The following is a 576,716-nucleotide window of genomic DNA, read 5'->3' on the forward strand; positions in this document are numbered from 1 at the left end:
AACTTGATCAACGGCCCGCCAGTAGCTTTCAATCGAGCTCAAGTTTGTTAAAATCGGATCAGCCATCTCTGAGAAAATTGAGCGCGTTCAAATACAACGCTTTTTGTCGGTTACGTCACTTATACAATCATATCTCCGGAACCAAAAGTCACAGCCATTTGATCTTCGAACTTGATCAATGGCTCGACAATAGCTTTCAAACGAGCCCAAGTTTGTTAAAATCGGTTCAGCCATCTCTGAGAAAATTGAGCGCGTTCAAATACAACGCTTTTTGTCGGTTACGTCACTTATACAATCATATCTCCGGAACCAAAAGTCACAGCCATTTGATCTTCGAACTTGATCAATGGCCCGACAGTAGCTTTCAAACGAGCCCAAGTTTGTTAAAATCGGTTCAGCCATCTCTGAGAAAATTGAGCGCGTTCAAATATCTTCTAAAAGTGCACACACACACATACACACACACACACACACACACACACACACACACACACACACACACACACACACACACACACATACACACAGACATTTTCCGATGTCGTCGAACTGAGTCGAATGGTATATAACACTATGGGTCTCCGAGGCTCCGTTCGAAAGTCGGTTTTTCCAGCAATTCTAATACCTTTCTATAGAGAAAGGCAAAACACTTGGTATTAATATATCAAACAATAAATTAAAATTTTTCTCGGTAGCCGGCTGCCCAGATCAACCAATATGACCAAATAATAATTTTAATAAATAATTAAAATAATATAGCGGAAATAATAAAGAATCAAGACGCGCGTGAAATCTTTTTACCTTTATTTGGTGATTTAAAATGATATTTTAACAACTGTTTAGAATATGTCAATGCAATGAATCAACTATTTTGTCTAAATTTTATTCATTCGTTTATTTTGTATCACGTAATTTCATTTAAAAAATTGGGAAGTTTTTATTCTTTACGCGATAGTATTGCAAATTTTTCTTTTGTTTCCTCGAATAAGATCTGTGAATCAAGACTTACCGGGACTTCAATATAAGATATTGTTGAAACGTTCACTCGGGAAGTCAGTGAGTTTAGTGGTGCATCCGAGCATCTTGAAACCGGAACATACTGAGTCGCGCGCGAAACCAATATTGAAATTTTTACTAACAAATATCCTTCTCCCGTGACACTTGTGGAATGCGCAGTAGTAGATACGGCCTCTAGTAACAACAAGTGTTGAACTAACATCCCTTCCCATTCCTTAGACGATCTACGTTCGGGCCTGGCCGGCGCCGGTACTGATAAATGAATTCTGGGATTACCAGAAGATGTACATTGAAGGATAATTTACCAGTCCCAGGTCGGATCATTTAGAAACTCCCTGTACAATTTCAGCTATTCCCGATCAGTCACGGAGTTGCAACCAGGGGTGGTTGCTCAAGCTCAAGCTCAAGCTCCCAATTTTCTTAACTTTGAAACAGACTGTATACCTCCAGTCGACGAACAAGTATTTAACTCGGTCTCGAGGGCTTCGAATTTTGAAGTTGATTGCACTATTAATGACATATCATGTCCATATGTTTGGGCGGCTCTCACTAGCTCTCGGTTTGTCTTTTTCAGAAGGAGTTGTGATCTGACAAATCGGGTTTGATCTCCTTCGCTGTATCCACATAGCCGTACTTTTGACATAAGTCGAGCATTGAACGCCATCGTAGATTCGTGTTGTCCTTGTTTCATGGCAGCGAAAGCCTCGTGTTCCACAGCTGTATTCGTCATTTCTCGGAAATAATTGCTTATATTCGCCACAATCTTGTTATAGCAATTCGCGTCATCCAAACTTGGCCGGAGACCAGCTGAGCGAACGATTTTTTGAAGTTCGTGTCCTATGGACAAATAGAGTTATTGAGGGATGCTGCAATATCGAATTTCTCGACTTTCTTACTTAAAGCTTTCCACATACCATTCGCTGGGACATCCTTTTGAACAACGGCATAAGGTCTAGTCGGATGTGTGACGTGGTAGTTGTGGTGGCCGCTTTGTCTTTGAATGCAGCCCACGATTTCTCAACTGAGTTTGCCCGTTCCGCTATCTGTTTGTCTAGCATAACGTGGGTTAAGTCTAACAATGCCTTCTCCAGTATTTCTAGTCTCGTAGCCGTATTCAAAGCTTCACTAGTTACTTGTTGCGCTAGAATATACCCAATTCCACCATTTGTCGAAAAGTTCAACTGCACTTTAGCGTTAGCGGTACCGTTGCCTTTTACCTTATGAGACGTATTTCTCTTAGTACTGGCGTCTTCTGAAGGTTCAAAAACATCATCTTCATCCGTTTCGAATACATGTCCCTTCGGTGCTATTAGACGGTACTTCCTCTCGTACATCATCGCTACTGCAGTCCGATTCTTGCTCGACACCGCTGTTACTATAAGGCATCCTCACATATTCCCCTTCGAGGTCTATTTGCAGTTATTTTTGTTCCTGAATGTACCGGAGAAAGCGAAAAAAACACCTTTCAGAAAGAAGCTTTTATTCGTCATTTGGTCCCAAAACAAAATTATCGCATGCAAGACTCAAATAGGAGACATTTCTTTTAGTAGTTCGAATGATTACTTTAAATTTTACGGGAGGCCTGCCGTCGAAAAATAAACTGTGTTTGGTCGCAAGTATATTTGAGATTAGTTTGTTTGGTATTGCGTAAAGAACGTTTTTTTTTCATGCGAGCGTCTCGCACCTCAGGTGGTTCGGTTCAGCGATTGTCCTACTGCGCGTCGAGCGACATTCTAGGGAAGTTCCTTTGTCCTCTTTCCAATGGGAGTCCCACACCAAGGAAAAGATGACCATTTCACTCACGTAGCGGAAGTCCCATTCCGCCGGGAAACTATCTTTATAATTCCTCTCTTTTATTGTAAGCGGGCGTCTCACACCGCGAGCAATATCTAGAGAGCGTCTCATTTCATGTCAAAGCTTTCCCTTATTCTCTTTTACCCTCTCTCTCGTGGATGTCCCGCACCACAGAGATAGTGACTTTATAACCCACATAGCGGGGTCCCGCACCACCAAGAACGATAACTCATAAGCATAATTTCCGTGCAATATCATGGCGTTTAACTATGTGGGAGAAAACGCTGTCCTTGGTCCATACTTGCTTCCATGGGAAAACCCAGAAAACGATATCAAGAACGCATGGAATTTATTTTACGTGTTTATGTGTATCCACACCAACCCACGCAGAAACACATATTCCGTGCTAAACTTGTCGGCCATTTTGGTCTGAATCGTTTATATTGAAATATTTTTAGCGTTTGTTACATTATGTTATGAAAACACTTTGTCATTAATTCATCGTGCTGGGTGATTCTCCTTTTCATTTTGTCAGGTTTATCCTCAATATGTTACTGTTGAAATGCAACAATACTGACAGGATCGCCATTATGGAATTTAGAATTGCACTAGAACTCAACAAGATACTGAATCACCATGACTTACCTCTTCGGCGGTCGCTACGTGAAAGCCCGAGCGAATGGTCTGCTCATCAGTCGTATCATCTTCTGGTAGACTGCTATTCTCATGCTCGCATTTTATGAACATACATACATAACAATATTAATCAAACTTGGGATCGTGTTAGATATTAAACGGGGGCTCTAGGTAGGTTGCTATTTATCAAGTCGTATCCCACACCAATTTGGTCAAGTTGTTGTTCCACCAAGAAGAAAACGCTTCAAAGGATTCAGAACAGATTTTTGAAAATGATTTTGAAGCGTCCTCCCTGGTTTAATACAAATGAGTTACACAGCCTTACAAATATAGAACCATTGCATGCAATGTCACATAATATCATAAGCAAGTTCCAACAAAATTCGATACCATCTTCAATTGAATCGAGTAAGTTAGTATAGAAGTTCTTTTTCACCATTACACAATACAAGTAGGTTTACAATTTTCCCTACACAAAAATCACAGAATTGCGGAAGTGAATGAAGTCTTGATGCTAATAACCAAATCATGTATATAATAGGGCTGAAAAGTCACCACTTGTGGCTGAAAATCCAATTTAAATCTTCATAATTTAAATTTTACTCATATTTCAATAAATATTTATTTTTAAAAAATTGCATTTGTACATGAAATCCTAAAACAAATCACTTTGTTTTCGGATTGAAATGAAGAAACATATCAAATTGAAGTGATATTTACATATGAATCAATCGTTGCGCGAGACGTCAGATATAATATAGTACCTCGTGAAATATCCCTAAAGTGTCACATAAATTGTCTTTGTGTCTGCTTAACGGTTTAAATTGCACTGGTAGGCGAAGGCGACTGTTCAATTTTAGATGCTTCATACACTGATGAGCCGAAGGCGATAAGCGAGAAACCGATCGTAGCTATTTTTGACAATGTAGAATTTTTAATCAATTTCACTTTGTCACCTTTAAATTCTAATATCCACTGTCACGTCCCACACTTTCACCACAGATAACAGATTTACAGGCTCACATACGAACAGTGTGTAAAATTTGCTCAATCAGTGTGGCGAACACATGCAGATGTCACCACGGTCGACACAAGGTGTCACCACTATTTGGGTGCCGCTTTCGCATGAGCCACAATTTTGGGTACAACATTCAGGCTAGATTTTTGTTTTGCTGTTGGCAGAGATACCAATTATACAGATTTATCTGTATTATACAGATTTTTACATACGCATACAGAATACAGATTTGATACAGATTTCCTAAATTTAATACGAATCTCCCAAAAAGCAACGAACCCGGGTTGGCGGTTCACTGCTTAGGGCACTGGTCTTACAAACCAGTTGTCGTTTGTTCGAGCCCCGACCTGGAAGGATTCGTAGTGTCAGTAGATTCGTAGCATCAGCCATGCAATCTGTACACTCTGAATCGGCTGCGAAGTCTGTTGAAACAGAAGGTCAAATTCCACTACAGGAATGTAATACCAAGGCTTTGCTTGCCAAAAAGCAAAATAAAAACTTTTTCGTATGAGCAATCTATTAGTATTTGATTGCAGTGACGAGAATCAAAGTCTTGGTCTCATTGAATCTACCATTCTACAGCCATAATGTGTTGGAATAACATCTTTTAACATCATTTTATCATTGAAACTTAATTTTATTGGTGAATACAGATGAATTCAGACTTTTTATAGAGAGCAATACAGATTTCCTATGAAAATATCTGGCATCTCTGGCTGTTGGTTAAAATGGCAATTTTATTGTTATTTTATTCCAATCGAATTCTCGTGTGATTTATGCGACATGGAAATAAATTTGTCTCTAAAGTTAGGGAAATCGTGTAATAAGTGTTAAAATTGTTGTAGTTTGAATATTTTATAACAGGCAGGAGGATTTTGTTATCGTTCCGGAACGTAGTGGAACGATTTGAAAGATCGCGGCGAACAGTCGAGTAGGTGGCAGTAGTGTTTCCAACGTATAGCTAACTTGAAATTTACACAGGATTTTGAAAAATTTTGTTCGAGCCGGTTTATCTGTTATCTGTGCTTTCATTAAGGTTGCAATATTCATGAGTTCATATCAATAAACTTATAAATAGTATAACATGATGAATAGTGCTGCAATTACAGTAATAATATTATTTTATATTATATTATATAATATTATATTATATTATATTACATTATATTATATTATATTATATTATATTATATTATATTATATTATATTATATTATATTATATTTTATTTTATTTTATTATATAATATTATATTATATTATATTATATTATATTATATTATATTATATTATATTATGTTATATTATACTAGCTTTCCCGGAGAATTTTGTCCTCCAAAATTTATAATTTCATACAAATTATTTCTTTCAATCATAAATTCATCTGAATATAAATCACATTCCGACGGCAAAATTATCAGAATACCAAAGCTATTCGCATTTCTCTCAAAATTTATTTAATTTATCAATTGAAGTCTCTACTTTGTTTAGGTTAATCGTTCGGCACGTCAGGAAGGACTCATTACTTCGGTGCTAATTATAAATGTATCGCAAATATCAATAACTTTTCGTCTACCTAGCGCTTTATGTTGAACTGCAGGTGGCATAACAGTTCAACATAAACTGTGATGCACTGACGAGTTTAAGACGAAACGTAAAAGTAATGAAATTGGTTATGTTCTCTAGCACAAAACATAGTTAATCCCTAAAAAATAACTAGAGTGTTTTAAGCATTGTTGTTCAACACCGTACTGTTTCAATACTGAAAATGATTCAGACTAATTAGATGGATTAATTCGAAATTTGGTTATTCGAAAGTACAGCATTCGAAACATTAGTTAATGTTAAGAAATCCGAGGATGGTTAAATCGTTTATATAAAATTCGTTCATAATACCATTTCATTTCGTTTTCGATTAGATTTATTATTTAAAAACTTAACGTCTGAATTAATACAGCAAGCAAAACCATGATAGCTGAGATACCCCCGGAGGCATTTCGATTCATTTTCAACCAAAAAAGCCCAAACAGTTCATGATCTGAGAACTTGTGATCAATAAATAATAAGAAATAATACATAAATACACTTTTTCTGCAATGTTGACTGCTTTTTCTGATTGATATTCTGCCTGTGTATTACGCACTCTCTCTTCTGAAAGTTACATACTTGAATGAATTTTCCGCAAAATGTTTTAGTACAAATTATCTAGTCTCGGTTTCTCTCCGTATGAAACTGTTTGCAACATTCAGTACCTTATTATGAAACCGAAGGTTTGATACAGGTAAATAACAGTCATCGAATAATAAGAATTTTCACTTAAATCCAAATTTGTTAAAATTGGTGCGATAATATTTTACGAACAGTCAGCAGACCACAGACAAGACATCATTAACAAACGTCAAATATATCGTGTAGCCTAAGCTTATAACGCCTAGGGCAAAAGTGGCGCTTCGCATACAAATTTTTTTATCGCATCTCTTCAACTGTTGATCCGTTCATTCTTAGTGCCTAATATTTTTGAATCGTGTATACCTCACATAATCCACTTTTGAATTCTACACCCATTCAAGACTACATAGAATGAAAGAATGAGAAAGAAAGGAAACAGATTGAAAAAATGTGTTATATTTCGAACAAAAGTCAAACGCTTTGTAAAATTTTTGTTTCCGTGTAGAAATTGTGACTATCAAAGCAAACCGCTAAATAAACTCTATATATAAAGATTAGACCTCCAATGAATGAAAGCGCTTTTTTAACAAAGACGACAGCTACCTTTGCTTGTTATGGGTGATCTTCATCAGTTGTTTTGTTTTCATATTGTCATTTTTATTGCTTTTGAGACCGACTTTTTAGACTTCTGAAACAAGAAATCTAAAAAAAGGTTCACATTAGATAATCATCGAGGTATACTTTTTATTGTTATGAAAACAAAATTCGGCTCATTCTTCTCACTGGCATTGTTGTTGGGTCTGTTTTTTGTGCCTTTTTAACATTATGAATGAATCACTCTTAAATAATGAGATCTACCACTGCGTTCTCGCTTGATTCAAGTCATGTATGTCGTATTCAAACGATAAATGATTTATGTGTACGAAGGTATGACATAAAACACCGTGATCTGAGGTAGGTGATATGTACTTATACATCATTATTCGGAAAATTTCTCTATTCTACATACTGAGAACGAGGTGATGTATGTATATATATATATATATATATATATATATATATATATATATATATATATATATTGTTATTAAAAGAGAAATATTTTACTTCCTGCAGTATTGCGAAAATAGAAGAGCATAACTGACACTCTACATTAACTGTTATTTTATATATTGTTTTATAATATATTATATTATATTATATTATATTATATTATATTATATTATATTATATTATATTATATTATATTATATTATATTATATTATATTATATTATATTATATTATATTATATTATATTATATTATATTATGTTGTGTTATATTATATTATTTTGTATTCTATTATATCATTTTATGTTATATTAATTTCGTTACACTATGTTTCATTGTACTTATCAATATAAAACATTTTGCAAGGGGGCGTTAAGGGGAGGGAGCATCAGGGCATCGGACGAATTGATGATTGGACGAGGGATTGTGGATAGCCAGCACAAGTTACTATCAGGCGATTCAAGCATGTATAGCGATATGCTTCATCCAAGCACTGGATATTATGGTTGGAAGAGCATCTTTTATTCCCGCGGAATACGAGTAAGTGACTCTACTTACATATCCGCCCAGCCCTTTTTGTTCGCTTTTCGGTAACAGCTATAGTAAGAAGGTGAATGGATGAGTCATATCGGGGCTACTGTAAGTCTACCCGCATCCACTGGCAAGTCCTTGAAGTGATGGTGGCTTCACTTCACATCACATCATCACATCACAGACCCATCTTGGAATATTGCAGCCTGGTATGGAATCCATATAACATTATTCACGAAGAACGCATTGAATCTATACAAAAACAATTTCTTTTATATGCACTTCCTAAATTAAACTGCACGGCATTTCCTCTACCATCATATGAAGCACGCTGCATGCTCATCAATATACAAGCACTCAAAGATCGCCGTGACTTTGGAATGCTTCATTTTATCAGCGACATTATTTCTCAACGCATTCAATCAGCTTCATTATTATCGCAATTCAATTTTTATATACCTAGCCGTCAACTACGTTCCAGGAAATTATTTTTAGAAAAACATGCTAGAACAAATTATGCAAAATACAGTCCAGTCAATCGAATAATGCGCCATTACAATCAACACTGCGAACATCTTGACCACAGATAAACAAGCTCGAACAATTTTTTTCAAAATCCTGTGTAAATTTCAAGTTTGCTATACGTTGGAAACACTACTGCCACCTACTGGACTGTTCGCCGCGACCTTTCAAATCGTTCCACTACGTTCCGGAACGATAACAAAATCCTCCTGCCTGTTATAAAATATTCAAACTACAACAATTTTAACACTTATTACACGATTTCCCTAAGTGTTAGAGACAAATTTATTTCCATGTCGCATAAATCACACGAGAATTCGATTGGAATAAAATAATAATAAAATTGCCATTTTAACCAACAGCCAGAGATGCCAGATATTTTCATAGGAAATCTGTATTGCTCTCTATAAAAAATCTGAATTCATCTGTAATCACCAATAAAATTAAATTTCAATAATAATATACAATCAAATACTAATAGATTGCTCATACGAAAAAAAATTATTTTGCTTTTTGGCAAGCAAAGCCTTGGTATTACATTCCTGTAGTGGAATTTGACCTTCTGTTTCAACAGACTTCGCAGCCGATTCAGAGTGTACAGAAACATTGCATGGCTGATGCAACGATTCTACTGACACTACGAATCCTTCCAAGTCGGGGCTCGAACATACGACAACTGGTTTGTAAGACCAGTGCCCTAAGCATTGAACCGCCAACCCGGGTTCGTTGCTTTTTGGGAGATTCGTATTAAATTTAGGAAATCTGTATCAAATCTGTATTCTGTATGCGTATGTAAAAATCTGTATAATACAGATAAATCTGTATAATTGGTATCTATGCCAACAGCAAAACAAAAATCTAACGTGAAGTGAATGTTGCACCCAAAATTGTGGCTCATACGAAAGCGGCACCCAAATAGTGGTGACACCTTGGGTCGACCGTGGTGGCATCTGCAAGTGTTCGCCAATTTTCACACAGTTCGTATGTGAGCCTGTATATCTGTTATCTGTGCTCAAACGCTTAGGTCGTGCTTTCATTTAGGCTGTGAACCATTTCGCGGTTAATTTTAATTTTTGGTTGAAATCTGACACTAGAGTGGTTATTTTGTATTGATTTTTTTTAACTTTAACTATAACTGCGGCCCATTTTAAAATCTGGCGGACGAAAGTTATTTCCACTGGCAATAATTTCAACTAGAGAATTAATAGTAAAATTTTCATTGCAAGATTTTTTTCAGTATCGGAAAATAACCATCGATCTGTCAAAAATAACGATTCTCTCGAGCAGGGTTATTTTTGGCAACATCAAATTAACCGCTCGAGTGACAGATTTCAACCAAAAGTTAAAATTAACCGCGAAATGGTCCACAGTCTTAGACTTCGATCGTCAGGTGGAGCAGTCGGCAATGAAAGCAGACCTTCGATCGGAACAGCAGACGCCAGTAATGAGAGCAGACTTTTTGCGTGCTACAAAACCTCAAAATCTCAGGGCATGCTCTCATTTGGACTTCGGTCGTCGGGTGAAGCAGTCGGCAATGAAAGCAGACCTTTTACGTGGTATAAAGCCTCAAACGCTTAGGTCGTGCTTTTATTTGGACTTCAATCGTCGGTAGGAGAATTAAGTTTCAAAGTTATGTTTCAGGAGCTTAGTTCCAGAATACAGGTTATAGAATTCAGAACCTGCATGTTGGAACTGGATTCAGTTTCGAAACTAGTTCAAAAACTAAATTGCAATTGAATTTTGAGCCTGTTCTAAGTTCTGAATGTAGTTCTTGAACTCAGGTCCAGTCCCTAATTTCTGAATTCTTTGAGTCGGTTCATTTTAGAACCAATAACATATTCCCATAGAACTATGCGAAATTTTACTTTACTGTACGATATACGGTCCTTTTTTCAACCAGTTGGAGTTCGTAGTTGTTGTAGGAACTTTCTTTGAACTAACTATATAACATGCATAGCACCGACTCAGTTTAGGTGCATCGGTTCAAATTCTAGTAGTGAAAAGGGGAAAGCTCGCATAAATAATACAAGTGATCAACTAATTGATATTCGAAAAGAAGAAAGCGTTTCAGTTATATTCGTAGTCACGACATCCAGTTATGTCTGTGACATTACACACCCGTACTTTTTTTCTTATGAATCGAATACTAACATACAAAAAGGTGTGAAAATTTGGTAAAAAAATCGATCATTAATGTTTCAGTAACTTTTCGCGGAATATTTGATTGATATGTCAAAAGAAATCGTAAGATGAAATATCAAATTCGAAGAAGTGAGGTTGGGTACTGTTTTCATATTGGATTTTGAGATTAATTGATAAATAATGATCGAAAGTTGTTTTGTTTTTTCTCATGTTTTATCATTTAAATCAAATCTGTATGTGAGCTGAAAATTTCAAATTTCATCCGAGATTTTCAAGTGTATAGGACAATTTTAAATCATATGTTTGGTGACAACACATTTTTTTTACCCATATTTGTAAGGATTTACCATCTGCAGTCGTTCAAACTCAAATAAATGGAAAAATTCGTCATAAATTTTTCTAAATACATGGGATATATCGAAACAATCACCATAACGCTATACCGTGGTGATCATGCTGATTGGATTGTTCAATTGTGTATAACTCAAAAGCACTGGGATATTTCGTGATGAAAACAAATATCATATGTTATTCGGCTAAAGTACGATTGACACGTTATGTCAGGTGACAGTTACTGGCAAGGAATGGCAATGGAAAGAAGCTTTTTTAAACACTAATTAACACACTATGGCAACCTCACGGAACGCTTTTACTTCCGGAGACAACACATTTCAATTACACGTAGCTCTTAACAATATTTAAAGTAACAAATTGTGTACCTATTAGATGGATGTGATATGCAGGTGGTCGGGATGTGAAGTACAGGTGGTCGGGATCAAATTCTTATACCCGAACCCGACCCGTACCCAATTAAGCAATAATAAACTTTACCCGTACCCGACACGAACCCGAATGAGCAGTAAAAATTTGTATCCGTACCCGACCAAAACCCGAACATCTCTACTGCAAACGACAGTGTAACACATGGATCAATAAGTCCCGAGACTAACAATGGAAACAACATTTTTTTTGCAAATTTTTTTTTATTCATCAACATAATCACCTTTTAGGGTGATACAATGGTTCCAACGTTTTTCCAATTTTTCAATACCATGCTTATAAAAAAATTTATCTTTCGCTTCAAAATAAGCTTTAGTTTCAGCGATGACCTCCTCATTTGAGCCAAATCTTTTTCCCTGGAGCTTTTTTTAAGATCAGAAAAGAGCCAGTAGTCACTGGGGGCTAAATCTGGCGAGTATGGGGGGTGGGGAAGCAGATCAAAGCCCAATCCGTTCAATTTCGCCATTGTTTTCATCGACTTGTGGCAGGCTGTTTTTGTTCCATCGAAAGCAATCGCATCACGCACTTTTAAAAACCCTTTTTCATGCTCAATTTTTCATGAAGGATAGTAAATACACTTCCATATGATATCTGTGTCATCTCAGCAATCTCACGGAGCTTCACTTTACGATCTTTCATTATAATTTTTGTCACTTCACTCACATTTTTCGGAGTAACGGCTTCCACAGGTCTACCCGAGCGTTCCGCATCATTTGTGTCGGTACGACCACGTTTAAACTCGGCGTTGCTTTTGATGGACAAATCGTTGCTTTTGATGGACAAGAGTCCGGATAACATTTTTCAATCCATTGTTTCGCTTGCACGGTGTTTTTACCCATTAAAAAACAATGTTTTATCAAAACACGAAACTCGGTTTTCTCTATTTTTTAAACAAACTACAAAACGACTTTACTCAAACCTCGATAACTCAGCTGTTTCTGGTCGGATCGACTTGAAATTTTGACCCGTTTCAAGCAAAGGTTAGTACTCTAGAAAGACGTGGTTACTGGTTTACTAGTTTAGTCTCGGGACTTATTGATCCATGTGTTATACTTCTGTAATTAGCTCAACATGGAAACCATTACTATCCTGTGTTTTTTTTAAATAAAAAACGCAAACCCATGTTCTCTTTGAATTATTATGAAATATTTCTGTATTTTTCGATAGTTTTTTCAGTGCAGATAAAATTATAAGTAAATAATACGCATTCTTATATATATATATATATATATATATATATATATATATATATATATATATATATATATATATATATATATATATATTTTTTTTTTTTTTTTTTTTTTTTCAAATAAAATTTTTATTAGGCTCATTTGCTTTAGCTTAACGTGGCCGATTGTCTTGTTGTTAGGGGGAGAGAAAGGGATGCCGTATTACGGGGCGGCATACTCCCCAGTTAGTAAGGGGACATAGGGAGGGTGGGACCTACACAGTATTGAATTGAAATTTGAATACATCATTGGTTTGTGGCATACATCTTTTAGACACATTTTGCGTTCGATGAATCTTCATGTTTTTCAGCTTGTAGCAATGAAGAGATTATTCTGGATTGGGATGCTTCGTTGGTGTGTTCTGACGTTGATGTGACGTTTTTGGGTAGCTTCCAGCAACTCAGTCAGTTCAAGGCAGGTGCATGCTCCGAAGCATCGTTTACACAGGCCATACTTCCAGCAACGTAAAGAAGAGTGCGGTAGAGCTGTAGACGAGAAAGAGATAGGGAGAGCACTAAATTTGAGCATTGATAGTTTTCAAGAAGTTATAGATGAGAGTCATATAAGGAAGATTTCGAGTTGCCAAGACGTCGCGGACTGGTACGAAGGGTGGTATACCTCGGGCCCGAAGGGAACCTATGAGTTGGGACCTGGCATCACAATACTCGACACATGTCCAAACAACATGTTCGATGTCATGATAACCCTCACCGCAAACGCAGACACCACTCTCAGCGAGCCCCACACGACGGAGATGCGCGCTGAACATATAATGATTAGACATGAGCCTTGACATTACACGAATAAAGTCTCGACTCACGTCTAACCCCCGGAACCAAGCTTTCGTCGATACCTGTGGGACTATTGAGTGTAACCATCGTCCCAGAGTTCCACTATTCCATGTATTCTGCCAGCTGGCTAGAGTTTTCTGACGACAGCAACTGAAAAATTCATTGAAGCAGATTGGTCTTTCATAGATATCACCTTCTAGTGCGCCCACCTTGGCTAACGAGTCCGCCCTCTCATTGCCCCGTATGGAACAATGTGAGGGGACCCAAACCAAGGTAATCTGGTATGATTTTGCAGATAAAGCACTCAATTGTTCCCGTATTCTCCCCAGGAAATACGGTGAGTGCTTTCCAGGCTTCACTGTACGGAGAGCCTCAATGGAACTGAGACTGTCCGATACAATGAAGTAGTGATCTGTGGGCAGAGTGTCAATGATCTCAAGGGTATACTGAATTGCAGCTAGTTCTGCGACGTAAACTGAAGCTGGATCACTGAGTTTATAGGAAGCGGTGAAATTTACATTGAATATACCGAAGCCAGTGGACCCGTCTAGATATGATCCGTCAGTGTAAAACATTTTATTACAGTCGACTTCTTTAAATTTATTATTAAAAATTTTTGGGATCTCTTGAGGGCGTACAGGATCCGGGATTCCACGAATTTCCTCTTTCATGGATGTGTCGAAAAACACAGTAGAATTAGAAGTATCCACAAAATGAACACGATTGGGAACAAACGAAGAAGGATTTATATTCTGAGCCATGTAGTCAAAATACAAGGACATAAAACGGGTTTGTGAATTAAGCTCGACGAGCTTTTCAAAGTTTTCTATCACCATCGGATTCAAAATGTCGCATCGGATTAGCAGTCGATATGAGAGATCCCAGAACCTGTTTTTCAACGGTAAGACGCCCGCCAGCACTTCAAGACTCATCGTATGGGTTGATTGCATGCAACCCAAGGCAATACGTAAACAACGATACTGAATTCTTTCCAGTTTAATGAAATGAATATTCGTAGCGGAGCGGAAACAGAAACATCCATATTCCATTACTGACAATATCGTCGTTTTGTACAACCTGATCAGGTCTCCTGGGTGAGAGCCCCACCAAGTTCCGGTTATTGTACGAAGGAAATTGATTCTCTGTAGGCATTTTCGTTTCAAATACCTAATGTGACATCCCCAGGTACCTTTGGAATCGAACCAGACCCCGAGATATTTAAATGTGAAAACCTGAGCTATTGTTTCACCCCCTAGTTGAAGCTGTAATTGCGCAGGTTCTCGCTTCCTTGAAAATACAACCAGCTCAGTTTTCTCCGTAGAGAACTCGATACCCATTTGAAAAGCCCATGTCGACAAGTTGTCGAGGGTATCTTGCAATGGTCCTTGGAGATCGGCAGCTTTGGGTCCTATAATAGACACAACACTGTCGTCGGCAAGTTGTCTTAGCGTGCAAGATGTGTTGATACATTCATCAATGTTATTTACGTAAAAGTTGTATAAAAGGGGGCTTAAGCATGAGCCCTGAGGAAGACCCATGTAACTGAATCGCTTTGTCGTCAATTCACCATGCTCAAAATGCATGTGTTTCTCGGACAATAGATTATATAAAAAGTTGTTCAAAACTGGTGAAAGACCATGCTGATGCAACTTCTCAGATAGAACGTTAATGGAAACTGAATCGAATGCCCCCTTGATGTCGAGGAAAACTGATGCCATTTGTTCTTTACGAGCAAATGCCATTTGAATTTCTGTTGAGAGCAACGCTAGACAATCGTTCGTTCCTTTGCCCCTGCGGAACCCAAATTGTGTACCTGAAAGCAATCCATTTGTTTCGACCCAATTGTCTAGACGGAAGAGAATCATTTTCTCCAACAATTTCCGGATACAGGAAAGCATAGCAATCGGCCGATACGAATTGTGATCGGAGGCTGGTTTTCCAGGTTTTTGAATAGTAATAACTCTCACTTCTCTCCATTCGTGTGGGACAATATTACCCTCGAGGAACTTGTTGAATAAATTCAACAAGCGCCTTTTGGCAGAGTCGGGCAGATTTTTCAACAAGTTGAATTTAATTCTGTCTAACCCCGGGGCTCTATTGTTACACGACAAGAGCGCAAGTGAGAACTCTACCATCGAAAACGGTGTTTCGTTTGTATTCAATGTCGCGACGCGGGATATCTTCTGTTCCGGAACAGAATCAGGACATACTTTCTTAGCGAAATCAAATATCCAGCGGTTAGAATATTCCTCGCTTTCGTTCGCGTGATTTCGATTGCGCATGCGACGGGCCGTATTCCAAAGAGTGCTCATTGCTGTTTCTCTCGTTAATCCGTCAACAAACCTTCGCCAGTAACCGCGTTTCTTAGCTTTAATAAGACTTTTCATTTGAAATTCTAACGCCGCGTATTTCCGATAATTATCTGGAGTTCCGTTCTTTCTAAACGAGATGAAGGCTGAAGCTTTTTTCGTTTTCAGCTCTGAGCACTCTTTGTCCCACCATGGGTTGGGAGAACGCATACTAGTTTGCACGCTAGGTACTCGTTTCGTCTGAGCTTGAATTGCGGTGTCAAGAATCAAGCCAGCCAAAAATGTATACTCTTCCTCCGGAGGAAGCTCCTGTGATGTTTCTAGTTTCTCAGATATCGAGCTCGCGTAACGTTTCCAATCAATGTTTCGTGTGAAATCGTACGAAACATTGATTGTTTCCGATGGTCTTCCACGGTTGGTGATAGAAACTATGATCGGCAAGTGATCGCTACCGTGAGGATCACAGATTACCTTCCACTTGCAATCTAACTGTAGCGAAGTCGAGCAAAGGGATAAATCCAGCGCACTTGGTTGTGCTGGCGGTCTAGGGTTCCGTGTCATTTCTCCCGTGTTTAGAATTGTCAAATTGAAGTTGTCACACAGATCTTGGATTAACGAAGAACGATTATCATCATATAAGCAGCCCCATCCTGTACCATGCGAGTTAAAGTCCCCTAAAACCAGCCGCGGTGAAGGAAGAAGTTCTATGATGTCTGCAAGCCGACGATGCCCTATCGAGACTCTGGGAGGAATGTAGATAGAAGCTATACATAGATCTTTGCCTTTAATATTAATTTGGCAAGCAACAACTTCAATTCCCGGTGTCGAGGGGAGGTTAATACGATAAAATGAATAGCACTTTTTAATCCCTAAAAGTACCCCTCCATAAGAGTCTTCTCGGTCCAGGCGGATTATGTTAAAATTATGGAAGTCGAGGTTGATGTTAGAAGTAAGCCAAGTTTCACTCAAGGAGAATACATCGCAATTATGAGTATGTATTAAGTGTTTGAAAGAATCAAGTTTTGGGATGATACTTCTGCAATTCCACTGAAGCACAATGATCATATCTTCGATTCTCAGTGGTAAATTATCCATCAAAAGATACGATCGCTGCAAGGAGGGGCCATTGTTCAGTCAACTGTTTTAAAAATGTCCTTACTGTTGGCAGTAGAGCAGTTAGGAAGCTTTTCAGAGGATCAGTAATATTGAAGGCTGTTAATATCCAGTCCACGATATCAGAAAATTTCAATAATCCAGCGTTTGTTGGATTTTCTGGTTGTGCTTTGGGGTCATTCGGGTTTTTTGATGCCCCAGGAAGTGCTGGGTACTCCTTATCATCCCTAAGTTTTTTTAACCCAGGAGGTGTTTGCTTCGGTTTTGAGTCAGCACTTTTTGTTTCCGTTTGGTTCTTTTGTGACGAAGAGGACAGTCTGAGGCCTTTACGAGGAAGCTTGGGAGAAGCCAGATGTTGTCTTTTCCTGCTTCCTTCAACCTGTGTGTAGGAAGGTCCTTCGCCTGGGTCGTCAGAGGTATCCTCTTCAACTGGCAAGATTGCAAACGGGTTCTCAGGGGTCGATGGAGTGGTTCTTTTTAAGATTTCCGCATAAGAACGTTTGGAACGTTCTTTCACGGATCGCTTCAATTTCTCCGCACGCTGTATGTACGTAGGGCACACCGAAAGATCATGAGGATTCTCCCCGCAGTAGCAACACTTTTCCACTGCTCTTCTGCAGAGATCGTCCTCATGGGCCTCTCCGCATTTGCCGCATCGCAGTTTGTTGCAACAATAGGTTGCCGTATGACCTAGCTGTTTGCAGCTTGTACAATGCATTACCCGCGGTACATACAGCCGAACAGGTAGACGAACTCCACTCACTACCAAATAATTTGGAAGTGCAGATCCGGCAAAAGTCACGCGAAATGAGTCCGATTGGTAAAATTTACCATCTATCGATTTGGAGTGCAATTGCTTGCACTCCAAAATTTTCACTGGTTGAAGGTCGGGGTTTTTGAAACGGCCTACCCCGTCCTTCATCAGATCTTCGATTGTCAGACTTTCGTCACGGACCACACCGTCGATCTCCACCACATGAGACGGGACGTACACGCGGTACTCCTTCGTGAACAACTCGTTGGTAGCAATCCCGTTTGCTTGCTTCAGGTCGGACACAACAACGCGTAACTTGTTTGGCGAAACCTTATCTATTGTTTTTATTGCCGAGTAATGTTTTTCCAGGTCCCGAGCAATATTTAAAACTCTGAGAGACTTTAATTTGGGCCGGAAGTATACCACCCACGGACCCCCCGAGCCATCGTCTTGGTAAACTTTTTGGCGGGCAGGCAATATCTTAGAGGGAGATGGAGGCATCGGAGAGGGAGATGGCATCGGAGAGGGAGATGGTATCGGAGGGGGAGATGGTATAGGAGGGGTAGATGGCATCTCGGAATCAAACTCAGCCTCTAAATGTTCTTCGTTCATTCGTTCAGCTTCGCCCTCCTCCGAGACACCCCCACTGTCATCAATATTCATATTTAAAGTGCGGGAGTAAAGAAGTCTCCCGCACTTGAAATGAGAAAGAAAGAAATAAAATGAAAAGAAAATATATAAATAGTAAAAGTTGAAAGAAAAAGTTTGAGAAAATACTTAACAGTATGTCACGGTAAGCTGTTAGGTGAGTTGCTCCTTCACTCCTTCGTTGTGCTTCAGCGTGACCTTGACTCAGGATTTGGCTGCTGCGATGCGGGTAGCAAACAATAGAAATAACTGCTGCCCGAGGATAGCACAATAGCGTCTACTGTTGATACCGATACAAAACCGGTGCACAGACAGAACTCACTTGCGGGGATGCTACTTTTTATCACTTTTATTTAATGCCTATACTACAGCCTCTGCTGTGATAGGCACCTTCGTCTTACCGATGTCGATTGTTAAAAAACGCGTGTGCTCACTTCGAACATTCGGTTACGAATGTTATATATATATATATATATATATATATATATATATATATATATATATATATATATATATATATATATAACATATATATATATATATATATATATATATATATATATATATATATATATATATATATATATATATATATATATATATATATATATAAGAATGCGTATTATTTACTTATAATTTTATCTGCACTGAAAAAACTATCGAAAAATACAGAAATATTTCATAATAATTCAAAGAGAACATGGGTTTGCGTTTTTTATTTAAAAAAAACACAGGATAGTAATGGTTTCCATGTTGAGCTAATTACAGAAGTATAACACATGGATCAATAAGTCCCGAGACTAAACTAGTAAACCAGTAACCACGTCTTTCTAGAGTACTAACCTTTGCTTGAAACGGGTCAAAATTTCAAGTCGATCCGACCAGAAACAGCTGAGTTATCGAGGTTTGAGTAAAGTCGTTTTGTAGTTTGTTTAAAAAATAGAGAAAACCGAGTTTCGTGTTTTGATAAAACATTGTTTTTTAATGGGTAAAAACACCGTGCAAGCGAAACAATGGATTGAAAAATGTTATCCGGACTCTTGTCCATCAAAAGCAACGATTTGTCCATCAAAAGCAACGCCGAGTTTAAACGTGGTCGTACCGACACAAATGATGCGGAACGCTCGGGTAGACCTGTGGAAGCCGTTACTCCGAAAAATGTGAGTGAAGTGACAAAAATTATAATGAAAGATCGTAAAGTGAAGCTCCGTGAGATTGCTGAGATGACACAGATATCATATGGAAGTGTATTTACTATCCTTCATGAAAAATTGAGCATGAAAAAGGGTTTTTAAAAGTGCGTGATGCGATTGCTTTCGATGGAACAAAAACAGCCTGCCACAAGTCGATGAAAACAATGGCGAAATTGAACGGATTGGGCTTTGATCTGCTTCCCCACCCCCCATACTCGCCAGATTTAGCCCCCAGTGACTACTGGCTCTTTTCTGATCTTAAAAAAAGCTCCAGGGAAAAAGATTTGGCTCAAATGAGGAGGTCATCGCTGAAACTAAAGCTTATTTTGAAGCGAAAGATAAATTTTTTTATAAGCATGGTATTGAAAAATTGGAAAAACGTTGGAACCATTGTATCACCCTAAAAGGTGATTATGTTGATGAATAAAAAAAAATTTGCAAAAAAAATGTTGTTTCCATTGTTAGTCTCGGGACTTATTGATCCATGTGTTACACTGTCGTTTGCAGTAGAGATGTTCGGGTTTTGGTCGGGTACGGATACAAATTTTTACTGCTCATTCGGGTTCGTGTCGGGTACGGGTAAAGTTTATTATTGCTTAATTGGGTACGGGTCGGGTTCGGGTATAAGAATTTGATCCCGACCACCTGTACTTCACATCCCGACCACCTGCATATCACATCCATCTAATAGGTACACAATTTGTTACTTTAAATATTGTTAAGAGCTACGTGTAATTGAAATGTGTTGTCTCCGGAAGTAAAAGCGTTCCGTGAGGTTGCCATAGTGTGTTAATTAGTGTTTAAAAAAGCTTCTTTCCATTGCCATTCCTTGTCAGTAACTGTCACCTGACATAACGTGTCAATCGTACTTTAGCCGAATAACATATGATATTTGTTTTCATCACGAAATATCCCAGTGCTTTTGAGTTATACACAATTGAACAATCCAATCAGCATGATCACCACGGTATAGCGTTATGGTGATTGTTTCGATATATCCCATGTATTTAGAAAAATTTATGACGAATTTTTCCATTTATTTGAGTTTGAACGACTGCAGATGGTAAATCCTTACAAATATGGGTAAAAAAAATGTGTTGTCACCAAACATATGATTTAAAATTGTCCTATACACTTGAAAATCTCGGATGAAATTTGAAATTTTCAGCTCACATACAGATTTGATTTAAATGATAAAACATGAGAAAAAACAAAACAACTTTCGATCATTATTTATCAATTAATCTCAAAATCCAATATGAAAACAGTACCCAACCTCACTTCTTCGAATTTGATATTTCATCTTACGATTTCTTTTGACATATCAATCAAATATTCCGCGAAAAGTTACTGAAACATTAATGATCGATTTTTTTACCAAATTTTCACACCTTTTTGTATGTTAGTATTCGATTCATAAGAAAAAAAGTACGGGTGTGTAATGTCACAGACATAACTGGATGTCGTGACTACGAATATAACTGAAACGCTTTCTTCTTTTCGAATATCAATTAGTTGATCACTTGTATTATTTATGCGAGCTTTCCCCTTTTCACTACTAGAATTTGAACCGATGCACCTAAACTGAGTCGGTGCTATGCATGTTATATAGTTAGTTCAAAGAAAGTTCCTACAACAACTACGAACTCCAACTGGTTGAAAAAAGGACCGTATATCGTACAGTAAAGTAAAATTTCGCATAGTTCTATGGGAATATGTTATTGGTTCTAAAATGAACCGACTCAAAGAATTCAGAAATTAGGGACTGGACCTGAGTTCAAGAACTACATTCAGAACTTAGAACAGGCTCAAAATTCAATTGCAATTTAGTTTTTGAACTAGTTTCGAAACTGAATCCAGTTCCAACATGCAGGTTCTGAATTCTATAACCTGTATTCTGGAACTAAGCTCCTGAAACATAACTTTGAAACTTAATTCTCCTACCGACGATTGAAGTCCAAATAAAAGCACGACCTAAGCGTTTGAGGCTTTATACCACGTAAAAGGTCTGCTTTCATTGCCGACTGCTTCACCCGACGACCGAAGTCCAAATGAGAGCATGCCCTGAGATTTTGAGGTTTTGTAGCACGCAAAAAGTCTGCTCTCATTACTGGCGTCTGCTGTTCCGATCGAAGGTCTGCTTTCATTGCCGACTGCTCCACCTGACGATCGAAGTCTAAGACTGTGGACCATTTCGCGGTTAATTTTAACTTTTGGTTGAAATCTGTCACTCGAGCGGTTAATTTGATGTTGCCAAAAATAACCCTGCTCGAGAGAATCGTTATTTTTGACAAATCGATGGTTATTTTCCGATACTGAAAAAAATCTTGCAATGAAAATTTTACTATTAATTCTCTAGTTGAAATTATTGCCAGTGGAAATAACTTTCGTCCGCCAGATTTTAAAATGGGCCGCAGTTATAGTTAAAGTTAAAAAAAATCAATACAAAATAACCACTCTAGTGTCAGATTTCAACCAAAAATTAAAATTAACCGCGAAATGGTTCACAGCCTAAATGAAAGCACGACCTAAGCGTTTGAGCACAGATAACAGATATACAGGCTCACATACGAACTGTGTGAAAATTGGCGAACACTTGCAGATGCCACCACGGTCGACCCAAGGTGTCACCACTATTTGGGTGCCGCTTTCGTATGAGCCACAATTTTGGGTGCAACATTCACTTCACGTTAGATTTTTGTTTTGCTGTTGGCATAGATACCAATTATACAGATTTATCTGTATTATACAGATTTTTACATACGCATACAGAATACAGATTTGATACAGATTTCCTAAATTTAATACGAATCTCCCAAAAAGCAACGAACCCGGGTTGGCGGTTCAATGCTTAGGGCACTGGTCTTACAAACCAGTTGTCGTATGTTCGAGCCCCGACTTGGAAGGATTCGTAGTGTCAGTAGAATCGTTGCATCAGCCATGCAATGTTTCTGTACACTCTGAATCGGCTGCGAAGTCTGTTGAAACAGAAGGTCAAATTCCACTACAGGAATGTAATACCAAGGCTTTGCTTGCCAAAAAGCAAAATAATTTTTTTTCGTATGAGCAATCTATTAGTATTTGATTGTATATTATTATTGAAATTTAATTTTATTGGTGATTACAGATGAATTCAGATTTTTTATAGAGAGCAATACAGATTTCCTATGAAAATATCTGGCATCTCTGGCTGTTGGTTAAAATGGCAATTTTATTATTATTTTATTCCAATCGAATTCTCGTGTGATTTATGCGACATGGAAATAAATTTGTCTCTAACACTTAGGGAAATCGTGTAATAAGTGTTAAAATTGTTGTAGTTTGAATATTTTATAACAGGCAGGAGGATTTTGTTATCGTTCCGGAACGTAGTGGAACGATTTGAAAGGTCGCGGCGAACAGTCCAGTAGGTGGCAGTAGTGTTTCCAACGTATAGCAAACTTGAAATTTACACAGGATTTTGAAAAAAATTGTTCGAGCTTGTTTATCTGTGGTCAAGATGTTCGCAGTGTTGATTGTAATGGCGCATTATTCGATTGACTGGACTGTATTTTGCATAATTTGTTCTAGCATGTTTTTCTAAAAATAATTTCCTGGAACGTAGTTGACGGCTAGGTATATAAAAATTGAATTGCGATAATAATGAAGCTGATTGAATGCGTTGAGAAATAATGTCGCTGATAAAATGAAGCATTCCAAAGTCACGGCGATCTTTGAGTGCTTGTATATTGATGAGCATGCAGCGTGCTTCATATGATGGTAGAGGAAATGCCGTGCAGTTTAATTTAGGAAGTGCATATAAAAGAAATTGTTTTTGTATAGATTCAATGCGTTCTTCGTGAATAATGTTATATGGATTCCATACCAGGCTGCAATATTCCAAGATGGGTCTGTGATGTGATGATGTGATGTGAAGTGAAGCCACCATCACTTCAAGGACTTGCCAGTGGATGCGGGTAGACTTACAGTAGCCCCGATATGACTCATCCATTCACCTTCTTACTATAGCTGTTACCGAAAAGCGAACAAAAAGGGCTGGGCGGATATGTAAGTAGAGTCACTTACTCGTATTCCGCGGGAATAAAAGATGCTCTTCCAACCATAATATCCAGTGCTTGGATGAAGCATATCGCTATACATGCTTGAATCGCCTGATAGTAACTTGTGCTGGCTATCCACAATCCCTCGTCCAATCATCAATTCGTCCGATGCCCTGATGCTCCCTCCCCTTAACGCCCCCTTGCAAAATGTTTTATATTGATAAGTACAATGAAACATAGTGTAACGAAATTAATATAACATAAAATGATATAATAGAATACAAAATAATATAATATAACACAACATAATATAATATAATATAATATAATATAATATAATATAATATAATATAATATAATATAATATAATATAATATAATATAATATAATATAATATAATATAATATAATATAATATATTATAAAACAATATATAAAATAACAGTTAATGTAGAGTGTCAGTTATGCTCTTCTATTTTCGCAATACTGCAGGAAGTAAAATATTTCTCTTTTAATAACAATAATAACATCCACATCTATAAAAATAATATATATTATTATTATTGATGACAAATTAATAATAATAACAATAAATATAATAATGAAAATAATAATAAAAACAATATAATATAGTACAATGAAATATATAATAAATAATAGAATGAATAAAATTATATGTTGCGATATGCTATGATATTATATTACTTCAATTTATATGTCATTTCTCATCCTCTCATTCTGCCATCAACGCATTCCATCGACCAATTGTCACCACAGACACACATGTAGGCATGAAACAGGAACCAGTAAGGACCAAGCTCACCTTGTGACGACCTTGATAGTTAGTTAAAAGATTACTTTAAAAAAGATAACTTATGAGGAAAACAAATTTATATTTTACGCAGAGGTACGTAGTACTACTCATAATAAATCCTATAATATGATAGAATACAACATAATGCAATACAATATAACATAATATAATAGAATACAATATAGTATAATATAATATAATAAAATATAATATAATATAATATAATATAATACAATATAATATGATATAATGCAATGCAGTATAATACCATACAACATAGTATATAATAACATAAAATAATGTAAGAGCAAATTCAGCAGCTGCAAGATTCATATGGGTGGTCTGTAATGTAAATGAAACTGAAACAAACGAATCCCCAGCAATCCGTTTTAGTTTTATTTATTCGACCAGTTCTACTGTCAAATTTAAAACTGGTAATAATAATAAAAATAATAATAATAATACATGATGTAATAAACAACAGAATTATATGTTGTAATATACTATGATAAACATTGCACTTTAGGATGGGCTTCAACCTACAAGCCATTTCGCACTCTCTCATTCTGCTACTAACGCAGAAGGCGATAGCACCCAGTCGACGCCGTTCTATTGACCAAATGTCATCATAGACGCTCGGGGAGTCATGAGATAGGGACTTGTGAGGACTTAGTTATCTCACCATTTGACGACCTGCAATATTCCAAGATGGGTCTGGCATATGTACTATATAGCAATTTTATAGTATATGGATCTTGGAAATTATGACTGAAGCGTTTGATAAAGCCCAGCATACTGGTTGCTTTATTGATTATTGTGTTATAATGTTCCACAAATGTTAGTTTGGAGTCCATGATTACACCTAAATCTCGTACAATTTTACTTTTTTCTACTATTCGATTTCCTTAAAATATGTCTACAGAATGGGTTTTGTTTTTCCTACTGAAAGTTATTGAATTGCATTTTTTAACATTGAGTTGAAGTAGACTTATGCAGCACCAAATGTGGAAGAGATTGATTTCGTTCTGGAATATTACAGCGTCGTTGATATTTTCAATTTCCATGAAGCTCATGTCGTCTGCATATATAAGCAGTTATATATTAATTGATACTGATATTAGAAGCAACAGCTAAAAAAAAATTGAATACGTTCAATTTCAAATTGCATGGTATCATTAAAATGAGGAAAGCAAAACTTCTTCACCTTTGAATTTGCCATTCAAAATAGTTACATAGATAACACTTGATATTAATAGTTGAACGTTTAACTTTATTCTACTGAACTTGTTCCTCTACTTTCTTCATCTTTTCATGTACGTCGGTACCTGGTGCTGTACTTATTCCCGGTGAACTTCCTTCCGCTTTAAACTTTATTTGAATCGCAATTATTTCAAGCAATCCCAGAAATATTAAACGACCTATGTTAAAGTTGGTATCCGGAGAGCCTGGTCATGATTACTCGCGATCTGTAAAGTAGAATGGTATAAACTTTTATTTTTCTCGCACAGTGGGCAGTATTGTTTTTCATGTTTCGCAAAATGAATCTACTGACAATTGTTCTCAAATCAATATTAGCATTTTCTCAAAATAGGTATTACTCCGCATAACCAAAAATGCCAACTTGTAAGGTTCAAATTATATAATAATCTTTTGCGATGTGGTAGCTGCATTTGTTATAGTATGTTGTTGATTTAACAATAAACATGTTTTGCCTTTCTCATATACAAAGGCTATGAAATCACTGTTAAAATCGACTTTTTAACCGAAGCCCGGAGGACCGAATGTCATATACCATTTGACTCAGCTCGACGAACTGAGCAAATGTCTGTCTGTGTGTGTGTGTGTGTGTGTGTGTGTGTGTGTGTGTGTGTGTGTGTGTGTGTGTGTGTGTGTGTGTGTGTGTGTGTGTGTGTATGTGTGTGTAACAAAAATATGCACTCACTTTTCTCAGAGATGGCTGAACCGATTTTCACAAACAAAGATTCAAATGAAAGGTCTCATAGTCCCATAGTCTGCTATTGAATTTCATTTGAATGAGACTTCCGGTTCCAAAGTTACATGGTGATATGTGAAAATTTGAGAAAAAGTTTACACTCAATTATCTCTGGAACAACTCCAACGATTTTCGCAAACTAATATTCAAATGAAAGGTCTTATAATATCCTAAAAATTTGTAGAACATTTTGTCTGGATCCGATGATGAACTCCAAAAAATAAATTCAGTTCGATTTCTCTGCGATACTTGAACCGATTTTCACAAATCTTGATTTGAATTAAAGTTCATACTGTCTTTACAGCTACTGTAAAATTTCATCCGGATCCGACTTCCAGTTCCGCAGTTACAGGGCGATGAGAGTCAAAATTTTCAAATCGCCATATAGAGTGACAATATGTACAACACCGAAAGAAGAAGAAAACACAAACGAACAAGGCGTGCTTTGTTCTATTTCTATTTAATAATAATAATAATAATAATAATAATAATAATAATAATAATAATAATAATAATAATAATAATAATAATAATAATGACTTACATATGCAGAAGTAACAGAAACGCAGGTTCGTTTCGTTTGTTAGATTTCGTTTAATTGGTTTAATCGAAATAGAGCATGAGATAGTAAGTGTAGGCTTAACTACGTTCAGAACTGTTCCAATTTGTAGGTCATATTTGTTGGTAGCAAACGAACCAACTTCGGCTATTCCGTTTATCTGAATCCGGTTTCGGAAGAATTGGTAATAGTGATTAAAAATTGCAAAAAAGAGCTCACTCACTTTTCTTGGAGATGGTCAAATCGATTTTCACAAACTTATAGGTTCAAAAGAAAAGTCTCACAGTTTCATACGGGATTCCTTAATTTGTTGGATTTATAGAGTTTGTGAGATTAGGTCCGAACAAGTTTTCCGATTTCTATTCAATAAACAGTTTTTTTTGCGAATTTCTCGGTTATATTTATGACGTAATGAGTAATATGAGAAAGGCATCATTACACCACTAGGTGGATTAAAATAGGTTTTTTTTGCAACTACACAATATTGTACTCAGATGATAAGATTTGACATACCCTATCACCCATGATTGAATTCAATGCACCTAAGAAATCAAATCACATGCCACATTGACATATCCTATCACCTATGACTGAATTTACCGAAACCACCAAAATTGATGATTTTCATCGATTTGTACATCCCAGATTTAAACGGTTACCGAAACTGCAAACGTCAATTTTCTTCGATTGCCCTTCTTTCATTGGAACGTAAAATAAGAACTAAATGGAATCTAAAACTAGTTGTATTTGCTTCCACTCTCCTTTTTCCTATCCTATTCCAATATTCATCTATTTCAAAGCTTACATTTTCAAATATGGTAAAGAGACTATCATAACCATTTGGAAATTAAGATGTTAACGGTTCACTTCACAGATATAAAACACGGTAAATTATCGTTGATGATGAAACGATGTAAGTGATATTGAAACTACCTGTTGTAAGATGACACGCATCTAGCGAGGAATAAATTTAGTCCAATGCCACTATGATTGTATTTTTATTGGAGCGGTGTTTTTATATAGACCGGAAATAAGAAGACTCTAGGATGAAAGACAACCTTAGATTTGTGATTAGCGCCAGTATTAAATTCTGTTAGTGCCACCTTTTAAAAAGAATACAAGAGATAGACTATGATGTTTATGAGAAAGAACAAAGGTACAAAGAAAGAATATTTATTACACGGTTTTGTCTTGTCCAAACATGTTTGCTCTTCTCTTTAGCTCTTTTATGCTTTCATCAACATGGTTTCATATTATTCCATGTTTCGGAGATGTTGGAACATACCTATAAATAATTAATTACTATGTTCATCTGCACCGTTTTCTGAACGGATGGAAAAAGCGTGAATATTCAAATTTTGTTTGGCAGGCGATTGTCCTTTTTGATGACACTAAATTAAAAAAAAATAGGCCAAACCTATGAAATGCCGGCGGAGGATAATACATCGTTGCTTGTTGCCATTTTGGTAGCTTTTGCATACGCTTATGGTACACAATAAACGATAATTTGATCAGGTTTCTTAAACTGAATAATTATTGAAACAGTGTAGAAGTGAATTCCGAATCAAGACCATAAGAATATCAACTTATTTTACCGGTGGTATATCGTTTGTAACCACAACTTTTAGCAACATTATAAGCGCCAGGAGCGGTTCCATTCAAATTTTAAAACGAATTGTTTTCGTATGTTCGTATTCGACTCATGCTTTGTACAAGCATTCTATGGCTCTACACAGATCAAAATATTTTGTAAATTTACATTTATTTTCATACACATATTTGGAGCAGGTAATTGAATGGAAAGTTACATTACAAAACTAAGCGATTTGTAAATATACAGCCTCGTTCAATGAAAAAGTAAATGCATTTCAACGTAATTTTACATCAACCATGGTTTTAAACCAGATTTTCGTTTCAACTGATGTCTGTTTAATAGTAATACTGGTTTACATGTCGTGTAATTTTCATCTTTTCTTTCTGTGTATGACAAAAAATTTCTTCTGTGGAATGGTAATGCGTTCGTTTTGACATTTCAATAGTCTGATTAGACCTGAAGCGTGTGGTAAATGTGTACTCCAGCGCTACTTCAAACCGTCGTTACTCTGTTACGGTTTACTTTATCCGTAAACAACCTTTACCATAATTCAATCTAATGTGTAATCACTGGTACATTATTATTCCACTCAAACGGCTGAGCTATGATCGCTTGAATTTTGTCTGTTGGTAGTGAAAAATATGTAATTTCGATTGAGGTAATGGGGCAAAGCAGGGTATGCTTGATATATTCTCTGGACTATGTTGCATTTTACAGAAGAGATTAAAAAAAGCGGATGGGTAATGTCAGAGACATAACTGGATGTCGTGAATACGAAAACAACTAACATGTTCCTTAACACTTCCGAATATCAATTAGTTGATTAATTGTATGAATTATGCAAGCATTCCCCTTCTCCACATTTTTCGCAAAAACAAAGAAGGCTTCACTTGATCTCGATTACTGTGAATTTCACACAGCGAAAAGTGCAAAAATCTAACCAAACTGTTCTAGATTTGCACTAAACTGAGGATATTTTCTTTCGATTTGCGAACAACAAATCCTAATAGTTCGTTAGAAAACTTTTGAGCCATTAGAACGGCTGATTGCTCTCCACCGTTGTTTTTTCATCAATGCAAATGACTGGCAGCTGTGAGGTAATAGCTCTTGTCGGAAGCGAAACTAGCTGTGCAGGCGACACAAAACACATCTGCTCGCAGTGGCGATAGAATCCAAACTGATCCAATTTTTGTTAAGAGGTTTCTTTTTACGTGATTTCGTTTGTAGCTTTTTCACTAATGGGCGGTCTTAACGGCTATAAAAATAGCCGCATACAAAATTTTAATGTCGATTATTTCATTTCGGATTAGCATTTCATTGAAAGAAACTATCAGGATGCTGTTCGGGATTCATTCCTGTCTTTCAGAAGGACCAAATTGTGGAACTCACTACGATATTAAACACTGTTCGGAACATTTTCTCGAACGATTTGTTGTACAACAGCAGATATTTTGTTTTCCTCCTCAGAACGCGTTCTGATTGGCTGGTGTTGACATGGGTCAAATGAGACAGGTTTTTCTATAGTGTACTAACATATTGAAATACTTCAATGCTTTTGCTATACACGTTTAAGTTGAAAAATTTCGATTCTATTGGTAGTTAGATTATATAAATCCTTCCACAGATCACTGAGCTATGAGCTTTTAAAACACGCGAAAGGCAAACGCGCCTTATGGATTATTCCCTTTGATACTCGTTTATACCAAACATTTCAGAAAAGTTTAATTTTGAATTATTTGAGATTATGTCACACAACTGATAATTTTATCATAAAATTGTGATCATATTTCCGATGGCATGTAGCAAAAATTATGTTGATTCGTTAGATACAACAAGAGATATTCACGATCAAAAACTTCACTCTCTCAGAGGGTAAATTTTGAAAAGGCACCCCATAGTAAAGTAAGTCGTATTCACGACAAAATCATTTTGAAACTCTCGAACTTTACTATGCGTTTTTGTCAGTTTGCTCAAAGAAGTATTATTTTATTACCCGAGTCTTTCGTTTCGGTGCGACATTATAATCATTCTTGATTTTCAATCGCATGTAAATAATATTCCATATTGAAAACACAGAATTATGTTTTTTTTCAGCATCATCGTATATCCTACGAGTCGGAAATAAAAATGTATCTTTGTGGCAAAGCGGGGTACTGAACAGCGCTGAACAACGTGTAACCATAGCGGTAAATTTTCAATGTCGAATGAAATTATTTTATATAAATGAAATCTCTGGATTTTCATTGCCAACATATTCCAATCCATTCAATTAACTTTTGAGATGAGACCCACTGGATTCCTTATCAATTGAATGTCCGTTATAATACATTTGAAGTTTTGCTTACTTCGTTTCAAGTTCCAATTAATCTACCTGTTTTGGATCCATAAACATTCACGTATATTTGCTATGTAGACATGATAAACTAAGCTTTGGTTCAAATAAATTGTCTTACAACCCAATATTCGGGTGCGACCTCCGGTCCCGGAATTACAGGCTGATAAGTATAATAACTTAAATTTCAGAAGCGTGTTTTTAAACATGACACGGAAAAATCAAGCTAAATACCTCCGAATAGCCGTATAATTCTTCAATTAGGCTGGTACGATTTGCTTATGATCAAATACGTTGACTTTAAGTATACTGGATCATCGTTCATTGTTCCGGAAGTATCGGAAAAGTGTTCGTAGGCTCCATACAGGAAATCACTCAAATTTGTCTGAAACGGCAATACCGATCTGAGTTTACGAAAAGTATCATGTTTCCATAAATTGATGTAGAATTTTATCTAGATTCGACTTCCGGTTCCGGAAATACAGCGTAGTGTGTATGAAATTACAACCTGACATATAGAGTGATAATGCGTAAATTTTTTTGCTAAATTTAGTCTGAAACATTCAGCTATACCGGTTCCCAGCTCCCGGCTCGGAAATAGTAGTCAAAATGTATGCCCGAAAATACTGTTCTGTTTCTGTTTAATATTCAAAAAAAATTCTTTGATGAATCTCTTAGTAATATTAGTAAAAACATGAGTTATATGAGAAAGGCAGTAGGTGGGTTGAAACAAGATTTTGGTTTTGCCACTTCAAGTGATGGTATAACATTTTCAACACAAAGCAAAGCCTTGGTATTACATTCCTGTAGTGGAATTTGACCTTCTGTTTCAACAGACTTCGCAGCCGATTCAGAGTGTATAGAACCATTGCATGGCTGGTGGTACGGTTCTACTGACACTACGAATCCTTCCAGGTCGGGACTCGAACATACGACAACTGGTTTGTAAGACCAGTGCCCTATGCATTGAACCGCCAACCCGGGACGGGATTTTCAACACACTTTACCCTATAATTCCGGGCCCGGATCGGATCCCGATGAAATTGAGGGATTCCATATGGGACCACGAGACCTTTCATTTTCATCTAAGTTTGTGTAAATCGGTCAAACCATCACTGAGAAAAGTGAATGATATCCTTTTTTGAATATTTGATCACTATTTCCGGTGCTTCTGGTACCGAAAACTGGGAACCAGGATAACCGGAATCAGTTTCTTTGGCTGCTTACTGATAATAGTTACCGATTGGTGTAGTTTTTAGGCCAGTTTAGAAAATTTTGTCGTGAGTTTTACTTTGGGGTTTACGACTTATATTACTTATAGTGATTAGTTTTTGATCGTGAATATGTCTTGCTGTATCTAACGTATAAAAAAATTTGCGACAGGATATCGGAAATATTTTATTTATAACATTCTCAGTTGTCTGACATAATCATATATAACTCAAAATTAAAGTTTTCTGATTTTTTTGGTATCAGTGAGTATCAAAGAAGAAAGCTCATGACGCCTTTCTTCTCGTTCTTTTGTAGCTATGAAAGCTTAAGACTTGATATATTTCATTTATTCTAGCCTGCACAATTGACTGAACAGGAAGTTAAACAAGTGCATCATTCCGGTTGGTTCAGGTCCAGAGCTCAGCTCCAGTATCATGAATTCAGTTAAAAAAATCAACAACGATAGAAAACATTATGCAAAATCAGCCCTCCAAATGTTATCTAAAAAACCTAGTGGTGTGATAATGCCTGTCTCTTCTTTCATAACAGTCTCATGAAAATATATTTCATACTTTTATTATATTATTTCGGATACTAATTTTGACACGAATTAATTCAGATTGATTCAAGTAGTTCACAAAAGCATGCTTCAGTGTTTATGTCACACAGTCAGCATCATTTTTCCAAACAAGTGCTCACATTTGCGTTGCCTATTTGTGTGAGAAAAGTGATGCTAATCTAAAAAACCTGTCTTAATCCACCTAGTGGTGTAATGATGCCTTTCTCATATCAATCATACTATCATACCAATATAATACTGTGGTATTCTTCAAAATTATTTTTCTTCGATTCTTAAAAGAATAATCGAAATAGATTTGTTTGACCGTCTACTGATAAAAACTATCAATTGGAAAAGATTTGAGGTCGATTTAGAAAACTTTTTACGGTTTTTCGCTCTTTTCAGTGATGGTATAAAATTTTTAACACAATTTACCCTATATTTCCGGATCCGGAAGTCGGATCCGAATAAAATTCAGGAATTACGTATGGGAACACAGGAACTTTCATTTGATCCTAAGTTTGTGAAAATCGGTCGCGCCATCTATGAGAAAAGTTAGAACACATATTTTCATTTTTTTGCACATTTTACCCCATAAAGTTAGTGCAAAAAACGTTACATACACACATACGCACATACACACACACAAACACACAAACACACACATACATACACAGCCATTTTGCGTACTCAACGAACTGAGTCGAATGGTATATGACACTCGGCCTTCCGGGCCTCGGTTCAAAATTCGGTTTTCACAGTGATTGCATAACCTTTCTATATGAGAAAGGCAAAAAGGCGAAAAAAAAAATTTTCTTCGATTCTTAAAAGAATAACCGAAATCGGTTTGTTTGACCGTCTACTGATAAAAACCATCAAATTGGAAAAGATTTGAGGTCGATTTAGAAAAATTTTTAAGGTTTTTCCCCATTTTCAGTTATGGTATACAATTTTTAACACACTTTACCCTATATTTCCGGATCCGGAAGTCGGATCCGCATGAAATTCAGAAATAATGCATCGGACCACAGGACCTTTCATTTGAACCTAAGTTTGTGAAAATCGGTCGCGCCATCTATGAGAAAAGTTAAAACACATATTTTCTTTTTTTTGTACATTTTACCCCATAACTCTCGAACCGGAAGTGGGATCCAAATAATATTCAGGAATTTTGTATGGACCCTCAAGACCTTTCATTTGAATCTAAGTTTGTGAAAATCGATTCAGCCATCTCTGAGAAAAGTTAGTGCACTTATTTTCACAATTTTTTGCACATTTTACCCCATCATTCCGGAACCGGAAGTCGGATCCAAATAATATTCAGGAATTTTGTATGGGACTACAAGACCTTTCTTTTGAATCTAAGTTTGTGAAAATCGGTTCAGCCATCTCCTAGAAAAGTTAGTGCAAAAAATCGTTACATACACACATACGCACATACACACACACACATACACACAGACATTTTGCGTACTCGACGAACTGAGTCGAATGGTATATGACACTCGGCCCTCCGGGCCTCGGTTCAAAAGTCGGTTTTCACAGTGATTGCATAACCTTTCTATATGAGAAAGGCAAAAACCCTTCTTAGTCCACTTAGTGTAATTTTCATATATCTTGAAAAATCACCATAGGGGGGGGGTGAATTTTTGATGCCAAAAGTCTTAGCATGAAACGTCGAGATTTAGTGTCATCTCGAAAATTTTTTTTTTAGATATCGACTTTCTGGGACTTAGTAAAAATATTAAAAATTTTCTAAGTCCCAGAAAGTCGATTAAAAAATTTTTTTTTGAGATATCACTAAATCTCGACGTTTCATGCAATATTAAGATTTTTGGAATCAAAAAAAATTTTCGATCTCGGAAATTTCATGTACTTCCCCGTATGGTGCTTTTTCAAGATCGAAAATTTTCAAACCTTAACCACCGGGCAGCACCCCTTACGCATGTCCGATTTAGCTCTAATTTTGCATGAGGAAATTTTTCGATGTGCTCAAACTTTTGAGCACTAGCGCTTTACGAAATTAGAGGTGATCCCAAAATATTGGCACCATTATATGTATAAGAGCGGTAAAAATGAACGTATTTTGTCGGTGACGTCACTTATACCATTATATCTCTGGAACCAAAAGTCTCAGCCATTTGATCTTTGAACTTGATCAATGGTCCGACAGTAGCTTTCAAACAAGACTCCGGAACCAAAAGTTACAGCCGTTTGATCTTTGAACTTGATCAATGACCCAACAGTAGCTTTCAAACGAGCATAAGTTTGTTAAAATCGGTTCAGCCATCTCTGAGAAAATTGAGCGCGTATAAATATCTTCTAAAAGTGCACACACACATACACACACATTCTCCGAACTGAGTCGAATGGTATATAACACTCTCCGATGCTCCGTTCGAAAGTCGGTTTTTCCAGCAAATGTAATGCCTTTCTATAGGGAAAGGCAAAACTATAAAAATTGGAGATAAAAACTATCATTTTAGCGCAAATCTTCAATAATTTGATTAGCTTTGTGTACTTTTCGCAGAGCGAAATTTGAGTGAGAATAAAGCCAGCATTTTTCGTAGAGGATGGCCATTCTGAATGCCAGAAATGAATCTGTGCAAATCCGAAATGATATATTTGACATTAAAATTCTGTATGTTGCCCATTAGTCAAAAAGCTACAAACGAAATCACGTAAAAGAAAACCCTTTGCCAACATTATTTTAGTATTGAATCAATCCGCACAGGAAGCAGTTCTACTGCGGGACTTTTATTGGGCGAGATTCGCTTCAAACAAGAACGAGTGCGTCATCCTACTGTTAGTCGTTTGCATTGGAGCAAAATACAACGAAACGTGAACAACGATTGGGAACATTAGGCAAAATTAGCCCTTTTTATGACTTCAAATGTTATCTCATAACTATTATAATTACTTATCTATAGAAATACGCAAATGGCAAGTGAATATAATCCGTTTAGTGAAGGTTTTCGGTCTGATAGATTTCAATTAGAAAATTTTAACATTTTTTGGTTCTTTTTCATCGGATTTTGTGTGTATTGGTTTGAATGCGTTTGGTTAACTTCAGAGGGTCCAGTGGTGTCAGATAATACAGATAATAGTTCATTACATTTGCATCGACCACGTTCTCATCGACGGTCGATTATTCTCCGACGTCATCAATTTCCGCACGTACCGCAGTGCCAACATTAATTCTGACCACTATCTTGTCGCGATTTGTATGCGCTAAAAACTATCGACTCGTATCGGTTCCATCAAACTATATAGACGAAAACGTCAGTTACAGTACAGCATTTCGAGTACTTTCACGGCACATATTTCTTAATTTAGATCAAGGGTTTTTTCCCTGGACATTGTTGTCTTGGAGAGAAGCCGTTCAGAGTTGGTCATTTGGGGGTTTGGAACCTCTTGGGTTCCAGTTTGTGCTAAAGTGCACATGACTAAATTGAATTATTTACGTTTCGCATTCAGCTCATCAGTGCATTAGCAGATTATGTTGATCTACTAATGCCACCTCGCGGATCAACATAATCCGCTAAGCTGACGTAAAGTCGTTGCAACGCACTTATTTTACACTAATTGTGCAATGTCTATTCTGACGTGCCCAAAGGAAAGAAACCAATTGACGGCAATGCTGGCCGCCAACAGATAGTAGTCATTTGGGGGTTTGGTTCAGAGTTGCTAATCCAGCCACGAATGTGAAAACCACCTTGCGAATGAACGTATTGCACTTTCTGTGCGATTTTTATGACCTCAGAATTTGCCTCCACACTGATTAGCATGTCATCGAAATTCTCTGCTTTTTTCGCCCTTCTCTGCTAAAAAACATAAGACCAACTTGCGCATGCTTTAGGCCTATCAAAATACGTGGTTGGGCTTTCTGGTAAGAATCGATTAGCAAGCTGCGAAGTTGTGGATATGTTTTCGACAACTCATTTTATGTTGCGTGTTTGTGAAGGAAGTAATAAATCTTTTACCGTGCACACGTGCTTCAGGCAGATAAGTTTAGCTTTTTTTCGTACTGCGTTTATTCCCAGGCTGACGATACGCGAACTAACTTCATGACATTCATTGTCTCCTGCCCATTTAAGGCTTAGTGGACTGAACCTTCTACCCAGCTGTAAAAACTCGGATAGCTTGTTATCAGCAAGGTAAGCTCTGAACCTTCATTACAAAATGCATAAGTGTGAATGATATTGTTGTAACCTTGCAAGGCGTTTCCTCTTTTCCATGTGATTCCGATAGTTTTAAGTCATGAAAAGTGGAAGGTATCGTTATAGCGCTTATTGCTTCCTCAAAGAAAAGGGCCAATTTCCAAAAGTCATATGTTTAGCATTAGGCTTGGACTTCCTATGGCACACCCATTCCAACTTGATTGTTGGGGGTAGTTTACAAACGAGCTGGTGTAAAAGGGTAACATTATATAGATGATCTTCCAAACCACACGCATCCACTGTCGCACAAAAGTTTTGAACGTTTCTAACATATTCTAAGCGTTTCTAACATATCTTCTTTTAGAGATGACAGGAAATGTATTTTAGTCAAAAGTGACTGTACAATAGCTTCCGGTTGTCCGAGCACCGTTTGAAAAGTTTTTATTGCACCGGAAAGATTTGAAATGTGAAGTAACCGACATTTGATTGCTTCATAAGCTCAGACTCCGTTGCAGTGTTCTCTTCGTCGGTGAATCCACACATGATCGTTGTGCTGTTAAATGTAGATAAGAATATTGGCCTATCGTTAGGGTTATTGTCGTCTTCATCAGATCCACAACACGATTTACAGGCTCGGCCAGCTAAGGTTTCGTTAGATTTTTGCTTAGAAGAATCTGGAATCACGACCATTATGCTTCCCCACACACCATCATTACCATTATCGGTCTCTACAGTAGCTTTCGAGCGAGACCGCGGTTCATTGAAGCTAATTTTAGCGCCAGATTTCTTCCAATTTAATTTTTATTTTATGTTAGACTCCTTTCTCTTCCATGAGTTCAATCAATAGACAACTGTCTTATATTGAATAAAAGTGATAAACTGATACAAACAATCCTAAAATAGATCATGTACAAAATAAATGTTTTTTTATTAAATGGAATTTATAATAGCAAATCACTTGATAAACACAGTGTTTAGATTAACTTATGAATTCCAACATACTAATGATATTCGAAATGTATTAGGTTTAAAGTACTATGTATTGTGGATGCTAAGGCGAAGAAAGACTTATGTTTTGCCTTATGAAATAAACGTATTAATGAAAAAAATATGTGTAACTTACGCTTACTGCCTTATTAGTCTGTGCTCGTATAATCGTAGCAACTTTGATCCAAACTAGGGCGTCTAACATTTTCGTCGAATTTTCAGGTAACTAGCTCGAGGTCTTGATACTTTATACATCTAGTGTATTTCATTAATTACTGTTTTGTGATTCTGATGATGATACATATGGTGGTAATAAGCGATAATCAGTGCAGCTATGTGATGTTCACAAGGCAAGATGATAAGATTCTTGGCATTTTCAGAAAGGTAGTAACAGCGTTTTGTCCTTCCCTGTATTCTTAATATGCTGGCCGAGTGTTGGCGTTAGCTGGTAAAACTTGCTACGTTTTGGTATCAATCTTAGTGGATCATTCGAACACTGTTGTGCTCTGCGTAGGACGGATATTTCTTCTGGATAGATTCGGCTTGTGCGAGATGAAGTAGATAGTTCTCTTAATGTAGAAAAATTTAAATGACAACCAGATTGAATAATACTCCGTACATGTCCAAATTGCTCACGGCTAGTGTCCCATCTCAAATCTCATAATTCTCACTGCATCCTCGTCAAATCCTACTACAATGAATGAGTTTTAATAAACTTACTACAAATCGATTCGATTCCCACCTTTGGTACATGCATCAAACTTGGTGGCTATTTCTTTAGTTGTTTCGTAGTTTGCCCGAGTAGAGTGTGAGATCAAAAAGAAAATTCAATTTGATGTTTGTATATATCGATTCGTCAACTTATACACATGGGCTCTTCAAATTGGTATCGAGTTCTCTACGGAGAAAACTGAGCTGGTTGTATTTTCGAGGAAGCGAGAACCAGCACAATTACAGCTTCAACTAAGGGGTGAAACCATAGCTCACGTCTTCACATTCAAATATCTCGGATGGAGTTCCTCAAGAATGTCACCTTGGACTGTTTATAATTTTAATGTATTTCTTCGATCCAAATTTTTTGATCAAGTGTATGAAATTATCGTTTACCGATGACTTAAAAATATTTCGTATTATCAAATCTGCAGCTTACTTAGAGTTTCTATAAGAACAAATAGATAATTTAACTAATTCAACAAAATGATTTTAAATGCCACTAAATGCTTCGTCATCTCTTTTAGTCGAAAAAAGTCTGTATTCAAGTTCGAATATAATATTTCACAAACTGTTCTCGAACGCGCATCATCTGTTAAGAACCTGGGTGTTCTTCTAGATTTCAGCACATATAGTTTACTATCTCCAAATTATCTATTGTGATTTATTTTCCGCGTTACTAAAAAGTCGCGCACCGCTGTCACCACTTTTAGCCACCTAGTCCGAGCGGCGTGCGGGAGGACGATTGGAACAGGGTTTTTTTTAGTTCTATTGTCGACAAAGAATGTGTTCTAGACTTTCTGTTTATTTCCCACTTTGTATTTGAACAAATTTGCTTAAACTTATAACTATGTATTTTCACAGATTTGCTTATAATTTTGTACTTTCACAGATTTGCTTAAACTTATAACTTTGTATTGAAAAACTGTATCTGTTTTCACTATACCCTTAGTTTTCTTGTATCGGGGTTTTCTTTTAACACCTTATTTTTTTTGAGGAAATTATGCATTATATTCTATATTCACAACGGCTGGAAAATATATCGTTAGAACGATTCTAAAACTCCGACTTCACGACATTCGTGACTTACGTTTAACTTCCGCGGACACTCTAAAACTGACTAACTACTAACACTTCCCAACTATGGGTTTTTACACTCCTAACTTTTACTTCGGGTGAAACCCGAAGATTTTAGTACATTTAGTGTGATTTTAAGGCGAAAGTTCATCCGACTTTCTCCCAAAATTCTACCAAAAAGCTAAGACCACCGTCACTACGCCAGTGCCAGTGACTATTTTCCGTGAAAATGACTTTGTTTCTACAACATCATTGCACTGACTAATACTGGGAAATGTCCATGCTTCTATGACAAAGTTCCTACAACAAAATTGCAGTTACGCTGATATGAGGGTTCGCTTGACGAGTTTCCTTCACAACTTCCTACTTTGCCTACAGTACTGGCAAATTCAAAGAAAAATTTGCTGAGGGCTCTGCAATTGCTCTGTATTGCGCTTTAGTTCGCTAAACTCTCGATTATGCTGTTGTTATCTGGTTATCTTATTACCAAAACGATATCCAACACATTGAAGCGATCTACCGCAAATTTGTCCGATTCGCTCTCCGACGTCTCCAATGGAGATATCCTTTAAACTTAAAGTTGCCAATTGGTCTTGATATAGTATTTGTCCGTCACGATGTTTGTAAGGCTAGTTTTGTAGAATCGATTGCTCTGAGCTATTGCAATTGTTACAATTAGACATTCGACGTCGTAATCTTCGATCCTTTTTTTTCATGTCTGATTAGATATAATTACTATAGAAGCACTAAATTGAAGGAAATGTATCATTTGGGTGATTATAATCTGTTGATGCAAAATATCAGGAGGTTTTATGCTTGCTGGAGAGTAAGTTTGACAGAACTTAACTAAAATGTGCTTTTCCTGCTTCAAATAAAAAAAAGATAAGGGGAAAAAGAAAGACATTCAGAATAAAATCTGACAACAAGAGAAGGCGCTGTCTCAGAAAACAAAAGCTAATCAGAAGGCGACAAATAATTGAAACTGAAATCAAAAAGAGTTGTTGTTGAAGCAAAAAAAAAAATGGTGTTCGCTGAAATATGTATAACTGTTTAATTTTGACTTTAACATTTTTCGTACATCGTACATAAATCAACTAAGGACACGGAAAAAGATGGAGAATAAAAATGAAAAGATTTTGATAGCAATCCGTTCAGTAGTTTCGGAGTTATATCGTTGCAAACGTTACACAACCCTTTTTAAAGGCTTTTGCTACATCCACCCCCCATATAATCATATCCAAGGCAAGCAAAATAATTTTTAATTTATTGTCTTCGATTAGAGTAAAAACTTTCGCACAAACTTATTAATATCTATCTAGTCTAATAACATTAACTTAACAATATTTTCGATTTGAATGTGTATTTGTTCATAGTAAAATCAAACAGATGATAAGATCTATTGAATTGATTGCAGCAAACATCCATTGGATTATTTTGTTCATAATGTGTGCGATGAGCTGATCGTTGTATTAAGTCCATTCTTCGCAAAAATCTTTTTGGAACATTGATATGAATCATTGCCAGAAGTGTAAGGTAGTCGATGTTATTACTAAGCAAATCAAAAACGAAAAGTCGTTGATGAAATATCCGCCGGTTTTGCAGCGTGAGTAAGTTGATGAAAACACAGCGATCTTCGTAACGTGGTAGCTGAACCCATTTAATCCAAGGAAGTTTTAGAAGCACTAATCGGACAAAACCTTTCTGCACTCGTTTGATCCGGTCTTTAGTGTTGCGATTAATAAGTCCCAGGACGGCAAAAGCTTTAGCAATAACCATCGAAAGCTGTTCGGTAAAGCGTAACTTACGGTCGAGAATTACATCTAAATCTTTCACAGAAGAAACTCTTTTGACTGGATTTGCCATCATTGAGTATTCAAATAAAATTGGAATCTGAAGTCGTGAAAATGTTATGGTATTACATTTATTAACATTAACACTCATGCCGTTTCTATCACACCAATCTATGACACATTCAATGTCCATTTGTAGCACACAACAATCTGCAAGGCTTGTGATGATTCGGTCAATTTTTTAATCGTCGGCATACATTACTTTAAACGACTACAGTTCATTGCATAGATAATACACAAATAGCATAAACAGAAGTGGTCCGAGATGACTCCCTTGCGGAACATCTGATGTAATATCAAAAGGATCAGAATGTACAGTTCCGACTCGAACTGAAGCACTACGAACTAAGATACGAAAGAATCCAGTTTGTTATCCAGTAAGCGAATCCACTTCGTCTCAATTTTTCAATAGCTAGTACATGAGGAACACAATCGCAAGCTTTAGAAAAATCGAAATACACCGCAACAACTTCTTGTCGCTTTTCAAGCTTATCAATCAGAGTAGAAACGTAGCTCATTAGATTCGTAGTAGTTGATCGTTTTTTAACAAAGTCGTGCTGATCGGTTGTGAGGATGTGCTTTACTGACTAGTGAATAATATCCAACAGCATTCGCTCGAAAACTTTTGGACGTGACGTCATGTGCGTTTCCGAATTTGTAAACTGGTACTATTACAGCTTCTTTCCATTTCACAGGAAAATAACCATCAGCGAGAGAACGATTAAAAATAAGAGATGCAGGCAAAGCCAAAGCAAAATATGGCGGAAGGTCGTCCGAGCCCGGTCCCTTTGATCCATCAACTAATCATAGATTACTATGCATTACTCGCCTTGGGTGAAAACATCAGCGGGTAGATTCACATTATACAACGGTAGACTATTCAAGTACGATTCTGAATAAGGTGATGAGTTATTACTTAACACGCTTTGAAAGAAAGACAAGAATATATTGGCTGAGTCAACAGATGTTGTTGAAGATTGGTTTCGATAGTAGATGCATTCAGGAAATCCTCGGGAAGACTTTTTACTTCGCAGATAAGACCAGAACTGTTTCGGGTCCTCCTTAAAACTGTTATCCAGTCGAGAAACGTAGAGCCGAAAACACCATACGTTCAATGATTCAAACTGATGCTCTAATTCACGCACCAACAGTTTATCTCCTTCACCTTTTGTCCGAAAAAATCTTCTACGAGCCTTTCTTAACCGATTCAGAAGGTTGCGCTCATCATTCCATCAAGGCCGCTTGTTGTTCGAGTTGTACACGCGTCTCCTACGCGGCACGAGATGTTGAAAAATCAAAGGTAAGGGCGGTTCAAAAATTTCACAGTCAGTGAAGCAACTAACAAATGCAAAATCTAAAAGTTTTCCGTTTAAATTCGTCAAATTGTTAATTTGTTGCAATCCAGTAGCGATCGTGGATTCAGCTAATAACAATTCTTGTTCTGAAGATGCGTTATTACGAAGAAAACATCCTACTTCCTCGTCAAAACTCCAACGCAACATTGGTAAATTATATTCTCCTACTACCGGGGTAGCGAACGGTACTAGAGAATGACACGAAACAGCAGACAGTCAAACCGCGCAAATGACAGCAGTCGCCGTGAGTAGTTCCTTCCAAATTCAACAACTTTTGAGAGACAGTCGCCAACAAGGCTCAACTTTGAAATTCGTTTTATGTCCATTCTCATTAAGTGTAAGGGGACATACGCAAGAAAGTCTTGCTTTTCAATGCTGTATCATTACGTGTTTTGTATCTCTGCACTCCTGTTGGAAAGACGCGATTCAGTGAGAAAAGCAAAGTAAATGCTTTGACTTCCAGAATTTGGATGGTGGGTTCGTTTTGGCAATTCGGGTGATTTTGGTTTATTTCCAGTTGCTTGATTCACTTCAAGGCACTATTTCGATCAAACAATTAAACCTCGTTTAGCCTGAATCATAATTGTAGAAGTAATAGGAGCGAAAAACTTATTGTCTCTGCTGTAGGATTTCTTGCCTTTGCGTCATACTAGAAAGCAAAAGCTGCGCTCCTGATACTTCATGTTAGAAATTTGAGTAAATAGTTGTAATATTTTTGGAACATCTGCATGAACATGCTTTGTGATTGAATTGAAAACTGAAATTGAACCGGTATCGGTCACAGCGGATATCTCCGTCCTGTTATGAAAATATCATGACATTTTGAGCTCGTGACATTCTCGAAACCCGTGACCGAAAATGAACAAAGCAACTACTTATCCAGTATGTACGTACATTAACAAAAGGCGAACGCTGTGGCTTTGACTGCTGTGAGAGGGGGCGCCAAATTAACTGCTCTCAATATTGCTGTCGTGTGTCGTAGCTCTTTGATTGTGCCAAGCTCTCGTGTCATTGCGTGTTTGCTACTGTTGAACGTAGCAGCTGCGCGTATCGTTGGCAGTGACTGTCTTATGCTTGGCAACAATATAAAAAATGTCAAACTTTCGCACCCTTACCTACTACTACAATCCTATCGCGATCGATTAGTTTATTAGAGAGCTCATCTACACAGGCTGCACGTTGTTCATATAAAGAGGGTTCGGAGTTCGGTGGTAAGTAAACAGCACAAATAACAAACGAAATGCCTCCGCACGTAATACGAACCGCTATCTGCTCAATACAATTCGCTCCTTGGACAGTCATGATACCGCTCTGATAGCCTATTTGATTGCAATCAGATTGCTTGTAAGATTGTTGCGATCACAACGGTAAATGATATACTGGTCAGTGAGCTCTGCATTAAGTATATTCTCGTTTAGCTAGGTTTCTGTTAAAACAATGACATCGTAGGCAGAAAGAGACGAAAAAAATTCATTTGTTTTGGTGCGCAGACTACGTACGTTTTGATAATATATTTATTTATTTATTTATTTATCTATTTATTTATTTATTTATTTATTTATTTATTTATTTATTTATTTAGTTATTTATTTATTTATTTATTTATTTATTTATTTATTTATTTATTTATTTATTTATTTATTTATTTATTCATTTATTTATTCATTTCTTTATTTATTTATTTATTTATTTATTTATTTATTTGTTTATTTATTTATTTATTTATTTATTTGTTTATTTATTTATTTATTTATTTATTTATTTATTTATTGATTTATTTATTTATTTATTTATTTATTTATTTATTTATTTATTTATTTATTTATTTATTTATTTATTTATTTATTTATTTATTTATTTATTTATTTATTTATTTATTTATTTATTTATTTATTTATTTATTTATTTATTTATTTATTTATTTATTTATTTATTTATTTATTTATTTATTTATTTATTTATTTATTTATTTATTTATTTATTTATTTATTTATTTATTTATTTATTTATTTATTTATTTATTTCTTTATTTATTCATTTATTTATTTATTTATTTATTTATTTGGAGCAGGAAAAAGCCCAATGGAGCTGAAATATAACAATCTCTCACTCCAGCAGGCATAAAACCACCTCATCGTTTATATCAACAGATTACAAAAATCCAACAGATACATGTATGTACTTAATACTATCAATCAAAACTAACCCTGGCTAACTAACACTACAGTAATTAGATGACACCAAACCCATCTGGTAAACGAGGGGAGGGGGCAGAAGGAGGGAGTGGTGAATGAGATTTGGCGAACGAAACCGGGTTAGGTCCGGCATGTAGATCTTATTAGTGCTCGAAAAAGATGGTGGAAGGAGAGACGAATTGGTGGTCGAGCGGAAAGAATTAACATTAGTACTATAACTGCAAAAATAAATAATCATGAAATGATCGTTGTATCGCATTACGAGAGAGATGAAAATCAAATTCCTGTGAGCAACTATTGATTAAACGACACATACTGGAGAAGGGTTCATTAAATCCGTAGTTGGTTCTAGCAAGGGGAACCTCACCAAAGTCTTGCATTGAATCTCATTGGACTTACAGCATTGCAAGAAAAACTGAAGGAAAAACTCGTCATCTTTCAGGCAAGTCTTCACGTCAGCGTAACCGCGACGAGCAGCAACAAAAAATAATAATAATATCTTCTCACGAGCACCGGTCACTGTCATTGACATAGTGACAGTGGTTTCGGTTCGCGGCTCTCGGCATTTTTGGTAGAATTTCAGGAGAAAGTCGAACTTTCTACTCAAGGCCGCAAGCACAGCTTGTACTAAAATCTTCGGGCTTCACCCGAAAGAATATGTTAGGAGTTTAAAAACCCATAGTTGGGAAGAGTAGACGGTCAGTCAGTTTCAGAGAGTTCGCGGAAAATATCTGTAAGTCTCGGGCGTCGACCCGTAGACAAGCTAGTCGGTTTCAAAGAGTTCGCGGGGAGTAGCCGCAAGTCACGGACGTCTTTGTTCGCCAGTGAAATTTTAGGACGAAATGAAAATACTATTCATTGCGCGATTTACACTAAAAAGAAAAAGGTCGTTCTCGTATTAGTAATCGTTCTCGTATTGGTAAAAGTTTCAAGTTTTTAAGTAATAGTAAATAATAATAGTAATACCGTGTACAATATCGGTGTAAGAAAACAATCCTCTAAATGTGGCTGGCAGAAAAGCCTAAAAACAGTTTTGCATAGAGGAAACAATCCTCTAAATGTGGCTGACAGAAAAGTATGAATGTAGTTTTTGAGTAGTGATAAATAAAAGTATATATCGGATTTGTCAACACATAGCCTAAGGTAGCAAGTGGAAGAAGAAACAGTCACTGAGGGATAAAGGACTATTCACATATATCCGGTCCGGTTCAGTGCCGACACGACACCGTGCACGGATACTGATATTATTTCATCCGTTTTCTATGCGCGCATTCACACCTATCCGGCACCGTACCGTTTCAGTGCAGCTCGCCGTCAGTGTAGCGTCCGTCCGGCAAACACAAATTCGTCGTCACCGATATTTTTTTATTTTCACTGAAGTCGGTATGTCACTGCATTTGCTGTGCCGGAACGGATACAGCACGGAAACAGAACGGAAGGATTCCGATAAAAAAAGAACACTGATGGCGCACTGAAGGCACTTTCACTGAACCGTCACGGAACTGAAATGTGTGAATAGTCCTTAATAGCGTAGACCCACTTTAGTGTTTCCGATAAAAACTAACAAGTGATAACAGGTTTCTGCGAAGATTTTTCTGCCATTGTGCCGTCTGCTACCACTGTGTGAAAGTCTTAATTGTGAATTAAGAAAATTAAATAAAAGTTTAAAGAAGAACAGAAGAAAAAAATCTATGATTTTGTGAAAAAAACACCCCTATAATCCTCGGACGTTCGGGTGTTTTATTTTTATTTGCAAGACTCATGATGAATATCATTAATTAAAAAAATGAGTTCTTCCGTAGCTTTATATCGAAATATAATGATCAGAATTTCAAAAAACCAAAAGAAAAAATCAGATTACAGATTCATTTATTTAAAAAAATCTTTCAACCATTTTGTATTCGAACGAGCTAAAAGTTTGTTGTTATATAGTTTTTCTGTGTTAAATTTGCTATCTAATTTTTTACAACTATTGTCTGCTTTCGGACTTCTGTAGTTATACCAAATTCAATAATAATTGTGATACAAACGTTCCAAAATCTGTTACGATTTGGTTCCAGCTAGAGTCTTCATTGTTATGATTTTTGTTATTTTAACACCTTACCAGCCAAAAATATTTCTTAATTTGTTACAAAATATTTCTGAAATAAGTTACTCCAGTTGTTATAATTCTGTTATTACCATCTGATCGGGTATGCAGTGAACATAAAGTAGAGGAAATAACCAGCAAAATCAGAAAAAGAGCAAATGCAGCTATGGCATGCACTAGAGATGGGCAAAACTGTTCATTTTAAAGAACCGTTCAGTGATGCAGAGTTCTGTTGAAAGAACTAGTTCTCCAGAGCCGTTCGTTCGTTCTTTTCATAGTTGGTTTGTTTGTTCAAAGACTGAACGAGAACTCACTTTCGTAAGCTTAAGCGAGGAAAAAAAGGTCCCTCGCATAGAACTGAGGTTTCGTGACGAAACTTTCTTATTAGTACCGTTCTTGAAAAAAGGTTGAGCGAGCTTAAAAAACAAAAAAAAGATCCCTCGACTTTGAACTGATGAACTATCGTTCTCGAAAAAAGAACTATAGCTCGTTCATTCTTTCAAAAGAACTAGTTCTTTTGAACCGTTCGCGAACGAATTGCCCATCTCTAGCATGCACACATAAAGTAACTATACAGCAATAAGATTGAAACAATAACAATGGCATTGGTAGGCGCGGAAGGCTTTTTAAAATCTGACAAACTTGTCTGTAACACGAATATTCAAATTCAATATATATGTATATGGGTAAATTATATAATGATTTGTGGGACACTATTCACTATACACTATTCTACTAGGTATTCTGGCCCACATTAGGATTGATATCATTTTGGCCCACGTTGTAAAAATACCCACCAAATGTTGTAGTATCTTTGAAAAACCCTTCCGCAACATGGGTTGCTTAACATAAATTATTAGATAATGATGGCGAAATTAAATATATATATGAATATATATATACATATATATATATATATATATATATATATATATATATATATATATATATATATATATATATATATATATATATATATATATATATATATATATATATATATATATATATATATATATATATATATATATATATATATATATATATATATATATATATATATATATATATCCCCATCCCCCCTCTGTCACATGTCCCGAATTCAAAATAAATAAAATTCATCTCAATACATTCAATATGTATGACAAACCATATAAATATGAGGGAAAAATCGATATAGATATATTATTGTTTTAGGTAAAGAATAATATCTCCTTAGTATAGCATACAGGGCTGAGAGAATAAAGACCAAAACCTCATCAAAACGAGATCACTGCCGGAGAATCTTTTCATTATCAGTTGATCAGTGAAATTTAAATGACATCGATCAATATCGGTTGATTTATGTAAGTTCAATCATTGGATGATTCGATAAGCTTTGATGTTGGTGGAGGAAAATCACATATGATCAAGATAAGACATGACATGATCTACGTCTGAAATCGTTGATCTCCCGCCCTTTTTCAAATGGAGTACAATTGAATAAACTGCATCAGAATCAGATAAGAGAAATTCTTACGATATACTATTATCAATGCTAGAAAATCAAATTACTGAAAAAATTGTCAGTGCATAACTTAAGTTAAACCGTTTGAAGGCATCTTTTTCTTTTTTACTCATATTTGGCAAAATTTATCAATTTCGCTAATTTACTCGCTCCTCCGTGCACTTTTGCTGATCATAACAGAAATGATTTCCTGCATCACTCATTTCCGAATTTACAAGAAGAAGCTTTTACATCAACAAATACACGTTTTCCTATAGAATGTAAACGTTTATTGTGGAGATTTTTTCAGGAAATAGGGCAAAGCAGTAATATAATTAGGTATTTCAAAAATGGCTCATTGAAAATATTGGACGTCACATTCCAAAAACCTCCCTCCCTCAACCATGTCACAAAAGGTCACGTTTTATGCAACACCCCCCTCCCCCTTGCGGCGTGACGTCTTTTATGGACAGCCCCTTAACATATAAGTTGTAAAGAAGGGGGCTGAGACATGAGCCCTGGGGAAGGCCCATATAGCTAATTCGTGATGTTGTCAAGTCTTCATACGTAAAAAAACATGCACTATTCGGACAATAAGTTGTGTAAAAAATTGTTTGAAAGTGGGGAAAGACCATGCTTGTGCAGCTTCTCCGAAAGATTTTTTTATGGAAACTGAATCGAAAGCCCCCTTTATGTCTAAGAATACTGGTAAGCAGCGCAAGGCAATCGTTCGTTCCTTTGCCTTTACGGAAACCAAATTGTGCATCTAAAAGCAAGCCATTTGTTTCCATCCATTTGTCGAGACGAAATAGAATCATTTTTTCCAACAGTTTTCGAATACAGGAAAGCATTGAAATCGGCCGATACGAGTTGTGGTCGGAGGCTGGTTTGCCCGGTTTCTGAATAGCAATAACTTTCACTTGTCTCCAGTCTTGGGGGACAAAGTTCTGTTCGACAAACTTGTTGAATAAGTTCAACAGACGCTTTTTCGCGATATCGGGAAAATTTTTAAGTAATTTAATTTTACCGCACCCAGGTTCATTGCTATTGCATGATAAGAGGGCAAGAGAGAACTCCGTCATCAAAAATGGGGTATCGTTACCAGTACATCGGGTGGGCGCGGCGCGATAGGTGTTTAGTTCACGAACATAATCCGGGCAAACTTTTTTGGCGAAACCAAATATCCAGCGATTCGAATATTCTACAGACTCATTATTAATGGTTCCATTTCGCATGCGACGGGCTGTATTCCACAGAGTGGTCATCGATGTTTCCCTAGATAGGCCATTGACGAACCGACGCCAGTAGCCCCGTTTTTTCGCTTTGATCAGATTTTTCATAGTCTTTTCTAACGATGCGTTTTTTTTCGTAGTCTTCGCGATTCCCACTGTTGCCGAATTTTTTATACGCGGATGACCTAATTTATACATTTCTGAGCATTCTTTGTCCCACCATGGGGTTGAAGGTCGCGTAGTGATTGTAGTTTTGGGTAATCGTTTGGTCTTGGCTTGAAGCGCAGCGCTAAGGATCAAGTCAGCAAGGGATTTGTATTCTTCTTCTAGCGAATCTGGTTGTTTCGTTTCGAGAGCTTGGAATATCGCGGTCGAATAGTAATTCTGATCGATGTTTTTCGTGAGATTTCGACTGATGTCGGTGTTTGTGCACCAGTGGATATTGAAACCAAAATAGGCAAGTGATCACTACCGTGGGGATCAGAGATTACCTTCCACTTGCAATCTAGCTGTAGTGAGGTCGAGCAAAGGGATAAGTCCAGCGCACTAGGGCGGGCTGGCGGTCTTGGATTGCGTATCATTTCACCCGTATTTAAAATTGTCATATTGAAGTTGTCGCACAGATCATAAATTAACGAAGAACGGTTATCATCATATAGGCAGCCCCACCCGTACCATGCGAGTTAAAGTCTCCTAAAACTAACCGCGGGGTGGGAAGAATCTCCATGATGTCTGCAAGTCGTCGATGCCCTGTCGAGACTCTGGGAGGTATGTAGATAGAAGCTATACAAAGATCTTTGCCTCTAATTCTGATTTGGCAAGCAACAACTTCAATGCCCGGGATCAAGGGAGGTTAATTCGATCAAATGAATAACACTTTTTGATCCCTACAAGTCCCCTCCATAGGAGTCTTCTCGACCCAGTCGTATAATGTTGAAATTGTTGAAAGTTATTGTTTATATTTGAAGTAAGCCATGTTTCACACAATGAAAATACATCGCAGTTACGAGAATTTATCAAAAATTTGAAAGAATCTGGTTTTGGGATGATACTTCTGCAATTCCACTGGAGTATAGTGATCATACTCTCGATTTCTGTAGGTAGTTCAGCAATCGATAGATACGATCGCTGCAAGGAGAGGCCATTGTTCTGTCAACTGTTTTCAAAATGTTCTTACTGTTGGTAATAAAACGTTAGAATACTTTTAAGAGGATCAGTTATATTGAAGGCTGTTAATATGCAGTCCACGATATCAGATAGTTTCAGTAATCCAACGTTTGTCGGGTTTTCGGGTGTGTTTTGGGACCACTTAAGTTTTTCGTTGTGGAAGTGCAGGCGATTCCTGGTTGTATTGCCAGGAAGTATTCGCTTGGGTTCTACGGATTTTTTTTGTTCAATTTTATTGTTTTATTTCCATTTTGATTTTCACTTTGTAGTATTTTTAGACCTTTGCGAGAAAGGTTAGGAGAGGACATAATTGGTCATTTCCTATTTGTTTCTAGCTGAAGAGAAGAAGGTCATAAGAAGCATCCGCATCAGTCGACAAAAGAGCAAACGGATTGGGGTAGGGGGAGTGGCTCGTTTGAGGATTTCCGCGTAAGATCGGCTGCAATGCTCCCTTACGGTTCGCTTGAGCTTTTCCTCGCGTTGTTTGTACTTGAAGCATTCAAAAAGATCATGCGGATCCTCGCCACAGTAAATACACTTTTCGGTTGTTTTCCTGCAGGATTCATCCCCGTGTCCCTCGCCACATTTACCACACCGTGGTTTGTTACAACAGTATGGTGCCGTATGTCCCATCTTTTTGCAGTTCAAACAGTGCATTACCATCGGTACATACAACCGGACAGCTAGACAAACCCCTCCAACTAAAACGTAATTCGGAAGAACAGAACCGGCGAATGTTACACGAAAAGAGTCTGATGGGTAGTACTTCCCATCTTGTGTCGATTTAGAGTGCAATTGCCTGCACTCCAATATGTTCACTGGTTGAAAATCGGCATTCTTGAAGCGGCCAATCCCATCCTTCATTAGATCTTCAACCGTTAAACTTTCCTCGCGAACCACACCGTAGATTTCCACCATCCGAAAAGGTACGTAGACACGATACTCCCCCGTGAAGATCTCATTGCTAGCAATATCGTTTGCTTGTTTCAGATCAGTCACTACAACGCGCAGTTTATTTGTCAATGTGTTTCACTGCCAAGTAACGCTTAGTCAGATCTCGAGCTATATTAAGGACTCTAAGAGATTTAGCTATGGGCCGGAAGTATACCACCCACGGGCTATCCGATCCGTCATCCTGATAGACCTTCCGACGGAGGGGTGGTTTTTCCAAAGGGATGGCGGCGATATCCATGTCAGATGTGTCACCATCAGAATATTCATCAGAATGATTTGTGACTAGTTAGCAACCAAAAATTTGAGTTATTGTTACTAACATCTAACCACTTGCGTGACTTAAAAAGCGCAATTTCTACTAGTTTCTATGTCGGTTAAAAACAAGTTGTCGTTACGTTGTAATGCCATACTGAAATTACATATTTTCCTTAACTTGAAAATAACTTATTTTCAAGTTAACTAGTTGAAACTTTGTTGCCATGGACATTATGAACATTGAATGAATCCATTATGTTTTACAATCAACAATAAAAAGACAGTATAGTATTTGAAATTACAAATTTGATACAAGGTACAATTTCACAACGATTTTAAAACTGTCGAGCGAAATTAAATTTTAATTAACTGTTTTTTTATGCGCCTTCAATTAAAATCTGTTTATGAAGATATGAACAATAAGCAACGAAAAAACCTTATGTTCAGAATGCTCAAAATTAATCCAAGTAGAGTGATTTCTCATTATTTTATATTCATATATCATGATAATTGTAACATTACAACCGATGTTTAATCCCTATATTGTTTTCTTCAAGTTTATAATAGTGCATATAACAAAAATGACTATTCTGCCTTTCAATATTTTCGTCAAAAAGTAGTTTTGAAAAAAGTAATATCCTGGTTTTATTCATGTTTTATACACTTCTTGTGACTCCATCGTGTGATCGCCATATTCAAGCCAACAAAAGTTTTTTAGGTTGCATTTCCGTTATCATTACATTGGAAAAACCTACCGATAGCTATCTGAATCAATGCAGAAATTGTATGTTATAATCTTATAATATCTAAGTTCACCGCTACATCAATTCACCGTAACGATTTACTAATACGTTTACGTATTTATAATGGTTTCGCAACCTTTTTTCAATTAGTATCTAAAACCATAGCTGTAATTAAAGATATGTTAGAATCAAGTAACGATAACTTACAAATGATAGCTAGATCAATGTTTATGTTATGGAGAAACACTGCCGTCACCTTGTTTTAACTAGCATAACATAAAAAACATGTTCGTGCTCTTGTTGCAACATAGTTGGGCTAAGTGGTATCAGAACTAGTTACGGGTTGCTAATAATGGAGTCAAACAAACTTATTGTCAACTAGTAGCTAGAAGCATAGTTGTTATACAAGATATGTTTGGATTAAGTAACGATAGCTTATTATTTATAATTAATTCTATATGACAAAAAGATGTGGTGATTTGAGACCTAAATAACTATTTCGTAACTAGTTATGTTATGAAGAAACATAGCTGTTACCTTGTTTTAACCAGTATAACATAAAAACATATTCGTGCTCTTGTTGCAACATAGGTTGTACTTAGTCGCATCAGAACTAGTTGCGGATTGCTACTTGGGTATATATATATATATATATATATATATATATATATATATATATATATATATATATATATATATATATATATATATATATATATATATATATATATATATATATATATATATATATATATATATATATATATATATATATATATATATATATATATATATATTTATTCTCATGAAGGATGGGATTGGCCGCTTCAAGAATGCCGATTTTCAACCAGTGAAGATATTGGAGTGCAGGCAATTGCACTCTAAATCGACACAAGATGGGAAGTACTACCCATCAGACTCTTTTCGTGTAACATTCGCCGGTTCTGTTCTTCCGAATTACGTTGAATTACGTTTTAGTTGGAGGGGTTTGTCTAGCTGTCCGGTTGTATGTACCGATGGTAATGCACTGTTTGAACTGCAAAAAGATGGGACATACGGCACCATACTGTTGTAACAAACCACGGTGTGGTAAATGTGGCGAGGGACACGGGGATGAATCCTGCAGGAAAACAACCGAAAAGTGTATTCACTGTGGCGAGAATCCGCATGATCTCCTTGAATGCTTCAAGTACAAACAACGCGAGGAAAAGCTCAAGCGAACCGTAAGGGAGCATTGCAGCCGATCTTACGCGGAAATCCTCAAACGAGCCACTCCCCCTAACCCTGACAATCCGTTTGCTCTTTTGTCGACTGATGCGGATGCTTCTTATGACCTTCTTCTCTTCAGCTAGAAACAAATAGGAAATGACCAATTATGTCCTCTCCTAACCTTCCTCGCAAAGGTCTAAAAATACTACAAAGTGAAAATCAAAATGGAAATAAAACAATAAAATTGAACAAAAAAAAATCCGTAGAACCCAAGCGAATACTTCCTGGAAATACAACCAGGAATCGCCTGCACTTCCACAACGAAAAACCCAAGTGGTCCCAAAACACACCCGAAAACCCGACAAACGTTGGATTACTGAAACTCTCTGATATCGTGGACTGCATATTAACAGCCTTCAATATAACTGATCCTCTTAAAAGTATTCTAACGTTTTATTACCAACAGTAAGAACATTTTGAAAACAGTTGACAGAACAATGGCCTCTCCTTGCAGCGATCGTATCTATCGATTGCTGAACTACCTACAGAAATCGAGAGTATGATCACTATACTCCAGTGGAATTGCAGAAGTATCATCCCAAAACCAGATTCTTTCAAATTTTTGATAAATTCTCGTAACTGCGATGTATTTTCATTGTGTGAAACATGGCTTACTTCAAATATAAACAATAACTTTCAACAATTTCAACATTATACGACTGGGTCGAGAAGACTCCTATGGAGGGGACTTGTAGGGATCAAAAAGTGTTATTCATTTGATCGAATTAACCTCCCTTGATCCCGGGCATTGAAGTTGTTGCTTGCCAAATCAGAATTAGAGGCAAAGATCTTTGTATAGCTTCTATCTACATACCTCCCAGAGTTCGAAAGGGCATCGACGACTTGCAGACATCATGGAGATTCTTCCCATCCCGCGGTTAGTTTTAGGAGACTTTAACTCGCATGGTACGGGTGGGGCTGCCTATATGATGATAACCGTTCTTCGTTAATTTATGATCTGTGCGACAACTTCAATATGACAATTTTAAATACGGGTGAAATGATACGCAATCCAAGACCGCCAGCCCGCCCTAGTGCGCTGAACTTATCCCTTTGCTCGACCTCACTACAGCTAGATTGCAAGTGGAAGGTAATCTCTGATCCCCACGGTAGTGATCACTTGCCTATTTTGGTTTCAATATCCACTGGTGCACAAACACCGACATCAGTCGAAATCTCACGAAAAACATCGATCAGAATTACTATTCGACCGCGATATTCCAAGCTCTCGAAACGAAACAACCAGATTCGCTAGAAGAAGAATACAAATCCCTTGCTGACTTGATCCTTAGCGCTGCGCTTCAAGCCAAGACCAAACGATTACCCAAAACTACAATCACTACGCGACCTTCAACCCCATGGTGGGACAAAGAATGCTCAGAAATGTATAAATTAGGTCATCCGCGTATAAAAAATTCGGCAACAGTGGGAATCGCGAAGACTACGAAAAAAACGCATCGTTAGAAAAGACTATGAAAAATCTGATCAAAGCGAAAAAACGGGGCTACTGGCGTCGGTTCGTCAATGGCCTATCTAGGGAAACATCGATGACCACTCTGTGGAATACAGCCCGTCGCATGCGAAATGGAACCATTAATAATGAGTCTGTAGAATATTCGAATCGCTGGATATTTGGTTTCGCCAAAAAAGTTTGCCCGGATTATGTTCGTGAACTAAACACCTATCGCGCCGCGCCCACCCGATGTACTGGTAACGATACCCCATTTTTGATGACGGAGTTCTCTCTTGCCCTCTTATCATGCAATAGCAATGAACCTGGGTGCGGTAAAATTAAATTACTTAAAAATTTTCCCGATATCGCGAAAAAGCGTCTGTTGAACTTATTCAACAAGTTTGTCGAACAGAACTTTGTCCCCCAAGACTGGAGACAAGTGAAAGTTATTGCTATTCAGAAACCGGGCAAACCAGCCTCCGACCACAACTCGTATCGGCCGATTTCAATGCTTTCCTGTATTCGAAAACTGTTGGAAAAAATGATTCTATTTCGTCTCGACAAATGGATGGAAACAAATGGCTTGTTTTTAGATGCACAATTTGGCTTCCGTAAAGGCAAAGGAACGAACGATTGCCTTGCGCTGCTTACCACAGAAATTCAAATGGCATTTGCTTGCAAGAAGCAAATGGCTTCAGTATTCTTAGACATAATTGGGCTTTCGATTCAGTTTCCATAAAAAAATCTTTCGGAGAAGCTGCACAAGCATGGTCTTTCCCCACTTCTAAACAATTTTTTACACAACTTATTGTCCGAATAGTGCATGTTTTTTTTACGTATGAAGACTTGACAACATCACGAATTAGCTATATGGGCCTTCCCCAGGGCTCATGTCTCAGCCCCCTTCTTTACAACTTATATGTTAAGGGGCTGTCCATAAAAGACGTCACGCCGCAAGGGGGAGGGAGGTGTTTCATAAAACGTGACCTTTTGTGACATGGTTGAGGGAGGGAGGTTTTTGGAATGTGACGTCCAATATTTTCAATGAGCCATTTTTGAAATACCTAATTATATTACTGCTTTGCCCTATTTCCTGAAAAAATCTCCACAATAAACGTATACATTCTATAGGAAAACGTGTATTTGTTGATGTAAAAGCTTCTTCTTGTAAATTCGGAAATGAGTGATGCAGGAAATCATTTCTGTTATGATCAGCAAAAGTGCACGGAGGAGCGAGTAAATTAGCGAAATTAATAAATTTTGCCAAATATGAGTAAAAAAGAAAAAGATGCCTTCAAACGGTTTAACTTAAGTTATGCACTGACAATTTTTTCAGTAACTTGATTTTCTAGCATTGATAATAGTATATCGTAAGAATTTCTCTTATCTGATTCTGATGCAGTTTATTCAATTGTACTCCATTTCAAAAAGGGCGGGAGATCAACGATTTCAGACGTAGATCATATCATGTCTTATCTTGATCATATGTGATTTTCCTCCACCAACATCAAAGCTTATCGAATCATCCAATGATTGAACTTACATAAATCAAGAATCATTTTAGCTCAAAATCACTACTTATTGTGTGACGGAAGAGCCGTACCGATATTGATCGATGTCATTTAAATTTCACTGATCAACTGATAATGAAAAGATTCTCCGGCAGTGATCTCGTTTTGATGAGGTTTTGGTCTTTATTCTCTCAGCCCTGTATGCTATACTAAGGAGATATTATTCTTTACCTAAAACAATAATATATCTATATCGATTTTTCCCTCATATTTATATGGTTTGTCATACATATTGAATGTATTGAGATGAATTTTATTTATTTTGAATTCGGGACATGTGACATAGGGGGAGTGGGGGGTCTTTGCTTCTGTGACAATTTGTGACAAAGGGGGGAGGGGGAGTAAAAAATCGTCAAAAAAGTGTGACGTCTTTTATGGACAGCCCCTAATGACATCGATGAATGTCTTGAAAACTCTTGCACGATAAAGCAACTTGCAGATGATGGCGTAGTATCTATTACAGGAGCCAAGTCTACAGATTTGCAAGGACCATTACAAACCTTGGACACTTTGTCTACATGAGCTCTACAGCTGTGTATTGAATTCTCCACGGAGGAAACTGAGCTGGTAGTGTTTTCAAAGAAGCATGAACCTGCACAACTACAGTTTAATCTAATGGGTTAAACCATAGCTCAGTTTTTTACATTCAAGTATATCGGGGTCTGGTTCGATTCCAAAGGTACCTGGGGATGTCACATTAGGTATTTGAAACGAAAATGCAAAAAAAAAATCAACATTCTCCGTACAGTAACCGGAACTTGGTGGGGAGCCCACCCAACAGATCTAATAAGGCTGTACCAAACAACGATATTATCAGTGATGGAGTATGGATGTTTCTGTTTCCGTTCCGCCACGAAAATACATTTCATCAAGCTGGAGAGAGTCCACTATCGTTGTTTGCGTATAGCCTTAGGTTGTACGCAATCGACTTATAAGAGGAGTCTCGAGGTGCTGGCAGAAATTCTACCGTTGAAAAACCGTTTTTGGGATCTCTTATATCGACAACTCATTCGATGTAGTGTCTTAAATCCGTCGGTTATCGATAACTATGAACGGTTAGTCGAGCTTAATTCTCAGACCCGATTTATGACATTGTACTTTGATTTCATGTTTTCTTCATACAATCCTCACAGTGTTCATATCTTTGATACTTTTAATTCTACTCTGTTCTTCGACACATCCATGAATGAAGATACTTGTGGAATTCCGGATCCCGTACGCGCTCGAGTGATCCCAAATATTTTTAATGACAAATTTAGAGAAGTCGACTGTATTAAAATGTTTTATACTGACGAATCACATCTCGACGGGTCCACTGGCTTCGGTATATTTAATGAAAATTTCACCGCCTTCTATAAACTCAGTGATCCAGTTTCAGTTTACGTCGCAGAACTAGCTGCAATTCAGTATACCCTAAAGATCATTGAAACTTTGCCCACAGACCATTACTTCACTGTATCGGACAGTCTCAGCTCTATCGAGGCTCTTCGCTCAGTGAAGCCTGGAAAATACTCACCGTATTTCCTGGGAAAAATACTGGAACAACTGAGTTCTTTATCTGAAAAATCATACCGAGTTACCTTGGTTTGGGTCCCATCACATTGTTTCGTAAGGGGTAATGAGATGGCGGACTCACTGGCCAAGGTGGGTGCATTGCAAGGTGAAACCTATGAAAGACCAATCCGCTTCAATGAATTTTTCAGTCGTGCTCATCAAGAGGCACTCGTCAGCTGGCAAACCTCCTGGAATGATGGATATCTAGGACGGTGGTTACATTCCATTATACCGCAGGTATCGACGAAAGCTTGGTTCCGAGGGTTGGATGTGAACCGGAACTTTATTCGCAAAATGTCAAGACTTGTGTCCAACTACTCTTTGCTCAAAGCGCATCTTCATCGTGTTGGCCTTAGTGAGAGTAATCTTTGCGTTTGCGGAGACGGTTATCATAGCATCGAGTATGTTGTTTGGGTGTACTCCGAGTATTGCGATGTCAGACTCCAGCTAATTAATTCCCTTCGGGCCCGAGGTAGACCACCTTATGTTCCAGTCCGTGACGTTTTGGCAACCCGAGATCTCCTTTACATGACTTACCTCTAAAGCTTCCTCAAAGCTATAAACGTGCAAATCTAGTGCCCTCTCTTTATCTTTCTTTCTTCTACAGAGGTCCTACCTCAAACGAACTAAACACTGGCCAAGCTGAATTGCTGGAAACCATCCATAAATGACACACCAACATCAAAGTACACCAACAAAGCAACCGAGCTTAGTATACTCTAGGGGAGCAGGTCGCCCCATAATACGGCTTCCACTCTTTTCCACCTAACAACAATACAATCGGCCATGTTAAGCTAACGCAAATGAGGCCAATAAAAAATTTTACAAAAAAGGCGGGTGGGTAATGTCAGAGACATAACTGGATGTCGTGAATACGAAAACAACTGACATATTCCTTAACACTTCCGAATATCAATTGTATGAATTATGCACGCATTCCCCTTTTTCACATTTTTCGCAAAAACAAAGAAAGCTTCACTTGATCTCGATTACTGTGAATTTCACACAGCGAAAAGAGCACTAATCTAAGCAAACTGTTCTTGATTTGCAGTAAACTGAGGATATTTCCCTACGATTTGCAAACAACAAATTCTAATAGTTCTTTAGAAAACTTTTAGAGCCATTAGAACGGCTGATCTTGTGCAATGCTCTCCACCGTTGTTTTTTTTCCCAATGCTAATGACTGGCAGCTGTGACGTAATCGCTCTTGTCGAAAGCGAAACTAGTTGTGCAGACGACACAAAACACATCTGCTCGCAGTGGCGATAGAATCCAAACTGATTCAAGTTTTGTTGAGAGGCTTGTTTCTACCTGATTTCGTTTGTATCTTTTTCACTAATGGGCGGTCTTAACGGCTATAAAAATAGCCGCATACAGAATTTTATTGTCGATTATTTCATTTCGGATTTGCATAATTTATTGAAAAAAACTATCAATATGATGTAGGGATTCATTTCCAGCATTCAGAAGGGTCAAATTACGTAATTCTCTACGACATTAAACTCTGGAAAATTTTTCGCAAAAAAAAGGCTTCACTTGATCTCGATTACTGTGAATTTCACACAGCGTAAAGTGCACAAATCTAACCAAATTGTTCTTGATTTGCACTAAACTGAGGATAATTACCTGCGATTTGCGAAAAACAAATCCTAATAGTTCTTTAGAAAAATTTTAGAGCCATTAGAACGGCTGATATTGTGTAATGCTCTCCACCGTTGTTTTTTTCCCAATGCTAATGACGAGCAGCTGTGACGTAATCGCTCTTGTCGAAAGCGAAACTAGCTGTGCAGACGACACAAAACACATCTGCTCGCAGTGGCGATAGAATCCAAACTGATTCAATTTTTGTAAAGAGATTTCCTTTTATGTGATTTTGTTTGTAGCTTTTTCACTAATGGGCGGTCCTAACGGCTATAAAAATAGCCGCATATAGAATTTTAATGTCGATTATTTCATTTCGGATTTGCATAATTTATTGAAAGAAACTATCAATATGCTGTTGGGATTCGTTTCTAGCATTCAGAAGGACCAAATTGAGGAACTCACTGCGATATTCACCACTTTTCGGAACATTTTTCTCGGACGATTTGTTGTACAGCAGCAGCTATTTTGTTCTCTTCCTCAGAACGCGTTCTGATTGGCTGGTTTTGACATGGGTCAAATGAAACAGGTTTTTCAATAGTGCACTATTGAAATACTTCAATGCTTTTGCTATACACGTTTAAGTTGAAAAATTTCGATTCTATTGGTAGTTAGATTATATAAATCCTTCCACAGATCACTGAGCTATGAGCATTCAAAATACGAGAAAGGCAAACGCGCCTTATGAATTATCCTCTTTGATACTCGTTTATACCAAACATTTCAGAAAAGTTGAATTTTGAACTATTTGAGATTATGCCACACAACTGAAAATTTTATCATAAAATTGTGATCATATTTCCGATGGCATGTAGCAAAAATTATGATGATTCGTTAGATACAACAAGAGATATTCACGATCAAAAACTTATCACTCTCTCAGAGGGTAAATTTTGAAAAGGCACCCCATAGTAAAGTAAGTCGTATTCACGACAAAAAAAACTAGTCACAAATTAGCTAGCATAACAAAAATTGTTACCTGTATATATAGTTACGATACCACCCGGCCACAAACAACAATAGCTAGTCATAGGGCCCTGTCACTAATCAAGCAAGCAGAGCCCGTAGACTTTAAACCCAACTTGTCGTTACCAACCACAACCAACCATGCACCGTCAGCAGAACACGTGGACTTCGAAGCCAACTTGTCGTTGCTAGCCAGATCCAATCAAGCACCATAAGACGATAAGTACCTATCCCTTAGATAGAGGAAATACTCGATAGTCTTGGCAAATATATATACTTCAAAACTTTGGTTTTGAAGTCAGGCTTCCATCAAATCGTGATTAATAATGACGATATCGAAAAGACGACATTTTCGACAGGACAAGTGCATTATGAATTTACAAGAATGCCTTTTGGCTTTAAAAATGCACTCGTCACATTTCAGCTGACAATGATCAGTATATTTATTTATTTATTTAAATTTGTCTTCGATTAAAATAAAATTATCGCACAGACTATTACTATACAACTACTATCATTAACCTAACATAAATATTTTAATTTTAAATGCGTTTTTGTTCATTGTGAAATCAAATAATCACACTATTGAAGCGATGACAACAAACATCCATAGGATTATTTTGACCGTACTGTGTGCGATGGACTGATCGTCGAAGAAAGTCTGTTCTCCGCAATTCCAGGAATATTAAAATGCAATCTCTCCAAAAGCACTGGGCAGTCGATGTTATTTGAAAGCAAGTCGAAGACAAACAGTCGCTGAAGGAAAATTCGTCTGTTTTGTAGTGTAGGTAGAATAATCAGAGCGCAGCGATTTTCGTAGCTAGGTAATTGAAGACGGTTTTGTCATGGAAGTCGTCGTAGTGCAAATCGAATGAAACATTTGTGAACTCGTTCGATTCGATCGATGTGGACGTTGTGGTAGGGTGCCCAGATTATTACTCCGTATTCCAAAATACTGCGTACTAAAGCGACGTAAACTGTCTTTAGGCAATACACATCATCAAAGTCTCTGGTGTTGCGTTTGATAAGTCCCAATACTGCGTAAGCCTTTGCCGTAACTAGAGATAATTGTTCGGTGAAACGATGCCCAAATCTTTGACAGCAGAAACGCGTTGAACTGGAACAGCCATCATAGAGTATTCAAATACAATCGGAGATTGCGATCGTGAGAAAGTAATTGCACTGCATTTTTTTATGTTTATACTCATACCGTTTCTGTCACACCAGTCAATAACTTTGTCAACGTCCATTTGTAAGGCACAGCAATCCACAAGGCTAGTAATGATGCGATACACTTTGAAATCGTCTGCATACATTACTTTAGGCGACGATAATTCTCTACATAGGTCATTCACGAACAATACGAAGAGTAGTGGACCTAGATGGCTTCCTTGGGGAACACCTGATATAATGTTGAAAGGATCAGAAAGAATAGATCCTACACGAACTGAGGCTATGCGATTTGTGAGATACGAAAAAATCCAATCTGTCAGCCAGTCGGGGAAACCACCACACCTCAATTTTTCTATTGCGAGCAGATGGGGTACACAATCGAAAGCTTTAGAGAAATCAACGTACAACGCATCAACTTGTTGTCGTTTTTCGAGTTTGTCAATGTAGAAACGTAGCTCATCATATTAGTCGTTAATGATCGTTTTATGACAAAGCCATGCTGATCAGTGTTGATAATGTGCTTTACTGCGGGATAGAGATACTCCAACAGCATACTCAGAATGGAAATGCCTCAACTCAGAATGGAAATGCCTCTGTAGTTATCGACGTCATGAACGTTACCAGTTTTATGAATCGGAACGATTAAAGCTTCTTTCCACTTCGCCGGAAAATACCTCTCAGCTAAGGAACGATTGAAAAGCAGTGAAGCCGGCAAAGCTAAGGCAGAAGAGCATTCTTTTATAAATGAAGGTGGCAATCCATCCGATCCTGGTCCTTTTGATCCATTGACAAGTTGCAGATTAGTATGCACTTCACTTGCCGTGAACACAATCGCTGGTAAGTTCAGATTATACATCGGTAGGCTATTCAGGTACGATTCTGACAAAGGTGGGGAGTTATTACTTAGCACACATTGAAAGAAAAACGCGAATAGGTTAGCTGAATCCAAAGCTGCTGAAGACGAGTGATTCCCGTAGAAAACATTTTTGGGAATTCCACGAGAAGACGTTTTATTCCGAAGATAAAACCAAAATTGTTTTGGATCAGATTTGAAGTTACTTTCCAGTCGAGATATGAAAATCCGAAAACACGATGCATTGAGTGAATCGAACTGACGTTCCAAATCTCGCACGAGCAATTTATCATTTTCACATTTTGTCCGAAAAAACCGTTTCCGAGCCTTCCTTAGGCGGTTGTGAAGCTCACTGTTCCACCAAGGTCGTTTGTTATTTGAGTGACGTATATGTCGTTTCCGATGAACGAGGTGTTGAAAAATAGAATCTAGCCTACGGTAAAACTTTTCAACTGCTTCATCTAATGTTCCGTGCGTCAGTATATCAACCCAATTTATACGTGAAATTTCCGCATTTAATTCATGGTAGTCACACCGATTGAAATCGTAGAGCGTGTCTTCCTCGACATCCACATGCGAAGAAAGTGAGACTTCTATTTTGTCGTGAATACGACTTACTTTACTATGGGGTGCCTTTTCAAAATTAGCCGTATGGAAGAATGGGCAGAACTTCATCGTAAATATCTCGACTTGTATTAATGGCAGTAACATAATTCTTTCACTATTTCATCATAAATATGATCAGGAATTTAGGCTAATATTTTGGCCAGTGTGAGATAACCACAAACAAATCAAAAATTAAATTTTCTGAAAATTTGAAAACAACGCGGAAAACTCTTTACTTTTGCTTGGCTTTTTCGCGCAAGGACGACGATTTTGAGGTAGTTTGGCACATATCTTCAACTGTCTGCTTATAAAAGGGGAACCGTGGTCGAAAATCGATCATTTTTTCTTGTGCGTTGAAGGGAAGCAGACGTCGTGTGAATGCATTAATCAACCAGCAGCTTCAGAGTGCACCTTCTGCGTGGTTAAAAACCTCAGGTCGCAACTCTCATTTGGACTCCAGTCGTCCGGTGGAGCAGTTGGCAATGAAAGCAGGCCTTATGTGTGTTATAAGGCCTCAAACGCTTAGGTCGTGCTTTCATTTGGACTTCAATAGTCGGGAGCAGCAGTCGTCAATGCTCTCATTTGGACTTCGGTCGTCAGGTGGAGCAGTCGCTAGTAATAAGAACAGACCTTTAGCGTTGTACAAAACCTCAAACGCTCAGGTCGCAGAGCCACCTGTTGGTGGTCGTTTGCATTGGAGCAAAATACAACGGAATATGGACAACAATGTGGAATATTCTGCCAAATCAGCCCTTCTAATGGCTCTAAATGTTACTTAAAGAACTATAAAGATTGCTTCTTTGTAAATCGAAAATTAAAATTATCAGTGTAGTGCAAATCTAAGATAATTTGATCAGTTTTTGCAATTTTTACAGTTCTAAAACAGTGTTTAAAATCGTTTATATCGAATCAGTTCTTATTATCTTAGAAAATTATACAATTTGGCTCTTCTGGGATGCCAAAAATTAATCCCGTACAGCATTTTGATAGTATCTTTTACTAAAATATTGAAATCCGAAATGAAATAATCGACATCAAAATTCTCTAAGGTGACATTTAGAACCATAATTTTATACCCAAAGAATTATACGAAATTTTACTGCACTATATTGCCTACGGCCCATTTTTCAACCAGTTGTAGTTTGTAGTAAACTTGCTGAAGATTTGCAATATAAAATGCATAGCACCGACTCAGAAGCCATTCATTTCGAATTTGGCTGTCGTTGTCATCGTGTTAATTATGGTGCGATCGAAGAATTCCCAAGCAAAATACAAAGCTTGTTACCGCAAGCGGAAGAAGCATTCGTAATATTTGTGTGTCAGAATGTTTAATGTAACTAATCTGTACTGTAGTTTAGGTGTATCGTTTCAAATTCAGTGTCAGTTTTATTCGTATTCACGACATCCAGTTATGTCTCTGACATTACACACCTGTACTTACTAAAAAGAAGAGAGGATGATGGCGATCCAATCTCAACAGAGACGAAGAGGGTACAAAAACTTCACAATCACTGGCCCAGCTAACGAATGCTAGATCAAGCGGTTTACCATTATGATTTGTCAAATAATTTATCTGTTGCAAACCAGAAGCGATCATCATTTCAACGAATAAAATTTCATGTTCTGAAGCTACATTGCTAGGTAGTAGGCAACCGACTTCATCGTCGAAGCTCCAGTGTAGCAGCGGAAGATTATAGTCACCCAAAACTATAACCCTATCACGACCAGCAAATTTTCTAATTATTTCATTCACACAAACTGCATGTTGCTCGTAAAGAGAGATATCCGAGTTTGGTGGAAGATATATTGCACAAATGACGAGAGAAGCTCTCCCGCATGTGATGTGAACAGCTGTTTGCTCTAGACGGTCTGCTGCAGAAACGGTCACAATACTACTCTGGATGCCTTTTTTGATTCCTATCAGAACACCGCCACCACGAAGATAACGGCTAGTGAGATTATTACGATCGGTTCGATAGATGGTATACTGGTCGGTTAGTTCTGTATCGAGTATATTCTTATTAAGCCATGTTTCTGTAAATACTATCACGTCATAGTCGGAAGCAGAGAGGGTCGAAAAAAGTTCCATTGTTTTAGTGCGTAGGCCACGGACGTTCTGATAGTAAACTGTAAATGATCGGTTCGAATGATTGTTAGGGTTGCTTGGAGTGATAATATTCTGAGCCAATGGAGAGTGCCGGGTAGTGTCGTGTTGTGGAATAGTAGCAGAAAACGGGGTCGTTATTGTTATTTTATTAGAACCTGCATTATTATGGATGTTGAAATTGAAATGTAGATCTCGGTTAGAAATCAAATTCTCGGAAGATGATTCCTTTTTGGAGTGGATGTAAGTAAAGAAATGGTTATATATTGTAGACCAACACCGACTTTGAAGGAGACAAAAGATAGTTCTTCGAGATGTTTACCTTTGGGAACTAATTTGCGCACCTCAATAGTCTCATTGGTATCCAGGTTTCTCTGCACTAGTAAACGGATATCACCCTCAGTAGATTTAGGATCAAAGCCAGAAAGGTACAGTCAAAACATGTCTTCGCTTAACTTACGTGTAGCCAGTGGGATCGTCACGTTTGGTTCGACATTTTTTGTGCCTTCAGACTTGCTCGAAGAATCATCATCTGTTCGGGGGCGTTTACGGGAGTTATTTGAAATATTATCCTTGCGATTGAACTTTTTTAGGCCGGCTGGCATTTGCGCTAGAATTTTATTTATTTTCATAGTATTTTGCTCCATCTCTCGTCTTAGCTCTAAAAGTGCCTTGTTGTGATCAACACTACTGGCAACTATGGCATTGTTTGTTGAAGAAATTGCCTGGCGGAACGTAGCATTTGCCATTATTTTAGTGCAAGCGTTACACATCCAAAATAGATTTGAACACTTAGTGACAGAATCACGGATTTCACTGGATATTTTCGCGCACTTGAGATGAAAAGATGATCTGCAACAATTTCTTCCGCTTTTTCCAGATCGCGGGCGCAGGCACAGCAAACAGCAAAACGGTTGTACTCCAAGTATGCCAGGTGATATGTAAACAGGTGGCAAAGGTAAAACGTATAAAGCGGCGAAATAAGTATAAAAATACAGAAAAAAACACCGATTGAAAAAATCTCGTAGTAGAACGCGTTGCAAAATTGTTTATCGTTGTCAGAAAAACGCTGATTGTATTGGTATTATGTGCTTTGTATATTTGGACGATATCATCATCATCAGATATAATATAGAGAACCACCTCGAAAATGTTTCAAAGATATTGAAACGCCTAGAAGATTTCAATCCAATTTGACAAATGTGATTTCTTACGTACCGAAAAAGATTTTCTGGGTCATGTAATCACTTCCCAAGGTATTAAAGCTAATCCCGATAAGATACAGAAAAATTAGAATGGCAATTACTTACTACACCGAAACAGATCAAGCAATTTCTAGGACTGACTGGATATATCAGAAGGTTCATAAAAGATTATTTCAAAATTACAAAACCCTTAACAAAATATTTGTAAAAGATGTAGTCATAAACATAAAAACAAAGATTTTATAGAAGCATTTAATAAACTGAAAACCATAATATCATCAGATCAAGTCCTTCCCTAGCCAAATTATAACCTTCCATTCATCTTAACGACGGATGCGAGCAATTACGCTATAAGCGCAGTTCTATCACAAATCCAGGATGGAATAGAAAGATCGATAGCATTTGCCAGTCGGATCCTCAATAACACCGAACTATTTACTGTACCACAGAAAAAGAAGCTTTGCCTGAAAAGTGGGCTATAAATAAATTTAAATATCTAACACATGGATCAATAAGTCCAGAGACTAAAGCAGAGATGGCGCTCGAAGTAAACCAGTAACCACGTCTTTCTAGAGTACTAATCTTGGCTTGAAACGGGTCAAAATTTTAAGTCGATCCGACCAGAAACAGCTGAGTGATTGAGGTTGGAGTAAAGTAGTTTGTTTAAAAAATGGAAAAAACCGAGTTTTGTGTTTTGATAAAACATTGTTTTTAATGGGTAAAAACACCGTGCAAGCGAAACAATGGATTGAAAAATGTTATCCGGACTCTTGTCCATCAAAAGCAACGGTTTGTCGGTGGTTCACCGAGTTTAAACGTGGTCGTACCGACACAAATGACGCGGAACGCTCGGGTAGACCTGTGGAAGCCGTTACACCGGAAAATGTGAGTGAAGTGACAAAAATTATAATGAAAGATCGTAAGGTGAAGCTCCGTGGGATTGCTGAGATGACACAGATATCATATGGAAGTGTATTCACTATCCTTCATAAAAAATTGAGCATGAAAAAGGTTTTTTTTCCAAGTGGGTGCCGCGATTGCTTTCGATGGAACAAAATGCACCCTGCCACAAGTCGATGAAAACAATGGCGAAATTGAACGAATTGGGCTTTCATCTGCTTCCCCACACCCATACTTGCCAGATTTAGCCCCCAGTGACTACTGGCTCTTTGCTGATCTTAAAAAAATGCTCAAGGGAAAAAGATTTGGCTCAAATTAGGAGGTAGTCGCTGAAACTGAAGCTTATTTTGAAGCGAAAGATAAATTGTTTTATAAACATGGTATTGAAAAATTGGAAAAACGTTGGAACCATTGTATCACCCTAAAAGGTGATTATGTTGATGAATAAAAAAAAATTTGCAAAAAAATGTTGTTTCCATTGTTAGTCTCGGGACTTATTGATCCATGTGTTAGGTGGAAATAAATTTACTACGATAACAGACCACAAACCACTCACATACATAAAAAGTTCGAAAAAAAATTGAAGTTGATTCACGACATAGTCTATAGATGAAGAAAAACGAATGTCGTAGCAGATGCGCTTAGCCGAAAAATAAATGCAAACGCTAACGACGTTGATGAAGAATCTTTGGCCATAAACCATTCTGCAGACACTTCAGACGATTTCTTTATTCACTTCACCGAAAGACCAATCAATTGCTATAGAAATTAAATAATATTCCGATAAACAACCTTCAATAATATTATAACCAGGGTTGCGAACGGAACTGGAGAATGACACGAAACAGCAGACAGTCAAACCGCGCAAATGACAGCAGTCGCCGATTGTACTTCGCCACGACTGTAGCAGATGAAAAATGTCATAAGTCTCATGACATTTTCTCTCGTAAATGTCGCCGTTTGCTCTTATCGATAGCTGTTCTACTCTTTTCAATCTGAGAATGGCTAGCCACAATAAACAGTAGCTCCTTCCAAATTCAACAACTTTCGAGAGACAGTCGTCAACTTTGAAATTCGTTTTATGTCGATTCTCATGAGGTGAAGGATGACATGCACAAGAAAGTCTTGCTTCACGATGCAGACGTTTTATCTTTCTCTATAGAAAGGTATTAGAATTGCTGGAAAAAACCGACTTTAGAACGGAGCCTCGGATACCCATAGCGTTATATACCATTCGACTCAGTTCGACGAGATCGGAAAATGTCTGTGTGTGCACTTTTCGAAGATAGTTTTACCACTCAATTTTCTCAGAGATGGCTGAACCGATTTCAACAAACTTAGGCTCGTTTGAAAGCTACTATCGGACCATTGATCAAGTTCGAAGACCAAATGGCTGTGACTTTTGGTTCCAGAGATATAATGATATAAGTGACATAACCGACACAACACGTTGATTTTTACCGCTCTTATATATATATATATATATATATATATATATATATATATATATATATATATATATATATATATATATATATATATATATATATATATATATATATATATATATATATATATATATATATATATATATATATATATATATATATATATATATATATATATATATATATACATATATATAAATATATATATATATATATATATATATATATATATATATATATATATATATATATATATATATATATATATATATATATATATATATAAATATATATATATATATATATATATATATATATATATATATATATATATATATATATATACGAGGTCTGTTCAAAAAGTACCCGGAATTCTCATTTTTCAAAAAAAATATTTATTTATTCGTCTACATCTATATGGTCCCCTTCAAAGTAATCCCCCCTAGATAACAGATCGGCTGAAAAGTTCGTATCGTTTCGATGAGAGGGCGCCACTAGAACTAAATCCATACCATTTTCAGTTAGTACCAACCTTCAAAAGAGACGTGTATAAATTTGACAGCTGTCTGATTATTAGTTTGTGAGATATTGCATTTTGAGTGAAGCTACTTTTGTTATTGTGAAAAAAATGGAAAAAAAGGAATTTCGTGTGTTGATGAAACACTACTTTTTGATGAAAAAAAGTGCCGCCGATACCAAAAAATGGCTTGATGAGTGTTATCCAGACTCTGCACCGGGCGAAGCAACAATTCGTAAGTGGTTTGCAAAATTTCGTACTGGTCATATGAGCACCGAAGACGATGAACGCAGTGGACGTCCAAAAGAGGCTGTTACCGATGAAAACGTGAAAAAAATCCACAAAATGATTTTCAATGGCCGTAAAGTGAAGTTGATCGAGATAACTGACACCCTAAAGATATCAAAGGAACGTGTTGGACATATTTTTTTTTTCATAAATACGTTTATTTCTTAAGGCAGTTTACATAAGTTTTTCTTCGCCGTAGCATCACTTTTACATAATATTCTTATCCTAATTTAATTCTAACCTAGTCACAACGTTTTGAATTTATTAAAACATATTCTCTTATAGCTTAAATATCATCTTAGGTAACTCGTCATTAATTATGAAATCTACTCGGAAATATTATTTGAACCAAACGATTACCTTCTATAAATTATAAAATAAGCTGTTTTTTTTTTGACATTTTGTTGATAATTTCATAAACTGTTTCGAGTTTGTTTGTATCATTACATAATTTTTATTCTAATTTAGCTATTGGTTGAACTCATGGACGCAGCTGGGATCAGAGCTAAGTCTTAAAAGGGGCCTTTATTAAATTGAAACTCCAATTTTCTTTATGAAATGATAAATAAGTTTCATGTATGAAAGGTCACGACAAGCAAGAATGTCTCGAACTGGGATATTGGATAGTCTACCTTGGGTACGCAAAGAATTTATTAGTTGAGATCTGACATCACGATACTCCACGCATGTCCATGTCAATATCCCGATAACCTTCTCCGCAAGCACAATGATTAGTCTCGGAGAGCCCAATTCGAAGGAGATGTGCATCTAACGTGTAGTGATTGGACATGAGTCTGGACATCACACGAATGAAATCCCTACTCACATCCAGTCCCCTGAACCATGCCTTTGTCGATATATTCGGAATAATTGAGTGCATCCACCGACCCAGATCATCTCTATCCCAAGAAGCTTGCCAGCTGGCAAGTGTTCTTTGGCGAGACGAGCTATAGAATTCGTTGAAAGCAATCGGTCGCTCATAAATTTCACCCTCAATAGCACCACGTTTGGCTAAAATATCGGCTCTTTCATTGCCAGGAATGGAGCAATGAGCCGGGACCCAGACTATAGTGATTAGATAAATATTGTTCAATATGTCGTTCAGGCACTGTTTTATTTTGCCCAGGAAAAACTGTTCAGTCTTGCCAGTCATGTTTGAGCGAATGGCTTCAATTGCACTCAGACTATCTGTGAAGAGGAAATAATGGTTTGGAGATAATGTGACGATTACACTCAAACTATAATGAACTGCTGCTAGCTCTGCTATATAAACAGATGCAGGTTCTTGAAGCCTAAATGAGGCCGAAACATTATTGTTAAACATATCAAACCCTGTCGCTTCTTCAATTCGCGATCCGTCCGTGTAAAACATTTTCTCAGAGTCAATATGCCTGAACTTACTTGAAAATATTTTTGGGATTTCCGTCGAGCGTAGGTGATCCGGGATTCCACGCACTTCGCGCTGCATGGATGTGTCGAAAAATAAAGTTGAGTCAGGGACATTTAGGAGGCTGACATGGATAGGAATATATCTTGAAGGGTTGATTTCCTGTGACATATGGTTAAAATATACTGTCATGAATTTTGTTTGAGATCGAAGCTCGACTAGTCGTTCGAAATTATTAATTACCATGGGATTCAGCACCTCACATCTTATTAGCAGGCGTGATGAAAGCTCCCAAAATCGATCTTTTAATGGAAGAACTCCCGCCAGAACTTCAAGACTCATTGTATGTGTTGAATGCATGCAGCCTAAGGCAATTCGCAAACAACGGTACTGAATTCGCTCAAGTTTGATAATATGAGAGTTTGCAGCGGAACGAAAACAAACGCATCCATATTCCATCACTGAAAGTATCGTTGTTTGATACAATTTGATTAGATCTTGCGGATGAGCACCCCACCAAGATCCTGTTATTGTTCGAAGAAAATTTACTCTTTGTTGGCATTTCGTTATCAGATACCTAATGTGTCCTCCCCACTTGCATTTGGAATCGAACCACACCCCGAGGTATTTAAAAGTTAAAACCTGTTGGATCATTCTTCCCATCATATGGAGCTGAAGCTGCGCGGGATCATGCTTTCTTGAAAAGACGACTAACTCTGTTTTCTCCGCAGAGAATTCGATACCAAGATGAACAGCCCAAACGGACAAGTTATCTAAGGTATCTTGCAATGGTTTATGCAGATCAATAGCTTTGGGTCCAGTAACTGAAACCGCGCCATCATCTGCCAATTGTCTTAGTGTACATGGGGTTACAAGACAGCTGTCAATGTCATTCACGTAAAAATTATAAAGGAGCGGACTGAGGCATGAACCTTACGGTAGACCCATGTAGCTAATTCTGAATGTTGTCAAATCGCCATATGAAAAATGCATGCGTTTCTCTGACAAAAGGTTGTGCAAATAATTATTTATAACCGCTGGGAGTCCATGTTGGTGGAGCTTGTCTGAAAGAACATCAATGGAAACTGAATCAAATGCTCCTTTAATGTCTAAAAATACAGATGCCATTTGTTGCTTTTGAGCGAAGGCAATTTGGATGTCAGACGAAAGTAATGCAAGGCAATCATTCGTCCCTTTATTTCTACGGAAGCCAAACTGAGTATCTGACAACAAACCGTTCGTCTCGACCCAAGTGTCGAGACGTCGTAGAATAATTTTTTCGAACAATTTTCTGATGCAGGACAACATCGCAATGGGTCTATATGAGTTGTGATTGGAAGCTGGTTTCCCCGGCTTTTGAATGGCGATAACTTTCACTTGTCTCCAGTCAGGTGGAACAATATTTTGCTCAAGAAACTTGTTGAACAATTCCAACAAACGTCTTTTTGCGAGGTCGGGCAGATTCTTCACCAAGTTGAATTTAATTCTGTCCAACCCAGGAGCGTTATTGTTACAAGACATAGACATAGTGCTATAGACATAGTGCTATAGAAAATTCCATCATTGAAAATGGGTTATTAATAAAACCATTATTTGGAGGAGATTCCCTTATAATGCTCTGCGTAGGAACAGAATCTGGGCAAACTTTCCTAGCAAAGTCAAATATCCATCGGTTCGAGTATTCATCACTCTCATTGCCCACGTTACGATTCCTCATTCGTCTGGCCGTGTTCCAAAGAGTGCTCATTGAGGTTTCTCTTGACAAACCTTCGACAAAATGTCTCCAATAGCTACATTTTTTGGCTCGAAGTATGCTCTTGTACTTGGTTTCTAAAGCCATAAGTTTTTCAAAATTCTGAGGAGTTCCTCCTCCCCGTTTTAGAAACGTCTTGCAAGCATTTTGTTTTGCGAGTTTAGCCTCTGAGCACTCTTTGTCCCACCAGGGGTTGGGAGGCCTTCTGTTAGTCGTTGGCCCAGGAAAGCGTTTAGTTTGGGATTGTTCTGCTGCCTCCAGAATCGAACAAATGAGGAAGTCATATTCTTCAAGTGGAGGGAGCTCTTCCATTGAATTCAAAATACTAGAGATACTACTTTGGTATTTAATCCAGTCGATATTTTTTGTCAAATCATATGGAATACTAGCTGAAGTAGCAATGCAATTGCTACTGCTAATTGAGATGATGATTGGTAAATGATCGCTACCGTGTAAATCAGGCAATATTTTCCAGGTGCAATCTAGTCGAATTGATGTTGAGCAAAGAGATAGATCTAATGCACTTGGGCGTGCAGGAGGTCTTGGGATCCGTGTCATGCTACCCATATTTAACACCGACATGCTAAAATTGTCACAAATGTTTTGTATTAAAGATGATCTGCTATCATTGTAAACGGAACCCCACATCATTCCGTGCGAATTTAAATCCCCCAGAATCAATCGTGGAGCAGGAAGGGCTTCAACCATTTCATTAAGCTGTCGCTGTCCAACTTGTGCATTTGGAGGAATATAAACCGAAGCTATGCAAATATCTTTGCCTTTAATGTTTATTTGGCAAGCAATAACTTCTATACTAGAAGTTGAAGGGATGTTTAATCTATAAAAGGAATAGCATTTCTTAATTCCCAAAAGCACTCCACCATACGGAGAGTCTCTATCGAGACGTATAATGTTAAAATCATTAAAATTTAAAGCTATGTTTGAAGAAAGCCATGTTTCGCATAAAGCAAATACATCACATTTTTGGCTATGCAATAAGATTTTAAATGAATCAAGTTTTGGCATGATACTTCGACAATTCCACTGCAGGACAGTGATTGTATCATTTGCGGCGGGTGATAAATTATCCATCAAAAGATACAAAACCTGAGACAATTGGCCATTGAGCTGATAACTGCTTCAAAAAATTTGTAGCTATTGGAAGGAATGCCATTATGAGGGTCTTTAAGGGTTCAGATATATTGAATGCTGAGAAAATCCATTCAACAATTTCCGAAAACTTCAGTAATCCTGTTGGTGGCTGTGAAATAGAGCCCACAGGATTATTACCTTTTTCTGTGCTAGATCCTGGATTGGTTTGTGAATTTGACAAACCAGGAGGCACAGTCTTTGGTTTTGACTTTTTTTGTTTAACACGGGGATCTTTTTTTGAAGATGAAATTTTAGGTGTCTTTTTTGGTAATTTGGAAGAAGACTTCTTTCTCTTCACTGACCCTTGGGTAGTGATAAACGAATTACCTTCACTATTTTCGTCAGAGTCAGAGTCCTCTGGTTCCTCTAGATTTGAAAACCCGTTTTCGGTTTCCAAAGGGGGAACATCAATGACCGTTTTAAGCATTTCTGCATATGTGCGCTTAGACCGTGCTTTTAAAGAAAGCTTAATTTTGTCTTTGTGTACTTTAAATGCAGTGCATACTGAAATATCCTCATGAGGACTTTCTCCACAATAAATACATTTTTCAATTTCCTTGTTGCAATCATTATCTTTATGAGGCCCTTCACACTTAATACATTTTGGTTTATTACTACAGTAAGTAGCTGTGTGGCCGAATTTTTTGCAGTTCGTACAATTCATTACATTTGGAACAAAAAGCCGAACAGGGAGGCGAATTTTATCGACATAGACATGGGACGGCAACGCAGACCCGGTAAATGTCACTCGAAACGAGTCTGATGGGCGATAAACTTTCTTTCCCTCTTCATGAACTACTGAGTACAGTTGTTTGCACTCCAATATTTTCACACCCTCAAGCATAGAGTTCTTGAAACGACCAACACCATGCTTGAGTAAATCATCTACCGAAAGACTCGCTTCGGTAACAACACCGTCAATTTCGACATCTTTGGAGGGTATGTAAACTTTATACTCTTTAATGAAATGTTTCGAAGAGACAATATCATTCGCGTGTTTCAAATTATTTACCACAACACGAATTTTATCGTTATTTACTTTTATGATCTCTTTGATTGAAGAGTATCGTGATGTCAAACCTTTATTAATTTGTAAAATGTTTAATGGCTTTGATATACGTCTAAAAAAGACTATCCAAGGCCCAGAAGAGCTCTCCTGATATTTTTTCGTTCGTGGGGGTATCGGATTCATGCTAGGATTTACGTCCATGGATTCATCCATCACATTAAAATTTTTAATCAAACTTTAAATAAAAAATGAAACCAACACTACACAGTACTCAATCAAAAGGAAAAGAAAAAACTTCTACCTTGAAATTGTTGTCTATCTCCGTTGCACTGCCGTGTAGATTCTCGTTGCTCTAGATGTTCTTGTTGGATGCTGATTGTTGGATGTGATGCTACTGCTACCTGACATCAAGCACCACTCGATTTCCGATTTACTTTTGTCTTCGCCAGCTGTAACCAGCGCAGGTCACCGGTGTATACCTGCGTGTTGTATGGCAGTGGAAAGACCGAGTTGTCTTGTCTCCTTCTTCCTTGTGCTCCGCACCGATATGCTTCTGCACCGAAGTGCCTTCGCACCGGTGTGCCTTTGCACTCTCCTGCTTCTGTGTGCCTTTGCACTCTTCTTCTTCGATGTGCCTTTGCACTCTCCTGCTCACACTTGTGGCTGTATATTGTGGCCTGGGTAGAGCTTGGGAAACGCCCTTTGTTGTTTCCTTCACCAGCTTGGCCCAGCACTAGGACTCTCTTATGCAGCACGACTATACGTTTTAACGGTTGCTGCCAACAGGTCTCTACCTGTAGTTCAACCGTTGTCGTATTTAACGCGTGTAAACTAACCAGCGTTGTTAAACTGTACGCTTCTATACACAACCTTCTCGGTTGAACGGCTATTACTGAATGACGTGTTGGACATATTATTCACGAATATTTGGATATGAGAATGCTTTGTGCAAAATGGGTGCCACGTGAGCTCACAATCGATCAAAAACAACAACGAATTGATGATTTTGAGCAGTGTTTGGAGCTGTTATATCGAAATAAAACCGATTTTTTTCGTCGATATATAACAATGGACGAAACATGGCTCCATCACTTCACTCCGGAGTCCAATCGACAGTCAGCTGAGTGGACTGCACGCGATGAACCGAACCCAAAGCGTGGAAAGACTCAACAATCGGCCGGTAAGGTAATGGCGTCTGTATTTTGGGATTCGCATGGTATAATTTTCATCGACTACCTTGAAAAGAGAAAAACCATCAACAGTGACTATTAAAAGGTGATTTTTTTGAGGTTAGGATTTTCATGCATTAGTATTTGCTCAGATTTTTTGAGGTTATGATTTTCATGCATTATTATTTGCTCAGTATGCTCTGACATTTCATCATGAATAGACTTACTAACGAGCAACGCTTGCAAATCAGTGAATGGGCCCTAGAAAAGTTGGCAGAAAATCCGCTTTTTTATCGACAAATTTTGTTCAGCGATGAGGCTCATTTCTGGTTGAATGGCTACGTAAATAAGCAAAATTGCCGCATTTGGAGTGAAGAGCAACCAGAAGCCGTTCAAGAACTGCCCATGCATCCCGAAAAATGCACTGTTTGGTGTGGTTTGTACGCCGGTGGAATCATTGGACCGTATTTTTTCAAAGATGCTGTTGGACGCAACGTTACAGTGAATGGCGATCGCTATCGTTCGATGCTAACAAACTTTTTGTTGCCAAAAATGGAAGAACTGAACTTGGTTGACATGTGGTTTCAACAAGATGGCGCTACATGCCACACAGCTCGCGATTCTATGGCCATTTTGAGGGAAAACTTCGGAGAACAATTCACCTCAAGAAATGGACCGGTAAGTTGGCCACCAAGATCATGCGATTTGACGCCTTTAGACTATTTTTTGTGGGGCTACGTCAAGTCTAAAGTCTACAGAAATAAGCCAGTAACTATTCCAGCTTTGGAAGACAACATTTCCGAAGAAATTCGGGCTATTCCGGCCGAAATGCTCGAAAAAGTTGCCCAAAATTGGACTTTCCGAATGGACCACCTAAGACGCAGCCGCGGTCAACATTTAAATGAAATTATCTTCAAAAAGTAAATGTCATGTACCAATCTAACGTTTAAAATAAAGAACCGATGAGATTTTGCAAATTTTATGCGTTTTATTGTTTAAAAAAGTTCTCAAGCTCTTAAAAAATCACCCTGTATATAGCGTTATTAGCGCGTTTGAAGGACGAAATTTCAAAAAACGGCCTCATTTGAAGAAGAAAAAAGTTTTGTTTCATCAAGACAATGCACCGTATCACAAGTCGATGAAAAAATATGATGGCATGAGCCAACTGATATGCCAACTCCATCAGCAACTTCTCTAATAGTGATTCGGCGATCATCCATAGTCATTGTTTCCACTTTTCCCACATTTTCATCGATTATTGACGTGCTGGGTCGACCGGAGCGATCGTCGTCTTCAACGTCTTCGCGGCCATCTTGGAAACGCTTATACCACTCGTAAACACTTGTTTTTTTCATAGCAGACTCACCGTAGGCTCTCTGTAACATTTCGCACACTTGGTTACACTTTATTTCATTTTTCACGCAAAATTTAATACAAATTCTTTGACTCTTCAATTCTTCCATTGTTTAAACTAACAAAAATCGCCGAGCTCAAAAAAACACGTCTACACAAGCCGCTACAAGACAGAATGTAAACAATGAATACAGCTGAAAATTTCACCATACATTAGGGACATATGTACCCACACTATAAAAAAAATTTGACCACCGGACTCTCCAGACGCGCGCAATTAAAAAATTCCGGGAACTTTTTGAACAGACCTCGTATATATATATATATATATATATATATATATATATATATATATATATATATATATATATATATATATATATATATATATATATATATATATATATATATATATAAATATATATATATATATATATATATATATATATATATATATATATATATATATATATATATATATATATATATATATATATATATATATTTATATATATATATATATATATATATATATATATATATATATATATATATATATATATATATATATATATATATATATATATATATATATATATATATATATATATATATATACAGTTGTGTTCAAAATAATAGCAGTGGTTATTTTTAAACGGAAAATTCGTTAGGATTCAAAACCTAACATTTAATTCGGATCTATTTGATAGTGATTATTTCAGGTATCTTTCAACAAAGTTTTGTATGTGTTTTGTTTTTGAAAGTTCATTTATTTGGCAATGAAATTTCCATAAGTATCAAAAATTCACTGTTCAAAAAAATAGCAGTATTAGAGTTCATCTCAAGAAAAAAAACAAAGTGAAATAAATTCAGTTAATATTGTTCCAGTGAAATGTGCGCACACCCTAGTATTTTGTAGCGTATCCTCTGTTTTTGATTACGGCTGCGCACCGTCTCGGCATTGAGTCTACAAGGACTTGGCATCGGGAAACATGTATTGCAGCCCAGCAATAGCGTACTACAGTCCACAGTTCATCCGCATTTTTCGGATTTGATTCAGAAACAGCGTATTTGATATCTCCCCACAGATTGTCAATAGGATTGAGGTCGGGAGACTGCGCTGGCCACTCCATAACCTCAATTTTTTGTCTAGGAACCATGCTTTGGCACGCTTCCTGATATGTTATGGATCGTTATCCTGCTGAAACAACCATTTCAGGGGCATTTCCTCCTCTGCATAAGGGAACATTACTTCATTGAGTATAGCGATGTACCCATGTTGGTCCATGATGCCTGGTATGCGATAGACTGGCCCAACACCATTGTACGAGAAGCATCACCATACCATTATTTTAGCTCCACCGTGTTTCACTGTTTTCGCCGTATACTTTGGTTGATATTCTGTGCAACAAGGACGTCGCACGTATTGTCGACGACCTTTCGAACCAAACAGGACTATTTTGGACTCATCAGTCCATAAAACATTGCGCCATTTCTCCTTCGGCCAACCGATATGGATTTTGGCAAACTTCAGACGGTTTGACACATGTCGTTTTGTCAACAAAGCTACCTTCCGAGGACTCCTTGCATACAACTTAGCTTCAATTAATCGTCGTCTGATTGTAACGGTGCTCACAGATAAGTCCAGGTCGTCTTTGATTTTGTTGGAAGTCGTGTTGGGATTTATGTGAGCCAACTTAGCAATTTTTCTGTCGATTCTTTGGGAAGTACATCGCTTCCGGCCACGACGTTCAGTCTTCTCTTTCCATTTTAAAGCATTACTGATCATTTTAGCGGAGCACCCGATTATTTCCTGCACTTATTTGTAAGTTTTGCCTCCATCAATCAAGGATTTGATGCAGTTCCGTTTTTCCTCCGTGCAATGCTTACCACGACCCATTATTCTGCAATTCAATAAAAACAAACATGTTTTCCATCTTATTGTTTATATTCTTAATCCTATCGGTAGAGAAAATACCGAAAAAGTTGATAAAATTCCCACAAACCAGCAGTTTACAATAAAACTTTCGACACTGCTATTATTTTGAACAGAAAAAAATTGCCACTGCAAATGGTAAATACAAAAATATACGCTCGTCAAAATGTGTAGGTTGCAAACAATACCTATTTACGAATTGGGATATCACTACTACATGTTAAGGTAGTTGGTTAGCTAAACCGATGACGCACACAAAAATAATATTCAAACTAAAAATAGGTGATGGTGCACTGCTATTTTGTTGAACACAACTGTATATATATATATATATATATATATATATATATATATATATATATATATATATATATATATATATATATATATATATATATATATATATATATATATATATATATATATACATATATATATATATATATATATATATATATATATATATATATATATATATATATATATATATATATATATATATATATATATATACAAAAGGGTGCCAAAATTTTGGGTTCACCTCTATGTTCGTAAAGCGCTAGTGCTCAAAAGTTTAAGCACCTCGAAAAAAGCCCTCATGCTAAATTTGAGCTAAATCGAACATGCGTAAGGAGTGCTGCTCTTGAAAAAGCACCACCGAAAAATTTTTTTTTTTGAAAAATCAACATTCTGGGACTTAGAAAATTTTTAACATTCTCTCTAAGTCCCAAAAAGTCGATAGAAAAAAAATTTGTTTTCGAGATGACACTAAATCTCGATGTTTCATGCAATTCTAAGCGTTTTGGCATCAAATTTTTTTTTCCGATTTAGGAAATTTCACCTCACTTCAGATATTCAAAAAGCTATTTCTCAGTATATCAGAACATTTGGAGCCCCAAAGAAAATTATTTGCGACCATGAAGCATCATTCACCAGCTTAAAGTTGAAAACATTTTCAGATAACCTCGGTACAGACATTGAGTTCACTTCTTTTCCGGAATCGAACGAACAAATTAAAAAAAACACATAACACTATTATTGAAACACATTCAGTAACAACCATTCAAGCGAAAAGGTTGTGTTTCGATTATACTACTCGTGAGTTAACGGCTAAAGGTAGTTGAAACTGGTGGTGCTAATAGCCAATGCAATATTCGGGGCGTTTCCCGACTGGAAAGCTAGCAACGAAGGCCATCACGCAAAAAGGCCATCACGCACAGAGATGTAGAGACACAGAGATGCGAGCACATAGAAGTGACGAGTCACAGAGGTGCCATCGCATAAAGGTGCGAAGACGAAGGGGTGCAAAGGCACAGATATGCTAAAGCAACCCAGTGCTAATCTACCAGGTACCAGAATTTGTACGCTGCGTAGGATCGAAAGAGACGACATATATCGCGAGGCGCTACACTGCAAGCATCACATTTGTTCGCCACCAAGAGCAATAGCCTGTACCTGGGGTCAGGTACAGGCAGCACACCACTGAACTTGGTAACCACAACGACGGCAGAGCAACTGAGATAGCAAAAGACAATACCACTGGACTTGGTGACCACAACGACGGCAGAGCAACTGAGATAGCAAAAGACGATACCAAAAGACTGCCAATTGGAAATCGATGGATGAGCTTCACGTCGTTCTTTACGATAGAAGAACAGAGACAACAGCAACAAGGTAGATGTAATTTAATTTATTTTTTTTATTTCTTTTATAACTGAAATTTTACTATACATAAGTTTTTATTTTGATATTATTAATTTACAAAAAAAAAACAGTTAATGTAATGGATGATCTTATGGAAGATCATCTGAATCCGACTCCGGATACTAGTAAGATCTTAAATACTCCAAGGGCTAAACATTGTCCAGAGGGCCATCGATAGTCTATTTTCGAAAAAAAAGAAAAGGTATTAAATTTGATGCAAATTACAAAGTACTTGACATCACATTTTTCAAAAGTTGAAGAAATCTCTAAAGTTAATAGAGATAAAAATCGAGTAGTTGTTAACGACTTGAAACTGGCAAACGATTTTATAACGATTTATTTGCCGTTGAATATAAAATTTACATTCCATCGAAGGAGGTGGAAATTGACGGTGTTGTGACTGAAGCAAGTCTGACAGCCGATAATTTACTTAAAAATAGAGTTAGTCCTTTTAAAAACTCCATGCTTGAGGGCGTTCAGATACTCGAGTGCAAGGAATTGTACTCAGCATCTATTGTCGATGGTATTAAGTCTTATCGTCCCTCAGATTCGTTTCGAGTAACATTTGCCTGATCTGCGTTGCCTAGCCATGTCGTACAGCATGTTATGAATGGCACGAACTGTAAAAAATTCGGACATACAGCTACTTATTGTAGTAATAAATCTAAATGCATAAAATGTCAAGGGCCTCATAAGGATAATCTTTGTGATAAAGATATTGAAAAATGTGTTTAGTGTGGGAAGAGTCCTCATGATCTTTCAGTATGCGCTGCATTTAAGTTGCGTAAAGACAAAATGAAGCTTTCTTTAAAAGCACGGTCTAAGCACACATATGCAGAAATGCTTAAAACGGTTATACATGTCTCCCCTTTGGAAACCGAAAACGGTTTTTCAAATCTTGCGGAGAAAAAGGAATCTGACTCTGACGGAAATAGTGAAGATACCACGTTTCTCACTCCTCAAGGGTTTGTTAGAAGGAAATTACCAAACCACAAAATACCAAAAAAACAGTAACCTAAAATTACACCTTCAAAAAAAGATCCCCGTGTTAAATCTAAAAAGCCAAATTCAAAACCAAAAACTGTGCCTCCTGGTTTGTGAAATTCACAAACCAATCCAGGAACTAGCATAAGAAAAGTGGGCTTCGCTTAACAGCCACCATCAGGATTACTGAAGTTTTCGGAAATTGTAGAATGGATTTTCGCAGCATTCAATATTTCTGAACCTCTAAAGACCATCATAACGGCATTCCTTTCTGAAACATACGGAATACGGCCAGACGAATGAGGAATCATAACGTAGGAAATGAGAGTGAGGAATACTCGAAACGATGGATATTTGATTTTACGAGGAAAGTTTGTCCAGATTCTGTTCACACGCATAGCATTATTATGGAGTCTTCTCCAAATAATGGTACCATTGATAGTTCCTTTTCAATGATGGAATTTTCCATTGCACTCATGTCTTGCAACAATAATGCTCGTGGGTTGGACAGAATTAAATTCAACTTGGTGAAGAATCTGTCCGACCTTGCAAAAAGACGTTTGTTGGAATTGTTCAACAAATTTCTTGAGCAAAATATTGTTCCACCTGACTGGAGGCAAGTGAAAGTTATCGCTATTCAAAAGCCGAGGAAACCAGTTTCCAATCACAACTCATATAGACACATTGCAATGTTGTCCTGCATCAGAATATTGTTCGAAAAAATTATTCTTCGACGTATGGACACTTGGGTCGAGACGAACGGTTTGTTGTCAGATACTCAGTTTGGCTTCCGTAGAAATAAAAGGACGAATGATTGCTTTGCATTACTTTCGTCTGACATCCAAATTGCCTTTGCCCAAAACCAACAAATGGCATCTGTATTTTTAGACATTAAAGGAGCATTTGATTCAGTTTTCATTTATGTTATTTCAGACAAGCTCCATCAACATGGACTCCCAGTGGTTATAAATCATTATTTCCACAACCTTTTGTCAGAGAAATGCATGCATTTTTCGCATGGCGATTTGGCAACATTTAGACGTTGCTACATGGGTCTCGCACAAGGCTCATGCCCCAGTCCGCTCCTCTATAATTTTTACGTGAATGACATTGACAGCTGTCTAGTATCCCCGTGTACACTAAGACAATTGGCAGATGATGGCGTGGTTTCAGTTACTGGACCCAAAGCTATTGATCTGCGAAAACCATTGCAAGATACCTTAGATAATTTGTCCGTTTGGGCTCTAACAGGATCTTTTTGGAGTGCTCATCCGGAAGATCTATTAAATTGTATCAGGTAAAAATAATTTCAGTGATGTAATATGGATACGTTTGCTTTCGTTCCGCTTTCAAACTGAAGCGAATTCAGTATCGTTGTTTGTGAATTGCTTCAGGCTGCATGCATTCGACACATACAATGAGTCTCGAAGTTCTGGCGGGAGTTCTTCCATTGAAAGATCGTTTTGGGAGCTTTCATCGCGACTGCTAATAAGATGTGAGGTACTGAATCCCCTGGTTATTAATAACTTCGAAAGGCTAGTTGGGCTTCTCAAACAAGATTAACGACAGTATATTTTAACCATATGTCACAGGAAATCAACCCTTCAAGTTATATACCTATAAGTGACACCCTTCTAAATGTCCCTGACTCAACTCTATTTTTCGATACATCCATTAAGCGTAAAGTGCGTGGAATCCCGGGTACGTACGCACGATAGAAATCCCGAAAATATTTACAAGTAAGTTCGGGCATATTGACTCTGAGGAAATATTTCACACAGACGGATCACGAATTGAAGAGGCTACTGGGTTTGGTATGTTCAACAATAATGTTTCGGCTTCATTAAGGCTTCAAGAACCTGCATCTGTTTATATAGCAGAGTTAGCAGCCAGCTGGCAAGCATCTTGGGATAAAGATGATAGGGGTCGGTGGATGCATTCAATTATTCCTAAAATATCGACAAAGGCATGGTTCAGGGGACTGGATGTGAGTAGGGAACTCATTCATGTGGTGTCCAGACTCATGTTCAATCACTACACGTTAGATGCACATCTCCTTCGAATTGGATTTTCCGAGACTAATTATTGTACTTGTGGCGAAGGTTATCGCGATATTGATCATGTCGTTTGGACATGCGTGGAGTATCGTGATGTCAGATCTCAACTAATAAATTCCTTGCGTACCCAGTTCGCGACATTCTTGCTGGTCGTAACCTTCCTTTCATGAAACTTCTTTATCATTTCATTAAGTCCATTGGAGTTCCAATGTAAATTTTATTTTATGTTAGACCCCTTTCTCTTCCATGAGTTCAACCAATAGCCAGCTATCTTATATTAAATAAACGTGATGAACTGATACAAACAAACTTGAAATAGTTATAAGATCATGTACAAAATGAATGTATTTTATTTAATGTAGTTTATAATAGCAAATCGCTAGATAAAAACAGTGTTTAGATTAACTAATGAATACAAAAATATTAATATGATATTCGAAATGTATTAGGTTTAAAGTACTATGTATTGTGGATGCCACGGCGAAGAAAAACTTATGTATATTTCCTATGAAATAAACGTATTTATGAAAAAAAAAAACTATTATTGAAATATACAATACCAATAACCATTTGAAGAACAATGCTTGCCCTAAATCGTAGTCATATCAACAACTCTCTATAATAATTTAGTACATTCAGCTACTTCTTAAAAGCCTAATGAAATCCTGTTTAACCTACGCAATAATGTAAACCCAGAACACATAGCCAAAGAAGCTAGAGATGTGTACACAAAGATCTCTAATTAAATAATTAAAACCTCTAATAACATGAAAAAATATAGCCCAGAGGGAGAACACCCCACAAATTTGTTGAAAAAAACATAAAGAAAATCACGAGAAAAAATTGGACCTCCGATTCACGGAAGCTAAATGCCTCAAAAACAATAAACATTCCGTAACATTAAAGCAAAATGTATAAAGAAACAAGAATAAGCTGAAATGCATTAGAAGCATAAACTAACACATTTTTTTCTATTTTCAGATGGATATCTAAAACAAATACAAAAACTAATAAACTCAATCAATCGAAAACACACCAAATACAAAAACTAATAAACTCAATCTTCTCTTGTAATTCCAGCTCTCCAAAAGAAGACGAAAAAGAGCAAATTCCAAACAATATCTAGACTTAAAAACTGCCCAATTGGAATGATCAGGTTACTTTTTGCTTTCTTATATAGAAAGGTTATGCAATCACTGTGAAAACCGACTTTCGAACCGAGGCCCGGAGGGCCGAGTGTCATACACCATTCGACTCAGTTCGTTGAGTACGCAAAATGTCTGTCTCTCTCTCTTTGTATGTGTGTGTGTATGTGTGTATGTAACGTTTTTTTGCACTAACTTTTCTCGGAGATGGCTGAACCGATTTTTACAAACCTGGATTCAAATGAAAGGTCTTGTGGTCCCATACAAAATTCCTGAATATTATTAGGATCCGAATTCGAAAACAACAACCAACAATTTAAAGTCAACGAACAGATTGGTGAAAGACTGGAATCATTAACCGAAGAAATTAATTTAATAGGTAATTTAGCGCAAACATGAAAATCAGATCATATTAAATGAATTAGAGATCATCACAATCATTGTAAATAGCGACCTTATCAATAAAACACTGGAAGAAATCCAAGATGCAATATTATGGTCAAAAGTATCAGTTGCCAACAACAAACTTCTCACAACACAAGAAATAAACACGATTAGAGCATCGTTGGAAGATCAATAAGTTTTCACAGATCTGCCAGAGTGCTTCAACATAGTGCAACCCAAAATTGCCATCAACCAAAAAAAACTACTGAACATCCTACGTGTGCCAATATGGGAAAGAGAAGAACAAAATACTACAAATCCACCCACTGAACAATAACAATTCAATGATAAGGAATCATGGTAATGTTCGGAATGTGTGCGAAAAAATCACCTTCTCGGATTTTTCATAATTTCATCTCGACGGGTATGTTAATAAGCAAAATTGTCGCATCGGGGGACGGAAAACCCGCACGTTATCATGGAGAAGCCGATGCATTCTCAGATAGTGACGGTTTGGTGCGGATTTTGGTCTGGCGGCATCATTGGGCCATTTTTCTTCGAAAACGAGGCAGGCGCCGCCGCCTCGGTCCATGGCGAGCGCTACCGCGCCATGATTAGCGATTGGTTCTTCCCGTTACTTGAAGAGGAAGACTTAGACACCATTTGGTTCCAACAAGACGGCGCTCCGTGCCGCACAGCCATCGCTACGATCGATCTTCTGCGCACTGTCTTCGAAGATCGAATTATCAGTCGAATTTCGGATGTCGTTTGGCCGCCTCGGAGCTGTGATTTGACGCCGTTAGACTATTATGTTTGGGGGGCTGTCAAAGATAAGTGTTATGTGGACAAGTCAGAGACAATTCAAGCCTTGAAGGATAACATTCGTGCAGCCATAGCTGAAATAAAACTGCTTACAATCGAAAATGTACTAAAAAACTGGACCGACCGTATGGCGTACTGCACGGCCAGCCGAGGCAGCCATTTGAATGAAATTATATTCCACAATAACCTGGAAGGATTGTACTTTAATATGAAAAAATAAATTTTGAAATCAGATGAACCGTTTGTGTTTTATTGCATGTTTAAAAAAAAAGTTACATGGCGGACCATGTAGAACTGAAGTTTATTGGGAGGAATAACGCACTCAACATTTATAACCATATCATTAGCCATTTTGATCTTCTCTATTACAGGAAACTGTTTATTACTTCATTTCTAAACTAACTGAAAAGACCATAGACCTTCATCACAAAATCCCATTCAAGACGCGTGAAGCCACGCATTTTCACCCCCGGATTAGTTACGATACCACCCGGCCACCAACAACAATAGCCATAGTCTCCTGCAACCAGTCCAGCACCATCAGCAGAACCCGTAGACTTCAAATCCAGCTTGTCGTTGCCAACCAGAACCAATCAAGCACTGTCAGCAGAACACGTGGACTTTGAAGCCAACATGTCGTAGCCAGCCAGAACCAATCAAGCACTATCAGTCGAATTCCCGATCACCAACGTTCCAACCAGACAGGCATAGGAAATGTGTTAATTCAACAATAATAAGTTATAAAGTACAGTGAAACAGTTTTAGTTGAGCAGTTCTTAGTTTCGATTTTTATAATAATGTTTCGATTTTTACCTTTCTAGCGTTGGTTTTTTTGTTTTAGCAGTTTACAAAAAATGGAACTTTCTCTCTTGTTCATACCAACGCTGAACACGCTCTTCTCTTTCTGTCTGTAACTCTCTCTCTCTCATTCTCTGCACACGGCATGGATTGGTTGTGTCTCTCGTTTCGTGAAAGCCGCTTTTTTGTTTTTGAGTGAGTATTTTTGTTCCTACGTAATGGGTCTTTCTTTCCACCTCGTTCGATTACTTTTACCAGAAAATATTATCCTAATATTGATTTTCCTTTAATCTGCATTAATAGCTGTATACTAAGAGTTGTAACTATGTGTGTGTTCGTGTTCTTGCTGTTAATTAATCTGATCATTTGTTTGGTTTTGTTTCTCAAGTTGTTAATAGAAGTGGAGGAACATCTTTTTTCTGAAATAGGTTCCTCTGTCTTGACTGCGCAAATTTTTTGTTATGTAACTCAATAGTAGTAAATAGTAGTTGGATTTTGCTGCACTTTTTTGTATTTTGATTACTCTTAACTGTGTGTTGTGGGCTTGCAATTCGCAGTATGTTGTAGTAAGCAACGGGCGAGGTATTAGTTTTTATCAGCAGCTGTGTTGTTCTTGATGGCAATCACAGTTTCTTCGCCGCATGATTTAAGAACGGTACAAACTAATTCCTTGCCACCGTCAAATTCAGCGCGTAGCTGGGTTCCTAAGTCACCATCTGGAATCTTTAGATCTTTACGTAAATCGCCGTTGTCATTCAGGAGAACTAAGAAGCCATCATCAATGTCAGTGAGCTGGTAGTCTTCGCGCTTAACATGTGGTACGTCCTTGTTGTGAGTGGATGGGCAAATATCTTCGTATTTTTTGCCGGAAAAGATGTCGATACCGACCAGATGTACCTTGGCGTGTCCATGTTTGCCAGTTTTGGAGGTGGACATTTCGACAATCTTGCATGGACGTCCCTTAAGCATTACGTGACTATTTTTACGCAGTGCTGAACACTGCATTGGAAAAGTTGCTGATGCACCGGAATCTCCGGCTTCGAAGTGGGTGTCCTCTATTTCGGCCATTGCTGCTCGAAGATGACTTTTCTTGGATCAAACAAATGAAATAAAAATAACACTTCCTAAGTTTCTTCTAAGAGCTGATTGCTATTTGGCCGTCGGCGTTGATGATCTTGAAGATATTTCTAGTTAGTAGCGACAGAAGTTCTTTTTATGATCTTCAAATAAACAATCTCATAATTGTATATCATTTGGCTCAGCTCGACGAGATCGGAAAATGACCTTTCTTGACTGACCCTTTCGATTCCGGAGATATGATCGTAGAAGTGACGCAACCGACAAACAGTACTTATTTCTATACGCTCACATTTCTCGGAGATGGGTTAACCGATTTAAACAAGCTTAGACTCGTTTTAGAGGAACTGTTGAAGAGTTCGAAGATCAAATGGTTGACAATTCCGGTTTCGGAGTAATGATCGTTGAAGTGATACAACCGACTAACAATACTTTTTTCTACACGCTCACTTTTCTCAGAGATCGCTGAACCGATTTCAACAAGCTAAGACTCGTTTGAAAACTACTATTGAATTTTCTTTACGCTTCGTTTTTAAGAAAGTTCAAAACGGTTATGCGTCCTAAGTACAAACGGGATAACCCTTAAATGAGCTACTATTGAATTATGGATGAAGTACGGCTCAGTCGTTTTCAACATGTTTAAACTCGCGTAAAAGCTGCTATTGGATTGTGGATCAAGTTCGAAGATCAAATGGGTGACACAGGCTCATTTGTATTTATTATTAGATAATTATTATTATTATTTTTATAGCAGTGAAATAAAATACGGGTCTCGTGGTTTTCGTACGGACTTTATTTTTCTACTTGTGTACGCGATCGAGATTAACTGTACAATGACTCTTCTGATTTGCACGGAGGCACCACCTCCTGGGTACAGTGTTTCTAGGAAGAGCAGTTTTACATACACGCGGATTCTAAACAGGTAACATATCAATACAAAATATACACTAATCCTTACTTCATAAGTCTGGTATTAAATATCATATACTTTAGATCGCGATCGTTCCATTCATGCGGTTGAAATTTTGGTACTGAATTTCACTTTAATGCTTTTTAATATCAAACATTGTATAAAACATAAATTTTGAGTTATTTGTGGTTATTCCATATCACTGAAAATTTTGACATGGAGAACAGATTATGGTGTTTCGTAAAATACAACAAGAGATATTCACAATTGAGTTCTGCACATTCCTGTACATAGTGAATTAGGAAAAGGCGCCCCATAGTAAGAAGGTCTTAGGTTTGACAAAAATGTTTTAATAAGACTGTGTGAATGACAATTGAAAGGCATCATCACATCGCATGGTGGATAAACACTCCAAATACCAAGCCTCAATAAAAAATTGGAACGGTAACTTTGAGCTGTCATAGCTCAGCTGTTTTTCAACGAATCTCAATAAATTTAACACCTTCGAATTTTGTGAAGTTCGTAGATTAATTCAAAAACTTTGTAGGAGATGATTGGTAAAGAAAAACCAATGAAAATTTTATTTTTCCCTCTCCAAGTTTTTTTCACGCGCCCAATGATTACAATTTTACAATGATCGTGAATATCTCGAAATTCAAAGCGACGACCTATATATTTTTACACATCAGTCGATTGCTAGTGATACTAGCTACAATTTTCGCTCAACTACCACTCATGCACAATCAAAAGAAAACATTAAAAAATCGATAAATTTATAAATATATATGAATAAAATTCATATGTATTTATAAATTTATCATTTTTTTCACATGTTTGTATATAACTCAAAAATTAAAGCGATGACATGTACATTTTTTTGATTCAAAATATTGGAATCATTACTAGAAACAATGTATTGATGATCAAAATTATATATCCGTTCAAAGGATCTCAAGAAATTTGGTACAAATACAGAGAATTTCTATTATTGGTAAAATTTTGCCAAACAAAATCATATCAAAACTTTTAAATTTTATGACATATGTTTTTTTATTATTTTAGTTAGAAATTTATTATGAACAAAATTTACAAAAAAAAACTGAAACTTGGATTTCACTGAAAATTTTAAAAATTTTAGTAAATAACCTAAAACTCTAAAAATAGTTATGTTTTTGTACTCAACAAAAGATCTAAACAATTTTTATGCACAACCCAAACGCAATTGATAACTACTAAAATTCTAATTTTGTTTTAGGTTTGCCGTAGATTCTCAAAAAATCGGTAGAAGATCGGAAATTTCAAAATTTCTTATATATATTGCGTTCTCGAAGTGAAAATATTGGAATCCGTGTTGAATTCATCTGTTTCAAAGAGACGTAGAATTTGTTTTTTATTAATAAAATAAATTTTGCGACAACACAAAAATTTTAAATTATTTCAAAGACTTTCTACAATAAGAAATAGAACGTAAAATTATATGAATTCCATATACTAACCCATGGCAAAAGAAACCAACTACAATTAGAAAAAAAAATGTTTGCTTGATTTTTATTTTACAAGCAATTAAAAACAAAAACATATATCTCGAATTTTCCGCTATCCTAAACGACATCAATTATAATCGATAGAATATTAAAATTTAAATATCGCAAACTTAGAATTATTTCGGAATGTATAGAATTCTAAAATTATTTGTATTTTCTATTAGTAAACAATTCAGAAAAAGTAGAATTCCGAATTTAGCACAAAAAATCACACGAAATTAAGTAAAACCTGTTTTTATCCACCTAGTGGTGTAATGATGCCTTTCTCATATATCTCTTATTCTCATATAAAAAATGTATTCTTCAAACAGTTTTGTTTGATTTTTGAAAAACATGAAAGCTAGTGCATGAACAAGAGTAACTTACAAAATGAAACAGTTCTCAAATCGGTTAGGCCATCTTTCTCAGTGAAGTGAGTTCCACTATTTCAGGCACTTATGAAACTGAAATCGCCCCGAATATTGGCTTTGCAGCAGCCTTTGCGATTAGCACCAACCAACCAATCTATTTGCAGCTTACAGTTGTCTTCGTCTCGAAAAACAACCTCTTCGTCTGAATGCTTTTTACTGAATGAAACCCTACACCTATGTTATCAGAACTAATTGGCTCTATTGGCATGTTACCCTAGTTATTCGGAGATTTGTGCCTTGCCTCATCAACTTCCTGATAAGAAAGGAAGGATAAAAGGAACAAGGAAGGGAAATGGGAATTGGGTGTGAAGGGAAAACAGCACAAAACATAAAAAAATAAATCGTCCTGCATCCCCGAAAGGATGCTGAACGATCTGCAGGTGCCAAAATGCACGCTTGATAAAACCTCCAACCACGGAGATGCCTTAGAGATTTTACAAAAGCGACACCATTCTGCATTCCCAGAAGAATGCAGAACGATTTCTTTCCGAACATGCACTTGAATTAATTTAACACTTTAGAGGACAAAAATACCTTATTTTCATATATAGCTAATAAATGACTTACATGATACGAGTATTTTCAATGAAAAAACCCAATGTTTGAACATAATTAAAAAAAAAAATAAAAAAAATATCTCCTTCGACTTTTTTTATGAACATGTTCGAAAATATTTTCTGTCAAATACAAAAAACGTTGCCTCAATGTTATATATAGCAGTTTAAAAATAACCTATTTTTGAACTAGTTTTGCTCATAACTTCGGTTCAGAAAAGGCTACTTGAATGCGCCCGCCAGTCATTAAAAAATTGGTTTTAACAAACTATAAAAGATGTTCAAAGATACCAATTAGAAAAGAGAAAAATATAAATGCTATAGCAAGAAATCTGATTTTGTGAGGAACACCCTAAGTTGCTCTTCAAAAATAGCTGTAACACTAAAACCGTTGCAGATACTACTATGGTTCATCTACAATTTTGCCGAAGAATGCAGTCCTCTATCTCAATACATCCGGGAAATAAGTTTTGGATCACCTTAATAATAAGAGCCACCCTATTACCATGTACATCGACATATGGCTTATCTTCACTGACCATTTGTTTTGAAGACATCATAGCTCTAAAGTATAAGATTAAGCCACAAATGTTTTAGTCCCTTTAAATTGTGGATCCGGACCACTGTGCAAAGCAATTTAACTCGGAAACTTTAAAATTTCCGATCTTCTACCTATTTTTTGAGATTCTACGGCAAACCTAAAACAAAATCAAAATTTTAGTAGTTATCAATTGCGGTTGGGTTGTGCATAAAAATCTTTAGATCTTTTGTTGAGTACAAAAACATAACTATTTTTAGAGTTTTAGGTTATTTACTAAAATTTTTAAAATTTTCAGTGAAATCCAAATTTCAGGCTTTTTTTGTAAATTTTGTTCATAATAAATTTCTAACTAATATAATGAAATAATTTATGTCATAAAATTTAAAAATTTTGATTTGATTTTGTTTGGCAAAATTTTCCCAATAATAGAAATTCTCTGCATTTGAACCAAATTTCTTGAGATTCTTTGAACGGATATATAATTTTGATCATCAATACATTGTTTCTGGTAATGATTCCAATATTTTGAATCAAAAAATGTACATGTCATCGCTTATTTTTTTGAGTTATACACAAACATGTCAAAAAAAAGAAAAATTCAGATATATTTTTAAATTTATCGATTTTTTAATGTTTTCTTTTGATTGTGCAGGAATGGTAGTTAAGCGAAAATTGTAGCTGGTATCACTAGCAATCGAATGATGTGTAAAAATATATAGGTCATCGCTTTGATTTTCGAGATATTTACAATCATTATAAAAAGTCTCACCTTTTCTTAGGTCATATATCTAGTTTTCATTATAACTTTGGGTAGACAACCCTACTTTTCGTTTTTTCCAGTGCATTTTATTTCTGGAAGTAGTACCTTTCCAATGGTGAACAAATTTCGAAAATTGGTTGACTAACAACAAACTTATGATTTGGTAAAGTTGAAGTTCTCAATATTTTATTCGCGCTCCGGGGCCGCATAAATGCAGATAGGGCACATTTTAAGCTTGAAAAAAAAACTTGGAACGGGAAAAATCAGATTTTCATTAGTTTTTCCTAAACGATCGTCAATAATAATATACTTAAAATAATCTACACACTTCACAAAATTCGACGGTGTAAAATTTATCGAAATTGGTCAAGTAACCACTGAGTTATGATAGCTCAAAGTTACCGTTCCAACTTTTTTGAGGCTTGGTGCTTCGCGTAACTTATTTAGGCTTGGTATTAGGAGTGTTAAGGTCTATCCGACCGTTCCTAGCTCTCCGGCTTCGGCTATGGTAGCTGAGTGCTTATGTAGCTCCGGAAAGCTCGGATCGGTTGAATCGGCCTAGTGCGGTCAACTAAAAGGATAGTTTTTTTGTTATTGGTATTTTCAACTTGAATTTAGCTTCCGTGCTTGTGCAATGAAAATGTGTGGTAAAGAAAATGCAACAGAAATTCAGCTGGTATAATTAATAAATATATATATATATATATATATATATATATATATATATATATATATATATATATATATATATATATATATATATATATATATATATATATATATATATATATATATATATATATATATATATATATATATATATATATATATATATATATATATATATATGTATGTATGTATATATGTTACATATGTTACAAAGGTAGGTCCATAGACGAAATGGACGAAATATCGAAACATGCACAGTTGCAGGTTGTTTACTATTAGCCAACAGCTCACTCCTACCACTATAATAAATCGCGAGAAAGTTGAATTACAGTGTGCACTCTATATTTTTAAATTTATCGATTTTTTAATGTTTTCTTTTGATTGTGCAGGAATGGTAGTTAAGCGAAAATTGTAGCTGGTATCACTAGCAATCGAATGATGTGTAAAAATATATAGGTCATCGCTTTGATTTTCGCGATATTTACAATCATTATAAAAAGTCTCACCTTTTCTTAGGTCATATATCTAGTTTTCATTATAACTTTGGGTAGACAACCCTACTTTTCGTTTTTTCCAGTGCATTTTATTTCTGGAAGTAGTACCTTTCCAATGGTGAACAAATTTCGAAAATTGGTTGACTAACAACAAACTTATGATTTGGTAAAGTTGAAGTTCTCAATATTTTATTCGCGCTCCGGGGCCGCATAAATGCAGATAGGGCACATTTTAAGCTTGAAAAAAAAACTTGGAACGGGAAAAATCAGATTTTCATTAGTTTTTCCTAAACGATCGTCAATAATAATATACTTAAAATAATCTACACACTTCACAAAATTCGACGGTGTAAAATTTATCGAAATTGGTCAAGTAACCACTGAGTTATGATAGCTCAAAGTTACCGTTCCAACTTTTTTGAGGCTTGGTGCTTCGCGTAACTTATTTAGGCTTGGTATTAGGAGTGTTAAGGTCTATCCGACCGTTCCTAGCTCTCCGGCTTCGGCTATGGTAGCTGAGTGCTTATGTAGCTCCGGAAAGCTCGGATCGGTTGAATCGGCCTAGTGCGGTCAACTAAAAGGATAGTTTTTTTGTTATTGGTATTTTCAACTTGAATTTAGCTTCCGTGCTTGTGCAATGAAAATGTGTGGTAATAAAAATGCAACAGAAATTCAGCTGAAATAATAAATATATATATATATATATATATATATATATATATATATATATATATATATATATATATATATATATATATATATATATATATATATATATATATATATATATATATATATATATATGTATGTATATATGTTACATATGTTACAAAGGTAGGTCCATAGACGAAATATCGAAACATGCACAGTTGCAGGTTGTTTACTATTAGCCAACAGCTCACTCCTACCACTATAATAAATCGCGAGAAAGTTGAATTACAGTTTGCACTCTACATCAGGTAAGATCCATTAACAAGCATTGTTGCAGTTTCCAAACGGTCTCCGTTGCGATCGGTTATATTGCAGAAGTGTTCAAGAAATGACGCTGATTTTCGCTCAGTAACTTACTCAGGTAAAAAATATCGACGAAACTGGAAGGAGAAGTAAGCCGTGAAAATTAGTATTCATTGCTTTGGAAAAGGTTACTGATCCGACTAAACGAACTATTTGCGAGAAAATAAATTGTGCAACGTGATATATAAAAGTTTTTTAAGCAAAATAATTTTTGATGTAATTTAATGGCAACGAATAATTTGAATGCTAATAAAGTATTATTAGTATTATTAGTTTTGGAAATAAAATATTTTTTATGCAACAGGTGAACAAAATACTGCTCTGTCGCGTGAAGTAAGTAGCTTTGGAACCGGGTTTATGTGAAGGAATAGTAGTGAGGTACCAATAATGCAAAGCAAACTGTTTATGTTTGTTACGCTTATCTTGGGAAATGTTCATGGCTTCAATGGAGTACCAGCAAACAATTATAATAGTAAAAAAAGTAAGTTAATTTCCCTCACACGCACGAATACAACACGCACTATATATATATATATATATATATATATATATATATATATATATATATATATATATATATATATATATATATATATATATATATATATATATATATATATATATATATATATATATATATATATATATATATATATATATATATATATATATATATATATATATATATATATATATATATATATATATATATATATATATATATATATATATATGTATATATATATATATATATATATATATATATATATATATATATATATATATATATATATATATATATATATATATATATTTGTGTATATCTAGACGTAATATTTTTCTGTTTTTGTTGCAGATTAATCCTAAGGTAATACCACAGACATCTAAGCTAGTACAGCTAGTTTCGCTATGTCAATATCAATATTGCGTACGATTTTCGGTATGAATTACAATTGTGTGCAAGCTCGAACACAAGAACCCATGCGATGGCTGGGATGCTCGAAGCGCCTCTGTAAGCGAATTGCTACTAAGTGAGCCCTTTGCAAAACAATCGATCAATTTCTTAATCACATTGAAATCACTACATGGATGTCCATTCTCTGGACATTTAAAACAGTATACTAATCTAATAGGATATTATTTTTTTTCCGTGTAGGTGTTTAGTTCTTAAAACGACACCAAATTTCTCATTACTGATGTATTTTTGATATTATATCACAATTTCGATACTATATCACAACAATTTTTAATCCGTTCTCAGAGTCGTAATATGGTAACCTCTTTTAATACACCTAGTGGTGTGATGATGCCTTTTTCATATCACTCAATATTACAGTGGTATTCTTGAAATCGTAGAGTAGGCAATGTCAGAAACAAAACCGCGAGATTGACAATAAAAATTCTATGTCAATACTTCTCAAGTTCCTGCAGTTAATATTTCGAATTTTCTGAATACGTTTTATAAACCCAGGAAAATGGAACATGTTTAAAGTAAAAAAACTGTCAGTAGATTTTTAAATTTGATTTCTGATGGTTTCTAGCTAGAATTTGATAGTTGATGCAGAAAAATAGTTGATGTAGGGATCTTGACCGGACTGATGAAGTACCGAATCATTGGATTCTAATTAAAATGCCGGGGCTTGATTGTGGTGTGTGAATGATTTGGCAATATCAATCAAAAACATGACTATAGGGAATATGAAAGCTAATTTAAATCGGAATGAAGGTGGTATCAAATACAACTTTGATTGAAATGTTATTTGTTTAAAAAATGTATTCTTCAAATAAACAAAAATGTATGATTATAACATACAAATGCGTTAGTTGAAAAAAATAAATTTAAATTCATTTGTTTCAACTAAAAGCTAATAAATTTAAAGCGTTACAATTGTCAACATTCACTAGAGTTGTTTTTTTTTAAATTGTATTTACTACGGAATTGTTTGTCAAGAGACTTATAGGAACGAAGAAGCAAAATATTTGTTATTTTAATCAGAACTAATCCACTGAGAAGATTAAATTATCATGTTTTGTAGTTTCAAGCAGCTATATTTGCTAAATCAAACTTTTTTTTTGTTACCATTCCGATAACAAAAACCGGTTCTAATCCACCGGTCCAATTCCATTTTTTTAAATTCTTAAAAACCGGTCAAACCATCGCTGAGAAAAGTAAGTGAGATCCATTTGGAAAAATATGACCACTATTTTCAATGTCTCCAAAAGTAGTCTTGAGCGCCATAATTTTTTTTTTTTTTTTTGCCCACCACACTCCCCCACACCAAAAAACTTCAATTTGAAGCCCCCTGGTAGTGGACGCAACTAGTCTCAGCGGAAAAACAAGAAACAAATAGACACTGGCAATAATAATACTAGAAATACAAATTTAATTTTGATACAAAGTCCGCTGAGATTCTATTTATTCATGGTTTGATGTGCAATTTATTAAAGTGGAATCCCAGTGGAAAAGATTTCCTTTTAAGGGATCCACAATTTAATTACTACGCTATGTTGGAAAGAAAGTACAAATATTTTAGGTAATTAGTTATTAATATGAAATACTGTTGACGATAAATACATTACATTATAAAACAAAAAACTAAATTAGCTAAATATCTCGTTCAGTCTGTGCTTAAAATGGTACTTTAGTCTAGCCGCAAATGTGGCACGATTGCTTATTCCTCGCATGTCAGGCGGAAGTGCATTATATTTAGTTGGACCAACAAAAAGGATCCGTCTTTGACCAAGGCTTGTAGCTGCTCGAACACGAAACAAATTGTTACTACGGCGTGTTGTTCTAGAATGGGATATAGTTGTGAACTGTAGGTTATGGTGTACTGTGGATTTATACAAATTATCATGGATGAATAGCAACGTTTGGACATCATATAAGTATGTTATTGGTAAAACATTATGGTTTCTGTCAGAGTATAACAATAGACTCGAGAATAGTAAGGGTTTATTGAAAATGATTTTTAGGCATCTGTTTTGTAGAGTTTGAAGTTTCTTCAGATAAGAACTAGCGGCTCGCCCCCACACCGATACCAAGTAGTTGAGCTGTGAATGGATGTAAGCAAAATAAAAATTTAACAGCACACGCTGGGGAACAAAGGACTTGACTCTCCATAAAACACCGCAGTACGACGCCACGTGCTAGGCAACAAACTTTATGTGGTGAGCCCAGGTTAATGTGGGGTCGAAATATATGCCCAGATACTTGAAATAGTCAACTTTTTCAATAATATTGTGTCCAAGCTGGGGATGATTATGCGTTGGTATAATTTTCCTTGTGGAACGGAAAATCATATACTTAGTCTTTGTGGCATTTAATGATAATAAGTTCGCATTGAAATATTGATCAAGAGTTCTTAAATCACTTTCCATTGAGTTAATAATAGCATTGATGTCACTGTCAGGATATAACAGAGCTGTGTCGTCGGCGAATAGTCGTGGAGTTCCTTTAAGATGTAAATTACCTATATCATTAATATATAAAAGAAACAATAGTGGACCAATATTACTTCCTTGTGGAACACCAATGTTTATTGGAGCAAGGTTGCTACTGTCACTTTCGATGGATACAAATTGTTTTCTATTAGTCAAGTAACTACGGATAATTGAATTAGCAATGCCCCTGATCCCATAGCAATCGAGTTTGTCCAAAAGTATACTATGATCTAATGTGTCAAAAGCTTTTTTAAGGTCTAAAAATAATGCACCAACTATATTTTTACTATCGATCTCGCTTATAATCTCGTCAACTAATTCAATTATAGCGGTTTGGGTGCTAGAACCTTGTCTGAAGCCATATTGGAATCTAAAGAGGATATTATGCTTACTTAGGAATTCGATAAGTCTAGTGACTAGAAGTTTTTCAAATATTTTGTTGAATACGGACAATGTAGATATAGGACGGTAATTATTACAATCACAACGGTCACCCGATTTGAACACAGGAATGACTTTAGCCACCTTGAGGCAATCAGGGTTGTAACCGGTCTGAATAATTACGTTAAAGCACTGAGAGAGTATTTTTGCGAATGCAAATGAATTATGTTTTAGTACACTGACAGAGACGTTATCAGGGCCGTTACTCTTCTTATTATCCAAACCTTGTATTAGCAGTATCACTTCATTTACAGATGAAGGACGTAGAAAAATAGAATCACAAACACGACGAACGTTACTTATTGGACAAAAAGATGAGTTTACAGGAATAGCTTTAGCTAATTCGTTACCGATATTTGAAAAGAATTTGTTGAAAATATCACAAACTTCCTTGTTGTCATTAATGTTGTTGCCCCTATCGATCAAGCGTATCTTATCCTTTTCTTTTGTTATTCCGAACGTAGATTTAAGATTTGTCCAAAATTTCGAATGAGGTACGTTAATGAGAAGGTTTTCGTAATAATTTTTTTTATTCGCCTTTTTCATGGAGTCGACCTTTTTAGAGATGTGTGATAGCATTTGTTTGAGATGCTGATCGTGGGGGCTTGCCTTAATACGTTTGAGGTAATTGCTTTTTATTTTCACTAGTGTCCATAAATCAAAGCTCATCCATGGGCAATGATTACCTTTCACTGTGACTGTTTTAGTTATTATTCTTGTATGTTGTTCGAGTAGAGAGTTATATACGAAAACTATTGATTGAAGAACTGTTTCAGCGTCCTCAATGACATCAATACTATTAATAAAATTGGAAAAATCAAGATTTACCTGACGATAGTTAATTATTTTTTTCGTTAACGTCATAGGTTCTTTATCAGCCAGTATTTTGAAAGTTGTTAAGATTTGAGAGTGGTCGCTTAGTTCATTAAATATTGTGTCGTTGCGAATACGATTAAGGTCGTCAAGTTTACAAATAATATGGTCAAGTATATTGTCGCTAATTGGTCTTGTAGTAAAACAATTTGTACACGAAAAGTCATATGATTCTAGCAGAGCCTTATATCTTGTCACAATGTTGTTATGAATGAGATTTATAGGAACATTTATATCACCTACAATAAAACACGTATGCTTCGGTTGAATTGAACACATCAAGCTTTCTAGGTAAATGGAAAATTCGTTAAAATCAAAGCTAGGGGGACGATACACACCATGAATATTATAAAAGTGTCCTTTGATACAAAGCTCGATGTTTATATGGTGAAATCCATCGGACGTGTAGTTCTTAATCAGTCTATGTTCAATATCTTGTTTGACATATATTGCTAGGCCTCCACTAGAATGTTCTCTACAAGCATAAAAGGCTTTATAATGCGGTATTCTATAGAGAGCACAATTTTCATTTTTCAACCATGTTTCTCCGATTACTATAACATCTATAGGAGTTTTAAAATGGTCAATATCAATTAATATATCATCAAATTTTGAAATATCGTTAATACCTCTTACATTCCATTGCAAAATCTTAAGTGTTTTTTTGTCGTTTAATGTATAGTTGTTATTGAACTTATAAATATTTTCGTGAAAAAAATTTTTGGTTGTCGTATTATCCATTTAAAAGAGAAACAAATAACAACACATGTAACATCAATATAATAACTAAATTAAGTTCTTTTACGCTTGAGTGGTACTTGATCTGGGGAAGGAGACGTCAATTGTGTGGATCGGTAAAAATGTATAACACGATCCAGATCTATTTTGTTACGATTTTTTTCCAATTTAAAATGGTCATCCTTTTTTACTAATATAACTCCTCCACGACCTGGCCATACATACTTAATATTTAATAATTTTTGAGATTCTCGCATGTTTTCAACAGTTCCAAAGAAGCAGTTGACAGCTCCTCACGAACTGCCACTTTCATTTCAGTTCCATTAGTCTTGAAGGATTTGTCAACAGCAGTAGCAATCAGAGGGCCATGTTCCTGCTTCTTGTCTAGAACTGTCTCTCTAATGGCTTCGTCTTTGAAGACCACTCGTATTGGAATTGGAGCGCCGCTATTTTTATTACCCGCATACAATCGGGATGACGAAACAACGGAATCACGGGACAAACTAACACCAAGACATTTGAATGTTTTTTGCACAAGCTCCCCCACATTTTCATTGGGGAGTGAGGGCAAGCCGAATATCATCGCGTTATTAGCTACTGTTTTTTTGTTTTCCTTAGCATAATAATTTTCAATTTTATTAACAGTAGCAGTCAGCGAAGATAGTGAAAGCTTCAATGTATCGATTTCTAGTTGTAGACGATCATTCTCAGACTTCAAGTCCTTGAAATCCGAAACTATTGAATCGAACTTCTCAGACAAGAAATTCTGCGAAGACTCCACAGCACTAGTAATAACCCTAACTTCATCCCGAACTTGTTGCATCTGCTCAGACACCGCGGCAGAGACAGTAGCATTAAGTTTATTGCTCATTGATGAGATAAACGATTTTTCATTTTTATGCATATCAGTGATACGTTTGTAAATGTCAGTACACTTGACTGAACAAAAATAGGGGTTTTGTTTGGCTCGTCGAGCCGCTACACCCACTATACCCCGACATTTAAGATGAACAGACGTAAAACAGTACAAACATGTCGAAAGATCATTCTTGTCGGTCTCAGGCTGATGACAAATTCCACAGGACATTTCATCAGCCATACCATCCTGATCCATTACAATGATCCGCAATCTAGACGCAAGCACACAATAAACACAGATGACGATATATTTGATTACAGCAATAAAAAAAACTGAATGAAATGCACACCAAATATGGTAAAAAAAAACCCCAGGAGGGGAAAAAAACCAACTAATTAAACTAATATTTATTGTTAGAGAAAATCGCCGAACTGCAAACCAATGACCAAAGCACGGCAACCGGCACTGGGCAAATTGTCGACAAGAATAATGGAGCACACCTACCTTGATCAATCGCACAGCCAGAGGTGCGCCCAACCACCCACAACACCGCAAAAGAATCGCGCTGAACCTGTCGATCAAAAAACGTGAACCGGCAAGACAGTTACCAGTATATCGGCCCACTAAATCTACCTCTACCAAGCCTCACTCGTATAAAAGTACGCACTAACACGCTTACTGCCTGTTAGCAGCACGCGCCCAGCGAGAACCTTCTGCACAAAGATGCTACGAGCGTCGTTGCCGAAGAAGCAGAACCACTGCACCGGCATAATCCCAACCACTGCCACCCAGTAGAACTCAAGCTATCACTATTACTGTTGGTAGACAGCGTTAGCGAAGTGAGTCCCAGGCACGCAGTGTGTGTTGAGCGTTGGTACACCAGAAAAAAATAACACAATGTACTAGCACCGGCAGCGTACGGATCGATATACCGAATCACTAATCCCGCACACCACTACACGATCGACACTAGGCGCATCAATTGCGGCGCCACCGGACAGCAGGGAAACAAACACAACGGCTGATTAGAGTAATCCGAATAGGGGCACTACCACTCCTCCGATCATAAAATGGTCAATCGAAAATGATTCCCAGAACAAAATCCACAGGACCAAATTCGCCCAGCACACCGATAATCAGCCACCAAATTCACAATCCTACAACTAGCTCTGAACAAAAATACACTTAATAACAAGTTAAATATAAGTTGATGTTTGAAAACTTTAAATAAACACTTTTAATTTGGTTCCAAATGTAGCTACAGAAAGCAGCAACTATTGAAGTCAACAGTGTTGCCAGTGACTTGGCACTTTTTACCCCATAATTCCGGAACCGGTAGTCGGATCCAAACAATATTCAGTAATCCCGTATGGGACTGTGAGGCCTTTCATTTGAATCTACGTTTGTGGAAATCGGTCAAACCATCGCTGAGAAAAGTTTGTTTAGTTGCCTACTGATAATGACTATCGATTTGTGTAGTTTAGAGACCAGTTTAGAAAATTTTTTACGTTTTTTGTTTCACCGGTTTAAGTGACGGTGTACAATATTGAACACACTTTACCGTATAACTTTACCCTATAACCTGAAAAACCGACTTTCGAACGGAACCTTGGAGACCTATAGTGTTTTATACCATTCGATTCAGCTCGACGAGATCGGAAAATGTCTGAGTGTGCATGTGTATGTATGTGCGTGCACTTTTCAACGAGTTCTCTTACCGCGCAAATTTTTCTGAGATGGCTGAACCAATTTTAGTAATCTTAGCCTTGTTTGGAAGTTACTGCTGGGCCATTGATCAAGATCGAAGATCAAATAGTTGTTACAATTGGTTCCGGAAATATGATGGTATAAGTGATACAACCTACAAAACGCATTTTTTTTAAAGACCAAATTTTTCGAAATATAGAAAAAGTACGGGTATGTAATGTTGGAACATAACTGGAATACGAATAAAACTGACACTCTTTTTTATACTTCCGAATATCAATTAGTTGATCGATTGTGTGAATTGTACAAGCTTTCCTTTTTTTCACTTCTACAATTTGAAAAGATACACCTAAACAATGTTTAATGTACAGATTAGTTACATTACACATCCTGACACACAATTAAATATTACGAAATAACCAGTATAGTTCTTTGTGATAAAGTAATGGTGGCTCTGAAAAGAACCTTTCATGAATGGCTTCTGAGTCGGTACTATGCATTTTATATAGCAAATCCGCAGAAAGTTCTACTACAAATTACAACTGGTTGAAAAATGTGCCGTATGCAGTATAGTTCTTTGGATATACAACTATTGTTAGAAATAGCAACATACAGAATTTTGATGTCGAATATTTCATATCGGATTTGAACATTTCAATGAAATACATCAAAATGCCGTACGGGATTAATTTCTGGCATTCAAAAAGACCAAATTATGTAATTCTCTGTGATATTAAACACTGTTGCGAATTTTGCACTATGAAAATTGCACAAAGCTAATCAAATTATCCTATATTTGCACTGCACTGATGGTTCAATTTCCGATATGCAAAGAAGCAACAACATAGTAAAGCCATAGGAAAGGCTGATTTTGCATAATGTTCCCCATTGTCCATTTTTCGTTGTTGTTGCGTTTGGCAACGATTGACACGGTTTCCGAGTTTTTAATAATACTTTATTGTGGAACAGGTATATTAAATTTCTCCTGCATGGCAAATTATAGTTGTAACTACCACTATAAGATTCATTTCTTCAGGCTACTTACGTTTAGTGGGTTTCAGTATTCAATTTACCCTATGTTTAAATGTAATGCTTACACACAACTATCTAAATTAGAGCAACTATTATAAGGTTTAAGAAGGACATTGAAAGTATTTAGTTGTCGATAATACCTGATGAGCTCACTTGAAGCGAGGATTTGTGCGATTTACTGAACCCAACCTTCAATTTCACCTGACAGAATTTTTGCCGATGTTAGTTATAAAAAATATGAATTTAAATGTAATATGTGATTACCTCTCTACAAAAATTTATAAATTTCAATGTAACATGCGCGAATCTTAATTTGAACAAATTTAAACAACTTTCGATAGTAATAACGAGATTTCCAACATGATCTAACACACCGAACGTTCGCTGAAGAAATGGTTTTACATTTCATTCCTGGTTTGACAGCTTGGTTTCCGTTGTTCAGTCGATCAATCTCGAGACAAGGTTGCTGTACGTCGAGGTGCGTTGCGCTCGAGGGGTTTTGCGCAACCTGAATGTTACAGGAAGATGATCTGAGTCAAAGTCAGCATGTGTAATCGGTTCACTACAAATGTGTATTTGATCTGTTAGAACCAGATCAATTGTAGACGGGTTTTTCACGGAAGAGAAACAAGTCGGATTACTGGGATGAAGAACTGAAAAGTAACCAGCAGAGAGTTGATTATGAAGTATTTTTCCATTACGGTTATTTTGCCTACAATTCCACTGGAATTTAAGTCCCCTATTACGAAAAATTTCGGTCGATATCTTGTGAGTTTTAAAGAAATTTAATTGGTTACCGGTGCATTGGAATGGTAAATATGCTCCAGCGATGAAATAAATTCCATGTATGGTTTCAACTTTTGGTAAACGACTGGACAATGTGTAATTCAGACCCCAATGTGACTCTCATCCTCTTGTCCAATAATTCCTATCCCTACCTCCCCGCGGTGCCGGCTGGGGTACGAACAACCATAGGAAAGATCAGGTAACCAACCCCGGTGGGACCGTGGTCGTATGCTGACAGAGAAGAGGGTCCTCTTTAGAGGATGTTGGAGCGTCTGTACCCCATATTAGGGGCGGTTCTGGTATCCAGCGGATGAGTATGAAATGCTGCATCCGTCCAGCTAAATCCAAGGTAGCAACCCCACCAACGGGGGTTGGCGTAGGCCTAATAAGCCGCCCATAAAACATTTATTACGAATAATACAGGAGAGAATACAATCCGGAACAATCGGCACAGACCCACGCGACGAAATAAGGACTACGATTGGAAACTTGGAACATGGAACTGCAAGTCGCTAGGTTCCGCAGGATGCGACAGGATAATATACAGCGAACTAAATCCTCGAAACTTCGACGTCGTAGCACTGCAGGAGCTTTGTTGGACGGGACAGAAGGTGTGGAAAAGCGGATATCGAGCGGCTACCTTCTACCAAAGCTGTGGCACAACGAACGAGCTGGGAACAGGCTTTATAGTGCTGGGCAAGATGCGTCAGCGAGTGATTGGGTGGCAGCCGATCAACGCTAGGATGTGTAAGTTGAGAATTAAAGGCAGTTTTTACAATTACAGCATCATTAACGTGCACTGCCCACACGAAGGGAGACCCGATGACGAGAAAGAAGCGTTCTACGTGCAGCTGGAACAAGCCCAGGACGGCTGCCAACGCAAAGACGTAAAAATTGTCATCGGTGACATGAATGTCCGGGTAGGAAGGGAGGCAATGTACCGACCGGTAATCGGGCCGAACAGCTTGCATGCCAAATCGAATAACAACGGCCAACGATGTGTCAACTTTGCAGCCTCCCGAGGAATGGTAGTCAGAAGCACCTTCTTTCCCCGCAAGGATATCCACAAAGCTACCTGGAGATCACCTGACCAACAGACCGAAAACTAAATCGACCACGTTTTGATCGACGGAAAATTTTTCTCGGACATCAACAATGCTCGCACTTACCGCAGTGCGAACATAGATTCGGACCACTTCTTGGTTGCTGTATGCATGCGCTCAAAACTTTCGACTGTGGCTACCACTACTCTTGAAGATGGCTGGAGAGACATCCGTTCTGCCATAGGTAGCACTGCATCAGCAACGCCAGGTACGGCGGCTACGAACGTAAGGAACGACTGGTTCGAAGACGAATGTGAACAGTTAGTGGCCGAGAAGAATGCAGCTTGGGCGAGCAAGCTGCAACACCGGACGAGAGCAAACGAGGAGCGATGCAGACAGGCGCGAAACAGACTAAACTCGGTATCCCGTAGAAAAAAGCGCCAACAGGAAGACCGAGATCGTGAACAACTGTTCCGTGCTAATGACACAAGGAAGTTCTACGAGAAGGTGAACCGTTCGCGCAGAGGCCATGTGCCACATGCCGATATATGCAAGGACACCAACGGGAATCTTCTCAGGAACGACTGTGAGGTGATCGAGAGGTGGGAGCAGTATTTCAACGAGCAACTCAAATGCGATGTGGCGGAATACGAAAGTGGAGACGCGGTAACGAACTTGGGAACGCGTGCGGAGGACGATAGACTGCCGGTCGCAGACCTCCAAGGAGTGGAGGAGGTGGTAAGCCGGTTGAAAAATAATAAGGCCGCTGGCGTTGACCAACTACCAAGCGAGCTACTGAAACACGGTGGTAATGCACTAGTGAAAGCACTGCACTGGGTCGTTACCAAGATCTGGGAGGACGAGTTTTTACCGGAGGAATGGATGGAAGGAATCGTGTGTCCCATCTACAAAACGGGCGACAAGCTGGATTGCTGCAACGCAGAACCAATTACTAAACTCTTATGAATTATAATCAGAATCATAATGCATTGGAATAATTACATGGGTAATCCTGTGGTGTTCTTTGCTGTATCTAGATCTGTATAACCATGTAGCACGATCCATGGTCGTTCTACGCCAGCCACTCAAGGCAAGGATACTTTGTAAATCCTCTCCACTTGATCGATTCACTCAAAAAAATTTCTAGTACGTAAAAAACTAGTTGAAGTATTTCCCTATTCAACGTATATTCTTTTGTCGAAACGAGTCCTTCAAAGAAACGTTCACAACACCACTCTCTTATACGTTAAGCAAGAGCATAACTGATTAAATTTTCACTGTAAATTGTGTATGTTCCAATGCAAAACCTTGATACTCAAAAAATTAAATTCCATTTTTTCTATCTCTTTTCAGGGGACAGCGTATCCGATTCGCCTATGCAATTAAATGAGCATGTTGCTGATTTAGTGACACAATCTAGTGTAGATGGTTCGACGTTGTACACGAGATCTCTTCATCCTTTAAATCAACATGTATATATAACCTCTTCAATACTTGGAAAGCAAGAACCCGTCGAAACAGAATCTGCCGCTGCCTCGGAAGGCTTTTACCCAACATTTTTACGTAATTCACGGCATTATTTTCAACATTCTGATAATGAACGATTTAAACCAACTTCAACTGAACGAGTTAAATTTAACGAACAATCCATTCTGGGCTCTGGTGATTTCGGAGTTCTTAAAGGAGGAACTTTTTATCAAGAGAGTGATCCTCCACTCCGATCGTTCAGCGATTTCTACAAACTTAGCCTGAAAAGTCATAATGGCCATCAGCGTCCATTTGCATTGCAGAAAATACGTTATCCGACAGACACATCTGATCCTTTTTCAAACTTTCGTGATTTTGCAGATATAAACGAATCCACCGACAGGACACAATTTTCGGAAGTACACGAAATATATTCTAGGTTCAACAGTATGTCTATGGATAGAAATATATACAGTACAAAACCTATAAACAACATTAAGGACCAACTTGATCTCATTGATAAGGAGCTTGAAACAGCGAAAAATTTGTCAAAATTGTCCAAAGTGAAATCGAAACTTACCAAAATGAATAACACAAATAAAAACATGATAAGCAAATGACATTAATTTCTTCATTGAAAAAGGGATAACCGCGCCGTATCAGAATTAGAAAAAAATGTATGATACCTACACCGCTGGTGCAATTTTATGAAATATAAAAGAAGAGGCTACACACAAAATTGTTTTTACCCTCCTAACATACATATATATATATATATATATATATATATATATATATATATATATATATATATATATATATATATATATATATATATATATATATATATATATATATATATATATATATATATATATATATATATATATATATATATATATATATATATATATATATATATATATATATATATATATATATATATATATATATATATATATATATATATATATATATATATATATATATATATATATATATATATATATATATATATATATATATATATATATATATATATATATATATATAGGATTGCGCAAAGAACCTGATACATTTTGTACTCCGAATTTACAATGGAACCAAACAAGGGAGAAAGACATCGATCGAACACAGCATCGGTAAGTAGAAGAATGAGTTTTATGTAGTGTCGGTCACTAATTTTTGATTGCGTTTCTCATATAGAATGGCTACACAACCACTGTGAACCGACTTTTGAACCGAGGCACGAATGGCATATACCATTCGACTCAGCTCGACGAACTACGCAAATATCTGTGTGTGTACGGACGTGTGTGACAAATATTGTCACTCACGTATGTCGGAGTTGGCTGAACCGGTTTTCACAAACTTAGATTTAAATGACAGGTTTCATGGTACCCCACTAAGCTCCTAAACTTCATTTGGATCCGATCCGGTTCCGGAATTACAGGATGATATGCACCAAAAACGCGAAAATGATGTCACTCACTTCTCTCTGAGATGGCTGAACCGATTTTCACAACCTTAGATTCAAATAGAAGATCTCAGTCCAACACAAAGTTCTTAAATTTAATCTGGATCTAACTTCCGATTTCGAAATCACAGGGTGATATGCACCAAAACTGTGAAAATAATGTCACTCACTTTTCTCGCAGATGGCTGAACCGATTCCCACATTCTCAGATTCAAATTAAAGGTCTTATGGTGCTTATGGTATGCACCAAAAATTTGATAATATTGTCATTCAATTTTCTAGGAAATGGCGGAGCCGACCTTCGCTATTTAAATTCAACTGAAGGGTCTTGAGATGCTATAAAAATAAGCCAATTTTCTTTGAAATCAAACCCCTGCTGTCCTGCTTATCGTAAAAATGTCAGTTCAAAAATATTTAAGCTATACAATCACTGAAAAAAACGACTTTTAAACCAAGGACAAGAGGGCGAATGTCATATGCCATACGCGATTCAGATCGACGAACTGAGCAAATGTCTGTGTGTGTGTGCTCACACATACATACGTGAGAGACAAATATTGTCACTTACTTCTCTCTGAGATGGCTGAACCGATTTTCACAACCTTAGATTCAAATAGAAGATCTCAGTCCAACACAAAGTTCTTAAATTTAATCTGGATCCCACTTCCGATTTCGAAATCACAGGGTGATATGCACCAAAACTGTGAAAATAATGTCACTCACTTTTCTCGCAGATGGCTGAACCGATTCCCACATTCTCAGATTCAAATTAAAGGTCTTATGGTGCTTATGGTATGCACCAAAAATTTGATAATATTGTCATTCAATTTTCTAGGCAATGGCGGAGCCGACCTTCGCTATTTAAATTCAACTGAAGGGTCTTGAGATGCTATAAAAATAAGCCAATTTTCTTTGAAATCAAACCCCTGCTGTCTTGCTTATCGTAAAAATGTCAGTTCAAAAATATTTAAGCTATACAATCACTGAAAAAAACGACTTTTAAACCAAGGACAAGAGGGCGAATGTCATATGCCATACGCGATTCAGATCGACGAACTGAGCAAATGTCTTTGTGTGTGTGCTCACACATACATACGTGAGAGACAAATATTGTCACTTACTTCTCTCAGAGATGGCTGAATCGGTTTTACACTTCGATTCACATAGCAGGCCTTATGATCCCATACAAAGTTGTTGTATTTCAATCGGATCCGACTTCCGGTTCCGGAATTACAGGGTGGTATGGGCCAAATATGTGAAAATACTAACACTACTTTTTATCGGCGATCTCTGAACCGACTTGGGTCCGCCATCTAACTTTTTTTTTGAACTACCGGTTATTTCGACATTGGTAACCTAAATGTCACTTTTGATTTGACAGAAACTTAGTTTCATCCTTCCGCTGAACGAAAATGGTTGTTTATACGCTTGAGGAACGCGTGAAACTAGTGCCAATTGGATGATGATGGTCCCACCTCATACCCCTACAAAGGTGTGAGCAGAAAGAGTTATCTAAATGATAATTAATATTTTTGCACATATCTTAACCAGTAAACAAAAGAAAACGATCTGATTAATCTAGCAGGTATAGATTCTTCTTCAAAAGAACGACTGACCACAAAATAACATACATTATTTCGGATTTGCTATTCAGGGTTAATCAAGAAAATTTCCAACCCGGCAGGAATCGAACCCGATATCTGTACCAGTATCAAATACTAATTCACCTGGCCCTTCCCGCCGGACCAGTTCATCGCTACACACATCAGCTACGATGGAGTAAAGAGACTGCGGATGAGCAGAGCCAAGCCTAATTCTATCAACAACTGTCGATCCCAAGTAGTTTCCAAATCTATTCCTTAATCAAACCTTGATATCAAAGTCAAGTGTCAAACTTAACACCGAATGCTAAGGCTCCTCGGCCAGTCCTGTTCGCTTTCCAAATACCACATGGATCAATAAGTCCCGAGCCTAAAGCAGAGATAGCGCTCGTAGTACACCAGTAACCACGTCTTTCTAGAGTACTAACCTTGGCTTGAAACGGGTCAAAATTTTAAGTCGATCCGACCCGAAACAGCTGAGTTATCGAGGTTAAGGTAAAGTCGTTTTGTAGTTTGTTTAAAAAATGGAAAAAATCGAGTTTTGTGTTTTGATAAAACATTGTTTTCAATGGGTAAAAACACCGTGCAAGCGAAACAATGGATTGAAAAATGTTATCCGGACTCTTGTCCATCAAAAGCAACGATTTGTTGGTGATTCGCCGAGTTTAAACGTGGTCGTACCGACACAAATGACGCGGAACGCTGGGGTAGACCTGTGGAAGCCGTTACACCGGAAAATGTGAGTGAAGTGACAAAAATTATAATGAAAGATCGTAAAGTGAAGCTCCGTGAGATTGCTGAGATGACACAGATATCATATGGAAGTGTATTTACTATCCTTCATGAAAAATTGAGCATGAAAAAGGTTTTTCCAAGTGGGTGCCGCGATTGCTTTCGACAATGACAATGCACCCTGCCACAAGTCGATGAAAACAATAGCGAAAACCAAATTGTGTATCTGGAAGCAAACCATTAGTTTCTGTTATAACCGATACTTGTCGGTAGGGAGGTGATATTTTCTACTTAGTAACTATACGAGGTGTGTCAAACAACAGTCAACTGTAAACTATCTATTGTCTTAAACTCTGAACGCTGAGCCAGCAGCTGTTCATTCAGGGCTGTAGTGCCGGGTGGTCACCACAGTTCTTCCCCCTTTAGTTCAAACACATATAAATGAAAATGGCGAAACTTCACTGCCATAAAATTCAAAAACGGCAAAACTAAACCGCCGCAAACTAAACTTCGAATACGGCCAAACTTCACTGCCGTGGAAACTTATTTAAACTAATTTTTAAAAGTATCAATAAAACACGAAATCGGGATCTTTCCGAGGACGCTTCGATCTCCTCGAACGACGTAAACTGACGGACTGATGACTCGAACTTTCCCCCGAACTCGTTTGTTTCGATCGCGACCACTGCCGCGTAGACGTGCCTTCTTGAGGATCAACCTCCTCAAGCGGTAAACTACTTCTACCCGAACCACCACCATCCGAATCACAAACCATTGGTTGATCGTCAGGTGTGTCTCGGTAAATAAACGAATCCGCTGCGAAACCGAGAAAGTCGCTAGCATCGTCGTCAAAGCTCTCGTCGTTATCGTCTTCCCTACTTCGTTCACGTGCTGGACTGCTCTCCTTTCCCCTCGCAAAAATCATACCACAGCTTTTCTTGTTAGTGCCAAACACCTTGAGTTGATTGCGGTGCGCCAGATACACCCGACCTCCAACGGAAACCTGAAATGTATTTAAAGAAACACGTCTTAGAAACTTGGCTTCAAGCCATCGTCGAATATCGGTAGGTCTAAAATTTTTAAAATAAATTAATTCTTTTGGGCGCAAAGAGTCAATCCAGTCACGAAGTCGGTGTTTATCTTTGGTATGCTTGTTATTTACAGGTACATCCACAACTTCACGCTTCGTCAAATGATTCCTAAAACTATTTCTAGGATGGATTATATCGAACAACGTCTTGGACTTAAAACAAAACAGCCTCTCGGAAGGAAACGAACGACCATCTTCCAAACATGTATTCCTATAGCTAAACAAAAAGTACGAAACTAAATCATCTGTACTTAAACCTGCAATTTCCGGATCCAACAAAAACTTCTTTAAACCATCTTTCACCAATCTTACCATACGTTCTGCTTGCCCATTGCTCGATGGGTTATACGGGTTCATCGCCTTTATGTTGTGTTTCTGTAAAAAATCAATGAATTCTTTGGAATTAAACGGTGGTCCGCCGTTCGTAACTACTACGTCCGGTAACCCAAACCTTGCAAAAACGCTGATAAACTTCGACTTGACACTCCTGGCATCAGTACTAAATTTCATGTACTCAACCTCGAGCCATTTTGAAAAACTGTCAACAATGACCAGAAAAACTTTTTTGTCGAAATGAAAGAAGTCCGCATGAATGCGGGTAAACGGTTTTTTTGTTGGAATCCAGTTAGAGTATGGAGCTTGCTTCGGAACAACATTCATTTGGCAACACACTCTGCATGATTTGACGAAACTTTCAATGTCACTATTCATGCCGTACCAATAAACTGTCCTTGCCATTTGCTTAATCTTGGTTATTCCGGAATGGCTTTTATGTAACAATTTCAGGATCTGCTTTTGTAAACTTGCAGGTATAATGACACGATCCTGATACAGTAAACATTCTTCTACTTGTTCTAAATCTTGGTGCTGTGCATAAATATCCAAAAACATTCGATACAACTTCTGCGGCCAACCATGCTTCATGTAATAAACTATTTGTTGCAAAAACTTGTCTTTCTTTGTCTCAATTGCAATCCATGCATGATCTATCGGAAACTCATTCGAAACATTTAAACTCTTGATAAACTCTCTTTGTAAAGAGGCTGGTACATTTTCTGGCAAAGGAAACCTTGAGCAAAAATCTGCATTGCCAATTTTTGTTGACGGTCTATAAACAATGTCGAAATCGTAAATACTCAGTTCAAGTACATATCTTTGTAAACGCGTCACAAACAAAGTATTCTTGCCTTCTTTATCGAAAATGTCAATCAACGGCTTATTATCAGTATACACAGTAAACTTCTTTCCAAACAAGAATTTGTGAAACTTCTTAATGGTGCTCACAACTGCTAAAGCTTCTAAGTGCAAAATTGGGTAGGATTTTTGTGCATTCGTTAAACTGAAGGAGGTGAAACTAATGGGCCTCTCTTCTCCATTGATTTGATGTGCTATTACTCCACCTAACCCATAACTACAAGCATCTGTTACAACGACAACAGGCATATTCGGATCATAAAACTCTAAAAGCTTTGAGCTCAACAACGCTTGCTTACAGCTTTCAAACACTCGACTACACTCAGCATTCCATACAAACTTAACGTCTTCCTTTAATAAACGATACAGACAGCTAAGGCGTGCGGACAAATTGGGTAGAAATTTACCATAGTAATTTACTAAATCCAAAAATGCCTTAAGCTCAGAGACATTATTCGGAATACTAGCTCTCCGAATAGTCTCGACCTTTTCTGGACTAGGCAACAATCCTCTGTCGCTCAACACATGTCCTAGAAACGGCAAACTCGAAACAAACCACTTGCATTTCTGCAAATTGACTTTTATGTTGGCTTTAGACAAACGTTCTAAAACCACATTAAGCCTTCGCGCACAGTCTTCTTTGTCCTTGCCTGCTATCAAAACATCATCTAAGTAAACGTAAACTCCGTCGATATTTTTCAAAACTTGATCCATGATCCATTGGAATATAGCTGCACTAGAAGAATCACCTTGTGGCAAACGATTATACGTAAACAAACCTTTGATTGTATTTATCACCATTATTTTCCTAGACTTTTTAGATAATAATAACTGTTTATACGCGCCAGCCAGATCAAGAGAACAGAAAACTTTAGCGCCAGCCAACGAGGCAAACAAATCCTGAGTTAATGGTAACGGATATGTATTAGGGATCAAAACTTTGTTGATTGAAAGTTTACAATCAATGACCATCCTAATACCATTGTCTTTTTTCACCACAACTATTACCGGAGATGCCCATTCAGTTGCATCTATTGGTGTTATGACGCCATCTTTTTCTAAACTACTTAAATGTTCTAAAACTTTATCTTTCATTCTGAATGGAACGTCATAAGCACGCTTAAACACCGGTGTGTGATCTTTTAAAACTAGATCAGCCTCAAACTCTTTTACTCTGTATCTCTGCAACGGTCTGGTCTGTCGAAACTGCCAGTTGATTGATGTTGTTTCCAAACACTCTTCTCCAATCAGGAACAAACAGATCCAGCCAATCTCGTCCAAGCAAAGGCGTGAAACAGTTGTCGCTTCGCAAAACAATCAGATAAATATCCTTTTTCTGACCATTAAACTCAACATAAACTTTAATCTGCCCTTCAACCTTCAAACGACTCCCGTTGATCACTGCTAACTTCTTGTCGCATTTTTGCAATGGAATATGATCGAAATCTCCCTCGTACATCTCAAAACTGATGACGGAAACTGCAGCGCCACAATCGACTTCCATTTTCAACCGCAAGCCGTCAACGTAAACACGGTTCGTTGATTCTGTTGACTGAAGAAATCAACAAACAGTCCATTTCATCATCCGAAACGGAACGATTCAAACGACGTCTTAAACTTTTCTGATGCTCAGTCATTTTGGGCTCTTCTGCTGGAGAATCGACAAACTTTACTTTTTTTTGCTTTGTTCTTCAAGTCATAACAAAAACGATGTACATGACCTTTCCTACGACAGAAGTTGCAAAACGAACTTTGAGTCCTGGATGATGAACGATTCCTGCGATCAAAAGAAACTGAACGGCTTCGACTTCTCCTTCTGCTTGGTTCTCGACTCCTTCCTCGTGAGCGATCTCGAGATACTACACGACTGTCACGCTTCCCAAGTCTGTTCAAAACGCTAACACGAGTCGAATCACCAGAGATCAACTTAGCTCTTGCCCCTGCTAACTCTCTGTTCACAATGAGCTTCTCCGCTTTGGCCAGAGTTAAATCCTCCTCATCAAACAAACGCTACTGCAAATCCTTGTTGCTGATACCACAAACCAGTTTATCACGAATCGCCATGTCCTTAAACTGTCCGAAGTCACACATTTCTGCCTGGAGCATGACAGCAAGAATAAAATCTTCTGTACTTTCATTTGGACCTTGGACACGTTGATAAAACTTGTACCGCTGTATCAAATCGCCTTCCGTCTTATCGTATCGCTTCTTCAGAGCATCCGTAATCTCTTTGAAAGACACGGTCTTTAAATCCTTTCCGGGAAAAAGAAGCTTCAGCTCACTATAAACTTCTCTACTACAAGTAGCCCAAAACGACACTTTTTGTTCCTCCGGACTTGTCACTTTATGATGCGCAAACACCCAATCTAACTGCTCCAAAAATTGCGCGAACGGGATCGTGCCGGGAATAAACGGTTCTATTTGATTCACCAACGGCATACTTGACATAGTGAGAGAATAAACGTAATAAAAAAACACGATTTGATTTGAATTGTTTTTATTATTTTTTTAATAAACGGTAAACTTTTTCTTTCAGTGTAGACTGGAAGATCGAATCAAAACAATCAAATCAAACAAATGAATTCGACTTCGAAATAAACAAAAAGGTTCTATTCGCTAAACTGGTACGCGATAAACAATGAACTTTTCAATTCCGTTTTGTGCAAGAAACTAACGGTAAACAGCGATAAACATAAAATTCATGTGCAACAAAGCCAAGCGATAAACAACAGTCGCCGATGAAACAAATTTTTGTTGCGAAACAAATAGATGTTGCAAGCAAAACTCGGGTGCTACAACTCTATGTTGATGGTAGTATGCAACATAAAACCAAAATCCAAAATGGTTTTTCTGATGCTTAAATCACTTTCTAACAAAATGAAGCGCAATTCCTTTTGTGTGCTAAACAATCAGAATGCCTTCAAATGTACTTTTAAACATGCACTTAAACACTTTGTGAATAAAACATGCAAAACACTTACGTGATCGTTGACCACACCTACGGCAAACAAACCAAAACAAACTATTCCGGAGAAATAGGCGGGACTTCCTTCCTTCCTTCTTTGTCGGATGATAGCGATCCAACAGAAAGCGTCTGTTATCAAGCGGTTATTTTCCGCAAAAAACACCTCACAAAACTAAGCCACCAACAACGGGATAAACTAAAACTTTTTCCACCATTGAAACACTTGGCGGGTTAAACAGTTTTCTACCGCTTTTGCTTGCGGGACTTTCACTCTACCAACAGTCGGAAAAACACGAGCAGTAACCGTAAACGGTCTCTGCAAACTTAACACCAGGAATAAACACTGCTGAAATCACTATTTTAACGCGAAATTGAACTATTTTTCCTTGTCGCCACTGTTATAACCGATACTTGCCGGTAGGGAGGTGATATTTTCTACTTAGTAACTATACGAGGTGTGTCATACAACAGTCAACTGTAAACTATCTATTGTCTTAAACTCTGAACGCTGAGCCAGCAGCTGTACATTCAGGGCTGTAGTGCCGGGTGGTCACCACAGTTTCGACTCAAATGTCTAGACGAAAGGGAATCATTTTCTCCAACAATTTCCGAATACAGGAGAGCAAAACAATCGGCCGATACGAATTGTGGTCGGAGGCTGGTTTTCCTGGTTTATGAATAGCGATAACCTTCACAGTCATATGGTACAATGTTACCCTCACGAAACATGTTGAATAAACTCAATAAGCGTCTTTTAGCAGAATAAGGCAGGTTTTTCAACAAGTTGAATTTAATTCTGTCTAACCCTGGGGCTTTATTGTTATATGACAAAAGCACAAGTGAAAACTTTATCATTGAAAACGGTATTTCGTTCGAGCTTGATGTTGGGACTTGGTATACCTTCTGTTGCGGGACAGAGTCAGAGCACACTTTCTTGGCGAATTCGTATATCCAGAGATTTGAATATTCCACACTTTCGTTCGCGTGATTACGATTGCGCATGCGTCGTGCCGTATTCCAAAGAGTGCCCATTGCTATTTCTCTCGTTAATCAGTCAACAACCGTCGCCAATAACCGCGTTTCGTTTGCTCTTGAATTGCGGTGTCTCGAATCAAACCAGCCGAAAATGTATATTCTTCCTCCGGAGGAAGCTTCTGTGATATATCTAGTTTCTCAGATATCGAGCTCGCGTAGCTTTTCCAATCAATGTTTCGCGTAAGATCATTCGAAACATTGATTGTGTCCTATGGTCGTAGACTGGTGACTGAAATCATGATCGGCAAGTGATCACTACCGTGAGGATCAAAGATTACCTTCCACTTGCAATATTAAAGTCGAGCACAGGGATAAATTCAACGCGCTTGCGCGGTAAGGAGGTCTAGAATATCGTGTCATTTCTTCCGTATTAAGAATGGTCATATTAAAGTTATCACACAGATCTTGGATTAACGAAGAGCGATTATAATCATATAGCCCCATCCCGTACCATGGGAGTAAAAGTCTCCTAAAACTAACCGTGGTGTGGGAAGAATTTCCATGATGTCTGCGAGTAGTCGATGCCCTATCGAGACTCTGGGAGGAATGTAGATGGAAGCTATACATAGATCTTTGCCTTTAATATTGATTTGGCAAGCAACAACTTCATTTTCTGGTATCGAGGGGAGATTAATTCTATAAAATGAATAGAACCTTTTGATTCCTAAAAGTACCCCTTAAGGTGAAATGTAGTGTCATCAAATGCGCGCAAAATTTTATCCGCTTCAGTTGAACGAACCGTCGCACAAAGCATAACAAGAAAAACTGACACATAGAAACCTGAACTATTTTCAGTGATTGAGCGCAGTGGGCTTACCTCTCGTTATTTTGGCTTGTAAATAAGACTGGACGTAATGGATTTTTGGATCTTTCACACTTTGAATATACGCTAATTCAATCGTTATTGTTAGTGATTACTCTTACACTAGAGCTATGAATTACGAGTAATTATGAATGACTAACATGAGGTTATATGTATATGTATTGACTAACTTGCTAACCATGTATATACCTGAGTTTAGTAGCAAGCATGGATTTCTCTTCAAAAGAACGATTGAAGACAAAAGAACATTCAAGTATTTTCGATATCTTTGCTCGTAGTTTACCAGGCCACATTGTTTGTATCGCAGGTTATGTAAAGATTATATTTACAAATATTCTACATGAACGATACTACTTGGCTTGTATTCATTGCATTCAGTAGCCTGTCAAGTTTGAAGTCTTAGTTTTGGTATAAAAATTGCTGCAATCTAAAATAATACCTATTATATGATATTACATAGCCAAGCATTATTGCTTCAGCAACATCAATGCATTGAGCTCAACAGAGTTGCACATTTTTACCATTATAAATGACAGTTACTTAGAAAATAGATGACTTCTTACAATACCCATTTAATTGTATTCAACTCGTTTTCATTTCAACACAAAACCCAATGCTGCATAAATTCGCGTCATTACTTGATATGTAATTTTTGCTCACGATATAATGCCACCGAGTCCACCGTGCATTTCTCACACCACCTCAATACGAAACAGTAGCGCGCAAGCAATAAAAAAAATGCGGAAAAGTTTATTTAAACTTTTTCAAATTTCGGTTGTTTTGGCTAAAATTTTATAATTTTGAGTTGCATGTTCAGATTCTTTGTGAAATTCTGCTACAAACACTAAGTTTCAGTTCTAAAACCATCCCTGTGGAACGGAACAGTAACCGTTTGTACTTTCCAAAAACCAATAACGGCTCGGCAAAGCAAAATTTCAAAACTCCTAGAATACTTAGTTATGATAAATTTGATTTCAAAAACTTAAGTGTTTTTGGTTTTTCGAAAATCGGTCAAGTTTTTGAATAATTGATCAAAAACGCGATTTTCGCATTCCGCTACATTTCACCTTAAGGGGCGGGTTGGGTCTAACACTTCTGAATAATCATTTATTATTTTCTTTGTATTTTCTCATAGTAAAACATTTAAAGAATATTCTTTGAAATTTTCAAGCCTATCGGAGAAAAACTCGGCAAGGCCTTTATCTTTGCTTATCTCATACTGCGAAGAAATAAGAGCTCGGCACACGGGTCCAAGATTTCTACTTCGATTGACTTCAAAACTTGACAAAACATTCTTGAAATGTTTCATTATAACAAATTATAGAAAAAAAATAATTTCTTGAAAATATTATACCCTACGGGCTCCCTTGAGTAATAAATTCTTTCCATTGATTGTATAGACAAAAAACTTTAAACGTGTTTTTCTCGAAAGAAAGTTTTGAAATTCCGTGTCCATCGTCATTCACAAACTACTGAGCCAATTTTTTTCAAATTTTGCACACACTTTCTACATATAAAAAACCAGACCCCAAAGTTTTCCTTTTCCTTATTTGTTACTTTGGGGAGGTTTTACAGCTACAAAATGGCGAATTTTTTCGTGAAAAATCGTAGTTTTCACTTTAAACAACCACAAAAAATTGAAAAAAAATTAAAAAAAAATCAAACAGAAACGTTGGGGTCTAGAAAAAACATCTACTCTATCTATGCTGCTTTGATTTGTTGACTTCTTATCGGTCTGCGCTGAGATACAGTGGACACCGCAAAAATAAGCCCTTAATAAGGGCCGTCCCGATCCAGGCGAATAATATTGTAATGTTATTGAATGTCTAAGGTAATGTTAGAAGTGAGCCATGTTTCACACAGGCAAAATGCATCGCAGTTATCCAAGCAGTTAAAAGATTTCTAAGAGGATCAGCAACATTGAAGGCTGTTTGTATCCAGTTCACGATACCAGAGATTCTCAGCAATCCTGATTTTGTCTGATTTTCTTGATATGATTTAGGGTTATTAGGGTGTTTTGATGCTCCTGGAAGTGCTGGATACTCCTTATTACAGTTTCCCAAAGCAGGTTATTCTGCGAAGAAGACAATCTAACGCCTTTACGAGGAACTTGGGAGAGGCCGAATTTGGTCTCTTCCTGCTTCCCCCAGGCAATGGGTAAGATGTTCCTTCGCCGGGGTCGTTAGAGCTTCCTTCATCAACCGGCAAAAGAGAAAACGGTTTCTCAGGGTGCGATGAAGCCGTTGTTTTTAATATTTCCGCGTAAGACCGTTTCGAACGCTACTTCATGGAGACATTTAGTTTTTCTTCCCGCTGTATGTACGTTGGGCACACCGAGAGATCATAAAGACTTCCGCCACAGTAAAAGCATTTTTCAGCAGTCTTCCTGCAGGAATCGTCCTCATGGGCCTTTTCACATTTACCGCATCGCGATTTATTGAACAAAAGGTGGCCGTATGTCCAAACTGTTTGCAATTGAAACAGAGCATCGCCCGTGGTACATACATGCGTACTACCAAATAATTTGGGAGCGCAGATCCGGCGAAGATTAAGCGAAATGAGTATGATTGGTAGAATTTACCGTCTATCGATTTGGAGTGCAATTGATTGCACTCCAGTGTTTTCACTGTTTGAAGGTCGGGGTTTTTGAAACGACCTACTCCGTCCTTCATCAGATCTTCGATTGTCAGGCTCTCGTTACAGAACACAGTGTCGATCTCCACCGCATTAGACGGGACGTACACGCGGTACTCCCTCGTTTGCTTGCTTCATGTCGGACACAACAAAGCGCAACTTGTTTGACGAAACCTTGTCAATTGATTTTATTGCCGAGTAGTGCTTTGCCTGGTCCCGGGCAATACTCAGGACTCTGAGAGACTTTGATTTGGGTGATTTGGGCCGCAAGTATACCACCCACGGACCCTCCGAGCCGGAGATGTTCATCTCCTATGTGTGACGAAGACCAAATATAGTTTCTCCCCTCGCACTGACAACATCAACAAGATCTCTTCTCTTTCACACATATACACCACTCTTATATAAAGTGTGCACGCATCACAAGAGCGAGTGTTTTCTTTCTTTCAACTCTAGCTCTGGATCACACCAAATTGGTAGAGCACAACTGTGAAATTCTTTGAAGTGGATAAAGATATTTTCCCGAAGTGTGCACGCAGGTGAGGACTCTAGAGTACGGTTCGCATAAGAGAAGCGTGGGGCACGCATATTCAGCAACAGCGCAATTTATCGTTAAAATTAAGTATCACAATTATTCATATTTTTAGTATCACAATTATTCATATTTTTAGTACGGGAGTACAAGAGTCTCCCGCACTTGATATAAGAAAGAAAAATAGAAGTGAAAAATAAAATATACAAATAGTAAAAGTAAATAGAAAAAGTACTTAACAGTATGAGCCGGCAGTCTGTTAGGTGAGTTGATCCTTCACTCCTCCGTTGTGGCTCAGTTGGACCTTGATTCAGGATTGTTCGGTTGCTGCGATGCGGGTAGCAAACAATGGATGTATGATACTGTCCGCTGCTGCCCGAGTATAACACAATAGAGTCCACTATCGATACCGATGCGAAGTCGGTGCACAGGCAGAACTTACTTGCGAGGATGCTGCTTTTTATCATTACGGTGTAATGCCTATACTACAGCCTTTGCTGTGATAGGCACCTTCGTTTTGACGATGTCGATTGTAAGAGAAACACGTGTGTTCACTTCGAACATTCGGTTACGAATGTATTGTATTTGATAAACTGTTTAACTTTGATCTATTGAACACTACTTATAACCATCAATAAAAATTCTATCTGAATACATTTCGACTATTTAGCTCCAAAATCCATATGATGGAAATAAGAATCTGATGCTCTACATATCGATGGCGAGAATGTTTTCAAAGTATAATGATTAACTTCACCATGAATATGGTATAGCACATAAATTTTGAAAAGATATAAAAAGTTTACACAATCTTGAATTCTATATATTTTAGTTTTATTCATCGGATGCCAATCATTGGACATAATGGGAAAACATCAACCAAATGTAACTTGACTCAAACGAATATTTTTCTGTTTCCAGATGATTGATGTAAATGCAAAGTCCTGGCATTACATTTTCCTTTTGTGGATTTTGGCCTTTCTGTTTCAATCGACTTCGCAGCCGATTCCGAGTGTACAGAATCATTGCATGGCTGGTACAATGGATCCTACTGACACTAAGAATCCTTCCAGGTCGGGGCTCGAACATACGATAACTGGCTTGTAAGACCAGCGCCCAATGCATTGAACCACCAACCCGGGCCATTGATGTGCACTATATCAAATCAAATGTTCGTCACTGACAACTTGTTTGGCAACCTTTGGTAATTCGCATAACCGTTTACGTTTTTCAGGTTACATAGCAGTTATCACGCACGTTGCTATATCTTATTCTATGAATTTGTTTCATATAGGTTACAGTCATTGAAGTTTAATAACGTGTACTACTTGGATTCATTACGAATTGGTAGTACAAAGAAGTAGTTTTGCAGATAATATATTTATGGTTTAAAATTATAGTTCGCACAATACTCACATGCACTCGCATGACTAACTACAAATACAAACATAGACTTTTTTGGAATGATAGCTGGAATATTCTTTCAAAAAAAAAATCCTACTTTCATTGCTAGTGTTTATCTCTCCCTATCTCATATTTTCAATACTTTATTAGCAAAATCTAAACATTTGCAAAATCAAAGTTCTCTTTATTTAATTCAAAGCGAAACTATGCATAGGTCTCCCCTTCGCTCCTAAACCAGTAACTTTAAACAAAGCGCCTGCTGGAGCGGGCTGGGATGATTGAAATTCTATCGCTGCTGTTGTTACGAATAGTATGTCCAGATTAGGCCCACCAAATGCCACTGATGTCACTTGTTCAGCAGGAATTTTGATCTTCATTAAAATTTTACCGTCTCTGTAATAAAAAAAATTACTTAAACATTGAAGAATCATAAGGAAAACGAGGATTTGTCATGGCTATATGTTTGGATGCGAAATGGCGATACATTAATTGTTAAAGAAGCACAACCGAAAGGTTTACTTGAGAAAGTGTTGGATGAAAAATTAACAAATTCTGTTTTATTTTTAAAGTTTTTTGGTAGTCATTAAATAACAACTAATTACAGTTGTTTTTTTAATGACTACCAATAAACTTTAAAAATAAAATGAAATTTGCATAGTATGTTTGGGAAAGTTGTGTAGTTTTTAATAATGAAAAACTTTGTATAACATGAATAACTCATATAAATTGAAAATATGTGTTTTCTTAAAAAAAACTGATTTGCGGACAATTTTTCAGAAAATACATTATATCATGAATTACACTCAAGTTATGTGAATAGTACCTTCAGCAAATTTGTTTAAAATAACTTTCTGAACAACTTTGTCGAAGTAACATAGCCCCGATGTTGGCTCTGAACTAAAATAATATTTTTATTTCACTGTTTTAATCACATAAATAAAATTTGGTAAAAGATGGCGTCTATCATTCTGAGCAACTTTGCTGAAGATACTGTACCCCAAAAACCGTCTCCAGAGAAATTTTGCTTCTCTATGATTGGTGGACTTTTCTTCCCAACCTGTCACTGAGCGAATCGTTAGTGGCGGAAACAAGTTACACAAAAAATTGAACAAAACTTAACGACACAGCTTGTGAATAAAAAGACCGTACAATTTAAACTTTTCAGCCTATACATGTTTCAGAGAAAACATAAAAAATATATAACTGTCACTTTCTACTTGCACGGTTTTGAATTTTATTGATGAAAAATTCTTCACTCCAACGCTCCGTTACGGGCGTGATGCTCGGTGGTCGACTTCGTGGTTCTCTGTATGACAGGCGGGGTGAATACTTACTTTGGTGCGGCGGAAAAGCAATGATTCTCGAGATGCGATGACCAAGGTGTACAGATGAAGCAGTAATTCATTGTTGTCCGTTTCCATCGCATAACCACCGGAACTTCACCGTACTGCAACATACTTTTCCGAACGAAATGATCACTGGTATGCGGGGGAAGGTCATGCACACGCACTTCTATAGCACTATCTTCCATAGGTAGTCGCTCGATGTCCACTTTTCCACTCCTTCTGTCCCGTCCAACAAAGTTCCTGCAGTGCTACGATATCGAAGCCGCGGATTTGAAGCTCATCACGCAGCATTCGCTCGTATCCTGGGAAGCCAAGCGATTTGCAGGAATTCATGTCCTGTGATATTGCAGATGTGTCCACATGGTTAGTGGATGATGTATCTTCGATGTTATTACTTCCTAAGACCGAAATAGTGTTATTTTGAATACTTCTTGTTCCTTTGTAAGGGTTGATTGCTTCACCTTCTTGAAATTTTTGAATTTTGAGGCGATATTCAGCTCTAAGAATTTGAAACACGACTAGCACCTGGATGCCCGAAGAATTTTTTTTTGTAATACAATTTTTAATCTGGCCTTTTTGCGTAAAAGCTTTACGTGGCCGATTGGCTTACATTTTTGTTACTTAAATTTTTTTTTTGCTGTTGGATCTCGTTGTCACCCTTTTTCTAGGGGGAGATGAGTTTCCTTTTCCATCCAACGAAGATCGGGGGTCACTTCGTCCGCGGCATCTCTTCATCCATTGCTTCATCGTCGGTGTTGTGTGTGATTTCCGTTTTATTTTCGTTGTCCTTGTTGATCGTAGTCTTGGGCTCGTTGAGAGTTGCTGGTTGGTTGGAGGGTAAGTTGTTAACTGCAGCTGGTGTACTTTGTTCTATAGGGGATACTGATGGTTTCGTTGAAGGAGATGCTTCATTGTTGTTGGTGGCTGTTACAGGTGTACTGGGGTTGGTTGGGGTTGGTGTGAAGGAAACACCGTTGTCCTTTGATGTAGTTGTCTCCTTGTCCAGTTTATCACCTGGCTTACTGTGAAACTGTTAGTGTGTGTAAGGCCAAACCATGCTTGGTTTGCTGTATTGCGGGTTGAGAATCGCTTTTTCCCTGTAAAGTTTACTTTGCTCAGTTAAAATTTATTGTGCAAATTGTGTCTAAATGAGTCGGGCGTGTGTGCAGATTCGAGTTTTGGGCGAATAGCGGAAATTGTGTGACTTTTAAGTGCAAATTGAAAGCCTTCAGTTCTCGATCAAACTACAAAATGGATACCATAATATCAGCTAAGTAGTTCTCTATTCCTCAAACATCACTAACACGCGTGAAATTGCCAAAAACTCATATTGGGTGGACCGTTTCAACCTATACTTGAAACAGTATTTGGGTCGCAATTATAGTTAGCTATCGGTTTACGAGCTATAAACTAATACAGTTTAAGCTTACAAATCCAGATTCCCATTGTAGTATTGCTTCAAACTACTGAAGCACTTATAACAAATAGCTACTGAAACCATTGTCAAGTCACCAACAAACGCGCGCGGTTGCTGTGTTCTTTCGTTCTTGTGCATTGATTATAGTGTGATAGAAATAATCAAAAATGAGCCAGAAGATCGGTGCTGATGCAGATTCGGTCATGGATTCAGCTGAAGAAGACAAACTCTTGGCAAATGGTGATAATGTGGTTCCTAGTTCCAATAACAACGAAGACGACATGGCTTCCACTTCGTCAAAAAGGAGGCTATCAAACTCTCCGTGTTGTGACGAAAGAAAAAAGATGAAAAGAAACCATGAGCTGCGCTTACTCATTGCTACATCGGGTCGCATAGACTCAAATGCGAATTCGATCTTCAACGAACTGTCTGGTCTTCAAGATGCGGTTTCTGACGACAATGAACCACCTAGATTCAACGGATTCGGGTTCCAGATGGACGAAATATGGATAGAGGCCGAAAATCTGCTTAGTCTGGACTGGCTGAAATCGTCTTTGCGTGTAATTTCGCAAAAGTACCCCGCAATTAAGCTGACCTTTCGGGATTATTCTCCACCGGCACCTCTCCACAGGGTAATGGGTGTCGTCTCCACCTGCGGGCAAAAACGTTTGCTATATGGTGAGATCCTGCGACACATATCAAAGCTGAACCCGAACTTGAATACCAGACACTTGAGAATTCTCGCTTTGACCGGGAACCGCGCGGACGGACGGAAAAATATTGTCATCGGTATCGATGATAAATCGTTGAGCGATCTTGCGGGATGCCAGTTCAAAATCTTTTATCGCTTCTCGCTCATTCAGTTGCGGTGCAGTGATAAAATGGTGATCGGATAGACTGATAAAAAGTAATTTTCCTTTTTGCCTTTCTCTATAGAAAGGTATTAGAATTGCTGGAAAAACCGACTTTCGAACGGAGCCTCGGAGACCCATAGTGTTATATACCATTCGACTCAGTTCGTCGAGATCGGAAAATGTCTGTGTGTGTGTGTGTGTGTATGTGTGTGTGTGTGTGTATGTGTGTGTGTGTGTGTATGTGTGTGCACTTTTCGAAGATATTTGAACGCGCTCAATTTTCTCAGAGATGGCTGAACCGATTTGAACAAACTTGGGCTCGTTTGAAAGCTACTGTCGGGCCATTGATCAAGTTCGAAGATCAAATGGCTGTGATTTTTGGTTCAGGAGATATGATTCTATAAGTGACGTAACCGACAAAAAGCGTTGTATTTGAACGCGCTCAATTTTCTCAGAGATGGCTGAACCGATTTGAACAAACTTGGGCTCGTTTGAAAGCTACTGTCGGGCCATTGATCAAGTTCGAAGATCAAATGGCTGTGATTTTTGGTTCCGGAGATATGATTCTATAAGTGACGTAACCGACAAAAAGCGTTGTATTTGAACGCGCTCAATTTTCTCAGAGATGGCTGATCCGATTTCAACAAACTTGGGCTCGTTTGAAAGCTACTGTCGTGCCATTGATCAAGTTCGAAGATCAAATGGTTGTGACTTTTGGTTCCAGAAATATGATTGTATAAGTGACGTAACCGACAAAACACGTTGATTTTTACCGCTCTTGTATATATAAGGGTGCCAAAATTTTGGGATCAACTCTATTTTCGTAAAGTTCTAGTGCTCAAAAGTTTAAGCACCTCGAAAAAAGCCTTCATGCAAAATTTGACCTAAATCGGACATGCTTAAGGGGTGCTGCCCGGTGGTAAAGGTTTGACAATTATCGATCTTGAAAAAGCACCATAGGGGGGAGTACATGAAATTTCCAAAATAAAAAATTTTTTTTGATGCCAAAACTCTTAAAACTGCATAAAACATCGAAATTTAGTGTTATCCCGAAAAAATTTTTTTTTGAAAAAATCAACTTTCTGGGACTTAGAAAAATTTTCATATTTTTTCTAAGTCCCAAAAAGTCGACTTTTTCAAAAAAAATTTTTTTCGAGATGACACTAAATCTCGACGTTTCATGCAATTCTAAGCCTTTTGGCATCAAAAATTTTTTTTCGATTTCGAAAATTTCATGTACTCCCTCCTATGGTGATTTTTCAAGATATATGAAAATTCCACTAAGTGGACTAAGAAGGGTTTTGCCTTTCTCTATAGAAAGGTATTAGAATTGCTGGAAAAACCGACTTTCGAACGGAGCCTCGGAGACCCATAGTGTTATATACCATTCGACTCAGTTCGTCGAGATCGGAAAATGTCTGTGTGTGTGTGTGTGTGTGTGTATGTGTGTGTGTGTATGTGTGTGTGTGTGTATGTGTGTGCACTTTTCGAAGATATTTGAACGCGCTCAATTTTCTCAGAGATGGCTGAACCGATTTGAACAAACTTGGGCTCGTTTGAAAGCTACTGTCGGGCCATTGATCAAGTTCGAAGATCAAATGGCTGTGATTTTTGGTTCAGGAGATATGATTCTATAAGTGACGTAACCGACAAAAAGCGTTGTATTTGAACGCGCTCAATTTTCTCAGAGATGGCTGAACCGATTTGAACAAACTTGGACTCGTTTGAAAGCTACTGGCGGGCCATTGATCAAGTTCGAAGATCAAATGGCTGTGACTTTTGGTTCCGGAGATATGATTGTATAAGTGACGTAACCGACAAAAATCGTGCTATTTGAACGCGCTCAATTTTCTCAGAGATGGCTGAACCGATTTTAACAAACTTGGGCTCGTTTGAAAGCTACTGTCGGACCATTGATCAAGTTCGAAGATCAAATGGCTGTGACTTTTGGTTCCGGAGATATGATTGTATAAGTGACGTAACCGACAAAAAGCGTTGTATTTGAACGCGCTCAATTTTCTCAGAGATGGCTGATCCGATTTTAACAAACTTGGACTCGTTTGAAAGCTACTGGCGAGCCATTGATCAAGTTCGAAGATCAAATGGCTGTGACTTTTGGTTCCAGAAATATGATTGTATAAGTGACGTAACCGACAAAACACGTTGATTTTTACCGCTCTTGTATATATAAGGGTGCCAAAATTTTGGGATCAACTCTATTTTCGTAAAGTTCTAGTGCTCAAAAGTTCAAGCACCTCGAAAAAAGCCTTCATGCAAAATTTGACCTAAATTGGACATGCTTAAGGGGTGCTGCCCGGTGGTAAAGGTTTGACAATTATCGATCTTGAAAAAGCACCATAGGGGGGAGTACATGAAATTTCCAAAATAAAAAATTTTTTTTGATGCCAAAACTCTTGAAACTGCATAAAACATCGAAATTTAGTGTTATCCCGAAAAAATTTTTTTTTGAAAAAATCAACTTTCTGGGACTTAGAAAAATTTTCATATTTTTTCTAAGTCCCAAAAAGTCGACTTTTTCAAAAAAATTTTTTTTCGAGATGACACTAAATCTCGACGTTTCATGCAATTCTAAGCCTTTTGGCATCAAAAATTTTTTTTCGATTTCGAAAATTTCATGTACTCCCCCCTATGGTGATTTTTCAAGATATATGAAAATTTCACTAAGTGGACTAAGAAGGCTTTTTTTATTTTAGATTAGCATCACTGTTCTCATACAAATAGGCAACGCAAATGTCAAGCACTAGTTTGGAAAAATGATGCTGACTGTGTGACATAAACACTGAAGCATGCTTTTGTGAACTACTCGAATCAATCTGAATCAATTGGTGTCAAAATTAGTATCCAAAATTATTTAATAAAAGTATGAAACATATTTTCATGAGACTGTTATGAAAGAAGAGAAAGGCATTATCACACCACTAGGTGGATTAAGAAGGGTTTTTTTATATCTTATCGCATGGTCTAAATTGAAATTGAAATGTGAACTTTAAATATGGTTAAATGGAAAAATTGAATTAAAAATAAAAACAAAAATGAGCAAAACGTTATTTTGACTAAACTAAAGCTTGTCTATCCCTGAATTGTTTCCTTTATTTGTAAATCTATATATATTTTTCTTTTATTTTTTGCCGTGTGGTGTCCGGCAGCAACTTATACAAATAGCAAAGAATTGCACCAAGAGACTACCACTCTCTGTCGTAAGAGGCGACTCAAAGCGGAGCCCTAAGTCAACGTGTTTTTCCGTGCCGAGGACTGAATGGCTGGAGGGGCTTAAACTTTTTCCAGTCGCGAACGGATTGTTTATTGGCTTTGCCCTCTCGTGTTATGCGGGCTTCTGACACGGGTGCAACTCACAATTCCCGCCACAAATTGAACCTAGCTGCATGGTTAAATTTATTTATCAAAAATTCAATCGTATTTTCGCCCAGTTATTCAGGGTCGTTAGACGGATAGCCTTGCTGTTTATCCTGATTTTGTTGCGCACTGCAAATCCAATTGTGTTTTTCGTCTCTGATATGGTAAGCATCATCGGCAACACTCTCTGCTGCTGTGTTTTTACATTCGGATGGACACACCTTCGTAGGCTTTACCTCCAGCGAGCGTGCTTAACAATACTGTTTATCTTTGAGGTGGCAAAAGGGGAGGCCCCTCTCGCCATGCGTGTCGCCACAAAAGAACCCTTAATGTGGCAGTTAAAATTCGCATCGGCTGAATCGCACAAAGCGATATTTAAACATTCAGATTGGTTCTCTTTTGCTGCTGTGCGATTGGTGCTGCGACTATTTTTGTGCCCTCATTCTGTCTGGAGATGATTAAAGTGGCGCAGATAAACCTTCAGCACAAGCGCACCGCGACAATGAACCTCTCTCGTCTATTACAGGAAGGTAAGGTTAAAATAGCTTTGGTTCAGGAACCTTACTTCAAAAAAGAACATTTTTATGTTGGAAAACTAATTAATCCCGCTTTTGCAATCTATAGCAAGGTTGGTCTGGACAATCCCCAGCAAATGCCACGTGCATGCATTCTTGTTAATGATTCAATTCCAGCGTATCTCTTACCCGAGCTAACCACTCGTGATATCTGTACAATTGTAGTTGACTTAAAAATAGGAAATATTGAAAAGAAATATATATATACTGTTCGGCTTATTTGCCCCACAATGAGCCGTCTCCCACGGAAGATTTTAAGAAAGTAGTGCTGTACTGTGAAAGAACTGGTCTTCCACTAATTACTGGAAGTGATGCAAATGCTCATCACATCATCTGGGGTAGTACAGATATAAATCCCAGGGGATCTGAACTAATGGAGTACATAAGTAGTACGAATCTATACATTCTCAATGAAGGAAGTCGCCCAACTTTTGTTAGGTCTGATAGGGAAGAGGTCTTGGATATAACACTTTGTTCTGAAGAAGTTCAGCACGAACTGGGAAACTGGAAGGTGTCAGATGAAACTGAACCTTCGCTCTCAGACCACAAATTTATATTTTTTGATCTCTTAGGTGTTACCTTAACTGTCACAACATATCGGAACCCGAAATCTACCGATTGGGATCTTTATACTGAAACTTTGGAAACAAAATTTCATGGCTATTTTCCCACCATCGAATGTCACGACGATTTGGACTTGGCTGTAAACACTTTGAACTCATTCATAGTGTCATCATATGAAGAGGCTTGTCCGCCCAGATCCGTAAAAACTACAAGGGGTACTCCATGGCGGAGGGCTGAGCTTGAGAAACTGAAAAAGGACATGCGAAGAGCTTGGAACCGGCGTGGGCATGACAACTCGAGAGCTTTTAAAACTGCTCGAACTGCGTATAAAAAATGCCTTAGATCTGCCGAACGAACTGGGTGGAAAAATCTTTGCACAAATATCTCTAGTCTAAATGAAACGAGCAGGCTAAACAAGATACTCTCGAAATCAAAAGTTTTCCAGGCTAACTGTCTAAAAAACATGGATGGTGGACTGGTTTCAAACGAAGAGGACGTTTTTAACTGTCTCTTCGAGACACACTTTCCAGGTAGCAAGGTTCCTGATTTTCTAAATGCTCACGAACCGTGCACAGACAATCTTGATTCGTGGGCAATAGCAAGATCGCTGATCACTTTTGAATCGATAAAGTGGGCAATTGACAGTTTTGCACCATACAAATCACCTGGAAAAGATGGCATCTATCCTATTCTATTGCAGAAAGGTTTTGATATTACGAAACATGTCCTGAGAAAGATTCTACTTAACAGCCTTGCTCTTGGGTACATCCCGAAAGCATGGCGAGAAATAATCATCAAATTTATTCCAAAAGGCGGACGTCAGAGTTACGAGGAAGCCAAGAGCTTTAGACCCATTAGCTTAAGCTCTTTTTGCTTAAAATCCTTGGAACGAATTGTCGATCATCACATCAGAGATAAGTGCCTAATTGAACGACCGCTTCATGCTAAACAACATGCTTATCAACGTGGAAAATCCACGATCACACTACTTCACGATGTTGCATATAATATCGAAAAAGCCTTTTCGCTCAAACAATCCAGCTTGGGAACTTTTCTAGATGTAGAAGGTGCTTTTGACAATGTATCTTTCCAATCCATTGTGCAAGCGATGAGCAGACATGGAGTATCATCAAGTATCTCAGGCTGGATAAGCGCAGCGCTTTGCAATCGCATCCTCTGCTCATCATTAAGACAGGCAGAGATGAGGAAGTTGAGTGTTCGAGGCTGTCCACAAGGAGGTGTTTTGTCACCATTACTCTGGAACCTTGTTGCTGATGGTCTACTGCAAAAACTCAATGAACTTGGGTTTCCGACGTACGGATTCGCAGATGATTATCTAATACAAATCACTGGACTATGCATTGCAACGCTATTTGATCTGATGCAACAGGCTTTAAGGGTTGTGGAACAATGGTGTCAACAGGTTGGATTGTCGGTGAATCCAAACAAAACCTCAATGGTTCTTTTCACAAAGAAGCGAACAACAACCGGGGCCCGTCCTTTGCAGTTTTTTGGGAGCGTGCTGTTGTGTACCGACCAGGTCAATTACGTTGGAGTAATCCTGGATTCCAAACTTAACTGGACTGCTCACATTGAGTCTAGAATCAAAAGAGCATGCATGGCCTTTGGCCAATGTAGACGCACTTTTGGTAAAACGTGGGGTTTGAAACCGAAATATATCTATTGGATTTATACTACAATTATACGTCCAATACTGGCATATGGATGCCTCGTATGGTGGCAGAGAGGGCAAGTAGTTACAATTCAGTCGAAGCTCAATCATTTGCAAAGAGTGGCGCTCATGGCAATGACTGCAGCTTTTACAACGACTCCGACCGCTGCTCTGGAAGCTCTTCTCAATATAAGACCACTTCATGTGCATCTAAAGCAAGAAGCACTCGCTTGTGCCTATAGACTTCAAGCTACCGGTCTATGGAAGGATAAATCAATAAATTCAGAAATAGGTCATACACGTCTGTGGTCCCAATTGGTTGCATGGGATGATGTTTTTCTTGCCCCTAGCGACTTAACACTTACGTGTAGTTTCCCGTATAGAACTTTTCAAATAAAAATTCCATCTAGACAGGAGTGGCTGCCTGGATTTATGGAAACACTACAGCAAGAGCACGTAGTCTGTTACACTGATGGTTCACTGATGGAGGGCCGAGCTGGTGCGGGTGTTTACTGTCGTGAATTGGGGCTGGAGCAATCGTACTCACTTGGTAGATATTGCACCGTTTTCCAGGCTGAGATCTTTGCAATCATGTGTGGAGTACAGTGTACCCTCCGGCAAGGCATATCTGGTAAAATAATAGACTTTTGCTCCGATAGTCAGGCTGCAATTAAAGCGCTTAGCTCGGGTGACTCACGTTCAAAACTTGTAATCGATTGCCGTACTCAGATCGAAGAACTCAGCATTTTCAATGCTGTAAATCTAGTCTGGGTACCTGGTCATTCCAACATAATTGGAAATGAATGGGCGGATGAACTGGCCAGAGTGGGAGCAGAAAACGACCTTGTAGGTCCTGAACCAGCACTACCAATTTCCAAATGCTGGATAAAACAAAAAACTCTGTCTTGGGCTTCGTCTGAGCATGCAAACTACTGACGAAGTTCTGAGACTTGTCGTCAAACAAAAGTATTCTTGGAAAATCCATGCCCTGGAGTTTCGAAGAATCTTTTACATTTCTCGAAGCGCCATTGTGGTGTTCTGGTGAGGGCTCTGACTGGCCACTGTAAACTTAATTATCACATGGCTACCATACGTCTTGCTGAATCATTTTCATGTGATCTCTGTGAATCCGATTACGGAACTTCATATCACCTAATATGTAACTGCCCTGCAGTATCTCAACTACGGTATCGGGTTTTTGGTTGCTTTTACATTGAAGAACCTATGTTCAAGCAACTGAAACTCAGAGATATTCTTGGGTTTTTAACCCAATGTGGAAAAGAGCTCTAATTACTCTCGCAAGCGGTTTCTAGGTCTCGAAAGTTGCGACTGGTTTATGTACACATTTGTGTTGTGTGCGTGTTTCATTCCGTATTCCTCCCGTTCCTTTATTTTCCATCCTCTTCTATTTCCCACCATCATTCAGGTAAATGATGAAAAGTCACGGCAAGGCACAAATTCCCGAAAATATGGGGAACGTGCCGTTATGAGCCAATTTATTCTGATACCTGATACCGTAGTGAGCAGCTTTTTGGCAATATTGATTGTCATAGGTAACAAGTGATTTGCACGGAATTCTTGTATCTTGACCGAAAATCACATAAGAAGGTATAGGCTTCTTCAAGTGTATGCGTAATAAACGTACGCCATTTAGAATACCGGAGAAAAAAAGTACAGGTGTGTAATGTCAGAGACATAACTGGATATCGTGAATACGAATAAAACAGGCACTCTTTCTTTATACTTCCGAATATCAATTAGATGATCGATTGTGTTAATTGTGCAAGTTTTGCCCTTTTACACTACTAGAATTTAAAACGATACACCCAAACTACAGTACAGATTAGTTACATCAAACATTCTGCAACACAAATATTACAAAATAACCGGTATAGTCTCTATGATAAAATATTGGTGGTTTTGGGAAGAACCTCTTATGAAGGCGTGCGTGAAGGGCCAAATTGTATAATTTTCTAGAATATTAAACACTGATTGGATATAGACGATTTTGAACACTGTTGCGAATTTAGAACGATGAAAATTGCAAAAAAAAACTGATCATATTATCTTAGAATAGCACTGCACTGCTAATTTTAATTGTTGATTTACAAAGAAGCAATCTTTATAGTTCTTTATGTAACATTTAAAGCCATTAGAAAGGCTGATTTTGCATAATGCTCTACATTGTTGTCCATTTCCCGTTGTATGCAAACGACCACCAACAGGATGATGTAATCGATCTTCTTCGAAGGGAAACTGGCTCTGCGACCTGAGCGTTTGAGGTTTTGTACAACGCAAAAGGTCTGCTTTCATTGACGACTGCTCCACCTAACGACTGAAGTCCAAATGAGAGTTGCGTCCTGAGCGTTTGAGGTTTTTAACCACGCAGAAGGTGCACTCTCCGAATCCGCTGGTCCCATGACGTCTGCTTGCATCCAACGCTCAAGAAGAAATGATCGAATTTCGAAGACGGTTCCCCTTTTATATGCAGTCGGTTGAAGATATGTGCCTGACTACCTCAAAATCGTCCTTGCGAGAAAAAGCCAAACAAAAGTTAAGAGTTTTCCGCGTTGTTTTCAAAGTTTGAGAAAACTTAATTTTTGAGTTGTTTGTGGTTATCTCGCACTGTTCAAAATATTATCCTCAATTCCTGATCATATTGTTGATGAAATGGTGAAAGAATTATGTTGCTACCGTTAATACAAGTCGAGATATTCACGATTAAGTTCTGCCCATTCTTCCTTTCGGCTAATTTTGAAAAGGCACCCCATAGTAAAGTAAGTCGTATTCACGACAAAATTCTTCCACTTTTCTTTTTTCATAGAGAGAATCTCTCCGTATTGGGACATAGTTTTACGAATATATGAATCGGTGACGCTTGAGGGAAGACCATGCACACGCACTTTTATAGCACTATCTTCCATATATACTGGAGTGTTGTATTTAATAATCTCGTGCTTCACATAGTGCACATTGTTATTGTCTTTTGCGAATTGAATTGCATCCAACTCTTTATAAAACTGGATGTAAACAACATTATGCGTCTTATTACATTGAAGTAAACGCACACGTTCAATGTCTAGATGCATTTGCTCCTTAAGCAAACCTTCAAGTTCTCGTATCGAAGGTCGAATTTTGTACTGCTTGAAGTCAACAACAATATTATTCTTTCGTGTCGGCGGTAGTTTTTGTTCGTTTGGTTCACTCATGTCGAAGTCGTTCTATTGTTCACTACACATTACTGTACTTGGTATCTTCTGTCCCGAACGTAAGCGGTTTTGTTATATCGACTGACTTGGATGCGATGTGAATGCAAACTGCCCGAAGAATTGAACCCGTGTAGCTGTTAGTAAGTATTTGTCCAAAGGTAAGGTTTATTGTGTTGACATATTATTGTTATTGTTGTGGCTGTCTCGTTTCCATTTTTTTTACTTCTAATGAAGCGCCAGCCATTGTCGCATGAATGAATTTCCTTCTCTGTTTCTGAAGTTGTAATGTCGAGTTCAGGAGTACAGTCCAATAGTTCTTCTTGTAAGCATGGATGGACGAATTTCTTTTCTGGCCTTGGGTTGGAAAATTCTGACGATACAAATTAAACTTTGTCAATAATTTGGCAAACGATTTTGTTTGTGTCTATGTTCAAACTACTAGCGTCAGCTTCGATTCGTGTTTCAAATTAATAAAATTTGTGAAGTAGAAGTCTTCATCAAAAGATTCAGGCATACTTATGACTTCTGATAGATAAGAGAATTGCAGTGATATTTTATTTTCGGTTGAAGTAGTTAGATTCCTCAATTTGGTCAGCTCCGTTTGAATGTCGGTCAATAATGACTCGATATGATTGAATGATTCGTTAGATATGTCTGATGTTTCCTGATACGGAATAAGAGTCTGATTCGAATCCGACAAGACCTTAATACTTTCCGTTAATTTTCGCTGCTGGCGTATGAGCTCCTTCAGATTAAATTGTTAAGAATAGTCCTCCTGACATTCAATGCATAAAGAAAGCATGAATGTGCGTATTAGTTCTTCATTATTTCGCTGAACGCCAATACAGGCGAAATGAAATTTCCTTCCGCAGGTTCCACTGCAATTCCAAAGAGAACGATTATGCACGAGTTTATTGATTATGCACAGTTGAAGACACCGCACTACGCGATACGATGAAAAATATAATACGATAAATAAAATATATACGCGACAAAGTCGTCTAGGGAAAATAAAGGTATATGTGTAATTTAAGCACTACGTGACGCAGCATATATATGTATATATATATATATATATATATATATATATATATATATATATATATATATATATATATATATATATATATATATATATATATATATATATATATATATATATATATATATATATGTGTATATATATATATATATATATATATATATATATATATATATATATATATATATATATATATATATATATATATATATATATATATATATATATATATATATATATATATGTGTGTGTGTGTGTGTGTATATATATATATATATTTATATTTAATAACGGATAAGAGTTTTCTAGAATAAAATAAAAGCCTTGTCTCGACACCAAAACCATAATCCTTACTAATTCAGAGAGTGGATTGGATCCTGGACCACCAGGGTGGAACCGTAAGAGAAACTCTAAATATCTCAAAAGTGTTTAAACTAACATAAAAATAAAAGAAAATAATATCTAAATAAACTCAATTTAAACAACACCAATTTAACAAACATACAGGAAGTGATAGTGAAAAAAATGAAGCATTTACAAGCCCAAATATTATACCTGCAAAATTTATTGCAGGACAAAGAAGAACAAATTGAGCGGATGCATTTGGAAGCCATAGGTGCTGCGGAGGCGGTGCAGGCAGCCCAGGCTTTTGTTTTGATGGCAATCCAATCAAATTGCATAGTTTTATTAAAAGTATAGATAATCTGATGTCGATACTCGGAAACGCGAGAGGCACAGCTGTTTATAGAGTTTGGATACAAGCAATTCACGCAAAGATCCACGGAGACGCCGATAATGTGCTAGAACTATATGGCACAAATCTTGAGTGGGAAGAAATAAAAAATAATTACCCATCACAGTGACAGGCGAGACGAGGTTTGTCTAACCAGAGACTTATTTCGTTTGGAACAGACCTCAACAGTAGAAGAGTTTTACGGGAGAGTTTCACATTTTCTATTTCTCCTAGTGAATCTGCTTAATTTAAGCAATAATAATAGTGAAGTGAGAGCTGCAAAAAACAGATTGTACAAAGAGATGGGTTTGAAAGTCTTCCTAGGAGGCCTAAGAGAACCCATCGGGCCGATCATCAGAGCACAAGCCCCAACAACAACAAAAGAGGCGTTGAGATTATGTCTCGAAGAAGCGAACTATAATCGTGGAAGAAACTTCAACAAACCTAACACATTCACTTCACCACCTGCACCAAGAGCACCGGCGCTAATATCGAACATACCCATGAGGCCACCTCCTGGGTTTCAACAAACGCGACCCACGCAAATATACTCACAGTTTCGACCCACACAGTCTTTTCCCCAATACATAACACCCAACATGCAACATTTCAAACCTTCTACCGCCACAAGCGGCAAGACAATTCCGGCCATCTCAATTCAACCAACAATCTTCAAAACTTGTCCCCATGGAAGTCGACCCTTCCATTCGAATCCACCAAGTAAATTACATGAATCGTACACACCCACCAAGAGCAACTCTTGGACAAAACTACCAGTTACAAGTGGATGAAGAACAAAATTTAATTAATCAAGATCATCCTTATGACCTCGATCATTATAACATAGCGGACATCTAGCAACAAGTTATCGAACCGGATATGCAGAACTATACTGAACCTCAACAACAGATAGGTAAGAACATCGATGAACCTATTTCGGACGAGTTAAATTTTTGTTTAACAAAAAAAACTTTACATCCGACTTAAACAACTTTATTCCATGTGTAAAATTTCGGACATCAACAGAAAAATTTTTAAATTTTCTGATTGATACCGGAGCAAATAAAAATTATTTATACCCAAAACATTCAAACTACAACAAATACCGATTTACACAGCCGAGGAAAGTGCGAAATATTAACGGAACACAAACAGTAGATAAATTCGTAGTTTTCAATCCTTTTCCGAACATACCCAATACTAAACCACTAACATTTTTCTTGTTCAAATTCCACCCATTTTTCGATGGACTGATAGGATATCAGTCTCTGAAAGATCTGAAAGAAGATGTTATCACTTCTTCGAATGAACTACGCTGGAATTATACAAATGGCGAGGAAATATCCTGATACCTCTTGCATAAACCTTAACGCGCACGAGAGCAAGATAATTAATCTGCCAGTCAACACAACAGAAGGCGATTTTCTTCTGGAAAATGATATTAAAATAAACCAAGACCTAGTTATTAACTCTGGGCTATACTATGCCTCAGATAATAGAGCATTCTTCCGAATCTCAAACCTTACAGATACACCAACTAAATTTTCAGTCACAAACCCAATCAAAATCCAGTTAAATAATTTCGAAACAGGAAACCCATCATTTCCAAAAAACAGACCGAAAAACCAGTTATTTGAACAATTTCGTACCGATCATCTAAATGTAGAGGAAAAAACTGAACTTTTAAAAGCGATTGCGGATCACTGTGACGTGTTTCACTTGGAAGGACAATGCCTTTCTATCACAAATGCAATTAAACACAGCATTAATACGAAAGATGACCTTCCAGTTCACTGTAAATCGTATCGCTACCCCTTCTGTCATCGAGAAGAAGTACAGAAGCAGATACATAACATGTTGAAACAACAGATCATAAGGCCATCAAACAGTCCTTGGTCCTCCCCAGTGTGGGTCGTACTAAAAAAAATATATGCCTCTGGTACTCAGAAATGACGCTTAGTCATAGATTACCGCAAGTTGAACGATAAAACGACCGAAGACAGGTATCCTATTCCAAACATCACGGATATCTTAGACAAATTAGGACGCTGCATGTATTTTCGCTAGCGTCTTGCCTCTGGGTTTCACCAGATAGAAGTCGACGAGAAAGATATACAATAAAACCGCCTTTACAGTAGAAAATGGTCATTAGGAATTCTTAAGAATGCCTTTTGACTTGAGGAATGCTCCATCTACCTTCCAAAGGGTAATGAACAACATTCTTAGAAAACATATAGGAATCCGTTGCCTCGTGTACATGGATGACATTATAGTGTTTTCCACTAGCTTGAAGGAACATTTAGACAACCTTCGCCTAATTTTCGAAACGCTTTCAAAATTTAACATGAAAATACAATTGGACAAGAGCGAATGTCTTCACAAAGAAGTTGCGTTCCTGGGCCACCTAGTTACTACCGATGGGGTAAAACCCAATCCAGACAAGATTCACATCGTAAAATACTGGCCACTTCCGAATAATGAAAAACAGCTTAGAGGATTTCTCGGCGTTATAGGTTATTATCGGAAATTCATCAAAGATTTCGCAAGACTCGCAAAACCCTGAACCAATGCATTACGGAAAGGCGAAACCGTCAAACACTCGGATGAGTTCGTAAAAGCGTTTGAAAAACTAAAAGCTATCCTCACAAGTAGTAACATACTTAAATATCCCGAATTCGATAAACCATTTATTCTCACCTTTGATGCATCAAACTATGCAGTAGGTGCAGTGCTATCTCAAGGTGCAGTTGGTAGTGACCGAACAATTGCTTTTGCCTCAAGAACGTCGAATAAATCCGAAGAGAATTATTCAGCAATCGAGAAAGAACTTCTAGCCATTGTCTGGGGATGTAAATATTTTCACCCTTATCTATACAGAGGTGGATTAATCTTATATATGGTTAGTGGTCAACCACTCACGTATAACATAGTATGAATTTGAAAGATACCAATTTTGAAATTAGATACCGTCTCGGAAAACAAAATGTAGTTGCAGGCGGGCTGTCAAGAGTGCATCACGAATTAAACGTGAATGAAGTATAAAACTTCTCCGGTGACGCAATTATACACTCCGACGACACGGATATCACGGAATTCATATCATGCACGGAAATCCCTACGAAGAATTCTTCCCAAGAATCCATAGACGAACCATTACAAAAATATCGTGCGGAGTCCCATACCTTATAAGACTTTTTAAGGACTTTATAGACCCCAAACGAACTAACTGCATTATGTGGCCCGAGAGACTGATCGGGACAATACAAACGGTTTATCATAATTATTTCAGCCGAGGTAAACAATTTAAAATTTATATTACAAAGACTATCTAAGGACTCCAAATGAGCAAAATTTGAAGATAGAACAAACCCTCGATTTCGCTCATCGCAGAATCTGGGAAAACAATAAGCAAATTTCAAAAAGATTTTATTTCCCAAGATTGAAACGTAAAATCCAACAATTTGTAAAACTATGCATCATCTGCAACATGGCCAAATACGAAAGGCACCCATACCAGATTCACCTGATCAATACTACAGAACCAAATAAAACTTGGGAAATAATCCATGTAGACAAACACGACGACCTGGGAAAGAAAGAAATTTTCAGAATAGCATGCACTTCATATAACAACACTATCCACTCTGCTATAGGAGTCAAACCGCGTGAGGCATTCTTCGGGTTAAAAGATGGAGAGGACAGAGAACTCGACATGGAGAAAATGCTCGAGAACAGAAACAAATTCTTTGAAGAAATTATTACAGCTCAAACCAAAACTTATAACCCCTAACCCGGAACAAGAACAAACAGTTTTTGTTCGCACACAAGGAATAAAGGACAAAACGAGGAACTATTTTCCATCAGCCGTTGTAACTGAAAACCAAACCAAAACCTTGGTGGATAACACGGGAAAATTAATACATAAAAAAAACCTTAAAAGGATTTAATCATTTTATTGTCTATCGTTTCAGGAAAAAGTGGAAAATGCGAACTTTTAACTGGGTAATAATCACATATCTAATTATCGGTACCTCTTCACAAACAATCCAAGTCCAATAATAACAATAGTAATAATCCAGGAGCACTAATACTAAAGAACGGACAGGCTAGAGTAAGCAACGGACACAAAAGATTTCTTCACATAATAGACCTAGCAGAACTCGAAACCTCTTCAAAAATTCTAGAATGCACGACAGAAGAAAATAACGACAATAATCTCTCAAGATTCATTAGAATCGAACTCACATCAACAAAATCCCTGTTAGAAACATTATACCCTAAAGTAAGAGCTGGTTGAGCTTTAGAAATACTTGGAACCACAATAAAATTTATAACTGGTAATCTCGATGCAAACGATTTAAAAGTCATTAACGAAAATTTTCACAAAATTCAGTTCAAATAAAAATTAATAAAAAATCGAGAACAGATTACAGATTCTCTTGAACGAAATTGAAACCCAACAAAATGATTTAATCAAAATTTCTGAAGAAAAAAACCATCTAGCTAAAGAAACCACTAGGATAGTAACCTTGTTTCAAAAAGATTCATTTTACCAGATATTAACATTGATCGAAAACACATTAGCACTAGCTTAATTGAATGTATTAAATCGCCAAATATTAAGTCACAACGAAATCGTTTCGATAGGTGAAGATCTTAGAAGAGAGGGACTAGAATTCAATAGCCTTGACGAGGTCTGCAGCCTTTTTTCAACTACAATCTTCTACAGAGGACACCATCTAGTAATCAGCATCGATACTAATATACCCAGAACACTATCAGAAGATAAAACTCGTACCGATACCCATAGGAAACAAAATGTTGGCCGTAGAATACACTAACTAACAATAGTAACACATGGATCCGTCATGTTGAGTAGCACATACGGAATTGATGAAAAGATGGATAAAAAAAAACTACGATGTCGAAGTCAAACCAGCTATCATATCACCGTTAAATCGACTACAAATTGATGAAGCATCTCTGGAACCCTTTGTCAACATTTCAGAACTACAGACACTGCACATAAAAAACAGGGAGAGGCTAAAAGCTGCTGAATTTAAATACTATTAATCTACCATTATAATCATTATCATATTCGCCACAATGTCGATAATTACGATAACATTTTCTTGTATGAGGAAAAAAACAAAGCCTTTGCACGGGACTCGCAAATCTTGAGGGTGGAGCAATAAACGACAAATCTGCGACGCTAATAATTGTGACCAAAGGGTCATCGATCGAGTCTACCACACCAACACCTGCTATACGATATGCCACGACATCGAACCGGCCTAATTCTAGGTGAGAACTTTCGGTGGAAACTTGGAACCACCGACCATCAGGGCGGCCAACGTGACCAGCAGACCATCGTCAAATGCAGGATCAGCAGTTTTAGTGAAGGGCCATCGTGCAATCGATATAGAATAAATAAATCAGTCTATTTCATACCTCCGCAGTATGCAGTTTAGTTATTATTTTTTAAAAATCCGAATTCCCCAAGTGTGCTATCAATTTATATATATATACATGTATATATATATATATATATATATATATATATATATATATATATATATATATATATATATATATAATAATATATATATATATATATATATATATATATATATATATATATATATATATATATATATATATATATATACGATTAAAAGGGTTTCAGACCAATTAGGAAAGAAAGTTTGTTGGCTTACGAAGGGTCGATTTTATACACCGCAGATCCACCAAATGTAGCAACGTAAAGAAACCCATTCGTGTCAATAGTCATCCCATCTGGTACAAATGAAGGGCGCTTGCCCGATACACGAAAATCAATAACAACTCTTTCATTGGCTGTAACGGTAAAAATTAAATTCTTGATCAGAATTATTATACGGTCTATACTTACAAAGATTGCCATTGGAATCAAACGAATATTCTTTTACGTCTAAATCACAGGAGTCAATATAATAAAACAGATTTAGTGTTTCGTTCCAACACAGGCCGTTTGACACGCCAACGTTTTCTTTTAAAACCACGAATTGTTTTCGTTGAGCGTCATATCGATAAAATGATCCGAGCCTTGCTTCAAAAATATCACCTTTCTCTTCGAGTCGCATTGTTCCTCCATAAAAACGGCCACATGGGTCAATTTTAGCATCGTTGAAACGATTATCAGAAAGATTAGCTTCCACTTCGCCCACTGTTTCGATATACTTTGCTTTTTGTGAAACTCCATCCCACTCAATTAAAGTGATTGAGCGCTCTGTCCCAATGATGAATTGCGATGTTTCATTTTTCACCGGAATAATGAATGAGATAACAGAATAACCATCTGAAAAAATGAGGCATTTATCAATACCAAAAACACAAACAAAAAGCAGTAGAGTAGATAATCTCAGAGACCTAACCGCGAGATTGACGTAGGACTGCATTCGAGATGTGTACAAATAACAATTTATTTGACCATTTGACCGATTAAGATTTTTTAGTACTGAAAAGAACCATTCGGTTTCAAAAGATTGAGTTTGTATGTTATTCTCTCTTTGACGCTTAACGCGCTCCGCAATTGACATGGCGGGCCTCGAGTATTTATGCGAACTTTCGTATTTCGCTTTCTCTTGGCCTTGGCCGCGTCGTATTTTGACCACCAATCTTTTACAAAGATAAAACTAAACGATTGGCAAATTTTTTTTTACATCTTCAAAATAACTGCCCATATTTGGTTTTCAAAACTAAAGTATTTGGAAAGTTGCTTCATAAAAGATTTTCAATATGAAGCTGTAATAATGTTATTTGGGATTCATTTCTAGTCCCTAAATATTAAACACTGTTCGGTGCATTTTTCTTCAAATCAAAGCAACTGAATGTTGGTTTTATTTGCATCCGTTTAATGCGCAGTCCGCACTGCGAACGGTCCACTATACTGATTATTTCATAAGATTTTTTTCAAACGGATAATTTTTATTTCCGATTTGCTTATTTCAAAGAAGAATAATTCTAATAGTCCTCTGGGAAACCTTCAGAATGGCCGATTAATAGTTTTTCTGCGTCGCTCACATTTCGGAGTATTTTTCTCGAATGCTAACGACCAGCAGCTGGATGATGGCGCAATCGCTCATCTATTTCAATATTTCATTAATCTCAATATTTCAGTGAAAAAAACTATAAAAATGCTGTGCGGGATTCAGTTCTGGCATTCAGAAGGACCAAATTGTAGAGTTCTCTACGATATCAGACACTGTTCGGAACATTTATCTCGAACGCGATGCAGCAAAATGATAGCTAACGTTCGTTTGGTGTGAAAGCTGAACGAATTATTCAAGATTTGCACTAAACAGATGATTTTCACCTTTGATTTGCAAATATGGCTCTAAATGTTATCTAAAGAACTATTAAGATTGCTATCTTAATAGTTCTTTAGATAACATTTAGAGCCATTAGAACGACTTATTTTGTATAATTTTTCCCATTGTTGTCCTCATATTCGCCATTGACCAGCACCAGCTGAATAATGTTGGATCACGAGTGTAGTTCCGTCTTGGCGTAGATGGCAACCTACGCAATCGCTGTGTCTCCGTTCACGGGTTTTTATAGCCTGAAGCTAGCAAACGTGCAACAGGGTCTATTTATAGATTCGGTTAATTTCAATGTTACGTGTTTGGATAGTGCAAAGCGTTGAAACTTTGAATCTGGTACATCATGGGTATCCGGATTGTGTAAAGCGGACATGATTATTTTACATGCTATTACGTTCCGTCTTAGACTCATCCGTGCATTAGCAGATTATGTTGAACTGCTAATGCCACCTCGCGGATCAACATTATCAGCGAAGTAGATGTAAAGGAAATACTATTTGCATCTCACATATTTTTCACCGAAATGTGTATGGCTCACGTTATCCCAAAGGAATGGAGGTGGTGATATTCAATAATGAATGTCAGTGTTTTGGCTAATGGTAGGCAAACACGATTTATTAATACAATTAAGCGCTACAATTCTTGATCACCAATTCATAGCTTAGTTTTCACTGATAATACATATGAAACGACCGAAATTAGCTTTGCACCTAATTCGATTTACTGGTTTTGGAATAAGATGTTTTAAACAACAAAATGGCCAAAATAACTAATACATTAGTTAAAATTCAAAATTTGTTTTGATGAAAAAAGCATTTGTTTTCAGAGGATGTGATTAGTTGGCAAATATTCTGGACACAAACCACCAAATTTTCAATCCAACACGAAATTTTCATTACCAACTAATTTTGTGATTGAAATCATAGAAATTGACGCTGTCTAACTGTCACCATACCTGCTTGAAGACAGCACAAAGAGAGCAAAAATGAAATTGGTTTTATGAACAAGTTTATTATTCAAAAACTCATAAGAAGTGTCAAAGCAACACAATTCATTAAAAAGCTAAAAAGGATAGTCTAGTTGAAACTGCTTGCAAATGGTATTTATGTTTTTTACATGTGTTATGATATGTGTTATGTGTTTTAGTGCAGAATTTGTGCACAATTGAAAAGAACGTAAATAACAATGTTTTTCATGTGGAACAGTGAAGTGACGGTTAAAAATTAGTGCACCGATTTTTTTCGGAGATGGCTAAACCGATTTTCACAAACATGGGTTCAAATGAAAGGAAGTCGGATCCGGATGAAACTCAGCAATTCCGTATGGGACCACAGAACCTAAGTTTGTGAAAATCAGTCGTGCCATCTATGAGAAATGTTAGAACACATATTTTCATTTTTGTCAGATCTAATTGAAATTCAGGAATTTTGTAGAGTACCTAAAATGCTTTCATTTGAATCTATGTAGGCGAAAATCGGCTTAGCCATCTCCGAAAAAAGTTGGTGCACTTATTTTCACAATTTTGTCGTGAATACGACTTACTTTACTATGGGGTGCCTTTTCAAAATTAGCCATATGGAAGAAAGGGCAGAACTTAATCGTGAATATCTCGACTTGTATTAATGGTAGCAACATAATTCTTTCACCATTTCATCGAAAATATGATCAGGAATTTAGGATAATATTTTGAACAGTGTGAGATAATCACAAACAACTCAAAAATTAAGTTTTCTCAAAATTTCAAAATAATGCGGAAAACTCTTTACTTTCGCTTGGGTTTTTCGCGCAAGGACGACGATTTTGAGGTAATCAGGCACATATCTTCAACTGAATGCGTATAAAAGGGGAACCGTGGTGAAAATCGATCATTCGTCATCTAACACTCGATGTGGATAGACGAATAACCTACAACGACTAATTTCGATTTTGTTTTATTTTTTGTCGTGAATACGACTTACTTTACTATGGGGTGCCTTTTCAAAATTTACCCTCTGAGAGAGTGATAAGTTTTTGATCGTGAATATCTATTGTTGTATCTAATGAATCAACATAATTCTGGCGACATACCATCGGATATATGATCACAATTTTATGATAAAATTTTCAGTTTTGTGACATAGTCTCAAATAATTCAAAATTAAACTTTTCTGAAATGTTTGGTATAAACGAGTATCAAAGAGGATAATTCATAAGGCGCGTTTGCCTTTCTCGTATTTTTAAAGCTCATAGCTCAGTGATCTGTGGAAGGATTTATATAATCTAACTACCAATAGAATCGAAATTTTTCAATTTAAACGTGTATAGCAAAAGCATTGAAGTATTTTAATAGTACACTATTGAAAAACCTGTCTCATTTGATCCATGTCAACACCAGCCAATCAGAACGCGTTGTAAGGAAGAGAACAAAATATCTGCTGCTGTACAACAAATCGTCCGGGAAAAATGTTCCGAAAAGTGGTGCATATCGCAGTGAGTTCCTCAATTTGGTCCTTGTGAATGCTAGAAACGAATCCCTACAACATATTGATAGTTTCTTTCAATGAATTATGCAAATCCGAAATGAAATAATCGACATTAAAATTCTGTATGCGGCTATTTTTATAGCCGTTAGGACCGCCCATTAGTGAAAAAGCTACAAACGAAATCACATAAAAGGAAATCTCTTAACAAAAATTCAATCAGTTTGGATTCTATCGCCACTGCGAGCAGATGTGTTTTGTGTCGTCTGCACAGCTAGTTTCGCTTTCGACAAGAGCGATTACGTCACAGCTGCCAGTCATTAGCATTGGGAAAAAACAACGGTGGAGAGCATTGCATAAAATCAGCCGTTCTAATGGCTCTAAAAATTTTCTAAAGAACTATTAGGATTTGTTGTTCGCAAATCGTAGGGAAATATCCTCAGTTTACTGCAAATCAAGAACAGTTTGCTTAGATTTGTGCACTTTTCGCTGTGTGAAATTCACAGTAATCGAGATCAAGTGAAGCCTTTTTTCGCGAAAAATGTTCCAGAGTTTAATGTCGTAGAGAATTACGCAATTTGACTCTTCTGAATGCTGGAAACGAATCCCTACAGCATATTGATAGTTTCTTTCAATAAATTATGCAAATCCGAAATGAAATAATCGACATTAAAATTCTGTATGCGGCTATTTTTATAGCCGTTAGGACCGCCCATTAGTGAAAAAGCTACAAACGAAATCACATAAAAGGAATTCTCTTAACAAAAATTCAATCAGTTTGGATTCTATCGCCACTGCGAGCAGATGTGTTTTGTGTCGTCTGCACAATTAGTTTCGCTTTCGAAAAAGCGATTACGTCACAGCTGCCAGTCATTAGCATTGGTGAAAAAACAACGGTGGAGAGCATTGCACAAAATCAGCCGTTCTAATGGCTCTAAAAGTTTTCTAAAGAACTATTAGGATTTGTTGTTCGCAAATCGTAGGGTAATATCCTCAGTTTACTGTAAATCTAGAACAGTTTGGTTAGATTTGTGCACATTTCGCTGTGTGAAACTCACAGTAAACGAGATCAAGTGAAGCCTTCTTTGTTTTTGCGAAAAATGTTCCAGAGTTTAATGTCGTAGAGAATTACGCAATTTGACCTTTCTGAATGCTAGAAACGAGTCCCTTCAGCATATTGATAGTTTGTTTCAATAAATTATGCAAATCTGAAATGAAATAATCAACATTAAAATTCTGAATGCGGCTATTTTTATAGCCGTTAGGACCGCCCATTAGTGAAAAAGCTACAAACGAAATCAGGTAAAAACAAGCCTCTCAACAAAAAGTGAAGCCTTCTTTGTTTTTGCGAAAAATGTGCAAAGGGGAATGCTTGCATAATTCATACAATTGATCAACTAATTGATATTCGGAAGTGTTAAGGAACATGTCAGTTGTTTTCGTATTCACGACATCCAGTTATGTCTCTGACATTACCCACCCGCCTTTTTTGTACATTTTACCCCATAATTCCGGAACCGGAAGTCAGATAAAAAAATCCAACTGCATCGATATAAAAGACGAATAATTTACCTTTTTGTATCATTTTCTGAGCAAAACTCGAAGCGAGACATACAGAGGAGCAACATCGAAAACCACACGCTTTTGGAATGAAGTAAGCGCCGAACAGCGGAATCGTGCAGCAGCCGGGCAAACACCAAAAGCCTGCCAAGTTGTCAGTAGTCAAGGGAGCGCTACTCAGTTAATTTGACCGTAATTGGAGCCGGATTTCATTGTGTGATCCAAATTCTTTGGAATCCAATTGGAAATCACAATGAATTCCACAGATCATCATTTGGAATTAATTGAATTTCCTCCATTTCCTGCCAAAAGCGTAAGATTCATCAAAATGGAAGTTGAAAAAGATTGCGTCGTCTTTAACATATTCAACTACGACGGCAAAGCTCTCTCGCAATGCGAAAATGAAAGTATTTATGTGGAAATGTACCGCGGGCAATGACTAGTTGCCAGGCGTGCTGCTCAAACATGGAAGAGAGACACTGGTTAGAGCGCTGCACTGTTTGATTTCAAAGATTTGGGATGAGGAGATCTACAAAAAAGGTGATAAGCTAGATTGTTGCAATTACCGCGCAATCACATTGCTGAACACCACTTACAAGGTACTCTCCCAAATCCTTTGCGTCGTCTATCACCAATAGCTAAAGAATTCGTAGGGCTGTACCAAGCGGGATTAAATAGAGCCCACGCCACTACGGGTCACATATTCGCGATAAGATAAGTACTCCAGAAGTATCGTGAATACAACGTAACCACGTATCCCCTGTTCATTGATTTCAAAGCGGCATACGACACAATCGACCGAGAACAGCTATGGCAGATCATGCACGAATACGATTTTCCTGATAAACTGACGCGATTGGTCAAACGATGGATAGAGTGATGTGCTATGTTCGAGTATCTGGGACGTTCTCGAGTCCCTTCAAATCTCGGAGAGGGCTACGCCAAGGTGATGGACTCTTTTGTATCTTATCTTATCAATATTGCTTTAGAAGGTAAGATTCGAAGAGTGAGAATCAACACGAGTGACATGATCTTCCGAAAATCCGTACAGCTTTTTGGCTTCGCTGACGATATTGATATTGTGACACGACCATCTATGGCGGAGTACAAATGGAAGACGGAACGTGGAGATGGTGTATGAATCACGAATTGCAACAGCTGCTAGGAGAATATTATGGACAGCTAAAACCGGACGTCTACGATGGGCTGGGCATGTTATAAGGATGTTGGACGACAGCCCCGTGAAAATGATTCATGGTGATCCAACTGGGACAAGAAGAAGAGAAGCACAGCATGCAATATAGATCGATCAAGTGGATGGCGTTCTACGAAGCATCCATGCCTTTAGTGAGTGGCGACGAGCAGCCGTGGGCCGAGTTATATGGAGACGCATGCTTGATACAGTAAAGGACACCCCAGGACTATAGTTTTTAGGTAGGTAAAGTAAGCAGTAGACTTATTAAACGCATTGAATACAGAAACGTGAAACATATTTTCAAATATAACAACTGGTCACAGATTTTCTTTGCCAGAACACCGATAACAGCACCCTCGCACGTTCAAAATCTCGACAACCATTTTTTTTTTGGATTTTGTCAGTATCAAGAACAAATTTGCTTATGCGTAATGTACTCAAAGAAATTAAAAATTAATCATTACAGAAACAGACTTCATCCTCTACCTGGAATACTACAACCACTTACGAGAAACAAAAAGTATCAGTTATTTTCAAGAAGTATTCTTTCACGCCTAATACGATAATATTCATTTTAGACCATTACACCACAATCCACAATCCACCTCACCTCTGTGACGAGGACACCCAACAACCTTATTCGCAAGAATTTTCTATGTTCGTAAGATGCTCGTTACACAGAAAACAGATCAATTAGACCTTTAACCACTCTCCTCCTCTTGTGAGATACACTTGCTACATCTTTCCCCTGGAAATACTTCTTGAATCTCCTTTGAGACGAGAGTATTTTCTGTACTGGTAAAGAAGATTCGATTATTGTAAAATTCGATCAGTTTCACCTAAAATCCTCATGCTAGGGACACTTTCTACTCATCCCAACCACATGAAAATACTCGTATAACTACTGCCCTAGTTTAATAAGCATTAGTACTAGTAATAGCAAGGATGGCTTTTATCGTATCAAAGAACGTTCACTGGCAACTCTTCAACTATTGAATCAGTGCCATCGAAAAGATACGGATATCATCGCAACAATAAAAACCCGGCATGACTCATTTAACATAGAATCGACACCAGTGCGAGAGCGAATTTCTCTCGATGACATTTCTGAGAATCAAATGTTAGCACGCTGCTGTGGGGATCCTCTCCGAAGCAACAAACGGTCGCTTATTCTCGTTTCGCGATCCGATTCTACATAGGCAGTTGATAATTGCGATAGAATCATTTTACTATTGCCGCTTATTCTAACTATGTGAATATAACCTTTGTATAAGTTGTGTCTATAAAAATGCCTGTGAATGCTCCACACAAGGGTTTTGAAATATTGCAACCTAGTACGAGAATCATCAAGTTGAATCATCGATTCGATTTTCTGCGATAATTGTCAACTTGTGATTCCCTCTTGGGAAATTCCACACAGCAACGATCATTATCAGACTGTAAATTTTTTTTAAGGGCATGAAATACTCAGAGTAAGAAGTGGAGACAAGAAATGTAGCAAAATTCTTTCACGGTTCATGCATTGAGAGACTCGAGTTCATATAGCATCTTCTACCGGATTGAAAATGTTGTATATATAGATAGTAATATAGCAGCTTCTGTCAAATTTTCGGCAATCACCAACACTGAGTAATAGTACTAATTAATAGTGAGAATTACTATTTTTTGTGCAGTTTAGTTTGGTGAAGATGAGGGTCGTCAAATAGTGAGAGTTCTACCACAAGTTCCCATCTCATGCCTCCCCGTGTGTCATTTGGTCAATAGAACGGCGCCGACTGGGTGCTATCGCCTTCTGCGTTAGTAGCAGAATGAGAGGGTGAAAATGGCTTATAAGTTAAAGCTCATCATAGCATATTGCAACATATAATTCTATTGTTCATTACATTACATTATATTATATATAGATATTATTGTTACCATTATTATTATTAAAAGAGAAATATTATATTTCCTGCAGTACTGCGACGAAAGAAGAACATTATATTATATTATATTATATTATATTATATTATATTATATTATATTATATTATATTATATTATATTATATTATATTATATTATATTATATTATATTATATTATATTATATTATATTATATTATATTATATTATATTGTATTGTATTATTTTCAATTATATCGACAACGTGGAGGGGCAGAGAGTGTATCAGGGTATCTTATAAGTGAATGACAGGATGATGGAGTGGATTACCAACCTGAGTCACGTGGGGGAATTTTTGTGTTTCTTCCTGGAGGTCTGAAATGAGTAAGACGCACCCTTCTAACAAACAAACCACCAGGCAAGTTAAAGTTGGTATAGCGAAATTCTTTATTACAGTCTGCTACATAAGAGCGTGGTCACTATTGTGAGAAAATGAAAAGACTCAACACGAAAATACGTTCGAATATTATTTTATTAGATCAAAAACTTACATGCAAATACATTAATAACAAGTCCAATCCCCTTCAGCGTTAATAATGGCTTGGCACTTTCGAGGCATACTTTGAGCGAGATTTTACGTATATTCTTCTGAAAACGATCTCCAAATTTTGTTAATTCGACGAACAAGATGCTTCAAATTGTGTGGTTGGGTTTTCCCAAGCTTCATCTTCATTTGAGCCCAAACGTTCTCAATTTGATTGACATCGGGCGACTGAGAGGGCCAATCCTAGGTCACAACACCATGGCCCATTCAAAATGTTTTTGCACATGCTTTTCACTCAACATTGGTTTTCGCAAAGTACTTCGAAATTTCAAATTATATATATTTGAACCTTTTTTGGACACTTTTGGAGCACCTTCGCGCAAAGTTGATGTCGACTTTTGCATGTATTTCGCCGCGACAGCTTGAGTCATTTTGCTACCTTTCGAGTGCAGGCACAAAAAAACTGCTTCGAAGCGCGAATCGAACGCGGTACTTAATTTGGAAAAATGCTGAGATGAAATTCTAAACAATAGTCAGCTGATTTATTCTCGCATTGCATGAAGGACACTACTGCCCTCTGTGTTAAAAAAATAATCACACCATTCAACTTTATCGATCGCGAATAATCGTGACCACGCTCTTATGTAACAGACCATATATGGCTGTATATGGATGTTTTTGCTGGAAGGCGCCGGGTCCTGAAAACCCATGGCCTTCTGAACAGTAGTTATATGAAAGCTATCTGATAATCAAATTAGGATCTACTTTAAGTCTACCCGCATACACTGGTAATGCCTTAAACTGATGGTGGCTACTGATTTGGTACAACAATCGGTCATAAAGTTGTGGATAATATTATTAATCCTGGCAGTGCAAATGCTGGTGCTGTTATACAAGAGCTACAAAAACACACTCATCGTCGAACAATAAGACATTTTGTGAAACATTTTATCATTTTGAAGCAAATTTAAACACCCGTTATGTAGTGATAAAAATCTGAAGTGAAAACGTAAATAATGATCCTTCAGAGAGAAAGACACCCGGTAGGAAACAATGATCCCACGAGACGGAAATAGTAAAAAAAAATAACAATCATACAAACAACAAAAGCAGCAGCAGCAAAATATACTTTAGGAGGTCAGCGGCAACAACAGCACGAGCAATAGCAAGATCTGAACTAGAAGGCCGGTGAAGGAAACCCAAATTACAAATAAAGATATATTGTTCATTCAATATTCAATAGTTTTGCCTTTCTCATATAGAAAGGTTATGCAAACTCGACTTGAAAAAAATGTGTCATATGAAATTCGGCTGAGTTCGTGGAGCTGAACAATGTCTGTGTGTGTGTCAAAGTCTTGGCATTACATTCCTTTTGTGGAATTTGGCCTTTCTGTTTCAACAGACTTCGCAGCCGATTCTTAGTGTACAGAATCATTGCATGGCTAGTACTATGGATCCTACTGACACTAAAAACCCTTCCAGGTCGGGGCTCAAACATACGACAACTGGCTTGTAAGACCAGCGTCCTATGCATTGAACCGCCAACCCGGGTGTATGTGTATGTGCATGTATCAAATAATCTCACTAGGTTTTCTCGGAGATGGCGATTTTGAGATACTGAGATTCAAATGAAACGACTCGTGGTCCCATACGAAACTCCGGGATTTCATACGAATCCAACTTCTGGTTCAGGAAATATAGGATAAAGTGTGTTAAATATTGTACGTCACATGAATCGGCGAAACGAAAACCGTAAAAAATTTCTAAACTGAATCGTGAAATCGAATAGCCATTATCAGTAGGCAGCTAAACAAACCGATTTCGGCTATCATGGATCCCGGTTTCCGGTTCCGTAAGCACCGCAAATAGTGTCACTTTTCTCAAAATTGCAGAAACCGGCAGCTATTATCAGTATGCAGCCAAACGAACCAATTCCGGCTATCCTGGTTCCCAGATTCCGATTCCGGAAGCACCGGAAATACTGGTCATATAATCCAGAATGAATCTCACTCAATTTTTTGGTTTTACCGACTTCCACAAACTCAGGTTCAAATCAAAGGTCTGGTGGTCATAAACAGGGTTCCTGATTTTCATCCGTATCTTATTTCCAGCTCCGGAGTTATATGGTACAGTGGGTACAACACCGTCACTTAATCGGCGAAACAAAAACCGTAAAAAAAATTCTAAAATAAACCCAAAAATACAAAAAATGATAGCCATTATCAGTAGGCAGCTAAACAATCCGATCTCAAAGTTATAAGGTACAATATTATACAATCACTCAAAGCGGCGAAACATATTACGTTAAACAAATTTTAAACTAACCTCTATACTACAGCAATCGGTAGCTATTTTTTCGAATTTCCGCAGTTCGTAGTGCGCAGATTGAATTTACGTATTCGTCAAACAAATGTAGACTACAGACAAAAAAATGTTACAATGGTTTCTTATCTGCTATACATTATATCTACGATTTGGTTTCAATTTTTCTTGTATTTGTTTCCTGGACATAGTTAGATCGAGTTTTAGCAGTTTTCTTTGTTAAAGCGCATCATTTGATTAACAGGATCATTTTTGGCATAATTTGTTTTTTATATTTTTTTCGAGAATATTTGACGACGTCTAAGATGGCGGCTTGGAGCATAAAATTTTAGTTGAAATGATTCGGAGTGTACTCGTTGAGAAATAATGTCGTTGATAAAATAAAGCATTGTAGATTTGGGGCGTTCTTAGAGTGTTCGTAAGTTTATGAGCATACAACGCGTTTATTTATTTTATTTATTTCGTCAAGCAAATGTAGACTACATATAAATTGTTTACAATGTTCACTTACATACTACGCATTATTTCTACGACAAAGCTGAGATTTGATTTGATTTTTTGACATAGTAAGGTCAAGATGTTCGCAGTATTGATTGTAATGGCGCATTATTCGATTGACTGGACTGTATTTTGCATAATTTGTTCTAGTGTTTCTTTCTAAAAATAATTTCCTGGTTCGTAATCGACGGCTAGGTGTATAAATATTTAGTTGCGATAATAAAGAAGGTGATTGAATGCGTTGAGAAATAATGTCGCTGATAAAATAAAGCATTGCAAGGTCGCGGCGTTCTTTAAGTGTTTGTATATTGATGAGCATGCAGCGTGCTTCATATGATGGTAGAGGAAATGCTGTCCAGTTTAATTTACGAAGTGCATATAAAAGAAATTGTTTTTGAATAGATTCGATGCGTTCTTCGTGAATAATATTATATGGATTCCATACTAGGCTGCAATATTCCAAAATAGGTCTGACATATGTAGTGTATAATAATTTTATTGTGTATGGGTCCTGAAAGTTATGACTGAAGCGTTTAATAAAGCCCAGCATGCTATTTGCTTTAATGATTATGGTATTGTAGTGTTCCACAAAAGTGAGCTTGGAGTCTAAGATTACGCCTAAATCTCTTACAATTTTACAGTTTTCTACAAGTTGATTTCCTAGATGTATGTTTGTGGGTATAGTTTCATTTTTCCTACTGAAAGGTATTGAGTAACATTTTTTTACATTAAGTTGGAGTAGACTTTTGCAGCACCAAATGTAGAATAGATTGATTTCGTTCTGGAATATTACAGCGTCGTTGATATTTTTTTATTTCCATGAAGAGTTTCATGTCGTCTGCATATATAAGCACTTTCAGATTTTTGAGTATGAAGGAAATGTCGTTTATATGTAAAATGAAAAGGAGAGGCCCTAAGTGAGAACCCTGAGGTACGCCAGAAGTTACATTAATTGGTTCAGACAGAATGTTTTGGAAGCGGACTACCTATACACGATTCGTTAAGTATGATTTGAGCCATTCAAGAAGAGTATGTTTTATATGCCATATTTTTGTAGTTTGTGTAGAAGTAAAGGTATGTCAATACGGTCGAAGGCTTTGCTAAAGTCAGTGTAAAGAGTTTCTACGTAGTTGCCGGCGTCCATTGCATTCAGAGTGAATGTCATAAATTCTAAAAGATTTCTTGTAGTTGAGCGGCCTTTAAAAAAGCCATGTTGTTTGTTTGTTATTACATTTTTAAGTTGATGAAAAAGTTTTTCGTTTACAATTTTTTCAAATAATTTTGGAATGCATGAGATAATGGCTATTCCACGGTAGTTCCGAATGTTAGATTTTGCACCAGATTTAAATATTGGTACAAGAAAGGAAGATTTCCATGCTTTAGGAAAAGTACATTTATTAAGTGATAAGTTAAAAAGTAGTTGTAGTGGTAGTGTGAGTTCTTCAGCAAGATTTTTTTAAAAATATTGGTGGTATACTGTCAGGTCCAGGCCCTTTTGAGGCGTCTAAGTTTTTCAGTGCTGTCGAAATGTCATGTTCTGATAGATAGTTTACAGAGATGGAGCTAGAAAATGCAGGTATGAAAGAGAAGTATTCACGGTCACGGTCAGTTTCTGAATAAGATGTATATACTTCTTGGAAAAAATTTGCAAATTGATTGCAGATTTCTGTACTATTTTTCCCTACATGTTCGTCGAGGTGCATTTGAGATGGAAAATTGTTGCTTTTTAGTTTAGTTTTTGTGTAGTTAAAAAAGTTCTTAGGGCAAGTCTTTATTTCGTTTTAAATTTTGCGGTTGTATTCTTTGTGTGCTGTGTTAATGGCTATTTTGAGTTAATTGCATAGATTCAAGTAATTTTGAAGATGAGCGTCACTTTTTTCTTGTTTGTAAGTTTTGTGTGCTTTTTGTTTCCTATTTTTCAAATGTTTTAGTTGTGAATTGAACCATACAGGTAATTTGCTGTTATGATTTTTTCTTCTTCTTTTCATGGGCAAAGTTTCGGATAATATTTTGTTTATAATGTGATAGAATTTGTTTACTTCGACGTCGACATTTCCTTCTGTACTCAGTATGTTCCGCCAATTTATTATACTTAGTCTACACTTGACTTCTTCAAAGTCAATTTTATTGTATTCCGGCACTTCCTCATATTCCAAGTCGTAGGGAAGGGATGCATTGTGTGTAAATAATGAATATTCAATTGCGGTGTGAAATGCTTCATTTTTCCATAATGGCAGGTTTGATGCGTTCACACAAAAGTCTTCTGTGCAATTTGTGAAAAGAAGGTCTAAATATACATTTTGTTGATTTTTTACGGAGTTTACTTGATGTAGGCCAAAATTAGAAATTTTATCGAAAAAGTAGTGCAATGTTTCGTTTTCTCCAACGACTGGGAGTAAGATTGGTTCATTTTCAATGTAAGAAATGAAGTCCGCATTACGTTGATTAAAGTCGCCAAAAATATGTAGCTTTACTTCGGGTTCCATATTCGAAATAATTGTGTCTAAAGATTGAAAGAATAATTCAAAAGAGAATTTGTTCGCATTTTCGGGTGGGAAGTAGCCAGAGCAGTAAATATGTTCTTCTCCCAATATTGAGACTTTAGCCCATACATGCTCAAATTCTTTATATTTAGGAGTAATAATTTCTTCAGAAGTAAAGCAAGAGTTTATGGCTATGAGGACTCCACCTCCAGATTTTTTCTGACAGAGAGATAAATTTCGGTCGTGCCGGAATACGTTAAAATTATTTCCAAATACTTCTTCGCTTCTAACACTTTCATCTCAGCTGCTTTCAGTTCCAAGGATTACGTCGAAAGAGGAGGTTATTAAATTTTGATGAATTTCTTTCATTTTGGCCGGGCTTTTCATGCGGTTGAAATTTTGGCAATAGACCAAAATTTCAGTCACATTTTGTCTATGAAGCGAAGAAGTTTTTGAGAATTCTGGAATACTTACATTACTAATTCCTGTTTCTATTCCTTCGTCAGAGGGCGTCGTTATTTCCGAAAATTCGGCCTTGTAAAATTGTGTTCGGCTTCCCGGATTAGTTGGAGTCGGCGGATGTGTTCACTTGTCAAAAATTTCCCATAAGAGTCCAGGTCGGCCTGCGCTTCCTTAGGTTTCATTCCATATTCCTGATGCACTTCGATGAAGATTCGTAGAAGGTGGTCAGGTGTTGTTGGAAGGCCTTCTGATGCTAATAGCATTTTTATACTAGTTGGTGTCATACCCTCGATGCATACTGTAGATTGTTGATTTTTCATGTATGACAAATACAGACGGACGACGTGCATTATTTTCGGGTCACGAAGTCTTGCTTTCAAGAAGCGTTCGTCGCCATTTGCAGATTGTGAAGTAAGACGTACAATTGGAGGACGCATTGGATCAATTTCGAATTGGCTGTCTGTACTCATGTCCTGTGATACTGTAGATGTATTTATGTTCTGTGATATTGAAGATGTGTTCACATAGTTAGTGGATGGTGCAGCTTCGATGTCATTACTTCCTAAGACCGGAGTAGTGTTGTTTTGAATACTTCTTGTTCCTTTGTAAGGGTTGATGGTTTCACCGTTTTGAAAATTTATGAATTTTGAGGCAATATCTGCACCTGGATGCCCGGAGAATTGAACCCGTGCAGCTGCTAGTAAGTCCTTGTCCAAGGGTAAGGTATATTGTAATGACATATTATATGATGGAAGAGGGAATGTAGTCTGGTTTAGTCTACGAAGCGCATATAGTAGAAATTGGTTTTTGGACAGATTCGATACGTTCTTCGTGTACGAAGGTACATTAGTTCCATACTATGCTGCAGTATTCCGAAATTGGCCTACCATAAGTTGTGTATAATTATTTTATTGTGTAAGGGGCTGTCCATAAAAGACGTCACGCTTTTTTGACGATTTTTGACTCCCCATCCCCCCTTTGTCACAAATTGTCACCAAAGCAAAGACCCCCCATCCCCCCTATGTCACATGTCACGAATTCAAAATAAATAAAATTCATCTAAATACATTCTCAATATGTATGACAAACCATACAAATATGAGGGAAAAATCGATTTATTACATGCTGTCATTAGATTAAAAAATATCCCTAAAACTACAAAATCATTGGAATTATTTTATTAATATCAATTATATAAATTAACAAAAGTATTTGGTTGGAATTGATGAAACATTTAAATCATCCGTTTTATTCCTCCTAGGGGTAAACAGATATATTATTGTTTTAGGTAAAAAATAATATTTCCTTAGTATAGCATACAGGGCTGAGGATATAAAGGCCAAAGCCTCATCAAAACGAGATCACTGCCGGAGAATCTTTTCATGATCAGTTGATCAGTGAATTTTAAATCACATCGATCAATATCGGTACTGATCTTCCGTCACACAATGGGTAGTGATTTTGAGCTAAAATGATTCTTGATTCATGTAAGTTCAATCATTGGATGATTCGATAAGTTTTGATGTTGGTGGAGGAAAATCACATATGATCAAGATAAGACATGACATGATCTACGTCTGAAATCGTTGATCTCCCGCCCTTTTTCAAATAGAGTACAATTGAATAAACTGCATCAGAACCAGATAAGAGAAATTCTTATGATATACTATTATCAATGCTAGAAAATCAAATTACTGAAAAAATTGTCAGTGCATAACTTAAGTTAAACCGTTTGAAGGCATCTTTTTCTTATTTACTCATATTAGGCAAAATTTATTAATTTCGCTAATTTACTCGCTCCTCCGTGCACTTTTGCTGATCACAACAAAAATGACTTCCTGCATGATTCATTTCCGAATTTACAAGAAGAAGCTTTTACATCAACAAATACACGTTTTCCCATAGTATGTAAACGCTTATTGTGGAGATTTTTTCAAGAAATAGGGCAAAGCAGTAATATAATTAGGTATTTCAAAAATGCGCTCATTGAAAATATTGGACGTCACATTCCAAAAACCTCCCCCCCTTCCCCCTGTCACAAAAGGTCGCGTTTTATGAAACACCCCCCTCCCCCATGCGGCGTGACGTCTTTTATGGACAGCCCCTAAGGATCCCGAAAATTATGACTGGAACGTTTAATGAAACCTAGCATACTATTTGCTTTATTGACAAATGTATTATAATGCTTTGTTTACGTTCTGTGAGTTATGATTCGAATCATTCCAAAAGTATTTGTTCTATGCCATATTTTTTAAATTTTGAATCGTAATAGTTGTATGTCAATTCTGTCCAAAGCTTTGCTGAAGTCAGTATATAGAGTTTCTACTTAGTTTTCACTGTCCATAGAACAGTTCCACGCCTTGGATATGTATGAGACTTAACATATGTGATCGGTATAGCAAATGAAGTATTTTTCACTAGTCAAGAGTACAGACTCTCATTGTAACAGACTGGCGAATACCTCTTAGAGAGCCAAACGAACCGTCAAATTCCTGTGCTAGAGCATTCGCCAGTCTATTACTATGAGAGCCTGTAGTCAAGAGGTTTTTTTCACTAAAGACAAATTTTTGAAAAGGGCGTATGTGTTTCAGGTCACATTATTTTCAAACAATTATAACTAGAGATCTATAGCTTCTAAAAAATATTTCCAAGAAAAAGTTGAAGAAAATCAATTGAACTTTCTAAAAAAATATACACTGAACACAACTCTTCCAATTTCACGTGAAATCGAAAATAAAATTTATTTTTCAAAATTCTCAGCGATTTTTGCCTTTCTCATATAGAAAGGTTATGCAATCACTGTGAAAACCGATTTTTGAACCAAGGCCCGGAGGGCCGAGTGTCATATACCATTCGACTCAGTTCGTCGAGATCGCAAAATGTCTGTGTGTGTGTGTATATGTAACGTTTTTTTGCAGTAACTTTTCTCGGAGATGACTAACCGTTTTTCACAAAATTAGATTCAAATGGAAGGTTTTGTGGTCCCATACAAATCTCCTGAATATTATTTAGATCCGACTTCTGGTTCCGGAGTTATGGTGTAAAATGTGCAAAAAAATGAAAATATGTGTTCTATCTTTTCTCGTTGATGGCGCAACAGATTTTCACAAACATAGGTTCAAATGAAGGGTCCTGTGGTTACATACGTAATTCCTGAATTTCATCCGGTTCCGACTTCCGGATCGAGAAATATAGGCTAAAGTGTGTTAAAAATTTTAAACCATCACTGAAATGGGCGAAAACCCGTAAAAAGTTTTATAAATCGACCTCAAATCTTCTCCAATTGATAGTTTTATCAGCAGATGGTCAAACAAACCGATTTCGGTTCTAAGAATCGATGAAAATTATTTTGAAAAATGGCACAGTATTATATATGATTTAATTTGCATAAATACGTATATTTCTTCAGACAAATTACATAAGTTTTTCTTCACCGTAGCATCACGTTTACATAGAATTCTTATCCTAATATAATACTAATATATTTCGATATTTATTATTAAATCTACTTAAGAACATTATTTGAACCAAACGATAAACTACTATAAATTATAAAATAAGCTGAAATTTTTATACATTTTGTTGTTGATTTCGTAACCTATTTTGAGTTTGTTTTTATCAGCACATCATTTTTATTAAAATTTTGCTATTGGATGAACTAATAGACGCAGTAGGAGTCAGAACTAACCCTCAAAAGGGTCAATTATTAAATTGAAACTTCAATTGTCTGTCTTTATGAAATGCTAAAGAAATTTCATGTAAGAAAGGTCACGACAAGCGAGAATGTCTCGAACTGGGACATTGAATAGTCTACCTTGGGTAAGCAAGGAATGTAATAGTTGAGATCTGACATCACGATACTCCACGCATGTCCAAACGACGTGATCAATATAGCGATAGCCTTCACCAAAAGCACAATGATTAGCTTCGGAAAGTTCAATTCGAAGAAGGTGTGTTTCTAACGTATAGTGATTGGACATGAGTCTGGACATCACACGAATGAAATCTCTATTCACATCCAGTCCTTTGAACCATTCCTTTGTCGATATTTTAGGAATAATTGAATGCATCCACCGACCTCGATCATCTTTATGCCAAGATGCTTGCCAGCTGGCGAGACTCGCTATAGAATTCGTTGAGAGCAATCGGTCTCATAAATTTCACCCTCAATTGCACCACTTTTGGCTAAACTATCGACTCTTTCATTGCCTGGAATGGAGCTATGAGCCGGGTCAGAAACTATTGTGATTTGATCATTATTATTCAATATGCCGTTCAGACACTGTTTCAATTTGGCCAAGAAAAATGATTCATTTTTGCCAGCAGCGTTTGAGCAAATGGCTTCAATTGCACTCAGACTATCTGTGAAGAGAAAATAATGGTTTGGAGATAATGTGACGATTACAATTACGATATAAACAGAAACAGGTTCTTGAAGCCTAAATGAAACCGAAACATTATTGTTGAATATACGAAACCCAATAGCCTCTTCAATTTGTGATCCGTGAAAAACATTTTATCAGAGTCAATATGCCTGAACTTACTTGAAAATATTTTTGGGATTTCCATAGAGCGTAGGTGATCCGGGATTCCACGCACTTCGCGTTTCATGGATATGTCGAAAAATAAAGTTGAGTCAGGGACATTTAGGAGGCTGACACGGATAGGAATATATCTTGAAGCGTTTATTTCCTGGGAAATATTATTAAAATATACTGTCATGAATCTTATTTGAGATTGAAGCTCGACCAGCCTCTCGAAGTTATTAATAACCAGGGGATTCAGTACCTCACATCTTATTAGCAGTCGTGATGAAAGCTCCCAAAAACGATCTTACAATGGAAGAACTCCCGTCAGAACTTCAAGACTCATTGTATGTGTCGAATGCATGCAGCCTAAAGCAATTCGCAAACAACGATACTGAATTCGCTCAAGTTTGATAATATGAGAGCAAACGAAATCAAACGCATCCATATTCCATCACTAAAGGTATCGTTGTGTGATACAATTTTATTAGATCTTGCGGATGAGCACCCCACCAAGATCCTGTTATTGTTCGAAAAAAAATTACTCTTTGTTGGCATTTTGTTATCAGATACCTAATGTGTCCTCTCCACGTGCATTTGTAATCAAACCACATCCCGAGGTATTTGAAAGTCAAAACCTGCGCGATCCAATGGTTTTTTCAAATCAACAGCTTTGGGTCCAGTAACTGAAACCACGCCATCATCTGCCAATTGTCTTGGTGTGCAGGTGGTTACTAGACAGCTGTCAATGTCATTCACGTAAAAATTATAGAGGAGCGGACTGAGACATGAGCCTTGCGGGAGACCCATGTAGCTAATTCTGAATGATGCTAAGTCGCCAAATGAAAAGTGCATGTGCTTTTCTGACAAAAGGTTGTGCAAATAATTATTTATAACCGCTTGAAGTCCATGTTGGTGGAGCTTGTCTGAAAGAACATCAATGGAAACTGAATCAAATGATCCTTTTATGTCCAAAAATACAGATGCCATTTGTTGTTTTTGAGCGAAGGCAATTTGAATGTTAGACGAAAGCAATGCAAGCCAATCATTCGTCGCTTTATTTCTACGGAAGCCAAACTGAGTATCTGACAACAAGCCGTTCGAAAAGTGAGTGAGATTCGTTTTTGCAGTTTTTAATCACTATTTCCAATTCTTCCGAAACCGAATTCAGATTAACGGAATAGCCGAAGTTGGTTCGTTTGCTACCAACAAATATGACCTACAAATTGGAACAGTTTTGAACATAGTTAAACCTATACTTACTATCTCTTGCTCTATTTCGATTAAACCAATTAAACGAAATCTAACAAACGAAACGAACCTGCGTTTCTGTTACTTCTGCATATGTAAGTCAAACTAAACAGCATAAAACATGTAATAGGATTATTATTTTTATTATTATTTTTATTATTATTATTAATATTATTATTATTATTATTATTATTATTATTATTATTATTATTATTATTATTATTATTATTATTATTATTATTATTATTATTATTATTATTATTATTATTATTATTATTATTATTATTATTATTATTATTATTATTATTATTATTATTATTATTATTATTATTATTATTATTATTATTATTGACATCACTACACAACGTGCACAAAATAGAACAAAGCACGCCTTGTTCGTTTTGTGTTTTCTTTTTCTTTCGGTGTTGTACATATTGTTACTCTATATGACGATTTGAAAACTTTGACACTCATCGCCCTGTAACTGCGGAACCGGAAGTCGGATCCGGATGAAATTTCACAATAGCTTTAAAGACAGTATGAACTTTAATTCAAACCAAGAATTGTGAATATCGGTCCAAGCATCGCAGAGAAATCGATGTGAATTTAGTTTTAGGAGTTTTTCTTCGTCACTTTCGGTGCTCTCGAAACAGGAAAAGAGGGGACCAGTAGTGCCGAATTAAGTTTTCATGCCCATAAACTAACAAGCCCTGCAAACTAGAAGAATTTATCAGACAATTTTATGGGATTTGTACCTGTTTTTAACCATCGTTCGTGGAAAAATACCAATAAAATTTTTAATTTTCCACTTATCACACTTTAGTTCCGGAACCGGAAGTCGGATCCAGATAAAATGTTCTACCAATTTTTAGGATATTATAAGACCTTTCATTTGAATCTTAGTTTGCAAAAATCGGTTGAGGTATTCCAGAGATAATTGAGTGTAAACTTTTTCTCAAATTTTCACATATTACCATATAACTCCGGAACCGGAAGTCACATTCAAATGAAATTCAATAGCAAGCTATGGGACCATAATACCTTTTTTTTAATCTTAGTTTGTGAAAATCGGTTCAGCCATCTCGGAAAAAATTGAGTGCATTTTTTTCATATTTTTGGTACATATCATCCTATATCTCCGGAACCGGAAGTCGGATCGGAATGAAATTCAATAACAGGCTATGGGACTATAAGGCCTTTCATTTGAATTTTTGTTTGTTAAAATCGGTTCAGCCATCTCTGAGCAAAGTGAGTGCATATTTTTGTTACAAACACACACACGGGCGGACACACACACAGACATTTGCTCAGTTCGTCGAGCTGAGTCGAATGGTATATGACATTCGGCCCTCCGGGCCCCGGTTAAAAAGTCGATTTTCACAGTGATTGCATAGCCTTTCTATATGAGAAAGGCAAAAAGTGAAAATATTGTCACTCACTTTTCTCGGAGATACTTAAATTCAAATGAAAGGTCTTATTGTTACACACAAAGTTCCTAAATATCATTTGGATTCGACTTCCGCTTCCGGAATTACAGGATGATATGCACCAAAAATGTGAAATTAATGCATTAAAAATGTGAAAAAATGTCACACACTTTTCTCGGAGATGGCTGAACCGATTTTCACAAACTTAGATTCAAATAAAAGGCCTTATGGTCTCAAACAAAGATTCGAAATTTCGTTAGGATTCAAAATCCGGTTCCGGAATTACTGGGTAATATACAAAAAAAAGTGAAAATAATGTCACTCACTGTTCTCGGATATGGTTGAACCGATAAGATAGATAAGATAGCAGCAATAAAAAATCCTGGGAACTTTCAAGAGGTTCAGCGGTTCTTAGGATTGACAGAATACTTTCGCAAGTTTATAGGGAACTATTCAACGACACAGTTTTCGAGTTTGATGTTCAGCAGAAGATGTTCTTTGTTTCCTTAAAAGAAGCTTTGTCCACAAGGCCAACTCTAGCACTCTACAATCCACATGTCAATATTGAGCTACACACAGATGCAAGTAGAGTGGACCACGGTGCCATACTGATGCAGAAAGCAATGGATGATGGCTGTTTCCATCCCATCCATTACTATAGTCGAAAAACTTCGCAGGCGGAATCAAGTACCCGAGCTACGAGATGTCGTCGCTGCATTCATGGTCGCGAATTGTGGTTGTTGGAGGAGTTGAACTACAAGTTTGAACATAGGCCGGGTGTACGCATGAAGCATGTTGATGCTTTGAGCCGTGGTACAGCAGTTTAATTTTTGAAAGGGTGACGTGAACGATAAGAGATTGCATTGCATATGATACATATATATATATATATATATATATATATATATATATATATATATATATATATATATATATATATATATATATATATATATATATATATATATATATATATATATATATATATATATATATATATATATGTATATATATATATATATATATATATATATATATATATATATATATATATATATATATATATATATATATATATATATATATATATATATATATATATATATATATATATATATATATTGTGTCTCTTACATAAGAGCGTTAACACGACTACGCGATCGGTAAAGTAGGAAGGTGTGATTGTTTTTAGTACAGAGGGCAGTACTGTCCTTCATGTAATGCGAGATTACCGATCGCGAGTGATCTCGACCACGCTCTTATGTAACAGACTGTATACATATGGATCTTACCAATCTTAGCGGTGTATGTTGTGTTTCCAATATAATCGTAACGATGAATAGTTCCTCCATAGATATCATTGTAATATAAACTTTGTTGTTCTGAACACCAATGGGGCCCTGAAATTATATATAATAATAAACGATTATTACGGAAAAGCATACCATACATTTAAGAGTGGTTGTACGATGTTAACACTTGATAATACGAAGATTAAAGCGCTTTGGTGATATCTTTGTTTCGATGTCATATTTGTGAATAAGTTTTACGCAAAGGTTAACTGAAGACTAAATTTCATTTTAAGACTTTCTTAAAACCTAAGTGCACAATAATCGCCAACGGATAGGTTGTCGATTCCTTTTAACTCGTTCTTCTAGCTTCGGTACCTGAGTTCTTCAGTTTAACACTCCTAATACCAAGCCTCAAAAAGTTACGCGAAGCACCAAGCCTAAAAAAAAGGTGGAACGGTAACTTTGAGATGTCATAGCTCAGCTGTTTTTCAACGGATATCAATAAATTTTACACCCTCGAATTTTGTACAATTCGTAGATTATTTTAAGTATGTCATTATTGACAATCGGTTAGGAAAAATCAATGAAAATGTGATTTTTCCCGTTCCAAGTTTCTTTTCACGCACAAAAAATGCCCTATTTGCATTTATGCGGCACCAGCATTTTGAATAGAATTTTGAGAACTTCAACTTTCTCGCGTCACTTTGTTGTTAGTCAACCGATTTTCAAAATTTGTTCACCATTGGAATGGTACTAATTTCAGAAATAAAATGCACTAAAACATACGTAAAATAGAGTTGTCTACCTAAAGTTATAGAGAAAACTGTAAACAGTAGACAACAAAAAAGATGGGATTTTTTACAATGGTCATAAATATCTATATGTTTTTATACATTATTCGATTGCTAGTCAACCCAGCTACAATTTATGCTAAGCTGACGTTTCTGCACCATCAAAAACAACCCGAAAATATACAGTGTAAATGCGGAATTATATTGCCTAAAAATCTCAAGACAGAACAGTTACGTTATCGACTAATATAATTTATAGTTTTTTATATTTTGAAATCAATTTATTTATAATTTATTCAAAAATGGAGGCTTCGATTTTTTTCGATTTTTGTACTGTACTAAAGAATGAACATATAGATCCAAATAATTTTTATGTACATATAAAACAAACTCAATTGATATCTACTACAATTTTGAACTTGTTCAACATTTCCGTAGAATCTAAAAAACGGTGCAGGATCGGAAATTTTAAAATTTCTGTTATGCCTTCAACGTTTCAGTATACACTCTAACCTCAATTTACGCGCAAAGTCGTGGGTGCGTAAATTAAATTTCGCGTAAATTGAGATTTTATTGTATCAAAATATATTTTCATACTTCTATCGTTTGCAATCAATAGAAACTATAATTCTTAGAGACTCATAATTTGAATTTCACCAATAGATTTTTAGTTTTTAGATAAAACGGAAATTCTTAATTTTTGCGATGGCTTTGTACAATAAGAAAGTAGAACTTGAACTCGTGGTGTAATGATGCATTTCTCATCATCAACTAGTACAACCTACAGAGTAAAGCAGTTCTCAGATCGATAAGACCATTTCTGAGAAAACGAAGTAGGTTCCACTATTGCAGGTACTTCCGAATCAGGAGTCCGGGAACCGGTACAATCGAAGTCGGTTCGAGAAAAGTGACTGGGATCCATTTCCGAGTCTATAGTCACGATATCCGGTTGTTAATCGAAAACCGGGAATCAGAAAAGCCGACATCAATTTGTTTGGCCGTCTACTGACAATGACTATCGATTGGACTAGTATCAGGATAGCCAGAACCGGTTTATTTTATTTGTCCACTGATAATTACTATCGATTGGAATAGTCACGCGGTTAGTCTAGAATTTTATTTATGTTTTGTCGTGAATACGACTTACTTTACTATGGGGTGCCTTTTCAAAATTTACCCTCTGAGAGAGTGATAAGTTTTTGATCGTGAATATCTCTTGTTGTATCTAACGAATCAACATAATTTTTGCTACATGCCATCGGAAATATGATCACAATTTTATGATAAAATTTTCAGTTGTGTGACATAATCTCAAATAGTTCAAAATTAAACTTTTCTGAAATGTTTGGTATAAACGAGTATCAAAGAGGATAATTCATATGGCGCGTTTGCCTTTCTCGTATTTTGAAAGCTCATAGCTCAGTGATCTGTGGAAGGATTTATATAATCTAACTACCAATAGAATCGAAATTTTTCAACTTAAACGTGTATAGCAAGAGCATTGAAGTATTTCAATAGTACACTATTGAAAAACCTATCTCATTTGACCCATGTCAACACCAGCCAATCAGAACGCGTTCTGAGGAAGAGAAGAAAATAGCTGCTGCTGTACAACAAATCGTTCAAGAAAAATGTTTCCAAAAGTGGTGAATATCGTAGTGAGTTCCTCAATTTGGTCCTTCTGAATGCTAGAAACGAATCCCTACAGCATATTGATAGTCTCTTTCAATAAATTATGCAAATCCGAAATGAAATAATCGACATTGAAATTCTATATGCGGCTATTTTTATAGCCGTTAGGACCGCCCATTAGTGAAAAAGCTACAAACGAAATCACATAAAAGGAAATCTCTTAACAAAAATTGAATCAGTTTGGATTCTATCGCCACTGCGAGCAGATGTGTTTTGTGTCGTCTGCACAGCTAGTTTCGCTTTCGACAAGAGCGATTACGTCACAGCTGCCAGTCATTTCGATGGATGAAAAAGCAACGTTGGAGAGCATTATAAAAAATCAGCCGTTCTAATGGCTCTAAAATTTTTCTAAAGAACTATTAGGATTTGTTTTTCGCAAATCGCAGGTAATTATCCTCAGTTTAGTGCAAATCAAGAACAATTTGGTTAGATTTGTGCACTTTTCGCTGTGTGAAATTCACAGTAATCGAGATCAAGTGAAGCCTTTTTTTGCGAAAAATGTTCCGAGTTTAATATCGTAGAGAATTACGCAATTTGACCCTTCTGAATGCTGGAAATGAATCCCTACAGCATATTGATAGTTTTTTTTCAATAAATTATGCAAATCCGAAATGAAATAATCGACATAAAAATTCTGTATGCGGCTATTTTTATAGCCGTTAGGACCGCCCATTAGTGAAAAAGCTACAAACGAAATCACATAAAGGAAACTCTTAACAAAAATTGAATCAGTTTGGATTCTATCGCCACTGCGAGCAGATGTGTTTTGTGTCGTCTGCACAGCTAGTTTCGCTTTCGACAAGAGCGATTACGTCACAGCTGCCAGTCATTTCGATGGATGAAAAAGCAACGTTGGAGAGCATTATAAAAAATCAGCCGTTCTAATGGCTCTAAAATTTTTCTAAAGAACTATTAGGATTTGTTTTTCGCAAACCGCAGGTAATTATCCTCAGTTTAGTGCAAATCAAGAACAATTTGGTTAGATTTGTGCACTTTTCGCTGTGTGAAATTCACAGTAATCGAGATCAAGTGAAGCTTTTTTTTGCGAAAAATGTTCCGAGTTTAATATCGTAGAGAATTACGCAATTTGTCCCTTCTGAATGCTGGAAATGAATCGCTACAGCATATTGATAGTTTTTTTTCAATAAATTTGCAAATGCGAAATAAAATAATCGACATTAATATTCTGTATGCGACTATTTTTATAGCCGCTAGGACCGCCCATTAGTGAAAATGCTACAAACGAAATCACGTAAAAGAAAGCTCCTAACAAAAATCTAATCAGTTTGGATTCTATCGCCAATGCGAGCAGATGTATTTTGTGCCGTTTGCAAAGCTAGTTTCGCTTCCGATAAGAGTGATTACGTCACAGCTGCCAGTCATTTCGATGGATGAATAAGCATCGTTGGAAAGCATTATAAAAAATCAGCCGTTCTAATGGCTCTAAAAGTTTTCTGAAGAACTATTAGGATGTGTTGTTCGCAAATCGAAAGAAAATATCCTCAGTTTAGTGCAAATGTAGAACAGTTTGGTTAGATTCTTGCACTTTTCGCTGTGTGAAATTCACAGTAATCGAGATCAAGTGAAGCCTTCTTTGTTTTTGCGAAAAATGTGGAAAAGGGGAATGCTTGCATAATTCATACAATTGATCAACTATTTGATATTCGGAAGTGTTAAGGAACATGTCATTTGTTTTCGTATTCACGACATCCAGTTATGTCTCTGACATTACCCACCCGCCTTTTTTTGTTTCGCCACTTTAAGTGACTGTATTAATTTTCAACAGACTTCACCCTATAATTCCGGAACCAGAAGTCGCATTCTGATGGAACTTTGGAGTTTTATATAGGACTATGAGACCTTTCATTTGAACCTAATTTTGGTTAAATCTGCCACGCCATCTCTGAGCAAAGTGATGAAATAATTTGAAATTGTAATTTTTATACTAATCACCTTGTAATTTCGGAACCGGAAGTTGAATCGAAATGGAATTCAGGAACTTTGTAAAAGACAATTATACCTTTCATTTGAATCTAAGTTTTGAGAATCGGTTCAGCAATCTCTGAGAAAAGTTATTGCACATATTTTCATTTTTTTGCACAATAAAATTCAAAAGTCGGTTTTCACAGTGATTACATAACCTTTCCATATGAGAAAGGCAAAAAGTTTTGAAAATTTCTGTATTTATGCCGTTTGTTTTTAGATTCTCCTTAAGAACATTGAGTTTAATTTGTTATAAATAATCGTGAGTATTAATAACAATAATTAAGTGTATAAAAAGTGTATGTCACCGCTTTAAGTTCTAAGTATTTTGTAAAAATAACTAAAATTTGAAATTTTTTAGTGTTTGTCATTTAGTTTTAGATGTTTTTAATATAAAAAACTGCTAGTTTAGCCCTATTTGTAACTGGTTTTATTAGCAATCCAATGGTGTATAAAAATATATAAGTCATCGCTTTGAATTCAGAGATATTTACGACCATTGTAAAAAATCCCATCTTTTTTGTGGTCTTCTGTTTACAGTTTTCTCTATAACTTAAGGTAGACAACTCTATTTTACGAATGTTTCAGTGCATTTTCTTTCTGAAACTAGTGCCATTCCAATGGTGAACAAATTTTGAAAATCGGTTTACTATCAACAAAGTTATGACTCGATAAAGTTGGAGCTCTCAATATTCAGTCGCGACGTTGATGCCAAAGGAAACAAAATTAGATAGCAGATAGGGCATTTTTTGCGCCTGAAAAAAAACCTGGAACGGGGAAAATCACATTTTCATTGATTTTTCCTAACCGATTGTCAATAATGATATACTTAAAATAATCTACGAACTGTACAAAATTCGAGGGTGTAAAATTGAGATCCTTTGAAAAACAGTTGAGCTATGACAGCTCAAGTTTACCGTTCCAACTTTTTTTCGGGCTTGGTATTTGGAGTGTTAATCCGTCGCTTATAATGTTCCAGGTCTAACTTTTCTAACTTAGCGCCAGACAGCGCGGCACCGGAAAAGACCTTTTCTGTGCTCAGGTTTCAGCGTAAATTACAAATATACTATCGGTCGATCACATGAATTTTGATTTTATGACAATCCATCACAATTTTCTGAATTTGCTAAATATTTTTCTGGATTATTTGCTTCATTTGACCTGTCCGTGCGTTCCGCATCACTTTCATCAGTACGACCACATCTAAAATTAAAATGCCACCACAAATCCTTGGTTTTTATAAAGCAGAGACTAGGTAACACTTTTCAAATCATTGGTGGGCTTGCAAAATATTTTGTCGTGAATACGACTTACTTTACTATGGGATAGTTTTTTTAAAATTTACCCCCTGAGAGAGTGATAAGTTTTTGATCGTGAATATCTCTTGTTGTATCTAACGAATTGCTACATGCCATCGGAAATATGATTACAATTTTATGATAAAATTTTCACTTGTGGGACATAATCTCAAAAAATGCTAAATTCAACTTTTCTGAAATGTTTGATATCAACGAGGAAAACACATGACACTTGTTTGCCTCTATCGTATTTTGAAAGCTCATAGCTCAATGATCTGTGGAAAGATTTATATAATCTAACTACCAATAGATTTGAAATTTTTCTATTTGAACGTGTGATGCAACAATATTGAAGTGTTTCAATTGTATACTATTGAAAAACCTATATGATTTGACCCATGTCAGCCAACCAGATCGCGATCTGAAGAAGAGAACAAAATATCGGCTGCTCCATCGATATAAAAGATAAAGATTTCACTTTTTCTATTATTTTCTGAGTAACCCTTGCCGAAGCGTGATGTATCTATTAACATTTTTTCCTGAAAACCATGGAATTCTATTCACGGTAGCACAATGCAATAGCAATATCTTCCTAGATCATTATCTGACCAGCTACGTTGCCAATTGCAAATGTTTTAGCGATACTTACTCTTACTCTTTCAGTCGTAGACCACGCGGGTCTCTGCTGTATACAGGAGGCGTTTCCATTCAACTCGGTGCATTGCTGTTCGCCGCCAGCCTCGGTAGCTGCGAAGGGTCCGCAGGTCGTCCTCAATTTGCTCGATCCATCTTGCCAGCTGTGCGCCTCTTCTTCTTATACCGGTAGGATCATTGTCGAGGATCATTTTAACCGGGTTGTTCTCCGACATTCTAACAACATGCCCGGCCCACCGTAACCGCCCGACCTTGGCCGTTTGGACGAGGGTTGGTCCTCTCAGCAACTGGTGCAGTTCATGGTTCATTCGCCTTCTCCACGTACCGTCTTCCATCCGCACTCCGCCGAAGATGGTTCGCAACACCTTCCGTTCAAAAACACCTAGTGCGCGTTGATCCTCCGCAAGCATTGTCCAGGACTCGTGCCCGTAGAGGATAACCGGTCTAATCAGCGTTTTGTAGATAGTTAACTTCGTACGACGGCGAATTTTGCTCGATCGAAGCGTCCTGCGCAGTCCGAAGTAAGCACGATTTCCTGACAATATGCGTCTCTGAATTTCTCTGCTGGTGTCATTATCGGCAGTCACCAGTTAGCCCAAGTACACGAACTCGTCGACCATTTCGATTTCATCACCACCAATCAGAACTCGTAATGGGTGGCTGACGTTATCTTCTCTCGAGCCCCTGCCTTTCATGTACTTTGTCTTTGACACATTGATGTCTAGTCCGATCCGCTTGGCCTCAGCTTTTAGTCCGATGTACGTATCTTCCATCTTCTCAAAGTTGCGTGCTATAATATCAATATCATCAGCGAAACCAAGTAGCTGGACGGACTTTCTGAAAATCGTGCCACTCGTGTCTATCCTCGCTCTTCTTATCACACCCTCCAAAGCAATGTTGAATAGCAGACACGAAAGGCCATCACCTTGCCGTAGCCCTCTGCGAGTTTCGAAGGGACTCGAGTTGATCCCCAATACTCGAACAACACACATCACTCGATCTATCGTAGCCTTGACCAATCGTATCAGTTTGTCCGGGAATCCGTAGTCGTGCATGATTTTACGTAGCTGTTCTTGATCGATTGTGTCGTAGGCTGATTTGAAATCGATGAATAAGTGATGTGTGGGCACATTGTATTCGCGGCACTTTTGCAACACCTGGCGGATGGCGAACACTTGGTCCGTAGTAGCGCGTTCGCCCATAAATCCTGCCTGATATTGTCCCACGAATTCGTTTGCAATCGGTGAAAGTCGACGGCATAAGATTTGGGAGAGTACCTATCGCGCGGTAATTGCAGCAATCCAGCTTATCGCCCTTTTTGTAGATGGGACACACGATTCCTTCCATCCATTCCTCCGGTAAAATCTCGTCCTCCCAGATCTTGGTAACGACCCAGTGCAGTGCTTTCACTAGTGCATTACCACCGTGTTTTAGTAGCTCGCTTGGTAGTTGGTCAACGCCAGCGGCCTTATTATTTTTCAACCGGCTTACCACCTCCTCCACTTCTTGGAAATTTGGGACTGGCAGTCTATCGTCCTCCGCACGCGTTCCCAAGTTCGTTACCGCGCCGCCACTTTCGTATTCCGCCACATCGCCATTGAGGTGCTCGTCGAAATACTGCCGCCACCTCTCGATCACCTCACAGTCGTTCGTGAGAAGATGGTGTCCTTGCACATATCGGCCTGTGGCACATGGCCTCTGCGCGAACGGTTCACCTTCTCGTAGAACTTCCTTGTGTCATTAGCACGGAACAGCTGTTCCATCGCTTCGCGATCTCGGTCTTCCTGTTGGCGCTTTTTTCTACGGGATACCGAGTTATCCTGTCGCAGCCTGCGAAACCTAGCGACTTGCAGTTCCATGTTCCAAGTTTCCAATCGTAGTCCTTTTTTCGTTGCGTGGGTCTATGCCGATTTTTCCGGATCCTATTCTCTCCTGTATCATTCGTAATAGGTGTTTCACGGGCGGCTTATTAGGCCTGCGCCAACCCCCCGTCTCGCCGGAGGATCATCGTGCTTGCTCTGTTTAACGTCCCAACTAGCACTAGGACGATCCCGTTGGTGGGGTTGCCACCTTGGATTTAGCTGGACGGGATACAGCATTTCTTACTCAGCCGCTGGATACCAGAACAGACGCTGTTTGAAGCCGCTCCTAACATGGAGTACAGACGCTCCGACATCCTCTAAAGAGGACCCCCTTCCCTATCAGCATACGACCAAGGTCCCACCGGGGTTGGTTACCCGATCTTTCCTATGGTTGCTCGTACCCCAGCCGGCACCGCGGGGAGGTAGGGATAGGAGTTACTGGACAAGAGGCTAAGAACCACATTGGGGCCTGAATTGCGCATTGTCCAGTCCTTTACCAACCAAATGTTTTAGCGATACTATTAATATTATTATTATTGCTGCAATTGTCTCTTATTAAATTTCGTGACGAATCAGATATCTTTATACTTAAAAGTTTTCAAAAATAATAAACTACAAATTTGTTGTACCTAGCCTATTGTTTCAATTGTGCGTCTTTTTTACTCGGTATTCTACATTCAACTGACCGACGGTAATGTTATACAGTACCTATCGTTAGATGTATATATGTATTGGTTTCTCTAAGAACATTTGTGTGGAACTAAATGAAAATACAGGGTGGTTCCAAATCAAGTAATTATTACACACTTTCTGTTTATAAAAAAAAAACTCCTTCCTTAGAACTGCCATTCACCGTAGTGAATGGGGGCATTGATAGCACGACCGCTGCGAGATACTCGACAGCCGTTGTTCGGTTCTGTTACAGCTGTCGGTATGTTATGCATTGCATTACTTTCATTGAATTCCAATTGATTCATAGACTCAGTGTCCTGATCCATTAATAGATCTGAGTGTCGTAAAACATCAAAAGACTCAGTTGTGGATGGAACATTATCGGTGGCGTACTGAAAATGAAGCATCTCAAGTGTACCTCTATTTTACGACTGTGTATGTGGATCCCTTGTTTTAGTACAACGTTCAATTCTTCAACAAAGGGAAGTAGGAACGAGTTAACATTTTTTTATTTACCTAGAAAGATTTATATTAATTTTAAACCATTTTTCTTAAATAATATGTATTTTTATACTTGAACCAGTAAATATTCCAACAATGTGTGGGATACCACTTCCAACTTATGAATATTCACTAGAATTGGCCGTAGAGATGCCGTAGAACTATTACTAATTTGAAGCCTATCAATATTCACATTTAAAGAAATCTTGTTTATAGTTTGGTTTATTTTGGACGTCAACACATGTTCGAGTACCTTTCGTAGTCCTTAGTGCCAATAACTGCCACCCATCTCATCATAAGGTGTTTTCATAAGGGTTCTAGCATCAGTCGGAAGTACATTATACGGATTTGAGAATTTTTAGTAGAGAATTTGGAGCTGTGTGTTTGATCTGGTGGTCAATAGCCCATGATTCTTTGATCTTCTTTCAAATTATACATACTGCTCTTATATCGTTTGAAAACGTTTGCATCCACTTATTCATTATTACTATGAAAATTTTCGTGTTGATCATTCGAAAACCAATTATTTAGTGTGAAGAAATTACACCGTTCCTGTGTTCTTGTAATGGTAGGAATATTATTTTGAATAGCTGTTAACTCGATATTCGTCTGCGCTTGACTCTTCACAACAAGATCCATTGCCAGACTCAACAAAATCTTTTTCTTTTTACGGAAAGCACCATTCCGCTTAACTTTTCCCCACAACTGATTTTTTAAACCTTTAAGCATTCCGAAATACACATTGTCTATGCATTCATTTTAGAATTGTTAAACCACAATTACAACATATCCAGGTTCTTGATAAGTTGTACAATCGTGAGAGTTGCTCTTATTTTATATAAATATGGGAATATTATTTTCAAAACTTGAATAAATGCTAGTGCAACGTGGTGCAGTTTCTAAAACGATTGTGCAGCAATCATTTTTGAAACTTCTAGAGTTGTTCTCCTATGATTTTTTCGGTACTATTGAGAAACTCAACAGTGATAAGTTGCACGATTGATTTTAATTCGTTTAAAAAAAATTAAAGGCTTGTATGCAAGGCATGACCGAGCCCAATTACATTAAAAATGAAACATTTCTAGGGTTCGCATAATAAATACAAAAATAAAGATGATAATGATAATGATACACTAAACTAAAAACTTTTTCAAGCGACTAACTACAAAATTGCCCTAGTTCAATCGCTTAGATTGTTAGCGAATGATAAAATTGACAATTAGATTCATTCATGATAACTGATTCTATCAGACATCATATTAACAAGATATCCAGCTCTCACAGTCCGCATCGAATTTCGTTCATAGAAGAAGGGGAGAGAAATTTGCGCGCCAAAATAGCAACACTGCGCACTGTAGTTCGATTTCGCGTTGCTTGACTGTAGTTTGATATCGCTCCAAACTGACATGGTCTGATTCTTTCATTTTTGATTCCTTTCTACAAATTTTTACATTATTAGGTTTTTGAATACTTTCAATTTCAATTCTATTCAAACGATACATGTAAAATTGCAGGTCAGCTTATCTTGAGTTCATCTTTGATACTATATGATATTGCATTTAATTGCTTTGGCTGCTCGGCCATCTATGGAAGTTGTCCATCAATGTCAACTTCCCTTTCTGAGCAGCCTAGATAGATTTGTAGTGTCGGTAGCGGTTTCCCAACTGGCTAAGAATAATGCTACGGTTCACCTGTACCGGTGGTATAAGTCCACCAGACAGGTAAGCCGTGTGGCATCCGGCGGAATTATTTTTTACCAAGAATTGATCCACTGGTTTCCTGTTCCATGTCAAATAGGCCACAAAAATACGAACTCCTAAGTCAACGTGTATTTTCATGCCGAGAACTGAATGGCTGCAGGAGGTTAAACAATGCAGTCGTGAACGGAATATCTTGGGTTTTCCCCTTACTGGATACACGCAATGCTTAGCAATCGACTTCCCGACATCGACATTGTCTTCAATCGCCATTGCTTCGGCAAGCAGAGATTAGAAAGCTAAGTGTCTGTGGGTGTCCTCAAGGTGGTGTACTATCCCCACTTTTATGGAACCTAGTCGCTGATGGTTTGTTAAGGAAACTTAATAACCTTGAATTTCCGGCTAATGCCTACGATTATCATATATTGATGACCGGTATAAGCATTAAAACTCTCTTCAATTTTATGCAGCAAGCCCTGCGATCTGTTCAACAATGGTGTTGTCAGGTTGGATTATCTGTAAATCCGGGCAAAACATCTATGGTGCTTTTCACTCATCGTAGGAGAATCACAGGAGCTCGTCCGTTACAGTTCTTCGGTTCAGAGGTCACTGTGGTTGATCAAGTTAAATACGTCGGAGTTATTCTTGATCCAAAACTGAATTGGCCTGCTCACATTGACTTCAGGATTAAAAGAGCTTGCATGGCTTTCGGCCAATGCAGACGAGCTTTTGAAAAATCATGGGGACTCAAACCCAGATACATTCATTGGATCTACACAACTATAGTTAGACCAATTTTAGCATACGGATGTCTTGTATGGAGACAGAAAGGAGAAGTCGCGACAGTTCAGTCGAAGCTCAATCATCTCCAAAGGATGGTCCTAATGGCGATGACAGCATTCACGACAACTCCTACTGCTGCTCTAGAAGCACTACTGTGCATTAAACCACTACACGTGTTACTAAAACAAGAAGCATTATCTTGTGCATACCGTCTTAAGGTTACAGGGCTTTGGAACAGTAACCCTATAGATTATGCTACTAGCCACACTCGCTTGTGGTCTCACGTCTCAGTATTTACTCACTCCTAGTGACCTTACTCTCACATGCAGTTTTCCGTTCAAAACATTCAATGTGAGCTATCCTCTTCATGAGGAATGGTTGACTGGTTATTTGGAACGACAACTTGATGAACACATAGTTTATTATACGGACGGTTCTCTGTTGAATGGTCGTGCTGGTGCTGGTGTCTACTGTCGTGAAATGAGGCTAGAGCAGTCTCATTAACTTGGTACCCGGCCATTCTGGTATTACTGTAAATGAATGGGCTGATAAGTTGACTAAAGCTGGTGCAACGAATGATTTCGTTGGTCCGGAACCAGTTTTACCACTTTCAACTAGTTGGATAAAGCACAAGATTCGTTCTTGGGATGCATCCAAACGTGCCAGCAACTGGCGCATTTGCAAACTTGCGCTCAGACAAAAGCATTTTAATCAGATTTAAATCTGAATTTCTGTATTCACCTTGAATATGTTTTTAGCAGATTGTTTGACATCCTTTATGGTGTGCCGAATTTACTTCTGCTCATACATAATGCGAATCTTTCTGCATTCTTCCGGGAATGCAGAATAGTGTCGCTTTTGTAAAATCTCTAAATCCTCTCGGGGGTTGGAGGTTTTATTAACCATGCATTTTTGGCACCTACAGATCGTTCAGCATCCTTTCGGGGATGCAGAACGATTTATTTCTTTATGTTTTGTGCTGTTTTCCCACCTCATCCACTTCCCGATTCCCTTCCATATTCCTTTTATCCTTCACTTCCCATCAGGAAGTTGATGAGAAGCTACGGCAAGGCACAAATCTCCAAATAACTAGGGAACGTGACACTTGAGCGAAAAAGTTCTGATTCCTGATATGATATTGCATTTAATAGTTCTGTATATAAGTCTAATTTATACTACTAAACCAAGAAGGCCGCTTTAAGATAAGTTTCAGAATTTAATTTTGAATCTGTTGACGCGTTTTATTGCTGGTGGGACAACGACTTCTTCAAATTGATACTGCATAACGAATCGCTTTGCATTGCATTGATACACTTAGTCTGGATTTTGTCTACGTCGTTCTAAGAAGCAATATTACACCAGAATATTATGCTCCGTCTAATCATTCTAACCATTCAATTAAGTTACACGATTATATGTCTCCGGCTTTCCAGTGTTGGTAGATTGATGAGTCGACAGCGATCCTCGTAAGAGGGGAGATGAACGGGATCCGACCAAGGCAGTAGACGTAGTGCGTATCGTATGAAGCTCCTTTGCACGCTTTCAATTCTTCTGATATGGACACAATGGAACGGTGCCCATACCGGAACGGCGTATTCTAAAATACTGCGAACAACTGAACAGTACAAAGTTTTTAGGCAATAGATGTCTTCGAACGACTGTGTATTCCGACGGATGAAACCCAACATGGAAAAGGCCTTCGCGGTGATTAGTCCGACGTGTTCCGAGAAGCGTAGTTTGTTATCCAAATAGACTCCAAGATCCTTTATTATAGTGACTCGTTCAATACTTGTTGTGGAAATTTTATAGTCGAAAACAGTTGAAGTACGTAAACGAGAAAATGTGACAGCATTACATTTACGAATGTTGATCTCCATGCCATTGATATTACACCAATCGATAAGTGTTTCAATATCAGATTGCAGTGCGTAACAATCCAGTATAGATATAATACTGCGAAAAATCTTCAAATCGTGTGCGTATAATAATTTTGGGGATTTTATCACCTTGCAGAGATCGTTGATAAATAGAACGAATATTAACGGACCAAGATGGCTTCCTTGTGGTACGCCCGAAGATATATCGAACGATGAGGATGTTATGTTTCCTATACGTACGAAAGCGCTGCGTCCAGTCAAGTATGTCCAAATCCACTGAGTAAGCCAATCTGGAAATCCGAGTTTTTTTAAATTTTTCAACAGCAAGACGGTGAGGGACTTTGTCGAATGCTTTTGATAAGTCGACGTAAATGGCATCCACTTGCTGCCGTTTCTGCATTTTCTCGATTAAACCGGAAAGGTAGCACATCAAATTTGTTGTTGTAGAACGTTTTCTTACAAAACCGTGTTGTTCTTCGGCGATTATGTGATGAACAGAGTCATATATGGTATCATGAACCATGCTTTCAAGTATTTTCGGTAAACAGCTGAGGATTGAAATTGAGCGATAATTTTTCACATCGTGAACACTACCACTCTTGTGAATCGGAATTATTGAAGCAGTTTTCCATGCACTAGGAAATACGCAATCGGTGAACGATCGGTTGAAGATTATGGATACTGGGAAGGCAAGAGAGGCTGCACAGTTTTTGATGAAAGAAGGAGGTAGTCCGTCCGGTCCAGCACCTTTCGAGGCATCAATCGTCAACAGCTTTCTAGTGACGTCTGGGAGACCAAAAACTAAGCGTGGTATGTCCAGGTTTTAATGGGCCAAACCACTCAAGTACGGTTCTGACAAATGTGGTGAGTTGTTACTTAGCACACTTTGAAGGAAGGACGAGAATAGGTTAGCAGTGCCTAGTGATGTTTCAGCAGATTCACCATTGTAGCGTACGTTTATAGGTATACCGTTCGATTTTTTGCGGCTAGTGACGTATTTCCAAAATAATGTTGGATTATCCTTCACATTGCTTTCGATTTGCTGTATGTAATTGCGAAAACAAGACACATGGAAAGAGTTATATTGACGTTCTATTTCACGTGACTCGGCTTTGTGCCGTGTGGATTTGGTTTTAAAATAACGGTTCTTCGCCTTCCGCAATCGGTTGCGCAAATGTTGAAGTTCAGAACTCCACCATGGTTGGTTGAATTTTTTCCGACGAAAACGTTGTTTAATTGATACATTATTTCCAATGATTTCGTACAATTTTGAATAAAATAATGAAACGGCATCATCGATAGTATCACCTCGTATAATTTCAGCCCAATCAACTTCGGATATCACTTCGTTCAGATTAGAATAGTCAGTCCTACTGAAATCATAAGTTGTTTCGTTTTGGTCTGAGACACGAGCATCTGCGAACTGTAGGTGAAGCAGAAATGGTTTATGGTGACGGTCGACTTTCATCAGTGGCATAGGTGGTTCAAGTAAATCAATCAACTCTGGATCATTGGTGAACGCTAGATCTAATAATCGACCATTAGCGTTTATGAAATTGTTGATCTGTCGCAGTCCACTGGATAACAACTTTTCAACTAATACAATTTCATGTTCCGATGAAGCATTAACTGGCAACAGTGAATTAGTATCTTCTTCAAACTGCCAATCTAAGTGAGGCAAGTTGTAGTCACCCATAACAATAATACCATCATTTTCGGCTGCTTGTGTGAAGAGATCGTTAACACAAGAGGAGTGCGCTTGGTACGATGCAACGTCTGAGTTCGGTGGAAGATAGATTGTGCAGATGAAAAGAGAGAAAAATTTTAGTTTTATCCGAACGGTCGCTTGTTCTAGTTGTTGGCTGTTTTCTATTGTGACGGAGGAGCTATTCAGTTCTCTTTTTACACCGATTAACACCCCGCCACCTCGTTGAAATGAACTGGTATCGGAATTTCGATCACATCGATATAAACAGTAGTTTTTGGTGATTTCACTGCTTGTGATATTTTCGTGCAGCCATGTTTCCGTTAGTACTACGACGTCGTAATCGCACTCTGTAAGTGCTAAAAACAGATCGTTTGTTTTCGTGCGAAGACCTCTTACGTTCTGGTAGTAAAGTGTAAATGAGTGTGGGGCGGAATCGGACGGTGGTTCATCAACGGACTCGATACTTCGGTCTCGAACGGGAATTGAGCTGTGAATCCGGTTGGGGTTTGTTCGTAGCGGCGACCTATTGGTTGACTGCTGATTCACTCTGTGACGGTTGAAAGCGAAAAGAAGTGCGTGTCGTTGTTTTGCGATCAAAATCAAATTGTCGGAACGTGATTCCCTTTTGCCATGTCTCCGCTAACAATGCCGTATCTTTGTACTGCAGACCGATTCCCACTTTAAACGAGACGAAAGTTGTTCATTGAGACTTTTGCCTTTCGGAACTAACTTTGTTACGTTTATAGTATCGTCGATGTTAAGGTTATGCTTTACTAAGTCAGTTACCTGCTCAGTAGTGGCTTCGGGTGCAAAACCAGAAAGATACATCCAAAAATGTTCACTCTCAGACAGTTTTGCAGCAAGGGGGACTGTAACACCCGGTACCGTATCTTTTATACCGACAAATTCACGGTTCGAACTGGAACTACTTTCCACAGCATCCAGCAGTCGCCGTTTTTTTCTAACAATTTGGCCAGTGGTAATATCAAAAATCCGATGTGGTGTAGTGTTACTTACGGTCGTATGATTTAGAATTTGGTTTATTTTTGCTGTGTTTTGTTCTATCTCCCTTTTCAGCTCCTGCAGTGTTTTAAGATGTTCATCATTTATTAACTGCTGGACCGAATTGGTTGATAATATTGCGTTACGAAATGTTGCGTTTTCCATTATCTTAGTACAGGCATTACACATCCAGTGCATGTTGGTTTTAGAGACGATTAAGTCTCTTTCGACCGTGGAAAGTTTAGCGCACTTCAGGTGGAAAGATGAGCGACAGAAACCTCGGCAAATAATTTTATCTTCCACATTCAATTCGCAAGCACAAGCGTTACACAACAATACGACCTCCATTGTGTTTTCGTACACAAGAGCACCTTCGTACGAAACGATGAATTTTTTTCCGAAAATACAGCAAAATATGTTCACGACACTATTCAGCTTGAAGTCGATACGTTGAAGAAATCGGTTTTATTGACGAAATAAATCTAACGATGACTCGGATATATGAAAGCAAGTAAAAAAACCAATGATTGGTCACGAGCAATACTCAAACACAACTTGGTTGTTTACCTTACACTCCCTTACACTTATTCAAGTGTTCATACACGTTATGCACCTTATACAGTGGATCTAATCATTATTTTATATTCGGTGTCTATCGACCTGTTTCCTCAAATCAGAAACAAGATCGAATAAATAGAACATTTTAAAATGATTAAAAGCGAATGGGATTGAAATGAGTTCCTTCAAATTGACAGGATACAAGTTGCAAGGCGTACAAGACGGTTACTAATAATCTAACAAACCATACCTCCCCACCACAAACGAACCATGCTTTGCCGCAACAATTCCGACAAGCAATCACTGGCTGAGCATTTAATAACATAAAATAATTTCACTGCGGGAAAAAAGCAGTCTTGGCATTACATTCCTCTCGTGGAATTTGGCCGTTCTGTTTCAATAGACTTCGCAGCCGATTCATAGCGTACAGAATCACTGCATGGCTAGTACTACTATCCTGCTGACACTAAGAATCCTTCCAGGTCGGGGCTCGAATATACGACAACTTGTTTGTAGGCCCAGCGCCTTATGCATTGAACCGCCAACCAGGTAACAACGGGAAACAGACTGCAATTCTTTTCCCCGGTTGACTGTAAGATCAACTTTTCTAACTCATACAGGAAATCTTCGAAAAAGACGACTTAATCCACCTAGTGATTTAATAGTGCTTATCTCTTCTCATTTAATGAACTTTTTCTTCTCTGAGCTAATATAATAAGCAATTTTTGATAGATCCTAAACATTCAAGATTCATTCGAATATATCAGAAATGTGTTAATTACATCTACGCCACATTTTTATTTAGATTTGTTATTGTAATGTGTATTAATTTTAACATGATTGAGATTTTAGTTGGGTGTTTAAGTACAACTGATGATTTTTCAGCCCTACACACCTAATTCAGTACAGTACAGAATCACTGCATGGCTAGTACTACGATCCTGCTGACACTAAGAATCCTTCCAGGTCGGGGCTCGAATATACGACAACTTGTTTGTAGGCCCAGCGCCTTATGCATTGAACCGCAAACCAGGTAACAACGGGAAACAGACTGCAATTCTTGTCCCCGGTTGACTGTAAGATCAACTTTTCTAACTCATACAGGAAATCTTCGAAAAAGACGACTTAATCCACCTAGTGATTTAATAGTGCTTATCTCTTCTCATTTAATGAACTTTTCCTTCTCTGATCTAATTTAATAAGCAATTTTTGATAGATCCTAAACATTCAAGATTCATTCGAATATATCAGAAATGTGTTAATTACATCTATGCCACATTTTTATTTGAATTTGTTATTGTAATGTGTATTAATTTTAACATGATTGAGATTTTAGTTGGGTGTTTAAGTACAACTGATGATTTTTCAGCCCTACACACCTAATAATACTTTATTAGGTACGTCTGTTCAACTTACCTTCTCCTAAAACACTAAAAGGGGATGGTAGTTGCTCAACGTTATAGGAAGTCATCGTTGCCGCTATAGTGTTATCTGAAAAAGTATGTATATTATAATCAGAACAACTAATATCTACTTTAATACATATTTTAATGAAATTAAGTCTTCCTCATATATGTTTATAATTACAGTAGTTGTGTTCAACTATACCATTTCCCAAACTATTCTCAAACGAGAATCGACTATCAAGGACTTAGGAGTTCTGTTCCATTCAAAACTTAAATACAAGGATCATGTAGAATATACAATATATACAATGGCGGATTTGTTACAATCTCGAACTGATTGCTCCGAATTGTTACATAAACTATACAGTCAATGTAGCTCTACGAGTTAGAGACAGCAGATCTGACTCTAACTTATGGTTTTAGTATATGAGATGGCTACTGAAGCTGAGATGAATGGTGGTACCATCATCGAATTTCTACATGCGGAAAACAAAAATATAAAACATCTACTCACCAAACCCGTTCAGAAAATACCCATACCTTTATATCCCACAGTATGGAAAAAATCATCATTTACGAAATTCAAACTATTACTAAATTGAATGTCTCAGATTTCATAACCAAGAGCTAATTCTTAATAATACTTTATTGGTTTATTGGTGCCACCAAGAAAATATATGTTTAATTTGTTTATTCCTAAGTAGTCCACAAACTCACTCTTTAAAACAATTATAACTAAGAGCTTCATATACGTACTAACCATAAGAAGTATTTTATCATTCATCTAATAGATCTTGGAACTTGAATACACTCTTCCAAAGAAACTGTTGACGATAATTCCAATCTTTCTCACGGGACTCGGCAAGAACGGACTAAACGGTGAAGTACTCCGACAACGACGATAACTTTCGTAAGAAAAAAAAACTTTTATACTCAGCAGGGAGATTTCTTTTTGTGCAAAGGAATGCTTGTTCCCTCTTCGACAGTTCAAACAAAAAAGTAAAAGTGTATTCAGTTTGATTTGACAGTAGGTAAGTATGAGCAACGCAATCGAGCGCAATGTAAGTGTATTACAGTTAGGTAGGTATTTGTATGGTAGGTATATTTAACAAATTATGTTTAAGGTAAGTGTTTTATTACAAATCACATTTTAATCATTTATGCAACTTTAATTTTATGCAAACGGAGCTAGACATGTTAGTTGTACTAACACACACAGGCCTCCCGTGAAACGGTCCGTTTCAACTATTCATAACCAATGTTGCTCGAATATCAAAAATACAACGAATGTCTATGATCATCGTTCGCTTTCCTTCGCCTTTGTTCGATAATCGTTCTTGTATTCGGACTTGTCCGTATATTCGGGCGCGAACGAAGCCGACGCTGCTTCGTTACTTGCACGAATATCTATTCCTTGCAGTTGTTATTCGCATTGGACATACCCCCGAATGACTACACGCGAATATCGAACGAATATTCATACAGCGATCATCGCCAAACCTAATTCGCGATGATCGTTCGTGCTGTCTTTGAAACATGCAAATTAAGATGTTTCCCCCGCACTATTACCATAGTCTTATGTGTATGTGATGAACCATATTCCAGCATTATCCCATTACTGCTATCCAACGAGATAAGATGAATTTATTAGATGAAGAATGCTTTGCGAAGAATGGAAACCAACGATCTTCGCCGTGACGCTATTCGAACCAATTCGAAAAATAAAATAAATGAACGAATGACAAACGAATGTATAAAACGAACATGCACGATGTATACCAGCAGCGAAGAATGGATTAGTATATTCGGGTTCTCTACGATTATTGCTTATTCCTTTTGCACCCTTCTCTCTTTCGAGCAGTGAATAGTTCAACGTTGTTCGAGACTGGCATATTCGAAGGCAGTATAATCACAGCAAGGATGCGTGAATGAATTAGTTACACGAAGAATATTTGCAACATTGTTCATAACTTCTATCCTTAATACTCATGGTTGATCGCTTGGAACTAACTGATTCATGAGCATCCAGAGGAAGGAGATAAACTTCAGTCATAGCGCGTTTGTAGATTCCTTTAGCAGTGCGAACCTCTACAACTCGCATATGTCCATCATCTCCCGTAGTAGCTGTCACTATGCGACCGAGATTCCACTGTAATGGTGGCGGGTTTTCTTGCTTCAATAGGACTAATGATCCCACCTTGACTTCATCACGGACGTATTCCCGTAAAAAAATAAACCATTGATTTTACAGCATAAACAATTGATTTAAGATTAGATATATGGGTTACAATACATTTTATTGTGTCTTGTAGAGATGGTCGGGTATAGAAATTCTTATACCCGAACCCGACCCGTACCCGAGTGATCAGCAAAAAAAATTACCCGTACCCGACCCGTACCCGATTAAAAATTTAAAAAATTACCCGTACCCGATCAATAATACAAAAAAATTACCCGTACCCGAACCGTACCCAAAAAAAAAAAAAAATTTACCCGTACCCGACCCGTACCCGATTAAAAATTACCTGTACCCGTACCCGACCCGAATGAGTAGTAAAAATTTTACCAAAATTCAGTATGGAAAAAATAAAGTGTTTTAGATATCGAGCCGTATCAGGCTCTAGTTGGTAAGAAAAATACATTAAAATGCTTGTTTACTTTTAAACATATAAATACAATGTGAAGCATGAATAATGTAATGTAACTTTTTTTTAAACATGCAAACCATTTTCGTTCAGCGGAAGGATACAACTAAGTTTCTGTCAAATCAGAAGTGACATTGAGGTTACCAATGTCGAAATAACCGCTAGTTCAAAAATAAATGTTAGATGGCGGACCCTGTAGATGTTCAATGTCTTTGGTACTTTATACTAATTTACAAATGTGAACAAAAGGGAGTAATATCAACTCAAATTTTTCGAAAAGTATATTTACCCAAAATGTCGTAATACCCGTTGTATTCAATTTTGGGTAGGTATGGTTTTTACGAAACAGTGCGACTTTTGATCCAATTCTTTAGAACCACAAGTAAGCGTGCTCATTATCTTGACCAGGCGCGTACACAGTGGGGGGTTTTAGGGGTTCAAATACCCCCCCCCCCCCGAAACAAAAAATTATAACCCATGGGAAACATTGTGATATAAATTGTACATGTGTTGATTTATCACCATGTTCTAAACCCACCCCCCCCCCCCCCCGAAAATTTTCTCTGGCTACGCGCCTGATCTTGACACACAAATAAAAATTCACAGTGAGTCCTTCAAGTGTAAGTAGTTTGAACATTCGTGGGAAATTTTTTTGGTTGCAATTTTTTACTACAAAGCAAAATGAATTATGATTTTGATTTAAATTAATCTGTCAACTATGCCCGTTTTGTAGCCTCACAAACCCACACCCACGATGTTATCGGTAGCTGGTGGTTTTTTACAGCCATTGAACCGGTGGAACCCTCAACGAGTGAAAACGGTGAAAATTTGAGTATTTCGCGAGAAAAGATTTTCACCCTTACTTTTGCGACTCCACGTTGTCACGCATCGAGATTTTCACTTGTTGTCCAGTGAAAAGAAACGAAAATTAACTAGCAATATAGCCCAATTTGCTGTGCCATCAATCGGTGTCATTTCAAGTGAGGTGACACCACCCAGAAGTGCAGAATAAGAAGAACTTCTATGCAGATTTTCTGAATTAAATGTTCATGTTTTTATGGTAAGAATCCTAATGATTTTTATGAAAATTTTGAAAATCTCCAACCAATATTTAAAATAACAGTTTTCTGGTATCTGAATGTGATATGAGTACTACACTACATTTTATATACTGCCCATCCTTGCATATCAGTCCCATATGGAAAATCGGCATGTTGAGAAAAAGACGATCAAAAGTTTATTTCCGATTTTTTTTATTTATTGTGCTCCCTAATGCTGGTCCCGGGTTGGCGGTTCAATGCATAGGACGCTGGTCTTACAAGCCAGCTGTCGTATGTTCGAGTCCCGACCTGGAAGGATTCTTAGTGTCAGTAGGATCCATAGTACTAGCCATGCAATGATTCTGTACGCTAAGAATCGGCTGCGAAGTCTGTTGAAACAGAAAGGCCCAATTCCACGAAAGGAATGTAATGCCAAGACTTTGCTTTGCTCCCTAATGCTAAATCTTGGTATTATTACATGAAATATCGGTAATACACCTTTGCTGTTCCAATATTGCAACAAATGAAATTATTGAAATTTTGCACTGAATGGGACTGATATGCGGGTACTTTAGCATATGGGACACAGAAATGAGTTGATATTTTTTTATATTTTACTGAACAAACCCTCAACTTTAATTGCAATTTCTGAGAGTATATTGAGGAAAGACTCCATTCCTCAAGCTAACTCAAAATTGGCGAAAATCGATATGAGACTGATATGCGAGTATGGGCAGTATATGAATCAAATAATTTTTACTGGATTGTGCATTAAACAGCTTTAAAATGGCAGTCCATCAAAACCTACGTGAAAAGTAGATTCCGACCGCAACATCATAGAGCTAAGGCAGTGTGTCTTATTAAATATGTTATAAACAAAGTAGGGCGGGAAATATTCACATACCTTTTCACGTAACTATGATTGATACTTTTTTTAAATGAAGAAAAAAATGAAAAACATACAAGGATAAATTTTTTAAATATTACCATTTAATTCTGTTACAAGTATATCACGTCACTATACAAATTCACTATGTATCTTACGACACTATAAATCTTGTATAATAAACGTCACATCACATATGCACATTTCGAATACAATTTATATTCATCTTCAGTGTGATAGTTTTGTTTAGTTATTGAAAGAATGCTGCAATGTTGTTTCTTTTATAGGAAGTAGGAAGTAGGTAGATTCCTACAACAGGTATAAACACCTCGAAAAAATTATCTAATTTGTTTAGGGTAGGGAGAGATTAAGTGTTTTCTATGTTTGTCTGTCCCCTGTGTGTAGGTAGTAACTTAAAGAGCCAGGAAGACCTATTTCCTTGGTCTCTGTTTAGTAGAGAAGTGGAATTATGTTTGAAAATTTCCAGACTTTCTGCCGAATCTAATTTCCATGGGTTGGAAATTTGTCTTAAAATTTTTATGTCATTTGTAGTGAAATCATGGTTTTCGGAAAAGGCATGCTCAGCTACTTTCGACTTGAAATGGTGTGATAAACCCCGTTCCAGATCCTTGGATGCTTTCCCTATTTCCGCTATGTGTTCCTTGAAACGGATATCTAATGATCTCTTTGTTTGACCAATGTATAATTTATCACAATGAGAACATGAAATTTTGTATACCCCCGATTTTTTCCCCGAATGGTTGGAAATATTAGGTATAACTCGCTCTGTATTGGTTGGCTTCCTATATATTTCGAAAGATAAAGTTTTCGCCTCCCGTATAATAAGAACATCTAAACAGAGACCAAAATCTCGTCAACGTGTAAACATATTTCTGTGAAGTACAAATGGTCGGGTAATCGATCCGAAAAAACAATTTACCCGTACCCGAGTGAGCGGTAAATTTTTTTACCCGTACCCGACCCGTACCCGAGTGAGCAGTAAAATTTTTTACCCGTACCCGACCCGTACCCGATTGAAAATAAAAATTTTTACCCGTACCCGACCAAAAACCCGTCGGGTACGGGTACGGGTCGGGTTTCGGGTAAAATACCCGATACCCGACCATCTCTAGTGTCTTGACAAGATTTTTTTTCATTTCCAACGATTCAATATATTGTTCCTACGATTCTACAATTTAATTTATTGTATACGTGGTGTTTCAAACAATATGTAAACTGTACATTCTATTGTTTTCCAAGAAAACATGTATTAGAAAACTTTATGATTTGAATTGTTACGATACTTAACAACCTATACATTCGATTGTAAAAAGCATTGTCACAAATAATTGAATAGTGTATAACAATACATTTAAATATTTTTCAATTGTTAAAGCAAAATTGTGGCAGGTTTTGTAACATCAAATCGTATTGTTTTTCTACAATATTTTTTATTCGGGTTGCCACTTTGACCGTTGGTGCAATTCACTGACATAATCACGGGACCACCGCTTCCAGAAATCCTGAATTCCTCGTTTCATCTCGTGAAACCGTTTGAGCTTATTAGGTTTTTTTTCGGTGTAGTCAGGCTCCGGAATAGAATACAGCGGCTCCCCAACTAAAAAATGTCCAGGGGTCAGACTCAGTGGTCGAGTGGTCGAGAATTAAGAACACATTCTATTTGTGTGTAGACATCTCATCGAGTGTAAAAGATCTGTTTCCCAAGATTCGACGAAAATGATGCTTGAATGATTTCACACCCGCCTCCCACAATCCTCCATGGTGCGGAGAGCGAGCCAAGTCTCTTCCTCGTACTGACCAGAACCTTTGTCTCGTTGTAGCGAGAAGAAGTGTTGGTCCTCCGTGGAGGGTTCTAATGTGTATAGAGCGAGCGATTAGCAATGTTGAGTGATGATTTGCAGGAAGTAAAATTGGCGCTCTTGTATCCAAAGAAACACGCATGTTCACCAGCCGTCTTGATATTCGCAGGAGTCCAGTCTCATCCAAAACCGGATTGTAAGCTTTTATTGATGATTTCAGTTTTCTATTCTTGCTTGTAAGGACCCGTCGAGGAGTTGAAACAAGATAACGAATTTCCTCTGCGAACTCAACAGACTGCACCGATCGTATAAGCGATTTCAATGCGGCATCAACTTCCGTAGGATGCAGAGGGCCAACAACACTTTCACGTTCATTTGAACGTTTGCTGTTTCGACCAAATCGCAGGCAATAGCTAGCGATTCTTAAAAGCTTTCCAAGATCGGAGTAATAAAAAATAGTGGGGTTCACAACTTCAGATACTGTACACGATAATTGTGATCGTAAAGTTAATGCGGACCAATGTATTTATACACTGCTATGAGGCGCAACCCTGAAAGATCAACTGATCGTTTCCGCAAGGTGAAGCAACATTTACAATTCACAAAATCGGATGTCTGCTGTATTTGGTGAAATAATTACGACAGAGAGTCAGTGTTAAAAAGGGCGCCAGGCAAGAAGACTAGCATGAGCATGTGTCTCATAATTTATTCATTTAACCGTGAAATTATTTATTCACGAAAATATTAATAAATCACTAGTATCAACTACCGTAAGAAATATTAAACATTCGTTTGTCGATAAGATGCATACATTAAGAGTGCAAGAATAAAAAGCTATTTGGCTACAATAAACTCATCCAGTTGACAAAATGCAATAGAAGCGGAGGTAGCACCTTACAGTAAAAAGAGAGTTTTGCTTTTGCTAACGAACACCAATCAAGCTGCTGAAAAAATCAGCCATGTCTTTCTCTATGCCATTGATTAATTTGTGCCGAAAGTTATAAAGTCTCACACCCTTCAGCCTAAATGGTCATGCGAGAGACTCAAACAATTGAAAACTGCAAAAAGATCCGCTCTGAGGAAATATTCGAAAAATAGAATTGATAACCTTCATTCACGATATGTGGCAATAAATAGCACATACAAACGTCTGAATAAACAGTTATTTGAAGCTTACCAACAGAAAACACAGGATATTCTAATGATCGGACTGGTTGCAAATGAAAGGTCTTTCTGTCAGCTAGAACACACTATTGTTTTCTTTGATCTTTTGTTTACTTTTTGAGTTATAAACACTTCCGGTGAAACTCTCAACGGGTGAGCACGTTGCATCGTGTTAGTCCGGGGAAAATTCGAGTATTTCGCAAGAAAGAAAGGATTTTCAGCCGTACTTTGACGATTCGACGCAGCCACACAGCGAGATTTTCGCTTGTAGTCAAGTGAAAAGAAAGTCCACTGGACTATAAACGAAAATTAACTGGCAATATAGCCTTAGTTGCTGTGCCATCAATTCGGCGTCATCTCAAGTGAGGTGACGCCAACCAGAAAGGAAGAAGAAGAAGAAGAAGAGTTATAAACAGTGTGACGTGAAAACTTGGAGTTTTTTTGAAAATATCTGTTCAATTGATCTCAAAAACAAAGCAGATTCCGAAATTTAGATACCTCATTATAATACCTTTCAAACAAGCCATAGTTAAAAATAGATTATTCAATTACTTAGAAAATCAATTTTCGAATGGATCGTCATATACACAGTCATGCACATCTTTATCACCAAATCCTAATTTTTGTCGTAATCTCCCCTGTGGAAAGTCTTCTTTCGAGAATCGCCAATAAATTGTTGATTTAAAATGTTCTCGTTTTTGTTTCTCTTTTGTGTGACTAAACCCAAAACTAAAAATGACTCGAAAAGTTAGTTTTGAGTGTGTTAACCACATACGCCTCAAGGAAACAGTTCTCAAATCATCTCTGAGGAACAGAACCGTAACCTTTTACACATTTCAAAAACCAATTACGGTTCTTCAAAATAATATTTTTAAATTCCAAGAACACTTAACAGTTCGGCTCAAAAGTTCGTATCGTTTAATAGAAACACACATTTTTTTGCCAAAATTCGTTTTTATTATTCAACATAATTGCCATCAGAGGCGATACAGCGATTATAGCGATCTTCCAACTTTTCGATACCATTTTTGTAGTACGATTTGTCCTTTACCTCAAAATAGGCCTCAGTTTCAGCGATTACCTCTTCATTGCTTCTAAATTTTTTACCAGCGAGCATTCTCTTGAGATTTTGCACAAAGCTTTCTCATATCCAAATATTTGTGAATAATATGTCCAACACGTTCCTTTGATATCTTTAGGGTGTCAGCTATCTCGATCAACTTCACTTTACGGTCATTGAAAATCATTTTGTGGATTTTTTTCACGTTTTCATCGGTAACAGCCTCTTTTGGACGTCCACTGCGTTCATCGTCTTCGGTGCTCATATGAGCAGTACGAAATTTTGCAAACCACTTACGAATTGTTGCTTCGCCCGGTGCAGAGTCTGGATAACACTCATCAAGCCATTTTTTGGTATCGGCGGCACTTTTTTTTCATCAAAAAGTAGTGTTTCATCAACACACGAAATTCCTTTTTTTCCATTTTTTTCACAATAACAAAAGTAGCTTCACTCAAAATGCAATATCTCACAAACTAATAATCAGACAGCTGTCGAATTTATACACGTATCTTTTGAAGGTTGGTACTAACTGAAAGTGGTATGGATTTAATTCTAGTGGCGTCCTCTCATAGAAACGATACGAACTTTTCAGCCGATCTGTTAGTTGTGATAAATCTAATCGCGAAAACCTAAGTTTTTCCTGTGAAACTCGGTCTAGTATTTGAATAATTTATCAAAAACGTGGCGCGCGGACTCCGCTACTTTCCATCTAAGGGAGTCTATCGGATGAAAAAAATATTTTTGTGCGTATTTTTTTTAGTAGTATCGTTCAACAGAATGAATTCAAATATTTTGTTTAACACAAAGCATCATTTGAACAACATTTTGTAATTGTTTAGATTCAAATGAAAGGTCTTACAGTCCCATAGCCTGCTATTGAATTTCATTCCGATCCGACTTCCGGTTCCGGAGATATAGGATGATATGTACCAAAAAAGTGAAAAAATATGCACTCACTTTCTTTCAGAGATGGCTAAACCGATTGTCACAAACTAACAAACTCAATTATCTCTGGAAGAACTCAACCGATTTTCGCAAACTAAGATTCAAATGAAAGGTCTTATAATACCCGACTTCCGGTTCCGGAACTAAAGCGTGATAAGTGGAAAATTACCAATTTTATTAGTATTTTTCCTCGAACGATGGTTAAAAACAGGTACAAATCCCATAAAACTGTCTGATAAATTTTTCTAGTCTACAGAGCTTGTTAGTTTTTGGGCTCGAAAACTCAATTCGGCACTACTGGTCCACTCTTTTCCTGTTCCGAGAGCACCGAAAGTGGGGAAGAAATACTCCTAAAACTAAATTCACTTCGATTTCTCTGCGATGCGACAATAATAATAATAATAATAATAATAATAGTAATAATAATAATAATAATAATAATAATAATAATAATAATAATAATAATAATAATAATAATAATAATAACAATAATAATAATACTATTACATGTTTTATGCTGTTTAGCTTGACTTACATATGCAGAAGTAACAGAAACGCAGGTTCGTTTCGTTTGTTAGATTTCGTTTAATTGGTTTATTCAAAATAGAGCATGAGATAGTAAGTATAGGTTTAACTACGTTACTGTTCCAATTTGTAGGTCATATAAGTTGGTAGCAAACGAACCAACTTCAGCTTTTCCGTTTATCTGAATCCGGTTTCGGAAGAATTGGAAATAGTGATTAAAAACTGCAAAAGGATCTCACTCACTTTTCTTGGAGATGGCCAAATCGATTTTCACAAACTTATAGGTTCAAAAAAAAATTCTTACAGTTTCATACGGAATTCCTTAATTTGTTGTGGATACAACTTTCGGTTCCGGAACTACAAGTTAAACAGGATTTATAGAGTTTGTGAGATTAGATCCGAACAAATTATCCTATTTCTATTCAATAAACAGTTGTTTTTGCGAATTTCACGGTTATATTTATGATGTAATGAGTAATATGAGAAAGGCATCATTACACCACTAGCTGGATTCAAATAGTTTTTTTTTTATTGATGGTTGTTTAAAGTCTAAACTACGATTTTTCACGAAAATATCCGTCATTTTGTAACCGTAAAACCTCCCCAAAGTAAAGGAAAAAAGTGCTTAATCCACCTAGCAGTGAGATGATCCCTTTTTTTAACATCCGCATGTGTTTCTTGCATGAATATTTTTCGGTGTTTTAGTTCTCATGACATTAATTTAATGACCGTCGTTTCAAGCGGCAATTTTAAGTTCTATTTACTCACTACCCTATAATGTCGAAACTGCAAATTGAATCGAATTTGAGTCTAAAAGTGTAATATTCGATTGAACATTCCATGATATGTCGAAGTAAGTTCCACTTTAGAGTTTTTCGCCATTATTTACGGTACTTCCAAAACCGGTATTCAGGAACCAGCATAAACGAAAACGATTCGTATGGCCATAAATGATTATGACGAATAAATTTCAAAAGCTTTGAATTCAACTTTTAAGCTTTTTGCTATTGTCATCTTCTATATCGGTTTGAATTTTTAAAACTCATCTCCCTGTAATTCTAAAATCGGAAGCTGGAATCAAATAAAACTCACCAATTTTGTATGGTACCATAAGGAACCAGAATTCGAAAATCGTTATAGCCGAAGTCAGGTAAATCCACGTCAGAAGCTGCATAGTTTACATTTGATTCAAACTGTTTGAAAATCAGTATAGTCATCTTTGTGAAATCGTAGCTCAAATTAAATTTTTGGGTACCTTCCGAATCGAAAACTGAATACCACTACAACTGAAACAAGTTTATTTGGTTATCGACTATTTAAATCTGCTAACCCGATAAACCTGATTAATTTAGGTGAAATAGACATTTTTATACTAATCACCCTGTATCTCCGAAACCACAAGTTGGATCTGACTGAAAAACAAGATGTTTTATAGAATCTTAAAACTTTTCATTTGAATCTTAGATGATTCTTAGATTTCATTTGAATCTTAGATCGGTTCAGCCATCTACGAGAAAGATGAGTTACACAGTTTTAATTTCGTTTCACATATCATTCTGTAGTTCCGGAACCAGAGGTCAGAACCAAACATACTTCAGGAACCTTGTTTGGAAGTATACGATTTTCATATGAATCTGAGTTTATAGAAAACGGTCGAGTCATCTCCGAAACAAAAATGAGTGAAATTATTCGTCACACACGCATTTGCTGATCTCGACGAATTGATTCGAATGATATATTTTGGAATGACGATGGACACGGACTTTCAAAACCTACTTTCGATGAAAACGCGTTAAAATTTGTCTATAAAATCGAAGAAGGCAATTTATTTTCCTAGAAGGCGCGTAGTGTCTATCGCTTTCGAAAAATCTGTGCGCCGAGCTCTTGTCTCTTCGCAGAAAAAGATAAGGAAAAATAAAGGCCCGTATTTTCCAGAGCTTCGTTCCGATAGGCTTGAAATTTTGTCTAAATATTCTTGAAATGTTTTACTATTATAAAATACAAAGAAAAAATAAATGAATTTGGAAAAGTGTTGAACACCTATCTCTTAATGATATTTGCTTCCACCAGGATGTAAGCTTATTTATGCAGATGACCTTTTTCCTCATCATTTGATCCGGAGAGGGTCGAATAGTACTACAACGACGATTCGAAGTTTTCTGTGATTGGTGTACGCGTAACCGATTGACGTTTAGTGTATCCAAATATTCTGTAATTATTTTCTCTAGAGCTGCACTATTTCCGGAGAATGCCTTCTGAGAGTATCAGTAGTTAGATACCTTGGTGTACTACTGAATACTCTTCTGTCCTTCAGAGACCAGTACTCTCATATTATTGCACAAGCTAATCGAAATCTTGGATTTAGCTAATTTAAATAATTTAAAAGATTGGCTTAACAGGTTTATGTATAAGAATATATTTAATAACCAATTTGTCAATTAATATGAAACTGTCCGCAATGTGATTATACTGTTAAAATTAGCCCCCAATAGAAACTATAAAAGAAGAAGGGGTGTTTGTGCCGAATTGAAGACGATGTTTTCTGGATCTTGAACTAGGCTCCCCCTCAATACGCTTAATGTAGACTATACCAGGTCAGATGAAGGAACAAATAAATAAATGAATAAATAAGAAACCAAACAGATTGGCTGTGTATCAACTAGTATATCCCACCGAATAAAACAGTTCTCTGATCGGTTAATCCATCCACGAGCAGAGCCTTTGAGAGGGGAGGGGTAAAGGGAGGAATCCCTCCGGGCCCGTACTTTTTCAGGAGGCCCGGAACTTCGAAGATTCCAAATTGATTTTTTATACCTCATTACAAATCAAAATATCAAAAATCGAAATAAATTTTTTTAGTTTTTTTAGTAGTAATTATACAATCACTGCAAAAACCGACTTTTGAACCGAGGCCCGAATGGCCTACTGCCATATACCATACGACTCAGCTCGACGATCTGAGCTAATGTCTGTGTGTGTATGTGTATATGTGTGCGTGTGCTTGTGTGTGTTTGACAAATATTGTCACTCAACCGCAACCCTGAAAGATCAACTGATCGTTTCCGCAAGGTGAAGCAACATTTACAATTCACAAAATCGGATGTCTGCTGTATTTGGTGAAATAATTACGACAGAGAGTCAGTGTTAAAAAGGGCGCCAGGCAAGAAGACTAGCATGAGCATGTGTCTCATAATTTATTCATTTAACCGTGAAATTATTTATTCAAGAAAATATTAATAAATCACTAGTATTAACTACCGTAAGAAATGTTAAACATTCGTTTGTCGATAAGATGCATACATTAAGAGTGCAAGAATAAAAAGCTATTTGGCTACAATAAACTCATCCAGTTGACAAAATGCAATAGAAGCGGAGGTAGCACCTTACAGTAAAAAGAGAGTTTTGCTTTTGCTAACGAACACCAATCAACCTGCTGAAAAAATCAGCCATGTCTTTCTCTATGCCATTGATCAATTTGTGCCGAAAGTTATAAAGTCTCACACCCTTCAGCCTAAATGGTCATGCGAGAGACTCAAACAATTGAAAACTGCAAAAAGATCCGCTCTGAGGAAATATTCGAAAAATAGAATTGATAACCTTCATTCACGATATGTGGCGATAAATAGCACATACAAACGTCTGAATAAACAGTTATTTAAAGCTTACCAACAGAAAACACAGGATATTCTAATGATCGGACTGGTTGCAAATGAAAGGTCTTTCTGTCAGCTAGAACACACTATTGTTTTCTTTGATCTTTTGTTTACTTTTTGAGTTATAAACAGTTTGACGTGAAAACTTCGAGTTTTTTTGAAAATATCTGTTCAATTGATCTCAAAAACAAAGCAGATTCCGAAATTTAGATGCCTCATTATAATACCTTTCAAACAAGCCAAAAATAGATTATTCAATTACTTAGAAAATCAATTTTCGAATGGATCGTCATATACACAGTCATGCACATCTTTATCACCAAATCCTAATTTTTGTCGTAATCTCCCCTGTGGAAAGTCTTCTTTCGAGAATCGCAAATAAATTGTTGATTTAAAATGTTCTCGTTTTTGTTTCTCTTTTGTGTGACTAAACCCAAGACTAAAAATGACTCGAAAAGTTAGTTTTGAGTGTGTTAACCACATACGCCTCAAGGAAACAGTTCTCAAATCATCTCTGAGGAACAGAACCGTAACCGTTTACACATTTCAAAAACCAATTACGGTTCTTCAAGATAATATTTTTAAATTCCAAGAATACTTAGTTGTGATAAATCTAATCGCGAAAACTTAAGTTTTTCCTGTGAAACTCGGTCTAGTATTTGAATAATTTATGAAAAACGTGGCGCGCGGACTCCGCTACTTTCCATCTAAGGGAGTCTATCGGATGAAAAAAATATTTTTTGTGCGTATTTTTTTTAGTAGTATCGTTCAGCAGAATGAATTCAAATATTTTGTTTAACACAAAGCATCATTTGAACAACATTTTGTAATTGTTTAGATTCAAATGAAAGGTCTTACAGTCCCATAGCCTGCTATTGAATTTCATTCCGATCCGACTTCCAGTTCCGGAGATATAGGATGATATGTACCAAAAAAGTGAAAAAAATATGCACTCACTTTCTTTCAGAGATAGCTAAACCGATTGTCACAAACTAACAAACTCAATTATCTCTGGAAGAACTCAACCGATTTTCGCAAACTAAGATTCAAATGAAAGGTCTTATAATATCCGACTTCCGGTTCCGGAACTAAAGCGTGATAAGTGGAAAATTACCAATTTTATTAGTATTTTTCCTCGAACGATGGTTAAAAACAGGTACAAATCCCATAAAACTGTCTGATAAATTCTTCTAGTTTACAGAGCTTGTTAGTTTGTGGATTCGAAAACTCAATTCGGCACTACTGGTCCACTCTTTTCCTGTTCCGAGAGCACCGAAAGTGGAGAAGAAATACTCCTAAAACTAAGTTCACTTCGATTTCTCTGCGATGCGACAATAATAATAATAATAATAAATAATAATAATAATAATAATAATAATAATAATAATAATAATAATAATAATAATAATAATAATAATAATAATAATAATAATAATAATAATAATAATAATAATAATGATAATAATAATAATAATTATAATAATAATAATAATAATAATAATAATAATAATAATAATAATAATAATAATAATATTAATAATAATAATAATAATAGGTTTAACTACGTTACTGTTCCAATTTGTAGATCATATTTGTTGGTAGCAAACGAACCAACTTCAGCTTTTCCGTTTATCTGAATCCGGTTTCGGAAGAATTGGAAATAGTGATTAAAAACTGCAAAAGGATCTCACTCACTTTTCTTGGAGATGGCCAAATCGATTTTCACAAACTTATAGGTTCAAAAAAAATTCTTACAGTTTCATACAGAATTCCTTAATTTGTTGTGGATAAAACTTTCGGTTCCGGAACTACAAGTTGAACAGGATTTATAGAGTTTGTGAGATTAGATCCGAACAAATTATCCTATTTGTATTCAATAAACAGTTGTTTTTGCGAATTTCACGGTTATATTTATGATGTAATGAGTAATATGAGAAAGGCATCATTACACCACTAGGTGGATTCAAATAGTTTTTTTATTGATGGTTGTTTAAAGTCTAAACTACGATTTTTCACGAAAAAATCCGTCATTTTGTATTCGTAAAACCTCCCCAAAGTAAAGAAAAAAACGTGCTTAATCCACCTAGCAGTGAGATGATACCTTTTTTTATCATCCGCATGTGTTTCTTGCATGAATATTTTTCGGTGTTTTAGTTCTCATGACATTAATTTAATGACCGTTGTTTCAAGCGGCAATTTTAAGTTCTATTCACTCACTACCCTATAATGTCGAAACTGCAAATTGAATCGAATTTGAGTCTAAAAGTGTAATATTCGATTGAACATTCCATGATATGTCGAAGTAAGTTCCACTTTAGAGTTTTTCGCCATTATTTACGGTACTTCCAAAACCGGTATTCAGGAACCAGCATGAACGAAAACGATTCGGATGGCCATAAATGATTATGACGAATAAATTTCAAAAGCTTTGAATTCAACTTTTAAGCTTTTTGGTATTGTCATCTTCTATATCGGTTTGAATTTTTAAAACTCATCTCCCTGTAATTCTAAAATCGGAAGCTGGAATCAAATAAAACTCACCAATTTTGTATGGTACCATAAGGAACCAAAATTCGGAAATCGTTATAGCCGAAGTCAGGTAAATCCACGTCAGAAGCTGCATAGTTTACATTTGATTCAAACTGTTTGAAAATCAGTATAGTCATCTTTGTGAAATCGTAGCTCAAATTAAATTTTTGGGTACCTTCCGAATCGAAAACTGAATACCACTACAACTGAAACAAGTTTATTTGGTTATCGACTATTTAAATCTGCTAACCCGATAAACCTGATTAATTTATGTGAAATAGACATTTTTATACTAATCACCCTGTATCTCCGAAACCACAAGTTGGATCTGACTGAAAAACGAGATGTTTTATAGAATCTTAAAACTTTTCATTTGAATCTTAGATGATTCTTAGATTTCATTTGAATCTTAGATCGGTTCAGCCATCTACGAGAAAAATGAGTTACACAGTTTTAATTTCGTTTCACATATCATTCTGTAGTTCCGGAACCAGAGGTCAGAACCAAACATACTTCAGGAACCTTGTTTGGAAGTATACGATTTTCATACGAATCTGAGTTTGTAGAAAACGGTCGAGTCATCTCCGAAACAAAAATGAGTGAAATTATTCGTCACACACGCATTTGCTGATCCTGACGAATTGATTCGAATGATATATTTTGGAATGACGATGGACACGGACTTTCAAAACCTACTTTCGATGAAAACGCGTTAAAATTTGTCTATAAAATTGCCTGCAGATGACCTTTTTCCTCATCATTTGATCCGGAGAGGGCCGAATAGTACTACAACGACGATTCGAAGTTTTCTGTGATTGGTGTACGCGTAGCCGATTGACGTTTAGTGTACCCAAATATTCTGTAATTATTTTCTCTAGAGCTGCACTATTTCCGGAGAATGCCTTCTGAGAGTATCAGTAGTTAGATACCTTGGTGTACTACTGAATACTCTTCTGTCCTTCAGAGACCAGTACTCTCATATTATTGCACAAGATAATCGAAATCTTGGATTTAGCTACTTTTCTACTTTTCCATTTCATGTGATAATTTAAAAGATTGGCTTAACAGGTTTATGTATAAGAATATATTTAATAACCAATTTGTCAATTAATATGAAACTGTCCGTGATGTGACTATACTGTTAAAATTAGCCCCCAATAGAAACTATAAAAGAAGAAGGGGTGTTTATGCCGAATTGAAGACGTTGTTTTCTGGATCTTGAACTGGGCTCCCCCTCAATACGCTTAATGTAGACTATACCAGGTCAGATGAAGGAACAAATAAATAAATGAATAAATAAGAAACCGAACAGATTGGCTGTGTATCAACTAGTATATCCCACCGAATAAAACAGTTCTCTGATCGGTTAATTCATCCACGAGCAGAGCCTTTGAGAGGGGAGGGGTAAAGGGAGGAATCCCCCCGGGCCCGTACTTTTTCAGGAGGCCCGGAACTTCGAAGATTCCAAATTGATTTTTTATACCTCATTACAAATCGAAATATCAAAAATCGAAATAAATTAGGCTTGCAAATTATTTTGTTAAAATAATGTAATTATACAATCACTGCAAAAACCGACTTTTGAACCGAGGCCCGAATGGCCTACTGCCACATACCATACGACTCAGCTCCACGATCTGAGCTAATGTCTGTGTGTGTATGTGTATATGTGTGCGTGTGCTTGTGTGTGTTTGACAAATATTGTCACTCACTTTTTTCGGAGATGGCTGAACCGATTTTCACAAACTTAAATTGAAATAAAAGGTCTCACGGTCCCATACAAGGTTCCTGAATTTCATTTAGATCCGCCTTCCGGTTCCGGAATTGCAGTGTGATATGCACCAAAAATGTTAAAATAATGTCACTCAATTTTCTCGGAGATGGCTGAACCGATTTTCACAAACTTAGATTCAAATGAAAGGTCTCATAGTCCCATACAAAGTTCCTGAATTTCATATGGATCCGACTTCCGGTTCCGGAATTACAGGGTGATATGCACCAAAAATGTTAAAATAATGTCACTCAATTTTCTCGGAGATGGCTAAATCGATTTTCTCAAACTTAGATTCAAATGAAAGGTCTCATAGTCCCATACAAAGTTCCTGAATATCATTTAGATCAGACTTCCGCTTCCGGAATTACAGTGCGATATGCACCAAATATGTGAAAATAATGCATTAAAAATGTGAAAATAATGTCACTCACTTTTCTCAGATAAGGCTTAACCGATTTTCACAAACTTAGATTCAAGCGAAAGGTATCACAGTCCCATATAAAGTTCCTGAATTTCATTCGGATCCGACTTCCGGTTCCGGAATTACAGAGTGATGCGCACCAAAAATGTGAAAATAATGTCACTGACTTTTCTCGGAGATGGCTGAACCGATTTTCACAAACTTAGATTCAAATGAAAGGTCTCATAGTCCCATACAAAGTTCCTGAGTTACATTTGGATCCGACTTCAGCTTCCGGAATTTCAGGGTGATATGCACCAAAAAAGTGAAAATAATGGATTCAAAATGTGAAAATAATGTCACTCACTTTTCTCAGAGATGGCTGAATTGATTTTCACAAACTTAGATTCAAATGAAAGGTCTCATAGTCCCGTACACGCTTTTTGAACATAACTCATGGTTTGAGTTGCGATTACTCAAATTCATAAACTGGAACAATATGTCAAAATTTGAATATGAATTTGAGTAAAATAAACTCGTTGCCATGAGTTCTCTCGCATTTATTCATACATTAGAGTAAGCGTTGAGTTTTTAAACATTTGAGTGAAAAAAATACTTCTTGCAGTTCAGTGCGTTTTCATTCTCCTAATATTCTTATCGAAATAAAGAATGCAAGAATACGTCATTTTCCATTGCCGTTTCTAGATCAACATCAATCATAGATGTTTCATGGTTTCAATTATGCTTAGTGAAAAGCGCAACATAAGGATATCAGAATAATTCAATTTTTACTCCAAACCGTTCAAAAGGAAACGGTTTTGAATCACTATTTTGTCCATTCAAAAGCAAGAAGAATAACTTTGTATATGAAAATTAACGAAGAAAAATTTCTTCATTTCGAAAGCAAGGACTCAAATTTTGAGTTGACCTTACTCAAATTTTGAACAAAATATTTTTTTTCTTATTTTGAGTAAAAATTACTTAAGTTTTAACAATTTCGTCCCTTAACGCAAAAATGAGTAGATAGGTGGTAGATCAAGTTTAGAGCACATGCACTTTTTAAGAATTTCAGTAATGTATCACTCAATTTTGAGTTATGTTTAATGAGAGTGTACAAAGTTCCTAAATATCATCTAGATCCGAATTCTGGTTCCGGAATAACAGGATGATATGCACCAAAAATGTGAAATTAATATCACTTAATTTCCTCGAAGATGGTAGAATCGAGTTTCACAAACTTAGATTCAAATTAAAGGTCTCATGGTTCCAAACAAAGTTCCGAAATTTCATATGTATGTATATGTATGGAAATAGTGCATTAAAAATGTGAATTTAATGTCACTCAGTTTTCTCGGAGATGGCAAAACCGATTTTCACAAACTTAGATTCTTATAAAAGGTCTTATGGTCGCGGATCAAATTCCGGAATTTTATTTGGATCCAACTTCCGGTTCAAGAATTACAGGGTGATATGCATAAAAATGTGAAAATAATGCACTTTTCTCGGAGATTGAAGTTCTTAATATGTCATAAGAATATCCTAATTTTTATTCGGATCAAACCCCTGGTTTCGGAGATAGGGTGATCAGTATGAAAACGTCAATTTCAGGACCTTTTGATACTCTTAATCTCACTTTTATATTGGCACCTTTTTATGTTGGCTTGTGATTTTCTCTAGTTTGCAGACCATGAGACTCTGAAACCAAGTGAACCATTGATAGTCCAATAAATGATTTGCTAAATTTTATCCAAGTCCTACTACCGGTACATTTTTTCCCACATTCAAAACGTCATAGAGTAAATAAATTTGTAGTTCATGTTAGTATGGTTGAATGAACAGAATGTCACTATGCCGATATTCAGCTTTCCGCTCCGGAAGTACCGGCAATAATATTCAAATATGATGAAATGGAGCTCACCTCACTTTCTCACATATGATTGAATAGATTTTCACTAACTTAAATTCAAATGTAGTGTATCAATTTAGTAGTATTATGAAACAGAAATCTTCAAAAGTATGTTCTGAACTATTCAAATTGTAGTATTTTGGGGAATTTCTGCTATAATATACAGGTAAAAATGGGAAAATAAGAAAGGCATCATTACACCACTAGGTGGATTAAAACAGATTTTTATTGTAATGTTTAGGGGCCCGTAATTCTGCAGTCCCCCCGGGCCCGAATTTTTCCTCAGCGGCCCTGTCCATGAGAAAACGAAGTAAATACCAATATTGCAGGTACTTTCGGGAACTGGTATAATCGAAGTCGTTTTGTGTGGCCATCAAATAACATGACCTAAGACTCTCTTTTTCAAATTCAAAAGATTTTATACCATTTTGTCATCGTACTTTAAACCATGGTGTAAATATTTGTTGTACCGAAAAAATTCAACACTTTCTTAAAGGGCCACTAAACCTAAGTTTATCAAAATCTGCTTAGCCATATCCGAAAACCAAGTGAGAATATTTGACACATACACACATATTGCTTATCCCGTCCAACTGAGTCGAATGGTATATGACAAATATGACAATACTAGTCCATTTTCAATTGATGGCGTATACCTTTCTATATGAAAAAGGCAAAAAAGGTAAAAACTTATACCCCGAATTCGCATATAACATATGCTCTCTTACCTTTTTTTATATTTTATATTTTTTATATGCTCAACATTGCTATTTAAACATTTCAACTCTTTAGAAACTTCTTAAATTATATACTGAACTTTCACAGATGACTAACACAATTAATATCAATTGGGAATGCATTAGGATTAAAATTAAAAAAAAATTATTGGTGGCTTTATCAAGCGACCGAATCAGTAAATCATTTTCTTTGCTTTGCTTGTTTTCTTTTTCAGTTACTGTCGTAAATCATTCATACTTAAATTAAGTTTGAAAACAGATGTCCAGTGTGATTATTTACACAAAAATTTAGAAAACATTTTAGGAGCCTCTCTTTAGTTAACGCGGACGTTAAAAAAGTTATCGAGAATTAATAACTCATTATTTATTTATTTATTTCTGGTTATGTCCATTCGATAAACGAATTTTATTTATTCTTTATATAGAGCAAATTGATAACAACATTATTTGTACCCCGTTGTAGTAATTTAAGAATCCAATTTTTGTGTTCATAACATGAATGTTGCACACAATTTATTTTACTGAGCTTTTAACACCTGAATGTGAGAGTTTAATGTATTTTGTTTTTCATTTTATTGCTTCATGAAATTGTATGTAATTCAAATAGATCTGACATTTTTTTATCGTCAACACATCCTAATTAACAACTGTAACAAATGAATCTTACCTAATTAATCTACACCGAAGACACAAACTGAATGTGATGATTATTTTTTCGGTTGCTCCTTAAATAGCTCAAAATTGATAACGGCTGCTATATAGTGATAATCTGCTTTATATGAACATAAGCAGCATTCAGAGCCGGATGTATGGATCGGACTTCGCAAATGTCTGACAGAAGATCTCGATATAGAAAGGCTATGCAATTACTGTGAAAACCGACTATTGAATTGAAACTAACAATAAGCTATGCATGACGAATGTAACGGCTGGAAGATGAATTATTATTCGTAATGATGGGTTTTTCAGGCAAACGATTTATTTCGTACCTTTTCCGACATTTTGTTCATTTTTGAATTGTCTTTTTGAAGGGAAATAGTAAAATTATGTATTATTTTTGTGTAAAATGAAGTATATAAACTTACATGAAAACATTAAATGGAAACTTATTTTGAACGCACATTAGTCTTGTTATTTTTTTCGAATACATTGATTGCCAATGGTATGAAGTAGAACTATTTCACACGCCTTTGATAGTTTCATGAAACTTTGCATTTTGTGATTGGTAATAGTGACACACTCTCTGGGTTCAGTCGATCAGTTAAAATTTTGTAAACCAAAAGTTGTTTTTTGTCAGCTGGGTTAGCAAAGTGATCCACAATCATTTTGTTCTCTGCCGTGGTTCTTTTACGACGGCTAGTGGTATCTTGTTTGTGTGTAAATGTCTGCATAGGTAGTGTTGAATCCGTACACATCGGTGCGATGAGCTGAGCTGAGCTGAAGTAGATCGCCCGTAGTTGCACTTCGTTATTGACCGAATGAGTGGACATGTACAATGAACCAAGAAAATAAAGCTTGGGAGAAGCCAATCATTTTCACTGTACATACCCACTCACTCCTAACTTTTTATTAAATAATCAATAACGACGCTGGCTACGACCAAAGGCTGTGCTACTGAAGGAAAAGAAGGAATGTTAGTCCGATACTCGTTGTTTCTATAGACTCCACGAGCATCACGGGATAGGAGATTTGTTACTAGGGAGGAAAGCGATCCGGATATGTTTTGGTAAGTAAGAATGTCCAAGGAACGATCTCACCAGTATCCCTTTTCTCCTGCTGACTCTGCTATCAGCAACACGAGATGAAACACGACCACTGAAAGAATGAAATAATTTTGATTGAATTTTGGGGCGGCAAATTCACAGTATCCGCCGCTTGAGCATCTTTAGTTTCGCGGATCAATATTATTCAATAAATAGCACTGTCACTACTAAACACATACTTGTCACACCTGCACTATCACTCAAAATAACTATTTCTACAAAATTTTTGACTATATGTAGCAAAGAACACATTGAAAATATACTTTTTTGAGAGCAGCACCAGGACACCGCATCGCACTCCCAGTAATGTCAACTCTCCTCCACATCGGTGCGATGATTAACGATATTAAGTGTGTATATAATATGGCACATCTCTAGCACAGATAAAAGATAAACAGGCTCCAACAAAATTTTTCAAAATCCTGTGTAAATTTCAAGTTTGCTATACGTTGGAAACACTACTGCCACCTACTCGGCTGTTCGCGGCGATCTTTCAAATCGTTCCACTACGTTCCGGAAAGTTAGAACACATATTTTAATTTTTTTGCACATTTTACCCTATAACTCCGGAACCGGAAGTCGGATCCAAATAACATTCTGGAATTTTGTATGGGACCATAAGACCTTTCATTTGAACCTAAGTCTGTGTAAATCGGTTCAGACATCTCCGAGAAAAGTTAGTGCAAAAAAACGTTACATACACACATACGCACATACACGCACACACATACACACACATACATTTTGCGTACTCGACGAACTCCGGGCCTCGGTTCCAAAGGGTTTTCACAGTGATTGCATAACCTTTCTATACGAGAAAGGCAAAAAGGAACATTAAACACAAATGCCGACACACTTTCTCGTATCGAACCTGAGCCAGAACAGCAAACAGAAATAAACGTAAACTCCTCCTCTAGTTACGACATGACACAACACTCTGCAGATACCGACGATAGCGACTTTATCCCATCAACACTTAGGCCTCTAAACGGCTTCAGAAATCCTATTATTCTGCAAGAAGTGAAAGAGGATAGCCAAGAATCTTTAACCTTATTTAGGAACTATCACAGAACTATAATCAAAAAGACCAATTTCGGTCCCGCCCCATCAATCAACATTTTGAAGGAATACGCCACAAATAAGTGCACTAGCGATATTTACTGTAGCGACAAAATACTGTGTAGTTTGCAAACAATATACAAGAACTATTTCTCCAGAGCGAAGACATTTAAAATATTCTGGACGCAACAATTGCTAGAAGACATAATTGGCGAACTTGAACAAGACCTAATAATCCAAAGACAACACAACGCAAACCATAGAGGCATTACCGAAACTAAATCCCGCTTATCCCGAAAATACTTTTTCCCGAATATGAAATCAATAATTACCAAATTTATTAGCCTTTGCCGGTTATGCCAAAAAGCTAAGTATGAAAGAGTTTATATAATCTATAAACTAACAGCAACACCTACAAAACCGTTGCAAATTGTACATATGGACATTTTTATCATCAATAACAAACATTATCTAACAATAAGATTTCAAGACTAACAATGGCGATCCCTCTAAGGACACGCAACATACACACATTTAAAGCTATAACTCACTTCTTTTAAAACGTAGAAAAACATTCCCTTCTCCTCATGGACCAAGAAGCATCATTCACTTCAACAACAATTAAAGAGTTCCTTGAAGAAAATGACGTTGAGTACCATTATACAAGTGTTGGGCAGTACTCTCCCAACGGAACGGTTCAGTGACGTTGAGAGAACTGCATAACATTTTGAATATAAGAGAAACAACAAAAGATTTGTTGGAAACAGCAAAAAATAATTTGGCAGTCTTCATTTATAACGAATCGAAATACTCGCAAACAAAATTAACCCCTGAAGAGCTATTTTTTGGCTTTAAAAATGTAGAAACGGTACCCGAAGATTTAGAAGAAAGAATTAGACAAAAGAGACATTCTACAGAATCTTTTCTGAAAAATATCAACAAAAGAAGCTCAAAGATTAAAAAAAACTCAACAAGAGCAGAGAAGAGCCTGGAAATTTCTCTTTAAATGACACGATCTTCGAGAGAAAAGGCAATAATATAAAACAACAACCTCGATATCAAGAACTAAAAGTAACAGAAAATAGGGAAACTAACATAATATGGAGTTGTGAAATGCTAGTTGATTGTAGAGCAAAAATTAATACTAGTTTAATAAAATCGTTTGGCGCCAAACGAGCTGCATTGTGACAACATTTCACTGAGCCTACTTGATTCACGTGTTTCTTTATTTTGAAGCACATGTTCAATTAAGTGAGGGAGCCAAATGAACAGCATACAGGTTTCCATTTTCAGATATATAAATATGGGTTCACTGCCGTCAAGTCAAATTATAGAACGACTATAAGAAAACAAAGTGATTAACGTTTAGTATGATTCGTTGTTTTCCTGTGTTCAATTCCAGAAATGTGAATTCTATCTTCACTATAGATATAACTATTGCTGTCACGATGCGCTGAAATTTCATCAGAGACTAAAGGATTGAGGTGAGCTGCCACTTCAAATCAACACTGTTAACTCAAGCACCAAAACTGTTCGGCTCTCTACTTTTTGGAACAATTCCATTCGAATTAGAAAGATGGTTTCTGTTTTTTCGGCATAAATTTTTCATTAGCAATTCCCATGCTACACCTTTGAAGAATTCTTTGGGCGAGATTTTGTGTAAATTTTTCTCGGAACGACCTCCAAATTTCGTCAATTGCTTCGCGTTTCAAGTTCGGTTATTTATTTGAGTCCAAACGTCTTCAATTGTCCCAAACACGATCAAAATTATATCAACCCAGAATACTTCAAAATTTCAAATTATTTGCGTTTGAGAGACTGTGAACAGTTTCATCCAATGTACTCGAACCATCCCGTTTGCCTCCTGTTATTATATTACATCGATGGAACCGAGATTTGAGAACTCATCGACATGTTTTACCTATTCAAACGATTCATAAACTGTTGTATTTTGCTTGGGTCATTTGGGACCTTTTTTTTTACAACGTGAAATGCATTTACGCACGGAGTGTGGGACTCTCCACAGGACTACCCAACTGTTGATTGGAACTACCCACTAAAACACCTTGGATCTCCAACCCTACCTCCCCGGCACCACCGCTAGGTATTACTTCGGGGTGGAAGGCTATTGGTGCTCACAGCACTCTCCCCAGATTTATGCAGAATGGGGATCAGCATCCTGCTCTCGAGGGATCGACCAGTTGGATGACGAGGTCGGTCCAGTGATGCCGGCTGGAGGGTAACTTCCAATTCACTGGCGCCTCGACGACCCAAAACTGATGCTACGTCGCGGAACTACTCGACTAGTCTCCGCCAAAAGATCTAGTCTACACCGACGGAAGGTTCCCCGACGAAGGAAGTCCTCCCGAACCGACGCTTACGGTACGCGTCTACGACCCGACCGAAAGGATGCCTAAGTCGATCCAATGATTCCGGTTGGAGCGTGACTTCCGGTTCACTGGCGCTCAGACGATCGTAGCGGTACCACGCGACGATCTACTCATCTAGTCCCCGACAAGGGATCTAGACTACTCCGACGGAGAGTTCCCCGGCGAAGGAGAATCTCCCGACACCGAGTCTCTTACACCACAAGGGACACCCGATGGAGTGCCGAGGTCGGTCCCGCGATTCCGGTTGGAGCATGGCTTCCGGTTCGCTGGCGCCTCGACGACTCGAATCGGTGTTGTGGCGGCTACTCGACTAGCCCCCGCCGAAGGATCTAGCCTACACCGACGGAGAGTTCCCCGACGAAGGAGGCCCTCCCGAAACCGACGCTTTCGATTCTCGTTAACGCCCGACCGAGAGGATGCCTGGGTCGGTCCAATGATTCCGGTTGGAGGATAGCTTCCGGTTCACTGGCGCCTTGACGATCCTAGCGGTATTACGCCACGATTTACTCGTCTAGTCCCCGACGAAGGATCTATACTACTCCGACGGAGATTTCCCCGGCGAAGGAGAATCTCCCGACACCGAGTCTCTTACACCACACGGGACACCCGATGGAGTGCCGAGGTCGGTCCCGCGATTCCGGTTGGAGCATGGCTTCCGGTTCGCTGGCGCCTCGACGACCCGAAACGGTGTTGTGGCGGCTACTCGACTAGCCCCCGCCGAAGATACTAGCCTACACCGACGGAGAGTTCCCCAGCGAAGCAGGCCCTCCCGAAACCGACGCTTTCGATACCCGTCAACGCCCGACCGAGAGGATGCCTGGGTCGATCCAGTGATTCCGGTTGGAGGATAGCTTCCGGTTCACTGGCGCCCCGACGATCCTAGCAGTTTTACGTACTACTCGTCTAGTCCCCGACGATGGATCTAGACTACTCCGACGAAGAGCTTCCCGACGAAGAAGGTTCTCCCGGACCGACGTTTATTCGCTGATCCCTCTTGAGCCTGCTACGGTACGCGGCTGACCTGTTGTTGATCCGCACTCCATTTCCGCTGCAATATGCCCGCAATTTGGGATGCCACGGTCGACACTGCGTTCCAGTTCTCTACGCAGTGGCACATTCTCTGGATCAGGTTTTCCGGTGTGGTGTCCCTGCCGCGTGCCTCCAGTAGCTCACTCCTTTGAGCCGCGAAGCGGGAACATGCGAACAAGACGTGTTCAGCCGTCTCGATCTCGTCTGGGCAGCCAGGACATACAGGGGATGTCGCGTGGTCGAACCTGTGGAGGTACCATCTGAAGCACCCGTGGCCTGTGAGGAATTGCATCAGGCCGAAGTTCACTTCTCCGTGAGGTCTATCTAACCAACTCGAGACCCTAGGTATGAGCCGATGTGTCCACCTGCCCTTGGTTGAGCTGTCCCACTCTTGTTGCCATCTGCGTAGATAAGCGGCTTTGGAGGCCCTACGGGCGTTCCTGTCTCCTCGCATGCTGTAGCGCTCCGCGTCTTCCTTCACTATCAGACCGATAGGCATCATGCTTGCAACCACGCAGGCCGCATCCCTCGATAGAGTGCGGTATGCACTGATTACGCAAAGACACATCAGTCTATGCGTACTCTCCAGCATCTGTGCGTTGCGTTCCACATTTAGTGCCGACGCCCATACCGGGCTGCCGTACCTGAGGATCGAAATTGCCACTCCTGCCAGTAACCTTCGTTTACTGGAGCGCACAGGCGAGCTGTTGGCCATCAAACGGGAACGCCACGCCACCCGACTATATTGACACCCGGAGGGAGCCTCAACCTCAGTACTCCATCGTACATTATATTCCACAGAATCGGGCCCAAGATAGATCCCTGTGGTACTCCAGCCGTGATTGGAGTGCTACGTGTGCCTTCGTCGGTCTCGTAGAGCAATACTCGGTTCTGGAAGTAGCTTTCCAGAATCTTGTACAGCCCTTCCGGTACTCCTAGTCGAAGTAGGGAATCAGCAATGTCTGCCCAGCAAGCACTATTGAACGCGTTCTTGACGTCTAGCGTTACTACCGCACAGTAGCGGATCCCTCGTCGTTTGCGCTGTATAGCTACCTCCGCCGTGGTTACCACCGATGTTATGGCGTCCGCCGTCGACCTGCCTCTGCGGAACCCGTACTTTTGACTGGACAGTCCTCCTGCCTCCTCTATGAAGGGGGCTAGCCTGTTGAGGATGATTTTCTCAAGGAGCTTACCCACAGTGTCTATCAGACAGATTAGTCTATACGCCGAAGGATCCCCTGGGGGTTTCCCAGGTTTCGGTAATAGTACCAACCTTTGTCTTTTCCAAATGTCTGGGAACATACGCTCGTCCAGACATACCGGGATACCGTCTGGCCCCGGGGCTTTCTTTGTATCGAGCGATCTCGCCGCAGTGAGCAACTCCTCGTTCGTCACCTTTACGACTTCATTCGCTGGTAGCGGAGCTGGCTGCCAGGGGGACGTGTCGTGGTGGGGAAAGAGAACCGTTATGATTTCCTTCAACCTCGCCGGACTACGTTCAGGGGGTGCTAGCGCCCCTCTCGTTTTGGCCATCACCATCCTGTAGGCATCGCCCACTTTTTTTTTTTGGGACCTTTAAAAGTAGGAAAAAGCACAGGTGTGTAATGTCAGAGACATAACTGGATGTCGTGAATATGAATAAAACTGAAACTCTTTCTTTATACTTCCAAATATCAATTAGTTGATCGGTTGTGTGAATTGTGCTAGCTTTCTACTTTTACACTACTAGAATTTGAAACGATACACCTAAACTGAAGTCCAGATTATTTATAATAAACATTCTGACATACAAATATTACTAAATCACCAGTATAGTTCTTTATGATAAAATTATGGTGGTTTATGGAACCTTTTATAAAGACGTTCGTGATGTCGAGTGACGAGTTGAGTTCGAATTCCGATGGATACCAATTTTTTGTGTTAGTATTGGTTTATTGTTAAACATTTCTATTTACATTTCATGTTCTAAAACAAAATTCAACGCATTTGTATTCACGATAGTACTCTGATTATTATTTATTTATTTATTGGAAGCAATGAGAAGCCCGGCGGAGATGAAATTTGACAAACTCTTTCTCTAGCAGGCATAAAACCTCCTCATCATTTGTATCAACAGATGACAATGATCCAACAGATACATTTAGGCTTAACACTACAATTAAAACTAAATTTATAACACTATAACTAGTTCATAACACCAAACATAACAGGTCAATAATAGTGCTCTTACTTAGAATGTGAGTGAGGAGAAAAGTGGGTAGGTAAATTGAATAAGAGGGTTGGTGGAGGGGGTGCTAAACGAACGTAAACGAACGACGGGGTTAGAATCTGCATGTAGATCTAATGAGTTATCAAAAAGCTGGTGGAAGACTGAAAAAACGACGAGGTTAGAATCGGCATGTACAGGGTCCGCCATGTAACTTTTTTTTAAACATACAATAAAACACAAACGGTTCATCCGATTTCAAAATTTATGTTTTTATATTAAAGTACAATCCTTCCGGTTAATTGTGGAATAAAATTTCATTCAAATGGTTGCCTCGGCTGGCCTTGCAGTACGCCATACGGTCGGTCCAGTTTTTTAGTACATTTTTGATTGTATGCAGCTTTATTTCAGCTATGGCTGCATGAATGTCCTTCAAGGCTTGAATTGTCTCTGGCTTGTCCACATAAAACTTATCTTTGACAGCCCCCCAAAGATAATAGTCTAACGGCGTCAAATCACAGTTCCGAGGCGGTCAAACGACATCCGAATTTCGACTGATATTTCGATCTTCGAAGACTGTGCGCAGAAGATCGATCGTAGCGTTGGCTGTGTGGCACGGAGCGCCGTCTTGTTGGAACCAAATGGTGTCCGAATCTTCCTCTTCAAGTAACGAGAAGAACCAATCGCTAATTATGGCGCGGTACTTGCAAATGCAATTTGGTGGTTTATCTTGTCGAAGGCGGCGGAGAAATCCGTATAGATAGCGTCAACCTGAAGGCGCGCTTGTAGGGATCGAATTATAAAAGATGTATAAGGCAATAAGTTCGTTGTAGTCGATCGTTTTAGCATAAAACCGTGTTGTGTTTCCGAGATGTAGTTATTGCAGTTATGCTTGATGAAGTCCAGAACTATATTTTCAAGTAACTTAGACACAGCGCATAGTGCGGCTATCCCACGATGATTAGATACATCAGCTTAATTTCCCTTGTTGAAAAAAGGAAAAATATATGATGTTTTCCAAATATCCGGAAAAGTTCCTGAGTTGAGTGAGATATTAAACAGCATCGACAGTAAAATCAGAAGGCTGTTCGAGTACTTTTTCAATACCAAAGAAGGAATACCATCAGGCAAAGCGTTAGAAGATAGTTTCATTCTAGAACACGCTTTATCAATCATAGCTTCAGTGAAAGAAACTATCAAAATGCTGTACGGGATTAATTTCTGGCATTCAGAAAGGCCAAACTGTGTAATTCTCCAAAATATTAAACACTGTTTAACGATACTAAACATTATCCTAGATTTGCACTACACTGATGGTTTTAATTACCGATTTGCAAAGAAGCAATCTTTATAGTTCTTTAGATAACATTTAGAGCCATTAGAAGGGCTGATTTGGCATAATGTTTCCCATTGTTGTCCATTTTTCGTTGTATTTTGCTCCAATGCAAACTACCACCAGCAGGATGATGCAATCGATCTTCTTTGAAGGGAAACTGGCTCTGCAACCTGAGCATTTGAGGTTTTGTAACATACCTCGCAAAAGATCTGCTTTCATTGTCGACTACTCCTCCTGACGATCGAAGTACAAATGAGAGCACGACCTGAATGTTTCAGCTTTATACTTGGTTTGTTCTTACTGATAAGAGAACCTCACCTCGACGTCCAGTTCCGTGTGAAGCACAAAAAGATTTTCAATCAAAGTTTACCTTTTATTCTCATCCAGTAGATAATCGGAACTGATATGTGCCTGACAACCTCAAAACTATCGTCCGGTGTGATAAAGACCAGCAAGCGTGATGAATTTTCCTCTTTATTTCCAAAAGATTTAGAAAACTTATCTCAAGCTGTTGAAAATGTAATCATTAATTCCTGATTATATTTTCGATAGCTTGTAATTATGTTGTTGGATTAAGTACACCAAGAGATATTCTCGATAAAATTCTGCCCATTCTTGTACTTGGTAAATTTTGAAAAGGCGCCCACATAGTAAAGTAAGTCGTATTCACGTCAAAAAACTGCTTTAAAGTGCGAAGTGTACGTGTGTACCTGTTTGGGAAAAAATGTTGAGATCGAATCAAAAACAATTGTCAGATGATGAGAAAAATACCATTCTACTTCACTGATCGCGAGCAATCATGAGGGTCGTTCGATTATTCTGACTTTAGAGTATTCGAAATAATTTCCATCGAAAGATGATTTTTTAGCTGTGAGAAGTTCACCGGGACAGCTACAGGTACAGAAATAAGAGGAACAAGTACAGAAGGTAACCCCCATGGGGTTGTTCGAGCCATTGATGTGGAACAAGGCAACCAAAATTTCTAGTAATCTACAACCAAACAGTTCAATCAATCGTCACACTTTTGAATCCGCAATTGCACGTGAGTCTGCCTAGATTGATCTTGATTAGGAACCAACACCGAACATTGTTTGTTTTATAGCCGACGAAATTACACCAATATCCCAAATGTATGCAATTATATCTTTCTACATACTTGCGATACGATTTTGATATTAAAGCTTCCCAAATGTATGCAATTATATCTTTCTACATACTTGCGATACGATTTTGATATTAAAGCTTCTCTTCGTCAAACTTGTGTTCAAGTTTTGCTTGCAAGAAGTTATTTTTATATAGTTTCTCTACCATTCTGCGATTTCGGTTGAAGCGATAAACATTTTTTCATTACCAATCGAGTTCATCCTAATAAAATTAAAAAATAATCTTAAAATTTACCCTGGGGTAGATGTCAATTTCTCAGGCGAAACGACATGACATGGAATTCTTGAATGACACAAGATCAGAGCATACCAATTAAAGCTTCAAATCGTTTTATGGCAATTTTTGTCTTGCTGTCTAGCAACAACCTACCTCTAGCATACTACGCGTAGGACTGAAACCAATCAGAGCGATGCTTTCCCTTTGATATATTGCTTACTCCTTTAAAACCGTCGTCTAAGGCAGCGAAATCCGATATGCCGAGATAAATCAATAAAACTCTAAACAGTACAATGTCGTGTTGCGCTCTTTTGACCACAAGGAAATAAATTTGATGAAGCTTTTATTAATCAAATATTATGTTTATTTTATAATATTTTGATTTATGCTAACTATAGCATAACTAACAGTGTGGATGATAGGAATAATAGTTTTCAACAATATCAATTCAAGTAGAATGGATTAAAAATCGTATGAAAGAATCTGCATTTCGTTATTTTACTGTTTCATTAACTTCATTGATGTTCATCCTTCATAGCGAGAAGTTGACTGGAACGGTCTCGTTACTGATATCAACATTTTAAACTACCGTATTGTTTGATGGATGTTGTATATAGGCCATGAAGGTTCCCTGTAAATAGATAATTTCAAATCATTTAGAATCACTATAATTATAAAGATAGAATCAGTTACAAAGTGATAAACAAACAATACAATAAATAAAAACATGTTGTTAATATAAATTAGTATTTCATTCAGTAAAAAGAATTCAAAGAGGCTGTTACGACTGCTACCGAGACGAAGACAATTTCAGCCTCAGGTGAAAAATTCTGGTGGAGAATGTCAGAGACATAACTGGATTTCGTGAATACGAATAAAATTGGCACGCTTCCTTCACACTTCCGAATATCAGTTAGTTGATCGATTCCCCTTCTAATTCTAATGATGATCTGTGGAACTGAAAAGTGCCTTGAATTGTCACGACCAACAGGATCTGCAGAACTGATATGGCTCTTTGCGTGTACATTCGGTAAACTCGCCTGAAAAACTCGGAACTAATTGCGATTTTGAATTGGATTCCAAAGAAGATGAAACAATCCATTTCGAGTGGAATCAGTAGGTGCATTTGGAACTCACAATGAATTAAGACTCAAATTCCGGACAATTTAACTGAGTACCACTTCCATGACGTATGACAAATTCTACTGGCTGGCTTTTGGTAGGGCTTTCCTGTATGCCCGGCTGCGACTGTTCTTCGGCACAATTCTGCTGTTCGCCGCTCGCTCCATTCCAGAAGCGTGAGGTCCTCCATGTTGCTCTCCCGTATGACAACCGTTGTTTAGCAAGACAACCGTTGTTCAGAAAATCACGAGAAAAAATGGAATGTTCTTTTTTTATACCGATGCAGTTGTACAGCAGCAGATATTTTGTTCTCTTCTCCAGAACGCGTTCTGGTTGGCACCAGCCAACATGGGTCAAATCAGACAGGTTTTCAATAGTGTATTATTGAAACACTTCAATGTTGTAATACATGTTCAGGTTAAAAAATTTCGAATCATTTGGTACTTATATAAATCCTTCTACAGATCACTAAACTATGAGCTTTCAAAATACGAGAAAGGCAAACACGCGTCATGAGTTTTCCTCTCTGATACTCGTTAATACCAAACATTTCAGAAAAGTTTTATTTTGAATTATTTATAAGTATGTGATAAACTGAAAATTTTATCACAAAATTATGATCATATTTCCGATAGCATGTAGCAAAAATTATGATGATACGTTAGATACAAAGAGAAATATTCACAATTAAAAACTTATCACTCTCTAAGAGGGTAAATTTTGATAAGACACCCCATAGTAAAGTAAGTATTCATGACAAACCCTGTTGTTGGCAATCGCAATACGCTGCGTTGTAAACAAAGACTGGCGGACAGTCAATATTCGGGGCGTTCCGACTTCAAAGGACAAATAATGCCATCCCCTTCATACGCACAAAGGTCAAGAGATACAGAGGTGGGACCGCATAGAAGTGCTGAGACACAGAGATGCATAGATACAGAGGCGCCAAGGAACATGGGGGGTAAGGCAAATTAGTTCAGAGCCGCAGAGATATCCACCAGGTATAAGATTTTGTACGGAGTACAGTACCTGTTGCGGTGGACAAAAAAGACAACACATAGCGCTGTACCAACGGCAAGATACAGGCAGCAAACACCAAGCTCAGCGAACACCTTGACAGCAAAGCAACGGCAATAGCAGAAAGCATCTACCACGTAGATCAGTCTTTTTATGTTATTGCAAATCTAAGTACATTGTCGTTTCATATAATTCAGTTGAGACCATATTTATGTAATGGATGATCTCATGGATGAAAAATCAGGTGTTTCATCACCAGGCGAAAGTTTTACCGACGACACGACCTGCCACTCGTCTATCAAAACTGTATCGTAAATTTAACTACCCCTCAGTAACTGGAAATGTCAAATCGAAAACGCTAGTGAATTTTTTTAAACTGGCAGCACAAGTTGATATATTTATTGATTTTGAATAACAGTCACCATAACCTTGGTTACTGCATATCGAAGGCAAGATGAATGTAAACAAAATAAATTTCAGATCGGTTATTATATTACGGAACATTTTAATGGATTTACCTGACTCGAGCGGAATGTAAAAATTGAGGAGTATGAGTTATGTCTTTTATAAAGCCAAGTTCAAAATTCAGGTCTTGACTTGGAACCGTTGTGTGAGAAGGAAGACATGGAAATGACCGACAAAGAGCTGAGCGAAGCTAGTGCTCTGCGGTACCTGCATAACGTACGGTAAAATGATTTCTTCGTGGAATTCCACTAGTAATCCTCGAATAGTGGCCAACAAAGTGAAATACTGTTTCCACTGCTGCGCAATCAACCGACACAAAACAATTTTGACACCAGCATATTACACCGAATCCTACTGCCCAGAAAAGCTAGCAGTTGAAGTGTACGGATGAATCGCTGGAAGCAGATCATTGTCCTCGTTCGTTGGTTTCATCCATAGTTTCGATTAAATTCCGAAAATCGAGTCCATTTAAATGCATTTCTGCTTTGGACAAAGTTTAGTACTAATAGAACTATTCCACCGCTTTCAAAACATGTTTATTTGTTGTGGGGTTCCTTGGTAACTAGTCCATAGCAACTTAAACAGTGTTGCACGAGAAGATTATTTTTATCATTTACAAGGGGTCGCTAGATTTGTGGTAACTGGCGGTGAATCGTTAGCGAACAGTTTTAATGCTGATTTTTCTTCGGAGTGCCTGGTCGTGTCGTCGGTTTTACGGTTCCTAATTCGCATAGATCGAAGTTGTACAATAAAACTTCTGCGGGCCTATTGATAGTCTATTTTCGGCGCAAATTGAAACTATTAAATTTATTCCAGATTTCTATAGACTTGACATTACGATTCTCCGCTATTAAAGAGATATTGAAAGTCCATAAAGACAAGATCCTCATGGTAGAATCTTTGAAGGAGACTAATAAAATTGTAAGACGTTGAAATATACGGTGTTATCACCGAGGTAGGTTGATGAGCTGCGTAAGCATGGAGTTGATCGTTTTAAAAACTATGTTCGAGAGAATAAGTATACTCGAGTGCAAGCAATTGTACTCAGTATCTTTTGAAGGAGGAAAAAAGACTAATGGCTATTGCTTCATAGATTTGGGTCAATATCAAGATCAGGCCGAAATCATATCAAAAGATCATCCAAAAACATAATTCGCAATACCTTAGCTACTACAGATTTGATGAAACACCTGATTTTTCATCCATGAGATCATCCATTACATAAATATGGTCTCAACTGAATTATATGAAACGACAATGTACTTAGATTTGCAATAACATAAAGTGAAGTTTTTACGTTGCTCACGGTAGCCTATTTCAGCATATTGCATCAGTCTGTGAAAACAGTACCACGGAGCGAGGAGTATATGTGGAAGTTAGTTAACCCAAGAATGCCCAGAATGTATAATTTAGAACACCTTTACGTAAAACGTCAGGAAAGTTTGGAAAGTCTACGAAAGTATACGAGGGGGGAGGGGTGGTTAAAACTACCAGATTTTAGTCTACGTGGTTTATGAACGGTCCCTTAGGCAGCAAAAAGGGACAATGACCGTAATCAAACTTGGAAACCAGCGTTCGTGTAAAAACAGCTGAATAAATAGCCAATACTATAGACTTGACTGAATGCATGCGAAGTTTTGCTCGCACTAATTAATTTTTAAATTATCGTAAATGGATCAGACGTGTAGAATTAATGAAATCGGCGAATATGTTTCATAAGAATACGAAAATCTTTATAAAAATAAAACTAGACCCAGACCATCAGCAGGGATAATCGCAAAAAGAGAGACCCTTCTAGACGCATTCAGGGAATTAGAAAGACATGGGACGAAATGTTTCAAACCCTAAAATGCGATTTAGCATAAGAACAACCGTTGAAGGCATTTTACAGAAAATAGAGACATTAGAACAAAGACTGTCGGAAACCTTCACAAACTATGCTGATAGAGCACTGCAAATCTACGAATGTATCGAAGAGATGCAACGAGATCAACATGAAGAACGTTCTTTCGCAGAAAGGAGATTGAAGATATTTTTCATTGGGGGTTAAGAAATGCAAGTTTAAAACAGGCGGCGAGAAGACAAAAAGGTGTTCAGAGTTTTGATACAATTCTTGCAGGATGAACATGCGGAATGTAACCATCTGAAAAACATTGTACAACGGTTACAAGCTTGTCGGATATCAGAGAACAAAAAAATACCTAGCGATCAGTTTGGCCACGTTAGAAATAGATTCTCAGGGCAACATCAACAGGCCTACGGAAGAACTCCACGACACCCAAATTGGGGGAATTCTTGGAACCAGCAAAGACCTAACGGAAGTCGAACTAACGATAATAGGGTGTATTATCGAGAACCGCGCTAACCAGTACAGAGAAGATCGACAACATCAAAAATATCCGGTACGAAACCAGAGCGCGAATAACCGAGCTGATGGCAGAACATGGAGAGAAGGTGGAAACCGAGAAGTGGTGTATAGAAAGATATGACTACGACAAGAAGGTATGATGGCAAAAATTATGATCAAGAACCTAGAACCTAACAACCAACAATCCAACTATCGAAAAAACTAAATTATAGGGCGTATGATTTGACAGAGAACCAAACACCCCACGAAAGGTATAACACGTGGATTGTTATTAAAAAATACAAAGCAAGGTGGAACACATTGACCACCAATTGAAAAGAATGAAGGATCTCTCAAACAAAATAAAGTGTAAGTAAAGGTCAGAAAGCAGATACTATAAACCATTCACTGACAAGAAACTGGGTCAAATTTATTACCCAGGAGTATTGAATATTCCGCGGGTTAGAGATTTTTTAATAGATAGAGATTTTTTAATAGATAACTTAAAATTTAGAGTGAAATTTGACGTCGTCGAGGAATAAGGATTTGAAGCGATTCTTGGAATAAACTTCATAAATAAACACGTCTCTATATTAGTACATTCAAAGTGATAAGATAATCTTGCAAGAAAAACAAATTGTATTTAGCCTGGAAGCAAAGTCGATACCGAAATGGCTACAATATGCTACGAGAGATGCGGAACGACAAACAGAAGGAGGCCATAACCAGAAAATTACAGGAGCAGATAATTCGCTTCATAAGAATATAGAATACAAGTCAAATACAAAAAATCTATTACATGAAGAAAATCAATATCCAGTGGTAACCGAAAAAGGGTGCCACACTGAGAAAAAAGTATATCGCAGTATGAAAGGATATAGACGAATATTGAAATATATGAGCGATTGCGACATCATCCAACTGCTGGTCGTTCTCATTCAAGAAAAATGCACCGTAATATGAACGACGCAGACAAATCAATTAATCGACCATTCTAAACGTTTCTCAAAAAACTATTAGAATTACTTTTCTTTGAAATATGCAAATCGGAAGTAAAAATAATCCGTTTAGAAAAAATCTAATGAAATAATCAGTATAGTGAACCGTTCGCAGTGCCAACTGCGCATTAAACGAATGCAAATAAAACCAACATTGAGTTTTTTTTATTTTTTTATTCAATATTATAATATAATTTCAAGGCACACTGCTTAAGCTCAAAGATGCCAAGGGTATTTACTAATCTTAATTACGACTAACTTCAAACTAGAATAGTATCATTATGTAATGTAGCGGTAGCGAATTCTCGAGAATTCAGCTTTCAGCTGGCGATCGGTAGTGGCCGGTGAATTGAATATTGCATGAGGGCGAATATCCATGTTGGCCGCATCCTGCGGTCCGTGTGGGTCCGCGGGAAACACCCCCAGGCTACGAAGACCCGGCGGGTGGCCCGCATGCTGGTTTTCGACTGAAGAGGTCTTCCGTGGCCGATGATGGTGATGTTACGGAAGAGAATCAAAAAAAGTAAATATTCTGGAAACGTGGTAAAAAGGGGATGTGGGAACAAAATTTCTGAAAACGATAGAGATCTAATTAGTTGCAATCGAGATGGTGAAGAGATAGGGAAGGGGAAACGAAAAAGTTAGTGACAAAAAAAGATCTTGTTAGTTCCAATGAAGATGGTGGACAGGGACGGGGATCAAGAGAATCGGGCGGATGTTAGTGTCAAACCTGTAGGTGGAGTTTATACTTTCTGAGCGAGGGATAACACATTACACTTGTATATCAATGTGTTTAAGGTACTGGTATATGAGAAGCATATATAAATTATCCCGACTCGCCAACACATCCCGAACCGGAACCTCAGGCGGTCTACCTCCGGCCCTAAGGGATTCCAGTAGCTTCGACCTGGCGTCACGATACTCTACGCACGACCACACGACATGCTCGATGTCCTGATAACCGTCGCCACAGGTGCAGAGACCGCTCTCCGCAAGCCCAACACGCCGGAGATGTGCGTTGAAAGTGTAGTGATTTGACATGAGCCGCGACATAACACGAATGAAATCGCGACTCACGTTCATCCCCCTGAACCAAGGTTTCGTCGATACCCTAGGGATAATGGAATGTAGACATCGTCCCAGTTCGCCATTGCTCCATGAAGTTTGCCAACTTTCGGGAGTTTTCTGACGAGAGATACTAAAAAATTCATTGAAGCAGATTGGTCTTTCATAAATATCACCTTCCAATGCGCCCACTTTAGCCAATGAGTCTGCCTTTTCATTGCCCGGAATGGAACAATGCGATGGGACCCAGGCTAACGATATTGAATAAGATCGGTCAGATAAAGTTCTCAAATGTTCCCGTATTTTCCCCAGGAAATATGGGGGATACTTTCCTGGCTTCATTGCCCGGAGAGCTTCTATTGAGCTTAGACTGTCCGTGACAATGAAGTAATGGTCTTTGGGCAAGGTTTCAATGATCTCGAGGGTGTACTGAATAGCAGCTAATTCTGCGATGTAAACTGAAGCCGGATCACTGAGTTTGTAAGAAGCGGTGATGTTTTGATTGAAGATGCCGAAGCCTGTGGACCTGTTGATGTTTGATCCGTCAGTGTAAAACACCTTTTCACAGTTGACTGTTCTAAATTTATTATAAAAAATATTTGGGGCCACTCGAGGGCGCACGTGATCCGGAATTCCACGAATTTCTTCCCTCATGGATGTGTCGAAAAACACAGTAGAATCATAAGTATCCAATAAATGAGCACGGTTGGAAACAAACGAAGAAGGATTAATATTCTGAGCCATATAATCAAAGGACATAAAACGGGTCTGAGAATTGAGCTCGACAAGCCTTCCGAAGTTTTCAATCACCATCGGATTCAAGATATCGCATCGGATAAGCAATCGATATGAGAGATCCCAGAATCGATTTTTCAACGGTAATACGCCCGCGAGCACTTCGAGACTCATCGTATGAGTCGATTGCATGCAACCTAAGGCAATACGCAAACAACGATACTGAATTCTTTCCAGTTTAATGAAATGGGCGTTCGCGGCGGATCGGAAGCAGAAGCATCCATATTCCATTACGGACAATATCGTTGTTTGGTAAAGCCTGATCAGGTCTCCTGGGTGGGCACCCCACCAAGTTCCGGTTATTGTACGAAGAAAATTGATTCTCTGCTGGCATTTTTGTTTCAGATACCTAATGTGACATCCCCAGGTGCCTTTGGAGTCGAACCAGACCCCGAGATATTTAAATGTGAAGACCTGAGCTATGGTTTCACCCCCTAGTTGAAGCTGTAATTGTGCTGGTTCTCGCTTTCTCGAAAATACAACCAGCTCAGTTTTCTCCGTAGAGAACTCGATACCCATTTGAAGAGCCCATGTCGACAAGTTGTCGAGGGTATCTTGCAATGGTCCTTGGAGATGGGCAGCTTTGGGTCCTATAATAGACACAACGGTGTCGTCGGCAAGTTGTCTTAGCGTGCAAGATGTGTTGATACATTCATCAATGTTGTTTACGTAAAAGTTGTATAAGAGGGGGCTTAAGCATGAGCCCTGAGGAAGACACATGTAACTGAATCGTATTGTCGACAAATCACCATGCGCGAAATACATGTATTTCTCGGACAATAGATTATACAAAAAGTTATTCAAAATTGGTGAAAGACCATGCTGATGCAACTTCCCAGATAGGATGTTTATGGAAACTGAATCAAAAGCCCCCTTGATGTCTAGGAAAACTGACGCCATTTGTTCTTTACGAGCAAATGCCATTTGAATTTCGGTTGAGAGCAACGCAAGACAATCGTTCGTTCCTTTGCCCCTGCGGAAGCCGAATTGTGTATCTGAAAGTAAGCCATTAGTCTCGACCCAATTGTCTAGACGAAACAAAATCATTTTTTCGAACTATTTCCGGATACAGGAAAGCATAGCAATCGGCCGATACGAATTGTGACAGGAGGCTGGTTTCCCTGGTTTTTGAATGGCGATAACTCTTACTTGTCTCCAGTCATGTGGGACAATATTATCCTCAAGAAGCCTGTTGAATAAATTCAATAAGCGCCTTTTGGCAGAGTCAGGCAAATTTTTCAACAAGCTGAATTTGATTTTGTCTAACCCCGGAGCTTTATTGTTACACGATAAAAGCGCAAGTGAGAACCCGACCATCGAAAAAGGTGTTTCGTTTCTGTTTGATGAAGCGACGCGCATGATCGTCTGTTCCGGAACAGAGTCAGGACATACTTTTTTAGCGAAATCGAATATCCAGCGGTTAGAATATTCCTCACTTTCGTTTGTGGTGTTTTTATTGCGCATTCGTCGGGCTGTGTTCCAAAGAGTGCTCATAGATGTTTCTCTAGATAATCCGTTTACGAATCGACGCCAACAACCGCTTTTCTTCGCTTTAATCAAACTTTTCATTTTACCGTCTAATGCCGCGTAGTTTCTAAAATTATCAGGTGTTCCGTTTTTCCTAAACTCGACAAATGATGAAGTTCTCTCCGCGTTTAATTCTGAGCACTCTTTGTCCCACCACGGGTTAGGGGGATGTATGTTAGTTTTCGCGCCGGGTACACGTTTCGTCTGAGCTTGAGTCGCGGTGTCGAGAATCAAGCCAGCCAAAAACGTGTACTCTTCCTCCGGAGGAAGTTCTTGTGTTGTTTCTAGTTTCTCAGATATCAAATTTGCGTAGTATTTCCAATCATTATTTCGTGTGAGGTCATACGAAACATTGATTGTCTCCGATGGTCTTAATCCGTAGGCGATTGAAATCACGATAGGTAGATGATCGCTACCGTGGGGATCCACATGCAGTCAAACCGTAGCGATGTCGAGCAAAGGGATAAATCCAGCGCACTTGGTCTTGCTGGTGGTGCAGGAATTCGTGTCATTTCTCCCGTATTCAAGACTGTCATATTGGAATTATCGCAAATATCATGGATCATAGTTGACCTGTTATCGTCGTGAAGACAGCCCCATCCCGTACCGTGTGAGTTAAAGTCTCCTAAAACCAACGTTGGTGCGGGAAGGAGCTCTATGATATCATTGAGCCGCCGATACCCAACCGAGGCTCTTGGGGGAATGTAGATGGAAGCAATGCAAAGGTCCTTGCCTTTGATTCTAACATGACATGCGACAACTTCAATACCTGGTATCGAGGGGAGGTTAATGCGATAGAAAGAATAGCACTTTTTGATCCCCAAAAGTACTCCTCCATAGGGATCATCTCGATCCAGACGAATAATGTTAAAATCGTGGAAGTTCAAGGGTATTTCAGAAGTTAGCCAAGTTTCGCACAATGCAAATGCGTCACATTTCAGATTATTTACCAGAAATTTGAAAGGATCTATTATTGGGATGATACTTCTACAATTCCACTGTATAACAGTGATTGTATCCGTGACCTCGGTGGGTGACTTAGCCATCGAAGGATACGATCGCTGAAAGAAGGGGCCATTTTGCAGTCAACTGCTTCAGGAATGTTTTAACTGTAGGAATAAAAGCCATTATCAGGCTTTTAAGAGGTTCAGAAATATTGAAAGTAGACATGATCCAGTCCACAATATCAGAGAATTTAACAAACCCAGTATTTGGTAAATTTTCTGACTGATCTTTAGGAACTTTCGGGGGTTTTGAAGTCCCAGGAAGTGATGGAAATTCTTGCTCGGAGTTTAATTTTCCAAGGCCTGGAGCTTTTTTCTCTGGTTTTTTGCCATCACTACCAGTTGTTGTAATTTTGCGAGACCCATCAGAGGACGTCTTCGAACCCTTACTAGGGAGCTTTTGAGAAGATTTATTTCTTCTCTTTCTAATTGATGAGCTATGAGGGACAGCCGAAGATGTACCTTCGAGGGGGTCATCATATTCGCTCTCGTCAGTTGACAAGTAAGCGTAAGGATTTTCGGTAGGTGGCGTAGCACATTTCAACATTTCCGCAAATGAGCGTTTCGAATGTTGCTTGAGTGAACGCTTCATTTTGTCCTTACGCAATTTGTACACGGAACAATCAGAGAGGTCATGCGGCCCCTCCTTACAGTAGAGACACTTTTCATTGTCTCCACTGCATGAGGTATCCGCATGACTCCCTCCACACTTTATACACCGGGATTTATTGCAACAATGGGATGCTGTATGTCCCAATTGTTTGCAATTGGTGCAGTTCATGACCCGCGGCACAAAAAGACGAACAGGTAAACGAACTCGGTCCAGGAGGACGTAATTAGGCAAAGCCGAGCCAGTGAAAGTCACCCGATACGAGTCCGATGGGATATAGGACTTAGTCCCATCCTCAGCGGTCGATACTGAACGCAATTGCTTGCAGTCCAGTATCTTAACGTTCTTGAGTAGGGGGTTTTTAAAACCGCCTGCTCCATGCTTAAGAACGTCCTCGCAAGTCAGACTCGGATCGGTGATCACGCCGTCTATCTCGACTTCGCGAGCTGGTACGTATACGCGATACTCCCGCGTGAAATACTCACTTTGAACGATCTCGTTAGCCTGTTTTGCACTGGCTAACAAGACCCTAAGCTTGTCCGGGCGTACTTTTTCTATTTTTTGTACTGTAGAATATCGCGAGGTCAGGTCCTTTGATAGTCTAAGGAGGTTTAATTTTTTTCCATTGGCTTTGGTCCGGATGTAAACCGCATACGGTCCGGCCGGGAGTGCAAGCCCATCGGGATAGCTTCTAATGCGCGATTTATTGCCATCAGAAGCATCCATTCGATCATCTGGGGGAAGGTCAGGCAATTCTATATTGCTTGTCATATCACGGACCTGTGTCCGTGCGGTCAAAATCGGGGTGCAAATAAAGTGGTACTAAGCAACAGGGAAAATAAAATTTTACTTAGCTTGAGCTCCAAAACGGTGAACGGCTGCCAAGACCCGGTCCGAGGCAATCGGTAAATATTCCTTCCAGTAGAGTGCAAAAAACCTCTTTCAGGAAAAAGCACTTTTTTTGGGTCTCTCACTACACTGTCTAATGAAACGTTTCTCTTTTTTTATCACTATATATATTTATCACTGTTTCTAATGTACAACGATATATACGCAGCGCCCAGTGCTGGCGCTGGCTAACGGTACCACACGCAGTGCTGCTTTACACAAGCTCACAGTCGGCCTTGAGAACGGATTAATTAGAACTATCACTCGACCGCACTGATGCAGACAATAGAATACGGAATGACCTTGATAACGGAATAAATCAACTCAATACACGATTGGAGAAAGCGGAATTTACGTCCTATCGATTCGATAGTCACGGCACGAATGAGCCAACATTGAGTTGCCTGGAATCTAAGCAAAATGCACCGAGCAGTGTTTTATATGGAAGTAAATTCCACAATATGGAATTCCAAATAACAGCATCATTTTGGAAATTTTTCATGAAGCAACTTTCCAAATGCTTTAGAAAACCTTATATGGGCGGTATGTAGCCAATCGTTTAGTTTTATCTTTGTAAAATATTGGTGAAAGCATGTCTCAATATATGCAGGCAAAATACGGTTCCCATCTAGCTAAAAATAACCAAGCAAGTAAACCGCGGGGCATCCGACGGAATTATTTCAACCAAAACTTCATCCCCTGGTTTCCTGTTCCATGTCGTAAGAGGCCACTAAAACGGGAGCTCGTAAGTCAAGGTGTATTTCCGTGCCGACGACTGGATTGCTACAGGAGCTATGCATGCTGTTCATGGAATATTGTGTAGCTGTCTATGGAATATTTGTGGGCTTGCGGAGCTCACAACTTTTTGTCACATTTAGACTGACAAATTGAAGGCATAGACAGAGTAGTATGTGTACAATCTTGCTCATTTTATTATCTACTAATTCAATGAAAACGGTATGTGTGCTTTTAGCCCGGATTGGCGGTTCAATGCATAGGGCACTGGTCATACAAGCCAGTTGTTGTATGTTCGAGTCCCGACCTGGAAGGATTCATAGTGTCAATAGGATCGTAGTACTAGCCATGTAATGAGTCTGTACATTAAGAATCGGCAGCCAAGTCTGTTGAAACTGAAAGGTCAAATTCCACAAAAAGAATGTAATGCCAGGACTTTGCTTTGGTATGTGTGATAGAACCTTGTCTAAAGTCATACTGGGCGGCTCCACTTTTAACTAACTTGTTAATTTTTTTTTTCGTTTTGGTCCAGTATGACCTCTCTAAGAGATGTAGTGGTTTTTCGAGGGTAACGTGTAACGAAATTAGCTGTTGGAAATTTGCACCAAACGAACGTTAACTATCGTTATACTGCATCGCGTTCGAGAAAAATGTTCCGAACAGTGTTTAATATTGTAGAAAATTGTACAATTTGGTCCTTCTGCATGCCAGAACTGAATCCCGTACAGTATTTTGAAAATTTCTTTCACTGAAACATGCCAATCAAAAACGACATAATCGACATCAAAATTCTATTTGTTGCTATTTTGTGACCGTTGGGACCGCCCATTTGTGAAAAAGCTACATATGAAATAACGTAAAAAGACAGCCACGACCAAAACTGGTTCAGTTTGAAATCGATCAGCAATGCGTCATCTTGTTAGTGGTCGTTTACATTGGAGAAAAAGAAAACGAAAAGTGGACAACAATGGGTAACATAATACAAAATCAGCCGTTCCAATGGCTCTAAATGTTATCTAAATAATCTAAATTAATCTAAATAATCATAATATCTAATAATTTGAATAGCTTTGGGCAATTTTCACTGCGCGAAATTTGCACCAAACGAACGTTTTGCTGCATCGCGTTCAAGAAAAATATTCCGAACAGTGTTTATTATCGTAAAGAATTCTACAATTGAGTCCTTATGAATACCAGAAATGAATCCCGCACAGCATTGTGATAGTTTCTTTCACTGAAATATTGAGATAAATGCAATATTGAAATATATGAGCGATTGCGACATCATCCAGCTGCTGGTCGTTCACATTCGAGAAAAATACACCGAAATGTGAGCGACGCAGAAAAATAAATGAATCGGCCATTTTAAGGGTTTCTCAAAGAACTATTAGAATTACTTTTCTTTGAAATATGCAAATCGGAAGTAAAAATAATCCGTTTAGAAAAAATCTAATGAAATAATCAGTATAGTGAACCGTCCGCAGTGACAACTGGTGGAATACTGGTATAGATATCGGGTTCGATTCCTGATGTGATCAAGGATCTGAAATGTGCAGTCAAAGCTCTGACCAGAATACTTCAATGATGCTTGGAAAAATGCTTTGACATTTTCAGACATCTGGTAAAAATGCTTTTGTCTGAGCTGCGCCAGTAGCTGGCATGTTTGGATGCAGCCCAAGAACGAATCTTGTGCTTTATCCAACTAGTTGAAAGTGGTAAAGCTGGTTCACGACCAACGAAATCATTCGTTGCACCAGCTCTAGCCAACTCATCAGCCCATTCATTTCTAGTAATACCAGAATGGCCGGGTACCCATAAGAAGTACACAGCATTTGAAATGCTGAGGTCTTCAATTTGAGTTCAACATGCGACCACTAGATTCGACCGTGAATCATTCGAACTAAATGATTTTAAGGCTGCCTGACTGTCGGAACAAAAATAAATTCGTTTACCACAGATTCTCTGCTGAAGTGCCGATTGTATTCCACACAGAATCGAATAGATTTCTGCTTGCAACATAGTACAGTATCTACCAAGTGAATGAGACTGCTCTAGCCTCATTTCACGACAGTAGACCAAGCACCAGAACGACCATTTAACAAAGAACCGTCCGTATAACAAACTATGTGTTCATCAAGTTGTCGTTCCAAATAACCAGTCAACCATTCCTCACGAAGAGGATAGCTCACATTGAATGCTTTGAAAGGAAAACTACATGTGAGAGTTAGGTCACTAGGAGCGAATAAATATTCATCCCACGTACCCATTTGAGACCACAAGCGAGTGTGGCTGGTAGCATAATCTAAAAGGTTACTGTTCCAAAGCCCTGTAACCTTAAGACAGTATGCACAAGATAATAATTCTTGTTTTAGGAAAACATGTAGTGGTTTAATGCACAGTAGTGCTTCTAGAGCAGCAGTAGGAGTTGTCGTGAATGCTCCTGTCATCGCCATTAGGACCATCCTTTGGAGATGATTTAGCTTCGACTGAACTGTAGCGACTTCTCCTTTCTGTCTCCATACAAGACATCCGTATGCAAAAAATGGTCTAACAATAGTTGTGTAGATCCAATGAATGTATCTGGGTTTGAGTCCTCATAATTTTCCAAAAGCTCGTCTGCATTGGCCGAAAGCCATGCAAGCTCTTTTAATCCTGAAGTCAATGTGAGCAGACCAATTCAGTTTTGGATCAAGAATAACTCCGACGTATTTAACTTGATCAACCACAGTGACCTCTGAACCGAAGAACTGTAACGGACGAGCTCCTGTGATTCTCCTACGATGAGTGAAAAGCACCATTGATGTTTTTTCGTCGGCAAAACCATAAGTCGTAAATCCAAGTTTATTAAGATTCTTTAACAAACCATCAGCGACTAGGTTCCATAAAAGTGGGGATAGTACACCACCTTGAGGACACCCACAGACACTCAGCTTTCTAATCTCTGCTTGCCGAAGCGATGAACAAAAAAGTCGATTAATAAGCATTGCGTGTATCGAATTTGTGATACTTGAAGGTATGCCATGACCACGGGCTGCTTCCAGAATTGAATTGAAAGACACGTTATCAAATGCACCTTCGATATCTAGGAAAACTCCCAAGCAAGGTTGCTTTTGTGAGAAAGCTTTTTCAATGTTGTACACAACATCATGTAACAGGGTTGTAGTGGACTTTCCACGTTGGTAAGCATGTTGCATTCCATGTAGCGGATGCACGCCCAAACTAACATGTCTGATATAGTGATCGACTATGCGTTCCACTGTTTTAATGAGAAATGAGCTAAGACTGATAGGCCTGAAACTCTTCGCATCGTCATAAGTGTCGCAACCGCCTTTGGGAATAAATTTGACAATTATTTCCTGCCAGGCTCTTGGAATATATCCAGTCGCAAGACTAAAAGTAAGTATTTTCTTCAAAACATGTTTGAAATGTTCATACCCTTTCTGCAATAATACTGGGAAAACTCCATCCTTTCCAGGAGACTTGTACGGAGCAAAACTCTCAACTGCCCATTTGACCGATTAAATCGTCACAACGCTTCGAGCAAGGTCCCAAGAATCATAACTACCTGAAAAAGTCTCGGGAAGAGCTTTCGGTGATGGATCCATACATCCTGGAAAGTGAGTGTAAAAAAGACACTTTGTTCAGACGATAGGTAGAAAGTGTGTGCAAAATTTAAAAAAAAAAGAAAAAAAACTGGTGCGGTAGTTTTTGAATGATGATGGACACGGACTTTCAAAACATGCTTTCGAGAAAAACGCGTTTAAAGTATACGACTTACTTCACTATGGGGCGCCTTTTCGAAATTAGCTATATGGAAGAATGGGCAGAACTTAATCTTGAATATCTCGACTTGTATTAATGGCAGCAACATAATTCTTTCACCATTTCATCAAAAATATGATCAGGAATTTAGGATAATAATTTGAACAGAGTGAGATAACCACAACAACTCAAAAATTAGGTTTTCTGAAAATTTTAAAACAACGCGGAAAACTCTTTACTTTTGCTTGGGTTTTTCGCGCAAGGACGACGATTTTGAGGTAGTCAGGCACATATCTTCAACTGAACGTTATAGAGGGGGAACCGTGGTCGAAAATCGATCATTTCTTCTTGTGAGTTGGATGGAAGCAGACGTCGGGGCGAGAAGACGCATTAAACCAGTTTCGCATCATTTGGCACTGCGAGCGGATGTGTGGGTTTGTTCGCAAAGCTAGTTTCAATCAAGCAAGAACGATTACATCAGCTGCTGGTCGTGTGCATTGGAGAGAAAGAAAACAAGAAACGAAAAGTGGACAACATTATATAAAATCAGCCGTTCTAATGGCTCTTAATGTTATCTAAAAAACTATTAAGATTACTTCTTTGCAAATCGAAGGTAGAAATCATCAGTTTAGTGAAAATCTAAAATAATTTGATTTGCTTCGTGCACTTTTTGCTGTGCAAAAATCGTTCGAGATAAATGTTTCGAACTGTGCTAAATATCGTACACAGAAAGAAATCCGTTACTGCTGTTATGATTAGAAAATCATAAAACCAATCATTTCAACTTACCATGAAATCATGAGCAATAACTCTTCTCCCATGAAAAGTAATCATGGTTCGAAAATGCGTTACTTGAAGAATGCATTTTTTTTCAAAGCTCGTAACTCTAATTTTCTACCCGTATATCACTTTGAACCCTCTGCCTCAAGTGATGTGATAGATTGATAGATTAAGGGTAAAGCAAAAAGCAGACATTGAAAAGCAAGACCTACTGAAAATGTTTACTTGATCCTGAAGCATGTTATTTAATAATCGTGTTGTTTTACCAACATAACATAAAAATAAAGATAATGAACCGAAAATTGACATCATAAGAGACACTTTTCATTTGACAAATATCAATGTTACATTTTGTTCGAATGTATTCTTACATATTTGATGTGATCGTTGTTGCTAGAATAATATTCCGAGAGCTAGTGTTTAATTCGAATGTGAATTTGGAACACCATCTAACGAAAATCAGAAAAATATTTTGTTCAACCCTTTTGAATAATTTGTTTCATAGATACAACAACACAAGCTATATTGATGCGCCTAAATATTATGAATTAGACGATTTTTGCAAGAATTCGACATAGAGTTTCTTTTTAAGAAGCTGGATTCACTCGTGTTTTCTCATGCAGTTCGTTTAAGTGTTTAAATTCTGAAACACAAAATCAAAACTGAAGTAATGAACGTAAGTAAACACGTTATCTCTTGCGTCGTCGTTTTTCAAAAACAGAATATTTTCATTCTAAAATAAGTTCGTCGTGCTTTTCACTGAATTTATATTGCAAAAATTACCATCGTTGCAAAAATTACACATAACGCCTGAATTTATGTTGCAAAAATTACCATCCTAGCAGAAACACGCCTGAAGTTGTACCCAACAACTTCAAGTGCGTTACGTTTAAATTTCATAGAAATCAGTCCGAATGGATCATCATCATAACATGAAAATATATTATTCTTCCCAAATCATGACTCGTTTTGGGGAAAAGTTATGTCTCTGACATAACCCGTACTTTTTTGTCTATAAAATCAATGGAAACAATTAATTATTCCAGGGAGCCCGTACGGTCTAACATTTCAAAAAATCATATGTTTTCTTTTATAATTTATTATAATGAAACATTTCAAGAATGTTTTGTCAAGTTTTGAAATCAATCGAAGTAGAAATCTTGGGTCTCAGTCAGTAATAGCCGTTCAACCGAGAAGGTTGTGTATAGAAGCGTACAGTTTAATAACGCTGGTTGGTTTACACGCGTTAAATACGACAACGGTTGAACTACAGGTAGAGACCTGTTGGCAGCAGCCGTTAAAACGTATAGTCGTGCTGCATAAGAGAGCCCTAGTGCTGGGCCAAGCTGGTGAAGGAAACAACAAAGGGCGTTTCCCAAACTCTACCCAGGCCGCAATATACAGCCACAAGTGCTGAGCAGGAGAGTGCAAAGGCACATCGAAGAGGAAGAGTGCAAAGGCACATAGAAGCAGGAGAGTGCAAAGGCACACCGGTGCGAAGGCACTTCGGTGCAGAAGCATATCGGTGCGGAGCACTAGGAAGAAGGAGACAAGACAACTCGGTCTTTCCACTGCCATACAACACGCAGGTATACACCGGTGACCTGCGCTGGTTACAGCTGGCGAAGACGAAAGCAAATCGGAATTCGAGTGGTGCTGGATGTCAGGTAGCAGTAGCATCACATCATATTCTATCGCTACAGTGAGCTTCAGCATTGTATCAACGTCCAGATACATCCAACAAGAACATCTAGAGCAACGAGGATCTACACGGCAGTGCAACGGAGATAGACAACAATTTCAAGGTAGAAGTTTTTTCTTTTCCTTTTGATTGAGTACTGTGTAGTGTTGGTTTCAAATTTTATTTTAAAGTTTAGTTAAAAATTTTAATGTGATGGATGAATCCATGGACGTAAATCCTAGCATGAATCCGATACCCCCACGAACGAAAAAATATCAGGAGAGCTCTTCTGGGCCTTGGATAGTCTTTTTTAGACGTATATCAAAGCCATTAAACATTTTTCAAATTAACAAAGGTTTGACATCACGATACTCTTCAATCAAAGAGATCATAAAAGTAAATAACGATAAAATTCGTGTTGTGGTAAATAATTTGAAACACGCGAATGATATTGTCTCTTCGGAACATTTCAATAAAGAGTATAAAGTTTACATACCCTCCAAAGATGTCGAAATTGACGGTGTTGTTACCGAAGCGAGTCTTTCGGTAGATGATTTACTCAAGCATGGTGTTGGTCGTTTCAAGAACTCTATGCTTGAGGGTGTGAAAATACTGGAGTGCAAACAACTGTACTCAGTAGTTCATGAAGAGGAAAAAAAAGTTTATCGCCCATCAGACTCGTTTCGAGTGACATTTGCCGGGTCTGCGTTGCCGTCCCATGTCTATGTCGATAAAATTCGCCTCCCTGTTCGGCTTTTTGTTCCAAATGTAATGAATTGTACGAACTGCAAAAAATTCGGCCACACAGCTACTTACTGTAGTAATAAACCAAAATGTATTAAGTGTGAAGGGCCTCATAAAGATAATGATTGCAACAAGGAAATTGAAAAATGTATTTATTGTGGGAATAGTCCTCATGATGATATTTCAGTATGCACTGCATTTAAAGTGCACAAAGACAAAATTAAGCTTTCTTTAAAAGCACGGTCTAAGCGCACATATGCAGAAATGCTTAAAACGGTCATTGATGTCCCCCCTTTGGAAACCGAAAACGGGTTTTCAAATCTAGAGGAACCAGAGGACTCTGACTCTGACGAAAATAGTGAAGGTAATTCGTTTATCACTACCCAAGGGTCAGTTAAGAGAAAGAAGTCTTCCTCCAAATTACCAAAAAAGACACCTAAAATTTCATCTTCAAAAAAAGATCCCCGTGTTAAACAAAAAAAGTCAAAACCAAAGACTGTGCCTCCTGGTTTGTCAAATTCACAAACCAATCCAGGATCTAGTACAGAAAAAGATAATAATCCAGTGGGCTCCATTTCACAGCCACCAACAGGATTACTGAAGTTTTCGGAAATTGTTGAATGGATTTTCTCAGCATTCAATATATCTGAACCCTTAAAGACCCTTATAATGGCATTCCTTCCAATAGCTAGAACCTTTTTGAAGCAGTTATCAGCTCAATGGCCAATTGTCTCAGGTTTTGTATCTTTTGATGGATAATTTATCACCCGTCGCAAATGATACAATCACTCTCCTGCAGTGGAATTGTCGAAGCATCATGCCAAAACTTGATTCATTTAAAATATTATTGCATAGTCAAAAATGTGATGTATTTGCTTTATGCGAAACATGGCTTACTTCAAACATAGCTTTAAATTTTAATGATTTTAACATTATACGTCTCGATAGAGACTCTCCGTATGGTGGAGTGCTTTTGGGAATTAAGAAATGCTATTCCTTTTATAGATTAAACATCCCTTCAACTTCTAGTATAGAAGTTGTTGCTTGCCAAATAAACATTAAAGGCAAAGATATTTGCATAGCTTCGGTTTATATTCCTCCAAAAGCACAAGTTGGACAGCAACAGCTTAATGAAATGGTTGAAGCCCTTCCTGCACCACGATTGATTCTGGGGGATTTAAATTCGCACGGTACTATGTGGGGTTCCGTTTACAATGATAGCAGATCATCTTTAATACAAAACATTTGTGACAATTTTAGCATGACGGTATTAAATATGGGTAGCATGACACGGATTCCAAGACCTCCGGCACGCCCAAGTGCATTAGATCTATCTCTTTGCTCAACATCAATTCGACTAGATTGCACCTGGAAAATACTGCCTGATTTACACGGTAGCGATCATTTACCAATCATCATCTTAATTAGCAGTAGCAATTGCATTGCTACTTCCGCTAGTATTCCATATGATTTGACAAAAAATATCGACTGGATTAAATACCAAAGTAGTATCTCTAGTATTTTGAATTCAATGGAAGAGCTCCCTCCACTTGAAGAATATGACTTCCTCATTTGTTCGATTCTGGAGGCAGCAGAACAATCCCAAACTAAACGCTTTCCTGGGCCAACGACTAACAGAAGGCCTCCCAACCCCTGGTGGGACAAAGAGTGCTCAGAGGCTAAACTCGCAAAACAAAATGCTTGCAAGACGTTTCTAAAACGGGGAGGAGGAACTCCTCAGAATTTTGAAAAACTTATGGTTTTAGAAACCAAGTACAAGAGCATACTTCGAGCCAAAAAATGTAGCTATTGGAGACATTTTGTCGAAGGTTTGTCAAGAGATACCTCAATGAGCACTCTTTGGAACACGGCCAGACGAATGAGGAATCGTAACGTGGGCAATGAGAGTGATGAATACTCGAACCGATGGATATTTGACTTTGCTAGGAAAGTTTGCCCAGATTCTGTTCCTACGCAGAGCATTATACGGGAATCTCCTCCAAATAATGGTTTTATTAATAACCCATTTTCAATGATGGAATTCTCTATAGCACTCTTGTCTTGTAACAATAACGCTCCAGGGTTGGACAGAATTAAATTCAACTTGGTGAAGAATCTGCCCAACCTCGCAAAAAGACGTTTGTTGGAATTGTTCAACAAGTTTCTTGAGCAAAATATTGTTCCACCTGACTGGAGACAAGTGAAAGTTATCGCATTCAAAAACCGGGGAAACCAGCTTCCAATCACAACTCATATAGACCCATTGCGATGTTGTCCTGCATCAGAAAATTGTTCGAAAAAATTATTCTACGACGTCTCGACACTTGGGTCGAGACGAACGGTTTGTTGTCAGATACTCAGTTTGGCTTCCGTAGAAATAAAGGGACGAATGATTGCCTTGCATTACTTTCGTCTGACATCCAAATTGCCTTCGTTCAAAAGCAACAAATGGCATCTGTATTTTTAGACATTAAAGGAACATTTGATTCAGTTTCCATTGATGTTCTTTCAGACAAGCTTCACCAAAATGGACTCCCAGCGGTTATAAATAATTATTTGCACAACCTTTTGTCAGAGAAACACATGCATTTTTCACATGGCGATTTGGCAACACTCAGAAATAGTTACATGGGTCTCCCGCAAGGCTCATGCCTCAGTCCGCTCCTCTATAATTTTTACGTAAATGACATTGACAGCTGTCTAGTAACCCCATGTACACTAAGACAATTGGCAGATGATGGCGTGGTTTCAGTTACTGGACCCAAAGCTATTGATCTGCATAAACCATTGCAAGATACCTTAGATAACTTGTCCGATTGGGCTGTTCATCTTGGTATCGAATTCTCTGCGGAGAAAACAGAGTTAGTCGTCTTTTCAAGAAAGCATGATCCCGCGCAGCTTCAGCTCCATATGATGGGAAGAATGATCCAACAGGTTTTAACTTTTAAATACCTCGGGGTGTGGTTCGATTCCAAATGCACGTGGGGAGGACACATTAGGTTTCTGATAACAAAATGCCAACAAAGAGTAAATTTTCTTCGAACAATAACAGGATCTTGGTGGGGTGCTCATCCGGAAGATCTAATAAAATTGTATCAGACAACGATACTTTCAGTGATGGAATATGGATGCGTTTGCTTTCGTTCCGCTGCAAACTCTCATATTATCAAACTGGAGCGAATTCAGTATCGTTGTTTGCGAATTGCTTTAGGGTGCATGCATTCGACACATACAATGAGTCTTGAAGTTCTGGCGGGAGTTCTTCCATTAAAAGATCGATTTTGGGAGCTTTCATCACGCCTGCTAATAAGATGTGAGGTGCTGAATCCCATGGTAATTAATAATTTCGAACGACTAGTCGAGCTTCGATCTCAAACAAAATTCATGACAGTATATTTTAACCATATGTCACAGGAAATCAACCCTTCAAGATATATTCCTATCCGTGTCAGCCTCCTAAATGTCCCTGACTCAACTTTATTTTTCGATACATCCATGCAGCGCGAAGTGCGTGGAATCCCGGATCATCTACGTTCGACGGAAATCCCAAAAATATTTTCAAGTAAGTTCAGGCATATTGACTCTGAGAAAATGTTTTACACGGACGGATCGCGAATTGAAGAAGCGACAGGGTTTGGTATGTTCAACAATAATGTTTCGGCCTCATTTAGGCTTCAAGAACCTGCATCTGTTTATATAGCAGAGCTAGCAGCAGTTCATTATAGTTTGAGTGTAATCGTCACATTAATTCCAAACCATTATTTCCTCTTCACAGATAGTCTGAGTGCAATTGAAGCCATTCGCTCAAACATGACTGGCAAGACTGAACCGTTTTTCCTGGGCAAAATAAAACAGTGCCTGAACGACATATTGAACAATAATTATCTAATCACTATAGTCTGGGTCCCGGCTCATTGCTCCATTCCTGGCAATGAAAGAGCCGATATTTTAGCCAAACGTGGTGCTATTGAGGGTGAAATTTATGAGAGACCAATTGCTTTCAACGAATTCTATAGCTCGTCTCGCCAAAGAACACTTGCCAGCTGGCAAGCTTCTTGGGATAAAGATGATCTGGGTCGGTGGATGCACTCAATTATTCCGAAAATATCGACAAAGGCATGGTTCAGGGGACTGGATGTGAGTAGAGATTTCATTCGTGTGATGTCCAGACTCATGTCCAATCACTACACGTTAGATGCACATCTCCTTCGAATTGGGCTCTCCGAGACTAATCATTGTGCTTGTGGCGAAGGTTATCGAGATATTGATCATGTCGTTTGGACATGCGTGGAGTATCGTGATGTCAGATCTCAACTAATAAATTCTTTGCGTACCCAAGGTAGACTATCCAATATCCCAGTTCGAGACATTCTTGCTTGTCGCGACCTTTCATACATGAAACTTATTTATCATTTCATAAAGAAAACTGGAATTTCAATTTAATAAAGGCCCCTTTCAAGACTTAGTTCTGATCCCAGCTGCGTCCATGAGTTCAACCAATAGCTAAATTAGAATAAAAATAATGTAATGATACAAACAAACTCGAAACAGTTTATGAAATTATTAACAAAATGTCTGAAAATAACAGCTTATTTTATAATTTATAGAAGTTATTCGTTTGGTTCAAATAATATTTCCGAGTAGATTTCATAATTAATGACGAGTTACCTAAGATGATATTTAAGTAATAAGAGAATATGTTTTAATAAATGCAAAACGTTGTGACTATGTTAGAATTAAATTAGGATAAGAATATTATGTAAAAGTGATGCTACGGCGAAGAAAAACTTATGTAAACTGCCTTAAGAAATAAACGTATTTATGAAAAAAAAAAATCTTGGGTCTGTGCGCCGAGCTCTTGCTTCTTCGTAGAATGAGATAGCCGTAAATAAAGGTCCATAACTTTCAGAGTTTCGTTTCAATAGGCTTGAAAATTTCACAGAAAATTCTTGAAATGTTTTACTATAAGAAAATATAAAGAAAATACTAAATGATTTTTCAAAAGTGTTAGACCCTACCCGCCCCTTAAAATTTTCTAGCAGATTTTTTGGCACCCCTAATAGAGTACCGAATTTACTTCTGCTGATAATTATTGCTAATTGTTCTGCATTCTTCCGCGAATGCAGAATAGTATCGCTATTATAATAACTCTAAATCCTTTCGGAGGTTGGAGGTTTTATTAAATGTGCATTTTGGCACCTGCAGATCGTTCAACATACTTTCGGGAGTACAGAACGATTTGTTTATGTTTGTTTTGTGCTGTTTTCTCACCTCATCCACTACGCAATTCTTCTCTTCTTATCTTTCCATTCCCATCAGAAAAATAAAGAGAAACCATGGTAAAGCACAAATATCCAGGGAAGCGTACCGTTTGAGCCAATTCGTTCTGATTCATGACCATAACATGCTCAATAGTGTATCAAAACTATTGACTGTCAAATGAATTAATGACGGATTGTATGAATGTTCTATATTATGGTCAGGTAAAACAGTTCTGATTATGTTTACCAGTAGATGAATTATGCGCAATGTTGTGAGTTAGATGAATAATATTGGTCATCGTGGGTGTGAGTTAAATCAGTTTTTTTTTCTGAATCAATGCAAGGGCTGCGTTTATTCATTGCATTATAATTAATTCGTTTATTAATTCAATTATTTCAATTATTTATGTTGAACTCAGTAACTTTTGATTATGTATGAAGCGACTACGTGGTCAGGAGAACTATAGTTCCTGGGCTTTCGCGATCAAGATGATCATGATTCGGGAAGGTACGTGGACTGCTATTAAGGAAGAAAACCCGTCAGAAGAACTCTCGGAACGGGCGCTGGCTACCATATGTCTGAGCATTGATCCGATGAATTACAGTCTTGTCCAGAATGCGGCAACTGCCAGAGAAGCATGGGACAGTCTGAAGGCGGCATTTCAAGATAGTGGATACATCAGGGAGTTTGGTCTATTCAGACAGTTAACTGGAGTGAAACTAGTGGACTGTTCTTCAGTGGAGGAGTATGTGAACATGTTAATGTCTACGAGACATAAACTGTCGCAAATTGGCTTTGAAGTGAACGATCGATGGATGTCAAGCATTTTGCTGATGGGACTACCAAAAATCTATGAGCCCATGATCATGGGTTTGGAAGCATCAGGAATACAGTTGCGAGCCGATACCATCAGGGCAAAAATTCTTCAAGATGTCAAGTGGCAGGACGATTCGATGGGAAGCGATTCTAGTAGGGTATTTTATGGGCAGTCGAAAATAAAGAATAAATCGAAGCCGGATAAGACACACATCAAGTGCTACAAGTGCAAACATGCTGGTCATTACGCATCTGAATGTCAAAAACCGGGAATCCATGTTTCACAAGATCAGAAGCGAACAGATAATCGGCTTTCAAAGAAGCTCGATAGGCACGCGGCGTTCATGGCACATCATAACAAGAGTTGTGCGGATGACTGGATTATTGATTCTGGAACGTCATCACATATGTGCAGAGAAGAACGGATCTTGAAAGATACACAGAAGGTGACTGACAGTGTCTTAGTTGCGAATAGCATGTAAACAGCGGTAGTTGCCAAAGGGAACGTAACAATCGAAGCAGCCGTTGGAAGTGTAACACAAATACTTGATGTTTCCGAAGTACTTTGCATTCCTGAGTTACCCATGAATCTCCAGTCGGTGCATAAAATTTGCAGTTTTGGTCATCGCGTAGTATTCACCAAAAATAGATGTGAAGTTTTCAATCCACGTGGCGCCTTGCTAGCTGTTGGAAAGCAGCAAGGTGGAATGTATCGACTTTGTCAGAAAAAGCAGAATATTACTTGTTTGACGAAACCAAAGGAAGATATCAAATTGTGGCATCGTCGGTTGGGGCATCTGAATGTGCAAAGTTTAAAGCAACTTAGGAGTATGGTAACCGGTATGCAATTCAGTGATGCAGAGATTCCGTCTTGTGTTTCTTGCTTGAAGGGCAAGCATCATCGTCAACCATTCAATAACAAAGGAACCAGAGCAACAGATGTGTTGGAGTTAGTACACAGTGATTTTTGCGGTCCAATGGAAACGAAATCTCTAGGCGGCAATACGTATTTTCTTACGTTCATTGATGATTATAGCAGAAAATGTTTCATCTACTTCATTCGGTCAAAGAGTGAGGTATTTGAGTGTTTCAAAGATTTTCAAGTCTTTGCTGAAACTCAGACTGGTAAGCGACTGAAGCGACTGAGGAGTGACAACGGTTTGGAGTATGTCAATGAATCCATGAAACGATACTTGCGACAGTGTGGAGTACGGCATGAAACAACCGTGCCACATAATCCAGAACAAAATGGTCTCGCGGAACGTATGAACCGGACCATAGTAGAACGTGCCCGATGCATTCTTTCTGATGCAGGATTGGAAAAATCGTTTTGGGCTGAGGCTGTTGGTACAACTTGCTACCTGATTAACCGATCACCAACGAAGGGCCATTGTATGACTCCAGAAGAGAGATTCAGCGGAATTAAACCGAACCTGTCCAACTTGCACGTGTTTGGAACTAGAGTAATGACCCATATTCCCAAAGTGAGAAGAAAGAAATGGGACATGAAATCCGAAGAAGGTATCTTTGTCGGCTATGTTCATTCGGAAGGATATCGTATTTATAATCCAACAACCAAAAGATTGTTTGTAAGTCGCGATGTCAAATTCCTGAATGAAGGCGATGACAAGGTGCAATCAGCTGCAGTGAAGTCTGAACCAGAAGTCTTACAGTTCGAGATGCAGACGAGTGAATATAGTGAAGGTAATATTCAAACCGAAACAATAGCAGTGATTGATCCACCTTCGCCAGCAGAAGTAGCGCTCCCACCGCAAATAGAATGCCCACCAAATGTGGTAAAGCGCAGCGGCCGGGAGCGCCAGATTCCAGGCAAGTACCACGATTTTAAGATGAGCTTTAGTACTGTCTCTCAGAGTATTTCCATGTCTCAGGGTAATCCTAACGAGGAACCGCTATCGTATACGGAGGCGCTACAACGCGACGATAAAGGCCTGTGGCAACAGGCAATGGAGATAGAGATGAAGTCACTAGAGGATAACCATACGTGGAAAGTAACAGATTTACCACCAGGACGAACGGCGCTTAAATCAAAATGGGTCTATAAGATAAAGACCAATGCGGATGGCTCAGTTGAAAGATACAAAGCACGGCTTGTGATCAAAGGATTTTCGCAGATCAAAGGAATTGATTACGGTGAAACTTATTCACCCGTGGTCAGATATGCTATAGTTCGCTATCTTATGGCAGTAGCAGCGAAGCTTGGTTTGCAGATTCATCAACTTGACGCAGTCATAGCTTTTCTTCAAGGCGATTTGGATAATGAAGAAATTAACATGGAGCCACCAGAAGGATTCAATACTGATGTAGGCAAAGTGTGTCGTCTTAAGAAAGCTCTGTACGGACTGAAGCAAGCAAGTCGAGTTTGGAACACGAAACTTGATGCGGTGCTTAGAAATATTGGTCTACGTAGATCAAAGCTGGATACCTGCGTATATTTTCTAATTGAAGATAGCAAAATACTCATCGTAGCTGTATATGTGGATGATCTTCTAGTGTTTTCAAATGACTTTGAAATTGTAACAGCCTTGAAGCAGCAATTGATGGCCAAATTCCAGATGAAAGACTTAGGCTATGCGGAACAAATCCTTGGAATGCGTTTAACACAAACCAAAGGAATGGTTATGCTAGATCAAGAGCGATACATTGACAAGTTGTTGGAGCGGTTTAGAATGACTGACTGTAACCCTGTTTCAACACCGTTCGATGCTAGCCAGAAATTGTCAAAGGAAATGTGTCCGAAGTCTACCGATGAAATCGCAAAGATGGAAAAGGTACCATTTCGAGAACTTGTAGGTGGATTACAATTCGTCTCACAATGTACCAGACCGGACATTGCGTTTGCGGTGAATGCAATCAGCAGTTTTTGCAGCAACCCGGCAGAAATACACTGGATCGCAGCTAAACGTGTACTCAGATATCTGAAAGGTACCAAACAAGATAAACTTGTATACAGCAACAGAGCTGGGACAGAGCAGTTTCTTGGGTATTCCGATGCAGACTGGGGAAATGACTCGGAGACACGACGATCTATCACCGTTTACGCATGCTGGTGGTGCTGTCGCCTGGTGTTCTAAAAGGCAACCAACAGTGGCTCTCTCAACAACAGAAGCAGAGTATATGGCTCTGGCAGCAGTGGGACAAGAAGCATTATGGTGGCGCGCATTTAGGGCAGAACTGAGCGGAGCTGAAACAACACTACCAATTTGCTGTGACAACAGAGGCGCTATTTGTCTTTCGGAGAAGGAAATCGGTTATTCGGCACGAACAAAACACATAGATTTGCGGCATCATTTCATCAAAGAACAAGTGGAAAAGAAATCTGTGAAGCTATGCTATGTTCCTTCGAATCAACAACTTGCCGATATCTTGACGAAACCAGTTCCTTTTTCAAAACTTCAGGATGCTAAAAGGTCCCTTGGAATACTCGAAAATTAAAGTTAAGGGGGGATGTTGAACTCAGTAACCTTTGATTATGTATGAAGTAAATTAAATTCATTCCAATATCCACGCAATTAGCGGTTCCAAAGGTAACAAAGAGTACATGATTCGGTCATCATATAACCAACTAAATACTGCAAAAGAGATCAAATTTGATTAGTAGATCGCTTCTCTTCCTTAGATCAAAGTGTAGTATTTGCTGTAGCATGGATAATGCCTGACAAGCTTGGCACACTCAGAAAGAGGAACATATCCGTTTTATTGCTCCCATTATGTGCCTCTTTTTGTAAGACCCATGACACCATTAGTGTGCATCCTTCTCGATTGAGTAAGGATACAGACAAGCCTTGAGACCGTGACAGCATCATTAAATCTGTCTCAAGGGTGTGCTAACACCCAGGGATTGCTTTTGTATATTTGATACTTTTGCAAATAATATAAATGTTGACAATATCCCCGATGTGAAACAATAAGAAAATCTACCTATTAAAAGTAGGAAATGAGTTTTTTTTGTCGTCGAATTCTGCAAGGTGACTAGGCTAGACCTGTATGAAGAAAGCTAATACAATCAATCAATTTTTTTCTTGGACCCCAGAACCTTTGATTATCGCGAATATGGATGAAATGATTCACCAAAACTACGATTCAAGTGAAAGGTCATAGATTGGTAATGAATTTTATCCTCATCCGACTTACGATTCCAGAATGACCCAAAATGACCTGAAATGACATTGATTTGTTATATAAAAATAAAATGGCGAAATGTACCTTACATTGGTACGTTAGATAAACATGAGAAAAAATATGTAGAACTCCTTTATTAACAGGCATGTACCCAGAGGGGGCCGAAGGGGATCCTGGACCCTCCCGAGTTATAATTCGCATTATTTTCTATGCAAGCTGAGAAATTTATATCAATTAATATGTACCTACTTTTGAATCTGCTATCGCGCTTCCAAGAAACAAAGATACTATAAGCGCGTCGCGAATTAGAGACATAAGATTAAGATTGTGTGTTTTTTTGTCTGAGGACCTGTCCCAAAACGAAATCTTGTGTACGAGCCTGTTTATTGATAGATACGTTTATGAGAACGACATAATTACACAACTAGGTGGATCAGACCGGGTTGGCAGTTCAATGCATAGGGCGCTGGTCGTACAAGTCAGTTGTCATATGTTCGAGCCCCGATCTGGAAGAATTCTGTGTCAGTGGGATTGTAGTACTAGCCATGCAGACATTCTGTACGCTATGATTCGGCTGCGAAGACTGTTGAAACAGAAAGGCCAAATTCCTCAAAAGGAATTAAATGCCAAGACTTTGCTTTTTCTCAAAACATATTTTAGGTATAACATTTAAGCATATGCTTACCGATGCAGCAAAGGGTGCAGGATACAAAGTTGTTGGGTAACTGTTTCCTATGTATGAATTCGAGGATCCATGAGTATTGTCCAATGGCGCTTTGTCGTGAATAACCAAGATATCCGAAGACTGTACAGGACAAGATTGAGCCATTAGTGTCCCGTATGGTTGTACTATTATTGGTGCAGGTAAGTAGGACGTATTTGATGAGTGAACATACGATCCAAAGCCGGTCACATCGGTGGTAAAGTATGGTGTGCTTGCTTGAGGTGATGGGCATATAGGTAAGCTATATGGAATATTCTGAGACGAAAATAATTACCAAATAATTTTTGAAACTAATTTAGACCAACCTGCATGTAATAATTTGCATGTTCCATTTGCGGGTCAATATTCGTTGGCGTATTTGATAATAAATCTTTTCCAAAATGATTTTCTTTACACTTATCGATTTTCAGATCAAACTTGCTTTTTGTGTTCTTCGTGAGGCTTGAGAATTTTCGTCCTGCTTGAGTATTGTCCATTTTCGAAGATAAAGTAGTGATTTTTTTCTGCTGATAATTGCATTCGTTGGAATCGTCGGTTGAACGAAAACTATTAGTGTTCTCAAAATCACTTCTTGTTTGTCGACTATGATAAGGTTCTTCAATGGATGTATTAATATTTTTCGTATCAGTATCTCGTACAGCACATGAGTTCATATAGAACTGATTGTGACGGAAATGATCAACGCCCATATTATAAAAATAGCGTAGTGTAACTAAGTCGTAAACTTGAAACGAAATCAAATGTGTTACAAAAACATTGGTTACCAACAAAAAAAACAACTTACATGGCAAATCGCTTCCATCATGGACAACACTTCGAGTTGCTTGAAACATTGGTAAGGTAACAAAAGTTTTGCTGACTGGCATGGCTATTAGAGGTATAAATTAAAAAGTAAACATTTCAATTCAAGAATGAAAAATCCTTACCATTGAATTGCGTAGGTCCTGTTGGTCTCAGTGATGAATTTTGTACATGAATGGGGTATGGAAAAAGTCCTGGACCTGTGAATGTGCAAGGTCGCATAGACAACTGCTCTGCATAAAATGTTGGTGAAATAGCAGGATCACATGGAAACTGTATATATGAAAATTAGTAATTGGTAACATCAATTATACCTGTAGCTTACTGATTCTGAATATGAGTAACACATAGATTGACTGTTACACGGGATACTTGATGTACAGCTCACATCATAGAATACAGAAGAATAATCGGTAGTTTCGGTATCAATGTTATTCAAATGTAAATCGTTTTTATTAACTTGAGCTGATTCCATTTCTACTTTCCTGTTTTTGTTAGCATCAGCAATACAAGGCATTACCACCAATTCAACCGGAGTAGAATGAGATCCATCTATAGTGGCAACATTATTGAACGTATAGCAAAACAATTGTTCAGACGAATAGCGATTTCCATCACTCATTTTCTGTACGTCAGAGATCTTAGAATGATTTCTTTTTTTATGTAATTTCGAGTCTGAAAATAGAAATAAAGAATATATATTGTAGTGTTCTGTTTAGCTCCGATATTGAGTATACTAGGTATTTACCAAGTATACCGGTATGAAGCGAGCGTTTTTTTTGTTGAAATGAAACACTTATTTTGAATGGGAAAATAAAACCATTATTGCTTTCTACATATCTTGATCACCTCTGAACAAATCCAAATTCAAACGAAAATGGCTCCATAGGGTGCTATTGAATTTTACGCGCATCGGACTTCAGGTTCGGGAGTAACGGGGAAAATGTGCTACAAAATGAATAAAAAAAATGCACTCGATTTTATTAGAGACCGCTCAACCGATTTTGTTTAACTAAGATTTAAATTAAAGGCCTGTAGTCCCATATGTTGCAATTGAATTTCATCTAGATCCGACTTCCGGTTCGGGAGTTACGGAATTGAACTAATACCGTGCAATCGATTTTCTCAGAAACCATCCATTCAATTTTAACTAGCGCAGGATCAACTTGAAGGTCTTAATGGATACTTCAAATTCTGCAGTGTTTTTCGACACATTCATGAAAGAAGAGATTCGTGGAATTACAGATGCCCTAGGCCCTCAAGTGATCTCAAAAATGTTTATTAATAAGTTTAAATAGTTAACTGTAATAAAATATTTTACACTGAACGTTTACATCTCAAGGGATCCACTGGCTTCGGTTTGCTCTTGACCTTGATCGCAAGGTTTGATTAATAATTTAAGGAATTGATTCGGGAGATTAATTGGGATCGACAGTTGTTGATGGAATTGGGCTTGGCTCTGCTCATCCGCAGTCTCGTTACTCCATCGTAGCTGATGTGTGTAGCGATGAACTGGTCCGGCGGGAAGGGCCAGGTGAATTACTGTCTGATACAGGTAAAGATATCGGGTTCGATTCCTGATGTGATCAAGGATCTTCCCGGGTTGGAAATTTTCTTGATTAACCCTGGATAGTAAATCCGAAATATTTGAATGTTATTTTGTGGTCAGTCGTTCTTTTGAAGAAGAATCAATACCTGCTAGATTAATCAGATCGTTTTCTTTTGTTTACTGGTTAAGATATGTGCAAAAATATTAATTATCATTTAGATAACTCGTTCTGCTCACACATTTCGCCTCTTTCGCTTCCTATAAACTCAGTGATCCAGCTTCAGTTTACGTCGCAGAGCTAGCTGCAATTTAGTATACCCTTTAGATCATTGACACTATGCCCACAAATCACTACTTAATTGTATCGGACAGTTTCAGTTGTGAGTGTATTGCATGTATCAATGAGTGTCTTGCATGTATCAGCTATAACCCAAAGTACACAATACTCAGCAAGATGGACCATAAGCGGACTCTGTGAAAGTTTAGGTTTCCGAACTTACTGGCACCACTGTAAGAAAACATGTTCATTTTTGTCACCTAGTCACTTTGTTTGTCATTACGAAACGAATATCCGCAACTAGACGGCAGGGACTTCGGTGACTGAAAGTTTCGTGTTGATATGATGCATGCGAAAAAAGAGTTATTGGATCATGTCGAAAAGGAGCCGACTGGAGCAAATTTTCTTGACGTAAATTGTAACAAAGTCGATGTGAAGGCGAAAAATGTCATCGTGAAATATCTTGGCCAGAATCATTTGCATGTCATTCGATCAGAATCATCAGCTTACGGAATGATGAGTGTGACGTGTTCCTAAAGACAGGAGTAGTGCAGGAGCGGCACATCAGGATGAAATCAAATAAGCTCAAATGTGTGGTATGGCAAACGTTGCAGAGTCATTTCGCTAAATTTTGACCTATTTGCGGGCAGCTAGAGCCGCGATTACGGAAACGGAGGTCGTAACACACTTGTTGTTATCTCTTCCGAGATGTTGGATATGTTGCAACTGTACTCGAATGTTGCAACTGTACAAAAGGGCAACTTTTGAAGGAAGAGTTGAAACATTTCGAACTGGATGAGGTATCTCGAGAAACTGATGATCACGGAGCCACCAGTACTGCTTTCTTCAGCTCAGTTGCCGGAAGGTGTTGAAGGTGTTGGCGTTGCAAGCAACAAGGACACAAGATTAATGATTGTACCACTGAAAAAATTGATACTTTGCCACGAGAAGTTGAAAAGGTCCGGCCGGCTTCTAAGAAAAAAGTTTTCAATCTCAGTCGATGTAGGGATGCTATGGAGGCACTAAGGATTTCATTTCGGGAGGGGCCCAAAGATTAAAAAATAATGTTACTGTAGATTGCCTATGTACCTAATTCTCGGTGTGCCTTTTACTACTGTTTTTAACATACACTTTAAACTTTTCCACTGGAGCTGATATTGTATTACATTTACTGTTATTTTACTTGTTATTTCTGTAACACATGTCTGATACCGTTTTCGTTTATTGATCAGAGCAGCCCGAAAGCTGACCCAGAGTCGCCCAAACAACATTTAATATGTTTGTCCTGAGGTCGCTCTAGATCGAATTCCAATCGCTTAGTTTCGCTCTGAAAATTTTCTCGGATCGCACCACGCATCCAGCCGAGTTTATTTTTTTCTTCTTTTTTTCATGGGTTGTTGTTTAGGGCGCGTACCACGTGTTCGTTTTACTCGAAGTCAGAGTAGCTCGCGTCTAGGTTCAAAAACGAAAACGGTATGAGACATTCTAAATAATTATATGTTTTTAATTTCTGGAGAGGCCAGGGCCCCTTGCCCCCCCCCTCTGGCTACGTGACTGTATGGAGGAGTCATTCAGTGGAACCTGTGCATTCTCTGAGACAAGATAACGAGAGTGTGGAACAGTGAACAATTCGAAATCTAACCGCTGATTGATTAATTCAGGTTGTACGAATCATACGATCAGTGATGAATCGTTTTTATCAGTTCAGAGCGAGTTATCGGTGCCATATACAGTTTCTCTAGTCTATGAGGGTCAAGCAGTTGTGGTCACTAAAACAGGATTCTTAGCAGTGGCTTGTACGGTGGATAATTGCGAATATGAATGTCATATTTAGGACGTTCTGTATACACCGGACTACGGCACATTTGCTTTCAGTTGACCGCTTGGAAAATTCTGGATTTGTAACAGTGTTTCGTGATGTGCGCGTTGAAAGAGTACACGTTTTTGGCTGGCTTGATTCTCGACACCACGACTCAAGCTCAGACGAAACGTGTACCCGGCGCGAAAACTAAAATCCGTCCTCCCAATCCATGGTGGGACAAAGAGTGCACAAATTTAAACACGGAGAGCCTCCGTATAAAATATTCAGAAAAAAAGGCGGATGGGTAATGTCAGAGACATAACTGGATGTCGTGAATACGAAAACAACTGACATGTTCCTTAACACTTCCGAATATCAATTGTATGAATTATGCAAGCATTCCCCTTTTTCAAAGCTTCACTTGATCTCGATTACTGTGAATTTCACACAGCGAAAAGTGCACAAATCTAACCAAACTGTTCTTGATTTGCACTAAACTGAGGATAATTACCTTCGATTTGCGAACAACAAATCCTAATAGTTCTTTAGAAAACTTTTAGAGCCGTTAGAACGGCTGATATTGTGTAATGCTCTCCATCGTTGTTTTTTCACCAATGCTAATGACTGGCAGCTGTGACGTAATCACTCTTGTCAAAGGGGAACCAGTTGTGCAGACGACACAAAACACATCTGCTCGCAGTGGCGATAGAATCCAAACTGATTCAATTTTTGTTGAGAGGCTTGTTTTTACCAGATTTCGTTTGTAGCTTTTTCACTAATGGGCAGTCCTAACGGCTATAAAAATAGCCGCATACAGAATTTTAATGTTGATTATTTCATTTCGGATTTGCATAATTTATTGAAATCAACTATCAATATGCTGTAGGGATTCGTTTCTTGTATTCAGAAGGACCAAATTGAGGAACTCACTGCGATATTCACCACTTTTCGGAACATTTTTCTCGAACGATTTGTTGTACAGCAGCAGATATTTTGTTCTCTTCCTTAGAACGCGTTCTGATTGGCTGGTGTTGACATGGGTCAAATGAGACAGGTTTTTCAATAGTGTACTATTGAAATACTTCAATGCTGTTGCTATACACGTTTAAGTTGAAAAATTTCGATTCTATTGGTAATTAGATTATATAAATCCTTTCACAGATCACTGAGCTATGAGCTTTAAAAATACGAGAAAGGCAAACGCGCCTTATGAATTATCCTCTTTGATACTCGATTATACCAAACATTTCAGAAATGTTTAATTTTGAATTATTTGAGACTATGTCACAAAACTGAAAATTTTATCATAAAATTGTGATCATATTTCCGATGGCATGTCGCAAGAATTATGTTGATTCATTAGATACAACAATAGATATTCACGATCAAAAACTTATCACTCTCTCAGAGGGTAAATTTTGAAAAGGTACCCCATAGTAAAGTAAGTCGTATTCACAACAAAATGGAACACCTGATAATTACCGGAATTACGCGGCGTTAGACGTTAAAACTAAGAACTTGATTAGGGCCAAGAAACGCGGTTACTGGCGTTGGTTTGTAGACGGCTTAACGAAAGAAACATCTATGAGCACTCTTTGGAACACAGCCCGACGAATGCGCAATCATAACACCACGAATGAAAGCGAGGAATATTCCATCCGCTGAATATTCGATTTCACTAATAAAGTATGCCCAGACTCTGTTCCGGAACAGAAGATCACCCAGGCCGCGACACCCAATACTAACGAAACACCCGTTTTTGATGGTAGAGCTCTCACTTGTACTCTTATCATGTAACAATAGAGTCCCGGGGTTAGACAGAATTAAATTGAACTTGTTGAAAAATATGCCTGACCCCACCAAAGGCGCTTGTTGAGTTTATTCAATAAGTTCCTTGAGGACAATATTGTTCCACATGACTGGAGACAAGTGAAAGTGATCGCCATTCAAAAACCAGGAAAACCATCCTCCGATCACAATTCGTATCGGCCGATTGCTATGCTTTCCTGTATCCGCAAATTGTTCGAAAAAATGATTCTCTTTCAGTTTGACAATTGGGTCGAAACTAATGGTTTGCTTTCAGATACATAATTTGGTTTCCGCAGGGGCAAAAGAACGAACGATTGTCTTGCGTTGCTCTCAACAGAAATTCAAATGGCATTTGCTTGTAAAGAGGAAATGGTATCAGTTTTCCTTGACATCAAGGGGGCTTTTGATTTAGTTTCCATAAATATACTATCTGAGAAATTTGAAAATTGAACTTGTTGAAAAATATGCCTGACCCCACCAAAGGCGCTTGTTGAGTTTATTCAATAAGTTCCTTGAGGACAATATTGTTCCAGTAGTTATAAGATCATGTACAAAATAAATGTATTTTATTTAATGTAATTTAAAATAGCAACTCGCTTGATAAAAACAGTGTTTAGATTAACTAATGAGTACCAACATACTAATATGATATTCGAAATGTATTAGGTTTAAACTACTATGTATTGTGGATGCCACGGCGAAGAAAAACTTATGTATATTGCCTATGAAATAAACGTATTTATGAAAAAAAAAAAAAAAATATTGTTCCACATGACTGGAGACAAGTGAAAGTGATCGCCATTCAAAAACCAGGAAAACCATCCTCCGATCACAATTCGTATCGGCCGATTGCTATGCTTTCCTGTATCCGCAAATTGTTCGAAAAAATGATTCTCTTTCAGTTTGACAATTGGGTCGAAACTAATGGTTTGCTTTCAGATACATAATTTGGTTTCCGCAGGGGCAAAAGAACGAACGATTGTCTTGCGTTGCTCTCAACAGAAATTCAAATGGCATTTGCTTGTAAAGAACAAATGGTATCAGTTTTCCTTGACATCAAGGGGGCTTTTGATTCAGTTTCCATAAATATACTATCTGAGAAACCATCAGTTTTGAACAACTTTTTATACAATCTATTGTTCGAGAAACACATGTATTTCGCACATGGTGATTTGCCGACAATACGATTTAGCTACATGTGTCTTTCTCAGGGTTCATGTTTAAGCCCTCTTTTATAAAATTTTTACGTAAAAGACATCACTGAATGTATCAACACATCTTGTACGCTAAGACAACTTGCCGACGACAGCGTTGTGTCTATTATAGGACCCAAAGCTGTCGATCTGTAAGGGCCGTTACAAGATACTCTTGCCAACTTATCCACAGGGGCTCTTCAAATGGGTGTCGAATTCTCTACGGAGAAAACTGAGCTGGTTGTATTTTCAAGGAAGCGAGAACCAGCACAACTACAGCTTCAACTAGGGGGTGAAAACAAAGCTTAGGTCTTCACATTCAAATATCTCGGGGTCTGGTTCGACTCTAAAGGCACTTGGGGATGTCACATTAGGTATCTGAAACAAAAATGCCAGCAGAGAATCGATTTTCTTCCCACAATAACCGGAACTTGGTGGGGTGCCCACCCAGGAGACCTGATCAGGTTGTACCAAACAACGATATTGTCCGTTATGGAATATGGATGCTTCTGCTTCCGATCCGCCGCGAACACCCATTTCATTAAACTGGAAAGAATTCAGTATCGTTGTTTGTGTATTGCCTTGGGTTGCATGCAATCGACTCATACAATGAGCCTCGAAGTGCTGGCGGGCGTTCTTCCATTGAAAAACCGGTTTTGGGATCTGTCATATCGTTTGCTCATTCGATGCGACATTTGAAATCCTCTGGTGATTGAAAAATTCGAAAGGTTAGTTGAGCTTAATTCTCAAACCCATTTTATGTCCTTGTATTTTGATTACATGGCTCAGAATATTAATCCTTCTTCGTTTGCTTCCAACCGTGCTCATTTCTTGGATACTTTTGATTCTGCTGTGTTTTTCGATACATCCATGAAAGAAGAGATTCATGGAATACCGGATAACGTACGCCCTCAAGTGGCCCCTAATATCTTTAATAACAAATTTAGAACAGTCAACTGTGAAAAGATGTTTTATACTGACGGATCAAATATCAACAGGTCCACAGGCTTCGGCATCTTCAATCAAAACATCACCGCTTTGTTAAAACTCAGTGATCCGACCTCAGTTTACGTCGCAGAATTAGCTGCTATTCAGTACACCCTCGAGATCATTGAAACCTTGCCCAAAGACCATTACTTCATTGTCACGGACAGTCTAAGTTCAATAGAAGCAATGAAGCCAGGAAAGTGTCCCCCGTGTTTCTTGGGGAAAATACGGGAACATTTGATAGCTTTAACTGGACGGTCTTATTCAATATCGTCAGTCTGGGTCCCTTCGCATTATTTATGAAAGACCAATCTGCTTCAATGATTTTTTCAGTATTTCTCGTCAGAAAACTCTCGAAAGTTGGCAACTTCATGGACGAATGACGAACTGTGACGATGGCTACACTCCATTATTCCTAAGGTATCGACGAAACCTTGGTTCAAGGGGATGAACGTGAGTCGTGATTTCATTCGTGTTATGTCACGGCTCATGTCAAATCACTATACATTCAACGCACATCTCCGGCGTACTGGGATCGTGGAGAGCGGGCTCTGCACCTGTGGCGACGGTTATCAGGACATCAGGCATGTCGTGTGGTCGTGCGTAGAGTATCGCGACGCCAGGTAGGAGCTACTGGAATCCCTCAGGGCCCGAAGTAGACCGCCTCGGGATGTGTTGGCAACTCGGGATAGTTCATATATGCTTCTCATATATCATTACCTCAAACACAAGTGTAATCTGATACATTTGGCCTAGAAAGTTCCTCCTATTTAACGACGTTGTTTAAACTGTGGCTAAGACTAATTTTCCCCTGCACTACACTAACTTCCGCCGATTATCCCGATTCCTCATCTGTCCACCATATTCATCGGAACTAACAAGATCTTTTTGCTGTCACTAACCTTTTTGCTTCCCCCCTCCCCGTCTTTTCACCATCTCGATGTCAACTAATCAGATCTCTGTTGTTCTTAGTCATTTCGTTCCCATATCCCCTTTTTACTCCGTTTTCGCCAATATTTACTTCTCTGTATATTTCTTTCTTATTCTCTTCCGTAAAATCACCATCATCGTCCACGGAAGGCCGCTCTAGTCTATCAACAGCATGCGGGTCACCTGCCTTGTATTCGTAGCCTGGGGGTGTTTCCCGCGGACCCACACGGACCGAAGGATGCGGCCAAGATGCATACAAACAACTCTGGGCCAAAGACGTATTATGTTTGTTGATCCTACAAAATTTAATGCACTTCCTCTTGACATACAACAAATTAACATCCGTACCATATTTAGATCTAGATTAAAGCACTACTGTAGACAAAGACTGAATGAAATTTTTGTACAATAAGCGTAAAGTTTGAACAATCGTAATCTATCTGTATATCAATGTTAGTTAAACGTCAACAGTATTCTATTATTCGATTTTAGATATTAAACGTGGATCCCTTAAAAGTAAACTTATTTCCACTGGGATTCCACACCAATAAATTAGTTAATTGCACATCTCAGAATAAATTGTTTTAATCTCATTTTTTTCTTATTTTTTTTTGTTAGTATTGAAATTCTGCCAGTATTAATGAACTGAGATTAGTTGCGTCCATTACCAGGGGGCTCCTTGTTGAGCTTTTTGGTGTGGGGGATGGGTGGGCAATTTAAAAAAAAAACAAGAAAAAAAAGACGAATAACCTGATACGACTAATTTTGTTTTATCTTTTATTCGCAGCTGCCAAACTACCCGCGCTATGGGTAAAACGCGCCATAGATCCGAGATAGATCCAAAGGATGTTAAGCGTCTGAAGCCAAATGATGTACAGGTAAACGACCGTTTGCTGAGTAACAACCAATACGCTGATCTGCCAGTTGATGTCGAAGAGAAACTGCAGAAGAAGGACAAAATGTCGCCTTTATGCCTGAATGGCTTCCCACCGACTCTACGCTCGGATTTCAACACGCTGATCAGCAAAGGACTACAGGCAACAATCCGTTTATGTACTGAAGGCTACAAAATAACTGTTCCGGCTTTGAACTCATCGAACTGTTCCGGCTTTGAATCATCGAATGGCAAAAGTATAAACCGATACATCAGGTGTCACACAGTGCACGAACTGTTTGAACTACGGCCATGGAGCGAGGAATTGCCACATGAAAAGTCGGTGCGGAAAATGTGCCGAACCACACAATACCAACGATTGCCTACTAGATGACATCGATGTAAAATGTGTTAACTGTGATGGCGACCATCCATCTACTAGCAAATCGTGTCCCAAACGTGATAGTAACCTATTGGACAACAGGCGTTCCGTAAAGAATCAACGCGCAAGAATGTTCCACAGAAGGATGAAATTAATTTCCCACGACTCCCACCGAAGAGGGATGTTCCAAATTTGCCGCCACTTCTTCACAGCAATACAAAAGATTCAGCCGCTGGATCACAAAAAGATTCTTCCTCCAAAATCCCTCTTGGATGGGGCAGTAATCAACCACAAGCAAATAATGACTCTTGTGACTTACCATATATGTCAAATTTAAGCTGCGACTCGAATGATCTACGGTTCATAGGTAGAGGCATATTTAATTACGGCGAGACATTGCGTTGTTAGAGAGACACGATTCTATTTTGAAAAACAGTGGTTTGTTCGCTCGTTGTGATGAACCATTTAAATTGAACTTTTTGTGAGCGCTCGCTCATCACTACTTCAATTGCTCTACCCTTGTTCTGGTCATCATTAATTGTATTTATATTTGGAACAGAATAATCTTAAGCGTAGCCAAATTCATTGAGGTCTAGTTCTGTCTAACGTTATACTACAAATTCAGTACAGTTACTTGTATGTTTTGAAGATTGTACTCATCGTGGTATAATTCATTTCATATCCTAACTTATATCCATTTGTAATAAATTATGGTAATTCCATTTCGAAGTATATGTATATTCCACGGTTTAATGTTCTAGAGTCTCATTTCAAAAATTAAAAATTAACTCGGAATTTCGTTTACTCAACAGAGAGGAAACTTCATTTGGTTCATACTTTATTCAAATTAGTTCTAGATACTTTATTCAAAGTAGTTGCCTTTGAAAGTTATAAATATTTCTATCTCTCCGTCAACTAAAGAACACCACGTCGAAAAAAACTGTTCATTATTTGAAGTGATCCAGGCGAAGCCTTTTTCTCACATCTTCATATCATTCGATCAGAAATGGTTTGGCGACAAACGTTTAACCTTTCCGCCATTTGGGTTCGAGTTTGGTCATTGAATTTGTTCTTCGTCGATTACCTTGGAATCCTCATGAACTGCCGAGCGATGAAAGTCGTGGATTGCTGATTGGTCTTGACAAACTACAAGTACGACGGAAGTTGTCGCGTACTTTTACGATATGTTTACAAATAAATGTATTGAACGATAGGATTGACTGCCTCGTGAGGTCAATATTAATGTACGACCTCTGTAACAAAATTTCTCTTTGACTCCCTCTACGCCGCACCAACTATGGAATTAACCGTGCAGTTACCTGTTTACCTGTTAATTTTAAAATGTATGAACAAAAAAATAACACTTCAGCATTTTTTGGTTTGTACAAAACGCACATATTCAATTTCCATATCTTCACGTTTCAACTTCGGCTCATCAGTGCGTAAAGTAGTTCAAATTGAGTTACCATCTCCGCCTAGCAGTTCAATTGAAGCCACTAAGCAGGTGCAAAGTTTACACTACTTATGTAGCACTCTTGAGATATTATTTCTGACGTCTCTGGTGTAAATTTATGACGACCGACTACAGGTTGCGCCAAATGTGGACACTTAAGGGTTTTCGTTCGCACAAAAAGCAAATATTAAGCTTCTATTTCTTCATGTTTCGCCTTCGAGAGAGTACATAAGTAGTGGAAACTTTGTGTCTGCTTTGCGGTTTAAACTGAACTGCTAGGCAGAGATGGCAGCTCAATTTCAACTGCCTTAAGCATTGATGATGTGTGACTGCCACATAGATGACGCTATCATTTTCAAATCCATAACACGTTTATGTAGCACTAACTTTCAAAAGACTGTATGTGAAATTTCATAACATTTTGATTAGTCAGAAAAAAGTGACGGCCATTTAAATGAAGATACTTTTGTGATTTTCAAAACGATTTCATTTTCAAAACAATTCCGTGTTTTATTTATTAGAAGAAAAAAAAGTGCTGCTCGAGCTCAGCAATGGCTTCAAAATGTTATCCAGGCCTTGCTCCATCGAAAAGAACCATTTTTTAATAACTATTTATTGCAATATGAGTTAAAATTAGATTAATAAGATTTAAATTGGGTGTTCAGCCACAAGTGGTGACTTTTCAGCCCTAGAACCATTTTTCATTGGTTTGCCGAATTTAAACGAGGTCGTACAGGCACCGATGATGGTGAACGTTCTGTTCGTCCAGTTGAGAAGGTTACACTAGAAAACATAAAAAATCCACAAATTGGTTAAATCTAATTGTAGATTGATATTACGAGAGATAGCAAAAATCAAGAAAAAATGACATCATGTATCGAAGAAAAAAAATTCACGACTCAATCTATGGCAAACTCAAATTGAATGAATTAGGCTTATAAATTTCTTCCTCATCCACAGTATAGCCCAGATCTGAACCCCAGTGAACGCTGACTATTTTCTGATTCCAAAAAAAAATCACTTGTTTACGCCCGAGACGTCAGAAATGAAATGCACCTTGGGGAGAGAGTGTTACATAAGCAGTATAAGCTGGTGTTTGCTTGGCGGTTAAAATCGAACTGCTTGAAGCATTTCGTATACTACACTGTATTGTGTTTGTTTCTGTTCACTACACTGTATTGTGTTTGTTTCTGTTGTCTCGACCGTAAGCAATTTTCGAGTACCATATATCTAAGCATTGTGTTAAAGAGTTTTTGAAGGAATTACATAGAAGTAAGTCGACCACAACAAGTATCACACTCAGCATTCATACCTTATGTTCAAAAAAGAACCGGAAATTTATTAAAAACGCAAAATTTCAATTTTTAATAAATTTCTTTATTACCACCTTCAAAGTACTCTCCTCCTGCGGCAATACATGCATGCCAACGCTTGATCCAAGTTTCCATACAAGTTTTATAGGCCGCCGAAGGTATGGCCTTTAGTTCACGCAGCGAATTTTCTTTTATGGTCTCTATGTTCTCAAAACGCGTTCCCCGCAATGGCCATTTGAGTCTGGGGAAGAGGAAAAAGTCACACGGGCCATATCTGGAGAGTACGGTGCTTGGTTGATGATATTGGTTGAGTTTTTGGCCAAAAACTGCGACGCAACCAACGCTGTGTGAGCCGGCGCATTAACGTGAAATTCAGCTTTTTTGGCACCAGCCGAGAAGCGACGCGTTTCAAACCCAAAACATCAGTTGAAATGTGTTCGGCTGATCCATATAAGATGTCCAACAACACAGCAATCTCTCTAATCGGTACAGAACGATTTTGCAACACGATTTGCTTCGCCGATCCAATGTTTTCTTCAGTAACAGATGTTGTTGGGCGGCCAGGGATCTCATCATGATCCAAGCTTGTACGACCATCTTTGAAGCGTTTATACCACTCGTATGCGTGGTTTTCCCAGACACGATTCACCAAAGGCCTTTTCTAACATTTTCAGCGTTTCGGAACACTTAAAACCATTTGCAACACAAAATTTGATGCACGCACGTTGTTCTAAATTTTCATCCATTATAAAAATCGCCACACGAAAATTTTTCAACTTCTTTGTATAGACGCCAAACAAAAACTAATCGTACGATATGCGTCAAAATTTGACAGAATGTGTATAAAAGTGTTGCCAACGTTGAGAGAATAAAAGTTTACCGATTGGACAAGCGCGGGAATTTTAAAATGAAAATTCCGGTTCTTTTTTTATCATAAGGTATCTCTCGATTATGACCTGAATGAGTAGTACACAGCTCATATCGAAGATTTTGACCTATAACAAAAAATGAACAATTTCACTATAGGCGAGAAAATCAATTATAAGAGCATGTCGATTATAAATTGAATGACTAAATTAACCTTCTTAAACAACATGAACACATATGTCTTCTTCGTATTAGTCCACTAAAAAATACTCATGGTTTATAACCATCCACCGTAAGTGCCTGCTTTACTGGCAAGCATAACGCGTCGTAAGCACACAGCACTCAATCACTGAAAATATTCCGTCGGTGTCGGTTTTGTACGATATGTGTGGCTATGTGTCTGTTTTGTACGATACGCTTTATGCGGTGATTCGTGCAATCCATGTGTTTGGAATATTGTGGGTCTTATTTTGGTACTGAATTTCACCTTAATTCTAATTGATACAAAACATTTTGAGTTATTTAAGGATATCTCATGCTACTGAAAATTTCATCATAAATTGCCGAATATAATTTCCGATGGCATGGAGAAGAAATTTTGTTGCTGCCTTAAATACAACTAGAGACATTCATGATTAAGTTTTACCAATTCTTGTACAGGGTAAATTTCGAAAAGACGCCTTATAATAAAGTAAGTCGTATTCACAACAAAATTAGAAAAAGTGGTCAGTTCTCTAATGAAGCACATACATGACAATATTTTGATAAACGTAACTTACAAATATTCGCATGCTGGAAATTAGAAGATTTGGGTTGTTGATGCGGTAAATCCCAACGACGACATTGATCTGGCGATAAAGGTTGTAATCTTTCATGAGGAACAGTTCGTATTTCAGCGATCTCCTCAACGTACACCATGCATGGCCCTTTGTTAGGTTTCATATCCTGAATGTAACAATTCAAAAGATGATCATCCGATTCGTTGAGACGTACCATGCATTTCACACCAACCTGTAAATACAATATTTTATTGTTATGTACACTCAACAAATAGGTATAACTAGTAGTAGCGAATAATCCCTGCCATGGTTGATGGGCTTGACGGTATTGCAAACATCATCAGATACGATTAATTATTGTTACAATTCAATATAAATATGGGTTATAACTCTTAGTTTTATTATTGAGTTTATTGAGTGAAGCATGAAACGATTTGAATAAGATGTTGATTGCAATACGCTCCAACATCCGGGGTTGGAGAGGCCGGTATGGCTTAACTGAGCTCTTTTTTTATGTTTCATTTTCATACTACCGGCCCTTATTACCGGTGTGAAGTGGAAATTAAGCGAAATGAACGTACCCCAGTCAGGTTTCACACGATAACGGAATAGTTGAATGGTGAATTAAGTTCATCTTTGACGTTTATTCTGTGAGGTTGTGTTGTGCTCGTGTGGGATCTGATGGATGAGGTGATATGTGAGTGAAGTGGGATGCAAGAACGGTAATAAAGGCCACCGTTTTAGCTCAGGACTAACGATCGATCAATAAAAGAGATAGAAATTGGGTGACCGCACCCCCATTCATCTCAAATCCTTTAGTCATTTCATATATGAACACCATTGGTTAGAGCGAGATCTGTTGTGTCTGTTCGATAGATTGACTTCGAGAGTAAATGAGGTTAGGAGGATTTCGCGTCGCTATAACAGCGATATCGTACATTTTCTGAACTACTTTTATGCGGCATTGCTTATCAGAGATGAAGCAAAGATTTTGTATTTGATTTCATCACAATTCATTTATTGAAAGTCGAGTAATCGGTAGAATAATATGATGACTCTATTAATGAAATGACTATTGGCACAATGAATTTAGTTAAAATCTATTAGAATAGAAATAGTACATCAATGTTACAATGTTTGCGTGTGAAATACATATTTGTATATATGTATATGTATTAGACATGTGTGTGTATGTATGTATGTATGTATGTGTGTATGTCAGAATGTCTTGGTGCCTGTATATATTTATACATGTATGTATGTATGCGTTGTATCAAACCGTATATGGTGATACATTTCGATTGTGAGTGAATAAGATGTTGATTGCATTACGCTCCAACATCCGGGGTTGGAGAGGCCGGTAGGGCTTAACTGAGCTCTTTTTATGTTTTATTTTCATACTACTGGTCTCTATTACCAGTGTGAAGTTGAAGTTAAGTGGAGTGAACGTATCCCAATTGGGTTTCACACGATGACAACAAATGAACGGTAAATCGAGTCCATATTTGACGTTTATTGGTGGTTTGTGTACAATGGATTACTGTGGAATGAGATAGAATATTATAGAATAAAACGAAATAATAATAACTTAACCAATGGACAAACCACTGATAGCTGTCAAACGATGTTCATCCAGTTTGTATTGTGAGGATGTATCGTTTGGACCTGATGGGTGGGATTATGTGTGAGTGAAGTGTAAGAGTAACTGCATGCAAGAATGGTAATAAAGGCCACCGTTTCAGCTCAGGATTAGCGATCGACCATTAGAAGAGATAGAAATTGGGTAACGGTACCCCCATTCATCTCAAATCCATTAGTCATTTCATATACGAGAACCATTTGTTATAGTGACATCTGTTATCTCTGTTTGATAGATAAACTTCAGAAGTAACATGAAATTTGGAACATTTTGCTTTGCTAAAACAGAAGTATTGAACCATTTCCGAGCTACTACTATGCGTTATTGCTTCTTAGAGAAGAGGCAAAGACTTTGTATTCGGTTTTATCACAATTCATTTATTAGAAGTCGAGTGATCGCTAAAATAACATGGGGACTCTACTAATGAGATGACTATTGGCACACTAGTTTTAGTTAGGATCTATTAGAGTAGAAATAGTAACTCAATGTTATAATGCTTGCGTGTGGAATACATGTGGGTATGTATGCATGTGTGAATGTGTGTAACTGTGTGTGTATGTATGTGTTTCGTGTGTATGTACAATATACATTTTACCGTTCCTTTGAGTGCGTTGTATCAAATTGGTAGTGATACATTTCGATTGGGAGTCTAGGTTTACTTGCTGTTCAAAAAGCCTGAGTTTATGGTAAACACAGATAATGAACAATCGAAGATAATGAAATGGAAACATGTTCTAGGGGTGATAGCTAAATAATTAAAGAGTAAAATTATATTTCGTAATAGTCAAATATCACTGAGCGTTAGCGTCATGTTTACATTTCCTTATCCGTTGAACCATTCTGAGTGGCAAAACACACACAATGTATATACAGTACACTAACCCTTGATTTCTCTATCTTGCTTGCATGAAACGCCGACAATGAGAGAAAGAATCGGATGAAGCAGAAGCGCTTCTAAAACTCAACAGAACAAGAGGAGAGAAAAGAATGGAATGAAGAAGAAAGAAAGGAATTAAAAAAAGAAGGAAGGAAGAAAGAAGGAAAGAGAAAAATTACCATAGTGGTCCAGAACAAGCAAAGCGCATCAAAAAAAGAAGGAAAAGGAAAAATGAAGATGGAAGGGAAAAAGAAGAAGAAAAGAGGAAAAGAAAAAAAAGGAAAAACTGTAAGTAAAAATTGCATTTTGGATTTGGGTTTTATTTCGGGTACACAGAACATGATAACAAGCAACACACAGAGTATTACAATCAGCAAGGAATGGGAATTATAAGACCAACAGAAGCAGTACGACAACAGAATGAATGTGGAGCTGAAAAAGGAAAAAAAATATAATTATTATTAGTTTTTTCTTAATTTACGTCTTAATTTACGCCAACAAAGAAGAGAAATCGCAATTGAATGGAATGGAACATTGGTTAATATAGTTAATATTGGAAATGTTGGTAAGAAAAATAATATTATTGCATACAACTAATTTTGACATTCAAGGAACAAAATAACATGCCATCAAAGGACGGAGTGGAAATAATGTAGAAGGAAAAAATACAACGAAACTCAGTTGAATTGAACAATGGGGGATAAGGTAACACAAAACTAAAGGTAAGCAAATCAACATTATTAAAAAAATGCTGGGTAACAATGTAATTTCCTCATATTGAAAGAGGCGTTTATATGGCGCGCATGCGCTAATTCGGCCTGATACAAATTAACGGGGAGGGCAATACGTTTTGGATTTACAATCACTGCAAGCAATGTATTGTCGATCCTCAAGGCTATACAAAGAGTGATATTAGAGTGACTAAGTGATACAAAGAGTGATATTAGAGTGACTAAGTGATACAAAGAGTGATATTAGAGTGACTAAGAAATTAATCAGCCTTTTTATGGGCTAGCTATTCAAAGAACTATTATTCAAAATTCCATTCATTTCAAAAATGCCTGCCTCCAACCTTCTTGTAGTGAGTGATCGGGTAGTGGACACAACACCACAAACACCCTCCGAAATAAAAGTCGGTTTAAACAGTGAAAACTGCGCGAGTGGAAGCTATAGCAGTGGTTTCAGTGTTTTTAAAGGGTTGTCGCATCCTATAATGATGCAATGAGTGCATTTTAGTGGCTGGAAACAGCATATTTTAAAGTGCTGATCAGCCAAATTGGTGGCTGCTGATCTTTTTTCGCCATGGTCGCTTCGATCATCGCGTCTTCGCAAGCCTGTGTTTGTGTTTTTATTATATTGCCGGTCAAACATCGGTATATAGGATTCCATTAGCACTTTTGCTAGTATACAGGTTTGATATGAACTCATACCATTCAGGTAAGTTTATTCTTCCTATGTGTGTCACTGTGGAAAAATAAATGTTTTTGCACTCTATCTTCACATTACATTCGGTGCCTTTGGGCACTTAGGTATGTGACAGATGCAAAATACACACCCATCGGTTGCCTTTAAATCGCAACTGGTGGTGTAAAACTATTGTACTGGTCAATACCGGTAAGATAGTAAAGTTTCAAACTTTTTTGTTTGGGCACTCGCTATATGTGTTTTGGCTCATCTTCACACGATCTGTCGCTGTGTGATCGTTGGATTTAAATTATATCCCTTTACTACTTGGCACCATGCAGGGAATCTGCGCGGTAAGCCAGCGCTAGCTGTTCTATATAGATACAGGAGTGTTAAATTGTACACCGCGGTGTGGACGGTTTGGGAACTGCTCGCGAACAGTGCTGCTCAAATTGATGTCCTGGTCGCTTCCTTTTTCCCTTGGCTGTGGGGACAGTGCACTGGATGCAAATCAGATGTCATTTTTGCACTTTGACCTCTGTGGTATTAATTGTTCTGTTGGATTATAACAGCTTTTGGGGGGGGGGGCTGCTCTGGGGTTATCAGTTGGGCTGCGGGTTTGCCGAGCATGTCTCGAACGTTTGCACCACTGTGTGTACAATTTATTACTCCGATTTAACACTTCAAGTGTATCTTTGGTCGGTGTGTGTAGATTTGGACAGCCTGTCACACTCGTCCATACGAAGCATTTATATTTACTTGTGAATATAATTGCGTACAAATTCTCTGCCATAGACGAATCTGGGATTACCTAATTAGGATTAAAGTACTAGTGAGTATCCAACTCTGTTCTTTTGGAACGGACTTTCGGCTTTCTTTTACTTTGGATCGCACTAGCGAAAGGTAGAGTATTTCCTCGCGCGCTTTCACGCTTTAAATTCGTATCGCTTTTTTCTCTTTTATTTTTCGAAAAATGGATACAAAGTACATCCAATCATCTGACTGCTCTCATTCCGAACCGTCTGATGGCCAGAAACCTGGGAGTTCCGTCACAAAGTGTCGGAACGACCAGAATATGGAAGTCAGAGGGAATGGATTCGAGAGTAGTCAGTCTGCGATGGATGTTCAACCCGGTCCTTCGCCTTCCACCGTTGAAACAGAAGGCGAAGACAAAGGTAAAAACTTTGAGCGAAATCTAAAAAAGAAGATTCGCAAAAGACAAGCTCTCGGAAAGGCGGCTTCTGCTTCTAGAGGCCACTTGTCCGAACAAACTGAGCGCTTTCAGGTCCGGATGTTGAACGGTATTGTTCACTGAGGACCTGAAAGCCCATTTATTAAGAGACTTGAACAAATGTCTCTTCACAACGCCGTCTACGGAGTTTATACCAAGCTTCAAAGGCTGTGGACTTAGGTACGGCATCGTCTGGTTCTCTCCGGAGAATGAGATGAGCAGTGCCTGGCTCAAGCAGAAGCTTGGTTTGATAAACCAGCAGGCTGGCGATAGCAAGTTCATTATTGAACCCTACAGTCTACATCAAAATCGGGTTTGCCTTCCTATTCCTTGGGATACTGAGGAAGGGTTGGCAGAATCCGATGTTCTGATGAGATTAGATCTGCAAAATCCAGGGATTTTGTTGAATCGGTAGATGTTACTCAAGGCGGGTCCGGTTACTGTGGGAAAACGCATGTTTTTCTGCAGTATCGACGATGACTCAATGAGCCTTCTAGAGAAAACAAAATTCCGTCTGAACTATGGTTTTCAGAAAATCTATGTACGTATCGTTCATCAGAAAAACGTACATAGTAACAAACCTGAATAGGCTTTAAGAGCAGACTGTTCGGGAACTCGCAAAGGTTCAGAATTTACTTCTGCTTTCACTAAATGTGATCCCCAGCAGATTGTTCAGCATCCCTCAGGGGTGCAGAATTTACTTCTGCTTTCTATGTTTTTTGTGTCGTCAATTTCTCCCATTCTCCTAGTCCAAACTTACCATTTCCCTTCGATCCCTCCCTCTAACACATCGGTAAAATGATGAAAACAAATAATATGGATGACAAGGCACAAATCTCCAAATATCAAGGGGAACGTGCCATTCGAGCCAATTTGTTCTGATTCCTGATTCCTGAAGAAATTAATCAGCCTTTTTATGGGCTAGCTATTCAAAGAACTATTATTCAAAATTCCATTCATTTCAAAAATGCCTGCCTCCAACCGGAAAGGCAACAAGCCTAAGGCTAAAAATAATTCAATACGGAATAAATCACAATTCGTTATTCAACATTTTTCTAATAACATTCACGATCTTATAGAATCTGAATGTAAAAATAAAAGACAACGGACGGATTTCCCTTCCGTTAATCCTACACTGAGCTAAATTTTCTTTTTCACATTATATGATATTCTAATGATTTTGCACTATTAGCATTTCCAATAATAGTTACAAGATGTGTTCAACATCATGTCAAATATATGAGATAATCTTATGAAACATAAAACTCTTCTTAACGTTATTTTTACAGGATTTCCATATAACGAATGAAATTTCCAGTCTGAGTCAAATTGATTGGCGCGTCTTATAACCATTACTAGATATCCGCATAACATACATTGGAACAATTTATGAAGCGCATATAATATTCACTTCGATTTTATTTAGATAGGTTCATATATACCATATGACTAGTTTTAAAAAAATTTACATATATATATATATATATATATATATATATATATATATATATATATATATATATATATATATATATATATATATATATATAACTTTCAATAGAGCTCATACGAATAGCAGATAATCGCCAACTACTACTTTTCTTTGAGGATTCAAGCTTTACTAGTATTCCGTTCGGTAAGGGAGCACCTCATGATATTTGCGAAAAAGAAGTGAGATCCCGAGACTGAAAATAAAAATGAATCTTACTAGACAGAGTAATGAAATGTACCGGATATATATTTCATGGTCCGTTAACGCATATCCTTGAACGAAGTTGGTTGAGCTGTCTTGTCAGCGATTTAAAATTACATTGAGATGCGGAACTTCCTGAAAAAAAATGGTCTGGAGCAGTTGATGAATATCGGAGACACAACTATTTCTTCAGCTTCAAGCAGTACGATTCACGACTTCCATCGGATTTCCATATAAATTATATGGGATATTTTCATAACTTTCATTATGATAACGTCCATTTAGATTTGACGTACACATTAAATAAAGATTATAAGTTTCCATATAATTTCTATGAATTATATTCTGCATATGATTCATATGACAAATCTAATAAATATAATTAAGATTTTCATTTCAGTGTATGCTGTCTAACAATATTTACGAGATTCTTCCTGAATCCGATTGTAGCGACATAGAAGAAAATTCTTCAAAAATTCCCAAAATGGACGCTTGTCATTCTGGAAAGAAACAACAATCTATGCCTCCAGTGACGGTGATGATTTCCGACTTCAAAGTATCCCGTACTGAGCTTTCCACTTTTCTCCCGGATGTAAAAGTCTCATTTCAAATCGGACGAAGAGAAGAATGCCGAGTCTTTGTTGATGGATTGGAAGATTACGAACGTCTTATTCGATATTTGTCCGAGAAACTTCATAAATTTTATTCATATGATATAAAATCAGACAGACCCTTTAAGGCTGTCTTGAAAGGTTTATCAAATGATCAAAGTACCGATGAAATTAAAAATGAACTAAAAGAATTGCTTGGTTTTGCCCCTTCCCAAGTAATACTTATGAAAAAATGAGCGAATGGTATTTCTAAACCACGCTCTGGAATTTTCCATGAACTTTACTTAATACACTTCAATCGAAGTGATGTAAACAATTTAAAAACTTTAGAAAAAGAACGTTTCATTTCCCACATTAAAATTCATTGGGAGCATTATAAACGGCATAATCGTATTGGAAACTTAACGCAATGTCGTCATTGCCGTCGTCAGGCTTCGGCCATGGAACCAAAAATTGTCATATGGGTATACGGTGTTTGAATTGTGGTAAATAGCATTCGAAAGACGTTTGTCCAATGAACAAACCACTGATAAATTTTCATGTTCAAATTGCGATGGAAATCATAAATCCAATTATTTGAAATGTCCTGTCAGGGAAAAAATTTTAAACGCTCGTTCGCTTAGACAACAAGTCAAATCAACGAACTTAAATTTACAGAACATACCTGAAAATCAAAAAACCGTTACAAATGCCACAGGCACTTATTTCTTCGAATTCAAAACAAAAAACAGGTACGCCTGCCAATTCCTCTTCTAACAAAAACAATTTATTAATAGGTAGATTGGCCAAATCATTTTCTTCTAATGACAGTCTACCTACAAATATTCCTTCAATGCCATTCGCTTCTTTAAATGAAGTTGATTTAGGCGATATAACTGAAAATAAAATGATCTACCTACAAGATCAACTTTTTCAAATGATCATTCGAATGAATTCGGTTTCATCACTTTTTAAAGCATTTCAAATCGGATGGCAATTTGCAAATAATATTATAATGAATTTTAAATTTAACAGTGATGTTAAATAATTATTTGAATATTTTAAATTGGAATGCTCTCGATCTTTGAAATCGAGTGAAGATGAATTTTATAATTTTCTCAAAGTTCACAAAATCCATATTGCCATTGTGACAAAAACTTTTCTTAAACCAAATGTCAAATTGAAAAGTAATACACATTATGTGATTCATCGATTTGACAGGTTTAATGGAATGGGTTGTGGAGTTGCCATTTTTGTCCAACTGCAAATTAAACATCGAATTTTACCTTCTTTCAATACTAAAGTTATTGAAAGCTTGGGAATCGAAGTTGAAACCATTCATGGAATTTATTTCGTCGGTGGAGCATATTTGCCATTCCAATGCACCGGCGAACAATTAAATTTCTTTAAAGGCGATTTGCAAAAACCTGACAAGCATGTCCAGTGGAATTGTAGGCAAAATAAAAAAATAAAAATAAAAAAATGGTAAAATACTTCATAATCAACTCTCAGCTGGTTACTTCACAGTTCTTCATCCCAGTAAGCCGACTTGTTTCTCTTCCGTGAAAACCCCGTCTACAATTGATCTGGTTCTAACAGATCAAAGTCACATTTGTAGTGAACCAATTACACATGCTGACTTTGACTAAGATCATCTTCCTGTAACATTCAGACTTTCCAACGAAGCTAATCCAATTAGTTCTATATTCAACTATCATAGAGCTAATTGGTTGGATTACAGATCTCACATTGAAAATCATGTGGATCATGAAACTATTTTAGAAAATTCTGCAGAAATCGACACAGCAATTGATAATTTGAATCATTTTGTTATCGAAGCTAGAAATCTTTCAGCTCCCAAAGCTCAAATTAAATTAAGTTCTCCTATCATCGATGACAATCTTCAACTGCTCATTCGGTTGAAGAATGTTCGTCGACGACAATATCAACGTTCCCATGATCCTGCTATGAAAATCATAGTTAAGGATTTACAAAAAGAAATTAAACATAGATTTACTCTTTTGCGAAATGAAAATTTCGCTAAAGAAGTTGAACAAATTAAACCATATTCTAAACCTTTCTGGAAACTTTCTAAGGTTCTTAAGAAACCTCAGAAACCAATTCCTGCTCTCAAGGAAGGAAATCAAATACTTCTTACGAATGACGAAAAAGCTCAAAAACTTGCTCAGCAGTTCGAGAGTGTCCACAATTTTAATTTGAACGTTGTGAGTTCTATTCAAAATGAAGTCTCACTGAAATATGATCATATTTCCACCCAAGTGTTATCACAAGACGAATTTTGATCAAATTAAATCAATTATTAGGATACTTAAAAACATGAAGGTTCCAGGTAATGATGGAATCTTTAATATTCTTATTAAAAATCTTCCCGATGTTGCCTTGAGACTCCTGGTTAAAATTTTCAACAAGTGTTTTTCATTAGCTTACTTCCCAAAAAGATGGAAAAACGCTAAAGTAATTCCTATCCTGAAACCTGATAAAAATCCAGCAGAAACATCAAGTTATCGACCAATTAGCTTACTTTCTTCTATCAGTAAACATTTTGAAAAAATTATCTTGTTGAGAATGATGTCTCATATAAATGAGAATTCAATTTTTTTACCAGAGCAGTTTGGATTTCGTCATGAACATTCACTAATCATCAACTTGTAAGAGTCACGAACATGATAAAAGCAAATAAATCTTCTGGGTTATCCACTGGAGTTGCTCTTCTAGACATAGAAAAAGCATTCGAGTGTTTGGCACAAAGGTTTAATGGCAAAAATGTCTGATTTCCAGTTTCCTATTTATTTGATCAAAATGATTCAAAATTATTTAACTGATCGTACTCTTCAGGTTAGCTATCAAAATTGTAAATCTGAATTGCTACCCGTACGAGCCGGTGTTCCGCAGGGTTCGAGCGTAGCTCCAATCTTGTATAATATTTTCACTTCTGATCTTCCAAATCTACCCGTTGGTTGTCAGAAATCGCTATTCTGTGACGACACAAGTCTGTTAGCCACAGGTAGAAATCTAAGAGTGATCTGCAGTCGCCTACAAAGAAGTTTAAATATCTGTCAAAATGTCAAACCAAATGCAGCAAAAACGAAATTAATTATCTTTCCTCATAAGCCAAGAGCTTCTTTTCTTAAACTAAACAATAATCACATTCTCAAATTGAATGGCTTGGAATTGACATGATCAAGCTAAATGCTTAGGTTTAACGTATGACAAAAAACTCACTTTCAAGGATCACATTGAAGGAATCCAGACAAAGTGTAATAAATATGTTAAATGTTTATATCCTCTTATAAACAGAAATTCTAAGCTCTGTCTAAAAAACAAGTTGTTAATTTATAAACAAATTTTCATACCAGCCATGCTTTATGCAGTACCAATTTGGTCAAGTTGTTGTTCCACCAGGAGGACTCAAAATAAAATTCTGAAAATGATTTTGAAGCGTCCTCCCTGGTTTAGTATAAATAAGTTACACAGACTCACAAATATAGAACCATTAGATGTAATGTCACATAATATTATAAGCAAATTCCGGCAAAAATCGATGCAATCTTCAATTGAATCGATTCGCTCTCTGTATTAGTTAGTAAGTTAGTATATAAGTTCCTTTTCCCACACTTACACATTACACAATACAAGTAGGTTTAGAGTTTTCCCTACACAAAAATCTCAGAATTGCGGAAGTAAATGATGTCCTCCTGGTAACAACCGAATCATATATATATATATATATATATATATATATATATATATATATATATATATATATATATATATATATATATATGTATATATATATATATATATATATATATATATATATATATATATATATATATATATATATGTATATATATATATATATATATATATATATATATATATATATATATATATATATATATATATATATATATATATATATATATATATATATATATATATATATATATATATATATATATATATATATATATATATATATATATATATATATATATATATATATATATATATATATATGTATGTTACGAAAAACCGGATCCGGAACAGCAACGTCAACAGTAAAGAACCCATAGTTCAACATAGCGACAGCCGAGAGTCCGCCGACCAACGCAGCAAGGAAAATGCTGACACGGGGTAAACCCGGCATAGCAACCGTTCCAGCCGCCAACCACACGACATCGAAGACAACGTGGCCGATCGACGATATCGAACTTTGCTGAATTGTCAAATCCAAATTAACAAAAGGTTTAGCGATAGGAATTTTTAGGCAGTCTTGAGTGAGATACGTAAGCGAATCCATGTAACCGAAAATTAAGTGAAATAAAGTTTTTTTTATTCAAACCGCGATAGTACACGGCATAATTGGCGCAGTCTGTAAGCCAAGTGGTAAAAAACGAAACAAAAAGTGTTAGTGAAGTGAATATTCAAGAACATCTTTTATCGTGAAAAAAGTGGTACGATTCGACGTCCAACGGGGAACACGGGGACACCGACATTCCAGCGTTAGCTATTTCGGAGAGGACATCCGGAATTTGAGATATCGGAAAGGATCGAGCCCGCCACCTGGAACCATCCCATAATCGCTACACACTCAAAGAGCAGACTCCCTGATGAAAAGAATCATCTTGTAAGTAACCTTCACCTTATTATTATTATTATTAAGAAGTGAAAACGAGTGCCTAAGAGTGGCCTAAAAACAGTGAAAAACTAGAAACGAGGTAGTAGGCAAATAGTGAGGGTATATCATTAGTAGCTGAACTCTGTGTGACTAGAAGTTTAAAATTCACAACATATCACTGGCAATTAAAGACCGTGATATTGAAAAATTAAAAATTTCAAAAACTAGTGCAAGGCTCGACGCAAATAGAATTATGGTGGAACCAATTGACACGCAAGAGCTGGTCGAACAAGTCAAGCGACTGACCGAAAACCAAGCTCAACTAATTCAAACGATAAGTTCTTTAAAGAGCAAAGAGAATGACCCATTCTTTAGCTACACTACACCTGACCCGATCAGGAATATTCCAAATTTTAGCGGTAATAAGAAGGAAGTCTTAGCCTGGGTGCAAGACACCGAACAAACGCTACAACTTTTTGAACAATACAAAAATGATATATGTTATGGACAAATAGTCCGTAGTGTAAAAAATAAAATCACGGGAGAAGCAAGAGAAATCTTGATAGCTTCCGGTAACCCCACAACGTGGGAGGAAATTAAAGAAGCGCTGCTTACTGCGTACGGTGACCGTCGCGATATAACAAGTTATATCCAGTCACTCTTTTATGTCAAGCAGGGCAAGAAAAATTTGTCTGAATATTATAATAAAATCCGAGCAATAGATACTGCTATTAAATCAGCAGCCGCCAATATGGACGACTACAAATCATCCACAAAAGCAATCAATTCTTTCATAAACCTCATAACACTAACACGGTTCATTGACGGGTTGAACGAGGAAATATCAATGCACGTGAGAAGTTGCAGACCTGAAACATTAGAACATGCTTTCGAAATTACGCAACAGTACTCTAATGCGGCATATAGATTTAGACTCGACAAAAAAGCACACAATCCGACACCTTATTCCACTCAACAGAACAGCGGACAAAATAAATACACAAAACTAAATGCAGGGAATTCTAACCCACGTCAGCACGATAAGACCCCATCAGGTAAATTTAAAAACCGTTCACAAAATGACGAGGACATATCTATGCGGACTCATGTTTCCAAAATGCATATTAACAACCACGGACAAAAACAAATAGACACGGAACTCGACTCCGATGACGAACCAGAACAAGAATGTCAGAATAAAAACACAAGAGACACTACGCTCGATTCCGAAGACGACGAATATTTAATTTCAGAAGAGATAAATTTTCAGCTTGCCCAAGAAAGAAATCAAAACAGATGATGAGCCAGAATAGCTTCATACCATATATTTCAATCATGACCTCTAAAGGAGAGTTAAAGTTTTTAGTCGACACAGGAGCGAACAAAAACTATATCTCTCCGGTTCACGTCAACATTGAAGATTGTAAAGATGAACCACCTTCTACAGTAACAAATATCAAGGGCGAATATAAGATTAACAAATCAGCCTCAATAGATATTTTCCAAATCAGAAAAAAATTAAAATTTTACGTTTTCAACTTCCATAAATTTTTTGATGGCCTTATTGGTTACGAGTCTCTACGCGAAATTAAAGCGACACTTAATACATCCACCAATACCTTGAAAATAGGAAAGAAATTAATTAAAATGAAAAAAATGTTCCCAGGAGAACAAAAATTGAACTTAACTGAACACAAATTTCAATTCATCCAGATACCCGTGAGACGAAATGGTTCATTCATAATCGATCAGGAAATCGTTCTCAAACATTTTTCAATACTACCAGGACTATACGAAGAAATGAACGGAAAGGCAATTTTGGCAATTCGGAAAAACACCGACGAAAGATCTGTCGAAATAAATTCTAATGAGCTCGAACTAGGGAAAGACTATTACGAAATTGAGAAAATCCCCCTAAAAAATACGACGACCAAGTACGAAATAAGGGACGAACACCTAAACGAAATAGAAAAGATTGCTCTGAAAGAAGCAATTGATAAAAACAAGGAAGTTTTGTACTGCAACGACGACAACCTCACTTTTACCCACAAAATAAAACACAAAATTAGAACCACCGACAACATACCGATCCATACCAAATCCTACAGATACCCCAAAGCTTTTGAAGAAATAGTGAGACATCAAGTAGATAAACTTTTGAAAGACGGTATTGTAAGAGAATCTATCTCTCCATATACGTCACCAGTTTGGGTAGTACCCAAGAAAGCAGACTCTTCAGGACAAAAAAAATTTCGACTGGTAATAGACTATCGTAAACTGAACGAAAAAACAATCAGTGATAGATATCCTATACCGGAGATTACCGATATATTAGATAAGCTGGGAAGAACAAATTATTTTTCTACTATAGATCTCGCATCAGGCTTTCACCAAATTCAGCTCGATGACGAAGACATTGAAAAAACGGCATTTTCAGTAAACTCTGGTAAATACGAGTTTACGCGTATTCCATTCGGGTTGAAAAACGCCCCTGCGACTTTTCAACGCGTAATGGACTGCATATTGAGAGAAGAAATTGGGAAATGTTGTCTGGTATATATGGACGACATCATTGTATTTTCACCCTCTCTAGAACAACATAAAATCGACCTGGACAAAATTTTGAGAAAATTAAAAGATGCTAATCTAAAAATACAGCTTGATAAATGCGAATTTTTCCGCAAAGAGGTCCAATTTCTAGGACATACAGTTTCGGAAGATGGCGTAAGACCGAATCAGGACAAAATCGAGACAATTAAAAATTGGCCTCTACCGAAAACAGAAAAAGAAGTGAGACAATTTCTCGGAATTTTGGGATATTATAGGAGATTTATTAAAGATTTTGCTAAACTAGTGAAACCGCTTACTACCTTACTACGTAAAGACCAGGATTTTATCATTGGGCCAGAAACAGAACTCTGCTTCGAAAAATGTAAGCAAATCTTAATGAGAGATCCAGTGTTGATTCATCCGGACTTCTCTAAAGAATTTAACTTAACTACTGACGCTAGTGACTTTGCGATAGGAGCCGTACTTTCTCAAGGACCTATCGGAAAAGATCGTCCAGTAGCTTATGCGTCAAGAACTCTAAACAGGTCAGAAGAAAACTATTCAACAACTGAAAAAGAGTTCCTGGCAATGTATTGGGCCGTTAAACATTTCGAACACTATCTCTGGGGGAGGAAATTCAAACTAATTACAGATCACCAACCGCTAACTTACTCTCTTTCAAACACAAACAAACGCATTTTTAGAGGTAAACTAGAACTTGAAGGATACGACTACGAGTTAATTTATAAACCAGGCAAAAACAATGTTGTCGCGGATGCACTTTCAAGAATAAAGACAAACGAGATTAACGCGAACCCACAACACGAGACCAGTAATGAAGAAACAGAGAGTGAGGGAACAACCATACATTCCGCCGACTCTAGTGATGATTACTACATTTGGTGTACAGAAAAACCAATTAACACATTCAAGACACAACTCATCCTGAAAATTTCAAACATTGATTCCGAAGTGTCAGAGCAAATTTTTCCGAATCGTCGACGTATCACAATCCTCAAACCAAATTCCACCGAAATAGATATAGTACAATTATTCAAAAGATATCTCAACCCCAGAGGAATAAATTGCTTACGCGTACCCATAGGATTGAGACAACTGGTTCAGGAAACATACAAGAAACATTTCGAATCTAATCACATCTACAAAGTTCTAATTTCAGAAATTTTACTGGAGGACGTCAGGCTGGAAGCAGAGCAGGATAAACTAGTAAGAGTTACACATGAATACGCACATCGGGGCATAAAAGAAAACAAAGCCCAAATACTACAAAGGTATTATTTTCCCCAACTCGATCGAAAGGTTAGAGCCCTAATAGATAGTTGCGGCGTTTGCAAGAAAAGCAAATACGATAGAAACCCGCCACAATTAATACAGAAAAGCATTTTCGGGGAGAAACCCTTCGAACGAGTTCACATAGATGTTTTTTCATGAAAGGACTAAAGTGGTTGACGATAGTGGACTCCTTCTCAAAATTCGCTAACATAATTCCTTTAGAAACTAGAACAATAGTTGACTTAAAAAGAGCACTTAGTGAACATATCAGAATATTTGGCAGACCACTAACTATCGTCAGCGACCAGGAACCAGCATGCATATCCATAGACTTTACAGGGTTTCTGAACGATCTTGGCATTTCCATCCACCATGCCAGTAACTCTCAATCAAACGGAATAATCGAGAGATTTCATTCTACAATAATTGAGTTATATCGAACATTAAAGCATAAATTTCCAAACAAACCAATTATTGAAGTAATGAATCTTTTAACCGACATTTACAATAACACTATACATTCAGCTACAAAAAGGAAGCCTAGAGAAATCATCTTCAACGTTTCAAACTCCACGAACGTAGAAGAATTACAAGAGGCAGCAGACAATATTCAATCAGCAGTCAAAACGCAACTACAACAAAACAAACAAAGACATGAAAAGAAACACGAAAATAAGCAAACACCACTCGAACTTAAACCTGACGAAACAAAATACGTTAGAATATCACAGAGACAGACAAAGGACAAAGACCCATTCAAATTAGTAAAAACAAAGACCGACAATCTACTCACTTTCAGAGACACAAACAATATAAAAATCCACAAGAACCGACTGAAAAAGTAACCTCACACTACTACTCTAATTTCAGAATTTTCTTGACTCACTACGTATCGTCTACAATCTACAAAGATGTGACAAATAACAATGGACTTATAGCCTTTAAACTTGACACAGTTAGAATTAGATTAGGATACGAACGAATCGTTAAAAAAATCGATCTAGGCAACATCGAACTAAACATCAACCATATTGAGAAAATAACCCTATCCCTCAAAACTAGAGATCACTTACACGAAACACTTTCAAGAAAAATTAAAATTGCTAGAGAGAAACTTAAAAGCCTTAAGCCCCACAGACAGAAACGCGGATTAATCAACGCATTAGGAACAATGGTTAAATACATAGCAGGTAATCCCGACGAAGAAGATTTAAAAACCATACAACTAAGCCTAGAAATGTTACAGGATCATGAAAACAAAATTGTAAATAACCAAATGAAACAAATCAATATCAATACTAGTTTCCAAAATAGAATAAATAATGTCACAAATGTCATTAGGAAAATTAGTTCTCAAATAACATTAATAAACAACACACTTAGAGAAGATACTATTACAGAACACATTAACTTAATATTCAGCATAGATTCTCTCATCCATACACTAGAAGACATAGAAGAACAAGTTGAATTTTCTAAACAAGATCTATTGAATAAAAATATACTATCGTTAGAAGAGAAAGAATACATCTTCCATAGACTAGTACAGCAGGACATGAACCTTAAATTCATAGACGAGATTTTTCAATTCAGTTCAGCAAGTTCAACAATCATCAAGGACAACATCGTTATTCTGATAAAGATACCAATACTGGACAGCAACCCCTACGAGCTACTAGAACTACAGGCTACCAGCATAAATCAAACAAGAATCAGCACAAAAATCCAATTTGCAGCTAAAAGACAGAACCACATATTGCCACAACTACAAAAATGTAAAATTTGCGACAATTCAACACCGCTGGAAGACGAATGCATCTATAGAATTCTAACACACCAGAAACCAAGATGTCCTATAAGAAAAACAGATCAAACGACTAAAATAAAAGAAATCAGAAGAGGCGTCATATTCATCGATACAAACATTCATCTAAAAGTCTCTAGCTCCTGCGGCGACTCCACAGTCATAACGGAACCGACCGTCATCGAGACAGAGAACTGCACCATAAACGTACTAAACTATACTTTCCACAAAGAAGACGAATTCTCAGCAAAAGAAGAATACCTGTTGCCAACTTACAACAAACACCCAGAAACAACCAATAACATACAAGAGAAAAGTGAAGACCTCAGTATACAAAATCTGGAACTCCTAGAAGAGATCAACCTAAAATCTTACCAACACAGAAAAACCACCATCGTCGGAAGTACAATCGTCACCATAGTAATCATTAGCCTTCTCATCCTGGTAATCGCTACCACGAAGAACAGGAAACTCACTGAAGATAAACACACCACAAGAAAATCTGCGGATCCCGAAATTTCGGAGATCAGAATCGAAAAAACCGAACCGAAGACGATACATTTCAAAAAGCTTCCAACAATACAGCTTCCAAACAGTCGACCGAGGACGATCGACGCTCTTAGAGGGGAGGTGTTACGAAATACCGGATCCGGAACAGCAACGTCAACAGTAAAGAACCCATAGTTCAACATAGCGACAGCCGAGAGTCCGCCGACCAACGCAGCAAGGAAAATGCTGACACGGGGTAAACCCGGCATAGCAACCGTTCCAGCCGCCAACCACACGACATCGAAGACAACGTGGCCGATCGACGATATCGAACTTTGCTGAATTGCCAAATCCAAATTAACAAAAGGTTTAGCGATAGGAATTTTTAGGCAGTCTTGAGTGAGATACGTAAGCGAATCCATGTAACCGAAAATTAAGTGAAATAAAGTTTTTTTTATTCAAACCGCGATAGTACACGGCATAATTTATATATATATATATATATATATATATATATATATATATATATATATATATATATATATATATATATATATATATATATATATATATATATATATATATATATATATATATATATATATATATATATATATATATATATGTATATGAATCATTTAATTTTAACTCATATTCCAATAAATAGTTATTAAAAAAAATGTATTGTCGATACTTAACATGGCCGTTATTTACACTGAACTTTCCTCTGCCTTTGGTATAATTAAAAGGGCGCCAAAATTTTGGTTCCATCTCCAGTTTCGTAAAGCGGTAGAGCTTAAAAATTTTAGCACATCTGTCACTAGGAAAAAATTGTGCTAAATCAGATAGGGGAGGCACCACTTTCCCAGAGTTTAAAGTTTGAAAATTTTCGATCTTGAAAAATCACCATGTCATATGTGATGCCAAATGCCAAATAATAATAATAATAATAATAATAATAATAATAATAATAATAATAATAATAATAATAATAATAATTATTATTATAATAATAATAATAATAATAATAATAACAATAATAATAATAATAATAAAAATAATGATAATTTTTCCATAAATACGTTTATTTCATAGGCAATATACATAGATTTTTCTTTGTCGTAGCATCCACAATCCATCGTAGTTTACAACTAATACATTTCGAATATCATATTAGTATGTTGGTATACATTGATTAATCTAAACACTGATTTTATCAAGATATTTGCTATTATAAATTACATTAAATAAAATCCTCTTTTAATCAACCTAGTGGTATAATGATGAATTGAACTAAGCACGATTTTATCAAGATATTTGCTATTCTAAATTACATTAAATAAAATCCCCTTTTAATCAACCTAGTGGTGTAATGATGAATTGAACTAAGCACACTATGTGCTAGGCGATGGCGTTTTCTTCTTCCTTACCAGCACGTACCGAATTTGCATCATTTTTATGACAGTTTGAAAGTTTCGAAACTCGGATTTTGATTTTGATACCCTATAATTTCGGAACCAGAGGTCGGATCTGGATGAAATTGCACAGTATCAGAGCTATCAGAGTATCAAAGAGCTTTGATGACTTGTGAAAATCCGTTTAACCGTTGCTGATAAGTGAGTTCCGGTTTTGAAGCTTTTCTTCGCTATTATCGGTGCTTCCGGAAGCGGAAACCGGAAACAGATTTATGTATCCACTAACTAATAAGATCATCACTTGTGAAAAAATATTCACGAGTATTGAAAATTTTCACTAATCGTTCTGTAACACACACACACACACACACACACACACACACACACACACACACACACACACACACACACACACACACACACACACACACACACACACACACACACACACACACACACACACACACACACACACACACACATTTTCTTAGTTCGTCGAGCTGAGTCGAATGGTGTATGACATTCGGGCCTCTGTTGAAAACTCGGTTTCCACAGTGATTGCATAGCCTTTTTATATGAGAAAGGCAAAAATATTGACTGGATTAAATTCCAAGTGTCTCAAATTCAATGGAAGAACTCCCCCTGCTGGAAGAATATGACTTCCTCATTTGTTCAATTCTGGAGGCCGCAGAACAAGCCCAAACCAAACGATTTGTTGGTCCAACAACTTACAGAAGGCTTCCAAAAACTTGGTGGGAAAAAGAGTGCTCCGATGCTACGCGAAACAAATTTATGTATTTTTTATCTAGCGATTTGGCAACATTCAAAATTAGCTACATGGGTCTCCCGCAAGGCCTCAGTCCGCTCCTCTATAATTTTTACGTGAACGACATTGACAGCTGTCTAGTAATCCCATGTACACTAAGACAATTTGCAGATGATGGCGTGGTTTCAGTTACTGGAACCAAAACTGTAAACCTGCAAAAACCATTGCAAGATACCTTAGATAACTTTTCCGTTTAGGCTGTTCATCTGGGTAGCGAATTCTCTGCGGAAAAAAACAAAGCTATTCGTCTTTTTAAGAAAGCATGATCCCGCGCAGTTTCAGCTTCATATGATGGAAAGAATTATCCAACAGGTTTGACTTCCAAATATCTCGTGGTGTGGTTTGATTCCAAATGCACGTGGGGAGGTGGGATTTTAGGTATCCGATAACAAAATGTCAACAAAGAGTAAATTTTCGTCGAACAATAACAGGATCCTCGGAGGGTGGCTCATCCGGAAGATCTAATGAAATTGTATCAGACAACAATTTCAACTTTCAGCGATGTAATATGGATGCGTTTGATTTCATCCGCTGCAAACTCCCATATTATCAAAATACAGCGAATTTAGTATCGCTGTTTGCGAATTGCCTTAGGCTGCATGCATTCGATACATACAATGAGCCTTGAAGTTCTGGCGGGAGTTCTTCGTTTTTTTTCGACACATCTATGCAGCGCGATGTGCGTGGAATCCCGGATCACCTACATTCGATGAAAATCCCAAAAATATATTCAAGTAAGTTCTGATATATTGAGAAAACGGACGGATCAAGAATTGAAAAGACTTCTGGTTTTAAAATGTTCAACAATAAAGTTTCGGTCCCATTTAGGCTTCAAGAACCTGCTTCTGTTTATATAGCAGAGTTGGCAGCAGTTCATTATAGCTTGAGTGTAATCCTCACAATATCTCCAATCCCCAAATCCTAAATCCCTTGCGTACCCAAGATAGACTATGAAATGTTCCAATTCGCGAAATTCTTGATTGGTGTGACCTTCCATACATGAAACTTCTTTATCATTTAATCAAGTCCATTGGAGTCCCAATTTAATTTTTATTTTATGTTAGATTCCTTATTTTTCTTTTCGTTCAACCAACAGCCGGTTATCTTATTTTGAATAAAAGTGATGAACTGATATAAACAAACCTGAAAAAGTTATAAGATTTTTGTACATGATCCTATTACTATGTTTTTGCCTTTCTTATGTAGAAAGGTAAAACAATCACTGTGAAAACCGACTTTTGAACCGAGGCCCGGTGTATGTATGTCTGTATGTGACAAATAATGTCACTCGATTTTCTCAGAGATGGCGGAACCGATTTTCACAAACTCAGATTCAAATTAAAAGTCTTACGGTTTCATAGATCGCTATTGAATTTTATCCGGTGAATGAAACAAATTGTCACTCACTTTTCTCAGAGATGGTGGGACCAATTTTGACGGTCGCATAGCCCGCTATTGAATTTCATTCTGATCTGACTTCCGGTTCCGGAGTTACATGGTAATATGTGATAGTAAGAGAAAAAATGTCCATTAAATTTTCTCTGAAATAGCTCAACCGATTTTCACAAACTAGGATTCAAATGAAAGGACTTATAGATTCCAAAAAATCTCAAGAACATTTTATCCGGAACCGACTTCCGGTTCCGCAACTAAAGTGTGATATGTGAAAATTTGAAATAAAGCTCATATTATCTTTATAGCTACTGTGAAATTTCATTCGGATCCGACTTTCGGTTCCACAGTTACAGGACGATGAGTACCAAATTTTTCAAATCGCCATATATACAACATCGGTACGGTACGGTACGGTGGAAGAAACGAACACAAAACGAACGATGCGTGCTTTATTCTATTTCGTACACGCTATGAAGGAAACGAAACGGTTGCGGATGTCTGCTGCTAGTGTGTAATATTGATAAAAGACGGTGCTGGGGTTGATAAAAATTTGCTTCATCCGGTAACCAGTCTGAGTGGTGAGTCTGTATCGTATTGGTATATTGCCTTCAGTATACGTTTATCCAACTGAGGGTTAGCAGGACCTTCTTTTCGACCCGTTTTCGATTTATCCTCAAAGGTGTCATCCTCACCGAACTTCCTGATTTCATTTCGCACGACTTTTTCACTTACTCCTTCCATTTTTGCTATCTTTCTCAGTGACAATCCGCGTTTGGTGCACCATTTGTTCACAATTTTTCGACGTTGTTCTGTTGAAAGTCCACGCATTTCGAAACAAACTAATGAAAACGAATAAACAACTGCACAAGTGGTTAGAGAAGAATGTAAACAATAGAACGCACCAATAAAAATTGGCAGATTCTGAACCATTGCGAAATGAAAGCGGCTTTTGGTTGCATCCATACTTTCTGGGACAGTCTTTATTATATCACTGTCAGTTACGTTTGCAATGTTAGTGAACTGTGTGTTAATCATCATAAATCAGACTTAATGTATGTTACACATTGTCATTTTAATCAGGAAAAGAAAAAGGCGACGGTGCTGGAGGAACTATCAAAAGAATGGCACGTCGCGCAAATTTACAAATCGATAAGCCCACGACAAAAAGGCCTAACTGCAAATGAGAGCCTCTCTTTGTTCACTTTCTGTTTAGCCATTATTGCAAAATTCTCTAAAGTTTCCAATATAAATCGAAAGGTTGTAATTTTACCTTGAAAGTTTTGCGAAGAGTAAAGGGTAAAATATAAAATCAGTTCGGTAAATCGTGAAAGAAAAAGTAAACAAAGTGAAACTGTCATTTGCAGTTTGGCCCTTTTGTCGTGGGACGGTCGAAATGATCAATGATTGTCAAATTTCTACCGCGAATGAGCTGTACGAGTGGGCTAGGAAAGCATCTTCTCTACCCAATATTTCAGTCATATACAAATGATCGGATGATTATGTAAAAGCAGAGAAATTTCCTAAAAATCGTTTCGAAAAATGTAAAACTATTTCTGGAACACAATCTTTTCACTATGTTGAGGCTCACGGAGACAAGGAAATTAAAATGAAAGTTTTCTCTTCCCAGGACACGTTTGAAGTATTGAGTTTTTGTAAATCAGAAAAACCAAATCATCGAAAAATTGCAACTGTGCAAAAACTTATGTCACCATTATTTTATTACTCACGTAAATCCTTTGTCCCAATTTTACTCGTTTTCTGCCTGAAACGTTGCTAACAATAAACTGACAAAGTTAAGATTCGATCTGTGGCGCGACATGTGTCGACAAGTTAAGCCCGTATCCGAGCGAATTGCGCTGCGGGTCGTAATTGAAAAATTCATTGCTCCGAAAGTATTGATCTTTCCACTCTGAAACTTAGCCAAGATTAAGTTAAACCCCTGAGGCTTCTTTTTTCAACAAAAGGTTGTTTTATGGAAGCTCTAATTTGAAAGCTAAGGAAAAAGACACACATTTCATGTCTTGGACGAATTATTGTATCTTTATTAGATTTTACAGTATAGTCATAAATCAAATAAACATAGATTTCTCAGTGTAATAGTAATGTAGTTGAGCAACCCGTGACAGCAAAAGCACCGTCTGGTGGAGAATGGGTGCATAAATGCTCCTAAAATGCATGCATAAAGTTGCCTGCGCATTTAACACAACCACAGTAGCTAATGGAAAATGTACACCCGTTTCTCACTAGAGGTGCTGTTAGTGTCACCGTACAGTGAGAAATCTATGTTTATTTAATTTATGGTATAGTATAGGCTCTTTTTTGAAAACAAAAAATTCCAAAAAAATCATTTCTCGAAAATTCCTCGTACTATATTGAAATAAAAAAAAAACGTGTTTAATATTTTCGAGTTCTTTACCGAAAAAAAAAGTTAGATGAAAAAAAATATTTTGGGTGGCTGATTTTGCGTGGAATGCCCCATAAATATTCACCCCAACTGCATCAAGTTAATCGAAATTGGTGAGCAATTCCAGGCATAAGAATGCTTGAAAACCTAATGACCTATTGTCTATTTAAAGCACTATTAGTCATATCCAGTCCGTGATCGATCTAGAAAACAAAACAATTCTAAATTTTTACATTTATAAGCAAACAATAGATCTCGGCATGGTCTGACTGTCCATCCGCCAAGCGGGGGTATGCGCCCTGTAACTCACCAACCAAAGCCTAGGGTGTAACAACAGTAATAGTAATAGTAATAGCATTAGTAAAAGTAATAATAATAATAATAATAATAATAATAATAATAATAATAATAATAATAATAATAATAATAATATTAATAATAATAATAATAATAATAATAATAATAATAATAATAATAACAATAATAATAATAATAATAATATTGATACACATAAGAGGTCAATTTACATGCCCATGATTAAATTCCCGAAACCACCAAAATCTATTATTTACATCGATTTGAACAACCTAATGCACACAAGAAGTCAATTAACATGCAATATTGACACACCCATGAGTAAATTCCCGAAACCACAAATATCGATAATTTTCATCGATTTGACCCGAGGTGGTCAAAGGGAAATATGCCATGTAAATTGACCTTAATTAAGCTTGCAAAATGTTTTTCTGAAACAACTTGCTTGGGAATAGCACGTAGTTTCACATTGTGTAAACTGCCTTGATCCCGGCATGCTGATCAATACTGGCACCGAAACCGATGGCTGCTTTGATCGCAGCAAACCCTATACCTACCATGTTTCAAGTTATACAGTCGTGATATTCCGCCTGTTATTAATTATCAAACTTCATCGTAGCATAAATCAAATAAACATAGATTTCCCAGTGTAATAGTAATGTAGTTGAGCAACCCGTGACACCAAAAGCACCGTCTGGTGGAGAATGGGTACGTAAATGCTCCTAAAATGCATGCAAAAAGTTGCCTGCGCATTTAACACAACCACAGTAGCTAATGGAAAAAAGTACACCCGTTTGTCACTAGAGGTGCTGTTAGTGTCACCGTACAGTGAGAAATCTATGTTTATTTGATTTATGACCGTAGGCCTTCAGAGGACAGGGTGATTGATTAAGTATTAGAAAATATGGGTAATTAAAATTCTAAATTTTGAAATGATCAAAGCTGCAAATTTGTCAAGGCCTTCAAAATATGCTTCAGTTTCTGCAATGACCTCTGCATTCGACGAAAATTTCTTTCCCTAGAGAAATCAGTTCAGGTTTGGAAATAAATATTAATCGTAAGTTCAAGGGGCAAAAGGTTTTTACCACATAATTTATGCTAGGTGAACATAACCATTTTTATTTAATTTTACGTTTCGTTTTAGACTTATTGAATTGCCAGGCGCGAGATGGTAGTTCAATTTAAACTTATGAGCCGAAGACGAAACGCGAAGGAATAGAAACAAATATTTTACTTTTGCGTTCCTGTCAATTTCTTGACAAACAATTTCACAGTTAATTCAATTAAGTTAATAATCTTCGACTAACCATTTAATTAACTTAAATTTAGTTATATCAAATAACGCTTTTGTTTGATATGTTCAAAAATTGTTTGTTTTTAAAAATAAAATGATTTCTTTCAAACTAATTTGCACGATAATTTACTACTACTGCTTTTATGTTGATTTATGTTCGTTTTAAAATTCTTAAAAACTAAGGTTTTGTTTGGTATTGTCAAATTTCAAAATCCTTTTGTCGCGAAACGATCAAATTCTTCACACACCACTGTCTAGCCCTGATATTTTAATTCGTATCCAATGATTTGTTATTTCATCAGTCCGGTCTGCCCCAAACATTTTTTTTTTTGTAAAGAAAGCCTGTAATGTAATGTTATTTAACTTTCAAAAATATTATTAATTAACATTACATACATCAAAATTGTTGAAAATCCGCTAGGAAATTAAAGAAACAGGTAAAATTATACTTAAAAAAACGCGCACAAACTCAATTCGCTGGAGGAAAAAATGCTCGTTTATTTTAAAAAAAATGGAAAAAATGCTCTGATTAAAAAGAAATAGAACTAGTATGGTTCATATACACAGTAAACACAGTTGTATCATTACACAAATAAGATCATAGATAAATAAGATAAAATTGAAAAAGAGCAACAAATCCAAAACCACCGTAACTAGTTAGCAACAAATCATTCACTGGGCTTCGATTTGTTTTGAAGCACATTTTGGAGGAGAGCTTTGTCAACTTCATATGAACTTACTAGTACTCGAAAAATTGAAAAAAATAAATTGAGCAAACAAATTCAAAATTACTGTAACTAATTAGCAACAAATATCCACTGGGCTTCGATTTGTATTGAAGCATTCTTGGGAGGGGGGCTTTGTTAACTTCATATGAACTTAGCGAAGTTATCAACAAAACAAAGCAACAAATCCAAAATTTCCGTAAGTAATTAGCAACAATTTATTTACCTGTTCTGTTTTCATCAGCGAGAGGTGCCTCGCCGAACATTTTATAAGAACTTGAAATAAAATTCTTTCGGCAGTAAAGCTTTTTATAATAAACTCAAATAACCATCCGAAAATCGTTACAAAAAAATATTTCCTAATTTTTTTTTTCAATCGGTAGAACGGTAGCATATAGAAAAAATAAAAAAAAAATAATTATATTTATAATCAACATTAACTTGAAAATATGCAACTTTTTCAAATATTATTTCTCCATTCTAAAGATTTAACAATATTTCATTTTGGATTTCACCTACAACGTATCCAAAATTGAAAAAAAAATAGATTTTTTGAGATATTTGAAATTTAAGTATTATTTTTAAAATACAAAAAAAAATCAACTGCTCTAAATTTTAACATTTTGACATAGAACATTGCAGAAGATACCAAATCAATCCGACACACCGTTTATTTGGAGCAGGTAAAAGCCCGGTAGAGTTAGTTTCTGCCAAACTTGCTCTACAACAGGCATAAAACCTCCTCATCTTTAGCATCAACAGATTACAATCATCCAAATGATACATTTTACTTAAACATAGTATTTATAAACTAACTAAAACTAAAACTAATTAGATAATAATCCTAGGAACAATTTCTTGACAACGTTTCGTGATAGATTAAAGTCGAATGAATTGGAACAGTGGTTGAATGTTCGGTACATGCTAGCAAAAGTCTCTTTATACCAATAATTAGTTCTAGTATAGGGGGTCCTAAGAAAAGAATAGTTTTTAAGATTACGGCGATGGATATCAATTTGTAAATGCTGTAAGAGTTCGGAGCAGTCTATTCTTGACTGCAGATCAGCCACAAAAATAGCCTTGCTGACATCGCGACGGACAGATAACAAATCGAGGTCAATCAGTTTGCATCTGGCATGGTAACTTGGAAGGTTCCAAGGGTTTCGCCAAGGAAGCCGACGCAGAGCAAATCGAATAAATTTTATTTCGTGGATCAGATGGCAAACACCGCCATTCACGATCAATATTCCCAAATCCTCTCCCCAATCTAGGATTAAGATTAACATATAAAACTATACTGTGACAGTACACGATTGATTCAAACCTCTACCACGGACGAGTCAATAAGAAAGATATCATTTAAGTGAGGACTGTTCCAAAAGAACTCTCGGTGTAGTTTATATTCATCGTCGGGAACTTATTCGAATAATTTCGTGACCGACTCAGCTGGTTGATCCCCTAAAGAGAAGCGAAAGCTGGAATGAAGTGATGAAACGCAGGAGCACAACCTCTTCCAAAATAGTAAACATCCGTTTGTTCCGCGCGACGTTAGACCCGGAGTCGGTTCTTATAGTGATTGAAAACCCTTTGCATATGATAAAAGCATAATGGGTTACAGTTCTACAAATACTACTTGTTCAGTTTAAGTTGAGACAAAAAATTATTGCAACTAACCTGAGCGGCGAGAGGGGTATTTTATAACACATGGATCAATAAGTCCCGAGACTAAAGCAGAGATGGGCGCTCGTAGTAAACCAGTAACCAAGTCAAAATTTTAAGTCGATCCGACCAGAAACAGCTAAGTTATCGAGGTTGGAGTAAAATCGTTTTGTAGTTTGTTTAAAAAATGGAAAAAACCGAGTTTCGTGTTTTGATAAAACATTGTTTTTAATGGGTAAAAACACCGTGCAAGCGAAACAATGGATTGAAAAATGTTATCCGGACTCTTGTCCATCAAAAGCAACAATTTGTCGGTGGTTCGCCGAGTTTAAACGTGGTCGTACCGATATAAATGACGCGGAACGCTCGGGTAGACCTGTGGAAGCCGTTACACCGGAAAATGTGAGTGAAGTGACAAAAATTATAATGAAAGATCGTAAAGTGAAGCTCCGTGAGATTGCTGAGATGACACAGATATCATATGGAAGTGTATTTACTATCCTTCATGAAAAATTTAGCATGAAAAAGGTTTTTTCCAAGTGGGTGCCGCGATTGCTTTCGATGGAACAGAAACAGCAATGAATAAAACAATGAAAACAATGGCGAAATTGAACGAATTGGGCTTTGATCTGCTTCCCCACCCCCCATACTCGCCAGATTTAGCCCCCAGTGCACAGTGGTCCGGATCCACAATTTAGGGGGACAAAAACATTTGTGGCTTAGCCTTATACTTTAGAGCTATGATGTCTTCAGAACAAATGATCAGTGAAAGATAAGCCATATTTTGAAGCATATTGTACTAGGGTGGTTCTTATTATTATGGTGATCCAAAAAATTTTTTCCGTATGTGTTGAGATAGAGGACTGCACCCTTCGGCAAAATTGTAGGAAAACTTATATCAAGCAACTTTGTCGAAGACACTATTGTAGTATCTCTAACGGTTTTAGTGTTACAGCTATTTTAATATAGCAACTTAGGGTGTTCCTAAAAAAATCAGATTTTTTGCTCTAGCTTTCTTATTTTTCACTTCTCGTTTTTGGTGTCTTTGAATATCTTTTAGAGTTTATTGAAACCAATTTTTTGATGACTAGCGCACTCAGGTAGCGTTTTCTGAACCGAAGTTATGAGCAAAACTAGTTCTAAAACAGGTCATTTTTAAACTTCTATATCTAACATTGGAGCAAACGAAAAAAAAATCTGTTTCTTTCATTTGATAGAAAATACTTTCGAGCATGTTTATAGAAAAAATGACCTGTTTTAAAAAAATATCTCCTCCGCCATTTTTTTTATAAACATGCTCGAAAGTATTTTCTATCAAATGAAAGAAACAGATTTTTTTTCATTTGCTCCAATGTCAGATATAGCAGTTTAAAAATGATCTGTTTTTGAACTAGTTTTGCTTATAACTTCGGTTCAGTAAACGCTACCCGAATTCGCTAGTCATCAAAAAATTGGTTTCAATAAACTCTAAAAGATATTCAAAGACACCAAAAACGAGAAGTGAAAAATAAGAAAGCTAGAGCAAAAAATCTGATTTTTTAAGGAACACCCTAAGTTGCTATATTAAAATAGCTGTAACACTAAAACCGTTAGAGATACTACAATAGTGTCTTCGACAAAGTTGCTTGATATAAGTTTTCCTACAATTTTGCCGAAGGGTGCAGTCCTCTATCTCAACACATACGGAAAAATTTTTTTGGATCACCATAATAATAAGAACCACCCTAGTACAATATGCTTCAAAATATGGCTTATCTTTCACTGATCATTTGTTCTGAAGACATCATAGCTCTAAAGTATAAGGCTAAGCCACAAATGTTTTTGTCCCCCTAAATTGTGGATCCGGACCATTGTGCAGTGACTGCTGGTTCTTTACTGATCTTAAAAAAATGCTCCAGGGAAAAAGATTTGGCTCAAATGATGAGGTCATCGCTAAAACTGAAGCTTATTTTGAAGCGAAAGATAAATTTTTTTATAAACATGGTATTGAAAAATTGGAAAAACGTTGGAACCATTGTATCACCCTAAAAGGTGATTATGTTGATGAATAAAAAAAAATTTGCCAAAAAAATTTAGTTTCCATTGTTAGTCTCGGGACTTATTGATCCATGTGTTACATTATCACGAAATGTCATCTATAGTTTCTAACGAAAGTCTGTTTTGAACTTATTCGATACACTTATATTCACTTCCTTTTCAATTGATTTACACTATACTACAATAACTTCCCTAAAGCACATAAACTCTGTGCCTGACCTAACACCTATCTTAGATTATGTTATCTATGCTTTGAAACTTAATTTCTGTTTTTTCATGAACGCAGGTGTCCAAGTTTGATTACGGTGTTAACCGGTCGCCCATGGATCAGCACTCTTAACAGTTGAATTGAGAAGCCCCGATAAATTCAAAAAGACCCCTTTTTATACTCAAAATACTGCTGTCTAACCAAATATTGTATATATTCCAACTTCGTATATATCTGGTATTCAATGCTAACTCTTAAATGGAAAAGGTTCGTATGGAACCGTAAATACGCGCATTCGGTATGGGTGTTTTTGTTTGTATAGATATACCTTATGATAAAAAAAGAACCGGAATTTGATTAAAAAACACAAAATTTCAATTTTTAATAAATTTTTTTATTATCGCCTTCAAAGTACTCTCCTCCTGCGGCAATACATGCATGCCAACGCTTGATCCAATTTTCCATACAAGTTTTATAGGCCGCCGAAGGTATGACCTTAAGTTCACGCAGCGAATTCTTTTTCATGGTCTCTATGGTCTCAAAACGCGTTCCCCGCAATGGTAATTTGAGTCTGGGTAAGAGGAAAAAATCACACGGGGCTATATCTGTAGAGTACGGTGCTTGGTTGATGATATTGGTTGAGTTTTTGGCCAAAAACTGCGACACAACCAACGCTGTTTTTGAATGAAATTCAGCTTTTTTGACAAAACTAATCGTACGATATGCGTCAAAATTTGACAGAATGTGTATAAAAGTGTTGCCAACGTTGAGAGAATAAAAGTTTACTTGTCCAGCGCGGGAATTTTAAAATGAAAATTCCGGTTCTGTTTTGATCATAAGGTATGCATTTTGTATTGATAAATACTCAATCGCTGCGCTTGGTTCAATCGCGAATTTTCTTGTTCTAACATGTTTCCTTTGGTACATGGTAATGCTCAGAGTAGCTGTTTCAATAAGTTGATATAGGCTATTATAAGTGGCGTGGAAATTATGCTTCTACCATATTTGTGTTGTATGATATATAGCGGTTCAAAATTCTTGGAAGATACTAAGACATTGATAAGAATAGATATTTGAATTATCTTGAGATAAAATTAAGGGCGTTGCACATATACTCAATATGGATGTTTTCATGTGTCGCTTGGGTATATCATAAATTAACTTGTCTGAACAACGGCTACCGTGAGCAACGTAAAAACTTCACTAATACACTATCTGTATTAGCTCAGGTATAGCGATTTATGTTTTTGGAAGATCTTTTGATATGATTTCGGCCTGATCTTGATCTATAATAAAATTAGGGCTGTTCCATTATGCACAACAAAAATAGCGTAGAATTGTTTTATTGATAAATGACAATAACAATTCTTGTTTGAGTCACTCATTTTTTTTAAACAACCAACATTTGTTAAGAACAGCAAAACAAGCATATTTTGTGTGAATCGGTTTAATGGCCTCGCTTTCGAGATTCTTCTGCATGAAGCAAATTCTGATGATTAACTTGAATTCTGTTCGCGACAATTTAATTGGAAAATAGATTGTGAATAAATGAATTGTAAAAAATCGAAACTATATAACCAATCAAATCTATTCGCAGCTTTAGCTGCATACTCTAAAGTACTGGTGTTTTACTACGAGAATTTCGAAATCATTACAAACAATAGTTTTACCTGCAAGTTGTTTCCTCCACAGTACCAATTTTGGTATTTCAGCTCTCTTCTTGTGTCGCTCCAGGAATCAAATTCTATATTTCGGTAAATGCTGGGATCTAAAGCTTTCGCTACTTTGTAGGGGAATGGAGTGATTCCTTCTTGTAATAACTGTCGAACACAGGACATATTTCTATCACAAAGCATTGGATTAACTAATGTAAATTCCTTGATTAAAGATCCTTTTCCACGATGAATTTTAATGCTGCGAATATCCTTGGATTCATTACAAATCTTTTTATTTCGGTATATGTCTACAATTGCGGCAAAATTTTCTTTGTTATGAAAATGGCACAAACGATAATTATCCAATACGCATTCTGTTTCAGCTGTAAGAAGAGGAAAAATCTAATATAAGCAAAACGAACTAAAACTGTACACTCAAAAGAATAATCATGTTATAGTTACGTAAAAAGTTAATTGCTGTTTTTTTCACGAATATTTTCCACCCTACTTTTCACGTAGGTTTTATTGGACTGGCATTTGAAAGCTGTTTAATGCATAATACAGTAAAAGTTACGTGTTCTGTGAAACAGGTAATGTACTGTTCGTATCACATTTACCTATCACTTCATATCAAATTTGGATATCAGAGAATTACTATTTTATATATTGGTTGAAGTCAAAAGGGAGATATTTCGGATTTTTAAATAAATCTATGAAATGAAAAATACCATGAAAAATAAAATAAATTTATTTCAGGAAATTAGCATAGAATTTCAATGGCTGAAAATTTAAAGCAACTAATAACGTCGTGGGATCTCGAATCGACAAGCCTCCAAAAATCGTTTTTGTAGTCACTGCCATCCAGCCGAAGTCGAGGTCGAGACCCGAGAACTCCCACAACACTACCGATGCAGGTTGATGGGTTCAGTGTCTCTAGTTTCATACTAATGTTGAACTCGTATTTCGGTGGACCAACGGCCTGTTTGAAACATTCGGCAGGACCAGACACACTTCCGGATTCACGCAAGCACTCGGTCCAGTCTAACACATGGAAACTAGCATAATGTAATGGTCCGGTCGATGTAGTAAAAAATTGTAATTAAATAACATTGCCTGCAAATATTTACACTACTTACACTTTGAGGGCCACAGTTCGTCATTTTCCAAATTGAGTTTTTCACACTGGACATTCACGTAGACTGTTTGACGTTTGGTCAATTCATGTAAACCAGACCCTGTCAGCTTGGAGCGAAGTCAATCTTCAGTTCAGCAACGCCATCGCACGGCATCACATTCAACATATCATGTCAATTGTATGGGTGCGCAACCCTGCTATTTTGGCGCGCACGAATTTGACATTTTTCTCCCCTACTTCTATGTATAGGATTCGATGCGGGCTCGCCTGGGGGACGACATGCTCGCAAAAAAGGATGTTGCCAATGATTTGTTCGGGAAATGTGAGAGCTGGATATCTTGTTAATATGATGTCTTTGTGTAAACTCTATTCGTTTTAGGGGATGTTAGTATAAAATTCATTTTCGTCACGTAAAATATTCAATTTGACATTTGAAACCAATTTACGTGATTTTTCAAGTGAATCGAACGTGAATTTTTATTTGAGTGTATGACAAAAAACTGTTTGAATCCACCTAGTGATGTGAAGATGCCTTTCTCATGTTACTCAAAAAACTATTCTTTGAATCCTGAATAAGCAAGCTTCATAAACTGCTTACTATAAATCAGTCTCTTATATCCGCACTTATCGTTACCTGGGCTGTTTGAAACCCGGAAACCGACATAGTTGAAAATGAAGCTTTCGATCAACGAATTGAGATAGAATCTAGGCCCTAAGTAGTGATACCGCAGAAGATTCAATCTTGAATAAAAACTTTGACTTGAAACTTGAAAACTTTCTTTGGGTATGAACTAACATAACCTTTTCAATTTGGAAACAGTTATGTCAAGTTGAAAAGAATTACTCCTTATTTTGCATCGTCGCACTAAATGATTTGACATACATTAAACAACAATCTATGACTCATAGATTGTTGTTTAATGTATGTCAAATCATTTAGTGTGACGATGCAAAATAAGGAGTAATTCTTTTCAACTTGACATAACTGAGACTATAGGAACTTTTATTTGAGCCTAAGTTTGTGGAAATTGATCAAATCATCTCCGAGAAAATTGAGTGAGTCTCGTTTTAGAGTTTTTGACCAATATTTTCGGTACTTCTGTGATATAGCGAGTTGGCATCACTAGGAGTGCGATACGGTACCTGGGACCCAAAAAAAAGTCTAATTTCAATGTGTAACTTATAGCAAAGACATCATATTAACAAGATATCCAGCTCTCACATTTCTCGAACAAATCTTTGGCAACATCCTTTTTTGCGACCATGGCGCCCTCAAGCGAGTCCGCATCGAATCACGTACATAGAAGTAGGGGAGAGAAATGTCAAATTCGTACGCGCCAAAATAGCAGCACTGCGCACCCATACAATTGAAATGACATGTTGAATGAGACGCCGTGCGATGGCGTTGCTGAACTGAAGATTGAGATCGCTCCAAGCTGACAGGGTCTGCTTATAGTAAAGTAATTATTCGTTGTGGTAAGTGTGTGTTGTTTAATGAAAAGTGTTATTTATTGAACATTGCTGATCCACGAAAATGAAAAATTTTCCAGCGACGGAAACTGTGAATTTATCGCTCAAAATTAAACGACGTCAACGATGCGAATTGGCCGTCAAAAATTAAAATACATCAACCGATCGAAGCGCCATCTGCATATCGTTGTCGGTGTTATCAGCTTTATTTGGAAAGTGTTATAATTTACAAGTCAATCTTGTGATTCAAACTGAATATCTAAAATTGGTCTACAGCAAATCCAGGAGTCCGGAGTTTTATGAGTTTCGGAAGAAATTTTGTATTCTGGTAGGGAGCACACATCAATGCAAAGCGAGATAAAATTGCAACGAATTTTCGGTAGCCGGCTACCCAGAGCAATAAACACATGATAATATTATAAGTAATAAGTAGATCACATTATCTACCAAGATAAATCCTGATCATTTCCTCGCCCCACTAACACCACTCCTTTCCTGTGACACTTGTGATGATGCATAGAATTCTTCGGTTATTAGTAGCAACAAGTGTTGAACTAACGTTCCAAACTGTGGTACCTTTCTTGGAGTGACCCGATAAATCTACCACCGAATGATGCTCGCTGCAAGCTTCTAAATATGGAGACTCTTCAACGACGTCGTTGTATCCAACAGACTGGTGTTGCAAAGCTTGAACGGGGAAGTCGACAGCCCCAATCTATTGTCATCGTTATGCATCCGAGTGGCATCCAGATCTCTGTGTAGTTGATCCTTAACCGTACCTAGCTTCCATTGTACTACCTTCGGACTTTACAAACCGTTTACTTTAATGATCCGCGGTTTTACATTTGTCGAAAAGTTTTTTTAATTCGGAAAACCATCTTGCCGATTCAGAACACGGATTAAAAAAAAGCTCATCGATATAATTTAAGGTTATATTTCATGTAGACTACAGTCAGATGGAATCAAACAATAAAAATTAATGTGTTGTTGTGTAGCAGCTACCTTCCACTGACATGTTACACGTGATACTGAAACGTTGGCTATATTTTCGCTTATATTTATAGATTCGTGTGCTTCCCTACAGCTTCACCTTTGCATTAATGAACCAATCAGAGCGATGCTTACCAGCTGATAGATCGCTTACTCCTTCAAAACCATCGTCTCTAAGGGAAATCCAGTAAGCCAGCATAGATTTTTAGCTGACAGAATAGGATACTGCTCGCTATTAATTAAAATTTCTATCATATATAATTGAAAATATGTAGCTTGACACATTCAAATCGAAACCTAGAAATGTTTCCATTCAAATGGTTATATAATATCATAATTATAAATTGATACAAGTCCCGGGTTGGCGGTTCAATGCATAGGACGCTGGTCTTACAAGCCAGTTGTCGTATGTTCGAGCCCCGACCTGGAAGGATTCTTAGTGTCAGTAGGATCCATAGTACTAGCCATGCAATGATTCTGTGCACTAAGAATCGGCTGCGAAGTCTGTTGAAACAGAAAGGCCAAATTCCACAAAAGGAATGTAATGCCAGGACTTTGCTCTATAAATTGATACAAAACCGACTGAACTGTTCAAAACCTGATATTTTTTCTCGAGTTTCTAATTTGCTCTTCTATATAGAAAACAAATATATTTACCACATCAAAAAGCGTTGGTTATCGCGATAGATGTAAATTTTCTCAACAATTGTTGCGATACATAGGACATTTTACAGTACTTACTCTGGCACTTTTTTCACGGTACGCTACGCGCGTGCGGGCCGCGATTTGTTTTTTTTTATTCGCATATTAATTTTTAACTTTTTTTATTGCATAAACAAGCAAGTTGTTTCTTGGAATCACTTATTTAAAAGCTAAGAAAAAATGCACATTTCATGTCTTGTGCGAATCTTTATTAGATTTGAAAGCTTATACATTTTTGCATAACATATCCAAAAATTAGCGGAATCGATCGAGTGGTTCAAAAGTTATAAATTTATCAATACCATCTTTTTTTACGAAAATCGAAAAAACACGGGAACTACGAAAACATGAAATTTTCAAAAAATTATAACTCAAAAGCAAAAACACATACATTGTCATTTTTTAATATGTTATGTAAAAATGTTTCAGCTTTTAGAAAAATACATTGGTCTTCAACTTTACAACATTCGTATATTTTTCCCAAAAACTATAGACTTATTAACAACATATTCAAAAATTAACAGAATCGGCCGAGTGGTTCAAAAGTTGATTCTTAAAAAAAATTACTTTTTGAAGAAAATCAGAAATAATCGATTTTTTTATCTACCTTACAAGGAAATAGCCACCCTAATGAAAAAAATATTACGGGTCTAATATTTTTCGATAAAGAACGATTCTTCCAAATATTACGAAATTCTGATAGATCGTATAATGGATTTACTGTGTGTATACATACCTGCTGTGCTTAATAAGAACTGCCGTCCGTCCAATACAACGATACTTTCATTATCACAATTTTTTTCTTCACGTTCAGCTACTTTCAATGTTCTTCCATCAGAATCATGCAACATCCGTTCAACAGAGTACATCACATCCGGTAGTTTGAATACGTTGATATATAAAATTCCATACACAACCGCTGCTTAGGCAAAAATTTAATCAGTTTTGTTGTTCAAACCTACTCTGAAATGAAATTTCTTACCTTGACAATAAGCAGCTTGCTCGATAAAATTGGTTGAAAAAATTGAATCAAAATGCTTGTCTGGTGAGAAGAATACTTTCAAAGAATCTTTTGTTTCATAGGATTCGCACTTTACAAACCATGTTCCACAATTGTATGGTTCAAAAAGTAGAACATTTCTCCTAAAAGTCAAAACATATTATTTAGATAGAATTTATCTATAGATTTAGAAAACAGTTCACACATTAATATAACGTCTAGTAAATCTGTCACATAGAGCTTCAACGAAAAAACCTTTTGTTATTCCACCTAGTGGTGCGATAATGCCTTTCTTTGTGATTCAAACAGTCTAATGCGACACTTTAATATTGTATGCTCATCACTATACAGGGCCAGGAGTCAAAAAATGCAAAATTATCCGCGTAACCCTTTTCTGTCATAATTTTGAACGGTTATTACTCAGAGATTTGTTAATGGATTTATACAATTCAACTACCAATTGATTCGGAAACATTTAACATAAACATTTGAGGAAAAAGCAAAGCAAAGTCTTGGCATTACATTTCTTTTATGGAATTTGTTCATTATCATTGCATAGCTAGTATTGCATTCTCACTTACACTAAGAATCCTTCCAAGTCGGGGCTCGAACATACGACAACTGGCTTGCAAGAATGTGGAAGAATAGGTAGAACTTAATCGTGAATATCTCGAATTGTACTAAACGCAACAACATAATTCTTTCTCCATGCTATCAGAAATATGATCACAAATTTATGACTTTTGCAAACAAAGAGGAAAACTCATCACACTTGCTGGTTTTTCTCGCACTCGGCACATATCAGTCACGATGTTTCAGTATAAAAGGTAAACGATGGTTGAATATCGATCAGTTCGTCTTGTGCTTTTTACGGAACTTAACGTCTTGGGAAGGACCTTCCACAAACAGCAACAACAACTTATGTGTGGTATAAAACCACAAACGCTCAAGTCGCGCTCTCATTCATCTTTCAGACATCGTGGCGAGCAGTTGCCTTACACCGACAGCAGGGTACAAAATTTTTATTAAATTCTGGAACTTGCGATAAGAACTAACGATGTCCCATACAAAATTCCTGAATATTATTAGGATCCCACTTCCGGTTCTGGAATTAAAATATGCAAAAAATTGTGAAAATAAGTGCACTATCTTTTCTCAGAGATGGCTGAACCGATTTCCACAAACTTAGATTCAAATGAAAGGTCTTATGGTCTCATAAAAAAATCCTGAATATTATTTTGATCCGACTTTCGGTTCCGGAGCTATGGGAAAAATTTTCAAAAATATTAAAATATGTTTTCTAACTTTTCTCATAGATGGCGCGACCGATTTTCTCAAACTTAGGTTCAAATCAAAGGTCCTGTGGTCCCATACGTAATTCCTGAATTTCATCCGGATCCGACTTCCGGATCCGGAAATATAGGGTAAAGTGTGTAAAAAATTTTATACCATCACTGAAAGGGGCGAAAAACCGTAAAAAGTGATAGTTTTTATCAGTAGACGGTCAAACAAACTGATTTCGATTATTCTTTTAAGAATCGAAGAAAATTATTTTGAAGAATACCACAGTATTCTTCAAAATAATTGATAGTATGATTGTTATGAGGCATCATTACACCACTAGGTGGATTAAAACAGGTTTTATTGTGTTAATGCCATAAACCCAATGAACATGTAGAACATATCATTCAATGAGATGAAAATGCATTTGAATCAAAACTGCTGATTCATTCAGTAAAAACCATTCAAGCGAAGAGGTTGTGTTTCGATTGTACTGGCTCGTGAGTTAACGGCTGCTACCGAGACATTTCTAAGCTTCAGGTAGTTAAACTACCCACAGCAAACGCAATATTCGAGGCGTTTCCCGACTGGAAAGCTAGCAACGAAGGCCATCCCGTTCATACGCACAGAGGTGTAGAGACACAGAGGTGCGAGAGCATAGAAGTGACGAGTCACAGAGGTGCCATCGCATAAAGGTGCGAAGACGAATGGGGTGCAAAGGCACAGATGTGCTAAAGCAACCCAGTGCTGATCTACCAGGTACCATTTGTACGCTGCGTAGGATCGAAAGAGACGACATATATCGCGAGGTGCTACAATGCAAGCATCACATTTGATCGCCACCAAGAGCAAAAGCACTGTACCTGGGGTCAGGTACAGGCAGCACACCAAGTTCAGTGGTCTCCACAACGACGGCAGAGCAACCGAGATAGCAGAAAAAGACAGAAGAATGCCAATTGGAAACAGCAGAAGACTGCCAATTGGAAATCGTTGGAAGAGCTTCACGTCGTTCTTTACGATAAAGAAACAGAGACATCAGCTACAAGGTAGATTTAATTTAATTTATTTTTTTATTTCTCTTATATTTGAAATTTTACTAAACATAAGTTTTCATTTTGGTATTATTTATTTAAAAATAATTAATGTAATGGATGATCTCATGGAAGATCATCCGAATCCGATCCTGGATACTAGTAAGAGCTTGAATACTCCGAGGGCTAAACATTATCCACAGGGTACCACTGGGCCATGGATAGTCTATCTTCGATAAAAAGAAAAGATTTCAAATTTGATGCAAATTACAAAGGATTTGACATCACATTTCTCTGAAGTTAAAGAAATCTGTAAAGTTAATAGAGATAAAATTAGAGTTGTTGTTAACGACTTGAAACAGGCAAACGATATTGTAACCTGTAAATTATTTGCTATTGAATATCGAGTTTACATTCCATCGAAGGAGGTGGAAATTGACGGTGTTGTGACTGAAGCAAGTCTGACAGCCGATTATTTACTTAAAAGTGGAGTTGGTCGTTTTAAAAACTCCATGCTTGAGGGAGTTAAGATAGTCGAGTGCAAGCAATTGTACTCAGCATCTACTGTCGATGGAAAAAAGTCTTATCGACCCTCAGATTCGTTTCGAGTAACATTTGCTGGATCTGCGTTGCCTAGCCATGTCTATATCGATGAAATTCGTCTTCCTGTTCGGCTTTTCGTACCGCATGTTATGAATTGCACGAACTGTAAAAAATTCGGGCATACAGCTACTTACTGTAGTAATAAGTCCAAATGTATCAAATGTCAAGGGCCTCATAAGGATAATCTTTGCGATAAAGATGTTGAAAAATGTGTTTATTGTGGGGAAAGTCCTCATGATGATCTTTCAGTATGCGCTGCATTTAAGTTGCATAAAAACAAAATGAAGCTTTCTTTAAAAGCACGGTCTAAGCGCACATATGCAGAAATGCTTAAAACGGTCATACATGTCTCCCCTTTGGAAACCGGAAACGGTTTTTCAAATCTTGTGGAGCCAGAGGAATCTGACTCTGACGGAAATAGTGAAGATACCTCGTTTGTCACTCCTCAAGGGTCTGTTAAGAGGAGAATACCTAACCACAAAATACCAAAAATAGGTGTCTTTTTTACACCTTCAAAAAAAGATCCCCGTGTTAAAGCTAAAAAGCCAAATTTAAAACCAAAAACTATGCCTTCTGGTTTGTCAAATTTACAAACCAATCTAGGAACTAGCTCAAGAAAAGACAATAATCCAGTGGGATCCGTTTCACATTCACCAACAGGATTACTGCAGTTTTCGGAAATTGTAGAATGGATTTTCGGAGCATTCAATATTTCTGAACCTCTAAAGACCATAATAACGGCATTCCTTCCAATAGCTAGAACTTTTTTGTAACAGTTATCAGTTCAATGGCCAGCTCTCTCAGGTTTTGTATCATTTGATGGATAATTTATCATCCGCCGCAAATGATTCAATCACTGTCCGGCAGTGGAATTGTCGAAGCATTATGCCAAAACTTGATTCATTTGAAGTTTTGTTGCATAGTCAAAAATGTGATGTATTTGCTTTGTGCGAAACATGGCTTACATCAAACATAGCCTTAAATTTTAATGATTTTAACATTATACGTCTCGGTAGAGACTCCCCGTATGGTGGAGTGCTTTTAGGAATTAAGAAATGTTATTCCTTTTATTTTCCTTCGACTTCTAGTATAGAAGTTGTTGCTTATCAAATAAACATTAAAGGAAAGGACATTTGCATTGCTTCGGTATATATTCCTCCAAGAGCTCAAGTTGGACGACAGTTTAATGAAATTGTCGAAGCCCTTCCTGCTCCACGTTTGATTCTAGGAGATTTCAACGATGTGGCGTTCCGTTTACAATGATAGTAGATCATCTCTAATATATAATATTTGCGACAATTTTAGCATGACGGTACTAAATATGGGTAGCATGACACGGATCCCAAGGCCTCCTGAACGTACAAGTACATTAGATTTATCTCTTTGCTCGACTTCAATTCGACTAGATTGCACCTGGAAAGTATTACCTGATTTACACGGTAGCGATCATTTACCAATCATCATCTCAATTAGCAGTAACAATAGCATTGCTAATTCAGTTAATATTCCATATAATTTGACAAAAAATATTGACTGGATTAAATACCAAAGTAATATTTCAAGTGTCTTAACTTCAATGGAAGAGCTCCCCCCACTTGAAGAATATGACGTCCTCGTTTGTTCGATTCTGGAGGCCGCAGAACAAGCCCAAACCAAACGATTTCTTGGTCCATCGTCTAACAGAAGGCCTCCAAACCCTTGGTGGGACAAAGAGTGCTCAGATGCTAAACACGCGAAACAAAATGCTTTTAAGACGTTTTTAAAACGAGGAGGAGGAACTCCTCAGAATTTTGAAAAATTCTTGACTTTAGAAAACAAGTACAAGAGCATACTTCGGGCCAAGAAATGTAGCTATTGGAGACATTTTGTCGAAGGTTTGTCAAGAGAAACCTCAATGAGCACTCTTTGGAATACGGCCAGACGAATGAGGAATCGTAACGTAGGAAATGAGAGTGAGAAATACTCGAACCGATGGATATTTGATTTTGCGAGGAAAGTTTGTCCAGATTCTGTTCCAACGCATAGCATTAATAGGGAATCTTTTCCAAATAATGGTTCCATTGATAGCCCCCTTTCAATGATGGAATTTTCCATAGCACTCATGTCTAGTAACAATAACGCTCCTGGGTTGGACAGAATTAAATTCAACTTGGTGAAGAATCTGCCCGACCTTGCAAAAAGACGTTTGTTGGAATTGTTCAACAAGTTTCTTGAGCAAAATATTGTTCCACCTGACTGGAGGCAAGTGAAAGTTATCGCCATTCAAAAGCCTGGGAAACCAGCTTCCAATCACAACTTATATAGACCCATTGCGGTGTTGTCCTGCATCAGAAAATTGTTCGAAAAAATTATTCTACGACGTCTGGACACTTGGGTCGAGACGAACGGTTTGCTGTCAGATACTCAGTTTGGCTTCCGTAGAAATAAAGGGACGAATGATTGCCTTGAATTACTTTCGTCTGACATACAAATTGCCTTCGCTCAAAAGCAACAAATGGCATCTGTATTTTTAGACATTAAAAGATTTGGCAACATTCAGAATTAGCTACATGGGTCTACCGCAAGGCTCATGCCTCAGTCCGATCCTTTATAATTTTTACGTGAATGACTTTGACAGCTGTCTAGTAACCTCATGTACACTAAGACAAATGGCAGATGATGGCGTAGTTTCAGTTACTGCACCCAAAGCTATTGATCTGCAAAAAACATTGCAAGATACCTTAGATAACTTATCCGTTTGGGCTGTTCATCTGGGTATTGAATTCTCTGCGGAAAAAAACAGAGCTCGTCGTCTTTTCAAGAAAGCATGATCCCGCGAAGCTTCAGCTTCATATGATGGGAAGAATGATCTAACAGGTTTTGACTTTCAAATACCTTGGGGTATGGTTTGATTCCAAATGCACGTGGGGAAGACACATTAGGTTTCTGATAACAAAATGCCAACAAAGAGTAAATTTTCTTCGAACAATAACAGGATCTTGGTGGGGTGCTCATCCGGAAGATCTTATAAAATTATACCAGACAACGATACTTTCAAGAATGGAATATGGATGCGTTTGCTTTCGTTCCGCTGCAAACTCTCATATTATCAAACTAGAGCGAATTCAATATCGTTGTTTGCGAATTTCTTCAGGCTGCATGCATTCGATTACGATACATAGTCTTGAAGTTCTGGCGGGAGTTCTTCCATTGAAAGATCGTTTTAGGGAGCTTTCATCGCGACTGCTAATAAGATGTGAGGTTCATGACAGTATATTTTAACCATATTTCACAGGAAATCAACCCTTCAAGATATATTCCTATCCGTGTCAGCCTCCTAAATGTCCCTGACTCAGCTTTATTTTTCGACACATCCATGCAACGCGAAGTGCGTGGAATCCCGGAACACCTACGATCGATGGAAATCTCAAAAGTATTTTCAAGTAAGTTCAGGCATATTGACTCTGAGAAAATGTTTTTCACGGACGGATCACGAACTGAAGAGGCTGCTGGGTTTGGTATATTCAACAATAATGTTTCGGTCTCATTTAGACTTCAACAACCTGCATCTGTTTATGTAGCAGAGTTAGCAGCAGTTCATTATAGTTTGAGTGTAATCGTCACATTGTCTCTAAACCATTATTTTCTTTTCACAGATAGTCTTAGTGCAATTGAAGCCATTCGCTCAAACGCTGCTGGCAAAAATGAACCTTTTTTCTTGGGCAAAATAAAACAGTGCCTGAACGTCATATTGAATAATAATCATCAAATCACAATAGTATGGGTCCCGGCTCATTGCTCCATTCCATTCGTGGTGCTATTGAGGGTGAAATTTATGAGAGACCGATTGCTTTCAACGAATACTATAGCGCGTTTCGCCAAAGATCACTTGCTAGCTGGCAAGCATCTTGGGATAAAGATGATAGGGGTCGGTGGATGCATTCAATTATTCCTAAAATATCGACAAAGGCATGGTTCAGGGGACTGTATGTGAGTAGGGAATTCATTCATGTGGTGTCCAGACTCATGTCCAATCACTACACGTTAGATGCACATCTCCTTCGAATTGGATTTTCCGAGACTAATCATTGTGCTTGTGGCGAAGGTTATCGCGATATTGACCATGTCGTTTGGACATGCGTGGAGTATCGTGATGTCAAATCTCAACTAATAAATTCCTTACGTACCCAAGGTAGACTATCCAATGTCCCAGTTCGCGACATTCTTGCTTGTCGTGACGTTCCTTACATGAAACTTCTTTATTATTTCATTAAGTCCATTGAAGTTCCAATTTGAATTTTATTTTATGTTAGACTGTTTTCTCTTCCATGAGTCCAACCAATAGCCAGCTATCTTATATTAAATAAAAGTGATGAACTGATACAAACAAACCTGAAATAGTTATAAGATCATGTACAAAACAAATGTATTTTATTTAATGTAACTTATAATAGCAACTCGCTTGATAAAAACAGTGTTTAGATTAACTAATGAATACCAACATACTAATATGATATTCCAAATGTTTTAGGTTTAAAGTACTATGTATTGTGGATGCCACGGCGAAGAAAAACTTATGTATATTGCCTATGAAATAAACGTATTTATGGAGAAAAAAAAACTGCTGATTCACACCAGCTCAGATATATCACACCACGACAAATGATAAGTGCACAGTAAAACCGAAAAGATGTGCACCCAGTAAAACCGAAAAGATGTGCACCGAAAAGATTGCACAGTGTAAGATTTTGTGATCTCACACTTTAATGAGTGAGACATGAAGAGAACGTCACGCAGTACAATCGGTAAATGCACACCATTTCTAAGAGCTTTCACATCTGCCGCTCACGCAGAAAATCCTGCTTTGAGAATGAGTGCGTACCATGCTACGTAGAGAAAAGATAAAATACAGCACACACATTTTATGAAAAATGTGTAAGAGTGTGCATACCCGAGCAGAGTGTGAGATCAAATAGAAAACTCATTTTGATGTTGTGATGTTCGCATTTATCGATTACTCAATTTGCTGTTGTTTTGGTCGTTTTAAGTGGCAAAACATCAAAATCGAAAGCAAAAAGATATTCCGATGATAGCAAAAAGAAAACTATTTTTGCTAACAGCGAAAGCAAACTGAAATCTAAATAAGATATAGATTTTTTCTTGTTGATAGCAAAACTAGTTTTCAATTTGAAGTTATTATCAAACAACGAAAACAAACCTGGAATGCATAATCAGTTATTGATTTGCTTTAAAAAGACATTACTGAAAACAAATAAGTCGCGAGCATAAGCTAAAAATAGATCGGGCAAAAGACCCGGGATAGTATACCTTTAGGCGATATTACTTGCAACAATAAAAAAGCGTCAAAAAGCACAACACCCCCACAGAGAGAGACTTGGGTTTCGAACCTAGGTGATTTGGATTCCGAACTCTCTGCGAATGCTATGGACTGTGACGTTAAGCTGTAAGTAGATGGAGAATTTTCGATCATATGACAAGCAGTGTTGATTCACGAAGCTGTATACAGGTAGTTTTAGCAGATGTACACTCGTTTCGTCGCATCCGTCCCGCAGCCGTCGTGAATGGTAGTGCAGCTATTCGATAGGTATGAAAATGTGGTCTTTGTCTTTCTCGTATCCAGAAGCTGTAGCATGTGAACATCATAATATCAAATTGAGTTATTTATTTGATCTCACACTACTCGAGTATGTAATCACTTTGAAATACGAATTTCTAGGCTCAGAAGAGCGAGCGCTTTAGAGTGAAGTCTTTTACAGCAAAGGCTTACTGGAGACGTGAATTAGGAATCTGACAATAAGCAATCCCAGATCATTTGTTATTTCGATTCAAAAAAAAAAAAATCTTACTTATTTCGACTAATTGGGACAATGAACGAGTATCTCACTTCTGCCCACAGACAGCATCACACTGATTTAGCATGTTTTTAATTCTTGTGTAGACTTAAATTCGGGATCATTCGATGAAGATTAATTTCGGAGCGAACATTAAGCAATTCATTTGCTTGCTTCAGATAAAATGGATTAAACATAGATAATTCATGGAAATCTGATTATTTAGAGGGGGGGGTGGGGTTTGAAATAGGGTTTTCAAACTATTTTTCTAAGTTTTTCAAATATTAAGGCAAAATCGCTGTACTATATGGACTATATTTGACTATAATATGATCTAGCTCAGAACCTGAAATCTTCAAAGCTTTTTTTTCTAAGGAAAGTTGTGCGGGATGTCAAGGTCTACAATATGAAAAATATGTTAGTTAGGAATTTTTTCGCCAAGCGCTCCTCCTACAGCGCTCGAAAGTTTCTGATAGAAGACATATTACGCTATATCTCTGAAACGTGATGATTTATAACGTCGTTGATTGGAGTTAATAAAATTCTTTCATTTGGTGGCGCTAAAATGCAATCAAATATTCAAACTTTTTAGAGATGGTCCTTGGGATATTTTTAAATGGTTGGGACAAAAAGAAGGGATGGGGAGAGGGGGGGTTTGTGTGGTTATGAAAAACTAACTTGACGAGAATCGACACGTTTTGAAAATCATAGAAACATTTTGCATACCTAAGAATTGACGAGGGGTAGATGTAGCAAGCGCCTTCAAAACGGGGGGTGTAATGTTAGTAACAGCATAACTCCAAAACTACTGAACGGATTGCCACCAAACTTGGCACAGATACTTCTTGCTCTTCAGAGATGGCCATAAAAGGGAGAGAGCGTAGCAAGTGTCCTTTACCGGGGGATGATGGAGGGGGGGGGAACAAGAAATCGGTAGTTTTTTGAGACCATAGAAACATTTTGTATATGTTAGATTTGTTTATATGGGGGGTGAATGCAGCAAGTGCCTTTGAAAAGGGGGGTGTAATGTTTTTAATATTATAACTCCGAAACTACTGAACGGATTGCTATCAAATTTAGCACAGATACTTCTTGCTCTTCAGAGATGGTCATAAGTGTATTTTTATGGGAAAGGAGGCCTAGCTAGCGTCTTCAACAGGAGATCAAACTCAAACATGCAAAGGATAAATTGTATATATGATCGAACATAACTCCAAAACAACTCAATAGATTATTAACTTTCTTGGCACAAGTAGTTCTTGCTGTTCATAGGTTCTTATAAGAGATATTTTAATGAGGAGGGGGTGGAAGAGGTGGTGGTTGTAGTATGTGTTTGCTAACAGGGGGAATTTGAGGCAAAATGTTTTGAGTTTTACGAAATCGAAATTTCTCGACAGGTACAGATATTTATTACAACTAAGAGATGATCGTAAGGATATTTACACGCGTGAAAAGATAACAAGTGTCAATTGAAGAAGATCTCAGCTCAATTGTTTGTAAATATCGGAATAATTACATAACAACTCACCAAACATGGCAGAGGTACATTTTGCAATTCAGAGGTGGTAATAAAACTATTTTTTCTTGTCGAGATCAGATATTCATTGCACAGGTGAACAAAAGGTTGGAGTTTGTAGCAAGTGCCTCGAAAAAGAGGTTTATTGTTGAATTTATCTTATTTGTCGACAAACGAGGGAAGCCGGAGGATACAGACTAGGAGAAAAGAGTCTGGAAAATCAATTTTATCCCCCCTCTCTTTTTTGACGAGCACAGATACTTTTCACACTACTCATAGGGTAGAGAGCTGTTGCAAATTCACTAACAAAAGAGGAATTCAATGTAAAATTCATCGAACGAGAAACGATACTTCTTGATTAATACAGATACTACCTTCACATCAAATCAAGAGGCAGGGGAATAAATATTCTTAACCAAGGGAGGTGAAATTGATCTGAATTGTTGAAGAAATCATAAAATTAATGTGCATTTTTTTAGGTAAATTGAGAAAACTGTCGACCCAAGCTCATGAAAATAAGTTTACGACAACATTTGAATTAAATGAATCGTTATTCTATAGAACGAAAGTATTATCTAACGTAGTTATGAACAGCCTTTCGTTATCAAATAATCATTATCACAATCTTGTGCAATTATGTGGAAATAAGCTGTGTTTCACTACGCTCTGAGTATTTCAATGGTCAGAACAATTTCTAAAATTGTTTTTGAGGCCTTGTATTCACGAAACATTTCCGAGCAACGCCGGGTAATTCAGCTAGTATGATATAAAGAAGAGCGTATTATTCAAAGGACTTGTTAGTTGATGCACGAAAAAACAATCACTTTGGCAATACCGATACTCGAATTCTGAACCACAAATAACGGTTAAAACAACAACCGAAAATAATAGTCAGAACATTTAACATCTTTTTTTTAAACTAAACGCGAAAACTGTTAGAGAATCTGATATTTAACGTACCCCACCAGAAGGAAATCGTGGACGTCAAATGTATTTTTCATATCAAGTTCCTGACGAAGGTCTTTCTGTGGCTGACGATCAGAGAGATGAGAATGCCCCTTTTGGCCGGATCTGGTGAAGGCCCAGTATGCCAGGAGATCGCTAAAGGAGATGAACTAGCTTCAGATAGACGTGGCACCAATGATCGTCAACCTATCCAATGTACTCCAGATATGTGCTGTTACAACAATAATCTCGCAAGTAAAAATATAGAGGATTATTGATGTAAAGGTTGCAAAAGTGTTGACAAAAATCTTTTCCTTGATCACGGTTATGGTTCCGGACAACTGCCACAGGAAGCAATTTTGTAAAACGCAACATAGAATTAAAGGAATAATTGTTCCATTAAAATTTATTTTTGTATTTTTGTATTGCCTAATGAAATTGGTCCTATTTTGATGCAGTTATTAAGTTGTTGCTTTTGAATAATCATTTTTGGAGTTTCCCAAAATTTTTACCTCCCAAGTTTTTTTTCCAAAAGTAACAGCAAAATGATAACATAATGTGATATCAATTGAAAAATTAATGAGCTGAGATCAAATTAAGATTTCAATGTGATGTTGCTATCATAATAAGATTTCGATTTGCTCTCGTTTTGATGTTTGACTTTGCTCGGGTAGTTTGCGTGAGTCATTCCATCTCTGAAGGAAGACCACATCAGGATGATCTGATTTACTCATTTTAATTTCAGTTTCAATTATAATAGAGTCTTCTTCTGTTGTCAGATTTTAATCTAAATGTCTTCCTTTCCTTCTCATCTTTTATTCTTTTATTTGAATCAGGGGAAATCCAACTTGACCTCCAGCAAGCATTAAATGATCCAAATGATACATTTTCTTAAATCTAGTGCTTCTATAGTAACTAAATTAATGAGACAGTAACATAAGAAACGATTTTTTGATAACATTACGTGATAAATGAAAGTCGAAAGAATTGAAACATTTGTTAAATACGCGGCACATGCTAGTAATCGCTCGTTATATCCATGCACTGAAAGACCGAAATCAGCATTTTGGCGAAAAAATTAGTTGACTTTTTGATTTTAGTTAGTTATTTTTTGAGACAACTAAAAAAATCTTACTTTTGCTTAGATTTTTTAATTCTCATTCACTTAATAATAATAAAATATTTGTTGAAATGACGTTTTTTTAGTTGAAATCACAAATTAAACGTGCTGTCATTTCTTAGCTAAGGCACACTTCATTTCCATTCAACTATTTTTTTAGTTGAATTAGGGAAATAAAACGTTGTTTTCAACCAACATAAATGGTTGAATTGGTTTCTGCAATTTGCAACTATATGGCGCACTGTCACCGAAAAAACGTTAACACCGTAATGACTACTTGCCACTAGATGGCACACTACTACTACAAAAAAAAAATTTCAGTCGCGTTTGTTTTTTCTATACTGGCAGGTATAAATACAATGTTGTATGGGAGACAAATACATAAACGAGACATAAACTTCTTTGTAAAAATTTTTCTTCATTCGACTTCGCGAAATCGACTCTCTCACTGAAAACTTTGAGCACTCGGAAAACAAAAACCGATTACAAGTAGTACACCGGACGGCGTAGCCCGGAAGGTTGGAAGATACAAAAACTTCATTTGACATATATAATTAGAATGCAACATTCGAAACTCACTTCACTGTTCCACGTAAAAACATTATTACGCACAATCGCTTCAAATACGCACAAATTTTGAATAAATACACTTTCGACTAATAGTTTACGGCATTTTTACATATCGATTTAGAAATTTAAATATGCATAATTAGTTCTAATATAGGAAATTCAAAGAAAAAAATAGGATCGAAAATTACGACGTCGAATGTCAAATTGTAACAATTGCAATTGCTCGGAGCAATCGATCTGCGACTGAAGTAGGTTTGCCACAAAACAAGCCTTAGGTCCAAAGTGACTTCCTCGAGGTAACAGCAAATGGTGAGGTTGTACAGGCTCCTATTTGCACTATCATTTCATTACCAGTTAGGTATGATCGAAACCAATTAAAAAATGATCCGTTTAATCCCAGTCTACTTAACTTGGAGATCGTTATGTGATGATTGATTTTGTCGAACGCAGCAGCAAAATCGGTGTATATAGAATCTATTTGTAGTCGTGCTTGTAAAGAACGTCTGATGGAGGAAATAGGTTACTAAATTTGGGGATGTTGAAGGCTTTGGCATGGATTCATGCTGAGTCTGAGATATGTAGTCAGAGCAACTCTGTGTTATAAAATCCAGAACTATAAGTAGTTGGATACTGTACACTTGTTAACATAGGATGGAATTCCAGAACTGCTTTGTTTCTTTTCTTGTCAGACTTCGCTTCGTAAGCCTGTCGTGCAAATTTTGCTTTCAGAATTCGATTTTTATCATACACAAAATTTGTGACCATATTATTGAAGAATAGTATTCCATTTATTACGTCCTTTGCATTATTGAATGTGTTTTCACTGATCACGAAAATAACACATAGATCAATAAGTCCCGAGACTAAAGCAGAGATGGCGCTCATAGTAAACCAGTAACCACGTCTTTCTGGAGTACTAACCTTTGCTTGAAGCGGGTCAAATTTTAAGTCGATCCGACCAGAAACAGCTGAGTTATCGAGATTTTAGTACAGTCGTTTTGTAGTTTGTTTAAAAAATGGAAACCGAGTCTCGTGTTTTGATAAAACATTGTTTTTTAATGGGTAAAAACACCGTGCAAGCGAAACAATGGATTGAAAAATGTTATCCGGACTCTTGTCCATCAAAAGCAACGATTTGTCGGTGGTTCGCCGAGTTTAAACGTGGTCGTACCGACACAAATGACGCGGAACGCTCGGGTAGACCTGTGGAAGCCGTTACACCGGAAAATGTGAGTGAAGTGACAAAAATTATAATGAAAGATCGTAAAGTGAAGCTCCGTGAGATTGCTGAGATGACACAGATATCATATGGAAGTGTATTTACTATCCTTCATGAAAAAGGTTTTTTCCAAGTGGGTGCCGCGATTGCTGCAATGCACCCTGCCAAAAGTCGATGAAAACAATGGCGAAATTGAACGAATTGGGCTTTGATCTGCTTCCCCACCCCCCATAGCCATAGCCAGTTTTAGCCCCCAGTAACTACTGGCTCTTTGCTGATCTTAAAAAAATGCTCCAGGGAAAAAGATTTGGCTCAAATGAGGAGGTCATCGCTGAAACTGAAGCTTTTTTTGAAGCGAAAGATGAATTTTTTTATAAACATGGCATTGAAATATTGGAAAAACGTTGGAACCATTGTATCACCCTAAAAGGTGATTATGTTGATGAATAAAAAAAAAATTTGCAAAATAAAAGTTGTTTCCATTGTTAGTCTCGGGACTTATTGATCCATGTGTTATAAGCGATCTAACGTTGTGTTCCACAAAAGACATCATATTAACAAGATATTCAGCTCTCACATTTTCCGAACAAATCATTGGCAACATCCTTTTTGCGAGCATGGCGACCTCTGCCGAGTCCGAATCTCGTACATAGAAGTAGGAGAGAGAAATGTCACATTCGTGCGCGCCAAAAAAGCAGCACTGAGATGTAGTCAGAGCAACTAAGTGTTGACATGATATGTGATGCCGTGCGATGGCGTTACTGAACTGAAGATTGATTTCACTTCAAGCTGATAGGGTTTGGTTTCACGGTACGTGTGCGAGGATGATGATTGCAAGTTTATCTGGCAACATGCAATGGAAATCAAATGTTCACCTGTAAAATCATTTACTATCACTAATTGTATCTGGTACTGTTAATGTTACTAAAATAAGAGTAATAATTTGAAACATCATTCCATTTAATAAATATTACATACTGTTTTACTTCGTATATTGACGTATGAAATATTAAAAGAATTCAATGGTGTTATAAGATTCAGAATAGTTAATTTTAGTGTGAGACAAAATATTTTCCGCCTCTGTTATTTTGCAGCACCCACTTTGCAGTTTTAAATTTTTTTTTTTTTAGGTAAGAAAATGTTATGTTAATAATTTTCAAATAATTTTATTCGTCGCGTAAAATAAGAACTTAAAGAACTGTACAGATGCGCAAACCTAACCAAACATGCGACATTATGATGAAAATAGTTTTTTATCGTCTTTTGATTTATTCCTCTAGCGTTCAAAAAAATCTCAACCAAACGGAAACAAATTTCAGATCGCGAGATTTGCCAACATATCTTATACAATCAAAAATGATTACACGAAATAAAAGAAAAATAATTTTCTTATATTTTCGAATGAACAGTTCTTGTAACAGAACCTAAAATTCTACAATCTAATTCCCCATCGGCAGACCCTGTCAGCTTGGAAACATATCATGTCGATTGTATGGGTGCGCAGTGCTGCTATTTTGGCGCGCACGAATTTGACATTTCTCTCCCCTACTAGAGATGGTCGGGTATCGGGTATTTTACCCGAAACCCGACCCGTACCCGTACCCGACGGGTTTTTGGTCGGGTACGGGTAAAAATTTTTATTTTCAATCGGGTACGGGTCGGGTACGGGTAAAAAATTTTACTGCTCACTCGGGTACGGGTCGGGTACGGGTAAAAAAATTTACCGCTCACTCGGGTACGGGTCGGGTACGGGTAAATTTTTTTTTCGGATCGATTACCCGACCATTTGTACTTCACATAAATATGTTTACACGTTGACGAGATTTTTTCATTGCAAAACAGTTCTTCCGAAAAATAATCAATTTGATTCAAGGGGTTTTGACATTCGCGCCTAGGACCAGACCTGTCAACTGGCATCTTTTTCCAGAAAAAAAAACATTTTTTTCTTCATGAAAAGTTATGTGAATATTTCCCGCCCTACTTTGTTTATAACATATTTAATAAGACACACTGCCTTAGCTCTATGATGTTGCGGTCGGAATCTACTTTTCACATACTCGCATATCAGTCTCATATCGATTTTCGCCAATTTTGAGTTAGCATGAGGTATGGAGTCTTTCCTCAATATACTCTCAGAAATTGCAATGAAAGTTGAGGGTTTGTTCAGTAAAATATAAAAAAATATCAACTCATTTCTGTGTCCCATATACTAAAGTACCCGCATATCAGTCCCATTCAGTGCAAATTTTCAATAATTTCATTTGTTGCAATATTGGAACAGCAAAGGTGTATTACCGATATTTCATGTAATAATACCAAGATTTAACATTAGGGAGCAAAGCAAAGTCTTGGCATTACATTCATTTCGTGGAATTTGGCCTTTCTGTTTCAACAGACTTTGCAGCCGATTCTTAGCGTACAGAATCATTGCATGGCTAGTACTATGAATGACACTAAGAATCCTTCCAGGTCGGGACTCGAACATACGACAGCTGGCTTGTAAGACCAGCGTCCTATGCATTGAACCGCCAACCCGGGACCAGCAATAGGGAGCACAATAAATAAAAAAAATTCGGAAATAAACTTTTGATCGTCTTTTTCTCAACATGCCGATTTCCCATATGGGACTGATATGCAAGTATGGGCAGTATATAAAATGTAGTGTAGTACTCATATCACATTCAGATACCAGAAAACTGTTATTTTAAATATTGGTTAGAGATTTTCAAAATTTTCATAAAAATCATTGGGATTCTTACCATAAAAACATGATCATTTATTTCAGAAAATCTGCATAGAAGTTCTTATTATTCTGCACTTCTGGGTGGTGTCACCTCACTTTAAATGTCACCGATTGATGGCACAGCAAGTTGGGCTATATTGCTAGTTAATTTTCGTTTCTTTTCACTGGACTACAAGTGAAAATCTCGATGCGTGACAACGTGGAGTCGCAAAAGTAAGGGCGAAAATCTTTTCTCGTGAAATACTCAAATTTTCACCGTGTTCACTCGTTGAGGGTTCCACCGGTTCAATGGCTGTAAAAACCACCAGCTACCGATAACATCGTGGGTGTGGGTTTGTGAGGCTTATAAAACGGGCATAGTTGACAGATTAATTTAAATTAAAATCATAATTCATTTTGCTTTGTAGTAAAAAATTGTAGCCAAAAAAATTTCCTTCGAATGTTCAAACTGCTTACACTTGAAGGACTCACTGTTCACCATGTTCAAAATTGAATTTTTCACACCGGGAATACACGTACGTTGTTTGATTCTTTGGTCAATTCACGTAAACGAACTGATAACACACTATTTATTTTAGGGGATGTTCGGATGGGTAATTTTTTTAATTTTCAATCGGGTACGGGTCGGGTACGGGTAATTTTTTTTGCTGATCACTCGGGTACGGGTCGGGTTCGGGTATAAGAATTTCTATACCCGACCATCTCTATCCCCTACTTCTATGTACGAGATTCGATGCAGACTCGCTTGAGGGCGCCATGCTCGCAAAAAAGGATATTGCCAATGATTGGCTCGGAAAATGTGAGAGCTGGATATTTTGTTAATATGTCTTTGGTAAAATTCAATCCTAAAATATGTTCAGATAATGAAACTTAGATGACGAGTCAGGTTAAATTTGTTTTGCAATAGGATGCAAATTTCCAGACCCTTCCAGCTTTAAGCGAAATTAAAGTTCAGCAACGTCGTTGCGCGGCACCACAATGAACATATCGTGTAAATTGTACGGTTGCAGTGCTACAATTAGGATGTGTTTGATTTTTTTGGTACCTAACTTGAATATTTCAAAATGTGATAAGCAGATGGCGCAACAATCGCTTCATTCCAGGCATAAAACCATGTTTTGTGCTTCATAATTGAGAAAAGCAACCTTCTTTCTGAGAAAGGCATCATTACACCAATAGATTAAAAAAATTCGAAGTGTGGAGGAAGGGAAATGGTTATAATTACCTAATTTTCTGATAATTGTGACATGGGAGGGATTATTTTCTGAAAATTTGGCGTTACGTATGAGAAGAGTAAAATATAATAAAGGAACTTACTGATAAGCATGTGCTAAGGCATTCAATTCCAGAAATGATCCAAAAGAACGATGTTTGCTCATTCCTTCCAAATATTCTTCAAAATTACCATTGATTTTCTGCCAAATACCGAATTGTGCATTATTTTTAATTAGGAAAAAATCTGTATTACCTGCTCAAAAAGTTGACGATTTTTCCGCATGAAGTTTATACAATCAGATCTGACTTTTTCGTGGTATAATTGAATATCGAACATTTGCTCTGACACCACCCGGAACAAACATGTCGAATCCCTTGCCGTGTGTTTCCGATAAAACCCCTCTTGCTCAAGAAACTGATCATATGGATCTGGAGCTTGTCTACTCCCAGCGGAAAAAGGACGAGTTCCAACCTCCATTTATCTTCTACAAAAAAACTTAACCCTTCTGCTTGCAATTAAAAAATCTCAATATTTACTACAAATTAAGGTAATGAACTGCATCAACTAACTATCAGGGATGCCAGGTCATTTTTTTAAAAATCTGTGATCGAACCCAAAACCTGTATGTGAAAATCTGTTACCAATTTCCGTACCACGATAGTCTAATCCTCGTGCGAATGTGTTGGTGTGGCTATTCTCAGCAGTTGAAAGGTTAATGCTAGTGTGAGTATGTCGAAATAACCCAGTGAATTTTGTCGAGCCGCATCGTGCCAATTATTGAAGACATATATGCAACAAAAAACACTGCAATGCCAAGAGAACAGTTGAGAAAGACATAAAATTGTTCATGAAACTCTATATCACGTAATGGAACTCTCTTCTACTTGGTTCATTTGTTTATAGCTTACGAAATTCTATATGCATTTTTCGCAGTGTATGATTATAAGTCAAAAATGTTTTACCTCAGTGTAAAATTGAACCCACAACAAACTTTGACTCCGGCTCACACCCATTCTAATTTCGCATATAAATAGATCTGCGCACTCTGCATCGGTATGAGTAACAGAGACGTCAAATTGCTCAATAGCAGTTCAAAATCTATTTAGTGAGCAAAAAAAAAGGTCTCACTACCAACACGCTCTGTACCGTTTTCCTCAACCGCTCTGTACTTTTTGGTGCTAAACTGTGCTCGATTTCCAAAATCTGTGAAAATCTGTGATTTATTCAAGAATCTGTCAAAATCTGTGATTATTTTCAGAAATCAGTGAAAATCTGTGTCATTTTAAAAATCTGTGCAGAAAATTGAAAATTTGTGAAACACAGAAACTGTGAACCTGGCATCCCTGGTTGTAAGTGAGCTGTCAGAGAGCCTTATTGTGCAATGAAAAAACTTTTGCAGGGTACGCGAGCAATGATGCCAAGTATAAAGAAAATCAGAAAACAAGTTTATTAAAATGTATAATTATAGCTCACCAATGAAAATGAAAATTTTCAGAGAATGTTTCACTTGTTTTCAATCTCATTTGTAACAAATGTTTATAGTGGCAGCATTGTGTAATTAAAATTAGCATCAAGCCGTTTTTCTTTTTAGTGAATTAAAGTGTCACCAAAAAAGATTTGTTAAATTAGTGTAGACTGGAAAGTGTGCTCTGTTTTACGAGAAGAATGAACTGTTGTGTTCCACACTGTGGTCGCACTAAGCATTTCTATCCAAACTTGACTTTTTCCGGTTTCCTAAAGATCCGGTAATACGTCAACAATGGAATCGATTTTGAGTTCAACATGAGATATTTCGTGTTTTGTCATCAAAACTCAATTAATTGTTTTTAAGCATTAACATATAATAAAAAAATGCAATCACTCAAACATTTTTCATGTTTATTGCAAATCAAAATTGCAATGCAAAATTATTTAAAAAAATCTGTAAATATGGCTAAACTATAGTCGATACGTTGGTATTTATTCCACAGGGCGAAAATGACGAGAAGGATGATTCGAAAGGAAGAATAATGTACGATTCAGACGATCCGGCTTCCAGAGATGTCTATCTCCTCTGTGTGACGAAGAGCAAGCAAAATTTCTCCCCTCGCACTGACAACTTCAACGAGAGCTCTTCTCTTTCACATTTATACACCACTGTTGTGTAAAGTGTGCACGCATCATGAGTGCGTTTGTTTATTTCCTTTTACCTCTTCCACTGAATCGCACCAAAGTGCTAGAGCATTAGCTAATAAATTCTCTGAGGTGGATGCAGATACTTTCACAGAGGTGTACACGCCGGTGAGCACTCTGCAGTATGGTTTTCGTAGATGAAGCATGGACACGCAAAATCAGCAAAATAAAACAATTTATCGTAAAATTTTCGGTTTCCTTGCTAATTTTTCATAGCAAGGCCAGATCTACTCTCTATTAATTGAAGTTCACAGAAGTGTTCGCTCACCATCACGCGCTAGTGGTCACTTGGGTGTATTTAGACGAGAGCGCGTGTGAGCGATTCATGCGAAGAGAATGTGTTTCACTCGCGCCAGCTGCTTTAACCACAAGCACACACTCAAATGCTGTCTATTCGACACTGAGAAGAAGTGCGCTTTCCTCTTTGTGCGGTGCTTCGTTTTTTTGCATCCTCGGTGTGGCAAAAATCTGACTAGCGTGTATCACTCTGGTGAAATGCCATCTCTGCCGGCTTCTTCCGTCACCGTCACCGGAACGTCAGCCTGCGCCAAAATTAGTCCCTTTGCGCATTCACACGACCAACGGCAAGCTCCGTCAACATTTCTCCGAAAGAATATTTCAGCTGTTTTTCAAAGAACGGCGAATCTAACATTGACAGTAAACGGAGAAAAACATCGATGAATGTTTCGATTTTGGTTTCAAATCGTATTTAGAAATTATCGTATATTCTCAGATCAATTTATGATTAGTCGATGAATTGTTAGTTTATCTTCAAAAGTGATGCAAATTTTCCACTTTCTATCTATATCCACTGAATAAATCAACATAAAAAGAGTTTCGCCCTTTTTCGATTTGTTTACTTTTATGCTTCCTGTGTGAATTATAAAGATACGCCCGACGACACGACCTGCCACTCGTCTATCGAAACTGTATCGCAAATTTAACTACCCCTTAGTAACTGGTAATGTCAAAATGAAATCACTTGAAAAAAAAATTGAAACTGGCAGCACAAGTTGCTAAATTATTGATTTTGAATAACAGTTACCATATCCTTGGTTACTGCACATTGAAGATTTGAGCAATGTAAACAAAACAAAATGGGTATTTAATTACGAAAATTTAAAATGGATTCAACGGCTGCCTCGAGTGGAAGATCTCTTCTGCGCAGTAAATTCCAAGCTCTCCAGCATCATTACCTGTCATAGAAGTGGACCAATCAATCGGTCTTGATGCGTGGTGTATGTATAAAGAGATGCACCATTTTGCGTGTTGCTCTAATCAAATCACATTTGCTGATACAAATTAGTCGATAGGCAGGACTAAGGAGTACTACTGCGTTTGAAAGGATTTATTCTAACGGACTTAGCACTCAAAATAATTATTACATGCTGCTAACGATGAATTCTAATAGTAGGAATAGGGAAATAAAGTATCTGTAGGAAATAAATTTAGCCAATGATTTATGAGCATTTTCTTTCAATTCTCATTTATTCAGTGCTTTGGAGTATGTCAATTTTTAATGTTTTATTGAATGTACAATGATATAAGTCACCAGTTAACGTTTGTAAACAAGTCCAACGGGTAAATCAACATAAAAATGTGTCCATTGAACAATGGTAAAAGATTCGCATATGAACGTCAAATGATGATCTCACCTAGAGTGCCTAGACCCAAAATTACGATATCTCATCCGTAATGTTGGAAACATTTCAAAAAAATTAATCCGAAATTCAGTTTCGTTAGCTTTTTAATCTGGTTATAGGCACTTTACCCTCACCGGATACATCAGCGAGGCGCTATCGATTTGTGTTTGGTTGCAGCAAGATAACGGCCCTAAAAATACGTCGCAATTTTGAACTAAATGCATTCAAGATCAGCTACTTTGCGCAGAGAATCCACGTGACGCAGATGGTTTTCGTTGTCGGAAGACAGACGCTAGTTTCTGGATCTGGGCAGTTTCTGGATTCTGGTGTGACTCTTGCAGACTGTATATGTCAAACTCTAGAAGCAAAAACAAAACATTCCTATATTCATAGCACACAAATAAAATTTAATCGCTCACCTTTATTATATCTTGCACTGATGATGGCTGTAGAATTTCGATGCTTCACTTTCTTAAGTTGCTACTAGAAAGTGGCGCTGAGGCCTCAAAAATTGAATTATTTCAATTGCCACTTCCTCAAAATGTTTGTTGATTTTCTTGAGGCTCCTTAGTGACTTGTTCGTAGCAACTTAAACAGTATTGCTGAAGAAGAATATTTTTATCATTATCAAGGGGTCGCTATATTTGTGGTAACTGGCGGTAAATCGCTCGCAGACACTTTTAGTTGCAAATTTTCTTCGTAGTGTCTGGTCGTGTCGTCGATACGCCCTTGCGCTGGTTTTCGAGACTAAGACAAATCTGCGAGTATTTTTATCGTCTCATTTATTATTTCCAGTGGTGGTATGCACGATTCATATGATTAAGGTATTGAGCTGACTGACCACTGGCTATCGAAAAACTGGTTTGTTTCGGCAGATTTTATCGTTGAAATAAATCAGCCATTTATTACATGTCAACAAAAGTTGAGTTGAAGTTATTGGCAAAGTATTTGTTGATTCAATCGAGTTTTACATATATATCAAGAAAAAAATTGGTTCATTTTATCTATGATTTTATTTGTGTGATGGCAACTAAGTTTATTGGTTGAATTAACCGTATCAGTTTTGTTTCTTAAAAGTCAGACAATTTTGCTCCCGTGGATGATCAAAAAAGTTTGCTCGTGTTCTAGAAGGAAAATTTAAGTGTTTCTTTCGTTTCCTCGGGGTCTTGTAACAGTTCAAGTGTATGTATGGATAATTCAAAATATTACCAAACTTGCATTACTTTACATAACACGTTTTTTACAGAAAATATTTGATGCAGGAATTCTATCTTAACCAGATTAATGGAGCACCGAATCATTAATTGTAACATGTGAAAAATTTTATCGTCCTACGACAAAAGGGCCCAACAGCTATTGAAAGCAATTAACAATTTGAAAATTGAAAATCGAAATAAAAATAGTTTAAAAAATTACCTTGAAAATTAGTTTAAAAGAAATCTCTATTTAAGAATAATGACAAACAAAAATGTATGATTTCAACAAACAAAAGCGTTTGTTGAAATACTAATTCTATTAGGTTTGAATCTTATCGTTCATTTCAACTGCCAAGTTTATAAATTCAAAGAACTAATTATTTTATCTTTATCTAAAGCTAGTTCATTTTAAACTTATTTTGAAAGTTAAATTTACCATGAAATTGTTTGTCAAGAAATTGACAGGAATGCACAAGTAAAATATTTGTTATTTTTAACAAAATATTTCTTGAAACAAACTAATGCACTGAGCGAAATCAAATATTTTATTTTGTAGCTTCAAACAATAATTTTTGTAATTTCAAACCAGATTTTCTTTTGTCACTATTTCAACAAAATAAATCGTTGCGTGAAACCAAAATTTAATTATTTTTATAATATTTTTCTCTGCGTGTACAATATCTTTCTCGAAAAATCAAACATCGATGTAGTGCGGAAATGGATTTTGCGATCAAAAAAAAAAGATCCCTCGACCTGGTTTACCCCTATGGAATCCAACACAAAAACAGAAAATCGGTTTTTATCTGTATGAAAATTGAAATATCGGTATTTTGAGAGAGCATATCTGTATTCCTGTATCGAGTCCAAAAATCGGGTATAGTTGGCAGCGCTGATTCGGTGTGTAGATCCCACTCTTAAACGAAATGTACCACATATAAGTAATTAAACTTATCAGTAGATTTGCAAAGTACGTTACGTTGTTGAGTGGAACTGATTGTATTGTTTTTTCCTCTTTCTAGTTAATTTTGAAAGTTATTTATTCGATTAAAAGGTAGGAAAACAACAGATTGATTGGCTTCAAACGAACCCAGATTTTGTATTAGTGGAATAAAATTGTGCGAAACTAAGTTCTTCAAATTCAACGTGTTAGAAAATGACATGACGGATACGGATAGGAAACCGGATCGTGTGAATCAGAATGACGGTGACGGACGTTGACGTTCCGGTGACGGTGACGGAAGAAGCCGGACCGTCTGAATCGTACTTAAGAAGCCAGTTGTCAGGTCTTGTCTTAGGTACAGAGATGCCAGATATTTTCATAGAAAATCTTTATTGCTATGTATAAAAAATCTGTATTAACCTGTATTCACTAATAAAATGGAATTCTTAAAACAAAATGATGCCAAAAGATGTCATTACAATAGATTGTGGTTATAGGTAAATAGATTCAGTCATTGCTGCGCTCACAAAAATATTCAACGACGAAATTTCATAGTTTTTTTTAAATTTTTTTTATCCACAACAATTGAGTTGTAATTCCTTATATATATCTAGTAAAATTTCATGATGCCATTACTTCCTTGAATATCAGTTCAAATTTTTTTCAAATTATAATATAAAAGGATTTCACAACAGATTTCCATATTAATTTGTGATTTGTCCGTTGATTGAAAGACTTTTATTTCATCACTGGAATCAAATACTAAAACATAGCTTAGGCAGAAACGTTTAATTTTGGTGAGATCCGTATAAATCTGTATTAAATTGAGGAATTCTGAATAAAATCTGTACTCTGTATTAAATCTGTATGAGCATGTAAAAATCTGTATAATACAGATGAATCTGTATAAATGGCATCTCTGCTTAGGTATGCAGATAATTGAAATTTTTACCTGGCATCTCTGGTTATGATTAACGAATTGTTAGGAGAATTCACTTTAATTTGGTTTATATTTACGTGTTTCTAAATAGATAACTTAGGTAAATTATGATCCTCATTGCTGACAGCAACCAGTGTATTCTGTAGTTGTAAATGTTGTATGGAGAACAGGATTATAAAAATCTTAGAACGCTGTTGAACTGAACAAATTAATAAAATGAGTAATATAAATCTGGATGAGTTTGTGAAAGAATGGGTTGATCTATCAAATGAATACAAACATCTTGAGGTAAAGTAACAGTAAGTAGTATATAGGTGTCCGTTAATATATTTTCTTCCATACAGACAACAAACATAAATTATTTGGATTCATTGGAGAATTTGGAATTATTACAAGAACAATGCATGAAACAAATCAAACATCAACGTTATCGGATGCAGCAGATTTCAAAAAGTGTTAAGCAGTAAGTTAAATAAATTGTAATCTAGAGCTGATTGGGCTTTACATATACGGTTATGGTAGCAAATTGACATCAATCATCATTTGTGTGTTATTAATACCTCACACTGATAAGATAATTGGCATCGTACGAGATCTGCTTCGTATGCTCGACTTGCTTGAAGGTCAATTTGTATTTATGTTGATAACACTAAATTTGACAAGTAGGTTAAAGCTATAGCTTGACCGACCAGTTAGACACACAGAGCTTATTGGGCGGACAATCGAAAGACGAATTGGAACAAGATAAATACAGATTTTACGGAGAAAGATAACGATTTACGACTGCGTACAAGTAACAACGTGTATTTATTTGATGAAAAAAAAGGAAATACATTTTTACATTGTTTCGTAACAACCGGTCTGAATTCGCGTATGCATCTGGCATTTAATCCTGAGTGTCCTGTTGTGCCTACTCAAAAGATGTAGCAGTCAGTCCGTGTATCGAATCTCTTAATTTTGGTAGACCCAATCGATTTGGTCAGAATATCCTCAAGCATAAATTCCGTCTCACAGTATTGCATTTTAATTACACCTGCAATACAGCAGCTCTCAGTGTAATGATACCGCGTATCTATGTGTTAAGATCTTTTCTTCTGTTGTTCCAAAGCTGTCGGATGCTGTTGCTGCTCACCAATTTCATCCAACAAACGTCGTAAACAATCAATCCTGCGTTACAGCTGAAAGAGCCACATATTAGGCCTCCATCGTAGACATGGCTCTGTTTTTGGCTCACCCATGTCACGGACGCTCCTTCTAAACTGTGTACTTTATATGTCTAGGATTTGCGGTCACTACTATCGTCTGCCCAATCAGCATCGCAATACGCCGATAAGTTTAACTCATAACCATTCTTTCCCAGAATCAATTCGTAGTTAATAGTATGTATCAAGTATCTTACCACACGCTTAAGCTCTGTCCAGCCACTTACTAATTGGGTGCTAACTTTTCGACTAAGTATCTCGACAGCCGCTGCGATATCTGGACGACTGTTCAGAGACTAATATAACATGCAACCAATTAGCTTATGACAGTTTAGATTCAGAGGATGGTTACACAACTTGGGATATTAGCCTCAATCAACGATGTGAAGATTTAGAGTTCGAAGTATTATACGAAGGATTTGTAAACAAAACCATGAACTTGGATGGCAGCCAAACCCAACAAATTCAGCAAGCAGTATCCACATCTATATCAGATACACATATATTTTCAATAAGAACCAAAGGCACATCGAAAATCTGCGGTTACAATGGATACCAACCATCCAGGAATCGGGAATCAGAACAAATTGGTTCGAATGGCACGGTCCCCTTGATATGTGGAGATTTGTACCTTGCCATCAATTTGTTTTTAGCATCATTTTCCCGATATATAAGAGGGAAGGATTGAAAGGAAATGATAAGGTATGGACTAGGAGGATGGGAAAAATTGACGACACAAAAACACAAAAAAGCAGAAGTAAATTCTGTACCGCTAAGGGATGCTGAACAATCTGCTGGGGATCACATTTAGTGGAAGCAGAAGTAAATTCTGGACCTCTACGAGGTCCCGAACAGTCTGCTGTAAAACCTATTTAGGTTTGTTACTATATGCGTTCTTACTGATGAACGATGCACAGTTAATAAAACCTCCAACCCCCGAGAGGATTTAGAGATTTTACAAAAGTGACACCATTCTGCACTTTCGGAAGAATGCAGAACGATTCGCAGTATGTACGAGCAGAAGTAAATTCGGTACCCCATAGAGGATGCTAAAGAATCTGCTAAATTCTATTTAAAGTGAATACAGAAAGGATTCATTCACTCCAGGAAGAACGATGAACCCTTCTGACTATAGCCCCTTACCACATTGGGTGAGAAACGAGAGAATATCCTTTAATTATAGCTCCGCATACGCATACTCAACCATGTATGGAGAACCAAAAACCAGAGAACTGTCCGTATAACAAACTATGTGTTCATCTAGTTTTCGTTCCAGACAACCAGACAACCATTCCTCACGAAGTGGATAGCTCACATTGAATATTTTGAAGGGAAAACTGCATGTGAGAGTTAGGTCACTAGGAGCGAGTAAATACTCATCCCAGGTAACCATTTGAGACCACAAGCGAGTGTGGCTAGTAGCATAATCTAAAGGGTTACTGTTCCAAAGCCCTGTAACCTTAAGACGGTATGCACAAGATGACGGTATGCTAGTGATGGGCGAGCGCTCACGGGCCGTTCATTTGAACCGACTCGTAGCAATGAGCGAACGAACCACGGCTCTTCAAAATTGAACCGCGGCTCTCAAGCAGAGTTGCCATTTTAAAATCTGCGTTTCAACTTGGAAAATTTGTGTGCCTGTGTACGCCCAAATTTGATTGCGTTGTTGGTTAAACGATGATGTTTTCTAATGAAGCTGTCAAAAATACATAGGAACATTCACTCAGCAGGTAATTTTCAAAGAATTCTGTCGTAATAGGGGAAGAAAAATAGATTATATTTTCCAAATGGAATTTCAATTAATTTATTTCAATATCCCTCTTCCTCGCACACGGACACCTCTAGTTGTGAAACACAATTTTAGATCGCCCATACCGCTCCTGCAATTCCGTGGTTCTCACAATCACTCTCTCGAACCGCTTCTCCACATTGACGTTAATTGAAATAGAGCCAATGAGCCGTTCAATTGAACCGGCTCTTACGAAAGAGCGTTCGGTTCAGAGCCGCTCATTGAAATGAGCCGTATTGCCCATCACTACGGTATGCACAAGATGCTTCCTGTTTTAGGAACACATGTAATGGTTTAATGCACAGTAGCGCTTCTGGAGCAGCAGTAGTAGTTGTCGTGAATGCTCCTGTCATCGCCATTAGTACCATCCTTTGGAGATGATTTAGCTTTGACTGAACTGTCGCGACTTCTCCTTTCTGCCACCATACAAGACATCCATATGCTAAAATTGGTCTAAGAATAGTTGTGTAGATCCAATGAATATATCCCATGATTTTCCAAAAGCTCGTCTGCATTGGCCGAAAGCCATGCAAGCTCTTTTAATCCTGAAGTCAATGTGAGCAGACCAATTCAGTTTTGAGTTAAGAATATCCCCGACGTATTTAACTTGATCGACCACAGTGACCTCTGAACCAAAGAACTGCAACGGTCGAGCTCCTGTGATTATCCTACGATGAGTGAAAAGTATCATTGATGTTTTGCCCGGATTTACAGATAATCCAACCTGACAACACCATTGTTCAACAGATCGCAGGGCTTGTTGCATTAACTCAAAGAGAGTGTTAATGCTTATGCCGGTCAGCAATATATGATAATCGTCGGCAAAACCATAAGTCGGAAATCCAAGGTTATTAAGATTCCTTAACAAACCATCAGCGACTAGGTTCCATAAAAGTGGGGATAGTACACCACCTTGAGGACACCCACAGACACTCAGTTTTCTAATCTCTGCTTGCCGAAGCGACGAACAAAGAAGTCGATTACTAAGCATTGCGTGTATCCAATTTGTGATACTTGAAGGTATGCCATGACCACGGGCTGCTTCCAGAATTGAATTGAAAGACACGTTATCAAAGGCACCTTCAATATCTAGGAAAACTCCCAAGCAAGCATGCTTTTGTGAGAAAGCTTTTTCAATGTTGTACACAACATCATGTAACAGGGTTGTAGTGGACTTTCTACGCTGGTTAGCATGTTGCATTCCATGTAGTGGATGCACGCCCAGACTAACATTCCTGATATAGTGATCGACTATGCGTTTCACTGTTTTAAGAAGAAATGAGCTAAGACTGATAGGCCTGAAACTCTTCGCTTCCTCATAAGTGTCGCGACCGCCTTTGGGAATAAATTTGACAATTATTCCCTGCCAAGCTCTTGGAATATATCCTGTCGCAAGACTAAAAGTAAGTATTTTCTTCAAAACATGTTTGAAATGTTCATACCCTTTCTGCAATAACACTAACTAACTCCCCATTTGACCGATTCAATAGTCACAACGCTTCCAGCAAGGGCCCAAGAATCGTAACTACCTGAAAAAGTCTCGGGAAGAGCTGTCGGTGATGGATCCATACATCCTGGAAAGTGAGTGTTAAAAAGATAGTGAAGTACATCACCTTCATCAGACAAGTGCTCACCATCTGAAGTTCTTAAGAAACTGACATTAAAGTCGTTAGACTTCGAAAGTAACTTTTTTAATCTGCTAGCCTCGATGAGACTAGAGACATTTGTCAAAGGCTTTTCCAACCACTTCGCTCAGACGATCGAAGAGCATTTTTGTAAGCCCTTCGAGCCTACACGATTGCCTCCGACCCATCTCTGCGTCGGTGGTTCCAAGCTCTTCTGCATAGTTTCCTTAGTCTAGCAAGTTCACCATTCCACCAAGGAGTTCTTCTAGTAGCCCGCACAATCCGAAGTGGACAAGCCTCTTCATATGCTGGAACTATGAATTGGGGTTTCAATTGTTGGTTGGTACCCGTAAAATCTAGTCGCCAAGCCCTCTTCATAGAGGTCCCAGTTTGTAGATTTGGGATTACGATATGTGATAATATCAAATTTAACGTTTGAATGATCAAATAAGATGTACTTATGATCAGACAACGAAGGTCCGAGCTCATCGGAGACGAGCCAATTCACCAACTCATGCGCAGTTCTATCAAAGCAGAGAGTTACGTCCAAAACCTCCTCTCTTCCAGATCTCGCAAAAGTTGGATGGTTTCCTGTATTGACTATGTGCAAGTTTTGTACTGCTCAAAAATTCCATCATATCAGAGCCTCTCAAATTTATATCTGTGCTACCCCAAATGATATGGTGAGCATTTATTTCACTGTCAATTATAAGCGGTAAATCACTTTTGCAGCAGTATGATACAACCTTTTTGAAGTCATCGCTTGGCGAAGGTTGGTTATGTGGCAAATATGCCGAACAATAGACATATTTCCTGTCTATGCCATCAATAGTCATACCAACTGTGACAGCACAAATATTCTGAGTTGTGAGCTCCGATATGAGAGAAACATCGAGAGCTCTATTTCCAAGTATGCATACTCGAGGCATTTCACGTGGATAAGTCATACCGTTCTTGTTGAAGGCAACAAAGACTGGGTTTAACAATTTTCCAACGTAGAAGTTTCCCTTTTGGAAATATTATTCTTGAACCAAAGCTATAGAAGTTTTACCTTCTTGCAGAAGTCTGGATAGATTTATAGTTGCTGTACGTTTATGCTGGAGATTGATTTGTGCTACTCTAACCATTATCAATTAGAGTAATGAACACTCCATCTCCAGCATTTATCGTACAACAACTAGAAGAAACCAAATATATTGGCTTATAATCGCTCATAGCGAACCATGTAAGGAATTTTTTAAATCATTTAAATCCCACGAGTTGCGAAGAAAGAAGTCGTCCACTGTGCCAGAGCTTCGTTTAACACAGTAAGGGATTCCAAGATATTCCGTTCACGACTGCATTATTTAACCTCCTGCAGCCATTCAGTAATCGACACGGAAATACACCTTGACTTATGAGATCCTATTTTTGTGGCCTTTTACGACATGGAACAGGAAACCAGTGGATCAATTCTTGGTAGAAAATAATTCCGCCGGATGCCACACGGCTTACCTGTTTGGTGGACTTATACCACCGGTACAGGTGAACCGTAGCGTTATTCTTAGCCAGTTGGGAAAACGCTACCGACACTACACGGCTATCTAGGCTGCTCAGAGAGGGAAGTTGACATTGAAAGTCAACTTCCATGGATGGCCGAGCAGCCGACCAATGGAGTAATCTGTTCGTATTCACACGGAAAATGTTTAGATTCAGAGGATGGTTACACAACTTGGGATATTAGCCTCAATCAACGATGTGAAGATTCAGAGTTCAAAGTATTATACGAAGGATTTGTAAACAAAACCATGAACTTGGATGGCAGCCAAACCCAACAAATTCAGCAAGCAGTATACACATCTATATCAGATACACATCTATTTTCAATAAGAACCAAAGGCACATCGAAAATCTGCGGTTACAATTGATACAGAACCGAACATCCAAGAATATTTATTTTGGAAGCGTCAGAATTTAAACCACCATTTCATCGAAAGCCTGATAGTGCTAAGATCCACGACATATTCACGTATTTCAACTCAAAGATATCCATGGTTGAGAACTATATCGGCCAAAGACTGGACGAAGTTTATAATGCAGTAATGACAGAGATGTGTAAATTAGATAAAGCACTATTTGAGACAAAGTTGACACTTGCACGTTTAAGCCCAGCGGAATTCGTTACAAGTATAATGAAGAGATCAGGATTTTCTGCTGTAGTAACTGGAGAAGTTTTACACGTTTTGGAATGTAAGGCTGTATACGTAATGCCATTCGCAACAGAGCGGTGTTATCAATAATTACCTGTAAAATATGACAATGAAACAATGTTTTTAACTCCTGTAACAAGAACATTGCAGCTGAGAGGAACTGAAATCGAATGCACTCCGCTTATGCCCTCCAAATTCCAATTTGGAAGCCGGTGGTACACAATAGATGGAAAAATAAGGGAAACTATTGCACCTCAAACGTTAACAACGGATATAGTAACAAAATGGAAATACACACCCTTACCAAATTTAATGGAAAGCGGAGTCTATTGGCGTTTTCGTTTTTTATTTGCACTACACCGGTGCAGTGCTACACTGAGGCATGAATAAACGAACAAAACTGACGAAAACATAAACAGTAACCATTGACTACAATAAACGATTCCATTGCACAGAGCTACACCAAACTTTTGATGAGTGCTACACCAGTGGTATCGGTGCAGAAAAAGTGTAGCACTGGTGTAGTGCAATTGGCAAAAACGAACGGATTCAGTGCACCTTTCGCTACACCGGTGTAGTGCAATTTAAAAACGAAAACGACATATGATACCGACAGTGTTAAGAAAACTCGAAATTTAATATACAATCAAAGTGATCGCTGTATAGCATCAAACGTTCTTCACAAAATTCTGTCAGGGCAAATATCTAACAGACAAGGATTTCATTTCGACGCTTTGATATCAGAAAAGATAATTGACAACGCGATTAATCGATACTGGAGCGAAATAAAATCATGGTCAAACTGGTTAGGAAATTTAACGTCAACTATCATTGGATTGTATGCAATCGGACGAGTCATCAAATTTATCGTAGACACGGTAATGCATGGAAGAATTTTGTATGACATTTATGGTCTTGGATGGCAATTACTAGCTGCCTTTTGGGACTCCCTGACATCATTCTTAACACATCGGAATACGATTACAAACCTACGAGCATGATCAGCTGCGTGCGTCGATAGCGACGCACGCGCAAGAATACTTGAAATAACGAACATGCGCGTGCAGCATTTTTTAGAAGGATCTCTGCGAGAGGTCCAGATTTGCTAGGCTAGGAATTAGTAAATAAGACCCAAAATTTGTAAATAAAATCGGAAGTTTTCGAAAAGTTAAATCGAGTAGATGTTTGAGGCAGAAATTTCTCATCTCCTTGTCAAAAGTCTTTTCGCTAAGACAATCGATAATCGTCCGAATTAGAATCATAGGTCTCCGCACAGAAGAGACAACTAGCCTTTTTCCGAGATTTAAGGTAGTGCTTAGTGCTAAAAAGACTGCTTTCAGCTGGTCAAAAACTATTCCACCACAGATACATTGGCTCTCATTACGCAAGAGCAACTAGCATGCGGTCTTGAAGACGTTATTTCCCAGCTGAGAGCTTTTACGCTCGAAAGAAATCAAGGTCCCTGAACACAAGTTCTGAATTTCGTTTTCGTTTCCTTCGCACGAAAACAATCCATGTTCCAATTCTCTAAAAATTTCACGTTTCGGCTAATGGTAATTCGTCCCGATTTACCAGTCTATATGCCTTATGTTCATTTGAGTAACCAACGAACACAAGTTTCCGTGATTTATTTATTTATTTATCAATGTATACATGACGTAAAGCTATACCTTTTCAATTGTCACTACCGAAGATGCATAGGATAGTACTGTTAATTATAAACTAGTTTGTGAATGCTAATATTGCTAATATCAAATTATTAAAATAATTTCAACAGCCTTTCTTGAACATCACTTCCGATGTAATGGCTGCATTTTCTTTCACGTTTCAGCTGGAATATGCACCTATGCTTCCGAGCCGAAAATTCTAAATTTTTCGCATGAACGAAGTTTACCGTAGTTTAGTTTCTTTCACGTTTCAGCTGGAATATGCACCTAGGCTTCCGAGCCGAAAATTCTAAATTTTTCGCATGAACGAAGTTTACCGTACCACTTCTCATTAGGACTCATTCCGATGAATCTTGAAGGTACCATATACTGTATATAGGTTGCCGTTAGTATTGCTTCTCCCTAGTACTTTTGATCCAATTTTGTTTCTAATAGCATACAGAGTGCAATCTCTTTTAGATATCGGTTTCTTCTCTCCACTACTCCATTTTGTTGTGACGAGTAGGGTGCACTGAACTGACTTAATATACCCTCCGACCGATTTTTATTATAAATTCGCATCTGCCATCTGATTATAGTATCTTAGGCGTCTTGCCAATGGGAGTTTTCCTAGATATTGAAGGTGCCTTTGATAACGTGTCTTTCAATTCAATTCTGAAAGCAGCCCGTGGTCATGGCATACCTTCAAGTATCACAAATTGGATACACGCACTGCTTACTAATCGATTTCTTTGTTCATCGCTTCGGCAAGCAGAGATTAGAAAGTGTCTGTGTGTGTCCTCAAGCTGGTGTACTATCCCCACTTTTATGAAACCTAGTCGCTGATGGTTTGTTAAGGAAACTTAATAACCTTGGATTTCTGATTTATGGTTTTGCCCACGATTATCATATATTGCTGACCGATATAAGCATTAACACTCTCTTTGATTTAATGCAGCAAGCCCTGCGATCTGTTGAACAATGGTGTTGTCAGGTTGGATTATCTGTAAATCCGGCTAAACATCGATGGTGCTTTTCACTCATCGTAGAATAATCACAGGAGCTCGTCCATTACAGTTCTTCGGTTTAGAGGTCACTGTGGTCGATCAAGTTAAATTCGTGGGGGTTATTCTTGATTTAAAACTGAATTGGTCTGCTCACATTGACTTCAGGATTAAAAGAGCTTGCATGGCTTTCGGTTAATGCAGACGAGCTTTTGGAAAATCATGGGGACTCAAATCCAGATACATTCATTGGATCTACACAACTATTGTTAGACCAATTTTAGCATATGGATGTCTTGTATGGTGGCAGAAAGGAGAAGTCGCGACAGTTCAGTCAAAGCTAAATCATCTCCAAAGGATGGTTCTAATGGCGATGACAGGAGCATTCACGACAACTCCTACTGCTGCTCTAGAGGCGCTACTGTGCATTAAACCACTACATGTGTTCCTAAAACAAGAAGCATTATCTTGGGCATACCGTCTTAAGGTTACAGGGCTTTGGAACAGTAACCCATTAGATTATGCTGCTAGCCACACTCGCTTGTGGTCTCAAATGGTTACGTGAGAGGTGTATTTACTCGCTCATAGTAACCTAACTCACATACAGTTTTCCTTCCAAAACATTCAATGTAAGCTATCCACTTCGTGAGGAATGGTTGAATGGTGAGGAAAGTTGGAACGACAACTTGATGAACACATAGTTTGTTATACGGATGGTTCTCTGTTGAATGGTCGTGCTGGTGGTGGTGTCTACTGTCGTGAAATGAGGCTAGAGCAGTCTCATTCACTTGGTAGATACTGTACTGTGTTCCAAGCTGAAATCTACGCGATTCTGTGTGGAGTACAATCGGCACTTCAGCAGAGGATCTGTGGTAAACGAACCGGCTTTACCACTTTCAACTAGTTGGATAAAGCACAAGATTCGTTCTTGAGCTGCATCCAAACATGCCAGCTACTGGCGCAGCTTGCAAACTTGCGCTCAGACAAAAGCATTTTTACCAGATTTAAATCTGAAAATATCAAAGTGTCTACTGCATTTCTCCAAGCATCATTACAGTATTCTGGTCAGAGCTCTGACTGGACATTGCAAACTCAATTATCACATGGCTACTACTCAACGTGCTGAGTATTATTCGTGTGATTTGTGTGAATGCGATTATGGTACTTCATATCATCTGATATGTAACTGACCCGCATTGACGCAACTACATATCCGGGTTTTTGGCTCTCCATGCATGGTTGAGTCTATGTATGCGGAGCTAAAATAAAAGAATATTCTCTCGTTTCTCACCCACTGTGGCAAGGAGCTATAGTCAGAAGGGTTCACCGTTCTTCCTTTAGTGAATGAATCCTTTCTGTATTCACCTTAAATAGGGTTTGGTCAGATTGTTTGGCATCCTTTAGGGGGTACCGAATTTACTTCTGCTCGTACATACTGCGGAACGTTCTGCATTCTTCCGGGAGTGCAGAATGGTGTCGCTTTTGTAAGATCTCTAAATCCTCTCGGGGGGTTGGAGGTTTTATTAACAGCAGACTGTTCGGGACCTCGTAGAGATTCAGAATTTACTTCTGCTTCCATTATATGTGATCTCCAGCAGATTGTTCAGCATCCCTTAGGGGTGCAGAATTTACTTCTGCTTTTATGTGTTTTTGTGTCGTCAATTGTTCCCATCCTCCTAATCCAACCCTTACCATTTCCTTTCAATCATTCCTTCTTGTATATAGAGAAAATGATGCTAAAAATCAAATTGATGGCAAGGCACAAATCTCCAAATAGCAAGGGGAACGTGCCATTTGAGCCAATTTGTTCTGATTCCTGATCCATACTGTATATAGGTTGCCGTTAGTATTGCTTCTCCCTAGTACTTTTGATCCAATTTTGCTTCTAATAGCATACAGAGTGCAATCTCTTTTAGATATCGGTTTCTTCTCTCTACTACCCCATTTTGTTGTGGCGAGTAGGGTGCACTGAACTGATTTAATATACCCTCCGACCGATTTTTATTTATAAATTCGCATCTGCCATCTGATTGTAGTATCTTAGGCGTCTTGCCAATCTGTGTCTTACTGAAAGAAACGAAGTCTTTGATCTTTTCAGTGACATCTGATTTGTTTTTCAGAAGATATACGAAAGACATTTGTGAATAATTATCCTCCAAGCGAAGGAAGAATTGATTACCACTCGGTGTGCATTTCATAGGGCCACCCACATCAGCATACACGATATCCAGATTCTCCTTCGAACCTAAAATTTTGGAAATGATGATTGTGCCATTTTCCCTTCCAAACGCATTGACACACAGTGCGTACACCACAGTCCACTAGCTTCATTCCATCGCCTTGTTTATTTGCATGTTTCTCTTTAATTACATCTGCATCACGGTGTCCCGGGTTGGCGGTTCAATGCATAGGACGCTGGTCTTACAAGCCAGTTGTCGTATGTTCGAGCCTCGACCTGGAAGGATTCTTAGTGTCAGTAGGATCCATAGTACTAGCCATGCAATGATTCTGTACACTAAGAATCGGCTGCGAAGTATGTTGAAACAGAAAGGCCAAATTCCACAAAAGGAATGTAATGCCAAGACTTTGACTTTTATCACGGTGTCCTAGCCGTCTGTGCCACGTGTGTTGACAATACGGTGTGTGCGAATTGTCTACACTGATCATCGCTTGTTCCGGAACACTCACCCGATATAAGCTACCGTGTCGGTCACCAACAACGCATACCAGTCCGTTGTCATTTCGAATTTCACATCTATTCTCACTGAATACTATATTGAAATTGCTCTTGGCAAGAATGCTTGCAGAAACAAGTCCGCTTGTCAGTTTCGGTATATGCAATACGTCGCTTAATTCGATGTCTATCGGTTTCCAGCAACCTCAGCTCTCTCACCGTCTCTTCGACTACCTCTACGTCGCACCAACTATGGAACAAACGGTGCCGTTATAGGGTTGCAAAGATCGTTCAATTGTGTATCATCTGGATTTTACTTCAACCTTCCACGCAAAACAATTCAAGCAAAATTTTTACTTAGTATTAGAAATTATCATTAGGACTACAATGTGTCTGTTGATTTTGCAATAATAAACAGTAAACCAGTTGAACCGTTAGTTCTTCTCGTGGTCGTTGTTCCAATGCCGTTGCAAGGTAATCATACGAATCGGAAAGCGTACACAGTAGCATTTCCGCTTGTAGCTTCTCTGAAATTGCATCACCAACATCTGCAATCCGTTGTAGTAAACCAGAAAAGATTAGTTTCTACCCTAACTGTCAAATCCTTTGTTTCAAGCCAGTTTTGAACCTGGTTTCAACGTAAATGAAATCGAGTCAGTTTCGAACCTAATTCTAACATCGGGTTTGCTCACACCCACGTTTTTCTGAGTGCGAACCAAACTCAGTTCCGTGAAATGTGCTTGCTTGATGAAACTACCCTGGGTCAGTTTCAATATTCTCGAGCGAAAATGATCCAGGTTTCAGCTTCGACCTTTGAAATATAGACTTCCGGTTAAACTCTCAACGGGTGAGCACGTTGTATCGTGTTAGTCCGGAGGAAACTCGAATATTTCAAAAGAAAGAAAGGATTTTCATCCGTACTTTGACGACTCGACGTAGCCACACAGCGAGATTTTCGCTTGTGGTCAAATAAAAAGAAACTCCATTGGACTATAAACGAAAATTAACAGCAATATAGCCTAAGTTGCAGTGCCATCAAGTTGGCGTCATCTCAAGTGAGGTCACGCCAACGAGATGAAAGAAGAAGAAGAGCTTAGAAATATGGATTCTTTACCGTTTTTCGGATGTAAGAAAAATATACCCATAAATATGCTTCGATGCTTGTGGGTGTGTGATGTGATGTGACCAACCATAATATCCTGTACATGGATGAAGCATATACATGCTTGAACCCGCATGAATGATAAATGCTTTATATTATTTTAATACAATGTAATACAGTACGATATAATATAATACAATCTGCAATACCGAACATAAAAAATCATTGGTGATCCAAGATCACTGCACACACAAAAATAACGTTGGTTAATTTATTTCTTTTGAGAGCAGGGAAAAGCCCGGTGGAGATGAAATTTGGTAATTTCTCTCTTCAGCAGGCATAAAACCTCTTCATTATTTGTATCAACAGAATACAATGATCCAACAGGTATATTTAGGCTAAACACTAAAATTGAAACTAACAAACTAAATTTATAACATTATAACTAGTAGAAGACATCAAGCATAACAGGACAGTAAAAGTGCTCTTGCCAAAAAGGTAAGAGAGGCGAGAAAAGTGGATAGGTAAATGATATACAAGGGTACTGAACGAGCGATCACTCTGTGTTTTATTTTCAACGAGTACCTACAAACTACAAACGTACCTACAACTAGAAAACTACAAGTTCCAGAGCATCATCTGTCGGTCAAGTGCCAGTGGCTACAATGAACACCTACGCTTCGCTGGATATTGACTACAACCCGGTTGCCGATCCGGATATTATGGATAATGCCACTTGGAAAACAGTAGCCAAAATATCAAGCTTCCACCGTTGATGGTTGCCAATGCAGATTATCACTCATTGCGGAGGGCTTTACATTCAATGAATGTCGCACCAACATTCAAGTTACGCTGCTCTGCAACTCACAGGACGAGTATGATCTGGGAATAAAACATCTCCAGGATACGAAAGCTGTATTTTTCACTCATGACAAGCCGAGTGAAAAACCATACAAAGTTGTGCTGAGAGGACTTCCGTTAGTCAGCGAAGAGTCACTGAATCTCAGCGAAAACCATTGAAGAAGAAGGTGCTACCTGTACCGCCATTGGACCCAGTGAATTTCCCCAGGCTGAATAATTTACCGGATCCAATCCTCCCGCCACCTGGTTTCAAAACTACAGATGATGGCCCAACTGTAAACTGTACTCCGCTGTTTACTTCTGTGGAGTTGATGAAAAGTTTTCGAATTTCGACGAAAATGGAGCAGATGGAGTGCTCGGTTCGTTTATTATTCAATACGGTGTGTGAAACATTAAAAATGATGAAATGCCTGGTCAGTGCGTCCAAAGCAAGTTGAACTATTGGACTTCGTAAGAACACAGCACGTCGATGTGTGTGTTATCACGGAAACACATTGGTTACCGAAGATGTCCTTCTCAATACCGAACTACGTCATCATTCGCCTGGATCGAACCCACTCTAGGGGCGGTGGTGTTGCGATTGCAGTCAGAAGCGGTGTGAAGTTTGCTGTACTTCCGGGCTTGCGAAGAGCGAATCTAATGAATTTACGTTGAATAGCTTCGACACGATCGATGTCAGTTTGGTAATGATGTGACCAAACAATAGCTGCATATTCGAGGATTGACCGGACCAGTGCATAATAAAGAGCTTTTAAGCAGTATGTGTTACGAACACTTTTAGCAATTCGAAAGATGAAACCTAAGAAATTACGTAACCGACGTGATTCTTGAAATCAAGTTTGCTGTTTGAAATAACTCCTAAGTCTTTCACAAACGATTCACGTTTGAGAACGATTTGCGAGAGGTGGTAGTCATACAACATTGTTGAGCGCTTTCGGGAGACGAATATAACGGAACATTTAGATGCATTCAGTACCATCCTGTTGACATGCTAGTTGAGCTTGTAGAAAGCATGCGTCATCTTGACCATTTATAAGATAATATAGTTTGAAATCATCAGCGAATGATAGCTTGAAACATTTTACAGTAAAGTTAAGATCGTTGAGATAGACTAAAAATATGAACGGTCCTAAATGACTTTCTTGAGGAATTCCAGAACTAACAGCAAATGGTGTTGTTATCCTGTTTCCTATTTTCACAGACATCTCACGACCAGTTAGATATAATTGCATCCGTTCCAGTAGAGCACCATTAAAGCCAAGTCTGTCAAGTTTGGCTATTGCTATTTGATGCTGTATTTTTTTTTGTCGCTGCCGTGAAATCAGTGTAAATTGCGTCGACCTGTTTGCGTGATTGTAGGGATTGGATGATAAACGAAGTAAAGGATACTAAATTTATAGATGTAGATCGTTAAGGCATAAATCCGTGTTGCGTTTCAGATAGTCCTTGCAATTGTGGGTTAAAAATTCAAGAAATAACTTTGAGACAGCGCAAAGTGAAGCTATTCCGCGATAGTTAATTATGTCGGATTTGTTGCCTTTTTTAAACACTGGGAAGATATATGACTTCTTCCAGGATTCGGGGAATATTCTCGACTCTAGAGATGTGTTGAAAAGTATTGTCAGTGGGGTTAGGAGACTGTTTAGGCACCTTTTTAATACTATTGAAGGAATACCATCTAGTCCAGCGATAGTACAACATTTCAGCTTGGAACAAGCCGTAATAATCATGGCCGTTGTGATACGAGAGTGAAGTCCAATAGGTGAACGAAGATGAACGTTAATGACAGCTTCGGATACCTGATCGCTGTTGAGAAATTCTTCAGAGACAACACTGAAGTGCCTTCGAAATAGATTACAGGTATCGACTAGGGTTGATGAGTGAAGTTCACCGAGTCCTATATGAGTTGCTAATCCAGTTTCCTTATGCTGTTCGATAACGTGATTCCAAAAGCTCTTAGGGTTATTTTGTCGTGAATACGACTTACTTTACTATAGGCCCCTTTAAAAAATTTATCCTGTACAAGAATGGGCAGAAGTTTATTGCGATTATCTCTTGATGTACTTAACCCAACAACTTTTTTTTCTACAAGCTATCGGAAATAGGATCAGGAATTTGTGATTAAATTTTCAACAGTGTGAGATAACCATAAATAATTGAAAAATAACGTTTTCTAAAACTTTTTCGCACCCGGAGGACGGTTTTGAGGTAGTCAGTTCCGATTATCCACTGGGCGAGTATAAAAGGTTCACATTCTTCATCTAACACTAAGCCCTTCAGGTAGTGGATGCCGGTAGACTTACAGTCTCAAAGTAATTTTATATATTCACTAACTAACAAGATCTGCCAACTAGATGGATTTAGCAGTAAATTTTATAAAAATGTGCACCTCGTTTTGCTATCGCTTGTACAAAAATACTCATGAAATTGTAAATTTTCGCTAATCGCACTTTAACATTGGAACCGAAATTCGAAACTGGATCAATTTTTCAGGAACTGTTTTGAAATATTTTGAATCCTTTCATTTTCTTTTTAGTTTCTGAAAATCGGTTAGAAAATTTCCGAGAAAAATGAGTGCGGATTTTATAATAAATTTGCACATATTTCCTAGTAATTTCTGAACCGGAAGTCGGATTCATATGAAAGTCAAGAAAATTGTATGCTACCATAAGACCTTTCATTTGAATCTAAGTCTGTGAAAATCGGTTCAGTCATCTCTGAGAAACTTGTTTTTCCTTTTTTTGGTGCATATCACCTTGTAATTCCGGGTCGTCAAATGGTGAGATAACTAAGTCCTCACAAGTTCCTATCTCATGCCTCCCCGAGCGTCTATGATGACATTTGGTCAACAGAACGGCGTGGACTGGATGCTATCGCCTTATGCGTTAGTGGTAGAATGAGAGGGTGTGAAATGGCTTCTAGGTTGAAGCCCATCCTAAAGCACTATATATATATATATATATATATATATATATATATATATATATATCATAGTATATCGCAACATGTGGTTCTGTTGTTTGTTGCATTATTTTTTATATACTGAATTGAATTATATTACATTGTATTATATATTTTTGTTATTATTATTATTATTGTTATTATTATTATTAAAAAAAGAAATGTATTTCCTGTAGTACTGCGACGAAAGAAGAGCATAACTTACACTGCGACATCAACTGTTATATATTGTATCATAGCATATTATTTCATATATTATCGTCGTATATTATATTTTGTTATGTTATATTATATTATATTGTGTAATGTTATATTATATTATGTTATATTACAGAGAACAGATATCCAACAGAACGGTGATTTTTCACGGAATTTCACTTGTATGCTTTATAAAGCTTTTTGAAAAAGTTTGTGCTAGGTTGGGTGTTTGGTCTCTGTAGTTATATTACATTATATCATGTTATATTGAATTATATTGTGTAATATTATATTGTATTGTATTATATTAAATTATGTTGTATTGTATTATATTATATTATATTCTTTTATATTGTATTATGTTTATTGAATATATCATATTATATTGTTTTGTATTGGATTAGGATGTGATATATTATATTGTATTATGCTCAATGTCGATATAAACGGGGAGGGGCAGAGAGTGCATCAGGGTATCTTACAAGTGAATGACTGGATGGTGGAGTGGATTGCCAACCTGAGTCACGTGGGGGAAACTGTGTTTCTCCCTGAAGATCTGAAATGAGTAAATGAGTAAGACGCACCCTTCTAACAAACAAACCATCAGGCGGGTTTAAGCTGGTATAGCTAAATTCTCTATTATTTGGCTAGTCGTTCTTGCTGGAAGGTGCCGGGTTCTCAAAACCCATTTTGGCCTTTTTAACAGCAGTTATATATATATATTTTTTATTCAATAGTAACATATTTCAAGGCACACTGCTTAAGCTCTTAGATGCCAAGGGCATTTTCTTATTTTAAATTATAACTAACTTAAAACTAGGGTATTATTCCGGTCGCAATGGTCGATTCTGGCAGATTCAGTCTGCAGCTGGCGATCGGCAATGGTCGGTGGATTAAATATGACATTAGTGTCTTCCAGATGACGATTATACGTTTCAATGGATCCGCAGGAACAGCAGTTATATGAAAGCTATCTGCTTATCAAATTCGGATCTACTGTAAGTCCACCCGTATACGATGGTAATGCCTTGAGCTGATGGTGGCTTCCCACATACATACATACATACATACATACATATCACCCTGTAATTCCGGAACCGGAAGTCGGATCCAAATGAAACTCAGGATCTTTGTATGGAACCTTAAGACCTTTCAGTTGATTCTAATTGTGGAAATCGGTTCAGCCTTCTCTGAGAAAATTGAGTGACATTATTTGTCACACACACACATACATATATACATACACACACAGACAATTTGTGATCTCGACGAACTGTGTCGAATGGTATATGACACTCGGAACTCCGGGCCTCGGTTCAAAAGTTGGTTTTCACAGTGATTGCATAACCTTTCTATATGAGAAAGCCAAAACAGCAAAAAGTGTCGAATCAAACAAAAATTCGATGAGAACTCCAATAACCGACGTTAAAATAGCACTCTCGAACACGATCAATACAGAATGGGAATTCTTTATTTTCTTTTGAATTTTTTCTCTATATGACGTTATAATCTTTAAACACACTTCACTTTGTGGTTCCGGAACGGGAAGTTTCATCCGAACAAAAATTATTAACAGTCTATGAGATCATAAAACCTTTCATTTGAATCTAAATTTGTGATCCGGGAACCGAGAGCTGGTATAGCTGAAATCGGTTCTTTTGACCAGTAACTAACAACTAGCCAAATTTAGAAGAATTTTTACGTTTCTTGCATTATCGCTCTATATGACAGGTTGCAATTTCATACACTCTACTCTGTGTTTCCGGAACCGGAAGGTCTATATAAAATTCTACATTAACTTAGGGAAACATAATACTTTTCATTTCAATTTGAGTTTGCGAAGGTCGGTCTGGTTGTTGCTGAGAAATGATTTCCGGTTTGGAACTCAAGAGCACTTTACCGGTACTTTCGGAGCCAGGAATGATGATATCAAAAATCAACATAAACTAATTATATCAGCCTAATTGAAGAATTATACGGCTATTTGAACGTGTTTGGCTCGATTTTTATGTCTCATGTCTGAAACACACTCCTGAAAATGAAATTTTTATACTTTTCAGCCTGTAATTCTGAAACCGGAAGTCGTATCCGGATGAAATTCGGTAGGGTTGTATGGGATTTATATGAGAACCTTAGCTTCTAAAAATTGGATGAGCGTTCTCAGAGAAAATCGAGTTCACTGTTTCAGCTCATTTTGCACATTTTACCCCGTAACTCCGGAACCAGAAGTCAGATCCATTTGAAATTTAATGGGACTATAAGGTCCTTAATTTGAAGTTAGGTTAAGCAGTCTCTAACAAAATCAGTCCATCTACGAGAAAATCGATAAAAATCATTCTGGGTTGGTGGTTCAATGCATAGGGCGTTGGTCTTACAAGTCAGTTGTCATATGTTCGAGTCACGACCTGAAAGAATTCTTAGCGTCAATACGATCGTAGTACTAGCCATTTAATGATTATATATGTTAAGAATCGACTGCGAAATCTTGAAATAGAGAGACTAGTTTCCAAAAAAGGAATTTTCATGTCATTACTAAGCTTTGCTTTGTGTGTGTATGTCTGGAACCGTGGTTTTAATTGTTAACATTATAGTCTTTTTTTCGTTTTGTTCATGATGATGTTTTTAATGAATTGTTCATCAACAGGTATATAAATAGCAAACGACTAACAACAGGAGAAAATGAAAAGCTAATCGATTTGAACAACAATCTTTTAAAACGGAAGGCGCAACTGTATGAGATTGAGCAAGGTTTACCACAAAAAAATAGCCTCTATCTGAAGATTATACTTGGAAATGTGAATGTATCCATTTTGAATAGAAGTGATAAAGTTCGTTATAAAGATGACTACGAAAAGTTCAAATTGATTTTGAATGTGATCGGTTTGCTACTATCGTTTCTCAACATAATTGTGAATTATAGGTAATATATAAAGCAAACATAGACATTTGCATGATTTACTATAATGTTATAGTTTGTTATTGCAGAGCTTTGGAACTCGCCTTCATTTTTCTTTTGGTTTGGTATTATTGTACGTTAACTATCCGGGAATCTATTTTAAAGGTGAGATATATACATTACATTACATTACATACGAAAAAGATATACGACCTCTCAGAAATTCGTAATATTTGGTACTATCGTTCTACATCGAAAAATATTAGTCCCATATTTTTTTCGTGAATACGACTTATTTTACTATGGGGCGCCTTTTCCAAATTTACCCTCTGAAAGAGTGATTGATCGTGAATATCTCTTGTTGTACCTAACGTATCAACATAATTTTTACTACATACCATCGGAAATATGATCATAATTTTATGATAAATTTTAAGTTGTATGACATAATCTCAAATAATTCAAAATTAAACTACTCTGAAATGTTTAGTATCAAAGAGGAAAACTCATGCGGCGTGTTTACCTTTCTCGTATTTTGAAAGCTCAAAGCTCAGTGATCTGTTGAAGGATTTATATAGACAAATTTTGCATATGCATTCTTTATGGTCAAGAGACAATTTGCATCACAAGTTTGCCAGTTTTACTGTAGTCTTACTTTTGAGAAGGAACTAAGTGAAACTACCTCTGAAACTATGAATAATATATGTTTTAGAAAGGGTGGGTCCGATCGATATTGTGTCTTCTGTAATTGTTTTGGTAATTATTATAACTATGTAAAAAAAATTAGTACTGTTGACAGAAATTTTATTTGATTTTTATTTTAAAAAGAAGACCTAAAATTCAAATATCTCAAAAAATGTACTGATTTTTTTTTTAAATTTTTGATATGTTGTAAATCCAAAGTAAAATACTGTCAAATTTCTAGAATGGAGAAATAATATTAGGAAAAATTACATATTTTGTAAAATCGGTATCGACGAACTTGTGGCGGTCGAACGCGTGCGTTTCGATCTCTTCATATTTCCTCGCGTTTCGTGTTGAAGCTGCCCCGGCTCTGAGGGCCTATTCGATCAGGTGCGGCTCTGACAGTGAGCATCTTACCATATAGTGCCGAACTCGAGGTACTCAGTAATAGTACCATGAAACTCGTGTGACAAATAGTGACCGAATTTCTCTGCCGAATTGCGGGTCGGCGGCCGTGCCGACTCAGCTAGGAGCGAGTCCTCTGACCGTCGCGCGTATAACAATACAACGATAAAACGAACTTTGAGCCTAGATCAGAATCAGAACAAATTGGCTCAAATAGTGACACCTAGTGCCAAAAGCGAATCAAAACTAGGGGGTAACGATCATTAACGCCTTGTACTGGATCTAGACTCCGGTTAGGTGGCGGATCTTGTCACATTCAGGAAGTAATTATTTAACTGCAATACCATTTTTTCTGCTTCATGTAAACATATCTTGCAGTCTCTCTTGCATATAAGTATCCCGGCACCGATGTTTGTACAATCAATGGAACGTTGATTGCTTTACCGAAAATTGTTTCAATAGACGAACGAACGACAAAATGTGTATATGAACATTATTCATTCGGTTTTTAATGTTCGGCAAAACTAGAGTTCTAGACAAAGAATGGAGAAAAGTGTGTCTTGCATTATGTTTGTTGCATTGTCGAGTTCTTTGCAAATACTATAGGCCGCCAGTGTCATCACATCCAACATGTTTATCAAAAATTACAGTGTTGTGTACGAGACTCGACCGACCATGATGACATTGAAAATGCAATTTTAAAACTCTCCTATCAACAGATTTAAATTTGAAAAATAGGCAAATAATTACGAAACACTACAGGTTCACACAGGTTTTGCCAGCAGTTGAAGGAATGAGAATATGAAAACGTTGAGTTTTTAATTTGTTACTACCTTTAAGAACCGATCGTCAATAAACCTATTTTGTTTTCATAAATATCTCATAGATCACTAGAAAAATAAGTTTATAAGTTTTTTTTACGGAATTCAGTGCCTATTAATATAGCTTCATTGCGGCTTAAATTGACTTTCCCTTTGCTCTCATTGCAAGTTGTACTCATTGCATTGTACTCCCCGGACCTTGTAATTGAGCTCTTTTTCGTTGAGGTGGTAGATCTTTTAGTATAATCTACACAAATACAGGGTCCGCAACCATGAAGTTGATCGGGGGGCCCTCAGATAAAAAGTAGTTCAACAGATGGTTGTTTATGTGTCTTTTTCCTGATGGTGCACATTAAGAATTTTTGTTTCGCGAATGGATTGAGAAGAAAAGTTCAGAAGAAATTTCCAAATCGCAAATAATTTTATTAAAATCTCTGAATAATGATGTATTTTAGATGAGACTGATGTAGTCACTCTGAAAACCGAATTTTGAATGGAGGCCTCGAAAGACATTCGACTCACTTCATTGAGATACTAACTACTAACTTAATTACTATTGTTTTACTCTGTGGGTTCCGTCAAGGACCTCCTAAGACTGTGGGCCCGGCGGCACGTGCCACCAGTATCCCTCTGTAAAAGCGGCCCTGGTATAGGTATGCTTGTATATGTGTGTATATGGGCAGATTGACCGACTTACCCAAACTTGTGGCTCCATAGCCTTCCATTTAGTTTCATCCATATCCAACTTCTTGTTTCGAAATGAATATGGGAAATTGAATGGAATTTAATAATTTAATTTTTGAATTTTAAATAAATGATAGACAAATTCATATCATGCCATCTTAGGGGAACGGGTATAGCGTGATGGATAAGTCGATGCCTTTCACGCTGCCCACCTGGGTTCGATTCCCAACCCCGCACATAGGGTCAGAAGACTTTTCTGGCCCGAAGAGGTGAATGACAACAATGTTAAAACCTTTATGATCGAAAAAAAATATACTGCTCTTAAATTCTGTTTCTCCTAGGATAACTAAAACAATGAGTTTCTTAGGGTCGGAAATAACTGATACAATATTATTATTATTAATATTATTATTATTATTATTATTATTAATATTATTATTATTATTATTATTATTATTATATCTTTTATTTATTCCCGGTTTCAAACCTCATTGTGGTCGTGCACCGGGGATCAGTACGCGCATACACTATGAATGCTACAGCCCACAAACCGAACGCAAACTGCCTGAAACGAGCAAGCCGGACTGTCTCAGGTGTTGAAATACATTGCTCTTTAAATATGAATATAATTTCTTGAAAACAAACTTCTCTTTCTATGGAATTTCATTGATCGATCGATCGATTCATAGAAGATCGACCAACATATAAAAATTAACTTTCATTAAAACCAAAGTTCGTTCTTCAATCCGATCCGTATTAGTAGTTTCGTATATTATTAATTATCAATTATATTGTTATTAATGCCTCAACAACGTTGATTGCTATGCGCAATGATCAACCGCTGCGCAAAGCAATCACCAAAGGCAAAACTAAAAACCCACATGCTTCCCTCGAATCGTCATATCAAACCTAGAGAAATATATTCGACAGCACCGGCTACTGTCGCAGACCTGGTCAAGGGAGAGTAATATTTTGCTTTCGACAGAAACAACGCAGTGACTGATACCCGAAGTTTACTGTCGCAATAACCAGAACTGCATGCTTCTTCGGCTCGGACCACGACAAAATGTCTTGAGATAGAATGTACTATCGAACGAAGTGAATGACGGCAACGTTGGCTGTACAGAACTATTTGTCTAAGGGCTGTCGTGATGAAACCTATCACAAGGCTGTCATGGAAAAAGTAGCATGACAGCCTCAATAATGATGTCGCGCGGCGGTACATTTGGGAAGCCTGGATCTATGACATACGTACCAAATAAAATGTACGTAATACAAAAATTACCAACACAAGTTAATTTGGTTTACTCTTGATCCTTAAATAACGTTGAATAATGGATCGTGACCGTGTATTGTTTTTTTATCATTTATTTTACCCACGCTTGGCGTGTATTGTATGAAAACTGGACTTCATCACTCATTAATTTATATGAAAAAGTATCAATGTGAACAATCAAACAAATAGACGCGTAAATAATATGTTTACTGGCACTTGTGTCCTATGCGCTCTACTTTCATTCGTAAACTGAGACGCAGATATGATGAATTTAGCAGCTAATACTAACAGAACACTCGCAAAATATATACACAGACGTATGTGTGTACCATTTCCTCAGGTCAAGTGTTCGTTTCCACACTATGTTCAGCAGTAAATTGGCAAATAATACTAATAATAGCATAGAAAGAACGCAAAAGCAAGAATAAAGACAAACGTACGCTCGTATGTTTATGAATGAACACTTGTATATGTACGATGTGAATTCAAATGGAGGTTAGAATGGAGAAATACAACAAAAACATTTAAAAAAATCATGAACATATATTATATCATATGTCTTTTCATAAAAAATGTATAGGGTCCAGCCAGATACCATTAGTCAGACCGAGGGTAAAGTTTCAAACCAGCCATTTTTCGAACTTTTCGAGGACACTATCTATTTTGCAAATTGCATTGATCGATAGCCAATAAAATTTTAGGAAGCTACCTGAGTCCTCAAGTGCATAGAAAAATCATAAATGTGTAAAATTGATGGTAAACAACGAAAAAGGTCTGGCTGGACCCATCAGTCAGACGGAGGATTAAGCAATACTATCCGGCACCTCTACAATGCTATCGATGTGGCCAATTAGAGCACGGCAGCAAGACATGTAATCAGAAAGAAATCTGCAGTGAGAAACACGAAACCTTCCGTGAAAATCCCTCCAGAAATAACAGCAAATGCATAAATTGTAAAGAGAATCACCCAGCCCGATCCAGAAAATGGCAATTCTACATTGCCGAAGAACACATAGTCAAAACATAAATCGAAAGAAAACTGACCTACGCAGCTTCAGCTTCACAATCTGAAACAGCAAACATACGCCAACATTACGAGCAGGGAGAATACCGAATGGCGCGAAAAAGCGAACAAGCTGGAAGGTAACATAGCCGAACTCAGGGCACAATTTTGTATGAAAATGGTTCAAATAGTCAATAACTAAGAAGCTGAAATCAAAAAGTGAAACTCCAACAACATGAAAGCCGACAAATGAACCTCCAGGTCCTCAACGAATTGGAAATACTAAAGAGAAACACGTCCAACCAAAAAAAAATCGCAATGTACACGACCAACGTCAATCGATACAACAGGAAAACCAAGCACAGAACAAAAAACGAATCCTCCTCATCTAACCAAGATTACCCCCATCACAAAGTTAGACAAAAAACCAACAAAGAGCTGACACCGGAAGAACCAACTCACCGACCCAGTCACCACTAGCGACAAAACAGAGCTCAAACAACGGTTATAACACCCCTTCTCCTCCCCCGAAGTGTAAGAAGAAAACCAAGGAATGTATCACTTTTCCAGAAGCGATGTAATGATACAATAAAAGAAAAACCGACAACCATGCAAAAATCAACGGACACGATTAACGGACAATAACATAAACACCAAACAAAAGCTAACAAGCATTACAAATAAAACAAAACTGACGCACACCCAAACAACACTTGCATTACAATGGAACATTAACGGGTTGAAAACATCGTTAGGTGACCTACAAATATTAATCAGGAATAATAACCCTATATACGTGGACATACAAGAAACACACCTTCCTGACCGCACTGATCCCACTGCAAGGCTTGGCCACAATTACTCCTGGGAAGCTAAGACCGGAGCAAATATTTACCAAACCGAATACGAACGTCTCATATCCACCCACTGCCGAAGAACTCGGTTTATCAATGCACGAAGCCACTATAGAATTAATACCCAAACTGGAAAAAGCAGCAAAACGAGCGATTCACTGGTGGTGTCTCAGTGGCTGCCGCCATTACAGCCCGACGTAAGTCACTACGAGCACTACAAAAACCAAAGCAAACCATCCCGCCGGACAACACAAGGGGCAAACGTTTAGAACAAAAAGAAATGAAGCCAGGAAAGCAAACCTGGAAGCAAAAAAAGCCATTCAGGAATTTCGCCGGACAGCTGAGCTCTGGAGAAGAGTCTACGCCCTAAATGGTAAACGTCGCCACACTGGCTTCGACCTCAATACCAACGGCACTACCACGACAGACTCTACCTAAAAAAGCAGAGGAGATGGACAACTACTCCGCAGCCAACGGTGCCCTACATCCGTCCTTCCTAACCAAAAAGCCAAATTGTAACTTAACAAAACAACGTATCCTCCTGACACCGGACAACAGTTCACCTATTTTCTGCAGGCCATGAACTTCAGCATGCACTATCCTCTGTACAAGGTCAATCAGCCGGAAGCGACAGAATCAGCTACCCACTCATTCAGCGCCTTGCACGCTGAAAAGGCATTACTTAAATGCTACAACACAATGTGGGAGCGAGGCGAATTACCTGACTACTGGAAGAGTGCCCTAGGTGTTTCCATTCCCTAGAAATGCGAAGGAAACAGAACCGTCGAAGATTTCCGACCAATCAGTCTCCTCCCATGTATCGGAAAAATCACGAAGAGAATGGTAAATTGCCACCTGATAGCGTTTTTAGAAGCCAACAAACTTCTCGCTCAATGAAAGTTCGCCTTCCGGCTAGTCTACGGAACAGGGTCTCATCTGGGAACCTTGGAACAGATTCTACGTGATGCAATGGACCAATATATGCACGCCGACATAGCCATCCTAGACATAGCCAAAGCCTACAAAACAGTATGGCGAAAAGGTGTACTGCGTACATTACAAAAACGAAGGAATCACCTCATCACTCCCCAAGTAGCATGTTAAGTTGCTGTCCTGTATTTTTCTACTGATTGTGCAATTTATCAAGTTAGTTTATATTACTATTCTAGTAACTGTTGTATTATGGAAAAAGTGCAATTTTTCTGTGTTGTGCAACATGTCTTTAAGTTCTTCCGTTGTTACGAATATTTATTCACAACGATTGTGTAACTGATACAAAAACTCATGCGTCGATTCCATCACAAAGCCAGTAATAAAATCAGTGAAAAACAATTGTGAAACTCGTGAATGTAAACATGGAATGACGTTTAGAAAAACATGCAAACTTAATTTCAAATGAAACCATTAGAACAACAAAACAAACAAATACAGGGTCCGCCATCTAACATTTTTTTTGAGCTAGCGGTTATTTCGACTTTGGTAACCTTAATGTCACTTCTGATTTGACAGAAAATTAGATTTATACTTTCGCTGAACGAAAATGGTTGTGTATACGCTTGAGTAACGCGTGAAAATAGTGCAGTTTTACTTTGAAAATTATGGTAATGTTGCGGAATGTGTGACGGTTTGGTGCGGATTTTAGTCTGGCGGCATCATTGGGCCATTTTTCTTCGAAAATGAGGCAGGAGCCACCGCTACGGTGAATGCCGAGCGCTACCGCGCCATGATTAGCGATTGGTTCTTTCCGTTATTTGAAGAGGAAGACTTGGACACAATTTGGTTCCAACAAGAAGGCGCTTCATGCCACACAGCCAAGGTTACGATCGATCTTCTGCGCACAGTCGAAGATCGAATTATCAGTCGAAATTCGGATGTCGTTTGGCCGCCTCGGAGCTGTGATTTGACGCCGTTAGACTATTATCTTTGGGGGGCTGTCAAAAATAAGTGTTATGTGTACAGGCCAGAGACAATTCAAGCCTTGAAGGACAACATTCGTGCAGCCATAGCTGAAATAATGCTGCATACAATCGAATGTACTAAAAAACTGGACCGACCGTATGGCGAACTGCAAGGCCAGTTGAGGCAGCCATTTGAATGAAATTATGTTCCACAATTAACTGGAAGTATTGTACTTTAATTTGAAAAAATAAATTTTGAAATCGGATGAACCGTTTGTGTTTTATTGCATGTTAAAAAAAGTTACATGGCGGACCATTTAATTCTTTAAATTCCTAAAATTTTCAGACGATAATGTGTTATTTATTTAATTTTTTTCTTGAATATTTTTCAATACGGCATCGATGGTAACAATAAGTTGAATAGAAAATGGTTCACCCAACGTAATGACTTATATTATCTAAATAACAGGAAACAATAATATGTTAATACTTCGGAAAGAAATGCTCTACGTTTTTTTTATTAATGGTTGAAACTTCTAGTTGAATTAAACAATAAAACAGTATTCATCTTAGCGGGCCCGACTTTGTAATACGCACTGTAGGTATTATTTGGGTAAGCCCATGTGCTGGAGTGGCAAAAACAAGTTTTTTTAAAAAAAATAACAATTTATTGGAATATGAGTTAAAATTAAATGATTAAGATTTAAATTGGATGTTCAGCCACAAGTGGTGACTTTTCAGCCCTATTATATACATCAGGGTTTGGAATATTCATTCACCGGTGAATGAATATATAGTTTCCATTGCATTGTGAACGAACAATTCCACCGGTAACAAAGAGGACGCCTTTCCAGCCAAAAAGAACCACACAAACAAAATGCTAGTGGAAGCAAATATATTCCACATATGCACAGATGGTATAGCGTGCTGGTATTAGAGTCTTCATGAAGCACAGAAACCGTGCATATAGTGTACTCTCTCATGGTCCTGAACGTCGTTCTTCACGGGGCTAGTAAGTGATGAAGATTGTATATTGAGTTTTCGCTAACAGACTGATGACTGGCTCTCCAAAAACGAACGGCTGTTAATGATGACTTTATGCTACGAAAACTGTTGCATATCACTTATTCAATTGTCAAGTTAGTAGAGGGTGAGAATTCTTAATTATACTTGAATATTATAAACAGAAGTAGCAGGAGCGAAGCAATTAGCAATGGCTCTGGTGATCTCACCAAATACTGCAAACAAACAAACGCTTCGTTTGCTGGCTGTTAGAGAGAAACTAGCTCCTGCACTCTTGTTACTTGTGTACATCAAATTCCTGCTGAATAGCGTAGAATTGGGTTTAATCGTAGTAGTGCATGATAGCTAATCAACCAGTAGGATAAAAAATTAGTCTTTTAATCAGTATTCCGCATTGAACATTTTTTCGTTGAATTTTTATTGCTATGAGCTGTGAGAAACACATGTCCCCATTACAGCAAAACCTTTATTCTAATAAACGCTTTAGCGGTGGCAGTGCACACAAATTGAATTCTGTATAAACAAATGTGAATCGTGTTCGGACCTCGAAGAAACATGCGACAGTTAAGAGCCAGTCATCAGTCTGCCAGCGAAAACTTAATATTTAATCTTCATCACTATCCTACACCGTGAAGCTAATTTGCTTGCTGTGAATTTTGGGGCTAGAGCTTCTCTCTTACTGAGAGAAGGAGAAACAGTAGTAGGGGTGAATATTGTTCGCTCTCTTCCATTCTCGTGCATGGACAGCCACTTCAATAAAGCAACAAGGCTCACGATTACTCAAAAGCGACATGATTCATAAAGCAGGTATATTCATGAATATCATACGTCGTAAAGCATGTATACTCATCTTCACTGCTTCGTTCATCCAAACCCTGATATACATGATTTGGTTATTACCATGAAGACATCATTTGCTTCCGCAATTCTGAGATTTTTGTGTAGGGAAAATTCTAGACCTATTTGTATTATGTAATGGGGAAAAGAAACTTATATACTAACTTACTAACTAATACAGAGAGCGAATCGATTCAATTGAAGATTGCATCGATTTTTGTCGGAATTTGCTTATAATATTATGTGACATTACATCTAATGGTTCTATATTTGTGAGTCTGTGTAACTCATTTGTACTAAACCAGGGAGGACGCTTCAAAATCATTTTCAGAATTTTTGTGATTTGACGCCGTTAGACTATTATCTTTGGGGGGCTGTCAAAAATAAGTGTTATGTGTACAGGCCAGAGACAATTCAAGCCTTGAAGGACAACATTCGTGCAGCCATAGCTGAAATAATGCTGCATACAATCGAATGTACTAAAAAACTGGACCGACCGTATGGCGTACTGCAAGGCCAGTTGAGGCAGCCATTTGAATGAAATTATGTTCCACAATTAACAGGAAGGATTGTACTTTAATTTGAAAAAATAAATTTTGAAATCGGATGAACCGTTTGAGTTTTATTGCATGTTAAAAAAAGTTACATGGCGGACCATTTAATTCTTTAAATTCCTAAAATTTTCAGACGATAATGTATTATTTATTTAATTTTTTTCTTGAATATTTTTCAATACGGCATCGATGGTAACAATAAGTTGAATAGAAAATGGTTCACCCAACGTAATGACTTATATTATCTAAATAACAGGAAACAATAATATGTTAATACTTCGGAAAGAAATGCTCTACGTTTTTTTTTTAATGGTTGAAACTTCTAGTTGAATTAAACAATAAAACAGTATTCATCTTAGCGGGCCCGACTTTGTAATACGCACTGTAGGGATTATTTGGGTAAGCCCATGTGCTGGAGTGGCAAAAACAAGTTTTTTTTTAAAAAATAACAATTTATTGGAATATGAGTTAAAATTAAATGATTAAGATTTAAAATGGATGTTCAGCCACAAGTGGTGACTTTTCAGCCCTATTATATACTTCAGGGTTTGGAATATTCATTCACCGGTGAATGAATATATAGTTTCCATTGCATTGTGAACGAACAATTCCACCGGTCACAAAGAGGACGCCTTTCCAGCCAAAAAGAACCACACAAACAAAATGCTAGTGGAAGCAAATATATTCCACATATGCACAGATGATATAGCGTGCTGGTATTAGAGTCTTCATGAAGCACAGAAACCGTGCATATAGTGTACTCTCTCATGGTCCTGAACGTCGTTCTTCACGGGGCTAGTAAGTGATGAAGATTGTATATTCAGTTTTCGCTAACAGACTGATGACTGGCTCTCCAAAAACGAACGGCTGTTAATGATGACTTTATGAATATTTCGAAGATATGATCATAATATCAGGTCCAGAAATACGCCTGATCAAATGAGATATGGAGCATCAAGAACTACGAATGCAAATTTAGCCAAGCAAACATGTAAAATACAAAATTGGGATCGATACGGGGAGAATGAAAATGACGATAACCGTAAACCAATGAAGAGTGATGTGTACAAAAAACGTAAAGAAGGGATATGGGTCAAATTACATAAGACGAAAGACAACGAATTTATGATGCTGTTGAGATCGGCAAACGAACCAAATAACGAGATGGGGTTGCTGGTAGACACTGGAGCATCTGGCAACTTGATAAGTAGACGAAGTGCAGAGTACATGGGAGCATATACAATTAATGATAACGAAATCATAGAATATTCCGGGATAACAGGTACTGTTATGAAAACATTAGGTACCGTAGAACTAAACTTCATCATCGCAGGAAGAATTTTCCAAACGAAGTTCGACGTAGTGGAGAATTTGACTGCAGGGGGCATTTTGGGAATGACATTTATGAATAAGTATGTGACTAGCATACACAATGACCAAGGTTGGATATGCTTACGGAAAATACCTCTAACCTTTGAACCAAAAACAGATTCATATGAAGCTCATCAAAAACAGGAGAAGAGAGTCGCAAAATATGAGGCAGAGAACAATGTCAAAATACAGGAAAAATACCAAGCGTTTGATCAATCCAAGCTTAGTCCACAGGGTACGCAGTGTACAGAAACGACAAAAAAATATACGGGGCAATGGCAAGAAGGTATGCCGCCTCACGAAATGTTAAAAATAGATTGTGCTAAAAACAACCAGTTATTTGTAAAAGTTGCTGCTGCAAATAGACCTAACGAAAAAATTAAGTACTTGCTCGATACTGGAGCATTTTATAACGTAATGAGATGGGATACTGTCGCGAGAATAGGATCAGAGAAAATAAACTATAAAGATAATTTATACATTGCAGGCTTTGATGGAACTCAATCACAGACTATTGGGTCAGTAAAAGTCACGTTGGTGATTGGAAAAACTCATTACAGAGTTAGATTTTATATAGTAAAAGATTTGTGTGTTCCTGGAATCATTGGAGCAGAGTTTTTAAAGATATACACAATTTATGTCACTCAGAATTTCGAGTACATATGCCTAAGTGTACCAAACGAGCACAAGAATGTGGCAAATACACCAGTAACAGGCAAAGAAAAGGTACACGCAACTGAGCATTATGGGATGCGTGCTGCAGATCAGAATGAGTGCAACATTGAAATAGCCACCCGCATAAATAATGAGAGAAATAATGAAGTAAATGATAATAATGAGAAGCCAAAGATGTCTTCAAACAGTGCAACTGAAGCAAAGAATAATTTTGAAATAAAAAAATCTCCTAGTAGAAATAGGACAACCGAAAAACCAAGTCATCATTTTCAAACGAAAAAAGTATATGGATTTACAATTCAATTGTGGTTGATAACAAAATCTATTAAATTTCGTCGTTGAATGTTCATGTCCGTGCGGCAAGGACTATAGTAATAAAGGAATGCTCTTTGCATCTGCCCTTCTATAACAATAATCTAATGAAATAACATCTTCAAACATCATTTTATTTCCGAAATTTCCTTTCTGAATACAGATAAATACAGATTTTTTATACAAAACAATACAGGTTTTCTATGAAAAATATCTGGCATCTCTGCTCCCACGTTCACAGCTTCTTATGTCAAAATAATGCTTTTCCAGATCTCGGCTAAACTTCTCTAATCCCATTCCAATCCAGCGAGATCCCTGCTAAACTTTTTTACTCCCGGTAAAACTTGTTTGAGTTCAGACAAAGTTTAGAGTGATTTGCCCCTTGGGTTTAATCGTAGTAGTGCATGATAGCTAATCAACCAGTAGGATAAAAAATTAGTCTTTTAATCAGTATTCCGCATTGAACATTTTTTCGTTGAATTTTTATTGCTATGAGCTGTGAGAAACACATGTCCTCATTACAGCAAAACCTTTATTCTAATAAACGCTTTAGCGGTGGCAGTGCACACAAATTGAATTCTGTATAAACAAATGTGAATCGTGTTCGGACCTCGAAGAAACATGCGACAGTTAAGAGCCAGTCATCAGTCTGCCAGCGAAAACTTAATATTTAATCTTCATCACTATCCTACACCGTGAAGCTAATTTGCTTGCTGTGAATTTTGGGGCTAGAGCTTCTCTCTTACTGAGAGAAGGAGAAACAGTAGTAGGGGTGAATATTGTTCGCTCTCTTCCATTCTCGTGCATGGACAGCCACTTCAATAAAGCAACAAGGCTCACGATTACTCAAAAGCGACATGATTCATAAAGCAGGTATATTCATGAATATCATACGTCGAGAAGCATGTATACTCATCTTCACTGCTTCGTTCATCCAAACCCTGATATACATGATTTGGTTATTACCATGAAGACATCATTTGCTTCCGCAATTCTGAGATTTTTGTGTAGGGAAAATTCTAGACCTATTTGTATTATGTAATGGGGAAAAGGAACTTATATACTAACTTACTAACTAATACAGAGAGCGAATCAATTCAATTGAAGATTGCATCGATTTTTGTCGGAATTTGCTTATAATATTATGTGACATTACATCTAATGGTTCTATATTTGTGAGTCTGTGTAACTCATTTGTACTAAACCAGGGAGGACGCTTCAAACTCATTTTCAGAATTTTATTCTGAATCCTTTGAAGCGTTTTCTTCCTAGTGGAACAACAACTACCAAATTGGTACTGCATAAAGCATGGCTGGTCTGGAAATTTGTTTATAAATTAACATTTTGGTTTTTAGACAGAGCTTAGAAATTCTGTTTATAAGAGGATATAAACATTTAATATGTTTATTACACTTTGCCTGGAATCCTTAAATGTGATCCTTGAAAGTGAATTTTTTGTCATACGTTAAACCTAAGTATTTTGCTTGATCTGACCATGTCAATTTCAAGCATTCAATTTGAGAATGTGATTATTGTTTGGTTTAAGAAAAGAAGCTCTTGGCTTATGAGGAAAGATAATTAATTGCGTTTGTGCTGCATTTGGTTTAATTTTCCATTTTGACAGATAATCACTGAAAATATTTAAGCTTCTTTGTAGGCGACTGCAGATCACTCTTAGATTTCTACCTGTGGCTAACAGACTTGTGTCGTCCCAGAATAGCGATTTCTGACAACCAACGGGTAGACTTGGAAGATCAGAAGTGAAAATATTATACAAGATTGGAGCTACGCTCGAGCCCTGCGGAACATCTGCTCGTACGGGTAGCAATTCAGATTTACAATTCTGATAGCTAACCTGAAGAGTACGATCAGTTAAATAATTTTGAAACATTTTGATCATACAAATAGGAAACTGGAATTCAGACATTTTTGCTATTAAACCTTTTTGCCAAACACTGTCGAATGCTTTTTCTATGTCTAGAAGAGCAACTCCAGCGGATGTTCGTCTCTCTGACAAGTTGATGAGTAGTTGAATGTTCATGACGAAATCCAAACTGCTCTGGTAAAAAAAATTGAATTCTCATTTATATGAGACATCATTCTCGATAACTTGATGTTTCTGCTGGGTTTTTATCAGGTTTGAGGATAGGAATTACTTTAGCGTTTTTCCATCTTTTTGGGAAGTAAGCTAAAGAAAAACACTTGTTGAAAATTTTAACCAAGAGTCTCAAGGCAACATCGGGAAGATTTTTAATAAGAATATTAAAGATTGCATCATTACCAGGAGCCTTCATGTTCTTAAGTTTCCTAATAATTAACTTAATTTCATCAAAATTCGTCTCAATAATGTCACTTTGTAATAACACTTGTGTTGAAATATGATCATATTTCACTGCTCATACTTGCATATCCGTCCTATATGGAAAATCGGCATGCCGAGAAAAAGACGATTGAAATATTATTTCCGATTTTTTTGATTTATTGTACAACCTAATGCTGAATCAAGGTATTATTACATGAAACATCGGTAATACACCTTTGCTATTCCAATATTGCAACTAATGAAATTATTGAAACTTGCACTGAATGGGACTGATATGCGGCTACTCTGCATATGGGACAGACATGAGTTGATATTTTCTCACATTTTACTAAACAAACCCTCCACTTTTATTGCATTTTCTGAGAGTATATTGAGAATAGATTGCATTCCTCAAACTAACTCAATATTGGCGAAAATCGATATGGGACCGATATTCGAGTATGGGCAGTTCAGTGAGACTTCATTTTCAATAGGACTCACAACGTTCAAATTAAAATTGTGGACACTCTCGAACTGCTGAGCAAGTTTTTGAGCTTTTTCGCCATTTGTAAGAAGTATTTGATTTCCTTCCTTGATGCAGGAATTGGTTTCTGAGGTTTCTTAATAACCTTAGAAAGTATCCAGAAAGGTTTAAAATATTGGTAGGTAGATTTTTACCTGTTACATTAGTGTAACTGCCATTAGACGAAGATGGTTTGGCCGATATACCTATTAATAAATTGTGTTCGTTAGAAGATGAACTGGAAGGCGTTCCCGTGTTTTGATTATGTACATTAGAAGAATTAAGAGGTATTTGTCTACCTGTTACCAAAGCGTAACTGTCATTAGAAGAAGATGATGACGAGGTCGATCTACTTGTCAATAAATTGTTTTCGTTAGCAGACCAATTTTAAGGCGTACCTGTTTTTTGTTTTAAATTCGAAGAAATAAGTGCTTTAGAAGAAGGGTGTACGTTATTTGGCCGAATTTTGTTTGGCATAACTTTGTTTGGCATAACTTTTGTTTGGCATATATCTATTTGGCATAACGTCGTTTGGCGTAATGGTTATTTGGCATAATGGTTATTTGGCATAATGGTCATTTGGCATAATGGTCATTTGGCATAACAGTCATTTGGCATAACAGATGCTGCTTAATAGAAATTGTTATAATTTACTGCATTTTTGAAGGTCTAATGCGGCTACGCCTCATCGTTTTTAATGACCTGGTGTCCGACCTCGCTGCCGCTCGTTCGGACTTAACTGAGGGATAGCTCCTAGCTTTGGGTAATCCGGGCAAACGCCCGCAACTAGACAGAGGTGATTTCTGCGGGGGCGCTGCCCCCCGCAGTGGCCGGCGCTTCCGACGGCGGGTCGCCGGCGCACTCGCGGCCTTCGGCCGTCTCGACCTGAATCATCTATGACGAACAGAATATTGTGCTGGCACTAAGTGAGTTGCTTATATAAAAAGGTTTCACATATTTCGTTCGAGTTTTCCTTGCACAACATCAATCGATCGAAACACATACGAAAATTTTCATTAGATTAAAATATTGCAAATCCCATTATTATTATGCCAAATGGCATTATGCCAAATGAACATTATGCCAAAAGACCATTATGCCAAATAACTGTTATGCCAAATAACCATTATGCCAAACAGCGTTATGCCAAACGGTATTATGTTAAATGACCTTATGCCAAACGGGCCGCCCCCGGTTTTTTGAATTTCAGGTATGTTCTGTAAATTTAAGGTCGTTGATTTGACTTGTTGTCTAAGCGAACGAGCGCTTAAAATTTTTTCTCTGACAGGACATTTCAAATAATTGGATTTAAGATTTCCATCGCAATTTGAACATGAAAATTTATTAGTGGTTTTATTCATTGGACAAACGTCTTTCGAATGCGATTTACCACAATTCAAACACCGTATATCCATATGACAATTTTTACTTCCATGGCAGAAGCCTTGGCAACAACGACATTGCGTTATGCTGTTTATAATGTTCCCAATGAATTTTAATGTGGGAAATGAAACGTACTTTTTCTAAAGTTTACAAATTGTTTACATCACTTCGATTGAAGTGTATTAAGTAAAGTTCATGGGAAATTCCAGAGCGTGGTTTAGAAGTACCGTTCGCTCCTTTTTCATAAGTATTACTTGGAAAGGGGCAAAACCAAGCAATTCTTTTAGTTAATTTTTAATTTCATCGGTACTTTGATCATTTGATAAGCCTTTCAAGACAACCTTGAAGGGTCTGTCTGATTTTATATCATATGATTAAAATTTATGAAGTTTCTCGGACAAATATCGGATAAGACGTTCATAATCTTCCAATCCATCAACCAAGACTCGACATTCTCCTCTTCGTCCGATTTGAAATGAGACTTTCACTTCCGGGAGAAAAGTAGAAAGCTCAGTACGGAATGCTTTGAAGTCGGAAATCATCACCGTCTTTGGTGGCATAGATTGATGTTTCTTCCCAGAACGACAAGCGTCCATTTTGGGAATTTTTGAAGAATTTTCTTCTATGTCGCTACAATCGGATTCAGGAAGAATCTCGTAAATATTGTTAGACGGCATAGAATCAACGGAAGGGAAATCCGTCCGTCTTTTATTTTTACATTCAGATTCTATAAGATCGTGAATGTTATTAGAAAAATATTGAATAACGGATTGTGATTTATTCCGTATTGAATTATTTTTAGCTTTAGGCTTAGGCCTTTCCGGTTGGACGCAGGCATTTTTGAAATGAATGAAATTTGAGATTAAATTAACTAGGCTAAATTAGTCTTCAATTAGACTCCTAGTTTGGAAAAATCTTGATAAAGACTGATTTTGTGGTAAGACTACCAGACTGATTAGTTCGAAGAATAGTTGTTTGAATAGCTAGCCCTAAAAAGGGCTGAATAATTTCTTAGTCTTAGTCAGATTAGAATATCACTCTTTAAATAGCCTTGAGAAAGGCCGACTAACTGTTAGTCTTTAAAAAGACTGTTAGTGATCCAGGTAGCCTTGAAAAAGACTGAAGCCTTGAATCAATGAAACTCTAGGTGACCAGAAAAAATTGCCAGGAGCCGTGCGGTGCGAACGACTATTCAACACCGACTGAGGGCAAAAACAAGTTACTCAAGCGGAGATATATAACTATGAGAGTAACTATAATGAACATAACTTTTCGTTTAATATCTTTAAAAAGTGATGTCAGGTCTGCTTATTTTATTTCTGTGGGATGAAAACCGAATACATACTTTTATGATGATATTCTCATGTCTGCAAAGGATTGCGTTCATTTCAAACAGATAAATCTTGCACAACTTTCTGCAAGTTTTGGATTTTATATCATTGTTATTTTTCTAAAACTTGAGAAAACTGCACACACTGATCTAAAAATTCATGATACAGCAAAACCTATGTTGACTTAGCAGAAAAATATTTTTTACAGCAAGGTTCTCAATTCGGCTTATCATGTTTTTGCCTTGCGGAGAGCATCATTTCGCTAATTTTTCTTCCACAAGAGATTTATGGCAATTTCGACGTATATTCTGTCCGATATAATTATGACAGTCTTTTGGAAAATTTTTGATAAGTTGCATTTTTGCAGAACTTCTATTACTGCTAGTAAAACATGAACAAGTTTAGGTGATTTTATGTTTAGATTGTTTTAGATTTACTTAAAGTTGAAATAAAACATGAAATTTTCGAAATCGAAAAAAAAATTTTGATGCCAAAAGTCTTAGAATTGCATGAAACGTCGAGATTTAGTGTCATCTCAAATTTTTTTTTTGAAAAAATCGATTTTTTAGGACTTAGAAAAAATATCAAAATTCCCAGGGAATTCAAGTCCCAAAAAGTTGTTTATTTTTTTTTGAGATAACACTAAATCCCGACGTTTCATGCAATTTTAAGATTTTTGGCATAACAAATATGTTCGATTTTGAAAAATTTCATGTACTCCCACCTATGGTGCTTTTTCAAGATTGAAAATTTTCAAACCTTAAGCACCTCTTACGCATGTCCGATTTAGCTCAAATTTTGCATGAGGACATTTTTCGATGTGCTTAAACTTTTGAGCACTAGCGCTTTACGAAATTAGAGGTGATCCCAAAATATTGGCACCCTTATATGTATAAGAGCGGTAAAAATAAACGTGTTTTGTCGGTTACGTTATACCATCATATCTCTGGAACCAAAAGTCACAGCCATTTGATCTTTGAACTTGATCAATGGCCCGACAGTAGCTTTCAAACGAGCCCAAGTTTGGTAAAATCGGTTCAACCGTCTCTAAGAAAACTGAGCGCGTTCAAATATCTTCGAAAAGTGCACACACATACACACACACTTACATACACACACAAAACTTTTCCGATCTCGTTGAACTGAGTCGAATATTACACTATGGGTCTCCAAGGCTCCGTTCGAAAGTCGGTTTTTCCAGCAATTCTAATACCTTTCTATAGAGAAAGGCAAAACCTCAAATTTATCCGTAGAAAAATACAAACCGTTGTCAAAAAAATCCAATGGGGGAACTCTGCTGTATTCTCCATTGTACCCCAAAAATGTGCCATCGCGCACTGTCGCAACTCCCACCATATCGCTGCAGGAAACTCAGTTCAACTAGACAGCATCAATATACCTTTCAAACGCTTTTCCAAAGTAACCTATATGTAAAACGGTTGGGTAATCAATTCGATGGCATGAGATAATATCCGATGTCATCGATAGATTGCTGAAAAATGTTATGGAAAATAAAAAGTAGAAGTAGAAGTAGAGTAGAAAGTAACTTGTACATTTCGCATGTTACAGCGCGAGTAAATTGTAAGAACTGTATCTCCAAAGGTATTCAAAGCTCAAGTTTGAAAATTTGTAATTATGTTCTCTGGTAATATATTTATAGATTGGAGCAAAACAAATCGATTTTTCTATTTGATCGATGATTATTTGTATTTCATTTGGTACTCACTATCATTTCTTTGTTTTACTAAAATATCCTAAACTAAAGAATTATTCAGAACAATTACAGTTACAAAAACAATATTATTATTTTCAGGTTAATGGATCAAGAATAAAAGGGTGGTGGAGGCTACACCATTTCATCTCAACAGCAAGTGCTGGAGTTTTGTTAGTGTGGCCGCAAGGCGAACCATGGCAGCTTTTCAGAACGCAATTTATGCTATTTAATGTATATATAAGTTTGGTGCAGTATATGCAGTTCGGATACCAAAAAGGAGTTCTATATAGATTGAAAGCACTTGGAGAGCGCCATGACATGGATATTACAATTGAAGGTTTCCATTCGTGGATGTGGCGTGGACTAAGTTTTTTGATTCCATTCTTATTTATTGGTTACCTCTTTCAAGCGTACAACGCATGGACGTTGTACAAACTTTCACACCACACTGATGCAACATGGCAGGTGATTTAACTCGAAATCAATATTTGTTTATTGTAACTAACAATCAAATTCTACTTTTAAAGATTCCAGTACTCAGTATATTGTTTCTTGTATTATTCATCGGTAATACGACAACCACAATGTTGGTGATTCCGCAAAAACTACGTGGACGCATAAAGGAACGATATCGATTGAAGAGTTTATCATGGGCTATGAAAGCACGTCGTCAAAATAAGACTCGGGTAACAACTTGTGCATAATATCGTTTTTTATAATTACTTTTTTAGTATATTATTATGTAATGACAGTGTTGGGGACAATATAGTTGATCCCTAGAGAACAGTGATCCCAAAAAAGCTTTGGTCGAACGCACTTTTTTACCTTTTTCATAAAGAAAGGCTACGCAATCACTGTGAAAACCGACTTTTCAACCATATCATATTATTTAATTCAGCTCGACGAACTGAGCAAATGTCTGCATGTGCGTTTTTGTTTTAAATATTTTATATTCATATTTTTGTAATTTATATTTATATTTTATATATATATATATATATATATATATATATATATATATATATATATATATATATATATATATATATATATATATATATATATATATATATATATATATTTCTTTTTTTTAATAGATAGCTATACTAAATATGACAAAAACGAAAAATGTGCTTCTAGTGGATTATTTGTCCTTTTAAAGAAGCACATATATTAACATATATTCGTGATTAACTTGCCTTGTGTTGTGAATTCGAGGTGTTGTATTTATTGTTATACCTTATGATAAAAGAAGAACTCGGTAAACTCTTATTCTCTCAACGTTGGCAACACTTTTATACACATTCTGTCAAATTTTGACGCATATCGTACGATTAGTTTTTGTTTGGCGTCTATACAAAGAAGTTGAAAAATTTTCGTATGGCGATTTTTATAATGGATGAAAATTTAGAACAACGGCTCGCCTTCGAAGCACCATTCGGTCGATTGTTGTGCGGTTTCGACGTCATATTCATAGATCCACACCTCATCACCAGTTATGATGCATTCGATGAATGTGGGGTCACTATCTGCGTTGGAAATCATCTCTATGGCCACATCAACACGACGCTGTTTTTGAATGAAATTCAGCTTTTTTGGCTCCAGCCGAGAACCGACGCGTTTCAAACCCAAAACATCAGTTAAAATGTGTTCGGCTGATCCATAAGAGATGCCTAACAACACAGCAATCTCGGTACAGAACGATTTTGCAACACGATTCAATGTTTTCTTAAATAACAGATGTTGTTGGGCGGCCAGGGATCTCATCATGATCCAAGCTTGTACGACCACCTTTGAAGCGTTTATACCACTCGTATGCCTGTGTTTTTCCTAGACACGATTCACCAAAGGCCTTTTCTAACATTTTCAACGTTTCGGAACACTTAAATCCATTTGCAACACAAAATTTGATGCACATCGCGTTGCATGGATGTTGCAATAACGTTGAGTCATCTTGAAGGGTAGATTTCCTGTGACATATGGTTGAAATATACTTTTTTTTCTTCATAAATACGTCTATTTTATAGGCAATATACCTAATACATTTCGAATATCATATTAGTATGTTGGTACTCATTAGTTAATCTAAACACTGTTTTTATCAAGCGAGTTGCTATTTTAAATTACATTAAATAAAATACATTTATTTTGTACATGATCTTATAACTATTTCAGGTTTGTTTGTATCAGTTCACCACTTATATTCAATATCCTATAGTTGGCTATTGGTTGAACTCATGGAAGAGAAAACAGTCTAACATAAAATAAAATTTAAATTGGAACTCCAATGGATTTAATGAAATGATAAAGAAGTTTCATGTATGGAAGGTCACGACAAGCAAGAATGTCGCGAACTGGGACATTGGATAGTCTACCTTGGGTACGCAAGGAATTTATTAGTTGAGATCTGACATCACGAAACTCCACGCATGTTCAAACAACATGGTCAATATCGCGGTAACCTTCGCCGCAAGCACAATGATTAGGAATAATTGAGTGCATCCACCGACCCAAATCATCTTTATCCCAAGAAGTTTGCCAGCTGGCAAGTGTTCTTTGGCGAGACGCGCTATAGAATTCGTTGAAAGCAATCGGTCTCTCATAAATCTCACCCTCAATAGCATGACGTTCAGGCACTGTTTTATTTTGCCCAAGAAAAAAGGTTCATTTTGGCAAGCAGCGTTTGAGCGAATAGCTTCGATTTAGAGATGGTCGGGTATAGAAATTCTTATACCCGAACCCGACCCGTACCCGAGTGATCAGCAAAAAAAATTACCCGTACCCGACCCGTACCCGATTAAAAATTTAAAAAATTACCCGTACCCGACCCGTACCCGATCAATAATAAAAAAAAATTACCCGTACCCGACCCGTACCCGACCCGTACCCGATAAAAAATAAAAAAAATTACCCGTACCCGACCCGTACCCGATTAAAAATTACCTGTACCCGTACCCGACCCGAATGAGTAGTAAAAAGTTTACCAAAATTCAGGATGGAAAAAATAGTGTTTTAGATAGCGAGCTAGATAGAGCGTATCAGGCTCTAGTTTGTCAGTAAAATACATTAAAATGCTTGTTTTTATTTAAACATATAAATACACTGTGAAGCATGAATAGATTTCCAATGTCTTTGGTACTTTATACTCATTTACAAATGTCAACAAATAGGAGTAATATCTACTCAAATTTTTCGAGAAGCACATTTATCCAAAATGTCGTAATACCAATTTCAATTTTGGGTAGGTATGGTTTTTACGAAACAGTGCGACTTTTGATCCAATTCTTTAGAACCACAAGTAAGCGTGCTTATTATCTTGACACACAAATAAAAATTCACATTAGAATCACTTGAAAAATCACGAACATCCCCTAAAATTAATAGAGTATCATCGGTTCGTTTACGTGAATTGACCAAACATCAAATAATTCACGTGTATTCCCAGTGTGAAAAATTCAATTTTGAAAATAGAGAACTGTGAGTCCTTCAAGTGTAAGTAGTTTGAACATTTGTGAGAAATTTTTTTTGGTTACATTTTTTTTACTACAATGCAAAATGAATTATGATTTTGATTTAAATTAATCTGTCAAAAAAAAGATTTTCACCCGTACTTTTGCGACTGTCACGCATCGAGATTTTCAGTGAAAAGAAACGTAAATTAACTCGACGTCAACATTTCAAAAGGGCCTAAAAACAATTGACAGATTTTCTTTGTTTACTTTCTCTTTCGACTATATCTGCGTTATTATACAAAAGTTCGTTACATATTTGGTAATGTTGGAAACATGGAGATATTATCTTTCATTCTACACGAACACTTTGTAGGTACACGTGAAAATTAAGGAGATATTCACAAAAGAGAAAGTAAACAAAGAGAAACTCTCATTGGTTTATGTGCCCTTATGAAATGTTGACATCGAACTGGCAATATAGCTCAACTTGCTGTGCCATCAGTCGGTGTCATTTCAAGTGAGGTGACACCATCCAGAAGTGAAGAATAAGAAGAACTTCTATGCAGATTTTCTGAAATAAATGTTCATGTTTTTATGGTTAGAATCCTAATGATTTATATGTAAATTTTGAAAATCTGCAACCAATATTTAAAATAACAATTTTCTGGCATCTGAATGTGATATGAGTACTACACTACATTTTATATATTAATCAAATAATTTTTACTGGATTGTGCATTAAACAAATTTAAAATGGCAGTCCATTAAAACCTACGTGGAAAGTAGGGTCTGACCGCAACATCTTAGAGCTAAGGCAGTGTATCTTATTAAATATGTTATAAAAAAGTAGGGTGGAAAATATTCACATAACGTTTCACGTAACTATGATTGATCGTTTTTTTTTAATGAAGAAAAGAAATGTTTTTTTCTGGAAAAAGATGCCAGTTTTCAGGTCTGGTTCTAGGCGCGAATGTCAAAACCCCTTGAATCAAATTGTTTATTTTTGGGAACAACTGTTTTGCAATAAAAAATTCTCGTCAACGTGTAAACATATTTATGTGAAGTACAAATGGTCGGGTAATCGATCAGAAAAAAAAATTTACCCGTACCCGACCCGTACCCGAGTGAGTAGTAAATTTTTTTACCCGACCCGACCCGTACCCGAGTAAGCAGTAAATTTTTTTTACCCGTACCCGACCCGTACCCGATTGAAAATAAAAATTTTTACCCGTACCCGACCAAAAACCCGTCGGGTACGGGTACGGGTCGGGTTTCGGGTAAAATACCCGATACCCGACCATCTCTACTTCGATTGCACTCAGACTATCTGTGAAAAGAAAATAATGGTTTGGAGATAATGTGACGATTACACTCAAACTATAATGAACTGCTGCTAACTCTGCAATATAAACAGATGCAGGTTCTTGAAGCCTTAATGAGACCGAAACATTATTGTTGAATATACCAAACCCAGTAGCCTCTTCAATTCGTGATCCGTCCGTGTAAAATATTTTCTCAGAGTCAATATGCCTGAACTTACTTGTAAATATTTTTGGGATTTCCATCGAGCGTAGGTGTTCCGGGATTCCACGCACTTCGCGCTGCATGGATGTGTCGAAAAATAATGTTGAGTCAGGGACATTTAGGAGGCTGACACGGATAGGAATATATCTTGAAGGGTTGATTTCCTGTGACATATGGTTAAAATATACTGTCATGAATCTTGTTTGAGATTGAAGCTCAACTAGCCTTTCGAAGTTATTAATAACCAGGGGATTCAGTACCTCACATCTTATTAGCAGTCGCGATGAAAGCTCCCAAAAACGATCTTTCAATGGAAGAACTCCCGCCAGAACTTCAAGACTCATTGTATGTGTCGAATGCATGCACCCTAAAGCAATTCGCAAACAACGATATTGAATTCGCTCTAATTTGATAATATGAGAGTTTGCAGCGGAACGAAAGCAAACGCATCCATATTCCATCACTGAAAGTATCGTTGTCTGATACAATTTTATTAGATCTTCCGGATGAGCACCCCACCAAGATCCTGTTATTGTTCGAAGAAAATTTACTCTTTGTTGGCATTTTGTTATCAGAAATCTAATGTGTCCTCCCCACGTGCATTTGGAATCAAACCACACCCCAAGGTATTTGAAAGTCAAAACCTGTTGGATCATTCTTCCCATCATATAAAGCTGAAGCTGCGCGGGATCATGCTTTCGTGAAAAGACGACCAGCTCTGTTTTCTCCGCAGAGAATTCGATACCCAGATGAACAGCCCAAACGGACAAGTTATCTAAGGTATCTTGCAATGGTTTTTGCAGATCAATAGCTTTGGGTCCAGTAACTGAAACCACGCCATCATCTGCCAATTGTCTTAGTGTACATGGGGTTACTAGACAGCTGTCAATGTCATTCACGTAAAAATTATAAAGGAGCGGACTGAGGCATGATCCTTGCGGTAGACCCATGTAGCTAATTCTGAATGTTGCCAAATCGCCATGTGAAAAATGCATGCGTTTCTCTGACAAAAGGTTGTGCAAATAATTGTTTATAACCGGTGGAAGTCCATGTTGGTGGAGCTTGTCTGAAAGAACATCAATGGAAACTGAATCAAATGCTCCTTTAATGTCTAAAAATACAGATGCCATTTGTTGCTTTTGAGCGAGGGCAATTTGGATGTCAGACGAAAGTAATGCAAGGCAGTCATTCGTCCCTTTATTTCTACGGAAGCCGAACTGAGTATCAGACAACAACCCGTTCGTCTCGACCCAAGTGTCGAGACGTCGTAGAATAATTTTTTCGAACAATTTTCTGATGCAGGACAACATCGCAATGGGTCTATATGAGTTGTGATTGGAAGCTGGTTTCCCCGGCTTTTGAATTTGCTCAAGAAACTTGTTAAACAATTCCAACAAACGTCTTTTTGCGAGGTCGGGCAGATTCTTCACCAAGTTGAATTTAATTCTGTCCAACCCAGGAGCGTTATTGTTACAAGACATGAGTGCTATGGAAAAATCCATCATTGAGAAGGGGCTATCAATGGACCCATTATTTGGAAAAGATTCTCTAATAATGCTATGCGTAGGAACAGAATCTGGACAAACTTTCCTCGCAAAATCAAATATCCATCGGTTCGAGTATTCCTCACAATTTAAAATATACTGTCATGAATCTTGTTTGAGATTGAAGTTCGACTAGTCTTTCGAAGTTATTAATAACCAGGGGATTCAGTACCACACATCTTATTCGCAGTCGTGATAAGGGCTCCCAAAAACGATCTTTCAATGGAAGATTTCCCGACAGAACTTCAAGACTCATTGTATGTGTCTAATGCATGCAACCTAAGGCAATTCGCAAACAACGATACTGAATTCGCTCAAGTTTGATAATATGAAAGTTTGCAGCGAAACGAAAGCAAACGCATCCATATTCCATCACTAAAAGTATCGTTGTCTGAAACAATTTTATTAGAGCTTCCGGATGAGCATCCCACCAAGATCCTGTTATTGTTCGAAGAAAATTTACTCTTTGTTGGCATTTCGTTATCACATAATGTGTCCTCCACCAGAGATGGCATTTCACCAGAGAGATACACGCTAGAGTCAGATTTTTGCCACATCGAGGATGCAAAAAACGAAGCACCGCACAAAGAGGAAAGCGCACTTCTTCTCAGTTTCGAATAGACAGCATTTGAGTGTGTGCTTGTGGTTAAAGCAGCTGGTGCGAGTGAAACACATTCTCTTCGCATAAATCGCTCACACGCGCTCTCGTCTAAATACACCCAAGTGACCACTGGCGCGTGATGGTGAGCGAACACTTCTGTGAACTTCAATTAATAGAGAGTAGATCTGGCCTTGCTACGCAAACCATACAGCAGAGTGCTCACCGGCGTGTACACCTCTGTGAAAGTATCTGCATCCACCTCAGAGAATTTATTAGCTAATGCTCTAGCACTTTAGTGCGATTCAGTGGAAGAGGTAAAAGGAAATAAACAAACGCACTCATGATGCGTGCACACTTTACACAACAGTGGTGTATAAATGTGAAAGAGAAGAGCTCTCGTTGAAGTTGTCAGTGCGAGGGGAGAAATTTTGCTTGCTCTTCGTCACACAGAGGAGATAGACATCTCTGTCCTCCACACGTGCTTTTGAAATCAAATCACACCCCGAGATATTTAAAAGTCAAAACCTGCGCGATCATTGTGATGTGGAACACATCTTCATTTTCTATATAGGGGTTCAAATTAGAAACTCAAGGAAAAATACATGTAGAAATGTGATCAGGTTTTAAACACTTACAGTATATTTTGTATCAATTATAAATATTATTTCATTATTTGATTGAAAATACTTCTAAGATTCGATTTGAATGTATCAAGCCACGTATTTTCAATTATAAATGATTGAAATTTTAGTAGCGAGCTGTGTCCTATTTTGTCTGCTAAAAATCTCCGGCATATCGGATTTCCCTGCCATAGACGACGGTTTTGAAGGAGTAAGCGATATAACAAAGAGAAAGCATCGCTCTGATTGGTCAATCGATGCAAAAGCGAAGCTGTTGGAAGCACGCGAATCTATAAATAGAAGCAAAATTATAGGTAACGTTTCAGTCCTACGCGTAGCTTGCTAGAGGTAGGTTGTTGCTAGACAGCAAGACAAAAAGTGCCATAAAATGATTTGAAGCTTTAATTGGTATGCCCTCTCTTGTGTCATGCAAGCTCGGATGAAATTCCATGTTATGTCGTTTCGCCTGAGAAATTTACAACTACCCCAGGGTAAATGTTGAGTGCGTAAGATTAACCGAAATCGCAGAATGGTAGAGATACTTAACGCTATAAAAATCACTGCTTGCATACAAAGCTGTAATATCAAAATCCGTATCGCAAGTATGTACAAAGATATAATTGCATACATTTGGGATATTGGTGTAATTTCGTCGGCTATAAAACAAACAATGTTCGGTGTCCTTGATTTATCTTGATAAATCTAGGCCGACTCTCGTGCAATATCGGATTCAAAAGTGTGACGATTGATTGAACTGTTTGATTGTAGATCATTAGAAATTTTGGTTATCTTGTTCCACATCAATGGCTCGAGCAACCACATGGGGCTGATCCTTGTAGTTTTTTCCATCATATGGAGCTGTAGCTGCGCGGGATCATGCTTTCTTGAAAAGACGACCAGACCCTCTCGATACCCAGATGAACAACCCAAACGGACAAGTTATCTAAGGTATCTTGCAATGGGTTTTGCAGTTCAACAGCTTTGGGTCTAATAACTGAAACCACGCCATCATCTGCCATTTGCCTTAGTGTGCATGAGGTTACTAGACAGATGTCTATGTCGTTCACGTAAAAATGATTGAAGAGCGGGCTGAGGCATGAGCCTTGCGGGGGACCCATGTTGCTAATTCTGAATTGTGCTAAATCGCGATGTGAAAAATACATGCGCTTCTCTGACAAAACGTTGTGCAAATAATTTTTTATAACCACTGGAAGTCCATGTTGGTGGAGCTTGTCTAATAGAACATCAATGGAAACTTTTATATCAAAAATTACAGAGGCCATTTCTTGTTTTTGAGCGAAGGCAATTTGTATGTCAGACAAAAGTAATGCAAGGCAATCATTCGTCCCTTTATTTCTACGGGAACCAAACTGAGTATCGGATAACAAGCCGTGCCGATTCAGCAGAACATTGCAATGGGTCTATATGAGTTGTGATTGGTAGCTGGTTTCCCCGGCTTTTGAATGGCGATAACTTTCACTTGCCTCCAGTTTGGTGGAACAATGTTTTGCTCAAGAAACTTGTTAAACAATTCCATCAAACGTCTTTTTGCGAGGTCGGGCAGGTTCTTCACCAAGTTGAATTAAATTATGTCCAACCCAGGAGTGTTATTGTTACAAGATAAGAGAGCTATAGAAAATTCCGTCATAGAAAAGAGACTATCAATAGAACCATTATTTGGGTTAGACTCACGAATAATGCTCTGCGTAGGAACAGAATCTGGGAAAACTTTTTTTTTTGTCCACTAGATTTTTGTCTTTTTTGTGTTAGTTCCTGGGTTGGGTTTTGAATTTGACAAACCAGGAGAAATAAGTTATGGATCAGCCCGATAGAGATGAAAGCAATCTCTCTCTCCAGCAGGCATAATCAAAAATATGGTGGAAAACGGAGAAAATGAGAGGGAGGACGAACAGGTTAGTTTCGGCGATTCTGATTAGTTTCCAATGAATATGGTGAACCAGGCGCGTAGCCAGAGAAAATTTTCGGGGGGGGTTTTAGAACATGGTGATAAATCAACACATGTACAATTTATATCACAATGTTTCCCATGGGTTATAATTTTTTGTTTCGGGGGGGGGGGGGTTTGAACCCCTAAAACCCCCCCCCCCCCTGTGTACGCGCCTGTGGTGAACATTTATTTACTGGATAGTTAAGGAATCATTGAATAAGCGTTTTTTGCATTACGCGAGAGATGAAAATCAAAGACCTGAGAGCAACTGTTAAATAAACGACACATACTGAGAAACGGTTCATTATATCCGTAATTAGTTCTAGCACGAGGGATTCGTAAAAATGGATGTTAACGAAGATTGCGACGATGGATGTCAAAGTTGATCAATCGTAGGAGATCAGGGCAATCAATATGTGATTGTATTAAATCAGCGATGAAAACAGCCTTGTAGACGTTTCTACGAATACACAGTGGATCCAGTTCGACCAATCGGCAAGGATCATTATAACTTGGAAGGTTTAATGGGTCTCTCCATGGTAGATTTCGGAGAGCAAACCTAATGAATTTGCGTTTAACAGCTTCAATACGATCAATATCAGTTTGATAATGATGTGACCAAACGACATCCGCATATTCAAGCGATGATCGGACTAGTGCACAATAAAGAGTTTTCAAGCAGTGTATGTTAACGAAATTTTTGGTAATTCGAAATATGAAGCCTAAGAGTTTCGATGCCTTCGAAATCACGTACCATCTTGTTGGAGTGACACCATTCCACGAATGTATTCAAAATTGCAAAAAGTGTGCATCTTCTTGTTCTTTGATCAGATGGTAGAGTTTGAAGTCATCCGCAAATGATAGTTTGAAACGTTTCAGTAAGAAGTGCAGATTATTAAGGTAGAGTAAAAATATATACGGTCCTAAGTGACTTCCTTGAGGTACTCCAGAACTCACATCAAACGGTGATGTTGTACAGTTTCCTACTTTTACCGAAATCTCACGACCAGTAAGATATGAATGCATCTAATTCAGAAAAAAAACTACCAAAGCGAAGTCTGTCAAGTTAAGCAATTGTTAATTATCAAATGACGCTGAGAAATCAGTGTAGATAGCGTTTATCTGTAGACGAGATTGCATGGATTGCATGATAAAATATGTGTAAGTTACTAGGTTAGTAGATGATGTCCGTTTAGGCATAAATCCGTGTTGATTTTCAGATATATAGTCGTTGCACTGAGTTATGAAGTCGAGAACATTGATTTCAAATAACTTGAAAGCAGCACAAAGGGAGGCTATTCCACGGTAATTTGTAATATCTGATTTGTTGCCTTTCTTAAAAACCGGAAAAATGTAAGATTTTTTCCAGAGTTCAGGAAATGTTCTCTACTGGAGGGACATGTTGAACAGCATGGTCAGTGGTGAGACGAGGCTATCCAAGCACTTTTTTAGTACTATTGAAGGAATACCATCAGGTCCTGCGTTAGTAGAGCTTTTTAATTTAAAGCATGCCTTACTTATCATAGTCGGTGTAATAGTAGGGTGTGGTCCAACAGGGGAACGAAGAGGAACGTTGTTTATCGCTTCAGATACTTCGGAGCTGCTGAGGATTTCATCGGAGAAAACGCTACTGAAGTGCCTTCGAAATAGATTGCAGGTATCAGGCAAGGTGGATGATTGAACCGACATATGAGTAGGCAGTCCTGTTTCTTTACGTTGTTCATTAACATGACACCAAAAGCTCTCTGGGTTTTTCTTTCAATTACGTTGAACTCGAAGAAGGTGGGTGTTGTATAATCATCTGTTAAGACGTTTATATCGATTATTAAGATACACATAATGAGACCTCAGATGTAGAGTTGGCCGCTTCGTGAGTTTTTTCAAGACAGATCTCTTAGCGCTCTTTAACTGCTTGAGGGTTGGATTAGACCAAGGAGGGTAAACTGGTTTATGGCATTTTCTTTTAGGTACGAACTGATCAATAGAATATCAGATTATATTTGTAAATGATGCAGCCGCATAGTTTCTATCATTGTTTGATAAAATAGTCTCCCAGTTTGATGGAAATAGGAATTGATTCATTGCGTTGAAGTTTGCTTTCTTGTAATCGTAATAATTCGTCTCTGCTAGATTTTCGAAAGAAACAGGTTTATATGCCGTTACAGTAATTTGAAGCGGAGGATGATGACGGCATGATTTGACAAGAACTGAAGGAGCAACGATAACGGCACAGTCGTTATTTAGACTTGACTGACAAAACAACGATCAAGCATACGATTATTGCTGTTGTAATTTCCGTTTAGTTGAACTAAGCCAGCGGTACTATAGCCGTCTAAGAGAAGCAAAGTTGTAGATGTTTTAGAAGAGCACGTAGGATCAGGAAATAAATATCTGGATGAGCAGCGAGTCCATTAACTCACATCAAATTGTACCAGAAATATTGAAATCACCTGATATAACGATTTTATCATTCAGGTTCATTTGATTGATTTGATCATCGATTTGATTGATTTGATCATCGAAAGCGAGGCTAGATGCTGTTCGATCATTATCGTATCATTCACACGATCGGGCGGGAAGTATAGAACACACATATAAAGCGTAAATCGTGCGAAAGAGAGAGCTATCCAAACTTGCTCTACATTGGATACGTTTGAAAGGGATACTAAGCGAAATTTAAATGATAATCTACATGCAATGAGAACGTCGCCACCGACCTGTTTGCTACTATTTTCGTCATTTCGATCTTGCCTGAACACTGTATAACTGCTATCGAAAATTTGCTGAGATAAAGTGTTCTCATTTAACCAAGTTCCAGTCAATATATATATATATATATATATATATATATATATATATATATATATATATATATATATATATATATATATATATATATATATATATATATATATATATATATATATATATATATATATATATATATATATATATATATATATATATATATATATATATATAAATATATATCATATATAGTATCTGACCAAGCGAGATGATAATCGACGAGAGAGCTATTCATTCTTCCAAAGTTTCGATAATAGACGTTTAAACCAAAGTCGTCTTTTCCGAGCTCAGATATCTTACTGGCATTGATGGGTGTTTGGTGGAGCAAGGGGGAGACTTGCCGTTGAAGCTGGGGAGCAGTCATGAACGAGCGAGGAGATTTCATTTGTTAGGTACTGATTTGCAATTATCGGGGTGAGATCGTTCTGCGTTGAGGCAAATTCATTTGTGTCATCGGAGCTGTGTTGCGCACTAAAAAAGGAGTAACACCGTTGGGCCAGAAGTTGGGGGACGTTATCTGTTGCTCAAAGTCCGCCGGAACGTTCAACTTGAATGAGACAAAAGAACACTGTCTAACTAGCTTAAGACATTGAATATATCGGCGATTGCAGTTTGTGTTGGATTCTACATAGCTTATTATGTTCTCCTCGGTTTCTGTCAATGACATAAGCGGGACAGTAGTTTCAAAATTGTGTTTTTTCACTCATTTGCCCTTTCAGTCATTTTCAGTTTTCATTGAAAATCCCATACTATGCAGTGTCGATATTCAACCAAAGCTGTGATAATTGAAAACGACAAAAAAAGGTTCAGTTTTTGCAATGACTGAGCGGAAATATATATTGGAGAAGCCAAGTGAAAGAAAAACTAACAGAAAAGATAATTTTCTGGAAAAAGATACGCTCAGAGACAGGACTCGAACCAATATGTATTTCCGCTCAGTCATTGCAAAAACTGAACTTAGTCATGGCGGCTTTACGTCAAACTAAAATTAATAAATCGACAAAAAAAGGTTTCACAATAAGTTTTAACTGTTGGTGCTCGAATTTGTAGTAGTTTTGGTTTCCAAAGAAGTTCTGGGATGTAATTACTTCGATTTGCCATATTTTAGTCAATTCTTATAGCCAAGCGTCACAGATTTTCAATACATCAACGAAAGAATGAGAATTGAAATTCTGCTGTTGCTACCTGACGACGTTAGTTTGGTTTCGTCTTGTCACAGAGGAAAGAGTGACGTTGGCAATTATGCTCTCTCATTTTTTCGATGAGAAACGAAAATGCTTCGTTTCTCTTTGTTTGCTCTGGTGTCGGTCATTTACGACTGACACAGTAAAACATTGAAAATGAGACTGTTGGAATGGTTTCATTGAGAATGTGTGACAATTTTAAGCTCTGGCTAAAACATTAATTATCATTTAGATAACTCGTTCTCCTCACAGGTGGGACCACCATCATCATAATGTTGTTGAAGTAACTAATCTTCTAATAATTTGATAGAGTCTTTTACAGGTACGCTTGGAAATAAAGTGGTTACATCAAAGGAGACCACTATTTCAGCTTCTTCAATTTCACCTGAGTTCTGAAGTTGGTTAGTGGGAGCCCCAACTGAAGAAATAATCTCTCTCATTTCATTACCATGTTTGTGAACTTTTGGTAAACCTTTTATTTTGTAGGGTTGGAGACCTTGAGGTGGTTCAGATACATATCGAAGTTAGGATTCGTTTTTTCAACTCGTTTAAGAATGTCTGGAAGAGGGTCGGTTCTCTGTTTACTATAAAGGCCGTTATTAATTCTAGGGATTATTAGATCATCGTAATCTTTTTTGTCCATAAAAACCACTCTATTTACCTTATTCGTGTGATTTGTGTGAATGCGATTGCGGTACTCTATCTGATATGCAACTGTCCCGCATTGACGCAACTACGTATCCGGGTTTTTGGTTCTCCATATATGGTTGAGTTTATAGTATCGTTTCTCGTCCGATGTGGTAAGGTGCTATAATCAGAGGGGTTCATCGTTCTTTCTGTATTGACCTTAAATAGGTTTTAGCAGATTGTTTGGCATCCGTTATAAGGTACCGAATTTACTTCTGCTCGTACATACTGAAGAATGCAAAATGGTGTCGCTTTTGTAAAATCTCTAAATCCTCTCGGGGGTTGGAGGTTTTATTAACTGTGTATTTTGCCCTGTCTCATTATTTTAGTATAGGTGCACCCAGGCCCGTGCGCAGTAGTCATTCAAAGGGGGGGGGGGGAGTATTCAAGGGAAAAAGGGGATTCAAAAGTTGGGGAAGGCGCAAAAATTTGAAAGAAAAAGTCATCCGCAATATTGACACTCTAAAACAAATTATGAGAACGAAGTATGAATTGTCAAGTTATTTGCACTTTTATATAATAAGTACTCTGGTATTCATGGAACTTAATGTTGAAAAATTTTCCATGAGGAGAGGGGCGTTGGAACCCCCAGACCTCCCCCCCCCACTCCTACCCTACCTGCACGGACTTGGATGCACCGTATTCTGGAAGACACATTTGACTCGATCTATCAAATCATGAGAACGGTTTTAGATACTCAGAAAAGTGAAGAAACGTGTGAGTTTTAGTCGTATTCACGTCATCCAGTTATATCGCTGACATTATTCAACCACTATTTTATTCCTGAAGATTTTATGTATGTTTTCAATAAAAGTTTATAAATTTTCATATGATCTATGAAATATAATCTGCAGGCGATCCACTGGAATTGTTCAAGAATAACCATGTGATTTTCATTTCAGGATGAAACTACAATAAACAATGAATGCAGCTCAAACAATGACCGTTATAAAGCCGAATAAAATCTACCAGGCAGCGCGGTATGGTGGATTGGGAACATATTACACCAGAAAGAATAGCATTTGCTTAAATAAAAACTATGTATCAGATGATTTTTTGTTCTTACTTGTGAATAATTATTCGAACTACCAACATCTTATATATGCTATTAAATCAATACTTTTTGCTTTCGCATCGTAGTTGGTTCAATTAAATTGTCTTTGATCTTTAACTTGGAAGAACAGGTTAATTGGACGACTGCAGAATGGTTTCAATCATATCGAATTACGCATTTTTATCTCTCTCATATAGAAAGGCTATACAATCACTGTGAAATCCGAGGAGGACAGAATGTTATATACCATTCGACTCAGCTCGACGAACTGAGCAAATGTCTGTGTGTGACAAATATTGTCACTCACTTTTCTCGGAGATGGCTGAACCGATTTTCACAAGCTTGGATTCAAATGAAAGGTCCTCTAGTCCCATACAAAGTTCCTGAATTGGTTTGGATCCGACTTCCGGCTCCGGAATTACAGGGTGATATGCACCAAATATGTGAAAATAATTTCACGCACTTCATTCGGAGATGACTGTGCCGATTTTCACAAACCAATATTCAAATGAAAGGTTTTAAGGTTCCATACAAAGTTTCTAAATTTCAGTTGAATCCAATTTCCGGAATTACAGAGTGTTGTGCACCAAAAATGTGAAAATAATGTCACTCAGTTTTCTCGGAGTAGGCTGAATCGATTTTCACAAATTTAGATTCAAGTTTCTGAGCTTTATTTGAATCTGACATCTAGTTCCGGAATTTTAGTGTACCAGAAATGTGAAATCAATGTCTCTTTTCTCGGAGATGGCTGAACCGATTTTTACAAACTTAGATTCAAATGGAAGGTTTTACGGTTCCAAACAAAGATAATTAATTTGATTTGGATCCGGCTTTCGGTTCCGGAATTACAGTGAAATAAAGTCACCCTAAATATTTGAAATAATGTCACATGGTTCATGGCTGAACCGATTTCCACAACTTCAGAATCAAATGAATCAGGAATCAGAACAAATTGGCTCAAGTGGCACGTTCCCCTTGATATTTGGAGATTTGTGCCTTGCCATCAATTTGGTTTTAGCATCATTTTCCCGATATATAAGAGGGAAGGATTGAAAGGAAATGGTAAGGGTTGGACTAGGATGATAGGAAAAATTGACGACACAAAAACACATAAAAGCAGAAGTAAATTCTGCACCCCTAAGGGATGCTGAACAATCTGCTGAGGATCACATTTAGTGGAAGCAGAAGTAAATTCTGAACCTCTACGAGGCCCCGAACAGTCTGCTGTTAATAAAACCTCCAACCTCCGAGAGGATTTAGAGATCTTACAAAAGCGACACCATTCTGCACTCCCGGAAGAATGCAGAACGATTCGCAGTATGTACGAGCAGAAGTAAATTCGGTAACCCCTAAAGGATGCCAAACAATCTGCTAAACCCTATTTAAGGTGAATACAGAAGGGATTCATTCACTCCAGGAAGAACGATGAACCCTTCCGACTATAGCTCCTTACCACATTGGGTGAGAAACGAGAGTATCCTTCAATTTTAGCTCCGCATACACAGACTCAACCATGTATGGAGAACCAAAAACCCGGATACGTAGCTGCGTCAATGCGGGACAGTTACATATCAGATGATATGAAGTACCATAATCGCATTCACACAAATCACACGAATAATACTCAGCACGTTGAATAGTAGCCATGTGATAATTTAGTTTGCAATGTCCAGTCAGAGCTCTGACCAGAATACTGCAATGATGCTTGGAGAAATGCAGTAGACACTTTGACATTTTCAGATTTAAATCTGGTAGAAATGCTTTTGTCTGAGCGCAAGTTTGCAAGCTGCGCCAGTAGCTGGCATGTTTGGATGCAGCCCAACAACGAATCTTGTGCTTTATCCAACTAGTTGAAAGTGGTAAAGCTGGTTCAGGACCAACGAAATCATTCGTTGCACCAGCTCTAGCCAACTCATCAGCCCATTCATTTCCAGTAATACCAGAATGGCCGGGTACCCATAAGAAGTAAACAGCATTTGAAATGCTGAGGTCTTCAATTTGAGTTCGACATGCGATCGCTAGATTCGACCGTGAGTCATTCGAACTGAGTGCTTTTAAGGCTGCCTGACTGTCGGAACAAAAATAAATTCGTTTACCACAGATCCTCTGCTGAAGTGCCGATTGTACTCCACACAGAATCGCGTAAATTTCTGCTTGGAACACAGTACAGTATCTACCAAGTGAATGAGTCTGCTCTAGCCTCATTTCAAGACAGTAGACACCAGCACCAGCACGACCATTCAACAGAGAACCGTCCGTATAACAAACTATGTGTTCATCAAGTTGTCGTTCCAGACAACCAGACAACCATTCCTCACGAAGAGGATAGCTCACATTGAATGTTTTAAAAGGAAAACTACATGTGAGAGTTAGGTCACTAGGAGCGAGTAAATACTCATCCCACGTAACCATTTGAGACCACAAGCGAGTGTGGCTGGTAGCATAATCTAATGGGTTACTGTTCCAAAGCCCTGTAACCTTAAGACGGTATGCACAAGATAATGCTTCTTGTTTTAGGAACACATGTAGTGGTTTAATGCACAGTAGCGCCTCTAGAGCAGCAGTAGGAGTTGTCGTGAATGATCCTGTCATCGCCATTAGGACCATCCTTTGGAGATGATTTAGCTTTGACTGAACTGTCGCGACTTCTCCTTTCTGCCACCATACAAGACATCCATATGCTAAAATTGGTCTAACAATAGTTGTGTAGATCCAATGAATATATCTGGGTTTGAGTCCCCATGATTTTCCAAAAGCTCGTCTGCATTGGCCGAAAGCCATGCAAGCTCTTTTAATCCTGAAATCAATGTGAGCAGACCAATTCAGTTTTGAGTCAAGAATAACCCCGACGTATTTAACTTGATCGACTACAGTAACCTCTGAACCGAAGAACTGTAACGGACGAGCTCCTGTGATTATCCTACGATGAGTGAAAAGCACCATTGATGTTTTGCCCGGATTTACAGATAATCCAACCTGACAACACCATTGTTCAACAGATCGCAGGGCTTGTTGCATTAAATCAAAGAGAGTGTTAATGCTTATACCGGTCATCAATATATGATAACCATATGAGGTTTTACGGTTCCAAACAAAGTTACTGAATTTGATTTGGATCCGGCTTTCGGTTCCGGAATTACAGTGAAATAAAGTCACCCTAAATATTTGAAATAATGTCACATGGTTCATGGCTGAACCGATTTCCACAACTTCAGAATCAAATGAAAGGTCTTAAGGTACAATAAGAATATCCCAATTTTATTCGGTTTAAACCTCTGCTTTAAGGTCTGTAACCAAATAAATCGATGATAGTCCCATAAATGATTTGCTGAGTTTTACCAAGTCTGACTAGTAGTACATTTTTTTCCAAAATTCAAATCGTCGTTGAGAACGAAAAAAATTGTAGGTCATATTAGTGTATGGTTGAATAAACCGAATGTCTCTATACCGATATCCAGCTTTCGGTTCCGGAAGTATCGAAAATAGAGATCAAATTTTATAAAATGAAACTTTCTCACATATGATTGAATAGATTTTCACTAAATTAAATTCTAATGTAGTATATCAATGTACTAGTACTATGCAACAGATATCTTCAAAACTATTTTCTAAACTTATTCAAATTGCAGTATTTCGGGGAATTTCTGCTGTAGTATAGTGGTTTTCAGCTGGACATAGAATGCGACGGAATCGACGCAGAATAGCGAAATAATGAACGTCAGAAACACAGATGCCAGGTTTGCAGATTGGTATGTAAATTTGCAATTTCGTCTGTTATCAGACTTTGCAATTAAGTAGACTTTTTTTTGCAAATTTTCGAAGTTTTGATAAACAATCGTCCAATTTCATAACTTTTGCTATTACTGTAGGGTTTTTGTTTGGTTTTTCTCGTAATAATTTTAAATTTTGAGCTCACATTTTACCTGACATCTCTGCCAGAATATTGGACAGTTGTTTTAACCCCTTCGCTGTCTGTTGTATTGAAATTAACTTGCATTAGAGCCACAAGAAGAAATAATCGGCTGGTTGATTGAGGTTAAATGCAGCTTCAGCTGATAAAATTCCTTAGCGACAAGTGTTATTTCATTGTCCATTCAAAGCATCAACATGTATATCTGTCAAAGACGACCAAATTTTTAGAGTGGACGATTTACAATTCTCTGTATTAGTTTATATATACAGTTAAAATCGACAATATTTCGAATAAAGCACGAGGTTTTGATGACCGAGGCGTCAATTATGCAAAATATGAATGAAAAGGAAACATACAAAGCACAAAATAACCATTATGTCAAATAAATAGCACACGCTTTAAAAAATCCGTGCAAATTGCAGCCGATAGCAGATCATATACGCATTATCAAAATGAATTCATTATGATTGAAGTTTACTTAATAATTATTCTATTAATAGAAATTTGTCATTATAACGGTCAATTTAGAAAACATTTTTTTCTGGCTCGTGGTCTCGAAGGGGTTGAATCGATGCGAATGACAGTTTCGCTATCTTTGCGGCATTTTGTCGCTATCTTATCGCATCGCAATCGTTTCTAACCGACCGTGAAAATTACAATATGATATATATGTCAATGTGCGCTTATGTCTAATTCTACGTGTAGAGAGAGAGAGAGATAGCTTCTACGCATTGAAATCTTTGTTCTCATGTTTTGGGCCAGAGCAACTTTTTTTTTATAAATCATGAGACAAGATGGACATTTTTCTTTCAACATTGAACTAATCGCTTGAAAATAAAATTTTGGAGCATACCTGAAAGATTATGAGATGATCATTCATTAACATGGATTTAACGAATACGATTAAGTATAGACGAACGCATATACATTGGATTGAGGACATTTCGTTATTAGCAATCTTTTTGTTTTCAATATCTCTGTAGAGGAGTACAAATGTGTGTGAATTGTTTGATTTTTGTCAGTAAACGTTTTCTAATTTGTCACCAAATCTTTTTCATCTTAAACAAGGTACAACACCGCTATTCGATAAACACTCTTTATGGAATCATAAAATTCTTCAAATCGAATGAACACAATTTTCTCAAACTCTTCAACCTTCGATGTTGTTTTGAAGCGACGCGAAATAATTTCAACTAAAAAAATTGTTGATTTTCCAGTGCGATTATTGTTCTGCTTTCTGCTGTCTCCGGCATTTGACAGTATTCAAAACAACACATCTTTCAACTACTTGAATATATGCAGATCAAAAACCATATTGGTTGAATCAAAAAGAAATTAGTTGAATCAACTATCGCAAAAATCAAGAACAGCGATTTCGAAATTTTATGATCGGAGGGTTTTCCGTGTATATTCTAAAACATTTAATTTAAACGCTTTCATTAATTACGATGCCAACACTGCAAAATTCGACCAGAATCAGAGATGCCAGATATTTTCAAAGAAAATGTATTTGACCCTGAATAAAAAATCAAATTATTAATAATAATATTGGTTTATTTATACCCGGTTTAATAAAAACTCTGTGTTTTTCTGTATTCACTATCTAATCAAAATTTTCATAATGGAATGAATATGAAAAAATGTTTTTCCAATATTTTTTTGGGTTTAGAATGTTAGATTCAATGAGCGTTCCGTATGCATATCTCACTCTGCGATGACGAAATTAAATGATTGTAATTTTTCATCAACAATCAGAATAGCTTCAATTATAATGCCAAGTTCATTCTTCCCCTAAGTTTGTAATACTAATATCTTTATGATTCAGTGTGAATAACAATCGCAGCAGGCTTGCGTGTTGGATGTAAAAAAATTACTCCCATTAAAAGTGTTCGAAAATAATTTTGTTCCATTTTAAAAGAAAATTTATTATGTATTACCAAAGATAAATAATAAAGACATGTACGTGCTTATAAATATTTTTAAAAAATGTGGTTCGTTCCCGGTACCTTCTGAAATGACCGCACTCACCGCTTGGTGGAGCGCGAGATTGATTGCATTGTTATCATTTCAACCAAAGTGTGCCATAAAATCTCAATATATACAAATGAGCTACCGAATCGAACGAGTTCTCACGGTTTGACATTTGCATTATGGATGTATGATGGGAACTCAGCAGTGCAACCAATTTATCACCATTGGTGCCAGTTTCACGGAGGACCGTAGATGTGCACCAAAAAAAGATCGTGACTGTCATGTCTGGAAATTCGTTTGTGGTATTACTATACCAAGCAGAAGTGAATTTATGTTTATTTTTCGTTTAGTTCGAATTACAAAACTATTATATTGTATTCAAATAAACTGGCTCTTGAAGTTTTTTCTCATTACCGATCTTCTGTATGTTAACCTGGAGAGTACATGGTTATGGAGATTGAGCTACCGATTTGACTACATGGAGATTGAACTGTCGATTTGACAGAAATAGTGTAGTCCATAAGATTGTTCTAATTTTCGTTTATGTTTTTGCTTTTTATGGTGAAAACCACCTTTTCATTCTTGGTTACAACCATAAATCAAATAAACATAGATTTCCCAGTGTAATATCAATGTAGTTGAGCAACCCGTGACACCAAAAGCACCGTCTGGTGGAGAATGGGTGCGTAAATGCTCCTAAAATACATGCAAATGTTGCCTACGCATTTAACACAACCACAGTAGCTAATGGAAAAAAGTACACCCGTTTGTCACTAGAGGTGCTGTTAGTGTCACCGTACAGTGAGAAATCTATGTTTATTTGATTTATGTTACAACTTATACCATGGTCTTATGGCTAGCTTAGAGCGATTCTATACAATACAGAATAAATCTATATAAATGGCATCTCTGACCAGAAATGTCTTAGAGCATATTCAGTGGTGTTCTAGTTCTAGATGCATAATTTATGTCAGTTAAAAATTTTAAATCTGAATTGAGTGTTTTACTCGTGTTTCAAACCTTCAAATACACAAAAAATAGAACGGCACCGTAGATGTGCGAATTCACTAAGATGCGAGATTAGATTATATTTCACTTAGATTTGATGTGTTTTTCCTTTGGATGTTATGTGTTTTGCTATTCAATTGAACTGCATGTGTTAAACACTCAATTTTCTAGTGGGAATGAGTACAGCACAAATGCATGTGCAAAATACTTGAACCGGTCGACTCTGTTTCAATTGAAATCTATGTGGAACACAATGTGACATTCACATGAAATGCAAACAGAATCTAGAGGTAACGATATATCTTATCGTTTTAATGTGCATTTCATATAAACGTAGCATGATTTCCACTAAATATCAACTGTTTTTACACTCATTTTATGAGTTAAGTGTATATTTTCATAAATTTCATGTGTTCTACAAGCAGTGATAAATTAAATGCTTTGCGCATGATGCTAGCGTGAAAATTATTTTCAGTGTAACGCGTCTTTACTTATCATAGATTAAAAGTAATTGTTGTCAAATATTGCGTTTGAATTGTGTTTGTGTTTCTCGATGTGGTTCCAACACCGTAAAAATTCTGTGTAGTAAGACTCCGTTCTTGTTAAAAGTTATAGATTTACTTTTTTGAATAAGTGAAAAGCATTCGGTTTTGTTGATGTGTATATTTATGCTCTGTATGCTATATATACTAGCTGACCTGTCGAACTTTGTCTCGCCTTAAATTATGTTTTTGAATTTATCTTTTCGAACAGCAGAACTGTCAAACGTTACTATTTTACTGATAACTTTAAACGAATTACGGCAAATTCACATTTCACAAATTAACTCCGGCCCGAAGGTCATCAAAAAATATTGTGAGCATGTTAAAAGCTTTTGTTACGCAAAAATGAAGCAAATGCACCAATCGTCATCTCATACTTTGAGTCAGTGCATTGAACAGAGATGGTAGATCTCTCTCAAACTAATGGTTTCGACATGAAGCGTGGAGCAGAGCTGACTAAGATGAATACATTGAATTGATTCTGAAAATTTCCAAAAGCTGCCTTCGCGACTTGTTTGTTATTGCAAGTTAAGGCTTAATTGTAGACTGAAGGCGTTTAAAAATTTAATAGCAAATCCTTAGGACTATTGGAAGGGATAAACTTGTTTTGAGCGATTCTCCTCCAACTGCTTCACCGCTAGTCTGGTGATATTACTTAGTCGTGTTTGATGAATGTTCGTAGCATGACAATTACAGCATCAATTTTCAATTAACAATTTAGAGATAAAATTAAACATTCTTCTGTTCATTCTTGTGTCCATTAACTTTAACATGAACACTGAATTCGTTTAATGTTTGTATCAATAGTCGTCTCATTAGTCGAGTCATCACATCGTTTTGCTTAGTACTCGATCTACAATTAACAAATGGTTGAGATCGGTCCTGTGAAACAATATCAAAGAAAAAGTGCAATTATACCAGTATTCTTCTTTTCGTTCAATCCAATGAATAGAACGTTTCTCCTCCATATTGAATGTCATATATTACATTTACATTTGGTAATTGGTCAAGTAATCCAATGTTCTGAAAATGGAATGATTTGGCATTCTAAGCAATCCGTTTTTAAGTAAATGTACCTGAAGCGACTGAACGAACTGTAGCTAGCTAAATACAAAGAAAATCTTTATTTGATCTCATTATTTCAACAGCAGAATCCTATAATTGATTCGTATAATAAATCGTTCTATAATTTGATTTGCTCAACTCAAGCCCACGATGGCCAACATTATTCATCTAATTGATAACATTGCACACAATGAATCTACTGATAAACGATATCAGAACTTTTTATCCTGCTTATGGTATTGGCATATTGTCGCAAAACTGAAACGTACACACTTAATTTTTTTAGCTGAGTCTCGGCAAAAAAATGCCGAGATTCGCACAGCCGAGTAATCAGCAATCATCTCGGCAAAAATAAAATTACTGAGCGTCTCGGCACCCTAAAATTTGACAAACGTCAAATATTGCCGAAATCGTCAGCATAAGATTTACTGTTTGCTCAGTGAAACGTTCACTGAATATTCGGCAATCCAATAAAACGAAAAAATGAAAAAAATAAATTACCGAATCATCAGTAATTAAAAATCTAGTCAATTAATTTTGTATTTTCTCAACATTATAAACACGCCATTCAGGATAAAAAATTCATTTTATTAACACTTAAAGGAGGCTTACAAATTTGTTGCCAGTAGTGCTTAAAGCCTACCTGAAAACATGTAGCATAAATAAAAAGATGCAGATGCGGCCACCTTGAGTCGAGCTGGAAATATGAAAAAAAAAATAATGCATTGATTTTCGGCTTACAAAAATGTTCAATATTTAATGATGCATATACGGATTGTTCAAAGAATAAACTTACTTTGATCTATTGAATTATTCCATGCATTGGGTTATTTTTTCGCATATCCCCCAAAGTTTTGTCTCGAGGATGCTTTCCACACGGTTCCACGCTTCTTCGAAGATTATCCATTTTTTCACTCGAGAATTTCATTAGAAAATAATCGCACAATGCGAAGCGAAAATGTAACGCGGCAATGAATGACAGCTGTCGTGCTGAATCTCTGCTGCGTCTCTGCTGATGTCGGCATATCTGTTGTTTACTGATAAATTCAGCAAGCAATTATGCCAAATTTCGGCAAAGTGAAGCATTTTACCGAAATATCAGTGAATGCATTTAACGAAGTTCAGAAACATGCGTATTGATTACTGAGCAATCAGCAAATTTACGTGTTGCTGATCAGTTTCGGCATTTTATTATGCCGAGCTCAAGAAATGGTTTTAAGTGTGTAGAGATGATATTTTCAGCAAGAGCTGTAGGAATATTTTTAATTACTCCATCTTTTCAACGATTTCTTATAAAAATGAGCAAATAACATTTGAAAAAGCATAGTAGAAGTTGAAGAAAAAGTTTTCGCTCTGAGGTGGTAATGTTGATCCTAATTCATTGTGCGAAAACTAACGTTTATTTAGAATGGAACATTAAACTTGGTTTAATACTATTTTTCAAATGCCTGGAAATAACAGATAAAGTATCCAAAATAAATGGTACTCGATCGCTATCCATTCTAGTACTCAATAAATCAACATTACACTGGTTTCTGTTTAAAAAAATGTTGATCCGAAAAAACCTAACCTTACCCAATTTCACACATTTCTGAAGATTTTCCATGTTTAATTGTAGTTTACACTAAAAAACGTATTAGTAATCACTTTAAAATCGATTTTCTTCTACTCGAAGTGTACTTTTATTGCTGATATCTATTTGTACTATTGAATAAACGATAAAAATGTTGCAAATCACTACGATATGAAAATTTTCGAAAGAATCGTTCTTTTTTTGGTTCCATTTTCCATTGGCAGGTGTCACTACCGGTAATTCAGTTTCGCGGCAATGTGCCAATAGCAATAACAGCCATGTGCGTTCCACCATTGTCATTTGGCAAGCAATGATTGTGATACTCTATTAAGCACGTGTTTCAAAATGACGAATCGCATGGATCAAACATGCATGTAAAGTCTCCACCCAAAACTGCTCGTTGCTCGCCAAACGATTTCCCAACGATCTAGTATTCTTTTCCTCAACAGCGAAATACTGAGAATTGTGTGTGCCAATCAATCAATCTAGCAAGCATAGAGGACTTTTTCAACGGAAAATTCCCACTTTTCCGACAAGTTTTCCTAATTTGTTAGAAGTACTAACCCGGTGGGGGTAAAAACTGATCAAACAAAAAAAAACATGTAAATCCGTCCATCCGTTCTTACGTGATGCGATTACAAAGATTCTATTGTATTCTAGTAAACATATGAATTTCTGAGCAAATACTACCTTAGTCATGTTTCTCTTGGCATGGAATAATATTATTCATAGTTTTATCAATTGCAACTATTATAAATTCAATTATTATAGTTGGGACTCAGACAGTAAATACCTATGTGGTACTGCGGAAGTTAGTATGAAAAAGTCTAGAATTTGATTACTACTGGAAAGTACGACAAAAATGACCATCTTGTCACATAGCTGGTTAAAAGGTAGCTCAATAATTTACCTAGATTCTGAGTTTGAATACTTTTATTTGGTCCTGTGTGCATTCTACTAAGAATTCAATAAACTCAGAATCCAGGTAAATTATTGAGACGCTTATCAACCAGATATGACTTAAAAAGATTAACAAGAAAGTTATTTAATCTTGTCTTCCTGTAAACTTCACTAATTCTAAATAACATTTTGCTAACTTTCTCAGTACTACACGCCTACATTTCGCAGAATTCGGTAATTTTTCATCTATCTTTCTACAGTTGACCGTTCGGTAATTGAATTGAATACCGATCGTTCCATAATAAAAAAAATACTGTGCTGTCAAAGAGCTACCGCGAACTGTAAACCAAATGGATCTAACGGATGGTTTGGTGTTTTTTTTTCTTTTGGTTAAAATTCTGGATTAGAATGGTTTTTTGGATTTAGATATTTTTCACATTAGGTTGTGAAACGGTCTATCAGCACACCAACTTAACATCTATCGCGATTAGCTACATTTTTGGCATTGTTGCAGTGAACTTGAGATTCTAGTATGAAATTGAGAGAAATGGCACAAAAAATAACTTCTGAATCCCACACGGTAGGAATAAAATTTTAACTCAACATGCTATCGAGCAAACATTGGGTAAGCAAAATAGACGCCAATAGAGACACAACAAAATCTTACATATCATTAGCAAGCCGGAGAATTAAAAAGATGTTCAATAGGTAGGGGAAATCCTTGAAAAGTTTTTGCCTGTGGTATTGAATCACAGGGTTGAAACTAAAATTTGAACCATACCGGCCGTGCACAGTATGAGTTGTGTTTCATCACATGTACAGTAGTTCAATTGGCAGAACAGTTACCCTGGATTGAAGAATATTGCAAATCTATAACTGCCTTCGAGAGCTTATGTCGCCAGTTTTTGGATTTCACTATTTTTAACCTGTCTATTCATATCAGATGTGTTTTGTTGTGGCATATAAAAAAAATGGACAAAACTGTGCATTTTTCTTAGATGCTCTTAAAGGACAGACAAAAAAAGGTGGGTGGGTAATGTCAGAGACATAACTGGTTGTCGTGAATATGAAAACAACTGACATGTTCCCTAGCACTTCCGAATATCAATCAGTTGATCAATTGCATGAATTATGCAAGCATTCCCCTTTTTCACTACTAGATTTGAAACGATGCACCTAAACTAAAGTACAGTTACATTAAACATTCTGAAATACAAATACTATGGAATACCCAGTATAGTTCTTTATAATAAAATAGTGGCTCTGAAAAGAACCTTTTATGAAGCCAACTAAAATCTCAGCACTTGCACTTTTCAGTGACCCAGCGAAAAGACCGTGGTCTTAAAATTCGACTACAGAAACAAGGAAGCTTCAATTTTCAAAATGTTATGTCATCGAAAACAGAACACAAAACAAAACAGCCTGTGTCACTTCCCTCTTCTACACGTCTCTCATGCCCCACCGTCGACCACAATCGAAAACAGAACACAAAACAAAACAGCCTGTGTCACTTCCCTCTTCTACACGTCCCTCATGCCCCACCGTCGCCAAAATCGATACCGGTCAGCACGACCTAGAATGATAGTAACTCAGACACAGACACTAATTCAAACCGACACTCACGAGAATAACCCAACATGCTATCGCCCTCTCCTCTCCGTATCACACTCGCTCACGCTCTTCAAGGACTTTACTTCCTCTCTTACCCACAAAATACACAATGGCCGACACGACACAACGAGTCCCATTGGTTAAACCCGATGTACATTGCGCGTTCTAACTCCTCCTCCCGGATCTACTCAGAGATCCTAACTGTTAGAATTAATTAGCTAGGCTAGGAGAGGATAGACTATATAATTGAATGAATCTCTGATCTGATAATAAACGGAGTTGGTGAATTACTGACTAAAAAGTGTATCTAAAATGTTCTCAATAATATTGAACCCGCTTTACCCTATAACTCCGGAACCGGAAGTCGGATTTAGATGAAATTCAGTAATTCCGTATGGGATCGGAAGACCTTTCATTTTAATCTAAGTTTGTGGAAATCGGTCAAACCATCGCTAAGAAAAGTGATTGAGATCAATTTTGGTATATATGACCACTATTTCCGGTGCTTCCGAAACCGGATATCGGGAACCAGGATAGCCGGAATCGGATTGTTTAGTTGCCTACTGATAATGACTATCGATATGTGTAGTTTTGAGAGCAGTTTAGAATTTTTTTTATTTTGTTTCGCCGGTTTAAGAGACGGTGTACAATATTGAACACGCTTTGCCCTATAACTCCGGAACCGGAAGTGGGATCCAGATAAAATTCAGGAATTCCTGATGAGTCGAAGACGAAACGTAAAACTATGAAACAAGTCATGTGCACTTTGCACAAACTGGATAACTACGCGGTACCAAAATCCCTGAATGATTGGTAAATTGTTTTAGCTGTAACTTCGTCATTCCATCGTGCTCTCTCTCCCATTACGTCCCAATGATAAATATTTTTAATAATATATCACAAAACAATATTATATAATATAATACAATATAATATACGATAACAAAATTCATTACAGTGCGATATGCAGTATTCCTCAGATGCTTTGATGTCCTGGTGCTCTCGCTCCAGTTGATTTAGTATTGTAAGTATGTTAAGAAAATGTGTGTGCTTGATTGGTATCACCCGGTGGATACGTGCCCCCTTACAATGCCATCATTTTCACGTACATACCTACCTGTACACCTGGATAGCTACAGTGCCGGGCGTAATCCGTGATAGTGCCGGGCGTAATCCGTAAAAGGCCCTATTCGCAGCTGCAATTTTCTTTGCACGGGAAACATAATTTATTTATGTCACAAGTGTTCCAATTCTTCGACAACTTCAAACACATCCCCATCAATCACTACCTCAGCACCAACACCACTAGACCTGCCTCTGTCTCTACCCGCAATAATATAATATAATAGAAATAACAACCAACAGGATAACCCAAACATTAACGTACTTCAAGAACAAATCAACGAATTGAAAAACCAATACCGTGCCAAGATCAACCAGCTAATCGCCAAAAAAGATTTAGAAATTAACCATCTAAAAGCCGAAATTCAAGCCGTAAAACAGCAGAACGAAAAACTCATGGCCCACCTGGGAGGAATCCAAAACTCAATCGAAAGAAACAGATCGACACGCCAATGCTCATTCTCCCAGTCGTCATCGGAGACGCCGAATTCTCCGACTAAGTAGCGACACCAAAAACACAAGTAGATGGCCAGTCAATCAAATATTCCCAACCAACAAAGCACCAGCAACAACAATCCAACACGGAGAAATGACAAAAACCGAACAACACTTGCATTGCAATGGAACATTAATGGGCTGCGAAACTCGTTAGGTGACCTACAAATAATAATCAGCAATAATAACCCTTTATGCTTGGCCTTACAAGAAACACACCTACCTAACTCTTCTGACCCCACTGCATGGCTTGGACATAATTACACCTGAGAAGCCAAGACCTCTCTACTAGATGTTCTCTCTACCAAACAATTGGACTCAGAGTCCGAAAGGACATCCCTTCCACCACCACCCACCTACAGACAGATCTGATCGCCGTCGCTAGACAGATCACGTACCCTATTAAAATAAATGTGGTCTCGATATACCTGCCACAAAACATCCCCAACTTAAACCATCAACTACGCAAGCTAATAGAGCAAATTCCCGGCCCCTTTCTCATCATGGGGGATTTCAACGCCCACCACAAGAGTTGGGGATCACGCGAAAACAACCAGCGAGGGAACCATATCGAAGACCATAACGCAGTAACATTAAACGACGGGAAAACCACGTTCATCTGCGGGAACTCAACATCAGCAATTGACATCTCCATAGCTCCATGACACGACATGACGACCACGATGGATCACGGAACGAGCGGATTGGTCCGAGTACGAGCGTCTCGTATCTACGCACATAGATTTCATTGGTGGTGTCCCGAGGTCCCGAAGGAATCTCGCCGGACTCCAACACAACCGAACTCTGGAGAAGAGTAAACGCCCTCAATGGCAAACGTCACCACACCGACTTCGCCCTCAACACCAATGGCACCACCACAACAAACCCCACAACAATGGCAGAGGAAATGGCCAACTACTTCGCCTCACTATCAGTCAACAACGCCCTACATCCGTCCTTCCTAACCAAGAAAACCAAATTGGAACTCAACATAATGACGTTTCCTCCAGACACCGGGTAACAGTTTAACCTACCTTTCTCAGGATCCGAACTCCAACATGCGCTAACCTCAGCACATGGGCAATCAGCCGGAAGCGATGGAATTAGTTACCCACTCATACAGCACCTCCCATCGGATGCCAAAAAACACTACTCAAATGCTACAACACAATATGGGAGCGAGGTGAACTACCCGACTATTGGAAAAGCGCCCTAGTAGTTCCCATCTCCAAGAAATGCGAAGGAAACAGAACCATCAAAGACTTCCGCCCAATCGATCTCCTCCCATGTATCGGGAAAATCATGGAAAGAATGGTAAACCGCCACCTGTCAGCCTTCTTAGAAACCAACCAACTGCTCGATCAGCGACAATTCGCCTTCCGGCAATGTTACGAAACAGGAACCCACCTGGGAACCCTGGGACAGATTCTACGGGATGCAATAGACCAAAACCTACAAGCTGACGTAGCTATCTTAGACATAGCTAAAGCCTATAACATAGTATGGCGAGATGGTGTATTACGCATATTACAAAAAGAAGGAATCACCGGCAACATCGGCGCATTTCTTAGAAACTATCTTCAAAACGCCAATTTCGGGTTACCATAGGAGGAACCCATTCATCTATTTTCAACGAAGCTAATGAAGTACCACAAGGCTCAGCATTAGCAGTAACACTTTTCCTAATTGCAATTAATTCACTATTCCGGAGCATAACAAGCAAACTTCACATACTGGTCTACGCCGACGACATAATCATCGTCTCAATCGGAAAGAACCTGAACTTTATTCGTAGAAAAATACAAACCGCAGTCAATAAAATCGGCCAATGGGCGAACTCCGTCGAATTCTCCATAGCACCATCAAAAAGCGCTATCGCTTACTGTTGCAACACCCACCATGTCACCGCAGGAAACCCAATCCAACTCGACAACATTAATATTCCCTTTAAACGCCTTCCCAAAATAATCGGAATTACAATCGATCGTAAACTCACCTTTAACGATCACTTTAGGAACCTCAAAAGAGACTGCGAAAGTCGACTATGACTCATCAAAACAATAAGCCTCAGTCACCCCAGATGGAACCGTAGATCTGGAATCAATATCAGCAAAGCTTTAATCAACAGCCTAATCTTCTATGGAATTGAAATCACTTGCCTGAACCGGGAAGGCATGCAGAAGACATTAGCTCCTCTCTACAACCGCTCAATCCGTCTGGCAAGCAACCTTTTACCTAGCCCCCACGGCGCTCGCTGCTTGCGTTGAATCCGGAGTCTTACCCTTATTTATTTTCAAGTGGGCTCTTCCTACAAAGAACAAGAGGCAACAATCGAATATTACTCAATATTGCCAAAGACCTGCACCTAATGTACAATAATACCAGAATGCCTAAACTTGCCAGGATACAGCAGATCCGCCGCCGGGAATGGTTTGCCAAAACTCCACGCATCGACACCAGTTTAACCCGCACCCTCCGGGAAGGAACACAACCAAACGTAGTCCGAACCCATTTGCACCGAATAATAGAAGAGAACTACCCCTATCATCACCAATTTTTTACCGACGGATCCAAACTGAACGAACAAGTTAGAGCCGGTATCTACAGCCCAACATCAAACCACAACTTTCGGCTACACTCAACATCCTCAGTATTCTCGGCTGAAGCCTCAGCAATTCTCTACGCAATCAAATCCAAACCTCCTAACACTCCAGCGGAAATTCTATCCGTCTCTTTGGCAGTCCTCACCGCCCTCGAAGCAGGCAATTCCCTACACCCCTTCATCCAAGCAATATAGGAACAGTGCAACAACCAGGCGGTCATTTGTTGGATACCCGGACACTCTGGCATTCCCGGCAACGAAGAAGCAGACGCACTCGCAGCTTTAGGCAGGTCCAACAACCACTACCTTATCTGAACGGTCCCAGCTATGGACTTCATCAGAAACTTCAATACAAAAGCTTTACACCACTTCATCAGAACCTGGAGAGCATCCTCTGGGCACACTAAAAAGGTTAAAGGCGAACCCGACGAATAAATAACTCGGACAACGAACATGTACTCCTTAAACTACTCCGAGATGCCAACCTACTCGAATGTCTTTGAGTACCCAAACCAAAATACTAAACACCGTGGAAGTTACGACCGGACACCTAAAATAAAGACTCACCTACCAGAAGGAATACACCGCTTGAATTGTCAAACAAGTGGTGTCAGCAATAATAAGTAAACAGCGCACTGTTCCAATTCACCTACCAAAACGCAAACCGATCAACTTCCTATACCGAAGGGCAAACCATCCAGATATCCTCACCTAAACAACATAATAACGAGATGCCAACCTACTCAAATGTCTTTGAGGTACTTAAACCAAAATACTAAACACCGGAAAAGGTACGACAGAAAATATCACAAACGCAAGAGGAACTTAAAACAAAATCGAAATTGACTTCATTTGCCAACTAGATAAAAATTGTACCTACCGGCAACGTAAACAAACAGCTAAGCGTTTTTCCAATAGCACCGACAGCAGCTGACAATCACTCGGACACCTGAAATGAAGAATCACCTACCAAAATGAATACACTGCCCGAATTGTCGAACAAGTGATGTCAGCAATAATAAGTAAACAGAACACCGCTTCGATTCACCTACCAAAGCGCAAATCGATCAACTTCCGATACCGAAGCGCAAACCATCCAGTTCGACATCGCCAAGAGTATAAGTCAGTCACATTCAGAATGGTTTTTTTCCATCATCCGAAGAAGTGAATAACCGTGCCGAGATACACGGAAACACTCTGCTCACCATAGTTGAAACCCAAAACAAACACTCGGAGGAATTCTCCACAGAGATGGCATTTCACCAGAGTGATACACGCTGGCGTCAGATTCTTGTCCACACCGAGGATGCAAAAAACGAAGCATCGCACAAAGAGGAAAGCGCACGTCTTCTCAGTGTCGAATAGACAGCATTTGAGTGTGTGCTTGTGGTTAAAGCAGCTGGCGCGAGTGAAACACATTCTCTTCGCATGAATCGCTCACACGCGCTCTCGTCTAAATACACCCAAGTGACCACTGGCGCGTGATGGTGAGACACCTGTGAGCTTCAATTAATAGAGAGTAGGTCTGGCCTTGCTATGAAAAGTTTGCAAGGAAAACCGAAAATTTTACGATAAATTGTTTTATTTTGCTGATTTTGCGTGTCCACGCTTCTTCTACGCAAACCATACAGCAGAGTGCTCACCGGCGTGTACACCTCTGTGAAAGTATCTGCATCCACCTCAGAGAATTTATTAGCTAATGCTCTAGCACTTTGGTGCGATTCAGTGGAAGAGGTAAAAGGAAATAAACAAACGCACTCATGATACGTGCACACTTTATACAACAGTGGTGTATATATGTGAAAGAAAAGAGCTCTCGTTGAAGTTGTCAGTGCGAGGGGAGAAATTTTGCTTGCTCTTCGTCACACAGAGGAGATGGACATGACTGATTCTCCAAACAATCAACGGCGGTAATAATCCTCATCATACTGGTCACCGTCCTTATCCTGTTCATCATCACGAGGAGCATCCTGAAAATGCTAAAAAGAAAATGGACCAACGAAGGAATGAGGACGGCCCAGTCCATAGCGAGTATCACCGAAGTCTGAACGGAAACGCACCGATATCCTCACCTGAACACACACTCCTACTCCGGAGCTCCACAAGTCCAGAATCATTAAAAATAAGAACAACGGCAGGTACAACTATCTTGAATTATTCAACAGACCTTAAACATCAATCAAGCTGAAAAATACTGATACCACCAAACAGAAAACGGCTGATCACGCAAATCTAGTCGGCGACCAGCATGAAGCAGCCCAAAGTTAAAAAGAAAGCACAAAATATTGCAACCAAGCAAATCGCACACAACTAGGCCGACACCGACCAGCTCTTGGCAAAACTAAGCAGTTATAGTGGAAAACTTCTCTCCCTAAAAAGGTGCCGGACAACGGCACCTATCAGCCAGAATTACAACCAAGCAGCACGGGGGAACCCTATCTTCACAGCGAACAGTCCGAGGACAACGACATCTGCAGGTCACTTACTTAACAGAGTCGACCTCCGGACGAAAAACTTTGAGAATCATCCACAAGGAAAAACAAAGAAAGGCAAACGAAATTAAAATTATATCCAATAGGTAACTATGTCGAATGAAATGTAATTATAATTCCCTCACCCCTCCCAACACTATATCACCTCGGCGAATGACCAAACGGTTAAAGCCGAGAATCTAAATAAACTAATAATAATAATAATAATAATTACCGAACCGTTCGATAAATTGGATAATAGAATAGTTCACTGAACAGAACTATTCGAAAGTGGTTGAAAATTCGGTAAAAAATACCAAATTCTTTGTTTATTCTGAGTGTGTAGCAAGTTACAATATTAAAAAAAAACAGTTATTATTGAAAAACATGAATGCGGTTGATAGACTTTTTAAATTTAAAACGCTCAACCGTTAGAATATTGAAATGTATATTTCTACATGAATATTTTTTCAACAATCATAATTATCATAAGATACCGCCATTGCAAATAGTTGCTCTAAACAAAAATAACTTTTTTATTTGTTTAAAAGTAATGTGCCATAAATCGACGATCTTAAGATCGCGGATGAAATCTGTAGTGAACGGAACTAAATTGAAAACACTTGTGAGTCTGCCCGGACCTAAACGCTTATCGCTACTAGGACCATTGAATGAAGTGATACAGCTTGGAAATCCAAAAACGTGAGTATACATTTTGCAAACATTTTCTTTAGATTAACAATCCGACAGTAGAAGTTCATTCAATTCAGTCTTATTCAGTTATAAATCATCTCTATGAAATTCGGAATTGATGAATCGTGTATTACTACAAAATTTCCCTACATTCTTGTACCAATTCATACGAATATGATTTCGATCTGTATTTTATATATTATAAACTTTATTGATCCTTTTCGGGATGAATTGAAAAATCTTAATTGTTGTTTTTTGTACTGCATAAAACTTTGGCTTACTGTTCGTCAGACCTTCATCAAATGGATTTTTCATCAATGTCTATATGCAATTTACAATTTCATTAGACTTTTTTTTTGTTTCGATGATAGAGGTTAACCTTAAAGTCATTTACCTCTGCGGGCCAGAAAAACTTTCTGACCGAATCGGGAATCGAGCCCAGATGGATATCCGTCTTCTTTCATAAAAGACATGACAAATTTACATCCATGAATTACCAACAAATGAAACAATTAATTTCCATTTCTAGAGAAGAAGATACTTTTGAATTTCGTTACAAATCAGTCACTGCAAAATAATTTGCCACTTGTGTCAAATGATGTAAGGAATCTCGGTTTCCACCAGTGTTACTAGAGTGCATTTGAGCGACGTTTTCTAGTTTGTCTGATTTGATATGTGGGGAGCCTGGAAACCCCCCTCATTTCAGTCAGAGAAGCCCAAAGAGTAAAATCCTATTCTTAATACACTTAGTGGTGTGATACTGGTTTTTGGTAAGCTATTAGAATTGTTGGAAACCCGACTTTCGAACGAAGTCTCGGAGATCCATAGTGTTATATATCATTCGACTAAACTCGACGAGATCAGAAAATATCTGTGTTTATATATGTGTGTGCACTTTTCAACGATATTTTTATCGCTCAATTTTCTCGGAGATGACTGAACTGATTTTAACAAGCTTATACTCGTTTGAAAGCTACTATTAGGCCTTTGCTCAAGTTCGAAGCTCAATTGGCTGTCGTTTTTAATTCCGCATATATGATAGTATAAGTGACGTAACCGACAAAACGCGTTTTTTTATCGCTCAATTTTCTCAGAGACGACTTTGAAAGCTTCTAATGGCTCAACTAACGAATTCGAAGATCAAATGGCTGTCACATTTGGTTCCGGAGATGACTGAACCGAGTTTTACAAGCTTATGTTAGGTACGATTCAGAGCTTCTATTGGCCCAATTGATCAAGTTTGAAAATCAATTGGCTGTCGCTTTAGGTTCCGAAGACATAATGTCATAGTGGACCTAATCGACTAACTGCACTTTTCTCATTGGCTTAAATTACTCGAACATAATAATCGTATTTCGATAAACTCATTTAAAAGCTGGAATGATGCCTCTGATCAAGTTTAGGAAATTGTGTCAAACCTTCCCGATTCGGGAGATGTAATCTTCTATATTACTTTCAGGACATTGACAAATTTTTTTTTAACTGAAGGCTTTTTCTTTATTCCACTTTAAAATTATACTGAGTACGATTTGTTCTTAGGCTAGCTATTTACACATAAGTTCATTTCTCTTAACGATAAAGGTTTATTTGTTTTGTGATGAGTTGGTGATCTTCTCACGATATGTGGTTTTGTTTGCAACTGCAATGCTTATGCTTTCGTCGGATGTTTAAGTCTGGTTACGACTGTGCATGATTATTGATCGGGGTGGTCAACATTATTTGTGTGGTGTAATTAATTTTAAGGCTGGTTAGAGTCTTCAAGTTATCGCTTATGCCCATGTGCTAACTCTTCCGTCATGATTCTTTGTCCTCAAAGGGGGAATGCAGTCTGGAATGGTGTTGGTGTATTTATGAATGTTTCTATTTCTCTTCTTTTTTCGGCTGATAGGACTTCTGATGTTGTGCTTAGGGGGATGTTGTCTTCGGACGGTGACTTCTTTAGGTTGATGATCTAGATTTGTTTTTCTTTATCTGGTGTATATTTTATGCTGATATTTGTTGATTTTTTGGAGAAATATGAATAGTTTTCCAGTGCCAAACATGGTAAAGATTCCTATTGCTCCAAATAGATGTATCTTCCAAGTGAGCGAATTGTTTGTTATATGTGCGGTTTCGAGTTTTGTTCGATGTTCCAAAGGGAGGTTTTCCAAAAATTCCAAAGGTGGTACATCAATAGTGTTTGTTTCGAACACGTGTATTCCGGTTGCGGGATTTTAGGGACGTCCGGAAATGGTCATCTCGAAGTTTGTATATGTTTCTCCGTTGATGCTACACATCGCAACCTTCAAATTGGATTAAGAATGATCCGCATAATATTTGGTTTGTGTTGCTGCAGTTGGATGATTCTAATTTCTAATTCAGCATCGTTGACGAGTATAGAACCTTGGTTGATCATTTTGATTAAACTGTTGGAATATTCCTTTTCGAAGGTGCACTTGGAGTGTCTACCTTGTGTTAATGGTTCTATGCATTTTGAGGGGATGTTCAAATAGGTATCATCGTAAATAAAATTGTTATCTATTTTTTCGCAGGGTTGTGTTACTTCGTAGACATGAATGTTGTTTTTGACTAAATAGTTGAGTTTGATTAGTATTCTCTTGTTATTATTATGATCGAAACGATGTAGTTATATTATTTTTTTTTTTTTTTTTTTTTTTTCGCCTCGAACAGTCATCGGGCGCGGTTCGCTTTTTCGAGCGCTCCGCAAGTAATTTATATTTATTTATTTTTTGACGCGTAGCCTACGTCGCGCGCGGGCTTTTTTCATAGCCTTTCGAACAAATTTTATCTAGAATAATGAAGTGCGGTGTAAAATCGTGTGTTAATATTGACGATCGCTTCCTTTGGAAATGCGAATTCTGTGAAAAATCGTACCATTCAGCCTGCATCGGCGTGCAGCGGCATCAAGAAAATTTTATTCTGGCATTTATGGTACCAGTGTGTGCCGACTGTCAACATTTAATAAGGACAGGAGCTGAAACTCTAAAACTACTTCATCTACAGGAGCAACTTCTAAAGCACACAAAAAATCAAACGGAAACGTATCACCGGACCACTGCAGACATGAAAACCCATTACCTGGAAATATTCGACAGTGTCGAGCGCATGCTCATCGACGTGAAGCAGTCATTGTCCAGTATCAGCAGAAACGACCACAACATTTGCGGTAAAGTAGGTCAGCGCATGCAGTCATTCGAGGCCTCGTTACACAGTGCCATAAAAAATGTTAGCGATTTTAGTAAAGTCAATGACCAGCACATCAAGGAAATGAGCGAACGGCTTCTTCGCCTCGAAGAAAAATTCTTACGACCTACCAAATCTGAAGTCCCCGCAATAATACCTAACACTATTCTGGAAGAATTGAGAGATGAAGTCAAAGCAATATCGACTTCAATCTCCAGTATCGGAACCAAAGACCAAAATACCAAACCTAAGTCTCTAGCTGAAGAACTCAAAGAGAAGGAAATTCAAACCTGCGACAGTGGCTGGCGCTTCATTGGAAGTAATAAAATCTGGAAACGAGACTGGAGTGAGTATGATAAGAAACAGCGCACTCGACGGCTGCAAGAAAAACAAGCTGAAAAAGCAAACCTCAGACGAAAACATCGCAAGCGGAAACAACAAAATAATACAAATTACAGTATACGCAGTAAAAACAACAACTACACCAACAACAGCAACAAAAACAGCAGCAGCAACAACAACAACGACAATAATGTGCACTACAATAGCAACTTGAACACTAATAGTAACAATACCTGCCACAACAATAACAATAATATGTCATTACAATATACCTTACCCTTGGACAAGGACTTACTAGCAGCTGCACGGGTTCAATTCTCCGGACATCCAGGTGCAGATATTGCCTCAAAATTCATAAATTTCCAAAAAGGTGAAACCATCAACCCTTACAAAGGAACAAGAAGTATTCAAAACAACACTACTCCGGTCTTAGGAAGTAATGACATCGAAGCTGCACCATCCACTAACTATGTGAACACATCTTCAATATCACAGAACATAAATACATCTACAGTATCACAGGACATGAGTACAGACAGCCAATTCGAAATTGATCCAATGCGTCCTCCAATTGTACGTCTTACTTCACAATCTGCAAATGGCGACGAACGCTTCTTGAAAGCAAGACTTCGTGACCCGAAAATAATGCACGTCGTCCGTCTGTATTTGTCATACATGAAAAATCAACAATCTACAGTATGCATCGAGGGTATGACACCAACTAGTATAAAAATGCTATTAGCATCAGAAGGCCTTCCAACAACACCTGACCACCTTCTACGAATCTTCATCGAAGTGCATCAGGAATATGGAATGAAACCTAAGGAAGCGCAGGCCGACCTGGACTCTTATGGGAAATTTTTGACAAGTGAACACATCCGCCGACTCCAACTAATCCGGGAAGCCGAACACAATTTTACAAGGCCGAATTTTCGGAAATAACGACGCCCTCTGACGAAGGAATAGAAACAGGAATTAGTAATGTAAGTATTCCAGAATTCTCAAAAACTTCTTCGTTTCATAGACAAAATGTGACTGAAATTTTGGTCTATTGCCAAAATTTCAACCGCATGAAAAGCCCGGCCAAAATGAAAGAAATTCATCATAATTTAATAACCTCCTCTTTCGACGTAATCCTTGGAACTGAAAGCAGCTGGGATGAAAGTGTTAGAAGCGAAGAAGTATTTGGAAATAATTTTAACGTATTCCGGCACGACCGAAATTTATCTCTCTGTCAGAAAAAATCTGGAGGTGGAGTCCTCATAGCCATAAACTCTTGCTTTACTTCTGAAGAAATTATTACTCCTAAATATAAAGAATTTGAGCATGTATGGGCCAAAGTCTCAATATTGGGAGAAGAACATATTTACTGCTCTGTCTACTTCCCACCCGAAAATGCGAACAAATTCTCTTTTGAATTATTCTTTCAATCTTTAGACACAATTATTTCGAATATGGAACCCGAAGTAAAGCTACATATTTTTGGCGACTTCAATCAACGTAATGCGGACTTCATTTCTGACATTGGAAATGAATCAATCTTACTCCCAGTCGTTGGAGAAAACGAAACATTGCACTACTTTTTCGACAAAATTTCTAATTTTGGCCTACATCAAGTAAACTCCGTAAAAAATCAACAAAATGCATATTTAGACCTTCTTTTCACAAATTGCACAGAAGACTTTTGTGTGAACGCATCAAACCTGCCATTATGGAAAAATGAAGCATTTCACACTGCAATTGAATATTCATTATTTACACACAATGCATCCCTTCCCTACGACTTGGAATATGAGGAAGTGCCGGAATACAATAAAATTGACTTTGAAGAAGTCAAGTGTAGACTAAGTATAATAAATTGGCGGAACATACTGAGTACAGAAGGAAATGTCGACGTCGAAGTAAACAAATTTTATCACATTATAAACAAAATATTAGCCGAAACTTTGCCCATGAAAAGAAGAAGAAAAAATCATAACAGCAAATTACCTGTATGGTTCAATTCACAACTAAAACATTTGAAAAATAGGAAACAAAAAGCACACAAAACTTACAAACAAGAAAAAAGTGACGCTCATCTTCAAAATTACTTAAATCTATGCAATCAACTCAAAATAGCCATTAACACAGCACACGAAGAATACAACCGCAAAATTGAAAACGAAATGAAGACTTTTTTAACTACACAAAAACTAAACTAAAAAGCAACAATTTTCCATCTCAAATGCACCTCGACGAACATGTAGGGAAAAATAGTACAGAAATCTGCAATCAATTTGCAAATTTTTTCCAAGAAGTATATACATCTTATTCAGAAACTGACCGTGACCGTGAATACTTCTCTTTCATACCTGCATTTTCTAGCTCCATCTCTGTAAACTATCTATCAGAACATGACATTTCGACAGCACTGAAAAACTTAGACGCCTCAAAAGGGCCTGGACCTGACAGTATACCACCAATATTTTTAAAAAATCTTGCTGAAGAACTTACACTACCACTACAACTACTTTTTAATTTATCACTTAATAAATGTACTTTTCCTAAAGCATGGAAATCTTCCTTTCTTGTACCAATATTTAAATCTGGTGCAAAATCTTACATTCGGAACTACCGTGGAATAGCCATCATCTCATGCATTCCAAAATTATTTGAAAAAATTGTAAACGAAAAACTTTTTCATCAACTTAAAAATGTAATAACAAACAAACAACATGGCTTTTTTAAAGGCCGCTCAACTACAACAAATCTTTTAGAATTTATGACATTCACTCTGAATGCAATGGACGCCGGCAACTACGTAGAAACTCTTTACACTGACTTTAGCAAAGCCTTCGACCGTATTGACATACCTTTACTTCTACACAAACTACAAAAATATGGCATAAAACATACTTTTCTTGAATGGCTCAAATCATACTTAACGAATCGTGTACAGGTAGTCCGCTTCCAAAACATTCTGTCTGAACCAATTAATGTAACATCTGGCGTACCTCAGGGTTCTCACTTAGGGCCTCTCCTTTTCATTTTACATATAAACGACATTTCCTTCATACTCAAAAATCTGAAAGTGCTTATATATGCAGACGACATGAAACTCTTCATGGAAATAAAAAATATCAACGACGCTGTAATATTCCAGAACGAAATCAATCTATTCTACATTTGGTGCTGCAAAAGTCTACTCCAACTTAATGTAAAAAAATGTAACTCAATAACTTTCAGTAGGAAAAATGAAACTATACCCACAAACATACATCTAGGAAATCAACTTGTAGAAAAATGTAAAATTGTAAGAGATTTAGGCGTAATCTTAGACTCCAAGCTCACTTTTGTGGAACACTACAATACCATAATCAATAAAGCAAATAGCATGCTGGGCTTTATTAAACGCTTCAGTCATAACTTTCAGGACCCATACACAATAAAATTATTATACACTACATATGTCAGACCTATTTTGGAATATTGCAGCCTAGTATGGAATCCATATAATATTATTCACGAAGAACGCATCGAATCTATTCAAAAACAATTTCTTTTATATGCACTTCGTAAATTAAACTGGACAGCATTTCCTCTACCATCATATGAAGCACGCTGCATGCTCATCAATATACAAACACTTAAAGAACGCCGCGACCTTGCAATGCTTTATTTTATCAGCGACATTATTTCTCAACGCATTCAATCACCTTCTTTATTATCGCAACTAAATTTTTATACACCTAGCCGTCAATTACGAACCAGGAAATTATTTTTAGAAAGAAACACTAGAACAAATTATGCAAAATACAGTCCAGTCAATCGAATAATGCGCCATTACAATCAATACTGCGAACATCTTGACCTTACTATGTCAAAAAATCAAATCAAATCTCAGCTTTGTCGTAGAAATAATGCGTAGTATGTAAGTGAACATTGTAAACAATTTATATGTAGTCTACATTTGCTTGACGAAATAAATAAATAAATAAATAAATAAGTTCTGATGAACAGTTGGAGTACTTTTAGTATGCAGATTATATGTGTGTTGTTCAATGTTACTTTTGTTGTGGGTGCAGCGCCCTCACAAAAGTCTTTCATTCAATCTCATTGAACTTGCAGCATTGCAAGAATAGCAACCCAGTCGTAAAGGAAAAACTTGTCACCTTTCAGGCAAGCCTTCACGTCAGCGTAACCGCGACGAGCAGCAACACTAAAAAAATAAAATATCTTTTCACGGGTACCGGTCACTGTCATTGACATAGTGACAGTGGTTTCGGTTCGCGGCTCTCGGCAATTTTGGTAGAACTTCGGGAGAAAGGATGAACATTCTACTTAAAATCGCAAGCTCTGCTTGTACTAAAATCTTCGGGCTTCACCCGAAAATAAATGTCAGGAGTTTGAAAACCCATAGTTGGGAAAAGTTAGAAGTTAGTCAGAGAGTTCGCGGAACGGCTATAACGAACCGTTTTCTAGTATGTGTCGTCTATTTAATCGATGTTCTCACTTGTTCGATTTTCACCTATCTCACAACACCGTGAAAAAATCGTTTCTGAATTACTTCTCTACTTCTTGAGTATTGAGGTTAGCAATAGGGATAGTTTTAATTATCAGTAATAATGGTATCTGCTGGATTATTGTGATCTTTCCCACTCCGCCTCTTCACAATCTCCACTGGAAACTAACTAGATTCGCTCGTCTAAATTAACTCGGTCGTCCATTCTACTTTTTCTTTGTCATTCACCATCCGTTTTTCGATCACTAACCAGATCTTCATGCTGATTCTAATCCCGTTGTTTTCTCTGTCTTTCACCATCTTTTTGGTCACTAATTAGATCTACATGCCGATTCTAACACCGTCGTTAGCCCACTCTCGCTTACCAACCCACCCCCTCACCAACCCTTATATAACATTTACCTACCCACTTTTTTCTTCTCTCACCTTTTAAGCAAGTGCGCTATTACTGCCCTGCAATGTTTAGTGTCATCAACTAGTTATAGATAGGGTTATAGATTTAGTTTTAATTGTTAGTGTTAAGCCCAAATGTATCTGTTGGATCATTGTAATCTGTTGATACAAATGATGAGGAGGTTTTATGCCTGCTGGAGAGAGAGAGACAGATTGCCAAATTTCATCTCCATCGGGCTTTTCCCTGCTCCAAAAGAAATAAAGAAATAAAGAAAGAAAGAAAATATCAGTAAGTCTCGGTCGTCGACCCGTAGACAATCAGTCAGTTATCGGATAGTGTACGGATAGTAGTCCGTCAGTCAGTGGTCAATGTGTTAGTGAACGTTTTCAAGTAATACCAATCCGTGTAACATATCGGTGTAAGAAAATAATCATCTAATTGCGGCTGATAGAAAAGCCTGAAAACAGTTTTGCATAGTGATAAAGACATAATCCTGTAATAAGGAAACAATCCTCTAAATGTGGCTGATAGAAAAACACGAAAAACAGTTTTGAATTGTGATAAGAAAAGAATCCGCTAAACATGGCTGATAGAAAAACATGAAAGTAATTTTTGAATAGTGATAAATAAAAGTAAATATCGGATTTGTCAACACATAGCCTAATGGTAGCAAGTGGAAGAAGAAACAGTCACTGAGGGATAATAGCTATTTTCCGTGAACAAAACATACAGCACAAAAAGCGTAGATCCACTTTAGTGATACCGAGAAAAGATAACAAGTGATAACAGGTTTCTGCAAAGATTTTTCTGCCATTATGCAGTCTGATACCACTGTGTGAAAGTCTTGGTTGCGAATTAAGAGAAATAAATAAAAGTTTAAAGAAGAACAGAAGAAAAAAAATATTATTTTCTAATTGTGTAAAAGAAAACACCCCTCCAATCCTCGACGCACGCCGCTCGGACTGCGTGGCAATATAGGCTATTCGGGTATATAGGCTATTCGGTACCTGCAAATAAGATGTTTCTAAATGATTTTTGCATGGCAAATTCCGACTCCAAATTTTGCACTCAAGGTTTTTATTCGATTGGTGGTTCAATGTATGATGAACTTAACAAGCCAGTTCGCTTTCACATCTCATCCAAGTCAGTCGATAAAACAAAACCGCTTACGTTCGGGACAGAAGAAACCAAGTACAGTATTGTGTAGTGAACAATAGAACGACCTCGAAATGAGTGAACCAAACGAACAAAAGCTACCGCTGACACGAAAGAATACAATTGTTGTTGACTTCAGGCAGAGCAAAATTCGACCTTCGATACGAGAACTTGAAGGTTTGGTTAAGGAGCAAATGCACCTTGACATTAAACGTGTGCATTTACTTCAATGCAATAAGACAAATAATGTTGTTTACATCCAGTTTTATAAAGAGTTGAATGCAATTAAATTCGCAAAAGACAATAATAATGTGCAATATGTGGTGTACGAGAACATTAAGTACAACATTCCAGTATATATGGAAGATAGTGCTATAGAAGTGCGTGTGCATGATCTTCCCTCAAGTGTCAACGATTCTTATATTCGCAAAACTAGTTCCCAATACGGAGAGATTCTCTCTATCGAAAAAGAAAAGTGGAAAATTTTTTTCTCCGGTTTTCTAAATGGCGTACGTTTATTACGCATACACTTGAAGAAGGCTTTATCTTCTTATGTGATTTTCGGTCAAGATACAAGAATTCCGTGCAAATCACTTGTTACCTATGACAATCAGATGGCCACATGTCAATATTGCCAAAAAGCTGTTCACTACGGTAAGCCATGTGATAAACTGGACAAGGAGACAACTACACCAAAGGACAACGGTGCTTCCTTTACACCAACCCCAAGCAACCCCAGTGCACCTGTAACAGCCACCAACAACGATGCTTCATTGAATCCATCATCATCCCCTATAGAACGATGCTTCAACGAATCCATCATCATCCCCTATAGAACAAAGTACATCAGCTGCAGTTAACAACTTACCCTCCAACCAACCAGCAATTGCAACCAATGTACAATAAGGTGCATCTACAGCAACTAGCAACGAAAAGAAGACGGATATCGACAACAATACCATCGATGCGGCAATGGATGACGGGACGAACCACGAACGAAGTGCCCCTCAATCCTCGCAGGAGGGAAATGGAAGCTCATCTCCCCCTAGGAAAAGGGTGACAACGAGATCCAACTCAAAAAAAATTATTTAAAAAATCAGTTCAATCGGCCACGTAAAGCTTGTACGCAAATAGGCCGGAATAAAATTATCTTTTGAATAAAACAAAACTTAACGAGCCAGGTTTTGTATGTTCGAGTTCTGACTTGGAAGGATTCTTAGTGTCCGTAGTATTGCAGCACTGGCACTGCAATAGTCCCGTAGACTTACAAGTCGACTGCAAAGTCGAAGGCTATTCAGAATCACGCTAACGAGTATTGAATACGGAATCTTTGATTTTTGAAATGCTTTATCGTTTACATATAAATCTAAAATCTGATTCAATTGGCTTATACACTCTTGTATAAAAACCGATCGCGCCTTTACTATCCTGAAGAAGGAGATAAAGAGGATGTAAATAATGCTTCACGCACATCAGTACGCGCATGCACTATGAATGTTACAGCCCACAAACAGAACGTAAACTGCCTGAAATGCATTGTGTTGATGTTTAGCTGTTGAAATAAATTGCTCTTTAGTTATGGAGATAATTTCTTGAAAACAATCTTTTCTTTCTATTGAATTTCATATATTATTAATTACAAAAAATATTGTTATTAATGCTCTAACAATGATGATTGCTATGCGCAACGGTCAACTATTGCGCATAGCAATCACCAAAGGCAAAACTAAAAACTGAGTCGAATGGTATGTAACACTCCGAAGCTCCGTTCGAAAGTCGGATTTTCCAGCAATTCTAATACCTTTCAAGAGAGAAAGGTAAAACCAACATTGTTGCATCGAATCGTCATAGCAAACCAAAGGCAACAAATTTGAACCGCACCGGCTACAGTCGCAGAGCTGGTCAAGGGAGAGTAATATTTTACTCTCGACAGAAACAACACAGACTGATACGAAGTTTACTGTCGCAATAGCGAAAACTTCATACTTCTTCGGCTGTCGTGGAACACGAGAAAATGTTTTGAGATGGAATGAATTGTCGAACGAAGTGAGTGTACAGTGCTGTTTTGCTAAGGGCTGTCGTGAAGAAAACTATCACACGGCTGTCATGGAAAGAGAAGCATGACATTTAGGAAGCCTGGACCAGAGTACTGCAATGATGCTTGGAAAAATACAGTATACATTTTATATTTTCAAATTTAAATCTCATTAGAAACGTACTTTTAAACTAGAGCAGTTTGAACTGCATCTTTTTGAATCCTTCTGAAAATTTTAAGTGCGAAATATGACCATTTTTATATAAAACTATCCATAACTATTTCAAAAATTGTCATAGATCTTTGAAGTTTCCTACAAGTTTACGGTTATAGTTAGCGAAATGTATTGTTCAGCAAAGTTACCAGAAATTACAATGGCATCAATGTTGTCTCTACTGCCTCCAGTAAAAAGTTAATTTTTCTATTTGTCTTAACACGCGTGTTGGAACATGGTCGTTCATTCACATAAGGCCGCGCCAACAATCCCTACAACTTTGCAGAAGACACCAACAATGATAAATTTTTTTTCTATCTTGAATAAAATAATAAACTTTTTGTGGGTATGAACTAACATATCCTTATCAATTTGTAAACAGTTATGTCAAGTTAATAATAATTTTTCTTCATTTTGCATCGTCACACTAAATGATTGAACACACTTTACCCTATGAGACTATAAGAACTTTTATTTGAGTCTGTTTGTGGAAATCGGTCAAATCATCTCAGAGAAAATTGAGCGAGTCTCGTTTTAGACTTTTTGACCACTATTTCAGGTACTTCTGGAACCGGATACTTGGAACCAGTATAGCCGATGTCGGTTGGTTTAGTAAGTAACTAATATAACCTACAAATTGAATCAGTTTTGAGCCAAATCTAAAAGAATTTTACCTTTTCTTGCATCGTCGCTCTAAATGATGGCTACATACTTTACCCTATGAAAGCATGATGAAACTTAACAGCAACCTATAGGATTACGAGATTTTTCATTTGATGAATGACATTATTTGACACATACTCGCACACATACACGCACAGACACAAACTTTGCTCAGCTCGATGAACTGTGTCGAATGATATAGGACACTTAGTCCTCTGGGCCAAATTTTACTAGTCAATTTTTCAAGTGATTTCATAAACTTTCTATATGAGAAAGGCAATAGGTGTACTTTTATAGAAAAGCATCGTTATCATGATTTGGTAATAACAACTAAGCAGGTACAAATTGAATAAGATTTAGTAATTTACATTTTTTCACCTAAAAACATAGATTTAAATGTGCAATCCTGCACGCTATACGAAATTGAACAAAGCACGCTGCGAACGGAGCAAAACCGCACGTACCGACGTGTGCCAGTTTTACATCGTCATTTTGAATGACGATTGAATGTTGTTGACACCCTATAATTTCGGAACCGGATGTCGGATCTGGATGAAATTACACATTGTATTTGAAGACAATGAGAGCTATAATTCGAATCATGATTCGTGAAGATCGGCTTAACCGTTGCTGTGAAATCGAAGTGAGTTCTGTTTTTGGAGATTTTTTTTCGTGCTTTCGGAAGTGGAAACCGGGGACTAATAGTCCCGAAGTAGTTTTATATATTCACTAACTAACAAGATATACAAACTAGAAGAATTTAGCAGTAAGTTTTATGAAAATGTACACCTCGTGTCACCATCGCTTCAGAGAAAGTACTCATGAAATTGAAAATTTTCACTAATCGCTCTGTAACACCGGAACCGAAAGTCGGATCAGGACCAACTTCTCGGGGACTTTTTAAAGAATTTTAAGACTTTTCATTTAGTTCAGCCATCTCCGAGAAAATTGAGGGACATTATTTGTCACATACACACATACATACATACATACACAAACACACAGACAGACATTTTGTGATCTCGACTAACTGAGTCGAATGGTATATGACACTCGGCCTTTGGTTGTAAAGTCGAACATTTTTGCCTTTCTATATGAGAAAGGCAAAAATGTTGAGGTCTAACAAAATTACCTTGAATGCTACCATTTCCGAGAAGGTTTACAATTTCTATTACATCTTCAAGTATTTCTTGCATTAAAAAATGCTTAACATTTTTAAACATATCTTATGCACACCGATTTTAGAATCACTCTGGATTTTTTAGTGATAAGCAAATAATTTTTGAACGGAAGTGCTTCGCTTTCTTTACTAGAAAACCCGACTTCCCCTCGGATCCTTTGGAGGCCCTCAGTTTTATATACTGTTCGACTTAGCTCGACGAGATTGGAAAATGTCTGTGTGTATGTGTTCACCTTTCGAAGAATTATTCTATAAACTCAATTTTCTCGGAGATGGCTGAACCGATTTCAACAAACTTAGGCTCGTTTGAAAGATACTGTAGGGTTGAGGGTCATGTTTGAGAAAAAAAGGCTGACACTTCTACTTCTGGATATACGATCGTGGAAGTAAACGTAACCGACAAACCGCTCTTTTTTTTATACGCTTACCTATCTAGGAGATGGTCCAACCGATTTCAATTAGCTTAGGCTACTATATTGTATACGCTCACTTTTTTCGGGAATGGCTGAACCGATTTCAACAAGTTTAAGCTCACTTGAAAGCTACTTTTAGATTATTGATCTAGTTCGATGATCATATTACTAACTCCTTCGGTTCTGTATAAGTGACGCAACCAACAAATAGCACTATTTCTATCCGCACAATGTCATCAGAATGTCCAATGCGGAATCGGAAGTTCAAATGTATTTTCAATACATTTGGTTTGAAGAATGGTGCCGAATTTATTACGTAAGCACTGAATCATATTTTTATTTAGAATTTATCCTAATAAATAAAAACATGTTTTAATGAGACTGTGAATGACAAGAGAAAGACATCATCACAGCACTAGGTGGGTTTGGAATAGTTTTTTTTCTTTCAATTGTGGACTTTCACACTATTTGATATTCTATAAAAAAAATTTAACAATCAATCATGCGTTTCCGTTGAAGCTCTGTAAGGAAGAAACTCATAGAGCTTAGGACTATAATTTTATGCACCATGCGTTTCCTTCTAATAGATAGGATTAAATTGAAATAAGATATGTAGCATGTGCTACCTGAGCCAACTAGTTCTGATACTTTGAATCGGGTCTGATTGGATAAATTTCGTTAAGTTGGAAGATATGCCTCCTATCCTCATCCGCCATCCGATAGTACACACCGTAGGGCTCATCACCCGAATTATAGAGCTTTCCATATTGTTATGAAATTTACAATAAAAATTTATTGTTTTTTTTTTAACGAAACGTCTTGATTTGTATAGGTGTTTGCCTATAGATGCTATAGATATATATTCATATTTTGAAATATTGGTTTTCACTTACAGGCTGCACCAGAAAATATCCAAGTATCACAAAAAGTTTGGTCCTTTATTCAAAATTAAAATGTCAGAAACAACTGCTGTTTTTATAGAAGACCCAGATATGATGAGGAGCGTATTTGAATATGAAGGCAAACATCCCAAGCATCCAGTTCCAGAAGCATGGACATATTTCAATCGAAAACATAATTGCAAGCGAGGGTTGTTTTTCATGTAAGTACAAACTAACTTTTCCTTACAAGTGTTCTATACCAGATTATATTTTATTCAGGGATAATGAAGAATGGTTCTACTATCGAAAATTATTGAATGAACACATAATGCGAGATGTCGATTGGATGAAAGACCCTATAAAACGAATATGTGACAAGACTGTAACTAATTTACCTCAGTACGGAAAAAATAATACTTCAGGCAATCAAGTTTTTGAAATTCATAATTTAGAACCGATACTGTATAAATGGTCAGTTGAAGGTATGTGTTACTGTTTTTATGGCTGTAAGTGATTCTGTTTGTATGTTGTCTGGCTCGACTCGACGAATTGAGCCTCGACGCACGCGCTTGTTGGAACGATTGTTTGAACACGCCTGGTTCAGACCAAGTTCTGAAGCGTTCCAACAAACGCGCGCGTCGAGTGCGTTATGAACAGTTCGTGTCGCGCGCTCGAAGATATTAAATTTCTTTCGATTTAATAGGGATATGGTATAATCGTTCTCCATCGAAAAATATTAGGCCCGTATTTTTTCATTTTCCATTTCGGATTAAAAAAATCGATTTTTTCGTTTTAGACGTAGGGCTACGTCTTTGTTTTCTATATCTAAGGGGTGCAAATTCAGAATACGGGAAATAAAACAGAACAAATACTGGTCAGGTTTTAAACAGCTACTGCTCTGCCAATTCTGAACTCTATACACCATCTGCTTGGATATATTTCTACAAATCGATATAATTAGAAAAAACTGGTCAGATTATCCAATTAGTGACCAAAAATTCAACTATTAACGAACAAAGTCTAATTTTCCTTGTTTTCCAAGCAACTTCCCTAACACAGACGACAATTTCGTATACATAAGGTCACTTCACAATTTGCATAGCATAGACGCATAGATAAGCAGTGGTCGATTCACTTTGTGTACTATTCGCCACACGAAAGGCAATCGATTTATTCGGAATTTTACTGATTATTTGCATAATGTATCTTCGAATAGTGAACGACAACCCAGAAAGTATTAGTATTGTATTAGTATTAGTTTTAGAGACAAGAATGGTGCTGTGTGTAGTAGTAACCAATGTAATTTAAGGAAATGTATCATTTGGATAATTATAATCTGTTGGTACAAAAGATGAGAGGTTTTATGCCTGCTGGAGAGAGAGAGCTAAAATTTGGTGATGCTCACCTAAGCCAAAGCCTTGGTATTACATTCCTGTAGTGGAATTTGACCTTCTGTTTCAACAGACTTCGCTGCCGATTCAGAGTGTACAGAACCATTGCATGGCTAGTGCTACGATTCTACTGACACTATGAATCCTTCCAGGTCGGGGCTCGAACATACGACAACTGGCTTGTAAGACCAGTGCCCTATGCATTGAACCGCCAACCCGGGACGCTCACCTCCAGTGGGCTTTTCCCTGTTCCAAATAAACAAATAAACTCGTATCGGCCGACTGCATGCTTTCCTGTATTCGAAAACTGTTGGAAAAAATAATTCTGTTTCATCTCGACAAATGGATGGAAACTTTCAGATACACAATTTTGCCTCCGTAAAGGCAAAGCTACGAACGATTGCCTTGCGCTGCTTTCCACAGAAATTCAAATGGCATTTGCTCACAAGAAGCCAAGGCCATCAGTATTCGTAGACATAAAGGGGGTTTATGATTCAGTTTCCATAAAAATTCTCTCGGAGAAGTTGCACAAGCATGGTCTTTTCTCATTTTTAAACAACTTTTTACACAACTTATTGTCTGAAAAGCGCATGTTTTTTACACATGAAGACTTGACAACCTCACGAACTACATGGGCCTTCTCCAGGGCTCATGCCTCAGCCCCCTTCTTCACAACTTTTATGTTAATGACATCGATGAATGTCTTGAAAAATCTTGCACGATAAGGAAACTTGCAGATGATGGCGTGATATCTATTACAGGAGCCAAGTCTACAGATCTGAAAGGACCATTACAACCTTTGCAACGTTGTCTACATGGGCTCTACAGCTGGGTATTGAATTCTCCACGAAGAAAACTGAGCTGGTAGTGTTTTCAAGGAAGCATGAACCTGCACAACTACAGCTTCATCTAATGGGTCAAACCATAGCTCAGTTTTTCACATTCAAATATCTCGGAGTCTGGTTCGATTCCAAAGGTACCTGGGGATGTCACATTAGGTAACTGAATCAAAAATGCCAAAAAAGAATCAACTTTCTCCGTACAGTAACCGGAACTTGGTGGAGAGCTCACCCAACAGATCTAATAAGGCTGTGCCAAACAACGATATTGTCAGTGATGGAGTATGGATGTTTCTGCTTCCGTCCCGCCACGAAAATACATTTCATCAAGCTGGAGAGAGTCCAGTATCGTTATTTGCGTAAAGCCTTAGGTTGCATAACTGATCCGTATCATCGTATCTATGTGGCAATACTCCACGTGTATGTCGAATTCTACTGTTCACTTCGTTTTCCGCATTCCGCACCTTCAATCGAATCGTTCACATCGTCACATACAGATTGCTCCTCATCACACATTACACTTTGATCAAAATTACGTTGAATAATTAAAACTTCGCTAGGCTCCAGGCTAATCATAATTCTTCCCAGCTCTTTGCTGTCTGAGTATCGTTCCATACCGATAGGTCGTTGAAACTCAATATCAACTAGAGCACACGAATTATTACCTAAGCAACGAGGGTTCTTTTTTACCACCTCACCGGTTCCTTTGTGCAGCTGTGCCTTCAATTTATTTATTATTGCTAGTTAGAGAGATTGGTGATGCAGAAGCATTGGGAGACCCATTATGATTGGAACTTTGATGTTGAACACCACGATTCGAGCACGAATTCGCGTAGCCAGTGGAATCGGATTATAAGTATCGCCAAGTAAAAATCCGATCGCTTTATTGGTCACGTTCACGTTCTTCAGGGTGATGGAAACCTTATCGCCAGCGAAACAGGTTGTGTATTGCACCTCATAAATTGCGATGTTCTTGACAACCTCTTACTCTTTACTGGGACAAATTAGTATTTTGTCATTGACGCAAATCCGACCGGAGATGCAAAATCCGGAGCCGATACCTTTGAAGATATCGGATATAGACATAAGAAAAGCTTTGTCAACCTAGCGCTCTGTAGTTTTGAACGAATCAATCACTTTGAGCAAAGTGGGTCCTTTATACCACTTCAGTAATTCAGGATCAGTTGGGACCTTAACTAAATTTTGTCCAGTCAAACCGGTGCATGGAACGTACGTCACATCAGAATCTTTGAATCCGGCTTGTTTGAGGAAGACTTTAAACTTACTAACAATCTCTTCCAAACGCTCCTTTGACCAGTTCACTGTGTCCAGTTCGTTAATTACGACACCTAATTGATTAACCCCTAGCGAACGTACTAATAGAGCATGTTCTCGTGTTTGGCCACCCTGTTCGAACCCAATTTCAAATTCCCCTCTGGTAGCATCCACAACCAGCAGTGCAACATCAGCTTGATTTGCTCCTGATATCATATTCGCTATAAAGTCCTTGTGACCAGGCGCGTCCAAAAGTGTTATCTGTTTAATGTCTGTTTCATACCTTAAACTACCCACATCCATAGTTATGCCGCGTTCCCGTTCTTCTCCTGTTTCACCTAGTACCCATGCGTAAATAAAACTCTGCTTGCCTTTTAGTTTCCTGCTCATTTTTGTGCATTGCTCGTTGTGAAATATGGCCGATGTCGCACTATAGGTGTCCCAATAATGTACTTTTACCGGCGTCAACATGACCAATAACAACCATATGGATGTGTTACTTATCAGCTCCTTGTTGAACAGTTCCTGAGCATTAAGCTGTAATTCCCTGGGAAGAGGTTTCTGAACTTGCTGCTGCTGTTTGCTATCTTCGCCGATTTCCGGTAGTGTAACGAGAATGGTAGATTGGTTAGCTTCTGGAACTGCAGCAGCGGTTGTCAACAATGACGGATTTCGGCCAAGCGCTTTATCTGATTTCTCAAATAATAGCTCGCTTATTCCTTTTCCGATACGTTCCTCAGTGTTTTTAGCAGCTATCACGGCAGGACTAAGAGTGGGCGGAGTTTTGATGCTGTTCAGAATGTCGTCTAATGCTTTGTTAAAATCGTAGTTGTGTTTCATGATAGCTTCAACTAATTGCCAATCGGTAGTGGTTTCTTATTAGTGGTATATTTCTTATTTCTTCCATGCAAGACAACAACCGTGCTCGATTTTCATCGTCCAGTTGAGGCATTTGATAGCACTCTGAATCTCTCCGTTGTAATTTTTGTCTTTCTTCTTCGGATTGTTCTCTATCTGCTTCCAATTCATCTGCATTTTCTTCCTCTATATCTCTGTGGTTTGCCAGAAAAGCTGACCCTTTAGCACGATCGAAAATCCACTGTTGAGCATCCGTGGGAGATACACAGGGTCCGCCATCTAACATTTTTTTAACTAGCGGTTATTTCGACATTGGTAACCATAATGTCACTTCTGATTTGACAGAAACTTAGTTTTATCCTTCCGCTGAACGAAAATGGTCCACCCGATGCGTTATCACTTCGCCAACTGGGCTTGCGATCAGCTTGAAGAAGATGCCGATTTTTTGCCAAAAAATCATCCTCTCAGGTGAGGCACATTTTCATCTCGGCGGGTATGTTAATAAGCAAAATTGTCGCATCTGGGGGACGGAAAACCCGCACGCTATCATGGAGAAGCTGATGCATGCTCAGAGAGTGACGGTTTGGTGCGGACTTTGGTCTGGCAGCATCATTGGGCCATTTTTCTTCGAAAATGAGGCAGGAGCCGCCGCCACAGTCAATGGCGAGCACTACCGCGCCATGATTAGCGATTGGTTCTTCCCGTTACTCGAAGAGGAAGATTTGGACACCATTTGGTTCCAACAAGACGGCGCTCCGTGCCACACAGCCAACGCTACGATCGATCTTCTGTGCATAGTCTTCGAAGATCAAATTATCAGTCGAAATTCGGATGTCGTTTGGCCGCCTCGGAGCTGTGATTTGACGCCGTTAGACTATTATCTTTGGGGGGCTGTCAAAGATAAGTATTATGTGGACAAACCAGAGACAATTCAAGCCTTGAAGGACAATATTCGTGCAGCCATACCTGAAATAAAGTTGCATACAATCGAAAATGTATTAAAAAACTGGACCGACCGTATGGCGTACCTAAAGGCCAGCCAAGGCAGCCATTTGAATGAAATTATATTCCACAATTAACCGTAAGGATTGTACTTTACGATGAAAAAAAATTTGAAATCGGATGAACCGTTTGTGTTCTATTGCATGTTTAAAAAAATGTTACATGGCGGACCCTGTACATTCATCCTCTACTGAATGACTGTACTGGTAGTCATCATCGTCGTCATATTTATTGTCGTAGTTCATAGTACGGACATCCCAATGACGAGACATTTTGAGTCTATTTTCAATTACACCTTGTCAAATAACAACTAGCCCTTTGATGCGAAACTTATTTGACTCAAATTGAAAAGGCACTCCGTGCGAGTATTATTTTTACAATTTGTTGAGAATACCTAAAATTATAAAATAAAATACAGAATACAAAACCACCGATCTCATAGCACGTAAAAATCTGTAAGTGTCAAAGTCAAAGACCACCCTTGTAACATGACTACTCTCGCACAATATAAGATAACGTTCCCACGCACCAAAGACTACCCTTATCGAAACACTTAAAATTATGCAGAACCATACCCGCTCATCGAAATTAAACAGACAACCCAAAACGCTGACACCTTCCCAAGCACCCTTGTAAGCATGTATCACTTACGACTTGTAAACAACCTTCTTGACACACAAAATAAATACGGACACAAAGCAGATACAACGGTTTCGGGTGTCAACCAAGAAATGCTGCCCTAAGCATAACAAAACTTGTATCGTGAGACAGTAACTCACCGATCAAGGTCAATTACACCCGTACACTCACGACAAGACACTCACACGCTCCTTAGAACAGATTAAACAAACTTAAAATTACTCGCTTCTGATTCTCACACTCTTCTCTCGCGCTCTCCCTCCGTCATCAAACATGGCCTCGCGAAGCCATGCGATTGGCTAATCCTTATGTATTGTTACTTCCCTTACCGCCATAAGAAAATGCAATTTTTTTTAGAATAATCTAGAACAGGAGAAGAGAAAGTTAGGTTTAAAAAGTAGAGTTAAATTTGAATAAAGTGTGATTCAGATTCAGACTTGAGTTGACTTATAATTTGTAAAAAGAGAAGTCCAAAATCCCAAGTGTTGGGATACGGAGATCCCAAAGCTGTACCTGTCCACAGCTCAAATGGAGTTTTATCAATTGACCTTGGTGACAAACGATTTTGAACGTAGTTGGCTGTCAGGATCGCTTCACCCTAGTAACATTTTGGAAGCTTAGCATATAACATCATACAATTGGCCATCTCTTGCAGCGATTTGTTTTTACGCTCCGCTATCCCATTTTGCTGTGGGAACAAGGAGTGGAAAATTGTGCCTAAAATACCTTCGTCCCTATATAATGGTTGCAAGTTTTCTCCTATGAACTCACCGCCTCCATCTGATATGATTACCTTTTGTTTCCTCTCAAATACGTGCACCCGCTGTCAATCATTCAACCTCCTGCAATTGAGTTTCCAACCACGAAACACACTGCACCACAAACCGTGTCGTTAGTTGCCACCGAAATAGCTTTGGATTGTTGTGCTTGCTTGGCTTGTGGTCTCGAAGTTTGCTTTGCGTCTGAGTCCGTCAAATTCTCGCTGTTTTTAACATCATGGAACTTTCGGCAGTTTCTTTTGAAATGCCCAGGGCGCTTGCAAAAAAAAACACTTTTTTGTTTCTTTCACTTCAGCTTTATGCACTTTTTCTTCCTTACTCGCACCAAGCATTGTAAGCCCTTCGAGCCGACACGAATGTCTCCGACCCATCTCTGCGTCGGTGGTTCCAAGCTCTTCTGCATAGTTTCCTTAATCTAGCAAGTTCAGAATTCCACCAAGGAGTTCCTCTAGTAGCTCGCACAATCCGAAGTGGACAAGCCTCTTCATAGGCTGCAACTATGAGTGAATTTGTCTCGTCGACAACATTTTCCAAATCAATTTCAATTGTTGGTTGGTTTCAATTGTTGGTTGGTACCCGTAAAATCTAGTCGCCAAGCCCTCTTCATAGAGGTCCCAGTTTGTAGATTTGGGATTACGATATGTGATAATATCAAATTTAACATTTGAATGATCAAAGAAGATGTACTTATGATCAGACAACGAAGGTTCGAGCTCATCGGAGACGAGCCAATTCACCAACTCATGCGCAATTCCAAATATATTGGCTTATAATCGCCTATAGCGAACCATGTAAGGATTTTTTTAATGTTTTAATCATTTAAATCTCACGAGTTGCGAAGAAAGAAGTCGCTTCGCTTAACACAGTAAGGGAAATCCCCAAGATATTCCGTTTACGACTGCATTGTTTAACCTCCTGCAGCCATTCAGTCATCGGCACGGAAATACACCTTGACTTAGGAGTTCCTATTTTTGTGGCCTTTTACGACATGGAACAGGAAACCAGTGGATCAATTCTTGGTAAAAAATAATTCCGCCGGATGCCACACGGCTTACCTGTTTATTGGACTTATACCACCGGTACAGGTGGACCGTAGCGTTATTCTTAGCCAGTTGGGAAACCGCTACCGACACTACACGGCTATCTAGGCTGCTCAGAGAAAGAAGTTGACATTGATGGTCAACTTCCATGGATGGCCGAGCAACCGAACTGCACCTTCAGTGGATCCGCCATTTTGTTTACTCCGAGCCGAAGATTTTTCGTCAGAAGGACATCGGCAATGCCTTTCGGAATACAGATCTTTCTCAGGCGAGACAAACCTCTAATTTCTCGTAGTTGAGCCCGTAACCTGATGAACCTATATCACAGCAGAGACGCCGAAACGTAATCGAAACAGAGGAAAAAGGAAAACCGGGAAGTACTACTCGGGAGCAAAGTAAGAACGCGTCCGATAGGTTTCGAATTCACTTTATTATAAACATGAGCAAAAGGAACAAAAGCAGTGTTGGCAATGTCTTTGATTATTCTCTACACTTCTCGCTCCGCAAATCTCCACATATCGGTATTTCAGGAAGGTGGACGACGAGAAGGTTTCAAACATTGATGCATTCACTATTAAACCCAAATTTGCGACTTTTACAATATTATTATTTTTGAAACGCATATGAAAATTGATGTCAAAAAGTAATATTTTGAGCTATTTTCCAATCCAAGATGACGACTGGCTTATCAAATTAAAATTGATGTTTTAGGGTACTTTAACCCACAAACTCTAACACAAAGGTTCATCACTTTTATTCATTGTAAGATAGCTGTCTATTGATTGAACTCATGGAAGAGAAAGGAATCTAACATAAAATAAACATCAATTCGGAACTCCAATGCACTTAATGAAATGATAAAGAAGTTTCATGTAAGGAAGGTCACGACAAGCAAGAATTTCGCGAACTGGGACATTATACTGGGACATATATACTGTCATGAATCTCGTTTGAGATTGAAGCTCGACTAGCCTTTCGATGTTATTAATAACCAAGGGATTCAGTACCTCACATCTTATTAGCAGTTGTGATGAAAGCTCCCAAAAGCGATCTTTCAATGGAAGAACCCCCACCAGAACTTCAACACTCATTGTTTGTATCGAACGCATGCAGCCTAAGGCAATTCGCTAACAACGATACTGTGTTCGTTTAAATTTGATAATAAGAAAGTTTACAGCGGAACGAAAGCAAACTGTTGCAGCCAACCAAACGGCAATACTGGCTACACTGCCATTATGCTCTCGAGTGACAGTTATGCTGCCACTGCGTTGACGCATATGTTGCAGTCAGTATATTTCCGGCAGTCCGGCTAGAGAGAGATTCAGAACGGTTGTCTAACAGAACAGACAACTTCTTTTATTGTGTCTTGTGTAGTATGTCTTTATTAAGTATTAAAGTATAGTAGTTCAGTTTTAAAATGTGTCTATTTATTACTTGTCTGTAAGGACACGCAAATACAGTTCTCTGCTGTCCAACCACCACACACAAGATACAACAGTGGCGACGAGTCCAGTGGAAAAATGATAAAAGCTAACCTCACTTTCACATCACCCACGTGCAACAAGACAAAATGATGAGTATCCCGAATGGACAGCAGCATGCCTTTCTGCAGCAACAAGGCCAACAGCAGCAAGTTCCTCCAGCTACAGATGAGCTCCTTCGTCAGTGTTTGCACCTGATGACACAAGTTCTCCAGCAACAGCAGAACAGTCAGCAGTCACAAGAGAACTTCATCAGGCAAGTCGTTTCGGAAGTGCATGCGGGCGCAGCACCCAGTCCGGAACAAATTCTCGATTCCCTTGCTGGGAATATCAAGGAGTTCCGCTACGACGCGGACAGTAGCATCACGTTTGCAGCCTGGTTCACGAGGTACGACGAGCTGTTCGAAAAGGATGCTGCTCGGTTGGACGACCAAGCGAAAGTCAGATTGCTTCTCAGAAAGCTGGGAACATCTGAACACGAAAGGTACGTCTCTTTTATTCTGCCGAGAACACCGAAAGAACATACTTTTGCAGACACGGTCGCAAAAAATTGAAAAGTTTGTTCGGGGCGAAAGAGTCGGTGATCAGCAAGCGATACAGAACCCTTCAGATCGCTAAACAACCGACCGAAGACCACATCGCTTACGCCTGCCGTGTGAATAAGCTCTGCGTCGAGTTCGAGCTGGGAAAGTTGTCAGAGCAACAGTTCAAGTGCTTGATGTTCGTGTGCGGACTAAAGTCTGAGCGTGATTCAGAGACTCGGACCCGACTTCTATCACGGATTGAGGAGAACAATAACCTCACGTTGGAGCAATTATCGAATGAATGCCAGCGTCTCATCAATCTCAAACACGATAATGCTATGATCGAATCTGCTGCATCTTTCGATCAGGTTAATCAGCTCAAGCAGAAATATGACAGTAATCGTAACAGACATCAGCTGTCTCCCAGGTCAGATGCGAACAACACAAAGCGGAAACCCGATACTCCGTGCTGGTATTGTGGTGCGTTCCATTATGTTCGTGACTGCCCATACAAGAACCGTCAATGTCCCGATTGTAGTCGGTACGGTCATCGTCAAGGATACTGTGCAAGTTCCAAGAAGAAGAAGAGAGGTGGAAAACGTTCGGTTGCCAGCAGGGTTGTCGTTGTCAACATGTGCAACGTGCAGAGGCGGCGGAAATTTGTCTCCGTTGTGCTAAATAGAACTCACATCCATCTTCAGTTAGACACAGCGTCCGACATCACGGTCATCAGCAAACCGATCTGGCGAAAGGTCGGTAGTCCCAGATTATCACCATCTACAGTGAAGGCGAAAACAGCATCTGGGAACATTTTGCCACTCGAAGGTGAATTTCGCTGTGACGTCACCATCGGCGGAAACACTCGCAGCGAAATTATCCGTGTAACTGAAAAGCAGCTGCAACTTCTCGGATCTGATTTGGTCGATAGCTTCGATTTATGGTCCGTGCCAATGGATACTTTTTGCTACCAGGTATCTAGTTCTTCGACTTCCAGCACAGCGCTTAGTTCTGCATTTCCAGAAGTTTCCAGTGAGAAACTTGGGCTCTGCAATAAGGTACAGGTGAAGTTAGACGTAAAGGATCAGTGCAAGCCCATTTTCTGTCCCAAACGCCCGGTTGCGTACTCTATGTACAACGCAGTCGATCAAGAGTTGGACCGGTTACAGCAGCTGAACATCATTACACCGGTCGACTACTCGGAGTGGGCAGCACCAATCGTCGTAGTGCGCAAAGCAAATGGTGCCATTCGTGTTTGCGGAGATTATTCTACAGGACTCAACTCCGCTCTTCAGCCTCACCAATACCCGCTCCCTCTTCCGGAAGACATCTTCGCTAAGCTAGCTAACTGCAAAATTTTCAGTCAGATCGATCTTTCGGATGCATTTTTGCAAGTTGAGGTCGACGAGCAGTTTCGTCATCTGCTCACCATCAACACGCACCGTGGTTTGTTTCATTACAATCGTCTTCCACCTGGTGTAAAGGTAGCACCGGGTATCTTCCAGCAGCTCATCGACACCATGCTAGCCGGGTTGGAAAAAGTTTCCGGTTATCTCGATGACCGTATCGTTGGCGGTGAAGACGAAGCAGCTCACAACCGCAACCTGAAAGAAGTTCTTCAGCGAATCCAGGATTTTGGGTTCACCATTCGAGCCGAAAAATGTACCTTCGGCAAGAAGCAGATACCGTATCTGGGCTACATTGTTGACCATCGAGGTCTGCGTCCAGATCCAGCCAAAATCGAGGCAATAGTGCAGCTTCCGCCTCCCACTGACGTTCACGGTGTACGTTCCGTCCTCAGGGCGATCAATTATTACGGGAAGTTTGTCCCGAACATGTGAATGCTTCGCTTCCCGCTGGACAATCTGCTGAAACCGCAGTCGAAATTCCAGTGGACAACGGAGTGCCAGCAGGCATTCGAGCGTTTCAAGCAGATTCTCACCTCAGATCTTCTACTAACGCACTACGATCCGAAAAAGAAGATCATTGTTTCTGCTGACGCATCGTCAGTTGGTGTTGGAGCCACAATCAGTCACAGGTTCCCAGATGGCTCCATCAAAATAGTACAGCATGCTTCCAGAGCACTTACGAAGGCAGAGCAGAACTACAGTCAACCGGATCGTGAAGGTCTAGCTATCATCTTTGCCGTCACTAAGTTTCACAAAATGATCTTCGGACGACGCTTCTTGCTGCAGACTGACCACGCTCCGCTGCTCCGAATCTTCGGGTCCAAGAAGGGCATATCGGTATATACAGCCAACCGGTTACAGCGCTTTGCCCTCACTCTACTGCTGTACGATTTCACCATCGAGTACGTTCCCACTGATAAGTTCGGTAACGCCGACGTGCTGTCCCGGTTGATAAACCGACACGCGCGACCAGATGAAGACTACGTCATCGCCAGCATAATTCTCGAGCAGGATGTTAGGTCAGTAGCAGTTGATACAGTAGATGCGTTGCCTCTTACTTTCAGAAGCGTCGCTCGAAGTACCCAAGCTGATACAGTTCTCCGGAAGGTCTACCGTTTTATAACCGACGGTTGGCCTCAAACGAAAGCAATCGATCCGGAGCTAAAACGATTCCAAGTCAGACTGGAATCCCTCACTACCGTTGATGGATGCATACTGTTCGCTGAACGGCTCGTCATCCCAGCTCAGTACCGCAAGCGTTGCTTAGATCAGCTTCACAATGGTCATCCTGGTACACAGCGTATGAAGGCCATCGCCAGGAGCTACGTCTATTGGCCATCCATCGACGAAGACATCGCCGGTTATGTGAAAACATGTCGGCATTGTGCAGCGACTGCCAAGTCACCGCCTCACGCCGTCCCAGTGCCATGGCCGAAGGCATCGGGACCTTGGCAGCGTGTTCACGTAGACTTCGCCGGTCCCATCGACGGTGAGTACTATTTGCTAGCGGTCGACTCTTTCTCCAAGTGGCCGGAGATTGTGCAAACCCGACGAATCACTGCAGTAGCAACCATCAGTATTCTTCGAAGTCTATTTGCAAGGCTCGGTTTGCCTGTAATGCTAGTATCGGATAACGGTACTCAGTTTACGAGTGTGGAATTTGCCAACTTCTGTGCTCTCAACGGTATCGAGCATGTCACAACGGCCCCGTTCCATCCCCAGTCTAACGGCCAAGTTGAAAGGTTCGTTGACACCTTCAAGCGGGCCGTCAAAAAAATTCAAGAGGGGAGAGGATCCATTGCTGAAGCTCTAGACACTTTCCTGCTAACCTACAGAAGCACGCCCAACCGCACTGCGCCTGAAGGTAAATCGCCGTCTGAGGTTATGTTTGGTCGTCGTATACGGACTTGTCTGGAGCTACTTCGCCCATCATCAGCAATTTTACCAATGACACCGCATGTTCAGCAAGATCAACAGCGAAGATCGTTCAATCGAAACGAACTGGTTTTCGCAAAGGTTCATCACAGAAACACTTGGAAGTGGGTTCCTGGTGTTATTCTGGAGAAGATAGGTGATGTGATGTACAACGTTTTGGTTGATCGTCGAGTTCTGCGTTCCCATATCAACCAGTTACGTTGTCGTACTGAGACTGTTTCACCCAACACCGGTCCTTTATCGTCAGCCAGCAGTAGTACTAAATTGTTGCCGCTCGACGTCCTTCTTGGTGCCTGGGATCTACCGAAGCTTTCAGACAGTACACCCGCAGTATCATCCGTTGACTCACCGCAGTCTTTGGTTACGCATAGCTCACAATCGCCGACGTTACAGCCGATGACACCGACACGTTTGTCTTCTACTCCTACAAGTGTTCCACTACCTCAGCTAGTGGCAAGTCCGTCGTCCTCGTCATTATCTTCATCTACAGCAGCATCAACGGAGTTCGAGTCAGCGACCGAAGCAGACCTGGTGGAGACTTTACCGCGTCGTTCCACCCGGACCAGAAGTCGGCCACAATGGTTCGACCCGTACCACCTTTATTAAGAGGGGAGATGTTGCAGCCAACCAAACGGCAATACTGGCTACACTGCCATTATGCTCTCGAGTGACAGTTATGCTGCCACTGCGTTGACGCATATGTTGCAGTCAGTATATTTCCGGCAGTCCGGCTAGAGAGAGATTCAGAACGGTTGTCTAACAGAACAGACAACTTCTTTTATTGTGTCTTGTGTAGTATGTCTTTATTAAGTATTAAAGTATAGTAGTTCAGTTTTAAAATGTGTCTATTTATTACTTGTCTGTAAGGACACGCAAATACAGTTCTCTGCTGTCCAACCACCACACACAAGATACAACACAAACGCATCCATATTTCATCACTGAAAGTATCGTTGTCTGATACAATTTTATTAGATCGGATGAACGGATGAGCACCAGTCGGGAAACGCCCCAAATATTGCCTTTGCAATTAGCACCGGCAGGATTTCTACTTGCAGCTTAGAGTTGTCTCGGTTGCTGTCGTTAACTCACGAGCCAGTAAAATCGAAACACAACCTCTCCGCATGAATGTTTCTTACTGAATGATGTAATTAACTTGCACGAATGAATTGAAACAGAAGGTTCCACATTGGAATATACTACCCTACCTTTGTTTTGGGGTTTTACAGATTATTATGTAGCAGAACATCGTAAAATTTCTTTAATCTGTTTTACATTCCAGTGATTTTGTGTATAATGCTGGGTAGTTCCTACAACGACCGAAATGCAATGAAACTAAACGATATGATCGACGAGTTCTCAAACGTGGTCTACCAAATCTTTCAGTACAGCTCAAAGCTTATGACTGTTCCACCATATTTGGCTGACCGGCTACAATTAAATGCTTGGAGAAGATTTGAGGAGATAGTGCCTAAAACACTTTCGATAGGTTAGTAAGTTTGAAAAATTGTTAACGGTTTTCTAATTTAGTTTATTTTCAGCGAATAAAATAATCGACACAGCACTAGATGATCTAGAGCGAGGTGATGGTTTGCTATCAAAATTACAGGAGTCCATACCATCACGCGAGGATGTGAAACGTATTTTTGCAGACTTCATTATTGCTGCTGGAGATACAGTTAATTATTTCTTATCAAATTAGCTATCGTATATTTAATTCTTTGTCTTATTCACAGACTTCCTTTAGCACGCTTTGGTGTTTATATCTGTTAGCACAAAATGAACCTATACAAGAGCAGATTCGTACTCACAACACACATGACAATTTCAAATCACCATTGATTCGAGGAACAATAAAAGAAGCTCTGAGATTATTTCCAGTAGCTCCATTTATTGGTCGCGTTTTGGAAAAAGATGCTATTATTGGAGATTTTTTAATTCCAAAAAATGTAACCAATACATTGTTCAATCAAATGGTCTTTTAAATTGATATCTTCTTTCAGACTTTGGCCATACTTTCACTTTATACTGCAGGTAGAGCTAGATCGAATTTTTATAATCCAAATGAATTTCTACCTCAACGTTGGATACGAGACGAATTCAATAATACACCGTTTTTGCCATTTCGTACAAATGCCAGCTTGCCATTCGCGATTGGAATTAGGAGTTGCATAGGACGTCGAATTGCTATGTATCAGATGCAATTTTTAATATCGAAGGTAGTAATCAAAATTATTAGTGATACGGGTAATGCTTAAGGAAAAGTAGGAAAACTAAAAATTAATAACTTCAGCAGTTGAATTTCGGTCACAAAAGTTTTTGAAAGAAAAAGGCGGGTGGGTAATGTCAGAGACATAACTGGATGTCGTGAATACGAAAACAACTGACATGTTCCTTAACACTTCCGAATATCAATTGTATGAATTATGCACGCATTCCCCTTTTTCACATTTTTCGCAAAAACAAAGAAAGCTTCACTTGATCTCGATTACTGTGAATTTCACACAGCGAAAAGTGTACAAATCTAAGCAAACTGTTCTTGATTTTGCAAACAACAAATCCTAATAGTTCTTTAGAAAACTTTTAGAGCCATTAGAACGGCTGATATTGTGCGATGCTCTCCACCGTTGTTTTTTCCCAATGCTAATGACTGGCAGCTGTGACGAATTCGCTCTTGTCGAAAGCGAAACTAGCTGTGCAGACGACACAAAACACATCTGCTCATAGGAGCGATAGAATCCAAACTGATTCAATTTTTGTTAAGAGATTTCCTTTTATGTGATTTCGTTTGTAGCTTTTTCACTAATGGGCGGTCCTAACGGCTATAAAAATAGCCGCATTCAGAATTTTAATGTTGATTATTTCATTTCGGATTTGCATAATTTATTGAAAGAAATTATCAATATGCTGAAGGGACTCGTTTCTAGTATTCAGAAAAGTCAAATTGCGTAATTCTCTACGACATTAAACTCTGGAACATTTTTCGCAAAAACAAAGAAGGCTTCACTTGATCTCGATTACTGTGAGTTTCACACAGCGAAAAGTGCACAAATCTAAGCAAACTGTTCTTGAATTGTAGTAAACTGAGGATATTTCCCTACGATTTGCGAACAACAAATCCTAATAGTTCTTTAGAAAACTTTCAGAGCCATTAGAACGGCTGATCTTGTGCAATGCTCTCCACCGTTGTTTTTTCCCAATGCTAATGACTGGCAGCTGTGACGTAATCGCTCTTGTCGAAAGCGTGCAGACGATACAAAACACATCTGCTCGCAGTGGCGATACAATCCAAACTGATTCAAGTTTTGTTGAGATGCTTGTTTCTACCTGATTTCGTTTGTAGCTTTTTCACTAATGGGCGGTCCTAACGGCTATAAAAATAGCCGCATACAGAATTTTAATGTCGATTATTTCATTTCGGATTTGCATATTTTATTGAAAGAAACTATCAATATGCTGTAGGGATTCGTTTCCAGCATTCAGAAGAGTCAAATTGCGTAATTCTCTACGACATTAAACTCTGGAACATTTTTCGCAAAAAAAGGCTTCACTTGATCTCGATTACTGTCAATTTCACACTTGATTTGCCGTAAACTGAGGATATTTCCCTACGATTTGCGAACAACAAATCCTAATAGTTCTTTAGAAAACTTTTAGAGCCATTAGAACGGCTGATTTTGTGCAATGCTCTCCACCGTTGTTTTTTTTCAATGCTAATGACTGGCAGCTGTGACGTAATCGCTCTTGTCGAAAGCGTGCAGACGATACAAAACACATCTGCTCGCAGTGGCGATACAATCCAAACTGATTCAAGTTTTGTTGAGAGGCTTGTTTCTACCTGATTTCGTTTGTAGCTTTTTCACTAATGGGCGGTCCTAACGGCTATAAAAATAGCCGCATACAGAATTTTAATGTCGATTATTTCATTTCGGATTTGCGTATTTTATTGAAAGAAACTATCAATATGCTGTAGGGATTCGTTTCCAGCATTCAGAAGAGTCAAATTGCGTAATTCTCTACGACATTAAACTCTGGAACATTTTTCGCAAAAAAAGGCTTCACTTGATCTCGATTACTGCCAATTCCACACTTGATTTGCCGTAAACTGAGGATATTTCCCTACGATTTGCGAACAACAAATCCTAATAGTTCTTTAGTAAACTTTTAGAGCCATTAGAACGGCTGATTTTGTGCAATGCTCTCCACCGTTGTTTTTTTTCCAATGCTAATGACTGGCAGCTGTGACGTAATCGCTCTTGTCGAAAGCGTGCAGACGATACAAAACACATCTGCTCGCAGTTTTGTTGAGAGGCTTGTTTCTACCTGATTTCGTTTGTAGCTTTTTCACTAATGGGCGGTCCTAACGGCTATAAAAATAGCCGCATACAGAATTTTAATGTCGATTATTTCATTTCGGATTTGCATATTTTATTGAAAGAAACTATCAATATGCTGTAGGGATTCGTTTCCAGCATTCAGAAGAGTCAAATTGCGTAATTCTCTACGAAATTAAACTCTGGAACATTTTTCGCAAAAAAAGGCTTCACTTGATCTCGATTACTGTCAATTTCACACTTGATTTGCCGTAAACTGAGGATATTTCCCTACGATTTGCGAACAACAAATCCTAATAGTTCTTTAGAAAACTTTTAGAGCCATTAGAACGGCTGATTTTGTGCAATGCTCTCCACCGTTGTTTTTTTGGCATTAAAAATGCCTTACTCTTCACTATATGGGGCCGGGTGTCAATTAAAAGTTTCGAAAATAGTCGCGTAACCTTTTTGTGTCATAATTTTGAACGTTAATAACTCGGTCATTTGTTGATGGATTGTTATAATTTAACAACCAATCGATTCGGAAACTTTTAACTTAAACATGTATGACGACGTCGCTTCAGTATTTCAATAGCATACTATTGAAAAAATGGTTGGAATCGACCTATGTTTTCATCCACCAATCCCTGTTGTGCAAAATGACGTCAACTTCTTGTTCGGCATAGGAGGCTTTGCGTCATGCATAAAAAACACCGCATCGTTATGCGTAGTATGAAGAGAAATCTATAAATATAGGCTGCACAATATTTCTTTGCCTAGTTGATGTTTGACTGTGAATGAAACAAGTAGCTTGGCTAGTGAGCTGATGACTGGATTGTATATGCGTTCACTTGCTGGATTGTCGCTATTGCATTATGTTTCTGTGAAATTTCCTGTTGTCTGTGCAACACCGTGTTCGCTTGAGTATTTTATATATCATCTAGCTATTGAAGAACCGAATCAGCGTGGTTACCGATTCTTCTGGTATATCCCAAGTATTTAGCAAATTTTTGGTCGATTTTGCCATTAAAAATGCCTTACACTTCGTTTCCCGAGGCTGGGTGTCAATTTAAAACATGCCAAACTATTCGCGTAACATTTTTCTGTCATAATTTTGAACGCTTATAACTCAGTCATTTGTTGATAGATTCATATAATTCAACAACAAATCGATTCGGAAACATTTAACTTAAACTTATGAGATAACATCATTTGAATATTTCGAATGCATACCATTGAAAAATTGGTTTGAATAGAGTATTTCATTTTGGTTCTCTGGTAACTATCAGGCCAATTTAGAATTATCGGCGATAGATTTTTTGCGGATCTAATTTGCAGCGCTTGTTCCTCGATGATTTGTTAATTGATTTTCCTAATTTAAATGATTCCAAAGCTTCAATATTGCAAGCTTAAAAATGCTTTAATTTGTTAACGGATCGGTTTGCATACTTAAATATCCATTCCCATACGAACAAAACGGGACAATATGACTGAACAAGCTATTGTCCCACCAGGAATTAAACGCTTCAGAAGATTCAAAATTAAATTCTGAAACTTATCTAAAAGTGGCCTCCTCGGTTTAGTAGTATAAATGAGTTCCACAGGCTCACATATACAGTACAATTAGATGCAATATCGTATAGTATCAAAGATAAACTCAAGGTAAGTTTACCTGCGATTTTACATGTATCGTTTGAATAGGAACCCTCGTAGAATTTGGTTAACCGCCAGTTTCAGTTTAATTATTATTTGCTTCAAAACAATAAGCGTCTGATGGCTACACGCGTTGTAACTATGACAATGTACATTCATGTGTTAATAACATCAAGTTACAATATTAACAAAATTTCGGAATTTCGTTGCGTATCCATACCATATATTCCTAATATGCCAAAGCGAAAATCAATGTAAGTAACTAAATATTTTATGCGGACTGTTTCACATGTTTTATTCCTCGTATTGTTGCCATATTATTTACCGACACTTTCTAAAGGTCATCGATATTTTGAAAAAGGAATAATAAATCTACACTATTACTGAGTTTACTTGGACAACATTTTTCGTTAAAATAAATAAAATCTTCTCTTGGATTGATTAACTATTTATAAAATCAATAAGTTTGTACGTTTCTCGAAAATTATTATCATAAAATAAAATAGTTTCATTTGTTCAGGTTTAGATCTTTAGGTTATTTGTATCTAAAATTGAACTTTCAAGTAACTTTGAATTCATCATAATTTACTTCCAGTTAAAGGACGTTATTCAAAAACTTAACAATGTAAAAATTTGTGGAAAGGGATCAAAATTGAATAGAATCAATTATCAAAGAAGAATCTAATTGTCAATTTTATCATTCCCTAACAATCTAAGGGGAGCGGGTCATTTCGCCGAAAGCCATTTCGCCGAAAGTCGTTTCGCCGAATGCCATTTCGCCGAAAGTCGTTTCGCCGAATAGGTCATTTCGCCGAAAGTCGTTTCGCCGAAAGGGTCATTTCGCCGAAAGGGTCATTTCGCCGAAAGAGTAATTTCGAATACATCAAATTAGTTTTTTTGTGTTATTATGCCTCCTGTATAACTGATGTGGCGCAGCCACATAACCGAAGCCAAGATGGCTCGGCGGCATAAAGCCGCCGAGGCGACGCCGGCTGAGTTGGCCGCCGACCCGCCGTCGGAAGCGGCGGCCTCTTGCATACAAACCTGTAACCGCCTCGTTTGCCCGGTCTACTCAAAGCTAGGTTTCTTTGCTTTAGTTAGGTCCGAACGAGCGGTAGCGAGGTCGGACAGCACACGAATCAAATCGATGTGGCGAAGCCGCATTAGATATTTTTCATTTAGTAAACGGAAAATATCACATACATTTTCTTGGTAGATACACCTATGGAATCATTTATTTGTGTTTATTTCAAATTAATTCCTATTATAATATTAAGACAATTGCAGGAATCGCTGAAATGACCCTTTCGGCGAAATGGCTTTCGGCGAAATGACATTCGGCGAAGTGGCCCATTCGGCGAAATGACATTCGGCGAAATGACCCTTTCGGCGAAATGACCCTTTCGGCGAAATGACTTTCGGCGAAACGGCTTTCGGCGAAATGGCTTTCGGCGAAATGACCCTGATCCCAATCTAAGCGCTTAAACTAGACCAAGTTTGTGATTAGTCAATTGAATAATTTTTTAGTTTAGTGTATCATCATCATTATCATCTTTATTTTTGTATTAATTATGAAGAGCCTAGAAACGTTCAATTTTTAATGCTATTGTGCTCGGTCGTGTCTTTAATACAACCCTCTAATTTTTTTCCAATGCTAATGACTGGCAGCTGTGACGTAATCGCTCTTGTCGAAAGCGTGCAGACGATACAAAACACATCTGCTCGCAGTGGCGATATAATCCAAACTGATTCAAGTTTTGTTGAGATGCTTGTTTCTACCTGATTTCGTTTGTAGCTTTTTCACTAATGGGCGGTCCTAACGGCTATAAAAATAGCCGCATACAGAATTTTAATGTCGATTGTTTCATTTCGGATTTGCATATTTTATTGAAAGAAACTATCAATATGCTGAAGGGACTCGTTTCTAGCATTCACAAGGACCAAATTGAGGAACTCACTGCGATATTCACCACTTTTCGGAACATTTTTCCCGGACGATTTGTTGTACAGCAGCAGATATTTTGTTCTCTTCCTTAGAACGCGTTCTGATTCTTATCACTCTCTCAGAGGGTAAATTTTGAAAAGGCACCCCATAGTAAAGTAAGTCGTATTCACGACAAAAATGGGTTGTATAGAGGTACAGTAAAGTAAATTCCGCATAATTCTTTAGGAGTATTATTATGGTTTTAAGAAGAACCGAATAGAAGTCTGGAATAGAGAACTGGACCCTGAGTTCAAGACCTAAATTTAGATCCAATAACAGACTCAGAATCCAGTTTCAGTCGCTGCTGGTTCTCGCCTTGATGGCCAGCAAGCGAATGAGAGATGCGACCTGAGCGTTTGAGGTTGTAACCACGCAGAAGGTGCATTCTCCGCCGCTGCTGGTTGATGATTCCACTCCCACGACGTCTGCTTCCATCGAACGCACGAAAAGAAATGAACGATTTTCGACCACGGTTCCCCTTTTATACGCATTCAGTTGAAGATATGTGCCTGACTACCTCAAAATCGTCGTCCTTGCGCGAAAAACCCAAGCGAAAGTAAAGAATTTTCCGTGTTGTTTTCAAATTTTAAGAAAACTTAATTTTTGAGTTGTTTGTGGTTATCGCACACTGTTCAAAATATTATCCTGAATTCCTGATCATATTTTTGATGAAATGGTGAAAGAATTATGTTGCTACCATTAATACAAGTCGAGATATTCACGATTAAGTTCTGCCCATTCTTCCATATGGCTAATTTTGAAAAGGCGCCCCATAGTAAAGTAAGTCGTATTCACGACAAAAAAATTGCACAGAAATTTCCGCAATTTTCTCAATTGGGAGCTCGATAGTTTTTTGGCACTAAAAATGATTTTTTCTTTGAAATTTTTGAGAAAGAAATTCAGAAAACAACGCCGATAAGAAAAAATAAGCTATTTTATCACCTCAATCGATTCAAAAAGAAAAAAAGGCGGGTGGGTAATGTCAGAGACATAACTGAATGTCGTAAATACGAACACAACTGGCATGTTCCCTAACACTTCCAATTATCAATTAGTTGATCAATTGTATGAATTATGCATGCATCCCCCTTTTCCACTACTAGAATTTGAAACGATGCACCTAAACTAAAGTTCAGATTAGGTACATTAAATATTCTGAAACACAATTAAATATTATGAAATAACCAGTATAGTTCTTTATAATAAAAATACAAATTCATATGTATACGTGGCAACCCTGTTTCGCACGGCATATTTAAAAACGAAACCCTCACTAGTATAAAGATGTGTTCTACATCAATACTTTCATTTTCGCATTGCGTGAGTCGTTATTGAATGTGTTAGTGAAGGTGCAAACTTTGTCTACTTCCATTTTTCAGATTTTCCAAATCTTATGGTTTTGGTATTAAAGAGACAATTCAATTAATTCTTTATGATGATCTGTAGCACTGAAAAGTGGTTTGAATTGTCACGACTAACAGGATCTGCATTTAGATCCGAGATGGTTCTTTGCGTGTACACAGATGACTTCAGCTGGCGTGCTTCTGATGTGGTTTTGCTGTGTGATCGCGGCCCGGCTTCGATTACCGCTCGCTGCATGTCAGCGTCAAGTCTTCGATGTTGTTCCCACAATCTAACTGAGCAGCTCTTCCTTGACGACTGATGACTTCAGCTAGCAGGCTTCTGGTGTGGTTCGCGGTGTGGCCGGCCCGATGTTACTCTCGTGTTTGTCTTGCTTCTATAACCGTTACTCACAAAATGATAGATAGATAGATGATTTGTTTATAGACAGCCATCTGATTTTTCAGGCACAGGTTAGATGTTCTACAAATCAGCGGATACAGTTACCTAATGAGTATGCTGCATTTTTTGAACGATTTTCTCAACATGTGTCCTGAATATCATATGTCTATCAAAGGTGAGTCCTAGATAGATAACTTCCTCGGACCATTGGATACCTCATCACCGAATCGTATTCAGCTTTTATATCGCTGCAGCAGCACATATTTCGTTCTCTTCCTCAGAACGCGTTCCGATTGGCTTGTGCCGACATGGATCCAATCATAGAGATTTTTCAACAGTGTACTATTGAAAAACTTCAATGTTGTTGCAATATACGTTCAACTTGAAACATTTCGAATCTGTTGGTAGTTAGAGTATAGAAACTTTGCACTCAGGGTTTTTATTCGATTGGTGGTACGCGCATACACTATGAATGTTACAGCCCACAAACCGAACGTAAACTGCCTGAAATGAGCACGCCGAGTTGGCTCAGCGTTGATGAACGATGATTGCTATGCGCAACGGTCAACCATTGCGCATAGCAATCACCAAAGGTAAAATTAAAAACTCACATGCTTGCCTCGAATCTTCATAACAAACCAAGAGTAACAAATTTAAACCGCGCCGGCTACAGTCGCAGAGCTGGTCAAGGGAGAGTAATAATTGGCTCTCGACAGAAACAACGCAGTGACTGATACCCGAAGTTTACTGTCGCAATATCGAAAACTTCAAATGTCTCTAGATAGAATGAACTGTCGAACGAAGTGAATGACGGCAACGTTGACTATACAGTACTGTTTTACTAAGGGCTGTCGTGAAGAAAACTATCACGAGGCTGTCATGAAAAGAGAAGCATTACAACCTCAATAATAATGTCGCGCGGAGCTACATTTGGGAAGTCAGGACCAGAGTACTGCAATGATGCTTGGAAAAATACAGTATACATTTTATATTTTCAAATTTAAATCTAATCCTGGCTGCTTCCAGAATTGAATTGAAAGTTACGTTATCAAAGGCACCTTCAATATCTAGGAAAACTCCCAAGCAAAGAGAAAGTGTGAGAAAGTTTTTTCAATGTAGTACACAACATCATGTAAAATGATTATAGTGGACTTTCCACGCTGGTAAGCATGCTGCATTTCATGTAGCGAATGCACGCCCAAACTAACATTCCTGATATAGTGATCGACTATGCGTTTCATTTTTTTTTCAGAAGAAATGAGCTAAGACTGATAGGCCTGAAATTCTTCGCTTCCTCATACGATAGTTATTGCCTTCCAAGATCTTGGGATATATCCTGTCGCAAGACTAAAAGTAAATATTTTCTTCAAAGAATGTTTGCAATGTTCATATCCTTTCTGCAGTAACACTGGGAAAGCTTCATCCTTTCCAGAAGATTTGTACGGAGCAAAACTGACTGATTCAAAATCTCATTTCTTCGAGTAAATGCCCAAGAATCGTAACTACTCGAAAAAGTCGCTATCGGTGATGGCTCCATACATCCTGGAAAGTGAGTGTTAAAAAAATAGTGAAGTACATCACCTTCATAAGACTAACATTAGAGTTGATATGACCTGATATACTGAGATGATATACATATCACGTTAAAGTGCTCACATACGATTGAAATGATATTGTTAACCAATCAAGTTGTCATCTTGCATGTTCTCATTAGAAAAAAATTATTAATATTACCTTAAAATCTACAATTTAATCATAAACTTCAATCAATCCTTGAAGTTTCGCATTTATTGGTCTCCGAACATCAGTATTCGTTCAAATATTCAAAAGTATAATGATTGTTAAGTGTCAATCTCAAAGTAACATTCTTCAATGAGTGCGTTCAATGACATGATTCGTGTTTCTAGTTACGACTTTTGACAACTCGACATGATATCGTTTATGATATCCCGGATATCATGCCAAAACGGTGATATGCGTGACATCAAATTGTATGGGATATTAGATGATATCATCGTATATCAAGTATATCCGTATATAATTTCATATCATCGTTAATGTGAACATACTATAAGCTGGGATTCAACCGCTCATTCTTGAATTGGCTTCAATTATATCTATTTGGTCGCGAAATGATAGTGAAAATTGAAAACTGTACTACTTCACCATTCGTTGTTATTTGAGGAGTTCGTCAAGAATCGCTCATATTTTTGCTTTATCTAAAGGATTTAAATTTTTCGATCAAGTACTTGAAACTATCTTTTGCTGATGGCTTTAAACTATTTCATATTATAAAATCTTGATTCTCGACTGTTTCAGAGTTCTTACAGGAACAATTGGATAAGATGACAAAATGGTGGTATATCAACAGAATGATTCTGAATGCCTCTAAATGTTCCGTTTATTTTAGTCGCAAACAGTCTTCAGTCAAGTTCGACAATGATATTTCTCAAACTATTCTCGAACGCAGATCATCGATAAGAGATCTGGGTGTCCCACTCAGATTCTAATACCGTTTTCGTTTATTGATCAGAGCAGCCCGAAAGCTGACCCAGAGTCGCCCAAACAACTTTTGAGATGTTCGTTTTAGCAACCTGGGGTCGCTCTAGATCGGACTCCAATCGCGTAGTTTCGCTCTGACAATTTTCTCGGGTCGCACCACGCATCCATGCGAGTTTGTTTATTTTTTCTTTTTTTATGAGTTGTTGTTTAGGGCGCGTACCACGTGTTCGTTTTACTCGGAGTCGAAGTCGCCCGCGTGTAGGTTCAAATACGAACACGGTATAAGTCTTCAAGCTGTTAGGATTCATTTTACGCGTTTTTAAAGACTTCGAAAATATACACTGCTTGGAAGCATTTTATTGCGCTTTGGTGTGCTATCCCGATAACATATCGTATCTAAATTATTTATCTTTTCGATACTTGTTGAAAAAATTTGATATTTTAACTATTTACGAGACCTTACTTCCAAAATGATATTCAACGTATTGAAGCAATTCAACGCAAATTTGTCCGTTGCACTTCGTCGTCTTCCACAGAGAGACTCTATGAGCCTTTCGAGTTATCATGACAGTTATAAACTAATTGACTTCGTTTTATTATTTGTCTGTCGCGATGTTTGCAAAGCAGTTTTTAGCAGATCTTCTACAATCACGAATCGTTTGCTCTGAGCTCTAATAAATGTGACAAGAAGATATTCATCGTCGCAATCTTCGTGCCTATTCTTTTCTTCGGATTCCTCGGGTTAGAACCATTTACGGATTCAACGAACCCTTTGCCAGCATGCGCTCGTCCCGGTATAGTGCGAACTGGCTATAACAAGTAACAAGGTGGAGTTTAGGTGGAATTGATAGAATTTTATGGAAATCGAAACTTCTTGACCAGTACAGATAATACTCTCGGCTCAGAGGAGATTCGAGAATTATTTCCAGGGGAAAGATGTAGCAAGTGTAACTCACAAAGGTGGAGAAAGGTCAAAGGTCTAATTGATCTGTTTTTCCGTGAAACAAGCACATCACGATCACACATAATACTTGCAATTCAGTTTGTTGTTGTATACCCGTTACAGGGGTGAGGTGGAATGCGAATTGAGAAGTTCTGGGCCATCTTAATTATTGAATTAGGCGTGAAAAAAAACTTCTTGAAAATCACAGATACTTCTTGTTTCTCAGAAGTAGTTGTAGTATTCTAGGTAGAGGAAAAAATCTGTTTCTGTAATTACCAATTCGTAACTTTTTTGAGTACATTACACATAAGAAAATTTGTTTTTATTACTGACCAAATACATTAGCATATCAAAAACAAATTGTCGAGGTTTTAAACGTGCGAGTGTACTATTATCGGTATTCTTGCAGAAGAAATCTGTGGCTAGTTGCTTTATTTAAAAATTTGTTTCATGTTCCTGTATTCAATGTATTTGGAAAATTCACTGCCCTCAGCTGTTTCTAATCCTACATAAGTAGAACAGAAAAAACAAATATTGTAACAGTCTGCACCTGTATTTGTAGAATACAGATACAACAAATATTGTAACATTACAATATCAGATGTAAGAACACCAAACTTTCTATTTGAGACCAATTATGGTTTTCTTGAGTTATGCTGGGATCTACAGTTGTTGATGAAATTGGGCTTGGCTCTGCTCATTCGCAGTCTCGTTATTCCAACGAAGGGCCTGGTGAATTATTGTCTGATACTGGTCGAGATATTGGGCTCGATTCCTAATTTGTTCAAGGATCTTCCCGTGTTGGAAATTTTCTTGATCAACCCTGGACAGTAATTGTAATATATGATGTAGTATCGTAATTTCTTTTTGTTCAGCTGCTCTATCGAAGGAATATCTATGCCTGCTAAGTTAACCAGCTCGTTTCAATTTTTGATTACTGGTTAGAGCATGTAATAATATTGATTATCACTTAGATAACTCGTTCAGCTCACACCTTTTTAGGGGTATGAGGTAGGGCCATCATCATCAACAGTTTGACAAAATGTGAGCCTGTTGTTCTTGGTTCGTTTCGATGGCATATATCCAATTGATACATTAGAACCTTTGTGATACAAGTTTAGAGGGACGGATGCGGGTTAAATAAACGTGGATTTTCAGCGGTGTTAAGAAATTCTTTCTTTTCGCCACATTTAAATCTCTATTTTTCAAGAGAAATAAAATACAATAAATTCGCTCGGCATATTTCGAAACGACACACATACTAGTATGATGATGTTTCCTACATCAATACTTTCGCATTGCAAGCGGACGTTACCGTCGTAATTGGATGTGTAAACTTTTTCAACTTTTATTTTGATAAATCTTGGTAGGAAATGGAGAAAATTCAATTAATTCTTAATGATGATCTGTGAGACTGAAAAGTGCCCTGAATATTAACGACTAACAGAATCTTCATTAAGACAGAACTGAGATGGCTCTTGGTAAACTCGTCCGTAATTTGACTAGCAATTCATTGTGATTTCCCATTGGATTCCAAAGAAGATGAAACAATCCATTTCAGGCGGAATTAATTGGTGTATTTGGAACACACAATGAAATTCGATTATATTTCCGGACAAATTAACTAAGCTGTGCTTCCATGACGACTTCCACTGGCTGGATTTTGGTGTGTGCGCGGCTGCGGCACAATTCCGCTGTTTGGCGCTTGCTTTATTACCAAAACATGATGCTCTTATGACGACTGACGACTTTCACTGGCAGGCTTTTAAAATAAATCGTTTTATTTGTCCAGGTTTACATTTTGAGGTTGTTCGTATTTAAAATTGATCCTTTAAGTAACTTTGAAATCATCATCATTTACTTCCAGATAAAATGGCGTGATAATGCCTTTCTCTTTCTTCAAAATAGTCCCATGAAAATATTTTTTTATTTTTTATATTATTAAATAATTTCTGACACTAATTTGGGTTCATTTTTGTTACCAATTGTCTCAGATTGCTTCGATTAGTTCACAAAAGCATGCTTTAGTGTTTATGTCACATACTCGGCATCATTTCTCACACTAAGCGCTAGACATTTGCGTTGCCTATTGGTATGAGAAGAGTGATGCTAATCTAAAAAAACCTGTTTTAATCCATCTAGTGGTGTAATGATGCCTATCTCATATCAATCATACTTCATACTATCATATATAATACTGTGGTATTCTTCAAAATAATTCTCTGCGATTCTTGAAAGAATAACCGAAATCGGTTCGTTTGACCGTCTACTGATAAAAACTATCAATTGGAAAAGATTTGAGGTCGATTTAGAAATTTTTTAAAGGTTTTTCCACATTTTCAGTGATGGTATACAATTTTTAACCCACTTTACCCTATATTTCCGGATCCGAATGTCGGATCCGCATGAAATTCAGGAATTACGTATGGGACCACAGGACCTTTCATTTGAACCTAAGTTTGTGAAAATCGGTCGCGCCATCTATGAGAAAAGTTAGAACACATATTTTCTTTTTTTTGCACATTTTACCCCATAACTCCCGAACCGGAAGTCGGATCCAAATCATATTCAGGAATTTTTTATGGGACTTCGAGACCTTTCATTTGAACCTAAGTTTGTGAAAATCGGTTCAGCCATCTCTGAGAAAAGTTAGTGCACTTATTTTCACAATTTTTTGCACATTTCACCCCATAATTCCGGAACCGGAAGTCGGATAGAAATAATATACAGGAATTTTGTATGGGACCACAAGACCTTTTATTTGAATCTAAGTTTGTGAAAATCGGTTCAGCCATCTCCGAGAAAAGTTAGTGCAAAAAAACGTTACATACACACATACGCACATACACACACATACACACACAGACATTTTGCGTATTCGACGAACTGAGTCGAATAAGATATGAAACTCGGCCCTCCGGGCCTCGATTCAAAAGTCGGTTTTCACAGTGATTGCATAACCTTTCTATATGAGAAAGGCAAAAAACCTTCTTATTCCACTAAGTGGAATTTTCAAAGATTTTGAAAAATCACCATAGGGGGAGAGGGGGTGCAATTGAAAAAAAAATTGATGCCAAAAGTCTTAGAATTGCATGAAACGTAGAGAATTAGTGTCATCTCGAAAAAAAGTCCTAGAAAATCGTTTAAAAAAATGTTTTTTGTTATTCCATTCAAATTTTTTCCTATGGTTATTTTTCAAGATCGGAAATTTTCAAACCTTGACGCCGAGCAGCACCCCTTACCTATACCCGATTGAGCTCAAATTTTGCATGGTTCTTGAATCTAATCCGACTGGTACAAGAAGAAGAGGAGCGCAGCGGGCAAGGTGGATCGATCAAGTGATCTCAGAAGCGTCCGTGCCTTGAGTGGCTGGCGACGAGCAGCCATGAACCGAGTTATGTGGAGACGTATGCTTGGACACAGCAAATGACACCCCAGGCCTATAGCTGTTAGGATGGGATGGATGGATATATGTTATCTCTGTTATTAATTTTGTAATATCAACGGATTTGCGCAATAGTTGAGTTTTATATCATTCAATTTATAATCCTGAAAGACAATTAATAACATGGAAGAAGAAAACATACCAAGTAAAACTTTTCTCCGAAGCTAGACGGAAATTGATAAGTTGAATGGAGTTGAATGAAGAGATAATTTTGTAAAATAGAGTAATCAGGAATGAAACATTGAAAATATCTGATAACTGAAAGGAAAAAGAAACTCCCGCAATTGTCGCCTTTTACGACATGGAAGCAGGAACCCAGTGGATCTATTCTTGGTTCATTTTTTTCCGCCGGATTCCACACGGCATCTAGGCTGGTACTGTCCGGAGGAAGATAATATGTACTATCAATCTCCTAGTGGACCCCAGCCCCTATGGGATAATAACCTGTAAATTTTTTTGTGTGCTAAAAATCATTGAAATAGAACTTTTTTTTCGGCTTCATTGTTTGTGGATTTCTAAGGGGTATCGAGATCGATATTCACAAAATTTGATTCAAATGTAAGGTATCATCATACGGGTCGGACGATTTAACCGGATATGACCTCAGACACAATAATCAAACTGATTTAAAACTGAAAGTAATTTTAGGCCGTCATTTCATAATCAAATGCCAAATTATTGTTTTCAGTATCTTCAATAGTCTGATATAGCATAATGGTTTTGTTATTGCGCTGGCGCTCTTAATTTATTTATATTTCTCTATTTATTTTTGATTCAGCCGACAATAGAAGGTCTTAATGAATATGATGTAATCAAGTTATAAAAATGAGGATCGTAACACTTTCTGCGCAAATTTATGTGTAGGTCGCCGAAATCGAAGAGGTGTTCTGATGCATGCAGTTGTTCTGATGCATGCCAAATGTTCTGATGCATGCAGTTATCGATTCATAGAATCCAAACGTCGTTCGGTGAAATGTCGGTTGAAGTAAACCAGTAGAACGCAGCGATCGTTGTAAAGCACGGAAGTCAAGACTAGATAAGAGCTTCGGAGATTCAATATCGCCGTTGAGTATTTTTGCAACAAAAATCGCTTGCTGAATTTTTCTGCGCCGTTCCAGTGACTCCAGACCAATCAGATGACAGCGATCGGGATACGGTGGAAGATCTTGCGGATTTTGCCAGGGAAGGTTTCTTAGAGGAAGTCGAACAAATCTTTTCTGCACGCGTTCAATCCGTAAACTCCAAGCTAGCTGATACGGACTCCAAACTATGCTAGCATTTTCAAGTATAGGCCGAACTAGCGAGCAATATAACGCCTTCAAACAGTGAGGATCTCTAAAATCACGTCCGAATTTAGCAATAAAATTTAATTGTCGAGTCCTTTTGTATACAGTGCAGAACGATGCATATTAAATGTAAGTATAGAATCCAACGAAACACCAAGATCTTTAACACGATCAACTCTTTGAAGCGTTTCTCCGTCAATTTTATAGTCGAAATGTAATGGATTCAATATTCGGTGGAATGTTATGACCTGACATTTTGCAATGCTGACGATAAGCCGGTTCCTTTGACACCTGGTAACTAATTCATACTTTTGAAGACGATCGCAGTTGTCAATAGAGCGTACCTCAGGGTATAGTCTCAAATTGTCGGCGTAGACAAATTTTCTGCCTCCACTAAACAACAAAGTAGCGTCATTAAAAAACAGAGATTAAAGACAGAAATGGACCCATGTTGCTGCCTTGAGGTACACCTGATATGTTCGTACTGTACTGCGCACGGAAATAGATTTATTTAGAAACCCTCCGAACTGGTGGGAAACACACGACGATCTGTGTTTTTTGGAAGATGCACGAATTCTTTAGTGCTTTAGTTTTTAAGCCAGGCTCGAATCCAATTTTAATATAAATAAACGAAAAGTTAGTAACATCCTGTCCTTTTGACACTAGCCGTACTAGATCTATTGGCTCAGTTACACCCAAGCAGCGAGAAATAATTTTCTGTACGTCAGCGTTCGTGATCAACGAGTTGAGATCAGAGAGGTAAAGCCAGAACCTATCGGCGTTTTTAGTAACATTACGTACGGACAGATCGCTTAAATCGACTTGATTGGTACCACAATCGGTCGGAGGTTGAACAGTATTATTTTCTTCAGTCCGGCGACACTTTACACCCTTAGGTGTAGTTGAGTTTAGTGTTGGCCAACTAGGCTGAGAAGACGACATGCTGTCAATTTTTTTTATTCAGAAAGCTGTTGGACTATGCGAGTCAAGCGACACATAACATTATTACTATATGTTAGATCATTGAACTTTGCAATTTAAGTATAAAGCATTTTTATGAAGGAGATGGTGGGGGGGGGGGGGGTGGGGGGCTGGCAAAAAGGGCTTTGCTCCCCCATAGTTTCCGCGCCTGGTTATTAGTTCTATGTTATGTTTGATCTGTGTAATCTTTCCCAACTAGTGTAAAACTTTACTAGTAAGAATTTTGCTTAGATTAATTTAAAAGCGACTTTTCTTTTGTGTTAATTAAACATATTCTCATCTATTTTTGCAGATTTTGAAAACATACTGTTTGACGATTATGAATGGATCGGATGTTGAAGCAGAACTGAAACTTGTTACTGTGCCAAATACTAGAATCAAAATGGTGTTCCAGCAATGCGGAAAATCGTGACATAAGCAAATATTGGAATTGATTTATAATTACTTCGCGATGTGTCACCTACATGTTTGTTGCGAGTTGAAAAGAATCTGTTATATAAAAATTTGATAGTCTTTTGAAAAGCAAATTGGAATTGATTTATAATTACTTCGCGATGTGTCACCTACATGTTTGTTGCGAGTTGAAAAGAATCTGCTATATAAAAATTTGATAGTCTTTTGAAAAGCAAAACCATTCCAATTTATTAAAAATATATCTTTTTATTTTTTTCGAAAGCCAAATTGTGTCATGAATAGAAGTTATCTAAAAACTAATTCTAGTCGAAGCACTTCGATTGTTTGCGAATCAGAAAATTGACGATTAGATTATTAGATACGTTTACAATTGATTTTCCCCTCTCCAAAAATTTTTATGTGTTAATGTTTTTCAAAAAACATCCTCTAACTGAAAGTTGTTATATATGGTTTTAGAGTCACTTGAAGGATCACTTTTAGATAAGAACAATCTCAATATACTAATACCTACAGAAGGTGAACGATTTAATATTACACCAAAATAAATTCCGATATATATTCGTCAAGGAACACACATTGTAAGTTATCGTTGTGATCTCCTGGAAAAGGAACTTTTCAGGGGGCCCGGAAATTCGGAGATGTAAAAGTGTTCCTTATTCTTCTTCATAATTTATTTGATGCAAGTGCGACCAGTTAATGTTGTTTCAAATAAAGAGATGGCTTTTTGGTCAATTGGGTTCTCGTCAAAACATTTATTTTTCGTTAAAGGCCAACGTTTCGAATGTTATACTTCATCTTCAGGGCAACTGTAATTTTATGTATTATTTAGTCACAAAATTTTTTTCACAAAATACAATAATTTTACAAAATGTACTCACAACGACTACAAATATTTTTCGTCAAGTATGGTGCAACATTTATAATAGTTTTTGAAAAACGGCTACTCTACACTATAACACAAAAAACGAGACATAGGAATGCAATTTGTTTAGAAATTATCCTTCAATTTGGAGAAAAGAGATTTCTCTGGTTTCGTTTTACAATTTTTGCAAGCGCCGGGATGAGAGAATCAACGTGATGAAGAGATCTCAATACTGTCTAATCACCGTCCGTTCGGTTGTCCACGGTGGGTTTGTTTACAAATCTATTGATTAGTCTATTAACTAGCGAGCTAGGATAGGACTTCAGGACCGACACGCATAATTTGAATGCTGTATACTCCGGTCTGTTGCTCTCTCTCACACATTAATTGTCAATCTCGCCTCCGATTTCGCTGTCTATCATTTTTCTTCTGTTTCACTCTAATTTTTGCTCTACTGTCTTCCATATTCGCTGTTTGCAATATTTCAGTGCTCACTCGAAGTCGATGTGCGTGGGAAGTGCTTGTGTAAGTTCTTGGCAAAACAAATAATTCGAATTGAAATTTCTAAACAAATTGCATTCGTATGTCTCGTTTTTTTGTGTTTGAGTGTAGAGTAGCCGATTTCAACCAACCATTATAAATGTTGCACCATACTTGACGAAAAATATTTGTAGCCGTTGTGAGTACATTTTGTAAAATTATTGTATTTTGTGAAAAAAAAATTGTGACTAAATAATACATAAAATTACAGTTGCCCTGAAGATGAAGGTATAACCTTCAAAACGTTAGCCTTTAACGAAAAATAAATGTTTTGACGAGAGACCAATTGACAAAAAAGCCATCTCTTTATTTACTTCTTCATAATCAAAAAATATTAAAAAATCCAAATTCGCGCCTCGTTGCGAGCGATCTTCAAATTTTGCTGATCCGTCATACCAATATTCTGCATCTATCTAATGATTCTATATATGTGAGTCTGTGCAAATCATATTTATTAAGCCAGGGAGGCCGCTTTGAGATAACTTTAATAATTATATTCCAAATTTTTCCAACAACATTGACAATCTTACAGAATCTGAATGTAAAAATAAAACACAACAATATTTACGATATTCTTCCTGAATCGGATTTTAGTGACATAGAAGAAAATTTTTCAAAAATTCCCAAAACGGGCGCATGTCGTTCTCGGAAGAAACAACAATCTATGCCTCCAGTGACGGTGACGATCTCCGACTTCAAAACATTCCGTACTGAGCTTTCCACTTTTCTCTCGGAAGTAAAAGTCTCATTTCAAATCGGACGAAGAGAAGAATGTCGAGTTTTGGTTGATGGATTGGAAGATTACGAACGTCTTCTCTGGTATTTGTCCAAGAAACTTTATAAATTTTATTCATATGATATAAAATCGAATAGACCCTTCAAGGCTGTCTTGGAAGGCTTATCAAATTATTGCTAGTTGCCCGATAAGCAGTGCTGGATAGGAATAAAGATTTTGTTAAAATTCCCTATAAATGCCTCTCTTGCAACATATGGAATGTTAACAGGGAAAACAATTGTTTACGTAAAAACAGTTTCATTTAAATGTAGACGGGAGTGTTTCGTAATTTGACTTCAAATTTTTAGGATAATTTTTTCAGTGTAGGGTTCAATATGTAATTTTTTCAGTATTTTCATTCTAAGATTGAAACTTATTTTGTAAATATCACCAGCACAACAATTTTTTTTGTAAAATTTGTCATCTTGATACTATAGTTTTGCAAAAAAAGTACGGGTGTGTAATGTCAGAAACAAAACTGGATGTCGTGAATACGAATAAAACTGACACGATTTCTTTATACTTTCGAATTCGAATTGATAATTGATCGATTGTGTGAATTGTGAAACTTTCCCCCTTTTCACTACTAGAATTTTAAACGATGCACCATCAGGGGTTTTTAAGTCCCAGGAAGTGATGGAAATTCTTGTTCGGAATTTAATTTTCCAAGGCCTGGAGCTTTTTTCTCTGGTTTTTAGACATCACTACCAGTTGTTGTAATTTTTAGAGACCCATCAGAGGACAGCTTCGAACCCTTACTAGGGAGCTTTTGAAAAGATTTATTTCTTCTCTTTCTGTATGATGAGCTAAGAGGGACAGCCGAAGATGTACCTTCGAGAGGTCATCATGTTCACTCTCGTCAGTTGCCAAACAAGCGTATAGGTTTCACTGGAGGTGTAGCACTCTTCAACATTTCATCAAAAGAACGCTTTGAATGTTGCTTAAGTGAACACCTCATCTCATCCAGGCGCAATTTGTACGCGGGACAATCAGAGAGGTCATGCCGCCCCTCCCTACAGTAGAGACACTTTTCATTGTCTCCACTGCAGATGTTATCCGCATGACTCCCTCCACACTTTATACACCGGGATTTATTGCGAGTAAATATTGGAGGACAAATGTAGTGGTATTGAACAACAGGGAAAAAATAAAAAATACTTAGCTTTAGATCTTAAAGGGCAAACGGCCGACAAGACCCGGTCCTAGACAATCGGTGAATCTTCCTGATCTATAAAGTGCAAAAAACCTCCTAGAGGAAAAAGCACTTTTTTGCAGTCATTTTCTGCACTGTACAATGAAACTTTACACGTTCTTTCACTATACACTGTCTAATGTATTTGTAAACAAAATAGCAGCAGCGCCCGCGGGCGCTGGCTAACGGTACCACACACAGTGCTTCTTTACACAGCTCACAATTGACCTTAAGGCAGACATTAGAATACGGAATGACCTTGAAGGCAGAATAAAACAATTCACCGCACCACTGGAGAAACACGAACTTGCGTCCGATCAGCCCGATTGTTGCAGTGGAACTGTTATTATTGTTATTATCAATTAATTTTGTCATGGCTCTTCTGTTGACCCTAAATACGTTGAGAGCTTTTAATTCATCGGAGGTTGTAATATTTCTGGATAAGGCATCTGCCGTAGTGTTGCTCTTTAATATATTCTATGTCGAAATCAAATTCTTCTAGATCTAATCTCATTCTTGTGAGTTTAGGAAGTAGGGTTTTTCATGTCAAATAGATATACTAGAGGTCGGTGGTCTGTCTTGACCGTAAATTTTCTTCCGTATAAGTAAGGCTTAAAATACTTTATTTCCCAGTTTATACCTGTTAGTTCCTTTAATATTGTTGATTTATTCTTTTCGCCCGTGGTGAAGCTTTTGCTCGCAAAAGCTATAGGTAAGTCGTTTCCGTTTCTGATTTGAGAAAGTACAGCTCCGCAACCTACGTCTGAAGCGTCGGTTGTGAGTATGAAGGGTAGTGTGAAGTCAGGAATTTGGATGTAGTTTAGGTGACATTAAGTATAGTTTTCAGTCGGTGTTGAACAGTCGTTCGCACCGCACGCATATAGCTCTTGGCTCCTGGAAATTTTTTCTGGCTACCTAGAGTTTCATTGATTCAAGGCTTCAGTCTTTTTTAAGGCTACCTGAATCACTAACAGTCTTTTTAAAGACTAACAATAAGTCTGCCTTTCTCAAGGCTATACAAAGAGTGATATTAGAGTGACTAAGTGATACAAAGAGTGATATTAGAGTGACTAAGTGTTACAAAGAGTGATATTAGAGAGATTAAGAAATTAATCAGCCTTTTTTAAGGCTAGCTATTCAAAGAACTATTATTCAAACTTCAAAATTCCATTCATTTCAAAAATGCCTGCGTCCAACCGGAAAGGCAACAAGCCTAAGGCTAAAAATAATTCAATACGGAATAAATCACAATCCGTTATTCAACATTTTTCTAATAACATTCACGATCTTATAGAATCTGAATGTAAAAATAAAAGACAACGGACGGATTTCCCTTCCGTTGATTCTATGCCGTCTAACAATATTTACGAGATTCTTCCTGAATCCGATTGTAGCGACATAGAAGAAAATTCTTCAAAAATTCTTAAAATGGACGCTTGTCGTTCTGGGAAGAAACAACAATCTATGCCACCAGTGACGGTGATGATTTCCGACTTCAAAGCATTCCGTATTGAGCTTTCTACTTTTCTCCCGGAAGTAAAAGTCTCATTTCAAATCGGACGAAGAGGAGAATGTCGAGTCTTGGTTGATGGATTGGAAGATTACGAACGTCTTATTCGATATTTGTCCGAGAAACTTCATAAATTTTATTCATATGATATAAAATCAGGCAGACCCTTCAAAGCTGTCTTGAAAGGCTTATCAAATGATCAAAGTATTGATGAAATTAAAAATGAACTAAAAGAATTGCTTGGTTTTGCCCCTTCCCAAGTAATACTTATGAAAAAAAGAGCGAATGGTACTTCTAAACCACGCTCTGGAATTTCTAATGAACTTTACCTAATACACTTCAATCGAAGTGATGTAAACAATTTGAAAACTTTAGAAAAAGTACGTTTCATTTCCCACATTAAAATTCATTGGGAACATTATAAACGGCATAATCGTATCGCAAACCTAACGCAATGTCGTCGTGGGATATATGGTGTTTGAATTGTGGTAAATCGCATTCGAGAGACGTTTGTCCAATGAATGAAACCACTGATAAATTTTCATGTTCAAATTGCGATGGAAATCATAAATCCAATTATTTGAAATGTCCTGTCAGGGAAAAAAATTTTAAACGCTCGTTCGCTTATACAACAAGTCAAATCAACGACCTTAAATTTACAGAACATACCTGAAAATCAAAAAACCGTTACAAATGCCACGCCTAATTCTTCTAAGGCACCTATTTCTTCGAATTTAAAACAAAAAACAGGTACGCCTGCGAATTCGTCTTCTAACGAAAACAATTTATTGACAGGTAGATCGACCTCGTCATCATCTTCTTCTAATGTCAGTTATGCTGGTATATTAGGTAGAAATCTATCACCTATTTCTTCTAATGTAAATAATCAAAACACAGGATCGCCTTGCAGTTCATCTTCTAACGAAAACAATTTATTAATAGGTAGACCGGCCAAATCATCTTCTTCTAATGGCAGTCTACCTACAAATATTCCTTCAATGCAATTCGCTTCTTTAAATGAAGTCGATTTAGGCGATATAACTGAAAATAAAATGATCTACCTACAAGATCAACTTTTTCAAATGATCATCCAAATGAATTCGACTTCATCACTTTTTGAAGCATTTCAAATCGGATGGAAATTTGCAAATAATATTATAATGAATTTAAAATTTAACAGTGATGTTAAATAATTATTTGAATATTTTAAATTGGAATGCTCGATCTTTGAAATCGAGTGAATATGAATTTTATAATTTTCTCAAAGTTCACAAAATCCATATTGCCATTGTGACAGAAACTTTTCTTAAACCAAACGTCAAATTGAAAAGTAATCCACATTATGTGGTTCATCGATTTAACAGGTTTACTGGAATGGGTGGTGGAGTTGCCATTTTTGTCCAACAGCAAATTAAACATCGAATTTTACCTTCTTTCAATACTAAAGTTATTGGAAGCTTGGGAATCGAAGTTGAAACCATTCATGGAATTTATTTTATTGCTGGAGCATATTTGCCATTCCAATGCACCGACGAACAATTAAATTTCTTTAAAGGCGATTTGCAAAAACTCACAAGATATCGACCGAAATTTTTCGTAATAGGGGACTTAAATGCTAAGCATGCCCAGTGGAATTGTAGGCAAAATAACAGTGATGGTAAAATACTTCATAATCAACTCTCAGCTGGTTACTTCACAGTTCTTCATCCCAGTAATCCTACTTGTTTCTCTTCCGTGAAAAACCCGTCTACAATTGATCTGGTTCTAACAGATCAAAGTCACATTTGTAGTGAACCGATTACACATGCTGACTTTGACTCAGATCATCTTCCTGTAACATTCAGACTTTCCAACGAAGCTATAATTAATCCAATTAGTTCTATATTCAACTATCATAGAGCTAATTGGTTGGATTACAGATCTCACATTGAAAATCATGTGGATCATGAAACTATTTTAGAAAATTCTGCGGACATCGACACAGCAATTGATAATTTGAATCATTATGTTATTGAAGCTAGAAATCTTTCTGTTCCCAAAGCTCAAACTAAATTAAATTCTCCTATCATCGGTGACAATCTTCAACTGCTCATTCGGTTGAAGAATGTTCGTCGACGACAATATCAACGTTCTCGTGATCCTGCTATGAAAAACATAGTTAAGGATTTACAAAAAGAAATTAAACATAGATTTACTCTTTTGCGAAATGAAAATTTCGCTAAAGAAGTTGAACAAATTAAACCATATTCTAAACCTTTCTGGAAACTTTCTAAGGTTCTTAAGAAACCTCAGAAACCAATTCCTGCTCTCAAGGAAGGAAATCAAATACTTCTTACAAATGGCGAAAAAGCTCAAAAACTTGCTCAGCAGTTCGAGAGTGTACACAATTTTAATTTGAACGTTGTTAGTTCTATTGAAAATGAAGTCTCACTGAAATATGAGCATATTTCAACCCAAGTGTTATCACACGATGACATTATTGAGACGAATTTTGACGAAATTAAATCAATTATTAGGAAACTCAAAAACATGAAGGCTCCTGGTAATGATGGAATTTTTAATATTCTTATTAAAAATCTTCCCGATGTTGCCTTGAGACTCCTGGTTAAAATTTTCAACAAGTGTTTTTCATTAGCTTACTTCCTAAAAAGATGGAAAAACGCTAAAGTAATTCCTATCCTGAAACCTGATAAAAATCCAGCAGAAACATCATGTTATCGACCAATTAGCTTACTTTCTTCTATCAGTCAACTTTTTGAAAAAATTATCTTGTTGAGAATGATGTCTCATATAAATGAGAATTCAATTTTTCTACCAGAGCAGTTTGGATTTCGTCATGAACATTCAACTACTCATCAACTTGCCAGAGTAACGAACATGATAAAAGCAAATAAATCATCTGAGTTATCCACTGGAGTTGCTCTTCTAGACATAGAAAAAGCCTTCGACAGTGTTTGGCACAAAGGTTTAATAGCAAAAATGTCTGATTTCCAGTTTCCTATTTATTTGAATAAAATTATTTAACTGATCGTAGGGTAACAGAGGTATTTTGGCCACTTCATATATTTTGGCCCACCTAACAAACTTTATGGATTTAATCGATGTTAAGTAACCCATGTTGCATCCATTTGAAGCTAATCACATTAAATAACCTATTGCGGAAGGATTTTTCAAAGATATTACAACATTTGGTGGATATTTTTACAAAGTGGGCCAAAATAAAATCAATCCTAAAGTGGGCCAAAATACCTCTGTTACCCTACTCTTCAGGTTAGCTATCAGAATTGTAAACCTGAATTGCTACCCGTACGAGCAGGTGTTCCGCAGGGTTCGAGAGTAGCTCCAATCTTGTATAATATTTTCACTTCTGATCTTCCAAATCTACCCGTTGGTTGTCAGAAATCGCTATTCTGTGACGACACAAGTCTGTTAGCCACAGGTAGAAATCTAAGAGTGATCTGCAGTCGCCTACAAAGGAGTTTAAATATTTTCAGTGATTATCTGTCAAAATGGAAAATTAAACCAAATGCAGCAAAAACGCAATTAATTATCTTTCCTCATAAGCCAAGAGCTTCTTTTCTTAAGCCAAACAATAATCACATACTCAAATTGAATGGCTTGGAATTGACATGGTCTGATCAAGCTAAATACTTAGGTTTAACGTATGACAAAAAACTCACTTTAAGGATCTCATTGAAGGAATCCAGGCAAAGTGTAATAAATATATTAAATGTTTATATCCTCTTATAAACAGAAATTCTAAGCTCTGTCTAAAAAACAAATTGTTAATTTATAAACAAATTTTCAGACCAGCCATGCTTTATGCAGTACCAATTTGGTCGAGTTGTTGTTCCACCAGGAAGAAAATGCTTCTAAGGATTCAGAATAAAATTCTGAAAATGATTTTGAAGCGTCCTTCCTGGATTAGTACAAATGAGTTACACAGACTCACAAATATAGAACCATTAGATGTAATGTCACATAATATTATAAGAAAATTCCGACAAAAATCGATGCAATCTTCAATTGAATCGATTCGCTCTCTGTATTAGTTAATAAGTTAGTATATAAGTTTCTTTTACCCATTACACAATACAAGTAGGTTTAGAATTTTCCCTACACAAAAAGTCTCAGAATTGCGGAAGCAAATAATGTCCTCATGGTAATAACCAAATCATATATATATATATATATATATATATATATATATATATATATATATATATATATATATATATATATATATATATATATATATATATATATATATATATAATAGGGCTGAAAAGTCACCACTTGTGGCTGAACACCCAATTTAAATCTTAATAATTTAATTTTAACTCATATTCCAATGAATAGTTATTAAAAAAAAGTATAGTTTTAGTGTGTTTAATTTTGTAGTTAAAGTTTCTGTTTTTAATTTTTTGTTAAATGATTTTCTTAAGTTGTTGTTTATATTTATAAGTATTTTTATTTCTGCATGAAGTTGCGCTATTGTCATAGGCATTAAGTTAATGGTAAACATCACATCTGCTTGTAACAGTGATAAAATTATAATTTTTATGTGTATATGTGTATTTATATTATATTTATGCGATTTTTATGCGATAGAGTTTATGCTTTGTGCTGTTTTAAATCCTTTCTGGAGCCAGCGTTTTTTCAATATTTTATGTAGTTTTAGTAGAAGTAAAATTGTCAAAATTGTGATTATAATCCACAATTTGAGCTCGTGATCCTGGTGACTCGCAGTTGACTGTTCAATATGTTCACTTATCTGAATATTAGTGTCACCGGATTGGTTAGTTTCTTCTTTTGATTGGCCTTTCCTCATAGTTTTCAATATCTACAATACCGAACTGAAATATTTTGGAAAGGGAAACAATGAAATGTCTCTACGGCGCTAACCGTGTCTTCGGTTGTTTATAACTGCAACCTGTGCGTTTGTTTTTTAACCACGCAGAAGGTGCGCTCTCCGATGACGTTGTTTGCATGCGTCTTCTCGCCCTAACGTCTGCTTTCATCCAACGCACAAGAAGAAATGATCGATTTTAGACCACGGTTCCCCTTTTTATAACGTTCAGTTGAAGATATGTACCTGACTACCTCAAAAACTTTATAGAAATTTATAGTATCCCAAATCCCTAATCATATTTTTGATAAAATAGTGAAGGAATTATGTTTCTGCCGTTAATACAAGTCGAGATATTCACGATTAAGTTCTGCCATTCTTCCATATGGATAATTTTAAAAAGGAGTTACCATAGTAAAGTAAGTCGTATTCACGACAAAAAGCTTGGAAATAGTCTAAACATTTTTTTTCCTCATCGAAATACCAAACGGCTAGAGCCTTCGGCCAAGATACATCTCAACGGTGTGAATATCCCTTGGACCTTGGCTTAGTAATGAACAAAAAGATGCTCTTTCATACACATATCATCAAAAGCACGTCATTGCTTAAGCGTTTTTACCCAAAAATAAATCGTCGCTCTAAGTTATCCATTGCTAACAAACTCGCTATCTACAAACAAATAATATTTCCAATGTTATTATACACTGCTCCTGTGTGGACAACATGCGCACGAACACATCAAGAGAAACTACAGAGAGTCCAAAATCGCTTACCAACCAGAACCAGCACAGATGAGGTCCATCGGTTAGAAAACATCGAACATGTTTTCACCAAAATCACCAAAACGGTTGTTCCTTAGTTCAAAGTCGAGGGATCTTTTTTTTTTGTTTTCTTGAGCTCGCTCAACCTTTTATCAAGAACGGTACTAATAAGAAAGTTCATCACGAAACCTCAGTTCTCCCTCGAGGGACCTTTTTTGCTCGCTTAAGCTTACAAAAATTAGTTTTGGTTTAGTCTTTGAACAAACAAACCAACGACGAATAGAACGAATCTCTAAATTTGTAGATTTACATAGTAGGAAAACTTTATAGAAAATTGAGGAACCGGACCTTCAAAAACTAAATAGGCATTCAGTTGCAATTTATCTAGAAGTGAATTTCTAATTTGAATTCCGACCCTGAATTTAGTTCCAGCATGCAAGAAGACTGGACCTAAACTTGAAAATTATTTCAGCATTCAGGTGGACCAGAATAGATTCGGCAATCAGTTTTGGAATTTATTCACAGAAATCAATCCAAGGTTTAGTCCAGTCAGTAGCTGAATACGATTTGCGTCCGAATGAGACCACGACCTGAGCATTTCACGCTTTATACCATGCTTGGTCGTTACTGACCTTGGTGGAAGAACCTCACCACGACATCCAATTCCGCCTAACGAACTAGAAGAAAAGAACGATTTTTGATCAAAGTTTGCCTTATATACTCGTCAAGTATAACATCAGGACTGATATGTGCTAGACTACCTCAAAACCGTCGTCCGGATGCGAGAAAGGCAAGCAAGCTTGATGAATTTGTCCTTATTGTTTCCAAAAGATTTAGAATACTTTGTTTTTGAGTTTTTCATGATAATCTCATATTTTTGAAAATTTAATCACAAATTCCTGATCATATTTCGGATGACTTGGATCAGCCCCATGGGGTTGTTCGAGCTATTGATGTGGAACAAGTTTGTCACGCGTTTTTTTACGAGGATTTCCGAAGCTACGCTGTTTTATATGCGGATTCCCGAAGTTACGCGGTGCGTATCTCCCGCGTAACAAAAGACCCCAGTGTATTAAGAACCAACATCGAACACGCGAACCAGGACTTTGTTTGTCTTGATTCGTGTTTGTCTTGTATCAAAGGTAATTACCCACATTACATTAATAGCCCAAATATATGCAATTATACCCACGTGTATACTAACGTAACGGATTTCGATATATAAGCTTCTTTTCGCCAAGCTTGTAGTCAAGTTTTGCATGCATGTAGTTATTTTTAAAGCGTTCAGTTCTCTACCATTACTACGATTCCGCGATTTCGAAAATAAATAGAGTTCATCTTATTTAAATTAGAAATTAACCTTAAGCACTTAAAATTTACCCTAAGATTCTTGCAAAGCGACATAACAAATCATTTCATTCACACTCGCATTACACAAGATCAAAGCAAAAAAAAAATAAAACTTCAAATCGTTTTATGGCATTTTTTGTCTTGCTGTCTAGCAACAACCTACCTCTAGCATGCTACATGTAGGACTGAAACGTTAGCGAAAGCTAATATTTATAGATTCGCGTGCTTCCAACAGCTTCGCTTTTGCATCGATTGACCAATCAGAGCGATGCTTTCCCATTGATATACCGCTTACTCCTTCAAAAGTGTCGTCTACGTTATGGAAATTCGGAATGCCAGAGTTTTTTAGCAGACAAAACAGGACACTGGTAGCTATTAATCAACATTTCAATGATATATAATTGAAAATACATGTCTATGAACATTCAAATCAATACGTAGAAATATTTCCAATCAATTAGTGAAATAATATTACTGATTGAGACTAAACTTAATGAGCTGTAAATGTTCAAAAGCTGACCACATTTCTACTTGTATTTACCCTTGAATTTCTAATTTGTACTCCTATGTAGAAAACAAAGATGTGTTCAAAACTATTCCTCGTTTATATCTTCGTGAGCAAGCACGAAATTTAGCGGAAACTGAGGAATTCAAAGTTGATTTGAACCAAAGACAAGGCTTGTCAGATGGCACAGCGAGACAACTAGTCAGTGAAGTTGTCCTAGCGTTGATGAAAATGGTCGACGAACGTGTTAGTTCTATACTTAGTTTGCAATACCGACCATGCAACATCATACTGATGAAAAAGAACAGTTAAATTTAACTCTGGCAATATCGATAGAGATGGGCCTCTGGACTTCCATCTAGATGCAATTGGCACTAGATGGTACTAGATAACAAAATAGTGAAAACAGACAAAATTGCCGAAACGTTTCCTACGGCCAGTTTTTTTTTACTGAAGACCATCATAAATCAAATACAGAACTAAATTTCAGGTCTATAGTGAAATTCTGTGCAAATAATTCTACCAGAAAATGCTCACAACTGATTTCTCACTAGCTGAAATCAATGCTGTTATACAATCGTTTAATATGATGGCATTAACGGAATATATCCGAAATTGCGAACAACGGATCGTTGCGGGTTGCTTTGAGTGAAAGCAATTATCAAATTGCTGTACCGGATTAATGTATGGCATTCAGAAGGGTGTAATTCTCTAAGATATATCAAACACTGTTTGGATATAAAAACGTTTCACGCTTTATACTTGGTTTGTTCTTGCCGATGTGAAAGATAAAGATTTTCAATCAAAGTTTACCTTTTGTACTAGTAGATAGTTGGAACTGATATGTGCCTGACTACCTCAAAACCGTCGTCCGGGTGCAAAAAAGCAAACAAGCGTGATTAATTTTCCTCATAATTTCCAAAAGTTTTAGAAAAGTTTGTATTTCAGTTATTTATGGTCATCTCACGCTGCTGAAAATTTAATCACAAACTGCTGATCATATTTCCGATTGCTTGTAGAATAAATTATGTTGTTTGATTAAGTATATCAAGAGATATTCGCGATAAAGTTCTGCCCATTCTTGTACAGGGTAATTTTGAAAAGGCACCCCATAGTAAAGTAAGTCGTATTCACGACAAAAAACGGCTAGAGATCAACCTATGAGCTCCATAAAAGGAACACGAAAAGTTTAGTGGAGCGGAAATCGATATTTTGTAATAAATAAATGAAATAGTCACATTAAAACATGTTTTCCTCAATTAACATGATATCTATATAAAATGTTCTAAACGACGAATGTAACAATGAGAGATTCTCTTTGATTACCTTCTTCTTCGATTATTGCGAAATATTCCTGCTTTTGTCGGTAATTTTTCCAGTGCAGATTAAAAGATGATAGCTTCAGTTATTATTATCGGTAAATAATGGGAGAGAAGGGTTGCTAAGAGTACCGTAATAATCGAAAGAGAAAGTAAACAAAGAGAATCTCTCATTGTTACATTCGTCGTTTAAAACATTTTATACAGATAGCATGTTATTTGAGGAAAACATGTTTTGATGTGACGTTGTTGAATATGAAATAACGTGATGGGAAAAATGTAATTTCGCTTATAACATGAAATCGGAGTTATAACATGCTGTAACTCACAGTATGAACATAGGGTAAATTTCTGTTCAATTCAGAAAAATTCAATATTTCTTGTAGATTATGGTCCTGCCGATTACATAAAAAAAATTAACTTTTTTCGGATGGTGATGAATAAAGCTGAAACAGATAATTACTTTCGATTAATGTCCCATGGAAGGTAATTATTTGAGCTTACTTTCAAAATAATTACAGGGTTGTGTACGAGACACGACCGCTCATAATGACATTAAAAATTCAATTTTGAAACTCTCTCATCTACTGATTTAAATTTGAAGAATAGGCAAATAAGATATTACCGACAAAATGCAATTTTTTGGCTTCGCTAAATATTCTTGGAGATGGCTTAGCCGATTTCAACAACCTTTATATCGTTTGAAAGGTACTATTGAATTATTGACCTAGTTCGAAACTTGTATATGTGACGTAAGAGACAAATCGCGTTTTTTCCATATCATATAGAAAGGATATGAAATCACTGTGAAAACCGACTTTTGAAAAAGGTCCGAAGGGCCGTGTGTCATGCACCATTCGAATCAGTTCTTCGAAATCGAAAAATGTCTGTTCGTTTGCAAAAAAATATGCACTTGATTTTCTCGGAGATGACCGAAACAATTCTCGGTTGATTTTCCAGAAGGCCGTAACAGCAAGTGACAGTTTCTCTTTGTTCACTCTCTCTTTCGATTATTGTGATGTGATCTAAAAAGATTTTCTTGGATTTCACAGTTCTGTTTGGAAGTCGAACGTTTCGAGCATCATTCTATGCAAAGAGTTAAGTGATAAACGTGTAAACCGCTTGGTAATTAATAGAAGAGAAAGTTAACAAAGAGAAACTGTCACTTGCTGTTACGGCCTTCTGGAAAATCAACCGAGAATTGTAACATACTCAGATTCAAATTAAAGTTTTTACAGTTCCATATAACGCAATTGAATTTTATCGCGATACGAGCTCAGGAGTATCAGGGTGATAAATAAAAAAAGAAAAGTCACGAGGATTTTTTAATACTTAGTGAAATAAAGACGAATATAGTGCTCTGAACTAGCCATATAATTCTTATATTTCGCAAGTTTTGTTAATTGTTGATTAAAACAGTTGATTTCCAATATATCACTACCCAGCTCCCTGTTCCGGAGGTACCGAAAGTAGCCAAAAACTTCAAAACGGAACTCACTTAATTTTCTCAGAGATTCAAAAATCGAGTACTGCTATTATTTTAATCGGATCCGAAGGCGGGTGACAAGAGTAAGAATTATCACACTGTTAGGTAGATTAAGGAGAGGGTTTTTGTATGGGTTAGTCTAGAGTTTGAAGTGGTTTCCTCGAAGAATTGTATTGTTATTATTGTTGAATTTATATTACCGTCAACATATTTTGCCAGTGCTTACCTGTGCTACATGTACTGCCGTTGATGGCAAAAAGGTAGCTTATATAGAACGATGATCTACAGGTTACATAAAAAAATAAACTTATATACAACTCTTCCGTCAGAACAGAGCTCGTTATTCAAAGCTAGAATTTGCTAATGATATTTATCGCGGAATGTTATTCATGCCTTCCTCTTTATAAGTATCCTAGATGATTGGACAATTTTTTCAAATACCCTCTTCATCAAACTTTGCTGTCAGTGACTATTTAGGTGCTGCGCAAAGCAGTTTGAAAGAACAAACTAGAATTGGTGAATTTTTGTCTTGAGATCAATTAACAATTATTGAAATGGCACATTTACACGTAAGTAAAAACTATTTATTTGCTAATACACGCTATTCAGACTTGGTTCATATCATTTAGTTCAACCGAATGAAATTTTGAAATCTTTTACATTAAAGATTGATAAGATTTATAAGTTATGCAGAAGAAAGCTGATCGTGTAATATAAATGTATATATATATATATATATATATATATATATATATATATATATATATATATATATATATATATATATATATATATATATATATATATATATATATATATATATATATATATATATATATATATATATATATATATATATATATATATATATATATATATATATATATATATATATATATATATATAAATTTTTTGTTCATCTTGGGGTAGATGGGGTAAAATGCACCCCTAAGGAAATGTAGCTATACCTTAACTATAGAGAATAACACGGAAGATTTTCATGCATGACTATCTTCCGTAATCATTATTACTCAAAATTACGTACAAATACTTGCTGAATACATTGAAAAATACATGAAATATCTTATTTTCTAAACCCCTTGAAAATTGTCTATTGAATGCGGAGCATGACGCCCAATCGTGGAAAACATGAAAAATATACATTCTAAATTACGCGAAGTGATGATTATCTGAACATAGAGGCAGGATGATCTTAAACAACGGGTAAACATCCATCAAAACAACGGATTAAAGCTCAATCACGGGGCAATATGCACCCTCATAAAGCTTCTTCTTCTTATATAAAGAAAGCTTTAGACTTTTCGATGACGAAATATTTGCCAGGTGGAAGATTGTTCACTATCATTCATTAAATTGATAACTTATGGATAATTGTTGTAAACGAATTCTTGAGTATTTTGCCTGACACAATTCGGGTCGTTTTGCCCCCAAAAATATGAACTAATTTTAGAAACCCGAATGACTGGCAAAGAAGTTCACTGGTACAACATTAAAATCGTCTTCGTCACCCTGGAAAATTACTATGGAACGAACATCAAAAACTACTTATAACAGAGACATAATTGATTTTTCGAAAGTTTTCCAGATATGATTGAACCATGGCTACCAAAATTTTGAAGTAATCTGTTGTTATGGCGAAGTTTCATTAAAATTTCAGTGAAAAAAAATTGGTAGCTTTTGAGAAAAGCAAAAGGTGCATTATACCTCGGGGGTGTGTTTTACCCCATCTTTCCTTAACAAGGTAAAGGTAAAGAACTTAAAGCAAAAATTCGACACGTGTTCGGAACGTACACGGAAGATATTCGACACGTATTTTTTTATTTCAGTATGGTACGTGAAATTTTCGAGATATGATATTTTGATATTTTGAAATTTTTGTATTTTTATTTACAAAAATTCGCCCAAGACATGAAATGTGCGTCTTTTCCTTAGCTTTCAAATAAGCGATTCCATAAAACAACCTTAAAAGTTAATGTAATGTAAAAAGTTAAAAATTAAAATCAAATAAAAAAAATCTAAACTTAGGCCTAATTTTTTTTCTTTTTTTTTTGTTGAAAAAAAACTTAAGGGTTTAACTCAATCTTGGCAAATTTTCAGAGTGGAAAGATCAATACTTTCGAAGCAGTGAATTTTTCAATTACGACCCGCACGCGCGGAGCGTACCGCAGCGCAATTCTGTGAGGTCGTAGCTTAAGTCATAAATTATATAAGAGGCACTTACGGCTGGATATAAAATATATTAATGATAATTTAGTTAAATTTTATATGATTTCAAATACACGTGTTAAGCATGTATACTTTCGTAGTTAATGACAGAGTAGTGTTATTACTACAGCAAATATCTAAAAATAGCTAGGGTAACGTGCCTTCTTTTTGCCTTTCTCATATAGAAAGGTTATGCAATCACTGTGAAACCCGGCTTTTGAACCGAGGCCCGGAGGGCCGAGTGTCATACACCATTCTATTCAGTTCGTCGAGTACGCAAAATGTCTGTGTGTGTATGTGTATGTGTGTATGCAACGTTTTTTTCCACCAGCTTTTCTCGGAGATGGCTAAACCAATTTTCACAAAATTCGATTCAAATGAAAGGTCCCATACAAAATTCCTGAATATTGTTTGGATCCGACTTCCGGTACCGGAGATATGGGGTAAAATGTGTAAAAAATTGTGAAAATAAGTGCACCAATTTTTTTCGGAGATGGCTTAATCGATTTTCACATTCAAATGAAAGCTCTTTAGGTCCCATACGTAATTCCTGAATTTCACTTAGATCTGATTTCCGGTTCCGGAGTTATAGGGTTAAATGTTCAAAAAAAATGAAAATATATTTTCTATCTTTTCTCATAGATGGCGCGACCGATTTTCACAAACTTAGATTCAAATGAAAGGTCCTTCGCTCCCGTACGTAATTTCTGAATTTCAGCCGGATCCGGAAATATAGGGTAAAATGTGTTAAAAATTATATACCATCAATGAAAAGGGCGAAAAACCGTAAATCGACCTCAAATCTTCTCCAATTGATAGTTTTTATCAGTAGACGGTCAAACAAACCGATTTCAGTTATTCTTTCAAAAATCGAAGAAAATTATTTTGACGAATACGACAGTATTATATATGATAGTATCATTGATATGAGAAAGGCATCATTGCACCAATAGGTGGATTAAAACAGGTTTTTATCAGATGGGTACGTGAAAAACTATAAATCTTTTTAACGATTTTGGACTCGGTCTTTTTAACTTTTTTGGATTTAGTTTCGGAAGCATTAGTGGACTTTTTCACCTTCACTTCTACCTTTTCCTTTGTTCGCGCTTACGCTTGGTTTCATGTTCTTCTCCTCCAATGCTGCTCAATTCGCGATTTACGACCTTGACGCTCCTCCGAACCAGTTCGCATACTTGCCTTGGGAAAAGTTCTGACATTTTCAGGATGGCTTACATTTGCAACAGATTCTGATGGACGAGTTTTGTTCGAGGTGTGGCCAATATGCGGCAAATCCTGTCAGGAACTCTAAATGGTAAAAATTTTGATGGCATTTGATTCATAAAATATTATAATCATTATTTTGATTTATCAGCAATTTTTATTTATTTCCATTACTTATTACTCATATATATTTTTCCTTGTAATCATCAATATAAACATAATATCCAATTCCGTCCAAAAAAAGGACAACATTTCATGAATATCCCAGTGCACTTTGTTCTGCGCTAAAATTACAACTCGGCCAACCAACCCCAAACAAAACTCATCAGATACACAATCACCGATTCTTACGGCAAGACGTCGTTCGCTTAGGTATGACTTAATCCAGCGGAATACGTTCGAGCCAAAACCGAGATTGTCTAGTTTAGCTATGACGATACCGAGGTTGTCGAGAGATCCAAGTAAATGACATCTGTTTGATAACCAACGGACATAGAATTTGTAGCATAATTCATAAACGATAGCAGATTTGTAGCAGTAGAACGTTTTGGCATAAATCGATGTTGATTTTGTACAATATACTGCTTTTAATGGTTGAAATCAAGAACGATCATTTCAAAAATCCTTGGCTCAAGAACGATCAGTTCGAAAAACCTTGGAATGGCGCTGAGAAATGTAATCCCACGGTATTTGTTGACAAGTTTTTTATTCCCTTTTTTATGAACTGGAAACATAAAAGAGGACTTCCACAGATCAGGAAATATTCCGGCAGTTGGCGTGTTTTGGAACAAAAACTTGGGAGGTGATGCTAAACTGGCAAAGCATTTTCGCAGAACAATCGCCAGTGTACCATCTGGCTCTAGAGAGGTATTGGCCTTTGTTTTACTATTTTCCAACAGAACGATGTTTTCGTTCAAATTGATCGCATTTGAAAACTGATTCAGAAATGGCCCAGTTTGCTGATTCTCATTGTTTAAAACCGAATCTTGGGTGCCGAAAAAATACCAGAAATGGAAAATGATTTAACAAACTTTTCGCATAAACAAATAAAATTATAAATAATTTATAAATGGTTTTGCAAGCAGAATTTTGTTTTCTTTTGCAACTTTTGCAACTTTTGCAACGGATAAACTTGCAATCATCATCCTCGTACACATATCTTTTAGTTGTGCAACACAACATTAGATTGTCAGTTCTGTGAAAGCGATTTTCTTATACGCGAACAAACATATCGAAAATTGTGCGAGCGCCATATAAAATAAACGCGTAGAAGGTGCTTTTGCTGTTGTGTGCTAGTCGGTTTGATACTGAACACTGCAAATCGAGCCGTTGAATATTCATGGAACGGATGGCAAAGCGAATATTTCATCCACCCGATCCGCAAAAAGACAGGAGATGACTGAGCAAATTAAATGCATTTTTTTGCATAAATATCTGTTTAAATATCTTATTTTTGTGTACTACATCAACGTTTTACAGAATGCGCCGAAGCCTAAGTTTGTGCGTTCGTGCACAGCCCCGCCAAACAGGGACTGCGTATTCAATTGCGGGGTAGATGATTTGTTTATAGACAGCCATCTGATTCTTCAGGCACAGTTTAGATGTTCTACAAATCAGCGGATGCAGAGACCTAATGAGTATGCTGCATTTTTGAACGATTTTGTCAACATGTGACCTGAATATCAGATGTCTTTCAAAAGTGATAGATAGATATTTTCGTCGGACCATTAGATGACCTCATCACTGAATCGTATTCGGCATTCGTCTGATGGAACACGGATTTTCTTAAGCACCTTCGTTAAGGACCATAAGGGCTTTGAATGTAGGAGAATTTCTCGAAGCTTTTGCCGGTCATTTTCAACATCCCGTTCTTATAGTCAAAATCCCTCCTCTTCTATCTCTGCGAGTTGCAAAATCGGTGTCCACCAGGGAGTATTTTTGTCGTCGAATTCGATCAATTTTACATTAAACTTCCACTTTAAAAAATATCTTTGTGACCACATCTTAAGTGAAAAAAGTATCTAGTACCAAATTCAGAAATATACAAATAAATTGACTGTAAGGCTTATTTATAAAAGACACTTGCAACCATTCAAGCATATAAATACACTTACTACCATCTCTTAGCAGCAATTAATAACTGTGCCCATCCAAATTATAAATCATGTGAACTATTTGACCTCTGCAACTCATAATTCAGAACCCTTACCCTAAAATACCCGGGTCCCGGGTTGGCGGTTCAATGCCTAGGGCGCTGGTCTTACAAACCAGTTGTCGTATGTTCGAGCCCCGACCTGGAAGGATTCGTAGTGTCAGTAGAATCGTAGCACCAGCCATGCACTGGTTCTTTACACTCTGTATTGGCTGCGAAGTCTGTTGAAACAGAAGGTCGAATTCCACTACAGGAATGTAATACCAAGGCTTTGCTTTGCTTTACCCTAAAATACCCTAAAGATCCTTTGGAGTACAAATAATGTCTGCTATCAGCAAGAAGTACCGTTTCATGAAAATTCGATCATTTTCACTTTAAATGGCATCTACTACATGCAATCTCTGGTTTCTTCAACGAGGTTCTGAATATGTCCACATATGTGCTTGGTGTCAAAGGACTCGGTTGTGTTTTGTTTTTGATTTTTCTTCTTTTGTACCAACACGTACCGCAATTGCATCGTCACTCTATATGATGGTTTGAAAATTTTTAAACTAATCGCCTTGTTATTCGGAAACCGGAACCTTGATCCGGATAAAATTGGTCAGTTACTGATGAGACCTAGGGTTCAAATCGAGATTTGTGAAAATCGGTTCAACCATTGCTGAGAAATCGAAGTGAACACATCTGTGTAATATTTAGGGTTTTTGCACAAACCAACAAACCCCTAAATGTATATATTCTGCGACGGCCAGTAATAAGTCGTAAATCGTTTAAGCCTAAGACGTCAGAAATAATATCGCACCTTGTGTAATATTATTAAAATGTTGCATAAATAGTGCAAATTTTGCGTCTGCTTAGCGGTTTAAATTGACCTGCTAGGCTGAGATGGCAGTTCAATTTGAATTAATAAGCCGATGGCGGTGCTTTCGGAACAGGAGACTGTGATAGGTTGAAATATCGACCAACTAAAGATCTGCAATCTAGAAGAATTTTCCAGTCAGTTCCAGGTAATGAAATTGAAATTTTTCCTCTTATCGCGCTGTAATTCAGGATCCAGATCTAATACGAAATTTTTCGAAGAATTTTAGGACTTTTCCGGACTCACCTTCAAAGTTCTGTGACGAAATTCTAGAAATGAATTCTAGATCTGGATTCGGGAACAAAATTTTTTTTTTTTGTTTCAATTATAGAGGCTTTAACATTATTGTCATTCGCCTCTTCGGGCCAGAAAAACTTTCTGACCCTATGTGCGGGGTTGGGAATCGAACCCAGGCGGGCTGCGTGAAAGGCATCGACTTACCCATCACGCTATACCCGGGAACAAAATTTCAGATTTGAACTCCGAACCAACATTTTGGAACTGACTTTTGAACCAGAATTTTATGTCCATGTTCTTTAGATCTCGAGCTCTGAAACTAGCACTCTGAACTCGGAGCCTGTCCCAGGTTCCGAATTTAGTTCTTTCATTCACACAGATGAAAGGAAATGAAATTTTTACGTCATTCAAAACAACAGTACACAATTCGGGTTTACATCTCATCCAAGTCAGTCGACAAACAAAACCGCTTACGTTGGGGACAGAAGAAGCCAAGTACAGTATTGTGTAGTGAACAATAGACCTCGAAAATGAGTGAACCAAACGAACAAAAGCTATCGGCGGTACGAAAGAATACAATTATTGTTGACTTCAGACAGTGCAAAATTCGACCTTCGATACGAGAACTTGAAGGTTTGCTTAAGGAGCAAATGCATCTTGACATTAAACGTGTACATTTACTTCAATGCAATAAGACCAATAATGTTGTTTATATCCAGTTCTATAAAGAGCTGGATGCAATTCAATTCGCTAAAAACAATAATAATGTGCACTATGTGGAGCATGAAAACGTCAAGTACAACATTCCAGTATATATGGAAGATAGTGCTATAGAAGTGCGTGCGCATGATCTTCCCTCAAGCGTCATCGATCCTTATATTCGCAAAACCATGTCCCAATACGGAGAGATTCTATCTATCGAAAAAGAAAAGTGGAAGAATTTTTTCTCCGGTATTCTAAATGGCGTACGTTTGTTACGCATGCGCTTGAGGAGGCCTATACCTTCTTATGTGACATTCGGTCAGGATACAAGAATACCGTGCAAATCACTTGTTACCTATGACAATCAGATGGCCACATGTCAATATTGCCAAAAAGCTGTTCACTACGGTAAGCCATGTGATAAACCGGACAAGAAGACAACTATACCATCCAACGTAACCCCTATAGAACAAAGTACACCAGCTGCAGTTAACAGCTTACCATCCAACCAACCAGCAACTGCAAACAATGTACAACAAAGCGCATCTACAGCAACTAGCAACGAAATCAACAACAATACCACCGATGCGGCAATGGATGACGAGACGAACCACGAACGAAGTGCCCCTCAATCCTCGCAGGAGGAAAATGGAAGCTTCTCTCCCCCTAGAAAAAGGGTGACAACGAGATCCAATACAAAAAAAAATCTTTTATTTAAAAACTCAGCTAAATCGGCCACGTAAAGCTTGTACGCAAATAGGCCTGAATAAAATATCTTTTAAATAAAAAACAACAGTACTATGAAAAAGACATCAGTTGAATTGGAAACCGTGATCGATGTAAAATTAAATTGGAATGAATTGATTTTTCAATTAGCAAGACTATATTTCATAAAACACTTAATTTTGCTTTCAAAATATATTGGCCTGTAAAGTAACTTTCCATTCAATTGCCTGCTCCAAATATGTGCATGAAAATTGATGTAAATTCACATAATAGGAGTATTTTTATCTGTGCATTTGCCCAAAGACCATTACTTCATTGTCACGGATAGTCTAAGTTCAATAGAAGCATCCCGAACGATGAAGCCACGAAAGAGCCCCTCCCCCCATTTCCTAGGGGAAAATTCGGGAACATTTGAGAGCACTCCATTGTCCCTAGGGTATCGACGAAACCTTGGTTTAGGGGGATGAACGTGGGTCGTGATTTCATTCGCGTGATGTTACAGCTCATATCAAATCGTTATTAATTCAACGCACATCTCCGGCGTTTTGGGCTCACGGAGAGTGGTCTCTGCACCTATTGCGACGGTTATCAGGACATCGAGCATGTCGTGTGATCGTGTGCAAAGTATCGAGAAGCAAGCTCGGCGTTACTGGAATTCCTCAGGGCCCAAGGTGGACAATCCGAGGTTCCGGTTCGCGATGTGTTAGCAAGTCGCGATGGTTCTTATATGCTTCTTATATACCAGTATCTTAAAAACATCAATGTACAAAGGTAATCAGTTGTTTTATCTTCCTCATATAGTCTGACCTTACCTCTTAACGATGCTCCATCAAGAATAAGAACAATCTTCACCTGCAGGTTTGACCCTAATATCCGCCCGATTCTCCCCATCCCTAATCTGGCCATCATCTTCATCGGAACTAACACGATCTTTTTTGCTGTCACTAATTGTTTCGTTTCCCATGCCCTAGTCACTTCACCATCTTGATGTCGACTAATAGGATCTTTTGGCTTATCTAAGTAATTTTGCTCCTTCACCCCCCGTTGCACTCCCGTTTGTTAGAACATTTATTTCTCCCTGTTTTTTTCTGCTCTTCCGTACACCGCCATCGCTCAAAGGAGGGCCGCGCCTGTCGATGACAAACATATGGGCTACTCGCCGGGTCTCTGTCACCCGGGTGTGTTTCCCACGGACCCACACAGCACACTGCTCGCTACTAATCAAAATTTCAATCATTTATGATTGAAATAATATTGCTAATTGATACAAAATATACTGAGCTGTAAGTTGTAAGCTGTAAGCTGTACCCCCCCTGACCACATTTCTACGACTATTTTTCCTTGAGTTTCTGATTTGCACCCCTATATAAAAAAAGATGTGTTCCACATCAAAAATATCATAAAAAAATCGTCATGAGCAGATGGGACCATTTGTAGTGTTTACCATCCTTGACATTCTGAGTATGTGAGAAGATTCAAATGAAAGATATCTGGTTTCCATAGGTTGCTATGAATTTTACCCGTATCGAACTTCAGGTTCGGGAATTGCGGGGTAAAATGTGCAAAATGAACCGAATCAACAACTTTAGGAGAAGATTCAGCTATTTTGTCATAACTTGGTCCAAAATCAGATGTAGTCATATGCGAAGATTTAATATTTGGCTTATCTGGAACGTAATGTGCTGAACGAGAATATTTCTCTCGGATGTTGGTGGCACTGAAAGCTACAGTTACTGTTTGAGCAGTCATCTGTGGAAGAGTCTCCACCATACAATTTGAGACCTGACATGATATCACAAACTCAATTATATCGAACGATTAAAAGTTTCACACGAATGGAAAATCAAACATGAAATTTTGCCAAGTACGAGAGAAGCATAGCATACTAAAATGGGACCGGTATGCAAGTGACTTTTCATTTGTTAACAAAAGTACTCGCTTATGGGCCCCATCTTGCTGCGTAACATATTTTATATAAACGAATGACAAAAAATGCAACATATCATTCCAGAAGAAAAGTTTGTAATGTAATCCATGTATGTGATCTGTATCACTGCTCAGTCATTATAAAGCTCGCTTCAGATAGAATTGGAACAAAGACAATTGCGTGTATTTCAGTTATTTATCATTGAATTCAATATATTTTTTTATACAAATGTAGCGTTTTCTTCATACTTTTAAGAAAAAATACGGATAAAATTATTCGTCACGGTTTCGACGGAATTCTCGAATTTTTCCTGTAACACGGATCATTAGGCGGCGCACACCTTCTTCGTCAATCGTTTTTGCTATCTTATTCCACCAGGTCGTCATCTGAGTGATGTCTTTGACAACCTTTGCCTTGAGTCTCTTCTTCATGATTGCCCAGTATTTCTCAATAGGCCGGAACTGCGGGCAGTTGGGTGGGTTAAGGTTTTTTGGAACAAACTGGACCCCTTTCTCTGCATACCATTCATGAACGACTTTGCTGTAATGACAACTTGCCAAATCTGGCCAAAACATTACGGAATGGTCGTGGGATCGAATGAACGGCAAAATTCGTTTTTGGAGACGCCCTTTTTAATATAGTTCCGATGCCATTGTCTTATTTGTAACGAAATCTTTCGTTTTTTTGCACAGCTGCAAATGCCCTGCCAAATCATAATTTTTTTTGCAAGTTTGTCGGCTAAAACAAATTTAAATTTGGCTGGAACATCCCCCCGAGCCGTTGCCAAGTAAAATTTTTGACCTGGGATTTGTCCGAAGTCAGACTTGACATAGGTTTCATCGTCCATCAGAAGACACCAGCACCTGGTCATATAGTTTCCGAGCACGAATTTTGACCACACAATCCTGTTTTATGGTCCGATTTGGCTGTTTGCTAGCTCGATACGGCTTGATTCCTTCCCGGAGTCGAGTTCTCCTCACGGTACTATGGGCAGCACCGAATTTTCTGGCCAAATCACGGTCCGACAGATTAGGATAGATTAGATGCAGACCACAATGGATTTTCCAAAAAACTGTGCACAATTTTTTTCCTTTTTTCAGCTTCCATGTAGATTGTTTACAAAGTACAGCCGATTTGCGGAATGTCAAAAATCATACGGGAAGCTGACAAAATTCCCGAGACGTGGCGCCAAGAACTTTCAAATCCGTTCACCAGGAGCGCCACAATATGAGCAAAAGTTTGTTCCAATTCTAAATGAAGCAAGATTTAATAGCGGAAATAGCGAATTCTTACTGAAATACGTAATTATCTTCTCTCAACTAGTCGATTTTCAATATGGGATTGAAATGCAAGTAGGTGCAGTATAACACTACCAAATTTCATCCGGGTATGACTTCTGGCTCCCGAAATACAGGCTGATAAGTATAAAAATTCCATTTTCAGAAGTGTTTTTTTACAATGACAAGGAAAAATTAATCAATATAAAAATAAACTGCTTTTACCATTATTCGGACCTCACTTTCGGTTTCTGAACAACAGGGTGAAATGTGTATAAAATTGAAAAATGCAAAATACGAATAATTCCTATTTACTTTGGTTAAAACTGTTTACAATTGAGAAGGTTATGCTAATGTATACCCAACAAAACCTTTTTGTTCCTATTCAATATTCAAAGTAAAGTTTTTTGAAGAATCTCTTAGTAATATTAATGAAAAAGTGGAAAAAGCAGCTCGATTTTTTAAAACAGGTTTTTTTTTGTTTCATTTCAGATTATATTTACACTCTTTGTAGTATTCATACTTGTTCGGGCAAATGAATATGGGCCAGATACTGAATCTGCCGTTTTTTACACAGGTAACATAGAATAAATTTAGTTAGGATTAGACTAGTTGCTTCAGCAAACATTATTTGAATATATTTCCACATATATTCCACTCTCGGATAACTTTATAATTATTCTTAGGAGGTATTTTTAAAATCACTGAGTCGACCAAGGTACTGTACACTTGCTATGTAAATAGTTTAGATATTGTAATTTTTAATTTATTCTGGGGGACGGATATAGCGTGATAGGTAAGTCGATGTCTTTTACGCATTGGGTTCGATTCCCTACCCCACACATAGGGTAAGAAAGTTAGTAAATAATATGTACAATTTGAAACAGTCAGCAAATTTGAGGTATAAAATGAAACGGAAAGCACGACTCACTTCGGTTTGCATGAAACTTTGACTGTGTGTTCGTTATAGCAGATGAAATATTTTTCTCTGGTCTAGAGAATTTTTTCACTCAAGACTAATTTATGAGAAGTGCGTATGTGTTTTCAGCCACATTATTTTCAAACAATTATTACTAGAAATCAATAGCTTCTACAAAATATATGTCTAAGAAAAAATTACTTACCTTACCTAACAGCCATAGTCATGGGGTGTCCTTTGCTGCATCAAGCATACATTCCCATATAACTTGGTTCTTGGCTGCTCGTCGCCAGCCACTCAAGGTACGGATGCTTCGTAGATCGTCCTCCACTTGATCGATCCACCTTGCTCGTTGCTTCTTGACCCACTTCTTCTTGTTCCATTCGGATTAGATGCAAAAGCCATTTTCACTAGGCTGTTGTCCGACATCCAAATGACATGCCCAGCCCGTCGACGATTTCGATTTTAGCTGTCCGTATGACTCAATTTTAGCTGTCCGTGGTTCTCCTAGCAGCAGTTGCAATTCGTTTTTCGTACGCCGCCTCTACGTTCACTCTTCCATCTTCACCATAGATGGTCCGCAATACCTTTCTTTCGGAAACACTAAGGGCGCGTTGGTTTTCTGCCAAAATAGTCCAGGTCTCGTGGCCATAGAGAACAACCGGTCTAATGAGCGTTTTGTAGATGGTCAATTACGTGCGGTGGCGTACTTTTCTCGATCGAAGGGTTTTTCCGAGTCCAATGCACAGTGGTCCGGATCCACAAGTTAGGGGGACAAAAACATTTGTGGCTTAACCGTATACTTTAAAGCTATGGTGTCTTCAGAACAAATAATAAGTTGAAGATAACCCGCGGACCCACACGGACCGAAGGATGCGGCCAACATGGATATTCGCCAACGCTATATGGAAGACCCTCATGCAATATTCAATTCACCGGCCACTACCGATTACAGCTGAAAGAATCCGCTACCGCTACATTACATAATGATACTATTCTAGTTTTAAGTTAGTCGTAATTAAGATTAGTAAATACCCTTGGCATCTTAGAGCTTAAGCAGTGTGCCTTAAAATTATATTATGATATTGAATAAAAAAAGTGAAAGATAAGCCATATTTTGATGCATATAGTATTAGGGTGGTTCTTATTATTAGGGTGATGCAAGAATTATTTTCCGTATGTGTTGAGATAGAGGACTGCACCCTTCATTTGCTCCATTGTTAGATATAGCAGTTTAAAAATGATCTGTTTTTGAACTAGTTTTGCTCATAACTATGGTTCAGAAAACGCTACCTGAATGCGCTAGTCATCAAAAAATTCATTTCAATAAACTCTAATAGATATTCAAAGACACCAAAATCGAGAAATGAAAAATGAGAAAGCTAGAGCAAAAAATCTAATAGTTGTAACACTAAAACCGTTAGAGATACTACAATAATGTTTTCGGCAAAGTTGCTGGATATAAGTTTTCCTACAATTTTACCAAAGGTTCTCTATCTCAACACATACGGAAAATAATTTTTGGATCATCCTAATAATAAGAACCACCCTAATACTATATGCATCAAAACATGGCTTATCTGTCATTGACTATTTGTTCTGAAGACATCATAGCTCTAAAGTATAACGCTAGCCACAAATGCTTTTGTCCCCCTAAATTGTGGATCCGGACCACTGTGCAATGTTGTTGCAATATACGTTCAAGTTCAAAAATTTCGAATACATTGGTGATTAGATTATATGAATCCTTCCACAGATCATTGAGTTATGAGCGTTCGAAATACGAGAAAGGCAAACAATCGTCATGTGTTTTCCTCTTTGATAGCAAACATTTCAGAAAAGTTTAATTTTGAACTATTTGAGGTTATGTCACATCACTGAAAATTTTATCATAAAATTATGATCATATTTCCGATAGCATGTAGCAAAAATTATGTTGATACGTTAGATGCAACAAGAGATATTCTCTCTCAACGGGTAAATTTTGAAAAGGCGCCCCATAGTAAAGTTAGTCGAATTCACAACAAAATTTCATAGTCCCATAGGTTGCTATAGAATTTCATCATGCTTTCATAGGGTAAAGAGTGTTTGAAATTGCACACCGTCATTCGAAGAGACGATGCAAAAAGGGTGAATTTCTTCAAATTTTGGATCAAAACTGATTTAAATTATAGGCTTTATTAAGCTACGATCAGACTAGCCAGTTTATCTGTCACAGTTTATATGCCACAGACAAGTAATTTTTCGACAGTTTATATTTGGTATGGCAATGTGATCTGCAACAGTCAAGTTTGACTGCCGACCGTCAATATTTTGACAGTTGTTATGTTTGACTGTGATAGATTTTTTGAGCAAGTCTGTATTGTGATCACATTGATCAGACAGATAAAACTGGTTACAGACTAAAATATATAATTCTCTGACAGAATCCTCTTGCGACATTTTGAAAATATAAGTAATATGAGAAAGGCTTCATTACACCACTAGGTGAATTCAGAAGTTTTTTTAATAAAAATTTTTTTATTCGAGGATATAAGTCCAAAAGCACACTACTTAAGCTTTAAAATGTCGAGGACATTTAAAGCAACAACATAATTTCTTCACCATACTGTCGAGAATATGTTCAGCAAATTATAATTAAATTTTCAGTAGCATGAAATATTCTAAAATAACAATGTTTGGTATGAACATGAATGAAACCACATGAATTGAGCTAATCATTACACAAAGCGTATCGTGAAAAATCGATACAATGAAATAAGGATAAATTTCAGTGATAGAGAGCTGAGGGCTTACAACACGTTTTGTTTGCTGGTGAAACAGGCGCTAACTATGGATGGTTATAAACCATCAGTATTTCGTCACCTTTTCAAAATTTACCCACTGAGAGAGTGTTGAGTTTTCACCGAGAATATCTCTTGTTGTATCTAAAGTATCAACATAATTTTTGCTACTTGCTATTGGAAATATGATCATAATTTTATGATAAAATTTTCAGTCATGTGACATAATCTCAAATAGTTCAAAATTAAACTTTTCTGAAATGTTTCCTATCAACGAGTATCAAAGAGGAGAACACATGACGATTGTTTGCCTTTCTCGTATTTCGAACGCTCATAACTCAGTGATCTGTGGAAGGATTTATATAATGATGAAAATTTTCAGTTGTATGACATGATCACAAACAGCTCAAATGCTTTCTGAAATGTTTGGGATGAACGAGTAACAAGTTACCGAGTAACGAGTTACCTTTCTCGTATCCGGGCCGACGGTTTTGATAAAGAATGCGGTATATCATTTCTACCGCTACCGCAACGCTACCAACCCGGTAGGCTAAAAGATTAACACTTGATGCATTTCGTTCACTCGAGTCTGCGCAGCTGACTAAGCAGTGCTTCATTCCGCTTGGTTTGGGTCCAGAGCCCAGTTCCAGTTTCAAGAATTCTGTTCGACATTGAATAAATCCGCACAGGAAACTGTTCTGCTGCGGAACTTCCGCAGTACGAGTTTCGCTTCAAACAAGAGCGATCGAAAAACATGCTCCTAATAGTGTTTAACATCGTTGAGAATTTCACAATTTGCCCTCATCAAAAATCTGTATGTGTGTAATTGCTATTTTTCTGTCCATTAGAACCACTCATTTGTGAAAAGCTACACGCGAAATCACGTGAAAAGAGAGTCCTAACCAAAAATTGTTCAGTTTTGAATCCAACGAAAATTTTCTAGTCAGAATCTATCCTATTGTAAACCTTCACTAAACTGATTATTTCCACTTCCGATTTTCATATTTCAACAGATAAGTATTTCTAATAGTTTTCTAGATAACATTTTAGCCCTATGAAGAACTGATTTTGTAGAATGTTCCCTATCGTTGTTCACTTTTCGTTTTATTTTGCTTCAATGCAAACGATCAGCATCAGGACGAAGCAATCGTTCTTGTTTGAAGTGAAACTAGCTCTGTGCCTCGCAGTAGAACTACTCACAGTGCCGATGGATTCAATACTGAAACAATTTTTGGTTAGGGTTCTCTTTGCACGTGATTTCGCGAGTAGCTTTTGACAAATGAGTGGTTCTAATTAATGGCAATAACATACATACAGAATTGATGTTGATTATTTCGTTTCGGATTTTCATATTTCAGTGAAAGAAACTATCAAAATGTCATTTCTGGCTTTCAGGAAGGCCAAATTGTGAAATTTTCAACGATGTTAAACACTGTTGTTTCTTGTGCGGATTGATTCAATGCCGAACAGAATTTTTGAAACTGGAACTGAGCTCTGGACCCGAACCAACCGGAATGAAGCACTGCTCAGTCAGCTGCGCAGGCTGGAATGAACTTTCAGCCTACCGGGTTGGTAGCGTTGCGGTAGCGGTAGAAATGATATACCGCATACTTCATCAAAACCGTCGGCACGGATACGAGAAAGGTAAACACGCGTTTCTTTTTGATTACTCGTTGATCCCAAACATTTCAGAAAGCATTTGAGCTGTTTGTGATTATGTCATACAACTAAAAATTATATCAATAATTGATGATCATATTAGCAAAAAATATGTTGATACTTTAGATACAACAAGAGATATTGCAGTTCGGTTTTACATCTCATTCAAGTCAGTCGATAAAACAAAACCGCTTACGTTCGGGACAGAAGAAACCAAGTACAGTATTGTGTAGTGAACAATAGAACGACGTCGAAATAAGTGAACCAAACGAACAAAAGCTACCGCCGACACGAAAGAATACAATTGTTGTTGACTTCAGGCAGTGCAAAATTCGACCTTCGATACGAGAACTTGAAGGTTTGCTTAAGGAGCAAATGTATCTTGATATTAAACGTGTGCATTTACTTCAATGCAATAAGACGAATTATGTTCTTTACATCCAGTTTTATAAAGAGTTGGATGCAATTCAATTCGCAAAAGACAATAACAATGTGCACTATGTGGAGCACGAGAACATTAAGTACAACATTCCAGTATATATGGATGATAGTGCTATAGAAGTGCGGGTGCATGATCTTTACTCAAGCGTCACCGATTCTTATATTCGCAAAACTATGTCCCAATACGGAGAGATTCTCTCTATCGAAAAAGAAAAGTGGAAAAAAATTTTCCCCGGTATTCTAAATGGCGTACGTTTATTACGCATGCACTTGAAGAGGCCTATACCTTCTTATATGATTTTCGGTCAAGATACAATTCCGTGCAAATCACTTGTTACCTATGACAATCAGATGGCCACATGTCAATATTGCCAAAAAGCTGTTCACTACGGTAAGCCATGTGATAAACTGGACAAGGAGACAACTACACCAAAGGACAACGGTGCTTCCTTCACACAAACCCCAAGCAACCCCAGTACACCTGTGACAGCCGCCAACAACAATGAAGCATCTATCAACCCGAGACAGTCTGAATGAATTGGTATCAAAAATGAGCCCAAATTTTCAAATTAGCATAGTCGTACGTAGTGATAGATTGTGTGAATTTAAACTTTTGCTGCTCCGCTTCTAGAACCGTAACGGTGCATCTATACTTAACATAAGTACGACTTATTGACGACAAACATATTCTACCATACAATTAAATAGCACATAACAAATACAGTTTTTTGTAGATTTAGATATTCAGTAGAGGCACAATATAAAATGATCGATTTTGTCGTGAATACGACTTACTTTACTATGGGGTGCCTTTTCAAAATTTACCCTCTGAGAGAGTGATAAGTTTTTGATCGTGAATATCTATTGTTGTATCTAATGAATCAACATAATTCTTGCGACATGCCATCGGAAATATGATCACAATTTTATGATAAAATTTTCAGTTTTGTGACATAGCCTCAAATAATTCAAAATTAAACTTTTCTGAAATGTTTGATATAAACGAGTATCAAAGAGGATAATTCATAAGGCGCGTTTCCCTTTCTCGCATTTTTAAAGCTCATAGCTCAGTGATCTGTGAAAGGATTTATATAATCTAACTACCAATAGAATCGAAATTTTTCAATTTAAACGTGTATAGCAAAAGCATTGAAGTATTTCAATAGTACACTATTGAAAAACCTGTCTCATTTGCTCCATGTCAACACCAGCCAATCAGAACGCGTTCTAAGGAAGAGAACAAAATATCTGCTGCTGTACAACAAATCGGCCGGGAAAAATGTTCCGAAAAGTGGTGAATATCGCAGTGAGTTCCTCAATTTGGTCCTTGTGAATGCTAGAAACGAATCCCTACAGCATATTGATAGTTTCTTTCAATAAATTATGCAAATCCTAAATGAAATAATCGACAATAAAATTCTGTATGCGGCTATTTTTATAGCCGTTAGGACCGCCCATTAGTGAAAAAGCTACAAACGAAATCACATAAAAGGAAATCTCTTAACAAAAATTCAATCAGTTTGGATTCAATCGCCACTGCGAGCAGATGTGTTTTGCTAAGACAAGACCTGACATCTGGGGGGGGCTGCTTTTGTTCCAAAATGGACCAGTTTCTGATTGGCTGATTTTGATGTTGCCACCTGCACATTGTGAAAAGAAAAAACTTTTGCAGGGTACGCGAGCAATGATGCCAAGTATAAAGAAAATCAGAAAACAAATTTATTAAAATGCATAATTTTATACCATGTTCACATTAGCGCTTATATCACTTGATATATCGAGATGATATGCATATCACGTGGGAGTGTTCACATATGATCGAAATGATATCGTTTGACAATCAAATCGACATATTGAATGTTCCCATTAGGAGTAAGATCAATAATCTTGCTTTTCTCTCCTACAATTCAATCAATAATTGAAGTCTTGCAATTAATAGTCTCCGAACGCCAGTATTCGTTGAAAAATTTGAAATTATAATGATTGTTTATTGTCACTCTCAAAGTGACGTTCATAAATGAGTGCGTTCAATGCCATCATCCGTGTTGCTAGTTGCGACTTTTGACAACTCGACATGATATCGTACATGATATCCCGGATATCATGCCAAAACGTTGACATCGAATTGTATGGGATATCAAGTGATATCGCACATGATATCATCGGATATCAAGTATATCCGTATATCACTTGATATCAGCGCTAATGTGAACATACTATTAGCTCACCAATGAAAATGAAAATTTTCGGAGAATGTTTCACTTTTTTTTAATCTCATTGGTAATAAATATTTATAGTGGCAGGACTGTGTAATTAAAATAGGCATCAAGCCGTTTTTCTTTCTAATGAATTAAAGTTTAACCAAAAAAGATTTGTTAAATTAGTGTAAACTCGAAAGTGTGTTTAGTTTTACGAGAAGAATGAACTGTTGTGTTCCACACTGTGGTCGCATTAAGCATTTCTATCCAAACCTGACTTTTTCCGGTTTCCAAAAGATCCGGTAATACGTTAACAATGGATTCGATTTTTCGTTCAACATGAGATATCTCGTGTTTTGTCATCAAAGCTCAATTAATTGTTTTTAAGCATTAATATATAATAAAGAAATATATTCACCAAAACATGTTTTATGTTTATTTCAAATCAAAAACCTAAAGTCTAAAAATTTAAATGTAATATTTTTTTTTCCTAGCATAGTTATTAAAAAAATCTGTAAATAAGGCTACACTGTAGCCGATACGTTGGTATTTATTCCACAGGGTGAAAATGACGAGAAGGATAATTCGGAAGGAAGAATAAGAAGCCAGTTGTCAGGTCTTGTCTTAGGTGTTTTGTGTCGTCTGCACGCTTTCGACAAGAGCGATTACGTCACAGCTGTCAGTCATTCGCATTGGGAAAAAACAACGGTGGAGAGCATTGCACAAGATCAGCCGTTCTAATGGCTCTAAAAGTTTTCTAAAGAACTATTAGGATTAGTTGTTTGCAAATCGTAGGGAAATATCCTCAGTTTACTGCAAATCAAGAACAGTTTGCTTAGATTTGTGCACTTTTCGCTGTGTGAAACTCACAGTAATCGAGACCAAGTGAAGCCTTCTTTGTTTTTGCGAAAAATGTTCCAGAGTTTAATGTCGTAGAGAATTACGCAATTTGACCTTTCTGAATGCTAGAAACGAGTCCCTTCAGCACATTGATAGTTTCTTTCAATAAATTATGCAAATCCGAAATGAAATAATCAACATTAAAATTCTGAATGCGGCTATTTTTATAGCCGTTAGGACCGCCCATTAGTGAAAAAGCTACAAATGAAATCACATAAAAGGCAATCTCTTAACAAAAATTGAATCAGTTTGGATTCTATCGCCACTGCGAGCAGATGTGTTTTGTGTCGTCTGCACAGCTAGTTTCGCTTTCGACAAGAGCGGTTACGTCACAGCTGCCAGTCATTAGCATTGGGAAAAAAAACAACGGTGGAGAGCATTGCACAACATCAGCCGTTCTAATGGCTCTAAAAGTTTTCTAAAGAACTATTAGGATTTGTTGTTTGCAAATCGTAGGGAAATATACTCAGTTCACTGCAAATCAAGAAAAGTTTGATTAGATTTGTACACTTTTCGCTGTGTGTAATTCACAGTAATCGAGATCAAGTGAAGCCTTTTTTTGTTTTTGCGAAAAATGTGAAAAAGGGGAATGCGTGCATAATTCATACAATTGATATTCGGAAGTGTTAAGGAACATGTCAGTTGTTTTCGTATTCACGACATCCAGTTATGTCTCTGACATTACCCACCCGTCTTTTTGACCTTGATTTATACCCATCTAGTTGACCATCGGGACTGATACGCATGAACGAGAAAAGCAAGTAAGAGTGATGAGTTTTCCTCATTGTTTGCAAAAGTTTCAGAATCTTCGAATTATCTGTGGTTATTTCACACGATTGAAAATTGTATCATAAATTTCTAATTATATATCTGATAGCATGGAGAAAGAATTATTTAGTTGTGTTTAGTTCAACTCGAAATATTTACGATTACGTTCTGCCCATTATTCCACAAGGCGAATTTTGAAAAGGCGCCCCATAGTAAAGTAAGTAGTATTCAAGTCAAAAATGTGTTAATGAGTAGGTGTATTTATATCGAAAATCTGAACAAACTTAAATGAGCTGTAGATGTTTAAAACCGCACCACTGTTTGAACGATTATATTTCTATTGTTAATTCGCAACCCTATATACTAAAATGGCGTAGTCTTTTCAGCAATATGTGTGAATTAATTAAACGAGCAACTGTTTTTTTTTCATTTCAGACCCTGCTAAAATACTTAATCGGACTCCTGTGGAACCTTCTACAGTATATATCGCCGGAATCGCTAATGCAAATGGTCGCTTTGGAAAAAGTATACGGGCCTTCACGCTTAATGAGTTTAAGAAATATGTTGATAGTATGGTATAATCAACGTACCTAAGTATATTTGCTCTGTTTCCGTATTTTCTTTGTGAAAATTTACATTTCTTGAAAATAAAGTTTAGAAATCTGCTTGAATAAAATTTGCTGTGCTGTTTCTTTTATATTCTATGCAGGTAATTTAGTTAGTGACAGGTAGTAACTGTTTTTGAACTTTCTATGCTCATTTGCTTTCCTTGTATAACAGTTCGGCTGAAAAGTTCGTATCGTTTAATAGAAACACACATTTTTTTTGCCAAAATTCGTTTTTATTATTCAACATAATTGCCTTCAGAGGCGATACAGCGATTATAGCGATCTTCCAACTTTTCGATATCATTTTTGTAGTACGATTTTTCCTTTGCCTCAAAATAGGCCTCAGTTTCAGCGATTATCTTTTCATTGCTTCTGAATTTTTTACCAGCGAGCATTCTCTTGAGGTCTGAGAACAGGAAAAAGTCACTGGGGGCCAAATTTGGAGAATACGGTGGATGAGGGAGCAATTCGAAGCCCAATTCGTTCAATTTCAGCATGGTTTTCATCAACTTGTGACACGGTGCATTGTCTTGATCAAACAAAACTTTTTTCTTCTTCGAATGAGGCCGTTTTTTTTTTAAATTTCGTCCTTCAAACGCTCTAATAACGCTATAGAATAGTCACTGTTGATGGTTTTTCCCTTTTCAAGGTAGTGGATGAAAATTATACCATGCGAATCCCAAAATACAGACGCCATAACCTTACCGGCCGATTGTTGAGTCTTTCCACGCTTTGTATTCGGATCATCGCGTGCAGTCCACTCAGCTGACTGTCGATTGGACTCCGGAGTGAAGTGATGGAGCCATGTTTCGTCCATTGTTATATATCGACGAAAAAAATCGGTTTTATTTCGATATAACAGTTCCAAACACTGCTCAGAATCATCAATTCGTTGTTGTTTTTGATCGATTGTGAGCTCACGCGGCACCCATTTTGCACAAAGCTTTCTCATATCCAAATATTCGTGAATAATATGTCCAACACGTTCCTTTGATATCTTTAGGGTGTCAGCTATCTCGATCAACTTCACTTTACGGTCATTGAAAATCATTTTGTGGATTTTTTTCACGTTTTCATCGGTAACAGCCTCTTTTGGACGTCCACTGCGTTCATCGTCTTCGGTGCTCATATGACCAGTACGAAATTTTGCAAACCACTTAGGAAATGTTGCTTCGCCCGGTGCAGAGTCTGGATAACACTCATCAAGCCATTTTTTGGTATCAGCGGCACTTTTTTTCATCAAAAAGTAGTGTTTCATCAACACACGAAATTCCTTTTTTTCCATTTTTTCACAATAACAAAAGTAGCTTCACTCAAAATGCAATATCTCCCAAACTAATAATCAGACAGCTGTCAAATTTATATCTTTTGAAGGTTGGTACTAACTGAAAATGGTATGGATTTAATTCTAGTGGCGCCCTCTCATAGAAACGATACGAACTTTTCAGCCGATCTGTTAGGTATCAACTTGAAGAGCCAGGAATATTTGTTGGCTTGGTCATGATTTTAAAAAGAAATTGAATTGCTTTTATATATTTTTAAACTTTCAGCCACGTCAGCCCATGGAAATTAGGGTTGATTAACACTAGGACGTACCACTTGTACGTCAGCGGTAATGTATAGGGAAACGACTTAAGCGCCATCCATTTCAGGGGCTAATTGCTTCGGCAGTTAAGTTGTTACACATTCCTTAGCGGATGACAACTTTTACCTGTCACTTTGTCCGCGGATAACATCTTCTACCTGTCACTTGGTCCTCAAATTTTGATGTCACTCATCTTCATCATCAAAATGTGTTACGAGTAGAACCGGTTCTATCTTACTCGCACTCTTTCGCGCACCCTAATGAGACACTCACTAAAAGGCTAATTTTAAACACGAGTGGTCTTTTCTTTAGAATCAACAGGAATTAACATTAATTACTACGGGTTGTTTACTGCTGCGAGTTTTCTTGCACTATTTCAGATTATGTCCGTACTCCCTCCAAAAGCGAGTGCCCATTAATTCAATTATTTTTCATTTAAGGTGACGGTGGATAGAAACCGGGGAAAAAATGTAAAAGTATTGGCGGTTTTTTTCATATCGTAATAATATTTGTGAGTAGAGAGGGATAAAGTAATAATATTTGTGAGCAGAAAGGTACAAGAGCAAAATATAACTTTTGAAACTTTCAAATAAATAATATCCGAACTAAATTATTGGATGAAGTATAGTTTGTAAATTCCGTAGAATTGTTTTGAACCGGTACTTCTGGCAGTTCTTCAACTGTTTGAACTGATGAGTTCCGCACGTACACTCTATACAAAACAGACTCCATCAACGTAGTCCATCAATTTTTCTTTCGATTTTCGCGAATTAGCGCTGATTTCCCTCTCGTAGAAGGACGAGGCATTTTGAAAAGATTGCAATACTTGAACTGCTTGTATATTTTTTTGAATTCCTTTGCGACGGTTAATAAGAGAACAGAGTTTGGATAACTTGGAGGGGAAACAATGTTTGAAATGAAAATAATGGAAATATTATCGTTATTTTAAAAACCTGTTTTAATCCACCTAGTGGTGTAATGTTCCTTTCTCATATTACTCATAATATCATAAATATTACCGTGAAATTCACAAAAACAACTGTTCATTGAATAGAAATAGGAAAGTTTGTTCGGACCTAATTTAACAAATGCTACAGGGTGTTCCGGAACCGGAAGTAGATTTGTGAATATCGGTTCAAGCATCGCTGAGAAATCGAAGTGAGTTCAATTTTTGGAGTTCTTCTTCACTATTTTCGGTGCTTCCGGAACAGGAAAATGGACCCGTAAATCGAATCTAAGTTTGTGAAAATCGGTTCAGCCATCTCTGCAAAAAGTGCAGATTTTTCTATGTTATTGGTGTATATCACACTGTATCTCCGGTACCGGAAGTCGGCTCGGGATGAAATTCAATAGCAGGCTGGGACCATAAGACCTTTCACTTGAATCTAAACTTGTGGAAATCGGCTTAGCCATCTCCGAGGAAAGAGAGTCCATGTTTCTGTTACATAAATGCACGCATACACACACACATACGCTCAGTTCGTCAAGCTGACTCGAATGGTATATGACAGTTGACCCTTCGGGCCTAAAAAACCGGTTTTCAGAGCGATTACACTGCTTTTCTATATGAATAGCAAAAAGATTGATGTTTTAAATTATGATGTATGAAAGGAGTTTTGATTCGTAAATTTATCTGTATCAATGTGCGACGAAAACTAAATCCATTTTTAGTGCAATTGAAGTTTTCTTTGTCTAATTACCCAGGATATCACTGCCAATATAAAAGGGTGGTATTACCAATTACCAAAGCACCAAACTTTATATAGCAGATTTTTCGAAAATCTCAAAACCACAAATATGAGTTTTCCAAAGGTTTTCTAATAAAATATTTATATCAGAGGATAAGTTTATCGTTGAAGAACAATTCATTGGTGTTTCATATAGCTTACTTATGCCAAAGAGTTGTAAAAACGTGTTAAAATGTTGAAGCGAGTGAAAAGTCCAAATATTCTACTCAATGTTTTGTTTACATTAAGAGCACGGTAAAATAATGGAAGGTGGAGTGGGAGGGTAGGCGGTCATAAAGACTGTCCCAGAAAGTATGGACGCAACCAAAAACCGCTGCCATTTCTCAATGGTTCAGAATCTGCCAATTTCTATGACTGCGTCCTGTTGTTTACACTCTTCTCTAACCACATGTGCAGTTGTTTATTCGTTTTCATTTGTTTGTTTCGAAATGCGTGGACTTTCAGCAGAACAACGTCGAAAAATTGTGTACAAACGGTGCACAGAACGCGGACTGTCACTGAGAAAGATAGCAAAAATGGAAGGAGTAAGTGAAAAAGCCGTGCGAAATGCAATCAGGAAGTTCGATGAGGATAACACCTTTGAGGATAAACCGAAAACGGGTCGAAAAAAGGTCCTACTAACCCTCAGTTGGATAAACGTATACTGAAGGCGTTCGAGCAAAAGAAGGAGGTTTCAGTTCGGGATATGGCCAAAAAAGTGGACACTTTCAAGTCACATATTCTTCGTTCTAAAGAACGTTTGACTCTTCGAACCTATAAGAAGCAGAAACAACCAAACTTACCTTACCTTACCTAACAGCTATAGGGCTGGGGTGTCCTTTGCTGTATCAAGCATACGTTTCCACATAACTCGGTCCATGGCTGCTCGTCGCCAGCCACTCAAGACACGGATGCTTCTGAGATCACCCTCCACTTGATCGATCCACCTTGCTCGCTGCGCTCCTCTTCTTCTTGTACCAGTCGGATTAGATTCAAGAACCATTTTCAATGGGCTGTCTTCCGACATCCTTATGACATGCCCAGCTCATCGTAGACGTCCGATTTTAGCTGTCCGTACGATGGTTCTATTAACAGCTGTTGCAATTCGTGATTCATACGCCGTCTCCACGTTCCGTTTTCCATCTGCACTCCGCCATAGATAGTCCTCAGTATCTTTCTTTCGAAAACACTGAGGGCGCGTTGGTCCTCTGCCAACATAGTCCAGGTCTCGTGGCCATAGAGAACAATCGGTCTAATGAGCGTTTAGTAGATGGTCAATTTAGTGCGGTGGCGTACTTTTCTCGATGGGAGGGTTTTTCTCCAAAGTCCAAAGTCCAAAGTACGCACGATTTCCTGCCAAAATGCGTCTATGAATTTCTCTGCTGGTGCCATTATCGGCGGTCACCAGTGAGCCCAAATACACGAACTCATCAACCACCTCGACATCGTCACCCTCTTTCAATATTCGTGGTGGGAGGCGTAGTGTTTCTTCTCTTGAGCCTCTTCTCTTCATGTATTTTGGTTTCGACGCATTTATGGCTAGTCCGATACGCCTTGCATCAGCTTTCAGTTTAATGTAGGTTTCCGTCATCTTCTCAAGGTTACGTGTTACAATATCAATATCGTCAGCGAAGCCAAAAAGTTGTACGGACTTTTGGAAGATCGTGTCACTCGTGTCGATCCTCGCTCTTCAAATCACACCTTCTAGGGCAATATTGATTTGGCTCCAGTAAATCCCGCTTGGTACGGCCCTACGAGTTCCTTATCTATTGGCGATACACGACGGCAAAGGATTTGGGAGAGTACCTTGTAGGCGGCGTTGAGCAATGTGATTGCGCGGTAATTGCAACAATCTAGCTTTTCGTCCTTTTTGTAGACGGGACATACCACTCCATCCATCCATTCCTGCGGTAGCATCTCCTCTTCCCAAATCCTAGAAATCATCCATCGCAGCGCTCTAGACAGTGCCTCTCCTCCATGTTTGAGCAGCTCGCCTGACAACTGGTCATTGCCAGCGGTTTTGTTGTTCCTCAGTTTGCCGATCTCCTCACTTATCTCCGACAGATCAGGTGCTGGGAATCTGTCGTCGGTTGAGCGTGCACCCAGATTGATTCCTGTACCGTTCTCTGTATCTTGTGCTTCGCCATTCAGATGCTCGTCATAGTACTGCTCCCACTTATCGATCACCTCACGTTCGTTCGTGAGAAGGTTACCACTGGTATCTCTGCACATTTCGGTCTGTGGCATGTAGCCTTTACGTGAGCGGTTCACATTCTCACAGAATTTCCGTGTATCATTTGCGAGGTATAGCTGTTCCATCGCTTCGCAATATTGGTCTTCTTAGTGGCGCTTTTTCCTCTGGAAAACCGTGTTCTGTCTGTATCGTTCCTCGTTCGCTCTAGTGCGGTGTTGCAGAATACTCGCCCTTGCTGCATTTTCACTTAGATCAAATGCTGACATTCGCCGTCAAACCAGTCATTTCCTCGATTTGATAACCTCGTACCTAGTACGGTTGAAGCAGTGCTACTCACGGCTGACCTTATATTCCTACAGCCGTCTTCAAGAGTCGCCGCGCCAAGCTGCTCTTCCGTTTGTAGCACTTTCTCCAGATGTTGCGCGTATTCCTATGCAGTACGAACGCTACGTAGCTACTGGAGATTGAATCCCAGCGTTCCTGTGTGACGAGTGTTGTGCACCGTCGATAGTTTTGAGCGCATACAAACCGCGACAAGGTAGTGGTCAGAATCAATGTTGGCACTGCGGATGGTGCGGACATTTAAGACGTCGGAGAAAAATCGCCCGTCGATGAGAACGTGGTCGATTTGTTTTTCCGTATGTTGATCAGGTGATCTCTAGGTGGCTTTGTGGATATCTTTGCGGGGGAATAGGGTGCTTCGAACTACCATTCCTCTGGAGGCTGCAAAGCTCACGCATTGTTGGCCGTTGTCGTTTGTTACCGCGTGCAGGCGTCCAGCCCGATCACGGGCCTGTACAGTGCCTCCCGGCCTACCTGAGCATTCATGTCGCCGATAACAAGGTTTACATCCCGCCGTGGACAGCTGTCGTAGGTTCGTTCCAGCTGCACGTAAAATGCTTCCTTCTCATCATCGGGTCTCGTCTCATGTGGGCAGTGCACATTGATGATGCTGTAATTGTAGAAACTACCCTTGATCTTCAATACGCACATCCTATCACTGATTGGCTGCCACCCAATCACACGCTGACGCATCTTGCCCAACACTACAAATCCCGTTCCTAGAATGCTGGTTGTCCCACAGCTCTCGTAGAAGGTAGTCGCTCGATGCCCACTTTTCCACACCCTCTGTCCCGCCCAACAAAGTTCCTGCAGTGCTACGACTTCGAAGCCGCGGATTTGAAGCTCATCATGCAGCATTCGGTCGTATCCTGAGAAGCCAAGCGATTTGCAGTAACATGTGCCAAGCTTCCAATCGTAGTCCTTATTTCGTCACGTAGATCTTTGCCGATTATTCCGAGTCGTATTTATATCCTGATGGTGCGTAACAAGTGTTTTCCGGGCGGCTTGTTAGGCCTGCACCAACCTTCTGTCTCGTCGGAGGGCCATCGTGTCAGCACTGTCCCACACTGGACGGTAATCAGCCGCTCCTAACATGGACAACAGACGCTGTTTCGAGCCGCCTCGACATGGGGAACAGACGCTCGGGTAGGCTTGCTCTCTTTAAAGAGAAAGCAAGCCCCCCCCCTTCCCTGTTAGCATACGACCACGGTCCCACCGGGGTTGGTTACCCGATCTTTCTTTACTAGACAAGAGGCTATGAACCACATTGGGGCCTGAATGGCGCATTGTCCAGTCGTTTACCAACCAGCAATGGGTACAACCGTACCAGTTACGATCAACGACCATGACGGAAATCTGTTGACCGATAACACATCAGTGGCTAACAGGTCTAAGGAGCACTTCGAGCGACTATTGAATGAACAATCAATTGAAGAGAGCCCGAACAGAATGAGGATTGAGGATGATAGATAAGCTTTGGACCCACCCACGTTAGACGAAATACGAAAAGCGGTTAGACAGCTGAAAAATGGATCTGCCGCTGGGATAGACGGGATCCTGGCTGAACTTTTCAAAGTTGAAAGCGAGGGGGTGTACTACGCACTCCACCAAGTGATTGGAATGATCTGGGAAGGAGAGGAAATGCCTTCGGACTGGTCTCATATGCCCTGTATACAAAAAGGGTTACCAAATTGATTGTAAAAACTATAGAGACATAACACTCCTCAATACCGCCCACAAAGAACATTCAAGAGTTAGTTCAGCAGACTGCGTCCATTGGCAGAACCTTCTGTCAGTGAATATCAATACTGTTTTTGAGACTCAGTGAAACGTAACGAAATCATTGTAGAACATGGCTTTCCGACAAAGCTGCTTAGACTGATTCGTGCGATGCTCGATGGATTGAATTCAAGCATCAAGATAGCTTTCGTGACGTTAAATGGATTGAAGCAGGGTGGCACGCTCCCGAATTTGTTGTTCAATATAGCGCTCGAAGATCCGGCGTGCAGAGAAACGGAAATATCATCAGTAAGTCTCATATTCGTTTTAGTTTTGCGGACGACATTGATATTATTGGTGTGGATCGTAGAGCTATGGAAGAGGCTTTTGTGCCCTTCAAGAAAGAAGCTGCAAGAACGGGTTGACGATAAACTCTACCAATACTAAGTACATGCTGGCTGGTAGAGAACGAGGCAGCTCAAACGATGTAGGATCCGAGGTGGAGATTGATGGGGTACTATACGAGGTAATTGACTAGTTCATATATCTTGGAACACTAGTGACATGCGATAATGATATTAGCCGCAAGGTAAAAAGGCGTTTTGCACCTGCTAAAAGAGCTTCCCAACTTGCAAACACACACAAAACTTACTTTATACAAGTTGTTAATATTACCTGTTGTCCTATACGGCCACGAAGCATGGTCGTTGAAGGAAATAGATGCTCGAGTACTCGGCGTCTTTGAGAAAAAAAACCTGCGCTCAATACTCGGCACAAAAAAGAGAATGGAGAATAGCGCTGACGCATCAATAATAAACTGTACCAAGTATACAAAGATGCGAACATTGGAAGGCTTATACGACGGCTTAAGATTGAGTATCCTGGAATGCTACAATTCATGTATCGGTCAGGTTCCGAAAATTGGATGTGCACCATTGAAGTAAGTAAGTAAGGCAGAGTCTACCACAATAAACGGTAAACCAATGTCACCAACCATTTCAGTTACATCAGCGATTTTTTATTCCAAACGAAAACAGCTGGAGAAATAATTTAAATACTGCGATCGCAACAGGATTGTTTACGTAGCGGAAGCACAAAAAATCAACACCTGGATCGCACGTCGTTGGTCTACCAAATACGAACGTCTTAAACAAATCAAACCAAAATGCGAATCAGAATATCGGTCACATCCAAGCACGTTTACCGATCCCTAATTTTTGACTCGGTTGCCAACTTCTCTATACTTAAAGAAAACTCCTTAAGCCCAAATGAGAATGTATACGTATGTAAATGAAAACTGTATTATAAACAGTGTTACCGAAGGTAAAACAGGAACCAAAGACAGCACATATGGAAATATAAAAGGCGGGTGGGTAATGTCAGACATAACTGAAGGACGAACATACGAATAAAAACGTGCTTAATCCACCTAGCAGTGAGATGATACCTTTTTTTATCATCCGCATGTCTTTTCTTGTCCCGGGTTGGCGGTTCAATGCATAGGACGCTGGTCTTACAAGCCAGTTGTCGTATGTTCGAGCCCCGACCTGGAAGGATTCTTAGTGTCAGTAAGATCCATAGTACTAGCCATGCAATGATTCTGTACGCTAAGAATCGGCTGCGAAGTCTGTTGAAACAGAAAGGCCAAATTCCACAAAAGGAATGTAATGCCAAGACTTTGCTTTTATGTGTTTTCTTCATGAATATTCTTCGGTGTTTTAGTTCGCATGACATTATTTTAATGATATTCAAGCGGTAATTTTAAGTTCTATTCACTTACTACTCTGTAATGTCGAAACTGCAAATCGGATCGAATTTTTACGGTTATTCACGGTACTACCAAACCAGTATTCAAGAACCAGCAAAACCGAAAACGATTCGTATGGTCATAAATTAATATGACGTATGAATTGCAATAGTTTTGAGTCCAACTTTGAAGTTTTTTTGGAGTGTCATCTTCTATATCGGTAAGAATTTTAAAAACACCGTGAAATTCCAGAATCGGATAAAATTCATTAATTTTGTATGGGACCATAAATCCTTTCATTTGAATTTTTGTAGTTGAAATTTGATTTGGACTTCTTTGAGAAAACGATTGAGCTTTGAGAAACGACTCGATACTGGAGCCGGAATTCTAAAATCGGTGTAGCCGAAGTCAGTTAAATCCATCTCAAGAGCTGTATAGTTTACATTTGATTCAAACTGTTTGAAAATCAGTGTAGATATCTTTGAGAAATCGTAGTGAGAATAAAATTGTTGGGTACCTTCCGAATCGAAAACTGAATACCGCAAAAATTGAGATAAGTTTATTTGGTTCTTAGTTCGGTTCAGCCATCTACGAGAAAAATAAGTAACACTATTTTAATTTCGTTCCTCATATCATCCTGTAGTTCCTAAACCAGAAGTCGGATCCAAACGTAATTCAGGAACCTTGTTTGGGAGGGTACGACTTTTCATATGAATCAGAGTTTGTAGAACACGGTTGAGTCATCTCCGAGAAAATTGACATGCATTTGCTGATCTCGATGAACGGATTAGAATGGTATATGCGTGTTATGTTCTTCCTGTATTTATTTCTGTAAGTAGTATAAATCAATATAATTATGGAATTGATTTCAACTCGAAAATGCTGCCTTCATCTGTTTTACATATGTCATATTCGAACGATTATGTTGCCTAAAACGAACCGTGCTAAAATCGGTCCGAGGCAAAATTTCTTGAAAAAGTATGCTGTACACAGTCTTTTTGGTACTTAGAAACAATTGTATGTAACAGTATAAAAAATCGTATTTCACATTGCTTTGTCATACTGCGCTTAAAACGCCTACTGCTGGAATAGGGGGGAAAGTCGCTTACACAAAAATGTCGATATCTCCGTTAAAAGTGGACGTATTCCAATAATCTATTGCTTGGTTGAATGCTATTACCGTGCGGAATCTAAGTCTGGAAGCATATTCTGTTTTCAAGGTCAAGTGTGACAGATAATGTCAAAAACACTGAAAATTTTGACATAAAACTTCTTATGACTCAAAAAGTAAACATCCGACCCCAAAACCATTCAATAGCGTTCTGGGTGACGGGGAGAACTTTCATTTGCGACTAGTTTGATCGAAATCAGTCCAGCCATCTCTAAGATCTCGACCTCTTAGTTGACAACACACATACAGACACACACGGACATTTGCTCAGTTCGTCGAGCTGAATCGATTGGTATATGAATCTCATCCCTCCGTGCCTCGGAAATCTTTTCTGAAGTTTTAGCGAATTCTATACCTATTTTTTATGTTTATAAAAAAAGGTAAAACGATATTCTTCTTTTATATTTCCGAATAGCTGTAATCATTCGTATAAGTTGATTGGTTGTGTAAATTTTACAAATTTGACAGCTTCGTTTCCAGAATTGTAACAGTGCATCTATACTAAAGTTTTACTTATTGACAACATATTCTACCACACAGTTAAATAACTCTAAACTAATGAGAGAAAATATATAGTGTTATAGTAGAAGAAGCTGTTCGGTTGCATAAAGTGTTTGGTTGCCAGCACCGCACCGTAACTTTTGACAGAAAGCAGATAGCGTCAATCCGACAAATGTCATGTGTGTGTAATAGCAGCACATTCTTTTTGTGCCGAATTGCGAAGCAAACAGTCACTTGTACTTTTTGATGCGTTCAAAATAACTTTTAATTAGGGGGACGGGTATAGCGTGATGGGATAGTCGATACCTTTCACGCACCCCGCCTGGGCTCGATTCCCAACCCCCGCACATAGGGTCAGAAAAATTTTCTGGTCCGAAGAGGCGAATGACCTAAGATGTTAAAGCCTCTATAATTGAAACAAAAAAAACTTTTAATTACGTGTATATCAACACAAAAGTTTTTTCTGACTTTTTTTAGAGTATCATGAATTGAAGAGCATCAATCGGAAAGGTAAGTGGATTGAATATTTATGAGGTGAAATAGATCTATCTCGTGATTAAAGGATGCTATCAAAATTTTCGCAACCAAAGATTTTTTTGTCATTTTTAAATGTCTACCAATTTCGGTTACCGGCAGCCCAAGGTGTTCGGATACAGCCACCAACTTTTTTCGACAAATCGTGAAAAATTGTCAGTGATGTGCAGACTGCTGTCAAGACAAACATCTAGCTCTCATACAGCAGAAAAAACGTTGAAAACCGGCCAAATTAATACCAAAGGTGTCACCTTCCAAATATTCGACCAAGAGCCAAGACGAAGTCACAATCAGACAATGAAGACTTTTGTCGAAAACGCTTCCAGAAAGAATAAATTCTTTTTTTTTCTTGGAATAGCTGCAGTCTTTACTTATATTTTTCCATTTTTAGCGAAATTTCTTAGGGTGCCGTTAACCGAACACCACTTTTTAAATGGCCAAAATGTATCGCTTTATTAAATTGATAACATTTTTTTTTTCAATCAAATGAATCAACTTAGTTTCGTTATCAATTGTTGGCCAGGGACTTTAGCTCTCCATTGATGTATAGATGTCCGCATAATGTGAACTAAGTTAGAAGTTATGAGCTAAAAAGAAAAGGGTGCCGGTAACCGAACGCTTTCCGTTTATATTTTCATTGTAAATTTACATAGTCAATGGAGGAAAACTTCGCACAGTTCTTTGGGAATATTTGAAAGGTTCTAAAAAAACACCAATATGTGAAATAATGTTTACTACTGAATTCAATTCCTAAATCTAGTTCCAGAATTCAAGTTACGATTTTAGTTCCAGCATGCAAGTTCTGTATTCTGAACCTGAATATTAGAAATAAATTCTGAAACTAAATTCTAAACCTGAAATTTACGTTTAGAATTCGGGTGGACCAGAATCCAGATTGTGAATTCAGTTCTAGAATTCAGTTTCAGAATCCAATCGAAATAAGGCTTTTTACTACGCATAAGATCTCTGGTTGCTGCTATTGGTGAAAGGTCCTCAATACAACGTCCAGTTCCGTCTAATGCACTAGAAGAACCGATCGGTTTTATACCATGGTTTACTTTTTATAATCATTAAGTTGAACTTCGCGACGGATATATGGCTGACTACCTAAAAACCGTCGTCGCTGGAACGATATAGGTAAGTAAGCATGACGAGTAATCTATAAGGGGCATTCCACGCAAAATCAGCCACCCAAATTTTTTTTTTAATCTATTTGTTTCGGTAAAGAACTCGAAAATATTCGACACGATTTTTTTTATTTCAATATGGTACGTGGAATTTTCGAGATATGATATTTTGAAATTTCGCGTTTTCAAAAAAAGAGCCTTTTTTCAACTGTCTATACTGTAAAATCTAATAAAGATACGAAAATTCGTCCAAGACATGAAATGTGCGTCTTTTCCTTAGCTTTCAAGTAAGCGATTCCATGAAACAACCTTTAAAGTTAATATAATGAAAAAAATTGAAAATTAATAAATAAATAAAAAAAATTCATACTTGGGCCTGATTTTTTTCTTTTTTTTTTTTGTAGAAAAAAGAAGTTTTAGGGGTTTAACTCAATCTTGGCAAAGTTTCAGAGTGGAAAGATCAATACTTTCCGAACAGTGAATTTTTCAATTACAACCCGCACTCGCGAGCGTATCGCAGCGCAATTCGTTCGGATACGGGCTTAACACTCTTAATACCAAGCCTAAAAAAGTTACGCGGAGCACCAAGCCTCAAAAAAAGTTGGAACGGTAACTTTGAGCTATCATAGCTCAGTTGTTACTTGACCAATTTCGATGAATTTTAAACCCTAGAGTTTTGTGAAATTTGTAGATTATTACGTTTAGGAAAAACTAATGAAAATCTGACTTTTCTCGTTCCAAGTTTTTTCAAGTTCAAAATATGTCCTATCTGCATTTATGCGGCACCTGCATCGCGAATCGGATATTGAGAACCTCAACTTTACCGAGTCATAACTTTGTTGTTAGTCAACCGATCTTCAAAATTTGTTCACCATTGGAAAGTTACTACTTGCAGAAATAAAATGCACTGAAAAAAAACTAAAATTAGGGTTGTCTGCCCAAAGTTATAATGAAAACTGTAGATAGATGACCTAAGAAGAGATAAAACTTTTTACAATGATCGTAAATATCTCAAAATTCAAACCGATGACCTATATATCTTTACACATCATTCGATTGCTAAAACTCTAAAAATAGTTAAATTTTCTATGCGACGTTTAAGCCAAAGGAAAGAAAATTGGAAAGCAAATAGGGCGCATTATGCAGATCCGACCGAAACGAGCTCTCCGGTGTTGACTTTTTTCTGCTTCGGCTATGGCTGAGCTGCACATGAATTCTTTCAAAATTTGAAAAGTGACGAAAGTTTAATAATTTGCGATTTTTCGGAAAATTACGCCTTCTACCAACGGAACAACGACCAAGCGACTATATTCCCCATTGTATTGTATTATTAAATGAACAGCAAAATCGATCATAAAACATTAGTAATTATTTCTGATTGCAAGAAACATGACGTTTAATGTCGATTATTTTATTTTGGATTTTCATTTCATTGAAAGAAACTATTAGGATGCTGTGCGGGATTCATTCCTGCCTTTCAGAAGGTCCAAATTGTGGAACTCACTACTGATATTAAGCACTTCGGAACATTCTTCTCGAACGATTTGTTGTACAGTAGCAGATAGTTTGTTCTCTTCTCCAGAACGCGTTCTGATTGGCTGGTGTTGACATGGGTCAAATGAGATTGGTTTTTCAATAGTGTACTATTGAAATTCTTCAATGCTGTTGCTATACACGTTTAAGTTAAGAAAATTCGATTCTATTGGTAGTTAGATTATATAAATCTTTTCACAGATCACTGAGCTATGAGCTTTAAAATTACGAGAAAGGCAAACGCTCCTTATGAATTATCCTTTTTAATACTCGTTTATACCAAACATTTCAGAAAAGTTGATTTTTTATTTATTATTATTTGAGATTATGTCTTTCAACTGAAAGCTTATCATAAAATTGTGATCATATTTCCGATGGCATGTAGCCAAAATTATGTTGATTCGTTAGATACAACAAGAGATATTCATGATCAAAAACTTATTACTCTCTCAGAGGGTGAATTTTGAAAAGGCGCCCCATAGTAAAGTAAGTCGTATTCACGACAAAAATGTTGTATTTTTCTGTAAGCGACTTTTCCCTCTATTCCAGTAGAAAAAGTTTTGAGCGCTGTATGAAAGCGATATCTAGGAGCAAAGTGAAACACGATTTTTAATACTGATCTATACATTTTTTCTACAGGCTACGTACAGCACCTATTTTCACGATAGTTCACGTTTTTGAATATGACATATGTTTTACAAAGATGGCAGTATTTCCGAATTCCAAACAATTTCATAATTATATTGGTGTAAACTACTTGCAATAATAATTGCTCTAAACATTTAATACCTATATACCATGCAAACCAATTCGTCGAAATCATTTAATGTGTGTGTGTAACGAACAATGTCACTCCATTTCTTAGCAGATGACTCAACCGATTGCTACAAACTTAGATATGTAAGGTCTATGCTCCCATACAAAATTCCTGAATTTCATGTGAACTCGATCTCTGGTTCCGGAACTACAGTTCACTAACTTTTCTCGTCGATAGCTGAACCGATTTTCTCCGAGATTGCTACTCATATTTTTAACAATTTGGAATCAATTGAAACGACTTAAAATCCCTTAGGTGAATTTAACTGACTTCGGCTACACCTGTTTCCGAATTCCGGTTCCGAAAGTATCGGGAGAAGAGGACTTAATACTATTCCTGTTTGATCGTCATACTAATTCCGGGCCATACGTAAGGTTTTTGGTTATGCTGTTCCGGAAATATCGAAATATTCGGAAGTGACCAAAAACTCTAAAGAGGAACTCACCTCGATATTCGCTTAATCGATTTTCCCATGTTTAGACCCAAAGTTTCATAAAATTTTTCTTAATATTTTTAGAACACTAAAAACACCGAGAATATGTCGTGAATACGAACAAAATTAGCACGCTTCCATCACACTTCCGAATATCACTTAGTTGATCGATTGTGTGAGTTGTACAAGCATTCCACATCTCCACTACTAGAATTTGAAAGGATGCACCTACACTAAGGTACATCAAACATTTTGTCACAGAATATTTAATTAAATAATGGTAAAAAAGATTCTGAAAAGATTGCAGAGTGACGATCCTTAAGAAACTCCTTCCTTTCGCAACATTTGAATCTGTGTTTTTCAGGAGAAATAAAACAGATTAATCTGTATATGTGGTAAACCCTGTTTCGCATGGCATATTTCGAAACGACACCCATCCTAGTATAAAGATGTGTTCTATATCAATACGTTCATAAATACATTAATTGCGAGAGAGCCTTACCGTCGTAATTGAATGTGTTAGTGACGGTGCAATCGTTTACAACGTCCTTTTTGATGAATATGATGCTTTTGGTAGGAAATGGAGGAGATTCAAATAATTCCTAATGATGATCTGTGGGACTGAAGTGCCTTGAATTGTCACGACTGACAGAATATACATTAAAACAGAACTGAGATGGCTCTTATCGTGTACACTCGGTAAACTCGTCCGAAATTTAACTATGAATCCATTGTGGTTTCTAATTGGATTCCAAAGAAGATGAAACGATCCATTTCGGATGGAATCAATTGGTGCATTTGGAGCACACAATAAAACTCCGGACATATTAACTGAGCAGCGCTCCCATGACTTACTTCTGACGTCTTGACAGGTTTTTGATGTGTGTCCGGCTGCGGCACAATTCTGCTGTTCCGCGCTCGCTTCGTTTAAAAAGCGTGAGGTCTTCGATGTTGCTCCTCCGTATGTATTGCACTCAGAACGCGTTCTGATTGGCTGGTGCTGACATGGGTCGAATCCGACAGGTTTATCAATAGTGTACTATTGAAACACTTCAATATTGTTGCAATACACATTCAAGTTGAAAAATTTCGAATCTATTGGTAGTTAGATTATACAAATCCTTCTACAGATCACTGAGCTATGAGAATTCAAAATACGAGAAAGTCAAACACGCATCATGGGTTTTCCTCTTTGATACTCGTTAATACCAAAGCTCTTAGAAAAGTTTAATTCTGAATTATTTGAGATTATGCCATACAACTAAAAATTTTATCATAAAACTATGATATGTTCCATACAACAAGAGATATTCACGATTAAGAACTTATCACTCTCTCAGAGGATAAATTTTGAAAAGGTGCCCCGTCGTAAAGTAAGAATTGATATATAAAGATATCTCACTAAGGTTGATTAAGAACGTTTTTTCAACTAGTTTAGTCATCTAAATAATCTGAATTCATCAAATGGCATATCGTACCTTTCAGTGAACTATTGAATCACTTATGTTGTTTTTTTTTTAACTTTAATTGCCTTTAATGATGTGTAAACTCAAAGTTTCATCAAGTAACAATAATTATAATCGTCATCATCTCATACTGTTCATTGATTGTAAGCTGTATCATTTCTCACCACTGCACGAGATCGTTTTATAGACCATTCGACTAAACAGAAACAGATGGTTCCTGCTATACTAGATACAGAAAGTATAGCTAACTGAGTTCGAAGTCCAAAATGTGATGAGTATACGAAGCTAACAGTCGACGCGATGGACTGAAATGAATGAAAAGGCAATATATAGTATATACAAATAACTTTGAATCATTACACTTTACCTGAGTAAACTTAAATATGGAAAACGCTTCTGCAGATTTTTTTGCAAAAACACCTCCCAGAATTGAATATATCTGGGTGTTGTAGCAGGCATCACCAAATCCAAGCAAGAATGAACATAAAATGGCAATATTTGCCGAAGGTGGATTAAAATAAGCAACATCTTCTGTGTCACCGAAGGGTGCAATATCTGGAATGTTCATCAAAATAAGTAGGAAGCAAACCATATGTATTATGAACCCAGCGGCAATTATTGGATCACGGCCCCATTTCGACGTTCGTTTTCCCAGTAAACCGAACAGTACTCCACCTAGTACCTCTCCTATCCCTAAAAAAACACCATTGAGGCCAACGAGCTGTTTAGCCTGCTTTCCAATTGCACTAGTAAATCCAATACTGGCTCCATAAACTCCACTGAAGAAAGATAATGCCAATCCTAAAAAAAATCATCACATTTTTTACTAAGGTCAATCAATCGATACGAGTTTTAACTGTATTTTTTTATTTTGTGTAAATTTAAACAATAAGTTAATTATTTTAATAACGATTGTTTTGCCTCTTTTATAAATATAAAAAATAGGTATAGAATTCGCTCAAAATTTTCCGTGACACGGAGGGCCGAGTTTCATATACCAGCTCGACGAACTGAGCAAATGTCCGTGTGTGTGCGTGTGTGTTGTCAACAAAGAAGTCGATATCTCAGAGTTGACTGGACTGAGTTCGATCAAACCAGTCGCAAATGAAAAGTCCCCCCGTTAGCCGGAACGCAATTGAATGGTTTTGAGATCGGATGTTAACCTTTTTGAGTTATACGAAGTTTTAGGTCAAAATTTTCCGTTTTTGGCAATATCTGTCACAATTGACCTTGAAAACAGAATATGTACTGTTTTATGCAATTGTTTCTTAGCAACTAAAAGACTATGCATAGTACCTTTCTTCATGACGTTTCGATTTTAGCACGCTTCATTTTTGGCAACATGATCGTTCGAACATGACATATGACATATTAGAAAGATGGCAGTATTTTCAAATTCAAAACAATTTTGTATTTATAATGATTTATACTGCTTGCAACAATAATTGCTGGAAGAACACAACTTCATACAACCTTATGCCATTCGAAGAAGTTCGTCGAAATAAGCGAAATGGTGTGTGTAAAATAATTTCATTATTTTTCCTCAGGCTTAACTGATTTCTATCTTGGACTTGGATTCATATGAACAGTCCTGTGTTCTCCTATAAGGTTTCTGAATTTTATTTGGACCCGACTTCTGGTTCCGGAACTACAGGATGAAATATGTAATAAAATTAATGGTTAAAGCCGGGGTAGAATAAACGAAAAAAAAAATAAATAAATAGAATTAATGTAATTTTACTCATTTTGCTAGTAGATGGCAAAACCGATTTCGTCCATCTAACATTCAAGTAAAATGTCTCCAGGTCACATAAAAACTGCTTGTTTTGCCTTTCTCATATAGAAAGGTTATGAAATCACTGTGAAAACCGACTGTTGAACCGAGGCCCTTAGGGCCGAGTGTTATAAACCATTTGACTCAGTTCGTCGAGTACACAAAATATCTGTGTGTGTATGTGCGTATGTGTGTATGTAACGTTTTTTTGCACTAACTTTTCTCGGAGATGGCTGAACCGAATTTCACAAACTTAGATTCTTGTGGTCCCATACAAAATTCCTGAATATTATTTGGATCCGACTTCTGGTTCCGGAATTATGGGGTAAAATGTGCAAAAAATTGTGAAAGTAAGTGCACTAACTTTTCTCAGAGATGGCTGAACCGATTTTCACAAACTTAGATTCAAATGAAAGGTCTTGAAGTCCCATAAAAAAATTCCTAAATATTAGTTCGAGAGTTATGGGGTAAAATGTGCAAAAATAAGAAAATATGGGTTCTAACTTTTCTCATAGATGGCGCGACCGATTTTCACAAACCTAGGTTCAAATGAAAGGTCCTGCGGTCCCAAGCGTAATTCCTGAATTTCATGCGGATCGGACATCCGAATCCGGAAATATAGGGTAAAGTGGGTTACAAATTGTATACCATCACTGAAAATATGTAAAAACCTTAAAAAATTTATTATTTTTACGTTTCGTCTTTGCTAAATCGACCTCAAATCTTTTCCAATTGATAGTTTTTATCAGTAGATGGTCAAACAAACCGATTTTGGTTATTCTTTTAAGAATTGAAGAAAATTATTTTGAAGAATTCCACCGTATTATATATGATAGTATGATTGATATGAGGAAGGCATCATTACACCACTAGGTGGATTATAACAGGTTTTCAATCAGATCCGACTTCCGGTTCAGGAAATACAGGGTGATTAGTGTAAAAATTTTACATGAATTTATCGGGTTCACAGATTTTGAAAGTTAACGACCAAATAAACTTATTTCAGTTTCACCGGTATTCGGTTTTCGATCCCGGAAGGTACACAAAAATGTTTCGTGAAAGGTACTCAAAAATGTTTTGTTCGAATCTAATAAAATGGTTAACAACCCATTAGGCGAACTTATCTGACTCCGCCTATACCGAGAGCTAAAATAAGGGCAAAACGAATTTAATAAACAATAATTTAAATTACAACAAACTTATGGTGATATACAAATTTGGTGAATTAAAATAATTATAATAATTATAACTATAATTATTATTATAATATAATATAATAATATCTACACATATCCATTATAATAATAATAATAATAATAATAATATTAATAATAATAATAATAATAATAATAATAATTTAGTTTTTTATGTGCCCTAGAGACCTGTACGAAATTGGTGAATTTTAACAGATTCCGACTTCCAATTTTGAAATAACAGGGTGATGAGTTTTTAAAATTCAAACCGTCATAGAAGGTGACGATACCAAAATATCTTCAAAGTAGGGGCTCAAAACTTTTTCAATTTATTCGTCATACTAATTCATGGACAAAACAACTATTTTTGGTTATGCTGGTCTCTGAATACCGTTTCTGATAGTGCCATAGATAATGAAAAAACTTTAAAAAGGAACTCACTTCTACATCTCTTGGAATGCTTAATCGATTGTCACGTTTATATTGAAAATAATAATTGTAAGGTTTCATACTATCTCTGCCTGTGATTCGTCTTGCAGTTCCGAAATTTCAGATGTCGAGCTACTATTAGCGTATAAAGTCATTCGTGCAAAAGCGAGAACATAGATACGAATGCAACAAAGCTGGATATACAGAAGGAGAAAATGAATTGCAGAAACAGCGTATCAAACAAGAGAGAGCTGCACAACAAAAATTACTCAAACATCGAGAGGCGCTAGAGAGACAATTTCTAAAGGAACGAATTGAGATGTTGTCGATTAACATAAAAGACGATAGAGAAAGCGTGCACAGTCGGAGTCACCGCGAAAGCGTCAAAATGGTGCACGAGTAGATTGAGCGAATTTAACAACAGCTGGGAGAAAATCAGATTGACCCTGAAATAGTAATGCACCCAACGATAAACAATACCAACGATGTGCATACCATTCCGTCGAACGGAACGATCAGCCAAATTGTGGAACTCACTACGATATTAAGCTCTGCTCGGAACATTTTTCTCGATTTGTTGTACAGCAGCAAACATTTTGTTCTCTTCCTCAGAACGTGTTCTGATTGGCTGGTGTTGACATGGGTCAAATGAGACAGGTTTTTCAATAGTGTACTATTGAAATACTTCAATGCTGTTGCTATACACGATAAAGTTGAAAAAATTCGATTCTATTGGTTGTTAGATTATATAATCCCTTTCACAGATCACTGAGCTATGAGCTTTGAAAATACGAGAAAGGTAAACTTTCCTCTTTGATTTATGGGAAAAATAGAAAATTATTATTATTATTATTATTATTATTATTATTATTATTATTATTATTATTATTATTATTATTATTATTATTATTATTATTAATATTATTATTATTATTAGTATTATTATTATTATTATTATTATTATTATTAATGCATTTTTATTATAACTATATCAAAAACGCAGCTAATAATAACTCTTGTATCGAAATTCTTGTTGAAAAATTTTACATTTTACTTTAAGGTGTATTGTTCGCGTGTTACTATAACTATTTAATTATATTTATTTAGTATAGGTTGCAAAATATGCAGTACAGTTTGACTAAAAATGTTTGTTTATTATTTACAACCTGAAAATATTTGTTTAATATTTACTTACTTGAAAAACAAATTACACCAGAAGTATGTTCAAGATAAGTAAACAATCTATTATAATTAATAACTATATTGAAAATATGCCAGACATGATCGAAAAATGTAGCATAAACATACCATGAGTTCTTCTAAACAAAAACGGATTTTGAATCCCACTCACTTCAACACTTAACGACTCGCTGGACACTACTCCTTCTTGACGCATTCGTTTCAAAAGACGACTCGGTTAGCCTTCTGTACGATTCGTTGAAGGCACCTGTCTCTTCCTCTTGCGATGGTTAGCGAGATATTTCACTTGAAGGTACTGCGATCAGAACATATTTCTCTAACGCGAAGCAGTCAAGTGCTGGCTTTATTCCCATTCGTTTGGTTTGGAGTTTTGCACTGCAGCATGTTTTACAAAATGAACAAAGATAATCAAATTATTCTAGATTCACATTAAACTAATGATTTCATCTCCAGATTTGCAATCTTTATAGTTCTTTAGATAACATTTGGGCCATTTGGGCTGATTTTGCATAATATTCCTCATCGTTGTCCACATTTCATTTCATTTCATGTTGCTTCAATGCAATCCACCAGCAGCAGGATGACGCAATCGATCTTTTTTAAAAGGAAACTGGCTCTGCAAAAATCTCGCAATTGATTCAATACGGAACCGAATTCTTGATACTAGAACTGGAACTGAGCTCTAACAGATCGGCTGAAAAGTTCGTATCGTTTCTATGAGAGGGCGCCACTAGAATTAAATCCATACCATTTTCAGTTAGTACCAACCTTCAAAAGATACGTGTATAAATTTGACAGCTGTCTGATTATTAGTTTGTGAGATATTGCATTTTGAGTGAAGCTACTTTTGTTATTGTAAAAAAAATGGAAAAAAAGGAATTTCGTGTGTTGATGGAACACTACTTTTTGATGAAAAAAAGTGCCGCCGATACCAAAAAATGGCTTGATGAGTGTTATCCAGACTCTGCACCGGACGAAGCAACAATTCGTAAGTGGCTTGCAAAATTTCGTACTGGTCATATGAGCACCGAAGACTATAAACGCAGTGGACGTAAAAAAGAGGCTGTTACCGATGAAACTGTGAAAAAAATCCACAAAATGATTTTCAATGACCGTAAAGTGAAGTTGATCGAGATAGCTGACACCCTAAAGATATCAAAGGAACGTGTTGGACATATTATTCACGAATATTTGGATATGAGAAAGCTTTGTGCAAAATGGGTGCCGCGTGAGCTCACAATCGATCAAAAACAACAACGAATTGATGATTCTGAAATTGAACGAATTGGGCTTCGAATTGCTTCCTCATCCACCGTATTCTCCAGATTTGGCCCCCAGTGACTTTTTCCTGTTCTCAGACCTCAAGAGAATGCTCGCTGGTAAAAAATTTAGAAGCAATGCAGAGGTAATCGCTGAAACTGAGGCCTATTTTGAGTCAAAGGACACATCGTACTACAAAAATGGTATCGAAAAGTTGGAAGATCGCTATAATCGCTGTATCGCCTCTGATGGCAATTATGTTGAATAATAAAAACGAATTTTGGCAAAAAAATGTGTGTTTCTATTGAACGATACGAACTTTTCAGCCGAACTGTTAAACCTGAGCCAAGGCGAATGATGCATTTGATTTACATCTAGCTCAGTCAACTGCGCTGGCTAGAATGGATGAACTATATCAAGTGTTAACCTTTTATACCTACTCAGTTACGAGAAAGCCATCATGAGTTTTCACATTTCAGATAACTTTCATGTAGATTTACTTGTGATTACGTCATACAACTGAAAATGTTATCATACATTGATGATCATATTTCAGATGGCATGTAGCAAAAATTATGTTGAACGTTAGATTCAACAAGAGATATTCACGATCAAAAAGTTATCACTCTCTCAGAGAGTAAATTTTGAAAAGGCGCTCCATAGTAAAGTAACTAGCATTCACGACAAAACTTAAAGGGCCTTTCGTTTCACTCTTTCCTTTAACTTTCTACTGCAACTTCGGTAACTTCTTTCACCAGAAGAACTGCATCTTGTCTGTTTGCCTTGAACTGCAACTCACTGACAACATCCTGTCACTGCTGGACGTTGTTGTTAAAAAAATGATGTCAGTTTTATGTTTCTGACATTGATTGTTATACCTCTGATATTGCAGCCCACTTTTTTAAATCGTTATGAATTCATAATGCGAAATATACAATTCCTAGCATATAAATTATACACAAATAAAGAATACCACAATAATGAATTAAAATTAATTTGAAAATTATATTACCTGTGTACACAAAGGAAACACTCAACATAAGCATCCGTTTTGTCATAAAGAGATTTACTGCACTATTGAAAGCTTGTCTAAAACTATATTGAATTTCCGGTATTTCCTCGTCCATTGGTTTTGAAGAAGAATCAGAAGGCTTCAAAGAGCATAAAATTCCGATTCCAATGACGGCAACACCAGTCAAAATCAAAAAAACCAGACTTCTCGTTTCACCGTCAATGTGAGACTTTCCTTGGAACAAGAAGAACACCAATAAGTTTCCAAAAAACATGCTAAAAATCAATGAATTAGGAACAAGATGTAAAAGTTATACAAAGTTTCACCTCATTTGTAGCAAAGCCCAAAAGATTCCAGAGTTTCTAGAAATTGTTGTGTCATCGCTGCATTTTGAAAGGTACATTCCTTGTCCAGTCCAAATAAATGCAGCTCCCGATCCAACTATAGCGCTGGCAGCGTAAAGTAACCATGTAACCGGCCAAATAAACGTTAGAATGAAGAAACTGTAAGTATAAGATGTATCAATGTTTTGATGTAAGGATACCTTTCTCATATTTTTTCCCTAACTAGACAATTGAAAATAATTTTATTAAACCCGTTATAAATAGATGTGGTCAAAAAATTTTAAATTTTAACTGAAGAGCAATTCCAGAAATGCTTAGCAGATCATCAGACTCGACCTTCTCCGAATTGGATGAAACTTTGCACATGGCTTCAGTATGGCAAACCATAAGTTTTGAGCCAATGGAGCGGTCAATCTAACTCACGACTGATTTTTAAAAAGGGCGTATGTATTTTTGCATTTCACAAAAATTCCCTTTTTAAATTGTTGTAACTCGGAAACCGTTAATTGTACAAAAATGGCGTTACGGAAGAAGTTGTAGGGAATCGATTGGGCACTCTAAAAAAAAATATACACTGAATACATCAGAATTTCCCACTTCTACCTGAACAACTTCAACAAAATCTTTCGTCCGATCTAATCCACCGTTTCTACACACAAAGTACTGAACAACCCAGGATTGAACGAGAGAATCCATCTCAAGATTGGCATAAGGTTTGAAGCAATATCCACAGAGCAAAAGGACTAACGACGCAGCAGCGAAGCGACCTTTTTCTTTTTGAAAATGGAAAAACCGAACATACATGACTTTCACATACGATGCGACGCATCGATGGTGAGAATTGTCTACACTGCAACGCGCCAGTGGAAACTCATTGAACTTGCAGCATTGCAAGAATAGCGACCCAGCCGTGAAAGAGAAACTCGTCACCTTTCAGGCAAGCCTTCACGTCAGCGTATACGCGACGAGCGCAGCTTCACCCGAAAGTAAATGTTAGGAGCTTAAAAACCCATAGTTGGGAAGAGTTAGTCGGCTAGTCAGTCTCAGAGTGTTCGCGGAAAATATCCGTTAGTCTCGGGCGTCGGCCCGTAGACAAGTCAGTTAGTCGGACAGTCAGTTCACGTGAGTTCAAGTGCAATCAGTTTTTCAGAAAAGTAGCAAGTCGCGGTTGCCGTACTTTAGATATTTTAAGTGAACAAAACATACAGTCCAAGAAGCGTAGATCCATTTTAGTGTTACTGAAAAAAAAGGATAACGAATAATAACGGTTTTTTATGAAGAGTTTGCTGCCCATGGGCATGAAAATAGAACCGTGCTGTTAATTGTGAAGAAACACCAATTAAAAATTATTCATGTACATGTAATAATTGTAGATATATGAAGCAAATAAACGATTCATGGAAATATAGAAAATGGTGTTATAATTAAATATCCAAGTATCTCAAGAACAGCTACTTTTAGAAGACAGGATATCATGAACAAATTTATTGCCTTTAACCTGTAGAATAATATTCTACTGTTTTAATGATTATCTTTCAACGAGAACTTGAAATTTAGAATATATTTGTAAATTGTTTTAGCTGTAACTTCTTCATTTTTCAAAAGGCACGGATGGGATAGCCATCAATCTGTAGGTTTTAATAACAGCTTCAAAATAAAAATTTAAAAAAATCGAAACCCTGATTTTGTTTTATTTTATTTTTTTTGGTTCATTTTGAAATTATTGAGAAAAAAAATCAAATATTTTTTTGTAAACAAGGGCAGTTTGTGGGAATAATTATTGGGTTGGGGTTGTTTTGGAAGATTAATGATTTGTAGTATAGAATTGATTCTTTTTCTTGTGTATGTCGGTTTATCAGGAGCGCCTTGCATTTCAAGAGGGGTAGTTGTAATTTAAGTCCACCTTGCGTTCGATCTCCTGCTAGTAGATGCTACATACATATTCTTGCTGTTATGAATGTGTTCAGTAGTGTAACTTTTTGAAAGAGTGACAGTGTGCGTATAGAATGAAACCAGATTAGGCGTGAGAATTTTCTCACCAGGTCGTCCCAGTTGGCTTTTATCATGCCTCGAATAGAGTTGGTGTATGTTATGCCCAGTATTTTGATCGTCGTAGTTGTTTGAAGCCACTGCAGTCACAAAGGATCTCGATCAATAATTCCAACATTAATCGAGGTTGTTTTGGTTAGATATAATACCGCTCCAGATATACGGGAGAAACGAGTGAACAATTCGTATATTCGATTAATTCGCTGAGGGGTGGTGGCAATCACACTTATGTCGTCGGCGTATGCGACAACCAGATCATTTTCGCATATTCGTTCTATCCGCTGCAGTAAAGGATGTATATATAGGCTAAACTGAATACTCGAAATAGAGTTATCTTGTGGAACCGAGCGTTGTGTGGGGAACGCTGTGGATAAGCGAGAAAACGATGCATCGGAGAGTCTGATAAGTAAGTTCACCAGATCACGATTAAAACCGAGCGATCACATGTTCCCGAATAAAAAACTTCGGTTTTCACGATCAATCGCATGGTCCAGATCAAACGATATCAGCTTACCTGCTCGGCGTTGGTTGATCAGCTGTGGTATTCGGTCCTTCAGTGATAGAGTAGCTTGGAAAATGTTGTAGCACATTTTTGTGTATCAGTTAAAACCCGATGTGTTTTCAATATGTTCTCTATTCGTGCCTTCAGGATACGCGACAAAAGCTTGTAGTCATAGTTCAAGAGTGTGATTGGTCTGTATTAGGTAGCTGTATCGTATCAAGTGTAGTGTCAAGTGTGCATAGGCCTCTTCGGAATTCCATCGGAACCAGGAGATTTCCTTAATGCGCTTGTTTTTATAGCCGCTGTTATCTCTGCTGTTGTGATTTCGTTCATTCTTGTCTCGTTCGTTTCGTCGTACTCCGGTATTACTCTTTCGCAGACGAAGTATTCGTCTCTTACTTCAGCCGCCTCTTCAGTCGCATATTTTTTTAGCCCTCCGCACTCCCCCGCACCAAAAAGCTCACAATTAGAGCTCCCTGGTTACGGACACATACATACCTCAGCTTGGAAAAGCGAAAACTATAGGAAAAAAAGGAAAAAAACCGCGATAATGACAATCTGCGGTCATTACTACTAACGTTATATACTAGCGAAGAGACATTTAACTATTTACACTATGCTAGAGCTCCCGGTGGAATGTAGAATTGCTTTTAAGGGGCTCTTACTAATATTTCAAAGCTTACAAAAACTAACAGTAATTATTTATTAACAAATTAACTAACAGTAATCTATTCATTTCAACACTTGAGCAAGAAAAAACCCTCTTGAGTAGACTGTGGTACCAGCACTTGCTCAAAAGGGCACAAAAATCTCCTCTACTTTTAAGATTGAAACATTTGAACAAAGACTCGAATTTGTAAGTTGATAAATGTATGAGTGAATGGGTACATGATGTTACGAATGAATAAATGAATTAATCAATGAATGAATGAATGAATAAAAGAGTTTATGAGTGAGGGAAGTAATGATTGAGTGAATCAGTGTATGAATGAGTGAATGAATGAGTAGATAATGGAAGGATGAATTTTACAAACACAAAAACACGGTTGATACGATTACAGTATATAGTTAGCTATCTCTGTCTTTAGGTAGCGCTTTAATCTCATTTTGAATACTACCGGATTGAAGGTTTGTTTGAGCTCATCAGGAAGATTATTATATATCGATGGACCGTAATATGTCATACGAGTTTGACCCAAATTCTATAAGCTCTTACTCGAAATAATAAGTTAGCCTATCTTGTATACCGCTGCTGGGTACCAACGGGTAATGAGATGTTGTGATGAGCATGTGGTTGATGGAGAACTTTGTACACAAACAAAATAGCCTGCATATCACGAAGTGCCAAGAGAGATAGGATACAGTGTGAAGAATCGGAATAAAGTTGCAATGTTGGATGAAGATATGGGAAATTGTATATAGTTTCCAGGCAGCGATTCCGCAGTACTTGAATTCTTTTTAGCTTGGATTTCGAGGCATGGCCCCATATAATCAATAAGTATTGTATATGAGAGTGGATACATGCAAAGTAGAAGCTGATCGATGCTTTCCTAGGAACAAAATTGCGAACTTTCCTGAGAGCACCAGCAAGTGAAGATAGTTTACTTTCAATCACTTTTATGTGACTATCCCAAGATTATAAAAAACATATGACGATTAACCCAAAGAGAGCATTTATAAGGACTAGAAGCCCCATTACTTCAATTTTTTATAGCAATAAAAGAGTGAGTAGAACGACATCATCAATTTAGTATTAATATTATTGTATTAGAAAATATGGTTTTCATACCTCCTCTTTGAAAATAGAACCTCTAGGATTTGAGGAGGATATTATCTCATTCAAAGTTTTTTGCCCGATAAATAATTTTATCTCACGGAACGACCGAAATTAGCTCTACGCCCAATTCGTATTACTGTTTTTTAATTAGTTGATTTTAATTACAAAAAATCCAAAAGTTAAGTTAGCTGAAATTCAGAATTTACGTTGCTGAAAAAATCTAGTTTTAGAGAATGTGTTTAGTTGACGAATATCCTGGACACAAACCAACAAAATTTCAATCCAACTCGAAACTCTCATTGGCAACTAATTTTGTAATTAAAATCAGTAAATTGTGCTCTATCTATCTGTCACCATCCATTCTGAAAGACAGTAAAAAAAAAAACAGAAATTAAATTGGTTTTATGAACAAGTTTATTAGCCAGAAATTCATGAGAAGTGTCAAAGCAAAACGTTCCATTAAAATGCTAAAAAGAATAGTCTTGTTGAAACTGCTTACAACCTGTTTTGATGTTTTCGCATGTGTTACAATGTATGCATATTTAAATTGCCATAAACTTTTAGTGGAAAGTGTATCCATTCAGAGTTTGTGTGCATTTGATGGGATTGTGCGTGATGGTCGTCAAATGGTGAGATAACTAAGTCCTCACAAGTCCCTATCTCATGCCTCCCCGAGCGTCTATGATGACATTTGGTCAATAGAACGGCGTCGACTGGGTGCTATCGCCTTCTGCGTTAGTAGCAGAATGAGAGGGTGCGAAATGGCTTGTAGGTTGAAGCCCATCCTAAAGTGCAGTGTTTATCATAGTATATTTCAACATATAATTGTGTTGTTTATTACATCATGTATTATTATTATTATTTTTATTAGAAGAGCGTAACTTACACCGCGATATTACCTGTTATATTGTATCATAGCATATTATTTCATATATTATCGTCTTACACTATTTTATGTTATTATATACTATGTTGTATGGTATTATACTGCATTGCATTATATCATATTATATTGTATTATATTTTATTATATTATGTAATATTATATTATATTGTATTCTATTGTATTGTGTTATATTGTATTGCATTATGTTGTATTATATTATATTATATTATATTATAGGGTTTATTATTAGTAGTACTACGTACCTCTGCGCAAAATATAAATTTGTTTTCCTTATAAGTTATCATTTTTAAAGTAACTTTCAACTAAATATCAAGGTCGTCAAAAGCTGAGCTTCATGCCTACACGTGTGTCTGTGGTGACAAATGGTCGATGGAATGCGTTGATGGCAGAATGAGAGGATGAGAAATGACATATAAATTCAAGTTATATAATATCATAGCATATCGCAACATATCATTTTATTTATTCTATTATTTATTATATAATTCATTGTACTATATTATATTGTTTTTTATTGTTATTTTCATTATTATATTTATTGTTATTATTATTAATTTGTCATCAATAATAATAACATATATTATTTTTATGGATGTGGATATTATTATTATTATTAGAAGAGAAATATTCTACTTCCTGCAGTATTGCGAAGATAGAAGAGCATAACTGACACTACATTAACTGTTATTTTATATCATTGTATTATATTATATTAAATTGAAATATATTATATTATATTATATTATGTTATATTATATTATTTTGTAATCTATTATATCATTTTATGTTATATTAATTTCATTACACTATGTTTCATTGTATTTATCAATATAAAACATTTTGCACGGAGGCGTAAAGGGGAGGGAGCATCAGGGCATCGGACGAATTGATGACTGGACGAGGGATTGTGGATAGCCAGCCCAAGTCACTTGAAGGAACTTGTTTCCTTCTGAAGGTTTGAAATGAGTCTGACGCGCCCTTCTCAAACAAACCATCAGGCGGGTTCAAGCATGTATAGCGATATGCTTCATCCATGCACTGGATACTATGGTTGGAAGAGCATCTTTTATTCCCGCGGAATACGAGTAAGTGACTCTACTTACGTATCCGCCCAACCCTTTTTGTTCGCTTTTCGGTAACAGCTATAGTAAGAAGGTGAATGGATGAGTCATATCGGGGCTACTGTAAGTCTACCCGCATCCACTGGCAAGTCCTTGAACTGATGGTGGCTTCACTTCACATCACATCACATCACATCACATTTGATGGGATTGTGCGTGATAATGTGTTTACGTGGAATAATTAAGTGAGTTACGTATGTTGCATCGAATTGTATATGTATGTTTATGAATTTTTTTGTGTCTTCCAACCCATATTGCAGCTGATCGTATTTTTCTCGGCTGAAGGCTATATCGAAACAAAAAGAAAGGTTTATAGTTTTTCAAAACATATACCGTTTTCGTTTTTGAACCTATACGCGGACTACTCTGACTCCGAGTAAAACGAACACGTGGTACGCGCCCTAAATAACAACTCACGAAAAAAAGAAAAAATAAACAAACTCGGCTGGATGCGTGGTGCGACCCGAGAAAATTTTCAGAGCGAAACTACGCGATTGGAGTGCGATCTAGATTGACCTCAGGTTGCTAAAACAAACATATCAAACGTTTTTTGGGCGACTCTGGGTCAGCTATCGGGCTGCTCTGATCAATAAACGAAAACGGTAATAGTTTTGCATCAAGAAAATAAGATCCTTCACAGTTTGTATAGAATACTTGTAGTAGGCGTATGTGGTTTCTTGTTATTTCATGGTATGTTTCGCTCGGGCTACGCCGTCCGTAGTATTACGTGTAGGGGAAGATGGGGTAAAACGTACCCCCAAGGCATAATGCATCCATTGCTTTTCTCAAAAGTTACCAATTTTTTAACTAAAATATTAATGAAACTGAAAGTCCGCCATAACAACAGATTACTATAAAATTTTGGTAGCGATGGTTCAATCATACCTGGAAAAATTAAAAAAAACCAATTATGTCTCTGTTATAAGTAATTTTTATGTTCGTTCTATTGTAATTTTCTAGGGTGAGGAAGACGGTTACATACCAGTGAATTTTTTTGCCAATCATTCGGGTTACTCAAATTAGTTCTAATACAGACGATGCATTTGCAATTTTATAGAAAAAACGTCAAATTTATCGTCTCATATTTTTGGGGGCAAAACGACCCGAATTGTGTGAGGCAAAATGCTCAAGAACTCGCTTACAAAAATTATCCATAAGTTATCAATTTATTGAATAATAGTGAACAATCTTTCACCTGGCAAATATTTCGTCAAGGAAAAGTCTAAAGCTTTCTTTAAATAAGAAGAAGAAGCTTTATGAGGGTGCATATTGCCCCGTGGTTGTCATGAGCTTTAATCCGTTGTTTTGATGGATGTTTACCCGTTGTTTAAGATCATCCTGCCTCTATGTTCAGATAATCGTCACTTCGCGTAATTAAAAATGTATATTTTTCATGTTTTCAGACAATTTTTAAGGATTTTGGAAAAAAAGACATTGCTTCATCCATGCACTGGATACTATGGTTGGAAGAGCATCTTTTATTCCCGCGGAATACGAGTAAGTGACTCTACTTACGTATCCGCCCAACCCTTTTTGTTCGCTTTTCGGTAACAGCTATAGTAAGAAGGTGAATGGATGAGTCATATCGGGGCTACTGTAAGTCTACCCGCATCCACTGGCAAGTCCTTGAACTGATGGTGGCTTCACTTCACATCACATCACATCACATCACATTTGATGGGATTGTGCGTGATAATGTGTTTACGTGGAATAATTAAGTGAGTTACGTATGTTGCATCGAATTGTATATGTATGTTTATGAATTTTTTTGTGTCTTCCAACCCATATTGCAGCTGATCGTATTTTTCTCGGCTGAAGGCTATATCGAAACAAAAAGAAAGGTTTATAGTTTTTCAAAACATATACCGTTTTCGTTTTTGAACCTATACGCGGACTACTCTGACTCCGAGTAAAACGAACACGTGGTACGCGCCCTAAATAACAACTCACGAAAAAAAGAAAAAATAAACAAACTCGGCTGGATGCGTGGTGCGACCCGAGAAAATTTTCAGAGCGAAACTACGCGATTGGAGTGCGATCTAGATTGACCTCAGGTTGCTAAAACAAACATATCAAACGTTTTTTGGGCGACTCTGGGTCAGCTATCGGGCTGCTCTGATCAATAAACGAAAACGGTAATAGTTTTGCATCAAGAAAATAAGATCCTTCACAGTTTGTATAGAATACTTGTAGTAGGCGTATGTGGTTTCTTGTTATTTCATGGTATGTTTCGCTCGGGCTACGCCGTCCGTAGTATTACGTGTAGGGGAAGATGGGGTAAAACGTACCCCCAAGGCATAATGCATCCATTGCTTTTCTCAAAAGTTACCAATTTTTTAACTAAAATATTAATGAAACTGAAAGTCCGCCATAACAACAGATTACTATAAAATTTTGGTAGCGATGGTTCAATCATACCTGGAAAAATTAAAAAAAAACCAATTATGTCTCTGTTATAAGTAATTTTTATGTTCGTTCTATTGTAATTTTCTAGGGTGAGGAAGACGGTTACATACCAGTGAATTTTTTTGCCAATCATTCGGGTTACTCAAATTAGTTCTAATACAGACGATGCATTTGCAATTTTATAGAAAAAACGTCAAATTTATCGTCTCATATTTTTGGGGGCAAAACGACCCGAATTGTGTGAGGCAAAATGCTCAAGAACTCGCTTACAAAAATTATCCATAAGTTATCAATTTATTGAATAATAGTGAACAATCTTTCACCTGGCAAATATTTCGTCAAGGAAAAGTCTAAAGCTTTCTTTAAATAAGAAGAAGAAGCTTTATGAGGGTGCATATTGCCCCGTGGTTGTCATGAGCTTTAATCCGTTGTTTTGATGGATGTTTACCCGTTGTTTAAGATCATCCTGCCTCTATGTTCAGATAATCGTCACTTCGCGTAATTAAAAATGTATATTTTTCATGTTTTCAGACAATTTTTAAGGATTTTGGAAAAAAAGACATTTTATGTATTTTTCACTGCATTCAGCGAGTATTTGTACGTAATTTTGAGAAATAATGATTACGGAAGATAGTCATGCATGAAAATTTTCCGTGTTATTCTCTATAGTAAAGATATAGCTACATTTTCTTAGGGGGTGCGTTTTACCCCATCTACCCCTATTCGGTTTTTGCTTTCATTGAGAGAGTCAAGTTCGCTGAGTCGAATGAAGAAAACAGTGATTTAGAAGAAAAATTTTATGAAAAAGAAGTTAATGTTTCGTTTATTTCCTTTTCCGTAAATACAACACGGAATATCGTTATCGTATTTATGCCTGCCAATATAGAAATGACAGCCACGACTGTAAAATTCTTTTCGGTTGTACTGTGCATTACAGCTTGTTGGTTAAAAACATTTTATCTTTCTAATTCAACTGAAAAATTAGTTGAATGGAAATATAATGTGCCTTAGCTAAGAAATTACAGCACGTTTAATTGGCGAATTCAACGAAAGCCCTTTCAACTCGATTAATTCAGCTCGGTGAACTGAGCAAACGTCCGTGTGCGTGTTTGTATGTGATTTGTTAACAAAGACGTCGTGATCTCAGAGCTGACTGGACTGATTTTGATCAAACTAGCCACAAATGGAAGGTCGGTCTCCTCATTTTCCTGAACGCTATTGAAAGTTCAGCTATACGAACTTTTGTGTTTAAATTTTCATTTTTTGACAATATCTGTTACAACTGTCGCAATATATGTTTTGAGATTTCGAAATTAATTTTATTATTTGAACGTGTGTTGCAACAACAATGCAGTGTTTCAATGTTACACTATTGAAAAACCTGTCTCATTTGACCCATTACAGCACCAGCCAATCAGAACGCGTTCTGAGGAAGAGAACAAAATATCTGCTGCTACATCGATATATAAGATGAAGATTTCACTTTTTCTATCATTTTCTGAGCAACACTGGCCGGAACGAGATATACGGGGAAGTGCAACAAGACTTCACGCTTTTGGGTCGAACAGCAGAATTTTGGCCAAAGATTCTCCATTCCCTACTCAAAGCATCAGATTCATTAAAAGTAAAGTTGATAAAATTGCGCCGTCATTAACACATTCAATTACGATGGTAAGGCTCTCTCGCAATGCGAAAATGAAGTATTGATGTAGAACACATTTCTATACTAGTATGGGTGTCGTTTCGAAACAAAACGTGCGAAAGAGGGATGCCACATATACAGATTAATCCGTATTTTATTTCTCCTAAAAAGTGCAGATGCAAATGTTGCGAAAGGGAAGAATTTCTCAACACTTCTGAAAATCCACATTTGTTAAAAAAAGTGTTTGGTTTTTATTGTAAGCCGATATGATATATTTATGCTAATTTATTCTCTCATGTCTGGCATATATATTAACATTATAGTTATTCATTATAACGGTTTGTTGATTTATCTTGAACTTCTGATATTTTTTGGTTTCCAAGAAAGTTATGATAACGACATAATAGGGGGGAGTGCTTGGTTACGGGCACCCTTTTCTTTCAAGATCATAACTTCTGACTTAGTGCACATTATGTGGACATCTATACCACAGACTAACAGACAGGACACTCAAATTAGATTCTTCAATCATTTTAACGATCATTTCGAATATTCCTTTATTTGGGACAGTACTCACATGTGTCATGATGGCACCACGTTGCCCTATCAAAAACATCCTGTCTGTCATCTATACTGTGTTTTTTTTTCATTTACCAACAGAGTTGCCATTCATGCAGAATTACCTGTAATGTATTGATTTGTATACGTCCATGCGAATTTCATGCAGGATACAAATTTAATACATATTGCCAAAACTATATACAGAATTATGCCTACTTCTCATCCTCCAACGCTATACAAAATCGAACCCGTTTTGTTACAATATTTACTTGCTTCTGGTCTACCGCCACTTAATTTCGGGTGAAAACTACCAACACAATAAAAAATAGTCTAGATGAACAACGTTGAGTCAAATAAATGGTTACCTTCCAACATCGCGAAAAAGTTTAATATATTATCAATAGAGTTACTATAATCAGAGTGGCGACAGCTGTTCGTTTGGAATGACAGCTACCAGTTCCAAACGAGCAAACGGCCTGTCAATTCAATGTAAAGCTAATGGAATGTTTTTAATTGTTGCCAGCATTACGGATGAGATGTCGTCACTCTGGTTATAGGCACTCTAATTATCAACGTAATCAAACAAATTATTGTGACGATTCATTTTCAAAAATTTTGATGAAATCAGGCATCCCTGCAAGCAGCTGATCGGTGTTGACAAACGAGGGGAAACCAACTAGTAAAACAACTTTTACGTAACACAAGGGGTGTACCGATAGTAAATAGTTCGCGCAGTACAATATAGGTGGAACTAGTGCATCACGAAAAATTATTTTTATAAGAATTTACTCATACTGTCATGTCTGTTAGTCTGTGTCTATACATCAATGGAAAGCTAAAATCCCTAGCGAACAACTGATTAAGAAACTAAGTTGATTCATTTGATTGAAAAAAAAATTATTATCAATTTCGTAAAGTGATAAATTTTTGCCATTTCAAGAAAGATGTTCGGTTACTGGCTCCCCAAGGAAATTTAAAGACTGCAGCTCTTCAAAGAAACAACAGTTTTTTCTCTTTTTGAAAGCGTTTTGGACAAAAGTGGTGACTTCGCCTTGGTTCTCTTGGTCGATGATTTGGATGGTGGCGCCTTTGATGCTTATTTGGCAGATCTTCCACTTTTTTTCTTAGCCGGACCATCTTCTGTATGAGCAGTTAGATGTTTGGCCAAAACTTTGACTTGCTTTGTCTCGACAGCAGCCTGCATATAACTGACAATTTTTCACGATTGGTCGAAAAAAATGAAGACATATTGAAAAAGACAAAACAAATCTTTGGTTGCGAAATAGATCGATTTTACCTCATAAATTATTATTATTATTATTATTATTATTATTATTATTATTATTATTATTATTATTATTATTATTATTATTATTATTATTATTATTATTATTATTATTATTATTATTATTATTATTATTATTATTATTATTATTATTATTATTATTATTATTATTATTATTATTATTATTATTATTATATATAGTCCAATTTTACGCTTTTAATTGATAACACGTTAAAAACGTGATTTTCGATATATAGTATCTTCAGAAAAGTTGCTCGGAATGAGAAATGCTATCTTTTAAAATTTTTATTTATGTGATTAATCCCCCTAATGTGAGACAAATATATTATCTTAGCTCAGGGTCAATATAGGGGCTAAATAATTGCGACAAAATTCTGCAGAAAATCATTTTAAAAAAATTTGCAGTAGGTACTATTCCCGTAGCTTGAGTGGAATTCATAATATAATGTATTTTTTAAAAAGGTGTCCTAAATATAGTTTTAGTACAAAAACTTATATATTTTCAATTTCTGTGAGTTTTTCATGTTAAATATAGTTTTTACCTTTCTCATATAGAAAGGCTATGCTATCACTGTGAAAATCGACTTTTTAAACGAGACCCGGAGGGCCGAATGTCATATACCATTCGACTCAGCTCGACGAACTGAGCAAATGTCTGTGTGTGGCCGTCCGTGTGTGTATGTAACAAAAATATGCACTCACTTTTCTCAGAGATGGCTGAACCGATTTTCACATACAAAGATTCAAATGAAAGGTCTCATAGTCCCATAGCCTGCTATTGAATTTCATTCCGATCCGACTTCCGGTTCCGGAGATATAGGATGATATGCACCAAAAAAATGAAAAAATATGCACTCACTTTTTTCAGAGATGGTTGAACCGATTTTTACAAACTAAGATTCAAATAAAAGGTATTATGGTCCCATAGTTTGCTATTGAATTTCTTTTGAATGTGACTTCCGTTTCCGGAGTTATATGGTAATATGTGAAAATTTTACACTCAATTATCTCTGGAACATCTCAACCGATTCTCGCAAACTAAGATTCAAATGAAAGGTCTTACAATATCCTGGAAATTTGTAGAAAATTTTATCTGGATGCGACTTCCGCTTCCGGAACTAAAGCGTTATAGGTGGAAAATTAACAATTTTATTAGTATTTTTTCACGAACGATGATTAAAAACAGGTACAAATCTCATAAAACTGTCTGATACATTCTTCTAGTTTGCAGAGCTTGTTAGTTTGTGGGTATGAAAACTTAATTCGGTACTACTGGTCCCCTCTTTTCCGGTTCCGATAGCAACGAAAGTGGAGAAGAAAAACTCCTAAAACTAAACTTCGATTTCTCTGCGATGCTTGAACCGATTTTCACAAATCCTGATTTGAATTAAAGTTCATACTGTCTATAAAGCTACTGTGAAATTTCATCCGGATCCGACTTCCGGCTCCGCAGTTACAGGGCGATGAGTGTCAAAATTTTCAAATCACCATATAGAGTGACAATATGTACAACACCGAAAGAAGAAGAAAACACATAACGAACAAAGCCTGCTTTGTTCTATTTCGTACACGTTGTGAAGTGATGTTAATAATAATAATAATAATAATAATAATAATAATAATAATAATAATAAAAATAATAATAATAATAATAATAATGATAATAATAATAATAATAATAATAATAATAATAATAATAATAATAATAATAATAATAATAATAATAATAATAATAATAATAATCTTACTACATGTTTTATACTGCTGATTCACGCTGTTTCGATTGACTAACATATGCAGAAGTAACAGAAACGCAGGTTCGTTTCATTTGTTAGATTTCGTTTAATCGAAATAGAGCATGAGATAGTAAGTGTAGGTTTAACTTCGTTCAAAACTGTTCCAATTTGTAGGTCATATTTGCTGAAAGCAAACGAACCAACTTCGGCTATTCCGTTTATCTGAATCCGGTTTCGGAAGAATTGGAAATAGTGATTAAAAACTTCAAAAAGGATCTCGCTCACTTTTCTTGGATCGATTTTCACAAACTTATAGGTTCAAGAGAAAAGTCATACAGTTTTATACGAAATTCCTTAATTTGTTTGTATACTACTTTCGGTTCCGGAACTACAGGGTAAACAGGATTTATAGAGTTTGTGAGATTAGGTCCGAGCTAATTTTCCTATTTCTGTTCAATAAACAGTTGTTTATACGAATTTCACAGTTATATTTATGATGTAATGAGTAATATGAGAAAGGCATCATTACACCACTAGGTGGATTAAAATAGGTTTTTATCAATAAAAACTGCATAACTTTCTCAAATATCATATCAGTTTAATGAAATAAAGCCATTTTTCATGTTTTGCATTTCTCATAACATATAGAAATGTCACATTCCATTCGACTCAGTTTGTCGAGATAACACAATATCTGTCTGTGTGTGTGTTTGTGTGTATGTATGTATGTGTGTATGTGACAAATAATGTCACTCAATTTTCTCAGAGATGGCTGAACCGATTTTCACAAACTTAGCGAAACATGGTGTATATTTTCATAAAACCCACTGCTAAATTCATCTAGTTGGTAGATCTGGTTAGTGAGTGAATTTATAAAATTACTTTGGGACTACTAGTTCTCGGGTTCCGCTTCCGAAAGCACCGATAATAGTTAAGAAAATCTCCAAAAACGGAACTCATTTCGATTTCTCAGCAACGGTTAAGCTGATTTTCACAAATCATAATTCAAATTAAAGCTCTCATCGTCTTAAAATATACTGTGCATTTTCATCCAGATTCGACTTCCGGTTCCGACATTATAGGGCGATGAGTGTCAAAACATTCAAATCGTCATTCAAATTCATTTGCAGCGTGCTTTGTTCAATTTTGTATAGCGTGCAGAACAAAGCAAAGTCCTGGCATTGCATTCCTTTTGTGGAATTTGGCCTTTCTGTTTCAACATATTTCGCAGCCGATTCTTAGTGTACAGAATCATTGCATGGCTAGTACTATGGATCCTACTGACACTAAGAATCCTTCGGGGTGCAGGGTGGCCATATTAAAATTTATATTTTTCAGGTGAAAAAATGTAAATTTCTAATTATCATATTCAATTTGTTAGTATTATTGAAAGATCATGATAACGATACTTTTCTATAGAAGTACACTTATTTCCTTTCTCATAGAGAAAGTCTATGCAATCACTTGAAAAATTGACTAGTGGAAATTGGCCCAGAGGGCTAAGTGTTCTATACCATTCGACACAGTTCATCAAACTGAACAATGTATGTGTATGTGCGTGTATGTGTGTGAGTATGTGTCAAATAATGTCACTCATAAAAAAATAAAAAATCTCGTACTTCCCTAGGTTGCTATTGAATTTCACACCGTCGTTTAGAGCGACGAGGCAAAATAGGGTAAAATTCTTCTAGATTTGGCTTGAAACTGATTCAACTTGTAGGCTATATTAGTTACTTACTAAACGAACCGACTTCGGCTATACTAAACTATACTATACTAAATAATATATAGAGAAACTCGCTGTTTATTTACGACGGCGGTAACTTTGCATAAACCCATCCAAAAAGAATGTACAATTTATTGAATACTACTCACCAATAGGTTACTGCTCCTAAAAGCATTGCGATTTTTTCTCCGATTTTTAATATCACTGGTGGAGTCAGCCAGTTTGATATCGACAGTGTTGCATAAATAACCTGTTTGGGCATAAAAACGAAATCATTAACAGATTACTTACAAAGTGCGTCAACTTTCACTGCATGATGTGTTACTAGCATTTTGAAAACATTTTGTTTCTGCATCGTCAAAATAATCAATCTTCAAAGGTTTTGAATTAGAAAGTTGGTTTGGTTTTTGTATATATATATATATATATATATATATATATATATATATATATATATATATATATATATATATATATATATATATATATATATATATATATATATATGTGTATATATATATATATATATATATATATATATATATATATATATATATATATATATATATATATATATATATATATATATATATATATATATATATATATATATATATATATATATATATATATATATATATATATATATATATACATATGTTAAACTAGAATACTCGATAGTCAATTTTGTCATAAACTATTTACCGCCAAACTAGTGTATCCGTCTCCTTCATATGTACGATCGTCATGCTTGATACTATTGATGACCGTTTGCTGCAGAAAATATTATTAAACACAAACATGGTATTCAACTTTTTATTGTTTGTACCTCTATGTTACCCATCGTTTGAAAGGCGGTAAACAAAAACATGAACCCGAAGCCGAGCTTGATAACGCTAATCAGTCGATGATCCATAACACTAATTGCTGTTATATGCTCTCAAAACACAAATTTCAATTGACACGACACTAGTTTTCAGATGCAGCAGATGTGAAGTTACCTTCAACTGATAACTGCACCTAAATCGATATGACACTAGCACTTTCGAACCGCGTGAACCAACTGATGGCAAGCTATTGAAAACTGATGTGGAAACACAAAATATTTTAGTTACGATAAATCAAAATAAATGAACACTACCGTATACTTGTCTTACAACCAGCTTTTCGAATAACTAAACGCAAAAAGTATTTGAGTTGTGTGTACAAATGTGCTAAAACCCACTAACAAAACACATTAAATGAAATCTTTTGCATCGCATCACACACGATTCGTTTCGAATAATTCTATGATAAATAATTTTATTTAAGTAAATCATAAATTAAAATAAACAAAAACCTCTTCTTAATCCACCTAGCGGTATGATAATGCCTTTCTCTTGTCATTCAAACAGTCTTATCGAAACATTTATTATTAATATTATTATTATTATCATTATTATTATTATTATTATTATTATTATTATTATTATTATTATTATTATTATTATTATTATTAATATTATTATTATTATTATTAATATTATTATTATTATTATTATTATTATTATTATTATTATTATTATTATTATTATTATTATTTCTTTTTTTCCATAAATACGTTTATTTCGTAGGCAATACACATAAATTTTTCTTCTTCTTAGCATCCACAATACGTAATACTTCAAACCTAGAACATTTCGAATATCATATTAGTATGGAATCAGGAATCAGAACAAATTGGCGACACAAAAACACATAAAAGCAGAAGTGAATTCTGCACCCCTAAGGGATGCTGAACAATCTGGTGGAAGCAGAAGTAAATTCTGAACCTATACGAGGTTCCGAACAGTCTGCTGTTAATAAAACCTCCAACCCCCGAGAGGATTTAGAGATCTTACAATAGCGACACCATTTTGCACTCCCGGAAGAATGCAGAACGATTCGCAGTATGTACGAGCAGAAGTAATTTCGGTACCCCCTAAAGGATGCCAATTTGCTAAACCCTATTTAAGGTGAATACAGAACAGATTCATTCACTCCAGGAAGAACGATGAACCCTTCTGACTATGGCTCCTTACCACATTGGGTGAGAAACGAGAGAATATCCTTCAATTTTAGCTCCGCATACACAGACTCAACCATGTATGGAGAACCAAAAACCCGGATACGTAGCTGCATCAATGCGGGACAGTTACATATCAGATGATATGAAGTACCATAATCGCATTCACACAAATCACACGAATAGTACTCAGCACGTTGAATAGTAGCCATGTGATAATTGAGTTTGCAATGTCCAGTCAGAGCTCTGACCAGAATACTGCAATGCTGCTTGGAGAAATGCAGTAGACACTTTGACATTTTCAGATTTAAATCTGATAGAAATGCTTTTGTCTGAGCGCAAGTTTGCAAGCTGCGCCAGCAGCTGGCATGTTTGGATGCAGCCCAAGAACGAATCTTGTGCTTTATCCAACAAGTTGAAAGTGGTGAAGCTGGCTCAGGACCAACGAAATCATTCGTTGCACCAGCTCTAGCCAACTCATCAGCCCATTCATTTCCAGTAATACCAGAATGGCCGGGTACCCATAAGAAGTAAACAGCATTCGAAATGCTGAGGTCTTCAATTTGAGTTCGACATGCGATCACTAGATTCGACCGTGAGTCATTCGAGCTGAGTGCTTTTAAGGCTGCCTGACTGTCGGAACAAAAATTAATTCGTTTACCATTGATCCTCTGCTGAAGTGCCGATTGTACTCCACACAGAATTGCGTAGATTTCTGCTTGAAACACAGTACAGTATCTACCAAGTGAATGAGACTGCTCCAACCTCATTTCACGACAGTAGACACCAGCACCAGCACGACCATTCAACAGAGAACCGTCCGTATAACAAACTATGTTCATCAAGTTGTCGTTCCAGACAACCAGACAACCATTGCTCACGATGAGAATAGCTCACATTGAATGTTTTGAAAGGAAAACTGCATGTGAGAGTCAGGTCACTATGAGCGAGTAAATACTCATCCCACGTAACCATTTGAGACCACAAGCGAGTGTGGCTGGTGTGAGTTTTCTTTTATTAAGAGTCTGGAATCACCCAGCCAAGCTGAGACAATTTGATAATTCGTGTTACCTGTTCAAGCGACCAAAGAAGAAAGAGGACGAGTTAGTTCGTTGATCGCTTACTACGATTAAATAATAATAAGCGTGGTATCGCCATGGATACAAACATCACACTACCTCGTGTTATTTCCAGGGGTGTATTGTTGTGACTAGTTTGCTTCCAACAAATGTCTAGATATATTTAGGAAGGTATTCACAGCCCCACAGCTGGTAGCATAATCTAATGGGTTACTGTTCCAAAGCCCGGTAATCTTAAGACGGTATGCACAAGATAATGGTTCTTGTTTTAGGAACACATGTAGTGGTTTAATGCACAGTAGCGCCTCTAGAGCAGCAGTAGGAGTTGTCGTGAATGCTCCTGTCATCGCCATTAGGACCATCCTTTGGAGATGATTTAGCTTTGACTGAACTGTCGCGACTTCTCCTTTCTGCCACCATACAAGACATCCATATGCTAAAATTGGTCTAACAATAGTTGTGTAGATCCAATGATTATATCTGAGTTTGTGTCCCCATGATATTCCAAAAGCTCGTCTGCTTTGGCCGAAAGCCATGCAAGCTCTTTTAATCCTGAAGTCAATGTGAGCAGACCAATTCAGTTTTGAGTCAAGAATAACCCCGACGTATTTAACTTGATCGACCACAGTGACCTCAGAACCAAAGAACTGCAACGGACGAGCTCCTGTGATTATCCTACGATGAGTGCAAAGCACCATTGATGTTTTGGCCGGATTAACAGTTAATCCAACCTGACAACACCATTGTTAACAGATCGCAGGGCTTGTTGCATTAAATCAAAAAAAGTGTTAATGCTTATACCGGTCATCAATATATGATAATCGTCGGCAAAACCATAAGTCGGAAATCCAAGGTTATTTAGTTTCGTTAACAAACCATCAGCGACTAGGTTCCATAAAAGTGGGGATAGTACACCACCTTGAGGACACCCACAGACACTCAGCTTTCTAATCTCTACTTGCCGAAGCGATGAACAAAGAAGTCGATTGCTAAGCATTGCGTGTATCCAATTTGTGATACTTGAAGGTATACCATGACCACGGGCTGCTTCCAGAATTGAATTGAAAGACACGTTATCAAAGGCACCTTCAATATCTAGGAAAACTCCCAAGCAAGATTGCTTTTGTGAGAAAGCTTTTTCAATGTTGTACACAACATCATGTAACAAGGTTGTAGTGGACTTTCCACGCTGGTAAGCATGTTGCATTCCATGTAGATGGATGCACGCCCAAACTAACATTTCTGATATAGTGATCTACTATGCGTTCCACTGCTTTAAGAAGAAATGAGTTTAGACTGATAATCCTGAAACTCGCTTCTTCATAAGTGTCGCATCCGCCTTTGGGAATAAATTTGACAATTATTTCCTGCCAGTCACGAGACTAAAAGTATTTTCTTCAAAACATGTTTGAAATGTTCATACCCTTTCTGCAGTAACACTGGGAAAACTCCATCCTTTCCAGGAGACTTGTACGGAGCAAAACTCTCAACTACCCATTTGACCGATTCAATCGTCACAACGCTTCGAGCAAGGGCCCAAGAATCGTAACTACCTGAAAAAGTCTCGGGAAGAGCTGTCGGTGAAGGATCCATACATCCTGGAAAGTGAGTGTTAAAAAGATAGTGAAGTACATCACCTTCATCAGACAAGTGTTCACCATCTGAAGTTCTTGAGAAACTGACATTAAAGTCCTTAGACTTCGAAAGTAACTTATTTAATCTGCTAGCCTCGTTGAGACTAGAGACATTTGTGCAGAGGCTTTTCCAACCACTTCGCTCAGACGATCGAAGAGCATTTTTGTAAGCCCTTCGAGCCGACACGAATGCCTCCGACCCATCTCTGCGTCGGTGGTTCCAAGCTCTTCTGCATAGTTTCCTTAGTCTAGCAAGTTCACCATTCCACCAAGGAGTTCCTCTAGTAGCTCGCACAATCCGAAGTGGACAAGCCTCTTCATATGCTGCAACTATGAGTGAATTTGTCTCGTCGACAACATTTTCCAAATCAATTGGGGTTTCAATTGTTGGTTGGTACCCGTAAAATCTAGTCGCCAAGCCCTCTTCATAGAGGTCCCAGTTTGTAGATTTGGGATTACGATATGTGATAATATCAAATTTAACGTTTGAATGATCAAAGAATATGTACTTATGATCAGACAACGAAGGTTCGAGCTCATCGGAGACGAGCCAATTCACCAACTCATGCGCAATTCTATCAGAGCAGAGAGTTACGTCCAAAACCTCATCTTTTCCAGATCTCGCAAAAGTTGGACGGTTTCCTGCATTGACTATGTGCAGGTTTGTACTGCTCACAAATTCCATCATATCAGAACCTCTCGAATTTATATCTGTGCTGCCCCAAATGATATGGTGAGCATTTATGTCACTTCCGATTACAAGCGGTAAATCACTCTTGCAGCAGTATGATGCAACCTTTTTGAAGTCATCGCTTGGCGAAGGTTGGTTATGCGGTAAATATGCCGAACAATAGACATATTTCCTGCCTATGCCATCAATTGTCATACCAACTGTGACAGCACAAATATCCCGAGTTGTGAGCTCCGATATGAGAGAAACATCTAGAGCACTATTTGCAAGTATGCATGCTCGAGGCATTTCACGTGGATTAGTCATACCGGTCTTGTTGAAGGCAACAAAAACTGGTTTTAACAATTTTCCAACGTAGAAGTTTCCCTTTTGGAAATATGGTTCTTGAATCAAAGCTATAGAAGCTTTACCTTCTTGCAGAAGTCTGGATAGATTCATAGTTGCTGTACGTTTATGCTGAAGATTGATTTGTGCCACTCTAAACATTATCAATTAGAGTAACGAGCATTCCACCTCCAGCACTTACCGTACAACAACTACAAGAAACCAAATATATTGGCTTATAATCGCCTATAGCGAACCATGTAAGGATTTTTTTTTAAATGTTTTAATCATATAAATCCCACGAGTTGCGAAGAAAGAAGTCGTCCACTGTGCCAGAGCTTCGCTTAACATAGTAAGGGAAAACCCCAAGATATTCCGTTCACGACTGCATTGTTTAACCTCCTGCAGCCATTCAGCCATCGGCACGGAAATACACTTTGACTTAGGAGTTCCTATTTTTGTGGCCTTTTACGACATGGAACAGGAAAACAGTGGATCAATTCTTGGTAGAAAACAATTCCGCCGGATGCCACACGGCTTACCTGTTTGGTGGACTTATACCACCGGTACAGGTGGACCTTAGCGTTATTCTTAGCCAGTTAGGAAACCGCTACCGACACTACACGACTATCTAGGCTGCTCAGAGAGGGAAGTTGACATTGATGGTCAACTTCCATGGATGCCGAGCAGCCGTCAAATCGGTATTCATTAGTTTATCTAAACCCTTTTTTATCAAGCGATTTGCTATTTTTAAGATACATTAAATATAATAAAAAAGTACGGGTGTGTAAAGTCAGAGACATAACTGGATGTCGTGAATACGAGTAAAACTGACACACTTTTTTTATACTTCCGAATTCGAATTGGTAGTTGATCGATTGTGTGAATTGCAACTTTGCCCTTTTTCACTACTAGAATTTCAAACGATGCGCCTAGACTAAATTACAGATTAGTTACATTAATCATTCTGAAACGCAATTAAATATAATGAAATAACTAGATAGTTCTTTATAATAAAAATGGGCCGTATAGAGTACAGTAAAGCAAAATTTCGCATAATTCTTCTAAAGTATTATTATGGTTCTAAAAAGAACCAAATAGAATTCTAGAATAAGGAATTGGACCTGAGTTCAGAACCAAGAACAGAAGTTCTGCTTTCATTGACGACTGCTCCACCTGACGATTGAAGTCCAAATGAGAGCACGACCTGAGCGTTTGAGGTTTGGCACCACGCTAAAGGTCTGCTCTCATTATTGACGACCGCTGCTCCCGACGATTGAAGTCCAAATGAAAGCACGACCTAAGCGTTTGAGGCTTTAAACCACGCAAAAGGTCTGCTTTTATTGACGACTGCTCCACCTGACAACTGAAGTACAAATGAGAGTTGCGACCTGAGCGTTTGAGGTTTTTAACCACGCAGAAGGTGCACTCTCCGAAGCTGGTCCCACGACGTCTGCTTGCATCCTACGCACAAGAAGAAATGATCGAATTTCGACCACGGTTCCCCTTTTATACGCAGTCAGTTGAAGGTATGTGCCTGACTACCTCAAAATCGTCGTCCTTGCGCGAAAAAGCCAAGCAAAAGTAAAGAGTTTTCCGCGTTGTTTTCAAAATTTGAGAAAACTTAATATTTGAGTTGTTTGTGGTTATCTCACACTGTTCAAAATATTATCCTAAATTCCTGATCATATTTTTGATGAAATGGTGAAAGAATTATGTTGCTGCCTTTAATACAAGTCGAGATATTCACGATTAAGTTCTGCCCATTCTTCCATATGGCTAATTTTGAAAAGGCACCCCATAGTAAAGTAAGTCGTATTCAAGACAAAAAACATTTATTTTGTACATGATCTTCTAACTATTTCAGGTTTGTTTGTATCAGTTCATCACTTCCATTCAATATAACATAGCTGGCTATTGGTTGAACTCATGGATGAATAAGGAGTCAAACATAAAATGAAAATTTAATTGGGACTTCAATGGACTTGATGAAATGATAAATAAGTTTCATGTTTGGAAGGTCACGACCAGCAAGAATTTATTGGTTGAGATCTGTCGTCACGATCTGTCCAAACGACATGATCAATATCGCGATAACCTTCGCCACAAGTACAATGATTAGTCTCGGAAAGTTCAATCCGAAGGAGATGTGCATCTAACGTGTAGTGATTAGACATAAGTCTGGACATCACACGAATGAAATCCCTACTTACATCCAGTTCCCTGAACCATGCCTATGTCGATGTTTTGGGAATAACTAAATGCATCCACCGACCCAGATCATTTCCACCCCAAGAAGCTTGCCAGCTGTCAAGTGTTCTTCGGCGAGATGCGCTATAGAATTCATTGAAAGCAATCGGTAGCTCATAAATTTCACCCTCAAAAGCACCACGTTTGGTTAAAATATTGGCTCTTTCATTGCCAGGAATGGAGCAATGAGCCGGAACCCAGACTATAGTGATTTGTTAATCATTATCCAATATGTAGTTCAGGCACTGTTTTTTTATTGCGTTTATTTAAACCCTGTTTTAACCATGCAAGGTCGTTCGCAGGGTGGTATCGAAAACAGGTATATATACATTGGTCCTTTACATTCATGTTTTTAACGAAGAATTAAGTGCTGTATTCATTTGATGATGACTGGCTTTTCATTTGTCAGGTTTTGATCGTTGTTTCTGATCCTCGGTGTCGTGTTGATCTTCGTTTGTTCGGTTGATGGCTCGACGCTTCTGCGCATTGGGACCGCGGGAAAACAACCCCCGGGGGAGTCCTCCGGCGGTTGGTCCGCGCTGGCGTTTATTAAAACTTTGTTGTTTCCCTCTCCTTGTGGTTGAGGATGGATGGCCGTGTTGTTGTTCTATGTGGGCTGGAATGTTCGATGGTCTGTGCGAGAACAATCCCGGGGGGAGGGGGGGGGGGGGTTTCGTTCGTTGTTTGTTCGCTTTATTTTGGTGGTGGTTATAGTTTGCTGTTACTGCGCATGGGACCGTGGGAAACAACCTCTGGGGAGAACCCCGTCGGTTGGCCCGCGCTGGCGTTGCTCTCCTTTTACTAACTTTTCTAGAGCTTAAAATGCATTATAATTCGTCGAATAGCTGTGCATCTTTCAGGAAATTTATTAACACTTGTTCACGAGCTGGATCGTTACTTAGTGTTTCCCTTAAGGACGTTGGCATGACGTAGAAGGTCCTCGGGCCTTCGTATTCCGGATAGTTTATGAGAATGTGTTCTACCATGAGTCTGGTTTTGCAGGTCAGGCACTCTGGTGGTGCACATTCTTGCACGGGAGAGAGCACGTTGTTCCCAACGGTTTTCTCTGTCGCTCCATTTCGTGAGATCTTCTTTGATTTTATGCAGGTTACCGTGTGTTCTCGTCCATTGGGTAGTGAAACTGCAATAAATTTGTTTTGCCACCAGTATACACATATTCTTTGCCACGCAGATTGCACTTCGCCTTTCGCGACTTTTGGTCCACGTCCAAGAATTTTCGCACGCCACTTTGGGTTGATTTCAAATTTCATTTATTTTCTCAATAATTTACATGTCATAACCTTTATGTAGATACACGTATACTACACTAAAAGCCAATTCCTATTGCTATTATTTCATCGCTGTTAGGCGCACTAAAAAAAAGTGCAATGAGTGTGAAAATTGAAATCATTGAATCTACTGAGAGTGTGACCTTTATGTGCGTGTTTTGCACATTGCATTCTCTTTCAGCGCACCTGTTGGACAAAGCGAAATTGTCGAGAACGTATTTCAACGACGGCTAGTCCACGTCATACCAATACATGCGTGAGCTTGGCGCTTCGTCGAAGCCGAAGAAATAAAAATGTTCCATCGAGGACGGGTATAGCGTCCCTTTCACACAGCCCACCTGGGTTCGATTCCACACCCACCACATAGGGTTAGAAAGTTCTTCTGACCCGAAGAGGCGAACGACCTTAATGTTAAAGCCTCTATAATTGAAACAAAAAAAAATGTTCCGTCGCAATAGGAATTGACTTCAATCTGTTGCGATACTGTAAGTATCGAGACCAAAAGACCATACTAACAGTATCGCTCTGATGCGATATCGATACCAAGAAGTTGACCATCAATGTTAACTTCCCTCTTTGAGCAGCCTAGATAGCCGTGTAGTGTCGGTAGCGGTTTCCCAACTGCTAAGAATAACGCTACGGTCCACCTGTACCGGTGGTATAAGTCCACCAAACAGGTAAGCCGTGTGGCATCCGGCGGAATTATTTTTTACCAAGAATTGATCCACTGGTTTCCTATTCCATGTCGTAAAAGGCCACAAAAATAGGAACTCCTAAGTCAAGGTGTATTTCCGTGCCGATGGCTGAATGGCTGCAGGAGGTTGAACATTGCAGTCGTGAACGGAATATCTTGGGTTTTTCCCTTACTGGATACACGCAATGCTTAGCAATCAACTTCTTTGATCATCGCTTCGGTAGGCCAGAGATTAGAAAGCTGAGTGTCTGTGGGTGTCCTAAAGGTGGTGTACTATCCCCACTTTTATGGAACCTAGTCGCTGATGGATTGTTAAGGAAACTTTATAACCTTGGATTTCCGACTTATGGTTTTGCCGACGATTATCATATATTGATGACCGGTATAAGCATTAACACTCTCTTTGATTTAATGCAGCAAGCCCTGCGATCTGTTGAACAATAGTGTTGTCAGGTTTGGATTATCTGTAAATCCGGGCAAAACATCAATGGTGCTTTTCACTCATCGTAGGATAATTACAGGAGCTCGTCCGTTGCAGTTCTTTGGTTCAGGGGTCACTGTGGTCGATCAAGTTAAATACGTCGGGGTTATTCTTGACTCAAAACTGAATTGGTCTGCTCACATTGATTTCAGGATTAAAAGAGCTTGCATGGCTTTCGGCCAATGCAGACGAGCTTTTGGAAAATCATGGGGACTCAAACCCAGATATATTCATTGGATCTACACAACTATCGTTAGACCAATTTTAGCATATGGATGTCTTGTATGGTGGCAGAAAGGAGAAGTCGCGACAGTTCAGTCAAAGCTAAATCATCTCCAAAGGATGGTCCTAATGGCGATGACAGGAGCATTCACGACAACTCCTTCTGCTGCTCTAGAGGCGCTACTGTGCATTAAACCACTACATGTGTTCCTAAAACAAGAAGCATTATCTTGTGCATACCGTCTTAGGGTTACAGGGCTTTGGAACAGTAACCCATTAGAATATGCTACCAGTCACACTCGCTTGTGGTCTCAAATGTTTCCGTGGGATGAGTATTTACTCGCTCCTAGTGACCTAACTCTCACAAGCAGTTTTCCTTTTAAAACATTCAATGTGAGCTATCCTCTTCGTTAGGAATGATTGTCTGGTTGTCTGGAACGACAACTTGATGAACACATAGTTTGTTTTACGGACGGTTCTCTGTTGAATGGTCGTGCTGGTGCTGGTATCTACTGTCGTGAAATAGGCTGGAGCAGTCTCATTCACTTGGTAGATGCTGTACTGTGTTCCAAGCAGAAATTTACGCAATTCTGTGTGGAGTACAATCGGCACTTCAGCAGAGGATCTGTGGTAAACGTATTTATTTTTGTTCCGACAGTCAGGCAGCCTTAAAAGCACTCAGTTCGAATGACTCACGGTCGAATCAAGTGATCGCATGTCGAACTCAAATTGAAGACCTCAGCATTTCAAATGCTGTTTACTTCATATGGGTACCCGGCCATTCTGGTATTACTGGAAATGAATGGGCTGATGAGTTGGCTAGAGCTGGTGCAACGAATGATTTCGTTGGTCCTGAACCAGCTTTACCACTTTCAACTAGTTGGATAAAGCACAAGATACGTTCTTGGGCTGCATCCAAACATGCCAGCTACTGGCGCAGCTTGCAAACTTGCGCTCAGACAAAAGCATTTCTACCAGATTTAAATCTGAAAATGTCAAAGTGTCTACTGCATTTCTCCAAGTATCATTGAAGTATTCTGGTCAGAGCTCTGACTGGACATTGCAAACTCAATTATCACATGGCTACTATTCAACGTGCTGAGTATTATTCGTGTGATTTGTGTGAATGCGATTATGGTACTTCATATCATCTGATATGTAACTGTCCCGCATTGACGCAGCTACGTATCCGGGTTTTTGGTTCTCCATACATGGTTGAGTCTGTGTATGCGGAGCTAAAATTGAAGGATATTCTCTCGTTTCTCACCCAATGTGGTAAGGAGCTATAGTCAGAAGGGTTCATCGCTCTTCCTGGAGTGAATGAATCCCTTCTGTATTCACCTTAAATAGGGTTTGGCAGATTGTTTGGCATCCTCTGAGGGGTACCGAATTTACTTCTTCTCGTACATACTGCGAGTCGTTCTGCATTCTTCCGGGAGTGCAGAATGGTGTCGCTTTTGTAAGATCTCTAAATCCTCTCGGGGGTTGGAGGTTTTATTAACAGCAGAATGTTCGGGACCTCGTAGAGGTTCAGAATTTCCTTCTGCTTCCACTAAATGTGATCCTCAGCAGATTGTTCAGCATCCCTTAGGGGTGCAGAATTTACTTCTGCTTTTATGTGTTTTTGTGTCGTCAATTTTTCCCATCCTCCTAGTCCAACCCTTACCATTTCCTTTTAATCCTTCCCTCTTATATATCGGGAAAATGATGCTAAAAACAAATTGATGGCAAGGCACAAATCTCCAAATATCAAGGGGAACGTGCCATTTGAGCCAATTTGTTCTGATTCCTGATTCTGAATAGGAATTGACTTCAATCTGTTGCGATACTGTAAGTATCGAGACCAAAAGACCATACTAACAGTATCGCTCTGATGCGATATCGATACCAAAAATACCCGATTCCTGAAAGAAAGTATCGATACCTCAAAGTATCGACTCGGTATCGGACATCCCAAAGGAGCAGACGGCAATGAACACGAAGACCTTTTGCGTGTTACTAAACCTCAAACGCACATGTCTCAGAGCCAGCTTCCCTTCAAGATAGATCGATTGCATCATCCTGCTGCTGGTCGTTTGCATTGGAGCAAAATGCAACGAAAAATGAACAACAATGGTGAACATTATGCAAAATCAGCCCTTCTAATGGCTCCAAATTTTATCTAAGGTACTATAAAGATTGCTTCTTAGCAAATTGGTAATAAAAACGATTAGTGTAGTGCACATTTGGGATAATTTGATTAGCTTTATGCAATTTTTGCAGTGCAAAATTCGCAACAGTGTACAATATCGTTTTTATCCAATATATAAACAGTGTTTAATATCATACAGGATCACATAATTTGGCCCTTCTGAATTCCAGGAATTAATCCGGTACTCTCTTTGATAGTTTCTTTCCATCACATGGCATGGGGTTCACAGTTCACGAACATACTTGGACGTTTCATCGCAGAAACTACGCTCACAAGGAACCTTGTGATCCTTAATACAGGCTCCCCTAACCGCATCGATCCTGCCACTGGAAACTTATCAGCTATTGACTTTTCTCTATGCTCTGAAACTATTGCTCAAAGATTTCCCGGATGGACACATTCCCCAACAGCACGACGGAAATGGCTCTTTAAAAAAGCTGATTGGATAAAAATATGAGCAAATAACAGCCCGTTCTATCTGCCAAAGTGAGGAGTTAGATGTTCAGAAATTCTCAGAGAAAAACATTGCCGTTCCTACCAAATGCATTCCTAGGTCAAGCGGCGTTGCTGGTCCAAAAGCAGCTTCATAGTGATGTCCGGAAGTAAAACAAGTGATTAAACAACGACGTAATCACCTTAGGGCCCTTCGACGCACACACCTCTCTGATCTCGAAAGAACAGTAAAAAACAGGTTTCAGGATGCCAGAGAACGTGCTCGAAAGGCGATAAAAACAGCTAAGCGAAAGACTTGAACAGACTTCGTTGGAAAAATATCTCCCAATAGCACAACAACTGAACTATGGTGTACAGTAAATAGCTTTCGTGGTGGTCGACGTCAACATACGATGGTACTTATAAAAGGAGACATCTTCACGGATAATCCTGAAGAAATCGAAAAACAACTTGCGGAGCACTACTATGGAAGATCGGTGACCTCCAACTATCCTTCAGACTTCCAAAAACATAAGCATAAAGCTGAACAACAGTGTATAAACTTCTCTCGCGCTTCAAACGATGTACATAATATTGACATCACACTAGACGAACTCCTGAGGGCTCTTGACAATGGAAGGAGTTCTTCAACTGGTCCCGATTCGATAAGATTAGGGAGCAAGTTCAATGACATTAGAATGATTACACTACGTTACATCATTCAACCAAAAGGGGGGTGATGTAGCATGATAATATTGACCCGACTAACCCAAATGAAATACTTTCCCACATTCCAACATTCACACGATCGTTAACAATTCCTTCTCTGATCACAGATCATAAACTAGAACCGAACATGCACCAAAATCCCAAACAATCGTTACATTTCCCAAGAGCCGATTGCAAAACGGTATAAGTTCCCATACTAGCCAGCCGTGTTGCAACATATGCTGCACACAGCAAGTTAAGCAAGCTTCCCACACTATCTGCATAGGCGACATTTCTTTCCTTTGCGTAAGGCGCTATAGGTTCAATCGCCTTCTTTGCATTGATTCATCAATCGATACTCTCTCTCTTTCTCTTCTCTCCCGCTAACAATTTATTTAACGAAAAAATAGTAACTGGCTCCTCCCACCTTTATGTAACACATGAATCAATAAGTCCCGAGACTACAACATTTTTTTCACAAATTTTTTTTTATTCATCAATATAATCACCTTTTAGGGTGATACAATGATTCCAACGTTTTTTTTTGATAAACTGCTTTCTGAATCATCGACTCGTTGCTGTTTTTGTTCCATCGAAAGCAATCGCGGCACCCACTTGGAAAAAACCTTTTTCATGCTCAGTTTTTCATGAAGGATAGTAAATACACTTCCATATGATATCTGTGTCATCTCAGCAATCTCACGGAGCTTCACTTTCAGAACAAATCGGCTCAGATGGCACGTTCCCTTTGTTATGTGGAGATTTGTGCCATTTTCCGGTGTAACTGCTTCCACAGGTCTACTCGAGCGTTCCGCGTCATTTGTGTCGGTACGACCACGTTTAAACTTGGCGAACCACCGACAAATCGTTGCATTTGATGGACAAGAGTCCGGATAACATTTTTCAATCCATTGTTTCGCTTGCACGGTGTTTTTACCCATTAAAAAACAAACACTTCCGAATATCAATTAGTTGATCAATTGTATGAATTATATAAGCATGCCCCTTTTTCACTACTAGAATTTGAAACGATGCGCCTAAACTAAAGTACAGATTAGTTACATTAAACATTCTGAAAAACAAATATTATGAAATATCCAGAACAGTTCTTTACAATAAAATAATGGTGGCACTGAAAAGATGTGATGGAGAGTGATGAGTTGAATTCGAATTCCGATGGATGCCGCTGACTTCCGTCATCTAATTCCAGGCTGAACTGTTGTCCGTGGGTGCGACACTGATATGGTTGGTGAAGGGTTAGCGTTCACAACCGATTATAATCTTCCAATGGAAAAAACATTATTTCGCTGGGTTGATCAATGATACAATAGGCCTGTGATATGAAAAGTATGATATATATCTACAACTTTATACATTGATGTTCCTAGCAAACACGAGATCAATGCATGTGCCTCCAAGGGTAGTAGCTTGTGAAGGAGCAGAGTTCATATCCAACTTCATATAGTTGCTCACGAAATCAATTAATTTAATATTATCTTGTTTTGAGGCATCTATATTGAAATCCACCACAACTATCATCGGTGTAATTTTACGTGAATATAACAATAAATTACGCGTGATGAAATATTGCTTCTCTTTGTAGGTTGTATCTGGCGGAATATATAGAACAACCAACAGTACTTTTATACCATTTAGCGTAATATCAATTGCACATATGTGGGGGACGGGTATAGCGTGATGGGTAAGTCGATGCCTTTCACGCAGCCCACCTGGGTTCGATTGCCAACCCCGCACATAGGGTTAGAAAACTTTTCTGGCCCGGAGAGGCGAATGACCTTAGTGTTAAAACCTCTATAATCGAAACAAAAAAAAATGCACATATGTCACCGAAATCGCCAACAACAAATTTTCGTCATATTGTTTGTCATATAGTTTATGAACAGTAGCAATCAAAGACGCACTGTCCTTTAGGTAAAACGCAACACCACCAGCTCTACAATTAGAACGTTTATATTCGGCGATTTAATTGTAACCTATTATATTCACTGCAGAACAATTGTCTAACCAAGTTTCGCTAGCTTTTTAACGAATCCATTCAAATAGGATGATTTATGAATAGAAAGCTTCTTAATGCTAACATTGAATGCATAATCATCATCAATGTTTCTAGGAAGCACGCGAACCATTTCAGAAACATCTACTGGGACATTAATAATTTGTCCCGTAATTGAATGACTACCTGCTGCGTGACGCAAACGGCGAATTTGCATAAAAGGTATCCTTGGTGAGATGAGTCTCTCACTTATGGGATCAAGTTGAGGTAGATCTAGCGGACGATTGGGATATACAAAACCATTCAATTTCGCTAGGTTTGGTATAACCCCACGTTTCAAACTGCTTCGGCATGTTTGACATGCTCTAAAGTTATCTGTGAATTCAAATGAAGCCAACGTGATAAGCAAATTTTCCTCATCTCTGTTAATAGTTTTTAAATCATTTCGAAACCATAATCGATCGCAAACGCTACACACTACACCAAACTTATTATCAGTAAATCGCTTTTTGAACTCACGATCAGCCCTTTCATAAATACACATCATATCTATAAAGAAATAAAAAAAATCTGTTTTAATCCACCGAGTGGTGTAATGATCCTTTCTCATATCAATCAAACTATCATATATAATACTGTGGTATTCTTCAAAATAATTTTCTTCGATTCTTAAAAGAATAACCGAAATCGGTTTGTTTGACCGGCTACTGATAAACACTATCAATTGGTGAAGTTTAGAGGTCGATTTAGAAACCTGTTCTACACTAAAATGAAAATCTTATTTATATTCATCAGATTTGTCATATGAATCATATGTGGAATATAATTTATAGAAGTTATATGGAAACTTATAATCTTCATTTGAAGTGTACGTTAAATCTAAATAGACGTTACCATAATGAAGGTTATAAGAATATCCCATATAATTTATATTGAAAGACATATTGAAAATCTTTATGATATTGATAAGAATGCATAACATTATAACAAGTTATGCGAAAAGTCGATAGAACTTAAGCCAAAATAATGTTAATATTCATTATATTTTTCTATAGATCACATGCTGATTATATTTAATAAAAGTTTTGTGAAAACTTATAACCTTTATTGGAAGTGTACATAAAATCTTCAACTAGGAAGAAGAAAAAGCACTGTTTTCTCAAGCTTAGACATATAATGGAATTTGTTTTTACGAAAGAATAATCGTGAATCATGCGGCTTGAAACTGAAGAAAGAGTTGTGTCTTCGATATTCATCCAATGCTCCCCACAGTTTTTTGGGAACTTCTTAATGTTATTTTAAATCACTGACAAGACAGCTCATTCAACTTCTTTCCAGAATACGACCGAACGGACCTTGAAATAAATATCCGGTACGTTTCGTTACTCTGTCTAGTAAGAGGATTTAAATTTTTTATTTTTAGTTTCGGGATCCCACTTCTCCTCCGCAAATATTAGAAGGTGCTTCTTTACGGAACTGACCACTAGTATGGCTTAAATCCTCGAAAAAAGTAGTAGTTTGCGTTTATCTGCTATTCGTAGTGCATCTGAATCGTTTGGTTACAGTAAATTTCCGATTAAATCAAGCCAGTCTCAAAGAAGTAAATGTAGTTGAAATATTAAAATAAATTTATATCATAAAACGCTTTATATACGAAAAATATATCAATAAGTTTTTGATAACACAATTATTGTTATTGTAGTTTTTGATTCCCTTAAACACCAGTATTATAAATATGAATCATATACACATCACTTGTTCAATCAAATAGCAATCATTTGATCTATATATAACTGCTATATAGAACTGCGATGACCTTCATTAAAAGCCATTTACAATTTTATTAAACTAGTGATATGCTATAGATGAACTTATCAATATAAACTCGAAGTGAATATAATATGCGCTTCATAAATTGTGCCAATGTGTGTTGTGTGGATATCTAGTGATGGTTATAAGGCGCTCCTATAAATTTGACTCAGACTAGAAATTTCATTCGTTATATGAAATTCTTGTAGAAATAACACTAGGAAGAGTTTTATGTTTCATAAGATAATCTTATATATTTGTCATGATGTTGAATACACCAAGTAGCTATCATTGGAAATACTAATAGTGCAAAATCATTACAATATCATATAATATGAAAAAGGAAATTAAGTTCAGTGTACGGTTTTTCGCCCTTTTCAGTGATGGTATAAAATGTTTAACACACTTTACCTTATATTTCCGTATCCGGAAGTCGGATCCAGATGAAATTCAGGAATTTCGAATGGGACCACAAGACCTAAGTTTGTGAAAATCGGTTCAGCCATCTCCGAGAAAAGTTAGTGCAAGAAAACGTTATATAAACACATACGCACATTCACACACACACATATATATTATATATTATACACATATATATATATATATATATATATATATATATATATATATATATATATATATATATATATATATATATATATATATATATATATATATATATATATATATATATATATATATATATATATATAGAAAATTATTGGAATGTATCAAGCACTTTAACTCCGCTATCCGTAATATTATCAGTAGCACTTCATAATTAGTATTGATAAATCTGGCACGAATTCAAAATAGAGAGAAACTAACAATGATTAAAAACAAAACATCAGAAGTATGTTCAAGATAAGTAAACAAACCGTTATAATCAATAACTATATTAAAAAAATATGCCAGGCATGATAGTAAAATTTAACATAAACATACCAGATCGGCTTCCAATAAAAACCGGATTTTGAATCCCGCTCACTCCAGCACTCAACGAGTCGATTGGCGCTTCCAGGCCATCGCTGGACACTGCTCCTTCCTGACGCACTCGTCTCAAAAGACGACTCGGTTCTTCTTCAGTAGGTTCCAATGAAGGCACCTGTCGCTTCCTCTTGCGATGGTTAGCAAGATATTTTGCCTGAAGATACCTAGTTTCGCACGGCATATTTCGAAACGACACCCATACTAGTATAAAGATGTTTCTAAATCAAAATTTTCTTTATCGTATTGCGAGACCTCTGTCGTAATTGAATGTGTTAGGTATCACGATCAAAAAACGCCCCATACTAAAGAATTCACGAAAACAATACATATTGATCTGAATACGTAACTCTGTTCCGCACGGCATATTTGTATACTAGTATACAGATGTGTTCAACATCATCATTTCCACTTTCGCATTGCCGTTCGTAATTCAATGTGTTAGTGACGGTGCAAATGATTTAAACTTCTCGTGTGTGTCTTGTTTCGGCAACAGTTGCTCGGATAATGGTAGGAAAGCGACAAATTCAACTAGCTCTTTATGATTATCTTTAGCACTAAAAAGTGCTTTGAATGGGCCTTGCTGGACTTTTTGGCTGCCTTTCTACCGGTTTTTGGTGCCATCGTGCTGACGGTGTCTCGTACCTTCAGAGTAGCTGCTTTAACTTAAATGACGCTATTTCTCACATCACATTTCATTTTATACTGACAGTGTACGGACAGCCCCTTTGCAAAAATTCATTTCCTGTTCGCAGAAAGGGAAACAGAGAAACAACAGGTCCTCGATGTTGCTCTCGTGTGTCTTGTTTCGGGAACAGTTGCTCAGCAAATGGTAGGAAAAATGAACCACTCAACTTTTATATGGATGCTCTTCTAAAGATGCAGACATCTCGCGTTCTGATTGGCTGGTGCTGCCATGGGTTAAATCAAACAGGTTTTTCAATAGTGTACTATTGAAAAACTTCAATGTTGTTGCAATATACGTTCAAGTTGAAAATTTTTGATTTTTTAGTAGTTAGATTATATAAATCCTTCTACAGATCACTGAGCTATGAGCTTTCACAATACGAGAAAGGCAAACGCGCCTTATGAATTATCCCCTTTGACACTCGTTTATACCAAACATTTCAGAAAAGTTTAATTTTGAATTATTTGAGATTATGTCACACAACTGATAATAATTGTGATCATATTTCCGATGGCATGTCGCAAGAATTATGTGGATACATTAGATACAACAGGAGATATTCACGATCAAAAACTTATCACTCTCTCAGAGAGTAAATTTTGAAAAGGCGCCTCATAGTAGAGTTAGTCGTATTCATTCTAAAGTTTTTAGACCATTATTTTCAGTGCATCAAGAAATCGGGGACCTGGATGGCGAAAACAAACTACTCACTGAACCCGTTCTGAAAATACCCATACCTTTATATCCAACAGTATGCAAAAATTCATTGTTTACGAAGTACGAACATCGACCATTGAATGTCTCAGATTTTAGAACCTAGAGCTAATACTTAATAATACTTTAGTGGCTTAGAGGAGCCACCAAGAAAATATATGTTTAATTTGTATATTCCTAAGTAGTCCACAAACTGTGTCGAAGACACTCTTCAAAACAATTCTCATTCCTAGTTATAAATGCTCAGAACTTCATATACTCACTGACGCTAGATACTATAAGAAGTATTTTATCAATCATCTAATAGATCTTGGAACTTTAATACACTTTGCTAAAGAAACCGTCTAACTAAATCTTCATAATTTTGAGTCACAGGACTAATTCTGCATAAAATGATTGTAAATTATAAGTCTACACAAGAACTAAAAATATACTGAAGAGATTCTGGTTCTATCTGTGGTCAGAAGCGAGATAATCGTTCATTGTCTCAATTAGTCGAAAAAACAAATGATCTGGGATACCTTATTGCCAGATTCCTAATTCACGTTCCCTGTGTTGTAGAAGACTTCACTGTAAAACGTTCGGTCTTTAGAGCCTCTAAATTCGTATTTTAAAGTGAGTACAAGTGCGAGTTGTGTATTATCAAGTAGATAACTCAATTTAATGTTATAATGTTTGAATGCTACAGCTTTGGATATGAGAAGGACAAAGAGAACATTTTTATACTGTGCTTAAATAGCAACACTTTTATTCACGGTGGATGCGGGATGGAAGCGACGCAACTAGTGTGCATTGACAGAAACTACCTGCATACAACTTTGTAAAACAACACTGCTTGTCATATAACCGAATATTTTCCATCTACTTATAGCACTTACAGTCCAAAAGCAATCGCAAAAAGTTCACATTCCAAATCACCTAAGTTCGAAACCGGATTCTCTTCGCGGGCAGTCTACTATAATATTTTATGATGAATATAATAGTATCATAATGTAATGTGACATAATGTAGTAAAATATACCATAATATATTATAATATAGTTTGGTCACTATACGACACTGAATATAATAAAATATTATTATGCATAAAATATAAAAATGTAATACATCACAATGCAATATAATACACTTATAATTGTGTATAAAAATATGCATTACAATACTATATAAAACAATACCAAACATTGTACCGTAATATAGTATAATATAGTACAATGTAATATAATTGCGAAAAAACTTATATACAAAAATATGATTTTAAGTGGTTTCAAACGAAAATGATTCATATATCCGAAACTTTCTGCGTTAGACCTATAGCTTTTTCGGCAAAGTTTTTTTTCTCGTTAGAAGTTCTAAAACTTTATAGAAGACATCGTTTTTCTATCTCTTAAGGGAAAAAAGTTGTTTGAATGAACTTTTGTCGTAGTGGGATTTGCACATTTTTATCGTGATCAAGTCACGAGGTATGTTTTTGTGAATGAGTTCTCCAAAGATACTATGTATATCGGTTCAACGGTTTAACAGCTAGATAATTAAGTTCACGTTTTTATCGATTCAAACCACTGTGCAATGCAAATAAAAAGTCTGATTACGTGCCATACTGACATACCATGATGAAATTCCGGAAACCCATGATTAAATTCCTGAAACCAACATGATTGATAATTTTCCTTGATTTGAAGGATCAGGGTCATTTCGCCGAAAACCGTTTTGCCGAAAGTCTTTTTGCCGAATGACATTTCACCCAAGGATGGCTTTTATCGTATCAAAGAACGTTCACTGGCAACTCTTCAACGATTGAATCAGTGCCTTCAAAGAGAGTTGGAAATCATCGCAACAACAAAAACCCGGCATGGCTCATTTAACATAGAATCGACACCAGAGCGAGAGCGAATTTCTCTCGATGACATTTCTGAGAATCAAAGGTTAGCACGCTGCTGTGGGGATCTTCTCTGAAGCAACAAACGGTCGCTTATTCTCGTTTCGCGATCCGATTCTATACAGGCAGTTGATAATTGCGATAGAATCATTTTACTATTGCCGCTTATTCTAACTATGTGCATATAATCTTTGTATAAGTTGTGTCTATGAAAATGTATGTGAATGCTCCACACAAGGCTTTTGAAATATTGCAACCTGGTATGAGAATCATCAAGTTGAATCATCGACTCGATTTTCTGCGATAATTGTCAACTTGCGATTCTCTCTTGGGAAATTCCACACAGCAACGATCATTATCAGACTGTGATTTTTTTAAGGGCCATGAAATACTCAGAGTATGAAGTTGAGCGAAGGAATGTAGAAAAATTCTCTCGCGGTTCATGCATTGGGAGACTCGTGTTCTTGTAGCATCTTCTACCGGATTGAAAATGTTGTATACAATATAGATAGCAATATAGCAGCTTCTGTCAAATTTTCGGCAATCACCAACACTGATTTCACCGAATGGGCCATTTCGCCGAAAGGGTCATTTCGCCTATTCCTGCAATTCTTTTAATATTATAATTGGAAATGATTTAACATAAACACAAATCAATGATAATAAGTTAACGCCCGTTTTGTTGACCTTCAATTGTATTTCTTGAATAAAGATTGATGCTTGTACTCTTGAATAAAGATTGATTCATGAACCTCAGAACCAGAGATGCCAGATATTTTCAGAGAAAATCTGTATTACCCTGTATAAAAAATCTGTATTTATCTGTATTCACTAATGAAATGAAATTTCTACAATGAAATGATGTTGAACGCTATCTCAACAGATTATGGTTAAAGAATGAGATTTTCAATGAGCATTTATTTTTCATATCTTCTTAGTTCACAAAAATATGAAAAGACGAAATTTAATATGAATGTTTTTTCAACCACAATCAAATTTCAATTCCATATACTTTTCTAGATTTACAAGTTGACATAATATGCAACTTCAAGTCAAGTCATACAACTCTCAGGCCGCAGACAGAATAAACACGAAAAGCTGAATCGAACTGGTGGATGGCATTAGCAGACCAAAAGATGTATATGCTTCCCTCTTTTGGTCTGCTAATGTCAACAAGCCAAAGGGCCCTGCTAATTCAGCAAGCCAAAGGGGCCCTGTTATCTGCTCAGCCTTCCATCTGACAAGGTCCTTCAATTTACTGTATGTGCATTACTCGCTTTGGTCAGTACCAAGTTTGGCTCTGCTTTCTCGTGCTCACTCTGTCTAAATGTTTTTTTTTGTGTTGATCATCAAATGTCTGCACACCGTTTTTTACTTCAATTTGTGATTTGTCCGTTGATTAATAAACTTTCATCTCGTCACTGCAATCATGTACTAAAGGATAGCTCAGACAAAAACAGTTTATTTTTTTCTAACTTCTTGTGAAATCTGTATAAATCTGTATTAAATTTAGGGAATCTGTATAAAATCTGTATTCTGTATTAGATCTGTATGAGGTTGTGAAAATCTGTATAATACAGATAAATCTGTATAAATGGCATCTCTGCTCAGAACCCAAAGAAACTTGTTGACTATTAGCAACTAAGCATCAAAGCAATTGTACAGGTGTATCTATCATATTTTCCGTTTACTAAGTGAAAAAATTTCTAATGCAGCTTCACCACATCGATTTGATTCGTGTACTGCCCGACACTAAAGCAATGAAACCTAGCTTTGAGTAGACCGGGCTAACGAGGTGGTTACAGGTTTGTATGCAAGAGGCCGCCGCTTTCGACGCACGTAGGAAGTCAATTTACCTGCTACATTGACATACTCTGTCACCTATGATTAAATTCCCGAAACCAAAAAATATTATCAATTAGTAAACATTATTTTCCGTTGATGCAAATTTACACACCCCTCACCGGTAAAAATTATGAAATCAATGATTTCAAAAGAAAATGCAGAACAGTGAACAATAGAGTGTACGAAATGGGCAAATACGATTTAACAAAACCTGAAACTTGACCGTTCAATTTGTATTGATTTCAAACGCTGCAAAGTTAGACCAGCAGCAACCGAAATTGAAATTCTGCTTAAGGAACGAATGCATCTAAACGTTAATTATGTAAGTGAGATTCAATTCAACAAGGCGTCTAACTCTGTGTACATTATGTTCAAACGTGAAAGAGATGCAATTGCATTTGCTTCGGTTAATAACGGGGTGCACAGTGTTGATCATGATAATGTTAAATATAAAATCCATGTGTACTTGGTGGACAATGCCATAGAAGTACGCGTGCATGACCTTCACCCACAGACCAGCGATCAGTTTGTTCGGGAAAGTATGTCGCAGTACGATAAAGTTCTTTCCATCGAAAGGGAAGTATGGCGGAATTTTTTTCCAGGTATCCGGAATGGCGTGCGAGTGGTACGTATGCAACTACGTAAAGCAATTCCATCTTACATCATTTGTGATCAAGACGGGATACATCCGTGTAAAATGCTGATTACATATGAAAATCAACTGGTTACATGTCAGTTTTGTGAAAAACCTGCACACTACGGCAAACCTTGCACTGAAACTACGAAAAGGACATCTTCAAACAAAAACAAGGACAACCGTCGAACAACGGAAACTAGTGAGCGCAGTACTCCTATTGCACCATCAAACCAACCAGCAACTACAATTAATGCACGAATTACAAGGAAAACGAGGAAAAAATGGAAACCAACAACGATACCACAGATGCGGAATGTATGACGAGACGAGCCACGGACAAAGTGCCCCTCAATTATCGCAAGATAAAAATGGAAGCTCTTCTCCCCCAAGAAAAAGGGTGACAACGAGATCCAACGGTAAAAAACTTATTTTATCTAATAAAAACATGGCTCATTCGGCCATGGCCTGAATAAAAAAAAATTAAAAAAAAGAAAATGCAACCATGTTTGATTTTTATCACATGTGATTTTCTCTCACAATGCTCAAAGCTGATCGGATGATCCAATGATTGATCTTACATGAATCAAGAATCATTTTAGCTCAAAATCTCTACTAATTTTGTGTGACGGAAGATCAGTACTGATTTGATCGATGTGATTTATATATCACCGATCAACTGATCTTAAAAAAATCAGATCAGTAGTGATCTATATTGGGCAAGATCTCAAGCGATCGTCTTTGGCAGTGACCTAAATTTGACGATTTTTTATCTTGATTTTCCCAGCTCCGTACAAAATAAATGTTTTTTTCTTTAAATAATTTATAATAGTAAATCATGTTTTTACGTTTCGTATTCATGAAACAAGTCATGTGCACTTTGTACAAACTGATTACCCACAAGGTACCAATCCCCCAAATAAATAGCAAATCATTTGATGAAAACAGTGTTTAGATTAAAAAATGAATACCGCAACACTATTATGATATTTAAGGAAACTAGTAGTAATATGTTTTATTAAATGCTAACCGTTGTGACTGTATTCTATATTAGGTTTAAATGACTATATTAGGTTTAAAGTACTGTGTATGGTGGATGCTACGGCGAAGAACAACTAATATATATTGTCTAATAAAATAAAAATATTTTTGAAAAAAAATCTTTTCCCTTGAAAAAGGCCATCAAAATGGCCGAAATGTCGGGTAAATTTAAAAACAAATCGTCTGCCTATCTTTTTAGACTCAGAAAAGCCGTTCATTACAATACAAATCGTCTGCCTATCTTTTTAGACTCAGAAAAGCCGTTCATTACAATACAACAATCCAAAACCAGTCTTTAAGGTGAAATGTAGCGGAATGCGAAAATCGCGTTTTTGATCAATTATTCAAAAACTAGACCGATTTTCGAAAAACCAAAAACACTTAAGTTTTCGAAATCAAATTTATCATAACTAAGTATTCTTAGAATTTTGAAATTTTGCTTTGCCGAGCCGTAATTGGTTTTTGAAATGTATAAACGGTCACTGTTCCGTTCCACGGTGATGGTTTTAGAACTGAAAAGTAGTATTTGTAGCAGAATTTCACAAAGAATCTGAAAATGCAACTCAAAATTATAAAATTTTAGCGAAAACAACCAAAAATAGAAAAAGTTTACATAAACTTTTCTGCATTTTTTTTATTGCTTGCGCGCTGCTGTTTCGTATTGAGGTGGTGTGAGAAATGCACGGTGGGCACGGTGGCATTATATCGTGAGCAAAAAATAGATATAAAATAATGACGCGAATTTATGCAGCATTGGGTTTTGTGTTGAAATAAAAACGACTTGAATACAATAAAATGAGTATTGTAAGAAATCGTTTATTTTCTAAGTAGCTGTCATTTATACAAACAATGTGATAAACATTGAGGGCCAGCTTCGAGCCAGTCAGCATGGAAAACTTATTGGAATTCATTGGTTTTTCAATTATTATGAATACAATGAATCAACGCTTGATTTTGCTTTCAAAATCGATTGAATAATAAGGAACTACGTAATAACTTTATATTCAATTCCGTGCCCCAAATATGTGCTTGAGAAAAGATTCACTAAATAATTTTAACTGCATGGTATGATGAACTATTAGTTATAATTGGAATGTATTCCAATAATGTAATCTAAGAAATTATTAAACTATTGATGATTTCTGGCACCGGAGGCCAGAGGCTGTTTGGTCTTCGGTTCGTTATCGTTGAAACAGACATTTCTAGACTCATCATGCTATACAATTCCGAAAGTCGCTTCCGAAAAAAACTTTTACGTAAATTCTATCTCATCGGCGGGAAGGGCCTGGTGAACGACTGGCAAAGATACCGAAAATACTTGAATGTTCTCTTGTCTTCAACCGTTCTTTTGAAGGAGAATCGATGCTTGCTACTAAAATCAGGCATATACATGGTTAGCAAGTTAGTCAATACATGTACATATAACCTCATGTTAATCATTCATAATTACTCATGATTTATAGCTCTAGTGTAAGAGTAATCACTAACAATGATGATTGAATCAGCATATATTCAAAGTGTGAAGAATTCTAAAATCCATTACGTCCCGTCTTTTTTACAAGCCAATATAACGAGAGGTAAACCCACTGCGCTCAATCATTGAAAAAAGTTCTTGTTTCTATGTGGCCGTTTTTCTTGGTATGCTTTGTGCGACGGTTCGTTCAACTGAAGCGGATAAAATTTTGCGCGCATTTTATGACGCTACATTTCACCTTAAAGGACTTATACATTAACCTATATTTACACAGATAAATAATCTATTACCGGTACCATGATCTTTTAATCATGAAATCATGAACCATGTCTTTTCATGAAACTTCATAAGCAAAATGATTGATATCTTGAAAATTTTCATGAAAGTTGTGTTATAGTTCATGTTATCAATCATTTTGCTCATGAAATCATGACTTATTATTCATGATATACATGATTCATGATTTCATGATTTTAAACCATGGTTCCGGCAATGGATTTTTACCCGTATAGTACAAATAGTCTATTTGCGTTACGATTTTATTTTACCCGATTAGGAGATACCATTAAATTAAATGTCAAAAAACATCCGGACGATGTTTGATTGTGAAAAGTAACACTAAGATGATCTTTAATATTTGATAATCACATCTATTCCGGTGCAGCCCTCAGGTAAATATTGTACTTGTTTTTGACATTCCAATGAATTCGTCAAGAGCTGAACTGATAACTGATTTTTTCTGTTACCATTATCATATGAAACATTTTAATTGAGACTCGTTGTTCTATAATATCTTATGCGAAAGGTCTTCATATTGAGCCGTACTGAATAAAACAAAAGAAAAATGAAACAACTTGTCAATAGAACTAAATATTGGTTTTTTGACAAGATTCTGCGCAGTGAATTTCTTTACTATGAGCTTGACAGTGCGAATCCATGAACGCGAATAACGCCACATTCAGCACCTAATAAATGAGTCAAAACACTTGTGATTTCCAAATTAAACATCGATTATTGCGATGATAACGCATAGTGACAATAGTCTTAGTTTCTCAATTAAAACAGCATAAAGCAACTACTTGACCGTAAGCTGCTATCCTATTTGTAGTGCGATTTTTTTTTCACAAACCCTATTGTTGCCAAAATAAAAGTGTATCATTCTACAATATATTGAAATGAGTGCTTTTAGTTTCATTCAACGAAGGAAAACTGAGAAACTACTCTGTGACGATGTAGTTATTTGTAGCAAGAAAATAGTTCAAACCAACTGTTTTAAATGGATAATGACAACCCATGTAAGGTAAACCCAGCTGTAAACTGTATTGATTAGCGATGGGCATCTAACTTTAGGTAGTATATGCTCTCCAACTTATATCACCATCGTACGTGTTGTTTGTTTATTTGCATATAATCATATATATATATATATATATATATATATATATATATATATATATATATATATATATATATATATATATATATATATATATATATATATATATATATATATATATATATATATATATATATATATATATATATATATATATATAATATATATATATATATATATATATATATATATATATATATATATATATATATATATATATATATATCAAACACTCCACTCAGAAATAACGAATAACTGTTTATCCACGTAGCATGGTTTGTTTTGGTTATTTCAATTTTGTTTGTCTGATAAAAAAGAGAGTGCAATGTCAGAGACAACTAGATGACGTGAATATGATTTATTCGTACTGCAGTCCTTTTCAACATTTCCAAATATCGACAATCGTGCGTAGTAAAAGACTTAACACACGAGAACTAAACATTACAGATACTCCATTAGCAGCAAAATAGACAAAAACAAGGAGGCCAAGACGATTTAGATGACATTGCAAAAAAACCCTTTTCAATCCACATAGTGGTGTAATGATGCCTTTCTCATATCAATCATATTCTCATATATAAATGTGTGGATTTTCGCAGAATTATTTTGTTTTTATTTGTAAAACAAAACGGTTTGTCCATCAACTACTATAACCTACAGAATGAAACAATTCCCAGATTGGTAAGAAAATCTCTGAGAGAACGAAGTGAGTTCCACTATTGCAGGTACTTCCGAATCCGAAGTCTGGTATAATCGAAGTCGGTTCGAGAAAAGTGACTAGGATCCATTTTTGAGTCTATAGTCACAATTTCCGGTCGTTAATCGAAAAATCGAATCAGAAAAGCCGACATTAATTTGTTTAGCCGTCTACTGACAAACTTGATTGAAATAGTCTCGAGCCCAGTTTAGATTTTTTTAACGTTTTTTGCTCGTTACAAATTTTTAACACACTTTCCGGAACCGGATGTCGGATTAGAATAAAATTCAGGAATTTTGTATGGGGCTACAAGACCTTTCATTTGAATTTAAGTTTGTGAAAATCATCAATTCTTTATACTTCCGTATATCAATTAGATGACCGATTGTGTGAACATTCTGACATACAATTAAATATTACGAAACAACCAGTTCTTTATGATAAAATAATGGTGGCTCTGAAAAAAATCTTTTTGTTATATAAAGGCGTTCATGATGAAGAGTGACGAGTTGAGTTCAAATCTATTTTGAGTCGGTGCTATGCATTTTATATAGCAAATCAGCAGAAAATTCAACTACAAAGTAAAACTGCTTGAAAAATGAGCTGTATACAGTATAGTGAAGGAAAATTTCGCATAATTTTTTTGGTATACAATTATGGGTCTAAAAAACAACATACCGAATTTTGATGCCGATTATTTCAAATTGGATTTGAATATTACAGTGAAAGAAACTATCACAGGGTAGTACCGGTTTAGTTTCTGGCATTCAGGAGGGCCAAATAATGTAATCGTCTAAGATATTAAATATTGTTTGGATTTAGTAAACTTCCAATAAATTTTACCAAGATTTAAGGACGATTTACAATAAAATATCATGAAATGGAGAAGGGGTTGAAATAGTCACCAGAACGTTACGTGCGGCCAGTGTAGGTTCTTCCATTTGATTCTCCAGACTTTTTCACATAATATGAGATAGTTTTCGTATGCTTTCAACATGGTTCGCTTAAGGGTGCTTTAGATGGAAATTTCACATATTGGAGGAATTGGGGTAAAATAGCCACCAAAAAGTTTTGTGTGGCCAGTATAAGTAACGTTACTATTCCACGAAGTGGAACTGCCAAGCACTTTGGTACCGAAGCCGCTCGTTCATTCCACACACAAAGCCGTTTTGATGTACATCGAGAGCAATGCCTTACTCAAGAAACACGGTTCAAATCTAGTCCTCTTTTTTCCCGAGTTCGATCTACCTTTCCCTCTCATCGGGCTTAAGATTCACCGGTGACACTTTACATAAAGGTGAAACCCTGCCGCAGTGCGGGAGGTGCCCTCCCGCCGCAAGCCAACCGTTTTATTCGAATTTCTGGATTTAATATGTACAACACTACACTGTCTCGGCATTTAACACAGGTTTGTACTTGGGCTAAATAAATGAATAAACAAATGACATAATAATAAGTTCCACAACAACTATGATTTAACACGAAGAAAAAAAAAAGGTAATAACAGACATAACGCTTTATAATAATGGTGGTTCTGGGGGTGATCAATTAGATTCGATTTCTTATGGGTGCCGCTAATGTCCGTCATTTATCTCCTGGCTGACCTATTGTTCGTTGATGCGATTGGCGGTATTGGTGAAGGCGTAGCGTTCATAACCGACTATAATTTTCCAAGTGAAGAAAACTTTAGAAAGGTGTATTGATCTAATAAGAAATAGGTGTGTGATATGGAAATAAAATGATAATAAAAATTATAATAATAATAATAATAATAATAATAATAATAATAATAATAATAATAATAATAATAATAATAATAATAATAATAATAATAATAATAATAATAATAATAATAATAATAATAATAATAATAATAATAATAATAATAATAATAATAATAATAATAATTATTATTATTATTATAATAATAATAATTATAATAATAATAATTATGATAGCATTGCTTGATTTTTAAAAACAATTCTAATTGGAATTAGCGAGTTAGAAGATTTGTTCGACTCAAATATTCTAGCTGCGGACACAACGGAGTCAGATTTCAACGTCATACCAATTAGTTCAAATGTTTTCCTTATTCCCTCCTTCATTTTCATTGGGAAGCACCGGTATACCGAACAACATGACATTGTCCCCGACAGTCAGTCTATTTCCCTTATCAACATTTCCTTCTAACTTGTGCACAATTCCAGCAAGGTTAGCATTTGACTGTTTCAACGTACAAATCTCTTTCTTCAAGTTTTCGTTTTCAACTTTTATTTCGTTAAAATCAGTTAAAATATCATCGAACTTAGAGGAAAGAAATGTTTGTGAAGCTTCTATTGCTGTGGTTAGTTGTTTGACTTCCATCCTAACACTATTCATTTCACTAGCAACCGCACTAGACATCGATTTTGTTTAACTCAGCGGCAAGATCGGTAATCATTGACGTGTTACAGTTCTTCATATCCGTTATGCGTTGATAAGTAGCAGAGCAATCAGTCGAACAAAAAAACTGCATTTCTCTGGCTCGTCCGATCGCATTTCAAATTATATTGCGGCACTTGACTGCTTCAGCTTAAGTCGCTTCTTCGTGAGGCACAACGAGGCACGTTAGTGCTTCTGTACTTACCGCCTCAGCCAAAGTAGTATGCTCAACCACAGTAGAACAGATGACATGCAATCTATTGGCTGTAACAGATCGGCTGAAAAGTTCGTATCGTTTCTATGAGAGGGCGCCACTAGAATTAAATCCATACCATTTTCAGTACCAACCTTCAAAAGATACGTGTATAAATTTGACAGCTGTCTGATTATTAGTTTGTGAGATATTGCATTTTGAGTGAAGCTACTTTTGTTATTGTGAAAAAATGGAAAAAAAGGAATTTCGTGTGTTGATGAAACACTACTTTTTGATGAAAAAAAGTGCCGCTGATACCAAAAAATGGCTTGATGAGTGTTATCCAGACTCTGCACCGGGCGAAGCAACAATTCCTAAGTGGTTTGCAAAATTTCGTACTGGTCATATGAGCACCGAAGACGATGAACGCAGTGGACGTCCAAAAGAGGCTGTTACCGACGAAAACGTGAAAAAAAATCCACAAAATGATTTTCAATGACCGTAAAGTGAAGTTGATTGGGCTTCGAATTGCTCCCTCATCCACCGTATTCTCCAGATTTGGCCCCCAGTGACTTTTTCCTGTTCTCAGACCTCAAGAGAATGCTCGCTGTTAAAAAATTTAGAAGCAATGAAGAGGTAATCGCTGAAACTGAGGCCTATTTTGAGGCAAAGGACAAATCGTACTACAAAAATGGTATCGAAAAGTTGGAAGATCGCTAGAATCGCTGTATCGCCTCTGATGGCAATTATGTTGAATAATAAAAACGAATTTTGGCAAAAAAATGTGTGTTTCTATTAAACGATACGAACTTTTCAGCCGAACTGTTATAGACACATGAGACTGCTGCGCTTTCAAGACCACCACACCACACACTCACGCGGACTACTGTATAATCAATGTGTGCCAAACAGTTGTACTAAGGACATGTGGGATCAACACACTGACAATTTCACGTCACGAGTTGAAGATTTTTTAGTACCGACGAAACACACCACCACCACAAAAGCGAACCACTTTGATTCCCCTGCAATAATCACAATCTAAATTTCGCATACCTATATAGAATTCAACGAATAGTCCTACGTCAAAACTTGCGATATCAGTGCAGTGAATAGTAGTACAGATATTTACGCACTTGCACGTTTGATTAAAATTGGATCTCCCAATAGTCAATTTTTGGAAATGGTAATCCCTTTCAGGGAGGAAGGGGAACCTTCCTTATGGCTTTCAGAAAATACAATTTTTGCTCTTTAAGAATTTTGCAGATTTGCTTTCTAAAAATTAGATCTTAGGTAGGTCCAAGTGTACAACCACAATCGATAAGAGAGCGTTTCTTGCTCATGAAAAATAATTGTTACGGTCATCGCTGAATGGTGGTTCTGTATTCTAAATAACTGTAGAATTGCTATTTCATGTATATCAATGGTAATGATTACGACAACATCTCATCGGATGTTTGTAGTAGAATAATACTAATCTGAAACTTGATGTTTTCATAAACTAATTGTGCAACAAGCAAAGCCTTGGTATTACATTCCTGTAGTGGAATTTGACCTTCTGTTTCAAAATACTTCGCATCCGATTCAGAGTGTACAGAACCATTGCATGGCTGGTGCTACGATTCTACTGACACTACGAATCCTTCCAGGTCGGGGCTCGAACCTACGACAACTGGTTTGTAAGACCAGTGTCCTATGCATTGAACCGCCAACCCGGGATTGTGCAACAAATATTTTCCAATTCCATTATGTTTTGGCGCCCCCTGGATGTTGGCGCCCGAGGCGGTCGCCTCACTCGCCCTTACTACGGCACTGCACTGCTCTCAGTCACTGAAAATGTTTCGTTTTTCTATATGTCGGTTTTGCACGATACGCTTCGTGCGATGATTCGTTCAATTCATGTGTTTGGAATTTTGTTCGCCTTATTTTGGCGCTAAATTTCACCTTAATGCTTGTTCATACCAAACATTCTAGAAAACTTCAACATTAAGGTATTTTTGCCTTTCTCATATAAAAAGGTTAATCACTGTGAAAACCTTTTGAACCGAGGCCCGGAGGGCCTAGTGTCATATACCATTCGACTCAGTTCGTCGAGTTCGCAAAAAATCTGTGTGTGCATGTGTGTATATGTATATGTGTGTGTGTCTGTATGTGCGTATGTGTCTATGTAATGTTTTTGCCTTTCTCATATAGAAAGGTTATGCAATCACTTGAAAAAACCGACTAGTGAAAATTGTCATATACCATTCGACTCAGTTCATCGAGCTGAGCAATGTCTGTGTGCTTTTTTTATAGGAGGTGAAATCGCCGGATCATTAAGCTACCTGCACATAAGTGAACTTGTGTATGTGGGAGTCGAACCTCAACTAAAACACCCCTTAAGTTTCGTTCTCCTCATCAGTCATGTCTTCGGCGGTGGATCATTCCTACCCGGATCACTGTCGAGCGCTCTCTGATCTTCTCGCCACTTCCTTTGCAGCGCGCACATCATCCCCGTTACTGCTCCGTCAACAACGTGCCTAGTGTCTTCGTTGCGACACATCTCCTCGACAATGTTGTCGACTGTCACGCCGCGCATATCCCTGCGTAGGGCATTCAAAAACGACGTTCGCCGGCGTTTCCTCCATGTTCACACACTCCGGATAAAGAGGGGAAGACGCGTGACCAAACCGAAACAGATACTTCCGAAAACAGCCATGCTCGGACAGAAACTGCGTCAGCTGGAAGTTTATCTCTCCATGCTTCCTGTTCACCCACGCCGACATGTTTGAGATCAGTCGGTGGGTCCACCTTCCGTTCGCCGCATAGTCCCACTCTTGTGAGCACTTCGCCAGCGAGAGTGTGTTTGTATGTATGTGTGTGTATTTGTCAAATAATCTCAATCTGGCTGAACCGATTTTGACAAACTTAGATTCAAATGAAAGGTCTCATGGTTCCATACGGAATTCCTGAATTTCATCCGGATCCGACTTCCGGTTCCAGAATTATAGGGTAAAGTGTGTTCAAAACTGTACACCATCACTTAAACCGGCGAAACAAAACACGTAAAAAATCTTCTAAACTGGGCTCAAAACTACACAAATCGGAAGTCATTATCAGTAGGCAACTAAACAAACCGATTCCGGCTATCTTAGTTCCAGGTCTCCGGTTTCGCGAAAAACCATAAAAAGTTTTCTAAATCGACCTCAAATCTTCTCCAATTGATAGTTTTTATCAGTAGAAAGTCAAACAAACCGATTTCGGTTATTCTTTCAGGAATCGAAGAAAATTATTTTGAAGAATGCCATAGTATTATATATGATATAATGATTGATATGAGAAAGGCATCATTACACCACTAGGTGGATTAAAACAGGTTTATGGTATCTCATACTGCGAAAAATTTTATCATAAATTGCTATACATATTTTCAATGGTATGGAGATGAAATTAGGTTGCTGCCTTAAATACAACAAATGAAGGTAGATTAAAAAAGAACCGGAATTTTCATTTTAAAATTCGACGCCAAACAAAAACTAATCGTACGATATGCGTCAAAATTTGACAGAATGTGTATAAAAGTGTTGCCAACGTTGAGAGAATAAAAGTTTACCGATTGGACAAGCGCGGGAATATTAAAATGAAAATTCCGATTCTTTTTTGATCATAAGGTACACGATTAACTTCTACCCATTCTTGTACAAGGTAAATTTTGAAAAGACCTCATAGTAAAATAGCAAAGTAAGTCGTATTCACAACTTACTGTAATGATTTGTCGACGAGGTCGTATGCATACTCTTCTACATGCGAAACGGTGGCTTGCAAATGGATTCAGTTCAAAGTTGTGTTATGAAGATAGAAGATAATTAATGAAAAACGACATAAGTTTCACCCAAGTTTTAAATTCTTGGTAAAATTTTTAAAAAATATTGAAAATAATAATAGTAAGAGAAAATGAAACTTATTTACCAATTACTGTCCTATATTTCAGATAAAGCAAGATATATCTACAAAAGCAACGTATTGATATAACCGCTGTAAATGTTCTAATGGAATAACAGCAGCTACATCGTAGAATCAACGTACGACCACAAGATGCTTGATGAACCGAGATATTTTGTTATGGAATCAGGTGGGCAAATTTAATAGTCTTGGTATACAAGGAATATTTCTTTGATAAATAGAAACACTTCGTTTCAGCTATGATTTAAGAATGATTCTCGTTAAGTCAATCACTTATTTATACCTTATCCTCTCCTAACTTAGCTAATTGAGTTTTACAGTATGGATTACTGAGAATCTGGGAGGAGGAGTTAGAACGCGCAGCGTAAATCTGATTTAACCAATGGCATTCGTAGTAACGTCTTGGCCATTGTATGATTTGAGTAGGAGAGAGTGAGTAATGTTTCTAGACAAGTGTGCGAGTGTGATACAGAGAGGAGAGGGTGAGAGTAGTCAGGTTAAACTCTCGTGAGTGTCGGTTCGAGTCAGTGTGTTTTTCTGGGTTACTGTTATTCTAGGTCATGTCGTATGGCACTTGATTGAGAGAGGTGTGGGACGTGAAGAAAAGGGAAATGACATAGCTGTTTTTGTTTTGGGTGACATAACGATTTGAAACGTGACGCTTCCTTATTTATTGTTGTCGTATGGTCGCGGTGTTTTCGTTGAGTCGAAGTAAGTGCTGACACTTTAATTGCTTCATGTAGGTGAAGTTTATATTTCAAGTGGGTTTCTGGGTTTTCATGACATGTTTCTAGGTTTTCGTATCGGGGTGATTTTTATGGGTTTTTGTTAGGTGCATGTGATCTGGGTAGTGTTAGAGATTTAATGCCAATGTCTCATATTACATCATCCTCCTTTTCGAAGAATGATGTCACGAAGAGAAATCATTCTGCTGTGCTTTAGGGGATTAAGTTAATGATTTTGCGTTCGAACTCCCTAACAATTTTAATGTATATTACAGTGTTTTCTTATATTTAAACTAACCGAATTTGACAGTTTTTCTCAGAGAAGCTGGGTAAAACTTCACTTACGCTCACGTCAATGATTTTTTTTTTTGAATTCTCTCTTTTGTTTTTGTTTTTGTGGCGTTAAGCTCGGTAGCTGAGTCTTAAATTCTAATAGTTTGATGTTACAATTTTGAGTATTTCATGCTTTAATAAGTCTTTTTTTTGGTGGACAATGGTTTTTTCTTTTGATTGTAATTTTTGTATTTCGCAATTTGGATCCTGAAGTTGTGTAACTTTAAATGGACCTATATAAAATGGATCTAACTTGTGTCTATTTTTGTTTTGTAGATACACTATGTCGTTCACGTGTATTTCTATTGGATTGAACAGGTGATCTGTTGTTGATTTTCTAATTTCTTTTTGGTGTATTAAATGTTTGTTTGCAATTTCGTGTGATTTATGTAGTCGGTATTGTAATTCTTTATTGTACATGTCGAGATTATATATTGGTTCATTTTTGTCTGGGTAGTTTTCTTGTGGTAATCTGGCTTTTACACCGAATACTAGTTCGTAGGGTGTATATCCATGATCTGAGTTTGGTGTTTGAATTTGAAAATGCGTAATATTGTAACCAATCATCCCAGTCGGATTGATGTTCGTTGATAAAGGATCGCATAAACTCGTTGAGGCATCTGTGATTTCTTTCCAAGGAACCAATTGTCTGAGGATGATAAGCTGGCCTTGATGAAATTAGCAATTGAACTTCTCATAAATTTCCATGTATATATTTCTCTTAATTTGAGGTACAATCAGTTTTGTCCGATGTGTCCTCCTGTTGGTAATTCATGGTGATTCTTTAATATTGTTTGTATTTCCTGAGGTTTACTAATAAACTTCGGTGGTATGTAGATAATAATTTGTAATGTTTTAATTGTTTTTAGGACGAGACCTTTAAACATTTCCATAGGTACCATTTCAAATATTTTATCATTGCAAGAGATTGCTACTCTGCTAACTTTTAATTTTCTCAAGGATTATTATTATTTGAATTATTCTTATGATTAGTATTTTTGGTATTATTTAATTTATCCTGTTCTTTTTCCTTTTTTATTAGTTCTTGTTTTCTTGACATTGACCTTGTATTAACCATCAAAATACTGTTTGCTTTTAATTCATCTGAGGACATTATTATGCGTGACGCATCGGCTGCAACGTTACTTTTACCTTGGATATATTCTATATTAAATTCAAATTCCTCTAAATCTAACCTCATTCTAGTTAATTTGGAGATTGGGTTTTTCATATTAAATAGAAATACTAACGTTCTGTGGTCCGTTAATTAATTGACCAATGTATTGCTGTCAATTCTTTCAAAATTACTAATTTTTTTTTCTCCGGTAGTAAAGCTTTTGCTGGCAAATGCTATTGGTAAGTCATTGTCATTAATTATTTGTGATAGAACTGCACCACATCCTACGTCTGAAGCGTCTGTGGTTACGATAAATTGTTCGTTAAAATCTGGGTATTGTAGAATCTTTGGTGACATTAGGAATGATTTTAGGGTTGTAAATACATGTTGGCACTCTATTGTCCATTAAAATTTTTGTTTTTCTTTAATAATTGGTTTAATGGGTAAGCTATGGTTGCGAAATTTGGTACGAATTTTCTATAATAGTTGCAAAAGGCAACGAATCTTCGCACGTCGTCGCTACTTGTTGGTGTAGGATAATTTTTTATTGCTTCATATTTGTTACTATCTGGTAGTATTCCTTTATCTGTAATTTTGTGACCCAAATATGTTACTTCTGTATTAAAGAATTTGCACTTATTGAGGTTTAGTTTAAAATTGTACTTCCTAATACGTTCAAAAACTTTTTCTAAATTCTGAAGGTGGTGTTGTATTGAACATCCAACTACTATAATATCGTCTATGTATACAAAAGCATGCTCAGGTGTTAATCCTGGCATTGCGATTGTCATCATTCGTTGAAAACTGTTTGGACTGATATTTAAACCAAACGGTAATCTTTTAAATTGAAAGTGACCGGATTGGGTCGAAAATGCTGTAAATTTCCTAGAGTTTACTTCTAAGGGTATTTGATGGAATCCTGACATTAAATCCAGGGTTGTAAAATATTTTGCTCTACCAAGCTGGTCTAAGATAGCATCAATTCTTGGCAGTGGGAATTTATCGGCTAATATTTTTTTGTTAAGTTGCCGGAAATCAACTACCAATCTCCATTTTGCATTATTGTTTTCTGATTTTTTCGGGACTAGTAAAATTGGATTGTTATAGGGTCGATTATATCATCTTTCAACATTTTGTTTACTTGTGTTGCAATTTCGTTGCATTGTGAGTGAATAGTTTTGTAGTTTGGAATGTATACTGGGACTCTATCGCTCAGTTCAATATTTTGTGAATAAAAATTGTTTGACGAAACTGGTTCGTCTGGTAAGCAAAATATATCAGAATAATTTGAAATTAATTTTTCGAGGCTGTTTTTAGCGTATATGGGTACATTGTTTAAATCGAGTTCAGTTAGGACTTTGTTTTTTCTACAGAAATTTTTTTGTGTTTCATTTTTCAAAATCGTATATTTACTCAAAGGTTCTAAAATTGGTTTGAATTCTAATTGACTGACATCTATGGGTTTGTCAGTTGTATTCATAAATTTTACAAATTGGTTTTGAGGTGAAATAATTGCACTTGCGCAAAATAGCCCTTGTTTAATTTCCTGTGAGTGTAGTACCATGTCCTCACTGATATTTAAATTTTGCATTCTTCTGATAACTTCGCATCTTCCTGGTATAATGTAGTTTTTATCAATTGTATCTTGAATCGGTATTGCTATTGGAATATTATTAATTGTAAAGTTTAATATCCAACATTCATAATCTATTAGGCATTTATTAGCTAAGAGGAAATCTCTGCCTAAGATGCCGTCTGTAGAAATAGGAAAATTTGGGCTTACTAGGTGGAATCTGTGTTTAATAGAAACTTCGTTGTTAAATATTAATTCTGTTTCTGTTGACGCGATGGTTTCTATCTCGCCATCAGTAATGCCCGTAAGTTTAATTTTGTTATTTATATTGATTGGTTGTTGTGGAGATATTTTGTTTGCTTTAAATACCGATATATCTGCACCTGAATCTATAATAAGTGTGCATATCGAATTTGTCATTCTTATACCTACTTTGATAAAATTAGCGGCGTGTATGTTCATGGTATACAAGGTCTTTCTTAAAAAGTTTGATTCATTGAGTATTGGTTATTATTTTGTAATTGTCCGTACTGACGTGGTATTATATTTACATTATCATTTATAATATCGTTGTTTGTATTGTGGTATTGTATATTTAATGTTTCGTTTTGTGAGGCATTTTCTGTCTGTTCTTCGTTAGTTAATAATATTCTGTTATTTCCGTTCCTTCGGAAATTTTCGTAGTATTGACCTCCTCTGTGGGGTCTTCCACGGTAATTAGTTGTATTCCGCATACTACCTTCATATCGGAATTCTTGATTATTTGTATTAAAATTATTACGGGTGAAATTATTATTAAAATTATTATGGTTATAATTATTTCTATGATTATGAAATAATTGCTTTTGTGCATACCTATTGTATTGCACTGGATATCTGGGTGCATTATATTGTCTTGCCCCTCTATTAAAATTATTCACACGTTGTTGGTGCTGTTGAACAAAACGTGTGTGCATTATTTGAGAGTGGGTGTCTTCGTCTGTACCCAACTCTTGTGCTTTCTGGCTTGCTTCTCTTATGTTGCTGAAATTACCAGCTTTGTGAATTATTTTTAACTCGGTGTTGTTATACCCTTTTATTAGAGCGTTTACCCCTATCTTAGTGCTCATTGATTTTGCAACTGGTAGTGGGATTTTTTGCTCGACATAAGTGTTTTCGAGTTTCGTGCAGAGGGTTTCAACTTCCTCGCAGAAACTGTTTATTGATGTCGTTTTCGCTTGATACCAAACCTAACCCAGTTTCCACCCTAACTGCTGTCAAACCGTTTGTTTGAAGCTAGTTTCGAACCTAGTTTTAACGTTGTTGAACTGAAAATCGAGTCAGTTTCGAACCTGGTTGTTATATCAGGTTTGCTCAAACCGCCGTTGCTAAGCGCGAAAACAACACAGTTTCGTGAAAAGTGTTTGTTTGAAGAAACTACCCTGGGTCAGTTTCAGTGTTCTCAAGCGAAAACGACATGAGTTTTTCTGTTTTAAGGTGTTTATTTTCGCTATAATACTTTCGGGAGTGGTCGTGATTTTACACCTTTCCTCGACTAGTTGTATCAGATTATTGCTTGTATTGACTGTTTCAGGGATGCCTTGCCTGGCTTTTCCGGATAGTCTGGTTTTTAGAAATTTTATTGCCATGGCCATGTGATCTGGCAGAACTAACTCATTCAGCAATCTAGCTGAGTCAATAAATGTGTCTAGGTTCTCGGAAGAACCGTCGTAAGGTTGGATAAGAGCCGTCGCCTGACGTAAGTCAAACAGTGACGTAAGTCAAACAGTGTTGCTGTTATTTGCGTCATTGTGTCGTTTTTGGTTGCTCTAATGCGTGTGATTTTAAGTTTTATTATTTCACAAATTTCGTCTGTCCACAGTCTCTTATTTTTTACTAAGTTGTGGAAAGTCTTATCGTCAATGATTTCTTGTTCCTTTATAAATAAATTTTCAAGGTCTATTTTTAATTCCTGACATTGATTTAATTTTTCTTCAAGTAATTTTTCTGATAGTTTTGTGTTGATAGACTTCTTTGCGTAAGTGTGGAGTTTTTCTAGCTCCTTATATTTTTGCATTTCATTTTAGCTTGAAAATGGATAAACATTTATATATATATATATATATATATATATATATATATATATATATATATATATATATATATATATATATATATATATATATATATATATATATATATATATATATATATATATATATACATATATATATAGATATATATATATATATATATATATATATATATATATATATATATATATATATATATATATATATATATATATATATATATATATATATATATATATATATATATATATATATATATATATTCTTAAACTGTGGTCATTTGAATTTGTCTTGCGGCCTTTATTGCAATTTTTCGTAAATTGCCTAAGTAATTCCAATATTCCTTCTAATAACAGATAACTAACTATTATTATAACCAAGGCACAAAGCGCGATGCCTTCGGTTTCTCTCTGTTGTGGGACTATTGCGTTGTTGATGGTTTCGTCTGGCGAAAACCAACCCATCTTAAACTTTATTTAAATATTTGTGTTATTTATTCTATTAAAATTTTTCTAGGGGTCCCTAATCTTACTTAAGCTAAGTACCTTTGATTTGTTGACTGCAAATTTTCCATCTCTCGGTTGCTGTCCGCTTCCAATTAAGCTAAGTTCGGTAGATTCCAAATTCCAAGTTCGGTAGATGCACAACTTTATTTATTGCGGTGCACATTTCGTTCGGTAGATGCACAACTTTATTTATTGCGGTGCACATTTCGTTCGGTAGATGCACAACGGCACGCAATGGTTTTTGTTTGGTTTTGATTTCCTTCACTTTTGAATGGCTGACTGGGACCAGGTTCTGGGTCCAGGCTACTAGCACTACTACATTTTATGACTGACACTCGTTCCTTAGTATCATTTTTGGAATCGTCCGGTTTTGGACTCTTGAATTACTTCACTACACTAGCATTCATTTTACTTGCAAAGCTGGATGCACGCGTCTCTGAGCTGTCTATCGTTTTCACACACGATTTGCACTAATAATACAGCAAAAGACATCTGCCTTCTATTTCTTCTGTTTTTGTCAATTTTAGCCACCTTGGAGTAACATTTTCATTTCTTAACCGTTCATTTAATTTCGTTCCACTTTTAGGTTCCGAACCTCTTTCACTTTAGCCGTTTCATTGGCTATCACTATCGCCGAAAACACGCACTCGGTCGCCATTTAATAGTCTTGGTATACAAGGAATATTTCTTTGATAAATAGAAATACTTCCTTTCAGCTATGATTGAAAAATGATTCTCGTTCATTTAAGTCAATCACTTATTTATATCCTATCCTCTCCTAACTTAGCTAATTGAGTTTTACAGTATGGATTACTGAGAATCCGGGAGGAGGAGTTAGAACGCGCAGCGTAAATCTGATTTAACCAATGGCATTCGTAGTAACGTCTTGGCCATTGTATGATTTGAGTAGGAGAGAGTGAGTAATGTTTCTAGACAAGTGTGCGAGTGTAATACAGAGAGGAGAGGGTGAGAGTAGTCAGGTTAAACTCTCGTGAGTGTCGGTTCGAGTCAGTGTGTTTTTCTGGGTTACTGTTATTCTAGGTCATGTCGTATGGCACTTGATTGAGAGAGGTGTGGGACGTGAAGAAAAGGGAAATGACATAGCTGTTTTTGTTTTGGGTGACATAACGATTTGAAACGTGACGCTTCCTTATTTATTGTTGTCGTATGGTCGCGGTGTTTTCGTTGAGTCGAAGTAAGTGCTGACACTTTAATTGCTTCATGTAGGTGAAGTTTATATTTCAAGTGGGTTTCTGGGTTTTCATGACATGTTTCTAGGTTTTCGTATCGGGGTGATTTTTATGGGTTTTTGTTAGGTGCATGTGATCTGGGTAGTGTTAGAGATTTAATGCCAATGTCTCATATTACATCATCCTCCTTTTCGAAGAATGATGTCACGAAGAGAAATCATTCTGCTGTGCTTTAGGGGATTAAGTTAATGATTTTGCGTTCGAACTCCCTAACAATTTTAATGTATATTACAGTGTTTTCTTATATTTAAACTAACCGAATTTGACAGTTTTTCTCAGAGAAACTTCACTTACGCTCACGTCAATGATTTTTTTTTTTTGAATTCTCTCTTTTGTTTTTGTTTTTGTGGCGTTAAGCTCGGTAGCTGAGTCTTAAATTCTAATAGTTTGATGTTACAATTTTGAGTATTTCATGCTTAAATAAGTCTTTTTTTTGGTGGACAATGGTTTTTTCTTTTGATTGTAATTTTTGTATTTCGCAATTTGGATCCTGAAGTTGTGTAACTTTAAATGGACCTATATAAAATGGATCTAACTTGTGTCTATTTTTGTTTTGTAGATACACTATGTCGTTCACGTGTATTTCTATTGGATTGAACAGGTGATCTGTTGTTGATTTTCTAATTTCTTTTTGGTGTATTAAATGTTTGTTTGCAATTTCGTGTGATTTATGTAGTCGGTATTGTAATTCTTTATTGTACATGTCGAGATTATATATTGGTTCATTTTTGTCTGGGTAGTTTTCTTGTGGTAATCTGGCTTTTACACCGAATACTAGTTCGTAGGGTGTATATCCATGATCTGAGTTTGGTGTTTGAATTTGAAAATGCGTAATATTGTAACCAATCATCCCAGTCGGATTGATGTTCGTTGATAAAGGATCGCATAAACTCGTTGAGGCATCTGTGATTTCTTTCCAAGGAACCAATTGTCTGAGGATGATAAGCTGGCCTTGATGAAATTAGCAATTGAACTTCTCATAAATTTCCATGTATATATTTCTCTTAATTTGAGGTACAATCAGTTTTGTCCGATGTGTCCTCCTGTTGGTAATTCATGGTGATTCTTTAATATTGTTTGTATTTCCTGAGGTTTACTAATAAACTTCGGTGGTATGTAGATAATAATTTGTAATGTTTTAATTGTTTTTAGGACGAGACCTTTAAACATTTCCATAGGTACCATTTCAAATATTTTATCATTGCAAGAGATTGCTACTCTGCTAACTTTTAATTTTCTCAAGGATTATTATTATTTGAATTATTCTTATGATTAGTATTTTTGGTATTATTTAATTTATCCTGTTCTTTTTCCTTTTTTATTAGTTCTTGTTTTCTTGACATTGACCTTGTATTAACCATCAAAATACTGTTTGCTTTTAATTCATCTGAGGACATTATTATGCGTGACGCATCGGCTGCAACGTTACTTTTACCTTGGATATATTCTATATTAAATTCAAATTCCTCTAAATCTAACCTCATTCTAGTTAATTTGGAGATTGGGTTTTTCATATTAAATAGAAATACTAACGTTCTGTGGTCCGTTAATTAATTGACCAATGTATTGCTGTCAATTCTTTCAAAATTACTAATTTTTTTTTCTCCGGTAGTAAAGCTTTTGCTGGCAAATGCTATTGGTAAGTCATTGTCATTAATTATTTGTGATAGAACTGCACCACATCCTACGTCTGAAGCGTCTGTGGTTACGATAAATTGTTCGTTAAAATCTGGGTATTGTAGAATCTTTGGTGACATTAGGAATGATTTTAGGGTTGTAAATACATGTTGGCACTCTATTGTCCATTAAAATTTTTGTTTTTCTTTAATAATTGGTTTAATGGGTAAGCTATGGTTGCGAAATTTGGTACGAATTTTCTATAATAGTTGCAAAAGGCAACGAATCTTCGCACGTCGTCGCTACTTGTTGGTGTAGGATAATTTTTTATTGCTTCATATTTGTTACTATCTGGTAGTATTCCTTTATCTGTAATTTTGTGACCCAAATATGTTACTTCTGTATTAAAGAATTTGCACTTATTGAGGTTTAGTTTAAAATTGTACTTCCTAATACGTTCAAAAACTTTTTCTAAATTCTGAAGGTGGTGTTGTATTGAACATCCAACTACTATAATATCGTCTATGTATACAAAAGCATGCTCAGGTGTTAATCCTGGCATTGCGATTGTCATCATTCGTTGAAAACTGTTTGGACTGATATTTAAACCAAACGGTAATCTTTTAAATTGAAAGTGACCGGATTGGGTCGAAAATGCTGTAAATTTCCTAGAGTTCACTTCTAAGGGTATTTGATGGAATCCTGACATTAAATCCAGGGTTGTAAAATATTTTGCTCTACCAAGCTGGTCTAAGATAGCATCAATTCTTGGCAGTGGGAATTTATCGGCTAATATTTTTTTGTTAAGTTGCCGGAAATCAACTACCAATCTCCATTTTGCATTATTGTTTTCTGATTTTTTCGGGACTAGTAAAATTGGATTGTTATAGGGTGATATGGATGGTTCGATTATATCATCTTTCAACATTTTGTTTACTTGTGTTGCAATTTCGTTGCATTGTGAGTGAATAGTTTTGTAGTTCGGAATGTATACTGGGACTCTATCGCTCAGTTCAATATTTTGTGAATAAAAATTGTTTGACGAAACTGGTTCGTCTGGTAAGCAAAATATATCAGAATAATTTGAAATTAATTTTTCGAGGCTGTTATAGCGTATATGGGTACATTGCTTAAATCGAGTTCAGTTAAGACTTTGTTTTTTCTAGTGTTATTTTTGTACATGTTGTTTTTCAAAATTGTGTACTTACTTAAAGGTTCTAAAATTGGCTTGAATTCTGATTGGCTGACGTTTATAGGTTTGTCAGTAGTATTCATAAATTTTACGAATTGGTTTTGTGGTGAAATAATTGCGCTTGCGCAAAATAACCCTTGTTTAATTTCCTGTGAGTGTAGTACCATGTCCTCACTGATATTCAAATTTTGCATTATTCTGATAACTTCGCATCTTCCTGGTATAATGTAGTTTTTATCGATTGTATCTTGAATCGGTATTGCTATTGGAATATTATTAATTGTAAAGTTTAATATCCAACATTCATAATCTATTAGGCATTTATTAGCTGAGAGGAAATCTCTGCCTAAGATGCCGTCTGTAGAAATAGGAAAATTTGGGCTTACTAGGTGGAATCTGTGTTTAATAGAAACTTCGTTGTTAAATATTAATTCTGTTTCTGTTGACGCGATGGTTTCTATCTCGCCATCAGTAATGCCCGTAAGTTTAATTTTGTTATTTATATTGATTGGTTGTTGTGGAGATATTTTATTTGCTTTAAATACCGATATATCTGCACCTGAATCTATAATAAATGTGCATATCGAATTTGTCATTCTTATACCTACTTTGATAAAATTAGCGGCGTGTATATTCATGGTATACAAGGTCTTTCTTAAAAATTTTGATTCATTGAGTATTGGTTATTATTTTGTAATTGTCCGTACTGACGTGGTATTATATTTACATTATCATTTATAATATCGTTGTTTGTATTGTGGTATTGTATATTTAATGTTTCGTTTTGTGAGGCATTTTCTGTCTGTTCCTCGTTAGTTAATAATATTCTGTTATTTCCGTTCCTTCGGAAATTTTCGTAGTATTGACCTCCTCTGCGGGGTCTTCCACGGTAATTAGTTGTATTCCGCATACTACCTTCATATCGGTATTCTTGATTATTTGTATTAAAATTATTACGGGTGAAATTATTATTAAAATTATTATGGTTATAATTATTTCTATGATTATGAAATAATTGCTTTTGTGCATACCTATTGTATTGCACTGGATATCTGGGTGCATTATATTGTCTTGCCCCTCTATTAAAATTATTCACACGTTGTTGGTGCTGTTGAACAAAACGTGTGTGCATTATTTGAGAGTGGGTGTCTTCGTCTGTACCCAACTCTTGTGCTTTCTGGCTTGCTTCTCTTATGTTGCTGAAATTACCAGCTTTGTGAATTATTTTTAACTCGGTGTTGTTATACCCTTTTATTAGAGCGTTTACCCCTATCTTAGTGCTCATTGATTTTGCAACTGGTAGTGGGATTTTTTGCTCGACATAGGTATTTTCGAGTTTCGTGCAGAGGGTTTCAACTTCCTCGCAGAAACTGTTTATTGAGTTTTTCTGTTTTAAGGTGTTTATTTTCGCTATAATACTTTCGGGAGTGGTCGTGATTTTACACCTTTCCTCGACTAGTTGTATCAGATTATTGCTTGTATTGACTGTTTCAGGGATGCTTTACCTGGCTTTTCCGGATAGTCTGGTTTTTAGAAATTTTATTGCCATGGCCATGTGGTCTGGCAGAACTAACTCATTCAGCAATCTAGCTGAGTCAATTCTCGGGAGAACCGTCGTAAGGTTGGATAAGAGCCGTCGCCTGACGTAAGTCAAACAGTGACGTAAGTCAAACAGTGTTGCTGTCATTTGCGTCATTGTGTCATTTTTGGTTTCTAATGCGTGTGATTTTAAGTTTTATTATTTCACAAATTTCGTCTGTCCACAGTCTCTTATTTTTTACTAAGTTGTGGAAAGTCTTATCGTCAATGATTTCTTGTTCCTTTATAAATAAATTTTCAAGGTCTATTTTTAATTCCTGACATTGATTTAATTTTTCTTCAAGTAATTTTTCTGATAGTTTTGTGTTGATAGACTTCTTTGCGTAAGTGTGGAGTTTTTCTAGCTCCTTATATTTTTTCAATTCATTTTAGCTTGAAAATGGATAAACATTTATATAAAAATTTTATTATATATATATATATATATATATATATATATATATATATATATATATATATATATATATATATATATATATATATATATATATATATATATATATATATATATATATATATATATATATATATATGTATATATATATATATATATATATATATATATATATATATATATATATATATATATATATATATATATATATATATATATATATATATATATATATATATATATATATATATATTCTTATATATACTTTGATTTCGCTGTAAATAATTCACAAGTGTTAGATATTCAAATTTTATTCGATATACTGATAATATTAGATTACAACAACAGAATATTATTCTCAACATTTGCTACTTATATATATATATATACCTTCTTGCGAACGGTCCTCATTAATTTCCATACAGACTTCTTGGCGACAAGTTTTGACACTTTTTTCCAATCTTTTTCGATCTGTTGAATGGTTTCGGCTGCCGAGACATGTTTCCTAAGATGTGCCTTCGTTAATGCCCAAAATTCCTCAATTTGTCGAAGTTGTGGGCAATTTGGTGGATTCATGTCTTTTGGGACGAAGGTGACATTTTTGGTAGTATACTATACTACCGTTGATTTCGAATCATGGGTAGAAATCGTTTTTGTAAACATTCCTTGATGTATATTTCGCTGTTCATTGAAACAGTGGTGATGAAGGGTTTCGAAATCTTACCGCAGCTACAAATTGCTTGCCAGACCATAGCTTTCTTACCAAATTTTTCGATTTCAATCGATGTCTCGGACTGGTCTGACACTTGCCCTTTTCGCACCGTATAATATTGTGGTCCCGGCAAGGATTTGTAATCGAGTTTCACGTAGGCTTCGTCGTCCATGATTATGCAGTTCAAATTTCCAGCAAGAATCGTATTGTACAGCTTTCGAACCCTCGGCCTGATCGATGCTTCTTGTTTCGGACTACGTTTTGGTTGTTTCTACTTCTTATAGGTCCGAAGATTCAAACTTTCTTTAGCACAAAGAACATTTGACTTCGAAGTGCCCACTTTTTTGGCCACATCCCAAACTGAAACCTCCTTCTTTTGCTCGAACGCCTTCAGTGTACGTTTATCCAACTGAGGGTTAGCAGGACCTTTTTTTCGACCCGTTTTCGGTTTATCCTCAAAGGTGTTATCCTCACCGAACTTCCTGATTGCATTTCGCACGGCTTTTTCACTTACTCATAGTGAATAGTGTTAAGTATTAATAGTATAATACTTACCTTTGGTGGAAACCCTAGGGTTTTCACCGTCAACAAAAGGCCGCCGAGGATAGTTATCATGGTTGGAGCAAACCCTAGAATCTACACCGTTCACAGAAAGATGACCGATAGTGTTGTCAAATGATCTGAACATTTTTATGAGTTTGTCGTTGTAGTATTTATGCAAGCAAAACATATGTATTGAACCTTTGAATGCTTTTGGCAAACTGGAGATGATCAATTTGAAGTAATAAAAACGAGGTTTTCGATGATTTTTACTGCTTCATGCTAACATATCTTGCAGTCACTCTTGCATATAAGTGTTTCGGCACCGACGTTTGTACGATTAGTCACAACATTTAATGGAATGTTGATTGGTTCACCGAAAAAAGTTTCAATAGACGAACGAATGACAAATGTTTGATTATATGAATTTATTTTCGGTTTTCAATGTTCGGCAAAACTAGAGTTCTAGACAAAGATTGGAGAAAAGTGCATCTTGATATATTTTTGTTGCATCGTCGAGTTCTTTGCAAATCCAATGGGCCACCAATGTCATCACATCGAACATGTTGTTAAAAATTCCAGTGTTGTGTACGAGACTCGAACGATCATGATGGCATAAAAATGCAATTTTTAAGCTTTCCTATCAACAGACATGATCAGCAGTGGGGCAGTGGGCAAAGCATGCTAATAATAGAATAGAAAGAATGCAAAAGCAACAATAAAGACAAATGCACGTTTGTATGTTTATGAATGAACACTTGTATATGTACGATGTAAAGTTGAACGGAGGATAGAATGGAGAAATACAACAAACACATTAAAAAAATCATAAATATATATTATATGATATGTCTTTCTATACAAAATGTATGGGGTCCAGGCAGATACCATTAATCAAACCAAGGGTAATGTTTCAAACAGCCGTTTTTCGTCCTTTTCGAGAACACAGTCTATATTGCAAATTACATAGATCGATAGCCAATAAAATTTTAGAAAGCTACCTCAAGTCAATAGATAAATTATAAATATGTAAAATTGATGGTAAAAAACGAAAATGGTCTGGCTGGACCCATCAGTCAGACGGAGGGTTAATGCTGCTAGTTTGAGTTTATGTTTAAGTTTGAAATAATATTCATCGAAGTTATAAATAGATTCTATTGATTTCGGGTTTCGTAGTTCGTTAGGTAAGGGAGCTGTTTTTCCAAAGATTAATTCAAAGGGTGTGCATGGGAAGTCGGTGTGCGGAATCGTATTATAGCAAAATGTGTAGTAAGCATCCAATCATCCCAATCACTGTGTGATTCGTTGACAAACTGTCGTACTCATTCAGACATCTATGATT

General features: G+C 37.3%; 8 protein-coding genes across 20 annotated transcripts in view; 4 read left to right on the forward strand and 4 right to left on the reverse strand.

The window, feature by feature from the left end:
* Positions 1-88,256: 88,256 nt before the first annotated feature.
* Positions 88,257-89,420, reverse strand: LOC131440683 (eukaryotic translation initiation factor 5A-like). Its single transcript, XM_058612177.1, has one exon. The coding sequence runs from the start codon at positions 89,328-89,330 to the stop codon at positions 88,848-88,850; it is 483 nt and encodes a 160-aa protein (XP_058468160.1). The 5' UTR covers positions 89,331-89,420; the 3' UTR covers positions 88,257-88,847.
* A 6,755-nt stretch (positions 89,421-96,175) lies between these two features.
* On the forward strand, positions 96,176-109,358 carry LOC131440684 (uncharacterized). Its single transcript, XM_058612179.1, has 3 exons — positions 96,176-96,293; positions 96,540-96,716; positions 108,512-109,358. Exons 2-3 carry the CDS (start codon positions 96,623-96,625, stop codon positions 109,243-109,245), a joined length of 828 nt encoding a protein of 275 aa, XP_058468162.1. The 5' UTR covers positions 96,176-96,293; positions 96,540-96,622; the 3' UTR covers positions 109,246-109,358.
* A 14,719-nt stretch (positions 109,359-124,077) lies between these two features.
* LOC131440685 (regucalcin-like) lies at positions 124,078-208,423 on the reverse strand. Of its 2 annotated transcripts, none has more exons than XM_058612180.1 (6): positions 187,405-187,620; positions 186,655-186,729; positions 168,161-168,268; positions 144,811-145,236; positions 144,617-144,755; positions 124,078-124,505 (listed from the first exon to the last, which is right to left on the reverse strand). In XM_058612180.1, exons 2-6 carry the CDS (start codon positions 186,707-186,709, stop codon positions 124,301-124,303), a joined length of 933 nt encoding a protein of 310 aa, XP_058468163.1. In that variant the 5' UTR covers positions 186,710-186,729; positions 187,405-187,620; the 3' UTR covers positions 124,078-124,300. The 2 variants fall into 2 exon arrangements, with proteins under 2 accessions (XP_058468163.1, XP_058468164.1); XM_058612181.1 differs by lacking the exon at positions 187,405-187,620 and adding an exon at positions 208,396-208,423 and having other exon boundaries at positions 124,079-124,505.
* A 10,794-nt stretch (positions 208,424-219,217) lies between these two features.
* On the reverse strand, positions 219,218-320,472 carry LOC131440686 (protein ovarian tumor locus-like). Of its 9 annotated transcripts, none has more exons than XM_058612186.1 (13): positions 309,234-309,440; positions 308,915-309,119; positions 301,935-301,976; positions 301,816-301,875; positions 301,570-301,752; positions 296,552-296,919; positions 264,392-264,623; positions 250,503-250,852; positions 250,303-250,450; positions 250,161-250,244; positions 249,682-250,100; positions 249,338-249,631; positions 219,218-219,522 (listed from the first exon to the last, which is right to left on the reverse strand). In XM_058612186.1, exons 3-13 carry the CDS (start codon positions 301,969-301,971, stop codon positions 219,472-219,474), a joined length of 2,226 nt encoding a protein of 741 aa, XP_058468169.1. In that variant the 5' UTR covers positions 301,972-301,976; positions 308,915-309,119; positions 309,234-309,440; the 3' UTR covers positions 219,218-219,471. The 9 variants fall into 9 exon arrangements, with proteins under 9 accessions (XP_058468169.1, XP_058468170.1, XP_058468167.1 ...); XM_058612187.1 differs by having other exon boundaries at positions 309,230-309,440; XM_058612184.1 differs by lacking the exons at positions 308,915-309,119; positions 309,234-309,440 and adding exons at positions 320,010-320,107; positions 320,161-320,472 and having other exon boundaries at positions 249,338-249,457; positions 301,816-301,976.
* Positions 320,473-326,798: 6,326 nt separating this feature from the next.
* LOC131440690 (transmembrane protein 120 homolog) lies at positions 326,799-382,013 on the forward strand. Its single transcript, XM_058612194.1, has 7 exons — positions 326,799-327,087; positions 327,144-327,262; positions 346,695-346,970; positions 347,036-347,111; positions 366,696-367,061; positions 367,124-367,282; positions 381,867-382,013. Exons 1-7 carry the CDS (start codon positions 327,016-327,018, stop codon positions 381,924-381,926), a joined length of 1,128 nt encoding a protein of 375 aa, XP_058468177.1. The 5' UTR covers positions 326,799-327,015; the 3' UTR covers positions 381,927-382,013.
* Positions 382,014-389,084: 7,071 nt separating this feature from the next.
* Positions 389,085-449,615, forward strand: LOC131440688 (cytochrome P450 315a1, mitochondrial). Its single transcript, XM_058612191.1, has 9 exons — positions 389,085-389,200; positions 401,843-401,993; positions 416,960-417,166; positions 417,225-417,427; positions 431,397-431,603; positions 431,656-431,792; positions 431,851-432,063; positions 432,118-432,333; positions 449,257-449,615. Exons 1-9 carry the CDS (start codon positions 389,182-389,184, stop codon positions 449,374-449,376), a joined length of 1,473 nt encoding a protein of 490 aa, XP_058468174.1. The 5' UTR covers positions 389,085-389,181; the 3' UTR covers positions 449,377-449,615.
* A 53,441-nt stretch (positions 449,616-503,056) lies between these two features.
* Positions 503,057-527,156, reverse strand: LOC131440689 (UNC93-like protein MFSD11). Its single transcript, XM_058612193.1, has 7 exons — positions 526,801-527,156; positions 526,677-526,745; positions 526,121-526,221; positions 510,221-510,397; positions 509,895-510,169; positions 503,394-503,827; positions 503,057-503,331 (listed from the first exon to the last, which is right to left on the reverse strand). Exons 1-7 carry the CDS (start codon positions 526,885-526,887, stop codon positions 503,161-503,163), a joined length of 1,314 nt encoding a protein of 437 aa, XP_058468176.1. The 5' UTR covers positions 526,888-527,156; the 3' UTR covers positions 503,057-503,160.
* Positions 527,157-554,011: 26,855 nt separating this feature from the next.
* LOC131440691 (teneurin-a) overlaps positions 554,012-576,716 on the forward strand; it is a 337,735-nt gene continuing 315,030 nt past the window's right edge. For 2 of the 4 annotated variants that reach the window (XM_058612195.1, XM_058612198.1), the window contains exons 1-2: positions 554,012-554,445; positions 561,773-561,913. In XM_058612195.1, the coding sequence (XP_058468178.1) occupies positions 561,877-561,913 (37 nt within the window). In that variant the 5' untranslated portion in view covers positions 554,012-554,445; positions 561,773-561,876. The remainder of the gene's footprint in view (positions 554,446-561,772; positions 561,914-576,716) is intronic. The other 2 variants (XM_058612196.1, XM_058612197.1) reach the window with 2 other exon arrangements.

This window comes from Malaya genurostris, chromosome 1 (assembly GCF_030247185.1).
Source record: "Malaya genurostris strain Urasoe2022 chromosome 1, Malgen_1.1, whole genome shotgun sequence".
Classification (NCBI taxonomy): domain Eukaryota; kingdom Metazoa; phylum Arthropoda; class Insecta; order Diptera; family Culicidae; genus Malaya; species Malaya genurostris.

Bases quoted from the DNA above. Each gene is read 5' to 3' on its own strand.
- LOC131440686 (XM_058612182.1), bottom strand. From the start codon at position 320,385: ATGGAGGTTGGAACTCGTCCTTTTTCCGCTGGGAGTAGACAAGCTCCA. The intron at 250,853-264,391 runs GTAAGTTACGTT...TTCTATTTTCAG, and splicing joins TTTCCAGCATGCGAATATTT to ACTCGAAATTACATAAAAAA. The intron at 249,632-249,681 runs GTTGGTCTAAAT...TTTTCGTCTCAG, and splicing joins ATGCAAATTATTACATGCAG to AATATTCCATATAGCTTACC.
- LOC131440683 (XM_058612177.1), bottom strand. From the start codon at position 89,330: ATGGCCGAAATAGAGGACACCCACTTCGAAGCCGGAGATTCCGGTGCA.
- LOC131440684 (XM_058612179.1), top strand. From the start codon at position 96,623: ATGCAAAGCAAACTGTTTATGTTTGTTACGCTTATCTTGGGAAATGTT. The intron at 96,717-108,511 runs GTAAGTTAATTT...ATCTCTTTTCAG, and splicing joins CAATTATAATAGTAAAAAAA to GGGACAGCGTATCCGATTCG.
- LOC131440685 (XM_058612180.1), bottom strand. From the start codon at position 186,709: ATGACTTCCTATAACGTTGAGCAACTACCATCCCCTTTTAGTGTTTTA. The intron at 168,269-186,654 runs GTAAGTTGAACA...ATATAATTTCAG, and splicing joins TTTTAGTGTTTTAGGAGAAG to GGCCCCATTGGTGTTCAGAA. The intron at 145,237-168,160 runs GTAAGATCCATA...TCATTTTTTCAG, and splicing joins AACATACACCGCTAAGATTG to ATGGTTATTCTGTTATCTCA.
- LOC131440688 (XM_058612191.1), top strand. The intron at 417,167-417,224 runs GTAAGTACAAAC...TATTTTATTCAG, and splicing joins AAGCGAGGGTTGTTTTTCAT to GGATAATGAAGAATGGTTCT. The intron at 432,064-432,117 runs GTAACCAATACA...ATCTTCTTTCAG, and splicing joins ATTTTTTAATTCCAAAAAAT to ACTTTGGCCATACTTTCACT.
- LOC131440689 (XM_058612193.1), bottom strand. From the start codon at position 526,887: ATGGATCATCGACTGATTAGCGTTATCAAGCTCGGCTTCGGGTTCATG. The intron at 526,746-526,800 runs GTACAAACAATA...TATTTTCTGCAG, and splicing joins AAACGATGGGTAACATAGAG to CAAACGGTCATCAATAGTAT. The intron at 526,222-526,676 runs GTAAATAGTTTA...ATGCCCAAACAG, and splicing joins ACGGATACACTAGTTTGGCG to GTTATTTATGCAACACTGTC.
- LOC131440690 (XM_058612194.1), top strand. From the start codon at position 327,016: ATGAGTAATATAAATCTGGATGAGTTTGTGAAAGAATGGGTTGATCTA. The intron at 327,263-346,694 runs GTAAGTTAAATA...GTTCATCAACAG, and splicing joins ATTTCAAAAAGTGTTAAGCA to GTATATAAATAGCAAACGAC. The intron at 367,283-381,866 runs GTAACAACTTGT...TTTTCATTTCAG, and splicing joins GTCGTCAAAATAAGACTCGG to GATGAAACTACAATAAACAA.